Source organism: Pogoniulus pusillus, chromosome 6 (genome assembly GCF_015220805.1).
Source record: "Pogoniulus pusillus isolate bPogPus1 chromosome 6, bPogPus1.pri, whole genome shotgun sequence".
Lineage (NCBI taxonomy): Eukaryota > Metazoa > Chordata > Aves > Piciformes > Lybiidae > Pogoniulus > Pogoniulus pusillus.
In genome coordinates this window covers 24650064-25213803 of record NC_087269.1, presented here as the reverse complement: position 1 = coordinate 25213803, position 563740 = coordinate 24650064, and the positions used below count along the sequence as shown (strand labels likewise).

Sequence of the window (563740 nt, the reverse complement as noted above, 5' to 3'; positions counted from 1 at the left end):
AACAACTTCCTCCTCACATCCAGCCTAGACCTGCCCTGACACAGCTTGAGACTGTGTCCCCTTCTTCTGTTGCTGAGTGCCTGGCAGCAGAGCCCAACCCCACCTGGCTACAGCCTCCCTTCAGGGAGCTGCAGACAGCAATGAGCTCTGCCCTGAGCCTCCTCACATGCAGGCTGCACACCCCCAGCTCCCTCAGCCTCTCCTCACAGGGCTGTGCTCCAAGACCCTCCCCAGCCTTGCTGCCCTTCTCTGGACACCTTCCAGCACCTCAACATCTCTCTTGAACTGAGGAGCCCAGAACTGGACACAGCACTCAAGGGGTGGCCTGACCACTGCTGAGCACAGGGACAGAATAACCTCCCTTGTCCTGCTGCCCACACTGCTCCTGAGCCAGCCCAGGATGCCACTGGCTCTGCTGTCCACCTGGGCACACTGCTGCCTCATCTTCATGTGACTTCAGGCACCTCCATGGGCAGCCTGTGCCAGTGCTTGAGAAGACTTTCAGGGAAGAATTTTCTTCTAACGTCCGAGCTAGACCTCCTCTGGGACAATTTGTGGCTGTTTCCTCTCACCCTAGGGATGCATCAACACTCCCAATGATTCATGGCTTCACTTGAATGAACATCTGAGCTATGACTGTTAGCATCAAAGACTATTTAGTGCAAAGTGTGTTCTCCCATCCTGGATCCCCTCCAAAGTGTTTCCAGCTGGATCAGGTGAAGCATCCAAGCTCAGACTGGACAGTGTTTCCCCATTCTCCCCCTGGAACAACTCCTCCTATCCTTACATCACACAATGCAAACAGATTGCTTTTTATTTGCTTCAGAGTGCCTCAGGCTGATCAATACAGACACAGGTGCTGGTCCCCCACCTTGCTGCTGCCTTACCTTGTCTGGGAGCTGGATGGATCTGTGCAGGCTGCATCTGCCCTGCTCTGGGATGGAGCTGTGGTGTGTCAGGGCTGCAGAGCCTGCTGTGAAGTCAAGCAAGCACCTGCTTGACACCTGGTCAGAGACTCCCAAGTTCAGCAGGAAAACAGAGTAGCTCCTAGAAAGAGGTGGTGCTGAAAGGACATCAAGAGGAAGATCAAATAGAAGGCAGACTCAGACTCCTCCTTCTGCTCAGCTCCACCTGCCTCAGCCTCTTTTGGTCTAGCAGGGCCCTCAGTGAATGTTCGCTTCGGGTACGCAGCTGCCGCAGCTTTGTTTAAGGACTGCACAGCTTTGGGCACAGCTGTGTCATGCAGTCACAGGCTGGGAGGCCTTGGAAGGCACCTCTGGAGGTCACTGAGCCCAGCCCCCTCCCCATGCCAGAGCAGGATCATTTAGGGGCAGGTCACACAGGAACACATCCAGGCAGGTTTGGAAAGTCCCCAGAGAAGGAGACTCCACAACCTCTCTGGGCAGCCTGCTCCAGGCCTCCAGCACCCTCACAACAAACAACTTTCTCCTCCTGCTCACATGGAACCTCCTGGATGCCACTTTGTGCCCACTGCCCCTTGGCTTGGCCCCAGGCATCACTGACAAGAGTCTGCCCCCCACCCTTCAGATCTTTATAAACATTGCTCAGCTGCCCTCTGGGGCTGCTCTTCTGCAGGCTCTCAGCCCCAGGGCTCTCAGCCTTCCCTCATCACAGAGATGTTCCAGACCCTTCAGCATCCCTGTAGCCTCCATTGGACTCTCTCCAGTAGATCCCTGTCCCTCTTGCTCTGGGCAGCCAGAACTAGACACAGTAGTCCAGATGTGGTCCCAGCCGGGCAGAGCAGGGGGTGCCTGTTAGATTGGTGAGCACAGATGGTTTACACCACACATTTAGATTTGCTGTAGCTGGAAGAAACCTTAAAGCTCATCAAGTCCAGCCATTAACTCAGCACTGTGAGGTCACCATTAAACCATGTCCCTCAGCACCACATCTGCACGTGCACCACATCTGCTGTGAGGACAGACTGAAAAAGTTGTTGCTGTACAGTCTGAAGAGGAGAAGGCTCCCAGGTGACCTTCTTGTGGCCTTGCAAGATCTGAAGGGGGCCTACAAAAAAGCTGGGGAGGGACTTTTGAGGCTGTCAGGGAGTGCCAGGACTGGGGGGAATGGAGCAAAGCTGGAGGTGGGGAGAGTGAGGCTGGAGGTGAGGAGGAAGTTGTTGAGCATGAGAGTGGTGAGAGGCTGGAATGGGTTGCCCAGGGAGGTGGTTGAGGCCCCATGGCTGGAGGTGTTTCAGGCCAGGCTGGCTGAGGCTGTGTGCAGCCTGCTCTAGGGTAGGGTGTCCCTGGGCATGGCAGGGGGGTTGGAACTGGCTGATCCTTGTGTTCCCTTCCAACCCTGACGGATTCTATGCATGCTAAACATCCCTGCAGCTAAACATTGTTTGAAAGCACAAACCCAACAATTGTACAATTCTTGGCCAGGCATCCATAAAGTCACCTGACCTAACACTTCTGACATGCTTTGGTGTCCTGACACATTTTTATGTCACAACAGAAGGTATCAAATACCTAAGAACATCTCTAAGCTGGACTGAAGCAAGAGAACACTCTGGTCCCTTGTCTGCTCTTGCATGATCACAGAATCCTAGATTGGTTGCTAGAAGGGACCTTAAAGATCCTCCAGTCCCAACCCCCTGCCATGGGCAGGGACACCTCCCACCAGCACAGCTTACTCAAGGCCTCATCCAGCCTGGCCTTCAACACATCCAGGGAGGGGACAGCCACAGCCTCCCTGGGCAACCTGTGCCAGTGTCTCCCCAAGCTCACTCTCAACAATTTCTTCCTCATCTCCACTCTCAGTCTCCCCTCTCCCAGATCCCAGCCTTTGTCCCTCATCCTGGCACTCCCAGCCCTTGTCCAATGTCCCTCCCCAGCTCTCCTGCAGCCCCTTCAGGTACTGGAAGGCTGCTCTGAGGTTTGCTTGGAGCCTTCTCTTCTCCAGCCTCAACAACCCCAACTCCTCCAGCCTGTCCCCACAGGGGAGCTTCTCCAGAGCCCTCTCATCATCTCCACAGCCTCCTCTGGACCCTCTCCAGCAGCTCCTGGTCCTTCCTATGCTGGGGGCCCCAGAGCTGGAGGCAGTGTTGCAGGTGGGGTTTGAGCAGAGTAGAGCAGAGCAGAGGAGCAGAATCCCCTCCCTGTGCTGCTGCTCTCCCTGCTCTGGCTGCAGCCAGTACACAGCTGGCTCTGGGCTGCCAGCCACCAGTGCTGGCTCCTGGGCAGTTGGTCACCAACTGACACCCCCAAGGCCTTCTCCTCCAGCCTGCTCTCAGCCACTCCTGTGTTTGTGTTTCTGTGCTTTACAGTGCAAAGTAACCTGGAGATGCTTGGGGAGTTCCTGCCTTCAAGAGTCTCATGCATCTCCGGATGTCAGAGATCAGAACCAGATGTTCACTCTATCACTATGTCTTGTATCAATGTCTATTTAAAGTCAACTGGAGAGCAACTGAAGCCAAGGAAGCATTGCTTTGATTTACACAAATCAAAGCCTCTCACAGGCATAGCAATTAATAACCCCGGAGTGGAGCAAATATGAAGGTTAGGAGAGACCCATTCAGACAGGCTTGGTTTTGTTTCCTTCTGCTTCTCTAAAGTGTATTGGAAGCAGCAAGTCCTTGAAGAAAGCGGATCAGCTTCTGTCCAAATCAGCTCTCTACTGCTCCCTGAAGGGAGGTTGGAGCCAGGTGGTCTCTTCTCCCTAGTCTCAGGTGATAGAAGGGGAGGAAATGGCCTGAAATTGTGCCAGGGGAGGATTGGGTTGGAGAGGAGAAACAATTTCTTTGCTGCAAAATTAGTCAGACACTGACATAGGCTGCCCAGGGAGGTGGTGTTGTCGCTGTGCCTGAAGGTGTTGAAGCCAAGCCTGGATGAGGTACTTAGTGCCATGGTCTGGTTGGTTGGCCAGGGCTGGGTGCTAGGTTGGAGTGGATGAGCTTGGAGGTCTCTTCCAACCTGCTTGATTCTGTGAGTCTATGAATAACAATTAATGGATGCTTCTCCCTCATCCCCCATTTGGATGTGCTGCTTGGGCATATGTTGTAGGGGTGACCTTTGCAGAGCAGGGCTCTTGGTTGGACTTGGTGATCCCAAGGGTCTTCTCCAAGTGGAATGTTTCTGTGATTCTCATTCCAAACTCATTCCAGGGAGCTGTAGACAGGCACAACCTCTCAGCCTCTTTTTCTTCAGGCTGAAAAAAAAAAACCAACCCTCAGAATTTACAGCTAAGCAGACAGATTCCTGTAGCTAAACATGGTTTGGAAACACAGACCCAACAATTGTACAATTCTTGGCCAAGCAGGCCTAAAGTCACCTGACCTAACACTTCTGATATGCTTTGGTGTCCTGTCACATCTTTATGTCACAACAGAAGTCCCCATCCCTGGAGGTGTGTCCTGGGATACCCCAAATTCCTCTCTTCTCCCTCTCACTCCATGGGTTTGAAGGGAAGAAAGGTGAAAAACTGGTTCCCACTCCCCCCTGCCCCTGCCCTGTGGGCTTGAAGGGGGAACAGCAGGAGGCACCCTCCTGCACGTGGGCTGACCTGTGTGGAAGCCTGTGCTGGAGTCAGGCTGGTGCTTGGCTGGGTTTTGTGCCCAGTGTAAATGGTAAATGGGCACTTTGTCTAGGAAAGGACAAAGAGAGCAAGAGCTCCTGCCTTGGGGTTCCTGCCTTGAGAGTTCCCCTCTTGAGAGTCCCCTGCCACTGCACTGGACAGGCTCCTGCTGTGACTGGACTGTCCCCACTTTTGGACAGTTCCTATCTACCTTTTGTATGGCTCTTGGTTTTATCTTCTCCCTGATTTTGGATGGTTCTCCCCACTTTGCACCCTTCTGTGCACACCTGCAGACTTGGCAAGCCCTGGGACCCTTTGAGAGAGAGCTGGCAGCATCTGGACCGCCCTCTCTCAGACCCTACCAGTAGACAATTTCCTGGCTGCCTCCTGGTCTGGGCACCCTAACAGTTTTGGCTCTCCCCTGCCCCTCTGAAGGCAGCATTGTTCCACAATCATCCCACTGGGGAAGAAGTGCTTGAGACATTTCTGAGTTTGGCAGCTATGCCACTCTCCTAAGGGCTTCTGTGGCGTGGATCTCTATGATTGGATATTGCCTGCAGCATCAGAAGGCTGCTCCTGCAGAGGAATCCAGCAAGGAATCATTACCCAATGCCTATCTCACCTGTGTGAGTAATGCCTGCTGCTCCCTGAATCTTCTGCTCAGGCTGATTGACAGTGGGGTAAAGCTGTGCTTATAGCTTAGCCTTTTCCATTTCCTGATTTCCTAAATTTATCTATAATACACTTTTGGAAGATACTCCAAATCAGTCTGAATCTGTTAATAAGCTAAACTAATTTCTGTATATAGTTTGAGGGCAGGGATCCAGGAAAATCAAATCTTTCAATTTTTAATATTTCCTGGCTCAGCCACATTAATTCCCTGCCTCCACCACAGGGTGTTCAAGAACTGTGTGGCTGCAGCACTTGGGGAGATGGTGTAGTGGCCATGGCGGTGTTGGGTTGATGGTTGGACTGGATGATCTTAGACATCTCTCCCACCCAAACAACTCTATGAATCTGTGTTCAAGAGGCTTGTTCCTGGCAGCCTGAGCAACCAGCCTGTAGAAATCAGGGTTCAAGGACTGATTATAATAACTCATTTTGCAGAGGGACCTGGCCAGGCTGCATGGGTGGGCAGAGGCCAAGGGGTTGAGATTGAACAAGGCCAAGTGCAGAGTTCTGCACTTTGGCCACAACAACCCCAAGCAGCACTACAGGCTGGGGACAGAGTGGCTGAGAGCAGCCAGGCAGAGAGGGAGCTGGGGATGCTGACAGAGGGGAGCTGAAGAGGAGGCAGCAGTGTGCCCAGGTGGGCAGCAGAGCCAATGGCATCCTGGGCTGGCTCAGGAGCAGTGTGGGCAGCAGGACAAGGGAGGTTCTTCTGCCCCTGTGCCCAGCACTGCGCAGCCACCCCTTGAGTGCTGTGTCCAGTTGTGGGCTCCTCAGTTCAAGAGAGATGTTGAGGTGCTGGAAGGTGTTGAGAGCAGGGCAGCAAGGCTGGGGAGGGTCCTGGAGCGCAGCCCTGTGAGGAGAGGCTGAGGGAGCTGGGGATTCTGTCACCCTCACAGGGAAAAATTCCTCCTCATGTTTAAATGAAACATCCTATACCTCAGCTGCCTCCCAGTGCCTCTTGCCCTGGAGCCTCTCCAGTGACAATTCCCTTTTCCTGTGGCTGCCATCATGTTGTAAGCAGCACCAGTTCCATTTCTGGGACACTCATAAGCATTCTCTGGGTACTTGGGGGAATGGGACAGTGACCACATTGAGGTCTGCCTGTGAGCTGAACAGCAGTGTGGCCACAGGCCAAAATCCTGCCCCTTGCTGCAGGCAGGTGAGGTGGGCTTGGGAGGATCATAGAATCATAGAATGCTTTAGGTTTGAAGAGACCTCAAAGCTCAGCCAGTTCCAACCCCATGCCATAGGCAGGGACACCTCCCCTAGAACAGGTCACTCAAGGCCTCATCCAACCTGGCCTTGAACACCTCCAGGGAGGGAGCAGCCACAGCCTCCCTGGGCAACCTGTGCCAGTGTCTCACCACCCTCACTGCAAAGAACTTCTTCCTAACATCCAGTGTAAATCTCCCCTCTGTCAGTTTAAACCCATTACTCCTCCTCCTGTCGTTACAAGATCATGTAGACAGTCCCTCCCCAGCCTTCATCTAACCCCCTTCAGATACTGGAAGGCCACTACAAGGTCTCCTTGAAGCCTTCTCTTCTCCAGGCTTAGAGTCTCAACTCTCTCAGCCTGTCCTCATAGCAGAGCTGCTGCAGCCCTCTGAGCATCTTGGTGGCCTCCTCTGGACTGGCTCCAACAGGATGCAAGCAAGCATTTGAGGAAAAGGGCAAGGCAGTGAGCAAAGTGCTCCTCACACTTGCTGCAGGCTGCAGACTCCTCCTGGCCCCTACTGCAGGTTCTTGCTTTGCCTATCTCTCTTTCACCATCTGGAGCCCCACATTCAAGTTGCAAACACAGGGAAAAGCTCTTGCTACTTTCTTAGAGTCATCAAGGGGGTTGGGTTGGAAAGGACCTCTAAAGGTCATCTAGACCAGCTCCTCTGCACTCAACAGAGACATCACAGTATCACAGTATCATCAGGGTTGGAAGAGACCTCACAGATCATCAAGTCCAGACATCTCCAACCAGAGCAGGCTGCTCACAGCCCCCAGCAACTTGACCTGCAATGGTGCCGGGGATGAGGCTTCCACAACATTTCCAGGCAACCTGGGTCAGACTTTCCCCACCCTCAGGGTCAAACTCTTCTCCCTTCTCCCCACTCTGATTTTTGCTTTCATTATAGAATCATAGGTTGGGAGAGGTTAGAAGGGACCTCCAGTAATTCAAGGGAAGTGACTCTCCTCCTCTGCTCTGCACTGGTGAGACCTCACCCGAAGTACTGCATCCAGTTCTGGAGCCTCTATGACAAGAGGGATGTGGAGATGCTGGAGAATGTCCAGAGCAGGGCCACGAGGATGCTCAGAGGGCTGCAGCAGCTCTGCTGTGAGGACAGACTGAAAGAGTTGGGGCTGTGCAGGCTGGAGAAGAGGAGGCTCCCAGGTGACCTTCTGGTGGCCTTCCAGCACCTGAAGGGTGCCTACAAAAAAGCTGGGGAGGGACTTTTGAGGCTGTGAGGGGGTGCCAGGACTGGGGGGAATGGAGCAAAGCTGGAGGTGGGGAGAGTCAGCCTGGAGGTGAGGAGGAAGTTGTTGAGCATGAGAGTGGTGAGAGGCTGGACTGGGTTGCCCAGGGAGGTGGTTGAGGCCCCATGGCTGGAGGTGTTTAAGGCCAGGCTGGCTGAGGCTGTGACCAGTCTGATCTAGTGTGAGGTGCCCCTGCCCATGGCAGAGGGATTGGAATAGGATGATCCCTGTGATCCTTTCCAACCCTGACTGTTTATGTGATTCTATGATCCTAGATCATCCAGTCCAAACCCCCTGCTAAAGCAGGGTCACCCAGGGCAGGTCACACAGGAACACCTCCAGATGCACCTTGAAATTTTCCAGACAAGGAGACTCCACAACCTCTCTGGGCAGCCTGCTCCTGGCCTCCAGCACCCTCACAACAAACAACTTTCTCCTCCTGCTCACAGGGAACCTCCTGGATGCCACTTTGTGCCCACTGCCCCTTGGCCTGGCCCTGGGCACCACTGACAAGAGCCTGGCCCCAGCCTCTTGCCCCCCACAGCTCCTTTAGCTCTTGCTGAGCATTGCTCAGCTGCCCTCTGGGGCTGCTCTTCTGCAGGCTCTCAGCCCCAGGGCTCTCAGCCTTTGCTGCTCCCAGAGCTGCTCCAGGCCCCTCAGCATCCTCTCTTGATGCAGCATGTACAATCCTGCCCCATGGACCAGAGCACAGGGTCCAGCTGCTCTCCAGTGACCACACAAGTGCTGAAGGGCAGAGAGGAGCAACCAGCAGCATCTCTCCTCTTGTCAGCAGACACTCAGAGCTGCGGCAGTCACCTTCTGCAGGGAGGACACAGGTGTCTGCAGGGCAGCTGGGGCAGAGAAAATGAAGCTGCCCAGGGAGGTGGTTGAGTCACTGAGCCTGGCTGTGTTTAGAGGTCGTTCAGATGTGGTGCTTGGGGATATGGCTCTGCAGAGCAGGGTTAATGCTTGGACTGGATGATCCTGAGGGTCTTTTCCATCGGGAAAGGCTCTGTGAGTCTGTGAATATTGGCTTGGAGAGGAAACTGAGCGCAGGGCTCCGACCCCCCTGCTTTGATTAACCCCAGTGACAAGCTGGGCTTTGGCAGCCACTGTGTGGAGCAAGGCAAAGGGAGCTGCTCCATGAGAGAGGAGGACAGAGCCCAGTCTCAGCCAGGAGATGATAGATGGCTTGCAGAGCTGGCTGTGAAAGCAGCGGCGCCGAGACAAGGCTGGGAATCATCCCCTGTCTCACAGCACTTCCACTGCAGCAGCCTCCCAGACCCTCTGACTGCCAGCATGGTTAATTAATACGCAGTGCTGGTGGCTCTTGAGACATGCCACCTAACTGGCTGCATGTCCCCCGACCACATGCTCCTGTGACAAGGTCCAGGGCTGGGCAGACCACCAGCAAAGTGCCAGAGGCTCTCCATGGACCTCTCTGCTGCCCAAGAGAAGAGAAAGGGCAGAGGGGAGAGAGCTGATGGGGTGGGGAAGAAACTAACCCAGCTGCAATGGGAAAAAGAACACTGCCATGGAAGAGAGACACAGAGATACAAACCAACAGGGAACCCAGCCCCTGATGGCACTGATGGCATCATTGGCACCACTGCTGCTGGGGGCAGGCACTGGGCAAGTCCCAGTCTGGGCTCAGCAGCAGATATGAAGCAGCTTCAGGAGCTGGGTTCTTGAGCTGTATTCAGGAACACAGGGATGGGGATGGAAGGCAGAAGGGACAGAGTCCTCCTGGGACACAGGCCAGGGCAGAAGAGGCTGGACCCTGGGCATCCCTCATCTTGCTCTGAAGATGCCATCCATGGGCTGCAATCCCTGGGTGGGCAGTGCAGGCTCACCTGTCCTGGCTGCTCCTCCTGCAGGTGCCACCTCTGCTTTGCTGCTCCCCAAGGTGGGGCCCAGGCTGTGGCAGTGCCCTTGGTGTGCAGCCCAGCCCCTGGCAGTGACTCTGCCCATCAGCTTCTCCCTGCTAGAAGCAGCCCCTGGCTGTGCCAAGCTGCCCTGAGCTGTGGGAAGTGGCTCAGTGAGCAGAGCCTGGGCTGGAAAGCTAAGGCCTGGCTCAGACCAGGACAAAGTGGATGTTCCCTGGTAGAGATGCAGGATAGGATCACCTCCACCACTGAATTAAAGTGAAAACATATCCTTGCTTCTGAAGCCTTCCAGATTCTGCAGTGCCTGATAATGCTGTCAGCAGGAAAGAAACACATCTGCTGTTGCCTTTGCTGACACTGAGCACTGTGATGCTGCAGGTGTGAGCAGGGATAGGTTTTAGGCCCACCCCAGTTGCCCTCAGGCCTTCTGGGTGCAGGTTTGCAAACCAGGAAAAATACTGGAAGGAAAATCCAGGAAGAGCACTCAATCAGTGCTGGCTGGGCCAGGAGCTCTTGGTCTGCTGTGGGATATCATGGAATCACACAATCATGGGACTTCAGTGGTTGGTAGGGACCTCTGGAGACAGTCCAGTCCAACATCCCTGCCAAAGCAGGATCACCCAGGAAGAAGTTCTTCAGCAAGAGGGTGGTGAGAGCCTGGAATGGGTTGCCCAGGGAGGTGGTGGAAGCCTCATCCCTGGAGATGTTTAAGGCCAGGCTGGATGAGGCTGTGTGCAGCCTGCTCTAGTGTGAGGTGTTCCTGCCTATGGCAGGGGGATGGGAGTTGGATGATCCTTGTGGTCCCTTCCAACCCTGACTGATTCTATGATTCTAACAAGTTCTAGGCACAGACCAGAACTACTCCACAGGCTTTTCAGGACATCTTTGCTGGACTGATCTGTTGGAAGGCAATAAAAAGGAAAAGGGTTTTAGATCATCCAGTCCAACCTCCCTGCCAGAGCAGGATCACCCAGGGCAGGTCACACAGGAACACCTCCAGACGCACCTTGAAAGTTTCCAGACAAGGAGACTCCACAACCTCTCTGGGCAGCCTGATCCAGGCCTCCAGCACCCTCACAACAAACAACTTTCTCCTCCTGCTCACATGGAACCTCCTGGATGCCACTTTGTGCCCACTGCCCCTTGGCCTGGCCCTGGGCACCACTGACAAGAGCCTGGCCCCAGCCTCTTACCCCCCACAGCTCCTTTAGCTCTGGCTGAGCATTGCTCAGCTGCCCTCTGGGGCTGCTCTTCTGCAGGCTCAACAGCTCCAGGGCTCTCAGCCTTTGCTCCTCATTACAGAGCTATTCCATTCCCTTCATCATAGCCTCCATTGGACACTCTCCAACAGATCCCTGTCTCTCTTGAGCTAGGGAGCCCAAAGCTAGATCCAGTCCTAGAGGCATGGTCTCAGCAGGACAGAGTAGCATAGCCTAGGAGACATTGAACAGAAGAGCCAAAGGGTTGGCACACAGGCTTGCTTGTGCCATTGTTCTCCACTTGAGGGAGGCTGTGGAGTCTCCTTCTCTGGAGCCTTTCAAGACCTGTCTGGATGTGTTCTTATGTGACCTGAGCTGGATTGTGCGGTTCTGCCCTGGCAGAATCGATGAGCTCTTTGGGTCCCTTCCAGCCCCTGACATCCTGTGAGCATGTGAACCTGTGATCCTTGTGGTCCCTTCCAACCCTGACTGATTGTATGCTTCTGTGATTCCATGACACTGTTGTCTGAGGAGGCAGCACTGGAAGAACCTGAACTTCAAAGGAGGAAAGTGTTCTGTGGAGAGGTCTCCAGTCTCCAAAACAATTGGGAGGGACAACATTCAGCCTGTGAGTGGATGAGGAAGTCTTAGCAAAGATTTCATCCCTTTGGACTGAGAAGTTTTGCTGTGGTAGTAAAAGACACTCAGCACCTTGCCAGAGCAGGATCACCCAAAGCAGACCACACAGGAACCCATCCAGACAGGGCTTGACTATCTCCAGAGAGGGAGACTCCACAGCACCCCTGGGCAGCCTGGTCCAGGATTCTGTTACACTCACAGGGAAAAATTCCTCCTCATATTTAAATGAAACTTCCTATACCTCAGCTGCCTCCCAGTGCCTCTTGCCCTGGAGCCTCTCCAGTGACAATTCCCTTTTCCTGTGGCTGCCATCATGTTGTAAGCAGCACCAGTTCCATTTCTGGGACACTCATAAGCATTCTCTGGGTACTTGAGGGAATGGGACAATGACCACATTGAGGTCTGCCTGTGAGCTGAACAGCAGTGTGGCCACAGGCCAAAATCTTGCCCCTTGCTGCAGGCAGGTGAGGTGGGCTTGGGAGGATGCAAGCAAGCACGTGAGGAAATTGGCAAGGCAATGAGCAATGTGCATGGAATATTTATGGGGTGCAGGAGGAGGGTGATGCACCCCTCAGCTCCCAGCTGCTCAGCCACCCAACCCCAAGCGTAGCTCCCTTTTTTGTGTCACTTCAGTTCTGAAAAACAAGAGAGGAGGTTTGGGCAAAGAAAGGAAAAATCCTGGGGAATGAGTGAAGTGGCCTAAAAAAGGGGCTGAAGGAGCTGGGGGTGTTCAGGCTGGAGAAGAGGAGGATGAGGGCAGACCTCATTGCTCTCTACAGCTCCCTGAAGGGAGTTGGAGTGAGGAGGGAGCAGCCTCTGCTCCTTGGTGGCAAGGGACAGGAGGTGATGGCTCCAAGCTGCAGCAGGGGAGGCTCAGGCTGGAGCTCAGGGAAGATTTCTGCACTGGAAGGGTTCCCAAACACTGGCACAGGCTGCCCAGGACTGTGCTGGAGGCACCATCCCTGGGGGGGTTCAGGCAGCCTGTGGAGCTGGCACTCAGGGACATGGTTTAGTGGTGACCCTGCAGAGGACTGGAGTGGCTTGGAGGGCTCTTCCCACTGGGTGTTTGCTGTGAGCCTGTGGCTCAAAGTTTGACTCACAGACTTACTGTTGGAAAAACTGTAAGGGGGGAGGGGGAAATAACTGGAGGTGGAAAGCACAAGTGCCAGCAGCCACGCTGCCTTTGTGCCCTGGAAACCTTGCTGAGCCCTGGGACAGGCTGCCCAGGGCACTGCTGGAGTCACCATCCCTGGGGGGGTTCAAGCAGCCTGTGGAGCTGGAGCTTAGGGACATGGTTTAGCGTTGACTGCAGTGCTGGGTCAAAGGTTGGACTGGATGAGTTTGGAGGGCTCTTCACACGGGATGTGTCCTGTGAACATGTGAAAAACATGCCTTGGAGGGAGGTGGGAGGGGAGTTATATATACCTGAGTCAACAAAGGGAGCTGCAGTTTGTGCTGCTGGGCACTCCAAGAGGACTTCTGCTCACTCTGAGACAGAAAAAGTACATTTGGGGTTTGGTAACCTGCGTGCTCCAGGAGAAGCTGAAATTCTGGTGAAATGCAACCTTTCCCACCCTAAATTACCAGCTGAACCCTGTGAACCATAGAATCACAGAATGCCAGGGGCTGGAAGGGACCTCCAAAGCTCATCCAGCCCAACCACCCCTCCCAAAGCAGGATCTCCTAGTGCAGATCACAGATGAACACATCCAGGTGGGTTTTTAATACCCCCAGAGAGGGAGACTCCATAGCCCCCCTGGGCAGCCTGTTCCAGGGTTCTGTCACACTCATAGGGAAAAAATTCCTCCTCATACATTCAGTTTTGGGCTCCCCAGTTGAAGAGGGACAGGGATCTGCTGAAGAAGGTCCAGTGGAGAGCTACGAGGATGACGAGGGGACTGGAGCCCTGTCTGATGAGGAGAGGCTGAGGGACCTGGGGCTGCTTAGTCTGGAGAAGAGAAGACTGAGAGGGGATTTAATAAATGTTTATAAACACCTGAGGGCAGGGGGTCAGGAGGTGGGGGACAGGCTCTGCTCACTGCTCCCTGGGATAGGACAAGGAGCAATGGATGGAAGTTGCAGCACAGGAGGTTCCAGCTCAACACAAGGGGGAACTTCTTGACTGTAAGGGTCCCAGAGCACTGCCACAGGCTGCCCAGAGAGGTTGTGGAGTCTCCTTCTCTGGAGCCTTTCAAGGCCTGTCTGGATGTGTTCCTGTGTGACCTGAACTAGGTTGTGCTGTCCTGCTCTGGCAGGGGAGTTGGACTGGATGATCTCTTTGGCTCCTTTCCAGCCCCTGACATCCTGTGAAATGGAAGTTCCTATGCCTCAGCTTCCACCCATTGCCCCTTGTCCTGATATAGGCTTGGCCAAATTCCCCAGACATCAAAAACCCCAAAGTTTGCAACCTCTGGCTGGAGCTCCAGGAGCCTGTGGAAGCAGAGCTGGCAGAGGTACGGCGTGAGCCCAGATCTGGAGGTTAGCACCATGGGGGCTTGGGGAGCACGTGAGGGGCAACCAGCGGCGAGGTTTGACATCCCCTCTCAGCTGGAATGATCACCTCCAAGTAATGCAGAGGAAAAGCTCTGTGAGTGTGGGCAGAGGTCGAGCTGAGTTTGAAGGAGGAAAACCCCAGAAGCCTTCAAGGGCCCTGATGCTGTGGGTGGGTAGGAGAAGCTGGGTGAGTGCCATGGAGCTGGTGCTCCAAGGCTTTGGTGTCCTGTGCCCGGAGAGAGGTCACATTCTGCAGGCTCTGCTGCCAGTGATGCCCACATCCCCTCCTGCAGGGCTCTCCTTCTGCAGACATCTCCTCCTGGGCACCCCTCCTTTAGGAATTCTTTCCCTTCTCTTGGAGGTGTCTCCTTATTTTTCCCCCAACACAAGAAGGACATCACAGTATTCACAGTATCACCAAGGTTGGAAGAGACCTCACAGATCATCAAGTCCAACCCTTTACCACAGAGCTCAAGGCTAGACCATGGCACCAAGTGCCACGTCCAATCCTGCCTTGAACAGCTCCAGGGACGGCGACTCCACCACCTCCCCAGGCAGCCCATTCCAGTGTCCAATGACTCTCTCAGTGAAGAACTTTCTCCTCACCTCCAGCCTAAATTTCCCCTGGCGCAGCCTGAGGCTGTGTCCTCTCGTTCTGGTGCTGGCCACCTGAGAGAAGAGAGCAACCTCCCCCTGGCCACAACCACCCTTCAGGTAGTTGTAGATAGCAATAAGGTCACCCCTGACATGGAACTATTTGAGCCAGACCAGAGGAGGCCACAAGGATGCTCAGAGGGCTGCAGCAGCTCTGCCATGATGACATATGCTGGTGTTGCACCTGGGATAAAGGACTGTGGAGTCACCAGTGTGGTTAGATGGTCGTTCTCCAATGTATTTCCCTGTTACAGTGACTTTCATGCCTACTTGGAAGAGGTGTGCACAGCTAACTTAGTTTAGGATTGGTACATGTGGAAGTACAGGTTGGTCCAGGGTTACAGGCATGGTACAGATAGGTCACTTTATTTCAACAATCCTGCAGGATCAGCCCCTTGCAGCTGTCTGAGCCTGCCCCCAGCAGCAGGCACTCTGCCCCCTGCAGCTCCACGTGGGGTGCTATCATTTACTGCCCAGCTCCCTGCCTTCAAGGACACTTCCCAGCATGGGTGCTCATGTTTATCATTTCGTGTCCTGTTAGCAAAAATCTCTCCAGAGACATAGAATCCTAGAATCAAGCAGGTTGAAAGAGACCTCCAAGCTCATCTACTCCAACCTATCACCCAGACCTGCCCAATCAACCAGACCATGGCACTAAGTGCCCCAGCCAGGCTTGGCTTCAACACCTCCAGGCACAGCCACTCCACCACCTCCCTGGGCAGCCCATTCCAATGCCAATCACTCTCTCTGCCAATAACTTCCTCCTCACATCCAGCCTAGACCTGCCCTGGCACAGCCTGAGACTGTGTCCCTTTGTTCTGTTGCTGGGTGCCTGGCAGCAGAGCCCAACCCCACCTGGCTACAGCCTCCCTTCAGGTAGTTATAGACAGCAATGAGCTCTGCCCTGAGTCTCCTCTTCTCCATGAGGACAGGCTGCAAGAGTTGGGGCTCTGCAGCCTGGAGAAGAGAAAGCTTCAAGAAGACCTTGGAGTGGCCTTCCAGTATCTACAAGGGGCCCACAGGAGGGCTGAGGAGGGACAATTGACAAGGTCTTGTAATGACAGGGTGAGGACTTTCAGAATCACAGAATGTCAGGAGCTGGAAGGGACCTCAAAAGACCATCCAGTCCACCGCGCCCTGCCATAGCAGGATCACCTATACCAGAAGTATAGCAGGAGGAATGGGTTTAAACTGGCAGAGGGAAGATTTAAACTGGATGTTAGGAAGAAATTCTTTCCAGGGAGGGTGATGAGACATTGGACAGGTTGCCCAGGGAGGTTGTGGAGCACGGCCCCAACTCTTTCAGTCTGTCCTCACAGCAGAGGTGCTCCAGCCCTCTCGGCATCCTCCTGGCCCTGCTCTGGACACACTCCAGCATCTCCACATCCCTCTTGTCCCAGGGGCTCCAGAACTGCATGCAGTACTCCAGGTGGGGTCTCAGCAGAGTGCAGCAGAGGGGCAGAATCACCTCCCTGGCCCTGCTGGTCACACTGCTCCTGATGCAGCCCAGGCTCTGCTTGGCTTTCTGGGCTGCAAGTGCACACTGCTGGCTCCTGTTCAGCTTCTCATCCACCAACACCCCCAAGTCCCTCTCCTCAGGGCTGCTCTCCAGCCACTCACTGCCCAGCCTGGATTGGTGCTTGGGGTTGCTTTGACCCTGATGCAGGACCTTGCACTTGGTCTTAACGGACAAAGGGGCGGACAAGTTTGGAGCCACCACAAGCCACAGCCCCCCGCACTCATCTGTGCCATTGATCACAATTGTCTGAGCTTTGCTGTATGTTCCCATGCACCTGGCTGCAGGCTGGTGAGGCTGATGTGTTCCCAAGGAGTTCTAGGCTCCTCATTCCAGAGCATGACCATGCAGCCACAGGTGACATTCAAGCTGGAGTCACTGTCACACCCCTGTGACTGGATTTGCTTCTTTCCACACCACTCCTGTGCTGTTTGTTCCAGCAGTCTCTTCTACACTTCCTGGTAGGCCAATATGGCTCTGACACCCCAGCAGCAGTGCAGTGCTTTTGGCCTCTTTTCTTTATCCTGTGGCTCGTTGTTCCCTTTGGTCCAGCAGAACTGTTTGCCTCACCAGTTAGTGATGCTTCACCTCTAGCCTCTGGCTGAGCTCATGGATGGTTATGCAACCCCAAAGCATGTCCCAGGTCTGTGGAGCACTTTGTTACTCTTCTCCCTATGGTGATGAAGTAGAGGAGAATGTAGAGGGTCAAGCTTCTCTTTCTGCTGTCCCACCACAAATTCTCTAGTGTCTTGGCTGGAGTCTACTGCTCATCCTTGGGCTTGGAGATCCTTCAAGACAGTTCAAGGCCATGGGAATGGATGTTCATGCCAGGAGGAATCTAACAACTGTGGCCAGCAGGTCAAAGGAGGTGATTCTCCCCCTCTACTCCTCTCTGGTGAGGCCCCACCTAGAGTACTGCATCCAGTTCTGGAGCCCCTGGGACAAGAGGGAGGTGGAGATGCTGGAGGTGTCCAGAGCAGGGCCAGGAGGATGCTCAGAGGGCTGCAGCAGCTCTGTTGTGAGGACAGACTGAAAGAGTTGGGACAGTGCAGTCTGGAGAAGAGGAGGCTCCCAGCGACCTTCTTGTGGCCTTCCAGGGTATGAAGGGGGTCTCCAAAAAATCTGAGGAGGGACTTTTGAGGGTCTCAGGGAATGACAGGCCTGGGGGGAAATGGAGCAAAGCTGGAGGTGGGGAGAGTCAGGCTGGAGGTGAGGAGGAAGTTGTTGAGCATGAGAGTGGTGAGAAGCTGGAATGGGTTGCCCAGGGAGGTGGTTGAGGCCCCATGGCTGGAGGTGTTTGAGGCCAGGCTGTGTGAGGCTGTGTGCAGCCTGCTCTAGGGTAGGGTGTCCCTGGGCATGGCAGGGGGATTGGAACTGGCTGATCCTTGTGGTGCCTTCCAACCCTGACTGATTCTAGGATTCTAACAAGTTCTGGGCACAGACCAGAGCTACTCCACAGGCTTTTCAGGACATCTTTGCTGGACTGATCTGTTGGAAGGCAGTAAAAAGGAAAAGGGTTTTGGAGTCCTAGTTGATGGGAGGTTGAGCATGAGCCAGCAGTGTGCTCTGGTGGCCAGGAGGGCCAGTGCCACTCTGGGGTGGATTAGAAGGGCTTTGGTTAATAGGTTGAGAGAGGTTCTCCTGCCACTCTGCTCTGCCCTGGTGAGGCCTCATCTCGAGTACTCTGTCCAGTTCTGGGCCTCCCTGTTCAAGAGGTACATAAAACTTCTTAGAAGAGTCCAGTGCAGAGCCACAAAGATGCAGAAGGGAATGGAACAGCTCTGTTAGGAGGGGAGCCTGAGGGAGCTGGGGCTGTGCTGCTGGGAGAGGAGGAGCTGAGAGGTGACCTCAGCAATGGTTATAAAGATGTGCAGGTGAGTGCCAGGAGCCAGGCTCTGCTGGGTGATGCCCAGTGACAGGACAAGGGGCAGTGGTGGCAGCTGAGGCATAGGAAGTTTCATGTAAACATGAGGAGATTTTTTTTCCCTGTGAGGGTGACAGAAGACTGGAAGAGGCTGGAAAAGAGGTTGTGGAGTCTCCCTCTGGGGATATTCAAAACCTGCTTGAATGTGTTCCTGTGTGATCTGCTCTGGGTGCTCCTGCTCTGGCAGGGGGGGTGGACTGGGTGAACTTTGGAGGTCCCTTCCAGCCCCTGACATTCTGTCAGGCTGTGCTAAGCAGCTAAAATCTGTCTGCATCCTTCCTACAGGACTATGTCCTACACCTCACATCCACCCACTTAGATGTCTGAGTGTGCTGAGGCATGGTGGGTCCCAGCTCCCCATCTGACCCTGGTTACTTTAGCAACGTGGCAAAGGGACCCAAGCCCAGACCTGCAGTGAGCTGAGTGCTTTTGAGGCAACCACAGCATTTCACCCTCATTGCCTTGGAGGAGAAGGGGGTCTGGCCTGAGTGGGCTGTGCCAGAGCAAGCAGCAGAGTCCCAGGTGCCTTCAGCATCCGAGTAATCCCAGAGTGGCTGTTGAAGAGAGAGGAATAACTGTGCAGTGCTGTAAGCTCCTTCCCTGTATCAGCAAGTGAATCCTGCCTTGAAATCACAGAATCACATGATGACAGAGATTGGAAGGCACCTCTGGAGATCATCCAGTCCAACTCCCCTGCCAGAGCAGGGTCACCTAGAGAAGGTCACGTAAGAACATATCCAGGTAGATTCGGAGTATCTCCAGAGGTGAAACCTCCACCACATTTCTGGGCACTGTTTCACTGCTCTGTCACCCTTAAATTACAGAAGTTCCTCCTCATGTTTAGATGGAACTTCTGATAGTCAAGTCTGTGCCCATTACCCCTTGTCCTGGCACTGGGCACCACTGAACAAAACCTGGTCCCTTCTTTCTGACGCCCACCCTTGAGATATTGCTCAGTGTTGATGAGATGCCCTCTGGAGCTGCTCTTCTGCAGACTTAAGAGCCCAAGTTCCCTCAGCCTTTCCAGTCCTTGGGTTGGACTGGATGATCTCCACAGGTCCTTTCCAAGCCCTGCCTTTCTGTGATACTGTGGTTCTGTAGCAGCAGGAGACACAGCTTCACCTTAGGGCAGCCACCATGGAGCTCATTTCTAGGCTGGTTGCAAGAAGCACAAGGAGACAGGGGAACACCTCTCCAAGCAAACCCTGGCAAATCCTGAAAGAAGGCTGGAAAGCTGAGGAGCAGGACCCAGACAAAGCCTCACAGCTCCAGCTAGGGCTTTGCTGCATGCACACCTGGTCCTGCCTTTGGGAATGAACTGTTCCACTTGTGAACTATGAGTGTGGATGAACCACTTCACTTCACTTCCAGGGCTTGGTCACCAGGTCAAGCTGGGAGAGCTTGCTGAGTCGGCAGGCACGGACAAGAGCAGGGATGTTTCCCCAGATCCCAGCAGCTCCCTCCAGAACAACTTGCAAAGCTTTCTCAGAGGCTCATTATGGTCCTGGAGAGCTGCTGTGAGCGTGTTTGGAAGTGAGGGGAACGTCCTTGTGCTTTAATGAGTCCTTTCACAGTGAGATTTATAGGGAGGAAATCTGGCTCCTTAATCCAGACTTCCTCCTGGCAGAAGCTGTTCCTCGCTCGCCCTTGTTCTCTTCGGTTCCTTTGTTCCTCAGGTGGGGGAGCCCTCAGCGTCCTACGCAGCTCTGCCATCGCACAGATGGGATCAGCTCCAGCTGCCGCTGCTGGAGCTCAGACCACCTCCCTGCTGCTCCTGGGAGCCAGTGCAGCTTCACCTTCCTGGTCCAAGCCCTCTCTGGTGCTCTCATGGAATCCTGCAGTTGTGTAGCATCTTCTCCCGGAGCACCCCTAATGCTGAGCTATGCTGTTTCTGTGTGGGGAGAAAGCATGCAGCATGGGGTAGGTGACATCGAGCACCTTCGTTAATGACCTGGATGAAGGGACAGAGTGGACCCTCAGGCAGTTTGCTGCCAGCACAGTGCTGGGATCAGTGGCTGACACCCTTCAGGCTGTGCTGCCAGCCAGACCTGGGCAGGCTGCAGAGCTGGGCACAGGCAACCTCATGCAATTCAGCAAGGGTAAGGGTAGGATCCTGCCCCTGGGGAGGGACAACCTCCTGCAGCAGGACAGCTGAGGGGAGACCTGCTGGGAAGCAGCTCCAAGGAGAAGGACCTGGGAGTGCTGGGGGACAGCAAGTTCCCCATCAACCAGCAATGTGCCCTGGTGGCCAAGGAATCATAGAATCACAGAATCAGTCAGGGTTGGAAGGCACCACAAGGATCAGACAGTTCCAACCCCCCTGCCATGCCCAGGGACACCCTACCCTAGAGCAGGCTGCACACAGCCTCAGCCAGCCTGGCCTGAAACACCTCCAGCCATGGGGCCTCAACCACCTCCCTGGGCAACCCATTCCAGCCTCTCACCACTCTCCTGCTCAACAACTTCCTCCTCACTTCCAGCCTGACTCTCCCCTCCTCCAGCTTTGCTCCATTCCCTCAGTCCTGTCGCTCCCTGATAGCCTCAGAAGTTCCCCCTCCCCAGCTTTTCTGTAGCCCCTTTCAGATCCTGGAAGGCCACAAGAAGGTCACCTCAGAGCCTTCTCCTCTCCAGACTGCACAGCTCCAACTCTTTCAGTCTGTCCTCACAGCAGAGCTGCTGCAGCCCTCTGAGCATCCTCCTGGCCCTGCTCTGGACACTCTCCAGCATCTCCACATCCCTCTTGTCATAGGCGCTCCAGAACTGGGTGCAGTACTGCAGGTGGGATTTCACCAGAGTGAAGGGAAGCCAAAGGGGTGCTGGGGTGCAGCAATAGTGTGGTCAGCAGGGAAAGGAAGGTTCTTGTCTCTGTCTCTACTCTGCCCTGTTGAGGCTACATCTGTCCTGCCTCAAATTCTAGGCTCCACAGTTGAAGAGACACTGGGAATTGTTGGTCCAAGTGCAGGATCCTGCAGTTGCCTTTGCTGAACCTCATGAGATTACCTCCTGCCCAGCTCTGCAGCTGACTGGGTTTCTTCAGAGCCATGACCTCCTTTCAGTGACACTGGGAATGCATCCAGATAGAGCAGAGGTCCTCTTCTTTGGTTTGGGATGGCTGCTTCTCAGGGTGGTTTCACACATCTCCCTCCAGAGAGAGCATCCATCACCACCCTCTGATCCACAGCTCTCTGGGATCCCACGCCCCAGCGCCTCACGCCTCATGCCTCCAACTGTTCTTGCCACCAGCTACTGAGCTGAAGGCAGCAGCCCCACTCCTGCCCACCACTGGGTCACTCCCAGCCTCTCTGCTCTCTTTCTAGAGTGGCAAGTCACATGTGGAAAGTTGCACTTCTGCCCTTCTTTTTGTGCACTTGCAGGGTTCACCTTCTCTTGGCCCAAGTGACCTGCCCTGTTGACCCTGCCCTTGCAGGGGGTTGGACCCCATGGTCTCCTTCCAACCCCCACCTGTGATTCTAGGAGTTTCCCCTTTCCCACGTCTAACACATCAGTTCTGAGCTTTTCAGCTCCCACCTGTGCTCCACCTGTGCCTTTCCCTTTCCTTTCCCCTGACCTGTGACTCCTCCAGGCCACGCTGTTGGCTCTGCTCAACTCCCAACCTTCCAAAGTGATCTCAGCAAGGATGTTGGAAATAGATGATCTTCAAGGTCTCTTCCAGCCCAAACCACTTGAAGCCTCTGTGATTACTTCAGGACCTGTAGTAAAATGGCTGAGATGCCCTAATGATGTTCTGCAAAGCTTCCCTGAACCTCTCCACCCCGAGCACCAAAAGCAATGTTTTATGACACAGAGTTCAGAACTCAGCTGGGGGCATGCTCCTCATGCAGGGTCCCCACGTAAAAGTGAAAGGCCTCATTCTAAAAGGAGGTCAAACTCTGGTGGGGATCATAGAATCACCCAATGGGTTGGGCTGGAAGGGACATTCAAGACTACCCAGGTGAGCAGAGGCACCTTCCACCAGCACAGCTTGCTCAGGGCCTCATCCAGCCTGGCTGAGAACACCTCCAGCCAGGGGGCACCCACAGCCTCTCTGGGCAACCTGTGCCAGTGTCTCCCCACCCTCACTCAAAACAATTTCTTCCTCAATTCCACTCTCATTCTTCCCTCTCCCAGCTCAAAGCCATTGTCCCTCATTCTGGCACTCCCAGACCTTGGCAAAATCCCTCCCCAGCTCTCTTGGGGTCCCTACAGGTATTGGAAGGCTGCTCTAAGATCTGCCTGGAGTCTTCTCTTCTCCAGGCTGAACAACCCCAACTCTCCCATCCTGTCACCACAGGGGAGGTTCTTCAGCCCTCTCATCAACTTTGTGGCCTCCTCTGGACCCTCTTCAGCAGCTCCAGGTCCTTCTTGTGCTGGGCTGACCAGAGCTGGAGGCAGTGATGCTGGCGAGGTCTCAGTAGAGCAGAGTAGAGGTGGAGTGTCCCTTCTCCCTGATCTCAGATGATAGAAGGAGAGGAGATAGCCTGAAATTGTGCCAGGGGAGGGTTAAGTTGGAGAGGAGGAAAAATGTCTTTGCTGCAGGAGTGGTTAGGAATGGCACAGGCTGCCCAGGGAGGTGGTGGAGGCCCCATGCCTGGAGGTGTCCAAGAAAGGTACCTGGGGCCATGGTTGATAAGGTTGGACTGGATGATCTTGGAGGGCTTTTCCATCCTGGTTGATTCTATGATTCCATGGGTTGATGGTTGGACTGAATGATCTTGGAGTTCTCTTCCAACCTGCTTGATTCTATGATTCCATGGGTTGATGGTTAGACTGAATGATCTTGGAGTTCTCTTTCAACCTGCTTGATTCTATGATTCCATGGGTTGATGGTTGGACTGAATGATCTTGGAGTTCTCTTCCAACCTGCTTGATTCTATGATTCCATGGGTTGATGGTTGGACTGGATGATCTTGGAGGTCTCTTCCAACCTGCTTGATTCTATGATTCCATGGGTTGATGGTTGGACTGAATGATCTTGGAGGTCTCTTCCAACCTGGTTGATTCTATGATTCCATGGGTTGATGGTTGGACTGGATGATCTTGGAGGTCTCTTCCAACCTGGTTGATTCTATGATTCCATGGGTTGGACTGGATGATCTTGAAAGTCTCTTCCAGCCCAAGCAATTCTATAATTCTATAAATACAATGCTTCATAATACAGACTTCATAACCGAAGTGAGCTCATGCTCTCCATACAACATCCCCACCATAAAATGCAGCAGATAGGTTCTGTCTCCTCTTATTTTTTTCCTCCTGTGTCCCCCCCCTGCCCCTTGTAGGAAGCGAATCATCTGCAAAATATACCCCCAGAGTCTGGCAGAGGGGAGTGAGGAGCTGTGGCTGAAACAGACAAAAAGTAAAAAAAAAGAGGCCAATCAATTCATGGTGGTCTGCAGCTATGTTTTTGTTCTGGCACATTAAACAGAATGAAGACATATGTCTGAATTTAAGACATCCTCTTGGCTCCCTGTCTACGCGAGCCAGCCGAGAAATGTCAACTATTTCAAAGCGCTCAGAAGAAGCAGCAGCCTAGACACATCCTTTGTTTAGGCATCTATTTTTAATTATCCTGCCTTTTAATATTCCTCCCCAGTCGAGGATAATCAGGGAAAATATATCCTGCTGGGTATTGTCATGCTTAATAAAAAGTAAAGGCTGAACCATCTGCAAATTTGGCGACAGCCAGGCGCACCGAGGCAGCGGTGGCTGCGCTGCATTCCTGCCCCGCTCCGATGCTGCCTGCAGCTCTCATGCTGCTCTGTTCCCACTGCTTCCCTTCAAGCACTGTGGCCCAGACTCGGCTGCTTTGGGATGGTCACCAAACTGGCAGCTTCCTGTCCCTCGATGAAGAAAGCTGGAGGGGCAGAAGGGCCAAATGTTATCTGCCCGACGCTAAGAGGTTGGGCTTTGGCGGGGAGGGATGGAAGGTGCAAGGCAGGAGGCCACCCTGTGGTGCAAAGCAGGGTGGTGTCAGCAAAATTAGCACTGAAAGAATTAAATCAGTGAAAGTGGGAACAGGCTTGGAGCTTTCTCTCACCCTCTGCTTCTCTCTGGCAGTGCAAAGCCCACATCCTGCAGCAGCTGAAGCACAGCATCCGCTCTGCGAAGAATCAGAGAAGTGTTTGGGTTGGAAGAGCCCTCCAAGACCATCCATTTCATCATCCAACCATCCACCCATCACCCATCCAACCATCAGTTTCAATGGAGAGGAACAAATGCTGATCCCAGAGGCCAGGAGCCATGTCTGAAGTGGGGGATTTGCCTCCCTGAGGTGCCTTGAGGTAAGAGACATTTCAATGGGGAAAGCTTTTGGATGAGAGTTGTTTCAAGAGAAGTCCAATTCATGTTTCACCTCCACAAACTCTTAGGGACAAAGAGATGGGAACCAACCCAAAGCTCTCCTGGCTGCACATTTCAGCTCTCTGAATGAACCTCTCAACAACATCCCTACAGCTGGAGCTACTTTGAAGCATCATAGAATTGCAGAACCGTTTTGGTTGGGAGAGACCTTCAAGAGTGTTGCGTCCAACCCTGACCCAGCCCTGACAGGTCACCATGCCCCTCAGCACCACAAACAGCAAATATCTTCAGGGGTGAAGATGATTCCCCCCTGCCCTGGGCAGCCTGCTTCAGCCTTGACATCCATTCCAGGGAACTAATTTTGCACAGAACCATAGAACTGTTTTGATTAGAAGAGGCCTCCAAGACCTTCCAGTCCAGCTACCAACCCAACCCCACCATGGCCACTAACCCATGGCCTCAGCTGCCATGGCCACACCTTTCTGGAACACCTCCAGACATGGGCAGCCTGTGCCAATCCCTGACCACTCTTGCAGCAAAGACATTTTTCCTCCTCTCCAACTTAAACCTCCCCTGGCACAATTTCAGGCCATTTCCTTTTGTCCTGATGCGAACTGCCCCTGCATAGAGCACAGTTTGGCCCAATGGAACCTTTTGGAGGGCAGAGAACCAAGGACATGGATTTCTCCATGGAAAGCTGAGTCCTCCTGCCCTTCTGCACTCCTGGATGTCAGATACAAACTCCTCCAAGCAGCTGATAGTGCAAGCATGGAACCACAGACTCAGACAGTCATTTAGGTCAGAAAATACCTCTAAGATCATTGAATCCAATCAGTAAGGCAGCCCTGCCAGGTCACCACCAAACCATATCCCTCAGCACCACACCTACATGGCTTTGAAACTTCTCCAGGGATGGGGACTCCACAGTTGCCCTGGGCAGCCTGGGCCAGGGCCTGACAAGCCTTCTGGAGCAGATGTTGTTTATGATGTTCAGCCTAAACCTTCCCTGGTGCAACTTGAGGCCATTTCCTCAAGGCATGTGTGGAAGGAAAATCAGAAGTCTTCTCCTTGCAGGCACTTCTTTGTCTGCAAAGGCATAACCTCACACCTGGCTGCTATAGGCACTGGGGATGCTCTATCTTTCCATGTGTGGGGAACAGAGAAAGCAGGCAGTAGAGAACAGTAACTGAGGAAAGGTTGCAAGATGCACACTGATGTGTTCCCAGCTCTAGCAGATGCAAAAAGCTCAAGCTCCAAGCCTCTGCCTGAAGCTTGTTTTCTCTCCCTACCATCACTTCCCTGAGAAAATGAAGTGTGTTAAGAGCTGTCAGCTGGGCAAACTCCATCACTGTGGGGGCTGAAAGTGACCTCTGGAGAGCATCCAGTCCAACTTCCCGGCTAAGCAGAGCACCCACAGCAGCTTGCCCAGGAGCACAATGCCCAGGGGCAGTTGGAAGCTCTCCACACAAGGAGACTCCACAACCTCTCTGGGCAGCCTGCTCCACGCCTCCAGCACCCTCACAACAAACAACTTTCTCCTCCTGCTCACAGGGAACCTCCTGGATGCTACTTTGTGCCCACTGGCCCTGGGCACCACTGACAAGAGCCTGGCCCCAGCCTCTTGCCCCCCACAGCTCCTTTAGCTCTTGCTGAGCATTGCTCAGCTGCCCTCTGGGGCTGCTCTTCTGCAGGCTCTCAGCCCCAGGGCTCTCAGCCTTTGCTGCTCACAGAGCTGCTCCAGGCCCCTCAGCAGCTTTGCAGCCTGCCCTGGACTCTCTCCAGCAGTTCTTTGCCTCTTTGGAACTGGAGAGTCCAGAACCATACCCAGTGCTCTAGGTGTGACCTGACCAGGGCAGAGAGCTGCCAAGACAGCACCGCTGAGAGTGACTGCTCCTATTAGAGCCTTGCTTGAGCTACCAGGCAGAGCTTGCCCTTTCAACATCTGCTCAGCAGCTGCCTGGCTGCTCTTTTGAAAGGATGCCACAAGATGCAGCACCAGATGCTCAAGTTTCCAGAGAGACTGATACCAGGGGACTCGACTATTGGCTTGTTCTTGGCTGCTGTGCCAGAAAGGAAAAGGATAATAAAAGGAGCAGACCCCCATGAGGGGGGAGATGCAGGATGAGATCTCCTTTATGTAATTGAAAAGCAATACAGTGAAAGAAGGAAATGATGCTGAGCAGCTGGGCCAGTTGTGGCACTTCATGCAAGATGCTTTGACATTTGGCCGCTTTGCCCTCTGGCTGCTTTGACCTCCTCAAACTGCCACAATGAATCATAGATCATAAATTCACACAATGGCTTGAGTTGGAAAAGACCTTAAAGACTCTGCAGTTGCAACCCCCTGCCATGGGCAGGGACACCTCCCACCAGCCCAGGATGCTCAAGGCCTCATCCAACCTGGCCTTCAATGTCTCCAGGCAGGGGGCAGCCAGAGCCTCCCTGGGCAACCTGTTGAAGTCTCTCCCCATCTTCACTCTCAACAATTCCTTCCTCATCTCCACTCTCTCTGGGCAACCTGTGCAAGTGTCTCCCCACCCTCACTCAAAACAATTTCTTCCTCATCTCCACTCTCAATCTCCCCTCTCCCAGCTCAAGACATTGTCCCTCATCCTGGCACTCCCAGCCCTTGGGAAAAATCCATCCCCAGCTCTCCTGCAGCCCCTTCAGGTACTGGAAGGTTGCTCTAAGGTCTGTCTGGAGCCTCCTCTTCTCCAGCCCCAGCTCTCCCAGCCTGTCCCCACAGGGGAGGTTCTCCAGCCCTCTGATCACCAATGTGGTCTCCTCTGGACTTAACAGCCATGGGGTCAGCTCACAGCAGGGCCGTGACAATGTGCTGGTTTGCAGTATAGGGGGGGCTACACAGTGCTGCAGCCTGCAAACTCACCTGCTGGTGACTGCAGCAAGCTCCAGCAGGGAGCATGTCCCCCTCCTGGCTGTTTTTCTGCCTCAGTGAACTTCTGGAGACCAGCTTTGCCATGGACTTTGGGATAAAAAAGTTTGGGATGAGAAGAGAGAGACCAGGATTATAGATCTAATCTATTCTGTGTGTCCTGTGGAGAGGAAAACAGACTAGCATTGGTAACCAGTCTTTGGAATCAAAGAAACAAAGAAGATTCCATGCTTGGAAAGACCTCGAGTCTAACCATTAGCCCCTGTTGAGCCATGGCCCTCAGCACCACAGCTACAGGCTGGGGACAGAGTGGCTGAGAGCAGCCAGGCAGAGAGGGAGCTGAGGGTGCTGGTAGAGAGGAGCTGAAGATGAGGCAGCAGTGTGCCCAGGTGGGCAGCAGAGCCAATGGCATCCTGGGCTGGTTCAGTCCAACCTAACACCCATCCCTGCCCAATCGTGGCACTGAGTGCCCCAGCCAGGCTTGGCTTCAACACCTCCAGGCACAGCCACTCCACCACCTCCCTGGGCAGCCCATTCCAATGCCAATCACTCTCTCTGACAACAACTTCCTAACAACATCCAGCCTAGACCTGCCCTGGCACAGCTTGAGGCTGTGTCCCCTTCTTCTGTTGCTGGTTATCTGGCAGAAGAGCCCAACCTCACCTGGCTACAGCCTCCCTTCAGGGAGCTGCAGACAGCAATGAGCTCTGCCCTGAGCCTTCTCTTCTGCAGGCTGCATACCCCCAGCTCCCTCAGCCTCTCCTCACAGGGCTGTGCTCCAGGACCCTCCCCAGCCTTGCTGCCCTTCTCCAAACACCTTCCAGCACCTCAACATCTCTCTTCAATTCAGGAGCCCAGAACTGGACACAGCACTCAAGGGGTGGCCTGAGCAGTGCTGAGCACAGGGGCAGAAGAACCTCCCTTGTCCTGCTGCCCACACTGCTCCTGAGCCAGCCCAGGATGCCATTGGCTCTGCTGCCCACCTGGGCACACTGCTGCCTCCTCTCTAGCAGCACCCCCAGGCCCCTCTCTGCCTGGCTGCTCTCAGCCCCTCTGTCCCCAGCCTGTAGTGCTGCTTGGGGTTGTTGTGGCCAAAGTGTTGAACCCTGCACTTGGCCTTGTTCAATCCCATCCCCTTGGCCTCTGCCCACCCATGCAGCCTGGCCAGGTCCCTCTGCAGGGCTCTCCTATCCTCCAACAGCTCCACACCTGCTCCTAGCTTGATATCATCTGCAAACTCACTGATGCTGCACTCAATCCTCTGGTCCAGATCATCAGTAAGGATATTGAACAGGACTGTGCCCAGCACTGATCCCTGGGGCACACCACTGGTGACAGCTGCCAGCTGGATGTGGCACCATTCACCACCACTCTCTGGGCCCAGCCCTCCAGCCAGTTCTTGACCCATTTCAGAGTGAATCTGTCCAAGCCAGGAGCTGCCAGCTGTGCCAGGAGCTGGTTGTGGCAGATGGTGCCAAAGGCTTTGCTGCAGTCCAGGCAGACTCCAACCACAGCCTGCCCCACATGCACCATGCAGGAACCTGATTATAAAAGGAGCTCAGGTTGGTCAAGCAGGACCTGCCCTTCCTATACCCCTGCTGCCTGGGCCTGACCCACTATTTACTTGCTGTGTCTTGGCCACAGGGGCTGGTTTTCCCCATGCTGAGGGTCCTTTTAGTAAACACACTGCTGAGTACCTCTGCTGCAGCCTTGGAAGAGCTGCACATCCAACTCTCTGCTGGAACATTGGGAAAGAGGAAAACAGAGCAAGTGGCAACTGCAGGAGCTTTGGAAATCATCTCACCAGGCAAATAGAATCACAGAATGTTAGAGCTTGCAAGGGACCTCCAGAGATCATCCAGTCCAACGGTCATGCCACAGCAGCATCACCCAGGGTAGTCTGAACAGGAATGCATGCAGGTAGATTTGGAATGTCTCCAGAGAAGGAAACTCCACAACCTCTCTGGGCTGCCTGCTCCAGGCCTCCAGCACTCTCATAACAAACAACTTTCTCCTCCTGCTCACATGGAACCTCCTGGCTGCCACTTTATGCCTGTCCCTGGGCACCACTGACAAGAGCCTGGCCCCAGCCTCTTGCCCCCCACAGCTCCTTTAGTTTTTGCTGAGCATTGCTCATATCCCCTCTGTAGAGAAGTTTATCTTGGCTGTAAAGAAGTCTCTCCTCATGTGGAGGTGAAACCTTCTGTATTCAAGTTTGCATCCACTGGTCCTTGTCTTACTGTTGTGCGCCAATGAAAAGAGCTTGGCCCCCTCCACCTGACATCCACCCTTCAGGTGTTGATAGACATTGATCAGGTCCCCTCTCATCCTTCTCTTGTCCAGACTAAACAGCCCCAGGGCTCTCAATCTCTCTTCACAGGGGAGATGCTCAAGTTTCCCAGTCATCCTCTGGCTCTCCGTTGGACTCTCTCCAGCAGGTCTCTGTCTCTCTTGGATTGGAGAGCCCAAAACTGGACACAGGATTCCAGGTGTGGTCTCAGCAGAGCAGAGTAGAGGAGGAGAAGAACCTCTTTAGCCCTTCTGGCCACACTTTTGCTGATTCTCCCCCCCACCCCCAGGATGCCATTGGCTCTCTTGTCCACAAGGCCACATTGCTGGACCATGCAGAACTTGCTGCCCACCAGCACTCCCAAAGTCTTTCTCCTTGGAGCTGCTCTCCAGCAGCACAAGCCCTGATCTGTCCTGGTGCCTGCTCTTATTCCTCCCCAGGTGCAGGACCTCATACTTGTCTTTATTGAACTTCATGACATTCCCTTCCACCAGGTCTCAGCCTGTCCAGACCTCTTAGGCTGGCAGCAGAGCCTGAGGGGTGCCAACCACCCCCTCCAGTTTTGTATCATCAGTGACCTTGCTGAGGGTGCACTCAATGTCCTCACCCAGGTCATTGTGTAAAGATATTGAACAAAACTGGACCCAGTCCTGATCCCTGGGGAACACCACTGGCTACAGGCCTCCAAGTTGACTCTGTGCCACTGATGACAACCCTCTGAACGCTGTCGTGGAGCAGTTTTCAATCCACCTTACAGAGCAGCTGTCTAGGCCACGTCTCCTGAGCTCATCTATGAGGATGTTATGGGAGACAGCATCAAAAGCCTTGCTGAAGTCAAGACAGGTTACTGCCACAGCTCTGCCCTCACCTACCCATTTGGTCATTGTGTCATAGAAAGCTACCAGATTAGTCAAGCCAGATCTCCCCTTGGTAAATCCATGGTGGCTACTCCAAATAGGATTGGTTAGCCTGCAGAAGAGGAGGCTCAGGGCAGAGCTCATTGCTGTCTGCTGCTACCTGCAGGGAGGCTGTAGCCAGGTGGAGTTGGGCTCTGCTGCCAGGCACTCAGCAACAGAAGAAGGAGACACAGTCTCAAATTGTGCCAGGGCAGGTCTAGGCTGGATGTGAGGAGGAAGTTGTTGGCAGAGAGAGTGATTGGCATTGGAATGGGCTGCCCAGGGAGGTGGTGGAGTTGCTGTGCCTGGAGGTGTTGAAGCCAAGGCTGGCTGGGGCACTTAGTGCCATGGTCTGGTTGATTGGGTGGGGGTGGGTGCTAGGTTGGGCTGGCTGAGCTTGGAGCTCTCTTCCAACCTGGTTGATTCTATGATTGAGTGATAACTCTCTTTTCTTCCCTGTGGTTACAGATGACCTGCAGAATAAGCTGCTCCATTGCCTTCCCAGGGATGGATGTGAGTCTGAGTAGTTTGGAGTTGCCTGGGTCCTCCTTCTTGCCTGTTTTGAAGCCTGGAGTGCCATTGGCTTTCTTCCAGTCACCAGGCACCTCTCCTGCTCTCCAATGCTTTTCACAAATGATGTGGAAAGGCTCAGCAGCAGTGTCAGCAGCTCTCAGCACTCGTGGGTGCACCTCATCAGTGCCCATGGATTTGTGTGCCTTCAGTTGGTACAAGAGATTAACTCAGCCCTGACTGACTAGTGGAGTGTCCTTTGCCTCCCAGTTCTGCTCCCTTGCTTCCAGAGACTTCTTGAGGGCTGGTCATAGGGGTAAAGTCTGAGGCAAAGAAGGCATTCAGCGACTCTGTCATCTCTGCACCTTGTGGTACCCTTTCTCCCATATCACCCAGGAGTAGATCCACCATTTCCCTGCCTTCCTTTTGGCATTGAAGTAACTGGAAAAGCTCTTCTTGTTTTCTTCCACCTCCCTGGCAAGACTCAGTTCCAAGAGGGCCTTGGCCTTCCTTGTCACAGATCTCCATTCTCTGGCAATATTTCTGTAATCCTCCCAGCTGACCTTTATTCCACATACTGCAAACCTCCTTTTATTTTCCTTCTAATTTTTTTCCAAGAGATCCTTGCATATCCATGCAGGTCTCCTGCCTACCTGGCTCCAACACATCTTTCTTGAGCTTGGAGGAGGTAATTAACCAGCTCTCTTGTGCCTCCCCCTTCCCTCTAGAGCCCTAGCCCACTGGCCACTTCTATGGAGAGTTTTGAAGAGGGCAAAGTTAGCCATCTGAAAGTCCAGGGTTGCATTTTACAGCCAGCCCTACACTCATCACTACAGGTTAAAGGAAGGGTGAGCTGATGGAAGGAAATCCCTCAGAGAAGGAACCTGAGAGTGCTGATAGACAACAAGCCCACCATGAGTCAGCAATGTGGCATCATGGCCAGGATGGCAGTGAGATCCTCTGGTGGACTGAGAGAAGTGTGGCTAAACAATTGAGAGGTTCTCATTCCCCTCTGCTGTGCACTGGTAAGGCTACAGCTGGAGTTCTGGCTCCAGTTCTGGGCTCCCCAGTTCCAGAGGGGCAAAGAACTGCTGGAGAGAGTCCAGGGCAGGCTGCAGAGCTGCTGAGGGGCCTGGAGCAGCTCTGTGAGCAGCAAAGGCTGAGAGCCCTGGGGCTGAGAGCCTGCAGAAGAGCAGCCCCAGAGGGCAGCTGAGCAATGCTCAGCAAGAGCTAAAGGAGCTGTGGGGGGCAAGAGGCTGGGGCCAGGCTCTTGTCAGTGGTGCCCAGGGCCAGGCCAAGGGGCAGTGGGCACAAAGTGGCATCCAGGAGGTTCCCTGTGAGGAGGAGGAGAAAGTTGTTTGTTGTGAGGGTGCTGGAGGCCTGGAGCAGGCTGCCCAGAGAGGTTGTGGAGTCTCCTTCTCTGGAGAGCTTCTAAATTGCTATGCCATTATGCTCCTGGGCAAGCTGCTGTGGGTGCCCTGCTTTGGCAGGGGGGTTGGGCTGGATGTTCCCCAGAGGTCCCTTCCCACCCCACCCTGCTGAGGCTCTGGATTCTTCTGCAATTACACACCAATGGGCAATACTCTTCCACTCCAATCAAACCTGCAGAGCCTATCTAAACCCCCCACAAGGGAATTTCCCTCAGGAAGAGCTCAGCAGCATTGCTCCATGTGTGATGTGGCCACACTCTGATGTTGCAGTAGCATTCCTTATAGTCCATCCGGTGTTTAGTACCCTCTTCTGAAGCCACCCACACCATGCCAGGTTCAGTCACCATTAAACAACCCCCACACCCCAGAAGTGCAGCTAATTGAAGCCACCACCCACTTTGTTATCCCTACTTTCAGTCAACTCCCATTCTCAGCACCCAGAAGCACACAAGCGTCAGCCCTGGCATGGCTTTTCCTCCTCTGCATTCCTCAGAGCCTTAACAGGAATTCCTCTTAAGAATTTTTCCCATGTTGTTAAACAATCCAGGAGTCAACATCCCAGATCCAGCGGATCAAGGGAAGTTCTTCTCCCCCTCTACTCTGCCCTGCTGAGACCTCATCTTGAGTACTGCCTTCAGTTTGGGGCTCCCCAGTTGAAGAGGGACAGGGATCTGCTGGAGAGGGTCCAGTGGAGGGCTACGAGGATGATGAGGGGACTGGAAGGCACTGCCTGATGAGGAGAGGGTGAGGGACCTGGGGCTGCTTAGTCTGGAGAAGAGAAGACTCAGAGGGGATTTGATAACTGTTTATCACTATCTGAGGGCTGGGTGTCAGGAGGGGGGGACAGGCTCTGCTCACTGCTCCCTGGGATAGGACAAGGAGCAATGGATGGAAGCTGCAGCACAGGAGGTTCTGCCTCAACTCAAGGGGGAACTTCTTTACTGTAAGGGTCACAGAGCACTGGCACAGGCTGCTCAGAGAGGTTGTGGAGTCTCCTTCTCTGGAGCCTTTCAAGGCCTGTCTGGATGTGTTCCTGTGTGACCTGAGCTAGACTGCATGGTGCTGCTCTGGCAGGGGAGTTGGACTGGATGATCTCCTTGGATCCCTTCCAACACCTAACATCCTGTGAGCTTGTGAGCTTGTGACACACAGTCTCAAGCTGTGCCAGGGCAGGTCTAGGCTGGATGTTAGGAGGAAGTTGTTGGCAAAGAGAGTGATTGGCATTGGAATGGGCTGCCCAGGGAGGTGGTGGAGTCACCATCCCTGGAGGTGTTCAAGAAGGGTCTGGATGAGGCACTTAGTGCCATGGTCTAGTTGACTGGATAGGGCTGGGCGCTAGGTTGGACTGGATGAGCTTGGAGGTCTTTTCCAACCTGCTTGGTTCTATGATCCCCCCCCCTGCCATCCCAGTTTTGCAGAAGGGGCTGGGTTGTCAGGGTCCAGCAGGCCTGCAGCTGCTTGTTACTGAACAGCCACAAATGAAAGGTAGCCAAAACAATGATGCAGCAGCAAGGCCAGGCCACAGGTGAGCAAGGTCAGGCTGCACTGAGGAGGCATGGATGAGTTTGGTGTCCACCCATCAGCACAAAGAATGAGGCGCTGACTTTAGGAGGACTTTCACTTTGCCACATGTCCCTTCTCTGCCTTCACCCCAGCTCCCCTGGGAAAGGCTTCAAGTCCCACAGGTGGGAGGTGCAGGTTCTGCTGTACACAAATCCATAGCTGCTGCCCTGCTCATAGAATCAGGCAATCCCAGAATCTCTTTGGCTGAAAGAGATCATCAAGCCCAACCTTTCACCTGGCAGTGCCAGGTCACTGCTAAACCACATCCCTTGGCACAGCCTTTGTATCCTCCAGGGATGGGGACTAGACTGCCTCCTTGGGCAGCTGGTACCAAAGGTCAAAAGTCCTTCTGGGGAAGACATTTTTCCATATCTCCAGTGTAACTCCCCCCACAGGTAACTTGAGGCCACTCTACCTCCTCCCTGGGCAGCCTCTGCTAATCCCTGACAACTCTTGCAGCAAAGAAATATTTCCTCCTCTCCAACCTAACCCTCCCCTGGCACAGTTTCAGTCCATTTCCTCTTCTCCTATCCCCTGAGCCTAGGAAGCAGAGGCCAGACCTCAGCTGGCTCCAGCCTCCTCTCAGGGAGCTGTAGAGAGCAATGAGCTCTGCCCTCAGCCTCCCCTTCTCCACACTGCACACCCCCAGCTCACTCAGATGCTCCTCCCCAGCCCTCTTCTCCACACCCTTCCCCACCTTTCTTGCCCTTCTCTGCACCAGCTCCAGACCCTCAATGTCCTCCTTGCAGGAAGGAGCCCAAAACTGAGCCCAGCACTCAAGCTGTGGCCTCAGCAGTGCCCAGCACAGGGGCACATTCCCTGCCCTGCTCCTGCTGGCCACACCACTGCTGATCCAGGCTAGGATGCTGGTGCCCTTCTTGCCCACCTGGGCACACTGCTGGGTCACTTTCAGCTGCTGTCAACCATCACCCCTAGGTCCTTCTCTGCTGGGCAGTTTCCAGCCACTCTGCCCCAAGCCTGCAGTATTGCATGGGGCTGTTTGTGACCCAAGTGCAAGACCCAGCCCTTGGCTTTGTTAGACCTCTTCCCGTTGAGCTCAGCCCATGGACCCAGCCTGGCCAGAGCCCTCTGCAGACCTTTGCTACCCTCTAGCAGATCACCACTGCCTCAGTATCCACTGCAAACTCATTGAGGATGCCTCAATCCCCTCAGCCAGGGGATTGATAGAGATGTTAAACAGAACTGGCCCCAGCACTGAGCCCTGGGGGACACCAGTGGTGACCAGCTGGAGGTAACTCCATTCCTCAGCACTCTCTGGGCCCAGCCATCAGCCAGTTCATAACCCAGTGAAGCGATAAAAGTCACAAGAGCTGTTTTACATCCAAGGGGGTTTTAATTTCTCTGGAGGTCAAGTTAGGCTGTAGCTGTCCCAGAAGAGGGCAGAGGTGCTCCTTCCAGCCCAGCTTAGCACTGAGGTGGTTTCAGGAGCTGTAGTACCTGCCAGCAGCTGTGCAGCCTTATCAGCACCTTATCTGACACCTTTGGCAAGTGTGTCCTTCATCATGTTGCTTCTCCCACTCCTAGTGTGTCGCAACTGAATGCTCTGGGGCCGTTAATAAAGTGGCATTGGAGAGAAGAAGCCTGGGTTTGAGCTGCAGATGTCTCTGGGATGCAGACCTGCTGCTCTGCTTCACGGCCCTACAGCTTCATCAGCAAATCAATTTGGGTGTCAGATTGTTAATCCTGACTTCTTAGGAGGACAGAGCAAAAGGAACTGGCCTCAAGTTGTGCCAGGGAGCGTCAACATGACTAGAGTGAGGTGGGAGATGGGCTCTGCTTCCTAGGCTGGGAGAGGAAATGGACTGAAACTGTGCCAGGGGAGGGTTAGGTTAGAGAGGAGAAAAATGTCTTTGCTGCAAGAGTAGTCAGGGATTGGCACAGGCTGCGCAGGGAGGTGGCGGAGTCCCCGTGCCTGGAGGTGTTCCAGAAAGGTGTGGCCATGGCACCTTCAGGCTGTGGCTTAGTGACCATGGTGGGGTTGGGTTGTTGGTGTGACTGGGTGACCTTGGAGGACTCTTCCACTCACAACAGTTCCATCACACTGTGATTCTGTATTTTCACTTCCCTTACACTGAGTCAGTTCAAGTTTTGGCACTAAAGGTCACAGCTGACCTCTGAGCCTTCTGATAGCACAAACCTGAATGGTCCTTTCCACTTTCCAACCTAAATGATTGTCTGAGTCTGTGGTTCCATGCCTGCATCTATTAGCTGCTTGGAGGAGTTTGTATTTGACATCCAGGAGTGAAGAAGGGCAGGAGGACTCAGCTTTCCATGGAGAAATCCATGTCCTTGGTTCTCTGCCCTCCAAAAGGTTCCATTGGGCCAAACTGTGCTCTACAGAGGAGCAGTTTGCATCTGACTCTATGAAACAGCCTGAAACTGTGCCAGGGGAGGGTTAGGTTGGAGAGGAGGGAAAAATTCTTTGCTGCAAGAGTGGTCAGGGACTGGCACAGGCTGCCCAGGGAGGTGGTGGAGTCCCCATGTCTGGAGGTGTTCCAGAAAGGTGTGGCCATGGCAGCTGAGGCCATGGGTTAGTGGCCATGGTGGGGTTGGGTTGGTAGCTGGACTGGAAGGTCTTGGAGGCCTCTTCTAATCAAAACAGTTCTATGGTTCTGTGCAAAATTAGTTCCCTGGAATGGATGTCAAGGCTGAAGCAGGCTGCCCAGGGCAGGGGGGAATCATCTTCACCCCTGAAGATATTTGCTGTTTGTGGTGCTGAGGGGCATGGTGACCTGTCAGGGCTGGGTCAGGGTTGGACGCAACACTCTTGAAGGTCTCTCCCAACCAAAACGGTTCTGCAATTCTATGATGCTTCAAAGTAGCTCCAGCTGTAGGGATGTTGTTGAGAGGTTCATTCAGAGAGCTGAAATGTGCAGCCAGGAGAGCTTTGGGTTGGTTCCCATCTCTTTGTCCCTAAGAGTTTGTGGAGGTGAAACATGAATTGGACTTCTCTTGAAACAACTCTCATCCAAAAGCTTTCCCCATTGAAATGTCTCTTACCTCAAGGCACCTCAGGGAGGCAGATCCCCCACTTCAGACATGGCTCCTGGCCTCTGGGATCAGCATTTCATAGTATCACAGAATGGCAGGGGCTGGAAGAGACCTTCAAAGCTCTTCCAGTCCAACCTCCCTCCCAGAGCAAGATCACCCAGAGCAGATCACACAGGAACACATCCAGGCAGGGTTTGAATATCCCCAGAGAGGGAAACTCCACAACCTCTCTGGGCAGCCTGTGCCAGGGTTCTGTCACCCTCACAGGGAAAAAATTCCTCCTGCTGCATGTTTCATTGCACATGTTTCCTATGACTCGTCTTCCACCCACGGCCCCTTGTCCTGTCACTGGGCATCACCCAGCAGAGCCTGGCTCCAGCCTCCTGGCACTCACCTGCACATCTTCATAACCATTGCTGAGGTCACCTCTCAGTCTCCTCTTCGCCCAGCAGCACAGCCCCAGCTCCCTCCGGCTCCCCTCCTAACTGAGCTGTTCCATTCCCTTCAGCATCTTTGTGGCTCTGCACTGGACTCTCACAAGCATTTTCATGTCCCTTTTGAACTGGAGGGCCCAGATTTGTTCCTCACCATGGCTGAAAGGCATCACTGCCTTTCAAATGAACCCCTCCTTTGCTGAGAAGTGAGGCAGTTTGATAGCTGCCCTACACTCTGTGGGTTCAGTGGTGTTTTCATGCTCAGGACCAGATGATTCTAATGGTGGAGGAGGAGTGAGGTTTGCAAGAGGCACAACATTGTCCATCAGTGCAGATGAGATTTGGAGCTGTAGAGAAGTATTGGGCACATTGTCCATACCCAGATATTTCTCTTCCTTTCCTCATCCCCTCCCCATGGCTTTGCTGCCCAGAGCATTCCATCTTTCAGGAAAATAATGCTGTGTTTAGGCCCCAAGGACAACATCCAGAGACTGTCCCCCTGCTCGGTGCTGGCCAGAGCATCCCACCCCTCAGCATGGAGCGACCGCCCCTCTGCCTGGCAGTTGTGTTTGCCCAAGCAGCAGGTGACATCTCTGCTCTTCATCCACTTCAAATCCTCCAGTTCCTCCTGTTCAAACACCATTGCTTTCTGGAGGCCCGAGAGGAGTTTCCATTAAAGCAAGACCAATTTTCCCCCCTCTCCTCCCCCCCCAGCTCTCTGAATGAAGAGCAGCCCGGGTGGCACAACAAGGGGCCAAGCCTTTCATCTCCCAGCTGCCCTCCCCACCCAGCTGTTTGTCCCGGCCCCTGCAGCAAAGGTTGTTTGGCTTTGGTGCAAGACTTCAGCCCAGTCAACTTTGAAGTTTGCTGCCTGGCTTGGTGTCACCTACTGTTCCTGTCAGCAGCGGCCAGATAACCCTGATGAGCTCAAGGTGTCTGCCCTAATGCCTCCCTTGACACGTAGGCTGCTCTTCAAACGCTGGCCCGAATGCCTGAGCGTGGAGATAGTAATGTCTCATTAAGCCCCTGCCAGATAAGCACCCTGGGGATGTGCTGGCCCTGGCTTCCTAAGGCCCTAACGACCTCCAGAGCTGACAAATTAGCACCTCGCTGAGATCAAAGATTGGCCTTTCCTTTCTTTCTGCCAGGGTTTAGGCACCAAGCCCTATCTGGCTTGAGCACCTCTTCCCCCAGTTACAGAGCGAATGCTTCACTCGCATTCACAGTCCATGGCCCCAGAGAGATCAGATGGGAGGGAGAGGAACTGTTTTCTCTGATAGGATGGAGATGACACAGAGCAGTTTTGGTGGGGGAGCTTTGTTATCCATGTGAGTTGAGAATGAAAGGGATGAAATCCTTCCAAGGCTTTATGATCACAAATACATTCATGGAATCTTAGAATTGCTTGGGCTAGCAGAGCCCTCCAAGATCATCCAGTCCAACCATCAGTCCAACCCCTCCATGGCTCCAAGATCACTGCAAGTACTAAATATACTGGAGAGCTTTTGCAAGCTCCATTAGTCCAACAGCAAACTCTGCCTGTGCCTGTGCCATGCCAGGAAGAGCAGGGAGCCACAGAACCACAGAACTGTTTGGGTTGGAGAAGCCCTCCAAGATCATCCAAACAACCAAAAACCTAATCCCACCATGGCTCCAAGATCACTGCAGGTCCTAAATACTGGAGAGCTGCTGCAAGCTCCAATAATCCAACAGCAAACACTGCCTGTGGCTGTGCCATGCCAGGGAGAGCAGGGAGCCACAGAACCACAGAACTGTTTGGGTTGGAGAAGCCCTCCAAGATCAGTCAGTCCAACCTTCAACCCAACCCCACCATGGCCACAAGTGCTTTGGCCACAGCTTTCTGGAACACCTCCAGGCATAGGGACTCCACCACATCCCTGTGCAGCCTGTGCCAATCCCTGACCTGCAGTGATCTTTGAACCAAGAGAAAATGCTTCCTTATCCCAGGATTTTCTCCCTGCTCCCAAGCTATGTGATCTCAGCTCTCACTGATGGTGCTTTGCCACCAGCACAAGTAAAGAATCCATCCTCTGTGCTCTGCTTTTTCCAGGCTACACCAACAGCAGGTCCCTGAGATATCTTTCTGGATCCAGGGTTACAGCCCTGGACCTGGCTGTTGAAAGAGGTTGTGGAATCTCCTCTGGAGAGATTCCATGGCCCCTTCCCAACCACTGTGACCTGAGGCAAGATGCTGTGGGAGCCCTACAAGAGCAGGGGGCTTGCACTGGATGATCTCCAGAGCTCCCTTCCAGCCTCCACCATGCTGGGTTCTGGGGCTTGAGTGCACAGTTCAGGTTTGTGCTATCAGAAGCCTCAGTGATCAGCTGTGACCTTTAGTACCAAAACATGAACTTGAACTAACTCAGTGTAAGGGAAGTGAAAATGCAGAATCATAGAGTGATGGAACTGTTGGGCTTGGAAGAGTCCTCCAAAGTCACCCAGTCCCACCAACAACCCAACCCCACCATGGCCTCTAAACCATGGCCCCAAGTGCCATGGCCACACCTCCAGGCATGGGCAGCCTGTGCCAGTCTCTGACCACTCTTGCAGCAAAGAAATGTTTCCTTCTCTCCAACCTAACCCTCCCCTGGCACAATTTCAGGCCAGTTCCTCTCCTTCTCTCACCTGAGCCCAGGGAGCAGAGCCAAACCCTCACTGCAGGTTCTTCTTCCCCTGTGCTCAGCAGTGGTAAGGCCACACCTTGAGTGCTGTGTCCAGTTCTGGGCCCCTCAATTCAAGAGAGATGTTGAGGTGCTGGAAGGTGTTTGGAGAAGGGCAACAAAGCTGGTGAGGGGCCTGGAACACAGACCCTGTGAGGAGAGGCTGAGGGAGCTGGGGGTGTGCAGCCTGCATGTGAGGAGGCTCAGGGCAGAGCTCATTGCTGTCAGCAGCTCCCTGAAGGGAGGCTGTAGCCAGGTGGGGGGTGGCCTCTTCTCTCAGGCAACCAGCAACAGAACAAGGGGACACAGCCTCAAGCTGTTCCAGGGCAGGTATAGGCTGGATGTGAGGAGGAAGTTGTTGTCAGAGAGAGTGATTGGCATTGGAATGGGCTGCCCAGGGAGGTGGTGGAGGCACCGTCCCTGGAGGTGTTCAAGAAGGGTCTGGATGAGGCACTTAGTGCCATGGTCTAGTTGGCTGGATAGGGCTGGGTGCTAGGTTGGACTGGCTGATCTTGGAGGTCTTTTCCAACCTGGTTGATTCTATGATTCTATAGGTACATGATTACAGAAATGTAGTAAGGTCAGGATGCAATTGTGAATTCAGATAGAAGGTGCAGAGTTGCCTTTTTGATTTCTTTAAGTCATATGTGCATTATGTGCATGAGTAAAACATCATAATATCTTTAAAATGCCTTTAAAGCAAGAGCATTTTCTGAACTGGTGTTCTGAAGTCACTTACAATACCAGCAGGCATGATGTAAGCAACTGTTGTCTTTACCTGATATCCTCAGTTAAACTGCTATAGCCTGGATGTTAGGAGGAAGTTCTTCACAGAGAGAGTGATTTGCCATTGGAATGGGCTGCCCAGGTAGGTGGTGGAGTCACTGTCTCTGGAGGTGTTCAAGAAAAGACTGGATGAGGTACTCAATGCCATGGTCTAGTTGACTGGCTAGGGCTGGGTGCTAGGTTGGACTGGATGATCTTGGAGGTCTCTTCCAATCTGGTTGATTCTATGATCCTATGATTCTATGATTCCTTTTCTAACACTAGATACTTGGTGTTCTTCCTTACTTTCTTCCCTACTTCTTACGGCATTCCAGGATCTGAAGGGGGCAACAAAGAAGCTGGGGAGGGACTTTTGAGGCTGCCAGGGAGTGACAGGACTGGGGGGAATGGAGCAAAACTGGAGGTGGGGAGAGTGAGGCTGGAGGTGAGGAGGAAGTTGTTGAGCAGGAGAGTGGTGAGAGGCTGGAATGGGTTGCCCAGGGAGGTGGTTGAGGCCCCATGGCTGGAGGTGTTTAAGGCCAGGCTGGCTGAGGCTGTGTGCAGCCTGCTCTAGGATAGGGTGTCCCTGGGCATGGCAGGGGGTTGGAACTGGCTGGTCCTTGTGGTCCATTCCAATCCTAAGCTCCTTGGTCTTCCAGTAGCTGATCTTGTCCTGCATGACAGCCCAAGCTCAGGAGAAGTGTTATTAAAGCAGCATCCCCTGTGGAAGGGCCTGGAACACAGCCTGTGCACACACAGACCTTCTTACCAAGGCTGGGAGGGTGCTGCTCATCACCACACTGAATCCACTTCTCTTTTGAGGTGCTGTGCAGCACCCTGCACCTGGATGAGCAATCACGGGTCCTGCAGACCTGAGACATGGTTAATGGCCATGTTGGTCTTCAGTTGAAGCTTGGACTTGGATCATCTTGGAAGTCTCTTCCAACCAAAATAATTCTATGGCTCTGTGAATGACAGAATCCCAGCATGGTGGGGTTGGAAGGGACCTTGGAGATCATCCAGTCCAACCTCCCTGTCAAAGCAGGGCACCCACAGCAGGTAGCCCAAGATCGCAATGGCCAGCTGGGGTTGGAAGCTCTCCAGAGAAGACCACAACTGGAGGAGGTCTCCAACACCCTCACAGCAGTTTGTGCCCATTGCCCCTCATCCTACCCCTGGGCACCACTGGGAAGAGTCTGAGCCCATCCTCCTGCCCCCACCCTGTGCATCAGCATTGATTAGCTCTGCTCTCAGCCTTCTCCAAGAGACATGTACACAGAGCAACAACTTTTATACAGAGGCATTCATCATTGCAACAAAAAGCTCAAAGCATTTCAACCCCACACAAATAATGATGTCCTGATGACAGTGTCAGAGGAGCTGGATCTGCCTCCACCACCCACCTTCAGCAGGCAACCACCTTCCAAACAGGGGCACTTGGAGAGGGGTAGATGAAGCCAGAGAGCAGGAAGGTGTTCAGAGGGTGATAAACAATGGTGCCAGGTTCAGCTGGAGAGTATGCCACTGTACCCCAGGGATCAGTGCTGAGACCAGTCCTGTTCAACATCTTCATCAATGACAGTGATGAGGGCACAGACAGACAGAGTCTGCTCAGCAGGTTAGCTGCTGACAACAAACTGGGAGGCTTGGCTGAGACAGCTGAAGGCTGTGTGGGCATCCAGAGAGACCTGGACAGACAGAGCTGGGCACAGAGGAACCAGATGAGCTTCAACAAGGACAAGTGAAGTGTTCTGCACCTGGGGAAGAAGAATAAACTGCAGCAGTCCAGGCTGGGAGGTGACTGATGGAGAGCAGCCCTGTGGAGAGGGACCTGGGGGTCATGGTGGATACCACCCATGGCACAGCAATGTGCCCTTGTGGCCAAGAAGGCCAATGGGATCCTGGGGTGTATTAGGCAGAGTGTGTCCAGCAGATCAAGGGAGGTTCTCCTGCCCTTCTACTCTGCCCTGCTGAGACCTCATCTTAAATACTGTGTTCAGTTTTGAGCTCCCCAGTTGAAGAGGGACAGAGATCTGCTGGAGAGGGTTCAGTGGAGAGCTAAGAGGATGATGAGGGGACTGGAAGGCACTGCCTGATGAGGAGAGGCTGAGGGGCCTGGGGCTGCTTAGTCTGGAGAAGAGAAGACTGAGAGGGGATTTAATCAATGTTTATCACTATCTGAGGGCTGGGTGTCAGGAGGGGGGGACAGGCTGCTCCCTGGGACAGGACAAGGAGCGATGGGTGTAAGTTGCAGCACAGGAGGTTCCAGCTCAACACAAGGGGGACTTATTTACTGTAAGGATCCAGAGCAGTGGAACAGGCTGCTCAGATTTGTTGTGGAGTCTCCTTCTCTGGAGCCTTTCAAGACCTGTCTGGATGTGTTCCTGTGTGACCTGAGCTAGACTGCATGGCCCTGCTCTGGCAGGGGGGTTGGCCTGGATGATCTCCTTGGGTCACTTCCAACCCCTGACAATCTGTGAGCCTGTGAAATGTGGAGAAGGTTCCACAATGTGGAGAAGGAGCCAAGGTGAAGGCTCAGAGAAATTACTTTGTCCTCTGAGGCAAGGTTCATCACTTCTGAGGTCACAGGAGGTCTTGAAACTGCTGCTTGGACTTTACCCTAACAGCTTTTGTTCAAGAAACAAGAAGAGGTCCTTTATTTCCTAAGGGCAACCTCCTCCCTCTCCTTATGCAATATCTGCCTGATTAAAGCACCCCTTTAGGATGTGGGAGATGCACACTGAAGTTCCTCCTTGCCTGCAGGGGTTTGGACCTAATCTCCAACATCAGGAGAGCACCCAGCCAGCTAGGCAAGAGCTGGAGGAGAGGGAGGAGGACAGATCTGGCACACACACACACACCCAGCCCCACATCACAGCTCGTGGAGGGTTGGGTGGCCTGAAATACAAAATAAAATTCCTCTCTTTAAAATGAAAAGAGATCAGAAGCATCCCTGGAGGTCACACACAGCAAGAACCTTTTGACCCACAAAGCAGAGGAAGGAAAAGAGCTTCCTGCAGAAACCAGGCTTAAAATGAGGTTTCACAGAGTTTGGATGAAGTTTACTAAAGATTTTTACTTTTAATGCTGTTGTTGCTCCTGCTCAGGAGGCCACAAAGACAATGAGAGAGATGGAGAACCTTTCCTGTGAAGACAGGCTGGGAGTTGGAGCTGTTCAGCTTGGGGAAGAGAGGTACCATGAGACTTCACAAGGAGCCTTGTGTACTGCTTGCTCCCTGGGAGAATCATTGAATCACAGAATCAGTCAGGGCTGGAAGGGACCACAAGCAGCAGCCAGTCCCAATCCCCTGCCATGCCCAGGGACACCCTACCCTAGAGCAGGCTGCACACAGCCTCAGACAGCCTGGCCTTAAACACCTCCAGCCATGGGGCCTCAACCACCTCCCTGGGCAACCCATTCCAGCCTCTCACCACTCTCATCATGAACAACTTCCTCCTCACCTCCAGCCTCACTCTCCCCACCTCCAGCTTTGCTCCATTCCCCCCAGTCCTGGCACTCCCTCACAGCCTCAGAAGTCTCTCCCCAGCTTCTTTGTAGCCCCCTTCAGATGCTGGAAAGCCACCAGAAGGTCACCTGGGAGCCTCCTCTTCTCCAGACTGCACAGCCCCAACTCCTTCAGTAGCTGCTGCAGCCCTCTGAGCATCCTCCTGGCCCTGCTCTGGACATTCTCCAGCATCTCTGCATCCTTCTTGTAATGCTGGCTCTAGAACTGGGTGCGGTACCATGAAGACTTCACAAGGAGCCTTTCTGATTCATGGAACACAAACCAGTCCCGAGGCAGCAGCAGGATATAGTGCTCAAGAATAAGAACTCTGCCAGCATTACACTCTGTGGCAATTCCTCAGCCAGGGCTTCCCAGAAGAACCTTGCTGGCCTTTAAGAGGGTCCAAAGGAGCTTTGAAATGGCAGATGGGAGCTGGAGGCTTCATTTTCCAGCACAGTGCTTAGTAAAGCAGTTCTGGTGCTCCCCAGCACAAGAAGGACATGGAACTGTAGGAGAGGCTCCAGAGAAAGCCACCAAGATGATGAGAGGGCTGCAGAACCTCCCCTGTGGGGACAGGCTGGGAGAGTTTGGGCTGTTGAGGCTGGACAAGATAAGGCTCTGGGGAGACCTCAGAGCACCCTTCCAGTACTTGAAGGGGCTGCAGGAGAGCTGGGGAGGGACTTTGAACAAGGGCAGGGAGTGTCAGGATGAGGGACAAAGGCTTTGAGCTGGGAGAAGATGGATTTAGAGTAGAAATTAGCAACAAATTGACAGTTGTGTACAGGGAGATGGTGGTGGTTGCTGGACTCGATCATCTTAAGGTCTTTTGTAACCAGATAAGTCTGTAAACTGCTCCCCATGAGGGTGGTGAGACACTGGCACAGGTTACTCAGAGCAGCTGTGGAGGCTCCAAGCCTGGGAGCGTTCAAAGCCAGGCTGGATGGAACCTTGAGTCACCTGGTCTAGTTGGAGGTGTCTCTGCCCATGGCAGGGGGGAGTGTGGGATGAGATGATCAAAAAGGACCCCTCCAGAACAAACTTTTCTGTGATTTTATGATTCTAAATAACTCCCCCAAGCCATGAAAGGGCTGCCAGTGCCTTTCCCAGGACAGCTGAAGGGTGGTTTCTGTGCACGGAGGGCAAAGCTGTGTCATCCGTGGTTTGCGCTGCGAGCCAGCTCCTGGGGAGGAAAGAAATGCATTCTTCAGAGGGTGACTGCTTGTGGCACGGTCAGCAAACACTGCCCAGGGGAAGACAAATGATGCTAGGGTTGGTTTGGCTGGGGTGGCTTGAATGTGCCACTCCTTTAACCACAGACGATCCCTCACACACCATTCTCCCGCTGCAGCGTCTGTCACAACAGCTCCTGTTCTGGAGGTGTGGCAGTGCTGCAGGCTGGGGACAGAGGGGCTGAGAGCAGCCAGGCAGAGAGGGAGCTGGGGGTGCTGGGAGAGAGGAGCTGAAGAGGAGGCAGCAGTGTGCCCAGGTGGGCAGCAGAGAAAATGGCATCCTGGGCTGGCTCAGGAGCAGTGTGGGCAGCAGGACAAGGGAGGTTCTTCTGCCCCTGTGCTCAGCACTGCTCAGGCCACCCCTTGAGTGCTGTGTCCAGTTGTGGGCTCCTCAGTTCAAGAGAGATGTTGAGGTGCTGGAAGGTGTTTGGAGAAGGGCAGCAAGGCTGGGGAGGGTCCTGGAGCACAGCCCTGTGAGGAGAGGCTGAGGGAGCTGGGGGTGTGCAGCCTGCAGAAGAGGAGGCTCAGGGCAGAGCTCATTGCTGCCTGCAGCTCCCTGAAGGGAGGCTGTAGCCAGGTGGGGTTGGGCTCTGCTGCCAGGCACCCAGCAACAGAAGAAGGGGACACAGTCTCAAGCTGTGCCAGAGCAGGTCTAGGCTGGATGTTGTTAGGAAGTTGTTGTCAGAGAGAGTGATTGGCATTGGAATGGGCTGCCCAGGGAGGTGGTGGAGTGGCTGTGCCTGGAGGTGTTGAAGCCAAGGCTGGCTGGGGCACTTAGTGCCATGGTCTGGTTGCTTGGGCAGGGCTGGGTGCTAGGTTGTGCTGGCTGATCTTGGAGCTCTCTTCCAACCTGCTATGATTCAGTGTCAGCAGAAGGAAAAGCAGATGAAAACATTACTGTTAGAACCACGGTTGGGTTGGAAGGGACTTTCATGACCATCCAGTCCCAACCCTCTGCCATGGGCTGGGACACCTCCCACTATCCCAGGGTGCTCAAGGCCTCATCCAACCTGGTCTTCAAGATCTTCAGGGAGAGGGCATCAAATAAGCTATTATTACTAATAATAGAAATAAGCCATCCCTTCCAGAATCACAAAGGGATTAAGCATTTTATTGTCCAACTTCCACCATGCCAAGCTGCTTCCAGAACAAGCCCAGGGAGGTTTCTAAGTCTGTTTCCCTGAAATGCACAAATTTAAACCAAGAGGGAGATTTAGACCAGTTACAAGGACAAGGATTGATGGTTTGAACTGAAAAACGGAGACTCAGATGGGAGAGAAGGCAGAAATGTTGGACGCTGAGGGTGGGGAGAGCCTGGCCCAGGCTGCCCAGAGAGGTGAGAGCTGCCCCATGGCTGGCACCATTGCAGGTCAGGTTGCGTGGGGCTGTGAGCAACCTGCTCTAGCTGGGGCTGCCCCTGCTGAGTGCAGGGGGTTGGGAAGGGTAAGCTTTAAAGGTCCCTTGCCACCCAAACCATTCCATGCCTCTGTGATTCTGTGCCTTGATCCTGGAGGGGAGCCTGGGCTAAATGTGGTCTCCTGGCCACACAACAGTGGCTTTGGTCCCACCTTGAACAATATTTTTCTTGTCTTTATCTGTTTCAAAATGCCAAGCAGGCACAATAAACGTGGATGAAACACAGGTAGGAAAGGGGCATCCATGGGCTAGTTGACTGGATAGGGCTGCTCCTGCTCCTCAGGCACAGAATATCTCCACCTCCACCTCCTCAGGGCATAGAACATCTCCAGCTCCTGTTCCTGAAAGTGCAGAACATAGAACATCTTCAGCTCCTGCTCCTCAGCACAGAATATCTCCAGCTCCTCTCTTCAGGTACAGAACATCCTCAGCTCCTGCTCCTCAGGGCACAGGTCTATCTGCATAACCTGTTTGTCCCCATATACTGAGAGATCATCTTGAAGGCCATCAGGTGGCACATACAGGATGTGGGTTTATGAGCAGATGAGGGAAAAGCTGTGGATGTCGTGTACCAGGACCTCAATATGGTGCCCTATGGCATCCCCCTGGACAAAGTGGCAGCCAACAGTCTGGGCAAGCACACAGGGGTGAATCAGGGTGGTGGCTGGTCACAGGTGGTGTCCCCCAGGGCTTGCTGCTGGGGGCAGTTCTGTTTAACATCAGTGATCTGAGCAAGGGGATTGAGGCACCCTCAGTGAGTTTGCAGAGGACACCAAGCTGGGCAGGAGTCTTGACCTGCTCTGGCAAGGAAGGCTCTGCAGAGGGCTCTGGCCAGGCTGGATCCATGGGCTGAGGTCAGTGGGATGAAGTTTAACAAGGATAAGTGTCAGATCCTGCACTTGGGTCACAACCACCCCATGAATACTGCAGACTTGGGGCAGAGTGGATGGAAAGTTGCTTGGCATGGAGGGATCCAGGGGTGCTGGTTGACAGCAGCTGAAGATGAGCCAGCAGTGTGCCCAGGTGGGCAAGAAGGGCACAGGCTGCTGGCCTGAAGCAGCAATGGTGTGGCCAGCAGGATCAGGGCAGGGATTGTGCCCCTGTGCTGGGCACTGCTGAGGCCACAGCTTGAGTGCTGGGGTCAGTTTTGAGACCCTGGCTCCAAGAAGGACATTGAGGGTCTGGAGCAGGTACAGAGAAGGTCAAGAAAGGTGGGGAAGTGTTGGAGAATTCTTGCTAGCTGAGGACACAGAAATGATAAACATGAGCAACTGTGCTGAGAATGTCCTTGAGTCCATCCTGGGAGCTAGATATCAGACACAGGGAGCTTCCCCCCACATGCAGCTGCAGGGGGTGGAGTGCAGCTGCAGGTGGGCAGAGTTTAGCCAGCCCCAGAGGCTGACCCTCAGATTGTTATGGTATGCTGACCTATCTATGCCTTACAAGTAACCCTGTACCCTCTGACTGTAACCAATCTTGGTGGAGCACACCTCCTGCTAGAATGCATATAAGTCACTGTATCAGGGAAATAAAGTGGATTTGGCCATCTAATCATATTGGTGACCAAAGAGTCATCTTCCCATAGCGCTCCACCGGTTTACTCTGACAGGGAAGGGTCTGCAGAAGAGGGCTGGGGAGGAGCATCTGAGGGAGCTGGGAGGGTGCAGTGTGGAGAAGAGGAGGCTGAGGACAGAGCTCATTGCTCTCTGCAGCTCCCTGAGAGGAGGCTGGAGGCAGGTGAAGGCCAGCCTCTTCTCCCAAATAAGGATGAGAGAATATGGCCTTGAGTAGCAGCAGGAGAGGTTTAGGTTGGAGATTAGAACCATTTCACAGTATCACAGTATCATCAGGGTTGGAAGAGACCTCACAGATCATCAAGTCCAACCCTTTACCACAGAGCTCAAGGCTAGACCATGGCACCAAGTGCCACGTCCAACCTTGCCCTGAACAGCTCCAGGGATGGCAACTCCACCACCTCCCCGGGCAGCCCATTCCAGTGTCCAATGACTCTCTCAGTGAAGAACTTTCTCCTCACCTCCAGCCTAAATCTCCCCTGGCACAGCCTGAGGCTGTGTCCTCTCGTTCTGGTGCTGGCCACCTGAGAGAAGAGAGCAACCTCCTCCTGGCCACAACCACTCCTCAGGTAGTTGTAGACAGCAATAAGGTCACCCCTGAGCCTCCTCTTCTCCAGGCTAAACAACCCCAGCTCCCTCAGCCTCTCCTCATAGGGCTGTGCTCAAGGCCTCTCACCAGCCTCGTCGCCCTTCTCTGGACACGCTCAAGCATCTCAGTGTCCCTCCTAAACTGGGGGGCCCAGAACTGAACACAGGACTCAAGGTGTGGTCTAACCAGTGCAGAGTACAGGGGCAGAATGACCTCCCTGCTCCTGCTGACCACACCATTCCTGATGCAGGCCATTTCTTCACTAAAAGGGCCATGGAGCATTGGAACAGGCTGTCTGGGGCAGTGGTGGAGTTTCCATCCCTGGAGATGTTTAATAGATGTTTGGATGTACCTGCTCTAAGGTAGGATGTCCCTGCCCATGGCAGGGGGGTTGGAACTGGATGATCCCTGTAGTCCCTTCCAACTCTGACTGATTCTATGATTCTGTGATGTGCTACTTTGAGCCTAGCTTGAATGTTTTGGTGAGAAGAACTAGATTACAGGCTGTGAAAAGGACCAATGGTGATGTCTGCTGCACTCAATAGGCTTGCTGAGATGGATAAGAACAAGAACACAAACATAAATAACAGAGTCACTTCCTGGGCTGAACTTCTCTCTCTAACCTAACCTGCTGTCTGTGTGACTAATCCATCTGCTTCCTAAGCCCCCTGGCCAACCCTCAAAATAACCTTAAACATAAGGCAAGATCTGGGGTAAGGTAGAGGAGTGGGAGGAAGGTGGAAGGGTGGTTGGGAGCCCCTGCTGGGGACTCTGGTTTCTGGGAGGGCTGTTGTTTTTCTGTATTACTTTTTACCTTCTCTATTTCTGTCTCTGTCTCTATCTACTGTAAATACCTGCTTGGATCCTGTGCTAAACTGGAAATAGAAAGCTTCATTCTAATTTCCAGCTCAGCTGAGTCTAATCTGGGTGATTTCCAAAGCGTGGGGGGGCAGGGAACACCCAAACCACCACATGTGATTCTATGGATGAGGAGCTTAGGGAACTGCTCTGACAGCTGTGTGTAGGGAGGTGCCAGGGCACGGTTGGATCCAATGCTTTGGGCTCTTCCACAAGGAAGTTATTCTATGAAGGGGCTCACCACTGGCTTTTGGGGGCCTGGTTGGGTCTAGCAGGCAAGGGGGATGTGAAGCTGAGCCACCAGCTGAAGCCAGGCCACGGCAATCAGCAAGTGGAAGAGCAGATGTGGGACCTGCCTCTTCAATCTCCTGCCTCCCTGTTTGAAGTGTGAGATGAATGAGGATCTGAGCTTGTTGACTTTGCCGAGGCTGGAGTCGGGGCTAATGCCATCCTGTGGGACTTCAATAGCAGGAGGCTGAGCCTCGCGTCTGACAAAGGCAGCTAATAAACAAAGATTAATTGCCTGCACTTCCAGGTTATTAATGGCTGCTCAGTACCCTAAGCTCCAGAGAAAACAGGTTGCTGTTTGCTCAGGGGGCTGTAGTTTTACTCCCCTTTAGTGCCTGCTGAATCACCCAGCAGCTCCGGACGTGCGCCAGCGTCCGCTGCCAGGCAGCGCCCTGCCGGGAGGGGTCAAATGGGATGTTTTTTGGGGGGAGGGAGGGGAAGGAGAGCTCAGCTGTGACCTGTGTCATCCCCAGGACACAGAGAGGCTGAGACAAGTAATTGGAAGCACTGCCTGGCCAGTGGCACTCGGAAGATGAAGCGCTCTGTTTATCTGCCCATGTTTGCCCAGGCTTTCTTCTCCAGCTTCAAAGCGCTTGGCTGCCAGCATCCCATTAACGGCCAAGTGGGGAAGGCAAGCAGCAGGGACAGGCCACTGATGTCTGCAAGCACTGCTGGGAGCTGGCTACAGGGGATGTCCACCCCCCAAAACGATGCTGCTACTTCACTCTGCTTGAGACACTCCTCTGCAGTGTTGGGGCCACCTCTGGAGTGCTCAGCACAGCACAGACAGCGACCTGCTGGGGCAGGGCTAGAGGAGGCCACAGCAGGGCTGGCAGGGCTCTGCTGTGAGGCCAGGCTGGCAGAGTTGGGCTTGTTCAGCCTGCAGAGGAGAAGGCTTTAGGCAGGGCTTCTGGAGGCCTTGCAGTGCTTCAATGGCCCTGGCAGAAACCTGGGGACAAAGCTTTGAGCAGGGCCTGCTGTGGCAGGACAAGGGGAGATGGTTTGGACTGGAAGAGGGAGATTGAGAGGGAGAGAAGGGAAAAATGTTGGGCACTGAGGGTGGGGAGAGCCTGGCTCAGGTGTCTCAGGTTGGTGATAGCAGCCCCATGGCTAGAACCATTACAGGTGAGGCTGGATGAGGCTCTGAGCATCCTGCTGTGATTGGGGATGTCCCTGCTGACAGCAGGGGGGTTGGACTGGATGAGCTTTAATGGTCCCTTCCAGCCCAAAGCAGTTTGTGGCTCCACAGTTCTGTATATCTGATAGCTAAGGCAAGGGAAGTCTCACACTGCTCAGATCCTGAGCTCCATGGGAGACCAGGACAGTGCCCACGGTGTGCTGCACAGACATGGATTTACTGGGACAACTCAAAGGCTAAACCATCTCACATCCATGGAGAAATTCAGCAGCAGTTTCGATGTGGCCCTGGGTAGGCTGCTCTCTTTGGAGGTGTCCCTGCTGGCTGCAGAGGGGCTGGGCAAGATGCCCTTGGAGGGTCCCTCCCAGCTCAGTGCAGTCAGTGCATCCCTGAGTCCGGGAATCTCCAACAGATAAAATGAATTCTCCCACAGGACTATCGCTGGAAATTGGACCTGCACAAGCTACACTCTGCCCTGCTGAGACCACATCTTCAGTATTGCTTTCTGTTCTGGGCTCCCCAGTTGAAGAGGGACAGGGATCTGCTGGAGAGGGTCCAGTGGGGGGCTATGAGGATGATGAGGGGACTGGAGCACTGCCTGATGGGGAGAGGCTGAGGGACCTGGGGCTGCTTAGTCTGGAGAAGAGAAGACTGAGAGGGGATTTAATCAATGTTTATCACTATCTGAGGGCTGGGGATCAGGAGTGGGGACAGGCTCTGCTCACTGTTCCCTGGGATAGGACAAGGAGCAGTGGATGGAAGACGCAGCCGAAGAGATTCCAGCTCAACACAAGGGAGAACTTCTTGACTGTAAGGGTCCCAGAGCACTGGCACAGGCTGCCCAGAGAGGTTGTGGAGTCTCCTTCTCTGGAGCCTTTCAAGGCCTGTCTGGATGTGTTCCTGTGTGACCTTAGCTAGATTGCGTGGTCCTGCTCTGGCAGGGGGGTTGGACTTCATGATCTCTTTGTTTCCCTTCCAACCACTGACATCCTGTGAGCCTGTGAAATGTCCCCACACTGTCCTTCTTTCACTTAGTTTTTATATCTGAGGTGACATCAGCTGGCATGGAATTCCCCTTTGGTCAGTTTGGGTCAGCTGGCCCAGCTGTGTCCTTTTGTGACATCCTGTGAGCCTGTGATGGAGTCCTCATAGAAGAGACTGGATGAGGCACTTGGTGCCATGGTCTAGTTGACTGGATAGGGCTGGGGTTGGACTGGGTGATCTTGGAGGTCTCTTCCAACCTGGCTGATTCTATGGCTCTATAATTCTATGTGGACATGGCACTTGGGGATGTGGTTTCATGATCACAGTGGTCTTGGGTTGATGGTTGGGCTGGATGATTTTAGAGAGCTTTTCCAACCCAAGAGTTGAAGAAACATGTGGACATGGCACTTGGGGACATGATTCAATGACCATAGTGCTCTCGGGTTGATGTTTGGGCTGGATGATCTTAGAGAGCTTTCTCACCCCTAACTGTTCCAACCCAAGAGTTGAAGAAACGTGGACATGGCATTTGGGGAAGTGGTTTCATGACCATAGTGGTCTTGAGTTGATGGTTGGGCTGGATGATTTGGAGAGCTTTTCCAACCTAAACAGTTCTGTGATGCTGGGGTTGCATGATGCTATGACCTCACGACTCTGCACAGAAACACTGCACTCAGGCACCTGAGCTACCATCAGCCACTATCTGCCCACAGGTAGGGCTGTAACTGTAACCCAAACCATTTAAAAAGAACCCAACCAAACCCAAAACACACAAAATGGCAATAAAAACCCAAACAAAACAAAACTTTGCATTGCTGGGGCCTCGCTTGGAGTACAGCGCCCAGGTCTGGAGCCCTCCATACAGGAAGGACATGGAGCTGATGGAGAGAGCCCAGAAGAGGCCACGAAAATGATCAAGGGGTTGGAGCACCTCTGCTATGAACACAGGCTGGAGAGAGCTGGGCTTGTGCATCCTGGAGAAGAGGAGGCTCTGGGGAGATCTAACAGCAGCCTTCTGGTACCTGAAGCAGGCTACAAGAAGGATGGAGAGAGACTTCCCAAAGGCCTGCAGGGACAGGATAAAGGGAAATGGTTTGAAATTAGAGCAGAGCAGACTGAGGTTGGATGTGAGGAACAAGTTCTTTGCCATGAGGCTGCTGGAACACTGCAACAGGTTGCCCAGGGAGGTGGTTGAGGCCCCATCCCTGGAGATATTCCAGGTGAGGGTGGACAGAGCTGTGAGCAACCTGCTCTAAGTGGAGGATGTTCCTGCTGAGTGCAGAGGGGGTTGGACTGGATGAGCTTTGGAGGTCCCTTCTGGCCCAGACCAATTTGTGATTCTGTGAAAGCACCAAAACAAAAAGGTTTTCATTTTTGCCCAGTGAAGCAAAGCCAAAACACAAAGGGAGGCACCAAGAAGCTGAGGTTTGTTTTTCTATCGCCCTGCAGAACAATTTGAACACTGTAATTTCCACATGTGGTTCAGCTGAAGGCAATCCCACCACCGTGCTGCAGGAGGGAGAGCAGTTTCTCCACAGGCAATGCTTCTTAAGGAGGAATTTCATCACTTCTGCTGCTGCCTTCCTTCCAGCCTAAAACTGGTGAGGACAAAAAAAAACCCTTGTGACCCCAATTGCCCAGAAAGAGACATGGGAGCAGTCTGTGGCTGTGGTGGTCTTGGTTGAAGGTTGATCTCAATGATCTTGAAGGTCTCTTCCAATAAGAACTCTGTGATTCTATGAAAAAAAAAAAAAAAAAGAGAGAGAAAATGTCAGATCTTTGGAGCAGCAACAGAACCCCCCAGGATGCTTTCAGCTTTGCCAACCTTCATGCATCTCCCTAGCTGGAGAGAAAAAAAACACAGCATGAAAGGGACTTTGGACAAGGACTGGGAGTGCCAGGCCAACATACAGTGGCTTTGAGCTGGAGAGGGAAGATTGAGAGTAGAGAGGAGGAAGAAATTGTTTTGAGTGAGGGTGGAGAGACATTGGCACAGGTTGCTCAGGGAGGCTGTGGCTGCCTCCTCCCTGGAGGTGTTGACCCTTATTTCCTCAGGGAATGCTGCTCCTCAGGGCTCCCTTGTTGCAGAAGGGAGAACCCAATGAAGAATATCTGCTTGGACACTGCCTGCCATAGCAAACTCCCAGCCCAGCTGGCAGCCCCTGGCTTGGACAGAGGCGCTCTGAAATAGGTCAAGAACTGGCTGGAGGGCTGGGCCCAGAGAGTGGTGGTGAATGGTGCCACATCCAGCTGACAGCTGCCACCAGTGGCGTGCCCCAGGGATCAGTGCTGGGCACAGTCCTGTTCAATAGTTTCATTGATGATCTGGACAAGGGCATTGAGTCCAGCATCAGTGAGTTTGCAGATGACATCAAGCTAGGAGCTGTTAAAGGGCAGGAGAGCCCTGCAGAGGGACCTGAACAGGCTGCACAGATGGGCACAGTCCAATGCCATGAGTTTTAGCATGGCCAAGTGCCAGGTTCTGCACTTTGGCCACAACAACCCCATGCAGTGTGCCACAGTCTGCCACAGTCTGGAGACAGAGTGACTGGAGAGCAGCCAGGCAGAGAGGGACCTGGGGTACTGGTTGACAGATGACTGAACACGAGCCAGCAGTGTGCTCAGGTGGCCAAGAAGGCCAATGGCATCCTGGCCTGTATCAGGAATGGTGTGGCCAGCAGGAGCAGGGAAGTCCTTCTGCCCCTGCACACAGCACTGCTCAGGCTACACCTTGAGTGCTGTGTCCAGTTCTGGGCTCCTCAATTCCAGAGAGATGTTAAGGTGCTGGAAGGTGTTGAGAGAAGGGCAAGGCTGGGGAGGGTCCTGGAGCACAGCCCTGTGAGGAGAGGCTGAGGGAGCTGGGGGTGTGCAGAGGAGTAGGCTCAGAGCTCATTGCTGTCTGCAGCTCCCTGAAGGGAGGCTGTAGCCAGGTGGGGTTGGGCTCTGCTGCCAGGCACCCAGCAACAGAACAAGGGGACACAGTCTCAAGCTGTGGCAGGGCAGGTCTAGGCTGGATGTTAGGAGGAAGTTGTTGGCAGAGAGAGTGATTGGCATTGGAATGGGCTGCCTGGGGAGGTGGTAGTGTCACCATCTCTGGAGGTGTTTAGGAGGAGACTGGATGAGGCACTTAGTGCCATGGTCTGGTTAATTAGAAGGGTTAGGTACTAGGTTGGGCTGCATGATCCTAGAGGTCTTTTCCAACCTGGTTCATTCTATGCTTCTGCTCTTCTGTGATCATCAATCATTAATTAGCAGCAATTAACATCACCATGAGACGGTGACAGCAGTGCCACTATCAGATGATCCTTCACCATGCTCCCAAGGTGGTGTGTTTGAACACAGCACATCGAAAGCCACACATCTCACTGGTGGATGCCATCTTTACTTGTTGGCCAGGTGAACCACTCTGACAGCCTCTCTGACAGTGTGGCCAGCTGGGAGAGCAGTGCGTGGGGGCTACCTTGACTTCAGCAAGGCTTTGGACACTGTCTCCCATGACATCCTCTGAGAGAGGCTTAGGGATGGATCATCAGACAGTTAGGTGGGTGAGAACTGACTGAAGGACACAGCTCAGAGGGTTGTGGTGCAGAGACTAGTTGGGGACCTGTAGCTTGTGGTGGTCCTGAGGGGTCAGTAGTGGGCCCAGTCTTGTTCAACATCTTCTTCAACAATCTGGATGAAGAGACAAAGTGGAGCCTCCCCCAGTTCACTGCTGGCACAGAACTGGAAGCAGAGCCTGACACCCCTCAGGCTGTGCTGCCAGCCAGGTCTGGGCAGGCTGCAGAGCTGGGCATAGGCAACCTCATGGAGTTCAGTAAGGGCAAGGGTAGGATCCTGCCCCTGGGGAGGGACAACCTCCTGCAGCAGGACAGCTGAGGGGGGACGTGCTGGGAAGGAGCTTCATGGAGAAGGACCTGGGAGTGCTGAGAGACAGCAAGTTCCCCATCAGTCAGCAATGTGCCCTGGTGGCCAAGAAGGCCAAAGGTGAGCTGGGGTGCATGGAGAAGAGAGATTCAAGGGAGGTTCTTCTCTCCCTCTACTCTGCCCTGATCAGGTCACTTGTGGAGTCCTGAGTCCAGTGCTGGGCTCCCCAGTTCCAGAGGTGGAAGGATAGACTGGAGAGAGTCCAGGGAGTCCAGGGCAGGCTGCAAAGCTGCTGAGGGGCTTGGAGCAGCTCTGTGAGCAGCAAAGGCTGAGAGCCCTGGGGCTGAGAGCCTGCAGAAGAGCACCCCCAGAGTAATGCTCAGCAAGAGCTGAAGGAGCTGTGGGGCAAAGAGGCTGGGGCCAGGCTCTTGTCAGTGGTGCCCAGGGCCAGGCCAAGGAGCAAACTGGAACTGAGGAGGTTCCATCTGATGATGAGGAACCTCCTGATGTCCAGCTCTATATTTAGATTCTGTGTTGCTGTATAGAGAGTACCATCATGTGTAGGAACATTTTCCTTTTCACTTGCAAATGAAGAATGTGGAGCCGGGGGGGGGGGGGGAGGCCGGAGGGGGAGGAGCACCAAACAAGTTCTCTGTCTCCAAAGCTCAATGAAAAATCCCAAGCTTCCCACTGCTTTGAACGGGGGAGTCCTACAACAGTCCTACAACAGCTTCCCCTGTTTCATCACGTTGCTGGATCCAGTTGAAGGAAAAAGCTTGCAGGAGCCTCGTGCAGCAACTCAAAATGTTTCCCTGGGCAGACGAGCCTGCTTTGAAGGGACCACCTACCCTAAGCATCATCCTGAAAGCCCCAAGCATCCAACGGGGAAATGATAAACAGATGAGCCAGGAGCAGCCCCCAAATTTCACAGAGTTGTAACTTTTAACTTTCTGCATGTGTGGGAGAAAAAGGGGCTTTGGGATGAGCTGTTTGCCATTAACAGCAGCCACTTATTTATAGCATCCAGCACTGCTCAGATCCACTGGGCGACCTGATCTAGCTGGGAGCATCCCTGCTGTGATAGTCTGGGTGTTACCTGTGTCCCACACACACACACTTAAGAAAATCACCCAGACTAGACTCAGCTGAGCTGGAAATTAAAGAATGAAGCTTTCTATTTCCAGCTTAGCACAATCTACAAGCAGGTATTTACAGTAGATAGAGCTAGAGACAGAAATAGACAAGGTAAAAAGTGATACAGAAACATAACAGCCCTCCCAGAAACCAGAGTCCCCAGGAGGGGCTCCCAACCACCCTTCCACCTCTCTTCCACCCCTCTACCTTACCCCAGACTTTGCCTTATATTCAAGGTGAGTTTGGAGGGTTGGCTAAGGGGAGTTAGGAAGCAGAAGGATTAGTGAGGCACCAAGTTAGGTTGGAGAGAGAAGTTCATGCAGCTCCAGAGCTCAGAGAGCAGCTGTGCTATCTATGTTTGTGTTCTTGTTCTTATCCATCTCAGCAAGCCTATGAGTGCAGCAGACATCACCACTGGCTCCTTTTCACAGCCTAGACAAATACCCCAGCTAGGCTCAAGCTAGCACACCTGCTCACTGCACTGGGGTTGGGCCTTTAGAGGTCAGAAATTTCTCAGGCACCCAGCAGCAGAACAAGGGGACACAGTCTCAAGCTGTGGCAGGGCAGGTCTAGGCTGGATGTGAGGAGGAAGTTATTGGCAGAGAGAGTGATTGGCATTGGAATGGGCTGCCTGGGGAGGTGGTGGAGTCGCTGTGCCTGGAGGTGTTGAAGCCAAGCCTGGCTGGGGCACTTAGTGCCATGGTCTGGTTGATTGGGCAGGGCTGGGTGCTAGGTTGGGCTGGAAGAGCTTGGAGGTCTCTTCCAACCTGGTTAATTCTGTGATTCTATGAATCACAGACATCTAATAAAGCTCTTTTTTTTTTTACACACAAGTCTGATGAGCACAGACTTGTCCTCTTCAATAAGAAATGCTTGCAGGAGAGTATCAGTGGTGATTTAATCCAGTCTTCTCCAGTGAAGGCTTGGTTTGCCCACCATATTGAAGAAAAAAGAATCTGTATTCCCAAGAAATGTTTATTTTTTGCCTCCTTGAATCACAGAATCACAGAATCAAGCAGGTTAGAAGAGGCCTCCAAGCTCATCCAGCCCAATCTAGCACCCAGCCCTGCCCAATCAACCAGACCATGGCACTAAGTGCCCCAGCCAGGCTTAGCTTCAACACCTCCAGCCACAGCCACTCCACCACCTCCCTGGGCAGCCCATTCCAATGCCAATCACTCTCTCTGACAACAACTTCCTAACAACATCCAGCCTAGACCTGCCCTGGCACAGCTTCAGGCTGTGTCCCCTTCTTCTGTTGCTGGGTACCTGGCAGCAGAGCCCAACCCCACCTGGCTACAGCCTCCCTTCAGGGAGCTGCAGACAGCAATGAGCTCTGCCCTGAGCCTCCTCTGCTGCAGGCTGCACACCCCCAGCTCCCTCAGCCTCTCCTCACAGGGCTGTGCTCCAGGACCCTCACCAGCCTTGCTGCCCTTCTCTCAACACCTTCCAGCACCTTAACATCTCTCTTGAATTGAGGAGCCCAGAACTGGACACAGCACTCAAGGTGTGGCCTGAGCAGTGCTGAGCACAGAGGCAGAATAACCTCCCTTGTCCTGCTGCCCACACTGCTCCTGTGCCTTGCTTCTGAAATACCTCAGAAAATACTGCACAGCTCTTTCAGCCTTCAACACCCTCAGCAGGAGGCTGTCAGAGCCTCCCTGGGCAGCCTGTGTCAGACTCTCACTGCCCTCACACTGATGAGCTTATTCCTCAGCTCCAGTCTAACCCTGCTCTGCCTCAGCTTCAAACCGTTCCCCTTGGCCTGTCTCCAGACACTCTGATGTAACGTCCCTCTCTCATCATCTCTTCCCTTTAAACAGGTCCAAGTGGAGAGAATGGGGGTGCAAAAGGATTGCTCTCCTTGCTAGCACTCACCCAAGGGCCAGGAATTAATGCATCTCTTAAGATTATTCATACCTGAGGCTGTTCAGGACACAAATCAAACTGCAAAGGGAACATTACCTGTCCCAACAGCTGATGGGCAGCCAACTCTGTGCTTGGGAAAAGAGAACTCTCCTGTGAAAAGTCAATCACAGAATGTCAGGGGTTGGAAGGGACCTCCAAAGATCATCCAGTCAAGCCCCCCCCTTCCAGAGCAGGACCATATCACCTAGCACAGGTTGCACAGGTCCCTGCCAACCTGAGTGATTCTATGATTCTGTGACTCCATGATTCTGTGTCTCCATGATTCTGTGCTTCCATGATTCTATGTCTCCATGGTTCTGTGCTTCCATGATTCTGCAAATCCATGGTTCTGTGCTTCCATTTTTCTGTGCTTCCATGACTCTGTGACTCCATGGTTCTGTGATTCCATGGCTCTGTGTTTCCATGATTCTGTGACTCCATGGTTCTGTGATTCCATGGCTCTATGGTCCCCCACTCCGAGGAGTTACTCCTCATCTGCTCTTTCATTCATAGCAACAGAATCACAGAATCACAGCAATACCCAGGCTGGCAAAGCCCCTCAGGAGCACCAAGCCCAAGCTGTAACCCTGCTCTACAAGAGTCACCTTAAACCACAGCCCCAAGCACCACATCCAAACCACCCTGAAACACAGCCAGGCTGGGTGACTCCTCCACCTCCCTGGGCAGCTCATTCCAGTCCCTGACCACTCTCTCCATTAAAAACTTCTTCCTAATGTCCAATCTAAACCTCCCCAGCCTCAGCTTGAGGCCATTCTCCCTTCTTCTGCCTCCAGTTCCCTGTGAGCAGAGCCCAGCAGCAGCCTCTGCACAATGTCCCTTCAGGTAGCTGCAGACAGCAACCAGCTCTGCCCTCAGGCTCCTCTGTCCCACACTACCCATCCCCAGCTCCCTCAGTCTCTCCTCATCAGGTTTACTCTCCACGCCCCTCACATCTTCCTTACCCTCCTCTGGACCCACTCCAGCACCTCCACAGCTCTCTTGTACTGCAGTGCCCAAAGCTGCACACAACACTCGAGCTGTGGCCTCACCAGAGCTGAGTCCAAGGGCACAGTCCCCTCTCTGCCCCTGCTGAGCACAGCAATTTTAATCCAAGCCAGGATGCCACTGGCCTTCTTGGCCACCTGGGCACACTGCTGGCTCATATTTAGCTATATGTGCACACTGCTGGCTCATATCTTCCTTGAGTGCCGTGTCCAGTTCTGGGCTCCTCAATAAAAGAGAGATGTTGAGGTGCTGGAAGGTGTTTGGAGAAGGGCAGCAAGGCTGGGGCGGGGCCTGGAGCACAGCCCTGTGAGGAGAGGCTGAGGGAGCTGGGGGTGTGCAGCCTGCAGCAGAGGAGGCTCAGGGCAGAGCTCATTGCTGTCTGCAGCTCCCTGAAGGGAGGCTGTAGCCAGGTGGGGTTGGGCTCTGCTGCCAGGCACCCAGCAACAGAACAAGGGGGACAGCCTCAAGCTGTGCCAGGGCAGGTCTAGGCTGGATGTGAGGAGGAAGTTGTTGGCAGAGAGAGTGATTGGCATTGGAATGGGCTGCCCAGGGAGGTGGTGGAGTGGCTGTGCCTGGAGGTGTTGAAGCCAAGGATGGCTGGGGCACTTAGTGCCATGGTCTGGTTGATTGGGCAGGGCTGGGTGCTAGGTTGGGCTGGCTGAGCTTGGAGGCCTCTTCCAACCTGGTTCATTCTATGATTCTATAAGTTTTCTGGTCATGGCAGCAAAATTTGGCACCTGGTATCCCTGGATTGAATTTTTTTATTAGCTTCCTTGAAACTATCCATCACTTTCTGATCCTTTCAGCAGCTTGTCTTATGCTGGAAAACAAGGGTGAGTTTTGGGCCCTCAGTGAGCACTGGATTCGGTTTGAGCCCACTCACTACTGGAAAGACATTGAGCAGCTGAAGAGTGTCCAGAAAAGGACATCGCAGCTGATGAAGAGTTTGGAGAGCAGGTCATAAGGGAGATGAGGTCCTTTAGTCTGGAGAAGAGGAGGCTGAAGGGCAACTCCATTGCTCTCTGCAGCTCCATGAAACGAGGCTGCAGTGAGGCTGATGTTGAGCTCTTCTCCCAAGTAACTAATGAGAGTACAAGAGGTAATGACCTCAAATTGCTGGAGGTTCAAGAGATCTCTGGAGGTCACCCAGTTTAATCCCCCTGCTAAAGCAGGGCACCCACAGCAGCTTGCCCAGGAGCACAATGGCGTAGCAATTTAGAAGCTCTCCAGACAAGGAGACTCCACAACCTCTCTGGGCAGTCTGCTTCTGGCCTCCAGCACCCTCACAACAAACAACTTTCTCCTCCTGCTCACATGGAATCTCCTAGGGTCTGGGGTCCAGTTTCTGCTCTCTGCCCCTTGGCCCAGCCCTGGGCACCACTGACAAGAGCTTAGCCCCAGCCTCTTGACCCCCACAGCTCCTTTAGCTCTTGCTGAGCATTGCTCAGCTGCCCTTTGGGGCTGTTCTTCTGCAGGCTCTCAGCCCCAGGGCTCTCAGCCTTTGCTGCTCCCAGAGCTGCTCCAGGCCCCTCAGCAGCTTTGCAGCCTGCCCTGGATCTTCTCCAGCACTTCCCTGGCTCTCCAGATGTAGCCTCTCTAGGGCAGAGTAGAGGGGGATGAGAACCTTCCTCAAGCTGCTGGTCACACTCTTCCTCATGCCTCCTGTCCACCAGAGCTCCTTGTGCCACATCCAATGCTTTATTGAAGCACAGCCCCAGCAAAGACAAAAGGCACCTGGGCCAGAGCTGCTACGGCATGAACCTGAGCTGTCTGCCTCCAGAGAGCTCTCACACTCAATAACTTTCTCCTTCTGTTCAGAAGAAACCTCCTGGGTTCCAATTTATGCCTCCTCTGGACTGGCTCCAGCAGTTCCCTGTCTCTCTAGAATTCAGAGCCTACCACTGGATCAAACACCCCATCTGTGGCCTGACTCAGGCAGAGCAGAGGAGAAGGAGAGCCTCCCTCGACCTGCTGGCCACATTTCCTGCTGCCCCCCAGTTTGCATGCGTGTCCTTGCAGGCTTTAATGAAAGGACCTCTGGCGAAATCCCCTCAGCTGCAGTCTCTCATTTCCCCACGTCCCTAAGTACACTGTGTGTACCCTGCAGAACTGCTACCCTACCATCAAGGGCCTCATACTGCCAAACGTGGAGCAATTCCTGGGAGGTGCTGAGCATCCACAAACCCCCTACAAGTCCTTCTGCACTTAGCAGCCCCAAATAAAGAGGCAGAGTTATTCCAAGGTCTGCAAACCAAAGCAGAGACCCGAGCGGAGCCAGCTCTTGCCCTGTGTTATTTGCCTCTTGCTATGTTTAACTCCAGATCACAGTTTGTAGTAAATTGGGCTCAAAAAGATGATTGGAGGGGGGCTGGAGTTTGGCTGGCATCTGGCAAACCTTGGGTAGTCATTTCCTGTTCCTCCTCTTAGCTGCTTTGCACACAGGTCACAGTTAATGCGGTAGGCTGCTAGCAGCAAACATCTCTCCTTTAGCAGGAGACATCTCAAAGCTGACTTCAGGACAAAAATCCACCCCCAAATTAGGTATGGGAAAACTTGATGGGGACATAGAAACGCAGCTGAGGAGAGGATGTGGAGCTGAAGCTTTCTCAAACACACAATCATAGAATCATAGAATGGTTTGGGTTGGAAGGGACCTCAAAGCTCAGCCAGTTCCAACCCCCTGACATAGGCAGGGACACCTTCCACTTAGGACAGGTTGCTCAAGGCCTCATCCAGCCTGGTCCTGAACACCTCCAGGGAGGTTGTGGACTGGATGAGCTTGGAGGTCTCTTCCAACCTGCTTGATTCTATGATTCTGTGATCCTTGGAAACATTGAAGGTCAGGTTATTGGGAGCTCTGAAGCTCTGCTCTGGTTGTAGAGGTCCCTGCAGAACGCAGGGGAGGGGAGTTGGACTGCATGGCCTTGCGAGGTGCCTCCCAGCCCCAAGAAGTCTGCCATTCCATGGTTTTATGGGAGGAACAGAGGTGTTTCTATAGGGAACCCACTGCTGGTCTGAGTGTCTTAACCAAACTGTCCTTCCACTTCTCCTCTGAGCTGCACTGTGACCTCAGCTGCCCTGCACATGACTGTCCTAGAGCAGTACTCCTCTTCTGACATGGAGTCAGAGAGCAGTAGAGGATTGATCAGCACAGGGAATCACCCACTAAATCCCCCCTGCCAAACCTGGAGCATCCATGGAGGTTAATGGTGCTCAATGGCGATCAATGGCGTCAGGTCCAGCTGGAGAGCTGTAACCAGTGGAGTCCCCCAGGGGTCAGTGCTGGGGCCAGTCCTGTTCAACATCTTCATCAATGACAGTGATGAGGGCACAGACAGACAGAGTCTGCTCAGCAAGTTTGCCAATGACTGGGAGGCTTGGCTGAGACAGCTGCAGGCTGTGCTGCCATCCAGAGAGACCTGGACAGACAGAGCTGGGCACAGAGGAACCAGATGAGCTTCAACAAGGACAAGTGCAGAGTCCTGCACCTGGGGAGGAAGAATAAACTGCAGCAGTACAGGCTGGGAGGTGACTGCTGGAGAGCAGCCCTGTGGAGAGGGACCTGGGGGTCCTGGTGAACATCCATGGCACAGCAATGTGCCCTTGTGGCCAAGAAGGCCAATGGGATCCCGAGGTGTATTAGGCAGAGTGTGTCCAGCAGATCAAGGGAGGTTCTTCTCCCCCTCTACTCTGCCCTGCTGAGACCTCATCTTGAATACTGTGTTCAGTTTGGGGCTCCCCAGTTGAAGAGGGACAGGGATCTGCTGGAGGGGGTCCAGCAGAGGGCTGCGAGGATGATGAGGATGCTGGAGGACACTGTCTGATGGGGAGAGGCTGAGGGACCTGGGGCTGCTTAGTCTGGAGAAGAGAAGACTGAGAGGGGATTTGATAAATGTTTATCACTATCTGAGGGCAGGGGGTCAGGAGGTGGGGAACAGGCTCTGCTCACTGCTCCCTGGGATAGAACAAGGAGCAATGAGTGTAAGTTGCAGCACAGGAGGTTCCAGCTCAACACAAGGGGGAACTTCTTGACTGTAAGGCTCACAGAGCATTGGCACAGGCTGCCCAGAGAGGTTGTGGAGTCTCCTTCTGTGGAGCCTTTCAAGGCCTGCCTGGATGTGTTCCTCTGTGATCTGTGCTAGATTCTGTGGTCCTGCTCTGGCAGGGGAGTTGGACTGGATGATCTCCTTGGGTTCCTTCCAACCCCTAATACCCTATGAGCTTGCCCAGGGTGGGTTGGAAGTTCTCCAGATAAGGAGACTGCACATTCTCTCTGGGCAGCCTGCTCCAGGCCTCCAGCACCCTCACATGGAATAGCTTTCTCCTCCTGTTCAGATGGAACTTCCTGGCTTCCATTTTATGCCTCCCCTGGACTGTCTCCAGCAGTTCCCTGTCTTTCTTGACTGGGGAGCTCAGAATTGGACTCAGCACTCCAGATGTGGCCTAATAGGTGCAGAGTAGAAAAGGAGGAGAATCTCCCCTGACCTGTTGGCCACACTCCATGCACCCCAGCACCCCATTGGCCTTCTTGACAACTAGGGCACATTGCTGGTTGATGGGGAGCTTGCTGTCCCCCAGCACTGCCAGGTGCCTCTCCACGGAGCTGCTTCCCAGCAGGTCCCCCCTCAGCTGTCCTGCTGCAGGAAGTTGTTCCTCCTCAGGGGCAGGACCCTACCCTCGCCCTTGCTGAACTTCACTCATGAAGTTCAGCTTTCAATGTAAGAATATAAACCATGGAATCATCTGCTTAGAAAGGACAAACCATAACCTAACATCTGCCTGTACTCAACTCTTAAACCACATCCCTCATCACCTCCACCAAATGGCTTTTATACACTTCCAGCCATGGGGACTCCACCACCTCCCTGGGCAGCCTCTGCCAATCCCTGACTAGGCTTGAAGCAAAGAAAGTTTTCCTCCTCTCCAAACTAACCCTTCCCTAGCACAATTTCAGGCCATTTTCTCTCCTCTCATCTGAGACCAGGGACAAAAGTCCAACCCCCAGCTCATTGCAGCCTCCTCTCAGGGAGCTGTAGAGAGCAATGAGCTCTGCCCTCAGCCTCCTCTTCTCCACACTGCACACCCCCAGCTCCCTCAGATGCTCCTCCCCAGCCCTCTTCTCCAGACCCTTCCCCACCTTTCTTGCCCTTCTCTGCACCTGCTCCAGACCCTCAATGTCCTTTTTGGAGCCAGTCTCAAAACTGAACATGTTCCACATTGAACATCCCCACCTCCCTCAGCTGCTCCTCACAGCACTTGTGTTCAAGGCCCCTCACCAGCCTCAGTTCCCTGTAGCCAAACCCCCTTGTTGTTATCCCACTCCAAGCAGCAGCCTTGGCTAGGTGGCCATCAGGGCCAGGAGTCAGATAAGGACAGGAGTGAGCTCCACCAAACAACACAAAACTGGAAGCCTCCAGGCCGTGGTGGCTTCTGGGATTCTCCTTGCTGGAGGGAAACCTCACACAGGGAATGTTTGGCTGCTGAGACATGGTTTGGGGAAGAAGGGCTGAAGGCAGAGCAGCCTTCCAGTATCTAAATGAGACCTAAGGGAAAGATGGGGAGGCATTTCCTACAAGGGCATGAAGTGATAGGACACGAGGTCATGTCTTCCACTGAGGGAAGGGAGATAGAGAAAGCAGGGGAGGGACTTCTGCCAAGGGCTGGGAGTGCCAGGATGAAGGACGATGGCTTTGATCTGGGAGAGGGAAGACTGAGACTGGAGAGGAGGGAGAAATTGTTTTGAGTGAGGGTGGGGAGACACTGGCAGAGGTTGCCCAGGGAGGCTGTGGCTGCCCCCTCCCTGGAGGTGCTGAAGGCCAGGCTGGATGAGGCTTTGAGCAAAGTGTGCTGGTGGGAGGTGTCCCTGCCCATGGCAGGGGGTTGGGACTGGATGGACTTAAAGATCCCTTCCAATCCAACCCACTCTGTGATGCTATGAATATATGATTCAATTCAGCCTGTTCAGATCACACAGGGGGCTCTGGAGATGATCTCCTCCTTAGTCTGATGCTGTCCAATGGTGTCAGTTATTTTGGAGGTAAATTTTCTATGGGTGTTGAGTTGAGTGAAAAGCTGGCTTGGAAGTAAGTTGACAGTAAAGGACTACAACTACCTGAAGGGAGGCTGTAGCCAGGTGGGGTTGGGCTCTGCTGCCAGGCAGCCAGCAACAGAACAAGGGGACACAGTCTCAAGCTGGGCCAGGGCAGGTCTAAGCTGGATGTTAGGAGGAAGTTGTTGGCAGAGAGAGTGATTGGCATTGGAATGGGCTGCCCAGGGAGGTGGTGGAGTGGCTGTGCCTGGAGGTGTTGTAGCAAAGCCTGGCTGGGGCACTTAGTGCCATGGTCTGGTTGACTGGGCAGGGCTGGGTGCTAGGTTGGGCTGGCTGAGCCTGAAGGTCTCTTCCAACCTGGTTCATTCTGTGATTCTGTGACTACTCCTGAGGGAAAAAAAAGAAAAGGAGTGACCTTTTGCCTGCAGGCAGATGGAAAGGTTCCCATCTTCTTGCTGGACATGTGGGCAGCTCTACATCTTTTTCACAGACTCACAGAATGTCAGGGGCTGGAAGGGACCTTCAGAGCTCATCCAGTCCAACCCCCCTGCCAGAGCAGTGTCACCTGGAGCAGATCACCCAGGAACACATCCAGGCAGGGTTTGAATATCTCCAGAGAGGGAGACTCCACAGCCCCTCTGGGCAGCTTGGTCCAGGGTTTTGCTACCCTCACAGGGAAAAAATCCTCCTCATGTTTCCATGAAACCTCCTACCCAGCAGAGCCTGGCTCCAGCCTCCTGGCACTCACCTTTACATCTTTATGACCACTGCTGAGGTCACCTCCTAGTCTCCTCTTCTCCAAGCAGCACAGCCCCAGGTCCCTCAGGCTCTCCTCCTAACTGAGCTGTTCCATTCCCTTCAGCATCATTGTGGCTCTGCACTGGACTCTCTCAACCAGTTCTATGTCCCTCTTGAATTGGGCAGCCTAGAACTGGACAGAGTACTCCAGATGTGGCCTCACCAGGGCAGAGTAGAGGGACAGGAGAACCTCTCTCAACCTACTAACCACAGCCTTTCTAATCCACCCCAGAGTGGCATTGGCCCTCCTGGCCACAAAGCACATTGATGGCTAATGGTCAACCCCCCATCTACTTTTGCTTGTGTACCATGGAAATGCACCTCTCTGTGCCACCAGAGCCTTGGAAAATCCTTGTCTTCTGAAGGCCCCATATTGCCAGGGCTCAGGGAAACTCACAGCTGAGCTGCAATGGGCAATAGGCATTGCCATCTTGCCAAAAACTGAGTTCTATTGTCATCCTCCTCCCATTCTGCACCCTCTGCTGCTCATCATGCCAATGCCTGGCAAACGATGTTGAAGGTCCCTTGATGTTCTCTGGGTGAGTGACCATCTGAAACATGGCACAAGCATCACTTCTGGATGCTGTGACAGGTCACACATTGAGATTCCAGGCTGAGTCAAGAAGAAGAATTAAACACAGCTGAAAATGAAGGGAATGATGATGGCAAAGGCTCTACCAGCTGCAGCTGGAGCAGTGAAGATGACAGAGGCTCTGCCAGCTGCAGCTGGAGCAGTGAAGATGACAGAGGCTCTGCCAGCTGTGGCTGGAGCAGTGAAGATGGCAGAGGCTCTGCCAGCTGCAGCTGGAGCAGTGAAGATGGCAGAGGCTCTGCTGTGGCTGGAGCAGTGAAGATGGCAGAGGCTCTGCTAGTTGTGGCTGGAGCAATGAAGATGGCAGAGGCTCTGCTAGCTGTGGCTGGAGCAGTGAAGATGACAGAGGCTCTGCCAGCTGTGGCTGAAGAGGTGAAGATGACAGAGGCTCTGCCAGCTGTGGCTGGAGCGGTGAAGATGGCAGAGGCTCTGCTAGCTGTCGCTGGAGCGGTGAAGATGACAGAGGCTCTGCCAGCTGTGGCTGAAGAGGTGAAGATGACAGAGGCTCTGCCAGCTGTGGCTGGAGCGGTGAAGATGGCAGAGGCTCTGCCAGCTGTGGCTGGAGCGGTGAAGATGGCAGAGGCTCTGCCAGCTGTGGCTGGAGCGGTGAAGATGGCAGAGTCTCTGCCAGCTGTGGCTGGAGCAGTGAAGATGGCAGAGGCTCTGCCAGCTGTGGATGGAGCAGTGAAGATGGCAGAGGCTCTGCTAGCTGTCGCTGGAAGGTAAACAGCTTTTGGACTGCAGCAGTGGAGGGCAGAATTGAAGATGCTCTGAAGATGCCTCTGGCCACTTGTCATGAATTACTGATGTTGAATTGGGAAGCAAACCTAAACAGAATAAGGCTAGAAAAGCTTTGCAAAGTGGGTCAATGAAATGGAGTTGAGGGAAAGAATGAGGAGCTGAAACTGTCAAAGCCAGGATGATGAGACAAAGGTCCTGCAGTAGTATCATTGAATCACAGAATGGTCCTGGTGGATCACAAGTTCCCCATGGCACAGCAATGTGCCCTCGTGACCAAGAAGGTCAATGGGATCCTGGGGTGCATTAGGCAGAGTCTGTTCAGCAGATGAAGGGAGGTTCTCCTCCCCCTCTACTCTGCCCTGCTGAGACCTCATCTTGAATACTGTATTCAGTTTGGGGCTCCCCAGTTGAAGAGGGACAGGGAGAGAGTCCAGTAGAGGGCTACGAGGATGATGAGGGGACTGGAGCACTGCCTGATGGGGAGAGGCTGAGGGACATGGGGCTGCTTAGTCTGGAGAAGAGAAGACTCAGAGGGGATTTGATAAATGTTTATAACTATCTGAGGGCTGCCAGGAGAGGGGGGACAGGCTTTGCTCACTGCTCCCTGGGATAGGACAAGGAGCAATGGATGGAAGCTGCAGCACAGGAGGTTCCAGCTCAGCACAAGGGGAAACTTCTTGACTGTAAGGGTTGCAGAGCACTGGCACAGGCTGCCCAGAGAGGTTGTGGAGTCTCCTTCTGTGGAGCCTTTCAAGGCCTGTCTGGATGTGTTCCTGTGTGATCTTTTAGATAGTATTGTCCTGCTCTGGCAGGGGGGTTGGACTGGATGATCTCCTTGGGTCCCTTCCAACCCCTAACAACCTCTGAGCCTGAGTCTGTGATCCAAAAGTCATCCAGACCAACCCCCTCTGCAGTAAGCAGGGACACCCTCAAGTAGATCAGGTTGCCCAGTAGTGCACCACAAGCTGATTCAGGAGCCAAATGTAACCCAAATTAGGTTAGAAGAACATCAAGGGGCCACAGAGAAATGGAGCTGAGGAGAGGTTCTGGAGCTGAAGGAGCCAAGCCCATGGTGGTGAGAGCACCTAGGCAGAGGCCAGCTGTAAGGTAAGCAGCACCCAGTGCTGCTGCTCCTCGAGGTCTCTTTTTCTTTTTGAGGTCATTCCACTTTAAAAAAAAACACTACCCTCACATTTTCTTCAGGTCCCTGTTTTGCTAGACTAAGAATCCTCTCAGCACGACAGGGTTGGTTCCTAGTTGGGGGATAACCACAAGCCAATTAGACATTAAATTGTTGAGCAGTGTGCATCTAATTGAAGTCTCGACTTCTCTGCCTGCTATTTTTAGTGCCCTGGAGTGAGCTGCAGCTCCAGGCAGGGTATAATCATCTTTATTTAAGAGCAACGTGGACCTCAGGGAGACAAATAAAATCCAGCAGGCAGAGTTGTTTGTGAGCAAATAACAGAGGGGCGGGTGGTACGCTGCAGGTCTAGACGGGCTCTGTCTCTGCTGTCCGCTATCTCCCATCCTTTTGGCTTAGGGAAGCTCTCAGGTATTAGAGCATCTATTTTTGGGACAGTAAAGTGATGGTGCTGGAGATTCTGGGTAGGTTCCAACATAGGAAGTGGTTATCTGCTGGAAGTTTTCAGTGTCTGGGCTCTACATTTTCAGGGGATTGGTGGGACTGGGATGGGATAACCTCAACATGGAAGCAGCGTGGCTTGAGATGGGAAGGACCTTCAAGAGTCATCTAGTCCAAGCCCTCTGCAGTCATCCCTAATCCTCTGGTTGCTCAGAGCCTGAACCAACCTGATCTGCAATGGTTCCAGAGATGGAGCTTCTATCACCTCTCAGGGCAACCTGGCACAGTGTGTCACCATCCTCAGTGTCCAACATTTCTGCCTTCTCTCCACTCTCCATCTCCTTCTTCCAGTCCAAACCATCCCCCCTTGTCCTGCCACAGCAGGGCCTGCTCAAAGGTCTGTCCCCAGCTTGCTGCTGGGCCCCTCGAAGCACTGCAAGGCCTCCAGAAGCTCTGCCTGGAGCCTTCTCCTCTGCAGGCTGAACAAGCCCAGCTCTGCCAGCCTGGCCTCACAGCAGAGCCCTGCCAGCCCTGCTGTGCCCTCCTCTAGCCCTGATCCAACAGGTCCCTGTCTGTGCTGTGCTGAGCACTCCAGAGCTGGCCCCAGCACTGCAGGGGGGTCTCAGCAGAGCCCAGCAGAGGGGCAGAATTCCCTCTGCCCTTCTGGGCTGTTGTTGGCTTGTGTGCAGCTTTCCATACACCAGTAGGACAGGATGACAAAGAACATCAGCCTGGACATCTGGAAAGTAAAAACGTTTTTGTCTCTGCTTGATAGATGAGTAGAGGGCTAGGAAGGGGCAGATAAAGCAGAAGGATTAGGGTACCAGATCCCATCAAAGACAGAAGAAAATGAACTTTCCAACAACTTGGCAAGTCAGCAGTGAGTCATAGAATCATGGAATCCTAGAACTGTTTGTGTTTTAAACTACCTCTAAGATCATCTAATCCAACTTTCAACCCAGCACCACCGTGGCCACTAACCCATGTCCCCAAGTGCCATGGCTGTACAGTTCTTGGACATGCCTAGGGGATGGGGACCCCATCACCTCCCTGGGTAGCCTGTGCCAATCGCTGACCACACTTGCAGCAAAGAAAGCTTTCCTCATCTCCAGCCTAACCCTCCCCTGGCACGGGGGTGGAGGGTCACAGGAGGTAGCTGCTGTCGGTTAGTGAGTGAGAGCATCAGGTCAGAGCAGGGAGTAAGCATGCAGCCACAGGGGGGACGTGCTGGGAACCAGCGTGGAGACGAGCAGAGTCATAACGTGACTCACAGACTGAACCACCAGGGAGGGAGAGCTTAAGAGCTTTAAGAACTTTTCTATCCAGAGGTTGCAACAGAAGCTCTGGCTCTGCCAGAAAGACCACATCAGTCAGCACAGCTTTAGCCATGATAAGAAGGGAGACAGGAGGAGGCCAAGCTGTGCCTTAAAAAGCTCTGTCTGTACCCCGACTGCTAGCCCTGACCCCCTCAGCTCAGGGTCAGCAACGACCTTGGGCTTATTTCCTCAAACATCCCAAGGAAGACAACAAAAAACCCCAAAGCCACTGCAAAGCCCAGTGTTGTGCTGGTCCTTGGTGACATCTGGTTTTACCTCTTCACCTCTACTTCATCTATGTCTGCAGAGCAGCTCACAAGCAAGCCAGGTCACTTTGGGTTGAAAACAGTGATTTTTTTAATCTCCCCATCCCCCAAGCAGGAATTCTGTGCACATTCTTCCTTCTCACCACAAAAGGGGTTTGAGTTTTGCTTGGGTGGGAAGCCCTAAGCTTTACTCAACAACATTCCCACCCTGATTCACCCCATCTCAGTGGCTCAGCAGGACTAAACACAGCCCAGCAGCCTCTCTCTCTGAAATACAAGACAAGCCTCAGAGCTTAGAATGTCTAAGGAGGTGAAAATCATTTTATGCTGTTCTTAAAATCATTTTTATATTGGCTTTAAAAACGATTTTTATATTGGAAAGTGCACCTGAGTCTGAACTTCTTTTTTATAGTAATACTTGGCAAATAGATACAGAATCATAGAATCAAGCAGGCTGGAAGAGACCTCCAAGCTCACCCAGTCCAACTTATCACTCAGCCCTGTCTAATCAACATAGAATCATAGAATCAAGCAGGTTGGAAGAGACCTCCAAGCTCAGCCAGCCCAACCTAGCACCCAGCCCTGCCCAATCAACCAGACCATGGCACTAAGTGCCCCAGCCAGCCTTGGCTTCACCACCTCCGGGCACAGCCACTCCACCACCTCCCTGGGCAGCCCATTCCAATGCCAATCACTCTCTCTGCCAACAACTTCCTCCTCATATCCAGCCTAGACCTGCCCTGGCACAGTTTGAGGCTGTGTCCCCTTCTTCTGTTGCCGGGTGCCTGGGAGAAGAGAGCTTGCAGCACAGAAGGCCAGTGGCAGCCTGGGCTGAATCCAAAGCAGCCTGGGCTGTTGCATTGCCAGCAGACACAGAGAAGGGGTCTTGCTCCTCTGCATTGCTCTGGGGAGACCTCCCCTGCACTGCTGCGTCCAGCTCTGGAGCCTCCAACACAGAAAGGACATGGACGACCTGATGGAGAGGGTCCAGAGGAGGCTACAAAAATGATCAGGGGGCTGGAGAACCTCTGCAACAAGGCCAGGCTTCAGGGAGAACTTAGAGCAGCCTTCTAGTGCCTGAAATGGGCTAGGAGAATGCGGCAGAGGAGCTGTTCCCAAAGGCCTGCTGGGACAGGGAATGGAGCAATAGCTTCAAACTAGAGCACAGCTGATTGAGATTGGATGTGAGGAACAAGTTCCTTGCCATGAGGCTGCTGGAACACTGCAACAGGTTGCCCAGGGAGGTGGTTGAGGCTCCAGCCCTGGAGATATTGAAGGTGAGGCTGGACAGGGCTGTGGACAACCTGCTCTAGTGGAGGATGTCCCTGCTGAGTGCACAGGGGGCTGGACTGGATGAGCTTTGGAGGTCCCTTCCAGCCCAGCCCATTCTGCAAGACTACAATTCTATATTTAGCTTTCTGACAGCAGATCATGGACTCATAGAATCAGTTGGGATTGGAAGGGACCACAAGGATCAGACAGTTCCAACCACCCTGCCATGCCCAGGGACACCCTACCCTAGAGCAGGCTGCACACAGCCTCAGCCAGCCTGGCCTTAAACACCTCCAGCCATGGGGCCTCAACCACCTCCCTGGGCAACCCATTCCAGCCTCTCACCACTCTCCTGCTCAACAACTTCCTCCTCACCTCCAGGCTGACTCTCCCCACCTCCAGCTCTGCTCCATTCCCCCCAGTCCTGTCACTCCCTGACAGCCTAAAAAGTCCCTCCACAGCTTTTTTGTAGCCCCCTTCAGATGCTGGAAGGCCACCAGAAGGTCACCTGGGAGCCTCCTCTTCTCCAAATGTTAATGACCCTGGAGGTTTTTAATGGTGATAGGCCAGGAAGTGCTGGAAAGAAATGGCCTGAAGTTGCTCCAGGAGAGGTTTAGGTTGGGCACTAGAAGAAACTTTTTCACTGGAAGTGTTCTCAAAGCCTGGCACAGGCTGCCCAAGAAGGTGGTTGTATCCCCATCATGGGAGGGTTCTCAGAGAGGCAGAGATGTGATGCTGAGGGGCATGGGTTAGCCACAGCCTTGGTAGACACTCGTTGGGCTGGATGATCTTAGAGGGCTTTTCCAATCCAAACCATTTTATGAATCTAAGCCTTCAGGATTAAGATGTTACAACAACAAAGGCAGCTCCAGATTTTAAAGGCTTTTGCTTTAGTGATTTATTTACTCAACTACATCCACAGCTTAAGACAGAGCCAGATATAAGGAAGGGTCAGAATGGCCTGGCAATGAGGAGATGACTTTCTGGGTCATGAAATTTCTGCCCCAAAACACCTGAAAAATTCCAACCAAGCTGAGGAACACCATTCTGGAGACTGGACCTGGGGGTGCTGGGAGAGAGGAGCTGAAGAGGATGCAGCAGTGTGCCCAGGTGGGCAGCAGAGCCAATGGCATCCTGGGCTGGCTCAGGAGCAGTGTGGGCAGCAGGACAAGGGAGGTTCTTCTGCCCCTGTGCTCAGCACTGCTCAGGCCACACCTTGAGTGTTGTGTCCAGTTCTGGGCTCCTGAATTGCAGGGAGATGCTGAGGTGCTGGAAGGTGTTGAGAGAAGGACAGCAAGGCTGGGGAGGGTCCTGGAGCACAGCCTTGTGAGGAGAGGCTGAGGGAGCTGGGGGTGTGCAGCCTGCAGAAGAGGAGGCTCAACAAAGGCAAGTGCTGGGTCCTGCACTTGAAAAGATTCATGGAATCGTAGAAATAAGCAGACAGGAAGAGGCCTCCAAGCTCATCCAGCCCAACCTCACACCTAGCCCTGCCCAATCAACCAGACCATGGCACTAAGTGCCCCAGCCAGGCTTGGCTTCAACACCTCCAGCCACGGCCACTCCACCACCTCCCTGGGCAGCCCATTCCAATGCCAATCACTCTCTCTGACAACAACTTCCAAACCACATCCAGCCTAGACCTCCCCTGCCACAGCTTGAGACTGTGTCCCCTTGTTCTGCTGCTGGGTGCCTGGCAGCAGAGCCCAACCCCACCTGGCTACAGCCTCCCTTCAGGGAGCTGCAGACAGCAATGAGCTCTGCCCTGAGCCTCCTCTTCTGCAGGCTGCACACCCCCAGCTCCCTCAGCCTCTCCTCACAGGGCTGTGCTCCAGGCCCCTCCCCAGCCTTGCTGCCCTTCTCTCAACACCTTCCAGCACCTCAGCATCTCTCTTCAATTCAGGAGCCCACAACTGGACACAGCACTCAAGCTGTGGCCTGAGCAGTGCTGAGCACAGGGGTGAGCAGAAGAACCTCCCTTGTCCTGCTGCCCACACTGCTCCTGAGCCAGCCCAGGATGCCATTGGCTCTGCTGCCCACCTGGGCACACTGCTGCCTCCTCTTCAGCTCCCCTCTGTCAGCACCCCCAGCTCCCTCTCTGCCTGGCTGCTCTCAGCCACTCAGTCCCCAGCCTGTAGTGCTTCTTGGGGTTGTTGTGGCCAAAGTGCAGAACCCTGCACTTGGCCTTGTTCAATCTCATCCCATTGGCCTCTGCCCACCCATCCAGCCTGGCCAGCTCCTTCTGCAGGGCTCTCCTGCCCTCCAACAGCTCCACATATGCTCCTAGCTTGCTGTCATCTGCAAACTCACTGATTTTGGTCTCAATCCCCTGATCCAGACCATTACTGAAGATATTGAACAGGACTGGGCCCAGCACTGATCCCTGGGGCACACCACTGGTGACAGCTGCCAGCTGGATGTGGCACCATCACTCTCTGGGCCCAGCTCTCCAGCCAGTTCTTGACCCATTTCAGAGTGAATCTGTCCAAGCCAGGAGCTGCCAGCTGTGCCAGGAGATTGTTGTGGCAGTCGGTGCCAAAGGTTTTGCTGAAGTCCTCTTGGTGTGCTATGCTCACTGCAGCTGCTGCCAGCTTTCAATGCCAGCTGCCAGCTTTCTATTCTGAGGATCTTGTGCTGCCCTCAGCTCCAGAAAACATCAAACCTTACCAGAAGGACTAAAAGGCCTCAATAGTCTGGGTCACAAGGGTTTGCCTTTTGCATTCCTCTGGCTTTCAGCTGGTCACACCAACAAGCTCTGTTGTCTGCTTGAATGGAGGGCACCCAGCTTGGCAGTGGGATCATCTCTTTTTCACCACACTGGCAGTAGGGTATGTAACTGGCACGTGGCCAGGTTTAATGGACTAGAAAGCCTCTACCTGTCTCCAAAGGGACTCCTTGTCAAGGAGGAGCTGGAAGCTCACCTGACCACATGGTGGGACAAAATACAGTATTATAGACCCCCAGCATGGTGAGGGTGGAAGGGACCTATGGGGATCATCCAGCCCAACCCCCCTGCCAAAGCAGGGCACCCACAGCAGCTTGCCCAGGAGCACAATGCCCAGGGGCAGTTGGAAGCTCTCCACACAAGGAGACTCCACAACCTCTCTGGGCAGTTCCAGGCCTCCAGCACCCACACAACAAACAACTTTCTCCTCCTGTTCACAGGGAACCTCCTGGATGCCACTTTGTGCCCACTGCCCCTTGGCCTGGCCCTGGGCACCACTGACAAGAGCCTGGCCCCAGCCTCCTGTCCCCCACAGCTTCTTCAGCTCTTGCTGAGCATTGCTCAGCTGCCCTCTGGGGCTGCTCTTCTGCAGGCTCTCAGCCCCAGGGCTCTCAGCTTTTGCTGCTCACAGAGCTGCTCCAGGCCCCTCAGCAGCCCTGCAGCCTGCCCTGGACTCTCTCCAGCACTTCCCTGGCTCTCGAGTTCAGAGCCTAGAACTGAAGCAAATACTCCAGCTGTGGCCTCATGAGGGTAGAGTACTGGTGTAGGAAAACGTCTCTTGACCTGCTGGCCACACTCTTCATGCACTACAGGTGCCCCCTGGCCTTCATAGCCTCCAGGAGGCTGGACAGTTTGCTCAGCCAAGATGACTGAAAGTGGTGGGCACCCTGTGAGCTTGGCAGCCTTGAAACAGCTGTCAAGCTCCAGAGAGAGGCAGATTTCTGCTGTGCAAAGGAGCTGGGTTTAGGCTAAAAGCTTTAGAGCCATGAGACTAAGTGGTTCCCTTTAATGGCAGTGGAAGAAAGTCCCATCTGAAAGCATCTCTAGGATCTTCACTTAGCTCCTGCCTGAGGGCAGCCCCTAGGCTGTGGCATGCAAGAAGGAAGTCTCCAAATAGGGGAAAGATCTGTGCTCTTTGCTCTGGTGACCATCACTCATCCCCCTGCACAGGCCAGGCTGTGGGCAAAAGAAATGCCACTGCCTGGGTGATCATTTATGGTCAGGCATCCTCCTGCTCCAGGCAGCTAAAGCCTCCCTAACGTGAGATGTCTGGGCAAAGCCACCACGATAGGGAAGGATCAGTGCAGGCCAGACCCTGGGGAGGATGGGCAGCCTGGAGCCTCCTCGGTTCAGGAAGGACAACAATTAAAGAGGGAAGAGCAGAGACCCCCAGCAGACATTCTCAATGGAAATCAGGTCCAGTAGCATTTCATTTCTCCATTTCCCAACTACCCCCCATGGACCCCTTAGAGTGGAGATAAGGGAGAAGTTCTTTGCATGCAGCACGGGGAGACACTGGCACAGGTTGCCCATGGAGGCTAGGGATGCCCCCTCCCTGCAAGTGTTGAAGGCCAGGCTGGATGGGACCTTGAGCAACCTGGGCTGGTGGGAGGTGTCCCTGCCCATGGCAGGGGGTTGGAGCTCGATGGGCTTTGAGGTCACAGGCTCACAGGATGTCAGGGGTTGGAAGGGACCCAAAGAGATCTTTGTCACAGAAGGACCACACAATCTAGTATAGATCACAGAGGAACACATCCAGACAGGCCTTGAAAGGCTTCACAGAAGGAGACTCCACAACCTCTCTGGGGAAGCTGTGCCACTGCTCCGGGACCCTTACAGTAAAGAAGTTCTCCCTTGTGTTGAGCTGGAACCTCCTGTGCTGCAACTTCCATCCATTGCTCCTTGTCCTATCCCAGGGAGCAGTGAGCAGAGCCTGTCCCCCTTCTCCTGACCCCCAGCCCTCAGATAGTGATAAACATAGATTAAATCTCCTCTCAGTCTTCTCTTCTCCACACTAAGCAGCCTCAGGTCCCTCAGCCTCTCATCAGGCAGTGTTTCAGTCCCCTCATCACCCTCGTAGCCCTCCTCTCGACCCTCTGCAGCAGATCCCTGTCCCTCTTCAACCGGGCACTGTCAAACTGCACATCCCTTCCAACCCAAATCATTCTATGAGCCCAGGCTGCTCTCACAGGCTGAGGAAGAGCTGCCATTCACATGAACGTTTCCCAGCTCCTGCTGGAGGTGAGATGACCTCACCTTAGCCCCTGCATTTCATTATCAGAGGAGTCAAAGGGGGCTCCCCACACTTCAAGAGCATGGACCATGGCAGAACCTTTTAGGCTGTCTGTTCTCATTCAGCTGTATGCCAATGGAGAGGCAGTGGTTACAAGCTGCACTCAGGAAAGACTTCTGCCTGGAGCCCAGAGGCTTCTCAGAGGTCCCTGTGTGAGAAATGGCTAAGACTGAGGGTTGTGTTCAGTTCTGGGCCCCTCACTGCAGGAAAGACATTGAGGGGCTGCAGCCCATCCAGAGAAGGGCAGCAAGGTGAGAGAAGGGTCTGGAGCACCTGAAGTATGAGGAGGGGCTGAGGGAGGTAGAGGTGTTCAGGCTGGAGAAGAGGAGGCTGAGGGCAGAGCTCATTGTTCTCTACAGCATCCTGAAAGGAGGCTGGAGCTGGAAGGGACAGCCTCTGCTCCTTGGTGGCAAGGGACAGGAGGTGATGGCTCCAAGCTGCAGCAGGGGAGGCTCAGGCTGGAGCTCAGGGAAGATTTCTGCACTGGAAGGGTTCCCAAACACTGGCACAGGCTGCCCAGGGCTGTGCTGGAGGCACCATCCCTGGGGGGGTTCGAGCAGCCTGTGGAGCTGGCACTCAGGGACATGGTTTAGTGGTGACCCTGCAGAGGACTGGAGTGGCTTGGAGGGCTCTTCCCACTGGGTGTTTGCTGTGAGCCTGTGGCTCAAAGTTTGACTCACAGACTTACTGTTGGAAAAACTGTAAGGGGGGAGGGGGAAATAACTGGAGGTGGAAAGCACAAGTGCCAGCAGCCACCCTGCCTTTGTGCCCTGGAAACCTTGCTGAGCCCTGGGACAGGCTGCTCAGGGCACTGCTGGAGTCACCATCCCCGGGTCGGGGGGAGGGTTAGGGTTAGGTTTAAAAGCAAGAAACAAGTGATAAAATAAGAGAAAACGGTCTCAAGTGGTTCCAGGGGAGGTCTAGGTTGGACATTGGGAAAAATGTCTTCCCCAAAAGGGCTGTCAAGGCCTGGCCAAGCTGCCCAGGGCAGTGGTGGAGTCCCCATCACTGGAGGGGTTTCAAAGCTGTGTAAGTGTGGTGCTGAGGGACATGGTTTGGTGGTATCCTGGCAGTGCTGGGGAAAGGCTTGGACTTGATGAGCTTTAAAGTCTTTTCCAATCAAATCACAAGGGCAGGGATTGTGCCTCTGTGCTGGGCACTGCTGAGGCCACAGCTTGAGTGCTGGGATCAGTTTTGGGCTGCTCCCTGCAAGAAGGTGCAGAGAAGGGCAAGAAAGGTGGGGAAGGGTCTGGAGAAGAGGGCTGGGGAGGAGCATCTGAGGGAGCTGGGGGTGTGCAGTGTGGAGAAGAGAAGGCTGAGGACAGAGCTCATTGCTCTCTGCAGCTCCCTGAGAGGAGGCTGGAGCCAGCTCGGGGCTGGGCTCTGCTCTCTAGGCTCAGGGAAGAAGAGAGGAACTGGCCTGAAATTGTGCCAGGGGAGGGTGAGGCTGGAGCTGAACAAAGATGTCTCTGCTGCAAGAGTGGTCAAGGGATTGGCACAGGATGATACTGGGGGTCTGTTCCAACCAAACCTTTTCTATGGCTCTATGAAAAGGACTCTGGGGTTCTGATTCTAGGATTCCACCACCTCTGTCCACCAGGAGCAGCCTCTGCTCCCAGGGCTGACTCCCAGCCCCTTCAAAGAGGGAAAGCCTTTGTTCCCCCCTGCCAGCAGCTTCATGCCTTTGATGAGGCTCCTCACCAAAGCCTTTGCAATCAGCTGTAATCACCTTCCTTTGCCTCTTTGTGGATTCCTTTGAGGGCTTCTCCTAGACTGGCAGAGCACCACTTGCTCATGCAAAACTCACAGCTGGCATTTTGCCCTCGCCACCAGAGCCTCCATCCGTTCAGCAGCTGCTCCTCCTCTGGACTCACCCAGCCGCTTAGATCTGGGATTTGGAGAGGTGGGGGACACCCCTGCCGGGTGCTCAGAAGCCGAGAGGCTTTTAACATCCCTTTGTGGCCCAGCTGGCCTCTCACCCTCCTCAGCTAACCCTTTCATCGGGCTTGGGTCCATTTGCATGCTGATGGACTTATTACTCACTGAAATCACCTGCTAATGGATCCCCTCCCTCACTGAGAAGTAGATTAGAAGCTCTGCCCAGAACTGCCCTCCTTAAGCATCCCACTTATCCTCACCCCCCCTACTCTTAAGGTGTTAATTAGGGACACAAGTCAGGCACCGAGGGGGAAAGGGGATAAAAGAGAACAAAACAACAACAGCAACAAAAAAGATGAAAAAAGACTACTAGAAGGGGGGGGGAGGAATAAACATCATTAGTTTGGGTCAGCAGGGCTGTGGAGTGTTCCTTGGAAGGAGCTCGGTGGATTCCACACCTTTAAACGGTCTGCAAGGGCTGATGAGGAGCTGAGCCACCTGCATGCTCCCTTGCCCACCCCAAAGCAGATCAAGGTTTGTTCCACCAAGCCCTCAGCTGAAAGCCTTAATACAAAGAGCAGCTTCAGCAGGTGGATTGAGTCTCACCCCACGCCCCTCCAACAGAAACCCAGCACCAAATATCAGGGCAAAGAAACCCAAAACAGCCTCCAAAGCTTTCTCGGTTAGGTTACACCCATAAAGGTCTTCACCTGCTCTCTGTTCAGGGCTTTCATCTTTCTGAGCTAGAATGTGCAGGTCCCTGCTCTGTGTCAGGAGAGGTGAGCACAAGATAAAAAAGGAACTTTCCTCTGTTCAATGTCTGGGGTGGATCTGAGGACTTTTGTAACCCTTCCTTGCACCTCATTGCTGGCTACAACTACCTGAAGGGAGATTGTAGCCAGGTGGGGGTTGGGCTCTTCTGCCAAGCAACCAGCAAAAGAACAAGGGGACAGAATCTCAAGTTGTGCTGGGGGAAGTACAGGCTGGATATGAGGAGGAAGTTGTTGGCAGAGAGAGTGATTGGCATTGGAATGGGCTGCCCAGGGAGGTGGTGGAGTCACTGTCCCTGGAGGTGTTCAAGCAAAGCCTGGCTGAGGCACTTAGTGCTATGGTCTGGTTGATTGGACAGGGCTGGGTGCTAGGTCGGGCTGGCTGAGCTTGGAGGTCTCTTCCAACCTGGTTGATTCTATGATTCCTGAACATAGGGAGGAGGTTTGGCTTTTAAATAAGGTTTTAGTGGTGTGGGAATTCAGCTTTAAATCACAGAGTGGTTTGGGTTGGAAGGGGCCTTCAAGGTCATCCTGTTGCAATGCCTTGCCACAGGCAGGGACACCTGTTGGATGTGTGGAACAAGTTCTTTGCCATGAGGCTGCTGGAACACTGCAGTAGGTTGCCCAGGGAGGTGGTTGAGCCCCCAGCACTGGAGATGTTCCAGGTGAGGCTGGGCAGGGCTGTGGGCAACCTGCTCTAGTGGAGCATGCCCCTGTTGACTGCAGAGGGGTTGGACTGGATGAACTTCGGAGGTCCCTTCCAACCCATTCTGTGAGCCTGATTTCACCAGACCAGGTTGCTCAAGGCCTCATCCAGCCTGGCCTTCAATGCCTCCAGGGAGAGGACATCCACAACCTCCTTGGGCAACCTGTGCCAGCGTCTCACCACCCTCTCTCTGAGGAATTTATTCCTATGGCACCTCAAGGATCATCTGGTCTAACCTTACCAGGTTAAGTGTGAAGTGAAGATCAGTGGAAGTAAGAAGAGTGTGAGCATCTGGTTTGAAGTTTTGTCACAGATTGGCACAGGCTGCCCAGGGAGGTGATGGAATCCCTATCCCTGGATGTGCTCCAAAAAGGTGTGCCCATGGCACTTGGGGCCATGGTTTTGTGTCTGTGGTAGTTGGACTGGATGATCTGAGAGGTTTCTTCCAACCAAAATAATTCTATAGCTAGTGATGAGCCCCAGGGACCAGTGCTGGGCACAGTCCTGTTCAATATCCTTACTGATGATCTGGACCAGGGGATTGAGTCCAGCATCAGTGAGTTTGCAGGTGACACCAAGCTAGGAGCAAGTGTGGAGCTGTTGGAGGGTAGGAGAGCCCTGCAGAGGGACCTGGACAGGCTGCATGGGTGAGCAGAGGCCAATGGGATGAGGTTGAACAAGACCAAGGGCAAGGTTCTACTCTTCGGCCACAACAACCCCAAGCAGCACTACAGGCTGGGGACAGAGTGGCTTAGAGCAGCCAGGCAGAGAGGGAGCTGGGGGTGCTGACAGAGGGGAGCTGAAGAGGAGGCAGCAGTGTGCCCAGGTGGGCAGCAGAGCCAATGGCATCCTGGGCTGGCTCAGGAGCAGTGTGGCCAGCAGGACAAGGGAGGTTCTTCTGCCCCTGTGCTCAGCACTGCTCAGGCCACACTTTGAGTGCTGTGTCCAGTTGTGCTGTGAGGAGAGGCTGAGGGAGCTGGGGGTGTGCAGCCTGCAGAAGAGGAGGCTCAGGGCAGAGCTCATTGCTGTCTGCAGCTCCCTGAAGGGAGGCTGTAGCCAGGTGGGGTTGGGCTCTGCTGCCAGGCAAGCAGCAACGGAAGAAGGGGACACAGCCTCAAACTGTGGCAGGGGAGGTCTAGGCTGGATGTGAGGAGGAAGTTGTTGTCAGAGAGAGTGATTGGCATTGGAATGGGCTGCCCAGGGAGGTGGTGGAGTGGCTGTGCCTGGAGGTGTTGAAGCCAAGCCTGGCTGGGGCACTTAGTGCCATGGTCTGGTTGATTGGGCAGGGCTGGGTGTGAGGTTGGGCTGGCTGAGCTTGGAGGTCCCTTCCAACCTGCTTGATTCTAAGATTCTATGGTTCTTTGATTTCTTGTGCTACAACTTGGGGTCAAGGTAGTTTGTGAAGGAACTCATGAAGAAAAGGTGCAGAGGGACCTTCTATCCTGTCCTGTAGAGGTAGGGCAGGGGGAGATGTTTTCCAAGCACAAGAGGATAGGTTCAGCTAGGATATAAAGAATTAATTCCTCAGCAGGAGGGTGATGAGCCCCTGGCCCATGTTGCCCATCCCTGAAACCATTCCAGGTGACGTTGAATGGGATTCTGAGGCCCCTGCTCAAAGGTGTGACCGCTTTAGTGCAGGGGGGGTTGGATTGGATGGCCTCAAATGGTCTCTTCCAACTCAAACCATTGGGTGATTTTATGAACATTAGGAAAGAAAACCCCCACCTTTTCTGGCTGACAGCAGCCCCATTTTCACCCAGAGCCCAGGAAAAACTGCCCCTCTGCCATGGCTTCATGCCACTGTTTGTCACTGGGTGCAGTGGAGCAGGGTGGGGCTTTCTGATGATGCTTCTGTGAAAGCATCTCCTTGGAGTCTGCATCCACAGTGCAGGAAAACCACCCCAGCAAATCCATGGGATGATAATCGTGGTCACAGAATTGTTTCACTTGGCCTGAGGGCATCTGGGGTAAGCGACCCTAAACAGGGGGGATGTCCAGACTCCCTGAGCCCTCACATTTTTTTGGGGGGCTCCAGAATCCCCATCTGGGAGGGTGGGAAGTCCAGAGTCCCTACATGGGGGGGGTGTGTTTTAGTCCTCCTTAGCCCCCCTTTTTTTTGTGGAGGGGGTCCATACTCTCTACTTTGGGAAGGAGAGGAGTCCAAACCCCTTTAGCCCCTATTTTGGGGGTGGGTGTCCAGAGTCTCTGTTTGGGGGGTGTGTGTGTGTGTGGTTTCCAGATCTCCTTACCTCCCTTTTTTTTTTTGGGGGGGGGCGGAGAGGGTGTTGTCCATGTCCCTCCTTCCCCCTTCCTCTCCACCCCCACCCCCTCCCCACTGCTGAGTAGGTCCTATCTAGGTTGCCAATAGTTCTATGTAGGAGGTGGGGAGGCATTTTGGGTGGGGTCTGGGGGATAGTGCTGGGTACCTACAGGTATCAAGGAACCCCCCAGGTGATTTTGGGGACCCACCCTCCCCCTTACCACTGCTCATCGAGATGGAGTCCACCCCTCAACCTGAGACCACCATGGCCATAATAAGATAAGTGATTGAGTTTCTCTCTTCAAACCCTTGAAGCTCAGGTCATGTCCCTGCAGGCCTTTGGGGACAGTCCCTGTGCAGCCCTCTTGTAGCCCCCTTCAGGTACTAGAAGGCTGCTCTAAGGTCTCCCTGGAGCCTTCTCTTCTCCAGGCTGAACAACCCCAGCTCGCATAGGCTGTTGCCACAGCGGAGCTTCTCCAGCTCCATGATCATCTTACTGACCTCCTCTGGACCCACTCCATCCTTCGATAGGAAGAGTCCAACTCCTTCTTGTGTTGAGGGCTCCAGAGCTGGACACAGTGTTCCAGGTGAGTTCTCACCAGAGCAGAGGGGCATCTCTGCTGGTCATGCTGCTTTTGGTGTAGCCCAGTGAGGTACAGGGAGGTACTAAACTTGCTTGCCCACCAAAACTTCCTCCTATTAAATCAACTCCTTCCTTAGAGTTGTGTTTTTATTTTGTGATTTTTTTTTAAATACAACTAATTTCATCAGAGAGGAGAAGATGTTGGAAGAGAGTCCAGCACAGGGCCACTGAGCTGCTGAGGGCACTGCAGCATCTCTCCTCTGAGGAGAGGCTGAGCCCTGGGGCTGGTTAGCTTGGAGAGGAGGAACCTGAGGGGGATCTGCTCAGTGCTTGCAAATATCTGGAGGGTGAGTGCCAGGATGGGGCCAGGCTCTTGTCAGTGGTGCCCAGGGACAGCACAAGAGGCACTGGAAATAAACTTGAGCACAGGAAGTTCCATCTAAGCATGAGAAGAAACTTCTGTAGTGTGAAGGTGCTGGTGGCCTGGAGCAGGCTGCCCAGAGATTTTGTGGAGTCTCCTCTTCAGGAGGCTCTCAAGCCTCACCTGGATGTGTTGCTGTGTGATCTGCCCTGTGTGACCCTGCTCTGGCAGGGGGGTTGGACTGGATGACCTTCAGAGGTCTCTTCCAGCCCCTACCATTTTTTGCTTCTGCGAAGTGCATCCTGAGACAGCTTCTACTGCAGGTGGCACTGAGAGCCACTCTCTGGGTGGGGCCATGGAGCCAGTTCTGTACCCATTGAGGTGTCCATCCCTCAAACCCATCTTGTACCAGCTTGGAGACCAGGACATCGTGCAGGACAGCATCAAAGGCTTTGCTCAGCTCCAGGCAGATGATGTCAGTTGCTCTTCCCTCATCTATTGATGTTGTGACCTTGTTGTAGAAGGCCACCAAGTGTGTCAGGCAGGATTTGCCCTTGGTGAAGCCATCTTGGTTGTACCCAATCACCTCTTCATTATTCTGCCTCAGCAGTGCCTCCAGGAGGGTCTGCTCCATGATCTCATCAGGCACAGAGGTGAGACTGACTGGCCTGGAGTTCCCTGGCTCTTCCTTCTTTCTCTGGTTGACAATGGGGCTGATGTTCCACCTTTTCCAGCCAGTGGGGACTTCCCTGGCCTGCTGTGACTTTTGGAGTATAATGCAGAGAAGTTTAGTCCCCTCAGTACCTGTGGGTGTATCCCATTGGGTCTCATGGACTTGAACACTTCCAGGTTCATCAGATGGTCACAGACCAGGTCTTCACTCACCATGGGCAGTTCTTTCTTCCAGCCCCTGCCATTATCTTCCATGAGTGTGGGAGTGTGGCTGGAGCTCTTGACAGTGAAGGCTGAGGTAAAGAAGTCATTGGCAGCCTCAGCCTTCTCCATGTCACTTGTCACCACTTCTCCCCTTCCCTTCCTGAGGGGGACCACACTTTTCCCAGTTTTCCTTCTGCCTTTAATATTTGCTTGTTCCTGTTGATCTCCCTGGCTAGATGTAATTAGCCTTTCTAACTGGGCCTCTTGCTGCTCAGGCAGCTTCCCTAGATCCCCTCCATTGCCACTGTCCTCTCTTCCACTCCAGTTTGGGGCATCTTTGGCTGTTCTCAGGCTGTCCAGATGCCACCCACTCCCAGCCTTGAAAAGAGCTGGAGGGAAGCAGGGTGTGACCCCTCACCCATGCAAGAGGAAGATCCCACTTCGGTTATTGCCCTCTAGCTGAGGTTGCCTGCTCCTTTCTTTGCATTTTCTGTACCTGTGGGCTTGCTTCAGCACCAGCTGGTGCATGCAGACCCCTCTGAGGGCTGGAGTATGGGTTCCCATCAGCAATTCTCTGTACCACCAGTGCAGTCCCTAACCTGGGCAGTGTTTAACCCTAGAGGCACCACTCGCAAGCGGTTGCAAATGTGTGTGCAGCGAGAGCAGGTGACAAGCCGTGGAATCACAGAATGGGTTGGGTTGCAAGGGTCTGCTAGCAAGAGGTAGGGACAATACCAAAAACCAAAGGAGGTGGGAAAAGCCCTCAGGCTTGCAGCTTTCCCTCCCGCCGAGCCACCCTGAAAGGGAGAATAGTCACAGGAGGAGAGTGAAGTCAAAACCAAGTCTTTATTGTGCGCAGAGCAAAGATTGTGCTGATGGAGCCATTGTGACCTTTGTGCCCCTCAGCACCTGTTCTGTGCTTGACCACATGCCATGGTCCAGCACAACCCTCCTGGTGATCCCTCAGTCCCTCCTCACCCATGGGAAAACCATGTAGGAGGCTGTTTTGCTGCTGCTTTCCCACGATGAACATCCTTGGTCATGCATCTAATGGCTAGATGATGTTGGTGGCCACCACGGCAAGCCATAATCCCTCAATAAATAGCAATAACCAAACAGCTCTTCTGATGTGTCTCCAGGGGTGTCACAAGAGGTGCTGGGCAGAATCATGTCTATGAAAAGTTTCACCTGCATGTGAGAAGGAACTTCTTTACTTTGGAGGTGGCAGAGCCCTGGAGCAGGCTGCACAGACAGGTGGTGGAGTCTCCATCTCTGGAGACTGTCAAGAGCCATCAGGATGTGCTCCTGTGCAGCCTGCCCTAGGTGACCCTGCTTTGGCAGGGATGTTCTGGGTGATCTTCAGATCTTTGGGCATCCCTTCCAACCCCTAACATGGTGTGATTCTACCATGAGGTGCTGATGCTGAGCCACCTCGTGCTCATCCCTCTCTCTTTGGGCATTTCCATCCTGGGGTATATGTCTCCTCAGATAGGGCAGGAACCACACTTACGCAGGGATGAGGGGGAAGGGATGAACAGGGAGATTGTACAGCAAGGGTGAGGAGACACTGACACAACTTGCCCAGGGAAGCTGTGGCTGCCTCCTCTCTGAAGGTGTTGAAGGCCATGTTTGACGAGACCTTGAGCAATCTGAGCTGGTGGAAGGTGTCTCTGCCCATGGCAGAGGAGTTGGAACTAAACAGTCTTGAAGGTCCCTTCCAACCTAAACCATTCTGTGCATCTATGAATCTATGATTTTAAGGGCAACAAAGCTGGGGAAGGGTCTGGAGAACAGGTGTTATGAGGAGCAGCTAAGGGAGCTGAGGGTGTGCAGCGTGGTGAAGAGGAGGCTGAGGGCAGAGCTAATTGTTCCCTTCACCTCCCTGAGAGAAGCCAGGTGGCGCTTGAGCTCTGCTGCTCATTCTCGGGTGATAGGAGAGGAAATGGCCTGAAATTGTGCCAGGGGAAGGTTAGGTTGGATCTGAGGACAAATTTCTCTGCTGCAAGAGTGGTCAGGGACTGGCACAGGCTGCCCAGGGAGGTGGTAGAGTTCCCATGCCTGAAGGTGATCAAGAAAGGTGTAGCCATGGCAGCTGGGGCCACGGTTTAGTGGCCACGGTGGTGCTGGGTTGCTGGTCGGACTGGACGATCGTGGAAGGCTCTTCCAGCCCAAAAAACAATAGGATTCTACGGCTCGAAGGCACAGTTTATTCGCTTACCAACGGCACGGCCGCGTCCTTTTATTGAGGCTAGACTCGAGAACCCAGTGTGGACAAAGTCACAGTCACGGCTGGCAGAGCGCAGGGCAGCGCCCTCCCGGGAGCAGGCAAACCCAAGCGGTGCCCCGAAGAAGTCCTGGCATCCCGTACAGCTTAAGTGCAGCTCCAGTATTCACAACACAGTAACGTACTGCAAGTAAAAGTCGCGTCGGAGTAGTTCCCTTGAGAAACAACCTTCCGCTCCGGCCACGCCGGAGGTCTCTGTCCGCTGCCGCCGCTCAGAGCCGCTGGCAGGTGTGCAGGCGGGAGGCGTCGGCGGGCGCCTGCGGGCGCTGCAGGCGGCAGGTCAGCCCCTCGGCGCACTGGCAGCGCTGGAAGATCTCCAGCCCGTGGGCGCCTTTCCGCCGGTGCCGGGTGCACACTTGGCCCTCCCGCAGCACCGGCTTGCAGATCTTGGACCAGAAGTGGCGGGCGCAGCACAGCCCGGCCCCGCAGTCCGACGAGCGCAGGCAGAACTGCCCCTCCTCACCTGCCGGAGAGCACAGAGAGGTCTGCGGTCAGCCTGCCAGGCTCCTGTGGGCTTGGGGGAGCAAGGTGGGCAACCGGGGGAGGAGGGGGTTGCATGGGCAAGAGGAGGGTGAGCAGCCTGGGCTGCTTCAAGGGAGACACTGAGGCAGGATGGGCATCCTGGACTGACCTCAGGGGGGACAGCAGGGCAGGGTGAGCAGCCTGGGCTGCTTCAAGGGAGACACTGAGGTAGGATAGGTGTCCTCAGCCAAACTCGTGGAGGGCAGTAGGGCAGGGTGGGCATGCTGAACCAACCCCTTTGGGGATGGTTGAGCAAAGCGAGCAGTCTTGGACCCACCCCACGTGGGACAGTAGGGCAGGGTGAGCTGCTTCATGGGGCATGTTGAGGTAGGATGGGCATCCAGGACCAGGTCCATGGGGGAGCTGCCTGGACCAATCCCATGGGATCAGTGAACAGGGCAGACTGCTTCAGAGGAGACGCTGAGGCAGGATGGACACCCTGGACCAACCCCATGGCATCAGTGAGCACAGTGACCTGCTTCAAGAGGGGACACTGAGGCAGGGTGGGCATACCAGACCAGCCTTATGGAGGACAGTAGGACAGAGTGGGCATCCTGAGTAGACCCCTCCCCATGGGGGTCAGTGAGCAGAGTGGGCTGCCTTGAAGACATCAGAGCACAGCTGACATCACAGACTGACCCCATGGGGGACAGAGGTACAAGGTGGCCATCCTGGACAGACCCGATGAGGTCAGTGAGCAGTGTAAGTTGCTTCAAGGGGGACAGCTGGGCAGGATGGACATCCTGGACTGATCCCCTGGGGGATATAGGAGCAGGATGGGCAGCCCCATGGGGAGTTACAGCACTAGAGACCCTCTTACCTTTGGCAGTGGGCAGCCAGGCAGGGGCAGGTGTCCGTCGGGGCAGAACCTCAGTGCCCAGCTCATCCAGCTCACCACCACCATGAGGATGCTCCAGAGGCGTGCAGAGCCCTGCAGGACAAAGCCAGGCAGCTGTCAGCCACGGGTGGGATCCTGACCCAAACTCCCAGGGCCATCCCATCCTGGGCCCTGCTGCTCCTCACCGTTGCTGCAGGTGGTGCCAGGGCAGCACATGGCATCACGCAGGCAGCGCTTGCGACGTCGGCGACAGGCGAGGCACAGTGGGGCACCCCCACCACGGGCAGCCCCCCCACAAAACTCCTCTGGGCCACAGTCCTCATCCTCAGTGCAGGGGAAAGGCTGGAGGGGGCAGAGGGGAGGCAGAGGGGGTCAGTGGGGCTGTCACCTCCATCCCTCATGTATGTCCCTGTCTCCATAACTGGCATATCCTTCCCATCCCTGGTGTGTCCCTAGCTTTGTCCCTGTTGTGTCCCATCTCCATTCCCAGTGCATCCTTGATGTGCCCTCCTCCCTTCATCCACGGACTATGTCCCCACTCCAGCTGCAGTATGTCCCTTCTTCATACTTCATGTGTCACTTCCCCATACCCAGTGCGTCCCCCAACTCCATCTCCTGTTTGTCCCTCTGCTCCATGCCTGCTGCAGCCCCCCTTTGCCCCCGATGACCCCCATGAACACCGTGTACTGTGTATCTCCAGCATTCCACGCTCCATGCGTCACTTCCATCCCCAGTGTGCCCCGCCCCAGCTCCACTGCCACTGCATCCCCCTTATCCCTGACGCGTCCCACTCACTCCATCTCGAGTCCTCCCCATCCCCTCCTCACTCCATCCCTGGAGTGTGTCCCCATGTCTCCATCCCCAGTGTGTGCCCCCCACCCTATCCTTGGTGTGTCACTCTCATCCTCGGTGTGTGTCCCCCATCCCTATCGTGTCGCCCATCTCTGCTCTGTCACTGCCCTCTCACCCTTGCCGCTTGTCCCCCATCCCTCCTATGTCTGCCCTCCTCTGTCCCTGGTCTGTCCCCACTCCAGTCCCGCTCCTACCTGCCGGGTGGCGGCCGGAGGCGACTTGTTGCTACCGTCGAAGGGAGCAGCGGGGGCAGCGCTGGCCTCGGCCGCCCCCCCTGGCGGGGGTCCCTTGATGGCGTTGGAGCTGAGAGCACCGGCGGGTCCCACCGCCCGCCCCAGCGGGGCCGCGCAGCTCAGCGCCGCCAGCAGCGCCACCAGACCCCGCATCCTGGTCCCGTTCCCGGTCCCGGTCCCCGATGATATTTCTGACGGCAGAGCAGCTCCGGTGACCCCCAAGCAGCAGCTACCTGCGCTGTCCCAGCGCCTTTATACCCCCGGGGGCTGCCTCCTGTGCCCGCCTCCGCGGGGAGGAGGGGCTCGGCGGATGAGATTTCAAAGACTCCCGGGGAAAGCGGGGGGGGTGTGTGTGTGGGGTGTGGTGGTGTCGATGAGCACAGCCCCCCCCTCCCCCCCAACCTACCCCGCCCCGAGGCTCCGTCATTGGCTGCTGGATTTCGCAACGGCGAGGACACCCCGGAGCTCCCGGTCCCCGGCCCAGATGCTCCGCACGCCCCGCCGCCGCCGCTGGCTCCAGCCGGGCGCCGGGATGAGCCGGGGAGGAGCCGAGGAGAAAGGTGGAAGGGTCTGGCCCCATGCACACACACACACCACACGCCCCCTCCCCAGCCCCCCGCCAAGGGGCCGGGATGCAGAGAGCCTGTGGCGTGCGTGCGTCGTCGCCGTGTCGCGTGTGTCCCCCACCCCCCTCATTTTGGCTGGGTCGGTCCTTTGGTCTCCTGAAACCCTGAGCTCCCCCCAGCACTTCCCGGCTCCCTTCCTGGCGCCAGCGCAGCTTTGCAGGAAGGGAGGGGGCTGCTCTGCACACACACACACACACACACTCAGACACCCCCGCCTCTTCCCGGCGCGGGATGTGTGGGGAGGGGTCGGGACATTGGGGAGAGGGGGAGGGTTGAACCCCCTCATCCATGTCCGTCGCTCCCCCCCTCGCCCCAGGGCACTGTCTTGACCCCAGCGCCTGGCCAGCACCTTCGTCGTGACGGGGCTGGGAGGGATAATAAGATCGGCGGGGGGAGCTCCCACGCCCTTTGATGTAGGGACATCAAAAGGGTCGCCCCCACCCCCAAAACATCCCGCCGACCCCTCCGGCCCTCCGTCGGCGCCCTCGGGGCGCCACGACTCCCCCACCCCCCGGCCCCCGGCCCCGCTCGATTCCTTCCCTTCTGCTCCGGGACAGCGCAGCGCACCCGGCGCGATGGCGCCCCCTGGCGGCTGCTCTAGGGCAGTGCCTCACTCCGGCGCTTCTGCAGGGTGGTAACAGAATCATGGATCCGCATCACGGTGGGGGGTGAAAGGGACATCTGGGGATCATCCAGACCAACCACCCCCTGCTAAAGCAAGGCACCCACAGCAGCTTGCCTAGGGGAGGTCAGAAGCTCTCCAGACTAGGAGACTCCACAACCTCTCTGGGCAGCCTGCTCCAAGCCTCCAGCACCCTCACAACAAACAGCTGGAACCTCCTGGCTTCCACTTTGTGCCCACTGGCCCTTGGCCTGGCCCTGGACACAACTGACAAGAGTCTGCCCCCAGTCTCTTGCCCTCCAGAAGTCCTTTAGCCCTTGCTGAGCATTGCTCAGATCCCCTCTGGGGCTGCTCTTCTGCAGGCTCTCAGCCGTAGGGCTCTCAGCTTTTACTCCTCACAGGTCTCTCAGCAGCTTCGCAGCCTGCCCTGCACTCTCTCCAGCAGCTCCCTGTCTCCCTGGAACTGGGGAGCCCAGAACTGGACACAGAACCTCATAAATGGCCTCAGCCTCATCAGGGCAGAGGGCACATTGCTGGCTGATGGGGAACTTGCTGTCCCTCAGCACTCCCAGGTCCTTCCTTCCTGCTTCCCAGCAGGTCTCCCCTCCAGTGTCCTGATGCAGGAGGTTGTCCCTCCCCAGGGGCAGGATCGTACCCTTGCCTTGCTGAATTGCATGAGGTTGCCTGTGCCCAGCTCTGCAGCCTGCCCAGGTCTGGCTGGATGGCAGCACAGCCTGAGGGTATCAACCACTGATCCCAGTGCTCTGCTGGCAGCAAACTGCCTGAGGGTCCACTTTGCCCCTTCATCCAGGTCACTGTTGAACGAGACTGGACCTAGTCCTGACTCCTGGGAAACACCACAAGCCACAAATTTCCAAGTAAGCTCTGCCCCACTGATCACTACCCTCTGAGAAATGTCCTTCAGGCTGTTCTCAGCCCACCTCACTTTCTGCTCATCTGATTCACTCTGGTTTGCCTATGAGGATATCCTGGGACAGTATCCAAAGCCTTGCTGAAGCTGTGGTAGCCACCACCCCCTGCTCTCCCTATTTCCCATCAGAGAAAGCGATCAGACTGCTTCCAGGATGACTGTTCTGATGAAATTCCCCCCTCCCCCCCCCCTCCCCCCCCCCCCCCAGTTAATGGAAGGAGTCAGTTTTCAGTGGTGAAGCCCCAACGTTGCTCTTTGTCCTCTGCTTGATTTGTTTCTGTTAAACGAGGCTCAAAAGAGAACACAAAGCTTGACCTCAGGCACCTTTACTCCTGTCGGGGTGAAGAACCTTGGGTGTCTCTCAGCAAAAATACCCCAGGTGTCACTGCAGCTCCACTGGCAGCTGCTCCCAGGTGGTCCAGGCTCAAGCCAGGATCATCGCTGGCTGGGGAAGTTTCAGCCAGCAGCCGCGGCAGGTGCGGGCGACAGCGGGCAGCTGAGTCAGACGCCGGTGGGCATCTCCGGCAGGCCTGGCTATTTTTAGCCTGCAAGAGTGAGAGCCAACGCCTCGCCCTGAAATCTCTGGGGTTTCAGGTGAGGGACACGTCACCATAGGCTCTTGGTTGTGTTGGTGAGTGGAGCCCGTGGGTGCTGCATCCTGTTCAGGTTGGACCCGATCATCCCTGCAGGTATGGGCTGGGAGAGCTGGGGTTGTTCAGCCTGGAGAAGAGAAGGCTCCAGGAAGACCTTAGAGCAGCCTTCCAGTACCTGAAGGGGCTCCAGGGAGACTTCAGAGCAGCTTTCCAGTACCTGAAGGAGCTCCAGGAGAGCAGCAGAGGGACTTTGGACAAGGGCTGCGAGTGCCAGGCTGACAAGACAATGGCTTTGAGCTGGGAGTGGGGATATTGAGAGCGGAGATGAGGAAGAAATTGTTGAGAGTGAGGGTGGGGAGACACTGGCACAGGTTGCCCAGGGAGGCTGTGGCTGCCCCCACCCTGGAGGTGCTGAAGATCAGGCTGGATGAGGCCTTGAGCAAGCTGTGCTGGTGGGAGGTGTCCCTGCCCATGGCAGGGAGTCAGAACAGGATGGTCTCGAAGGTTCCTTCCTACCCAACCCATTCTAGGATTGTCTGATCTATGATTCTGTGATATTTCCTTGCCCCTTCTTAGGCAATAACCAAATTTATTTCCCTCTTGGGGGGTACTGTCACTGATTTTCCCCAGTTTGTCCCAGTCCCTGTGCACAGAGCAGTGAAGATCTCTCATGACAGAACTAGAGCACACCAGGATACTTTCCCACAGCCCCCTTGCTCTGGTGGTCCAGGCCCTCAGGCTCTCTAGCGCAGCTACCCACTGGTTCAGGAGTCACAGAATGCATCCCAGACTGGTTTGGCTTGGAAAGGACTTTAAAGTCCACCCACCCTGCACTCAGCAGGGCCATCCCCAACCACAGCAGGCTGCTCACAGACTCAAAAAGCTGACCTGGAATCTTTCCAAGCTTGAGGCAGCTCCCACCTCTCTGGGCAGCCTGGGCCAGGCTCTCCCCACCCTCAGTGCCTAACATGTCTCCCCTCTCTCTACTCCCAGTCTCCCTCTTTCATTCCAAACCATCCCCCCCTTGTTCTGCCACAGTAGGCCCTGCTGAAACCTTTCCTCAGCTTTCTGCTGGGTACCTCGAAGCACTGCAAGGCCTCCAGAAGCTCTGCCTGGAGCCTTCTCCTCTGCAGGCTGAACAAGCCCAACTCTGCCAGCCTGGCCTCACGGCAGAGCCCTGCCAGCCCTGCTGTGGCCTCCTCTGGCCCTGCTCCAGCAGGTAGTAATCCTGTCTCAGCCTCATTCCCCTCGTCTGCTTTCTACAGCTGTGGACAGTGGAGCCTTGCTGCTGTGCAGGGTTGCAAGGAAACCCTGTTAGAGAAGCAGCAACCAACCATGAGTAGCACCTGCAGAGCAGGGCCAGGTCATAGAATCATGGAAGTGTTTCAGCTGGAAAAGCCCTCTAGGATCATTGAGTCCAACCTTCAGCCTAGGACCACCTTCAGCCATCAAACCACGTCTCAAAGTGCCACACCCACAAGTTTCTTCAACACCTCCAGGGATGGGGACTCGACCACCACAGGAGGTCCCTGGAGGGCAGAGAGCAGTGCCTTGAAGGACAGCATCCTCCAGGCTCCCAAAAGGCACAGGAGCTCCCTTCAGCCACCCTGGCTGCTGAGGAAAGACCTAAGGCAGCCAGCTGAGTGTGCAGCCTGGTGCCCAGGAGGACAGGGCAGGCTCAGGGGAAGAGCTGCCCTCAGAGTCCCCTGCAGAGGCACCAGGACTGGAGGCTTTGTGAGCTGAAAATGGACCCAAAGGTGCTGCCCCACAGCTGCTTAGGGCAGGCAGCAGAAGGCCTCAGAGAGCCAACTTGTCTTCCGGGCATGCTCTGCTGCCTCAGCACCAGGTGTGCAGGGTGCCGATGGGGCAATGCCGTGCCAGGTGGCCACAGCTGGCAGGTAACTGCTGAAGTCCTGGCCTGGTGCAGGAGGCTGAGGGGGTGAAGCCTGGTGAGTGGGACACTGCCACTTTATTGCAAAACCTGGGTCAAGGCCAGCACTGGAGTGCTCCTGGCAGCCTGGGCAGGACAGGGGTGGGCGCCGAGGCTGCCTGCGGGTCAGAGGCACCGGCGGTGGCACCAGTCGGTGGCGGCACACCGCAGCCTGGTCTCCACCTTGGCATCCCTCACGCTCAGGCCTCGCTGCCCCTTAGCTTCTGCAGCAGCTCCTGCAGCAGGCTGAAGAACTCCTGCAGCTTCTTGCGTGGGAAGGGACAGGGCTCGGCCGGGGCCTGCTCCGCGGGTGGCTGGCTGGGGGGGGAGAAGGAGGCCGTCTGAGGCGGGGGTGGAGTTGTTGCTTCTGTGGATAGCCCCATCTGGGCCAGGATCCAGTCGTAGAAGTGCTGTGTAGAGGTGTAGACACCAGGATGCCTGGCTCTGGCACAGCCTTTCCCCCAGCTGGTCACTCCCACCAACCAGAAGTATGGTCCTGTCCTGTCCTGGCACGAGAGAGGACCTCCACTGTCACCCTGCAGCAGAGGAGAGAGGATTAGGGTGGTGCTGGTGGCCTCTGCCAGCACTGTGGCCTCTCCTTGTCGCTCACAGCACCTGCCAGAGCTGTGGCACAGGATCACAGAATGGCAGGGGTCGGAAGGGACCTCCAGAGGTCATCAAGTCCTGCCCCCCACCCCCACCAGAGCAGGATCACCCAAGGCAGGCCACACAGGAAGACATCCAGATGGGGCTTGAAAGTCTCCAGACAAGGAGACTCCACAGCCTCTCTGGGCAGCCTGCTCCACGCCTCCAGCACCCTCACAACAAACAACTTTTTCCCCATGCTCACATGAAACCTCCTGGATGCCACTTTGTGCCCACTGCCCCTTGGCCTGGCCCTGGGCACCACTGACAAGAGCCTGGCCCCAGCCTCTTGCCCCTCACAGCTCCTTTAGCTCTTGCTGAGCATTGCTCAGCTGCCCTCTGGGGCTGCTCTTCTGCAGGCTCTCAGCCCCAGGGCTCTCAGCCTCTGCTGCTCACAGAGCTGCTCCAGGCCCTTCAGCGTCCTTGTGGCCTCTTCTGGGCACTCTCCTGTCCCTCTGGAACTGGGGAGCCCAGAGCCGGACACAATCCTCCAGCAGGGCAGGGCAGAGGCGCAGCAGAACCTCCCTCCACCTGCTGGCCACACTCTCCTGACGGCAGCTCCTCGGCCAGCAGGCCGCAGGCAAGGCTGCGCTCAGCTGCCGGGGCTGCTGCTCAGGGCTGCCTGCTCCGAGCCGGCCCCGGCAGCTCCTACCTGGCAGGTGTCGATGCCGCCCTGCGGGTAGCCTGCGCACAGGTTGTGCTCGTGGATGGCCCCCGCGTACCAGCGGCTGCTGTTGCACAGCTGGGGGTCGATGAGCTGCACCTTGGCCTCCTGCAGCACATCCGCCGAGCCTGCGGCTGCGAGCAGAGGAAGGAGCTGAGCGCCAGCAGCCCCTGCCCGGCTCCGCTCCCCTGCGGGGCCCAGCCCCTTCCCGAGGGCTCGGCATCAGGCGCTGATGGAGCTGCCATCCCGGGAGGCGTTCGAGAAGCCGTGGATGTGGCGCTCCAGGGGTCACGGCAGCTGGGTCACGGCTGGACGTGATGCTCTTAAAGGCCTTTTCCAGCCTGACTGACTCTCGATTTCTCCCCTGCCTGCCTTCGGGCAGTGGCCTGTGCCCATCCCTCTAGCGCTGCCTCCATGTCCCCGCAGCCTGGCTCTGCCTCTCGCCCCTCTGCTGCCAGGATGCCACCAGCTTTCTCGGCCAGCTGGGCGCACCTCTGGCTCCTGCTGACCAGCACCCCCGGGCCCCTTCTCTGCGGGCAGATTTCCTGCCACACCGCCCCAGGCCTGCGGCTCCCCGCGGGGCGGCTGTGAGCAGGATGCAGGACCTGGCACTCGCCCTGGCTGGGGCTCACCCCGGGGACCACAGCCCCGCGGCCCCGACCCGCCCCCGCCGCTCCGCAGCGCCCCCGCCCCGCCGCAGGCCGCCGCCGCCCCCCGCTCGGCGTCGCCTGCCGCCCGGTGCCCGGCGCTCACCCCTGGCGTCGGTGGAGCCCCAGCCGCTGACGTAGCAGTGGGAGAGCCGGGGCAGGGCGGCGGGCGCCGGGGGCACGCAGGCCAGCTGGACGCGGGGCCCGCAGCGGACGGGCCGGTCCAGCTGCACCAGCGCCACGTCGTGGCTCTCGGTGACGCTGCTGTAGTCGCGGTGCAGCACCAGGCGCCGCACCTGCCGCTGCTGCGTCTCGGGGCCGTGCCGGGACAGCTGCGTGACCCCCGCCACCACCCGCCACTCGCTGACGTCCCTGCGGGGGGCGGGGGGCGCTCAGCGGCGGCCGGCGGCGGCCCCCGCGCCCGGCGCTGCCCTGCCCGCGGCTGCCCGCGGCCGAGAGGAGCGCGGCGCTGCGGCGGCTGCCGCTGCCCTGGCACCGCCCGGGCACGGGGAGCCTGCCCTGCCCCCTGGCCCTTGCGGGAAGCCCTGGCGCGACCCCAGCCCTCTCCTGGAGCTCGGCCACGGCCGCGCTCGGTGGTCGGAAAGGTCTCCTGCGGCCGGAGCGGCTCCGTGCTTCTGGGGTTGCTGAGCGGCCGCAGAGCTGGGCAGTGCCCGGGCACCGGGGGCAGGGCAAGGACCTGGGGCGGCAGCTCTGCGGGGTGGGGGTGCTGTGGGCAGGGCAGCTGCCATGGCTGGGGGAGATGCCCGTGCCCGGCTCCTCCCTACCTGGACTTGACGAAGCAGTGAGCTGCCGTCAGGACCCACTCGGGAGTGATGAGGGACCCTCCGCAGATGTGCCCAGAGCCCCTTCCACGGGCATCCTGGATGCTGACAATCCACGGCCAGGCCCCTGGCTGGGCATCGGTGCCACCCACGACACGAGACTTGCTCGATGTGGTAGCCATGGGCCGGAGTCCACAGCCTCTGAAACCAGAACCCAGAGCCCCGGAGCGTCCTGCTGGCCGCTGGGCAGGCTGCAGGGCAGCCTCCTGCCCTCCCCGCACTGCCTGGCATGCGCCGCAGAGCCAGGGCGCCCCGAGGGCACCCAAACCTGGCTCTGCTTTAGGCACCCGGACCAGCCGTGCCAGTAGCCAGGAGCTGAGGCTGCCCCGTGGCGTTTGGGCTGCTGCGGTGTGGGCACAAGGGACAGCCCTGAGTGAAACCCGTCAGGGCTGCCCAAGCTCCCTGCCGGAGCCAGGGCACACTTACACACAGTTGCTCTGAGATCCATGTGCAGGCCAGCACAGGCCCAGCAGGAGAAGGAGGTGAAGCAAAGTCATGGCTGCCTTTGGGCGTGGGCACAGCAAGGACTGAGCTCTCCTGGCCACCAGAGTCAGCAACTGAGCAGGAGCCTGCAGGGCTCTCGTTGCCACAGCTCCCTGGCTGATGTCACAGAGCTGCTGTGCAGGGTGCTGGGCAAAGGGGCAACCTAGAATCACAGAACCTCAGCATGGAGGGGTTGGAAGGGCCCTCTGGGGATCATCCAGCCCAACCCCCCTGCCAAAGCAGGGCACCCACAGCTGCTTGCCCAGGAGCACAATGCCCAGGGGCAGTTGGAAGCTCTCCACACAAGGAGACTCCACAACCTCTCTGGGCAGCCTGCTCCACGCCTCCAGCACCCTCACACCAAACAACTTTCTCCTCCTGCTCACATGGAACCTCCTGGCTGCCACTTTGTACCCACTGCTCCTTGGCCTGGTCCTGGGCACAGCTGACAAGAGCCTGTCCCGAGCCTCTTGACCCCACAGCTCCTTCAGCTCTGGCTGAGCATTGCTCAGCTGCCCTCTGGGGCTGCTCTTCTGCAGGCTCTCAGCCCCAGGGCTCTCAGCCTTTGCTGCTCACAGAGCTGCTCCAGGCCCCTCAGCAGCTCTGCAGCCTGCCCTGGGCTCTCTCCAGCAGTTCCCTGGAGCCCAGGGCTCGGCACAGCACTCCAGGTGTGGCCTTACTAAGGCGGAGGGGAAGGAGAACCTCCTTCATTAATAATTAAACCTCTGTAGTCACTTCTTGGCCTTTCCTTCCAAGTTGGCATTCCAGGACTCTATAATTCTGTTCTCAGTACAGGACTTGTTGGAGTGAGAAGAAATTTTTTTCACTGAGAGGGGGGAAAGCCTGGCCCAGGTTGCCCAGAGAGGTTGGAGCTGCCCCATGGCTGGCACCATTGCAGGTCAGGGTGTCCTGCTGACTGCAGGGGGAGTGGACTAGACCAGCACCCCAAAGCATTCTGTGATTTCCCATGGTGAGGGTCAGTGATGACAAGGCACAAGTTGTTTTGGACAAGAGTCACATCTCATCTAGGCCTGATGCAGCTTGAGTTGGAGCTGTGGTCCCTTCCCAGCTGTGTGTCTTGGCATCTTATCTGCTGGCAGCAGCTGGAATACAAAGGGACATCTTCACCTCTGAAGAGTCACCACAGTGACTGGACTGGCTGATGCTGGTGATCTTTTCCAAGTATAGCGTTTCATAGTGATGAGATGTTGTGCTGAGGGGCTTGGGTTAGTCAAGGACTTGTCAGTGTGGAACTAATGATTGGACTCCATGAGCTTGGAGGACTTTGCCAATCTAAGAGATTCTGTGGTTCTGTGATTCTGTGCATAGAAATTAGGTTTATAACTTCTAGAGTGCTAATCCTTGTCTGTGGGAATTGCATCATAGAGGACCTTATTGCCCTCTACAGCTACCTAAAAGGAGGTTGTAGTGAGGCTGGAGCTGGTCTCTTCTCCCCTGTTACTAAGGATAGGACAAGAGAGAATGGCCTCAAGTTGCATCAGGGGAGGCTTAGGTTGGCTGTTGGGAGGAAGTTGTTTCCTGAGCAGGAGGTCAGGCACTGGAACAGGCTGCCCAGGGAGGTGGTGGAGTCGCCATGCCTGGAGGTGTTTCAAAGGAGAGTGGATGTGGTGCTTGAGGCTATGGTGTAGTGATGAAGGCTGCTGGGATGAAGGTTGGACTGGCTGATGCTGGTGGTGCTTCCCAAGCATAGCGATTGATAGTGATGAGATGTTGTGCTGAGGGGTTTGGGTTAGTCAAGGCCCTGTCAGTGTGAAACTAATTTTGGACTGGAGGAGCTTGAAGGTCTTTGCCAATCTAAGAGATTCTGTGTCAGTATTGTCATGGCTTACTACAGTCACAGAATAACTTGAGTTAGAAGCCACTTGTGGAGGCCACACGGGGACAACCCTGCTTGAAGCAGGACCTCACAGCTTCAGATGCCTTTGGACAGGCTGCTTGATGTGATGTTTGTGCTTGAACCCTTTGCTTGGGATGCTCAAGCAGACCATAGGATGGTTTGAGTTGGAAGGAACTTCTAAAAGTCTTCTACTCCAATCCTTCCACAGTGAACAGTGATATCTTCAACAACAACAGGTTGCTCAGAGCCCTATCAAATGTGACCTGAAATGTTTCTGGGGATTGGGTGTCTACCATCTCCAGACCATGGATTCACAGAATGGGTTGGGTTGGAGGGGACCTCAAAGGCCATCCAGTTCCAACTCCCTGCCTTGGGCAAAGACACCTCCCACCAGCCCAGATTGCTCAGGGCCTCATCCAGCCTGGCCTTCAGCACCTCCAGGGAAGGAACAGACACAGCCTCCCTGGGCAACCTGTGCCAGTGTCTCCCCACCCTCACTCTCAGCAATTTCTTCCTCATCTTCACTCTCAGTCTCTCCCAGCTCAAAGCCACTGTCCCTCATCCTGGCACTCGCAGCCCTTGTCCAAAGTCCCTCCCCAGCTCTCCTGCAGCCCCTTCAGGTACTGGAAAGCTGCTCTGAGGTCTGCCTGGAGGTCTTCTCCAGCCTCAACAGTCTCAACTCTCCCAACCTGTCCCCACAGGAGAGCTTCTCCAGCCCTCTCATCATCTCTGTGGCCTCCTCTGGAGCCTCTCCAGCAGCTTCAGGTCCTTCTTGTGCTGGGGGCCCCAGAGTTGTTTGCAGTGCTGCAGGTGGGGTCTGAGCAGAGCAGAGCAGAGGGGCGGAATCCCCTCCCTGTGCTGCTGCTCTCCCTGCTCTGGATGCAGCCAGTGCTGACTCCTGGGCAGTTGGTCATCCAGATTCCTCAAAGATGCTCACCAAGATCCAGAGGCTCAAATCTCATGCCCATTTGCCAGGCTGCTCAGGGTGAAGCTGGTGCTCAAATCATCACTGGAATATTATGGATTCACAGAAACTCAGGTTTTTAGGGATTAGAAGAGGTTGCTCAGTCCAAGCCCCCTGCCAGATCAGATTCACCCAGGACAGGTCATAGAATCACCTCCAAGCCTCCAAGCTAATCCAGCCCAACCTAGCACCCAGCCCTGGCCAATCAACCAGACCATGGCACTAAGTGCCCCAGCCAGCCTTGGCTTCAACACCTCCATGCACGGCCACTCCACCACCTCCCTGGGCAGCCCATTCCAATGCCAATCACTCACTCTGACAACAACTTCCTCCTAATATCCACCTCCCCTGGCACAGCTTGAGACTGTGTCCCCTTGTTCTGTTGCTGGGTGCCTGGCAGCAGAGCCCAACCCCACCTGGCTACAGCCTCCCTTCAGGGAGCTGCAGGCAGCAATGAGCTCTGCCCTGAGCCTCCTCTTCTGCAGGCTGCACACCCCCAGCTCCCTCAGCCTCTCCTCACAGGGCTGTGCTCCAGGCCCCTCCCCAGCCTTGCTGCCCTTCTCCAAACACCTTCCAGCACCTCAACATTGAATTGAGGAACCCACAACTGGACACAGCACTCAAGGTGTGGCCTGAGCAGTGCTGAGCACAGGGGCAGAAGAACCTCCCTTGTCCTGCTGGCCACACTGCTCCTGAGCCAGCCCAGGATGCCATTGGCTCTGCTGCCCACCTGGGCACACAGGAACACATCTAGGCAGGTTTTGAAATTCCCCAGAGGAGACTCCACAGCCTCTCTGGGCATCCTGCTCCAGGCCTCCAGCACCCTCACCATGCTGAGGTGGAACCTCCTGCTTCCATTTTGTATCCGTTGTTCCTTGTCCCATCACAGGGCATCACTGACAAGAGCCTGGCTCCTTCATCTTGCCCCGCTATTTACAAGTAGGATCCCAGGCTCACAGGATGTTAGAGGTTGGGAGAGACTCAAGTAGATAATCGAGTCCAAACCCCCTGCCAGAGCAGCACCACACAATCTAGCTGCGGTCATACAGGAACACATCCAGACAGGCCTTGAAAGGCTCCACAGAAGGAGACTCCACAACCTCTCTGGGCAGCCTGTGCAGTGCTTTGGGACCCTTACAGTAAAGAAGTTCCCTCTTGTGTTAAGGTGGAACCTTTTCTCCTGCAACTTACAGCCATTGCTTCTTGTCCTATCCCAGGCAGCAGTGAGCAGAGCCTGTCCCCCCCTCCTGACCAGCCCTCAGATAGTTATAAACATTTATGAAGTCCCTTCTCAGTCTTCTCTTCTCCAGACTAAGCAGCCTCAGGTCCCTCAGCCTCTCCCCATCAGGCAGTGCTCCAGTCCCCTCATCATCCTCGCAGCCTTTCACTGGACTCTCTGCAGCAGATCCCTGTCCCTCTTCAAGTGGGGAGCCCAAAACTGAAGGCAGTATTCAAGATGAGGTCTCAGCAGGGCAGAGTAGAGGGGAAGAAGAACCTCCCTTGATCTGCTGGATACACTCTTCCTAATACACCTCAGGATCCCATTGGCCTTCTTGGCCAGGCATTGACAAGGTTTCCTCTCAGCCTTCTGTTTTCAAGTAGAGCAATTGTGGCCATTTGCGTTTGCATCATGCAGCAGATATGGATCTTTTAAGCACCATAGATCTGGTCTGGTCACCTCCTTACTGTGTATCACCAGAGAGGAGAACCAAGCCCTGCAAGGGAATGGCTGAGCAGAGGAACTCTCCTGCTGCAGGGAGGAAAAGCTTCCGACGCCGCACTCAAAAGTAAGTCATTTTATTTCAACTCTATAAAGTATACAACAGGCACTCGGCAATTACAGCTGCAGGGGAAGTACAGAGCGAAAACCAAAGCAGGTCAAAAGTGTAGGAGAAACAGAGAGGTCTTCAACCTACACCCAAAGAGTGCCACCGGCCAGCCACTGCTGGGTGACCGACCGCCTGTCCGGCGAGTGAAACCTCTGTCAGGTCAAGAAGGAAACTGGAGAAAATAAGACTATAAAACAAAGGGCTGGTGTAAAAACAGCAGAAATTGGGACTGGGGTGAGAGGCAGGTCCCAGGTTACTTTCCCCTTTGGCCAGCAAAGCCCTAAACCCACCCAAGCCTCAGCTTTAGGGTTGGTTTACATGGCCTGAGGGGCTGCAGAGGATGAGGAGCTTCCAGCTTTCCATCTTAGCTCCGTAGGATGGGGTGCAGAGAGAAGAAGATGGACTGGGGAGGAAGGGTGTGGGCTAAAGCATGGATCCTGTCTTGTTGAGTGGTGCAACTGAGCTGTGGGTCAGGATATGGGGCCAGGTCGAGCTGCTCTTTGTTTGACTGGGTGGATTTATTTCATACATGTGCTTCCTAGTGGGGTTTTGTAGCAGAGGAGGAGGAGGAGGCTGGCACTGGGACAGCACAATGAGGGGTTTAGATCTGCACAGCCCTAATGCAAAGCCCTAAACCCACCCAAGCCTCAGCTTTAGGGTTGGTTTACATGGTCAAGGAGTTGTGGAGGATGAGGAGCTTCCAGCTTTCTATCTTAGCTCCATAGGACAACTGCGGTGGGGTGCAGAGAGAAGCTGGGTGTAGGGGCAGGGGTGGGCAAAAGCACAGATCCTGTCCTGTAGAGGGATGCAGATGAGCAGGTCAGGATTTGGGGCCAAGTTGAGCTGCTTGTTGTTTGGCTGGGTTTGGTTGGGTTTTCTTCATATCACTGAATCATAGAAGGGCTTAGGCTGGCCCTCAGAGATCATCTCATCCAACCGCCCCTGCCGTGGGCAGGGACACCTCGACTAGCCCAGGTTACTCAAGGCCTCATCTGACTTCACATTGAACATCTCCAGGGAGGGAGCAGCCACAACTTCTCTGAGCAATCCATTCCATTCTGACATGTGAGCTTCCCAGCAGGGTTGTGTAGCAGAAGAGAAGGCGCAGGAGGAGGAGGTGGAAGGAAAGGAGGAGGAGGAGGAGGAGGAGGAGGAGGAGGAGGAGGAGGGGGAGGAGGAGGAGGAGGAGGAGGGGGAGGTGGAAGGAAAGGAGGAGGCGAAGGAAGAAGAGGAGGAAGAAAAGAGGAGGAGGAGGAGAAGGAAGTGGAAGAGAAGAAGGAGAAGGAGGAGGAAGAAGATGAGAAAGAGGATGAGGAGGAAGAGGAAGAAAAGGAGGAGAAGGAAGAGGAGGAAGGAGAAGGAGGAGGAGGAGAAGGTAGAAAAGGAGGAAGAAAAGGAAGAGGAGGAGGAGAAGGAAGAAGAGGAGGAAGAAAAGGACAGAAGTAGGAGGAGGAGGAGAAGGAAGAAGAGGAGGAAGAACAGGAGGAGGAGGAGGAGGAGGAGGAGGAGGAGGAGGAGGAGGAGGAGGAGGAGGAGGAGGAAGAACGAGGAGGAGGGAGAAGGAGAAGGAGGAGGCGGCTAGCTCTGGGACAGCAGTAGGAGGCAGGGGGTGGTGTTGGGTCTGCACAGCTGGGCAAGGGAAGAGGACTGAGGTGCGCGGGGAGCGGGAGGGATGTCAGAGCTGAGCTGGACCTGCACGTCACACGTCTGCATTTCACAGAAATGAGTCTGCACCTCCTCCGAGGGTGCACAGCTCCAGGCAGAGGCGACAGGAGTGAGGGGGCCCTGCGGCGCCGCTAAGGCAGGGCTTCAGAAAGGGGCTGTAAAACGCAGCAAGCTAAGACAGGACGACAGTTTGAGGTGTGTTTGTCTCTGTCATGCAGCATAACACCAAATCTGTTTTGTTGTTGTTTGTTTTGTGTTTGATATCCAGGATGCGATGGGTTTAAGGCACTTGCACCAATGCCAGATGGGTAGGTCATGAGCTAGAACTATGGGGTGAGTGGACAGGACAGCTTCAGAACACTGACAATTATGACATTGATTCAAGTCTACCCCGAACTTAAAAAACAAAAGCAAACAACCCAAAAACCATTACGAAGGAGAGAAGTGAAAGAATAATGCCATGGAACACCCCCAAAACGAATAAACAAGATAATCCCCCCAAAACAAGGTTCTAGGCTTACCACAAAACACTTAACACGGAGATACCTATTTACATGGAGACTCCATCGTGGTCCTGATGCTAAGGAAGGGTTTGCTGGGAGGGTGACACAGCACTGGTGACAAGCTAGGGATGGGCTGTGTCAGAAAGATCCCCCCCTTCAACACAGGAGCAGCATGGAGGTGGTGTCCACAGAATCACAGAAGCAGTCAGGGTTGGAAGGGACCGCAAGGATCATCTAGTTCCAACCTCCCTGCCATGGACAGGGACACTCTACCCTAGAGCAGGCTGTCCAGAGCCTCATCCAGCCTGGCCTTAAACACCTCCAGGGACGAGGCCTCAACCACCTCCCAAGGAAACTCCTTCCAGGCTTTCACCACTCTCATGCTCAACAGCTCACTGCCAGGCTGAATCTCCCCACCTCCAGCTTTGCTCCTTTCGCCCCAGTCCTGTCACTCCCTGAGAGGCTAAAAAGTCCCTCCCCAGCTTTCTTGGAGGCCCTCTTCAGATACTGAAAGGCCACCAGAAGGTCACCTGGCAGCCTCCTCTTCTTCAGACATACCTACACCTTCACCTTCCAAAAATGCCCAATACCCCCCAGAGAGCAGAACACACCCAGAGGAGACTCAGGAGGAAGGGCACACAGAGGCAATCCCTGGTGCTGAATGTAGCTGTAGTTATAGTTAGGTGATGTAACTCAAGTCTATTACTTCTCAGTGAGGGAGTCAGTCATCTCCCTGTGCCAATAAGCAGGGTGTCTCCAGTGGGAGAGGCGATGGAAGTCCGGCAAAGCAGCAGCTCCTGTTTGGTAGAGCTGCAGGTGTTCCATCCCCCTGTGTGGCATGGAGAGCGAGGGGAAGGACTCCTCTCCAACCCATCTGAATGCCTTCAGACAATCACAGGATGGTGCAGTGGGGTTGGAAGGGACATCCCCCCCACAGACCCAGAGATCATCCTCTCCAACCCTTCCCTGCCAAAGCTTTCAGACAATCACAGGATGGTGGGGTTGGAAGGGACTCCTCCCCCAGAGATCATCTTCTCCAACCCCCCCACCAAAGCAGGGTCACACAGGAATGCATCCACATGGGTCTTGAAAGTTTCCAGGGGAGATGCCACAACCTCCTCCAGGCCCCCAGCATCCTCATACCAATGCTTTTTCTCCTCACTTCCTCCCTGTAGGGTTGTGATTCTCCTTCCTGCTGGCAACCCCTTTAAGTGACAACTGCATCTCAGCTGCCCAGCACCACTGCTTTGGGACCAACACTCCTCTCTGGTATTTGTTCCCAACCACAAAAGCTTTTCTTCTCCCATGTCACCTCTCTATTGAGGAAAGAAGAAGGGGCTGTGAGTAAAGAACCTTTGCTGACGACACCAAGGTGGGAGGCTTGGCTGAGACAGCTGAAGGCTGTGTAGGCATCCAGAGACACATGGACAGACAGAGCTGGGCACAGAGGGACCAGATGAACAAGGACAAGAGCAGAGTCCTGCACCTGGGGAGGAAGAATAAACTGCACCAGTACAGGTTGGGAGGTGACTGCTGGAGAGCAGCCCTGTGGAGAGGGACCTGGGGGTCCTGTGGCTCACAAGTTACCCATGGCACAGCAATGTGCCCTTGTGACCAAGAAGGCCAATGGGATCCTAGGGTGTATTAGGCAGAGTGTGTCCAGCAGATCAAGGGAGGTTCTCCTGCCTCTCTACTCTGCCCTGCTGAGACCTCATCTTGAATACTGTGTTCAGTTTGGGGCTTCCCAGTTGAAGAGGGACAGGGATCTGCTGGAGAGAGTCCAACAGAGGGCTGCAAGGATGATGAGGGGACTGGAGCACTGCCTGATGGGGAGAGGCTGAGGGACCTGGGGCTGCTTAGTCTGGAGAAGAGAAGACTGAGAGGGGATTTGATAAATGTTATAACTGTCTGAGGGCTGGTCAGGAGGTGGGGGACAGGCTCTGCTCACTGCTCACTGCTCCCTGGGATAGGACAAGGAGCAGTGAGTGGAAACTGCAGCACAGGAGGTTCCAGCTCAACACAAGGGGGAACTTCTTTACTGTAATGGTCCCAGAGCACTGGCACAGGCTGCCCAGAGAGGTTGTGGAATATCCTTCTCTGGAGCCTTTCAAGGCCTGTCTGGATGTGTTCCTCTGTGATTTGTGTTAGATAGGATTGTCCTGCTCTGGCAGGAGGGTTGGTCTCAATGATCTCCTTGGGTCCCTTTCACCCCCTATATCCTGTGACCCTGTGAACCTGTCTCTGAGCCTATCTGCTGAGCTGCCCAGTGGTCATCTGAGCCCTAGCACTGACTTTCAGCACCTTTCATCCCTCAGAAGGCAGCTGAGGAGCCAGTCTGTGTTTGCCTTACACAAGCAATCCCCCCCACAAGTCTTTTCCTTCTGCTTTTGAGGACAAAAAGGGGTTTGATGAAGAATGAACAGTGGAAATAACCTCAAGTGACTCTGCAACAGTGTTGCCTCATCCATGGGGAAATGAGGAGGGAAATTCAGCAGCCACTGACTGGTTTCAAAGGTGTGGTGATGACCAAGCTCTGGCAAACAGCAGCTATCATCAATGCTGTCACAGGAAGGGAGGGAAAAGCCTTCTTAATATCTCTATTAAATCACTTTCATTATGAACAGGAGGGATAAAAGTTGGGGTTTAGCCTCAGGACAACATTTTTACTGCTAAATATGCATTTTCTGTGTATTTGTAGGCAAAAGCCAGAGGATGACTTCTCAGCACAAGCTGATCTTGTTCCTTCCAGGGCACACAACAGCTCTTGGCTGCTCTGAGGGATGAAACAAAGCAGCCACTGCTCATTGTTGAGGCTTGTGGAGCCTGAAAGCTGAAGTGTCTTGTTGGTGTGATGGGAGAAACTTCTATTCCCATGTAACAAAGAGGCATCCAGGGCAGGGATTCCTCTGTTAGGGCTGCAGAGACTGCACTCAGGCAAAGGAAAAGCAGCAGAAAGAAGTGCACCTGTGATGAGCTTGTTTGCTGCAGCTCTTTCCCTCCCAGGAGCTGGCTCCAATCCAGCTGCCTCTGTGCCTCACACAGAGTCACTGGGACAGGGCCACATCCAGAAGCAGTCTGGGCAGTTAGCTCCACTGACTTCCCCAGGCTCACTGAATGAGTTGAGTTGGAAGGGACCTTCAAGATCATCCAGTTCCAACCCCCTGCCATGGGTAGGACACCTCCCTGCCTGTTTTTTTGTGGGGTTTTGGTTTTTTTTTTATATCATAAAATCATAGAATGGCTTGGGCTGGACCTTAGAGATCATCTAATCCAGCCCCCTGCCATGGGCAAGGACACCTCTCAACTACCCCAAGTTGCTCAAGGCCTCATCCAGCCTGGCCTTCAGCACCTCCAGGGAGGGGACAGCCACAGCCTCCCTGGGCAACCTGTGCCAGTGTCTCCCCACCCTTAGTCTCAACAATTTCTTCCTCATCTCCACTCTGTTTCCCCTCTCCCAACTCAAAGCCACTGTACCTCGTCCTGGCACTCTCAGCCCTTGTCAGAAGTCTCTCCTTGGCTCTCACTCTCAGTCTCCCCTCTCCCAGCTCAAAGCCATTGTCCCTCATCCTGGCACTCCCAGCCCTTGTCCAAAGTCCCTCCTTAGCTCTCCCACAGGCCCTTCAGGTACTGGAAGGCAGCTCTAAAATCTGCCTGGAGCCTTCTCTTCTCCATCCTCAACAGCCCCAACTCTTCCAGCCTGTCCCTACAGGGACATCTCCTATGGAGCTCCCTATTCTGGCATCAGGATTCTGATTTTAGGATGCTACTACAAAAGGAGCCACCAAACTGGCCCAGAACCACCTTTTGTCTTCGTTCACTTTGTCCTGAACGTGGAAGAGATGCAGAAATGGAAGCATCAAATCCTCTAAGAAGGTGATGGAGAACGATGCCTCCTGCTACCTGCTCCCGACCCCAGTGGTGGAGTGATGCTGCACAGCCTGAGGAGGGGATGTCCATAGCACCTATACAGTACAAGATGGGTCTGGTGTTTACCTTGGGGGTTCCAAAAGGTCAACATTAAGCTTGGGTTTAGGCCTTGCCAGCAAATCAAGAAGCCCAGGAGGCTGCTGTGGCGTTAGTCACAGGAGCATCGTTCGAGCAATGGTTTCTCTGTGGAATGAGTTGATTTGATGAGTTCCTTCTTCATGCAGTTATGGGTTTTGTACCAAGGGAAAGGAGGGGGGGGAAAAAAGTAACAAACCCAACAAACAAACCCAGAAACAACCCCAAGATGTCATGTGAGAGGATGGTCTCTCGGCTGTTAGAAGTGAGCCCAGATCTACCTCAGCAGGACGGAGAGCAGTTGTGCTTTTGTTTGACCAGGCTAGAAGAGAATTCTCCCAGGCAAAGAGGGAAGGTGACACTCAGCCTTGTCACTAACACTGCTCAGAAAGGGGGGGAAAGAAAAAGAAGGACCAATTTTACCCTTGCTGTGACATCAACTCTTTGACCTGTTGCACTCCTCATTTGCTCCTCCACTGGCCTCCAGCAGGAGATCTGTGGGGTTTGGAGGCTGGGAGTAGCCCAACTCCTGCACTGTCATTAGCTACAGCACTTGGTAAATCACTACTGATCCTACTTGATAAAGCCAGCAGCTGGCAGCTAGGGTTAAGTGCTTCTTTCAGTAGAGGTTATCTCTCCACTTGGATGATTTGGAGCCTAGCAAGGTCGTCGCAGCGATAGGAAACTGGTGAAAGGCTTTGTGTCAGGACCAACCACATCCACTGCTAGTTCAGTTTGGAAGAGAGAACATGAAGAGCACTGTTATCATCTAAGCAAGAAGTCCTAATGCCACTGGAGTTACTGTAGCAGCATCGATCAAGGCATCACGGTGACCCCGAGCACGACTCCTCCCCGGCGCTTTCGGTTTGGCTGGCAGCCCAGTCCCAGGCAGCTGTCCTCAGCAAGGCAGAAGCAGGTAAAGAGAAAGACACTAAAAATCTATGTCCCATCCTGAGTTGTCATCAGGGGGTGGCTCATCACTGTCCTCCGGGAAGCTGTCGAAATTGCTTGTGTCTGTTGGAGATGCAACCTGAGGACAAGAGGGACAGGACAGCGATGGTCAGCATAGGAGACCTCTGCAGGCATTTCTCTCCCACGCCCCTGGTCAGGCACAGGATCACAGAGTGCTGCGGGGTGCAAGGACCTCGGGAGAGCATCCACTCCAACTCCCCTGCCAAAGCAGGGCCACCTAAAGCAGGCTGTGCAGCAACACAGCCAGGTGGGTTTTGGAAGGCTCCAAAGGAGACTCCACAGCCTCTCTGTGCTCCAGGCCTCCAGGGATCTCTGGAGATCATCTAGCCCAACCCCCCTGCCAAAGCAGGGCACCCACAGCAGCTTGCCCAGGAGCACAATGCCCAGGGGCAGTTGGAAGCTCTCCACACAAGGAGACTCCACAACCTCTCTGGGCAGCCTGCTCCAGGCCTCCAGCACCCTCACACCAAACAACTTTCTCCTCCTGCTCACATGGAACCTCCTGAATGCCACTTTGTGCTCTCTGCCCCTTGGCCTGGCCCTGGGCACCACTGCCAAAAGCCTGGCCCCAGCCTCTTGCCTCCCACAGCTCCTTCAGCTCTTGCTGAGCATTGCTCAGCTGCCCTCTGGGGCTGCTCTTCTGCAGGCTCTCAGCCCCAGGGCTCTCAGCCTTTGCTGCTCACAGAGCTGCTCCAGGCCCCTCAGCAGCTCTGCAGCCTGCCCTGGGCTCTCTAGAGCAGTTCCCTGTCTCTCTGCAACTGGGCACAGCACCCCAACTGTGGCCCAACTAATTCAAGAGCATTTGTTGCCAATTTCAGGTAATAAAAGTTGTCAATGCACAACTTTTGCTGAGTGCCAAGAGACCTTCCCACAGCTCCCTTGCTCTGGTGGTCCAGGCCCCCAGGTTCTCTAGCTCAGCTACCCACTGGTATAGGAGTCACAGAATGCATCCCAGACTGGTTTGGCTTGGAAGGGACCTTAAAGCTCCTCCAGTCCAACCTCCTGCACTCAGCAAGGACATCCCCAGCCACAGCAGGTTGCTCACATCCCCACACAACCTGACCTGCAATGCTGCCAGCTGTTGGGCAGCTCACACCTCTCCGGGCAGCCTGGGCTCTCCCCACTCTCAGTTTCCCTCTTTCAGTCCAAACCATGCCCTGCTTGTCCTGCCACAGCAGGCCCTGCTCAAAACTCTGTCCCCAGCTTCCTGCTTGGACCATTTAAGCAATGCAAAGTCAAATGCCAGAGCTTTTGTAGCTTCATCCATCTCTGAGCAATGACCTTCTGAGATCCAGCTTTCTTCTGGGTCCCTTGAAGCACTGCAAGTCCACCATAAGCCCTCCCTGGAGCCTTCCCTTCTCTAGGTTAAAGAACTCCAAAGGTCATCAGGAAGTTCATTGGAAAAGCCTTGCCCCCTTCTCCCCTAAAGCCCAGGATTTCCATTTAGGGCTTCAGAATCTTGAGCTGGAGGATGTGAGCTGGGACCTGCCACCTTTGAGTTACTTGACAAGTATTGCTCAGCCTATGGAGCCTACCAGAGAAACTGAGATTCCAAGGATGAAGGTCAGGCAGGTGTGTCCTTGGGAAACAAAGGCATTTGAAAGCTGCCTTTGCTTGGTGTCTCCTGTTTCTAGCTTTGCTTGGGTTTTGTTTTTTTGATTTTGGTTTGCTGTTTTTTTAATGGTTGTGACTGAAACTTCCAGAGCTGCTGAGGGGCCTGGAGCAGCTCTGTGAGCAGCAAAGGCTGAGAGCCCTGAGGCTGAGAGCCTGCAGAAGAGCAGCCCCAGAGGGCAGCTGAGCAATGCTCAGCAAGAGCTAAAGGAGCTGTGGGGGGCAAGAGGCTGGGGCCAGGCTCTTGTCTGCGGTGCCCAGGGCCAGGCCAAGGGGCAGAGAGCACAAAGTGGCAGCCAGGAGGTTCCATGTGAGCATGGAGAGAAAGTTGTTTGTTGTGAGGGTGCTGGAGGCGTGGAGCAGGCTGCCCAGAGAGGTTGTGGAGTCTCCTTGTCTGGAGACTCTGAAGGCTCATCTGGATGTGTTCCTGTGTGCCCTGCTGTAGGTGATCCTGCTGTGGCAGGAGGGTAGGACTCAATGATCTGCAGATCTCCCTTCCCACTCCTACCACTCCATGATTCCTTGCAATGAGATCCCGACACATTCAATGCAATTAGAGTAAAAAACAAATCACCAACAGAAGGAACAATACAAAACCAGAGCTGCAGCTCTGCAGACCATAATAGTCACCACTTCTCTAAAGAGGTCCTTCAAGTTGCAAGCCAAGCAGCCAGTGTGTGGCCTTGTCCTTGCCACAAGACTGTATGGCATTGTCCTTGCCACAAGAAGCAATTCAAAAGAGGCAATACAAAATCAGAGCTGTATCTCTCCAGACCATAATAATCACCATCTCACTAGAGAAAACAAGTCCCTCAAGTTGTAAGCCAAGCAGCCAGTGTATGGGCTTGTGTGCTAGTTTGAAGCCAGCTAAAGTGTTTTGGTGAGAAGAATTAGATCACAGGCTGTGAAAGAGAAACAATGGTGATGTCTACTGCACTCATAGGCTTGCTGAGAGGTGTAAGAACAAGAATGTAAATATGGATAAGACATTCAGTCACTGCCTGGGCTTTGAGCTGCATTTCTCTCTCTTGAACCTAACCTGCTGTCTTTAACTAATCCATCTGCTTCCTAACCCCACTGGCCAACCCTCCATTCTTCCTTGGGCACAAGGCAACATCTGGGGTAAGGTAGAGGGGTGGGAGAAGGTGGAAGGGTGGTTGGGAGCCACTCCTGGGGACTCAGGTTTTTGGGAGGGCTGTTGTGTTTCTGATCACCTTTTACCTTGTCTATTTCTGTATATAACTGTATATACTGTAAATATCTGCTTGTGTATTGAGCTAAGCTGTAAATATAAAAGCTCATTCAATTTCCAGAGCTGCTGAGTCTAGTGTGGGTGATTTCTTAAGAGTAGGGGGGTGGGGAACACCCAAACCACCACAGCTTTTATTTGGGCACTCCAACATGGAGCAAATTAAATTTGATCAATTGTTACTTAACTCTGGGAATCAGAATGAAGCTAATGAAGCTTATTTTACTTAGTGGGGGCTGTTGTGTGGCCTATTGTCTGTTTTTTCTTCTACTGCTGGGTGACAGCTCCAAGTGGTTACCTTTTGTTTAATCCAATTTGGAAAAAAAAAAAATAAGGCAATGTTTTTTTTGATGTTGGAGATTACATTCTTGGATATGTCAGATTTAACCTTGCAGGGCTTTTTACCAGCAATAATTCAGGAAATGTTAGACCACACCTTGAGTACTGTGTTCAGTTCTGGGCCCCCCAGTTTAGGAGGGACATTGAGATGCTTGAGCATGTCCAGAGAAGGGCGACGAGGCTGGGGAGAGGCCTTGAGCACAGCCCTACGAGGAGAGGCTTAGGGAGCTGGGGTTGTTTAGCCTGGAGAAGAGGAGGCTCAGGGGTGACCTTATTGCTGTCTACAACTACCTGAGGGGTGGTTGTGGCCAGGAGGAGGTTGCTCTCTTCTCTCAGGTGGCCAGCACCAGAACAAGAGGACACAGCCTCAGGCTGTGCCAGTGGAAATTTAGGCTGGAGGTGAGGAGAAAGTTCTTCACTGAGAGAGTCATTGGCCACTGGAATGGGCTGCCTGGGGAGGTGGTGGAGTCGCCGTCCCTGGAGCTGTTCAAGGCAAGATTGGACGTGGCACTTGGTGCCATGGTCTAGCCTTGAGCTCTGTGGTAAAGGGTTGGACTTGATGATCTGTGAGGTCTCTTCCAACCTTGGTGATACTGTGATACTGTGATACTGTGTGAATCAACAGCTTTAATGAGAGTAATTTTGCTTAAGGTCCAGGTACCTAACCCTTGCTATGAACTTTATTCACGTGAGACTGTGGCATTTCTGCTCTGTGTAATCTTAGGTCTTCTAACTTTTGATTTGATAATAATTTTGGCACCATGTATGAGAAATTTGGGTGTGATGCCTTTAAGGAACCAGAGAAAGAGACGGATATCCTTGACTAAAGACAGAGAGAATGTAAACACTCCTAGCTCAGAGGGAGAGCAAGGGGGGGGCACTACTGCACCTCCTCCCATAGATTCTGGGCATGCGGCCAAAGTCTCAGTTGTTGACAAAAACATCAATAACACAGCATAGGGAGGGAATGGTGCCACATCCAGTTGGCAGCCAGTCCCTAGTGGTGTTCCCCAAGGATCAGTGCTGGGCCCAGTCCTGTTCAATATCTTTAGTGATGATCTGGATGAGGGGATTGAGTCCAGCATCAGTAAGTTTGCAGATGACACCAAGCTAGGAGCAGGTGTGGAGCTGTTGGAAGGTAGGAGAGCCCTGCAGAGGGACCTGGCCAGGCTGGATAGGTGGGCAGAGGCCAAGGGGATGACATTTAACAAGGCCAAGTGCAGGGTTCTGCACTTTGGCCACAATAACCCCAAGCAGAGCTACAGGCTGGGGACTGAATGGCTGGAAAGCAGCCAAGAGGAAAGGGACCTGCAGGCACCATTCCCTCCCTATGGTGATCTCTCTGATCAGGAAAAGAACTATGCTTTGTTCACAGATGGTTCCTGTCATCTTGTTGGGAACAAGAGAAGATGGAATTCAGCAGTCTGGAGTCCTACCAGGAGAGTCACCGAAGCGAGAGATGGCAAAGGAGAATCCAGTCAGTTCGCTGAGGTAAAAGCTGTTCAACTTGCTCTTGATGTGGCTGAACATGAGAATTGGCCTATCCTTTACCTCTACACCGACTCGTGGATGGTAGCCAATGCTCTATGGGGTTGGCTAAAGGACTGGAAGAAGCATGGCTGGCAGAGGAAAGGAAAGCCTATTTGGTGTGCTGATCTATGGCAGGACATTGATGCACAGCTGGAGAGAACTCCAGTGAAGGTGCGGCACGTAGACGCACACATGCCTAAGAGTAGAGCCACTGAGGAACACCAACACAACCAGCAGGCAGACCAAGCTGCTAAGATGTCTCAAGCTGATACCAACTCTGATCTTGACCTTGACTGGAAACACCGAGGTGAGCTGTTCCTAGCTCGGTGGGCCCATGACTCATCTGGACATCAAGGCAGAGATGGAACATACCGATGGGCTCGCGATAGGTCAATTGACTTGTCCATGGATGCTATCACCCAAGTCATCTATGACTGTGACATTTGTGCTGCTATTAAGCAGGCTAAGTGAATCAAGCCCTTATGGTATGGTGATAGATGGTCAAAGTACAAGTATGGTGGAGCCTGGCAGATTGACTACATCTCTTTACCTCAATCTCGTTCTGGCAAGCAGTATGTGCTAACGATGGTAGAAGCCAGCACTGGATGGTTGGAAACCTATCCAGTTCCACATGCTACTGCACGTAACATCATTGTTGGCTTGGAGAGACAGATCTTGTGGAGACATGGAACTCCAGAGAGAATCGAGTCAGACAATGGCACTCATTTCAAGAACAATCTTGTGAAGAACTGGGCCAAAGAGCATGGTATTGAATGGATCTATCACATACCCTACTATGCACCAGCTTCAGGGAAGATTGAGCGCTACAACGGTTTGCTGAAAACCACCCTGAAAGCCATGGGGGTTGGAACTCTGAAAAACTGGGACAAACATTTAGCACAAGCTACCTGGTTGGTAAACAGTAGAGGTTCAGTAAACAGAGCAGGACCTGCACAATCAGACTTGGTCCCAACAGTAGATGGTGATAAAGTTCCTGTTGTACGTGAAAAGAATCTGTTAGGGAAAACTGTTTGGGTATTTTCTCCTTCGGGCAAAGGGAAACCTGTCCAAGGAGTGGTGTCTGCTGAAGGTCCTGGTCACACCTACTGGGTAATGCAGGACAATGGTGAAATCCAGTGTATTCCACAGAGAAATCTAACCTTAGCTGAGAGAGTCTAAATTCAGAGTGTATGATACAAGCTGTTAGGAGTTTTCTGTTCTAGGTACCAGTGTGGGTAATTTCTAAAGAGTGGGGGGGCAGGGAACATCCAAACCATCACAGCTTGTCCTTGCCACAATGGAAGGCAATGCCTTGTTTGTCCTCCATTTGTAGGAGAACGTAGGGTAGTCAATATTTGTTTGTCACTGAGTGCAGCTTCAGCAAGTTTGCTGCCCACACCAAGCTGTGTGGTGCAGCAGCCAGGCTGGAGGGCAGGGATCCATCCAGAGGCACCTGCACAGGCTGCAGAGGTGGGCACAAGCCAACCTCCTGAGGGTCAACAAGACCAAGTGCAAGGTCCTGCAGCTGGGTGGAGGCAATGCCAAGCACAAGTGCAGGCTGGGCAGTGCCTGGCTGGAGAGCAGCCCTGAGGAGAGGGACTTGGGGGTGCTGGTGGAGGAGAAGCTCAACAGGAGCCAGCAGTGTTCTGTGGCAGCCCAGAAAGCCAAGCAGAGCCTGGGCTGCATCAGGAGAACTGTTGCTAGCAGGTTGAGGGTGGTGATTCTCCTCCTCTACTGTGCTCTGCTGAGACTCCACCTGGAGTACTGCATCCAGTTCTGGAGCCCCTGGGACAAGAAGGATGTGGAGATGCTGGAGAGTGTCCAGAGCAGGGCCAGGAGGATGCTTAGAGGGCTGGAGCAGCTCTGCTGTGTGGACAGACTGAAAGAGTTGGGGCTGTTTGGTCTGGAGAAGAGGAGGCTCCCAGGTGACCTTATTGTGGCCTTCTGGGACAAAAAAGCTGGGGAAGGACTTTTCAGGATATCAGGGAGTGCCAGGACTGGGGGGAATGGAGCAGAGCTGGAGGTGGGGAGGAAGTTGTTGAGCATGAGAGTGGTGAGAGGCTGGAATGGGTTGCCCAGGGAGGTGGTTGAGGCCCCATGGCTGGAGGTGTTTAAGGCCAGGCTGGATGAGGCTGTGTGCAGCCTGCTCTAGGGTAGGGTGTCCCTGGGCATGGCAGGGGGGTTGGAACTGGCTGCTGCTTGTGGTCCCTTCCAGCCCTGACTGGTTGTGTGATTCTGTGAAACCATGTCTCTCAACATCACATCTGCACAGCTTTTAAGTTTCTCTAGCAACAGGGGCTCCACCACTGCCCTTGGCAGCCTGGGGCAGGGATTGACAACTCTTGCAGTGAAGAAATTGTTCCCTGTGTTCAGCCTAAACTAAGACAGTGGCCAAGCTCAGCCTTGAGCCCTGCTGGATTCTTTCCAGGAAACAAGCAGAGCTTCACTGCTTGCAGAAGCTGATTTCTTTTCCCAAAGCAAAGTTATTTCAGGTTCCTGCTCAGATGTGGCTGTTGGGATTTCTGCCACAGCAACTGAGATGGCTCTGGGAAACAAGGCTGAGCAGGACTGGATGAGGTTCACCACTTCATGGAGGCAAATCTGGGAGAGGATCTCAGATGCCTGTTGAGAAGGTGTTGCACTTAAGAGACCTAGGGATGTGCTTAGTGGGGGTTGGGGCAGTATACAGCTGTCAGCAGGGAATGGCCCTGGGAGAAGGAGTCCTCTGAACACAGAGTGGTGTTCCCTGTCTGCTCTGAGCAGCCTTGCTGGTGGTTTGCTGGCACAAAAGGGTGACAGAAAATCACTCTCTTGGGAACAGCCATAGAAATGCTGCAGAGAACATCACCAGAACACATGAACCTTGCCATGAACAGTGCCAGTGACACGCTGCCTGAGGGCTACACATGGAGTCAAGGAATGCTTTGGCTGGGAAGGACCTTCCAAACTCATCCAATGCAATCCCCCCTGCACTCTGACATCTCCAACCAAAGGAGGTTGCTCACAGCTCCACATGACCTGATCTGCAATGCTGCCAGCCGTTGGGCAGTTCCCACCTCTATGGGCAGCCTGGGCCAAGCTCTCCCCACCCTCAGTGCCCAACATTTCTCCCTTCTCTTCACTCTCAGTCTCCTTCTTTCAGTCCAAACCACCCCGCCTTGTCCTGCCACAGCAGGCCCTGCTCAAAACTCTATCACCAGCTTTCTGCTGGGCCCCTTGAAGCACTGCAAGGCCTCCAGAAGCCCTTTTTGGAGCCTTCTCTGCAGGATGAACAAGCCCAACTCTGCCAGCCTGGCCTCACAGCAGAGCCCTGCCAGCCCTGCTGTGGCCCTGCTGTAATAGGTCCATCCATCCATGAGTTAAAAGAAGCACTGGAAATGCTCCTGGTGAAGCCCAAATCCACCAAACCACACCAAAATCCATTAGAGAAACAGAGTGGACATGTGCAGGCTACACTGACACCCTGCACAGGTCAACCAGGAGTTGACAGTGGCTATAAAGGAGGAAACTTGGACTGTTTCATTGAAAGGTGATGAGCAGTGCTGCTGACAGCTTAATAGTCACTAGAAAGGAGCTTGACAGCAACCACAAGTCTGGATGGAGAAAATGTTTGAGTGAAAAGGTTTGGGTGAAAAGGTTTGGGCATTCTTTGGACATCCTGCTTTAGGGCTGCCAAAGAATCCTGCTCTCTTCCACCCTCTGACAGCAAGTTCAGCACCCCCCAGGGCAAGCAAACCCCTCTTGCTCTTTCACAGCAAGCTGGGAAAGCCTTTTGAGTGTCAGACCCAGCCCCTGAGCCCTGCCTGCTGCAGGAGCTTGCAGGACCTTGGGTGAACGGAGCCAAGGAGTGCAGTGAAACACCACTGCCGATGTCACAATCTGGGTGATCCACGGGGGAGGGAGGCAGGGAGAGAAAGGGATTAAGATGAGACAGGGAGAGGAGGCTGAAGGACAGAAGGGGCCAAGGTAATTTCGATCAGCTAATCCTGTTTGGTTTCCCTCTATAGAGGGCTTTGTGGGGACAGAGCTGACAAAGACATCAAAGGAGGAGCTGGGCTGCAAAGGAGGAGTGGAGCTGCTCCCCCCTGCCTCTGCTCCCAGTTAAACACAAGCCAGGAGGCTTTTCATGTCCTGCATGGGCACGGGGGAAAGGGTGACAACACAAAAGAGGACAGAGAGGGAAAGGTTCATGCAGAAGAAAAGGGAGATGGCAGGCAAATCCCACTGGCCTTGTCAAAAGAAGTAAGTAGAAAGGAGAAAAACATCTGAGGGAAGGGATGAAAGTGGCAGCTCTCTGCTGGCCTGTGGAAAGTAAGGGAAGAAACAAGATGGGGGAGAGAAAAATGTGCAGCAGTGAGTGATCCTGCTGGGGTCTCCTGCTCTGAAGGGCCTTTCATCACAGGAAAACTCAATCACAGCATGGAGGGACTCCAAGAAGGGACCTCTGGAGATCATCCAGTCCAAGCCCCTGCCAAAGCAGGGCACCCACAGCAGCTTGCCCAGGAGCACAATGGCCAAGGGGTATTGGAAGCTCTCCACACAAGGAGACTCCACAACCTCTCTGGGCAGCCTGCTCCAGGCCTCCAGCACCCTCACAACAAACTTTCTCCTCCTGCTCACACGGAACCTCCTGGATGCCACTTTGTGCCCATTGCCCCTTGGCCTGGCCCTGGGCACCACTGACAAGAGCCTGGCCTCAGCCTCTTGCCCCCCACAGCTCCTTTAGCTCTTGCTGAGCATTGCTCAGCTGCCCTCTGGGGCTGCTCTTCTGCAGGCTCTCAGCCCCAGGCCCCTCAGCAGCTCTGCAGCCTGCCCTGGACTCTCTCCAGCAGTTCCCTGGCTCTCTGCAACTGGGGAGCCCAGAACTGGCCCCAGAACTCCATCTGTGATCTCACTGGTTATGCCTCACCCAGAGCCCCTTCTCCTGGCACAGACTGCCCACAGACCAAGAACTGTCTCTGATGTGACTTCCTCAAGCACCTTCAGACAAAATAAAGCACAGTGTCAGCAGGAAGCTCCAGTGTGTAGTGCCTGGAGCTCACAAGAGTCACGCAGAAGAAACCTGTTGGCCATGGAGCTAAGTAGGAGAACTTACACTTGGTATTATGGGAGGTGTCAGCGTCCCTTTGCGTAACCCTTCCCAGTTAAAGCCTTCAAACCATCTGGAAGGGAAGGGAGAAGGAGACAGTTAGACAAGGGGAAGGATCCCCCACTCAGAGGGCTTAATCTCCTGCAGCCAGCTTTTTCCAGCTCTCCAACTGGCCTCTACAAGGCCTCCTGTCAGCTGCAGTTTTTGGGACTGAAACTGGAGCTTGTGTAGCAAGCCAGGGGTGGTACCATGGCACCAGCACCAATGCTGAAGGCTCCCAAGCACACCTTTCCTGACTGCAGGTGTCCTGGCAGCTGCCCTTTGCTTTTGAGAGGTCAGTCCCTCCAAGGTGAGACCCTAAATGCCCTTTCTTCCTGGGAGAGGGGCAGCTAAGGGATGCCCTTTCCTCCTGGGAGAGGGGCAGCTAAGGGATGCCTTTTCCTCCTGGGAGAGGGACAACTAAGGGATACCCTTTCCTCCTGGGAGAGGGACAACTAAGGGATACCCTCCTCCTAGTTTGTGCACCTCAGGTTTGTTCAAGCTACAGCATCTGAGGTGGGTGGATGAGCTCTGAGCTGAACCTTCAACCCATCCACTAATAATGTCCGTTCAAGCTCTTTCTGTTGCTTTAGGGATGGGAAAAGGGATGAGTTCCTGCTGTGAGCCTCTAACCTTTTCTTATCCCCTTCCAGCAGTGTGTAAAGTTGGGAGCCATCACTGCAACTGCTCCCCTCAGACCAAGAGAGAAGCTGAAATAGCTTCATGGGCATAGGGGAAGGGAAATGGAGGGAGAGCTGGGAGCTGGCTGAGGGAGAAGACACTTACTTGTGCTTTTGGATGTCCTTCACTCCATTCTTCAGGTTCCCTAATCTTTCTGATGGATTGTCCCTACAAAAACGAGGGGCAAAGTGGTTACTTTCCTCTCCCTGCTGGACAATGGATTGCACAGAATCATGGAAGTGGCTGGGTTGGACTGGATGAGCTCTGGAGGTCACTTCTGACCCAACCCATTCTGTGAGTCCTTGATTCTATATTTAGCTTTCTAACAGGCAGATCATGGAATCATAGAATGACAGAACCAGTCAGGGTTGGAAGGGACCACAAGGATCAGCCAGTCCCAACCCCCTGCCATGCCCAGGGACACCCTACCCCAGAGCAGGCTGCACACAGCCTCAGCCAGCCTGGCCTTAAACACCTCCAGCCATGGGGCCTCAACCACCTCCCTGGGCAACCCATTCCAGCCTCTCACCACTCTCATGCTCAACAACTTCTCCTCACCTCCAGGTTGACTCTCTCCACCTCCAGCTCTGCTCCATTCCCCCCAGTCCTGTCACTCCCTCACAGCCTAAAATGTCCCACTCCAGCTTTTCTGTAGGCCCCCTTAAGATCCTGGAAGGCCACAAGAAGATCACCTGGGAGCCTCCTCTGCTCCAGACCAAACAGCCCCAAATCTCTGTCTGTCCTCACAGCAGAGCTGCTCCAGCCCTCTGAGCATCCTCCTGGCCCTGCTCTGGACACACTCCAGCATCTCCACAGCCCTCTTGTCCCAGGGTCTCCAGAACTGGATGCAGGACTCCAGATGGGGTCTCAGCAGAGAGGAGCAGAGGGGGAGAATCACCTCCCTGGCCCTGCTGGCCACACTGCTCCTGATGCAGCCCAGGCTCTGCTTGGCTTTCTGGGCTGCAAGTGCACACTGCTGGCTCCTGTTGAGCTTCTCCTCCAGCAGCACCCCCAAGTCCCTCTCCTCAGGGCTGCTCTCCAGCAGGCACTGCCCAGCCTGCATTTGTGCTTGGCATTGCCTCCACCCAGATGCAGGACCTTGCCCTTGCTCTTGTTGACCCTCAGGAGGTTGGCTTGTGCCCACCTCTGCAGCCTGTGCAGGTGCCTCTGGATGGATCCCTGCCCTCCAGCCTGGCTGCTGCACCACACAGCTTGGTGTGGGCAGCAAACTTGCTGAGGCTGCACTCAGTGCCTGTGTCCATGGCACCCACAAAGATGTTGAACATGACTGGTGCCAGGACTGACCCCTGAGGAACACTGCTTTTCCCTGGCCTGCACTTGGCCATGGAGCCATTGACAGCCACTCTCTTGGTGTGGCCATCAAGCCAGTTCTTTATCCATCAGTGCTCCACCCATCAAACCCATGTGTCACCAGCCTGGAGACCAGGATGTGGTGTGGGACAGTGCCAAAGGCTTTGTTCAGCTCCAGGCCACTGCCATCCGTGGCTCAGCCCTCAGCTATGAATGTTGTGACCTGCTCATAGAAGGCCACCAGGTTTGCCAGGCAGGATTTGCCCTTGGTGCAGCCATGCTGATTGTACCCAGACACCTCTTCACTGTTGTCCTGTCTCAGTAGTGCCTCCAGGAGGATCTGCTCCATGATCTTACCAGGCACAGAGGTGAGACTGACTGGCCTGGAGTTCCCCTGCTCCTCCTTCCTCCCATGGCTTCCTGCCATGGCTTGAAGGCCATGGAGGTCCAACCTGTCTGAGTGAGCCCCAGGCAGTGCTTACCTGCATAGTTTTTTGATTAGATTAGCAGCATTTTTGGCAATCTTCTTTGGAAATTCAATCATGTCTATTCCCCTCAGGATGATGTTGTAGGTCTTCATGGGGTCTGGGCCTGAGAAAGGAGGACTTCAGAGGGGAGAGGGAAAATGAAGAGCATTAAAAGCTTTGTCTTGGAAAAAGCATTAATGGAATAAACCCCGAGCAGAAAGTGAGATGGGAGAAGGTGGAGGACAGCTGGCAGTGCTCTACTCCCTCTGGTCTCAGAACCACAGAACCACAGAACAGAGATGGTTGGAGGAGCCCTCCAAGCTGATCCAATCCAACCTTTGACCTGCAGGGTCACCACTAAACCATGTCCCTGCGTGCCAGCTCCACAGACTGCTCAAACAGCTCCAGGGATGGTGACTCCAGCAGTGCCCTGAGCAGCCTGTCCCAGGGCTCAGCAAGGTTTCCAGGGCACAAAGGCAGGGTGGCTGCTGGCACTTGTGCTTTCCACCTCCAGTTATTTCCCCCTCCCCCCTTACAGTTTTTCCAACAGTAAGTCTGTGAGTCAAACTTTGAGCCACAGGCTCACAGCAAACACCCAGTGGGAAGAGCCCTCCAAGCCACTCCAGTCCTCTGCAGGGTCACCACTAAACCATGTCCCTGAGTGCCAGCTCCACAGGCTGCTCGAACCCCCCCAGGGATGGTGCCTCCAGCACAGCCCTGGGCAGCCTGTGCCAATGTTTGAGAACCCTTCCAGTGCAGAAATCTTCCCTGAGCTCCAGCCTGAGCCTCCCCTGCTGCAGCTTGGAGCCATCACCTCCTGTCCCTTGCCACCAAGGAGCAGAGGCTGTCTCTTCCAGCTCCAGCCCCCTTTCAGGATGCTGTAGAGAACAATGAGCTCTGCCCTCAGCCTCCTCTTCTCCAGCCTGAACACCTCTAGCTCCCTCAGCCCCTCCTCATACTCCAGGTGCTCCAGACCCTTCTCTCACCTTGCTGCCCTTCTCTGGATGAGCTGCAGCCCCTCAATGTCTTTCCTGCAGTGAGGGGCCCAGAACTGAACACAACCCTCAGTCTTAGCCATTTCTCAGACAAGGACCTCTGAGCAGTCTCTGGGCTGCAGGGAGGCACAAAAGAGCCAGGTTTTCCCAGGGCAGCAGATGCTGAACCTGTCCTGCCCACAATGGCCTCTGCCCCAGCATGCTGTGAGCAAGGCAGCATAGGCTGGGTGTGCTTTGGGACAGGCTCTCCGTGGGGATTAAGCAGGTTTCTATTGCTTCCACACAACAAGGGCTGGGGGCTCTGGGTCCCTTCAGCCCTGAAGCATGAGTAGGTTGAGGTGATGACTCCTTCTGCAGCTCCTGTGTCCTTGGAATGAGAGATGGGGGATGAGGTGAGGAGGTGCAAGGAAGCCACTGCTGCCAGCAACAGCAGGGAGAGATCCACCATATCCCAACAAGGGAAAGGATGGATCTAGGGGCTCCAAGTCTCCACAGTGTCAGGTCTACCTCCTCCTTTTCTGCCCATCACTGAACCTCCCCATCTCAGTTTAATTCCAGACTCTTTCCTTTTCCTAACCACGTTCAGAGCCAAGAATTGTTGGTGTCATTTCACAGCTTCATAGACCGCACTGGGTTAGGAGGGGCCTTCAAAGGGCATCTTGCCCAACCGCCCTGCAGGCAGCAGGGACACCTCCAGCTAGATCAGGCTGCACAGGGACACATCCAGGCTGAATCTGGATGTCTCCAGGGGTGGCCTCAAGCACAGCCCTGGGCAGCCCTTACCAGTCTCTCCCCACCCTCACTGGGCACAACTCCCTCCTGATGTCCAACCTACATCTGCCCTGCTCTACTCCAAACCATTGCCCTCAGCTTATCCCCACAGGCCCTTCTGAACACTCCCTCCCCAGCCTGCCTGCAGCTCCCCTGCAGATGTTGAAAAGCAGCTCTAAGGTCTCTATAGTCTCTTCTCCAGCCTCAATAGCCAAACTCTCCCAGCCTGTCCCCACAGAGGAGCTTCTCCATCCCTCTGATTACTTCTGTGGCCTCCTCTGCACCTGCTCCAACAGCTCCATGTCCTTCTTGTGCTGGGGGTCTCAGAGCTGGCCACAGCACTGCAAAAACCACTCCTCAAGAGCTTGCTCATGTCTCAGCCTTTGAGAGGTCCACATGGCAGCTGTGATCTCAAGTGGCACAAGCTGATGCCCGGGTTCATTAGCAGAGAGCTGAGCTGCTGAGGCAGCCAGCAGCCCTGAACCTTCCCAGCTCCTAATCAGGGTGACAATAGCAGAAATAGTGGGATCTCCTCTGGGCAGCTGTGACAGCCCTGATGCCCATACCTGCCAGTCAGGAGCTCATACATTAGGATTCCCAGTGACCAGTAGTCTGCTGAAATCTCATGACCTTTGTTCAGGATGATCTCAGGGGCCACATACTCCGGGGTCCCACAAAAAGTCCATGTTTTCTTTCCAAATCCTATTTTCTTTGCAAAGCCAAAATCGACCTGTGGAGAGGAGCAGAGGGTAGCAATCCAGGGCAGAGCAGGAGAGGGAATGTCAGCTCTGGGCTCAGCCCCTCTTGAAGTGAAGCAAAGCAGAAAGGAGGTTTCCTCATGGGAATGTTCTCCCAACCAAAGCATCCTGGCCTGTTCCCACAGGGGCAGACTCTGCTCAGAGGCTTGGAGCTCGTGGAGAGCCCCAGAGGGTCAGGACTGGGTCCCAGTCTTATTAAACATCTTAGAATCATAGAATCAAGAAGGTGGGAAGAGGGGTTGGAAATGGATGATCATAGAATCATAGAATCACAGACTCAAGCAGGTTGGAAGAGACTTCCAAGCTCATCCAGCCGAACCTAGCACCCAGCCCTGGCCAATCAACCAGACCATGGCACTAAGTGCCCCAGCCAGGCTTGGCTTCAGCACCTCCAGGCACAGCCACTCCACCACCTCCCTGGGCAGCCCATTCCAATGGCAAATCACTCCCTGGTTGTCTGCTGGCACAGCACTGGGAGCAGAGCCTGACACCCCTCAGGCTGTGCTGCCAGCCAGCCAGACCTGGACAGGCTGCAGAGCTGGGCACAGGCAACCTCATGCAGTTCAGCGAGGGCAAGGGTAGGATCCAGTCCCTGGGGAGGAACAACCTCCTGCAGCAGGACAGCTGAGGGGAGACCTGCTGGGAAGCAGAGGAAGGAGCTGGGAGCGCAGGGGGACAGCCAGTTCCCCAGGAGCCAGCAATGTGCCCTCAGAGGATGGTCCAAAAAGACCAATGAGGTGCTGGGGTTCAGGAGGGAGAATGTGGCCAGCAGGGCAAGGGAGGTTCTCCTGCCCCTCTCAACTCTGCCCTGATGAAGCTGAGGCCACTTGTGAGGTCCTGGGTCCAGCTCCATGGGGAGGGACCTGGGAGTGCTGGGGGACAAGAGGATGACCACAAGCCAGCAATGTGCCCTCACGGCCAAGAAGGGTCCTGATCTAGGGTAGGGTGTCCCTGCCCAAGGCAGGGGAGTTGGAACTAGATGATCCTTGTGGTCCCGTCCAACCCTGACTGATTCTATGATGCTAAGGCCAATGGGGTGCTGGGATGCACGGAGAAGAGAGGGGCCAGCAGGTCGAGGGAGGTTCTCCACCCCTCTACCCTGTCCAGCTGAGTCCGTATCTGGCTAACCCTCTGCTCTTCTCTGCTTGCCAGCAGTGAGGAGGCCCAGGCAGCTGCTGCAGCTACTCACCAGTTTGGCATAACCTCTGTGATCCAGAATGAGGTTTTCTGGCTTGAGGTCCCTGTAGATGATCCCTTTGGAATGCAGATAGGCGAAGGCTTCCACCACACACGCCGTGTAAAACCTGGTGGTGGAGTCCTCAAAGGAACCTCTGCACAGCGGGGGAGAAAGTCCAGAGAGACACAGATGAACCACAGAGGAACTTCAGTCACATTTCATAGAATCAAGCAGGTTGGAAGAGAGCTCCAAGCTCATCCAGCCCAACCTAGCACCCAGCCCTGCCCAATCAACCAGACCATGGCACTAAGTGCCCCAGCCAGGCTTGGCTTCAACACCTCCAGGCACAGCCACTCCACCACCTCCCTGTGCAGCCCATTCCAATGCCAATCACTCTCTCTGACAACAACTTCCTAACAACATCCAGCCTAGACCTGCCCTGGCACAACTTGAGGCTGTGTCCCCTTCTTCTGTTGCGGGTGGCCTGGCAGAAGAGCCCAACCCCACCTGGCTACAGCCTCCCTTCAGGGAGCTGCAGACAGCAATGAGCTCTGCCCTGAGCCTCCTCTGCTGCAGGCTGCACACCCCCAGCTCCCTCAGCCTCTCCTCACAGGGCTCTGCTCCAGGACCCTCCCCAGCCTTGCTGCTCTTCTCCAAACACCTTCCAGCACCTCAACATCTCTCTTCAATTCAGGAGCCCAGAACTGGACACAGCACTCAAGCTGTAGCCTGAGCAGTGCTGAGCACAGGGGCAGAAGAACCTCCCTTGTCCTGCTGCCCACACTGCTCCTGAGCCAGCCCAGGATGCCATTGGCTCTGCTGCCCATCTGGGCACACTGCTGCCTCCTCTTCAGCTCCTCTCTGTCAGCACCCCCAGGGCCCTCTCTGCCTGGCTGCTCTCAGCCATTCTGTCCCCATCCTGTAGTGCTGCTTGGGGTTGTTGTGGCCAAAGTGTTGAACCCTGCCCTTGGCCTTGTTCAATCTCATCCCATTGGCCTCTGCCCTCCCATCCAGCCTGGCCAGGTCCCTCTGCAGGGCTCTCCTACCCTCCAACAGCTCCACAGCTGCTCCTAGCTTGCTGTCATCTGCAAACTTACTGATGCTGGACTCAATCCCCTCATCCAGATCATCAATAAATGTATTGACCTCAGAACCTTTGCCTTCAGTCCACCCTCACAGCAAACATCTGTTCTCCCTTGCTTAAGATGAAGATAGTCAGGTTGGAGTGACACAAAGTCACTGAAAGAAGTAATTTGTGGAGTTTTTGTTATTATAATCTTTCCCTTTTGAGTGCTAAAGCTGCTTGGAGCTGTGGAGGCTAAGAACAAGAACTAATAGACTCATAGCATCATAGAATTGATACAGCTGGAAAAGACCTCCAGTTCACACACCAGCCACCATGGCCACTAAACCATGGGCCCAAGTGCCATGGCCACACCTCTCTGGCACACCTCCAGCCACGGGGACTCCAACACTGCCCTGGGCAGCCTCTGCCAATCCCTGACCACTCTTGCAGCAAAGAAATCTTTCCTCCTCTCCAACCTAACCCTCCCCTGGCACAATTTCAGGCCAGTTCCTCTTCTTCTATCACCTGAGCCTAGGGAGCAGAGCCCAACCCCCACCTGGCTCCAGCCTCCTCTCAGGGAGCTGTAGAGAGCAATGAGCTCTGCCCTCAGCCTCCTCTTCTCCACACTGCACACCCCCAGCTCCCTCAGCTGCTCCTCCCCAGCCCCCTTCTCCAGAACCTTCCCCACCTTTCTTGACCTTCTCTGCACCTGCTCCAGACCCTCAATGTCCTTCTTGCAGTCAGGAGCCCAAAACACCAGCACTCAAGCTGTGGCCTCAGCAGTGCCCAGTCCAGGAGCACAATCCCTGCCCTGCTCCTGCTTGCCACACCATTGCTGATCCAGGCCAGGGTGCTGGTGCCCTTCTTGCCCACCTGGGCACACCCTGACTCATCTTCAGCTGCTGCCAATCAGCACCCCCAGGTTCTTTTCCCCTGGGCAGTTTCCAGCTGCTGTGTCCCATGCCTGTCACAACAACCTCATCTTGAGTACTGCCTTCAGTTTTGGGCTCCCCAGTTGAAGAGGGACAGGCATCTGCTGGAGAGGGTCCAGCAGAGGGCTACGAGGATGATGAGGGGCCTGGAGGGCACTGCCTGAGGAGTAGAGGCTGAAGGACCTGGGGCTGCTTAGTCTGGAGATTGAGAGGAGATTTAATCAATGTTTATCACTCTCTGAGGGCTGGGTGTCAGGAGCAGGGGGACAGGCTCTGCTTACTGCTCCCTAGGACAGGACAAGGAGCAATGGATGGAAGCTGCAGCACAGGAGGTTCCAGCTCAACACAAGGGGAAACTTCTTGACTGTAAAGCTCACAGAGCACTGGCACAGGCTGCCCAGAGAGGTTGTGGAGTCTCCTTCTCTGAAGCCTTTCAAGGCTTGGCTGGATGTGTTCCTGTGTGACCTGAGCTAGATTGTGTGGTCCTGCTCTGGCAGGCGAGTTGGACTGGATGAGCAATTTGTGTCCCTTCCAACCCCTAACATCCTGTGAGCTGGAGCCTGTGAACCCCATGCCTGGGGCAGAGTCGGAGGAAAATGCCCAGCAGAGAAGGACCTGGATGTGGTGGAGCAATCCCAGTTGCTGGCACTTGAAGAATTAGCAGCTCAGATCTATTTAGCAGATTCCGGATGTGTTTGCAGCAGCAGCCTGGGTGGTTGTAGGAGCTGGTTAGGCTCAGGAGCTGCTGCCTGAGCTAGGTGGCAGCAGAGCCACAAGGGAAAGTCAGGAGAACTGAAGATGGAAGGATGAGGCTCGGGAAAGCTTGATGAGGACAACACAACGCAGCACCTGTACACCGTGCCAGGGTTCTGGTTTTCGTGTAGCAGGGAAGGGACACTGCTAGAAAAGGGGATAAAAAAGTGAAGGGTCTGGAGAAGAGAGCTGGGGAGAAGCAGCTGAGGGAGCTGGGGGTGTGCAGTGTGGAGAAGAGGAGGCTGAGGGCAGAGCTCATTGCTCTCTACAGCTCCCTGGAAGGGGTTGCACTGTGGTGAGGGTTGGACTCTGTTCCCAAGGACCAAGAGGCAGGATGAGAGGAAATGGCCTCAAGTTGCCCCAGGGGATGTTTAGGCTGGAGATGAGGAACAATTTCTGCAAAAACTGCATCCAGTTCTGGAGCCCCTGGGACAAGAGGGATGTGGAGATGCTGGAGTGTGTCCAGAGCAGGGCCAGGAGGATGCTGAGAGGGCTGCAGCAGCTCTGCTGTGAGCACAGACTGAAAGAGTTGGGGCTGTATAGTCTGGAGAAGAGGAGGCTCCCAGGTGACCTTATTGTGGCCTTCCAGCACCTGAAGGGGACTACAAAAAAGCTGGGGAGGGACTTCTGAGGCTGTGAGGGAGTGCCAGGACTGGGGGGAATGGAGCAAAGCTGGAGGTGGGGAGAGTGAGGCTGGAGGTGAGGAGGAAGTTGTTGAGCAGGACAGTGGTGAGAGGCTGGAATGGGTTGCCCAGGGAGGTGGTTGAGGCCCCATGGCTGGAGGTGTTTGAGGCCAGGCTGGCTGAGGCTGTGTGCAGCCTGCTCTAGGGTAGGGTGTCTCTGGGCATGGCAGGGGGAGTTGGAACTGGCTGATGCTTGTGGTCCCTTCCAACCCTGACTGATTCTGTGCTTTTATGATCTGCCTGTCAGAAAGCTAAATATAGAATCATAGACTCACAGAATGGATTGGGTCAGAAGGGACCTCCAAAGGTCACCCAGTCCAACCCTCCTGCAGTCAGCAGGGACAACCTCCACTAGATCAGGTTCCCCACAGCCCTGCCCAGCCTCACCTTGAGTATCTCCAAGGCTGGGGCCTCAACCACCTTCCTGGAGCACCTGTTGCAGTGTTCCAGCAGCCTCATGGCAAAGAACTTGTTTGAAAGCATTGTCAAGCCTTGCCCAGGGCAGTGGCAGGGTCCTCATCCTGTGCTGTGGTGCTGAGGGCCAGGGTTTGGTGGTGACTTGGCAGTGCTGCCTAAAAGCGTTTGGATTTGATGATCTGAAAGGTCTCTTCTAACCAAAATAAGTCCATGACTCCAGAAACTGCAAAACCCCCTTCATTCTAGGTAATTAAAAACTAATCTAACCTTTCCTATCCCAGCCAAAGCTGTTCATTAATACACCAACTTTAATTAAGTGGTGTCCCAGCTGCCAGCCTAGGATGCAGTCAGACTTCCCCCACCTCTCCCTGCCCTGCAGGTGCATCACATGCAGGTTCCACCTGCACCACTGAAACCCAACCCTCAGCCAAAACCAGAGGCAGCAAGGCCAGACGCTCCCACAGCAGGAAATGCCAGCAGAGCACCTCAGCTGTCCTATCAGGGTGGGTCAGGTCATCAATACTTAACTGCCTTTGCCCATGGCACTTCCCTGCTGTGCTGCTGGCAGGGAGTGTTCCTGGCACCCTCCTCTTTCCCACTTGGGTGAGCAGATGATCATGGAATCACAGATTGGGTTGGCTTGGAAGGAACCTTCAAGCTCCTGGCACAGCTGGCAGCTTCTGGCTTGGACAGATTCACTCTGATATGGGTCAAGAACTGTCTGGAAGGCTGGGCCCAGAGAGTGGTCCTGAATGGTGCCACATCCAGCTGGCAGCTGTCACCAGTGGTGTGCCCCAGGGATCAATGCTGGGCACAGTCCTCTGCAGTATCTTTAGTGATGATCTGGACCAGGGGAGTGAGTCCAGCAAAAGTGAGTTTGCAGATGACAGCAAGCTAGGAGCATGTGTGGAGCTGTTGGAGGGTAGGAGAGCCCTGCAGAGGGAGCTGGCCAGGCTGGATGGGTGGGCAGAGGCCAAGGGGATGAGATTGAACAAGGCCAAGTGCAGGGTTCTACACTTTGGCCACAACAACCCCAAGCAGTGCTACAGGCTGGGGACAGAGTGGCTGAGAGCAGCCAGGCAGAGAGGGAGCTGGGGGTGCTGACAGAGGGGAGCTGAAGAGGAGGCAGCAGTGTGCCCAGGTGGGCAGCAGAGCCAATGGCATCCTGGGCTGGCTCAGGAGCAGTGTGGGCAGCAGGACAAGGGAGGTTCTTCTGCCCCTGTGCTCAGCACTGCTCAGGCCACCCCTTGAGTGCTGTGTCCAGTTGTGGGCTCCTGAATTGAAGAGAGATGTTGAGGTGCTGGAAGGTGTTTGGAGAAGAGCAGCAAGGCTGGGGAGGGGCCTGGAGCACAGCCCTGTGAGGAGAGGCTGAGGGAGCTGGGGGTGTGCAGCCTGCAGAAGAGGAGGCTCAGGGCAGAGCTCATTGCTGTCTGCAGCTCCCTGAAGGGAGGCTGTAGCCAGGTGGGGTTGGGCTCTGCTGCCAGGCAGCTAGCAACAGAACAAGGGGACACAGCCTCAAGTTGTGCCAGGGCAGGTCTAGGCTGGATGTTGTTAGGAAGTTGTTGTCAGAGAGAGTGATTGGCAGTGGAATGGGCTGCCCAGGGAGGTGGTGGAGTGGCTGTGCCTGGAGGTGTTGAAGCCAAGGCTGGCTGGGGCACTTAGTGCCATGGTCTGGTTGATTGGGCAGGGCTGGGTGCTAGGTTGGGCTGGATGAGCTTGGAAGTCTCTTCCAACCTGCTTGATTCTGTGATTCTATGAAGTCTGCACTGCCAGAAAGCTTTGTACACGTTGGATACCACTTAAACCACTCCTTATTTTGGATCCTCTTCATCTCTCACCACCTGCCCAGGAGCAAACAGTGCTCCTCACCCCTCTGGGAGGAGCCTACATCAAACATTTCATGCTGTGAGCCGCATCTCTACCCAGGAAGGCCCAGGACCTTTGATTACCTGGAGCCATCTTAGCAAAGATTCCTCCTGGTAGAAGAAAAGTTTCTTTCAACTCACCTGTCCCTGAGAATTGTCCAGAGCTCTCCACCCAGACAGGCTTCCATCAGCATGTACAGGTACTTGCTGTCCTTGAAGGTCCTGTAGAGCCTGTTGGTGGCAAAGGAGAAAATCAGAGCTAAAGCCACACTAGCAGGGGAGGCACCAACTGTGCCCACACCTTGTGGGCTGTGCGCTTCAACCCAGCAAGCACCGCACCGCTAAGGGGGATATGAGCACAGGCTGAGGGAGCTGGGGGTGTGCAGCCTGCAGAGCAGAAGACCCCAAGGGGACCTTAGAGCTGCCTGCCAGTGCCTGAAGGGATCCTGCAGGAAGGCTGCAGAGGAACATTTTCTGAGGGTGTCGGGAACAAGGGGGAATGGTTTGAAGCTGAGGCAGAGCAGGGTTAGACTGGAGCTGAGGAAGTTCTTCAGTAGGAGGGTGGTGAGACTCTGGCACAGGCTGCCCAGGGAGGCTGTGGCAGCCCCCTCCTGGAGGTGTTGAAGGCCAGGCTGGATGAGGCCTTAAGCAAGCTGTGCTGGTGGGAGGTGTCCCTGCCCGTGACAGATGGTTGGAACTGGATGAGCTTTGGAGGTCCCTTGCAGGCTCTGACATCCTGTGAGTCTGTGACTCTGCCAGTCTGATCCCCTGGCTCTGTCACTCCATGCCTGTTTCATGGTCCCTCCCCAGCTCTCCTGTAGCTCCTTTAAGGTACTGGAAGGCTGCTCCAAGGTTTCCCCTTATCCATGCCCTATGTTTCACGTGAGGTATGAACCAGCTGTGGGAACCAGCTACTTGACTACACTTGAATGTGGAACTGCTTAGCACAGCCTGACAGAATGTCAGGGGCTGGAAGGGACCTCCAAAGTTCACCCAGTCCAACCCCCCTGCCAGAGCAGGAGCACCCAGAGCAGATCACACAGGAACACATTCAAGCAGGTTTTGAATATCCCCAGAGGGAGACTCCACAACCTCTTTTCCAGCCTCTTCCAGTCTTCTGTCACCCTCACAGGGAAAAAAAATCTCCTCATGTTTACATGAAACTTCCTATGCCTCAGCTGCCACCACTGCCCCTTGTTCTGTCACTGGGCACCACCCAGCAGAGCCTGGCTCCTGGCACTCACCTGCACATCTTTATAACCATTGCTGAGGTCACCTCTCAGCTCCTCCTCTCCCAGCAGCACAGCCCCAGCTCCCTCAGGCTCCCCTCCTAACAGAGCTGTTCCATTCCCTTCTGCATCTTTGTGGCTCTGCACTGGACACTCTTCAAACAGTTCTGTGTCCTTCTTGAGCTGAATTCAGCTTGGACATTAGGGAGAAATTCCTCTCCACGAGGGTGGTGAGGCACTGGTACAGGTTGCCCAGAGGAGCTGAGGAGACTGTAAGGCTGGAAGTGTTCAAGGGCCAGGTTTGGTGGTGCCTCGAGCAGTCTGGTCATGAGAAGGTCGGGGGGGGTTGAGAGCAGTGGATCTTTGAGGTCCCTTCCAGCCAATCTATGGTAGGAGTCGCACAGCACCACATGAGCTGGTTTGGAAGACATTTAAAGGTGACCTAGTCCAAACCCCTGCACTCAGTAGGGATATCTCCAACCACAGCAGGTTGCTCAGATCCCCAGCTAACCTCACCTGCAGTGGTGCCAGGGATGGGGCAGCTCCTAGCTCTCTGGGCACCCTGGGCCAGGCTCTTGGCACCCTCAGTGTATCAAACTAGCTCTTAGAATCATAGAATCATAGAATCAGCCAGGTTGGAAGAGACCTCCAAGATCATCCAGTCCAACCTATCACCCTGCCCTATCCAATCAACTAGACCATGGCACTAAGTGCCTCATCCAGGCTTTTCTTGAACACCCCCAGGGACGGTGCCTCCACCACCTCCCTGGGCAGCCCATTCCAATGCCAATCACTCTCTCTGTGAAGAACTTCTTCCTAACATCCAGCCTATACCTACCCTGGCACAACTTGAGACTGTGTCCCCTTGTTCTATTGCTGGTTGCCTGGGAGAAGAGGCCACCCCCCACCTGGCTACAATGCCCCTTCAGGTAGTTGTAGACAGTAATAAGATCACCCCTGAGCCTCCTCTTCTCCAGGCTAAACACCCCCAGCTCCCTCAACCTCTCCTCATAGGATTTGTGCTCCAGGCCCCTCACCAGCTTTGTTGCCCTTCTCTGGACACCTTCCAGCACCTCAACATCTCTCTTCAATTCAGGAGCCCAGAACTGGACACAGCACTCAAGGTGTGGTCTGACCAGTGCTGAGTACAGGGGAAGAATAACCTCCCTGCTCCTACTGGCCACACTGTTCCTGATGCAGGCCAGGATGCCATTGGCTCTCTTGGCCACCTGGGCACACTGCTGCCTCATCTTCAGCCTAGTATCTATCAGTACCCCCAGGTCCCTTTCCTCCTGGCTGCTCTCAGCCACTCAGTCCCCAGCCTTTAGTGCTGCTTGGGGTTGTTGTGGCCAAAGTGCAGAACCCTGCACTTGGCCTTGTTCAATCTCATCCCATTGGCCTCTGCCCACCCATCTAGCCTGTCCAGGTCCCTCTGCAGGGCTCTCCTACCTTCCAACTAGTGACAAATCCAGTCAGCAGCATCTTTTATGGAGCTGTGTGATGGAGCAGGGGGAAACCACAGCAGGATTTGGATCTTTCTGAAGGTATTCAGTTAAATATTAACTTAAGGGATGTAGCAAAACAGCCCTGCAGCTACAGCCTGGCTCTGATCTGCTTTCACATCACCATGCCAGACAGCACTGGTACCCTGCCTGCCTCTGCCCAGCAACTCAGTCTCTTCCAACCTGGTTGATTCTATGATTCTGTGATTTTTGGTGTGTGCCACAGCAGAAGGATCCCATCAGACACAGCCCTGATGCAGGCAGGAGCTGGGGTGGTGCATGGCTCAGTGCTTCCCTTCCCGGGAAATATTCTCTGGCTAAAAGGTTCCATTTGCTGCCACAACAAAGTTAAAGAGACAAAATACCCCAACCCAATGTTTCAGATCTTCCCTTCCTGTGGGGGGTACCAGGGTTGGAACTCAGAGTGCAGAGGATACTGAACTAGGTGGCACTGTGGGTATGTTGGAGGACAGGAAGGTTCTACAGGGTGCTCTGGCCAAGCTGGATCCAGGGGCTGAGCAAAATGGGATGGGGTTTAGCAAAGCCAAGTGCTGGGTCCTGCACTTGTGTCACAACAACCCCAGGAAGGCTTCAGGCTCAGGACAGAGTGGCTGGAAACCGCCCAGCAGAGAAGGACCTGGGGGGTGCTGGTTGGCAGATGGGTGAAAAGGAGGCCAGCAGTGTGCCCAGGTAGGCAAGAAGGGCACCAGCAGCCTGGCCTGCAGCAGCAATGGTGTGGCCAGCAGGAGCAGGGCAGGGATTGTGCCCCTGTGCTGGGCACTGCTGAGGCCACAATTTGAGTGCTGGGTTCAGCTTTGGGCTCCTCCCTGCAAGAAAGACATTAAGGGTCTGGAGCAGATGCAGAGAAGGGCAAGAAAGGTGGGGAAGGGTCTGGAGAAGAGGGCTGGGGAGCAGCATCTGAGGGAGCTGGGGGTGTGCAGTGTGGAGAAGAGAAGGCTGAGGGCAGAGCTCATTGCTCTCTGCAGCTCCCTGAGAGGAGGCTGGAGCCAGCTGGGGGTTGGGCTCTGCTCCCTAGGCTCAGGTGATAGAAAAAGAGGAACTGGCCTGAAATTGTGCCAGGGGAGGGTTAGGTTGGAGAGGAGGAAAAATGTCTTTGCTGCCAGAGTGATCAGGGTTTGAAAGGAGGCTGCCCAGGGAGGTGGCAGAGTCCCCATGCCTGGAGGTGTCCCAGATAGGTGCGTCCATGGCACCTGGGGCCATGGTTTAGTGGCCCTGGTGAGGTTGGGTTGGTGGCTGGACTGGATGGTCTTAGAGGGCTCTTCCAACCAGAACAATTCTATGACCCTATGAGATGTGGGGAAGAAAATAAGTTCTAAGGTGGAGAACATCCTTCCATAACAGCAGTGGTGTCTTAGGGGGTGCTTTAAGAAGAGTGTGGCCAGATGCTTGAGACAGGCTCTTCTCAGGCCACACCTGGAGTCCTGGGGCCATTTCTGAGCTCCCCAGTTGCAGAGACCCAGGGAACTGCTGGAGAGAGTGCACGGCAGGCTGCAGAGCTGCTGAGGGGCCTGGAGCAGCTCTGGGAGCAGCAAAGGCTGAGAGCCCTGGGGCTGAGAGCCTGCAGAAGAGCAGCCCCAGAGGGCAGCTGAGCAATGCTCAGCAAGAGCTAAAGGAGCTATGGGGAGCAAGAGGCTGGGGCCAGGCTCTTTTCAGTGGTGCCCAGGGCCAGGCCAAGGGGCAGTGGGCACAAAGTGGCATCCAGGAGGTTCCATGTGAGCAGGAGGAGAAAGTTGTTTGGTGTGAGGGTGCTGGAGGCGTGGAGCAGGCTGCCCAGAGAGGTTGTGGAGTCTCCTTGTGTGGAGAGCTTCCAACTGCCCCTGGGCATTGTGCTCCTGGGCAAGCTGCTGTGGGTGCCCTGTTTTAGCAGGGGGGTTGGATTACCTCCAGAGGTGCCTTCCAGCCCCCATGCTGGGGTCTGTGGGTTTCTGTTGGTAGCAGTGTCCCCATGCAGGCCTGGGATGTCTATCTAGGGGGGGACTATTTCTGGCAGTGATGTCAGCATATCCCTGCACTTGGCTGGCCCCACACTTCCCCTTCCCTTCCCATCCAGCTCCAGCTGCAGAAGATGAATGTGCAGGCTGGAGGAGCCTGCAGGCCATATTTAGCCCCAGCCTAGGGAGCAGAGGGTGACAGGAGTCACGCACTGCAGGGAGCTGTGGTGGCTCAGGTGTCAGGCTGCAGCAGTTGTCCCCAGGAGCCAGAGGCCAAGGCTGGGTTGTGGGGGAATCCCAGGCTCAGCCTGGGAAGGAAACTCCTCCTCAGGGCCTGAGGGGTGGCCCTGCTGGCCACAGTCTCTCTGGCTCATTCACCACGGGGCTTTGGTTTCACCCCAGGGCTAGGATGTCACTCTGGAGCCGTTTTTGGGAGTGGGGTTGATCTCCTCTAGCTTCAGGCATGTATCTGAGGGTGGGAGGGATGAAGGTCTAGATGAAAGGCTGCCCTTGGAGATATCTTCAGCTTGCTGAAATGCTTTGCTCTGCCAGACATCCCCAGCACCCACTGCTCTTCTCCTGACCTAAACCAAGCAAAGAACCATCTCTGCTTCCTGCTGGTAGATCAGAGAGTCCCAGCATGGTCAGGGCTGGAACGGGCCTCTGGATATCACCAGAAACTTAAGCTACCAACTCTGTCAGAGGTCAAAAAGTCATTCTCTTGCATGAAGAGTCTCCCAGCACCAGCACAGGGCTGTTTATTTAGACTGCAGCTTCCTTGCTCATCACAGGATACCACAATCCATGCTGGGGTTAGAAGGGACCTCTGGGGATCATCCAGCCCAACTCTCCTGCCAAAGCAGGGCACTCACAGCAGCTTGCCAAGGAGCACAATGCCCAGGGACAGTTGGAAGCTCTCCAGACAAGGAGACTCCACAACCTCTCTGGGCAGCCTGCTCCAGGCCTCCAGCATGCTCACACTAAAGTTTCTCCTCATCTTCAGATACTCAGAATCCTTGAACAGTTAGAGAACTTCATTCCAGTACCTGAAAGGGCTCCAGGAGAGCTGAGGAGGGACGTTGGACAAGGGCTGGCAGTGCCAGGATGAGGGACAATGGCTTTGAGCTGGAAGAAGGGAGACTGAGAGTGGAGATGAGGAAGAAAGTGTGGGGAGTGAGGGTGGGGAGACACTGGCACAGGTTGCCCAGGGAGGCTGTGGAGCACAGAATCACAGAATGTGATCTATGATCCACAACCTCCCTGGAGGTGTGCAAGGCCAGGCTGGATGAGACTGTGACCAACCTGGGCTGGTGGGAGGTGTCCTTGCCCATGGCAGGGGGGCTGGAACTGGATGGGCTTTGAGATCCCTTCCAGCCCAACCCATTCACAGAATCACTAAACCAAACACCCAGGCTGGCAAAGCCCCTCAGGAGCACCAAGCCCAAGCTGTAACCCTGCTCTACAAGAGTCACCTTAAACCACAGCCCCAAGCACCACATCCAAACCACCCTGAAACACAGCCAGGCTGGGTGACTCCTCCACCTCCCTGGGCAGCTCATTCCAGTCCCTGACCACTCTCTCCATTAAAAACTTCTTCCTAATGTACAATCTAAACCTCCCCAGCCTCACCTTGAGGCCATTCCCCCTTCTTCTGTCTCCTATCACCTGTGAGCAGAGCCCAGCAGCAGCCTCTGCACAATGTCCCTTCAGGTAGCTGCAGACAGCAACCAGCTCTGCCCTCAGGCTCCTCTGTCCCACACTACCCATCCCCAGCTCCCTCAGTCTCCCCTCATCAGGTTTACTCTCCAGGCCCTTTCCAACTTCCTTGCCCTCCTCTGGACCCACTCCAGCACCTCCACAGCTCTCTTGTACTGCAGTGCCCAAAGCTGCACACAACACTCAAGGTGTGGCCTCATCAGAGCTGAGTCCAAGGGCACAATCCCCTCTCTGCCCCTGCTGGGCACAGCAAAACAAGCCAGGATGCCACTGGCCTTCTTGGCCACCTGGCACACTGCTGGCTCACACTCAGCTGCCTGGGCACACTGCTGGCTCACACTCAGCTCCCTGGGCACACTGCTGGCTACCTTCAGCTCCCTGGGCACACTGCTGGCTCACACTCAGCTCCCTGGGCACATTGCTGGCTCACACTCAGCTCCCTGGGCACACTGCTGGCTCATACTCAGCTCCTGTCAATTCCAACCACCAGATCCTTTGCTGCCAGCAGCTCTCCAGCCACACTGGCCAAGCCTGCAGCATTGCTTGGGGTTGTGATCACAGATCACAGGCTCACAGGATGTCAAGGGTTGGAAGGGACCCAAAGAGCTCATGAAGTCCAACCCCTCTGCTAGAGCAGGACCACACAATCCAGCTCAGGTTGCAGAGGAACACATCCAGACAGGCCTTGGAAGTGTCCAGCATTAGCTGGTGCTGACCATTCTCTCTTGCTCACTGTTGGCTAGGTATTTGTGAGCTGCTTCAGTTGGACTGGGGCCATCATCAGCAGACACAGACACGGGAGGAGCTTTCACAAACCATACAATGGTTTGAGTTGGAAGGAAACATGAAGATCCTCTGGTGTCAGTCCCCCTGATGTGGGCAGGAACATATTGCACTCTTGGCTACTCACTGCCTGCCCATGACAGGGGGATTGACACCAGCTGATCTCTGATCTAGAGGATCCCACAGGAGCAGGATCTCATGCTGGCTGGGAGAAGACCTCACCCCATGCACACCATCTGCAGCCCCCCGTAGGGATGTCCAGCAGAACAAGGGAGGTTCTCCTGCCCCTCTACTCTGCCCTGCTGAGACCTCATCTTGTCTACTGCCTTCAGTTTTGGGCTCCCCAGTTTAAGAGGGACAGAGATCTGCTGGAGAGGGTCCAGCAGAGGGCTAGGATGATGATGAGGGGGCTGGAGCACTGCCTGATGGGGAGAGGCTGAGGGACTTCTGGGCTGTTTAGTCTGGAAAAGAGAAGATGAAGGAGAGGCTGAAGGACCTGGGGGCATTTTAATCTGGAGAAGACTGATGAGGAGAGGCTGAGGGACCTGGGGCTGCTTAATCCGGAGAAGAGAAGACTGAGAAGGGATTTAATCAACGTTTATAACTATCTGAGGGCTGGGGGGGACAGGCTCTGCTCACTGCTCCCTGGGATAGGACAAGGAGCAGTGGGTGGAAGCTGCAGCACAGGAGGTTCCAGCTCAACACAAGGGGGAACTACTTTACTGTACAAGGGTCCCAGAGCACTGGCACAGGCTGCCCAGAGAGGTTGTGGAGTCTCCTTCTCTGGAGCCTTTCAAGGCCTGTCTGGATGTGTTCCTGTGTGACCTGAGCTAGACTGCATGGTGCTGCTCTGGCAGGGGAGTTGGACTGGATGATCTCCTTGGGTCCCTTCAACCCCTGACATCCCGTGAGGCAGTGAAGCTGTGCCTAAAGGATTTCTCCTGGTGGTGCCTGGCTGCCAGTTGGCTTCCCTGGGCTGGGCTGGGCGCGGGCAGGTACCTGACGATGAAGTCGGAGTGAGCGCTCTGCATGATCTGCTTCTCGGAGCGGATGTGCTCCTGCTGCCGCGTGTCCACGATGTGCCGCTTCTTCAGGATCTTCATGGCAAAGGTCTTGGACTCCTCACTCTTCAGCTGCACCTGGGGAGAGCACCACAGCTGCCACGGTTAGGAGCAGGGCACATCCCCTGCGCAGGCTGCCCAGACAGCAATCCGCCTCCCTGCCTTTGAATTGCAGGATTGCAGAGCTGCTTGGCTTGGGAGGGACATCATAGAGTCAGAGAAACACAGAACCAGGCAGGGCTGGAAGGGACCACAAGCAGCAGCCAGTCCCAACCCCCCTGCCATGCCCAGGGACACCCTACCCTAGAGCAGGCTGCACACAGCCTCAGCCAGCCTGGCCTCAAACACCTCCAGCCAGGGGGCCTCAACCACCTCCCTGGGCAACCCATTCCAGCCTCTCACCACTCTCATGCTCAACAACTTCCTCCTCACCTCCAGCCTCACTCTCCCCACCTCCATCTCTGCTCCATTCCCCCCAGTCCTCTCACTCTCTAACAGCCTAAAATGTCCCTCTCCAGCTTTTCTGTAGGCCTCCTTAAGATCCTGGAAAGCCACAAGAAGGTCACCTGGGAGCCTCCTCTTCTCCAGACCAAACAGCCCCAACTCTTTCAGTCTGTGCTCACAGCAGAGCTGCTCCAGCCCTCTCAGCATCCTCCTGGCCCTGCTCTGGACACTCTCCAGCATCTCCACAGCCCTCTTGTCCCAGGGGTTCCAGAACTGGATGCAGTACTCCAGGTGGGGTCTCAGCAGAGCACAGCAGAGGGAGGGGGAGAATCACCTCCCTGGCCCTGCTGGCCACACTTCTCCTGCTGCAGCCCAGGCTCTGCTTGGCTTTCTGGGCTGCAAGTGCACACTGCTGGCTCCTGTTGAGCTTCTCCTCCACCAGCACCCCCAAGTCCCTCTCCTCAAAGGCCATCTGCTTCCATGCCCCCCAGCCATGGGCAGGGACACCTCCCACCAGACCAGGTGGCTCAAGGCCTCAGACAGCCTGGTCTTCAGCACCTCCAGGGAGGTTTTGGATCACAGAGTCACAAAATGTGATCTATGATCCACAGCCTCCCTGGGCAACCTGTGCCAGTCTCTCCCCACCCTCACTCTCAACAATTTCTTCCTCATCTCCACTCTCAGTCTCCCCTCTCCCAGCTCAAAGCCATTGTCCCTCATCCTGGCACTCCCAGCCCTTGCCAAAACTCCATCCCCAGCTCTCCTGCAGCCCCTTCAGGTACTGGAAGGCTGTTCTAAGGTCTGCCTGGAGCCTTCTCTTCTCCAGCCTCAACAGCCCCAACTCTCCCAGCCTGTCTCCACAGAGAAAGTTCTCATTGTCTCTGTGTCCTCCTCTGGACTCTCTCCAACAGTTCCATGTCCTTGTCCTGGAGGCCTCAGATCTGGTGGCAGTGCTGCAGGTTGGATATCAGGAGAGCAAAGGGACAGAATCTCTCTGACCAAAAAGGGGAAAAAGACTAAACAGGCCTATCCTTCCTCCTTAACCTTCCTCCTCCTCTGTTTACTACATAACACAAATGTGTACAAGGGCCTGCTGGACCTCAAGAAGTGAAAGGAATTGGCCCATGTGAATGTCATGAGGTTCAGTGTGGCCTAGGGCAAGGTTATGCACATGGATTGGAGCAACCTGCAGTATGAGTCACCCAGGCTGGGGATGAAGAGCTGGAGGGCAGCCCTGAGGAGAAGGACTTGGGGGTGCAAAGCTGGAGATGAGGCAGCACTGAGTGCTGCCAGCCCAGCCCCAGCCTGCCCTAGGCTGGTCCCCAGCAGTGTGGGCAGCAGGGGCAGGGAGGGGATTCTGCCTCTCTGCTGTGCTCTGCTGAGACCCCCCTGCAGTGCTGGGGCAGCTCTGGAGTGCTCAGCACAGACAGGGACCTGCTGGAGCAGGGCCAGAGGACACCACAGCAGTGCTGGCAGGGCTCTGCTGTGAGGCAGAGCTGGGGGTGTGCAGCCTGCAGAGGAGAGGGCTGCAGGGAGAGCTTCAAGCTGCTTTTCACTGTCTGAGGGGCACTTACAGGGAGGCTGTGATCCTGGGCAGTTGCTGCAGGTGCCCCTGCTTTGACAGAGCCGTTGGACTGGCTGACCCCCAGAGGTCCCTTCCACCCCCTGCCAGGCTGGGACTCTGGGGTGATGTTTCTCACTGCCTACATTTCCTGCCTAGCAACCTGTTCAGGCACAGCAATGACTCTCTGGTGACAAAGATGCTGTGGCCAAGCCCCTGGGCCAGCTCTGCATGTTGCTCCATGTCTGTGACTCAGAGACAGTGGAAACAGGAACCCGAGCTACCATGAAAGGTGTTGGTATCAGGTTCAATAACAACCAGCTCCAGCACAGCACTCAGACACTGAGGTGGGAACAGTTCTCACTGGCTATGGCTGAGGTCCTTTCTTTGCCTCCTCCTTCACCCCGAGCTGCAGCCCAACCCACCAAAAATAGCAGCAGCTGCTGCTGAGGGCAGCACTTGCAAGCTGAGCTCCTGTGATCCCAACAGCTGAACTGTTCCACCAACAAAGCCCTGCAGGGCTTCTCCCCTGCTCAGCAGCCTGCTTGCAGTGCTAAAAACACTCCTGTCCTTAGAGGATGGAATGGACACCTGTGGGAGGATGTCCTCTGCCCTCACCACTCATTTCCTTCCCAACATCTCATGGAACTGTTTCAGGTGGAAGAGCCCTCTAAGACCATCCAGTCCAGCCACCAACCCAACCCCACCATAACCACTAAACCATGGGCCCAGGTGCCATGACCACACCTTTCTGGAACACCTCCAGGCATGGGGACTCTGCTGCCTCCCTGGGCAGCCTGTGCCAATCCCTGACCACTCTTGCAGCAAAGAAATCTTTCCATCCTCTCCAGCCTAACACTCCCCTGGCACAATTTCAGGCCAGTTCCTCTCCTCTCACTTCAGCCTAAGGAGCAGAGCCCAACTCCCACCTGGCTCCAGCCTCCTCTCAGGGAGCTGTAGAGAGCAATGAGCTCTGCCCTCAGGCTCCTCTTCTCCACACTGCACACCCCCAGCTCCCTCAGATGCTCCTCCCCAGCCCTCTTCTCCAGACCCTTCCCCACCTTTCTTGCCCTTCTCTGCACCTGCTCCAGACCTTCGATGTCCTTCTGGCAGTCAGGAGCCCAAAGCTGACCCCAGCACTCAAGCTGTGGCCTCAGCAGTGCCCAGTCCAGGGCCACAATCCCTGCCCTGCTCCTGCTGGCAGAAGGTTTGGAACTGGATATCTTTAATGTGCCTTCCAACCCAAACCATTCTGTGATTCGCTCACAATCTGAGCTCCATGGAACAAGGAAATTAACTCCAAATCGAGCCTCTCTGAATCCACCAAAGTCCACAAGAGAAGTGCAAGGTCCTCTGGCAAACCTATTGAACATCTCCAGCTCTTTCATCAAATCCTGCACTGTGCTGAAAGCCTCTCGTCCTAGCTTTGGGTCTTTGAGCTAAACATGGAAATTCAGAGCTGAACAAGCTGCACAACTAAAGGTTCTTGTAAGCAAAATGAGAAATGTATGGAAATCTGAGTGCTCCTGGAAAGCCCAGAGGTAAACATGATTGCTCAGGGAAGCCTAGAAGGAGCAGCCAGGAATGGAAACTGCTTCATGCATAAAATCACTCCCATCAAAAAGCAAAGAGCAGCAGAAGGCTTCCACAGCTGGAACAGGAAAAGAGTCACTGCTGCGGTGTCCTCAAGGGATCAGGTGGACCTGATACCTCAGATGGACCTGATAAGTCAAGGTATCAGAAGGACCTGATACCACAGATGGACCTGATACCTCAAACTGACCTGATATGTTAAGGTATCAGATGGACCTACTACCTCAGATGGACCTGATACCTCAAGGTATCAGAAGGACCTGATACCTCAGATGGACCTGATACCTCAAGGTATCAGAAGGACCTGATACCTCAGATGGACCTGATACCTCAAGGTATCAGAAGGACCTGATACCTCAGAAGGACCTGATACCTCAAGGTATCAGAAGGACCTGATACCTCAGAAGGACCTGATACCTCAAGGTATCAGAAGGACCTGATACCACAGATGGACCTGATACCTCAAGGTATCAGAAGGACCTGATACCTCAGATGGACCTGATACCTCAAGGTATCAGAAGGACCTGATACCACAGATGGACCTGATACCTCAGATGGACCTGATACCTCAGAAGGACCTGATACCTCAGATGGACCTGATACCTCAAGGTATCAGAAGGACCTGATACCTCAGAAGGACCTGATACCTCAGATGGACCTGATACCTCAAGGTATCAGAAGGACCTGATACCTCAGAAGGACCTGATACCTCAGATGGACCTGATACCTCAAGGTATCAGAAGGACCTGATACCACAGATGGACCTGATACCTCAAGGTATCAGAAGGACCTGATACCACAGATGGACCTGATACCTCAAGGTATCAGGTCTCCAGCCCTCAGACGTGGCCCTGCCCTGCTTCTCAGCTTGGCTCTGTCCACAATACAGCAGCTCAGTTTCTGTCTGGCTTCTGCCTCCAGCCGCAGCTGAAGGTTCTGGGGTTGACACTTCATATCCTGGCGAAGCCTCTTTGATGGCATCTCATCTTCTCAAGCCCTGACAACAGCCTCTCCAGTAACAGGGAAATGCCAGGAAGATGTTTCCACGGCTTCACACATTGCATCTGGTTGGCAGGGACCCTCAAAAGGCATCTTGTCCAACCCCCTGCAGGCAGCAGGGACACCTCCATCCAGAGCAGGCTGCACAGGGACACATCCAGGCTGACCTTCAATGTCTCCAGGGATGGCCTCAAGCACAGCCCTGGGCAGCCTGTGCCAGTCTCTCCCCTCCCTCACTGGGCACAACTCCCTCCTGATGTCCAACCTACATCTGCCCTGCTCCACTTCCAAACCATTGCCCTCAGCCTATCCCCACAGCCTGCCTGCAGCTCCCCTGCAGATGTTGAAATGCAGCTTTTATTAACAAAGGTTGTGTTGAGAATCACTGAATCATGGAATAATGGAATCCTTTAGGCTGGAAGAGCACCTTTAAGAACAAGTCTCACCTGACCCAGCACTGCCAGATCACCTCTAACACACAGCCCTCAGCACCACAGCTACATAGCTTTGAAATCCTTCCAGAGATGAAGACTCCACTGCCTCCCTGGGCAGCCTCCTTTCACACCCTGATCACTCTGGCAGCAAAGACATTTTTCCTCCTCTCCAACCTAACCCTCCCCTGGCACAATTTCAGGCAAGTTCCTCTTCTCCTCTCACCTGAGCCTAGGGAGCAGAGCCCAACTCCCAGCTGGCTGCAGCCTCCTCTCAGGGAGCTGCAGAGAGCAATGAGCTCTGCCCTCAGCCTCCTCTTCTCCATACTGCACACCCCCAGCTCCCTCAGATGCTCCTCCCCAGCCCTCTTCTCCAGACCCTTCCCCACCTTTCTTGCCCTTCTCTGCACCTGCTCCAGACCCTCAATGTCCTTCTTGCAGTCAGGAGCCCAAAACTGAGCCCAGCACTCAAGCTGTGGCCTCAGCAGTGCCCAGCACAGGGGCACAATCCCTGCCCTGCTACTGCTGGCCACACCATTGCTGCTGCAGGCCAGGCTGCTGGTGGCCTTCTTGCCCACCTGGGCACACCCTGGCTCGTCTTCAGCTGCTGCAAATCAGCACCCCCAGGTCCTTTCCTGCTGCGCAGTTTCCAGCCACTGCCCCAAGCCTGGAACCTTAGTAAGGTTGTTGTGACCCAAGTGCAGGATCCAGCCCTTGGCCTTGTTGAACCTCATTCCACTGAGCTCAGCCTGTGGGCTCAGCCTGTGGGCCCAGCCTGGCCAGAGCCCTCTGTAGAGTCAAATCCATTAGGAATGAAAAATCAAAAGGAAACTCACAGCAACAGCTCTGCAGTTTTCCAGTCCTATTAAAATTAAGGAAGGGATGGGAAGAACCAGGGCCAAAGCTTCCTAAGCAACACGTTGCTTTTTGACCCTGATGGCATCCAAAGCACCTGCTCTTCCAAAAGAAGAGAGGCTAAAGCATTCCCACACACCATTCCAGCTCAGTGACAGCTGCAGCAGAAGGAGAGCTATGGAATTGGACAGCCCTACTGAGAAGTACCTGAATCCTTCCTCTCTTGGTCCCCAGGGAGAAAACAAGGACATTTCCCTCCTCTTCCATCTAATCACAGAGTCATAGAACCATAAAATCATGGAATGGGCTGGGCTGGAAGGGACCTCCAAAGCTCATCCAGTCCAACCCCACCCTGCATTCAGCAGGGACATCCTCCACTAGAGCAGGTTGCCCACAGCCCTGTCCAGCCTCACCTGGAATATTTCCAGGGCTGGAGCCTCAACCACCTCCCTGGACAACCTGTGGCTGTGTTCCAGCAGCCTCCTGGCAAAAAACTTGTTCCTCACATCCAATGTAACTCTGCTTTGCTCTCATTTCAAACCACCCCCCTCATTCTGTCCCTGCAGGCCTTTGGGAACAGTCTCTCTCCATCCTTCTTGGAGCCCCTTCAGGTATTAGCAGGCTGCTCTAAGTTCTCCCTGGAGCCTTCTCCAGGCTGGCCACTCTCAGCTCTCTCAACCTGTCCTCTTAGTAGAGCTGCTCCAGCCCCCTGGTCTTGTTTCTGGCCCTGCTCTGGACCTGCTCCATCAGGTCCACATCCTTCCTAATTAATCCACTAAATGATTGAACAAATTTGGTTGGCAAACGTGTGGCATAATTTCTCTTACAGCATGAATGAGAGTGCTAGAAGTCTGCAGTGTCCATTTCCAGGGGATCTCATGGAGCTCTGGGAAGGTGGAGCTGAAACAGAGCTTTGTTTCTATTCATCTCCCTCTTATATAGAACCACAGAATGGTAGAGGTAAAGAGCTCCTTTAGCTCTTGCTGAGCATTGCTCAGCTGCCCTCTGGGGCAGGCTCTCAGCCCCTGGGCTCTCAGCCTTTGCTGCTCACAGAGCTGCTCCAGGCCCCTCAGCATCCTCATAGAGGATGATTGTAGATGTCTTTAGCATCTAATGAAGCCAAAGAGACTTTAAGGAGGTCTAACCAGTTGTGGCTCCATGAAGCACTTTTCATTAATGGCCTGTGTGATGGTTTGGGTGTTCCCTGCACACACACACACCCCCCCCCCCCCACTTTAGAAATCACCCAGACTAGACTCAGCCAGCTCTGGAAATATGAATGAAGCTCATATTTACAGCTGGCACAATATACAAGCAGATATTTACAGTATATACAGTTATAGACAGAAATATATAAGGTAAAAAGGTAATACAGAAACACAACTCCCCTCCCTGAAACCTGAGTCCCCAGGAGGGGCTCTCAGCCACCCCTGCACCTTCCCCCTGCCCCTCTCAACCTTACCCCAGTCCTAAGGAAGAATAGAGGTTCAGCCAGGGGGTTAGGAAGCAAAGTGGGTTAGGGCAAAATGGAAGGTGAGGTTAGAGAGTAAGATGCAGCTCAGCCAGCAGCCCAGGCAAGAGTGGTTATCTGTGTTTTTATTTCTTGTTCCTATACATCTCAGCAAGCCTATGAGTGCAGCAGACATCACCATTGTTTTCCTTTCACAGCCTGGAATCTAGTTCTTCCCACCAAAACATTCTAGCCTACTTCAAACTAGCATAGCCTGGCTTATGAAATCAGAAGAAGGTTATTAAACCTGCACCTATTAAGATCAGGACAGAGAGTGCTGGGAGCACTCTGGAGAAGCTCTTTGGACAAGCACTTTGGACAAGCACTTTGAAGGGAACTCCAAGTCATCTTTACTGAAATGAAGGGGACCCCATTTGGTAGTGGCAAAGTGAGCCAAGGTGCTTGCATGCTGCTTGCTGCTGCCATCATTATTCTGCCTTAACGTTCTGCCATTCTTCTGTCTTGGCTCTGGGCAGCCTGATCTAGGGTAGGGTGTCCCTGCCCATGGCAAGGGAGGTTGGAACTAGATGATCCTTGTGGTCCACCTGAAGGTCTCCCTGGAGCCTTCTCCTCTCCAGGCTGCACAAGCCCAACTGTCTCCCATTTTTAGCATCTGGGAAGTGCCATTCATCTTCCTCCCCCCATCAGACAATCTCAGCAACCATCATTTCCCCCCAGCTGCTTGGGCTGTAAGGAGAAAGAGCAGTGCAGAGAAGAGGAAAGGGTCACTTACCAGCTCCACTCGTCCAAACCCTCCGACTCCAAGGGTGTCGATGATGTTGAAGTCAGACAGCTTCAGGTTGGCAAAGAAGGCAGCTTCGGCCTCGTATCTGGAGGGTTTGATGCGAACAAACGGAAACCTCTTAGAGCTGCCAACAGCAGCAGCAGCAGCAGCAGAGCACAAACCCCTCCCCCAGCGGCCTGGGCCTGGCACAGCCTTCACTTGCTCACTCTCCATCTCAGCTCTCACACCCTGCCTGCAGTCACTCACTCGTCTTGGCTGCTCCTGCAAGCCAAGGTGCCCTCTGCCTGCTCAGCAGGTGAGCCTCTGGCAGCGCCATGCAGCGTCCAGCTACCCCACCCTACATTTAGACACCTTCTAGCAATCTTCTCTGGGCCTGGGCTTTCCTTTTGGGGTCTTTAGGATAAAGTCTCTCACAGGACTTGTCCACAGGCTGCTCCTCCAAGCCAAAGTGCCCTCTGTCTGCTCAACAGGTGAACCTCTGGCAGCACCATGCAGCTTCCAGTTACCCCGCCCTATATTCCAACACCTTCTAGCAATCTTCTCTGGGTGTAAAGTGCTGGTAGGAGTGTGTCACTTTTTGGTGTCTTTAGGATAAAGTCTCTCACAGGACTCTCTTTTGTCCACAGGCTGCTTCTCCAAGCCAAGGTGCCCTCTGCCTGCCCACCAGGTGAGCCTCTGGCAGCGCCATGCAGCTTCCAGATGCCCAACCCTACATTCTGACACCTTCTAGCAATCTTCTCTGGGTGTAAAGTGCTGGGGGGGTGGTGCCTCTTTTTGGTGTCTTTAAGATAAAGTCTCTCACAGGACTTTCTCTTGTCCACAGGCTGCTCCTCCAAGCCAAGGTGCCCTCTGCCTGCCCACCAGGTGAGCCTCTGGCAGCGCCATGCAGCTTCCAGCTACCCCACTCTACATCTCGACACCTTCTAGCAATCTTCCAAGTGCAGCTGGGGGTTCTTTTTGATGTCTTTAGGATAAAGTCTCTCACAGGAGTTTCTCTTGTCCACAGGCTGGCCCAGGAGTTTCTACAACTGTTTATGGGAAGTGGCAAGGTCAGGAAGGTCCCTGGAGAGCAGTCACAGCCAGGTCTGACGGCGTGGGATCCGGCGAGTTGCAGGCTGCGCTGCACATGCCTGAGCAAATGACTTCAGCCACACATCAACACTCCTACGAGAACATCTTCACTTCTTCTCCTTCTATAAACTCACTTGGAGCAGAAATCCCAACCCCAGGAGGCGTCCCAAGTGCAGCTGCTCTCTCTTAAGCCCAAGTGCACAAGTCCCAGGCGGCTCACAACACGAGTTTCCCAAGCTCTCACCCAAGGGAGCCTGCGAATGAAGCCAGGCCAGGCCAGGCTGCCAAGATCAGCTTCCCATGACTGGCCCCCAGAATAGCTCCTTGGCAAGGCCTGTGCTATTCTGAGCAAGGCTAGGAGGGGAAATGGGCCATCAGGATCCACCCCCTCAACAGAAGCCCGACGTTCAGCTGCCAGAGAAGTCCCCTGTGCCTGCACAACCTTTGGCTGCTGCCAAAAGACTCCCATGGGAAAGAAACATTGAGTGGGGGCAGGGAGGTAGGCATGGAGGTGGGTGCAGAGGGGGCAGCTGGCTTGCTTTGCTCTGCTGCATCGAAGCCACAGCTTCTTGCAGCAAATAGCAATCTGCTCTTTCTCCTGGGTGACACTGCTGGATGATGAGGCCAGTGTGAAGATCAACCACTGTGGTGTTGGCCACCACCCTAGGTCCATGCCCACCTACCTCCCTTTTCCATTTCCTTGCCCGTCACAGCTGCCATAACAGGATGGAATTGATTTGCTGACCTCTCCCTTTCAAACCACCTTCTTCAGGCTATTTCAAACCACCACGATGTGGTGGGGTGTATGTGCCTGTGTATGGAGCTGGGGGGTGGGGTGGAGAGAGAAAACAACCCCAAACTTAAAGGGAAAAGGCAAAGATAAAAAGAGGTGCCAAGAAAGGTGGCAAAGCAACACCATCGAGCACCAAATCAGGGGCCGAAGGGACAATGTCAGCTGAGGGAAGTTGCTGCCAAATTGCTGCAGCTCAGTTTTATTGTTTGTGCTGTCACCAGGTCCTCTGGTGGAGGGTACCCCTTCCAACACTCTGGTTAGAGAAGACCCTCACCAAGTCCAACAGAGAACCCTACAAACTCAACCCTACACCACATCCCCAAGCACCTCTGAACACCTCCAGGGATGCTGACTCCACCACCTCCCTGAGCAGCCTCTGCCAGTGCCTGACCACTCTTGCTGCAAAAAACCTTTCCCTGATGCCCAGCCTAACCCTGCCCTGCTGCAGCTTGAGGCCATTCCCTCTTGTTCTGATCACCTGTGAGAGTGCAAAGAAGGGAGAAATGGACTGAAAGGGGGAGATTGAGAGTGGAAAGAAAGGAGAAATGTTGGACACTGTGGGTAGAGAGTGCCTGGCCCAGGCTGCCCATAGAGGTGGGAGCTGCCCCGTGGCTGGCAGCATTGCAGGTCAGGTTGTGTGGGGCTCTGAGCAACCTGTAGGGGGATTGGAATGGATGAGCTTTAATGCTCCCTCTTCCAAACCCAACTCTTACAATCGCAGAATCATAGTTAACTGCATAGGGTTGGGTGCAGGTTGGAATAGATGATCTTGGAGCTGTAGACCAACACCAACCTCTCCAGAGCCTCCTTTCAGGGAGCTGTAAAGAGCCATGAGGTCTGCCCTCAGCCTCCTCTTCTCCACACCAAGCAGCCACAGCTCCTTCAGGTGTTCCTCATCAGGTTTACTCTCCAGGCCCTTCCCAGCTTCCTTGCCCTCTTCTGCGCTGGCTCCAGCACCTCCACATCCCTCTTGCACTGAGTGCCCAGAAGGGAGCACAGCACTGGAGGTGTGGCCTCAGCAGTGCCGAGCACAGGGGGACAGTCACCTCCCTGCTCCTGCTGGGCACAGCAGCCAGGTGCATCCCGTTTGGAAAGCAGGCACTGAGCCTGGGGGAGCCTTGTGGGACCCAGTCACTGGCCACACGCTCAGCAGCAGCTGCCCGCACAGGTGAACTCCAAACTCTCTGCTGAAGGAAATGGCACCACTGTGCCCTTGTGGACAACAATGCCAATGGGATCCTGGGCTGCATGAAGAGGAGTGTGGCCAGCAGATTTAGGGAGATTCTCCTCCCCCTCTGCCCTGCTGAGACCTCACCTGGAATATTGCATCCAGTTCTGGGCTCCCCAGAGAGGTTGTGGAGTCTCCTTCTCCAGAGACTTTCAAGACATGTTCCTGTGTGACCTGAGGTAGATTGTGTGGTCCTGCTCTGGCAGGGGGATTGGACTCAACTGGAGAGGGGCCTGGAGCACAGCCCTGTGAGGAGAGGCTGAGGGAGCTGGGGGTGTGCAGCCTGCAGAAGAGGAGGCTCAGGGCAGAGCTCATTGCTGCCTGCAGCTCCCTGAAGGGAGGCTGTAGCCAGGTGGGGTTGGGCTCTGCTGCCAGGCAGCCAGCAGCAGAAGAACAAGGGGACACAGTCTCAAGCTGTGCCAGGGCAGGTCTAGGCTGGATGTTGTTAGGAAGTTGTTGTCAGAGAGAGTGATTGGCATTGGAATGGGCTGCCCAGGGAGGTGGTGGAGTGGCTGTGCCTGGAGGTGTTGAAGCCAAGCCTGGCTGGGGCACTTAGTGCCATGGTCTGGTTGATTGGGCAGGGCTGGGTGCTAGGTTGGGCTGGATGAGCTTGGAGGTCTCTTCCAGCCTGGCTGATTCTGTGATTGTGTGTCCGCTGCCTTGCGCAGTGCAAGCACCCAGACAATGCCTGCTGTGCAGAATGCGAGAGAAGGCTTCCAGCACTGCTGGAGCTCTCCAACCATTCCCATGAGGGATTGCCTCCCAGGATGGCCACTACTGAACTACAGATCAAGCTTTTTCCTCACCAGGCTGCAAAGGCAAATAGGTAACAAAAGCCTTGTGTGAGGCAGCTATAAAAAGGTAGCAAATGAGAGGAGCAAAGGTCTGCAATTAGCCAGCTGCTCAGCATGGCTCCAGCAGCTCAGGACTCCTCTCACACCAGCAAAATGTGTTGGGAAACAGGAGACATCTGCTCCCAAACTGTCATCTCCACCCAAGACTTGGCTTCTTTCCACCTCTGTGCTGCCAGCCAGACATAAACAGCACCCAAATAGGAACCAGACCCCAGCTCCCTCCTCACGGGGGGCACAGGAATGGGTTTGGGTGGATAGATCCTGAATGGGAGAGCCTTCCTCTGAGATGAGGAGCAACAAACACCTGCTCAGTGGTTCTGTCAGCACTATATCTGTTGGGTCACCTCGCATGATGCCACCAACACCCAGAGCTTAGAGCAGGCTTCCAGCACCTGAATGGGCTCCAGGAGAGCTGGGGAGGGACTTCTGACAAGGGCTGGGAGTGCCGGGATGAGACATAATGGCTTTGAGATGGGAGAGGGAAGAATAAGACTGGAGAGGAGGAAGAAATTGTTGAGAGTGAAGGTGGGGAGAGACTGGCACAGGTTGCCCAGGGAGGCTGTGGATGTCCCCTCCCTGCTGGTATTGAAGGCCAGGCTGGATGAGGCTTTGAGCAACATGGGCTGGTGGGAGGTGTCCCTGCCCATCGCAGAGGGTTGGTTGGAACTGGATGGGCTTAAAGATCCCTTCCAACCCAGGTCATTCTGTTATTGTTGAGGTGGTGCACTCTTGCAGATAGAAAGAATGAATCTCTGCAAGAACTACAACCTAAGCTGCAACACCTGGGCTGCTGATGATCAGACATCAGAGGGTGGTGGCACAGCACTGGGAGCAGTGGCTGACATCCCTCAGGTTGTGCTGCCATCCAGCCTGACCTGGACAGGCTGCAGAGCTGGGCACAGGCAACCTCATGTAGTTCAGCAAGGGCAAGGGTAGGATCCTGTCCCTTGAGAGTGATAACCTCCTGCAGCAGGACAGCTGAGGGGGGACCTGCTGGGAAGCAGCTCCATGGAGAGGGACCAGGGAGTGCTGGGGGACAGCAAGCTCCCCATCAGCCAGCAATGTGCCCTGGTGGCCAAGAAGGCCAATTGGGTGCTGGGGGGCATGGAAAAGGATATGGCCAGCAGGGCAAGGGAGAGTCTCTGCCCCCTCTAGTCCATCCTAGTCAGGCCACATCTGGAGTCCTGGCTGCAGTTCTGTGCTCCCCAGTTCCAGAGAGACAGAGAACTGCTGGAGAGAGTCCAGGGCAGGCTGCAAAGCTGCTGAGGGGCCTGGAGCAGCTCTGTGAGCAGCAAAGGCTGAGAGCCCTGGGGCTGAGAGCCAGCAGAAGAGCAGCCCCAGAGGGCAGCTGAGCAATGCTCAGCAAGAGCTGAAGGAGCTGTGGGGGGCAAGAGGCTGGGGCCAGGCTCTTGTCAGTGGTACCCAGGGTAGGACAAGGACAGGTCCTTTCCAACACCATCATGCAGAGATTCTGGGATCAGAGGATCATAGAATGGTATGGTTTGGAAAAGAACCTCTGAAGATCATCCAATCCAGCCTCTGTGATTAATCAGGGTCACCCAGGGCAGGCCACACAGGAACACATCTAGATGGACCTTGAAAGTCTCCAAACAAGGAGACTCCACAACCTCTCTGGGCAGCCTGCTCCACGCCTCCAGCACCCTCACAACTTTCTCCCCCTGCTCACATGGAACCTCCTGGATGCCACTTTGTACCCACTGCCCCTTGGCCTGGCCCTGGGCACCACTGACAAGAGTCTGGCCCCAGCCTCTTGCCCTCCACAGCTCCTTTAGCTCTTGCTGAGCATTCCTCATATCCTCTTTGGGGTCCACTCTTTGCCCACTGCCCCTTGGCCTATCACAAGACACCACTGACAAGTTCCTGTCCCCCATTTCTTGCTCCCCACCTTTCAGATATTTGTAGATTGATGCTCAGACTGCTGCTGGGGCTGCTTTTCTTCAGAGTAAACAGCCCCAGGTCACTCAACCTCTCCTAATCACAGAGATGCTGCATTTGCTTCAGCATCCTTGCAGCCTCCACTGGACTCTCTCCAGCAGTTCCTTGTCCCTCTTGAACTGGGAAGCCCAGAACTGGACACAGTTCTCCAGATGTGGTCTAACCAGTGACTGTGACTGGAGGTCTGAGAAGAAGTTTGCAATCAAAGCCCCACTCCTGCACTCACAAACCCCAAAGGGGAGCTCACAGAGCAGGAGGAGGCAGCCTCTTAGCAGCAAGAAGACAACCTCCAAATGTGGAGTGGTTTGAAACATAGAATCACAGAATCAGTCAGGGTTGGAAGGGACCACAAGGATCAGCCAGTCCCAACCCCCCTGCCATGCCCAGGGACACCCTACCCTAGAGCAGGCTGCACACAGCCTCAGCCAGCCTGGCCTCAAACACCTCCAGCCATGGGGCCTCAACCACCTCCCTGGGCAACCCATTCCAGCCTCTCACCACTCTCATGCTCAACAACTTCCTCCTCACCTCCAGCCTGACTCTCCCCACTTCCAGCTTTGGTCCATGTCCCCCAGTCCTGGCACTCCCTGGCAGCCTCAGAAGTCCTTCCCCAGCTTTTCTGTAGCCTCCTTCAGATTCTCGAAGGCCATGAGAAGGTCACCTGGGAGCCTCCTCTTCTCCAGACCAAACAGCCCCAACTGCAGCCCTCTGAGCATCCTCCTGGCCCTGCTCTGGACACACTCCAGGATCTCCACATCCCTCTTGCCCCAGGGGCTCCAGAGCTGGATGCAGTACTCCAGGTGGGGTCTCAGCAGAGCACAGCAGAGGGGGAGAATCACCTCCCTGGCCCTGCTGGCCACACTGCTCCTGATGCAGCCCAGGCTCTGCTTGGCTTTCTGGGCTGCAAGTGCACACTGCTGGCTCCTGTTGAGCTTCTCCTCCACCAGCACCCCCAAGTCCCTCTCCTCAGGGCTGCTCTCCAGCCACTCACTGCCCAGCCTGGAATGGTGCTTGGCATTGCCTCCTCCCAGCTGCAGGACCTTGCTCTTGGTTCAAACAAATCAATAAAGAGCAAATAAGGGAAAAATAAAGACTTGGGGCATGCCTGCTTGGAATTAAAAAACACCACAAGGCAGGACAGGAGCAACAATCCCAAACAACTTCAAAAAGCTTCAGAACAAAGAACCAATCTTCATGCACAGCAGCAGCAAGGGACCTAGGGGGCCCAGGCTGAAGGGTCTGCAGAAGCTCAGGCTCTGGGAAGAGCATACTGAGGAGAGCAGAGCCATGGGAAAAGAGCTCCCTGCTCTTTGCACCCATGAGCTCAACAGGAAGACTCCTGCTGAGATCTTCCCACTGCAGCCTTCTTTCCAAGGGGATTGACCACCTCCAGCTGAGTGCCAGCAGGAGAATGGAGCAGGCGAAGGAAGGTTTAACCCATCTGCAGGCTCAGACTGTGCCCACCTAGCACTTCTGCATGCACCCAAGCTGAACCTGGGGTGCAAGGCAACCATCCTCTCCACAACCTCCTTCCAGGGAGCTGCAAAGAGCAATGAGCTCTGCCCTCAGCCTCCTCTTCTCCACACTGCACACCCCCAGCTCCCTCAGCTGCTCCTCAGCAGATCAGGGAAGGGAAGGAACATCAAGGGCTAAAACCCCATTGATATGAAGGAAGCTCCTGAGCCCCACATCACTGCAGACCAAAACAATCCCTGCCCTGCTCCTGCTGGCCATACCATTGCTGATCCAGGCCAGGCTGCAGGTGCCCTTCTTGCCCACCTGGGCACACCCTGGCTCATCTTCAGCTGCTGCCAACGAGCATCCCCAGATCCTTTCCTGCTGGGCAGTTTCCAGCCACTATGCTCCAAGCCTAGAGCCTTTCTGGGGTTGTTGTGATCCAAGCAGCCAGTCACCAGTGGTGTGCCCCAGGGATCAGTGCTGGGCACAGTCCTCTTCAATATCTTTATTGATGATCTGGACCAGGGGATTGAGTTTGCAGATCAGTGAGTTTGCAGATGACACCAAGCTAGGAGCAGGTGTGGAGCTGTTGGAGGGTAGGAGAGCCCTGCTGGTAGAGAGGAGCTGAAGATGAGGCAGCAGTGTGCCCAGGTGGGCAGCAGAGCCAATGGCATCCTGGGCTGGCTCAGGAGCAGTGTGGGCAGCAGGACAAGGGAGGTTCTTCTGCCCCTGTGCTCAGCACTGCTCAGGCCACCCCTTGAGTGCTGTGTCCAGTTCTGGGCTCCTGAATTGAAGAGAGATGTTGAGGTGCTGGAAGGTGTTTGGAGAAGGGCAGCAAGGCTGGGGAGGGGCCTGGAGCACAGCCCTGTGAGGAGAGGCTGAGGGAGCTGGGGGTGTGCAGCCTGCAGCAGAGGAGGCTCAGGGCAGAGCTCATTGCTGCCTGCAGCTCCCTGAAGTGAGGCTGTAGCCAGGTGGGGTCAGGCTCTGCTGCCAGGCAGCCAGCAACAGAAGAAGGGGACACAGTCTCAAGCTGTGCCAGGGCAGGTCTAGGCTGGATGTTGTTAGGAAGTTGTTGTCAGAGAGAGTGATTGGCATTGGAATGGGCTGCTCAGGGAGGTGGTGGAGTGGCTGTGGCTGGAGGTGTTGAAGCCAAGCCCGGCTGGGGCACTTAGTGCCATGGTCTGGTTGCTTGGCCAGGGCTGGGTGCTAGGTTGGGCTGGCTGAGCTTGGAGGTCTCTTCCAGCCTGCTTGATTCTGTGATTCCATGAATCTATTCAAGTGCAGGACCCAGCACTTGCCCTTGTTGATCCTCATCCCATTGAGCTCAGCCCACGGACCGAGCCTGGCCAGATCCTCTGGGCAGGTGTAAAGGGCTAACTCACCCAGGGGAGTGGTCTTGACCCTGACCCCAGGTCCTCCTGACTCCTCCCCAGATGTGGGTCTGAACCTGACCCCAGGGGTAGTGCTTAGCTCACTCCCACTTCCTTTCTAGCCCCCTGTAACAACAGAGGAATGTCCTGCTTCTCTTTCTCTTGCCCTGCCTCCCTGCCTGCCAGCATCACTCCCCTGGTCCTGCTGCTCTTTTACCTCGTGGCCATCAATCCACGAGTCAGACAAAACCACTGCCATCAATCTGGTTGTAGAGATATGTTTTGTGTCTTGTTTTTCCCCTTCCCTCTACCTCTTTGTAACTCACCTCAAATGCCTCTTATTTAAAGTTTTCTCTTTTAACTTCTGAGTCGAAGTGAGACTACTTGCACTATCTGAGGGCTGGCCAGGAGTAGGGGGACAGGCTCTGCTCACTGCTGCCTGGGATAGGACATGGAGCAATGGATGGAAGCTGCAGCACAGGAGGTTCCAGTTCAACACAAGGGGGAACTTCTTTACTGCAAGGATCACAGAGCACTGGCACAGGCTGTCCAGAGAGGTTGTGGAGTCTCCTGTGGAGCCTTTCAAGGCCTGTCTGGATGTGTTCCTGTGTGACCTGAGGTAGATTGTGTGGTCCTGCTCTGGCAGGGGGTTGGACTCAATGATCTGCTTGGGTCCCTTCCAACCCCTGACATCCTGTGAGCCTGGGATCCTAACTCAGTGTCGCCTGAGGGGTGTGAGCCACTGCTCCCAGTTCTGTGCCAGCAGTGGACTGGGAAGGCTCCACTCTGTCTCTTCACTCAGATCACCAATGAAGAGCTCATCCCTGCATGGCTCTGTCTGAACATCCCATTCTCATGTCATTTGTAATGGAGGACTCTGCACTAAACCACAAGGGGAAGTGATGCAAACTGTTGGCTCCTCCTCAGGAAATAGAAACCTCATTTTTAAACATAGAACCAAAGAATTGTTTGGGTTGAAAGAGCCCTCTGAGACCACCCAGCCCAACTACCAACCCAACCCCACCATGGCCATCAACTCATGGCCCCAAGTGCCATGGCCACACCTTTATTGCACACCTCCAGGCATGGGGACTGCACCACCTCCCTGGGCAGCCTGTACCAATCCCTGACCATTCTTGCAGCAAAGATATTTTTCTTCCTCTCCAACTTAATTCCTCCTCTGGCACAATTTCAGGCCAGTTCCTCTTTTTCAGATGACTGATGAGAAGAGCCCAAACCTCACCTCACTGCAGCTTCCTCTCAGGCAGCTGTAGAGAGCAATGAGGTCCAGATCATACCACACACAGATTCTCAAAGCAAGGCAGCATAAAAGCACCCAACCAAGATCATCTCAGGCAGAGAAAGCTTCAGTGAGCTTCATCTTTCTCCCCTATTTCCTGCCTTAGAATCATAGAATCAGCCAGGTTGGAAGAGACCTCCAAGATCATCCAGTCCAACCTATCCCCCAGCCCTATCCAGTCATCTAGACCATGGCACTAAGTGCCTCCTCCAGTCTTTTCTTGAACACCTCCAAGGGACAGTGACTCCATCCCAGTTTCCTTGACTCTTGGCATGCTCATGCCTGGCATCTGTGCCTACTGAGTGCCACCAGGCTAGCAACTCGAGGGAGCAAGGCAGCTGTGCCTGTGGAGCCCTCTCTCCATCCCTCTCCTTTCCTGTGTCGGAGCAGTTCAGGTTCCCATAGAAACAGAGAGGGAAGAGCAAAGGCAGCAGATGGAGATGAAGAGCTGAGTGCTGTCGGGGTGGGTGCTGGGATAGTGGGACAAAGAGGACGGGCAGGAGGTGGGACAGGTCCTTTTCTGCTGGAGAAGGCAGCCAGAAGTTCTGCTGATCAAGTTGCTGCAGGCCAGAGAAGCTGGGAAGGTTGGGATGACTGAGGGCTGCCCAGGAACACGATTAGCAGATGCTCCTGAGAGCTGTCCTGCTCCAGGTGATCCAGCCCTGGTCAGGAATCCTCCAACCACCCCAAACCACAGTTTCTGAGTCCCAGCATGCTGGAGGCTCACAGCCTCATCCAGTCTGGCCTTCAGCACCTCCAGGGAGGGTGCAGTCACAGCCTCCCTGGACAACCTGTGCCAGTGTCTCCCCATTCTCACTCCCAAGAATTTCTTCACAGGCTCACAGATGTCAGGGGTTGGAAGGGACCCAAGGATATCATCAAGTCCAAATCCCCTGCCAGAGCAGCACCACAGAATCTAGCTCAGGTCACACAGGAACACATCCAGACAGGCCTTGAAAGGCTCCACAGAAGGAGACTCCACAACCTCTCTGGGCATCCTGTGTCAGTGCTCTGTGAAGTTCCCCTTTGTGTTGAGCTGGAACCTTCTGTGCTGCAGCTTCCACCCATTGCTCCTTGTCCTCTCCCAGGGAGCAGTGAGCAGAGCCTGTCCCTCCCCTCCTGACCCCCAGCCCTCAGATAGTGATAAACAGTTATCAAATCCCCTCTCAGTCTTCTCTTCTCCAGACTAAGCAGCTCCAGGTCCCTCAGCCTCTCCCCATAAGCCATGCCCTCCAGTCCCCTCATCATCCTCATAGCCTTTCACTGGACCCTCTCCAGCAGATCCCTGTCCCTCTTCAACTGGGGAGCCCAAAACTGAACACAGTATTCAAGATGAGGTCTCAGCAGGGCAGAGTAGAGGGGCAGGAGAACTTCCCTTGATCTGCTGGACACACTCTGCCTAATACACCCCAGGATCCCATTGGCCTTCTTGGCCACAAGGGCACATTGCTGTGCCATGGATGTTCTCCACCAGCACTCCAGAGCCCTCTGCACAGGGCTGCTCTCCAGCAGTCACCTCCCAGCCTGGACTGCTGCAGTTTATTCTTCCTCCCCAGGTGCAGGACTCTGCTCTTGTCTTTGTTGAACCTCATCTGGTTCCTCTGTGCCCAGCTCTGTCTGTCCAGGTCTCTCTGGATGCCCACACAGCCTGCAGCTGTCTCAGCCAAGCCTCCCAGTTTGGTGTTATAAGCAAACTTGCTGAGCAGACTCTGTCTGTGTCCTCATCAATGTCATTGCTGAAGATGCTGAGCAGGACTGGACCCATCCATCTTCCTCATCTCCACTCTCAGTCTCCCCTCTCCCAGCTCAAAGTCATTTTCCTTCATCCTGCCACTCCCAGCCCTTGTCCAAAGCCCCTCCTCAGCTCTCCTGGAGCCCACTCAAGTACCAGAAGGCCACTAAGCTGGGAGCCACTGGTGTTACTATAGGTCACTACTGAATCAGCTTTAGAAGGCCATAATGCAAGGTGACTGGAGATTCCTGAAGGCAGGAATTCTTCTCCAAAGCCATTTCCAAGCATCTCCACACAAATGTCCCATTGGCATTCATCTCTCAGCACCCTTGTGGTGCTGTCTCCACAGACATGTGGCACCTGGGTAGAATGGAGAAGAACCTCATGTAGTTCCAAAAGGGAAGTACCCTCTGCACCAGGACAGGAAAGGGGGGACCTGCTGGGAAGCAGCTCCATGCAGGCAGACCACAGAACTTGCTGAGGCTGCACTCAGTGCCTCTGTCCATGGCACTGCTCCCAGGACTGACCCATGAGGGACTTTGCTTGTCACTGGCCTCCAACTGCCCATGGAGCCACTGGCAGCCACTCTCTGGGTGTGGCCATCAAGCCAGTTCTTTATCCATCAGTGCTCCATCCATCAAACCCATGTGTCACCAGCCTGGAGACCAGGATGTGGTGTGGGACAGTGCCAAAGGCCTTGCTCAGCTCTAGGTCACTGCCATCAGTTGCTCACCCCTCAGCTATGAATGTTGTGACCTGCTCATAGAAGGCCACCAGGTTTGCCAGGCAGGATTTGCCCTTGGTGCAGCCATGCTGATTGCAGCCAATCAACTCTTCACTGTTGTCCTGTCTCAGTGGTGCCTCCAGGAGGATCTGCTCCATGATCTTAGCGGGGCACCTGCAGACAACACCTGGTTCCTCTCTGATTTATGGGAGTCATAGCAGTGGCTCCATCTGGAAGTGGATCTAACCTCAGATGGCTCTGAGGCTTAGTTAAGCATCTCCCCCATGACCAAAGAGCCACCCTGGCTGCTATTTTGTCTCCAGGATCAAAAGAGGTTCTGCCAATTAGGTGAAAGCCACAACTTTGTAGTCACCTAGTTTGATGGAAACTCCTGAAGAGGCCTTAAAGGTGATTTGACCTCAAGCAACCCTGCTGAATTCCATCCCCTGGGGCTTCCCTAGACAGTGAGGTCTTCCTGAGGGAAGGCCAAAGCCTTGGAGAACAAAACATTCTGCCAGCTCTGCTTGGCAGGGACTCCTGGGCAGCTTTCCAGGGCAGCACTAGCACAGCCTTGTCTTGAGCGTCCTGGCTGCTTGTGCAGGACAGGAGCCAGGTGTTTAGGATGTGATCCAAAGGTGCCCATGCAAAACAAGAGACACCTACAACCCTCACAGCCATAGACTGTCATAGACTCACAGAATCACAGCATGGGCTGGGCTGGAAGGGATCTCCAAAGCTCATCCAGTCCAACCCCTTCTGCACTCAGCAGGGACATGCTCCACTAGAGCAGGTTGCCCACAGCCCTGTCCAGCCTCACCTGGAATATCTCCAGGGCTGGGGCCTCAATCACCTCCCTGGGCAACCTGTTGCAGTGTTCCAGCAGCCTCATGGCAAAGAACTTGTTCCTCACATCCAATCTCAACCTGCTCTGTTCTCATTTCAAACCATTTCCCCTCATCCTGGGCAACCTGTTGCAGTGTTCCAGAAGCCTCATGGCAAAGAACTTGTTCCTCACATCCAATCTCAATCAGCTCTGTTCTCATTTCAAACCATTTCCCCTCATCCTGGGCAACCTGTTGCAGTGTTCCAGCAGCTTCATGCCAAAGAACTTGTTCCACCTTAATCTCACAGAACACATCCAGTGGGAAGAGGCCTCCAAGCTGATCCAGCCCAACCCAGCAGCCTCATGGTGCACAACTTGTTCCTCACATCCAATCTCAATCTGCCCCATCCCAGCTCATGCTGTTGGCCAATCACAGAGCCATTCAGGTTGGAAAGGACCTTCAGCAACCACAGCTGCAGACCATGGATTTAAGAGCAATTTGGCTGTGAGGTCCTTCTCTGATGGGGTAAGGCAATAAAATAAACCCTCAGAAAAGCAGGGAAAAAGAAAGGATTTGATAAGAGGGAAGGCAAAATGATTTTGCATGGGGGAAATAAAAATGGTTTGCTAAGACCAAAAGTAAATGGAAAAGCAGAATGGTTCTAAAAGAGGAAATGTAGAATGATTAAGCAAGAGGAAAATTAAAATCCTTATGTAAGAGAATAAAGAAAAATGGTTTGGTAAGACACAAATCAAAATCATTTCATTGGAGGAAGATGTAAAATTAACTTATAAGGAAAAAGAAGTCAAATGATTCTGTCAAAGAGGAACTCTTCTGCAGGAGGGATAAACTCAAATGACCTGAGAGCAGGAGCAGTCAAACTGCTCAGTACCAAGCAGCTTCAGTTTGCTCTGCTCTTCAGTTTCCTCCCGCTCAGGATGCTATGCAGAAGTTCCTCAGCAGCACTGCAGGGGAGGAGGACCCACAGCACTCAGGGGCTGCAAGTACTAAACCAGGGCCCCAGGTGCCATGGGCACATCTTTCTGGAACACTCCCAGGCATGGGGACTCCACCCTAGAATCATAGAATCACAGAATCAAGCAGGTTGGAAGAGACCTCCAAGCTCATCCAGCCCAACCTAGCACCCAGCCCTGCCCAATCAACCAGACCATGGCACTACATGCCCCAGCCAGCCTTGGCTTCAACACCTCCAGGCACAGCCACTCCACCACCTCCCTGGGCAGCCCATTCCAATGCCAATCACTCTCTCTGCCAACAACTTCCTCCTCACATCCAGCCTAGACCTGCCCTGGCACAACTTGAGACTGTGTCCCCTTGTTCTGTTGCTGGGTGCCTGGCAGCAGAGCCCAACCCCACCTGGCTACAGCCTCCCTTCAGGTAGTTGTAGGCAGCAATGAGCTCTGCCCTGAGCCTCCTCTTCTCCAGGCTAAACAGGCCCAGCTCCCTCAGCCTCTCCTCATAGGGTTTGAGTTCCAGACCCCTCCCCAGCTTTGTTGCCCTTCTCTGGACACCTTCCAGCACCTCAACATCTCTCTTGAATTAAGGAGCCCAGAACTGGACACAGCACTCAAGGTGTGGCCTGACCAGTGCTGAGTACAGGGGAAGAATAACCTCTCTTGTCCTACTGGCCACACTGTTCCTGATGCAGGCCAGGATGCCATTGGCTCTCTTGGCCACCTGGGCACACTGCTGGCTCACCTTCAGCTTACTATCTATCAGTACCCCCAGGTCCCTTTCCTCCTGGCTGCTTTCCAGCCACCCAGTCCCCAGCCTGTAGTGCTGCTTGGGGTTGTTGTGGCCAAAGTGCAGAACCATCTCCTTGGGCAGCCTCTGCCAGCCCCTGACCACTCTTGCAGCAAAGACATTGTGGGCAAATGGATGGAGGCTCTGGTGGAGAGGGCAAAGTGCCAGCTGTGAGCTTTGCACAAGCAAGTGGAGCTCTGCCAGTCTAGGAGAAGCCCTTAAAGGAGGTAAAGGAAGGTGATTGCAAAGGCCTTGGTGAGGAGCCTCATCAAAGGCATGAAGCTGCTGGCAGGGGGGAACAAAGGTTTTCCCTCTTTGAAGGGGCTGGGAGTCAGCCCTGGGAGCAGAGGCTGCTCCTGGTGGACAGAGGTGGTGGAATCCTAGAATCAGAACCCCAGAGTCCTTTTCATAGAGCCATAGAAAAGGTTTGGTTGGAACAGACCCCCAGTATCATCCTGTGCCAATCCCTTGACCACTCTTGCAGCAGAGACATCTTTGTTCAGCTCCAGCCTCACCCTCCCCTGGCACAATTTCAGGCCAGTTCCTCTCTTCTTCCCTGAGCCTAGGGAGCAGAGCCCAGCCCCCAGCTGGCTCCAGCCTCCTCTCAGGGAGCTGCAGAGAGCAATGAGCTCTGCCCTCAGCCTTCTCTTCTCCACACTGCACACCCCCAGCTCCCTCAGATGCTCCTTCCCAGACCTCTTCTCCAGACCCTTCCCCACCTTTCTTGCCCTTCTCTGCACCTGCTCCAGACCCTCAATGTCCTTCTTGCAGGGAGGAGCCCAAAACTGAGCCCAGCACTCAAGCTGTGGCCTCAGCAGTGCCCAGCACAGGGGCACAATCCCTTCCCTGCCCCTGTTGGCCACATCATTGCCCATCCAGGCCAGGCTGCTGATGCCCTTCATTGCCCACCTGGGCACACCCTGGCTTACCTTCAGCTGCTGCCAATCAGCACCTTCAGGCCCTTTTCTGCTGGACAGTTTCCAGCCACTCTGCTCCAAGCCTGCAGCCTTCCTGGGGTTGTTGTGACCCAAGTGCAGGACCCAGACCTTGGCCTTGTTGAACCTCATTCCACTGAGGTCAGCCCATGGACCCAGCCTGGCCAAAGCCCTCTGCAGAGCCTTCCTGCCCTCCAGCAGATCAACAGTGCCACCCAGTTTGGTGCCATCTGCTCCACGTGGAGGCAGCTCTAATGTTCATTCTAAACCAGCAAGAATCTCCCACCCTTTCCCTCAACACACATTTGGACTTCCTGAAGATGTCTGCAGAGTTCTCCAAAGAAACAAACCACATTCTACAAGTTGCCTTCCTCAGCTGAGCTCTCCAGGCTCTGGAATGTCTCCCAATATTTTGAGATAATTGTTTTATGATGGTTTTGCAGAGCCAAACCTCCTCTGGACTCCGAGATCCAGTGATGGACATGGACCTGAGGACCACTCTTCTTAGTGGTCACCTGAAGGGAGCCACCTCCCTCTGGTTCTCCTATACTGATGTGGAGATGCAGAGAGACAGGAGGTAGCTCACCCTGAGCAAGGTGCAGTGAGCAGCCACTTCTTTTGAAGTGGTTTGATGCTGTTGCAGCTGAGAAAAAGCTTTGGGGTTAAGTGACCATTTGACAGTAACCACCACCAGCAGACACTTACTTTGCTTTTGCTTCTGCATCCTCATAGGCCTTGTTGGAAACATCATCCAGGCCACCAATCAGATGTTTGAAGGAGCTGTAAAGAAAAAGGGATATTTTTAGAGGAAGAGTATCCCTCTGGGAACCATCAAAGCTAACTCAGCCCTTCAGGGGCAACCTTTGTGCCTGGGATGGCTGTGACTGACCACACTAGGGCCAGGAGTCTGCTGGAAAATGTGACCTCAAGAGCAGCTGTGGAGCTGCTGGAGGGTAGGAGAGCCCTGCAGAGGGACCTGGACAGGCTGCATGGGTGGGCAGAGGCCAAGGGGATGAGATTGAACAAGGCCAAGTGCAGGGTTCTGCACTTTGGCCACAACAACCCCAAGCAGCACTACAGGCTGGGGACAGAGTGGCTGAGAGCAGCCAGGCAGAGAGGGAGCTGGGGGTGCTGCTGGGAGGGAGGCGCTGAAGATGAGGCAGCAGTGTGCCCAGGTGGGCAGCAGAGCCAATGGCATCCTGGGCTGGCTCAGGAGCAGTGTGGGCAGCAGGACAAGGGAGGTTCTTCTGCCCCTGTGCTCAGCACTGCTCAGGCCACCCCTTGAGTGCTGTGTCCAGTTCTGGGCTCCTGAATTGAAGAGAGATGTTGAGGTGCTGGAAGGTGTTTGGAGAAGGGCAGCAAGGCTGGTGAGAGGCCTGGAGCACAGCCCTGTGAGGAGAGGCTGAGGGAGCTGGGGGTGTGCAGCCTGCAGCAGAGGAGGCTCAGGGCAGAGCTCATTGCTGCCTGCAGCTCCCTGAAGGGAGGCTGTAGCCAGGTGGGGTCAGGCTCTGCTGCCAGGCAGCCAGCAACAGAAGAAGGGGACACAGTCTCCAGTTGTGCCAGGGCAGGACTAGGCTGGATGTGAGGAGGAAGTTGTTGTCAGAGAGAGTGATTGGCATTGGAATGGGCTGCCCAGGGAGGTGGTGGAGTGGCTGTGGCTGGAGGTGTTGAAGCCAAGGCTGGCTGGGGCACTTAGTGCCATGGTCTGGTTGATTGGGCAGGGCTGGGTGCTGGGTTGGGGTGAATGAGCTTGGAGGTCTCTTCCAGCCTGCTTGATTCTATGATGATTCTCAGCTGTGCTGAAGAAGGGATGGAAATGCTTCTCCCCCACCAGCACCCCCAGTCCTTCTCTGCAAGGCTGCTCTGTATCACCATGAAAAATATCATAGGACAAATTATTTAATGACATTGAAGAGGGAAATTGGCTTCAATTGAGTTAAATTAAGTAAAGAGGAGGTGGAATGTTGGGATTCACTTGGAGCTAAGCTGTCTCCTGTGCAAGCTGCAAGGAGCTTGGGCAGTGCCTGGCCATCATCCCGTGTCCCAGGGGAGATGCCAAGGGCATGGACACGTGGGAGAAAGAAACAGGAAATCTTTTTATATCCTGAGTGACTCCAACAAGTGGACCCAGTGACCACTGCAGCAAACAGGGAGCAGCACTCCAGCAGGAAACAAAATCCTTAGAAACACAACTGGGTGCCTCAGACAGGGCCAGGGACAGAGCCAGAGAAAGGAACTGGAGCTTCTCACTCATTTCAGTAACTGGAAACAATGAAGAAGTGAAAATAGTCCAGGGGGAAAGCCATCCTCTACACTAAGAATGGTAGGAGTTGGAAGTGACCCCCAGAGATCATCCAGCCCAACCTCCCTTCCAGAGCAGAGGCACTCAGGGCAGGTCACTCAGGAACACATCCAGGTGTGGTTTGAATGTCTCCAGAGAAAGAGACTCCATAACCTCTCTGGGCAGCCTGCCCCAGACCTCCAGCACCCTCACAGGGACAAAGTTTTCCCTCCTGCTCCCATTGCACCTCCTCTGCTCCAGCTGGCACTCAGTGCCCCTTATCCTGATTTGGTCCTGAGCATCAGGGAATTGTTTCAGTTGGAAGAGACCCCTAAGACCATCCAGTACAACCACCAACCTCAACCCCTCCATGGCCACTAAACTGTATCCCCAGGTTGGGTGAGGCCTTGAGCAACCTGGGCTGGTAGGAGGTGCCCATAGCAGCAACTGGATGGTTTTTAAGGTCCCTTCCAACCCAACCCATTCCATGATTCTCTGATCTCTGCCAGACCCATCCCCAACCCATGCCATCTGCAGCCTGCTCTGCACACCAGCACCTTGCTGGCACTCCAGTTGATAACCTGCTTAGGCAGCTGCTTTGTGTGCTGAGTACAGAGCTGGGCTGACAGCTGGCCCTCAGCATCACCACACAGCTGCTCTGCCTGGGAAAGCCCTCCAGGGTCATCCAGTCCCAACACCAACCCCACCCCACCATGGTGACTAAGCCATGGCCCCAGGTGCCATGGGCACACCTTTCTGGAACACCTCCATGCATGAGGACTGCACCACCTGCCTGCGCAGCCTGTGCCAGTGCTCTGCCACCCTTAAATCAAAGAAGTTCTTCCTCATGTTTAGATGGAACCTCTGAAGAGGCTGCCCAGAGAGGCTGTGGAGTCCTCTTCTCGGGAGACCTCCCAGACCCATCTGGATGTGTTCCTGTGTGACCTGCCCTAGGTGCCCCTGTGCTGGCAGGGAGGGTGGATTGGATTATCCTCAGAGGTCACGTCCAACCCCTGCCATTCTATGGTTCCAGTTTCTGCCAGTACCTCTTCTCCTGTCACTGGGGACCCCTGGGTGTTCAGCAAGTAAGGAGCACACATTGCTAAGGCAATATAGGAACCACACTGCAGAGTCTTTGCATTTTCATGGAGTCACAGAATGGGCTGGGCTGGAAAGGGGCCTCCAAATCTCATGCAGTCCAACCCCCTCTGCACTCAGCAGGGACATCCTCCACTAGAGCAGGTTGCCCACAGCCCTGTCCAGCCTCACCTGCAATATCTCCAAGGATGGGGCCTCAACCACCTCCCTGAGCAACCTGTTGCAGTGTTCCAGCAGCTTCACAGCAAAGAACTTGTTCCTCACATCCAATCTCAATCAGCTCTGCTCTCACCTCAAGCCCTTGCCCCTTGTCCTGTCCCTGTAGGCCTTTTGGGAACAGTCCCTCTGTAGCCTTCTTGTAGCCTCTTCAGTTACTGGCAGGAAGCTCTAAGGTCCCCCTGGAGCCTCCTCTTCTCCAGGCTGAACCTCCTCAGCTCCCTCAGCCTGTCCCCACAGCAGAGCTGCTCCAACCCCTGCTCATTCTCCACCAGGGAACTGTCCTTCCCTTGGCGAGGATCTCAGCTCAGCTGGCACTTCACACACAGAGGAGCCACAGATGAGGATCCTGCTGCCCCAAAAGCTCCAGCCCCTGGCTGTTGTGTAAGTCCACCCAGCAGTGGGGCCCATCAGGCTGGGCTGACATCCCTGGGTGGCCCAGAGGGCAGCTGTGGGTAATGCAATATCCTGTGGTGGCTGAGGTTAAGCAGGGTGGCCTCAAGCCCCCTGTGCCCTTCAACAGGATGAAGCTGTTCCAAGCAGCTCAAACTTGCCTCACACTCTTAAGTGGGTACTTAAGTGTCCTGCTTCATCAGGAGATGCCTGACCCTGAGCAAGGGACCTCATGGGCACATATGCCCCAGAGGGGTGAAGTAGGCTTTGGTTGTCCTGCAGTGTGAGCAGCAGCTGGGGAAAGCCACGTTTTACACATTGCTGTGCTGAAGGGAAGGTCACTGCTGAGAGATCAGAGCCATCAGGTCCTTTGGGTTGGAACAGACCTCCAAGACCACCAAGTCCAACCCTGAACCCAGCACTGCCAGGGCACCACTAACCCATGGCCCTCAGCACCACAGCTACACAGCTTTGCAATCCTTCCAGAGCAGGGGAATCCAACACTGCCCTGGGCAGCCTGGGCCAGGCCTTGACAGCCCTTTTGGTGCTAAAATTGTTCCTTGTCTCCCACCTAAAGCTCCTTTGGTGAAACCTGAGGCCATTTCCTCTTGTTCTGTCATTTGTCACTAGGGAGCAGAGCCCAATCCCCACCTGGCTCCAGCCTCCTCTCAGGGAGCTGCAGAGAGCAATGAGCTCTGCCCTCAGCCTCCTCTTCTCCACACTGCACACCCCCAGCTCCCTCAGATGCTCCTTCCCAGACCTCTTCTCCAGACTCTTCCCCACCTTTCTTGCCCTTCTCTGCACCTGCTCCAGACCCTCAATGTCCTCCTTGCAGTCAGGAGCCCAAAACTGAGCCCAGCACTCAAGCTGTGGCCTCAGCAGTGCCCAGCACAGGGGCACAATCCCTGCCCTGCTCCTGCTGGCCACATCATTGCCCATCCAGGCCAGGCTGCTGGTGCCCTTCTTGCCCACCTGGGCACACCCTGGCTCATCTTCAGCTGCTGCTAACCAGCACTCCCAGGTCCTTTCCTGCTGGGCAGTTTCCAGCCACTGCCCAAAGCTTTTTCTTTGCTATTGCAACAGCAGCTTTGCTGAGGTGCTCCTGAGGCACCCAGGGAGCATGGCAGTGGCTGCTGCAGCAGCTGCCCTGAGGCAAGCAGAAAGCCTGTATTAAAGAGACAACCTTGGGCAACCTTAGTGACAGAGGTCACTGCTGGGCAGAGCCCTTCCTGGCTGGAGGTGAAGCCAACTGCCACTTCCCATTGCTACCCTGGGGAAGGGTGGGGAGACTCTGGAATGGGTTGCCCATGGAGGTTGTGGATGCCTCCTCTCTGAAGGTGTTTAAGGCCTCCACCCTGGAGCCTTCATGGGGCTGCTGTGACCCAAGCACAGGACCCAGCACTCAGCCTTGCTGAACCTCAGCCTGCAGATCCAGCCTGGCCAGGTCCCATTTAATAGACATCTCAAGCTCCATCTGATGGATCAGAGAATCATAGAATAGAATGGTCTAGCTTGGAAGGGACCTCAAGGATCATCCAGTTCCAACCCCCTGCCCTAGGCAGGGACACCTCTCACTAGAGCAGGTTGCTCAAGGCCTCATCCAGCCTGGCTTTGAACACCTCCAGGGAGGGAGCAGCCACAGCCTCCCTGGGCAACCTGTGCCAGTGTCTCACCACCCTCACTGTAAAGAGCTTCATCCTAACATCCAGTCTAAAACAACCGTCTGCCAGTTCAAACCCTTCCTCCTTGTCCTGGCATTACAAGACCTTGTCAATAGTCCCTCCCCAGCCTTCCTGTAGCCCCCTTCAGACACTGCAAGGCCACTCCAAGGTCTCCTCGAATCCTTCTCTTCTCCTGGCTGCAGAGCCCCAACTCTCTCAGCCTGTCCTCATAGCAGAGCTGCTGCAGCCCTCTCAGCATCTTGGTGGCCTCCTCTGCACTGCCTCCATCAGTTCCATGTCCCTCTTGTGTTGAGGGCTCCAGAGCTGCACACAGGACTCCAGGTGGGGTCTGAGGAGAGCAGAGCCAAGGGGCAGAGTCCCCTCCCTTGCCCTGCTGCCCACACTGCTCTTGCCACAGCCCAGCACAGGGCTGCTCTCTGGGCTGCACTCACACTGCAGGCTCATGTTGAGCTTTTCATCAGCCCAGACCCCCAGGGCCTGTTCCTCAGGGCTGCTCTCAGCCATTCCCCACCCAGCCTGGAGTTATGCTTGGGATTGTGCCCACCCAGGTGCAGGACCTTACACTTGGCCTTGTTGAATGTCATGAGGTTGGCCTGGGCACACTTCTGCAGCCTGTCCAGGTCTCTCTGGATGGATCCCTGCCCTCTAGCAAGGTGACTGAGCCACACAGCTTGGTGTCACCTGCACACTTGCTAAGTATGCATTGGTTCCTCTGTCCATGTCACTGACATAGATGTTAAACAGCACTGGTGCCAGCACTGACCCCTGAGGGATGTCACTTGTCACTGGTCTGCAGGTGGACATTGTGCCCTTGCTCACCACTCTCTGAGTGTCACCATCCAGACAATTCCTTACCCAGCAGTGCCCCACCCATCCAGTCTGTGTTATTCCAGTTTGGTGACAAGGATGTCCTGTGGGACAGAGTCAAAAGCCTTACTCAGGTCCAGGTAGATGACATCAGTTGCCCTTCCCTTGTCCACCAGGAAGGCGGCACTGGATGCCACCTCTCAGCTTAGTGCCATCTGCCACAGGCCTGAGGATGCCCTTATCTCGGTGCCCAGATCATTGCTGAAGACAGGCAAGAGCAGCAGCCACAGTGCAGAGCCCTGGCAACACCACTGCTGTGCAGCTGGGTGCCTGCCATGCCAGTCTGCATGCAGAGCTGTGCAGAGCCCTTCCCAGAGGGGGACAGAGCATCTTGCAGGTCTGACATTCCCTACTAAGCAGTGAAAAGATCAACAATTCAGCTCTCATGCTGCACCTCTGTCTTCTGCTGCAGGTTTGCTATAGGATGGTGCCAAGCCCTAGAAAGATGACCCTGGACAGGCTGTAGAGCTGGGCAAGAGGGAACCTCATGAAGTTCAATAAGGGCAGGTGAAAGGTCCTGCCCCTGGGCAGGAACAACCTCCTGCAGCAGGACAGGGGGGACCTGCTGGGAGGTAGCTGTGCAGAGATGCACCCAGCAGTGCTGGGGGAGAGCAAGTTGCCCGTGAGCCAGCAATGAGCCACAGAGGCCAGAGGTATGCTGGAGTGCATGAAAGAGAGTGTGGCCAGCAGGGCAAGGGAGGATCTTCTGCCCCTGTGCCCAGCACTGCTCAGGCCACCCCTTGAGTGCTGTGTCCAGTTCTGGGCTCCTCAGTTCAAGAGAGATGTTGAGGTGTTGGAAGGTGTTTGGAGAAGGGCAGCAAGGCTGGGGAGGAGCCTGGAGCACAGCCCTGTGAGGAGAGGCTGAGTGAGCTGGGGGTGTGCAGCCTGCAGAAGAGGAGGCTCAGGGCAGAGCTCATTGCTGTCTGCAGCTCCCTGAAGGGACATTGTAGCCAGGTGGGGTTGGGCTCTTCTGCCAGGCACTCAGCAACAGAACAAGGGCACACAGCCTCACGCTGTGCCAGGGCAGGTCTAGGCTGGATGTGAGGAGGAAGTTGTTGTCAGAGAGAGTGATTGGCATTGGAATGGGCTGCCCAGGGAGGTGGTTGCCATGGCTGGAGGTGTTGAAGCCAAGCCTGGCTGGGGCACTTAGTGCCATGGTCTGGTTGATTGGGCAGGGCTGGGTGCTGGGTTGGGATGGCTGAGCTTGGAGGTCTCTTCCCATCTGCTCGATTCTGTGATTCTATGGCCAGGAAAATGTGACAGGGTTACACATCCAATTCATGGCTGTTTTTGTGGCAATGCAAATGAGTCTCTGTCTAGAATCCACCACAGAATAGTTTGCATCTTAAGGATCATCCAGTTCCAAACTTCTGGCATGGGCAGGAACACCTCCCACTAGACCAGGATGCTCAAGGCCTTGCCCAAACTGGCCCTGAATAGCTTCTGCAACATGATCTTGGCAGAGCAGAGGAAGCCACTGAAAGATTAAGTGCAGTTTGGCTGAGATCCTGAGGCTTCTGTTAAGATTTCTTCTCCCAGACTTAGGGCAGAAGACTGAAGGTGACTTCAAGTGGCTTTTTTATTGCCCAGCTCACAGCTTGGAAGAGACTTCAGGAGATCACTGAGTCTCAATCCTGTTCATGTCTCATCTCTTGACACAACTTGGGCTCCTGGTCTCCAAGCTGGTGGCACATGGGTTTGATGGGTGGAGCACTGATGGATAAAGAACTGGCTTGATGGCTGCACCCAAAGAGTGGCTGTCAGTGGCTCCATGGCCAAGTGCAGGCCAGTGACAAGCAGAGTCCCTCAGGGGTCAGTCCTGGCACCAGTCTTGTTCAACATCTCTGTGGGTGCCATGGACAGAGGCACTGAGTGCAGCCTCAGCAAGTTTGCTGCCCACACCAAGCTGTGTGGTGCAGCAGCCAGGCTGGAGGGCAGGGATCCATCCAGAGGGACCTGCACAGGCTGCGGAGGTGGGCACAAGCCAACCTCAGGAGGGTCAACAAGAGCAAGGGCAAGGTCCTGCAGCTGGGTGGAGGCAATGCCAAGCACAAATGCAGGCTGGGCAGTGCCTGGCTGGAGAGCAGCCCTGAGGAGAGGGACTTGGGGGTGCTGGTGGAGGAGAAGCTCAACAGGAGCCAGCAGTGTGCACTTGCAGCCCAGAAAGCCAAGCAGAGCCTGGGCTGCAGCAGGAGAAGTGTGGCCAGCAGGGCCAGGGAGGTGATTCTGCCCCTCTGCTGTGCTCTGCTGAGACCCCAGCTGGAGTCCTGCATCCAGTTCTGGAGCCCCTGGGACAAGAGGAATGGGTTGCCCAGGGAGGTGGGTGAGGCCCCATGCCTGGAGGTGTTTAAGGCCAGGCTGGCTGAGGCTGTGTGCAGCCTGCTCTAGGGTAGGGTGTCCCTGGGCATGGCAGGGGTGTTGGGACTGGCTGCTCCTTGTGGTCCCTTCCAACCCTGACTGATTCCGTGATTCTATGAATTTCCTCACAAATGCAACCAGAATCTGCTCAATTTTTTTGTCCCCTCTCTCTCTTCATTTTTCCTCTTCTCTCCTCAGAAGCAATTTTCTCCATGGATAACCATTCCCCCAATGGCAAAAAGCAGGAAAGCAGCAACAAGATAAAACCCTGAGTGCAGAAGCTCAGCTCTGCTCACGTGGAGCCAGTCATGCTAGGATAATGTTGCTTTATTTCTCCTCCATTTCATGGCCAGGAGGGATGCTGGAGTCACCTCTCTTAACACCTCACTGCTCTCCCTGGGGAAGAAGAAGACCCCAAAGAAATCCAGGCTTGGAAATAGAGAGGAAGAAAAGGAAAATTGAAAGCCAGGAGAGGAAAAATACCTGAAATGTTTCAACCACTGGGCAGGGAGCTGGGCTGGGAGCTGGTTGAAGGATGGGGCTCAGGGAGCTGTGGGCAGTGGGGCCTATGGTCAGTGGTGTTCCCAGGGGATCAGTGCTGGATCCTGCCCTGCTCAGCACCTTCATCGATCACCTGAATGAGGGGACACAGTGACCCCTGACCCAGTTCCCTGCCCTGCCACATCTCTTAGGGCAGTGTGTGCTGGCTGAGCAGACAGTGAGAGGGGTGAGAGCTGCCTGAGGGACACAGCTCAGAGGGTTGTGGTCAGAGGGACAGAGTCCAGTTGGAGGCCTGTAGCTTGTGATGTGCCCCACGAGTCAGAACTGGGTCCAGTCTAGCTCAACAACATCATCAACCACCCAGATGAAAGGACAGAGTGGAGCCTCCCCAGGTCTCTGCTGGCAAAGCACTGGGAGCAGAGCCTGACACCCCTCAGGCTGTGCTGCCATCCAGCCAGGCCTGGACAGGCTGCAGAGCTGGGCACAGGCAACCTCATGGAGTCCAGCAAGGGCAAGGTGTCATGGAGGGTAGCAGAAGCCCTTAGCAGGCCTCCCTGCTGTAAAAGTTGCAGTGTCTCACATTAATGCCAAGGAGCATCGTAAAACCAAAACAGTCCTTCAGCCCCATGAGAAAGTCTCTCCCTAGTCGAGATAAAAGGTAAACAATGGCCACTGTTTTGGCTAGGAGGAACGGCAGTTCTCATGCCCGCTCGACACCTGGTGTGGGCCGAGCTTGGGGTGGTCTTAGAAATTGTTTTGGTAAGAACTGTCCAATTATATAGATTAATTGTAATTTGTGCCAATCTGCAAGAATAACGTAAAATAGCTTGAACTGGAGGGTTACACCTCTTTTGAACATTATAAAGATGGTGTGCCGTCCTGGATCGGGGCTTGCTGGCTTGAGCTTGCTGGTACCTGCTCCTACCGCTCGCCTGCCTGCCTGCCTGCCTGCCTCGCTCCTGCCGCGGTGCCCTCACGTTCCTGATCGGCCCTGCCCGACGAGGGGCCCGCAGAGGCCTGAAACCTGCTTGGGCCCGATCCTGACGAACAAAGGGACACCGCCCAAACCTTCGAACTTTGCTGAACTGAACTACGAACAGTGAGTAAATTGGAGAAAGAACTCTTTACCTAAAGACTGAGTAACTTTAAAGACTCAAAAGAACTCTAAAGAAATCACAGACTCTCCTTTATCTGCTATTTTCTGAACTGTTATTTTACAACTTCAATCCAAAAGGACTCACGTGGGGAATTTAGTTCGGGAGGGGATCTCCGTGTTTGAGCAATAAATCACTTGAAAATCCACAAGTGAGTCTCCACGTATTTTCCCCACAACCTCCCAAACTACCTTCCGTGACACAAGGGTAGGATCCCGCCCCTGGGCAGGGACAACCTCCTGCAGCAGGACAGCTGAGGGAGGACCTGCTGGGAAGCAGCTCCATGGAGAGGGACCAGGGAGTGCTGGGGGACAGCAAGTTCCCCAGGAGCCAGCAATGTGCCCTGGTGGCCAGCAAGGCCAATTGGGTGCTAGGGGGCACGGAAAAGGATGTGGCCAGCAGGGCAAGGGAGAGTCTCTGCCCCCTCTAGTCCATCTAAGTGAGGCCACATCTGGAGTCCTGGCTGCAGTTCTGTGCTCCCCAGTTGCAGAGAGCCAGGGAACTGCTGGAGAGAGTCCAAGGCAGGCTGCAGAGCTGCTGAGGGGCCTGGAGCAGCTCTGGGAGCAGCAAAGGCTGAGAGCCCTGGGGCTGAGAGCCTGCAGAAGAGCAGCCCCAGAGGGCAGCTGAGCAATGCTCAGCAAGAGCTAAAGGAGCTGTGGGGGGCAAGAGGCTGGGGCCAGGCTCTTGTCAGTGGTGCCCAGGGCCAGGCCAAGGGGCAGTGGGCACAAAGTGGCAGCCAGGAGGCTCCACCTGAGCAGAATAAGAAAGTTGGTGTGAAGGTGCTGGAGGCCTGGAGCAGGCTGCCCAGAGAGGTTGTGGAGTCTCCTTCTCTGGAGAGCTTCCAACTGCCCCTGGGCATTGTGCTCCTGGGCAAGCTGTTGTGGGTGCCCTGCTTTGGCAGGGGTTTGGATTGGATGATCTCCAGAGGTCCCTTCCAAGCTCTACCATGGTGGAATTTTTTGTGCTTCTTTTAACTCCCCCAGGCTGATCCTGATCTACCTAACCAAGGAGGACACCAAGCAGAGAGCACAGCCATTTCCACCCACTAACTGCAGACACCACAGAACCACAGAATGGTTTGGCTTGGAAGGAACCTCCAAAGCTCATCCAGTCCAACTCCCTGCTCTCAGCAGGGACATCCTCCACTAAAGCAGGTTGCCCACAGCCCTGCCCAGCCTCACCTTGAACATGTCCAGGGCTGGGGACTCAACCACCTCCCTGGGCAACCTGTTGCAATGCTCCAGCACCCCCCTGGTGCAGAACTCAGGTCTGCAGCACTCCAGGCCACCAGCAGCAGTTGCAGAGGCTCTCATCCTTTAGTTCCTCTTCCAAATCTGCACCAGGCATTTTTTGTCCTCTCAGCACCATGACAGCTGGCAGATCTCAGTGCTCCAGGACCATGTGGTCATGACACAGAAAGAAAAGATGAACCTGGGTCCACCCCAAGCTGAATATTCTTGGAGCTGAGGAGAATCCATGAACAATTTCAGGCACTTTTTCAGTTGCAGGTGGGGCTTGCTGGAAAAAGCCAAAACCCAACTTGAAGAGGTTGCTTGAGCTTCTCTCTCAGGGTGTCAGAGAGGACTGAAATGTGAGGGATGAGTTTCGATTCTCTTCCTCCTGTTTTATCTCCATGCAAAGCAGCTGCAGCACAGCTCTGTCTGGGTGTGTTCATGCTTTACAGAACGGAGGCTCAAGGTAGTCCTGCCTGTGTCAACGTCAGAAGATGTTCCACAGAAAACTCCCTAGAGGAGCAGTGCATCACACTGCATCCCCCACCAGTCCAACTCTGCTTCTGCAGAAAACTTCAGCAGCCCTGGAGGGAGCCTGAGGTGAGCACTGGCAGCCCAGAGCCAAGCCTGTGATGGGCTGCAGCCAGAGCAGGGAGAGCAGCAGCACAGGGAGAGGATTCTGCCCCTCTGCTCTGCTCAGACCCCACTTACAGCACTGCAAACAGCTCTGGGGTTCAGCACAAAAAGGACCTGGAGCTGCTGGAGAGAGTCCAGAGGAGGCCATGGAGATGATGAGAGGGCTGGAGAAGCTTCTCTGTGGGGACAGGCTGGATTCAAAGCACAACCCTGATGCTCTTCCAAGCCAAAGGGAAAAGCAAACACCTTGTAAGGAATTCACATGAGCACCACGGTGCTGCAGGAGATGTCCTCTAGGACATCCCTACTCACTCTTTCAGCTTACCTCCACCACTCACCTCGACTCACCAGCAGAGACTGCAGCAAGGGATATGGATTGATGCACTGCGGTGATCAGGGAGCTGGAGAAGCTCCCCTGTGGCTGGGAGAGTTGGGGCTGTTGAGGCTGGAGAAGAGAAGGCTCCAGGAAGCAGCCTTCCAGTACCTGAAGGGGCTGTAGGAGAGCTGAGGAGGGACTTTGGACAAGGGCTGGGAGTGTCAGGGCAGGAGACAATGGCTTTGAGCTGGGAGAGGGGAGACTGAGAGTGGTGAGAGGCAGAAATGAGTTGCCCAGGGAGACGGTTGAGGCCCCATGGCTGGAGGTGTTTAAGGCCAGGCTGGATGGGGCTCTGGCCAGGCTGATCTAGGGTAGGGTGTCCCAGCCCATGGCAGGGTCACTGGGCCTGGATGATCCTTGTGGTCCCTCCCAGCCCTGACTCATTCTGTGATTCTGTGGAGATGAGGAAGAAATGGTTGAGAGTGAGGGTGGGGAGACACTGGAAGTGTTCCACCAGAGGTCCTTCTCTGAGTTGTGCTCAGGACTCCAGAGGTTGGCCTCTAAAGAATTTCTTCCTCATCACTCCATTGCCTCTGCTGCTGGCACTTCTAGTCCTTGCCAAAAGTCCCTCCCCAGCTCTCCTGGAGCTCCTTCAGGCACTGTTTTCAGCAGTTCCTAAAAACAATAATCCAAGAGCTCCAAGAAGAAGTCAGAAGTGGTCAGAACTGAGGACAACCTTCTCTGTCCTACAAATGGTGCTAAAAATAACTCTGCAAACAGGATTTGTCCAAATGCTGGCACCTTGCTAATTGCAGGGCACTGCAGGCAGCTCTGCTCTAGTCAGTGCACAGCTCCAGCAGGTTAAATTTAACTTGCACTTCCTCACCATTTCAAGGGCACCACAGAGTGGGAGAGGGGCACAGAAGAGGAGCAAGAAACCCATCTGGGAAGTGACCCACAGAGGCTGACCCTGCAGTTGTGAACTCTTAGGGGTTTCTTCAAGCTCACAGTGCACAGCAAAAGCAGAGTGCTAAAAAACTGCATACATCTCCTGCTGCTTTGTCTTTGGCTAAATTCAGGGCTGCCAAACTACCTGGTTATGACAGACAGTCACAGAATCATTTTGGTTGGAAGAGTCCAACCCTTAACCCAGCCCTGCCAGGTCACCACTGAACCACTGCTCCCAGGTCACATCTCTATGGCTTTGAAACCCCTTCAGGGATGGAGCCTCCAGCACTGTCCTGTGCAGCCTGGGCCAGGCCTTCACACTGCTTTTGGGGAAGGAAATTGTTTCCTTGTGTCCAGCCTAAACCTGAAGGTGCAACTGGAAGCCCTTCCATCTCCCACAAACGATTGGCTCCCCTAGAGTGCTCAGAGATCAGCACTGGTTGTAGAATCATGGCAATGCAGGTTGGAGAACACCCTTAAGATCATCAAGTCCAAGCCTTAGCTGCAAGTCACCATCAGCACCACATGCTCACAGCTTTTAAACCTCTCCTTGAACGAGTACTCATCACTGCCCTGAGCAGCCTCTTTTGAGAAGACCTCCTCCTGGGCAACTTGAGGCCATTCCCTCAAGTTCCTAGGGAGCAGAGCCCAACCCCCACCTGGCTCCAGCCTCCTCTCAGGGAGCTGCAGAGAGCAATGAGCTCTGCCCTCAGCCTCCTCTTCTTCACACTGCACACCCCCAGCTCCCTCAGCTGCTCCTCCCCAGCCCTCTTCTCCAGACCCTTCCCCACCTTTCTTCCCCTTCTCTGCACTTGCTCCAGACCACCAATGTCCTTCTGGGAGTGGACTGGAGACGAGGAAGAAATTGTTGAGAGTGAGGGTGGAGCAGGTTGCCCAAGGAAGCTGTGGAAGGATGCCCTGGAGGCGTTGAAGGCCAGGCTGGATTGCTGCAGAGAACAATGAGCTCTGCCCTCAGCCTCCTCTTCTCCACACTGCACACCCCCAGCTCCCTCAGCTGCTCCTCCCCAGCCCTCTTCTCCAGAACCTTCCCCACCTTTCTTGCCTGTAACCTTCCTGTATTCCCCCCCACCTCCCCCAGCACAGAAGTGAGGGAAAAGTAACAGACACAGAACCCCCTCTGGGTTGAGATAAGGAGTTGAGATAAGATGCAAAGAGTTCAATATAAAGGAGATCACATCCTGCACCATTCCCTCAGCTCACAAGGTAATGCACAAACACCTCAGCTAAGCAGTATAATGGAGGGGGAAAAAAACAAACAACAGCATGAAGCCCAAAGCAGGGAGCTACCTAACTCTCCCCCATCCCACTGCCATCCCAGTGCAAGAAATGCCCTCCCCCTGGAGGTGCTCCAGGCCAGGTTGGGTGAGGCCTTGAGCAACCTGGGCTGGTAGGAGGTGCCCATGGCAGCAACTGGATGGTTTTTAAGGTCCCTTCCAACCCAACCCATTCCATGATTCTCTGATCTCTGCCAGACCCATCCCCAACCCATGCCATCTGCAGCCTGCTCTGCACACCAGCACCTTGCTGGCACTCCAGTTGATAACCTGCTTAGGCAGCTGCTTTGTGTGCTGAGTACAGAGCTGGGCTGACAGCTGGCCCTCAGCATCACCACACAGCTGCTCTGCCTGGGAAAGCCCTCCAGGGTCATCCAGTCCCAACACCAACCCCACCCCACCATGGTGACTAAACCATGGCCCCAGGTGCCATGGGCACACCTTTCTGGAACACCTCCAGGCATGGGCAGCCTGTGCCAGTCCATGACCACTCTTGCAGCGAAGAAATTGTTCCTCAGCACCAACCTAACCCTCCCCTGGCACAATTTCAGGCCAGTTCCTCTCCTTCTCTCACCTCAGCCTAGGGAGCAGAGCCCAACCTCCAGCTCACTGCAGCCTCCTCTCAGGGAGCTGCAGAGAGCAATGAGCTCTGCTCTCAGCCTCCTCTTCTCCACACTGCACACCCTCAGCTCACTCAGATGCTGCTCCCCAGCCCTCTTCTCCACACCCTTCCCCACCCTTCTTGCCCTTCTCCTGTTCCAGCTCCTCAATGCCCTTCTTGCAGGGAGGAGCCCAAAACTGAGCCCAGCACTCAAGATGTGGTCTCAGCAGTGCCCGGCACAGGGGCACAATCCATGCCCTGCTCCTGCTGGCCACACCATTGCTGCTGCAGGCCAGGCTGCTGGTGCCCTTCTTTCTTTGCTTGGGAAAGCCCTCCAGGGTCATGCAGTCCCAACACCAAGCCCCCCACCATGGCCCCTAAGTCATGTCCCCTGGTGCCATGGGCACACCTTTCTTGAGCAACTCCAGGCATGGGCACTCCCTGGCTCAGCTCCCACCATGTGCTATCTCCTGTTTGATTCCCATTTTGTCTTTCAGTGCTTCTTATCTGTTTGCCTTTGTCACAAGTGAGCTTGGTCAGGCTGGTGTCCCTGAAGACTGCAGAGGGGGTTGGACTAGATGACCTTTGGAGGTCCCTTCCAACCCAGAGCCTCCTGTGGTTCTGGGATACCAGGGGGACCTTCTCTCTGCTTCACCAAGGACACAGACAGATGTCTCTTGACTGTATTAACATGAAAATGACCTCTCTGGACAAACTGAGCACAGGCTCCAGTTAAAAGCTGGCAAAGGCACCCACTGGAGTCCACTCCAGCCCACCCCAAGGCAGGAGGTGGATGTACTTACTCTCTGTCTATCACCAGACAAGTGACTGCTTCAGCTGCAATGACGTTGGCTGTCCTCACGTCCTCCCTGGAAGAGACAACAACAAAAGGTCATTGCTTCAATCAGCTCTTTGCTTTGCAGCACCATCTTTGCGTGCCCAAACACTCTGCATTCCCAAAGCCCTTCATGAATACATTGCTAAGTCTCACAAAGGTTTCTGCACCTCACAGGTACAAATCTCTGGGTTTCCCAGCTGGTCCCTAGCTTCATTTCTAGTTCATGATCCAGACAAGCAGATCAAAACTGAAAGCCAAGCCTGAGGGAAAAGAAGAAACAGATTCCCCTTGTTAATGGGACATCCAGCCACACATCAGCCCTGCTTCTCATCTGCTCCAGGCAAGCTTCAGCTCTACCATGCACACAAAGACCTTCACCAAAATATCATCTACTGCCATGAACACTTTGTGGCTGTTCAGCTTGGAGAGAAGAAGGCTCCAGGCAGACATTAGAGAAGCCTTCCAGTACATAGAGCTGGGGAGGGACCTTTGACAAGGGCTGGGAGTGCCAGGCTGAGGGACAGAGGCTTTGAGCTGGGAGAGAGTAGATTGAGAGTAGAAAGGAGGAAGAAATTGTTGAGAATGAGAGTGGGGAGACACTGGCACAGGTTGCCCAGGGAGGCTGTGGATGTGCCCTCCTTGGAGGTGCTGAAGGCCAGGCTGGATGAGGCCTTGAGCAAGCTGTGCTGGTGGGAGGTGTCCCTGCCTATGGCAGGGGGTTGGAACTGGAGGCTCTTGAAGGTCCTTTCCAACCCAACCCATTCTGTGGTCATCCAGTCCTACCACCAACCCCCAATAAACTGCAGCCCCAAGTGCCATGGGCACACCTTTCTTGAACACCCCCAGGGATGGTGACTCCAGCACTGCCCAGGGCAGCCTGTGTCAACGTTTGAAAACCCTTCCCGTGCAGAAATCTTCCCTGAGCTCCAGCCTGAGCCTCCTCTGGTGCATCTTGGAACTATTGCCTCTGGTACTGTCCCTTGCCACCAAGGAGCAGAGGCTGCCCCCTCCTCACTCCAACCTCCCTGCAGGGAACTGTAGAATCATCACAGAATCACAGAATCAAGCAGGTTGGAAGAGACCTCCAAGCTCATCCAGCACAACCTAGCACCCAGCCCTGGCCAAGCAACCAGACCATGGCACTAAGTGCCCCAGCCAGGCTTGGCTTCAACACCTCCAGGCACGGCAACTCCACCACCTCCCTGGGCAACCCATTCCAATGCCAATCACTCTCTCTGACAACAACTTCCTCCTCACATCCAGCCTAGACCTGCCCTGGCACAACTTGAGACTGTGTCCCCTTGTTCTGTTGCTGCTTGCCTGGCAGAAGAGTCCAACCCCACCTGGCTACAGCCTCCCTTCAGGTAGTTGTAGACAGCAATGAGGTCTGCCCTGAGCCTCCTCTTCTGCAACCTGAATATCCCCAGCTCCCTCACCCCTCCTTGTAGTCCAGGTGCTCTAGGCCCTTCTCCAGCCTTGCTGCCCTTCTCTGGAGAGGGTCCAGCCCCTTAATGCCCTTCCTGCAGTGAGAGGCCCAGAACTGAACACAACACTCAAGGTGTGCCCTGCCACCCACCCTGTTTCTAACCCAAGCCAGGATGCCATTGGCTTTCCTGCCCACCTGGACACTGCTGTCTCATATTCATTGATTGCCAACCAACAGACCCAGGTCCCTCTCCAAGTTGCAGATTTCCACCCACACATCCCCATGTCTGCAGCTTGCCAAGGGGTTGTTGTGACCCAAAGCAGAACCCTCCCTGTTCAAGCTGACGTTGGAATGCTGCCTTTGAGTTGCTTCTCACTGCCATTAAGTGTGCAGTTAGAGCTCATTTATCCCCCATGATAAATGAAATGATGGTAATTAGGAGGAAGGGGAAAGAAGCAGTGGAGGAGCAGCAGATGATTATCTCAATTAGCTTGTGCAGCTTGGGTAAACACAGAGAGGAGAAGTGGAGATGATGTTTAATACCCCACGATGTTGCTGGTCTCTTTAATACCTAAAAACCAGGAATCCAACTTGCTTGGTCATTAATTCCAGTCAAAACTAAACACATTTCCCCGTTATCCCAGATGCCTTCCTGCAGGAAAAAAGCCAGTTTATACCTTTTTAGTTATACAGAGATGAGTTTTATACTGCATTGGCTGACTGCAGGCAAGAAAAACACAGACATTGGTTCACAGAGTCATAGCTGTGAGGGGCCTGGAGCACAAATCCTATGAGGAGAGGCTGAGGGAGCTGGGCCTGTTTAGCCTGGAGAAGAGGAGGCTCAGGGGTGATCTTATTACTGTCTACAACTACCTGAAGGGGCATTGTAGCCAGGTGGGGGGTGGCCTCTTCTCCCAGGCAACCAGCAATAGAACAAGGGGACATAGTCTCAAGTTGTGCCAAGGTAGGTATAGGCTGGATATCAGGAAGAAGTTCTTCCCAGAGAGAGTGATTTCCCATTGGAATGGGCTGCCCAGGGAGGTGGTGGAGGCACCGTCCCTGGGGTCTTCAAGAAAAGACTGGATGAGGCACTTGGTGCCATGGTCTAATTGGTTGGATAGGGCAGGGTGATAGGTTGGACTGGATGATCTTGGAGGTCTCTTCCAACCTGCTTGATGCTATGATTCTATGATTCTATGATTCTATAGAATGTGTTAGGCTGAAAGAGACCTTAAAGATCCTCCAGTTCCAACCCCACCTGCCACAGGAAGGGATATCTCCCACCAGCCCAGGTTGCTTAAGTCTTCATCCTGCCTGGCCTTGAACAGCTCCAGGGAGGGGGCATCCACAGCCTCCCTGGGTAACCTGTAGCTGCATGTCGCTGAATGCACCTAATTGCAAATGCAAGGCATTAAATGCACCAAGTAATTACTGCATTGTTGGTGCAGGACAGTAAAATGCCACAATTATTAGAAGCACAGGGCAGTAAAAGAGTCAGGTCACCATGAGAAGTGCAGAATTACATGCAACAAGGAATTGCTTGGAGTGCACAGCATGAAATGCAACTAAGGATTATTGGCAGTCCAGAAACCCCAAATGCAACAAGGAATTGCATGGCACTGCATGTAGTAGACATGCAGGGCATCAGATTAACAAGGACTTGCAAGGCACTGCATGCAGCAGATGCTCAGGGATGGACTGCAACGAGCAGTTGCATGGCAATGCATGCAGCCAACATGCAGGGATGGGATGCAACAAGCAACTGCATGGCAATGCATGCAGCAGATGTGCAGGGATTGAATGGAACAAGCAACTGCACAACAATGCATGCAGCAGATGTGCAGGGATTGAATGGAACAAACAACTGCATGACAATGCATGCAGCAGATGTGTAGGGATTGAATGGAACAAGCAACTGCACGACAATGCATGCAGCAGATATGCAGGGGTGGAATGCAATGAGCAACTGCATGACAATGCATGCAGCAGATGTGCAGGGGTGGAATGCAATGAGCAACTGCATGGCAATGCATGCAGCAGATGTGCAGGGGTGGAATGCAATGAGCAACTGCATAACAATGCATGCAGCAGATGTGCAGGGGTGGAATGCAATGAGCAACTGCATGGCAATGCATGCAGCAGATGCACAGGGATGGAATGCAATGAGCAACTGCATGACAATGCATGCAGCAGATGTGCAGGGATTGAATGGAACAAGCAACTGCATGGCAATGCATGCAGCAGATGTGCAGGGATTGAATGGAACAAGCAACTGCATGACAATGCATGCAGCAGATGTGCAGGGATTGAATGGAACAAGCAACTGCATGACAATGCATGCAGCAGATGTGCAGGGATGGGATGCAACAAGCAACTGCATGGCAATGCATGCAGCAGATGTGCAGGGGTGGAATGCAACATGCAACTGCATGGCAATGCATGCAGCAGATGTGCAGGGGTGGAATGCAATGAGCAACTGCATGGCAATGCATGCAGCAAATGTGCAGGGATGGAATGCAATGAGCAACTGCATGACAATGCATGCAGCAGATGTGCAGGGATTGAATGGAACAAGCAACTGCATGACAATGCATGCAGCAGATGTGCAGGGATTGAATGGAACAAGCAACTGCATGACAATGCATGCAGCAGATGTGCAGGGGTGGAATGCAACACGCAACTGCATGGCAATGCATGCAGCAGATGTGCAGGGGTGGAATGCAACATGCAACTGCATGGCAATGCATGCAGCCAACGTGCAGGGATGGGATGCAACAAGCAACTGCATGGCAATGCATGCAGCCAACGTGCAGGGATGGGATGCAACAAGCAACTGCATGACAATGCATGCAGCAGATGTGCAGGGATTGAATGGAACAAGCAACTGCATGGCAATGCATGCAGCAGATGTGCAGGGATTGAATGGAACAAGCAACTGCACGACAATGCATGAAGCAGATGTGCAGGGATTGAATGGAACAAGCAACTGCACGACAATGCATGCAGCAGATGTGCAGGGATGGGATGCAACAAGCAACTGCATGACAATGCATGCAGCAGATGTGCAGGGATTGAATGGAACAAGCAACTGCATGGCAATGCATGCAGCAGATGTGCAGGGATGGGATGCAACAAGCAACTGCATGGCAATGCATGCAGCAGATGTGCAGGGATGGGATGCAACAAGCAACTGCATGGCAATGCATGCAGCCAACGTGCAGGGATGGGATGCAACAAGCAACTGCATGGCAATGCATGCAGCCAACGTGCAGGGATGGGATGCAACAAGCAACTGCATGGCAATGCATGCAGCCAACGTGCAGGGATGGGATGCAGCAGGAACTGCATGGCAATGCATGCAGCCAACGTGCAGGGATGGGATGCAGCAGGAACTGCATGGCAATGCTTGCAGCCAACGTGCAGGGATGGGATGCAGCAGGAACTGCATGGCAATGCATGCAGCCAACGTGCAGGGATGGGATGCAGCAGGAACTGCATGGCAATGCATGCAGCCAACGTGCAGGGATGGGATGCAGCAGGAACTGCATGGCGACACAAGCAGCAGATGTGCAGGGCTCCAAGTGGCTAGCAGAGGTGGTCAGCAGCAGCCAGCAGACCGCATGCTGTCAGCACTGACTCTGACACTTTCGGGGCTTGGTGGCAGGAGTCCTCCTGGCTGCTCCCCAGCACACAGTTCCCTTCTTCGCAGGAGTCTCCTTCACTCTCTGAAAGCTCCATGGCTGCTCCTTGTCTCCACCATTGCCCCCAGGACAAGCCCCTGCTGCTGCCAGCTCTGCCTGTGGCTCTGTGCTTCCACTGTACTCTGCTGCTAGTTTACAGCTTCAGACTTGCTGTAGAAAGGTCACAGCTGCTGCGAGGGGTGTGGAGGGCACACACGGGCACGAGGAAATAGAAGCAGAGGAGATTTTGGAGCCGGGGACATCAGCAGGACCGCACACAAGTGGGCACAACTCCTGCTCTGGGCACATGCCTGGAGAGTAGGGCAGGAGATCCTGTACCATCACACCTCAGCTCCTCAGCTTCCTGGTGGAACCAGGTGGCAACAGCACTCAGGTTCCTAAGAGCTCTCCCACAGTGTGCAAGCAGGAACATCTCAACCTGGACTGCAGGGCACAAACTTCAGATTCCAGCTGAGCAGGAGGAGAAAGTTGTTTGGTGTGAGGGTGCTGGAGGCCTGGAGCAGGCTGCTCAGAGAGGTTGTGGAGTCTCCTTGTCTGGAGAGCTTCTAACCCCTCCATGGCATTGTGCTCCTGGGCAAGCTGCTGTGGGTGCCCTGCTTTAGCAAGTAGGTTAAACTGGACAAACTCCAGAGGTCCCTTCCAGCCTCCACCAAGCTGGGGTTCTGGAATTGCAATTTGGAATGGTTGCAGCTCTGCTGATAAAAGTTCCACCTCAACACAAGGAGGGACTACTTGAATTCAAGGTTGGCAGAGCCCTGGAGCAGGCTGCCCAAGTCTTCATCTCTGGACATGTTGCAAACCCTCCTGGACACGTTCTTGTGTGACCTTCTCTAAGTGAATATGCCTTAGCAGGGGGGTTGGACTGGATGATCTCCAGGGTCCCTTCCAAGCCTCACCATGCTGGGGTTCTGTAGGCAAAATTCTGTCTTTAAAGGGTAGAGGTGAGGTTCATTTTTCAAGCTTGGGTGCAGCTGCTGAGAAGAGCCAGTGAAGGCAATTTCTCTCTCATGCAATCAACAAACACCCAACAAAATAATAATAGCAGAGAGATGATGGGCTTTGGGATACTGCTGCTAAATTCCAGTTATTAATGGAACATGGAACTGCTGGAGAGGCTCCAGAGGCCACCAATGTGATCAGAGGGCTGGAGAAGTTCCCCTGTGGGGATAGGCTGGCAGAGTTGGGGTTGTTGAGGCTGGAGAAAAGAAGGCTCCAGGCAGACCTCAGAGCAGCCTTCCAGTACCTGAAGGGGCTCTTAGAGAGCTGGAGAGGAACTTTGGCCAAGGGCTGGGAGTGCCAGGATGAGGGACAATGTCTGTGAGCTGGGAGAGGGGAGACTGAGAGTGGAGATGAGGAAGAAATTGTTGAGAGTGAGGGTGGGGAGACACTGGCACAGGTTGCCCAGGGAGGCTGTGGCTGCTCCCTCCCTGGAGGTGCTGAAGGCCAGGCTGGATGAGGCCTTGAGCAAGCTGTGCTGGTGGGAGGTGTTACCCCACTCAAGATGGGTTTCACTTGGTGAGTCACAGTGAAGCCTTTCTTGTATTTACTGCATGAAAGTTGGTGCCAGGAACAGGACCAAAAGCACCACAGGCAAAAAGTGGCCATAGCCTTCAGTTTGGGCCAAGCCCTGTGCTTTGCAGCAGCTTTCTCACACCTCAGGCAGCAAGGGTTCACAGACAGCTTTCAGATCAGCTGAGAGGCTCCTGAGAGAAATCAGAGTCCCCAAAAAACTTCTCCAAGCCTCCTGATGGTGCAATTAATCTCCTTGAGGGTCTGCAAACCTGTGCTTTCTGATGAGGCTCTGCTTTTCACATGGGCACTGCTCTACACCATGGCACGGAGACACTTGACCCAACTTCCAGCCCTGATGGGCTACACACCAGCACACTTGAATGCTCTGATGGTCAGGCTAACTCCAGCAAAGCTGACAGTCAGCTTGACCTGCAGATAGGCTGGGAGATGATGGGATGAGGAGGCAATCATGGATGAAAACCTGGAGATGAGTTGATGATGTGCACTGCCAGCCCAGCCTCAGCCTGCCCTGGGCTGATGCCCAGCAGTGTGGGCAGCAGGGGCAGGGAGGGGATTCTGCCCCTCTGCTGGGCTCTGCTGAGACCCCCCTGCAGTGCTGGGGCAGCTCTGGAGTGCTCAGCACAGCACAGGCAGGGACCTGCTGGAGCAGGGCCAGAGGAGGCCACAGGAGTGCTGGCAGGGCTCTGCTGTGAGGCCAGGCTGGCAGAGCTGGGCTTGTTCAGCCTGCAGAGGAGAAAGCTCCAGGCAGAGCTTCTGGAGGCCTTGCAGTGCTTCAAGAGGCCCAGCAGAAAGCTGGGGACTCGTGAGGTTGCTCGGGGCTCTGAGCAACCTGCTCTGATTGCACATGTCCCTGCTGACTGCAGGTGATTGCACTGCATGACCATTAAAGGTCCTTCTCAACTCAAACCATTCCATGATGCCCTTACACCACCATGGGCTGTGGCACTGAGACCTTTAAAGGTCCTTCCCAACTCAAACTACTCCATGATGCTCTTACACCACCATGGGCTCTGGCACTGAGACCTTTAAAGGTCCTTCCCAACTCAAACTACTCCATGATGCCTCTGCACCACCATGGGCTGTGGCACTGAGACCTTTAAAGGTCCTTCCCAACTCAAACTACTCCATGATGCCTCTGCACCACCATGGCCTGTGGCACTGAGACCTTTAAAGGTCCTTCCCAACTCAAACCACTCCATGATGCCCTTACACCACCATGGGCTGTGGCACTGAGACCTTTAAAGGTCCTTCCCAACTCAAACCACTCCATGATGCCCTTACACCACCATGGGCTGTGGCACTGAGACCTTTAAAGGTCCTTCCCAACTCAAACCACTCCATGATGCCCTTACACCACCATGGGCTGTGGCACTGAGACCTTTAAAGGTCCTTCCCAACTCAAACTACTCCATGATGCCCTTACACCACCATGGGCCTTGAAAGGTTCTTCCCAACTAAAACCATTCCATGATGCCTCTGCACCACCATGGACTGTGGCAGTGGCTGCTGCTGGGTCTAGGAGCTCCATTTCTTCCTCTGCTATTCCATGGTGGGAACAGCAAGGAAAGAAAAATTGTGGTCAAGATTGCTCCTCAGTAAGGTTGTAAAACTGCTCCTTGTCTGCTGCCTTCTCTTCTGTCTGTGCCCAGAGTGGTGGAGCAGAAGCAGTCCTGTGACCACCTGAGATAAATCAGACCTTCAGCAGCTTCCTACAGACTGGTTTAGCTCAGCCCTTGGCCAGTAAATCATGAAGGAAAGCAGTGGAAAGGAACATGATGGGAACAGGTGCCCAAGAGGGAACTGGGAATTCCAGGACCAGCCTCTGGCACCACCACAGCCACACAATGACTTAAGGTCACTCTATAAGCACATAGAATCACAGAATGGGATGGGACAGGACCTTCGAGCTTATCCAGTCCCAACCCCTGCCATGGGCTGGGACACCTCCCACCAGCCCAGGTTGCTCAAAGGCCTCATCCAGCCTGGCCTTGAACACCTCCAGGGAGGGAGCAGCCACACTGAGCTGTGCTTGGAGGATACACATGGCCAAAACTTCGTCCTTCTCTGGTCTGGAGAAGGTATGAAGGTGGAACTAGGAATTCTCTCACCATGCAGATGTTCAGCTTGCACTCCCTCATGATTCCGCCGTTTAATCCATGCCAAAACCTGCCCCAGCTGAGGGGAGACCTCCATCTCCAGACCAGAGAAGTGAAGCCCAGAGCTGGGGTGAGGAAGGCACAGCCACAGAATGGGATGGGTTGGAATGAATCACAGAGTCACTGAATGGTAGGAGCTGGAAGGGACCTCCAGAGATCATCCAGCCCAACCCCCTCTGCCAGAGCAGGGGCATCCAGGGCAGGGCACACAGGAACACATCCAGGTGGCTTTGAATGTCTCCAGAGGAGACTCCACAACCTCTCTGGGCAGCCTTCTCCAGGCCTCCAGCATCCTCACAGGGACAAAGTTTCCCCTCGTGTTCCCAGGACACCTCCTCTGCTCCAGCTGGCACCAGTGCCCCTTGTGCTGCCCTTGGCCAGCCCTGAGCAGAGCCTGGCTGTGTCCTCCTGACACTGCCCTGCACATCTTCAGCACAGCACTGAGGGCAGCCCTCAGGCTCCTCTGCTGCCAGCTCCCAGCCCCAGCTGCCTCAGCCTGGCCTCACAGGAGATGTTCCACTGCCTGCGGCAGCTTGGGGGCTCTGGGCTGGACTCTCTCAAGCAGTTCCCTGAGGTCCTTCTTGACCTGAAGGGCCCAGAACTGGAGACAAGATTCCAGATGTGGCCTCAGCAGGGTGTAGTAGAAGGAGTGGAGCACCTCTCTCAGCCTACTCACCACAGCCCTTCTAACCTACCCCAGGCTGCCCTTGACCTTCTTGGTCCCAAGGGCACATTGCTGGCTCTTGGGCATCCTTTTGTCCACCAGGGCTCCAAGAGTTTTTCTTCTTCTCTGCTCTCCAACAGGTCAGTCCCAAACTTATTCTGGTCCATGAGGTTGTTCTTTCTCAGGTGCCAGACTCTACCCTTGCCCTTGTTTGGCTTTATTAAATTTCTGCCTGCCCAACTCTCCAGCCTAAGTCTCTCTGAATGGACCTCAAAGCCCATCCAGTTCCAACTCCCCTGCCAGGGGCAGGGACACCTCCCACCAGCACAGCTTGCTCAAGGCCTCATCCAGCCTGGCCTTCAGCACCTCCAGAGAGGAGGTAGCCACAGCCTCCCTGGGCAACCTGTGCCAGTGTCTCCCCACCCTCCTTCCTCAGCTCCAGTCTAACCCTGCTCTTCCTCAGCTTTAAACCATTCCCCCTTGGCCTGTCTCCAGACACCCTCAGGAGAAGTCCCTCTGCAGCTTTCCTGTGGGATCCCTTTAGGTACTGGAAAGCTGCTCTGAGGTCTCTCTGGAGTCTTCTCTTCTCTTCTCCAGCCCCAACTCTCTCAGCCTGTCCCCACAGGGGAGCTTCTCCAGCCCTCTCATCATCTCCACAGGCTCCTCTGGAACCTCTCCAGCAGCCCCAGGTCCTTCTTCTGCTGGGGGCACCCAGAGCTGTTTGCAGTGCTGCAGGTGGGGTCTGAGCAGAGCAGAGCAGAGGGGCAGAATCCCCTCCCTGTGCTGCTGCTCTCCCTGCTCTGGCTGCAGCCAGCACACAGCTGGCTCTGGGCTGCCAGCCACCAGTGCTGGCTCCTGGGCAGTTGCTCACCAACTGACACCCCCAAGGCCTTCTCCTCCAGCCTGCTCTCAGCCACTCCTCACCCAGCCTGCATTTGTGCTTGGCACTGCCCTGACCCAGCTGCAGGACCTGCACTTGGCCTTGTTGACCTTCGTGAGGCTGCCTTGGGCTCACCTCTGCAGCCTGCCCAGGTCCCTCTGGATGGATCCTTCCCTCCAGCCTGTCAGCCACACCACACAGCCTGGTGTCACTGCCAAACCCACACTCAATGCCACACCAGGTGTCTGGTAGCTCCTGCGTGGTTGGTCCTCTTCCTTCCCAGGTTTTTCCTTTCCCATTCACTGCCTTTAAGATCTTTATCAGTTGTGTTAGAGATCAGAGACTGAGCTCCAGCAGGGCTGCAGGAGTCTGTGCTGAATCCAGGGATTTAGGATTTCCTGGCATCTCCTTTCAATACTGAGCTCTGCACATCTCACTGGCAAGATTTCAACCCTGATGGTCTGGTGCCAGAAATGAGCTCTGTCAGCTTACAAGATGACATCAGATGAGATCCTCCTGCCTTAAACTAACATCTCAACATTCAAGACCCCATCTTGAGTACTGTGTTCAGTTTTGGGCTCCCCAGTTGAAGACAGAGAGAGATCTGTTGGAGAGGGTCCAGTGGAGGGCTATGAGGATGGGACTGAAGCACTGCCTGATGAGGAGAGGCTGAGGGACCTGGGGCTGCTTAGTCTGGAGAAGAGAAGACTGAGAGGGGATTTGATGTTTATCACTATCTGAAGGCTGGCCAGGAGTGGGGGGACAGGCTCTGCTCACTGCTCCCTGGGATAGGACAGGGAGCAATGGATGGAAGCTGCAGCACAGGAGGTTCCAGCTCAACACAAGGGGGAACTTCTTGACTGTATAAGGGTCCCAAAGCACTGGCACAGGCTGCCCAGAGAGGTTGTGGAGTCTCCTTCTGTGGAGCCTTTCAAGGCCTGTCTGGATGTGTTCCTGTGTGACCTGAGGTAGATTGTGTGGTCCTGCTCTGGCTCCTTGGGTCCTTTCCAACCCCTAACATCCTGTGAGGCTGGGATCCTGTGATTCCAAATTTCAGAGTAAGGGATAAATATTTCCAGTTGGATTCCCAAACAAATGGGAGCATTGCCTGTGTCTAGGGAAGGATCTCAGATTTGTGCTAGGTCTTGCACCTTGAGTCACTGTGCTAGTTTGAAGCAGGCTAGAATGTTTTGGCGAGAAAAAGTAGATAATTAAGCTGTGAAAAGGAAAACAATGGTGATGTCAACTTCCCTCACAGTCTCGTTGAGATGTATGGGAACAAGAAGGGCAAACATTAGATAACACTTCTCGCCATTTTGACCTCACCCTCGGGCTGGGCTTTGACTGAGCTGCATCTCCCTAACATCTCCTGCCACTCATCTTTGCTTCTCAACCTCTTGGCTGAACCTCTTTTCTTCCTAGGACTGGGGAAAGGTTGAGAGGGGCAGGGGGAAGGTGCAGGGGTGGTTGAGAGCCCCTCCTGGGGACTCAGGTTTCTGGGAGGGGAGTTGTGTTTCTGTACTACTTTTACCTTGTATATTTCTGTCTATAACTGTATAGACTGTAAATAGCTGCTTGTATATTGTGTCAGCTGTAAATAAATAGCTTCATTTAGCTATAGAGGCTGGCTGAGTTAGCTGGGGTACCTTCTAAAGTGTAGGGGGGTGGGTAACAGCCAAACCACCACAGTCACAACAACCCCAGGACTGTGCCAGGCTGGGGACAGAGTGGCTGGAGTACAGCAGCAAAGGACCTGCCCCTGGCAGGGGGGTTGGAACTAGATGATCCTTCTGGTCCCTTCCAACCCTGACTGATTCTGCGATTCTATGACCCTATCCTGGCTGACAGCAGCTGAAGATGAGCCAGCAGTGTGCCCAGGTGGCCAAGAAGCCAACTGGCCTGGCCTGGATCAGCAGTGGTGTGGCCAGCAAGAGCAGGGCAGAGATTGTGCCCCTGGACTGGTTACTAGTGAGGGTTAATGGTTGGGCTAGATGATCTTAAAGGTCTTTTTCAACCAAAGCCCTTCCCACAGGAGCTGTTTCGTCAGGAGCATGCCCAAGGCCTTTCAATAATATTGCCTGACCTGATAATGGTGTTTACAGAAGACCAGAAAGACAGATCCCAGAATCCCAGACTGCCAGGCTGGGAGGTCCCCCCAGGCTCCTCTGCTGCCAGCTCTCCAGGTGCCAATGCAGCTGGAAGGACCTGGCTCAGCACCCTGCCAGGCTGAGCCTTCCAACTGCCTGACTCTTCCCACCTCCAGCTTTGCTCCATTCCCCCCAGTCCTGTCACTCCCTCACAGCCTCAAAAGTCCCTCCCCAGTAGGCTCCCTTCAGATCCTGGAGGTCCCCTGGGAGCCTTCTCTTCTCCACACTGCACAGCCCCAACTCTTTCAGTCTGTCCTCACAGCAGAGCTGCTCCAGCCCTCTCAGCATCCTCCTGGCCCTGCTCTGGACACACTCCAGCATCTCCACATCCCTCTTGTCCCAGGGGCTCCAGAACTGGATGCAATACTCCAGATGGGGTCTCAGCAGAGTTCAGTAGAGGGAGGGGGAGAATCACCTCCCTGGCCCTGCTGGCCACACTGCTCCTGCTGCAGCCCAGGCTCTGCTTGGCTCTCTGGGCTGCAAGTGCCTCTCATCCAGCAGCACCCCCAAGTCCCTTTCCTCAGGGTTGCTCTCCAACCAGATGGATCCCAGACTGAACTGCACTCCTGGGTTCTGTATTCCCAGCGGCAAGACCCTGCACTTGTCCCAGCTAAAGTTCAGAAGGTGGTGGAGTGGCTGTGCCTGGAGGTGTTGAAGCCAAGCCTGGCTGGGGCACTTAGTGCCATGGTCTGGTTGCTTGGCCAGGGCTGGGTGCTAGGTTGGGCTGGATGAGGTTGGAGGTCTCTTCCAACTTGCTTGATTCTATGATCCAATCCCCCCTGTCTATAGCACTGCTGAAACCATTCAGCTAGGCTGCTGGGTTTGTGTTTGGAGTGCCAGATGAGGCTTGGAGGCTTGGCTGATCCAGCTGCAGGCTCTGCTGCCATCCAGAGAGACCTGGACAGACAGAACTGGGCACAGAGGAACCAGATGAGGTTCAACAAGGACAAGTGCAGAGTCCTGCACCTGGGGAGGAAGAATAAACTGCACCAGTACAGGCTGGGAGGTGACTGCTGGAGAGCAGCCCTGTGGAGAGGGACCCGGGAGTACAGGAGGAGAACATCCATGGCACAGCAATGTGCCCTTGTGGCCAAGAAGGCCAATGAGATCCTGGGGTGTATTAGGCAGAGTGTGTCCAGCAGATCAAGGGAGGTTCTCCTCCCCCTCTACTCTGTGCTGCTGAGATCTCATCTTGAATATTGTGTTCAGTTTTGACCTCCCCAGTTGAAGAGGGACAGGGATCTGCTGGAGAGAGTCCAGCAGAGATCTACGAGGATGATGAGTGGACTGAAGCACTGCCTGATGAGGAGAGGCTGAGGGACCTGGGGCTGCTTAGTCTGGAGAAGAGAAGACTGAGAGGGGATTTGATAAATGTTTATCAATGTCTGAGGGCTGGGGGTCAGGAGCGGGGGACAGGCTCTGCTCACTGCTCCCTGGGATAGGACAAGGAGCAATGGATGGAAGCTGCAGCACAGGAGGTTCCAGCTCAACACAAGGGGGAACTTCTTTCCTGTAAGGGTCCCAGAGCACTGCAACAGGCTGCCCAGAGAGGTTGTGGAGTCTCCTTCTGTGGAGCCTTTCAAGGCCTGTCTGGATGTGTTCCTGTGTGACTTGAGCTAGACTGCATGGTGCTGCTCTGGCAGGGGGGTTGGGCTGGATGATCTCCTTGGGTCCTTTAGAACACCTGACATCCTGTGAGCCTGGCATCCTGTGATCCATGCTGCTGCTCCTCTCCATGAGCACCAGCTTGCTCTCCTCAGTCTCCTCTCATGCTGATCACAGGCAGACAAAAGCCACCCTACTGTCTGTGAGGTGGTCCGGGAGGGTGGATCTGAACGTGGATAATGTTACCCACTCAACTGCCCAGAGAAAGGCATCAACCACCCCCAGAGCTTCCACCCCATGTCCTAGGAGGCTCCATCTGCTGTGGGTGAGAAACAGCCTCTGACAAGAGTCTCTTTGAAAGCTTTGCTCAGGCTTTGCCTCCCTGCCTGAGGTAACCCAGCTGGCTTTGAACATCTGAAACCAGCCTGGGGAATGGCTCTGCTGGCACAGGGCTCTTCAGGACACAGAGGCAGGCAGCTGGATTCCCACATGGTTCCTGGGCACATATGGCAGCTAATTCCCTGGGCAGCCAGCCTGATGGGTGGTTTTTTTCTGCACACTCCAAGCTTTCCCAGGGAAAAAAGGAGTGTTTTCCCCTGGGGTGCTCAGAAATGAGAGGGAATTTCACCCCATTTAGTCAAATATTCTCTTTGGAGACAGAAGGGAAACACGGAGCCTGTTCCCTGCCCTGCCACATCTCTTAGGGCAGTGTGTGCTGGCTGAGCAGACAGTGAGAGGGGTGAGAGCTGCCTGAGGGACACAGCTCAGAGGGTTGTGGTCAGAGGGACAGAGTCCAGTTGGAGGCCTGTAGCTTGTGATGTGCCCCACGAGTCAGAACTGGGTCCAGTCTAGCTCAACAACATCATCAACCACCCAGATGAAAGGACAGAGTGGAGCCTCCCCAGTTCTCTGCTGGCACAGCACTGGGAGCAGAGCCTGACACCCCTCAGGCTGTGCTGCCATCCAGCCAGACCTGGGCAGGCTGCAGAGCTGGGCACAGGCAACCTCATGGAGTCCAGCAAGGGCAAGGGTAGGATCCTGCCCCTGGGGAGGGAGAGCCTCCTGCAGCAGGACAGCTGAGGGGAGACCTGCTGGGAAGCAGCTCCAAGGAGAAGGACCAGGGAGTGCTGGGGGACAAGAGGATGACCATGAGCCAGCAATGTGCCCTCATGGCCAATTGGGTCCTGGGGTGCATGGAGAAGAGTGTGGCCAGCAGGGCAAAGGAGGTTCTCTTCCCCATCTACTCTGCCCTGGTGAGGCCACAGCTGGAGTCCTGGGTCCACTTCTGGGCTCCTCAGCTCCAGCAAGACAGAGAACTGCTGGAGAGAGTCCAGGTCAGGCTGCAGAGCTGCTGAGGGGCCTGGAGCAGCTCTGTGAGCAGCTCTGTGAGCAGCAAAGGCTGAGAGCCCTGGGGCTGAGAGCCTGCAGAAGAGCAGGGAATTACTTAGATAGAAAGAAAGCTTTCAGATCATCCAATCCAGCCTTTCACCCAGCACTGTCAGGTCACCACCAAGTGCCATGGCCACACCTTACTGGAACACCTCCAGGCATGGGGATTCCACCAGCTCCCTGCGCATCGTTCATTGTTCCTCACATCCAACCTCACCCTCCCCTGGCACAATCTGAGGCCATTTCCTCTCCTCTCACCTCAGCCTAGGGAGCAGAGCCCAACCCCCAGCTCACTGCAGCCTCCTCTCAGGGAGCTGTAGAGAGCATTGAGCTCTGCCCTCAGCCTCCTCTTCTCCACACTGCACACCCCCAGCTCCCTCAGATGCTCCTCCCCAGCCCTCTTCTCCACACCCTTCCCCACCTTTCTTGCCCTTCTCTGCACCTGCTCCAGACCCACAATGTCCTTCTTGCAATCAGGAGCCTAAAACTGACCCCAGCACTCAAGCTGTGGCCTCAGCAGTGCCCAGTCCAGGGCCACAATGACTGCTCTGCTCCTGCTGGCAGAAGGTTTGGAACTGGATGATCTTTAATGTGCCTTCCAACCCAAACCATTCTATGATTCACTCACACACAGCACAGGAGCTCAAGCCCTGCCCTGCCCCTGCTGCCCACACCATTGCTGCTCCAGGCCTTCTTGCCCACCTGGGCACACTGTTAACTGATTTTCAGGTGCTGCCAACCAGCACCCTCAGGCCTTCTTCTGCTGGGCAGTTTCCAGCCATACAGTAAAGCCAGTGGAGCAACCATCATCATCCTCTTCACAGGACCATAGCAAAAATCTACTCTAAGGCTTTCCTCTTCTTGTTAGTCATAGAATCACAGAATCAAGCAGGTTGGAAGAGACCTCCAAGCTCAGCCAGCCCAACCTAGCACCCAGCCCTGCCCAAGCAACCAGACCATGGCACTAAGTGCCCCAGCCAGGCTTGGCTTCAACACCTCCAGGCACAGCCACTCCACCACCATCCTGGGCAGCCCATTCCAATGCCAATCACTCTCTCTGACAACAACTTCCTAACCACATCCAGGCCAGACCTGTCCTGGCACAGCTTGAGGCTGTGTCCCCTTGTTTTGCTGCTGGGTGCCTGGCAGCAGAGCCCAACCCCACCTGGCTACAGCCTCCCTTCAGGGAGCTGCAGACAGCAATGAGCTCTGCCCTGAGCCTCCTCTTCTGCAGGCTGCACACCCCCAGCTCCCTCAGCCTCTCCTCACAGGGCTGTGCTCCAGGACCCTCCTCAGCCTTGCTGCCCTTCTCCAAACACCTTCCAGCACCTCAACATCTCTCTTCAATTCAGGACAACTGGACACAGCACTCAAGGTGTGGCCTGAGCAGTGCTGGGCACAGGGGCAGAAGAACCTCCCTTGTCCTGCTGCCCACACTGCTCCTGAGCCAGCCCAGGATGCCATTGGCTCTGCTGCCCACCTGGGCACACTGCTGCCTCCTCTTCAGCTCCTCTCTCCCAGCACCCCCAGGCCACTCTCTGCCTGGCTGCTCTCAGCCACTCTGTCCCCAGCCTGTACTGCTGCTTGGGGTTGTTGTGGCCAATGTGTAGAACCCTGCACTTGGCCTTGTTCAATCTCATCCTCTTGGTCTCTGCCCCCCAATCCAGCCTGGCCAGGTCCCTCTGCAGGGCTCTCCTGCCCTCCAACAGCTCCTGTCACTGAAAACCATTTTGTCATCTAACGCTAGCAGAAGTGAGGAAATAAGGGAATGTAACAGGGCCTTAAAGATGTTCCTTAAAGACTTGGAGCATCAAGAAGTTGACTTTTCAAAGCCCAGAGGTGAATGAATTGAATTCACTGCCAATATAAACTTAAAGGCATTGAAATCTCTCCCAATTCCTTTAGCAGGTAGAGGGAAATTGCTTCATTAGGGAAGTTCTGCCCTAGGAACCTATCATGTTGCTGCAGCTTGACCCAAGCCAAGATTGAATTAAGATGAAGGTGGCCACAGCCTTATTACCTACAAATGAGCTTTCTTCCCCTTTTTATCAACCATTACCACAATTAAACCTCTGAACGTGGCTGTCTCACACAATCACACATGATCTGGATTGGAAAGGACCTCCAAAGCTCATCCAGTCCAACCCCTGCTGCCCTCAGCAGGGACATCCTCCACTAGAGCAGGTTGACCGCAGCCCTGTCCAGCCTCACCTGGAATATCTCCAGGGCTGGGGCTTCAACCACTTCCCTGGGCAAACTGTTGCAGTGTTCCAGCAGCCTCATGGCAAAGAACTTGTTCCACTTTAATCACAGAATCACAGAACACATCCAGTGGGAAGAGCCCTCCAAGCTGATCCAGCCCAAGCTTCGACCCAGCACTGCAGGCTCAACACCAAACCATGTCCCTGAGTGCCAGCTCCACAGGCTGCCTGAACCCCCCAGGGATGGTGACTCCAGCACTGCCCTGGGCAGCCTGTGCCAATGTTTGAGAACCCTTCCAGTGCAGAAATCTTCCCTGAGCTCCAGCCTGAGCCTCCCCTGCTGCAGCTTGGAGCCATTGCCTGTGGACCTGCTGGTGGCCAGCAAGGAGCAGAGGCTGCCTCCTCCTCACTCCAACCTCCCTTCAGGGAGCTGTAGAGAGCAATGAGCTCTGCCCTCAACCTCCTCTTCTGTGCAACCTGCCAGCTGCACTGAAAACCTGCACACAGCACTAACTCACAGCCTTCCCACTCATGCAGGCACAGATGAGCTGGGCTGGAAGGGACCTCCACAGCTCATCCAGCCCAACCATGGTCTGGTTGATTGGACAGGGATGGGTGCTAGGTTGGCTGGATGAGCTTGGAGGTCTCTTCCAAAGTGCTTGATTCTATGTTCTATCACTCTATGACATCCTCCACTAGAGCAGGTTGCTCACAGCCCTGTCCAGCTTCATCTGGAGTATCTCCAGGGTTGGGGCCTCAACCACCTCCCTGGGCAACCTGTTTCAGTGTTCCAGCAGCCATCCTGGTGCAGAACTTGTTCCTCACATCCAATCTCAATCTGCTCTGCTCTCATTTCAAGCCATTGCCTTTTGTCCTGTCCCTGCAGACCTTTGGGAACAGTCCCTCTGCAGCCTGCTTGTAGCCCCTTCAGGTGCTGGCAGGGGCCCACACCGTGCAGCTTGGGGTGATTTGTGCTGTGCTGCTGGTGCAGCTCCCTAGAGGCTCATCTCCATCTGCAGCCCAGCCACAGCCTCTCCACCCTGCAGCCAGCCAAAGCCTGCAGACAGAAGCAGGCCACAAACAGAAGCATTTGCTGAGATACATCACAGGGTCTCAGGGGGTTTGGGCTGGAAGGGACCCTGAAAGCTCATCCAGTCCCACCCCTGCAGTCAGCAGGGACATCCCCAACCAGAGCAGGATGCTCACAGCTCCATCAAGCCTCACTTTGAAGTTCTCCAGGGCTGGGGCCTCCAGCAGGGCATTGTCAATACATCCTCTGGAGGGTGTAGGGGCAGAGCTGTGTCTTTATGGGCTCTGGCAGGAGCAATTTCTCCTGTTGGCACCAAGATCTGCACTCCAGTCCAAGGGCAGAGGAAAGTGGCAGCCTGCTGAGGAGCAGGAGCAAGCAGACACAGGAGAAAGCTGCATCCAGCAGCTCCGAGAGACAGGAGCTGTCCTTGGCACGCTGCTGGGCATGGCCTCAGAGGCACAGAGTGCACTGGCTCCAAGGGACCCTCCACGGGCATCTTGTCCAGCCCCCTGCAGGCAGCAGGGACACCTCCAACCAGAGCAGGCTGCACAGGGACACATCCAGGCTGACCTTCAATGCCTCCAGGGATGGCCTCAAGCACATCCCTGGGCAGCCTGTGCCAGTCTCTCCCCACCCTCACTGTGCACAGACTCCTCCTGAAGTCCAAGCTAAATATGCTCTGCTCCAGTTCAAATCCATCCTGCTACAGTTTATTCCCACCCTGCTCCAGGTTAAATCTGCCCTGCTACAGGTTAATTCCACCCTGCTCTGGTTTAAATCCCCCCAGCTCCACTAGAAATTAGCCCTGCTCCAGATTGTATCTACTCTCCTCCAGTTTAATTCCACCCTGCTCCAGGTTAATTCCACCCTGCTCCAAGCTAAATCCACCCTGCTCCAATAGAAATCAACACTGCTCCAGTTTAAATCTGCCTTGCTCCAGGTTAAATCCACCCTGCTCCAGGTTAATTCCACCCTGCTCCAGTTTAAATCCACCATGCTCCAGGTTAAATTGACTCTGCTCCACTAAAAATCAGCCCTGTTCTTGTTTCAATCTGCCCTGCTCCAGTTTAAATTCACCCTACTCCAGTATAAATCAATCCTGCTCCAGTTTAAATCTGCCCTGCTCCAGCTTAAATCCACCCTGCTCTAGGTTAAATCCACCCTGCTCCAGGCTAAATTCACCCTACTCTAGGTTAAATCCACCTGGCTCCATGTTAAATTGACCCTATTCTAGGTTATAATCCACCTTGCTCCAGCTTAAATCCTCCCTGCTCTAGGTTAAATCCACCCTGCTCCAGCTTAAATCCACCCTGCTCCAGGTTAAATCCACTCTGCTCCAGGTTAAATCCGCCCCACTCCAGCTTAAATCTACCCTGCTCTAGGTTAAATCCACTCTGCTCCAGGTTAAATCCACCCTGCTCTACGTTAAATCCACCCTGCTCCAGTTTACAGTCACCCTGCTCTAGGTTAAATCCACTCTGCTCCAGGATAAATCCACCCTGCTCTAGGTTAAATCCACTCTGCTCCAGGTTAAATCTGCCCCGCTCCAGCTTAAATCCACCCTGCTCTAGGTTAAATCCACCCTGCTCTAGGTTAAATCCACCCTGCTCTAGGCTAAATTCACCCTACGCCAATTTAAATCCCCCCGGCTCCACTTTAAATTCATCCTGCTCCAGGCTAAATCCACGCTGCTCCAGTATAAATCAACCCTGCTCCAGTTTAAATCTGTCCTGATCTGTGGGAGCTTCTTAACACCTGAGAAGGACAAAGAGATGGCAGACTTTGGAAAGGGCTCTCTGAGCCAAGCAGCAGCTTCCTCTGCTGGGCTCATCCATGACCTGATCCGCAATGATACTGGAAAGTGTTGAGAGAAGGGCATCAAGGCTGGAGAGGGGCCTGGAGCACAGCCCTGTGAGGAGAGGCTGAGGGAGCTGGGGGTGTGCAGCCTGCAGAAGAGGAGGCTCAGGGCAGAGCTCATTGCTGTCTGCAGCTCCCTGAAGGGAGGCTGTAGCCAGGTGGGGTTGGGCTCTGCTGCCAGGCACCCAGCAACAGAAGAAGGGGACACAGCCTCAAGCTGTGCCAGGGCAGGTCTAGGCTGGATGTGAGGAGGAAGTTGTTGTCAGAGAGAGTGATTGGCATTGGAATGGGCTGCCCAGGGAGGTGGTGGAATGGCTGTGCCTGGAGGTGTTGAAGCCAAGCCTGGCTGGGGCACTTAGTGCCATGGTCTGGTTGCTTGGACAGGGCTGGGTGCTAGGTTGGGCTGGCTGAGCTTGGAGGTCTCTTCCAACCTGCTTGATTCTATGATTCTATGAGCCCAGAGGCAGGAAGGTTCCCCTGATTCTCACACTGTGCCACGAAAGAACTCATCCTGGTGCCCAAGATGCTCTCATCTCCTCAAACTGGCTTCCACCCTACTAGGGTTTGCTCATGACCAGACAGTAAGAATTTGGCTTTGGCTTCATTGTAGCACAAATATCTGCATGGCTTCACAGACCATACAGATAAAGCTTCCTTTCATGAGGTTTGGAAGGTACCTCTGAGGGGGTGCTAAAGCAGGGCACCCACAGCAGCTTGCCCAGGAGCACAATGCTCAGGGGCAGTTGGAAGCTCTCCACACAAGGAGACTCCACAACCTCTCTGGGAAGCCTGCTCCACGCCTCCAGCACCCTCACAACAAACAACTTTCTCCTCCTGCTCACAGGGAACCTCCTGGATGCCACTTTGTGCCCACTGCCCCTTGGCCTGGCCCTGGGCACCCCTGACAAGAGCCTGGCCCCAGCCTCTTGCCCCCTACAGCTCCTTTAGCTCTTGCTGAGCATTGCTCAGCTGCCCTCTGGGGCTGTTGTTCTGCAGGCTCTCAGCCCCAGGGCTCTCAGCCTTTGCTGTTCACAGAGCTGCTCCAGGCCCCTCAGCAGCTTTGCAGCCTGCCCTGGACTCTCTCTTGCACTAGTGGAGGATGTCTCCGCTGAGTGCTGGGGGGAGGGGGGACTGGATGAACTTTGGAGGTCCCTTCCAGCCCAGCTCATTCCATTCTATGGCTCTGTGTGGTTGCCCACAGCACATGAATGAGTGTCCCCAGCTCCAGTCCCCAGCTTCACTCCTCCTATTTTCACTCCTCCCCATGGAAATGACCCAGATTTTAATCCTCAGCAGCTGCCAAAGATGGATTTGCATTTCTCTGTTCTTTTAGGCCATGTCCAAAGGCAAAGACTGATATAAAACCCAGGTCCCCCACACCTGCCACCTCCATCAACATCACATGCAGACAAAGTGACACGCTGGAGAGTGTCCAGAGCAGTGTGGCCAGCAGGGCCAGGGAGGTGATTCTCCTTCTATACTGTGCTCTGCTGAGAATCCACCTGGAGTCCTGCATCCACTTCTGGAGCCCCTGGGACAAGAGGGATGTGGAGATGCTAGAGAGGGTCTAGAGAAGGGCCAGGAGGATGCTCAGAGGGCTGGAGCAGCTCTGCTGTGAGGACAGACTGAAAGAGTTGGGGCTGTGCAGTCTGAAGAAGAGGAGGCTCCCAGGTGACCTTCTTGTGGCCTGCCAGGATCTGAAGGGGGCTACAAAAAAGCTGAGGAGGGACTTTTGAGGCTGTGAGGGAGTGACAGGAGTGGGGGGAATGGAGCAAAGCTGGAGGTGGGGAGAGTGAGGCTGGAGGTGAGGAGGAAGTTGTTGAGCAGGAGAATGGTGAGAGGCTGGAATGGGTTGCCCAGGGAGGGGGTTGAGGCCCCATGGCTGGAGGTGTTTGAGGCCAGGCTGGCTGAGGCTGTGTGCAGCCTGCTCTAGGGTAGGGTGTCCCTGGGCATGGCAGGGGGGTTGGAACTGGCTGATCCTTGTGGTGCCTTCCAACCCTGACTGATTCTATGGCTGTATGAGGGCACCACCACTGCCCTCAGCCATCTACTGCAAGACAACCACACGCACATAGATGCTCCAGAAGTGCAACACATCACAAGTGCCAACCTTCAGACACATGCTCAGGGATCACAGAGCAAGGCATTTCCTGATGTCCACAGAGATGGAGAGGTCTACTTCTGGCCACTCAGCTGCAGGACAGAGCTGACCTCCTCAGAAAGGTCCTTGCAGCACTCAGTGCCAACCAATGCCGCCTGGCTCCAAAAGCATCGACCCACTCCCCTCCTCCTTCCAAACTGCAAGAGGGGCCTGGGAAGGCTTCCAAACCCTTGAAAAGCTCTCTCAGCACGAGAGCTGGATTGTGAGCAGCACTTACCCCTGAAGAGCTTTCTCTCCAAACCAATCTCCCTTGCTGAGGGTACGGAGGAAGACAGGATCTTCACTGGGGGAGTCTTCACGAGTCACATTCACCTGTGGAAGAACCACAAGGCCCCAACCTTTAGAAAACCCATGAGCAAATCCGAGCTGTTTGTTCAGAGAGGGCTTTGTCATCTCCCAGGCCCCTCAGGAAAAGCTCTGGTCTGTATCTCCTCTGGGAATGGCATTGTCCTCCAGACTCCGGCACTCCTCGCTCAGCGCCACCAAGCCAGCACCCCAGAGAACAGGCAGGCATCCTGCACCGAGGTGCCAAGCTCCTGGCAGAAACACCACCTCTGAGGGCTCTTGGAGGTTGTAAACTTAAGGCCTCACCCAACCTGGCTTCCAGGAACAGAGCATTTACCACCTCTCTGGTAGAACAGTTCCAGTGTCTCCCCACCCTCACTTCTCAGCCATTTCTTCCTTGTCTCCCCTCTTCCAGCTCAAAGTCATTGTCCCTCATCCTGGCACTCCCAGCCCTTGGCCAAAGTCCCTCCCCAGCTCTCCTGCAGCCCCTTCAGGTACTGGAAGGCTGCTCTGAGGTCTTCCCTTCTCCAGGCTCAACAGCCCCAACTCCCCCAGCCTGTCCCCACATGGGAGCTTCTCCAGCCCTCTCATCATCTCTGTGGCCTCCTCTGGAGCATCTCCAGCAGCTCCAGGTTCTTCTTGTGCTGGGGGCACCCAGAGCTGTTTGCAGTGCTGCAGGTGGGGTCTGAGCAGAGCAGAGGGTCAGAATCCCCTCCCTGTGCTGCTGCTCTCCCTGCTCTGGCTGCAGCCAGCACACAGCTGGCTCTGGGCTGCCAGCCACCAGTGCTGGCTCCTGGGCAGTTGCTCACCAACTGACACCCCCAAGGCCTTCTCCTCCAGCCTGCTCTCAGCCACTCCTCACCCAGCCTGCATTTGTGCTTGGCAATGCCCTGACCCAGCTGCAGGACCTGCACTTGGCCTTGTTGACCTTCATGAGGCTGCCTTAGGCTCACCTCTGGATGGATCCTTCCCTCCAGCCTGTCAGCCACACCACTCATCTTTGTGTCACCTGCAAACTTGCTGAGGGTGCCTCAATTCCTCTACCCTGGTTTCTCTTTGGTAGAGAGTGGAATGCACTCTCTCTGCTAGTGGGAATGCACTATCTGAGGCTGTGGGCAACCTGCTCTAGGGTAGGGTGTCCCTGCTCATGGCATGGGGTTGGAACTGGATGATCCTTGTGGTCCCTTCCAGCCCTGACTGATTCTATGATTCTGTGTTTCAAACCCCTCCACGTTTGGAGGTTGTTTCTTGCTGCTAAAGGGCTGCCTCATCCTGCAGCTCTCGTAGCTGCTCTGTGAGCTCCACTTTTGGGTTTGTGAGTGCAGGAGCGGGGCTTTGTGTGTAAACTTCTTCTCAGACCTATCTATTCCCTCGAACATTCCCATTCTGCTATGGAGAAAGCAGTCCAATGCTTCTCTCCAGCCTGGCAGCATCAGGCCAAGCTCCAAAAATACTCATCAGGGAATTTGGATGGAAGGAACACAACTCCTTCTGCAAAATCCCATCAGGACTTGATGGGCAAGGAGGTCAGCCAAGCACATTTTCCCTGTGAGCAGTGGAACAGAAACTCAGAGCCTTCCACATTCCCCAAGGGGAGAGCTGAGGCTTCTCTGGCTCCTGCTTCATTTGCAGGAACCAAGAAGTAATAACCAAGGGAATGAAGCTTGGAAGTCAGCCTTGTGAGAAGAAAACATCGAATATTTTAGGATAAACTCCTTAAAAATAGAAAGTTAAATTACATTTATAAAGGAGAAAAGAAGTTTTTGCTCATTTCCTGAGAGCCTCAAGCCCACTCTCCTCCCCTGCAGCGCTCTGCTGTGAGCACTGCTGTGCAGCACCATGACACCTTCTTGTGTTACCCCCTCCAGGCCACTCTTGCCTACTGACACCAGGCCAAGAAGTTTAATTCAGTGTCAGGCACCGTAATGTTTGTGCCTTGGGCAAGGCAGAGGGAAGCTGTGGCTGGCACTGACCTGCCAGAGCAGACAAGCACAGAACTGCTTTGGTTGGAAGAGCTCTCCAAAACCATCCAGTCCAACCATCAACCCAACCCCATCACTGCCATTAAACCATGGCCACACCTTTTTCCAGGCATGGGCACCCCACCACCTCCCTGGGCATCCTCTGCCAACCCCTGACCTGCAGCGAAGACATTTCTCCTCCTCTCCAACCTAACCCTCCTCTGGCACCAGGCAGCCTTAATCTGTCACACAAGGAAATGAGCTTTGGTGGTGAGCAGTTCTTCTAGAAGAATCTGAGAGTTATGGCAGCTGGGGACAGTGTGGGCAGTTGATAACAATGAAATACTGCTTTGAGCTTTTTAAGGCAGCTCAAAAGCTTCCAAACAGCCACAGGATAGCTTAAAGCAGTTCAGGTATCAGCCCCTGCCGCCAGCACCTAGGTCCTGTCCCCTCTGCCAGCCCCCAGACTGGGAAGCAGCTCAGCACCAGGGCAGCTTGGGAACCATAGAATTGTTTTGGCTGTAGAGGCCACCAAACAACCACCAACCAACCCCACCACGGCAACTAAGCCAGGCCACCAGGGGCCATGGCCTCACCTTTCTTGAACACCTCCAGCCATGGGGACTCCACCACCTCCCTGTGCCAATCCCTGACCACTCTTGCAGCAAAGAAATGTTTCCTCCTCTCCAACCTCTCCTGGCTCTCCTGGCACAATTTCAGGCCAGTTCCTCTCCGTCTCTCACCTGAGCCTAGGGAGCAGAGCCCAACCCCCAGCTCACTGCAGCCTCCTCTCAGGTTGCTGTGGAGGGGACACCACCCCTGCCCTCTCCTTTGCCATCAGAATGTGTGACCTTACCTTGCCTTTGCTGATGATGAAGAAGGTGTCCCCCCGAGCCCCTTGTCGGATGATGTACTCCCCGCTCTCATAGTGAGTCTGTAAGAGAGGGAGAGAAAGACATCAGCTGGGGTGAACAGCCAGCAGCAGAGAGCATTACTCAGCAGAGCCTTTGGCAGCTCTGCAAGACAACACTTAAGCCTGGACCGGTTTTACCCTGGGCTGTCGCTGGCTGTGATTTAAACCCTGTCCTCTGTCAAGGAATCTAATTAAAAGGGAGTTGTTCCTGGCTCCTCTGTTTGTCTGCTGCTCAGCTGCTGCCAGAGCAATGACCCTGGCAGCTCAAAGCCATTCACACTAAACCAACCAGAGACAGCAATGTCCAGCAGAGGTGGTGGAGCAAGACCTAACTCAGAGTTGCTGAGGGGCCTGGAGCAGCTCTGTGAGCAGCAAAGGCTGAGAGCCCTGGGGCTGAGAGCCTGCAGAAGAGCAGCCCCAGAGGGCAGCTGAGCAATGCTCAGCAAGAGCTAAAGGAGCTGTGGGGGGCAGGAGGCTGGGGCCAGGCTCTTGTCAGTGGTGCTTGGGGCCAGGCCAAGGGGCAGAGGGCACAAAGTGGCATCCAGGAGGTTCCATGTGAGCAGGAGGAGAAAGTTGTTTGTTGTGAGGGTGCTGGAGGCCTGGAGCAGGCTGCCCAGAGAGGTTGTGGAGTCTCCTTGTGTGGAGAGCTTCCAACTGCCCCTGGGCATTGTGCTCCTGGGCAAGCTGCTGTGGGTACCCTGCTTTAGCAGGGGCTTGGGCTGGGTGATCTCCAGAGGTCCTTTCCAACTGCACCATAGAGGCTTCTCGGTTGTCTTTCTGGGAGCTCAACTGCAACTCCACACAGGATCTTCATTCTAGAATCATAGTCAGGGCTGGAAGGGTCCATAAGGATCATCTAGCTCCAACCCCCCTCCTATGAGCAGGGGCATCCTACCCTAGATCAACACCCTTGTTCATAGTGAGACAAACGCCATTGCTGAAGGCAGCTGAAGTGGACTTTGCTAAGCCCAGAATGGGAGCTTTTCTTCCTCCAGGGACTGGGGAGAATTTCAGGTCCCTTCCAACCTCACTGTGCTGGTTCTGTGTGATAGAGATAACCATTTCTGAGGCAGGAGGTGATCCCTGCTGTTCTCTGCAAGCTACTTTGCCATCAGCTTCCAAATCCAACAGTTGTGAGCAAGATCATAGAATCATAGATTCAAGCAGGTTGGAAGAGATCTCCAAGCTCAGCCAGCCCAACCTAGCACCCAGCCCTGCCCAAGCAACCAGACCATGGCACTAAGTGCCCCAGCCAGCCTTGGCTTCAACACCTCTAGGCACGGTGACTCCACCACCTCCCTGGGCAGTTCAGGCGGCCCTGGCATGCCCTTGAGACTGGCTGAAGAGCAGAACCTGTCCTCTGTGGAGAGAGATCTGCTGAGCTTCAAAGGTTTTCGTGCACCTACCTCTAGGAGTAAAAGGATGTTGTGGAATATCAAGTAGATTATGAGACATCCACAAACAAAAAGCTTGATAGATTGAGTAGAGAGGAGGAAGAAACTGTTGAGAGTGAGGGTGGGGAGACACTGGCACAGGTTGCCCAGGTAGGCTGTGGATCACAGAATTACAGAATGTAATCTATGATCCACAACCTCAACCAGGCTGGATGAGGCCTTCAGCAAGCTGTGCTGGTGAGAGATGTCCCTGCCCATGGCAAGGGGTTGGAGCTGGATGGGCTTTGAGATCCCTTCCAACCCAAAGCAGTCTATGAGTGTCTGCTTTGGACTGCATGGGTCCAGTAAAGTGTGGAGATTCAGCCTGGAGATGAGGAGGAAGCTGTTGAGCATGAGAGTGGTGAGAGGCTGGAATGGGTTGCCCAGGGAGGTGGATGAGGCCCCATGGCTGGAGGTGTTTAAGGGCAGGCTGGCTGAGGCTGTGGGCAGCCTGCTCTAGGGTAGGGTGTCCCAGCCCATGGCAGGGGCACTGGGCCTGAATGATCCTTGTGGTCCCTTCCAACACTGACTGATTCTATGATTCTGAGTCCTGAACATATCCCAAGCTTCTAAGGCAGAGCAGGGAGGGAAGAGAACCTGATCAACTCCGCCCCAACATTTGCTTTAATGAATTATGGCTAAAGAAATTTCCTGCCCTAATTAGCTCCAGTGGTAGGCACAAGGTCCAGGAAAACACATTCTCACTCTCCTTCCATCCCCACCCTTCTGTCCTGCAACCTGACAACCACCTGTGGAGAGCCACCAGGCTTCCTCCACTGCCTGCCAGCAGCCTGGGAGGCCACAACCTCTCAGCATCTCTTTCTGTGTGGTGCTGAGGCAAACATCTGCTCCTCTCTGTCTACCTGCAAAGCAGATTGAGTTGTAAAAAGCTGGCACCAGCTGGCACAAAGGCCACCTAGGTGCTGACCCTCAAGCCTGAAGCTGTCCCTGCTGCTCCCTCCTGTCAGTGACAACCTCCCTGAGCAGACACAGGCAGGGCAGAGGTTCAAGGGATGCCCAGCTGCTTGCCAAGCTCAACAGCCCTTTGTAAAGGGAGCTGACAGGGGCAGAGCAGAAGCTCTGGAGACACAGAAGCTGTAAGCAGGTCAGTTCTCCACAGATCTATCAAAGGTTGGCTTGAAAATAGGAGAGGAGAGCAAGGAGGAGGCAGTGGGTGCAAAGGATGAGTGGAGGTTCTGGTGCACTCAGAGGAAGGCCACACGTGAAAGGTGCTTAAAGGATAAGAAGGAATGGTGCCACTTCCAGCTGGCAGCTATCACCAGTGGTGTGCCCCAGGGATCAATGCTGGGCACAGTCCTCTGCAGTATCTTTAGTGATGATCTGGACCAGGGCATTGAGTCCACCATTTGCAGATGACAGCAAGCTAGGAGCAGGTGTGGAGCTGTTGGAGGGTAGGAGAGCCCTGCAGAGGGACCTGGCCAGGCTGGATGGGTGGGCAGAGGCCAAGAGGATGAGATTGAACAAGGCCAAGTGCAGGGTTCTACACTTTGGCCACAACAACCCCAAGCAGCACTACAGGCTGGGGACAGAGTGGCTGAGAGCAGCCAGGCAGAGAGGGAGCTGGGGGTGCTGGGAGAGAGGAGCTGAAGAGGAGGCAGCAGTGTGCCCAGGTGGGCAGCAGAGCCAATGGCATCCTGGGCTGGCTCAGGAGCAGTGTGGGCAGCAGGACAAGGGAGGTTCTTCTGCCCCTGTGCTCAGCACCTCTCAGGCCACAGCTTGAGTGCTGTGTCCAGTTCTGGGCTCCTGAATTGAAGAGAGATGTTGAGGTGCTGGAAGGTGCCCAGAGAAGGGCAGCAAGGCTGGGGATGGGCCTGGAGCACAGCCCTGTGAGGAGAGGCTGAGGGAGCTGGGGGGGTGCAGCCTGCAGCAGAGGAGGCTCAGGGCAGAGCTCATTGCTGTCTGCAGCTCCCTGAAGGGAGGCTGTAGCCAGGTGGGGTTGGGCTCTGCTGCCAGGCACCCAGCAACAGAAGAAGGAGACACAGCCTCAAGTTGTGCCAGGGCAGGTCTAGGCTGGATATTGTTAGGAAGTTGTTGTCAGAGAGAGTGATTGGCATTGGAATGGGCTGCCCAGGGAGGTGGTGGAGTAGCCGTGCCTGGAGGTGTTGAAGCCAAGCCTGGCTGGGGCACTTAGCTTGGAGCTTGGAGGTCTCCTCCAACCTGTCTGATTCTATGATTCTATGAAAGGCTGACAGGAAGGATGAGAGGATGAGAGAAGGCAGCACAGCACAGCCAGGACACACTGACTGGGGAGAATGAGAGGCCACCAGAAGAGGTCAACTGCAAATGTCCTGCCAGTAGGGGAGAGCTTGATTTCCTTCAGAGCAAAGGAACAGAAGAAAGAAGAAGTGGTGAATGGGCAGGACAGCTGGGAATAAACAGGAATGTGGGAAGGATGAGCAATGCAGAAAGGAGAAGATGCTGGAAAAGCTGGAAAGAGATGCAGGTGGGGATGAGGAGCTCTAAGGACAAGAAAAACACAGAACCCCAGCATGGGAGAGGCTGGAAGCTCTCCAGACAAGGAGACTCCACAACCTCTCTGGGCAGCCTGCTCCAGGCCTCCAGCACCCTCACAACAACTTTCTCCTCCTGCTCACATGGAACCTCCTGGATGCCACTTTGTGCCCACTGCCCCTTGGCCTGGCCCCAAGCACCCCTGACAAGAGCCTGGCCCCAGCCTCTTGCCCCTCACCCTTCAGATATTTACAGACATTAATAAGGTCTGCTCTGGGGCTGCTTTTCTCCAGGCTCAACACCCCCATGGCTCTCAGCCTTCCTCACCACACAGATGTTCCAGGCCCTTCAGCATCCTTACAGCCTTCACTGGACACTCTTCAGTCTATCCCTGTCCCTCTGGAACTGGGGAGCCCAGAACTGGACACAGTCCTCCAGATGTGGCCTCTCCAGGGCAGAGTAGAGGAGGAGGAGAAAGGCCTGGCTGGGGCACTTAGTGCCATGGTCTGGTTGATTGGCAGGGCTGGGTGCTAGGTTGGGCTGGATGAGCTTGGAGGTCTCTGTGATTCATATGATTCTATGATATGATTCCTTAGCCCTGTTGGCCACACTCCCTAATGCACTCCAGGATCCCATTGGCCACCTCTCTGGGCATGAGGGCACATTGGAGTCCCATGGGGAGCTTTACTGTCTCTTAGGACTCCAAGGTCTTTCTCCTCCACCACAGCAAAGTCTCCCCAGACCCCCCCTCTCCAGCCTGGCCTCACAGCAGAGCTACTCCAAGAGGAGATCCCTCTCAGCCCAAGTCCCAAAGGCAGCCTTAGGCCACTCCAAGAAGCCTGCAGCTGAGCAGGAAGCCAAGTTCCAGCACTTCCCAACATGGAGCTGGATTTCAGGATCTGTCTCCCTTTCTTGGGGATACCCAACCACACAGCAAGCTGTGCTGAGCTCAGGGGACCTCCTGGCACCCCAGCTGGGCACTGGGACCCAGGAGGGAGCAGCTTGAGGATGACTTCAAGCAGCCTGTCAGTGCTACCAGCCCTGAGCAGATGGCACTGTGCTAGCAGCTCAGGTTTCATTCCTGGTGCCAGACATCTGCCACCACTGCTGGTGGAGCATCAAATGACTCCAGAAAGGCAATCAAAGGAGCTCTTGAGTGCCTCTAACGGGAGCTCTGGGGAGATGCTGACCTGACCCAGCTGGCTCCAACCCTGCACCTGGCATCTGCTGTTTGGTGCTGGGGGCAATGAGCATCTGGCTATGGTGAGGCTGCCTTCTCTTCCTGCCCACAAAGCAGCTCCAAAATGTTTCCCACAAGGAAACTTCTGGGGAAAAATGGCTTAACAACCAGCTGAGCCCTTCCCCACCCCCCCTGTCTACAGAACTTGGCAATGAAAGGAGCCCTAACTTGCCAAGGTGGCAAGGAAGCTAAGTCTGCACCTCAGTGGCACCCAGTGAAGCTTAAAGAGGCTTCAACTTGACCATCAGAAGGCACATCTAAACAAGAGGAGGGACTTCTTGTATTTGAGAGTGGCAGAGCTCTGCAGCAGGCTGCCCACAGTGGTTGTGGAGTTTCCTTCTCTGGAGAGCTTCCAAGACCTACCTGGATGCACTCCAAGGTGACCTCCCCTGGGTGGCCCTGCTTTGGCACGGTGGTTTGGTCTCTGCAGAGGTCCCTTCCAACCCCACTGCCCTGCCATCCCATCAATACTTGCAGTGTTTCCACTTGCTAGAAAGCAGTGAAGTGACTTGAGCTGCCTTTCAGTGGTGTGCAGGATAAAGCCCACTTGGACTTCTGGGTGTGCAGTAACACAGGAGCAGGCTTTGCCTTCACCCCTCCTTGCAACCAAGCAGGAGGCAGCACAGGATTAAACAATGTCAGGCCCAATTCTACAACCACCCTGCTTTTGTGCTGAATCTCATGCACAGCTGAGACCTAACATCCAGCTCCACTGCTAGAGAGCCTTCTCCAGCTGGTGCAGGAGGACTCCAAGCTGGTACGGTTGGGCCAGGGGGTCCTTGGGGTCCCTTCTGAGCTGACATTCTGTGACACTCGAGCTTGGAGGCTGCAGGTTTCAGCAGGACCACACTGAACTCTCTTCACTCCTCCTACTCCAGCCCTGGGCTGCCTTGCTCAGGAGGTGCCAGCCTCGGCCAGAGTGCCAGCAGGTGTCAGTGTGGGCAATGCTGTGGAGCAAGCAGCGGCTCCCAGGGTCCCCCCGGGAGCATCCATCGAGGTAATTAATATTTGGGTTGCTTTTGGTTGTTTTAATATCGCTGCTAATTCTGCTTTCTGCTTCTCCAGATCAGAAGGCATTGTCTGCACCTCGCAGATAAAAGGAGCCCGAGGAGACACAATTCCCCTGGATGCTGCCTCACACCAGTCAGGCTTGAAGGTGGAAGCCAGGGAATATTCTCCAGCAAGCACAAGGTTGGGGTTCTGTGACACCAAAAGTGGCCTCTATGTCTCTCTGTCTGTTGAACTGCTGATAGCTGGGAGGCCTGGAAGCTGCCATGGAATGATGCTCCCAGGAGAAGACACTGAGCAGATTAGAGATGTGCTCTGGGGAGAGCAAGAGAGTCACAGAATCATAGAATCAGACAGATTGGAAGAGAGCTCCAAGCTCAGCCAGCCCAACCTAGCACCCAGCCCTGCCCAAGCAACCAGACCATGGCACTAAGTGCCCCAGCCAGGCTTGGCTTCAACACCTCCAGCCACAGCCACTCCACCACCTCTCTGGGCAGCCCATTCCAATGCCAATCACTCTCTCTGACAACAACTTCCTCCTCACATCCAGCCTAGACCTGCCCTGGCACAGCTTGAGGCTGTGTCCCCTTCTTCTGTTGCTGGGTGCCTGGCAGCAGAGCCCAACCCCACCTGGCTACAGCCTCCCTTCAGGGAGCTGCAGACAGCAATGAGCTCTGCCCTGAGCCTCCTCTGCTGCAGGCTGCACACTCCCAGCCTCCTCAGCCTCTCCTCACAGGGCTGTGCTCCAGGCTCCTCCCCAGCCTTGCTGCCCTCCTCCAAACACCTTCCAGCACCTCAATATCTCTCTTCAATTCAGGAGCCCACAACTGGACACAGCACTCAAGGGGTGGCCTGAGCAGTGCTGGGCACAGGGGCAGAAGAACCTCCCTTGTCCTGCTGCCCACACTGCTCCTGAGCCAGCCCAGGATGCCATTGGCTCTGCTGCCCACCTGGGCACACTGCTGCCTCCTCTTTAGCTCCTCTCTCCCAGCACCCCCAGCTCCCTCTCTGCCTGGCTGCTCTCAGCCACTCTGTCCCCAGCCTGTAGTGCTGCTTGGGGTTGTTGTGGCCAAAGTGCAGAACCCTGCACTTGGCCTTGTTCAATCTCATCCCCTTGGCCTCTGCCCACCCATGCAGCCTGTCCAGGTCCCTCTGCAGGGCTCTCCTACCCTCCAGCAGCTCCACAGCTGCTCCTAGCTTGCTGTCATCTGCAAACTCACTGATGCTGGACTAAATCCCCATGTCATCACTAAAGATATCAAACAGCACTGATCCCTGGGGCACACCACTGGTGACAGCTGCCAGCTGGATGTGGCACCATTCACCACCACTCTCTGGGCCCAGCCCTCCAGCCAGTTCTTGACCCAAATCAGAGTGAATCTGTCCAAGCTAGGAGCTGCCAGCTGTGCCAGGAGCTTGTGGCAGACAGTGGCAAAGGCTTTGCTGCAGTCCAGGCAGAGTCCCTCCACAGCCTGCCCCACATGCACCAGGGGTTTCTCAGACAACTTATCAGCCTTGCTGTTCCTAAAGGGGCTTCAGAAGAGCTGGGGAGGGACTTCTGATAAGGGCTGAGAGTGACAGGATGAGTGGTGACAGCTTCAGATGGGAAGAAGCTCCATTTAGGAGGAAATTCATGCCCATGAGGGTGTGGAGACAGTGCCACAGGTTGCTCGGAGAGGTTGTGGATGCCCTCTCCCTGGAGATGTTCCCGGCCAAGCTGGATGAGGGCTCAAGCAACCTGGGCTAGTGGGAGGTGTCCCTGGCCATGGCAGGGGGTTGGAACTGGATAGGCTTTAAGGTACCTTCTAACCCAAACCTTTCTCTGGTCATCCAGTCTTAGCAGCAACCCAACACTTCGAGGTCCTCTCCAACCCACTCTATGATTCTCTGCACTCTCTCATTTCAAGCTTCCTGCGAACCCAGCACAGCAGATCCAAGTCCTCAACCTCCTTCTGCCCTCTGCCTGCACAAGACCATGGCACAAGGCAAGGACCTCATCACTGAGGACATTCATCCCATAAACCACGAGGTTGCTGAGGGACCTCTGACTGTCAGAGAAGCTCCATTTCAGTTCTAATATCAAGACCTGGAGATGCTCCATGCAAACCAGGCTGCCAGGCTGGAGCTTGAGTAGCCCTAGCAGGAAGAACTGGGACTGCTGCACATAGAATCAAACCAGAGAGTTACTGGGGTTGCTAAAGTCCTCCAAGACCATCCAGTTTGACCAAACCAATCCCACCATAGCCACTAAACCATGGCCCCACGTGCCAGGGCCACACCTTTCTTGGCTTGCAAAAGCCCCCGAAGACCATCCAGCCTGACCTCCAACCCAACCCCACCATAGCCACTAAATCATGGCCCCAAGTGCCAGGGCCACACCTTTCTTGGATCTAAAAAGCCCCCCAAGACCATCCAGCCTGACCTCCAACCCAACCCCACCACAGCCACTAAACCATGGCCTCATCTGCCATGGCCACAGGTTTCTCAAGGGACTCATCCAACCTGGTCCTGAACACCTTCAGGGAGTTTGTGGAGCACAGAATCACCCAATGTGATATTTGGTCACATTCGGTGATTCTGTGCTCCACAACCTCCCTAGGCAACCTGTGCCATTGTCTCACCACCCTCACTGTAAAGAAGGGCTATGAGGATGATGATGAGAGGCTGAGGGACCTGGGACTGCTTAGTCTGGAGAAGAGAAGACTGAGAGGAGATTTAATCAATGTTTACAACTATCTGAGGGATGGGGGTCAGGACGGGGGGACAGGCTCTGCTCACTGCTCCCTGGGATAGGACAAGGAGCAATGGATGGAAGCTGCAGCACAGGAGGTTCCAGCTCAACACAAGGGGGGACTTCTTGACTGTAAGTGTCCCAGAGCACTGGCACAGGCTGCCCAGAGAGGTTGTGGAGTCTCCTTCTGTGGAGCCTTTCAAGGCCTGTCTAGATGTGTTCCTGTGTGACCTGAGCTAGACTGTGTGGTCCTGCTCTGGCAGGAGGTTGGACTGGAGGAGCTCTTTAGGTCCCTTCCAACTCCTGTGAGCCTGTGAACATCCAGTTTAAATCTCCCCTCTGCCAGTTCAAACCCATCCCTCCTCATCCTGTGATGACAAGACCTTGTCATTAGTCCCTCCTCAGCCCTCCTGTAGCCCCTTTCAGATACTGGAAGGCTACTACCAGGTCTCCTGGAAGTCTTCTCTTCTCCAGGCTGCAGAGCCCCAACTTCCTCAGCCAGTCCTCAGCACAGAGCTGCTGCAGCCCTCTGAGCATCCTTGTGGCCTCCTCTGGACTCACTCCAACAGTTCCATTTCCTTCTTGTATTTGGATGCACAGGGAAACATCCCAGCAGCCCCAAGACATTGCCCACATCCCAGGGGCAGCAGCAGCCTCAGCTCTGAGTGCTGCTAGGCAGAGGAGTTCAGGCCAAGCCACATCAGCTGCAGCGGAGGGCTCCAGGGTTCCACAAACTCAAGATGCATCCAAGTTGTGCCTGCTCAGGACAACAGGGGAAGGGCAAACACCAGGCCACCGCCTCTGAGACTGCTTTGAGCAGGCAAAAGCAGCAACGAGCATGCAGAGAACCAGGTGGGCTCTGCCCAGAATGTGCTGCAAGAAAGCAGCAACAGCATGCTAAGGGCTATGGGACAGCAAAGCACAGGGCTGGGGGGTGGAGATGTTTCCTTGGGTATCACAGAATCAGTCAGGGTTGGAAGGGACCACAATGAGCATTCAGTTCCAACTCCCCTGCCATGGGCAGGAACACCCTACCCTAGAGCAGGCTGCACACAGCCTCAGCCAGCCTGGCCTCAAACACCTCCAGCCATGGGGCCTCAACCACCTCCCTGGACAACCCATTCCAGCCTCTCACCACTCTCATGCTCAACAACTTCCTCCTCACCTCCAGCCTCACTCTCCCCACCTCCAGCTTTGCTCCATTCCCCCCAGCCCTGCCACTCCCTCACAGCCTCAAAAGTCCCTCCCCAGCTTTTTTGTAGCCCCCTTTACACCCTGGAAGGCCACAAGAAGGTCACCTTACAGCCTCCTCTTCTCCAGACTGCACAGCCCCAACTCTTTCAGTCTGTGCTCACAGCAGAGCTGCTGCAGCCCTCTCAGCATCCTCCTGGCCCTTCTCTGGACACACTCCAGCATCTCCATAGCCCTCTTGTCCCAGGGGCTCCAGAACTGGATGCAGTACTCCAGGTGGGGTCTGAGCAGAGCACAGCAGAGGGGCAGAATCACCTCCCTGACCCTGCTGGCCACACTGCTCCTGATGCAGCCCAGGCTCTGTTTGGCTTTCTGGGCTGCAAGTTCACACTGCTGGCTCCTGTTGAGCTTCTCCTCCAGCAGCACCCCCAAGTCCCTCTCCTCAGGGCTGCTCTCCAGCCACTCACTGCCCAGCCTGCATTTGTGCTTGGCATTGCCTCCCCAGCTATTTTGTAGGCCCTCTTCAGACACTGAAAGGCCACAGCAAGGTCACCTGAGCTGGATATAAGGATACCCTGAGCTGCAGCCTGTGAGCTCTCTGCTGTCCCACATGGTCTCCAAGACTGGCATCTCTCTCTCTCAGGGATGCCATCTGCCAGTGCTGGGGATATTTTAAGGATTTAGTTAAATTTCTTCAGTTCTTCCTGTCTGGAACCCCCTGGAAAACATCTCAGCTTAGCACAGAACAAAGCCCTGGGTTGTGTTCCTCTTCCTTTTACAGCTGAGGCAGCCCAGCTGGAGAATCTGCTTACAGAGAGCAGAAAAATCCACTCCAGAGAAGCCAGAGCTGGGTTTCATTCAACCTGCCAAAGACAGACCCTAACCCCCCCCACACACACAGCAGGAGTGGTGAGGGCAGGGGCATCTTGCCAGCATGGCACACCCAGAGCCTCAGCACCCCCTCAGCCCTCTGCTGCTGCAAATGATGACAACAAAATGCTGCAGCTGAGAGCAGAACCACACAACTGTTTGGGTTGGAAGAGCCCTCCAAGGCCATCCAGTCCCATAATAACCCCAACCACACCATGGCCACTAAACCATGGCCCCAGGTGCCATGGCCACACCTTTCTGGAACACTTCCAGCCATGGGGACTCCACCAGCTCCCTGGGCAACCTGTGCCAGTCCCTGACAACTCTTGCAGCAAAGACATTGGTCCTCAGCTCCAACCTAACCCTCCCCTGGCACAATTTCAGGCCAGTTCCTCTCCTTCTCTCACCTGAGCCTAGGGAGCAGAGCCCAACCCCTACCTGGCTCCAGCCTCCTCTCAGGGAGCTGCAAAGAGCAATGAGCTCTGCCCTCAGCCTCCTCTTCTCCACACTGCACACCCCCAGCTCTCTCAGATGCTCCTCCCCAGCCCTCTTCTCCACACCCTTCCCCACCTTTCTTGTCCTTCTCTGCACCTGCTCCAGACCCTCAATGTCCTTCTTGCAGTCAGGAGCCCAAAACTGAGCCCAGCACTCAAGCTGTGGTCTCAGCAGTGCCCAGCACAGGGGCACAATCCCTGCCCTGCTCCTGCTGGCCACACCATTGCTGCTGCAGGCCAGGCTGCTGGTGCCCTTCTTGCCCACCTGGGCACACCCTGGCTCATCTTCAGCTGCTGCCAACCAGACTTACTTTTTTTCTTATCTGCTGAAAGCAGTTCCATGCTGCTGCCTTCTCCACGTGCCCCAGTGGTGACCACATCATTGCTGGAGTGGCTTTTTATACTCATTGATCATCCAAGAGGAGATTATTAATGAGAAAGATGCCTAAGGCAGGTTCAGTTCTGGGACCCTCAGCCTAAGAAGAACGTGGACCTGTTGGAGCAGGGCCACAGGAGGCCACAGCAGTGCTGGCAGGGCTGGCAGGGCTCTGCTGTGAGGCCAGGCTGGCAGAGTTGGGCTTGTTCAGCCTGCAGAGGAGAAGGCTCCAGGCAGAGCTTCTGGAGTTCTTGCAGTGCTTCAAGGGGCTAGGAGAAAGTCTGGGACAGAGTTTTGAGCAGGGCTTGCTGTGGCAGGACAAGAGGGGATGGTTTGGACTGAAAGGAGACTGAGAGTGGAGAGAAGGCAGAAATGTTGGACACTAAGGGTGGGGAGAGCCTGGCCCAGGTTACCCATAGAGGTGGGAGCTGCCCCATCCCTTGAAGTGTTCAAGGTCAGGTTGGCAGCCTAATCTTCTGGAATGTGTCTGTGCCCATGGCAAGGGGGTTGGAACTGGATGATCTTCAAGATCCCTTCCAACCCAACCCATTCTGTGGTGCTGAGTGTGCTCTAAGCCAGAAGGGCTGGGTGATGCTGTTGAGAAGGCAGCTGGCAAACCCAAACCACTCCCTGCAGAGGCATCTGGACAAAGATCCCTCTGGAGCCCCTCAGAAATCTTCAGGACAAACATAAGCTGCTTCTGGAGAGCTTCTAAAGTGCACTGCATAAACAGGAGTTCAGAAGAGAAGATCATTCCCTGACCGCAAAGCTGACTGGGCTGAAGACCTCTGCCACCAGTTTGAACTGCTCATGGCTTGCACCCACTGCCAATACACAACAGGTCCCACCTGGAGAAGACCTGAAAGTGATGTCTGTGCTGAGTGGGTGGCAGGGAAATGCTTTCACAGGTGTTCCTGATGGGGATTCTATTGAAGAAGACACAGTTAAAGGGTAACTGACAGGAAGGAGGGGATGGAGCAGAAAAGCAAGCAGGTTTTGTGGAGAACAAGCAGGAGAAACCCACTGGGTGGTGAATGAAGCCATCCCTGCCTCAGCAAGGCTTTCAGGATCACAGAATGGGGAGCTCATCCCCACCACAGGCAGGGGCACCTCCCACCAGCACAGCTTGATCAAAGCCTCCTCCAGCCTAACTGAGAACACCTCCAGGGAGGCTGTGGATCACAGATCACATTCTGTGATCCACAGCCTCCCTGAGCAACCTGTGCCAATCTCTCCCCAATCTCAAAACAATTTCTTCTCCATCTCCACTCTCAGTCTCCCCTCCCAGCTCAAAGCCATTGTCCCTCATCCTGGCACTCCAAGCCCTTGTCCAAAGTCCCTCCCCAGCTCTCCTGCAGCCCCTTAAAATCTTGGAAGGCTGCTCTAAGGTCTGCCTGGAGCCTTCTCTTCTCCAGCCTTAACAGCCCAAATCTGTCCCTATAAAAATGGCTCTCCAGCCCCCTGGACATCCCCATGGCCTCCTATGGACCCTCTCCAACAGTTCCTTGTCCTGTTTGTGGTGGGGACAAGCCAAGGTGGAGTTAGCCAAGACCCTGTTGTGGAACAGGCTGCATCAGGAACATGAGAGAAATTTTTGCTTCAAGCCCTGAGCTTCAAGCTTCAATGCTGATGGCCACAAGACCTCTGGGGACAGGTCCTTTGCAGCCCAGGGATGGGGTAAGGAGGCCCACAGAGATGAGGGAGCCTTAAAGAATGGCATAAGGAAACCTTTAGCACATCCAGGCAGAGGTTGTGAAGGCAGAAATAGGGAAGCTGCTCATAAGGCAAAGATTGCTGTGCCCAGCAGAGCAGCACTGGGATGGACTTGAGAGATAGAATCATAGAACCATAGAATCAGTCAGGGTTGGAAGGGACCACAAGGATCAGCCAGTTCCAAACCCCCTGCCATGCCCAGGGACACCCTACCCTAGAGCAGGCTGCACACAGCCTCAGCCAGCCTGGCCTCAAACACCTCCAGCCATGGGGCCTCAACCCCCTCCCTGGGCAACCCATTCCAGCCTCTCACCACTCTCATGCTCAACAACTTCCTCCTCACCTCCAGCCTCACTCTCCCCACCTCCATCTCTGCTCCATTCCCCCCAGTCCTGGCACTCCCTCACAGCCTCAAAAGTCCCTCCACAGCTTTTTTGTAGCCCCCTTCAGATCCTGGAAGGCCACAAGAAGGTCACCTGGGAGCCTCCTCTTCTCCACACTGCACAGCCCCAACTCTTTCAGTCTGTGCTCACAGCAGAGCTGCTGCAGCCCTCTCAGCATCCTCCTGGCCCTGCTCTGGACACACTCCAGCATCTCCACATCCCTCTTGTCCCAGCGGCTCCAGAGCTGGATGCACATGGAAAGCATCAGCACCTGCAGCATGGAGGGAGCACTCTTGGCTGCACACAGATACTCACAGCCAGGGTCTAAGGTCCCCCTCAGCACACACTGCATTTAATCCCTGCTTCACCAGGCCCTTACAACAAGCAGAAGCTTCCATCCACCTCAACCCAAGCTAAAGGGGGAGGTCCTGTCCCACCACCTTCCAGCTTTTCCTCGGTGGCATCACCCCAAGCATTCATTTTGCCTCTCCTGCAAGGCACTCAAAGTAATCTCTTGCTGGATTAGGGGGTTTGGTGAAGGGGGATTAGTTCCCACTGATGCCAACAGTTCAAACCAGAGTTTAACGACCAAGCAGCGCAAAAAAGCAGGGATGGAAAATTGGCATTCATCAAACCATTTCTGTTAGAAAAGCCCTCTCAGGTCATCCATCCTCTAACTCTGCCAAGGCTGGGGCTAACCCATGACACTCAGCACCACATCTCTGCATCTTTGAAACACCTTCAGGGATGGGGATTGAACCACCTCCCTAGGCAGCCTGTGCCAGTGACTGAGAATCCTTTCAGTGAAGAAGATTCTCCTTCTCTCCAACCTAACCCTCTCCTGGCCAGTTCCTCCTCCTCTCACCTGAGGCCAGGGAGCAGAGCCCAACCCCCACCTGGCTCCAGCCTCCTCTCAGGGAGCTGTAGAGAGCAATGAGCTCTGCCCTCAGCCTTCTCTTCTCCACACTGCACACCCCCAGCTCCCTCAGATGCTCCTCCCCAGCCCTCTTCTGCAGACCCTTCCCCAGCTCCTTGCCCTTAAGAGGAGCTCCTCAGAAGAGAACAAGTCTCTCAGGACAAATATTGCTGCTTTTCATAGAGTCACAGAATCAAGCAGGTTGGAAGAGACCTCCAAGCTCAGCCAGCCCAACCTAGAACCCAGCCCTGGCCAATCAACCAGACCATGGCACTCTTGATCCAAGTTGTATTTTCTTGCCTGTTAAATCAAGACAGCAAAGTTCAACAGGGCCCCACGCTCAGCACACCCAGCTTCTTGCACAGCTGAGGGCTCTGGTCTTTGGCTTTCTTTCCCCAGTCACACAGAAACTGAAAGAGGGACATTCAGGCTGGAAAGAAGGAAAATGCTTCTGATGCTGAGGGTGGAGAGAGGTTGGCCCAGGGTGCCCAGAGAGGTGTGCATCACATTCTAGGTGGGATTGGACAGGGCTCTGAGCAACCTGCTGACTGCAGGAGTCTGCACTAGACGACCTCCAAAGGTCCTTCCCAACTCACCTTACACCACCATGGGCTCTGGCACTGAGACCTTGAAAGGTCCTTCCCAACTCAAACCATTCCATGATGCCCTTACCCCACCATGGCTGTGGCACTGAGACCTTTAAAGGTCCTTCCCAACTCAAACCATTCCATGATGCCTCTGCACCACCATGGGCTGTGGCACTGAGACCTTTAAAGGTCCTTCCCAACTCAAACCACTCCATGATGCCCTTACACCACCATGGGCTGTGGCACCGAGACCGTTAAAGGTCCTTCCCAACTCAAACCACTCCATGATGCCCTTACACCACCATGGGCTGTGGCACTGAGACCGTTAAAGGTCCTTCCCAACTCAAACCACTCCATGATGCCCTTACACCACCATGGGCTGTGGCACTGAGACCGTTAAAGGTCCTTCCCAACTCAAACCACTCCATGATGCCCTTACACCACCATGGGCTGTGGCACTGAGACCTTTAAAGGTCCTTCCCAACTCAAACCATTCCATGATGCCTCTGCACCACCATTGGGCTGTGGCACTGAGACCTTTAAAGGTCCTTCCCATCTCAAACCACTCCATGATACCCTTACACCACCATGGGCTCTGGCACTGAGACCGTTAAAGGTCCTTCCCAACTCAAACCACTCCATGATGCCCTTACACCACCATGGGCTGTGGCACTGAGACCGTTAAAGGTCCTTCCCAACTCAAACCACTCCATGATGCCCTTACACCACCATGGGCTGTGGCACTGAGACCGTTAAAGGTCCTTCCCAACTCAAACCACTCCATGATGCCCTTACACCACCATGGGCTGTGGCAGCGGCTGCTGCTGGGGCCTTATTTACCATCCCTCCTTGGCTGCTAGAAGCCTCAGGAAGCTAAGCCAGATACCTTTAGCCTTTCTTACATTACAAACACTGTTAGAAAAGCAATAAAACAGAGCAAAAAGGAGCCAGTGAGTCAAGGACTTGATTACACCTTGCCTCTCCAGACCCTTTATTTGAACCAGCAGCACTCTATTTCCCTCACCTACAGCCACATTAACCAGATAAATGTTTAGCCCTTGTCTCATTTAGCTTGGCTGGGTTTCATTTCCTCCAGGTTGGAGTGGCCATGGAAACCATCAAAATGATCACAGGCAGCTTGCAGGAGGAGGGAAGAGGGAAAAAGTTGCTGCAGTGGGGTTGCAGATGTGGAGTGGAACAGGTAGCTTGGTCTCCTGGCCTCCAGCTCACTCCCAGGTGAAAACACAGCCTCACACCAAGGCACAAGACATGCTCTGGTTGCACTGCACCCTTCAGCTGATGCAAGTCCTGAGTCTGCTCCCAAGCTCCTTCTGGCTGCTTGTCTGAAGAGCTGCCTAGGAACTTGTCGGTTATGCTCCTAGCACCTTAGCTCTGCTTGGGCACTGAGGGTCTCCACCTCAAGGCAGGCTGCAGATGCCCTCTCCAACCCACAAAACTTCTCTCCATCTGCATCATTCTCTAAGAGGAAGGTCTGACAAACTGCCAGGTGAAGAAACACTTCTTCATTCCTGCCAGTGCAGAAGGACAGGGCAACCAGGATGGGCACCAGATGACTGCAGGCCTGAGGGGCATCTGCAGAGGCCAGGCAGGATTTGCTCCTTCCCTGTGCCCTGACAACTTCAGCAGCACACCCTCCTGGAGAACCTGGCTGCCCATGGCTTAGATAGGTTCAGCAGGTTAAGAACTGGCTAGGTGGGCCTAAAGAGTGAGCTGGAGCTGCACCTGCTCCAGACCCTCATTGACCTTCTTGGAGTCAGGAGCCCAAAACTGAGCCCAGCACTCAAGCTGTGGTCTCAGCAGTGCCCAGCACAGGGGCACAATCCCTGCCCTGCTCCCGCTGCCCACACCATTGCTGCTGCAGGCCAGGCTGCTGGTGCCCTTCTTGCCCACCTGAGCACACTGCTGGCTCATCTTCAGCTGCTGCCAACCAGCATCCCCAGGTTCTTTCCTGCTAGGCAGTTTCCAGCCACTCTGCCCCACGCCTGGAGCCTTCCTGGGCGTGTTGTGACCCAGGTACAGGACCCAGCTCTGGGCTTTATTGAACCTCATCCCACTGAGCTCATCCCATGCACCCAGCCTGGCCAGAGCCCCCTGGAAGACACAGAGGTAATCTGCCTGTCTGTGGCATAGCATACTGCCTGCAGAACATGGCTGTGATCACCTAGGAAGGGCTTTTAACTTGTCTTGCAAATGGCAAGAGGGGGAGATCAGATGAGCTTTCTGGTTGTACTCAGCCATGGACCTTCCCCAGGGGAACTGGTAAGTACAGACATTCTCAATCTCTCTCACCTCTCTGCTTCCTTGTCTGCCAGGAAGACAACTGCAGTCAGGGTTTGCCAGCCCTGCTGGCTGCTGCTCAGCACCCTCCCAGGGAGCCATGACAGAGGCAGGTCAGATGCAGCTGGAGCAAAGGCAGCTCCAGTCAGAGAGGGATTTCAAGGACTCTGGGGTCAATTGTCCAGCACAGGAGGTGTTGGAAGGTGTCCAGAGCAGGACAGCAAGGCTGGGGAGGGTCCTGGAGCACAGCTCTGTGAGGAGAGGCTGAGGGAGCTGGGGGTGTGCAGCCTGCAGCAGAGAAGGCTCAGGGCAGAGCTCATTGCTGTCTGCAGCTCCCTGAAGGGAGGCTGTAGCCAGGTGGGGTTGGGCTCTGCTGCCAGGCAGCCAGCAACAGAACAAGGGGACACAGTCTCAAGCTGTGCCAGGGCAGGTCTAGGCTGGATGTGAGGAGGAAGTTGTTGTCAGAGAGAGTGATTGGCATTGGAATGGGCTGCCCAGGGAGGTGGTGGAGTTGCTGTGCCTGGAGGTGTTGAAGCCAAGCCTGGCTGGGGCACTTAGTGCCATGGTCTGGTTGCTTGGGCAGGGCTGGGTGCTAGGTTGGGCTGGCTGAGCTTGGAGGTCTCTTCCAACCTGCTTGATTCTGTGATTCTGTGAATTAGAATCATAGAATCACCTGAGCTGGAAGGGACCTCCAAAGCTCACCCACCCCAACCTCCCCTGCACTCAGCAGGGACATCCTCCACTAGAGCAGGTTGCCCAAAGCTTTGTCCAGCTTCACCTGGAGTATCTCCAGGGCTGGGCCCTCAACCACCTCCCTGCAGTGTTCCAGCAGCCTCATGGCAAAGAACTTGTTCCTCACATCCAATCTCAATCTGCTCTGCTCTCCACGAAGTAATTTCCTTCCTTTTTTATTTAGTTAGGACATTTGTTTTTACTTAGGGATTACCTTAAAGGCTCTCTCCAGTCAGAAGGGCTCAATGATTCCCTGACCTTGGTCTTCATTGTCTTTCAGGCAGTGCTATCTCTGCTTTCAGGCCAATCCTGAGGGTCATTCAAACAGAAAGCTTTTCTCCTTGAGAGGTTTTTATCTCCAATCAGGATCTCAGGTGACAATAAGTATAATGAGGGGTGCCTGACCTTGTCTCTTCAGAGACATTTCCAGTTGCTGATGATCTATCCACTTGATGTAAAATTCTTCCTCCTGCCTGCTGGCCTGCAGGGCATTTTCCTCTTTTTTTTATTGTTCCCACCTCAAACCACTCCTCCTGGTCAAAGGAAGGAGATGGCTCTGCCTCTGCATCAAGGATCACAGAATCATAGAATCACAGAACTAGCCAGGTTGGAAAAGCCTTCTAGGATCATCCAGTCCAACCTAGCACCCAGCCCTGCCCAATCAACCAGACCATGGCACTAAGTGCCCCAGCCAGGCTTGGCTTCAACACCTCCAGGCACAGCCACTCCACCACCTCCCTGGGCAGCCCATTCCAATGCCAATCACTCTCTCTGACAACAACTTCCTCCTCACATCCAGCCTAGACCTGCCCTGGCACAGCTTGAGGCTGTGTCCCCTTGTTCTGTCCCTGCTTGCCTGGCAGCAGAGCCCAACCTCACCTGCAGCTACAGGTAGCTGCAGACAGCAATGAGCTCTGCCCTGAGCCTCCTCTTCTGCAGGCTGCACCCCCCCAGCTCCCTCAGCCTCTCCTCACAGGGCTGTGCTCCAGGCCCCCCCCCAGCCTTGCTGCCCTTCTCTCAACACCTTCCAGCACCTCAGCATCTCTCTTGAACTGAGGAGCCCAGAACTGGACCCAGCACTCAAGGTGTGGCCTGAGCAGTGCTGAGCACAGGGGCAGAAGAACCTCCCTTGTCCTGCTGGCCACACTGCTCCTGAGCCAGCCCAGGATGCCATTGGCTCTGCTGCCCACCTGGGCACACTGCTGCCTCCTCTTCAGCTCCTCTCTACCAGCACCCCCAGCTCCCACTCTGCCTGGCTGCTCTCAGCCACTCTGTCCCCAGCCTGTAGTGCTGCTTGGGGTTGTTGTGGCCAAAGTGCAGAACCCTGCCCTTAGACGGAACTCGTGCAGATGAATATCTGTCCCAGCTCCCTTGTAGGGCTTTGGAGGTAGGGGAAGAGGAGCAGGAGATGAGAAAGGCTGAAGAAGTTGGAGGAAATGGTCACAGACTCCCAGCCTGGTGGAGGTTGGAAAGGACCTCTGGAGATCATCCAGTCAGGCTGGAGGTGAGGAGGAAGTTGTTGAGCAGGAGAATGGTAAGAGGCTGGAATAGGTTGCCCAGGGAGGTGGTTGAGGCCCCATGGCTGGAGGTGTTTAAGGCCAGGCTGGCTGAGGCTGTGTGCAGCCTGCTCTAGGGTAGGGTGTCCCTGGGCATGGCAGGGGGTTGGAACTGGCTGATCCTTGTGGTCCCTTCCAACCCTGACTGATTCTATGATTCTGTGATTCAGTCCAACCCCACTGCTAAAGCAGGGGCTCCTAGAGAAGCTCAAACAGGGGCATGCCCAGGTGGGTTTAAAGTGTCTCCAAAGAAGACCCCACAACCTCTCTGGGCAGCCTGCTGAGGGCTCCATCACCATTAAATGGAAGAAGTTTCTCATGCTATGTAGAATGAATGGTCAAGTTTGTGCCCACTGCCCCTTGGCCTGGCCCTGGGCACCACTGACAAGAGCCTGGCCCCAGCCTCCTGCCCCCCACAGCTCCTTTAGCTCTTGCTGAGCATTGCTCAGCTGCCCTCTGGGGCTGCTCTTCTGCAGGCTCTCAGCCCCAGGGCTCTCAGCCTTTGCTGCTCACAGAGCTGCTCCAGGCCCCTCAGCAGCTTTGGATTTCTTTGCTGTGCCCTCTCCAGCAAGTCTCTGTCCTTGAACTGGGGAGCCTAGGAGGGGACATGCTATTCCAGATGTGGCCTTAGCAGGGCAGAGTTGAGGGGAAGGAGAATCTCCCTTGCTGTGCTGCCCACACTCCATGCACCCCAGCACCCCATTGGCCTTCTTGGCCACCAGGGCACATTGCTGGCTGATGGGGAACTTGCTGTCCCCCAGCATTCCCAAGTCCTTTTCCATGGAGCTGCTATCCAGCAGACCCCCTCCACAGGAGGTTCTCCCTCCCCAGGGGCAGGATCCTACCCTTGCCCTTGCTGAACTCCATGAGGTTGCCTGTGCCCAGCTCTGCAGCCTGCCCAGGTCTGGCTGGATGGCAGCACAGCCTGAGGGGTGTCAGGCTCTGCTCCCAGTGCTGTGCCAGCCACTCACACGCTGTGCTCTCAAAGCTGTGCAGCTCTCCATACCCAGCAGTGGGGTGCAGTAAGGTCTCACTGGGGTTGCTGGCTCCAGCATTTCTAAATCCTGAGTTCCTGATGCTCCTCTGCTGCTTGGGATTTAGCTCACTAATCCCTGGAGACGTGAGCAGAAGCTTGGGCCACAGCACCCAACAAAAGGAGTTTCAGTGTGGGTACCTAAGCAGTGTGGAGTCCTTTCTGCATGGATAATGACAAACCTTAGCTCTGTCAAATGGATTCTTCTTGGCCATTGTGTTATTCTGCTGGAGGAGTGGGAGGCTCTGCAGAGGGCTCTGGCCAGGCTGGGTCCATGGGCTGAGCTCAATGAGATGAGCATCAACACAGACAAGTGATGGGTCACAACAACCCCAGGGAGGCTCCAGGTTCTAAAGTGTTCTCCAACTCCAGTGGCTGGAAACTGCCCAACAGAAAAGAACCTGGGAGTGCTGGTTGGCAGCAGCTGAAGATGAGCCAGCAGTGTGCCCATCTGGGCAAGAAGCCCACCAGCATCCTGGCCTGGATCAGCAATAGTGTGGGCAGCAGGAGCAGGGCAGGGTCCTTGCTCTCTACAGCTCCCAGAAGGGATTTTGGAGCTAGGAAGGGGCATCCTCTGCTGCTTGGTGGTGGTGGATTGTGCCCCTGGACTGGGCACTGCTGAGGTCACACCTGAAATCCCGAGCTCAGTTTTGGGCTTCTGACCCCAAGAAGGGCATCAAGGGTCTGGAGCAGGGCAATAAAGTTGGAGAAGAGGGCTGGGGAGGAGCATCTGAGGGAGCTGGGGGTGTGCAGTGTGGAGAAGAGGAGGCTGAGGGCAGAGCTCCTTGCTCTCTACAGCTCCCTGAGAGGAGGCTGTGGTGAGGTTGGTGTTGGGCTCTGCTCCCTAGGCTGAGGTGAAAGAAGGAGAGGAAATGGGCTGAAATTGTGCCAGGGGAGGGTTAGGTTGGTAGAGGAGGAATAAATTATTTGCTGAAAGAGTGGTCAGGGACTGGCACAGGCTGCCCAGGGAGGTGGTGGAGTCCCCACGCCTGGAGGTGTTCAAGAAAGGTGTGGCCATGGCACCTGGGGCCATGGTTTGGTGTCCATGGTGGGGTTGGGTTGGTGGCTGTTTGGATGCTCTTGGTGGCCTCTTCAACCAAATCCATTCTGTGGTTCCCAAGCTGCTCTGGTGCTGAGCTGCTTCCCAGTCTGGGGGCTGGCAGAGGGGACAGGACCTAGGTGCTGGCGGCAGGGGCTGATACCTGAGCTGCTTTAAGCTATCCTGTGGCTGTTTGGAAGCTTTTGAGCTGCCTTAAAAAGCTCAAAGCAGTATTTCATTGTTATCAACTGCCCACACTGTCCCCAGCTGCCATAACTCTCAGGCTTTACAGATTCTTCCAGAAGAACTGCTCACCACCAAACCTCATTTCCTTGGGTGACAGATTAAGGCTGCCTGGTGATAACAACAAAAAAAAGAGAGAGAGAGAGAGAGAGAGAGAGAGAGAGAGAGAGAGAGAGGAGAAAGAAAAGCCTTTCCCCTCCTCCCCTTTAAACTCTCATACAGTTTAAATCCTCATCTGTTTCTTTCAGAGCCTTCAAAAATGGGGGAAAGAAAGGTCAAAGCTTTCACTCTTGCACCAAACTCCCTTGGGTTTAATTTCCAATCAATAAAGAAATAAATAAATAGGAAGAGAGGGAGATAAATAAATAAATAACTAAAGAGAGGAGTTTCAAGCTGGGTTGTTAATCATCTGCAGGCAGCCTTTCAGTTTGCAAACAAATCCCTCTCTCCCCCCCCCCCCCTCTTCTTTCACCCAAGGAAATGAAAATTATTCAGATGTTTCATGACTAAAAATAATGTGCAAGGAGGCACTTGGTGCTGCTTTGCAAAAGGAGATTTGTGCTCTCTGCTCCAGCAGAGAGAGAGTCACACAATAAGCAGCAGCTCAAACGCTCAGCCCCAGACGGGCAGCACTGGCCTGGGGAGGAGGGGAGTGAGGTACACAGAGGGGGCAGAGCAGCAGCCTGGCAGCTCTGAGCCTTCCCAGTGAGGTTAATCCCCCCCAAATTTCACCAGGAACAGCCTCCTTTGCTTTAGCAGAAAACAGAGAGACAAACTGGGCTGTGGCTGAGAGATGGAGCTGGGAGCATGCACACCCAAGGGGGCTGGCATGTTGCCTGGGGAGGTGGGTTAGGGATGAACTCTGTAGAGTAGGGCTTGATGATCCTCAGGGTCCCTTCCAACCTAAATGGCTCTGTGACTGGGCAACAGCATGAGCTGGGATGGGGCAGATTGAGATGGGATGTGAGGAACAAGTTCTGCACCAGGAGGCTGCTGGGTTGGGCTGGATCAGCTTGGAGGCCTCTTCCCACTGGATGTGTTCTGTGATTCTGTGCTCAAGGTGAAACAAGTTCTTTGCCATGAGGATGCTGGGACACTGCAGCAGGTTGCCCAGGGAGGTGGTTGAGGGCCCAGCCCTGGAGATATTCCAGGTGAAGCTGGACAGGGCTGTGGGTAACCTGCTCTAGTGGAGGATGTCCCTGCTGAGTGCAGGGGGGGTTGGGCTGGGTGAGCTTTGGAGGTGCCTTCCAGCTCAGGTGATTCTATGATTCTAATTCACAGAATCACAGAATCAAGCAGGTTGGAAAAGCCTTCTAGGATCATGCAACCCAACCTAGCACCCAGCCCTGTCCAGTCACCCAGACCATGGCACTAAATGCCCCAGCCAGCCTTGGCTTCAACACCTCCAGGCACAGCAACTCCACCACCTCCCTGAGCAGCCCATTCCAATGCCAATCACTCTCTCTGACAACAACTTCCTAACAACATCCAGCCTAGACCTGCCCTGCCACAGCTTGAGGCTATGTCCCCTTGTTCTGTTGCTGGCTGTCTGGCAGCAGAGCCCAACCCCACCTGGCTACAGCCTCCCTTCAGGGAGCTGCAGACAGCAATGAGGTCTGTCCTGAGCCTCCTCTTCTGCAGGCTGCACACCCCCAGCTCCCTCAGCCTCTCCTCACAGGGCTGTGCTCCAAGCCCCTCCCCAGCCTTGCTGCCCTTCTCCAAACACCTTCCAGCACCTCCTGTGCTGGACAATTGACCCCAGAGTCCTTGAAATCCCTCCCTGACTGGAGCTGCCCTTGCTCCAGCTGCATCTGACCTGCCCCTGTCATGGCTCACTGGGAGGGTGCTGAGCAGCAGCCAGCAGGGCTGGCAAACCCTGACTGCAGTTGTCTTCCTGGGCAGACAAGGAAGCAGAGAGGTGAGAGAGGTTCAGAATGTCTGTACTTACCAGTTCCCCTGGGGAAGGTCCATGGCTGAGAACAACCAGAAAGCCTGGAGAGCTCCCTAGGAGCTGAAAATGTTGGTGGAGAAGTTTGCTGGAAATGATCTGAATTTTGCAACTCCACATGACTGTGAAGCTCCTGGGACAACAGGGTCAGCATCCAGGGCCACAAAGATGCTCCAAGGACTGGAGCAGCTCTGCTGTGAGCACAGGCTGAGGGAGCTGGGGGTGTGCAGCCTGCAGAGGAGAAGGCTCCAGGAGGACCTCAGAGCTGCTGCCAGTGACTGAAGGGATCCTGCAGGAAGGCTGCAGAGGGACTTGTCCTGAGGGTGTCCTAGAGACAGGCCAAGGGGGAATGGTTTGAAGCTGAGGCAGAGCAGGGTTAGACTGGAGCTGAGGAAGAAGTTCTTCAGCAGGAGGGTGGCGAGAGTCTGGCACAGGCTGCCCAGGGAGGCTGTGGCTGCTCCTGCCTGGAGGTGTTCAAGGCAAGGCTGCATGAAGCCTTGAGCAACCTGGGCTGGTGGGAGGTGTCTCTGCCTGTGACACGGAGTTGGAACTGGTTGATCTTGAAAGTCTCTTCCAACCCAATCTGTGAATCTATGAGTTCCAGCCAGGTAGGCAAAGCCCAACTAAATCCAGCCCTTCAGATATCTCAACAGATGCCATCCCTCTCTGCTCTACCCTCATGAATCAGCTTCTCCATGGCATCACCTTTCCTTGGCTTTGCTTTTTCCAAAGCCCATCCTCATTAAAAGCCTGCCCCTAATGAGGTACTGCTTACAGGCAGCGAGGCATAGCCCAGCTCCAGCCAGCCCAGCAAGTGCCCCAACCTCTCTTACATTGCCCCTCTGCTTTGCCTCTTCTCCCTGAGACCTCCTCTGCCCTCTAGCACAAGTGTCCCATCACACCTGAGAGCAGACAGGATTATCATACCCTTCCCTTCTCCGTCACTGCCCCAGGGGATTCCCTTCTGCACACCCAGATTCAGCAGAGTGGAAGAGACCCCCCAGAAGGGCATCTTGTCCAAGCCCCTGCAGGCAACAGGGACACCTCCAACCAGAGCAGACTGCAGAGGGACACACAGGAGGGAGGTTGGACAGGATGGTCTCTGTGTTTCTCTGTTCAAAGTCAGGCCGGATAAGGCCCTAAGCAATCTGGGCTAGTGGAAGGTGTCTCTGGCCCATGGAGGGGGATGGAGCTGGACAAGGTCCCTCCCTCTGTGGTTCTGAGGTTTGGCTGACTCCTGATAGCTGAGGAAGAAACAGTTCAACAGATGACCACAGAGCCTATAGGTAAAGCTTCACAGAGGCACTGATTGCTTTGATTTGGAAAGGACTCTCCAAGGGCATCTTGTCCAACCCCCTGCAGGCAGCAGGGACAGCTCCAACCAGAGCAGGCTGCACAGGGACACATCCAGGCTGACCTTCAATGTCTCTAGGGATGGCCTCAAGTACAGCCCTGGGCAGCCTGTGCCAGTCTCTCCCCACCCTCACTGGGCACAACTCCCTCCTGCTGTCCAACCTACATCTGCCCTGCTCCATTCCAAACCATTGCCCTCAGCCTATCCCCACAGGCCCTTCTGAACAGTCCCTCCCCAGTCTGCCTGCAGCTCCCCTGCAGATGCTGAAATGCAGCTCTAAGCTCTGCCTGGAGGACTTGTCAAAAGTCCTTCCCCAGCTCTCCTACAGCTTCCTTTAGGTATTGGGAGGCTACTCTAAGACCTCCCTGGAGCCTTCTCTTCTCCAGCCCCAACTGTCCCAGCTTGTCCCTCTCCAAGTGAGTGGAAATCCAACCACAACCAGTTCAAACCTGGGTCCGTTTTTCACACAGCTCCTCTCAGCATGCTGGAGCAGCCAACCACACCTGGGAGCAACGTCAGGAAGATGTTCTTTTGGAAAACAAGAGCCTGGGCAGTGCCACCAGAAGGCTCCAAGGCTCTGAACTCATTAGCCATCCAAATGAGCAGCACTTACCTCTTCCAGGACATCTGCAAGCTTACTGAGTATCTCCTCTGGAAGGCTCTGGAATGTGGGAACACTGCAAGACAAAAGAAACCTGGATGAATGGATCTCTCCACACAGGTCAGAAATCATAGAATCAGTCAGGGCTGGAAGGGACCACAAGGATCAGACAGTTCCAACCCCCCTGCCATGCCCAGGGACACCCTACCCTAGAGCAGGCTGCACACAGCCTCAGCCAGCCTGGCCTTAAACACCTCAAGCCATGGGGCCTCAACCACCTCCCTGGGCAACCCATTCCAGCCTCTCACCACTCTCATGCTGAACAACTTCCTCCTCACCTCCAGCTTCACTCTCCCCACCTCCAACTTTGCTCCATTCCCCCATGCCTGTCACTCCCTGACAGCCTAAAAAGTCCCTCCCCAGCACTCTTGTAAACCCTCTTCAGATCCTGGAAGGCCACAAGAAGGTCACCTGGGAGCCTCCTCTTCTTCAGACTGCACAGCCCTAATTCTTTCAGTCTGTCCTCAGAGGATGCCCTCTTAGCATCCTTGTGGCCCTTCTCTGGACAGAGTCCAGCATCTCCACATCCCTCTTGTCACAGGGGCTCCAGAATTCCAAAGCATTTCTCTCAGCTGTCTCCCAAGAGTCCCAGCCCTGGGACTGAGAATCTTAGAGCAGAACAGCCAAATTCTTAATGGAAATCTGACCTTCCTCCTGCAGTCAGGATGGTTTTTTTCTTAGGATGGTGAATGGCCACTCACAGCAAACAGCTGGAGAAGCACTGCCAGAACTGCTAACAAACCAAGGGTCAAAGAGGGGTGCAGAGTTCTGCACTTTGGCCACAACAACCCCAAGCAGCACTACAGGCTGGGGACAGAGGGGCTGAGAGCAGCCAGGAGGAAAGGGACATGGGGATACTGATAGATAGTAGCTGAAGATGAGGTGGCCAAGAGAGCCAATGGCATCCTGGGCTGGCTCAGGAGCAGTGTGGGCAGCAGGACAAGGGAGGTTCTTCTGCCCCTGTGCTCAGCACTGCTCAGGCCACACCTTGAGTGCTGGGTCCAGTTCTGGGCTCCTCAGTTCAAGAGAGATGTTGAGGTGCTGGAAGGTGTTGAGGCAAGGGCAGCAAGGCTGGGGAGGGTCCTGGAGCACAGCCCTGTGAGGAGAGGCTGAGGGAGCTGGGGGGGTGCAGCCTGCAGAAGAGGAGGCTCAGGGCAGAGCTCATTGCTGTCTGCAGCTCCCTGAAGGGAGGCTGTAGCCAGGTGGGGTTGGGCTCTGCTGCCAGGCACCCAGCAGCAGAAGAAGGGGACACAGTCTCAGGCTGTGCTAGGGCAGATCTAGGCTGGATGTGAGGAGGAAGTTGTTGTCAGAGAGAGTGATTGGCATTGGAATGGGCTGCCCAGGATGGTGGTGGAGTGGCTGTGCCTGGAGGTGTTGAAGCCAAGGCTGGCTGGGGCATTTAGTGCCATGGTCTGGTTGCTTGGGCAGGGCTGGGTGCTAGGTTGGGCTGGCTGAGCTTGGAGCTCTCTTCCAAACTGGTTGATTCAATGATTCTATGACTCTATGATCTTATTCTGGTTAAATTCCACCCTACCAGAAAAAAAATCTCAGCTCTAAGCAGAACTGATGGAGAGCTTGACTGGAAATGCTTGCAAACAGCACATGAAGGTCAGGAAACACAGAGGTAAGCTCAGAGGTGACCCTGCCCATGGTGGGGAGGTTGCAGTAGATTAGCCCTGAGTTCCCTTCCAACCTTCTATGACACCATGGAGGATGGACTGGTATGAGACTTGGTCTCTTTTGCCTAGTAATGAGTGCTAGAAGAGGAAGTGGCCTCAGGTTGAACAGGAGACACTTAGGTTGGACATGAGGAACAATTTCTTCCCTCAAAGGGTTCTCAAGGCCTGGCCCAGGCTGCCCAGAGCAGTGGTGGAGTCCCCATCCAGGAGGGATTTCAAAGCTGCATGGCTGTGGTGCTGAGGGATATGGTTTGGTGGTGATTTGGCAGTGCTGGGGAAGGCTTGGACTCAGTGAGGTCTCTTCTAACCAGCCTCTCTTAGAAGTCTCTTCCAACCACCCTCTCTTAGAGGTCTCTTCCATCCAAAGCCATTTTATGATGCTTGAACCACAGAATGATTGGAGTTGGAAAAGCCCTCCAAGATCACTGAGTCCAACCATCAACCAACACCACCATGGCCATCAGGCCAGGTCCCCAAGGTGCCATGGCCACAGCTTTCTTGAACACCTCCAAAGAGTACAGGGTCAGCAAGAAAGCAGCACTGAGGCCTCGAGCAACCTGGGCTGCTGGGAGGTGTCCCTGGCCAAGGCAAGGGCTTGGAACTTTCAGGTCCCTTCCAACCCATCCTGTGACTCTCTGATGCCTCCAAAGAATTCCAAGGAGTTTCTCCCCAGCATTTTTTTTCTCCCTCCTACAGGAGATGTTGTGGGAATTGGATTCTCATTCCCCAGCCCCCAGGGCTAACTGGGCAGTGGCTGCACCAAGCCCAATGTCTGCATCCACAGCTGTAGCTATGAGCCAGGGAACCACAGAGTGGCTCAGCTTGGAAGGGACCTCAGAGCTCATCTCCTCCATCCTGCCCACCGAGGGCAGGGACAGCTCTCAACTAGACTTTGTTGTCCAAGGCCTCATCCAACCTGCCCTTCAGCACCTCCAGGCAGGAGGCAGCCACAGCCTCCCTGGGCAGCCTGTGCCAGACTCTCACCACCCTCCTGCTGCAGAACTTCTCCCTCAGCTCCACTCTAACCCTTCTCTGCCTCAGCTTCAAACCATTCCCCCTTGGCCTGTCTCTAGACACCCTCAGCAGAAGTCTCTCTGCAGACTTCCTGTAGGAGCCCTTCAGGTGCTGAGCTCTACAGTGCCTGAGGACAGCCAGACCAACCTCAGTGCCTGAGGACAGTCAGACCACCCCCAGTGCCTGAGGACAGCCAGACCAACCCCAGTGCCTGAGGACAGCCAGACCAAGCTCAGTGCCTGAGGACAGTCAGACCAGCCCCAGTGCCTGAGGACAGTCAGACCAGCCCCAGTGCCTGAGGACAGCCAGACCAGCCCCAGTGCCTGAGGACAGTCAGACCAGTCCCAGTGCCTGAGGACAGCCAGACCAGCCCCAGTGCCTGAGGACAGCCAGACCAGCCCCAGTGCCTGAGGACAGCCAGACCAGTCCCAGTGCCTGAGGACAGTCAGACCAGCCCCAGTGCCTGAGGACAGCCAGACCAAGCTCAGTGCCTGAGGACAGCCAGACCAGCCCCAGTGCCTGAGGACAGCCAGACCAAGATCAGTGCCTGAGGACAGCCAGACCAGCCCCAGTGCTGAGGACAGCCAGACCAAGATCAGTGCCTGAGGACAGCCAGACCAACCTCAGTGCCTGAGGACAGTCAGACCACCCCCAGTGCCTGAGGACAGCCAGACCAACCCCAGTGCCTGAGGACAGCCAGACCAAGCTCAGTGCCTGAGGACAGTCAGACCAGCCCCAGTGCCTGAGGACAGTCAGACCAGCCCCAGTGCCTGAGGACAGCCAGACCAGCCCCAGTGCCTGAGGACAGTCAGACCAGTCCCAGTGCCTGAGGACAGCCAGACCAGCCCCAGTGCCTGAGGACAGTCAGACCAGCCCCAGTGCCTGAGGACAGCCAGACCAGCCCCAGTGCCTGAGGACAGCCAGACCAGTCCCAGTGCCTGAGGACAGTCAGACCAGCCCCAGTGCCTGAGGACAGCCAGACCAAGCTCAGTGCCTGAGGACAGCCAGACCAGCCCCAGTGCCTGAGGACAGCCAGACCAAGATCAGTGCCTGAGGACAGCCAGACCAGCCCCAGTGCTGAGGACAGCCAGACCAAGATCAGTGTCTGAGGACAGCCAGACCAGCCCCAGTGCTGAGGACAGCCAGACCAAGATCAGTGCCTGAGGACAGCCAGACCAGCCCCAGTGCCTGAGGACAGCCAGACCAGCCCCAGTATCTCTGCTTCCACCCTCCCAGAAGATGAAAGGTCTTTGCCTCTCATGCTGTGCGTCAGAAGAGCTCCCTGAACACTGAGCAGCATCTTGAGGGCACAGGACAGAGGAAAGAGAGAAACAAGTCCCATCTGCATGCACTGCCTGTTGTGTCCCCTCCTCCAAGCTGGCTACTGATGACATCTTCCAGAGCAACTGGCGCCAGGCATTTCTGCCTCTCGTAGGTGTCTCCTGACACCAAATTGCCATAATAACATCTTGCTCCTGAAGACACTGACAGGGCCATCTCCAGCACACTGGCAGTGCTCTCTGCTGGTGTGCTGCTGGTCCCCACCTCCCTCCTCTGACCCCATCACCACTAAATGAAGCTATCCAGCAGATGATTGCGGTTTGCTGTCCTCACAATTACAGCAACACGAGAGGCAAATGAGCTGCCCATGTTCTCAAGGTCATCTGAATCACAAGCATTTCAGCTTCTCCCCTACCTTCTTCCTTCCTAACATCTCCCAGCACCCACCAAACCAAAAGGATCTGAGAGCTGTGGCCTCTTTCCTCATACCCTCCACTGGTCTCTCTCCAGCACAGAATCATCACAGAATCAAGCAGGCTGGAAGAGACCTCCAAGCTCAGCCAGCCCAACCTATCACCCAGCCCTGCCCAAGCAACCAGCCCATGGCACTAAGTGCCCCAGCCAGGCTTGGCTTCAACACCTCCAGCCACAGCCACTCCACCACCTCCCTGGGCAGCCCATTCCAATGCCAATCACTCTCTCTGCCAACAGCTTCCTCCTCACATTCAGCCTAGACCTGCCCTGCCACAGCTTAAGGCTGTGTCCTCTTCTTCTGTTGCTGGGTGCCTGGCAGCAGAGCTCCCTGTGTCTGTTGAACTGGAGACCTCAAAACTGGACACAGTATTCCAGATGTGGTCTCACCAGGGCAGAGTAGAGGGGCAGGAAAACTCTAGACCTAGATGGACACATTCTTCTTGATGGTCCCCAGGAGACCATTGGAGACCTTGGCCATCATTAAATACTGGGAGTGGTGAGAGGCTGGAATGGGTTGCCCAGGGAGGTGGTTGAGGCCCCATGGCTGGAGGTGTTTAAGGCCAGGCTGGATGAGGCTGTGTGCAGCCTGCTCTAGGGTAGGGTGTCCCTGGGCATGGCAGCGGGGTTGGGACTGGCTGATCTTTGTGGTCCCTTCCAACTCTGACACATTGCATGATTGCATGATTCTATGACACCAAGCTGTGATTCTATGATCTGCAGCCATTGCCTTGGGTTTCAGCTTGGGAGTGGTTTGCCAGTGGGCAGTCAAGTTTCAAAGCATTTTGACTGAACCTGCACAAATCACAAAGGAAGCACTGAAAAAGAGAAACATCTGAGAGCAGCAGCACAGGGAGAGGATTCTGCTCTGCTCTGCTCTGCTCAGACCCCACATGCAGCACTGCAAACAGCTCTGGGCCCCCCAGCACAAGAAGGACCTGGAACTGCTGGAGAGGCTCTAGAGGAGACCACCAAAGTGATCAGAGAGGGCTGGAGAAGCTTCCCTGTGGGGACAGGCTGGGAGAGTTGGGGCTGTTGAGGCTGGAGAAGAGAAGACTCCAGGCAGACCTCAGAGGAGCCCTGAAGCACCCAAAGGGGCTGCAGGAATGCCAGGGAGGGACTTTGAATGAGAGCTGGCAGTGGCAGGAAGAACTAATCTAAGGATTTATTCAAGCAGAGGTACCACAGGAGCTCAGACTGCCCTGTGCAGGTGGGGATGGTCACTGTGTGAGGAACAGGACCAAGGAGGGATGGACCTGCTGGAGTAGGGCCAGAGGAGGCCACAGAAATGCTGGCAGAGATAGAAGCCCTCTGCTGTGAGGACAGGCTGGGAGAGTTGGGTTTGATTAGCCTGGAGAAGAGAAAGCTCCAAGGAGACTTCAGAGCAGCCTTCCAGTACCTGAAAGGACTCAAGAGAGCTGGAGAGGGACTGTGGACAAGGGCTGGGAGTGCCAGGATGAGGGACAATGCCTTTGAGCTGGGAGAGGGGAGACTGAGAGTGAAGGTGAGGAAGAAATTGTTTTGAGTGAGGGTGGGGAGACACTGGCACAGGTTGCCCAGGGAGGCTGTGGCTGCCCCCTGCCTGGAGGCCAGACTAGATGAGGCCTTGAGCAAGCTGTGCTGGTGGGAGGTGTCCCTGCCCATGGCAGGGGGTTGGAACAGGATGGGCTTTGAGGTCCCTTCCAATCCAACCCCTCCTCTTGATCTCTCTAAGCTGTGTAACTCCAGGGTGATTCAGCAGGCTCAGAACCACAGCATCGTATGGTTGGAGGAGACCTCTGGGCATCATCCACTCCAAATCCACTGCCAAAGCATGGCACCCACAGCAGCTTGCCCAGGGCTGTGTCTAGGCAGCTTCTGAAAGCCTCCAGAGGAGAGTCCACAACCTCTTTGGATTAAACATCTCTAAAACACCTCTAAGGCAGCTTCTGAAAGCCTCCAGAGGAGACTCCACAACCTCTTTGGATTAAACACCCCTGAAAGACCTCTGAGGCCATCACTGCACAGCTCTTTCCCTCTGCTGCCTTCCAGAAAGCAAGCAAGGAGAGGGAATGATTTTATCTTTGCCTTGCCCAACACTGCTGCTTTTCTTCTCCCCTCAGCAGAGCCCCTCTCAGGAGTCCAAATTTGCAATGCACAGGGAAAAAAAAGCCTCAGCAGAACCTTTTTAGGGTTTTTTTAGGAGGTTTTTGGTTTGTCTTCTTTTTTTTTTTCCATTGAAAATAAAATGCAGCTGTAAAAAACCCAAAACACCACAACCAAATTAAACACTGAGGATATTCTGCTGGCTCAGGGAGCATTGGAGAAATAATCCAATCAGCCCTGGCAGCTCTGAAATATGATTTGAAAATCCAATTGCTAGAGATAAGATAATCTGAGGGAGATCACAGCCCATGGAGCAATGGAATGGGAAGCAAAACTGAAACCCAACACCCACCACTGAAACCAACAGAACAGAAGCAGCTCAATTCTTCAGCAGAGCTAAAGTCAGCTGCTCACAAAACAGCTTTGCTGATCCTGCATGGGCTACAAGAGCAGCTCCCCTGGAGGATGCAGCCTGAAAGCCTTCCTCAATTAGAAGACACCTCCTGCTAAGAGCAGGTGTCCAGGCTCATCTCCTAACCCCTGCTGGGAGCATGCTCCCAGCCCATGTAGTCCTAGAACCACAGGATGGGTTGGGTTGGAAGGGATCTCAAAGCCCATCCAGTTCCACAGGCAGGGACACCTCCCACCAGCCCAGGTTGCCCAAGGCCTCATCCAGCCTGGCCTCCAACACCTCCAGGCAGGAGGCAGCCACAGCCTCCCTGGGCAGCCTGTGCCAGACTCTCACCACCCTCCTGCTGAAGAACTTCTTCCTCAGCTCCAAACCATTCCCCCTTGGCCTGTCTCCAGACACCCTCAGCACAAGTCCCTCTGCAGCCTTCCTGCAGGATCCCTTCAGGCAGCTCTGAGGTCCTCCTGGAGCCTTCTCCTCTGCAGGCTGCACACCCTCAGCTCCCTCAGCCTGTGCCCACAGCAGAGCTGCTCCAGCCCTTGCATCATCTTTGTGGCCTCCTCTGGCCTCACTCCAGCAGCTCTGTGTCCTTCTGCTGTGGACAGCAGAGCTGGAGGCAGGATTGGAGGTGAGGTCAGCGGAGCAGAGCTAAGGGGCAGGATCTGCCCTGCTGCCCACACTGCTCTGGCTGCAGCCCAGCACACAGCTGCCTTTGGGCTGCAGGAGGCCACTGGAGCACCTGAGGTTTGGATGAGCAGCCAGATGAGCACAGACCCAGCTGTGTGGCCCACCAGGTGCTCCAATCTCCATCCACACAATGCTGCAGCCACAAACTCTGTGGCCAGCAGTAAGCAGTGACACCAACCAGTCATGCATCCCTGACATCCAGTCCAACCACCAGCCCAACACCACCATGGGAGATAAACCATGGCCCCAGGTGTCATGGCCACACCTCTCTGGAACATCCCCTTCAGGCATGGGGACTCCACCACCTCCCTGGGCAGCCTGTGCCAATCACTGACCACTCTGGCAGGGAAAATCCCATGGCAAAAGCACTGGAATCAGAGCAAGGGAGGGGATTCTGCCCCTTTACTCTGCTGTTGTCAGACCCTGCCCTGGAGTCCTGTGTGCCATTCTGGAGCCCCCAACACAAGCAGGACATGGAACTGTTGGGGCCAGTCCAGAGGAGACCACCAAGATGCTCAGAGGGCAGCCTGTCCTCGTGGGAGGTGTCCCTGCCTGTGTCGGGGGGTTGGAACTGGCTGAGCTTTGAGGTCCCCCCAAGACCATCCAGTCCAGCCACCAACCCAACCCCATCATGGCCACTAAACCACACTTCTCTTGCACACCTCCAACCATGGGGACTCCACCACCTCTCTGGGCAGCCTATGCCAATCCCTGACCACTCTGGCAGCAAAGACATTTTTCCTCCACTCCAACCTAACCCTCCCCTGGCACAATTCCAGGCCAGTTCCTCTTCTTCTCTCACCTGAGCCTAGGGAGCAGAGCCCAATCCCCAGCTCACTGCAGCCTCCTCTCAGGGAGCTGCAGAGAGCAATGAGCTCTGCCCTCAGCCTCCTCTTCTCCAAACTGCACACCCCCAGCTCCCTCAGATGCTCCTCCCCAGCCCTCTTCTCCACACCCTTCCCCACCTTTCTTGCCCTTCTCACGCTCCAGACCCTCAATGACCTTCTTGCAGTCAGAAGCCCAGCACTGACCCCAGCACTCAAGGTGCAGCCTCAGCAGTGCCCAGCACAGGGGCACAATCCCTGCCCTCCTCTGCTCTCAGCCTCCTCCAGACTGAACAAGTAGCATGGTAGAGTTTTTGCCTTGTTACTGCTGGAAGTCTTTCTCTTAGGCCATGTTCTCTGTTTCCTTCACACTCAGTTTCCAAGCAGTAGAGGTGGGGGATGTGTTCCAGCTCTGGACTCTCACCCTGGAGGTTATCAGTGATGTCTGCTCCCCAGCCCTAGGACTGCACAGCCACAATCACCTGTGTCAAAAAAATCACAACACAGAAATGCTGTGATCTGTTCTCCCACAGCCTGGGACTGTGGCAGAGCCACCACAGCAGAACTTGTCCAGATGTCTGGCAGGGCTGTCTTCTGCTAGGGGTTTATTGTTCAGCTGGGAATGCTGGAGCTGGTGTAATCAGCTCTCAGTTTATGCTTGGGCCCAAACATCATCAAATCCCTTCTCAGCTGTTCCTGTTTCCTCTGATGGATGCCTGTGCTGGAAAACAATCCTTCACCTCTGCAACACCGGCAAGGATCTGCAGAGTGCAGCAGAGGAGGAGAATCACCTCCCTGGCCCTGCTGGCCACACTTCTCCTGATGCAGCCCAGGCTCTGCTTGGCTTTCTGGGCTGCAAGTGCACACTGCTGGCTCCTGTTGAGCTTCTCCTCCACCAGCACCCCCAAGTCCCTCTCCTCAGGGCTGCTCTCCAGCCACTCACTGCCCAGCCTGCATTTCTGCTTGGCATTGCCTCCACCCAGCTGCAGGACCTTGCCCTTGCTCTTGTTGACCCTCAGGAGCTTGGCTTGTGCCCACCTCTGCAGTTTGTGCAGGTCCCTCTGGATGGATCCCTGCCCTCCAGCCTGGCTGCTGCACCACACAGCTTGGTGTGGGCAGCAAACTTGCTGAGGCTGCACTCAGTGCCTCTGTCCGTGGCACCCACACAGATGTTGAACAAGACTGGTGCCAGGACTGACCCCTGAGGGACTCTTCAGTGTCCTCATGCCTTGGGCTTCAGCAGCAGCTGAGGTTGCCTGGACCTCAACAGATAGCTTAACATCACACCTGGGACTCTGCTGCAGGATCAGGATTACAGAAATGCTTTGGATGGAAGAGACCTTTCAGACCATCAAGTCCAACATTGCCAGGTGACCACTGAACCACATCCAACATCAACCTCCCCTTGGGCAACCTCAGTCTCTTTTCTCTTGTCCTGTCACTCCTTCCTAGGGAGCAGAGCCCAACCCCCAGCTCACTGCAGCCTCCTCTCAGGGAGCTGTAGAGAGCAATGAGCTCTGCCCTCAGCCTCCTCTTCTCCACACTGCACACCCCCAGCTCCCTCAGATGCTCCTCCCCAGACCTCTTCTCCAGACCCTTCCCCACCTTTCTTGCCCTTCTCTGCATCTGCTCCAGACCCTCAATGTCTTTCTTGCAGTCAGGAGCCCAGAACTGACCCCAGCACTCATCTGTGGCCTCAGCAGTGCTCATCATAGGGGCACAATCCCTGCCCTGCTCCTGCTGGCCACACCACTGCTGATGCACCTTCCCTCATGCACAGCAGTGTCCCATGCAACCCCATCTCTGATCCAAGGACTCATTTCAGAGCCTAAGTTCTCTGCTACCCTACTCTATTTCTAAGCAGTCCATAAGACTCTTTTAATGAAAGCCTACACCTTGATGCCTTTCCAGACGTTCATCATCAGTGCCACTTGGCATGCACGGCATCAGTGCCACCTTCACCTCTGCACTACAGGCAAGGATCTGCCAGCAAGCAGCAGGCTGTGGAGCCTGGCATGGTCCAACCCCTCCTTCAAGGAAAAGATAGATCTGCAAGGTGAGGTCACCTCCAAGTTCAGCTCAGACTACTTTCCCTGGCCTCTTTGGCCAATGCTTTGAGATGATGAGTTTCATCCAGCTGCTGGAGTAGGTCCAGAGGAGGCCACAGAGATGATGAGAGGGCTGCAGAACCTCCCTATGCAGACAGGCTGGGAGAGTTGGGCATATAGAGGCTGGAGAAGAGAAGGCTGGAGAAGGCCTCAGAGCAGCCTTCCAGTACATGAAGGGGCTGCAGAAGAGCTGGAGAGGGACTTTGGACAAGGGCTGGGAGTGCCAGCATGAGAGACAATGGCTTTGAACTGAGAAAGGAGAGACTGAGAATGGAGATTAGGAGGAAATTGTTTTGAGTGAGGGTGGGGAGACACTGGCACAAGTTGAGAGTGGTGAGGCACTGGCACAGGTTGCCCAAGGAGGTGATTCTGTGTTCCACAGCCTCCCTGGAGGTGCTGAAGGCCAGGCTGGATGAGGCCTTGAGCAAGCTGGCAGAGGGTTGGAGCTGGATGATCATCAATTCCTGGCCTGCTTCAGCTCCTCCTCCTCCCCCTTCTCCTCCTCCTTTAGCAGCTTCACAGAAAGCCAATTCCCTCCAGTTCTGCCCCACTCTCCTCAATTATTAAGCAATTGAGGCTGTTTGCTGCCCCTCTGAGGACACTTCAGCCTGAGACTGATTGGTCTTCGCCCACGGTTCACCAGCAGACCTCCTGCAAGCAGGTTCTCTGGGATCATTTTCAGTGCATGACTCTTCTGATCACAGACTCATAGAATCATAGAATCACAGAATCAAGCAGGTTGGCAGAAACCTCCAAGCTCAGCCAGCCCAACCTATCACCCAGCCCTGCCCAAGCAACCAGCATGGCACTAAGTGCCCCAGCCAGCCTTGGCTTCAACACCTCCAGGCACGGCCACTCCACCACCTCCCTGGGCAGCCCATTCCAATGCCAATCACTCTCTCTGACAACAACTTCCTCCTCACATCCAGCCTAGACCTGCCCTGGCACAGCTTGAGGCTGTCTCCCCTTGTTCTGTTGCTGGGTGCCTGGCAGCAGAGCCCAACCCCACCTGGCTACAGCCTCCCTTCAGGGAGCTGCAGACAGCAATGAGCTCTGCCCTGAGCCTCCTCTTCTGCAGGCTAAACACCCCCAGCTCCCTCAGCCTCTCCTCACAGGGCTGTGCTCCAGGACCCTCACCAGTCTTGCTGCCCTTCTCAGGGCACCTTCCAGCACCTCAACATCTCTCTTCAATTCAGGAGCCCACAACTGGACACAGCACTCAAGCTGTGGCCTGAGCAGGGCTGAGCACAGGGGCAGAAGAACCTCCCTTGTCCTGCTGCCCACACTGCTCCTGAGCCAGCCCAGGATGCCATTGGCTCTGCTGCCCACCTGGGCACACTGCTGCCTCCTCTTCAGCTCCTCTCTCCCAGCACCCCCAGGGCCCTCTCTGCCTGGCTGCTCTCAGCCACTCTGTCCCCAGCCTGTAGTGCTGCTTGGGTTTGTTGAGCACTTGGCCTTGTTCAATTTCATCCCATTGGCCTCTGCCCACCCATCCAGCCTGGCTCTCCCACTCTGCAACAGCAAGAACACCTCCACACCTGCTCCTAGCTGCCCTCTGGGGCTGCTCTTCTGCAGGCTCTCAGCCCCAGGGCTCTCAGCCTTCACTGCTCACAGAGCCTGCTCCATGCCCACTGTTTGAAGCCACTCTGCTGCCTTCTGTGCTCCTGGCTCTCAGTAATCTGTGAGTTGTATTTACTGCCCAGCCACTGAGGTGATCTTCCCAGCCATAGGATGTAACTGAATTGAAAACGGATCCCTGAAACTCACAAAAGGCAATGAAAATTTCACCTTCTGCCTGTGCATGCAAGCAGAGGACAAATGCATAAAAGTATCATTAGGATGGGCAGATGCAGGAGCGAGGCAGGAAGAGGAGATGGGTCTCTGAGTGAGCATAAAAACGTGCAGCAGATTGGGCACAAATGGCAGCAGCAGCTCCTGGAACTCCTTCCAGTCCCTGAGGAAAGAAAGGCTCCCATTCTGCACTTGACAAGGTCCACATCAGCTGCCTCCAGCAATGGCATTTGTCCTGTTATGAACAAGAAGGAGGAGCTTGTGTGGAGCTGCAGTTTAGCTCCTTGAAAGAAAACCACCAGGAACCCAGCAAGGTGGGGTTAGAAGGGACCTCTGGAGGTCATCCAGCCCAACCCCCTGCCAAAGCAGGGCACCCACAGCAGCTTGCCCAGGAGCACAATACCCAGGGAGGGATGGAAGCTCTCCAGACAAGGAGACTCCACAACCTCTCTGGGCAGCCTGCTCCATGCCTCCAGCACCCTCACAACAAACAACTTTCTCCTCCTGTTCACAGGGAACCTCCTGGATGCCACTTTGTGCCCACTGCCCCTTGGCCTGGCCCTGGGCACCACTGACAAGAACCTGGCCCCAGCCTCTTGCCCCCCACAGCTCCTTTAGCTCTTGCTGAGCATTGCTCAGCTGCCCTCTGGGGCTGCTCTTCTGCAGGCTCTCAGCCCCAGGGCTCTCAGCCTTTGCTGCTCACAGAGCTGCTCCAGGCCCCTCAGCAGCTCTGCAGCCTGCCCTGGACTCTCTCCAGCACTTCCCTGGCTCTCTGCAACTGAGGAGCCCAGAGCTGGGTACAGGACTCCAGATGTGGCCTCACTGTGGCAAAGCAGAGAGAGAGGAGAACCTCCCCCAACCTGCTGGCCACGCTCTTCTGAGCTCACCCCAGGCCATCCTGGCCGTGAGGGCACATTGCTGGGTCATGGATGTGTTGCTGTGTGACCTACCCTAGGTGCCCCTGCTTTGGCAGAGGGGTTGGGCTGGTGATCTGTGGATGATCTGTGGAGGCCCCTTCCAATCCCTACCATTCTATGGTCCCTATGAGCCTTCTAGATTCTTCTCTCTATACTGAGACCTTTTTTCCCCATCTGAGCTTGTGTTAAAATCACCCAAAGATCCCAGCCAGCCTGTCCCCAAGGACACCTTGACCACCACCATGGAATCCTAGAATGGTCTGCTTTGGAAGTGACCTCCAAAGGACACCCAATCTAATCTCCCCTCAATTCAATCAGGTGGTCCAGAGGCCTGTTGAAGTCTCCTTCTCAGCTTGCACCACAATTCTTTGTGCCTTCCCCTTTAACTTTCATCTGAAGCTAAAGGAGCAATGAAGCCTCTCAGGGCACTGGCTCAGCTCCTGCTTTCTGCCTGCTCAGCACAAAATCCCATCAGCAGGTAATTAAGCAGGTTGTGAGTCATTAACTCCTCTCAGGAGTCCTGGGAGACATCATCCTCAAATCCACTTCAGAAGCAGAGCTCACAAATCCACCTTTAGCTCACAGAGATCATTTCCCATCTGGGTGAGAGGTGATGCTTGACCTCCTTCCCTGCAGCAGGATGGCACTGATTTGGGTGACAGTGGCAGCCCCAAAGGTCAACCCCATGTTGTGCCACCTCATGTCTCTGCAGGCCTTGCTGAGAACCTGGCATCAACAGTACCATCAAACGTGCCCAGGCTGCACACAAAGAGTGCCTTCATGGACAAGTGGAGGCCAGTGACAAACAGAGTCCCTCAGGGGTCAGTCCTGGCACCAGTCTTGTTCAACATCTGTGTGGGTGCCATGGACAGAGGCACTGAGTGCAGCCTCAGCAAGTTTGCTGCCCACACCAAGCTGTGTGGTGCAGCAGCCAGGCTGGAGGGCAGGGATCCATCCAGAGGGACCTGCACAGGCTGCAGAGGTGGGCACAAGCCAACCTCCTGAGGGTCAACAAGACCAAGGGCAAGGTCCTGCAGCTGGGTCGAGGCAATGCCAAGCACCAATGCAGGCTGGGCAGTGCCTGGCTGGAGAGCAGCCCTGAGGAGAGGGACTTGGGGGTGCTGCTGGAGGAGAAGCTCAACAGGAGACAGCAGTGTGCACTTGCAGCCCAGAAAGCCAAGCAGAGCCTGGGCTGCATCAGGAGAAGTGTGGCCAGCAGGGCCAGGGAGGTGATTCTGCCCCTCTGCTGTGCTCTGCTGAGACCCCACCTGGAGTCCTGCATCCAGTTCTGGAGCCTCTGGGACAAGAGGGATGTGGAGATGCTGGAGTGTGTCCAGAGCAGGGCCAGGAGGATGCTGAGAGGGCTGCAGCAGCTCTGCTGTGAGGACAGACTGAGAGAGTTGGGGTTGTGCAATCTGAAGAAGAGGAGGCTCCCAGGTGACCTTCTGGTGGCCTTCCAGGATCTGAAGGGGGCTACAAAAAATCTGGGGAGGGATTTTTGAGGCTGTGAGGGAGTGGCAGGGCTGGGGGGAATGGAGCAAAGCTGGAGGTGGGGAGAGTGAGGCTGGAGGTGAGGAGGAAGTTGTTGAGCAGGAGAGTGGTGAGAGGCTGGAATGGGTTGCCCAGGGAGGTGGTTGAGGCCCCATGGCTGGAGGTGTTTCAGGCCAGGCTGGCTAAGGCTGTGGGCAGCCTGCTCTAGGGCTCAGCCTCTCCTCACAGGGCTGTGCTCCAGGACCCTCCCCAGCCTTGCTGCCCTTCTCTCAAAACCTTCCAGCACCTCAACATCTCTCTTCAATTCAGGAGCCCACAACTGGACACAGCACTCAAGGGGTGGCCCGAGCTGTGCTGAACACAGGGGCAGAAGAACCTCCCTTGTCCTGCTGGCCACACTGCTCCTGAGCCAGCCCAGGATGCCATTGGCTCTGCTGCCCACCTGGGCACACTGCTGCCTCCTCTTCAGCTCCTCTCTCCCAGCACCCCCAGCTTCCTCTCTGTCCCCAGCCTGTAGTGCTGCTTGGGGTTGTTGTGGCCAAAGTGTAGAACCCTGCACTTGGCCTTGTTCAATCTCATCCCCTTGGCCTCTGCCCACCCATCCAACCTGGCCAGGTCCCTCTGCAGGGCTCTCCTACCCTCCAACAGCTCCACAGCTGCTCCTGGCTTCCTGTCATCTGCAAACTCACTGATGCTGGACTCAGTGACCTGATCCAGATCATCATTAAAGATACTGAACAGACTGTGCCCAGCAGTGATCCTTGGGGCACACCACTGGTGACAGCTGCCAGCTGGCTGTGTTGATGTGTGCACGAGTTGTCCTTGTAGGATGCTCAGTTCATGCTCTGGCAGCAGGCTGTGGAAGGTGTCCATGCCCAGGGCAGGGCTGCTGGGACTGGATGATCTTTAAAGTCTCCTCCAACCCAACCCCTTCCATGATTCTCTGATATGAGTCCATGTTCTCCTCACTTACAGGTCACAAGGAGAGGCATTCAAATACCCTGCCCCTAGTCTTCACCTCCAGATGGTTTGTTTCATGCTCAGCCAGCTGCCACTGCTCCTTCCACATCACCAACCCAGACAAAGACCCAGCCCCACCTGTGCATTTGGCTCTCCCACAGGCATGGTTCCAGTCTGCAGAGGGAGCAGCCTGTGTCAATTCTGGGGACTGCCCTGACCCAGACGCAGGAACCTGCACTTGACCTGACCCTTGATGGAGGCCACAGGGTGCCACTTCTCCAGCTCGCCCAGGTGGCTCTGGCTGCAGCACTTTCAGGCCAGCTAATCTATTTTGGATCCACACTTCAGAAGCAGCCTTTCCAATGGAGCCCAGGGGATGTTTTCAGCCAGCAGCCCCTTCCCAGGCTCTTGCTGTCACCTGTGCCTAGTAGCAAGGACAGAGACTGCTCTCACCCAGCTCTGTGCAACACGCTGAGCTCTGTGTCACACAACTGCCAACCAAACCCTGAGCAGCTTCACAGCCAACTGAACCTTCCATGGATCCTTCCCACCAAAAGAAGACTCCAAGTTAAGGCTTTAATGTATTCTACTCTACTGATTGACAGCCTGAGACAGCAGAAGGCTTCTGCCTCCACCACAACCTGAGGCTCGAATTCAAGGGCTTGGGAATGGTGTAACTGTGGGCATAGAATCACAGAATGGGTTTTAGGTTGGAAGGGACCTCAAAGCCCATCCAGCTTCAACCCCCTGCCATGGGCAGGGACACCTCCCACCAGCACACCTTGCTCAGGGCCTCATCCAGCCTGGCCTTCAGCACCTCCAGGCAGGAGGCAGCCACAGCCTTCCTGGGCAACCTGTGCCAGTGTCTCTCCCCCCTCACTCTCAACAATTCCTTCCTCATCTCCACTCTCAGTCTCCCCTCTCCCACCTCAAAGACATTATCCCTCAGCTTGGCACTCCCAGCCCTTGGCCAAAGTCCCTCCACAGCTCTCCTGCAGCCTCCTTCAGCTACTGGAAGGCTGCTCTGAGGTCTTCCCTTCTCCAGCCTCAACAGCTCCAACTCTCCCAGCCTGTCCCCACAGGAGAGCTTCTCCAGCCCTCTCATCATCTCTGTGGCCTCCTCTGGAGCCTCTCCAGCAGCTCCAGGTCCTTCTTCTGCTGGAGACCCCAGAGCTGTTTGCAGTGCTGCAGGTGGGGTGAGCAGAGCAGAGCAGAGGGTCAGAATCCCCTCCCTGTGCTGCTGCTCTCCCTGCTCTGGCTGCAGCCAGCACACAGCTGGCTCTGGGCTGCCAGCCACCAGTGCTGGCTCCTGGGCAGTTGCTCACCAACTGACACCCCCAAGGCCTTCTCCTCCAGCCTGCTCTCAGCCACTCCTCACCCAACCTACATTTGTGCTTGGATTCACGAACCAGCCATAAGGGCCACAGCCACCAAACATCAGACATTTCCCCTTAGCTCTCTAAGATTTGATACTTCACTCCTGGTTTCATTTCCTTCACAGATCTCCACCTCCCTGTCTGCATCTTGCTGCCCAGGACCCACTGCCACTGCAGAACACCTTAGTGGCAGCTTGAATCATTGTCATTGGACACTGGAATGGGCTGCCCGGGGAGGTGGTGGAGTCGCCGTCCCTGGGGCAGTTCAAGGCAAGGTTGGACGTGGCACTTGGTGCCATGGTCTAGCCTTGAGCTCTGTGGTAAAGGGTTGGACTTGATGATCTGTGAGGTCTCTTCCAACCCTGATGATACTGTGATACTTTAGCCACAACAACCCCATGCAGAGATACAGGCTGGGGTCGGAGTGGCTGGAGAGCAGCCAAACAGAGAGGGATCTGGGGGTGCTGATTGATACCTGCCTGAACATGAGCCAGCAGTGTGCCCAGGTGGCCAAGAGAGCCAGTGGCATCCTGGCCTGCATCAGGAATGGTGTGGTCAGCAGGAGCAGGGAGGTCATTCTGCCCCTGTACTCTGCACTGGTTAGACCACACCTTGAGTACTGTGTTCAGTTCTGGGCCCCCCAGTTTAGAAGGGACATTGAGATGCTTGAGCATGTCCAGAGAAGGGCAACGAGGCTGGTGAGAGGCCTTGAGTACAGCCCTATGAGGAGAGGCTGAGGGAGCTGGGATTGTTTAGCCTGGAGAAGAGGAGGCTCAGGGGTGACCTTATTGCTGTCTACAACTACCTGAGGGGTGGTTGTGGCCAGGAGGAGGTTGCTCTCTTCTCTCAGGTGGCCAGCACCAGAACGAGAGGACACAGCCTCAGGCTGCGCCAGGGGAAATTTAGGCTGGAGGTGAGGAGAAAGTTCTTCACTGAGAGAGTCATTGGGCACTGCAATGGGCTGCCCAGGGAGGTGGTGGAGTCGCTGTCCCTGGAGCTGTTCAAGGCAAGGTTGGAGGTGGCACTTGGTGCCATGGTCTAGCCTTGAGCTCTGTGGTAAAGGGTTGGACTTGATGATCTGTGAGGTCTCTTCCAATCCTAATAATACTGTGAATCTTGAATTTGTCACTGCCACATAAGAAGCCAGATAATAAAATCTCCTGTGTGTTGCACCCAGTGCAAGAGTGAGGCTGCTACACACCAAGGTCTTCCTGGTAGCTTCACCAAAAAAGAAAGCCCAACCCCACCATGGCTACTAAACCATGGCCTCAAGTGCCATGGCCACAGCTCTCTTGCACACCTGCAGGCGTGGGGACTCCACCACCAAAATGGGCAGCCTGTGCCAATCCCTGACCACTCTTGCAGCAAAGAAAGGTTTCCTCCTCTCCAACCTAACCCTCCCCTGGCACAGCTTCTGGCCATTTCCTCTCCTTCTGTGCCCTGGTCCCAGGGAGAGCAGCCCAAGCCCTAATGCCTCAGAGAACTTTGTTGCATACACTGCTGTTAGTTTAAGGAATTCCATCACATCCACTCAGCTCTAGACATGACAAATAACTGCAATAAACTCAAGTACACGCAAGCCTTGTTGCTACCCTGTTAACCTCCTCAAGTGCATCATCAGTCAGACTTTCACTGCTCCTATTTTTCAATGCAGTTCAAACATTGGAGCAGAATCTCTGAAGAGGAGGAAAAAAACCCACAACACCTCAAATGAAGTTCAGAGTCCTTAAGTCAGGATGGGAATGAACAGCCTCTCTTTGGAGACGTTCAGGGCTGGGTTGGATGAGGCCTTGAGAGCTGGATGGGCTTTAAGTTCCTTTCCACAGCTTCACAGATTGCACTTGGTTGGAAGGAACCCTCTAAGGGCATCTTGACCAATCCTCCTGCAGGCAGCAGGGATAGCTCCAACCAGAGCAGGCTGCACAGGGACACATCAAGTTTGACCTTCAATATCTCCAGGGGTGGCCTCAAGCACAGCCCTGGGCAGCCTGTGCCAGTCTCTCCCCACCCTCACGGGGCACAGCTCCCTCCTGATGTCCAACCTACATCTGCCCTGCTCCACTTCCAAACCATTGCCCTCAGCCTATCCCCACAGGCCCTTCTGAACAGTCCCTCCCCAGCCTGCCTGCAGCTCCCCTCCACATACTGAAATGCAGCTCTAAGATCTGCCCGGAGCCTTCTCCAGCCTCAACAGCCCCAACTCTCCAGCCTGTCCCCATAGCAGAGATTCTTCAGTCCTCTGATCATCTCTGCAGCCTCTCCCAGCCCCAGCCTCTTGCCCCTCACAGCTCCTTTAGCTCTTGCTGAGCATTGCTCAGCTGCCCTCTGGGGCTGCTCTTCTGCAGGCTCTCAGCCCCAGGGCTCTCAGCCTTTGCTGCTCACAGAGCTGCTCCAGGCCCCTCAGCAGCTTTGCAGCCTGCCCTGGACTCTCTCCAGCAGTTCCCTGGCTCTCTGCAACCAGAGAGCCTTAATCCAGAATCCAGAGTCCACAAATGGCCTTACTAGAGAAGAGTAGAGGGAGAGAACCTCCCTAACCCCGCTGCCCACACTGCTCTTGCTGTACCCCAGCACCCCATTGGCCTTTTTGGCCATGAGGGCACATTGCTGGCCCAGGGAGGTGAGCCCCAACAGCTCAAGATTTACAGCAAGCTTTGGCAGTGTCACCACAGCCTGGATGAGGACATGGCATTGGAATGGGCTGCCCAGGGAGTTGGTGTAGTTGCCATCCCTGGAGGCACTGAAGTGCCTGGCTGGGGCACTTAGTGACATGGTCTGGCTGATTGGACAGGGCTGATTGCCAGGTTGGGCTGGATGAGCTTGGAGGTCTCTTCTAACCTGCTTGGTTGATTCTGTGATCCCCCTTCCAACCTGGTTGATTCTATGGTCTAGTTGATTGGATAGGGCTGGGTGATAGGTTGGACGTGATGAGTTTGGAGGTCCCTTCCAACCTGGTTGAATGATTCTATGAGTTTATGATCCCCTCTCCAACCTGGCTGATTCTGTGGTTCTATGCTCTGGTTGGCTGGACAGGGCTGGGTGATAGGTTGGACTACATGAGCTTAGAGCACTCTTCCAAAACGATTGACTGAGTCTATGATTCTATGATCCCCCTTCTAACGTGGTTGATTCTATGATGCTATGATTCTATGGTCTGGTTGATTGGACAGGGCTGAGTGCTAGGTTGGGCTGGATGAGCTTGGAGGTCTCTTCCAACCTGGTTGATTGATTCCATGATTCTATCATCCCCCTTCCAACCTGGTTGATTCTATGATTCTGTGTTCTGGTTGATTGGACAGGACTGGGTGCTAGGCTGGGCTGGATGAGCTTGGAGCTCTCTTCCAACCTGGCTGATAGATTCTATGATTCTGTGATCCTCAAGGAGCTGCAAGCTCAAAGCATTTGCAAACCACGACCTCGAGTGGGCAGGAACCAGTGAAAAGAGCCTCTAAATAGCTGCAGGCTACCCTCGGAAAGGTAAGCCGCTGCTCGCTGGCATTTCCCTGCTCGCGGGAGTCATCCCAAAACTCAGCCAGGGCAAGGAGAAGAAGGGCAAAGCAGCAGGGCCGAGGCATGCGGCTGGCCTCTGCCGGCAGCGCATCCGCAGTTGCCATGGCAATGAAGCTGCTCCTGCCTGCCCCAGCGGCACGCTCCGAGCGCCGCTGGCCGCGCAGCGGAGCCTTCACGCTGCGCTCCTTTTACCTCGGCAAACAGCCGCGCCGCAAACCAGCCGAGCAGCAATTTCCTTCCTCAGGCAGACACAAACCTTCTGCCGCCCTCCCTCCCCCCATGCCCTCCCCAGCGTGAGCGGCTCCGCTGCCGGGCTGCTCAGGCACACGGCTTGGCTTGGCGAGGTGCAGCCGGAGGAGCTGCGGGGCGGCGCGGGGGAGAGCGGCGCTGGGGCTCCTGCTCCCAGCTACCACCGGGACACCGGGAAAGGGAGACTGCGAGGGGGTGGAACGAGTCCAGAGGAGGCCACAATGATGCTCCAGGGGCTGGAGCAGCTCTGCATTTGAGGAGAGGCTGAGGGGAGCTGCGGGGGTGCAGAATAGAAGGCTCAGGGCAGACCTCATTGGTGGCTACAACTACCCGAAGGGCATCCCATGCCAGCCTCTCACCACTCTCCTGCTCGACAACTTCCTCCTCACCTCCAGCCTCACTCTCCCCACCTCCAGCTTTGCTCCATTCCCCCCAGTCCTGGCACTCCCTCACAGCCTCAAAAGTCCCTCCCCACCTTTTTGTGGCCCCCTTCAGATCCTGGCTACAAGAAGGTCACCTGGGAGCCTCCTCTTCTTCAGACTCAACAGCCCCAACTTTTTCAGTCTGTCCTCACAGCAGAGGTGCTTCAGTCCTCTGAGCATCCTCCTGGCCCTTCTCTGGACACTCTCTAGCATCTCCACATCCCTCTTGTCCCAGGGGCTCCAGAACTGGATGCAGTTCTCCAGGTGGAGTCTCAGCAGAGCAGAGTGAGAGCATGCACAGAACATCATCAAGAGAAGCTCTTCCAACACACAGAAGGATTGCTGACTCAGCTGAGCACTTCTGCTGGGTTCCAGCCCCTTCTTATCATCTCAGAATCACAGCATGGTAGAGGTTGGAGGGGACCTCTGTGCATTGTCCAGTCCAAGCCCCCTTCCCTAGGCAGATCACCTAAAGCAGGCCACACAGGAATACAGCCAGATGGGTCTTGAAAGCCTTTAGAGAAGGAGACTTCCTCACCTCTCTGGCAGGCTGCTCCAGGGTTCTGTCACCCTCACCCTCAAGAAGTTCCTCCTCATGCTGAGATTTTCTTTCCTTCTTTCCTTCTTTCTATGCATGCTCATAAAGCTTCAGTGCTGTTACCTCAAACATTTAGTGACCAAGGAATTGCCTTTCTCTTTTCTTCCCACGCCAGTAAACCTGTAGAGACCCCAACTGGCTACATGTGCACCTGTAGAGCAGGTTTAACCTGGGCAATGTTGACTTGGAACCATCTCAGAAGGATCACTCAAGAGGAGAAGGCAGTTATTTGAACCTAGACAGGACCTAGAGGATACTGAGATGATGACTGCAGCTTTGAGGGGACTTTCCCTAACTGTCTGACAGAGTCACTCTGTAGGGTAAAAGGACACAGTCCCAGACCACTTTGGGTTGGGAGGGACCTTGATAGCTCCTCCAGTCCAAGCCCCTCTGCACTCAGCAGGGACATCCCCAACCAGAGCAGGTTGCTCACAGCCCCACACAACCTGACCTGCAATGGTGCCAGCCATAGGGCAGCTCCCACCTCTCTGGGCAGCCTGGGCCAGGTTCTCCTCACCCTCAGTGTCCAACATTTCTGCCTCCTCTCCACGCTCAATCTCCCTCTTTCAGTTCAGACCATCCCCTCTTGTCCTGCCCCAGCAGGCCCTGCTCAAACTCTGTCCTCAGCATCCTTTGGGGCTTTTTTCACATTCTGCAAGGCTGCAGCAAGGTGTCCCCAGAGAAAGCCACATCTGTGACTTTATTCCCCTTTCCTCTGCTGCAGCACAGCAGTTGAACCACTAAATCACTCAGGAAATTCAAAGTGCAGTGGAAATAAACCCAGGCAAAGAGCCAAAAGCCTCCAGACTCTCTCCATCCACAGATGTCTCATTGCTGGTACCAGCTGTGGCCTCCAGCACGTAGCCCAGGGTCTCCATTCCTGCGCTCCTGGTGCTTGCTGTCTCCTGTGGATGGATCAATTCATCACCTCTGCAAAGCCCAAACCTGTTCCATGGATGGACCTGAGGAGCAAAGTCCCTGCCTGTCAGCTGCCATGGCTCAGTGGTTTGCTGCCAAGCTACAGAGCAGCAGCCAAAGGGCTGTCAGAGCATGATCCAGTGAGGGTGACAGAGGTTTGGCCTTTGGAGAGCAGAGGAAGGGCTACATATAAAGAGAGCAGGTTTAGAGTGGGCATGAGCAAGGAATGCTCTGGAATGAGGGTGGGGAGACATTGGACAGAGAAGCTGTGGAAGCTCTAGCCCTGAAAACTGTTCCAGGGGAGGGTGTTTGAGGTTCTGAGCAACCTGCTCTGGTTACAGCTGTCCCTGCTGACTGCAGGGACCCAGGGCTGGACTGGGTGATGGAGCTCAGACTCAAAGAATGGGTTGGGCTGGAAGGTACCTCAAAGCCATGGGCAGGGACACCTCCCACCAGCACAGCTTGCTCAAGCCCTCAGCCAGCCTGGCTGAGAACACCTCCAGGGAGGATGTGGATCACAGAATCACAGAATGCATTATGATCACATTCTGTGATTCTGTGATCCACATCCTCGCTGGGCAACCTGTGCCAGTGCCTACTCACCCTCACTCTCAACAATTTCTTTCATATCTCCACTCTCACTCTGCCCTCCTCAAGCTTCAAGCCATTCTCTCTCATCCTGGCACTCCCAGCCCTTGTCAAAGTCCCTCCCCAACTCTCCTGGAGCCCCCTCAGGTACTTATTGATGCTCTTCCCTGCCATGCCATCTCATCTCCTATTCACAGTGGCTTGCTCTGCCTCTCCCCTGAGGTGGGCAGGTGATGCTTGGCAGCCCCTCAGCTGCACCCTGCCGAGACACCACACTTGGCATGAGTGAGAGCCTGGCATGTGGCTCTGTGAGCTTCACTTTGTCCTCAGCTAAGAGAAACCAAGGTGAGAAACATGAAGGCAGTGGCTTGGACAGATTCCCTCTGAAATGGGTCAAGAGCTGGCTGGAGGGCTGGGCCCAGAGAGTGGTGCTGAATGGTGCCACATCCAGCTGGCAGCTGGCACCAGTGGTGTGCCCCAGGGAGCAGTGCTTGGGCACAGTCCTCTTCAATATCTTTACTGATGATCTGGACCAAGGGATTGAATCCAGCATCAGTGAGTTTGCAGGTTACAGGAAGCTAGGAGCAGGTGTGGAGCTGTTGGAGGGTAGGAGAGCCCTGCAGAGGGATCTGGCCAGGCTGGATGGGTGGGCAGAGGCCAATGGGATGAGATTGAACAAGGCCAAGGGCAGCACTACAGGCTGGGGCCAGAGTGGCTGAGAGCAGCGAGGCAGAGAGGGACCTGGGAGCCTCCTCTTCTCCAGACCAAACAGCCCCAACTCTTTCAGTCTGTCCTCACAGCAGAGCTGCTGCAGCCCTCTCAGCATCCTCCTGGCCCTTCTCTGGACAGTCTCCAGCATCTCCACATCCCTCTTGTCCCAGGGGCTCCAGAACTGGATGCAGGACTCCAGGTGGGGTCTCAGCAGAGTGCAGCAGAGGGGCAGAATCACCTCCCTGGCCCTGCTGGCCACACTGCTCCTGACGCAGCCCAGGCTCTGCTTGGCTTTCTGGGCTGCAAGTGCACACTGCTGGCTCCTGTTGAGCTTCTCCTCCACCAGCACCCCCAAGTCCCTCTCCTCAGGGCTGCTCTCCAGCCACTCACTGCCCAGACTGCATTGGTGCTTGGCATTGCCTTGACCCAGCTGCAGGACCTTGCACTTGGTCTTGTTGACCCTCAGGAGGTTGGCTTGTGCCCACCTCTGCAGTTTGTGCAGGTCCCTCTGGATGGATCCCTGCCCTCCAGCCTGGCTGCTGCACCACACAGCTTGGTGTGGGCAGCAAACTTGCTGAGGCTGCACTCAGTGCCTCTGTCCGTGGCACCCACAGAGATGTTGAACAAGACTGGTGCCAGGGCTGACCCCTGAGGGACTCTGCTTGTCCCTGGCCTGCACTTGGCCATGGAGCCATTGACAGCCACTCTTTGGGTGTGGCCATCAAGCCAGTTCTTTATCCATCAGACTGACAGAACTCTTGGTGGCTTCTGAAGCCAGATGGTTAAAGGTGGTGTCCTGTGATGGAACAGGCCTCCTGGCTCCCTCCAGAGAAACCCAGGCTGTCCTTCATATGGACAATGGCCAGATGCTGGGGTTGTGAATCATCTTCAATAGGACTCTCCTGGCTTCCAAGGTCTTGTGCTGCACTTCCAGCCCAGTGGGGACTGCCTTCTTCATTTTGGCTCTGAGTAACACCTTGGGATGGGAAAGATGCTGGCCAAGATAGGCTGCCAGTTGGAACTGGTACAGCTGCTTCTCTACTGCCCTTTGCATTTATTTTCCTTAGAGAACCTCCTGCCCTTTCCCCCCTCTCCTGTTGCTCCTCTGCTCAGCCATGTCCTGCTGTGAGCCAGGGCAGAGCTGGTTCTGCTCAGCCCAGGCTCTGCTCACTGAGCCACTTCCCACAGCTCAGGGCAGCTTGGCACAGCCAGGAGCTGCTTCTAGCAGGGACAAGCTGATGGGCAGAGTCACTGCCAAGGGCTGGGCTGCATACCAAGGGCACTGCCACAGCCTGGACCCCACCTTGGGGGGCAGCAAGGCAAAGGTGGCACCTGCAGGAGGAGCAGCCAGGACAGGTGACCCTGCACTGCCCACCAAGGGATTGCAGCCCGTGGATGGCATCTTCAGGAGCAAGATGAGGGATGCCCAGAGTCCAGCCTCTTCTGCCCTGGCCTGTGTCCCAGGAGGACTCTGTCCCTTCTGCCTTCCATCCCCATCCCTGTGCTCCTGAACCGAGCTCCAGAACCCAGCTCCTAAAGCCATCTTCCATCTGCTGCTGAGCCCAGGCTGGGACTTGCCCAGTGCCTGCCCCCAGCAGCAGTGGTGCCAATGGTGCCGTCAGTGCCATCAGGGGCTGGGTTCCCTGTTGGTTTGTGTCTCTGTGTCTCTCTCCCATGGCATTGTTCTTCTTCCCACTCCAACTGGGTTAGTTTCTTCCCCATCCCATCAGCTCTCTCCCTTCTGTCCTTTCTCTCCCCTTTTGGCAGCAGAGGGCTTCATGGAGAGCCTCTGGCAGGGGCATGGTGGCTGGCACTGCCCTGACACCTAACAGATGTAGAAGAAAAGACCTGAACACTCCTTGTCCTGGCCTTCCATTTCAAAAGCTGAAAGCCTGAGTCCCCAGTCCTTTCTGTCCTATTTCTTCCCTTTGGGCAGCAGAGGGCTTCATGGAGAGCCTCTGGCAGTGGGTTAGTAGCCTGCCCAGCCCTGACCTGAGACAAGCCAGATGCCAATTTGTGCCAAAAGCTTGGGCTAATGAGGTCCTTTCACTTCCCTTAGTGAGCTGACGGTCCAGGGCACATCCGTGTCTGAACCTCATTCCAGTTTCCCCTGCCTGAGCTGGCTGCTGCCTGGGAGGTGACAGAGAGCATTCATCACGACCTGTCCTCTTGATGTGTTCCAGAGGCTTGGATGAATCAGAGTTTACACAGTGGAGCGGAACAGGAAGCCTCTTTATAGGGAACATTTAGGAAGCTCTTTGTGAAATCAAATCCAATATTTACTCTCCAGGGCCTCTGCTCTTCAAACTCGTATGCTTTAAGCAGGCAGTTCTTACACCTGCCACAGCATTTCTCCACTGCTCCTCTCCTGGACAAACCTTCTATAAATAGCTGCTTCCTGCACTGAAATATTCTGCTCCTGCAACGACTTTTGGCACAGGCTTGAGCAGGAAATCATCCCAATGCTGGAACAACAAACGGTGCAGTGAGATGAAGGGGGGCTCCAGGAGAGCTGGGGAGGGACTTGTGACAAGGGCTGGCACTGCCACGGTGAGGGACTATGAGGGGAGACTGAGAGTGAAGATGAGGAGTGGGGAAACAAGACTCACTACCAGCACCCCCAGCTTCCTCTCTGCCTGGCTGCTCTCAGCCACTCTGTCCCCAGCCTGTAGTGCTGCTTGGGGTTGTTGTGGCCAAAGTGTAGAACCCTGCACTTGGCCTTGTTCAATCTCATCCCATTGGCCTCTGCCCACCCATCCAGCCTGGCCAGATCCCTCTGCAGGGCTCTCCTACCCTCCAACAGCTCCACACCTGCTCCTAGCTTCCTGTAACCTGCAAACTCACTGATGCTGGACTCAATCCCTTGGTCCAGATCATCACTATAGATATTGAAGAGGACTGTGCCCAGCACTGCTCCCTGGGGCACACCACTGGTGCCAGCTGCCAGCTGGATGTGGCACCATTCAGCACCACTCTCTGGGCCCAGCCCTCCAGCCAGCTCTTGACCCATTTCAGAGGGAATCTGTCCAAGCCACTGCCTTCATGTTTCTCACCTTGGTTTCTCATAGCTGAGGACAAAGTGGAGCTCACAGAGCCACATGCCAGGCCCTCATTCATGCCAAGTGTGGTGTCTCGGCAGGGTGCAGCTGAGGGGCTGCCAAGCATCACCCACCCACCTCAGGGGAGAGGCAGAGCAAGCCACTGTGAGTAGGAGATAAGGAATTGGCATGGCAGGGAAGAGCATCAATCAGTACCTAAGGGGGCTCCAGGAGTGTTGGGGAGGGACTTTGACAAGGGCTGGGAGTGCCAGGATGAGAGAGAATGGCTTGAAGCTTGAGGAGGGCAGAGTGAGAGTGGAGATAAGGAAGAAATTGTTGAGGGTGAGGAGACACTGGCACAGGTTGCCCAGGGACGCTGTGGCTGCCTCCTCCCTGGAGGTGTTCTCAGCCAGGCTGGCTGAGGGCTTGGGCAAGCTGGGCTGGTGGGAGATGTCCCTGCCCATGGCAGAGGGTTGGAGCTGGATGGGCTTTTGAGGTCCCTTCCAACCCAACTCATTCTAAGATTCTACAATCTTTAAGGTCCCTTCCAACGCAATCCACTCTATGATCTTCACTCAGATACCCTTCAAAATGACTCAATTTAGAGCTCTTTCTCTTACATCCCTGCCCAGGGAGGTGGTGGAGTGGCCGTGCCTGGAGGTGTTGAAGCCAAGCCTGGCTGGGGCACTTAGTGCCATGGTCTGGTTGATTGGGCAGGGCTGGGTGCTAGGTTGGGCTGGCTGAGCTTGGAGGTCTCTTCCAACCTGCTTGATTCTATGATTGGACAGGGCTGGGTGATAGGTTACACTGGATGAGCTTAGAGGTCTCTTCCAATCTGGTTGATTGATTCTATGATTCTAGGATTCTGTGATTGGACAGGGCTGGGTGCTAGGTTGGGCTGGATGAGCTTGGAGGTCTCCTCCAACCTGGTTGATTCTATGTAACTCTTTGCCAACCAACAACTTGCAATGGCCATGAAGCTGAATCTCCTTTAGGCTGCAGGATACAGCTTGCAGAGCAACATTTACCAGCAAACAAAACCCAGAAAGAGGGAAGAAAGGAAAACAAATCAAATACTCCACTCGGAAAGGTGGGGGCGGGGGGGAAGGGAATAAACAGCAAAGCACCCAGAAGCAAGAAGTAGGAGCTGTGGAGAGCAGTTTGTCTGTTCAGTGTGGGAGAAAGAAACAAGTGCCATACCTTTTCAAAAACTCCATATACTCAGTGTGCTTGATGAGGCCTGTCCTCATCATTATTGTTTGAAAACATTGCCGATCAATAGCCCAAAGTTTCACATTTACGAGAGCTGCAAAAAAGAACAGACGACAACAAAAACAAGACAAGGGGAGAAATGTGGTTAGCGAGCTGCTGCAGCAACCGGCCAGAGCCCCTGCTGGCAGCCACCAGCACGCCAGCACTGCACTCTGCAGCCAAACCTGCCCACCCAGAACAAACCACTGGGAAACCAGAGACTAATCAGTGGCAAAAACAGCAGGGAATGAGTGGCAAACCAGTGGCAAACTGGTGGCAAACCAGTGGGAAATCAGTGGCAAACCAGTGGGAAATGAGACAAATCAGTGGCAAACCAGTGGCAAATCAGTGGCAAATCAATCAGTGGCAAACCAGTGGCAAACCAGTGGCAAACCAGTGGGAAATGAGACAAATCAGTGGCAAACCAATGGTAAACCACTGACAAACGAGTGGCAAATGAGTGGCAAACCACTGGCAAATCAGTGGCAAACCAGTGTGTGCTAGTTTGAAGCAAGTGAGAATGTTTTGGTAACAGAACTAGATAACGGGCAGTGGAATTAAAAACATGGTGTCAACTTCTCTCACAGTTACGCTGAGAACTCTGGGAAGAAGAAAGACTTCTTCTCCATTTTGTCTCTCACTCTTGCTTTTGCCTTAGACCTGGTCACATCTCATTAACCCTGCTCCTACTAACCTTGCTCCCTAACCTCTTGGCTGCACCTCTCTTCTTCCTGAGAACTGGGGTAAGGTTGAGAGGGCCGGGGGGAGGTGTTGGGGTGGTTTGAGAGCCCCTCCTGGGGACTCAGGTTTCTGGGAGGGGAGTTGTGCTTTCATATCGTTTATCCTTTGTATATTTCTGTATATAATTGTATATAACTGTATATATTGTAAATAGCTGCTTGTAAATTCTGCTAGCTGTAAATAAATTGCTTCATCTATATTCCCAGGGTCCGTCTGAGTTAGCTGGGGCAAATGCAAAGTGTGGGAGGGGCGGGGTAACCCCCAAACCATCACATTTTTAATTGGCTTTCCCAACGTGGGGCTAGATATTTCAGTGAGTGGAAATTAGCTCTGGGAATTAAGATGAAGCTAATCAAGCAGCTATTGTATTTGGTTGGTGCATTGCTCTGGTCTGGTTTTGTTTTCTTGGTATTTAGTTGGTTAAAAGGTCAAATTGTTGCTTATTTCATTGATCTGGCTTATAATAAGGCTAAAGCTAAGGTTTCAGATATGTTCTGGAGCTGGGGTGATTTTATTCTTGGTTATGCTGGTTTTAATATCTCTGAGAATATTACCAAGGATATTACAGGAGCTCTGGTCAATAATGTGACAATCAATGGAAATTCTGCTTTAAATATGGCTCTAATGAGAGTTATTCAGCCTAAGACAGGAATTCCAACTGTTTGCCTAGGTACATGCTCGTGTAAAACTGTTTTTCTTCTCACAGTTTTTAATATTTGCCTCATGATTTTAATATTCATATTAATTTTGGCATTATTGGTGAAAAATTCAAAACCAGCTTCTGTAAGAGCTAGGAAAAATTCTGTGTCTCAGAAGCAGTCTCTTTCACAGCAAAACAAGGGAACACAGTTATCGGCTTCCCCCTTGCCAGCCTCTCCACCCTCCTCTGTAGGTTCTGGGAACACAGCCAGCGTTCCCGCCACTAACGTAAACAATGATAAGGATAACCAAAACAAGCCACAGAGTTTAGCAGGAGCCTCAGGAGCACAGGCAGATACCCAAAATCAGAATGTCCCTAGCAACAATCAAAACACCTCAGGGTTGGCAGGCATCCCAGGAGGACAGGCAAACAATCCCACTAGTGCTGGTAACGCTAGCCCAGTCAGTCCAACTCCTAATGACACCAGCTCAGCTAATTCAAACCCCCAGCCAGCAGACCAGAACCAAAATCCTCCTGTTAAAAGCAAGGCAGATTTGAACTCACAAGCTCCAAGTCAGACCTCCAATAATTCAAATGCTCCAGGTCAGACCCCTAAGGATTCAAACCCTCCAAGTCAGACTCCTAAAGATTCAAATCCTCCAGCAGACACATCCAAGTCTGTTGCTGCTCAGGCCCTTCTGGCACCTGCTAAGGCAAAAGCTAAGACAAAGAGTGGTTCGCAGGAGGATGTAAGAGATGGGACCTCTAGTGATCAGCAGCAAGGAGAGGAGGAGGAGGAGGAGATAGTTAGTCTGCGAGACCTTGTAGATGTGCTGAGACAACAATACTCAAGTGAGAGGAGCGCTGTGAGGTTAGCTGCCAAGAGAGAGGATGGTTCCAATGAGTTTAGGAATGCTATGAGGAAGATTGTGTTAGGCCCGGCACCACCAGAACAACAGGAGGAAGAGGAGGAAGATGACATCCAAGGCTCCAAGGATCCACTCAGAGAGGTCAGGGAAGTTAGGAAGGAATACACAAGAGAATCAGGTGAGCCAATCCTAAGCTGGCTAGTGAGATGCCGTGGCATTGGTGCTAATGCTCTGCAGGTAGGAGACAAGTCTGCCAAGCAGCTGGGACCACTCACTAAGGAGAGTGGAGTGGACAAACACCTGGCAAGTCCTCTTGGTAGGGTTAGCTTGTGGACACGCCTTTTGTTGGCTGTGGCTATGAGATATCCTTCCCGAGATGATTTGCCATGGGCTGCCAAGAAGTGGAACATCGTTGAGCAGGGAATTAAGCTTCTGAAGGAGTTTGCTGTGAAGGAAGTTCTCTATGGAGATCATGGCACTCATGAGCCTGACGATATTCCTTTGGGAACAGGTCTCATGAAGAAGCTTATTAAGCTTGCTCCTTCATCCTATGCTAACATCTTGGCCAGTAAGTTTCTAGCAAGGAGTGATAATGGAAGATCTTTCACTGTTGGTGAATTCACTGACCAGCTCAGGCAGATTGAGGACAGCTTGTCCCATTCTGGTATAATCTGTGCCATAAAGACTATGACTACAGAGCTTAAGGAAGGTATTGAGAATGGCATTAGAAATGGCATGAAAGAACTGAAGGAGGATTTCAAAAATCTGGTAAAGGATACCGTTCCTGCATCATCTGAATGGGTGCATGTTTCTGCAGTCAGGAACAGACGCCCACCTCCTGCAAGGCAATTCCAGCCCAGGAGGAGACAAATTCCACCTAGACAGCAGCAATCACGTGCGTCACTGTGGATACTTCTGCGTGACACATACGGTGAGAACATGAACAAATGGGATGGTAAACCTACTTCAGCTCTTTCAAAGAGGGTCAAGGATCTGCAGTGTGGCAGAAACAGAGGCAACAATGCCAGGAAAGTAGCTGTCAGTTCTTCAGCTCCCGAGAGCAACTGCAATTGTTCCAACAGTTGCAGTTCCTCTCACAACAACACCAATCACTGTGTACACCCCACATGCCATGTTCAGCATTAGGGGTGCCCTGCCTCCAGCCAGGAGGAGGAAAGGGATAGTGGAGAGAACCGAATCTATTGGAATGTGTTCATTAGGTGGCCTGGCAGTTCAAGAGTTCGGAAATACAGGGCTTTAGTTGACACAGGTGCTCAGTGTACTTTATTGCCATCTAATTGCAAAGGGACAGAGTCCATTTCTATCTTTGGAATCACTGGTGGATCTCAAGAGTTAACTAAGGTACAGGCTGAGATCAGTTTAACTGGTAAAGAGTGGAAGACACATACTATTGTAACTGGTCCTGATGCGCCTTGCATTCTGGGAATTGACTTTTTGAGACAAGGTTGTTTCAAAGATCCTAAGGGTCATAAATGGGCTTTTGGTATAGCATCTGTAGAGATTGAGGATGATAAATTGAAATTGTCTATTAGACCTGAACTTTCTGATGAGTCTGCAGTTGTGGGACATCATGACATAGAGGACCTGGAAGTGCCAATTGCAACTCAAACTGTTCATCATAGGCAGTACAGAACTAACCGTGACTCTTTGTTGCCCATTCATCAGCTGATTCGTCAATTGGAGAGTCAGGCTGTCATCGAGAAAGCTCATTCACCTTTCAACAGTCCCATCTGGCCTGTGCGCAAACCTACGGGCGACTGGAGACTGACAGTTGACTTTCGTGCCCTCAATGAGGTGACGCCACCCATGAGTGCAGCTGTGCCAGACATGCTGGAACTCCAGTACGAGCTGGAATCAAAGGAGGCTAAATGGTATGCAACCATAGACATTGCTAATGCTTTCTTCTCTATTCCCATAGCAAAGGAGTGCAGGCCTCAGTTTGCATTCACCTGGAGAGGAATCCAGTACCAGTTCAATCGTTTGCCTCAGGGGTGGAAACACAGCTCAACCATCTGTCACTCAGTCATCCATAATGCACTGGAGAAAGGTAAAGCTCCAGAGCACATCCAGTACATCGACGACATCATTGTGTGGGGCCAAACTGCTGAGGAAGTCTTCGAGAAAGGTAACAAAATCATTGACATTCTGTTGCAAGCAGGTTTTGCCATTAAGAGAGACAAGGTCAAAGGACCTGCCAAAGAAATTCAGTTTCTGGGAGTGCGGTGGCAGGATGGTCGCCGTTACATTCCTCAGGATGTGATCAACAAAGTCTCTACCATGGCAGTTCCCACCAGTAAGAAGGACACACTTTCTTTTCTTGGTGTGGTGGGATTTTGGAGACTACACATTCCTGGTTTCAGTCAGATTGTCAAACCTCTGCATGATGTGACTCGTAAGAGAAACAATTTCGAGTGGGGACCTGAACAACAAGCAGCCTTTGATCAAATTAAGCGAGAAGTAGTCCATGCAGTGGGCTTAGGACCTGTGAGATCTGGTCCGGACATTAAAAACATTCTGTACATGGCTGCCAGTGACAATGGTCCAACTTGGAGTCTTTGGCAGAGAGCTCCAAATGAGACACGTGGTCGTCCTCTTGGTTTCTGGGGACGTTGTTACAGAGGTTCAGAGACAAATTACACTGCAACAGAGAAAGAGATTCTAGCAGCCTATGAGGGAGTGAAAGCAGCTTCTGAAGTGATTGGAACTGAGTCACAATTGCTTTTAGCTCCTAGACTGCCAGTTCTTAACTGGATGTTCAAGGGCAAAGGTTCATCACCACATCATGCCACAGATGCAACCTGGTCTAAATGGATGGCTTTGATAACCCAACGAGCACGAATGGGTAATCTTGACCGACCTGTTCTGGTGGAGGTGATCACCAACTGGCCAGAAGGCACAGACTGTTCCAAACCTCCAGAGGAGAAAATAACTCGTGCTGAGGAAGCTCCTCCCTATGGTGATCTCTCTGATCAGGAAAAGAACTATGCTTTGTTCACAGATGGTTCCTGTCGTCTTGTTGGGAACAAGCGAAGATGGAAGTCAGCGGTTTGGAGTCCAACCAGGAGAGTTACCGAAACGAAAGATGGCGAAGGAGAATCCAGTCAGTTCGCTGAGGTAAAAGCTGTCCAACTTGCTCTTGATGTGGCTGAACGTGAGAATTGGCCTATCCTTTACCTCTACACCGACTCGTGGATGGTAGCCAATGCTCTATGGGGTTGGCTGAAGGACTGGAAGAAGAATGGTTGGCAGAGGAAAGGAAAGCCTATTTGGTGTGCTGATCTATGGCAGGACATTGATGCACGGCTGGAGAAAACTCCAGTGAAGGTGTGGCACGTAGACGCACACATGCCTAAGAGCAGAGCAACTGAGGAACATCAACATAACCAGAAGGCAGATCAAGCTGCTAAGATTGCTCAAGTTCATACCAACTCTGATCTTGACATTGACCTTGATTGGAAACACCGAGGTGAACTGTTCTTAGCTCGGTGGGCCCATGATTCGTCTGGACATCAAGGCAGAGATGGAACATACCGATGGGCTCGTGATAAGTCAATTGATTTGTCCATGGACGCTATCACCCAAGTCATCTATGACTGTGACATTTGTGCTGCTATTAAGCAGGCTAAGCGAATCAAGCCCTTATGGTATGGTGAGAGATGGTCAAAGTACAAGTATGGTGAAGCCTGGCAGATTGACTACATCACTTTACCTCGATCTCGTTCTGGCAAGCAGTATGTGCTGACGATGGTAGAAGCCAGCACCGGATGGTTGGAAACCTATCTAGTTCCACATGCTACTGCACGTAACACCATTGTTGGTTTGGAGAGACAGATCTTGTGGAGACATGGAACTCCAGAGAGAATCGAGTCAGACAATGGTACTCACTTCAAGAACAATCTTGTGAAAAACTGGGCCAAAGAGCATGGTATTGAATGGATCTATCACATACCCTACTATGCACCAGCTTCAGGGAAGATTGAACGCTACAATGGTTTGCTGAAAACCACCCTAAAAGCCATGGGGGGTGGAACTCTGAAAAACTGGGACAAACATTTAGCACAAGCTACCTGGTTGGTAAATAGTAGAGGTTCAGTAAACAGAGCAGGACCTGCACAATCAGATTTGGTCCAAACAGTAGACGGTGATAAAGTTCCTGTTGTACGTGAAAAGAATCTGTTAGGGAAAACTGTTTGGGTATTTTCTCCTTCGGGCGAAGGGAAACCTGTCCGAGGGGTGGTATCTGCTGAGGGTCCTGGTCACACCTACTGGGTAATGCAGGAGAATGCTGAAATCCAGTGTATTCCACCGAGAAATTTAACTTTAGCTGAGAGAGCTTAAATTCAGAGTGTGTAGCATAAATTGTTAGGAGTTTTCTGTTCTAGGTAACATCGGCGCCCAACACTGAGAGAATCTACAATAGAATCTACAGTACGTGAGCACGAACCCAACATCACCTGAGAGTCCCTGTTCTGAGCTTTTGAATCACCTACATCTGATTGAAGTGTGAACTGAACTTGTATATATTGTTTTAGTGTAAATATTGGTTTAGATTAGATTAGATAATTCTCAGCGATACTCTGAGCGAAGTAGACAGGGGTGGATTGTGCTAGTTTGAAGCAAGTGAGAATGTTTTGGTAACAGAACTAGATAACGGGCAGTGGAATTAAAAACATGGTGTCAACTTCTCTCACAGTTACGCTGAGAACTCTGGGAAGAAGAAAGACTTCTTCTCCATTTTGTCTCTCACTCTTGCTTTTGCCTTAGACCTGGTCACATCTCATTAACCCTGCTCCTACTAACCTTGCTCCCTAACCTCTTGGCTGCACCTCTCTTCTTCCTGAGAACTGGGGTAAGGTTGAGAGGGCCGGGGGGAGGTGTTGGGGTGGTTTGAGAGCCCCTCCTGGGGACTCAGGTTTCTGGGAGGGGAGTTGTGCTTTCATATCGTTTATCCTTTGTATATTTCTGTATATAATTGTATATAACTGTATATATTGTAAATAGCTGCTTGTAAATTCTGCTAGCTGTAAATAAATTGCTTCATCTATATTCCCAGAGGCCGTCTGAGTTAGCTGGGGCAAATACAAAGTGTGGGAGGGGCGGGGTAACCCCCAAACCATCACACAGTGGGAAATGAGAGACAAATCAGTGGCAAACTAGGGGCAAACCAATGGTGAACGACTGACAAACCAGTGGCAAATCAGTGGCAAAACCAGCAGGGAATGAGTGGCAAATCAGTGGCAAACCAATGGCAAACCAGTGACAAACCACTGGTAAACCAGTGGCAAACCAATGACAAACCACTGGTGAACCAGTGGCAAATGAGTGACATATCAGTGGCAAATTGTGGCAAAACAGTGACAAACCAGTGGTGCCACTGGTGAACAGTGGCAAATGAGTAACAAATCACTAGCAAACCAGTGGCAGATCAGTGACAAACCACTGGTGAAACAGTGGCAAATGAGTAACAAACCACTAGCAAATCAGTGGCAACCTGGTGGCAAATTGGTGACAAACCAGTTGCAAAACAGTGGTAAATGAGTGACAAAACAGTGGCAAATGAGTGACAAACCACTGGCAGATCACTGGCAAACCAGTTGCAAAACGGTGGTAAGTGAGTGACAAATCAGTGTCAAACTGGTTCCAAACCAGTGGCAAATTGGTGGCAACTCAGTGACAAACCAGTTGCAAATCAGTGACAAACCAGTGGAAAACCAGTGCCAAATTGGTGGCAAATCAGTGGCAAACCAATGGCAAACCGGTAGAAAACCGGTGGCAAATTGGTGGCAAATCAGTGGCAAACCAGTGGGAAATGGGTGGCAAATCAGTGACAAACCAGTGGTAAACCAGTGCCAAATTGGTGGCAAATCAGTGGCAAACCAATGGCAAACTGGTAGAAAACCAGTGGCAAATTGGTGGCAAATCAGTGGCAAACCAGTGGGAAATTGGTGGCGAATCAGTGCCAAACTAGTGGTATACCAGTGGCAAATTGGTGGCAAATCAGTCGCAAACCAGTGGGAAATGGGTGGCAAATCAGTGCCAAACTAGTGGTAAACTGGTGGCAAATCAGTGGCAAATCAGTGGCAAACCAATGGCAAACTGGTAGAAAACCAGTGGGAAATTGGTGGCAAATCAGTGGCAAACCAGTGGGAAATTGGTGGCAAATCAGTGGCAAACTAGTGGTAAACTGGTGGCAAATCAGTGGCCAACCAGTGGGAAATTGGTGGCAAATCAGTGCCAAACTAGTGGTAAACCAGTGGCAAATTGGTGGCAAATCAGTGGCAAACCAATGGCAAACTGGTAGAAAACCAGTGGCAAATTAGTGGCAAATCAGTGTCAAACCAGTGGCAAATTGGTGGCAAATCAGTGCCAAACTAGTGGTAAACTGGTGGCAAATCAGTGGCCAACCAGTGGGAAATTGGTGGCAAATCAGTGCCAAACTAGTGGTAAACTGGTGGCAAAATAGTGCCAAACCAGTGGCATCGAAGTGATCTGCTGGACTCTGGATTGAGCACGCCTTGACCTGAGCTGCAACAGTTCAGTTTCAGCTGGACTTTAGGAGAGAGCCCCAAGGAAACCAACCCCAAATGTGAGCTAAGAAGAAACCAAGGGAAGGCTGCAAGCAAGCCATGAACTAGGGTGGCTTCATCACAGCCTGGGCCACAGCGTTGTCTGTGCCAGCCCAGCAACCTGGGCACGTCAGGAGTGCATCATCCTGCCCAAGACAACACACAGCAGCAAGCTTCCATCCTGCTTCCAGAGCTGAGGGCAAATCTCTTCCTGACTGCAAGAGATCTTCCAGGACTGACTCCTGTTATATCCTAAGGAACAAGTCCTGCACCGGGAGACTGCTGGAACACTGCAACAGGTTGCCCAGGGAGGTGGTTAAGGCCTCAGCCCTGGAGATATTCCAGGTGAGGCTGGACAGGCTGTGGGCAACCTGCTCTAGTGGAGGATGTCCCTGCTGAGTGCAGAAGGAATGGGACTGGATGAGCTTTGGAGGTCTTTTCCAGCCCAACCCCTCCCTGTGACTCTGATGTGTCTCAGCAAATGCTTCTGTTTGTGGCCTGCTTCTGGCTGCAGGCTTTGGCTGGCTGCAGGGTGGAGAGGCTGTGGCTGGGCTGCAGATGGAGATGAGCCTCGAGGGAGCTGCACCAGCAGCACAGCACAAATCACCCCAAGCTGCACGGTGTGGGCCCCTGCCAGCACCTGAAGGGGCTACAAGCAGGCTGCAGAGGGACTGTTCCCAAAGGCCTGAAGGGACAGGACAAGGGGCAAGGGCTTGAAATCAGAGCAGAGCAGATTGAGATTGGATGTGAGGAACAAGTTCTGCACCAGGATGGCTGCTGGAACACTGCAACAGGTTGCCCAGGGAGGTGGTTGAGGCCCCAACCCTAGAGATACTCCAGGTGAGGCTGGACAGGGCTGTGAGCAACCTGCTCTAGTGGAGCATGTCCCTGCTGAGTGCAGGAGGGGGTTGGACTGGGTGAGCTTTGGAGGTCCCTTCCAGCCCAGACCATTTTGTGATAGAATCACAGAATCAAGCACTTTGGAAGAGACCTCCAAGCTCATCCAGCCTAACCTATCACCCATCCCTGTCCAGTCAACCAGACCATAGCACTAATTGCCCCATTCAGGCTTTGCTTGGACACCTGATGCTATGATCAGGCTCAGCACAGCCCCAGGTACAAGCTGATGAAAACTGCCTCCTGCTGAACATGCTTTGTACCATGTGCCACAGGTGGATATGAGACTTGAGAGAGGAACATGGTTTATTGGCCAGGGTGGTCTTGGCTGAACAGTTGGACTTGACACCCTTAAAGACCTTTTCCAACCAAAAGGATTCTATGGTTCTGTGGTCATAACAGATTGGGTTGAAAAGGACCTTAAAGGTCATCTAGTTCCACTCCACCTGGCAGTAGGCAACCTGCTCTAGTGGAGGATGTCCCTGCTGAGTGTAGAGGGGGCTGGACTGGACATGAGCTTTGGAGGTCCCTTCCAGCCCAGAGCACTGTGTGATTCTAGAGCACACAGGTGCTCCAAGAAGCACAGAATCATAGAATCAAGCAGGCTGGAAGAGACCTCCAAGCTCATCCAGCCCAACCTAGCACCCAGCCCTGCCCAATCAACCAGACCATGGCACTAAGTGCCTCACCCAGTCTTTTCTTGAACATCTCCAGGGATGACATCACCTGCATGTGCAAAAGCCCCAAATCGCTCAGATTGTCATCTTCAGCATGGCTCAGAGAAGAGAATTAGCTCTAAGTGTTGACATACAGAGGGCTTCCCACAGAGTTTCTCCTCAGAGAAACACTTTAATTAACCAAATCCTCTTGAAAGGCCTCTACACAGGTATTAATTTTCCTTCAGAGAGTAACTGCAATAAATTTCATCCCCACATCCCCTCTCAGTGGGGGAAAGTGAGAGGAGGAAAATCACTTTGAACCAAAGGAGGCTGGAGCCAGGTGGGGGTTTGGCTCTGCTCCTTAGGCTCAGGTGAGAGGAGGAGAGGAACTGGCCTGAAATTGTGCCAGGGGAGGGTTAGTTTGGAGAGGAGGAGAAATGTCTCTGCTGTAAGAATGGTCAGGGATTGGCCCAGGCTGCCCAGGGAGGTGGTGGAGTGCCCATGGCTGGAGGTGTGCAAGAAAGGTGTGGCCATGGCACTTGGGGCCATGGTTTAGTGGCCATGGTGGCGATGGGCTGGAGGCTGGACTGGATGGCCTTGGAGGGCTCTTCCAGTCCAAACAGCTCTGTGATTCTGTGATTTCCCAGGCCAATGCACACAGGATCAAGACATTTCCTGCAGCTCTTGAGCTACTTGAGCTCAAGCTTCCTTGGGTTCTTGAGGGCTCTTCCAACCAGAACAATTGACATATTCATAGACTGCACTGGGTTGGAAGGGTCACATAAAAGATATCCTGTCCAACCCCTCTGCAGGCAGCAGGGACACCTCCAACCAGAGCAGGCTGCACAGGGACACATCAAGTTTGACCTTAAGTGTCTCCAGTGACAGGGCCTGCATCACATCCCTGGGCCCTTTACTCTAGTAACTCCCCACCCTCACTGGGCACAGCTCCCTCCTGATGTCCAACCTACATCTGCCCTGCTCCACTTCCAAACCATTGCCCTCAGCCTATCCCCACAGGCCCTTCTGAACACTCCCTCCCCAGCCTGCCTGCAGCTCCCCTGCAGATGCTGAAATGCAGCTCTGAGCTCTGCCTGGAGCCTTCTCCAGCCTCAACAGCCCCAACTCTCCCAGCCTGTCCCCATAGCAGAGATTCTCCAGTCCTCTGATCATCTCTGTAGCCTCTCCCAGCCCCAGCTTCTTGCCCCCCACAGCTCCTTTAGCTCTTGCTGAGCATTGCTCAGCTGCCCTCTGGGGCTGCTCTTCTGCAGGCTCTCAGCCCCAGGGCTCTCAGCCTTTGCTGCTCACAGAGCTGCTCCAGGCCCCTCAGCAGCTTTGCAGCCTGCCCTGGGCTCTCTCCAGCACTTTCCTGTCTCTCTGCAACCAGGAAGCCTTAATCCAGAACCAGGACTCCACAAATGGCCTTAATGGAGAAGAGTAGAGGGAGAGATAAAACTTCCCTTGCCCTGCTGCCCACACTGCTCTTGCTGCACCCCAACACCCCATTGGCCTTCTTGGCCTCAAGCACACTTTGCTGGCTGATGGGGAACTTGCTGTCCCCCAGCACTGCCAGGTCCCTCTCCATGGAGCTGCTTCCCAGCAGGTCCCTCCTCAGCTGAACTGCTGCAGGAGGTTGTTCCTCCCCAGGGCAGGATCCTACCCTTGCCCTTGCTGAACCCCATGAGTGAAGATCTATTCACTGCTGGTTGAAACTGTTCTGCTTAGTCTTCACAGAAGACAGTACTGATGGGAGCACAGGAGCAAGTGCAGCACAGGTCCCAGTGCCCTGACTGTGGGGCATCACCTGGCATCCTGAGGCAGAGCACAGCACGCATGTGGCTGAAGAGAAGAGCACAGCATCTCCACTGCACAGCACAACTTCCCCTCCCTGCAGCTGTTCTCAGCCAGGTTGGATGAGGCTTTGAGCAAATTGGGCTGGTGGAAAGTGTCCCCGCCTATGCCAGAGGTTGGAACTGGATGAGCTTTGGGGTCCCTTCCATCCCAACCCACTCTGTGAATTACTGTAGAACAGAATCCTCATCCAGCCTGGCCTTAGGCACTTCCAGGGAGGTTGTGGATCACAGAATCACAGAATGATCACATTCTGTGATTCTGTGATCCATAACCTCCCTGGGCAACCTGTGCCAGTGTCTCCCCACCCTTACTCTCAACAATTTCTTCTTCATCTCCACTCTCAACCTCCCCTCTCCCAGCTCAAAGCCATTGTCCTTCAGCCTGGTACTCCTAGCCCTTGGCAAAAGTCCCTCCCCAGCTAAACTGCAGGTCCTCAACTTCAAATCCTAGAAGACTGCTCTAAGATCTGCCTGGAGCCTTCTCCTCTCCAGGCTGAACAGCCCCAGCTCTCCCAGCCTGCCTTTATAGGCTATAGCAGGCCACTGTCCTAGCAAGGACTATGCAGGTGAGGAGAAGTTAATTAGTTAAGTGCAGAGAAGCTACTTCTGCAGTGCTCATCATAATCACTGCTGCTCCACACTCACAGCTCTGCTGCCTAATGATAAACAGATGTTGGAATAATGGAGAATGACAGCAGAGCTTTAAATGTCAGCATGAGCCTCAGAAACAGCTGTCAGCATCTTCTCCTCTAGTAAAATGGTGGGGCTGGGAGGGAGTTCTGGAGGTCAACCAGCACAGCCCCCCCTACTAAAGCAGGGCACCCACAGCAGCTTGCTCAGGAGCACAATGCCCAGGAGAGGTTGAAATGTTTACAGAGAGGCTCCACAACCTCTCTGGGCAGCCTGCTCCACGCCTCCAGCACCCTCACAACAAAAAACTTTCTCCTCCTCCTCACATGGAACCTCCTGGATGCCACTTTGTGCCCACTGCCCCTTGGCCTGGCCCCAAGCACCACTGACAAGAGCCTGGCCCCAGCCTCTTGCCCCCCACAGCTCCTTCAGCTCTTGCTGAGCATTGCTCAGCTGCCCTCTGGGGCTGCTCTTCTGCAGGCTCTCAGCCCCAGGGCTCTCAGCCTCCTTTTCTCTTTTCTCCACCAGAACAACTCCAGGTCCCTCAGATGACCTGCTGGAAAACCTCAGGAAGGACTGAATGATAAGCTACAGACAGAGGGGACACCAAGACCTTCAGAGAATCATTAAGGTTGGTCAAGACTTCTAAGATCTTTGAGTCCTCTAGAATTATCTTGGAGGGCTGTCTGGTGGAAAGAGCCCTGGGGCATTCTCATGGACAAGCAACTCATCATGAGCCAGCAGTGTGCCCAGGTGGTTGGCCACTGGCATCCTGGCTGGGATCAGAACTGCTGTGCCCAGCAGGAGCAGGGAGATGATTGTCTCCCTGTGATCAGCACCTCCAGTGCTGTGCCTAGTTCTGGGCACTCAGTGCAAGAGGCATGTGGAGGTGCTGGAGTCAGTGCAGAGGAGGGCAAGGAAGCTGGAAAGGGCCTGGAGAGTCAATCTGATGAGGAGCCACCAAAGGAGCTGTGGCTGCTTGGTGTGGAGAAGAGGAGGCTGAGGGCAGACCTCATGGCTCTCTACAGCTCCCTGAAAGGAGGCTCTGGAGAGGTTGGTGCTGCTCTCTGCTCACAGGTGATTAGAACAAGAGGCAATGGCCTCAAGCTGCAGCAGGGGAGGGTTAGGCTGGGCATCAGGGAAAGGTTCTTCACAGCAAGAGTGGTCAGGCAGTGGGACAGGCTGCCCAGGGAGGTGGTGGAGTCAGCATCCCTGGAGGTGTTCAAAGGTCATTTGGATGTGGTGCTTGGGGATATGGTGTAGGGGTGAAGTTCGCAGAGCAGGATCAATGGTATGGGCTTGGTGATCCCAAAGGTTTTGTCCAACCTGAATGATTCTGTGATTCTGTGACTCTGTGTGAGTGCAGCATCTCCATTTTCTTGTCCATCAGTCTGCACAAAGCATGTGTTGGACACCTGTGAAGCAGGAGTTCAGGAGTCTATCATATTCTGAAAGCACCACCAGGGACTATGGCAAATATTATGACAAGAGAAAAGGTTCCTACATCTGGGTCTGCACTGAGCCCCTGTCTGCCTGGAAAGGAAATGGGTTGAATGAGGCAGCAGAGCTGATACCAACACCAAGGATTTCAAGGTACACTCTTAGAACCACAGAGTGCTTTAGGTTGGAAGGGACTTCAGAACCCATCCAGCTCCAACCCTCTGCCATGGGCAGGGACACCTCCCACCAGCACAGCTTGCTCAGGGCCTCATCCAGCCTGGCCTTCAGCACCTCCAGGGAGGCTGTGGATCACAGAAGCACAGAATGGGATCATAGATCCCACATCTTCCCCAGGCAACCTGGGGATCACTCTCAACAGTTTATTCCTCATCTCCATTCTCAGTCTCCTCTCTCCCAGCTCAAAGCCATTGTCCCTCAGCCTGGCACTCCCAGCCCTTGGCCAAAGTCCCTCCCCAGCTCTCCTGCGGCCCCTTCAGGTACTGGAAGGCTGCTCTGAGGTCTGCCTGGAGCCTTCTCTTCTCCAGGCAGAAAAGCCTATGCTCTCCCAGCCTGTCCCCATAGCAGAGCTTCTCCAGCACCATGATCATATTGGTTGCCTCCTTTGGACCCTCTCCAGCAGCTTCAGGTCATTCTGATGGGGACCCCAGAGCTATTTGTAGTGCTGCAGGTGGAGTCTGAGCAGAGCAGAGGGGCAGAATCCCCTCCCTGTGCTGCTGCTCTCCCTGCTCTGGCTGCAGCCAGCACACAGCTGCCTCTGGGCTGCCAGCCACCAGTGCTGGGAAAAGGAGAAAAGAACCCAAAAGAGCCTAAACTTCTCCTAAGGGTGTGAGATCCACCCTGGGCTGCATCATTTGCATGGCAGGGACATAAAAGCTGTGCTGAGAAGGATATAAAAGCTGTGCTGAGAAGCCCTGTGTCCAAAGGAACTTGTGCCCATTGTCAACAGGCCCAGAAAGCACCTCCAGCTCGTTACCTAGAGGAGCTCCACCAGCAAGACAATTGAATGTCCCCAATTAAAGGAGGCAGCTTCATCCTGCCCTAATTTGGAGCAGAAGACATTGATGAATGAAGAAGCCTCGGAGGACCATTTAAAAGGCAGCAGCAGCATGAACATAAAGAGATTGGACATCTCAGTGGCTGCCCAGTGTGGGAAGCAGAGCCCTGCAGCAGAGCTGGGGAAGTGCCATGGGTCTGTATTTGGGGAAAAGAGGAATTGCTGTGCTGCTGGCAAAGAAACCCACTAGAATCTCACACTACCACCTGGCTGGGGTTGGAAGGGACCTCTGGAGGTCATCTACTCCAAGCCCCTGCTGACACAGGTGCACACACAGCAGCTTGCCCAGGATGCACAAACTGCAGTGGGTTGGAAGTCAGGATGGGAACGAACAGCCTCTCTCTGGAGATGTTCAGGGTTGGGCTAGGTAAGGCCTTGAGCAGCCTGGGCTAGTGGGAGGTGTCCCTGACCTATGGCAGGGGGTTGGAGCTGGATGGGCTTTAAGCTTCCTTCCGCATCTTCACAGATAACACTTGGTTGGAAGGGACCCTCAAAGGGCATCTTGTCCAACCCCCTGCAGGCAGCAGGGACACCTCCAACCAGAGCAGGATGCACAGGGACACATCCAGGCTGACCTTCAATGTCTCCAGGGGTGGCCTCAAGCACAGCCCTGGGCAGCCTGTGCCAGTCTCTCCCCACCCTCACGGGGCACAGCTTCCCCCTGATGTCCAACCTACATCTGCCCTGCTCCACTTCCAAACCATTGCCCTCAGCCTATCCCCACAGGCCCTTCTGAACAGTCCCTTCCCAGCCTGCCTGCAGCTCCCCTGCAGATGCTGAAATGCAGCTCTAAGGTTTGCCTGGGGCCCTCTCCAACCTCAACAGCCCCAAATCTCCCAGCCTGTCCCCATAGCAGAAGTTCTCCAGCCCTCTGATTATTTCTGTGGCCTCTTCTGGACCCTCTCCATCAGGTCCAGGTCTTTCTTGTGCAGGGAGCTTAGTAGGTGGACACAGCACTGCAGGTAGGTTTGGAATCTCTCCAGAGGAGACTCCAGAACCTCTCTGGGCAGCTTGCTTCAGGTGTCCTGCACCCTCGCACCAAAGAAGTTTCTCCTTATGGAACTGCAATCCAGGAAGTTCCAGTTTGTGCCCACTGGCCCTGGTCCTGTCCCTGGGCACCACTGACAAGAGCCTGGCCCCAGCCTCTGCATCCAGTTCTGGAGCTCCCATTACAGGAGGGATGTGGAGATGCTGGAGCATGTCCAGGAGGATGCTGAGAGGGCTGGAGCAGCTCTGCTGTGAGGACAGACTGAAAGAGTTGGGGCTGTGCAGTCTGGAGAAGAGGAGGCTCCCAGGTGACCTTCTGGTGGCCTTCCAGCATCTGAAGGTGGCTACGAAAAAGCTGGGGAGGGACTTTTGAGGCTGTCAGGGAGTGACAGGAGTGGGAGGAATGGAGCAAAGCTGGAGGTGGAGAGAGTGAGGCTGGAGGTGAGGAGGAAGTTGCTCAGCATGAGAGTGGTGAGAGGCTGGAATGGGCTGCCCAGGGAGGTGTTTGAGGCCCCATGGCTGGAGGTGTTTGAGGCCAGGCTGGCTGAGGCTGTGTGCAGCCTGCTCTAGGGTAGGGTGTCCCTGCCTATGGCAGAGGGGTTGGAACTGGCTGATCCTTGTGGTGCCTTCCAACCCTGACTGATTCTGTGCTTCTATGATTTTTCTCCAGACAATCCACACAGTTCCTTTCCAATGCCCACCACACTGAGCTCCTGGGATTTTCGTTGCTAGCAGCACAGCAATTCCTCATTTCCCAGAGAGAGGCTTCTGTGCCTCCTTTCCACAGGAGCACAGAGAGGCTTCTGTGCCTCCTTTCCCACAGCAGCACAGAGCTCAGGAGTCGCTTTCCCCTCAGCCATGTCCTGTGCCAAGGACAGCCTAGCACAGAGCTGGGCACACACTAGATGACCCTTTCCAAGGTGCCACCACCCATTGTTTTCCTGCTTGGCTGTGTGATTCGCTGTGAGGTGGTGATGCTGGGAGGGTCAAGCCCCCTCAAGCTTGCTGGAGCAGGTAGCCCAGCAGGGAGCCCTGTAGCAATCCATTTACACAGGCAGGTGCCGGCAGCAGCAATTCCTCGCCACAGGACACCTCCCTTCACAGCTAACAACAACCAGATCGAGCAAAGCACCCCCAGATGCCTTCCCTAAGTGGCATTAAGTGACATGGGGCACCTCTCTGGCAAGCTGCTTTCTACTGATTGCACAGGGTGATTAAGGGAGCTCACAGGGCAGAAGAGCTTGGTGAGGCTTCAGTGAAGTACCAACCTCTGTGCCTGCCACCTGGACCAGCTCTGCTGTGCATCAAAGCCTGCCACAGACCCGGTGGGCAGAGCCTGCTGCTGGAGCTGCTGGGACCCAGTCCCACTCAGCACCCACTGATCCTCTCCCTTCTGGGACACAGGGACAGATCCCTAAGACAGACTGTGCTCCTTGTTGGCCTCCAAAAGAGGATGAGAGCACAGCACCACAGCTCTTATGGCTGGGCAGTGTCACACAGATCTTTAACATCCTGAGCAAGGAGGGGGTGGAGGCACCCTCGGGAAGTTTGTAAGGCACACTAAATTGGGTGGCAGTGGTGATCTCTTGGAGGGTAGAGAGGCTCTGGAGAAGGATCTGGCCAGGTTAGATCCATGGGCTGAGCTCAGTGGGATGAGGTTCAACGAGGCCAAGGGATGAGTCTCTTCTCTCAGGTGGCCAGCTCCAGAACGAGAGGACACAGCCTCAGGCTGTGCCAGGGGAGATTTAGGCTCGAGGTGAGGAGAAAGTTCTTCACTGAGAGAGTCATTGGGCACTGGAATGGGCTGCCTGGGGGGGTGGTGGAGTCGTCGTCCCTGGGGCAGTTCAAGGCAAGGTTGGATGTGGCACTTGGTGCCATGGTCTAACCTTGGGCACTGTGGTAAAGGGTTGGACTTGATGATCTGTGAGGTCTCTTCCAACCTTGGTGATACTGTGATACTGTGATACTGTGAGTCCTGCAACCTCAAGAATGCTGCAGGCTTGGGGCAGAGTGGCTGGAAACTGCCCAGCAGAGAAGGACCTGGAGGTGCTGATTGGTAGCAGTTGAAGACAAATCAGGCACTTCCCAAGAGGCCAAGAAGACCACTCACATCCTGGTGCTGGGATAAACCTTCCCTGAAGATGAGCCAGCAGTGTGCCCAGGTGCGCAAGAAGGGCACCAGCAGCCTGGCCTGGATCAGCAATGGTGTGGGCAGCAGGAGCAGGGCAGGGATTGTGCCCCTGTGCTGGGCACTGCTGAGGCCACAGGTTGAGTGCTGGGGTCAGATTTTGATCTCCTCACTCCAGGAAGGACATTGAGGGTCTGGAGCAGGTGCAGAGAAGGGCAAGAAAGGTGGGGAAGGGTCTGGAGAAGAGGGCTGGAGAGGAGCAGCTGAGGGAGCTGGGGGTGTGCAGTGTGGAGAAGAGGAGGCTGAGCTCATTGCTCTCTACAGCTCCCTGAGAGGAGGCTGCAGTGAGGTAGGGGTTTGACTCTCTTCCCTAGGCTTAGATGAGAGAAGGAGAGGAACTGGCCTGAAATTGTGCAAGGGGAGGGCTAGGTTGGAGAGGAGGAAAGATTTATTTGCTGCAAGAGTGGTCAGGGACTGGCCCAGGGAGGTGGTGGAGTCCCCATGGCTGGAGGTGTTCCAGAAAGGTGTGGCCATGGCACCTGGGGCCATGGCTTGGTAGCCATGGTGGAGTTGGGTTGGTTGTTGGACTGGAGCACAGCCCTGTGAGGAGAGGCTGAGGGAGCTGGGGGTGTGCAGCCTGCAGAAGAGGAGGCTCAGGGCAGAGCTCATTGCTGTCTGCAGCTGCCTGAAGGGAGGCTGTAGCCAGGTGGGGTTGGGCTCTGCTGCCAGGCAGCCAGCAACAGAACAAGGGGACACAGCCTCAAGCTGTGGCAGGGCAGGTCTAGGCTGGATGTGAGGAGGAAGTTGTTGTCAGAGAGAGTGATTGGCATTGGAATGGGCTGCCCAGGGAGGTGGTGGAGTTGCTGTGCCTGGAGGTGTTGAAGCCAAGCCTGGCTGGGGCACTTAGTGCCATGGTCTGGTTGATTGGGCAGGGCTGGGTGCTAGGTTGGGCTGGATGAGCTTGGAGGTCTCTTCCAGCCTGCTTGATTCTATGATTCTATCTTTGTGGCTGTTTTCTGGACTCTCTCAAGCACTTCTATGTTCCTCTTGAACTAGGGGGCCCAGAAGTGGACACAGTACTCCAGATATGGCCTTAACAGGGCAGAGCAGAGGGGCAGGATAATCTCTGGACTTGCTAACCACAGTCCTTCTACTCCACCCCAGAATGGCATTGCCCCTCCTGGCCACCAGAGTACATTGCTGGCTCATGCTGAACTTCCCATTCACCAGGACCCCCAGATCCTTTTCCCTTTTGCTGCCTTCCAACAGATCTGTCCCCAGCCTATACTGATCCCTGAGGTTGTTCATTCCCAGGTTCCTGTTGTACAGGGAGGAGGTCAGAGCCTCATCCCTGAAGGTCTTTAAGGCCAGGCTGGATGTGGCTCTGAGCAACCTGATGTAGTGTGAGGTGTTCCCTCACAAGAGGAGTTGTTCTTTCCCAGGTGCCAGACTCTACACTTGCCCTTGATGAACTTCATTACACTTCTCCCTGCCCACCCCTCCAGCCTGTCCTGGTCTGGCTGAGTGGCAGCACAGCCTCCTGGTGTGGCACCACTCCACCCAGCCCTGTGCCATCAGCAAGCTTGCTGACAGTGCACTCTGTGCCCTCATCCAGGTCATTGATGAATACACTGAACAGAACTGGTCCCAGTACTGACTCCTGTGGGACTCCACTAGTCACAGGCCTCCAACTGGACTCCATCCCATGGACCACAGCTCTCTGGCTTCTTTCCTTCAACATAGCCCCACCAAGGCATTGCAGGGTTCTCTGACATATCACCTATGGACACAAACACACCCATCTGCACAGAGCCTTACCTACATCCCTCTGAGCTGGCCACGTGTGAGTGCACAGACTCAGAACCCAAAGCCCACATCCGTGGCCACCAATCTAGAGGCTCTGGGTTGTTTTATTTGGGGGGGGGTAATCATTCATGCAGCCAAGCAGGGATGTCAGAAAATGTCCATGAGTGAATCAAAGCAAGAGGCAGCACTGATGGATGTGTAAGGCAAGGCAGTGTGAGAGCTGACACCGTGGAGGCAAGCAGGCTGAACAAGTGGCCACCAGCTGACAGGCTGTCAAACAGCAGCACGGCTCAGCTGCCTCCTCTTTGTCAGGGGAAAGAAGGCAGAGCAAAACCAAACAAGAGGCTGTGGGGGATGAAGGTGCTGCAGGTGGAGAAGGGGAATCCAAAGCAGCCTGGGCAGAGATGGAGAGAGGGGATCATAGAATCATGGGATCCTGCCTCTGTGCCCTGCTCTGGGCAAACCTCCCCTGAACTGCTGTGTCCAGATATGAAGCCCTCAACACAGGAAGGACTTGGAGAAAGCTGGGCAGGAGCCAGCAATGGGCACTGGCAGCCCAGAAGGGCAGTGGCAGCCTGGGCTGCATCCAAAGCAGTGAGGGCAGAGATGGAGAGAGGAGATCCTGCCCCTCTGCTCTGCTCTGGGCAGACCTCCCCTGCACTGCTGTGTCCAGATATGAAGCCCTCAACACAGGACTTGGACCTGGTGGAGAGGGTCCAGAGGAGGCCACAAAGATCATCAGAAAGGCCTGGAGAACCTCTGCTATGGGGGTTGGACTCAATGATCTCCTTGGATCCCTTCCAACCCCTAACATCCTGTGATCCTGTGACAGGCTGGGAGAGTTGGGGTTGTTGAGGCTGGAGAAGAGAAGGCTCCAGGCAGACTTTCAAGCAGCCCTCCAGTACCTGAAGGGGCTCCAGGAGAGCTGGGAAGAACTTTGGACAAGGGCTGGGAGCTGCAGGCAGACTGGGGAGGGACTGTTCAGAAGGGCCTGTGGGGATAGGCTGAGGGCAATGGTTTGGAATGGAGCAGGGCAGATGTAGGTTAGACATCAGGAGGGAGCTGTGCCCAGTGAGGGTAGGGAGAGACTGGCACAGGCTGCCCAGGGCTGTGCTTGAGGCCATCCCTGGAAACACTCAAGGTCAGCTTGGATGTGTCTCTGTGCATCCTGCTCTGGTTGGAGCTGTCCCTGCTGCCTGCAGGGGGTTGGACAAGATGCCCTTGAAGAGTCCTTTCCAAATCAAAGCAATCAGTGCCTCTGTGAAGCTTTACCTATAGGCTCTGTGGTCATCTGTTGAACTGTTTCTTCCTCAGCTATCTGGAGTCAGCCAAACCTCAGAAGCACAGAGGGAGGGAGGGAATCACAGAATTGCCTAGATTGGAAAAGACCTTTAAGATCATCAAGTCCAATCATTAGCCTAACACTGGTGAGTCCCTGACTAAACCATACCCCTAAGCACCTCATCTACACGACTTCAAGTACTTCCAGGGATTAGGACTCCACCACCTTCCTGGACAAGCCATTCCAATGCCTGATAACTTCTTCAGTGAAGAAAGTCTTCCTAATACCCAACCTAAACTTCCCTTGGCCCAACTTGAGGCCAGTTCCTCTTGTCCAGGCACTTCACAGGAGCACAGGCTCAAAGGACGTCAGCGGTTGGAAGGGACCCAAAGAGATCATCCAGTCCAACCCCCCTGCCAGAGCAGCACCACACAATCTAGCTCAGGTCACACAGGAACACATCCAGACAGGCCTTGAAAGGCTCCCAAGAAGGAGACTCCACAACCTCTCTGGGCAGCCTGTACCAGTGCTCTGTGAGCTTACAGTAAGGAATTTCCCCCTTGTGTTTGAGGTGGAACCTCCTGTGCTGCAACTTACATCCACTGCTCTTTGTGGAGCAGTGAGCAGAGCCTGTTTCCCCCTTTCCTGACCCCCAGCCCTCAGATATTTATAAACATGTATTAAATCCCTCTCAATCTTCTCTCCTCCAGACTAAAAGGCCCCAGGTTCCTTAGCTCCTCCTCATAAGGCATGTGTTCCAGTCCCCTCATCGTCCTTAGGGCCATGGTCTGGTTGATTGGACAGGGCTGGGTGCTAGGTTGGACTGGATGGGCTTGGAGGTCTCTTCCAACCTGGTTGATTCTATGATTCTATGATAGGAAGGAGGTAAGCAGATCTTGATGCTTGTCCACAACATCTCCCCAGACTCCTCCACTTCTGACCCCAAAGCCCAGCCCTGCCTCCTCCCCAGAGCTCAAATCCCACCCAGTTCCAACCACCTGCCATGGGCCAGGGACACCTCCCACTAGCCCAGGTTTGCTCAGGGCCTCATCCAGCCTGACTCTGAACAGAGAAACAGAGAGATCATCCTGTCCAACCTCCCTCCAAGTCTCATCCACTGCTTCCTTGGGCAACTTGTTCGTGTCTTAGCACCCTCACTGCCAAGAGTTTGCTGCTGGCACATGCAGGGCTTTCTAAAACATGGAAGTCTCACTAAAAGTGCACCAGAGGTGGACTCTGAGGCCAAGGCACTACTCTCAGCTAGTGTGGGCTCTGGTGATCTCCTCTGGGAATCCATCACAAGTCACTCCAACAGTGCTCAAGGTCTTCAGCCTCTCGCTCTTTGCCGCAAGCCAAATCCGCCTGTGGATTGGCATCCAAGTCTTGTCAGTTGTAATCCAGCCTGAAAGCTGAAAGGACTGCAAGGCTCAGCCTCAGACCAGGAAACGACTCCTGACAGCTTCTCCCATGGAAAGCCCTCACTTGCCTGGATTCCAGCAAGATCTCAAGGCTCAGCAGGGGTAAAAGGTCTCCCACGAGTGTTGACAACACAGGCAGCTGGTGACATGCAGCACCAGAGCAGAAAGGGTTTGCAGCTTGTCAGAGTCACTCTGTTGTGTTATTCAGGGACCCACTGAGAGAATCACAGAGTGGCTCAGAGACCATCTGCTTCAACCCTGGCTGCTGAGAGGTGTCCCTGGCCAGGGCAGGGGCTTGGAACTGGCTGATCTTTCAAGTCCCTTCTGACCCAACCCATACTGGACTCAGGTTGAACAGGAGCCACATAGGTTGGACATGAGGAACAATTTCTTCCCTCAAAGGGTTCTCAAGGCCTGGCCCAGGCTACCCAGAGCAGTGGTGGAGTCCCCATCCAGGAGGGATTTCAAAGCTGCATGGCTGTGGTGCTGAGGGATATGGTTTGGTGGTGATTTGGCAGTGCTGGGGAAGGCTTGGACTCAGTGAGGTCTCTTCTAACCAGCCTCTCTTAGAAGTCTCTTCCAACCACCCTCTCTTAGAGGTCTCTTCCATCCAAAGTCATTTTATGATGCTTGAACCACAGAATGATTGGAGTTGGAAAAGCCCTCCAAGATCACTGAGTCCAACCATCAACCAACACCACCATGGCCATCAGGCCAGGTCCCCAAGGTGCCATGGCCACAGCTTTCTTGAACACCTCCAAAGAGTACAGGGTCAGCAAGAAAGCAGCACTGAGGCCTCGAGCAACCTGGGCTGCTGGGAGGTGTCCCTAGCCAAGGCAAGGGCTTGGAACTTTCAGGTCCCTTCCAACCCATCCTGTGACTCTCTGATGCCTCCAAAGAATTCCAAGGAGTTTCTCCCCAGCATTTTTTTCCTCCCTCCTATAGGAGATGTTGTGGGAATTGGATTCTCATTCCCCAGCCCCCAGGGCTAACTGGGCAGTGGCTGCACCAAGCCCAATGTCTGCATCCACAGCTGTAGCTATGAGCCAGGGAACCACAGAGTGGCTCAGCTTGGAAGGGACCTCAGAGCTCATCTCCTCCATCCTGCCCACCGAGGGCAGGGACAGCTCTCAACTAGACTTTGTTGTCCAAGGCCTCATCCAACCTGCCCTTCAGCACCTCCAGGCAGGAGGCAGCCACAGCCTCCCTGGGCAGCCTGTGCCAGACTCTCACCACCCTCCTGCTGCAGAACTTCTCCCTCAGCTCCACTCTAACCCTTCTCTGCCTCAGCTTCAAACCATTCCCCCTTGGCCTGTCTCTAGACACCCTCAGCAGAAGTCTCTCTGCAGCCTTCCTGAAGGGCATTAGGAGCCCTCCATGTGCTGGAGGGCAGGGCTTGAGGGCAATCAGACCAACCTCAGTGTCTGAGGACAGCCAGACCAACCCCAATGCCTGGGGACAGGCTCTCTGCAGCCTTCCTATGGGATCCCTGGAACTAGGTTCCAGGTGGTATTGGGCTCTGCTGCCAGGCACCCAGCAACAGAAGAAGGGGACACAGCCTCAAGTTGTGCCAGGGCAGGCCTAGGCTGAATGTGAGGAGGAAGTTGTTGGCAGAGAGAGTGATTGGCATTGGAATGGGCTGCCCAGGGAGGTGGTGGAGTTGCTGTGCCTGGAGGTGTTGAAGCAAAGCTTGGATGGGGCACTTAGTGCCATGGTCTGGTTGATTGGGCAGGGCTGGGTGCTAGGTTGGGCTGGCTGAGCTTGGAGGTCTCTTCCAACCTGCTTCATTCTGTGATTCTATGAGGTCACTTCCAACCTAAACCATTCCATGATTCTATGACTATCCACATCAAGCTGATTGATTGATGCTTCCAGCAGGAAAGCAGGAGAAACATGACGTGCTGAGTGAAGGCAACATTCCCATGGCATTTACCAGCTGCAGGGAAGGACAACACTGAGCAGTAATTATAACCTGGATTTGACTTTAGAATGCTGTGATCTGCACATTCATCTGTCATTCCTTTCCTTTGGAATCCACTCAGTAACACCTCCCTCTAGACAGGCAGCTACAGGAGAGGTGCTATTGGAACAGAATCCTGGAACCATAGAATGGGTTGAGTTGAAAAAACCCATCCAGCTCCAACCCCCTGCCATGGGCAGGGACACCTCCCACCAGCACAGCTTGCTCAAGGTCTCATCCAGCCTGGCCTTCAGCACCTCCAGGGAAGTTGCGGATCACAGAATCACTGAATGTGATCCACAGCTTCCAGGGGCAACCTGTGCCAGTGTATCCCCACCCTCACTCTTGACAGTTTCTTCCTCATCTCCACTCTCAGTCTGCCCACTCGCAGCTCAAAGCCATTGTCCCTCACCCTAGCACTCCCAGTCCTTGTCAGAAGTATTTTGTTGGAGGGTAGGAGAGCCCTGCAGAGGGACCTGGACAGGCTGCATGGGTGGGCAGAGGCCAATGGGATGAGACTGAACAAGGCCAAGGGCAGGGTTCTACACTTTGGCCACAACAACCCCAAGCAGCACTACAGGCTGGGGACAGAGTGGCTGAGAGCAGCCAGGCAGAGAGGGAGCTGGGGGTGCTGGCAGAGACGAGCTGAAGAGGAGGCAGCAGTGTGCCCAGGTGGGCAGCAGAGCCAATGGCATCCTGGGCTGGCTCAGGAGCAGTGTGGGCAGCAGGACAAGGGAGGTTCTTCTGCCCCTGTGCTCAGCACTGCTCAGGCCACCCCTTGAGTGCTGTGTCCAGTTGTGGGCTCCTGAATTGAAGAGAGATGTTGAGGTGCTGGAAGGTGTTTGGAGAAGGGCAGCAAGGCTGGGGAGGGGCCTGCAGCAGAGCCCTGTGAGGAGAGGCTGAGGGAGCTGGGGGTGTGCAGCCTGCAGAAGAGGAGGCTCAGGGCAGAGCTCATTGCTGTCTGCAGCTCCCTGAAGGGAGGCTGTAGCCAGGTGGGGTTGGGCTCTGCTGCCAGGCACCCAGCAACAGAACAAGGGGACACAGCCTCAAGCTGTGCCAGGGCAGGTCTAGGCTGGATGTTAGGAGGAAGTTGTTGGCAGAGAGAGTGATTGGCATTGGAATGGGCTGCCCAGGGAGGTGGTGGAGTGGCTGTGCCTGGAGGTGTTGAAGCCAAGGCTGGCTGGGGCACTTAGTGCCATGGTCTGGTTGATTGGGCAGGGCTGGGTGCTAGGTTGGGCTGGAGGAGCTTGGAGGTCTCTGCCAACCTGGCAGATTCTATTCTATTCTACTCTACTCTATTAAGTCCCTCTCCAGCCCTCCTGGAGACTCTTCAGCTACTGGAAGGCTGCTCTAAGGTCTGCCTGGAGCCTTCTCTTCTCCAACAACCCCAACTCTCCCAGCCTGTCTCCACAGGGGAGCTTCTCCAGCCCTCTAAGGATCATCTTGGTGGCCTCCTCTGGACCCCCTCCCACAGTTCCAGGTCCTTCTCATGCTGGGGGCCCCAGATGAATGCCTGATGGGTGTCAGTTGTGTCAGAAGAAGACTTCTCAATGTAATAAATGTAATACAGAGCCTAAGTCTGAGTAAGAACTTCAGACATCCTTCGGCATTAATGTTCCATGAGCAGTTGGCATGGTCTGCAGCAGTTAAGAGCTGCACTCCAGGCTGGATGTCCTCATGCTCAGCTGTTAAACTGGCAGAGGCTGCAGCTTTGCATGAGAGGCACTCACCAGCAGGCAGTTCAGAGCTGTGTGCTGGAATATAGGCTACCTATGTATGGGAGAGATGTTTTATTGCTACGGACACCCATCGAGAGCAGCCAGGGGGGGCTGAGGGGAGCAAAGCTGGAGATGAGGCAGCACTGAGCACTGCCAGCCCAGCCCCAGCCTGCCCTGGGCTGGTCCACAGCAGTGTGGTCAGCAGGAGCAGGGAGGGGATTCTGCCTCTCTGCTAGGCTCTGCTGAGACCCCCCTGCAGTGCTGGGGCAGCTCTGGAGTGCTCAGCACAGACAGGGACCTGCTGGAGCAGGGCCAGAGGACACCACAGCAGTGCTGGCAGGGCTGGCAGGGCTCTGCTGTGAGGCCAGGCTGGCAGAGCTGGGCTTGTTCAGCCTGCAGAGGAGAAGGCTCCAGGCACAGCTTGGAGGAGCATTCCAGGATTTGAAGATGGGGGACCTGCAGTAGAGATGGGGAGGGACTCTTGCAAAGGGCTGGCAGTGCCAGGCTGAGGGACAATGGCATTGAACTGGGAGAGGGGAGACTGAGAGTGGAGATGAGGAAGAAATTGTTGAGAGTGAGGGTGGGGAGACACTGGCACAGGTTGCCCAGGGAGGCTGTGGATCACAGAATCAGAGAATCCAGCTAGGCTGGGCTGGATGACCTTGGAGGTCTCTTCCACCCTGGCTGATTCTATGATTCTATCTTTGTGGCTGTCTGCTGGAATTCTATGTCCCTCTTGAACTGGAGGGCCCAGAACTGAACACAGTTCTCCAGATGTGGCCTCAGCAGGGCAAGGCAGAGGGGCAGGAGAACCTCTCTCAACCTATTAACCACAGTCTTTGTAATCATAGAATCATAGAATCAACCAGGTTGGAAGAGACATCCAAGCTCATCCAGTCCAACCTAGCACCCAGCTCTATCCAGTCAACCAGACCATGGCACTAAATGCCCCATCCAGTCTTTGCTTGAACACCTCCAGGGATGGTGCCTCCACCACCTCCCTGGGCAGCCCATTCCAATGCCAATCACTCTCTCTGTGAAGAACTTCCTCCTAACATCCAGCCTAGATCTACCCTGGCACAACTTGAGACTGTGTCCCCTTGTTCTATTGCTGGTTGCCTGGGAGAAGAGGCTACCCCCCACCTGGCTACAATGCCCCTTCAGGTAGTTGTAGACAGTAATAAGATCCACCCCAGAATGGCATTCAGGTTGGACTGGATGAGCTTGGAGGTCTCTTCCAACCTGGTTGATGCTATGATTCTATGTGGTGCTGAGGGGTGTGGGCTAGCAGCAGTTGCTTAGCAGCAGTGCTGGGATTGTGAGCTTCAGGTGAGTGGCTCAACTTCATGACCTGACAGGTCCCTGCCAGGCTCAGCAGCTCTGTGACTATGTCATCCTGCATCACCACTCCCTCCAGCCCTCAGCCTACATTTCAGTGCTCTCCCAACACTTGTCTGAGGCAGGTCTGGAGCGTGTGCAGAATTGCTTCCACAAGTGGAATGGGCTGCCCAGGGAGGTGGTGGAGTGGCCATGCCTGGAGGTGTTGAAGCCAAGCCTGGATGAGGCACTTAGTGCCATGGTCTGGTTGATTGGCCAGGGCTGGGTGCTAGGTTGGGCTGGAGGAGCTTGGAGGTCTCTTCCCACCTGCTTGATTCTGTGACTCAGTGATTCTAACTGTTCCTGCTGGCATGCTCACTGTAACATCACCTGGCTCCTCCAGCACAGCTCACAGGGAGCACTGCAAGCACAGTGGAACTCAAAAGAACTCAAAATGCAACCCTGCAAATCCACAGCATCCCAGACCTCCAGCATGGTGCTAGGGCTTGGAAGGGACCTGGAGCTCAGCCAGTCCAACCCCTCTGCTAAAGCAGGGCACCCACAGCAGCTTGCCCAGGAGCACAATGCCCAGGGGCAGGGTTGGAAGCTCTCCACACAAGGAGACTCCACAACCTCTCTGGGCAGCCTGCTCCAGGCCTCCAGCACCCTCACAACAAACAACTTTCTCCTCCTGCTCACATGGAACCTCCTGGATGCCACTTTGTGCCCACTGCCCCTTGGCCTGGCCCTGGACACCACTGACAAGAGCCTGGCCCCAGCCTCTTGCCCCCCACAGCTCCTTTAGCTCTTGCTGAGCATTGCTCAGCTGCCCTCTGGAGCTGCTCTTCTGCAGGCTCTCAGCCCCAGGGCTCTCAGCCTTTGCTGCTCACAGAGCTGCTCCAGGCCCTTCAGCAGCTCTGCAGCCTGCCCTGGACTCTCTCCAGCAGTTCTCTGTCTCTCTGCAACTGGGAAGCTCAGAACTGGAGCCACCAGTGCAGCTGTGGCCTGACTGGGGCAGAGCAGAGGGGGAAGAGAATCCCCCTTGCCCTGCTGGCCACACTCCTGCTGCACCCAGCACCCAATTGGCCTTCTTGGCCACCAGGGCACATTGTTGGCTGATGGGGAACTTGCTGTCCCCCAGCACTCTCAGGTCCTTCTACTTGGAGCTGCTTCCCAGCAGGTTCCTCCTCAGCTGTCCTGCTGCAGGAGGTTGTCCCTCCCCAGGGTCAGGATCCTACCCTTGCCCTTGCTGGACTCCATGAGGTTGCCTGTGCCCAGCTCTGCAGCCTGCCCAGGTCTGGCTGGATGGCAGCACAGCCTGAGGGGTGTCAGGCTCAGCTCCCAGTGATGTTCCATCAAAACCCTCAAAGTGATGAACAAAAGCTTTCATGACTCACTTTGCCCTGACTCAGGGTAAGTCATCCTTTAGTCCCTCACCACCCCCTGCCTGGGACTGCCACACATCACATCCCAGATTTCTGAGCACCCCAGGCCATCTCTGAGCACACACAGATCTGCTCTTCACCCCACACCAAGCCATGTCTGGCCCACATCTTCTCAGGCTGTGCTGCCAGCACACATCAAAAGGAGTCCAACCCAACCCCTTTCCACTCTGTTTGTTCTCCCAACAAATATCTCCACTTTCTTCTCCCTCTGCTTTGAGCTGAGCCTGACATTTCCTAACCTGTACCCGTTCTCCAGGTGCACAATTCCATGTCCCACAGCTTTGGCACAGTGCAGCGAGGTCAGTGTCTCACCCACCCACACTTCTCTGCCTGCTTGTCAAGCATCCCACTGTGCAAACAGTGAGCAACTGAGTCCCACTCAGACCTCTGAGGGAAATCAAATGCTTTTGGGCACCTCACACCAATACCTCCTGCTCATGTGAACTTGAAGTGATCAGATCTGCCCGATGAGTACCAAAAGCTGCATCAGATTTAGGGCAGAGGAGTGAGGGACACTGCCCCAGCCTGCACCCTCGCAGCCCCAAAGAGAAGGACCTGGGAGTCTTGGTTCTTCATGGCACAGGAATCTGTCCTCATGCCTAAAAAGGCCAATGGTGAGCTGGGGTGCTTTGGAAGAGGATGGGCAGCAGTTCAAGGGAGGCTCTGCTACACCTTGACTCTGCCCTGGTGACACCAAATCTGGAGTACTGGATCCAGTTCTGGGTTCCCAGAGCCAGGGAACTGCTGGAGAGAGTCCAGGGCAGGCTGCAAAGCTGCTGAGGGGCCTGGAGCAGCTCTGTGAGCAGCAAAGGCTGAGAGCCCTGGGGCTGAGAGCCTGCAGAAGAGCAGCCCCAGAGGGCAGCTGAGCAGTGCTCAGCAAGAGCTAAAGGAGCTGTGGGGGGCAGGAGGCTGGGGCCAGGCTCTTGTCAGTGGTGCCCAGGGCCAGGCCAAGGGGCAGTGGGCACAAAGTGGCATCCAGGAGGTTCCATGTGAGCAGGAGGAGAAAGTTGTTTGTTGTGAGGGTGCTGGAGGCCTGGAGCAGGCTGCCCAGAGGGGTTGTGGAGTCTCCTTGTGTGGAGAGCTTCCATCCCTCCCTGGGCATTGTGCTCCTGGGCAAGCTGCTGTGGGTGTCCTGCTTTGGCAGGGGGTTGGGCTGGATGAGCTCCAGAGGTCCCTTCCAAATCCCCAAGCTGGGGATATTTCATAGAGACAACAGGGGGCTGAGACTGGAGGAGCTTGGAGGTCTTTTCCAAGGCATTCTAGGATCCTGTGGTGATTTTATGACTGAGGTTGCTCACCCTGGATAAGAGAAGATTCCAGGCAGAGCTTCTGGTGACCTTGCAGTGCTCCAAGGGGCCAGCAGAAAGTTGGGGACAGAGTTTTGAGCAGGGCCTGCTGAGGTAGGACAAGAGGGGATGATGAGGACTGAAAGAGGGAGACTGAGAGTGGAGAGAAGGCAGAAATGTTGGGCACTGAGCATGGGGAGAGCCTGGCCCAGGCTGCCCAGAGAGGTGAGAGCTGCCCCATAGCTGGCACCATTGCAGGTCAGGTTTGTGGGGCTGTGAGCAACCTGCTCTGGCTGGGGCTGTCCCTGCTGCCTGAACTGGGTGAGCTTTAATGGTCCCTTCGAGCCCAAAGCAGCCTGTGCCTGTGATCCCATGTACTGTGTGCAGCCTTCAGCTGGGGCTGAGACCCCTGCCCTGGCTTTTGCTTCAGAGTGAGGCTCCACAGAGTTGGATCCCTCCAGACAGGACAGCATCAGGAGACTGGGAGGTGGTGAGGGCCAAATGAATACACAAACTCGGGGGAAGGCATTAAACAAAACAGTTAAGTAATTCCTTTGGCAAAGCTGCTGTCTTTATGGCTTTGGAAGCTGTCAGCTCTGACCCAGCTTGAAAAGGATTTTCTTGACAATAAGGAGACTCTCATGGCTCAGGATGAGTCAAAACCCAGCCTGTGATGGGTAGCAAAACACATTGAGTCTGCAAAAGACTCAAGGTAAACACAATTTGGCTGTGTTTGTACTAATGCCAACTGCAAACAGCTCCTCTGCAGTCTTAGCTCTCCCTTTTCCACTCTTCACTCCATTAACTGCTTTCCTACCCCAAAGGATTTGAATTAATAGGGAATTCCTCAGCTGCATGGGATAGCAGCATTCCCTACGTCCCAGTGACTTCTGAGGAAGGGAAAAAGAACCAAACCCCCAAATCATTTTGATGTCTTCACTGAGGAGCAGCACTTTTGCTTGCCTGCCAACAACAGAGAATCTCAGGATGGGTTGGGTTGGAGGGGACCTCAAAGTCCATCCAGCTCCAACCCCCTGCCGTGGGCAGGGACACCTCCCACCAGCACAGCTTGCTCAGGGCCTCATCCAGCCTGGCTGAGAACACCTCCAGGGAGGCTGTGGATCACAGAATCACAGAATGTGATCCACAACCTCCCAGGGCAACCTGTGCCAGTGTCTCCCCACCCTCACTCTCAACAGTTTATTCCTCATCTCCACTCTCAGTCTCCCCTCTCACAGCTTAAAGCCATTGTCCCTCATCCTGGCACTCCCAGTCCTTGTCAGAAGACCCTCCCCAGCTCTCCTGCAGCCCCTTCAGGTACTGGAAAGCTGCTCTAAGGTCTCCTTGGTCTGCTCTTTCCTGAAAAATAATTTCAGGTATCATTTAGGTTGCCAGTAAGCAACATCTGGGCTCACTTCACCCTCAAAAGTAACCCCATCTAGTCCAGGGGTCATAGAACCATAGAATCAGCCAGGTTGGAAGAGACCTCCAAGCTCAGCCAGCACAACCTAGCACCCAGCCCTGCCCAATCAACCAGACCATGGCACTAAGTGCCCCAGCCAGCCTTGGCTTCAACACCTCCAGGCACGGCCACTCCACCACCTCCCTGGGCAGCCCATTCCAATGCCAATCACTCTCTCTGCCAACAACTTCCTCCTCACATCCAGCCTAGACCTCCCCTGGCAGAACTTGACACTGTGTTCCCTTCTTCTGTTGCTGGAAAACCTTTGGCACTGATTGGAATAAGAGGAAGAATTTCTTGGCTGGAAGAGCAGAGGAGAACTGGCACAGGCTGCCCAGAGAGGTGGTGGAGTCCCCACCCCTGAAGGTGTTGAAGAAATGTGTGGCCATGGCACTCAGGGACATGGTTTAGTGGTCACAGAATGGGCTGGGCTGGAAGGGACCTCCAAAGTCATCCAGTCCAACCCCCTCTGCACTCAGCAGGGACATCCTCCACTAGAGCAGGTTGTCCACAGCCCTGTCCAGCCTCACCTGGAATATCTCCAGGGCTGAGGACTTAACCACCTCCCTGGGCAACCTGTTGCAGTGTTCCAGCAGCTTCATGGCAAAGAACTTGTTCCTCACATCCAATCTAACTCTGATCTGCTCTCATTTCAAACCATTGCCTCTCATCCTGTCCCTGCAGGCCTTTGGGAACAGTCCCTCTGCAGCCTTCTTGTAGCCCACTTCAGGTACTGAAAGGCAGTTCTAAGGTCTCCCTGGAGCCTTCTCTTCTCCAGGTTGAACAACCACAGCTCCTTCAGCTTGTCTCCACAGGGGAGGTTCTCCAGCCCCTTATCTTCCTGGCCTCTGGAGCCCCTGCATCAAGTCCCTGCCCTTCTTGAGCTGAGGGCTGCACACCTGGATGCAGTGCTGCAGGGTCAGCCCTACTGATTCTGTAACTCTATGATCCCAGGATTCATACCTGACAGAGAACATCGCTTTCAAGCATCTATGAAAGCACCTTGAAGAAAAATGGATCAGGCAGAAAGGGCTCTAGAGGTGCTGGTAGAGGAGCTGAAGATGAGGCAGCAGTGTGCCCAGGTGGGCAGCAGAGCCAATGGCATCCTGGCCTGGCTCAGGAGCAGTGTGGGCAGCAGGACAAGGGAGGTTCTTCTGCCCCTGTGCACAGCACTGCTCAGGCCACACCTCAAGTGCTGTGTCCAGTTCTGGGCTCCTCCATTCAAGAGAGATGTTGAGGTGCTGCAAGGTGTCCTGAGAAGGCTGGGGAGGGTCCTGGAGCACAGCCCTGTGAGGAGAGGCTGAGGGGGCTGGGGGTGTGCAGCCTGCAGAAGAGGAAGCTCAGGGCAGAGCTCATTGCTGCCTGCAGCTCCCTGAAGGGAGGCTGTAGCCAGGTGGGGTTGGGCTCTGCTGCCAGGCACCCAGCAACAGAAGAAGGAGACACAGTCTCAAGCTGTGCCAGGGGAGGAATAGCAGGAGCAGGGTCAGGGTGCAGGGAGATGGGGAGCAGTGAAACGCAGTATAGGCTGGATGTGAGGAGGAAGTTCCTGGCAAAGAGAGTGATTGGCATTGGAATGGGCTGCCCAGGGAGGTGGTGGAGTGGCCGTGCCTGGAGGTGTTGAAGCCAAGCCTGGCTGGGGCACTTAGTGCCATGGTCTGGTTGCTTGGGCAGGGCTGGGTGCTAGGTTGGGCTGGCTGAGCTTGGAGGTCTCTTCCAACCTGCTTGATTCTATGATTCTATGGTCCCTTGGCCACTCTGGGTTTGGTGTAAGCAAAGCCACATGCAACTGAAATCAACCTGTCCCTGCAGCCTTGCCATGATACAACCTTTAAACCCTCCAACAACCTTCTAATGAGCATTAAATGTCACCCTAACAGCTGAGATAAAAAGACCAAAGCAGCTGGCATTGAATTATTGAGTCTCATGTGGGCTATTTTTCAAGCATAATGACCCCCAGGGAGTTGCAAAGAACTGTCACTGGAAATCTGATATCTGCACTGATATTAAGTCATTAATGGTCCTCAGCAGTGCTTCACATTCCACTCTTGCCTCTTCTTTTTAGATTAACATTAATTATTGGCAGAGGAGGGGAGGGGGGGTGGGAAATGAACATCTGGTGACAACCTGCTGGCTGTAAGTGTGGATGGTGACAAGCATCTGATGTCATCAGCCTGAGAAGGGCCTTGGTTACTCTCTGAAAGCTACAGGTACCAGAGATGTCAATCACCTCCCTTTGGTGGCTTCACAGAACCCCAGCATGAGGAGAGATGGAAGTAACCTCTGGAGCTCATCCAGCCCAACCCCTCTGCTAAAGCAGGGCACCCACAGCAGCTTGCCCAGGAGCACAATGACTGGGGGGGGAGGGGTTGGAAGCTCTCCACACAAGGAGACTCCACAACCTCTCTGGGCAGCCTGCTCCACACCTCCAGCACCCTCACAACAAACAACTTTCTCCTCCTGCTCACAGGGAACCTCCTGGATGCCACATTGTGCCCTCTGCCCCTTGGCCTGGCCCTGGGCACCACTGACAAGAGCCTGGCCTCAGCCTCTTGCCCCCCACAGCTCCTTTAGCTCTTGCTGAGCATTGCTCAGCTGCCCTCTGGGGCTGCTCTTCTGCAGGCTCTCAGCCCCAGGGCTCTCAGCCTTTGCTGCTCACAGAGCTGCTCCAGGCCCCTCAGCAGCTCTGCAGCCCCCTCTGAACTCTCTGAAGCAGTTCCCTGTCTCTCTGGGACTGGGGAGCCAGCTGAAAGGAGGCTGCCAGGACACTCAGCTGTAACTAACCCTGAGCCCTCGGTGAGTGTTTCCAATGCAATGTTGTCTGATGCTTTCCCTGCCTTGCTTCTCAGGCTCCTGCAGCACTGTCTTTGGGACACTGTAACTGGAGGTGCTGTGTTATCTGTTCTTTGATGACAGAGAGATGCAATTAACACTTCAAGTACCACTTCTGCAGCCCTGCTCTCACGTATGCATCACATCTCAGATAGAGGTATCAAAACCATCATGGAATGATAGAATCAAGCAGGTTGGAAGAGAGCTCCAAGCTCAGCCAGCCCAACCTAGCACCCAGACCTGTCCAGTCAAACAGACCATGGCACTAAGTGCCCCAGCCAGGCTTGGCTTCAACACCTCCAGGCACAGACACTCCACCACCTCCCTGGGCAGCCCATTCCAATGCCAATCACTCTCTCTGTGAAGAACTTCCTCCTCACATCCAGCCGAGACTTCATTTCACCGCTCCCGATCTCACTGCACTCTGACTCTGCTCCTGCTATTCCTGCTGTGGGGTGAAGGACAAAACTCATGTCTGGGGTGGTTGGTTCTCTAAGAGACCCCTGAGCAGCAATTTCCCAGGCAATAGAATCATAGAATCATTGAATCAATGAGGTTGGAAGAGACCTCCAAGATCATCCAGTCCAACTTAGCACCAGGTGGGCAGCAGAGCCAATGGCATCCTGGGCTGGCTCAGGAGCAGTGTGGCCAGCAGGACAAGGGAGGTTCTTCTGCCCCTGTGCTCACCACTGCTCAGGCCACACCTTGAGTGCTGTGTCCAGTTCTGGGCTCCTCAGTTCAAGAGAGATGTTGAGGTGCTGGAAGGTGTTTGGAGAAGGGCAGCAAGGCTGGGGAGGGGCCTGGAGCACAGCCCTGTGAGGAGAGGCTGAGGGAGCTGGGGGTGTGCAGCCTGCAGCAGAGGAGGCTCAGGGCAGAGCTCATTGCTGTCTGCAGCTCCCTGAAGGGAGGCTGTAGTCAGGTGGGGTTGGGCTCTGCTGCCAGGCACTCCCCAAGGGCTCAGAAACACTCAGCTCTGCTGCTCAGCAGCCTGCACTAAGCAGCATTTCCCTTCAGCAGTCACTCAGGAGAGACCTTCGCAACCTCTACAGCTCCCTGGATGGAGGCTGCAGTGAGGTGGGGGTTGGTGTCCTCTCTCCAGCATCAAGTGACAGAAGGAGAGGAAATGGCCTGAAACTCAGCTAGGAAAGGGTTAGGTTGGCCATGAGGAACTTCTTCCCCTAAAAGGGCTGCTAAGGCTTGGCCTAGGCTGCCCAGGGCAGGGGGTGGTGTCCCCATCTCTGGAGGGCTGTGTAGCTGTGTTGCTGAGGGCCATGGTTTGGTGATGACCTGGCAGTGATGGGGTAAGGGCTGGACTCCACCATCTGAAAGGTCTCTTCTAGTCAACAATTCCATCATTCTACAAGTCTCCTGGAGCTGTGTATCCTGGAAACCTGCACATTCCAACTGGCAGGAGAGATACTGTTCAGAGAGCAATGGAGAAGAACTTCTTCCTAACATCCAATCTCAATCTCCCCACCTCCACCTTTGCTCCAGTCCCCCCAGTCCTGTCACTACCTGACACCCTAAAAAGTCCCTCCCCAGCTTTCCTGCAGCCCCCTTCAGATTCTGGGAGGCCACAAGAAGGTCTCCTGGGAGCCTTCTCCTCTCCTGACTGCACAGACCCATCTCTCTCAGCCTGGCCCCATAGCAGCTGTCTCCAGCCCTCTCAGCATCCTCCTGGCCCTACTCTGGACACCTCCCAGCACCTCCAGACCTTTCCTGTAATAGGAGAAAGGGAGACTCTGGGAGTCCTTGAGGGTAGACACAGAGAAGGGCCAGGAGAACTGGCAGGGGACTGGTAGCCAGGAGAGGGAAGGCTGAGATCTGAGGTTGTTCAGCTTGGAGAAGAGAAGGCTGAGGACAGACTTCATCACCATGGACCAGCACATCAAGGGTGGCTACCAGGAGGTAGCACAAGCATTGCCAGGGGGAAGACAAAAGGTGATGGGGACAAGTTCCTGCTGGGGACATTCCCATTGGGCTCCAGAGGGAAATGTTTCCCCATCAGCACAGCTGGACCCTGGAATCATCTCCCAAGAGAAGCAGTGGAGTCTGGAGGAGGCTCCCAGGTGATCTTCTTGTAGCCTTCCAGGATCTGAAGGAGGCTACAGAAAATCTGGGGAGGGACTTTTTAGGCTGTGAGGGAGAGACAGGACTGGGGGGAATGGAGCAAAGCTGGAGGTGGGGAGAGTCAGGCTGGAGGTGAGGAGGAAGTTGTTGAGCAGGAGAGTGGTGAGAGGCTGGAATGGGTTGCCCAGGGAGGTGGTTGAGGCCCTATGGCTGGAGGTGTTTGAGGCCAGGCTGGCTGAGGCTGTGTGCAGCCTGCTCTAGGGTAGGGTGTCCCTGGGCATGGCAGGGGGGTTGGAACTGGCTGATCCTTGTGGTCCCTTCCAACCCTGACTGATTCTATGATTCCCCTGCACTGGGTAGTTGGAAGGCTCAGCCTGGCAGGATGCTGGGCCAGTTCCTTCCAGCTGCACTGGCACCTGGAGAGCTGGCAGCAGAGGAGCCTTGAGGGGACCTCCCAGCCTGGCACTCTGGGATTCTGGGATCCTCAATCTCCATGTAATAAGGCTTTTTCCTTTTGTTTGTTTTGTTGTTGTTGTTGTAGGGTTTTTTTGGTAGTTGTTGGTTTTTGTTGTTGTTGTTGAGATTATTTTATTTGGGTTTTTTTGTCTTGTTTTGGCTGGGTTTTTATTTTTTTTGGGGGGGTAGGTTGTTGTTCTTTTTTTTAAACCTCATTTCCAGTGATTTCAGGAAAAGAAAATGAAAAAGAAGAGAACATAAAAGGCAATTTCTAGGTAGGACTGGTGCAGATCCTGCCACTGAAGAGCACTTTAGGTCTTCTACTGGGACAATGAATGAACACAATGATGAGCCTCACCTCACCTCTTAGCAGCTCATTGCCTCCTACAGCACAGGAGGAAGTCTTTTTTCTTAGACATTAGGGATTTTCACTGATTTAGGCTGGATTTAAACTCCTCCAGTCCAACCTCCTGCACTGAGCAGGGACATCCCTAATCAGAGCAGGCTGCTCATAGCCCCAAACAGAAAGGTGTGGCCATGGGACCTGGGGCCATGGCTTAGTGGCCATGGTGGGTTGGGTTGGATCTTAGAATCAGAGAATGCTTTAGGTTTCAAGGAACCTTTAGAGGTCATCCAGTCCAACCTCCAGCACCCAGCAGGGATATCTCTAATCAAAGCAGGTTGTTCATAGTCTCAAACAGAAAGGTGTGGCCATGGCATCTGGGGCCATGGTTTAGTGGCCATGGTAGGGTTGGACTGAGTGATCTTGGAGGCCTTTTCCAACACTGATGATCTGGACCAGAGGACTGAGTCCAGCATCAGTGAGTTTGCAGATGACAGCAAGCTAGGAGCAGCTGTGGAGCTTTTGGAGGGCAGGAAAGCCCTGCAGAGGGACCTGGACAGGCTGCATGGGTGGGAAGAGGCCAATGGGATGAGACTGAACAAGGCCAAGGGCAGGGTTCTGCACTTTGGCCACAACAACCCCAAGCAGCACTACAGGCTGGGGACAGAGTGGCTGAGAGCAGCCAGGCAGAGAGGGAGCTGGGGGTGCTGGGAGAGAGGAGCTGAAGAGGAGGCAGCAGTGTGCCCAGGTGGGCAGCAGAGCCAATGGCATCCTGGGCTGGCTTTAACAAGGAACCTTTAGAGGTCATCCAGTCCAACCCCCTGCACTCAGCAGGGACATCCCCAACCAGAGCAGGTTGCTCACAGCCCCAAACAAAAAGGTGTGGCCATGGCACCTGGGGCCATGGTTTAGTGGCCATGGTGGGGTTGGGTTAGATCTTAGAATCAGAGAATGCTTTAGGTTAGAAGGAACCTTTAGAGGTCATCCACTCCAGCCTCCTGCACTCAGCAGGGACATCCCCAACCAGAGCAGGTTGCTCACAGCCCCACACAACCTGACCTGCAATGGTGCCAGCCATGGAGCAGCTCCCACCTCTCTGGGCAGCCTGGGCCAGGCTCTCCCCACCCTCAGTGTCCAAGAACACCATGACCTATCTGGCCTTGCAGGAACAAGCCACCTGCCCTGCATTTCACCTTCAGCACCATGAGGTCTGCACGGATTAGTTTCGTTTGTGGTCTTAAGCACACAGCTGGACACCAACCCTGTGCTTTGCTCAGCTGTGGGTGAGGACACAAACTGTCTGAGAGCTACACAAACAGCTCCAGGCTTCAGCTCCTCAACTTGGAAGAGGAAAGCAGAGCCAGAGAGGGAGGATCAGGGCATGGGTTGCTTAGGCCATATTCATCTTGATGACAAAGGTGGGGCAGGGTCTGGAGAACAGGGCTGGGAGGAGCAGCTGAGGGAGCTGGGGGTGTGCAGTGTGGAGAAGAGGAGGCTGAGGGCAGAGCTCATTGCTCTCTGCAGCTCCCTGAGAGGAGGCTGGAGCCAGCTGGGGGTTGGGCTCTGCTCCCTAGGCTCAGGTGAGAGGAGAGGAAATGGCCTGAAATTGTGACAGAGGAGGAGGAGAAATTGCTGCAAGAGTGGTCAGGGATTGGCCCAGGCTGCCCAGGGAGGTGATGGAGTCCCCATGCCTGGAGGTGTTCCAGAAAGGTGTGGCCACAGCACTTGGGGCCATGGTTTAGTGGCCATGGTGGGGTTGGGTTGGTGGTTGGACTGGATGGTCTTGGAGGGTGATTCTGCAAGTAAAGACACCTACACTAAACACTCACAAGGAAACCCCACACAGCGTCATCACTTGTCCCATGCTCTTCTTCCATTCCCCATCCAGCACTTATGAAATACAAGAGCCCATTAAGGCACAAGCCTGAGCATCCTCACCTGCCTGCCATGGCAATCCCACAGCCCAGAGCGATCTGAGGTCCTGGAAATGAGACATGGCAGAGAAGGAACGGAATGCAAAGGCTGCAGCAGCAGCAGCATATCACGAAGAAAACAAGTGGAAAAGCTACTCTGCTTGGCCTGACTGATCTATCTGCTGCAGGGCTCCCATGAGGGACAGGGAAAAGATACAGCACTGAGTGATTCCCCAGGAGCTGTTCTTGAAAGCAGGCTGGAGGAGAAGGCCTTGGGGGTGTCAGTTGGTGAGCAACTGCCCAGAAGCCAGCACTGGTGGCTGGCAGCCCAGAGCCAGCTGTGTGCTGGCTGCAGCCAGAGCAGGGAGAGCAGCAGCACAGGGAGGGGATTCTGACCCTCTGCTCTGCTCTGCTCACCCCACCTGCAGCACTGCAAACAGCTCTGGGGTCCCCAGCACAAGAAGGACCTGGAGCTGCTGGAGAGGCTCCAGAGGAGGCCATGGTGATGATGAGAGGGCTCTGGAGAAGCTCCCCTGTGAGGACAGGCTTGGGGATTTGGGGCTGGTAGATGCCAGTAAACATAAGATCTTGTAGCCAGGATCAACATGGTATGGAAAAAAGAGTTGTGGTGCACTCACAGCACCCCAGCATGGGGGTTGGAAGGGCTTTCTTTCTGGAGATCGTCCAGCCCCCCTGCCAAAGCAGGGCACCCACAGCAGCTTGCCCAGGAGCACAATGCCCAGGGGCAGTTGGAAGCTCTCCACACAAGGAGACTCCACAACCTCTCTGGGCAGCCTGCTCCACGCCTCCAGCACCCTCACAACAACTTTCTCCTCCTGTTCACAGGGAACCTCCTGGATGCCACTTTGTGCCCACTGCCCCTTGGCCTGGCCCTGGGCACCACTGACAAGAGCCTGGCCCCAGCCTCTTGCCCCCCACAGCTCCTTTAGCTCTTGCTGAGCATTGCTCAGCTGCCCTCTGGGGCTGCTCTTCTGCAGGCTCTCAGCCCCAGGGCTCTCAGCCTTTGCTGCTCACAGAGCTGCTCTAGGCCCCTCAGCAGCTCTGCAGCCTGCCCTGGACTCTCTCCAGAAGTTCTCTGTCTCTCTGCAACTGAGGAGCACAGAACTGAAGAGCCCAGAACTGGCCTCAGGACTCCAGATGTGGCCTCAGCAGGGCAGAGCAGAGAGCGAAGACTCTCCCTTGCCCTGCTATTCCCTTTCTTCTCCATGCACCCCAGCACCCCACAAGGGCACGTTGCTGGCTCAGGGGCAATTTGCTGTCTCCCAGCACTCCCAGCTGCATCCCTGCAGAGCTGCTTCCCAGCAGCTCCCCCTCAGCTGTCCTGCTGCAGGAGGTTGTCCCTCCCCAGAGGCAGGATCCCACCCTTGCCCTTGCTGGACTCCACGAGGTTCCCTGTGCCCAGCTCTGCAGCCTGTCCCAGGTCTACAGCTAAGCAAGGAGGTTGTACTGACGACCTCCAGAGCTTCCCTCCAAGGCCTGCTGTGTCTGTGTGTGATGCTGAGGAGCCAGCAGAGGCTGCTCCCACCAGCGAGGGGTCCCAAGCATCGGGATGAGGCTGCGCTGTGTTGTCATGGCAGCTGCACTCTGGAAGCGGCACCAGGGAAATGGAGCTGATGAAGAGCTGCACCTCGTTGGTATAGCAACCTAATTGTGCAAAGTAATTGCTCTGAAAGACTCCTCTCTGTTTATCAACTCCCCAATATCCCTCTGCTCTCACCAAGAGGCTGCAGGAGTTTGCAGCACTCTAATGATTTAACGAAGCAATTACTTTGAGCCGGGCTCATGTTTGAGCTCCTCCATCAGGTGGGGGAACCCGCGAGGAAAAAGAGCTGCTGGTTGCACTGCCAGCCCAAAGCACTGCAGGCTGCTGAGCAAGTATGGCATGGAGACTGGAAGGGGTTCCACACCAGGAGCAACACTTTGAGGGAGCAAAATCAGGTTGTGTAAGGACTTTGCTGTGCTAAATGCTGCCTTCACCCACCCAGTGCTGTGAAACTGGGATAACAAGAGGGATTTGTCACCTGGTGTGGAGCAGCTGGAGGGGTTGCCAGACTCTGATAACAAGGAAAGAAGTGAACAAGAAGTGATTTTTAAGAGCAAGATTGTCATGGGCCAAGGCTGGGCAGGCCACCAGAGCAGTGCCAGAGGGGCCCTCTGCTTCTCAAAGAGAAGAGAAAGGACAGAAGGGAGAGAGACTGATGGGGTGGTGAAGAAACTAACCCAGCTGGGGTGGGAAGAAGAACAATGCCATAGGAGAGAGACACAGAGACACAAAGCAACAGGGAACCCAAGCCCTGATGGCACTGATGGCACCATTGGCACCACTGCTGCTGGGGGCCCAGGCTGTGGCAGTGCCCTTGGTGTGCAGCCCAGCCCTTGGCAGTGACTGCCCATCAGCTTCTCCCTGCTAGAAGCAGCCCCTGGCTGTGCCAAGCTGCCCTGAGCTGCAGGGAGTGGCTCAGTGAGCAGAGCCTGAGCTGGGAAGTCACAGCCCTGAGCAGAACCAGCTCTGCCCTGGCTCACAGCAGGACAGGGCAGCAGTGGATGATGGAATACAGCTTCTCTAAGTACTTGGTAGATCTGTTGACCTCTGGCTGCTGATGAGCAGGGCACTGCTCTGTCCTCATTACATCTTAGCACACCACCTTCCATGAATCCAGCGCAGCACCAGAGGCTGCCTTTGTGCCAGCTCAGGGTGTGTGGCAGGGGCTGGGAGCAGAGCACCTTCCTTGAGGGTGAACTCAGGGCAGGTTTGTTCACTTCTGCATGTGTGTGCAGGAGGTTTAGAAAGCTGACAGAGAAATATAGAAGCCTCAAAGAAGGTCTCCAAGCCTGAGAGAAACTGCACCCTAAAGGATGGAGCAGTGCCAAGAAATCCCTGATGTTCTGCATTTTAAAAGGGCAGAAGAAGGCCTCACTTGGCACCATAATCCTGCCCATGACAGGTGTTTCAGGCCAGGATTATGGAATAATCATAAGCATAGCACTAGGGGAGTGAAAGAAAATAAATGGCCTGAAATTGTGCCAGGGGAGGGTTAGGTTGCAGAGGAAGAAAAATGTTTTTTGCTGCAAGAGTGGTCAGGGACTGGCAGAGGCTGCCCAAGGAGGTGGTGCAGTCCCCATGGCTGGAGGTGTTCCAGAAAGGTGTGGCCATGGCACCTGGGGCCATGGTTTAGTGACCATGGTGGGGTTGGACTGAGTGATCTTGGAGGCCTTTTCCAACACTGATGATCTGGACCAGAGGATTGAGTCCAGCATCAGTGAGTTTGCAGGTGACACCAAGCTAGGAGCAGCTGTGGAGCTTTTGGAAGGTAGGACAGTCCTGCAAAGGGACCTGGCCAGGCTGCATGGGTGGGCAGAGGCCAACGGGATGAGATTGAACAAGGCCAAGTGCAGGGTTCTACTCTTTGGCCACAACAACCCCAAGCAGCACTACAGGCTGGGGACACAGTGGCTGAGAGCAGCCAGGCAGAGAGGGAGCTGGGGGTGCTGGGAGAGAGGAGCTGAAGAGGAGGCAGCAGTGTGCCCAGGTGGGCAGCAGAGCCAATGGCATCCTGGGCTGGCTCAGGAGCAGTGTGGCCAGCAGGACAAGGGAGGTTCTTCTGCCCCTGTGCTCAGCACTGCTCAGGCCACACCCTGAGTGCTGGCACAGCGTGAGGCTGTGTCCCCTTGTTCTGTTGCTGGGTGCCTGGCAGCAGAGCCCAACCCCACCTGGCTACAGCCTCCCTGCAGGGAGCTGCAGACAGCAATGAGCTCTGCCCTGAGCCTCCTCTGCTGCAGGCTGCACCCCCCCAGCTCCCTCAGCCTCTCCTCACAGGGCTGTGCTCCAGGCCCCTCCCCAGCCTTGCTGCCCTTCTCCAAACACCTTCCAGCACCTCAACATCTCTCTTCATTTGAGGAGCCCTGAACTGGACTTTCCCCCTAGCTGTATTTGAACCCAGCTGCACATGAGACTGTCTCCTTACTTGCTCTGAGGAGCTTTTCCAGCTCTCTGGTGCTTCAGAGCTGCTTTTCAAACACTTGTGTTTTAGACAGCCTCCTCACCAGCAGCTCGCAGCAGCACTGCCAACATCCTCCTTTGATGTTCTTCACTGTGGGCCACAGGTGTCACAGAAACCTTGGCCTCAGCACACAAAAGCAATGGGCACTTTCTTTGATCCTTCAGCACTTTCTGTGGGTCACCCCTGAATAGATCTCTCCAGACTGCACCAGGCTCCTGAATCCTTTGCTCTCAGGCTGGTGGGACACCTCTGCAGCTTTCCTCTGTCTCCCATCCAGCTCCAACCCCCTGCCATGGGCAGGGACACCTCCCACCAGCACAGCTTGCTCAAGGTCTCATCCAGCCTGGCTGAGAACACCTCCAGGGAGGTTGTGGATCACAGAATCACAGAACGGGATCACAGCCTCCCTGGGCAACCTGTGCCAGTCTCTCCCCACCCTCACTCTCAATAATTTCTTCCTCATCTCCAATCTCAGTCTCCTCTCTCCCAGCTCCCAGCCATTGTCCTTCAGCCTGGCTCATCCAGCCCTTGTCCAAAGTCCCTCCCCATCTCTCCTGCAGCCCCTTCAGGTACTGGAAGGCTGCTCTGAGGTCTGCCTGGAGCCTTCTCTTCTCCAGCCTCAACACAGAATCATAGAATGGTTTAGGTTGGAAGGGATTCAAAGCTCAGCCAGTTCAAACTGCCTGCCATAGGCAGGGACACCTTCCACTAGAACAGGTCACTCAAGGCCTCATCCAACCTGGCCTTGAACACCTTCAGGGAGGGAGCAGCCACAACAGTCCCAACTCCCACAGGGGAGGTTCTCCATCCCTCTGATCATCTTCTCCAACCTCAGCAGCCCCAACTCTCTCAGCCTGTCCCCACAGAGAAGCTTCTCCAGTCCCTTCTCATCACGTCCATGGCCTCCTCTGGACCCTCTCCAGCATCAACAGGTCCTTCTTGTGCTCCCAGACCTGGGGGCAGTGCTGCAGGCAGGGTCTCACAAGAGGTACATCCATGTGTTGGCCGTGGCACTTGAGGCCATGGTTTAGTGGCCACAGTGGGGTTGGTTGATGGTTGGACTGGATGACCTTGGAGGTCTCTTCCTACCAAAGTAATTCCATGACTCTGTGTTCCTTATCAAGTTTCCACCCAGCTCCTCCAGCTGTGCTTACCCTTTACTAGCAGGGTTTCAGCTTCCCCTCCCTTGCCCTGGTGACTCAGTGCTCCCCTCTGCAGCTGCTCATTCGCACGTTCTCCAAGCCTGCTGCTTCGTATCCACCACAGCAACAGGCAGTGGAGGTTTGGAAGGGCAGAACTGTTCACTGTTCTGAACTGTTGTTGTTCACTGTTTGAAGTGTAGGCTCCAGCAGCTTGCCAGAGCAGACCTGCAGCTACCAATGGATGTCATCGCTGTGACAGAGTGCAGTGATCAGTGGTGCCAGGTCCAGCTGGAGAGCTGCGACCAGTGGTGTCCCCCAGGGATCAGTGCTGGGGCCAGTCCTGTTCAGCATCTTCATCAATGACACTGATGAGGGCACAGACAGACAGAGTCAGCTCAGCAAGTTTGTTGATGACAAGGCTGGAAGCCTTGGCTGATACAGCTGCAGGCTGTGTGGGCATCCAGAGAGACCTGGAGAGACAGAGCTGGGCACAGAGGAACCAGATGAGGTTCAACAAGGACAAGTGCAGAGTCCTGCACCTGGGGAGGAAGAATAAACTGCACCAGTACAGGCTGGGAGGTGACTGCTGGAGAGCAGCCCTGTGGAGAGGGACCTGGGGGTCCTGGGGGCTAACAAGGTAACCATGGCACAGCAATGTGCCCTTGTGGCCAAGAAGGCCAATGGGATCCTGGGGTGTATTAGGCAGAGTGTGTCCAGCGGATCAAGGGAGGTTCTCCTGCCCCTCTACTCTGCCCTGCTGAGACCTCCTCTTGAATACTGTGTGTAGGGAATAGTAATACTAAATGTAGTGATTCTATAGAATTGTCTGAATATTGCACACTGGAACAGGAGCCAGGGACAGGTGAGAGTGCAGGAGCTCAGAAGTGCTGAGCTGAGATAAGGTGGAAGGTTGGAATGACCTTCGAGCATGGTGCAACGAATACAAACCTCTCTCTGCTGACTGAGATTGCTTAGACACACTGCAGGTGTTGCTGAGAGAATGTGAGTTAGCATAACTGGTATGGAATTTCTAACACAAGTACATGTAACCAGCTGCAGTTTAATGCAATTTGTAGCCTCCTGATGAAAGGTATAAAAACACATGTTTGGAATGCAATAAACTGATTGGATTGGATTGGATTAGAATTTGCCTGCATCAGGAGCTCTCCCAGTCTCTTCTGATGCCTATGGCATTCAGCCCACAGCAATTGTGCTCAGTTTGGGGCTCTCCAGTTGAAGAGGGACAAGGATCTGCTGGAGAGGGTCCATCGGAGGATGATGAGGGGACTGGAGGGCATGGCTTATGGGGAGAGGCTGAGGGACCTGGGGCTGCTTAGTCTGGAGAAGAGAAGACTTAGAGGGGATTTGATAAATGTTTATAAACACATGAGGCTGACCAGGAGTGGGGAACAGGCTCTGCTCACTGCTCACTGGGATAGGACAAGGAGCAATGGGTGTAAGCTGCAGCACAGGAGGTTCCAGCTCAACACAAGAGGGAATTTCTTGACTGTAAGGGTCACAGAGCACTGGCACAGGCTGCCCAGAGGGGTTGTGGAGTCTCCTCTGGAGCCCTTCAAGGCTTGTCTGGATGTGTTCCTCTGTGATCTGTGTTAGATAGGATTGTCCTGCTCTGGCAGGGGGGTTGGACTCAATGATCTCCTTGGGTCCCTTCCAACCCCTAACATCCTGTGAGCCTGTGACAACCACTGCTGGCTGCCACACAGCCTGCAAGTTGCCTCAGTCTTGGCATGGTTCTCTTTCAACCTCCAGTGGCTGAGCAGCCAATGAGTCATCGAGGAGTGAGGCAGGAAATGATCAGGGCATCATCCTGGCGTGACACCAATGGACCTGACAACGTCATTCCAGAGCAGCGTGGCAGACATCGTGGGACACTGCCACGACAGCCACGAGCCTCTCCTCCTCCCCCCTCCAAAACCAGGTCATTTTCATCCCATCCCCTGTGAGAACTGGGGGAGGAGGAGAGCTCTGGTTGTTCTCATGGCCTTATTGTGGCCTTCCAGCATCTGAAAGGGGGGCATAAAAAAGCTGTGGAGGGACTTTTTAAACTGTGAGAGAGTGCCAAGACTGAGTGGAACAGAGCAAAGCTGGAGGTGGGGAGAGTGAGGCTGGAGGTGAGGAGGAAGTTGTTGAGCAGGAGAGTGGTGAGAGGCTGGAATGGGTTGCCCAGGGAGGTGGTTGAGGCCCCATGGCTGGAGGTGTTTAAGGCCAGGCTGTCTGAGGCTGTGTGCAGCCTGCTCTAGGGTAGGGTGTCCCTGGGCATGGCAGAGGGGTTGGAACTGGCTGATCCTTGTGGTCCCTTCCCACCCAACTGTTTCTGTGATTCTGTGATTCTATGACTCATGGCATATTCTGGCCCCCTTTGCAGGTGTTATCTGTTATCACAGTGCTCTGGAGCTGGATTTCCAGCATCTCTGACCATGACAGTTAAAATTGAATGTTAACCACTGTACCCAGCTGAGGAGGATAAAGTGGGGCTTGGGCAGCTCCTGATCTCATTTAGATTTCCTGACATCAGAGCAAATTAAGCCAATCCCTGGCATATTTCTCCTCTTCTGAGAAGAAAAAAACAACCCTGAGCTTTGTTAGGAGGATGAGAGGAGATCATCTGAAGGACAAAAAAAGTCCAGATAAAGGCACCAAAGGTGGGGAAGGGTCTGGAGGGTGGGGAGGAGCAGCTGAGGGAGCTGGGGGTGTGCAGTGTGGAGAAGAGGAGGCTGAGGGCAGAGCTCATTGCTCTCTGCAGCTCCCTGAGAGGAGGCTGCAGCCAGCTGGGTGTTGGGCTCTGCTGCCTAAACTCAGGTGAGAGAAGGAGAGGAAATGGCCTGAAATTGTGCCAGGGGAGGGTGAGGTTGGAGAGGAGGAGAAATTTCTGCAAGAGTGGTCAGGGATTGGCAGAGGCTGCCCAGGGATGCGGTGGAGTCCCCATGGCTGGAGCTGTTCAAGAAAGGTGTGGCCATGGCACTTGGGGCCATGGTTTAGTGGCCATGGTGTGGTTGGGTTGTTGTTTGGACTGGATGGTCTTGGAGGGCTTTTCAAAGTGAAACAATTCTATGACTGACCTCGTTGGAGGGCACCTTTGCTATGTTCAGGTGGCCTTGAGGCAGCTGAAGCCATCAGCCAGGATGAGCCATGGTTTAGTGGCCACGGTGGGGTTGGGTTGATGGCTGGACTGGGTGATCTTGGAGATATTTTTCTGGACCCAGGGTTACAGCCCTGGGTCATGCTGCTGAGGGAGGTTGTGGAAGATGTGGCCATGCCACCTGGGACCACGGTTTGGTGGCCATGGTGCAGTTGCTTTGGAGGTTGTCTGGCTGATCTTGGAAGGCTTCTCCAACCCAAACAGTTCTGTGGTTCTCTGGCTCCCTGCTCTCCCAGGCAAGGCACAGGCACAGACAGTGTTTGCTGTCTGATTAATGGAGCTTGCAAAAGCTCTTCAGTATTAAGGACCTGCAGTGATCTTTGACCAAGAGAAAATGCTTCCTTATCCCAGGATTTTCTCCCTGCTCCCAATCTATGTGATCTCAGCTCTCACTGATGGTGCTTTGCCACCAGCACGATTAAGGAACCCATCCTCTGTGCTCTGCTTCTTCCAGGCTGTGGCAGCAGCAGGTCTCTGAGATACCTTTCTGGATCCAGGGTTACAGCCCTGGATCAGGCTGCTGAGAGAGGTTGTGGAAGATGTGGCCATGGTGGGGTTGGATTGATGGTTGAACTAGGTGGTCTTGAAGGGCTTCTCTAAGAGAAACAATTCTCTGACTGACCTCCTTGGAGGGCACCTTTGGTATGTTGAGGTGGCCCTGAGGCAGATGAACCCATCAGCCAGGAGAATGATCACTCAATTCCTAGCTGCCTTTTGAAGGCTGCTGCTTGGTCTGTGCCTGAGCCTTCAGCCTCCAGCTGTGTGTGGGTGTCCACTGCAGTCCCAAAGCAGCTTCCCCTGATGGGCATCGCCCTTTGAAAGCCAACTTCCTTGTCTGGTGGAGAACCATAGGGGCTTCTCTGCAGGTTCAGGGAGTGCCATGGCAGGGGCTTCCTGCTGGCAGACAGCTCCTGTGTGAAGGGCAGAGAGGTTCATTTGTTTGGAGCTCTGGAGCAATCCCTGGTTTACTGCTTGGAAGAGACAAAGCAGTTGCTAAGGCAACCAGGGGAGAAAACCAAATCATCTTTGCTCCTTGTTGGGTTTGAAAATGCTCTCTTGACCACAGGACCCACATCTGTGCTCCCACTGCTCTCTGATCACAAGTTGTTGAGGCTGAGGGAGATGGGGTGGTTTAGCCTGGGGAAGAGGAGGCTCAGGGCAGAGCTCATTGCTGCCTGAAGGGAGGCTGTAGCCAGGTGGGGTTGGGCTCTGCTGCCAGGCAACCAGCAGCAGAACAAGGGGACACAGCCTCAAGCTGTGGCAGGGCAGGTCTAGGCTGGATGTGAGGAGGAAGTTGTTGTCAGAGAGAGTGATTGGCATTGGAATGGGCTGCCCAGGGAGGTGGTGGAGTGGCTGTGCCTGGAGGTGTTGAAGCCAAGCCTGGCTGGGGCACTTAGTGCCATGGTCTGGTTGCTTGGGTAGGGCTGGGTGCTAGGTTGGGCTGGCTGAGCTTGGAGGTCTCTTCCAACCTGCTTGATTCTATGATTCTATGATTCTAAGTCCACATAGGCTTCTGTCCCTGCTGCCACCTCACCAAGTGGCTTCCCTTTAGAGCATCCTGCACCTGGTCTCCATCAATACTGGTATCAAGCTGGGCTGGGGCTGAAGGGCTGGAGAGCAGCTCTGAGGAGAAGGACTTAGGGGTGCAAAGCTGGAGATGAGGTGATTTGGGATGATTTAGCAGGGTGCTTCCCATGGCATTCCCCACAAGCCAAGAAGTAAATTCTGGGCTTCAATCTCCATTTCAAAGTCTGTTTCCCCCTCAGATTTCTGTTGCACCACAGGAGTTGGCTGTAGACAGCACCCAGGACACACAGCAGCTGTTTGTAGAGGGCTGGCTCTGAGTGTTGTTTGCCTCCCACGGAAGCAAATCAATCAGTCCTGACAAGCCCTGCTGGAGAGAGCTGATGTGCTGGAGATGTTGCTTCTGAATGCACTTAACCCCAGCACTGAGCTGCCCTGGGCAGCTCCTTATCTCTTCCACTTAAGGAGGCTTTACCTCCCTCTGGCTTCTCCTGCCCACGCCACCGCTCCCTGCTCCTTGCTTTCCACACAGGAGCTGAGGAGCAGCTGGGAGAGGGTTGGGGTTTGCTGGCTGCATCTGAAGAGTGATGGGAGCAGAGAGACAAGTGAAGTGTGCTGGCAGCAGAAGCAGTTCTGTGTCCCACAAAGTCCATTCCCCACTTCCCCTCCACAGAATCACAGAACACATCCAATGGGAAGAGCCCTCCAAGCTGATCCAGTCCAAGCCTCGACCCAACACTGCAGGCTCAACACCAAACCATGTCCCTGAGTGCCATCTCCACAGGCTGCCTGAACACCCCCAGGGATGGTGACTCCAGCACAGCCCTGGACAGCCTGTGCCAATGTTTGAGAACCCTTCCAGTGCAGAGATCTTTCCTGAGCTCCAGCCTGAGCCTCCCCTGCTGCAGCTTGGGACCATTGCCTCTGCTCCTGTCTCTTGCCACCAAGCAGCAGAGGCTGCTCCCTCCTCACTCCAACTCCCTTCAGGGAGCTGTAGAGAGCAATGAGCTCTGCCCTTAGCCTCCTCCCCTCCACACTGCACACCCCCAGCTCCCTCAGCTGCTCCTCCCAAGCCAACTTCTCCAGAATCTTCAGTAGCTTTGCTGCTCTTCAAGTGCTGATCCCCTCCACATGCTGCTGGAGCACAGGAAGCTTCCAGACCCATGGAATAACCTTGTGAAGACTGTGGGCTGCTCACGGTGCCATCCCTGAGAGCTATGAGGCCTTCCTTCAGCCTCCTCTTCTCCAGGCTCCAGTTGTTCCTCACCAGCTCTGTCCTTCTGGGAATGAGGAGCCCAAAACTGCCCCCAAGATTTACAAGCCATCATTAAATGTGCTGCTAGGAAAACTCCTCAGAGAACAAAGTCACTTGGCAGAAAGCCTCTGCACACAGCCACGTGCCTCATGCAGCAAACCAGTCCCAGCTCCACTTTGCTACAAATATTGTCAAAGCACTTCTAAAGCTGTTAAAAAATGCAGGAAGCAACCCAGGGCCACATGTTCCCATCAATCCAGCCTCAGCTTTAGGATGTGAAGGCTCCAGGCAGCCCAGCCTGACACTTGTCACTCCTGATACCAGCTTGCTGGGCTGTGAACATTGCCTTGCCTCCTCAGTGCTTTAAGGGGCCCAGAAGAAAGCTGGAGACAGAGTTTTGAGCAGGGCCTGCTGGGGCAGGACAAGGTGGGGGGGGTTTGGACTGAAAGAGGGAGACTGAGAGTGGAGATGAGGCAGAAATATTGGACACTGAGGCTGGGGAGAGCCTGGCCCAGGCTGCCCAGAGAGGGAGGTGGGAGGTGCCCCATAGCTGGCACCATTGCAGGTCAGGTTGTGTGGGGCTGTGAGCAACCTGCTCTGGCTGGGCATGTCCCTGCTGAGTGCAGGAGGTTGGACTGGATTACCTCTAAAGGTTCCTTCTAACCTAAAGCATTCTCTGATTCTAAGGTTCAACCCAACCCCACCATGGCCACTAAACCATGGCCCCATGTGCCATGGCCACACTTTTCACAGAAGCTGTCTGGGGCTGTGAACAACCTGCTCTGGTTGGAGATGTCCCTGCTGAGTGCAGGGGGCTGGACTGGAGGAGCTTTGAAAATCCTGGATTCACAGAATGGGTTGGGTTGGAAGAGACTTCAAAGCCCATTCAGTCCCAACCCTCTGTCAAGGGCAGGGACACCTCCCACCAGCAGCCCAGGTTGCACAAGACCTCATCCAGCCAAGGGTCTTGTCCAACCTGAATGATTCTGTGATTCTGTGACTCTGTGTGAGTGCAGCATCTCCATTTTCTTGTCCATCAGTCTGCACAAAGCATGTGTTGGACACCTGTGAAGCAGGAGTTCAGGAGTCTATCATATTCTGAAAGCACCACCAGGGACTATGGCAAATATTATGACAAGAGAAAAGGTTCCTACATCTGGGTCTGCACTGAGCCCCTGTCTGCCTGGAAAGGAAATGGGCTGAATGAGGCAGCAGAGCTGATACCAACACCAAGGATTCCAAGGTACACTCTTAGAACCACAGAGTGCTTTAGGTTGGAAGGGACCTCAGAACCCATCCAGCTCCAACCCCCTGCCATGGGCAGGGACACCTCCCACCAGCACAGCTTGCTCAGGGCCTCATCCAGCCTGGCCTTCAGCACCTCCAGGGAGGCTGCGGATCACAGAAGCACAGAATGGGATCATAGATCATAGATCACATTCTGTGATTCTGTGATCCACATCCTCCCTGGGCAACCTGTGCCAGTCTCTCCTCACCCTCACTCTCAACAATTTCTTCCTCCTCTCCACTCTCAGACTCCCCTCTCCCAGCTCACAGCTATTGTCCCTCAGCCTGGCACTCCCAGCCCTTGGCAAAAGTCTTTCCCAGCCCTCCTGGAGCCCTTTCAGGCTGCTCTAAGGTCTCCTTAGGCCTTCCCCTCTCCAGGCTCGACTCTCCCAGCCTGTGCCCACAGAGGAGCCTCTCCAGCCCTCTGATTGTCTTGGTGGCCTTCCTGGACCCACTCCAACAGACTCTCCTGCATAGGCGAGGGTGGATCCCTTCCAACCAAAAGCATTTTTTGACTGGGGCTCCTGCAATTTCAGTTCCAAGACTCTCCTGGCACCGTATCACCACCAGCAGCTCCTTGGGACAGAGGAGCACCCAGAACCATGGCCATGGAGGCTGTGTGCAGGTGGAGCTGTCACGGGATGGAGAGGCAAAGGATTTAGCTCTCACATCTCTTTTCTTGCACATCCCCAAGTGCTGCATTCAAACCCCGACCTCCTGCAAGCAGAGGCACTCAGCTCCGGTGGCACGGCCATCATTGCCCCTCCAAGTCCCAAACGTGGGGTACGTGGCTGTCTGATGGGACACCACGCAGCCGCTCGGGGCCAGCAGCAGAGGGGCTGGAGGGGCTGATTTCCAGCGCCAAGGAGCGGAGAGAAGCATCAGAGGCAGCGCGAACCCCCCAAGCCAAGCGCGTCAGCGACTGCCGCGACGGCTCCCGCATCAGCGCCGCCTTCGCTCGCTCGACTCATCCTCATCGGCTGCCAGCAAGATGCGGTCCTTGTTTATCGCCGCTTCTGGCTAAACACCATCAGAAGGTAAATAACCCGTCTCTGTCACCGGCAGCACAAATAGACGTCCTCCCGAGGAGTCACAGCGGGCTGCAGCCTACCGCAGGAGCCCTGCCACTTAATCGCTCATCCATCAGCGGCGGCTCTCCGGCCGCAGCCGCTCTCGAATCAATTCACATCAGCCCATTTGCTGTCCCCAACCCCTCGCAGCCTCCTGTGGCATTTGGAATGTAAATGAGGTCCTAACAGCCCCAGCAGAAAGCTGCGATGTTCCCTGGGCAGCCTCCTTCTTTCTCCGAGTGCCCTCCCCAGCAGAGACCTGCGATGTTCCCTGGGCAGCCTCCTTCCTTATCCGAGTGCCTTCCCCAGCAGAGACCTGCGATGTGCCCTGGGCAGCCTCCTTCCTTCTCCGAGTGCCCTCCCCAGCAGAGACCTGCGATGTTCCCTGGGCAGCCTCCTTCCTTCTCCGAGTGCCTTCCCCAGCAGAGACCTGCGATGTGCCCTGGGCAGCCTCCTTGCTCCTCCAAGTGCCCTCCCCAGCAGAGAGCTGCGATGCTCCCCGGGCAGCCTCCTTGCTCCTCCAAGTGCCCTCCCCAGCAGAGAGCTGCGATGCTCCCCAGGCAGCCTCCTTGCTCCTCCAAGTGCCCTCCCCAGCAGAGAGCTGCGATGCTCCCCGGGTAGCCTCCTTGCTCCTCCAAGTGCCCTCCCCAGCAGAGAGCTGCGATGCTCCCTGGGTAGCCTCCTTGCTCCTCCAAATGCCCTCCCCAGCAGAGAGCTGCGATGCTCCCTGGGCAGCCTCCTTGCTCCTCCAAATGCCCTTCTCAGCAGAGAGCTGCGATGCTCCCTGGGCAGCCTCCTTGCTCCTCCAAATGCCCTCCCCAGCAGAGAGCTGCGATGCTCCCTGGGCAGCCTCCTTGCTCCTCCAAATGCCCTTCTCAGCAGAGAGCTGCGATGCTCCCTGGGCAGCCTCCTTGCTCCTCCAAGTGCCCTCCTCAGCAGAGAGCTGCGATGCTCCTCGGGCAGCCTTTTTCCTCCTTCGAGTGCCTCGTCGCTGGGGGCAGGGTGAGGGCGCTCATGCAGTAAGTGGGGCCGGGACAGATTGGTCCTGCGGTGATGGACACCTCCTGCTGCTGTTGTGTTTTCTCCAGCAGGGTTCACAGTGCAATGAAGGAAAACGCCCCACTGATTCCATCACCATGCTCCAGTATGGCACTCAGACAGCTATGGTTGTATCAAGTGGAGAAGGTGACCAAAGCCCAACTCCAGGCACCACTGATTTCTGCCTCTAAGTAGCAGGCTGAGGTTTGGGGTGGCCATTCCTCAACATTCCAACCAATTTGTCTTGTGCCACATGAAAGTGAGCCATAGAACTGTTGTGGTTGCAAGAGATCTCTAAGATCACCCAGTCCAGCCATCAACCCAACCCCACCGTGGCCACTAAACCATGGCTCATCCTGTCTGATGGCTTCAGCTGCCTCAGGGCCACCTGAACATACCAAAGGTGCCCTCCAGCCTCTGCCCTCAGCCTCCTCTTCCCCACACTGCACACCCCCAGCTCCCTCAGCTACTTTTCCCCAGCCCTCTTCTCCAGACCCTTCCCCACCTTTCTTGCCTTCCTCTGGACACACTCCAGGAGTGCATTCAACAAATGAACCCTGTAACTCCTTCAGGTCCTCATTAAGTTGCAGCTGACCACTGGTGCTTGCCTCTAAGCAAATGACCTCCAAGCAGTGGTTTGAAGCAGGTTTCTTTGCCAGGAAAAGCAGCTGTTATCATGTGGTGGTAAGAGGCCACATAAAGCATCTCCATGTTCCAGTGACTCACCTGCAGGGAGTAGATTTTTCTGCTCTAGCTGTTGAAGCTCTGATGGGATCCCAACTCCTGCTGCCAGATTTGCACACTCCTAGTACAGGAAGCCAACCACAGCCATAGTCTACTACGTGAAAGTTCACCTCAGTAAATCTTAGGGCTTACCCTGAGGGTGTTCCTCCAGCACTCCAAACACTTTCCCATCTTTCTGCTCCTTCCATCTGCCACTTTCCATCACACTCCAAGGTGCTAGGTTCTCCCCAGAAGAAGGGAAAAACCCCACACACAGCCAACCTCTCTTTGACAGAGAGCCTTGTGCCAAGCCAGGATGCCAAAGACCAGACAAGCAGTGCCTGACTGCAAAGACCGCACGGAGCACTCAGGCATGTGGGGGCTCATCCATCAGCTAAGCCAAGGGACATAGCTTGAAGCCCTGCTAGATCCATCTGCAGTGGCTCTTACCCAGCAGCTAAATTGCTGTAGGTGCACTGTAACTTAATCCTCTTCAGGCTTAAGGCCACTTCATTCCTGAGTGAGAGCTTCGACACAGAGCTCTAGAGGCACTTGAACCCCTGGTGAGGGCAAGGGTAAAACAAAGCCAGAGGAGATGCTGGAATCAGAGAGATGCCCGAGCAACACGGCCTGGAATGGAAGAGGGTGTGCATGTGGGAATAGCAGGAGTGAAGGCTTCAGATTTAGCCCTTTCATACTCCACCAGTGCAAAAAAACACAGCAAGGAACTGCTGGAGAGGGTCTAGAGGAGTCTGCAAAGCTGCTGAGGAGCAGCTCTGGGAGCAGCAAAGGCTGAGAGCTCTGGGGCTGAGAGCCTGCAGAAGAGCAGCCCCAGAGGGCAGCTGAGCAATGCTCAGCAAGAGCTAAAGGAGCTGTGAGAGGCAAGAGGCTGGGGCCAGGCTCTTGTCAGTGGTGCCCAGGGACAGGCACAAAGTGGCATGCAGGAGGTTCCATGTGAGCAGGAGGAGGAAGTTGTTTGGTGTGAGGGTGCTGGAGGCCTGGAGCAGGCTGCTCATTGGAATGGGCTGCCCAGGGAGGTGGTGGAGTCCCCATCCCTGGAGGTGTTTAAGAGGAGGCTGGACGAGGCACTAAGTGCCATGGGTTAGTTAATGAGAAGGGTTAGGTGACAGGTTGGACTCGATGCTTCTAGAGGGGTTTTCCAACCTGGTTAATGCTGTGATTCTGTGATTGTTGCTTCGCCCCCACCCCTGAAGAGCTTACAGCTCAAAACTAATTCCTCTGGTTCTGATGCAGCAGGAGCTCTGAGAGCATTGGAAAAGAAGAGGGTTTTGAGCTGTTGCAGCTCAGCAGCAAATGCCCTGTGCAGACCCCAACACGTTTCCACCCCTCATTCCTCCCTGCAGCTGAGCATTTCCCATTACTCTCTGTCTTCTGGGCACCCGCAGATGGTTTTCACCTTCCAGGTTCTTAACACACAGCCTCCTCTACGAGTGCCTTATCAGACCATTCCATCCCTGCTTTCCAGCTGTGGCTTTGGCTGCTCCAAATCCTGTGTCATACTCTGGGCTACCACAAGTCACTATTTGTATTTTTTGGAGAAGAAAGCAAGGAGTGAGGGAAAGGGAATGCTGTGAAGCCCCTTAACCACAGGGAAAATGCCTCCTTTGGAGGGCAGGAGGGAAATAACTGAGGAACAGATATGTGCTCTTCATCTCTGCCATGGCTTGTAGCCAAAAAGTAGGAACCCTTCTCCTCCTGCTATCTCCCCCTCACCACGCAGGAGACATCCTCCATTGCAGGCAGATGTCTGCTGGGCTCTGGAGCTCAGGTTTACATCCTTATGAGCCCTGCAAAGCATATTTTAGCACTGACCTCAATAAGAACAGAAGGAATAATAACTTCAGGGCAATTTCTTCTCACCTATGCACATTGGGAATGGAAGCTGGTGCAAATATTACTTCTGCTGGCCAGCTGGAAATAAGTTTCCTCCCCTCTGGCCTCAATATTGTAATAAAAACTGAAGTCAGACCTCTTCAAAGGCTGCTGTGATGAGCAGTGTAAAGGCACCCTCTGCACATAGCCCTAACCCTAACCCAGACCCCCCAGCATAGAACGGTTGGAAGGGAGCTCTAGAGATCTCCCAGCCCAACCCTCCTGCCAAAGCAGGGCACCCACAGCACCTTGCCCAGGAGCACAATGCCCAGGGGCAGTTGGAAGCTCTCCACACAAGGAGACTTCACAGCCTCTCTGGGCAGCCTGCTCCAGGCCTCCAGCACCCTCACAACAAACAACTTTCTCCTCCTGCTCACATGGAACCTCCTGGCTGCCACTTTGTGCCCACTGCCCCTTGGCCTGGCCCTGGGCACCACTGACAAGAGCCTGGCCCCAGCCTCTTGCCCCCCACAGCTCCTTTAGTTCTTGCTGAGCATTGCTCAGCTGCCCTCTGGGGCTGCTCTTCTGCAGGCTCTCAGCCCCAGGGCTCTCAGCCTTTGACAGCAAGAGAATTTCTCTAGGGTTAGAATCATAGAATCACAGAATCAGCCAGCTTGGAAGAGACCTCCAAGCTCAGCCAGCCCAACCTAGCACCCAGACCTGCTCAAGCAACCAGACCATGGCACTAAGTGCCCCAGCCAGCCTTGGCTTCAACACCTCCAGGCACAGCCACTCCACCACCTCCCTGGGCAGCCCATTCCAATGCCAATCACTCTCTCTGGCAACACCTTCCCCCTAACACTCAGCCTTGGCCTCCCCTGGCACAACTTGACACTGTGTCCCCTAGTTTTGCTGTTGGTTGCCTGACAGACGAACCCAGCCCCACCTTGCTCCTCACAGAGCTGCTCCTGGCCCCTGAGCAGCTTTGCAGCCAGCCCTGGACTCTTTCCAGCAGTTCTCTGTCCCTTTGCAAATGGCGAGCCCAGACCTGGAGCCAGGATTCCAGATGTGCCCTGACTAGAGAGGGTAGACAGGGATAAGAACCTCCCTTATCCTACTGGCCACACTCTTCTTCATGCACCCTAGGAGACCTTTGGTGTTCTTTGGGGCTCCAATCTAAAACTGATCCCATTCTCCCTACTGGTTGCGACATCCTCTTCCCAGCCCAGTTGGATTCCTCTTTACTCTCCATTCCCAAGCCCTCTTGTCAATTTGCTGTGCTCTGTTAATTAGACTTTATGCCTCATGCTACAACCAGTTGGGAAACTGAAAGCCACCCTCCTCACTATTTTTAGGGAGGCTCTCTTTCCACAGCACTTTAAACAACCTTCTCCTCCAGGCTTCCTCTTCCAGAGGCTGAGGAATTTCTGAGCATCATTAAAACCTCCCCACAAAGGTCTGCAGCAGCTGCTGCATAAATCATAGAATCAGTCAGGGTTGGAAAGGACCACAAGGATCAGCCAGTTCCAACCCCCCTGCCATGCCCAGGGACACCCTACCCTAGAGCAGGCTGCACACAGCCTCAGCCAGCCTGGCCTTAAACACCTCCAGCCATGGGGCCTCAACCACCTCCTTGGGCAACCCAGTCCAGCCTCTCACCACTCTCATGCTCAACAACTTCCTCCTCACCTCCAGTTTAGTTCCATATTTATTCCACATTCATCTTAAATCCATAGAATCCCAGAATGGGTTGGGTTGGAAAGGACTTTGAAGTCCATCCAGTCCCAAGCCCCTGCCATGGACAGGGACACCTCCCACCAGCACAGCTTGCTCAAGGCCTCATCCAACCTGGCTGAGAACACCTCCAGGGAGGCTGTGGATCACAGAATCACTGAATGTGATCATAGATCATTCTGTTATCCACAGCCTCCCTGGGCAACCTGTGCCAGTGTCTCCTCACTCTCAACAGTTTCTTCCTCATCTCCACTCTCAGTCTCCCCTCTCCCAGCTCAAAGCCATTGTCCCTCGTCCTGGCACTGCCAGTCCTTGTCCAAAGTCCCTCCCCAGCAATCTTTCAGCTCCTTCTATTCGAGGCCCTTCCTGATTCTGCCCATCAGTTACCTCTCCAAAACCAGGAGAAGCTGCTGACTGATCATAAAGGATGAACTAAAGCTGAGCAAGGCTAACTCCATCTGACACCTTCTAGCCTCCACTCCATGCAAAGAATTTCCATCCCCACTCTGCTCCCTCTCTTCTCCTGCTAAATATTAACACCCAGATCAAAGCCAGGGCAGCTTTCAAGGCAGGGTTAGCCCGAGGCAGAGGCTGAAACACCAGTGGGTGCTGCGACTTCACAGCAAACCCAAGCAGACCTCTTCCTTAGCATGGGGAAAAGCATCCAGTGAAAGAAGGTTGAGGGGAACTACAAAGGAAAGGGTTGACATTGATAGACTCATAGAATCATAGACTCACAGACTGGTCTGGGTTGGTAGGGACCTCCAAAGGTCACCCAGCCCAACCCCCTCTGCAGTCAGCAGGGACATCCTCCCATCAGGCTGCCCAGAGCCCTGTCCTAGATTCACAGAATGGTCTGGTTGGGAGGTACCCAAATCCTTTACTCTCAACACCCTGCAGCTTTCTTCTGTCTCCCAGCTCCTACTCTTCAGGGATTCACAGAATGGGTTGGGTTGGAAGTGACCTCAAAGCCCATCCAGCTCCAACCCCCTGCCACGGGCAGGGACACTTCCCATCAGCACAGCTTGCTCAAGGGCTCATCCAGCCTGGCTGAGAACACCTCCAGGGAGGGAGCAGCCAAAGCCTCCCTAGGCAACCTGTGCCAGTGTCTCCCCACCATCACACTCAACAATTTCTTCCTCATGTTCCCTCTCCCAGCTCAAAGCCATTGTCTCTCATCCTGGCACTCCCAGCCCTTGGCCAAAGTCTCTCCACAGCTCTCCTGCAGCTCCTTCAGGTACTGAAAGGCTGCTCTGAAGTCTCTCTGGAGCCTTCTCTTCTCCAGCCCTCTCATCATCTCCCATGGCCTCTGCTGGAGCCTCTCCAGCAGCTCCAGGTCCTTCTTGTGCTGGGGGACCCAGAGCTGTTTGCAGTGCTGCAGGTGGGGTCCAAGCAGAGGAGAACAGAGGGGCAGACTCCCCTCCCTGTGCTGCTGTCCCCTTCTTCTGTTGCTGGCTGCCTGGCAGAAGAGCCCAACCCCACCTGGCTGCAGCCTCCCTTCAGGTAGTTGTAGATAGCAATGAGGTGAAGCTTCTTCTAGTTTCTCCCTCCTACATTGCTCCCTCCCTTGGAGAATCTTTCTTTGGTTTTAAGCTGCTAGGCCAACTGCAGCCACCCACACCTGGCAAGTGTTAAAGTTGCAGGACAAAGCTGCCTGTAAGCCTCTACACTGGGAGCCCCTCTCCTCTGGGCTGCTACTCACACAAAGGCTGTTTGCAGCTTGTCCTCTGTGATTCTGTTCCTGGTTTCTTTGCTTGCTTTTTTCCCCCCACTTATCATGGAGAAGAAATTGCTGCTTTCAGTGAGGAGGCATCACCACTCATGGCATTACAGCCAAGCCTGCACCACAATGCTAACTGCCAACACCCACGTCTTCTCCTGCTGCCACCGAGCATCAAAGCACTTCACAGTCCCTGGGGGCTGGAAGTGGAGAAGCTGAAAAGCACCACAATGTTGTTAATAAAGATCTCTTACCTACCCTCTCTGCTCCCTGCAAAGCAATCCCAGGATCATAGAATCACAGAATCAGTTGGGTTGGAAGGGACCACAAGGATCAGCCAGTCCCAACCCCCCTGCCATGCCCAGGGACACCCTACCCTAGAGCAGGCTGCACACAGCCTCAGACAGCCTGGCCTCAAACACCTCCAGCCATGGGGCCTCAACCACCTCCCTGGGAAACCCATTCCAGCCTCTCACCACTCTCCTGCTCAGCAACTTCCTCCTCACCTCCAGCCTCACTCTCCCCACCTCCAGCTTTGCACCATTCTCCCCCAGTCCTGGCACTCCCTTACAGCCTAAAAAGTCCCTCCACAGATTTGTTGTAGCCCCCTTCAGATGCTGGAAGGGCACAGGAAGGTCACCTGGGAGCCTCTTCTTCTCCAGACTGCACAGCCCCAACTCTCTCAGTCTGTCCTCACAGCAGAGCTGCTGCAGCCCTCTCAGCATCCTCCTGGCCCTGCTCTGGACACACTCCAGCATATCCACATCCCTCTTGTCCCAGAGGCTCCAGAACTGGATGCAGTACTCCAGGTGGGGTCTCAGCAGAGTGCAGCAGAGGGGGAGAATCACCTCCCTGGCCCTGCTGGCCACACTGCTCCTGAGGCAGCCCAGGCTCTGCTTGGCTTTCTGGGCTGCAAGTGCACACTGATGGCTCCTGTTGAGCTTCTCCTCCACCAGCACCCCCAAGTCCCTCTCCTCAGGGCTGCTCTCCATCCACTCACTGCCCAGCATGCATTTGTGCTTGGCATTGCCTCCACCCAGATGCAGCACCTTGCACTTGGTCATGTTGACCCTCAGGAGGTTGGCTTGTGCCCACCTCTGCAGCCTGTGCAGGTCCCTCTGGATGGATCCCTGCCCTCCAGCCTGGCTGCTGCACCACACAGCTTGGTGTGGGCAGCAAACTTGCCGAAGCTGCACTCAGTGCCTCTGTCCATGGCACCCACAAAGATGTTGAACAAGACTGGTGCCAGGTCTGACCCCTGAGGGACTCTACTTGTCACTGGCCTGCACTTGGCCATGGAGCCATTGACAGCCACTCTCTTGGTGTGGCCATCAAGCCAGTTCTTTATCCATCAGTGCTCCACCCATCAAACCCATGTGTCACCAGCCTGGAGACCAGGATGTGGTGTGGGACAGTGCCCAAGGCCTTGCTCAGAGCCAGAAATGATGCTCTAACTGGGTGTAGCCAGTCTCTAAAAAGAGCTTGGTGCAGTCTGTTAGTAACCAGAATCTTCTGCCAGGCTGCTCAATTCACCCAGCTGAGTGCTTGACCCAGTGAAATGCCTTCACCACTTGCACGTGAAACCAGGGCACCTGCACCCTGCTCTACAACTCCTCCAGAGGAAACGGCCTGAAGCTGTGCCAGGGGAGGGCTAGGCTGCAGTTAGCAGGTAGGGGTAGGGTTAGGCTAGGGTTAGGGTTAGGAAAGGGTTAGATTTAGGTTAGGGTTAGAGTTAGGTTAGGGTTGAGGTTAGAGTAAGGTTAGGGTTAGAGTTAGAATTAGGTTAGGTTTAGGTTAGGGTTATAGTTAGGTTAGGGTTAGGAGAGAGTTAGGTTAGAGTCAGATTTAGGTTAGGGTTAGTGTTAGGGTTGAAGTTAAGATAGGTTCAGGGTTAGGGTTAGAGTTAAGGTAGGTTCAGAGTTAGAATTAAATTAGGGTTAGGGTTAGGTTAAGGTTAGGTTGGGTTAGGTTAGGGTTAGGGTTAGAGTTAGGTTAGGGTTAGATTGGGTTAGGTTAGCGTCAGGTTTATATTAGGGTTAGTTTTAGAGTTAGGTTAGGGTTAAAGTTATGTTTAGGTGTTAGGGTTCAGGTTAGGGTTAGGGTTTAGTTTAGGTTCGAGTGTATGACCTTGGAGGTGTCTTCCAAGTAGAACAACTCAGTGATTCTATGGTGCTGCCTCTGAAGTGCTTGCCTGTGTGAAAGGTATTTTCCAGTACACCACAAGCAGACCAAAACCTGCCAGAAGTGGTTTTGGAGTGTGGAAGTGGAAGGATTTTTTCCAGACATGTGAGTCCCCAGCCCTGGAAGTGTTTGAAGGAGAGGGAGATGTGTAGCTGAGGGCCATGGTTTAGCAGAGATAGAGAGTGCTTGGTCTGCATGATCTGAGAGGGCTTTTCCAACCCAACCCATTCAGTGAGTGCCTTCATTCCTGGAAGCAAATCGTCCTAAAGAGGGCAAAGCCTCAGTTCAGAAGCAGTTCCTCTCCTCTCTCAGCCACCAGAAAGAGCTGCAGCCACCAGCATTGGCTTTTTAGGAAAGGAGAGAGAATTGGGATGTAATGAGACAAATTTCCTTGAATGCTGTTAACACAAACCTGCATTTCCCTGAGGTTATGAAGCAGCAAAATTAAAGCCCTGCACAAACACTGACAAGTGAAATCATCTTCCTCGAGCCCAAACCACACACAAAGGAGGGGGCTTGCCAAAGGCAGCCCTCAGCAGCCAGCACAAGTGCTTAAGGGGCTTACACTGAGTCCAAAGGATCATCCTGCAGCTCATGGTGTGCAACCACTGCTGAGCTGAAAAGCAGGCAACTTCTTCCAGCAGGCAAAAACCTTCACCAACCCAGAGAGTTCTGCACCATGAGGCTGCTGGAACACTGCCACAGGCTGCCCAGGGAGGTGGTTGAGTCCTTAACCCTGGAGATGTTCAAGGTGAGGCTGAACAGGACAACCTGACCTAGTAGAGGATGTCCCTGGTGAGTGCAGGGGAATTTGGGCTGGATGAGCTGTGAAGGTCCCTTCCAACTCAGCCCATGCTGTGATTCTGTGTTTTTACAGGTTCACTAAAGAATCCTGGATAAAACCTGTGAAGGGCTTGGTAAAAATATATTCAGCTCTGTAGATTGGCACCAAAATTCTGACAGAGCACCAAACTTCTTAGAGAACAAGAGAATGATGACTGGGGAGCAGGCCTTGGGGGTGTCAATTGGTGACCAACTGCCCAGGAGCCAGCACTGGTGGCTGGCAGCCCAGAGCCAGCTGTGTGCTGGCTGCAGCCAGAGCAGGGAGAGCAGCAGCACAGGGAGGGGATTCTGCTCCTCTGCTCTGCTCTGCTCAGACCCCACCTGCAGCACTGCAAACAGCTCTGGGGTCCCCAGCACAAGAAGAAGATGGAGCTGCTCTATGAATGTGTCCATGCAGAGAAGCTTCTTCTCCACCCAGACATCAGCCTCTGCCATGACTTCTCGATTCAATCCTCACCTGAGCTGGCTGGGACTAAAAAGGAGAGTAAAAAGCCACTGGAGCTTCATTTACAACCTCTCCTCCTCCACGTTCATGAGGAAAGGCAGCTGGAGGTTGTGCTGCTATACAGCATCCCCATAGCTCAAAGGATGAATGAGCAAATTCAGTCAGTGTCCCACCATTCCTGTCACCCAAAGCTCCTGGGGTGCCTCACAGAGTCACCCAAATCAGGAGTGCAACACCTTGAAAGGGAAAGGATTCCCAGGGGATTTGACATGTTACAGCATGGCCCACGCAGTGCCTGAGGGCAACAGCAAAGCCTTATGGAGCACACTTCCAAAATCCATAGATTCCTGGAACGGGTTGGGATGGAAAGGACCTCAAAGATCCTCCAGTTCCAACCCCCTGCCATGGGCAGGGACACCTCCCACAAGAGCAGGTTGCTCAAGGCCTTGAACACCTCCAGGGAAGGGGCATCCCCAGGCTCCCCGGGCAACCTGTTAGCAGAGTCTCTCAACCCAAATCAATCATAGAATCACAGAATCAAGCACGTTGGAAGAGACCTCCAAGCTCAGCCAGCCCAACCTAGCACCCAGCCCTGCCCAAGCAACCAGACCATGGCACTAAGTGCCCCAGCCAGCCTTGGCTTCAACACCTCCAGGCACAGCCACTCCACCACCTCCCTGGGCAGCCCATTCCAATGCCAATCACTCTCTCTGACAACAACTTCCTCCTCACATCCAGCCTAGACCTGCCCTGGCACAGCTTGAGACTGTGTCCCCTTCTTCTGTTGCTGGCTGCCTGGCAGCAGAGCCCAACCCCACCTGGCTACAGCCTCCCTTCAGGGAGCTGCAGACAGCAATGAGCTCTGCCCTGAGCCTCCTCTGCTGCAGGCTGCACACCCCCAGCTCCCTCAGCCTCTCCTTCACAGGGCTGTGCTCCAGGCCCCTCCCCAGACTTGCTGCCCTTCTCTCAAGACCTTCCAGCACCTCAACATCTCTCTTCAATTCAGGAGCCCAGAACTGGACACAGAAACTGGTCCAGAACTGGACACAGACATGGAACTGCTCTGCAATCTAACAGAAGGCAGCAGAAGGTTTTGCAGAGCTTTCTGCTGTCCTTTGGCATATTTTGACTTTCCCAGGCTGTGGATTTTCTTCCCCTTGCTCTTTCTGCACAACTCCTAACAGCAGCAGAGCAGCAAATGGTTGCAGTGAGCAGCCACAAGAGCAAAATTAGAGGGATTAATCAAAAGGGAAGCCATCTGCTAAGCTAACACAAGTGTGCAAAGCAGAGGTGATCTGTCACCGACCTTACCCAGACACAAACCACAGCTCCACTCTCCTTTTCATTTGTTTTGGGTTTGTTTTTTCACAGAGAAGACTGGAAAGCCAAGCTGCACAGGGGTGAGGAAGGAAGCAGCTACAGGTTTCAAGTAGTCACTGGGTAGGGTTTAGGGGCCAGGAAACCACCAATGGGTTCTCCTACGCTCCAACAGCTCCACAGCTGCTCCTAGCTTGGTGTCATCTGCAAACTCACTGATGCTGGACTCAATCCTCTGGTGCAGATCATCAATGTTGGAAAAGGCCTCCAAGATCACCCAGTCCAACCACCAACCCAACCCCACCGTGGCTACTAAAACATAGCCCCAAGTGCCATGGCCACACCTCCAGGCATGGGAACTCCACCACCTGCCTGGGCAGCATGGGCCAATCCCTGACCACTCATGCAGGAAAGAAATTGTCCCCCAGATCCAACCTAACCCTCCCCTGGCACAATTTCCTCTTCTCTCACCTGAGCCTAGGGAGCAGAGCCCAACCCCCAGCTGGCTGCAGCCTCCTCGCAGGGAGCTGTAGAGAGCAATGAGCTCTGCCCTCAGCCTCCTCTTCTCCACACTGCACACTCCCAGCTCCCTCAGATGCTCCTCCCCAGCCCTCTTCTCAGGGGGCTGTAGAGAGCAATGAGCTCTGCCCTCAGCCTCCTCTTCTCCACACTGCTTGGGCCGACTGAGCTGGGCACAGGAGGTTCAACAAGGACAACAGCAGAGTCCTTCACCTGCCAAGGAAGAATAAACTGCAGCAGTACAGGCTGGGAGGTGACTGCTGGAGAGCAGCCCTGTGGAGAGGGACCTGGGGGTCCTGGTGGAGAACATCCATGGCACAGCAATGTGCCCTTGTGGGCCAATGGGTTCCTGGGGTGCATTAGGAAGAGTGTGTCCAGCAGGTTCTCCCCTCCCTCTACTCTGCCCTGCTGAGACCTCACCTGGAATACTGCATCCAGTTCTGGGCTCCCCAGTTCAAGAGGGACAGGGACCTGCTGGAGAGAGCCCAAAGGAAGGCCTCCAAGGATGCTGAAGGGCCTGGGGCACTGCCTGAGAGCCCTGGGGCTGTTCAGTCTGAGAGGAGAAGGCTGAGAGGGGACCTGATCAATGTCTGTAAGTATCTGAGTGAGGACTGGGGGCCAGGAAGGAGGGGACAGGGACAGACTCTGCTCACCTGTGCCCTGGCAATGGATGTAAACTACAGCACAGGAAGCTGCACATCAACATGAGGCAGAACTTCTGGAGTGTAAGGATGACAGAGCCCTGGCACAGGCTGCCCAGAGAGGTTGTGCAGTCTGCTTCTCTGGAGCCTTTCCAGCCCTGTCTGGATGTGCTCCGGTGCCACCTGGGCAGTATTCTCTGGTCCTGCTCTGGCAGGGGGGGTGGACTGGATGATGTACTCCTCACTCCTAACATCCTGTGCTCCTGGGGAAGTGGGAAAGGGACAGCAACCAGCCGCTGCTGTAGAAATTCAGAAGCCATCTGGAAATAAGTGAGGGCTTGATCCGAATCCAGCCTTGGCTGTGGAGGCATCTGTCAAGCCCCTCCCAGAAGCTGCTCCTCTCCCATCAGCTGGGAGAATGCAGAATTCCCGAGCCCCTCTGCCACCTCATTATCCCATTGAGATCGCTCCTTTGGGAACAAAGACGGGAGGCTGGGAAAGGGAGCCATTAGGTTAATGACTAATTCTGGCTAGGAAATAGCCTGGCAATTAATTTGGGGACATCTGCATGGAAATCTGACAAGCTGCAGCAGCAGAGTCCTGCAGCTCTCCTCTCCCATTAGTTTGGTGCTGGAAGGACCACAGGAACCACCCCTAGAAAAGAAGAGTCTCTGGCAGAGGGAACAAGAGACAGACAAGGAAAACAAGCCCTGTGCTGGGCACTGCTGAGACTGCTGGGGTCAGTTTTGGGTGCCTGGTACCAAGAAGGACATGGAGGGTCGGGAACAGGTGCAGAGAAGGGCAGAAAAGGTGGGGAAGGGTCTGGAGAAGAGGGCTGGGGAGGAGCAGCTGAGGGAGCTGGGGGTGTGCAGTGTGGAGAAGAGGAGGCTGAGGGCAGAGCTCATTGCTCTCTACAGCTCCCTGAGAGGAGGCTGCAGTGAGCTGGGGTTTGGCCTCTGTGAGCCTGCAGAAGAGCAGCCCCAGAGGGCATCTTAGTGATGCCTACAAATATCTGAAGTGTTTGACCAAGAAACTGAGGCCAGGCTCTTGTCAGTGGTGCCCAGGGCCAGGCCAAGGGGCAGTGGGCACAAAGTAGCAGCCAGGAGGTTCCATGTGAGCAGGAGGAGAAAGTTGTTTGGTGTGAGGGTGCTGGAGGCCTGGAGCAGGCTGCCCAGAGAGGTTGTGGAGTCTCCATGTCTTGAGAGCTTCCAACTGCCCCTGGGCATTGAGCTCCTGGGCAAGCTGCTGGGGGCCTAGACAAGAGAAGGAGGGAAAATGGCCTGAAATTGTGCCAGGGGAGGGTTAGGTTGGAGAGGAAGAAAAATGTTTTTTGCTGCAAGAGTGGTCAGGGATTGGCACAGGCTGCCCAGGGAGGTGGTGGAGTACCTATGCCTGGAGGTGTACTGGAATGGGCTGCCCGGGGAGGTGGTGGAGTCGCCGTCCCTGGAGCTGTTCAAGGCAAGGTTGGACGTGGCACTTGGTGCCATGGTCTAGCCTTGAGCTCTGTGGTAAAGGGTTGGACTTGATGATCTGTGAGGTCTCTTCCAACTCTGATGATACTGTGATACTGTGATAGAAAGGTATGGCCATGGCACCTGGGGCCATGGTTTGGGGGCCACGGCAGGGTTCAGGGTTGGAGGTTGGTCCTGGGGGGTTGTTCCAAGCCAAACAATTCTGTGATTCTATACAGCAGCTTTCCAAGAGGCTGTGTGCTGAGGTGTAGCCCTGGGTGAAGTTTGGTAACCAAACTCCACATTCAGAGCTATGTTCATGTGAGCTCTGAACGCAGGCTGGCCAGAGCCAGGAGCCACGGAGCAAAGCTGGAATCATAGCATCTGAGAATGCTTTGGGCTGTAAGGAGCCTTAAAGATCATGGAATGATAGAATCAAGCAGGTTGGAAGAGACCTCCAAGCTCATCCAGCCCAACCTAGCACCCAGACCTGCCCAATCAACCAGACCATGGCACTAAGTGCCCCAGCCAGCCTTGGCTTCAACACCTCCAGGCACAGCCACTCCACCACCTCCCTGGGCAGCCCATTCCAATGCCAATCACTCTCTCTGACAACAACTTCCTCCTCACATCCAGCCTAGACCTGCCCTGCCACAGCTTGAGGCTGTGTCCCCTTCTTCTGTTGCTGGCTGCCTGGCAGCAGAGCCCAACCCCACCTGGCTACAGCCTCCCTTCAGGGAGCTGTGGACAGCAAGAAAGGTGTGGTCATGGCACCTGGGGCCATGGCTTCGTGGCCATGATGGGCTTGGGTGGGTGGTTGGAATGGATGACCTTGGAGGGCTCTTCCAGCCCAAACCATTCCATAAGTCAATGAAAACACTCAGAAATAGTTTGGTGACAGCACTCCTCACCAATGAGAAGGTTTTTCCCTCTGCCTTTGGCATCATCTTCCACCATACTGCTGGCAGAGCAACAGCCTGGAGCTGATCAGTTCATTAAGTGGTTAGATTTAATAATAACAGAACTATTGAAGTGAAGAAAACACCCAGCAAACAATTTCCAACCTGTTCACCTCTGGAAATTGCATTTTAAGATCAAGGCTGTGTTCTTGGAATAAATTCAGAGTGAGGTCCTCATGAATCACTTGGAAAGGAAGGTGTTGGTGCTTCACCAGCCATGCCACTCTGCTTCTCCTCCTTCCTCTCTATTTCACTCTTTGTGCTTTACCTTTCTATATGTAACTACATAAAGTCTCTCTCTCTGTCCTGCTGGTAGAACTTTCACAGAGCCAACCATGGAGGAGGTTGGAAGGGACCTCTGGAGAGCATCCAATCCAACCCCCCTGCCAAAGCAGGGCACCCACAGCAGCTTGCCCAGGAGTACAATGCCCAGGGGCAGTTGGAAGCTCTCCACACAAGGAGACTGCACAACCTCTCTGGGCAGCCTGCTCCAGGCCTCCAGCACCCTGACAACAAACAACTTTCTCCTCCTCCTCACATGGAACCTCCTGGCTGCTACTTTGTGCCCACTGCCCCTTGGCCTGGCCCTGGGCACCACTGACAAGAGCCTGGCCCCAGCCTCTTGCCCCCCACAGCTCCTTCAGCTCTTGCTGAGCATTGCTCAGCTGCCCTCTGGGGCTGCTCTTCTGCAGGCTCTCAGCCCCAGGGCTCTCAGCCTTTGCTGCTCACAGAGCTGCTCCAGGCCCCTCAGCAGCTTTGCAGCCTGCCCTGGACTCTCTGCAGCAGTTCTCTGTCTCTCTACAACTGGGAAGCTCAGAACTGGAGCCACCAGTGCAGCTGTGGCCTGACTGGGGCAGAGCAGAGGGTGAGGAGAACCTCCCTTGCCCTGCTGGTCACACTCTTGCTTCACCCCAGCACCCAACTGGCCTTCTTGGCCACCAGGGCACATTGCTGGCCCACGGGGAACTTGCTGTCCCCCAGCACTCCCAGGGCTCTCTCCATGGATCTGCTTCCCAGCAGGTCCTCCCTCAGCTGTCCTGCTGCAGGAGGTTGTCCCTGCCCAGGGGTATTTGGTAGAGTCTCTCACTTATAGAAAATCTCTTCATAAGAAACAAGAACCCAAACACCTCCCACAGAACCACAGGATCATAGAAAGTTCAAGGTTGGAAGGGACCTTGAAGGATCAGCCAGTTATAGAATCACAGAACCAAGCAGGTTGGAAGAGACCTCCAAGCTCAGCCAGCCCAACCTAGCACCCAGACCTGCCCAAGCAACCAGACCATGGCACTAAGTGCCCCAGCCAGCCTTGGCTTCAACACCTCCAGGCACAGCCACTCCACCACCTCCCTGGGCAGCCCATTCCAATGCCAATCACTCTCTCTGACAACAACTTCCTAACAACATCCAGCCTAGACCTGCCCTGGCACAGCTTAAGACTGTGTCCCCTTCTTCTGTTGCTGGGTGCTTGCAGGAGTCCTAATCCCCCTGCCTGAAGGAAAGCCTGGCTGGGGCACTTAGAGGTCTCTTCCAACCTGCTTGATTCTGTGATTCTCTGATTCCCCTGCAGTTTCCCAGACCCTCTGGAAAATGGAATCACAGAATGTCTGCATTGGAAGTGACCTCCAAAGCTCCTCTAGTCCAACCCCTTCTGCACTCAGCAGAGACATCCTCCATCTGACCTGTCCAGCCTCACCTTCAATATCTCCAGGGCTGGGGCCTCAATCACCTCCCTGGGCAACCTGTGGCAGTATTCCAGCAGCTTCATGGCAGAGAACTTGTTCCTCACATCCAGTCTCAATCTGCTCTGCTCTCATTTCAAAACCACTCTCCCTGGGCAACCTGTGCCAGTCTCTCCCCACCCTCACTCTCAATAATTTCTTCCTCATCTCCACTCTCAGTCTCCCCTCTCCCACTTCAAAGCCATTGTCCCTCAGCCTGGCACTCCCAGCCCTTGTCCAAAGTCGCTCCCCAGATCTCCTGGAGCCCCTTCAGGTATTGGAAGGCTGCTCTGAGGTCTGCCTGGAGTCTTCTCTTCTCCAGGCTGCAGAACCAGAGCTTCCTCAGTCTGGAAAGGAAGCTGAGAGCTGTTTCTGAAGCTTCTCTTAAGTAACCCAAGCTTTATGGCGCTTTCCAGCCTCTCATCCATCTCCTTTAAAGAGATAAAGCACAAATTACTTCTGTGATTTGATGGGAAAGATAAGCAGAAGGAGCAGAGGGCTGCATGTGGGCAGCTCCAGGCTTTGAGGGTTTGATGATACTCATCAGAGCAGAAAGGATTAGAGGACATTTCATCTTCTCTGCAACTGCACTCTGACTGCTCAGCACCACAACCTAAGGAGCCAGAATGAGATTGTTGAAGCTTCTGAAGGGATTTGAATAACCAGCTTCAAATTATTTGCAAACAGGCAGAGCTGGAGGGGAGCTTAAACAGTGCCTCACAATGCCACAGCATCAAAGCTGCAGTGCCCTGTAGCAGGCCAAGGCAGGAGCCTCTCCTGCTCCCTCACCTCTCAGGCAGGAGCCTCTTCTGCTCCCTCACCTCTCAGGCAGGAGCCTCTTCTGCTGCCTCACCTCTCTAGGCAGGAGCCTCTCCTGCTGCCTCACCTCCTCAGGCAGGAGCCTCTCCTGCTGCCTCACCTCCTCAGGCAGGAGCCTCTCCTGCTGCCTCACCTCCTCAGGCAGGAGCCTCTCCTGCTGCCTCATCTTCCTGAGCAGGAGCCTCTCCTGCTGCCTCACCTCCTCAGGCAGGAGCCTCTCCTGCTGCCTCACCTTCCTGAGCAGGAGTCTCTCCTGCTGCCTCACCTCCTCAGGCAGGAGCCTCTCCTGCTGCCTCACCTTTCAGGCAGGAGCCTCTCCTGCTGCCTCACCTCCTCAGACAGGAGCCTCTCCTGCTCCCTCACCTCCTCAGGCAGGAGCTTCTCCTGCTCCATCACCCCCTCAGGCAGGAGCTTCTCCTGCTCCATCACCCCCTCAGGCAGGAGCCTCTCCTGCTCCCTCACCTCCTCAGGCAGGAGCTTCTGCTCCCTCACCTCCTCAGGCAGGAGCCTCTTCTGCTCCCTCACCTCCTCAGGCAGGAGCTTCTCCTGCTCCATCACCTGCTCAGGCAGGAGCCTCTCCTGCTGCCTCATCTGCTCAGGCAGGAGCCTCTCCTGCTGCCTCACCTCCTCAGGCAGGAGCCTCTCCTGCTGCCTCACCTCCTCAGGCAGGAGCCTCTCCTGCTCCCTCACCTGCTCAGGCAGGAGCCTCTCCTGCTCCCTCACCTCCTCAGGCAGGAGCCTCTCCTGCTCCCTCACCTCCTCAGGCAGGAGCTTCTGCTCCCTCACCTCCTCAGGCAGGAGCCTCTTCTGCTCCCTCACCTCCTCAGGCAGGAGCCTCTCCTGCTCCCTCACCTCCTCAGGCAGGAGCCTCTCCTGCTCCCTCACCTCCTCAGGCAGGAGCTTCTGCTCCATCACCTCTCAGGCAGGAGCCTCTTCTGCTCCATCACTTCTCAGGCAGGAGCCTCTCCTGCTCCATCACCTCTCAGGCAGGAGCCTCTCCTGCTGCCTCACCTCCTCAGGCAGGAGCTTCTGCTCCATCACCTCTCAGGCAGGAGCCTCTTCTGCTCCATCACTTCTCAGGCAGGAGCCTCTCCTGCTGCCTCACCTTCCTGAGCAGGAGTCTCTCCTGCTCCCTCACCTCCTGCACCCACCAGAGATGGTCCTCAAATTGGAAGGCAAAGAGGTTAAAGTTATTAATTAGTTCACAGAATCAGAGTCTCTTTGGGTTGGGAAAGCCCTTCCAGAGCACTCTAAGCCTGCCAAGGCTGGGGCTGAGCCACGGCCCTCAGAACCACAGCTCTACCTCTGGGAAACAGCTCCAGGGATGAGAAACTCCTCCAGGGATGGGGATTCAGCCTCCTCTTCTCCAGACTGAACATCCCCAGGTCCCTCAGCTTCAATTCACCAGAACTGTTCTCCAGGAGATGGCACAGCCAGGGTTGAGGATCCTACAGTGCAACACAACACTGCCTGCAAGAACCTGCCTGGGCTTTCTGTCCTGACATAGATCAAGAGTCCACAAGATTGCAAGTGAGAAAACCCTCCCAAGAAGAGGAGTTTGGCAACAGCTGCATCAATCTTCCATGTTATGAATGGCACAACAGGGATCATAGAATCCTAGAATCACAGAACCAAGCAAATTGGAAGAGACCTCCAAGCTCAGCCAGCCCAACCTAGCACCCAGCCCTGCCCAAGCAACCAGACCATGGCACTAAGTGCCCCAGCCAGCCTTGGCTTCAACACCTCCAGGCACAGCCACTCCACCACCTCCCTGGGCAGCCCATTCCAATGCCAATCACTCTCTCTGACAACAACTTCCTAACAACATCCAGCCTAGACCTGCCCTGCCACAGCTTGAGACTGTGTCCCCTTCTTCTGCTGCTGGGTGCCTGGCAGCAGAGCCCAACCCCACCTGGCTACAGCCTCCCTGCAGGCAGCTGCAGACAGCAATGAGCTCTGCCCTGAGCCTCCTCTTCTGCAGGCTGCACACCCCCAGCTCCCTCAGCCTCTCCTCACAGGGCTGTGCTCCAGGCCCCTCACCAGCCTTGCTGCCCTTCTCTCAACACCTTCCAGCACCTCAACATCTCTCTTGAATTGAGCAGCCCAGAACTGGGCACAGCACTCAAGGTGTGGCCTGAGCAGTGCTGGCATTGCTGGGGCCACATCCCCAGTACTGCACTCAGATCTGGGCCACTCCTAGAAGGACTCTAAGGGTCTGGAGCAGGTGCAGAGAAGGGCAGAAAAGCTACTGAAGATTCTGGAGAAGAGGGTGGGGAGGAGCATCTGAGGGAGCTGGGGGTGTGCAGTGTGGAGAAGAGGAGGCTGAAGGCAGAGCTCAATGCTCTCTACAGCTCCCTGAGAGGAGGCTGCAGCCAGCTGGGGGTTGGGCTCTGCTCCCTAGGCTCAGGGGATAGAAGGAGAGGAAATGGCCACAAGTTGTGCCAGGGGAGGGTTAGGTTGGAGAGGAGGAGAAATGTCTTTGCTGCAAGAGTGGTCAGGAATTGGCAGAGGCTGCCCAGGGAGCTGGTGGAGTCTCCATGCCTGAGGTGTTCCAGAAAGGTGTGGCCATGGCACCTGGGGCCATGGTGGGGTTGGGTTGGTGGCTGAACACTGGATGGTCCTGGAGGGCTCTTCCAACCAGAACAATTCTATGTTTCCATCTACTCTTTACCCTCCCAAACTGCCTACAGACACCAAACTAAAGCATCCCCACTCTGTTTCAAAACCATTCTGCTTCATACATTTCTCTGCACTGTTTGGAGATGTCTCCCTCGGGTGAACAGTGCCTCAAGCCCCCTCCCTGTGGAAGAATGTTCTTAGTGTGGTTAGAAAATGGATCTAAATAAGATTGAAGAAAACTTCTGTCTGTCCAGCTCACTCTGCTCTGCTGAGACCCCCCTGCAGTGCTGGGGCAGCTCTGAAGTGCTCAGCACAGCACAGGCAGGGACCTGCTGGAGCAGGGCCAGGGGAGGCCACAGCAATGCTGGCAGGGCTGGCAGGGCTCTGCTGTGAGGCCAGGCTGGCAGAGTTGGGCTTGTTCAGCCTGCAGAGGAGAAGGCTCCAGGCAGAGCTTCTGGAGGCCTTGCAGTGCTTCAAGGGGCCCAGCAGAAGCTGGGGACAGAGTTTTGAGCAGAGCCTGCTGGGGCAGATCCTGGATCCCTTACCTGATCCACTGACCACACTGCTGGGGATGCAGCCCAAGAGGTGAAAAACCCTGCTAGCAGACTCATGGTGTGTTGCAGGGGGGCAAGGGGGGATGGTTTGGACTGAAAGAGGGAGACTGAGAGTGGAGAGAAGGCAGAAATGTTGGACACAGAGGGTGGGGAGAGCCTGGCCCAGGCTGCCCAGAGAGGTGAGAGCTGCCCCATAGCTGGCACCATTGCAGGTCAGCTTGTGTGGGGCTGTGAGCAACCTGCTCTGGCTGGGCATGTCCCTGCTGAGTGCAGGAGGTTGGACTGGATCACCTCTAAAGGTTCCTTCTAACCTAAAGCATTCTCTGATTCTAAGGTTCAACCCAACCCCACCATGGCCACTAAACCATGGCCCCAGGTACCATGGCCACACTTTTCACAGAAGCTGTCTGGGGCTGTGAGCAACCTGCTCTGGTTGGGGATGTCCCTGCTGAGTGCAGGGGGTTTAACTGGAGGAGCTTTGAAACTCCTGGATTCACAGAATGGGTTGGGTTGGAAGTTACCTCAAAGCTCATCCAGCTCCAACCCCCTGCCATGGGCAGGGACACCTCCCATCAGCACAGCTTGCTCAGGGCCTCATCCAGCCTGGCTGAGAACACCTCCAGGCAGGAGACAGCCACAGCCTCCCTGGGCAACCTGTGCCAGTGTCTCCCCACCCTCGCTCTCAACAATTCCTTCCTCATCTCCACTCTCTGCTCTGGTTGGGGATGTCCCTGCTGAGTGCAGGGGGTTGGCTGGGAGACCTTCCCAGCTCCAGCATTCAGTTCTCCTGTGCTGTTACAGGTGGGCTCTGAGGTTCAGTTCATTTGATTCTCCTGCCACCAGCAGCAGAGATCAAGGGATGGATCAGTGCCACTAGTGAACTACTTAATGAGCAGGATTAAGGAGGCTGGAGTAGAAAATGATAGCTCCTATAAAGAGAGAAGAAGGCAGCAGGTGAGCTCAGGCCAGTGGAGGTGCACCAGAGCAGAGCAGGAGTATGGATTCTGGCTTCTTTTCTCAGTGGCTTTGCAGTGCAACTGCAGGTGGACAGAGCCTCTGGGATGCTTCAGCTCTGAAATCTACAGCTGGGGCTCCTAACCACCTCCTTTCTCTGCCACACACTTTTGAGGGGAAGCTGAAGCTCTCCATCATGGTTTGCACTGGCAGAGATCACCTAGGTGGAGGATTTTCACCGAAGCACAGCCAAGATCTGGTGCAGTGACTTTGGCTGAGTCTTTGGTGTGAGGCTGCTGGAGGCGTGGAGCAGGTGGCCCAGGGAGGTTGTGGAGAGCTTCCAGCATGCCCTGGGCATTGTGCTTCTGAGCAAGCTGCTGTTTGGCAGGGGGGTTGGGCTGAATGATGCCCAGAGGTGCCTCCCAGTCCCACCACGCTGGGGTTGTCTCACTCCATGTGTCCTCTGTGCTGAGCTTCTGTCCTGGTCCCCAGGGCCATACCTTGGCCACACCACTGCTGCAGCACAGCACACAACCCAAGTCCTCACTACTGCTTCTAGGCAAGAAAACATAACCAGGGCTAAAGCTGAGATGGCTCCACAGGCCAGGGGGTGAACATAGGGAGCAGCTGCAGAGAGTCATGGGTGCAATGCAGCAGCAATGAGCACCAGCATTCAGCTGGGACACAAAGGCACCATGAGGACCAAACAAGACCTCTACTCCAGCCCATCTTGTGTAGGTGATTTTACCACAGCATCCCACTAAAGATACCACCCTGGGGCTGATCAACAGATCAGCCAAGCTCAGGAGGTTCAACATGACCAAGGGCAAGGTCCTGCAGCTGGGTGGAGGCAATGCCAAGCACAAATGCAGGCTGGGCAGTGCCTGGCTGGAGAGCAGCCCTGAGGAGAGGGACTTGGGGGTGCTGCTGCTGGAGGAGAAGCTCAACAGGAGCCAGCAGTGTGCACTTGCAGCCCACAAAGCCAAGCAGAGCCTGGGCTGCAGCAGGAGAAGTGTGGCCAGCAGGGCCAGGGAGGTGATTCTGCCCCTCTGCTGCGCTCTGCTGAGACCCCACCTGGAGTACTGCATCCAGTTCTGGAGCCCCTGGGACAAGAGGGATGTGGAGATGCTGGAGTGTGTCCAGAGCAGGGCCAGGAGGATGCTCAGAGGGCTGGAGCAGCTCTGCTGTGAGGACAGACTGAAAGAGTTGGGGCTGTGCAGTCTGGAGAAGAGGAGGCTCCCAGGTGACCTTCTTGTGGCCTGCCAGCATCTGAAGGGGGCTACAAAAAAGCTGGGGAGAGACTTTTTAGGCTGTCAGGGAGTGACAGGCCTGGGGGGAATGGAGCAAAGCTGGAGGTGGGGAGAGTGAGGCTGGAGGTGAGGAGGAAGTTGCTGAGCAGGAGAGTGGTGAGAGGCTGGAATGGGTTGCCCAGGGAGGTGGTTGAGGCCCCATGGCTGGAGGTGTTTCAGGCCAGGCTGGCTGAGGCTGTGTGCAGCCTGCTCTAGGGTAGGGTGTCCCTGGGCATGGCAGGGGGGTTGGGACTGGCTGATCCTTGTGGTCCCTTCCAACCCAGACTATGTGCCTATGATTCCAGATGCCAAGGGCATCACTAAGTGTCCTGGGAACCACAGCAAGCATTGCTGGCCTCTCTGGCTCCACATGCCTCACTGGAAGAACTCACTGGCTGCATGCTGAGGTTTCAGAGCCAAACACTTTGGGTCTGCTGCAGCAATAATATCCTCTTGCCCTGCTGCCTCCCCAGCATCTTGGGCTCTTATAGAATCATCAAATCATCTTGGAAGAGACCTCCAAGTTCATCCTGTCCTCTAAGATCAACCTATCACCCATCTTCTACTGGGACTCATAATCACACAATCCAACAATGGGTTGAGTTGGAAGGGATCTCAAAGACCATCCAGTTCCAAGTCCCTGACATGGGCTCAAGGCCTCATCCAGCCTGGCCTTCAGCACCTCCAGGCAGGGGGCAGCCACAGCCTCCCTGGGCAACCTGTGCCAGTGTCTCCTCACTCTCAACAACTTCTTCCTCATCTCCACTCTCAGCCTCCCCTCTCCCAGCTCACAGCCATTGTCCCTCATCCTGGCACTCCCAGCCCTTGGCCAAAGTCTCTCCAAAGCTCTCCTGCAGCCCCTTCAGGTACTGGAAGGCTGCTCTGAGGCCTCTCTGGAGCCTTCTCTTCCCCAGGGTTAACAGCCCCAACTCTCCCAGCCTGTCCCCACAGGGGAGCTTCTCCAGCCCTCTCATCATCTCTGTGGCCTCCTCTGGAGCCTCTCCAGCAGCTCCAGGTCCTTCTTGTGCTGGGAGCCCCAGAGCTGTTTGCAGTGCTGCAGGTGGGGGCTGAGCAGAGCAGAGGGGCAGAATCCCCTCCCTGTGCTGCTGCAGCACACAGCTGGCTCTGGGCTGCCAGCCACACGATGTGCCTAGAGGTGTAGGTAGCTCAGTGACCATTTCTACCTCCACACATCTCCAACAGGAGGCCAGAGACAACTCCTGCCATGCTCCCAGACAACAACCAACCAGCTGCCCTGGCTGAACTTCTCACCCTGAGAAGAATCAGCCACAGGCCTCCAGATGCTCTGGCAACTGAAGACTCTGCTAAAAGGAGCAGCAAAAGCTCTTTATTGCCTCCTAAAAGGCAGGCAGGCTCCTAGGTTGCAGGCTCTCTGCTCTGCTGGCATCCTCAGCTCCCTGTTAGCCCCCTCTCACTGGGCTCATTTCACAGCTTATCTGCCAGCAGCACAGAATCTCCACCATCACTCTGGGGTCTGGAAGCCAGGGCTGGGCTCCTGCTCCATTGTGCATCACTGTCTGCAGTCTGCTGGGCTCCCAGGAGTGATGCCAGCTGGGGCTAAAAATAGCTCGTTTGTCATCTCCAAATGAATCACTTTAACAATCAGAGGAGGCACTAAACAAAACACCCCCAGTCGAAGCAAGGCAGCAAAGCCAGGAGAGGAGTTTGCATACAGGCAGAGAACAGCTGACCTCTCCAGGAGGCACCTTTCCAGCTTTAATATACTGAAAGCACTGAGAAAATTAATGAGCCCAAGCATGGCAGCCTTCAGGCAGCCACCTCTACTGCATGCTCTGCTGCTGGGCTGCTTTCTCACAGCTCAGCTCAGCTTCCCTCTCAGTCTAGAAGGTAACACTCTACCTGATGATCTGGACCAGGGGATTGAGTCCAGCATCAGTGAGTCTGCAGATGACAGCAAGCTAGGAGCAGGTGTGGAGCTGTTGGAGGGTAGGAGAGCCCTGCAGAGGGACCTGGCCAGGCTGCATGGGTGGGCAGAGGCCAATGGGATGAGACTGAGCAAGGCCACATGCAGGGGTTCTGCACTTTGGCCACAACAACCCCAAGCACCACTACAGGCTGGGGACAGAGTGGCTGAGAGCAGCCAGGCAGAGAGGGAGCTGGGGGTGCTGGCAGAGACGAGCTGAAGAGGAGGCAGCAGTGTGCCCAAGTGGGCAGCAGAGCCAATGGCATCCTGGGCTGGCTCAGGAGCAGTGTGGCCAGCAGGACAAGGGAGGTTCTTCTGCCCCTGTGCTCAGCACTGCTCAGGCCACCCCTTGAGTGCTGGGTCCAGTTGTGGACTCCTGAATTGAAGAGAGATGTTGAGGTGCTGGAAGGTGTTTGGAGAAGGGCAGCAAGGCTGGGGAGGGGCCTGGAGCACAGCCCTGTGAGGAGAGGCTGAGGGAGCTGGGGGTGTGCAGCCTGCAGCAGAGGAGGCTCAGGGCAGAGCTCATTGCTCTGTAGCCAGGTGGGGTTGGGCTCTGCTGCCAGGCACCCAGCAACAGAACAAGGGGACACAGCCTCAAGCTGTGCCAGGGCAGGTCTAGGCTGGATGTTAGGAGGAAGTTGTCAGAGAGAGTGATTGGCATTGGAATGGGCTGCCCAGGGAGGTGGTGGAGTGGCTGTGCCTGGAGGTGTTGAAGCCAAGCCTGGCTGGGGCATTTAGTGTCATGGTCTGGTTGATTGGGCAGGGCTGGGTGCTAGGTTGTGCTGGCTGAGCTTGGAGGTCTCTTCCAACCTGGCTATGGTTCCAGACCTATGGAGGGTCTGGAACCCTCCTTGTGAGGGCTGTTGGTTGCTGACGGTGCCAGCCCTGAGCCTTGCTCTGCTGATGTGCTGTGCACATGTGGCATGTGTGCTGTGCCATTGCTCCTGGTGTGTTCTGCCTTGTCAACACCACAGCTTTGCTCTTGTGTAGCTCTTATAAGCAGTAAGTTGAAACAGAAGAATAAAGAGAGCAAAGCAGAAGCTTCCTGTAAGCAAATGAAAAGAAGGCTCAGCTCAGTCTGCTCAGCTATCTCCTCAGATTCACAGCCTCACAGAATGGGTTGGGTTGGAAGGGACCTCAAAGCCCATCCAGCTCCAATTCCCTGCCATGGGCAGGGACACCTCCCACCAGCACAGCTTGCTCAGGGCCTCATCCAGCCTGGCCTTCAGCACCTCCAGGGATGGGGCAGCCACAGCCTCCCTGGGCAACCTGTGCCCACCCTCACTTTCAACAATCTCTTCCTCATCTCCACTCTCAGTCTCCCCTCTCCCAGCTCAAAGCCATTGTCCCTTCTCCCTTGTCTCTCCCCAGCTCTCCTGCAGCCCCTTCAGGTACTGGAAGGCTGCTCTGAGCCTTCTGCCTGGAGTCTTCTCTACTCCAGCCTCAACAGCCCCAACTCTCCCAGCCTGGCCCCACAGGGGATCTTCTCCAGCCCTCTCATCATCTCCATGGTCTCCTCTGGAGCCTCTGCAACAGTTCCAGGTCCTTCTTCTGCTGAGGGCCCAGCTCTGGAGGCAGTGCTGCAGGTGGGGTCTGAGCAGAGCACAGCAGAACAGAACAGAGCAATTCAGAGTAGAGCAGAACAGAAGAGAGGCACAGGATATAGTTGCTTATAAACCCATCACTCTGCAAGCTGCAGAGCCTGGTGTGGTCTCTCTGGTACCATGCCCATGGTTAGCATGCTGTAGAGTGGACCAGCATGGACAGGCACTTGCATGCCAAGGAGGGCAAGAGGAGCTGGAAGAGCAGCTGCTACCTGCATGCCCTGGAAGCTCAGCAGGTGCTGCTCACCAGCTCCTTGGCTCAGCAGAGCCAGTGGTACCATTGGGAACTCTGCTTTCACACCTTTTGCTTGGTGGATGCACGGAGGGGGAAACATTTCTAAGCCCGAAGCTTAGGGACTGTGTTTTCAGTGGTGAAAGGGTCACCCTGCACCCTGAACTTGCTTCTTCTTCCCAATGCCATTTCACAGAGTCACAGAATGGGAGGGGTTGGAAGTGGTTTCTGGACATCATCCAGTCCATCCTCCCTGCCAGAGCAGGGGCACCCAAGGCTGGTCACACAGGAACACGTCCAGATGGGGCTTGAAAGCCTCCAGAGAAGGAGACTCCACAGCCTCTCAGGGCAGCCTGCTCCAGGCCTCCAGCACCCTCACAACAATCAACTTTCTCCTCCTGCTCACAGGGAACCTCCTGGATGCCACTTTGTGCCCACTGCCCCTTGGTCTGGCCCTGGGTACCACTGACAAGAGCCTGGCCCCAGCCTCTCAGATATTTATAGACATTGATGAGGTCTCCCCTCAGCCTTCTCCTCTCCAGACTAAATAGCCCCAAGTCTCTCAGTCTTTCTTCACAGGGGAGATGTTCAAGTCTCTTCATCACCCTCATTGGACTCTTCAGCAGTTCCCTGTCTCTCTTAGGCTGGGGGGGAGGGGCAGAACTGGGCACTGATCAAGGTGTGGTCTCAGCAGGGCAGAGCAGAGGAGGAGAAGAATCTTCTTAGACCTCTTGGCCGCACACTTCTCAGTGTACCCCAGGAGACCATTGGTGGCCACAAGGCCACGTCAGTGTCCCATGGGCAACTCACTGTCCCATTTAGCCTTCCCAGCTGCTTCTCATGCATTTGATACTGCAGAGGCTGTTGGAAATGCCCCAGTGGGAGACCATTCGTGGCCACAAGGCCACATCAGTGTCCCATGGGCAAGTCATTGTCCCATTTAGCATTCCCAGCTGCTTCTCACACATTAGATACTGCAGAAGCTGTTGGAAATGCCCCTGAGGTGCTGCTGCAGCATTTCCTTCACTTCTCACGTTCTCCAGTGCTGACTTTTAGGCCATAAAGGTTAATGACATGAAAACTCATTCTGCCTCAGCCCTCCCCAGCAAAGTGGCCTGCAGAGAAGACCTTTTTGGTTATTTCCCAGCTTCCCTGACTTCCTTTCCACTAAATATTTGTCAAGCTGCAGATAATATTTGTCCAGCAGCAGAGACATCAACCTCGATTAAAGCACCGCAGGGACAGGAGCAGCTTAAAGACCAAGGGGATAATTAAGAGCAGGTCTTGCACTGAGTTCCCTCCTCCTCCTCTTCCAAATTCATTATTTTTAATGACAATGATGAATTTCACTGAAGCAGCAGTTGGGTTTTTTTCTCCCTGCATGGCAAAAGCACGATGTGAAATGCTGCTGTGCAGTGCATCCCCTGCATTTCTGCTCCTGTTGCACCCTGAGCTTGCCAGGGGCTTCAGCTCACACCAGCACATGGGATTTTGCTCTGGGCATGTCCTCCTCTGATCTCTGCTTCCTGCTGCCATAGCAATGATAGCAAGCCTAGAATGACAGAATGCCCTGGATTGGAAGGGACCTCCACAGCTTATCCAGTCCAACCCCCTCTGCACTCAGCAGGGACATCCTCCACTGGAGCAGGTTGCCCACAGCCTTGTCCAGCCTCACCTGCAGCATCTCCAGGGCTGGGGCCTCAACCACCTCCCTGGGCAACCTATGGCAGTGTTCCAGCAGCCTCCTGGCAAAGAACTTGTTCCTCACATCCAATCTCAATCAGCTCTGCTCTCATTTCAAGCCCTTGCTCCTTGTCTTGTCCCTGCAGGCCTTTGGGAATAGTTCCTCTGCGGCCCTCATGTAGCCTCTTCAGGTACTGACAAGCAGCTCTAAGGTCTCCTTGAAGTCTTCTCTTCTCCAGGCTGAACAACCCCAGCTCTCTCAGCCTGTCCCCATAGCAGAGCTTCTCCAGCCCTCTGGTCACCTTAATGGCCTCCTCTGGACCCTTTCCATCAGGTCCAAGTCCTCCTGTGTTGAGGGCTCCATATCTGGATGCAGTACTCCAGGTGAGGTCTGCCCAGAGCAGAGCAGAGGGGCAGGATCTCCTCTCTCTATCTCTGCCCACACTGCTTTGGATGCAGCCCAGGCTGCCACTGCCCTTCTGGGATGCCAGTGCCCAGTGCTGACTCCTGCCCAGCTCCTCTCCCACCAGCACCCCCAAGTCCTCCTCTGATGGGTTGCTTTCAATCTTGTCACAGCCTGGACTGACAGTGAAGGTTGACAGCAAATACATTAACAGGGGGACTGAGGCACCCTCAGCAGCTCTGCAGGTGTGGTTGGTAAGGCTGGGATGGCATCCAGAGGGACCTGGACAGGCTGCAGAACTGGGCTGAGGACAGCTTCAGTGGGTGCAGAAAGGACAAGGGCAAAGTCCTTGGTTACCAATCCAGGCTGGGGGTGATGAGGTTGAGAGCAGCCCTGCAGAAATACTCCAGATGTGGTCTCAGCAGGGCAGAGTAGAAGGGGAGAAGAAGCTGCCTTGACCTGTCTGGTCAACAGGCGGTTTGTGGGAAGGCTTTGGAGCATCTTGGTTTGGAGAGACCTGTGGGGCTGTGTCACATCTCCTCCTCAAACACACCAGAGAGCTGGGAGAATGGCAGCAGTAGCAGAGGTGGTCCTGCTTTGTCCCTGGCAGCTGGGAGCAGATGAATGCAGAGTCAGGCTGCTAACTACCAGCACCGCTGCAGCTGCTCCAGTCACCGCCGGCAGAGCACCAGGAGAGAAGCCAGAAGGGAAGCAGCTTTCCAGCAGGAATCATCCCCCCAATTGCTCCTCCAAATTCCTTTCCAAACTAAGCCATGCCACCAGTGCTGAATCCAGGATTCTGCTCCTCTGCAGGTGAACCTCACACTAGGGCACAACATGGGGGACACCTTCCTTTTGGTGGCACTTTCCCTTTGGAGACACCTTCCCTTTGTTGACACCTTCCCTTTGTTGACACCTTCCCTTTGGTAACACCTTCCTTTTGGAGACACCTTCATTTTGGTGACACCTTCCCTTTGGTGACACCTTCCTTTTGGTGACACCTTCCTTTTGGAGACACCTTCCCTTTGGTGACACCTTCCTTTTGGAGACACCTTCATTTTGGTGACACCTTCCTTTTGGAGACACCTTCCCTTTGGTGACACCTTCCCTTTGGAGACACCTTCCCTTTGGTGACACCTTCCTTTTGGTGACACCTTCCCTTTGGTGACACCTTCCCTTTGGTAACACCTTCCTTTTGGAGACACCTTCCCTTTGGTGACACCTTCCTTTTGGAGACACCTTCCCTTTGGTGACACCTTCCCTTTGGAGACACCTTCCCTTTGGTGACACCTTCCTTTTGGTGACACCTTCCCTTTGGTGACACCTTCCCTTTGGTAACACCTTCCTTTTGGAGACACCTTCCCTTTGGTGACACCTTCCTTTTGGAGACACCTTCTCTTTGGAGACACCTTCCCTTTGGTGACACCTTCCCTTTGGTGACACCTTCCCTTTGGAGACACCTTCCCCTTGGAGACACCTTCCTTTTGGTGACACCTTCCCTTTGGAGACACCTTCCCTTTGGTGACACCTTCCCTTTGGAGACACCTTCCCCTTGGAGACACCTTCCTTTTGGTGACACCTTCCCTTTGGAGACACCTTCCCCTTGGAGACACCTTCCTTTTGGTGACACCTTCCCTTTGGAGACACCTTCCCTTTGGAGACACCTTCCCTTTGGAGACACCTTCCTTTTGGTGACACCTTCCCTTTGGTTACACCTTCCCTTTGGTGACACCTTCCTTTTGGTGACACCTTCCCTTTGGTGACACCTTCCTTTTGGAGACACCTTCCCTTTGGTGACACCTTCCTTTTGGAGACACCTTCCTTTTGGTGACACCTTCCCTTTGATAAAACCTTCTCTTTGATAACACCTTCCTTTTGGTGGCACTTTCCTTTTGGTGACACTTTCCCTTTGGTAACATCTTCTTTTTGGTGACACTTTCCCTATGGTGACACCTTCTTTTTGGTGACACTTTCACTATGGTGACACCTTCCTTTTGGTGACACCCTCCTTTTGGTGACACTTTCCTTTTGGTGACACCTTCCTTTTGGTGACACCCTCCTTTTGGTGACACCTTCCTTTTATCAGACTGAAAGCAAAGAAGAATTAGTTCTGATCATAGAATCCCAGAATGGCTCAGGTTGGAAAGGACCTCCAAGACCATCTGCTCCAGCCCCCTTGTCATTGGCAGGGACACCTCTCAACTAGACCCAGGTCTTCTCCCTAGTCTCAGGTAACAGGAGGAGAGAAAATGGCCTGAAATTGTGCCAGGGGAGGGTTAAGTTGGAGAGGAGGAAAAGTTTCATTGCTGCAAGAGTGATCAGGGATTGGCACAGGCTGTCCAGGCAGGTGGTGGAGTCCCCATGCCTGGAGGTGCTCCAGAAAGGTGTGGCCATGGCACTTGGGACCAAGGTTTAGTGGCCATGGCGGGGTTGGACTCGATGATCTTGGAAGTTTCTCCCAAGCCAAACAATTCTTGGATTCTATGGCATCCTGATCCTGTTTAAGCTGCTGTTTGTGCCCCTGCTTTGACAGGAGGGTTGCACTGGAAGAACCCCAGAGGTCTCTTCCAACTCTCTGGGATAACTTGCAAGGAGAGGGCTGGTTCCCTGTCCTCAGCCAGCACCAATGTGGTTTGCAGCTTGCAGGCTGTGCTGTTGCCCTCAGCACTCATGATTGGCATCACACTGCTGATGGCAGCAGCTTATCGACCAAGGCTCTTGGGTAGCCTGGTGCTGAGCTGCTCAATTTCATTAGTATCTCATTAGTATCTTCTTGCTGAGCACAGGACAATTATGACTGCAGCAACTAATTTATCTGCTGCCAGCTTGAGCTCTTCCTTTAGTGACTGGTATCTCTATTTGCCAACAGAAAGGGCTTTCCACCTCCCATTCACTTGCCCTGCCAGCTGAGGAGGATGAGGCCTTCATCAGTGTTACTAGCAGTAGTATGTAGTCTGGCTAGGTGGGAATGAGGGACTTAGACCTGTCCAACAGTGTCTGCACTGCCATGGATGTGCTACCTGGAAATGGGCTCCTCAAGTGAGGTTCTGGAAAACACATTCTGGAAAAGGAATCATAGAATCATAGAACTGTCAGGGCTGGAAGGGATCTCAAGGATCATCCAGCTCTAAGCCTTAGTCAGGGACACCTCACACCAGATCAGGTTGCCCAGAGCCACATCCAGCCTGGCCTTAAACACCTCCAGGCATGAGCATGAGGCTCCCACCACCTCCCTGGGCAACCTCTGCCAGTCTCTCACCATCCTCATGAGGAAGAACATCCAATCTCAATCTCCCCTCCTCTAGCTTGGATCCATTCCCCCCAGTCCTGTCACCACCCAACACCCTAAAAAGTCCCTCCCCAGCTTTCCTGCAGCCCCCTTCAGATACTGGGAGGCCACAAGAAGGTCTCCTGGGAGCCTTCTCCTCTCCAGACTGCACAGCCCCAACTCTCTCAGCCTGGCCCCATAGCAGCTGTCTCCAGACCTCTCAGCATCCTCCTGGCCCTTCTCTGGACACCTCCCAGCACCTCCAGACCTTTCCTGTAGCAAGGCTCCAGCACTGGGCACAGAGCTGCAGCTGAGCTCTCACCAGAGCAGTGCAGAGGGGCAGAATCCCCTCCCTCACCCTGCTGCCCACTCTGCTCTTGCTGCAGCCCAGGCTCTGCTTGGCTCTCTGGGCTGCCACAGCACACTGCTGGCTCCTGTTCAGCTTCTCACCCACCAGCACCCCAAGTCCCTCTCCTCAGGGCTGCTCTTGAGCTAGGCACTGCCCAGCCTGTATCAGTGCTTGGGAGTGCACAAATGAAAGGGTTTGAAATGAAGGGGTTTGAATCTGCCAAGGACCAGGTGATGCTTCAGTTGGGCTCTTCTATGCTGCTGTTCTACACTGTGCAAATATTTGAGGGCTTGAATTCCAAGAGGTTTACAGTATTTGTTCAGAGGTTGCTTTTAATTGTTGCCTAACACTGGACTCTCTAACAGCCACTGGATGGTAAGAAGCAATGGGAAGCGACAGGGAGCAACCTAACTGGGGGGGTTGAGCAACAGGGAGCAACCTAACTGGGGGCTGAGCAGCAGGGAGCAACTTAACTGGGGGATGAGCAACAGGGAGCAACCTAACTGGGGGTTGAGCAACAAGGAGCAATCTAACTGGGGTTTGATTTGGAGAACAGGGCTGGGGAGGAGACACTGAGGGAGCTGGGGTGGTTCATCTGAGGGGAAATCACATTGCTCACTACAACTGCCTGAAAGGAGGCTGCAGTGAAGGCAGTGTTAGCTTCTCTCCCAAGTAGCTAACGACAGGACAAGAGCTAATGGCCTAAAGTGACCTCTCTGCTCTGGTGAGGCCTCAGTTGGAGTTTTGTGTCCAGCTCCAAACACAAGAAGGACATGGAAATGCTTGAGAGGGTCCAGAGGGGACCACCAAGATGAGCAGAGGGCTGGGGAACCCCCCTTATGGGGACAGGTTGAGGGAGCTGGGGTTGTTCAGCTGCCTGGAGAAGAAGTTCTTCACCAGCCTGGAGAAGAGGAGGGTCCAGGCAGAGCTCAGAGCTGCATTTCAGCATCTGCAGGGGAGCTGCAGGCAGGCTGGGGAGGGTCTGTTCAGAAGGTCCTGTGGGGAGAGGCTGAGGGCAATGGTTTGGTAGTGGAGCAGGGCAGATGTAGGTTGGACATCAGGAGGAAGCTCTGCAGTGAGGGTGGGGAGACACCCCCTTAGCTCACTGCAGCCTCCTCTCAGGGAGCTGCAGAGAGCAATGAGCTCTGCCCTCAGCCTCCTCTTCTCCACACTGCACACCCCCAGCTCCCTCAGATGCTCCTCCCCAGCTCTCTTCTCCAGACCCTTCCCCACCTTTCTTGCCCTTCTCTGCACCTGCTCCAGACCCTCTATGTTCTTCAGGCAGTCAGTGTCAAAAAACTGACCCCAGCACTCAAGCTGTGGCCTCAGCAGTGCCCAGTCCAGGGGCACAATCCCAGCCCTGCTGGCCACACCATTGCTGATCCTGTCCAAGATGCTGGTGGCCTTCTTGCCCACCTGGGCACACTGCTGGCTCATCTCCAGCTGCTGCCCATCAGCCAGCCCAGGTCTTTTTCTGCCTTTTCTGGCTCACAAGAGCTGCAAGGTCCTGGCAGGGCTGTACCCAGACACACAGGCTGCTGTTCCCTGAGAACCTCCTGTCCACCTCACTCCAACCCAATGCTGCCTCCAGGACCATGCTGTCAGCACAGCAACTCAGGGCACTAAAGAGCTGCTGCACGACCTGCTTACGACAAGAATTAGAAGGAACTGGCCCAGACCAATTCCTTCACCACCTCTGTCCCCTTCAACACCTTCCTGTCCTGACTTTCTTAGCACTGGGCACATCTCTGGATGCCCATGAGCCACCCTGGCCGTGGACCTAGCAGGCTCCAGTGCTCTTCTGCAGCAGCCAGTAGCATTGTATGAGCATGTGGACCAAAACCCATTACAGTGACATCAAGGCTGTAAAATGTCCCTCCTATTTATCTGCTCTCTCAGCAAATGGAGGATAACACCAGTGGTGTGCCCCAAGGATCAGTGCTGAGCACAGTCCTCTTTCAATATCCTTATTGATGATCTGGACCAGGGCAATGAGTGCAGCATCAGTGAGTTTGCAGATGACAGCAAGCTAGGAGCAGCTGTGGAGCTTTTGGAGGGCAGGAGAGCCCTGCAGAGGGACCTGGACAGGCTGCATGGGTGGGCAGAGGCCAATGGGATAAGATTGAACAAGGCCAAGGGCAGGGTTCTACACTTTGGCCACAACAACCCCAAGCACCACTACAGGCTGGGGACAGAGTGGCTGAGAGCAGCCAGGCAGAGAGGGAGCTGGGGGTGCTGGCAGAGACGAGCTGAAGAGGAGGCAGCAGTGTGCCCAGGTGGGCAGCAGAGCCAATGGCATCCTGGGCTGGCTCAGAAGTGTGGCCAGCAGGACAAGGGAGGTTCTGCTCCTGTGCTCAGCACTGCTCAGTACACAGCTTGAGTGCTGTGCCCAGTTCTGGGCTCCTCAGTTCAAGAGAGATGTTGAGGTGCTGGAAGGTGTTGAGAGAAGGGCAGCAAGGCTGGGGAGGGGCCTGGAGCACAGCCCTGTGAGGAGAGGCTGAGGGAGCTGGGGGTGTGCAGCCTGCAGAAGAGGAGGCTCAGGGCAGACCTCATTGCTGTCTGCAGCAGGGGCAGGGAGGCTGTAGCCAGGTGGGGTTGGGCTCTGCTGCCAGGCACCCAGCAGCAGAAGAAGGGGACACAGCCTCAAGCTGTGCCAGGGCAGGTCTAGGCTGGATGTGAGGAGAAAGTTCTTGCCTGAGAGCTCCATTTCTGCCCCAACACTATGGTATCCCCATGAGGGTGCTGGAACACAGCAACAGGCTGCCCAGGGCTGTACTTGAGTCCATCCCTGGAGGCATTCAAGATTAGCCTGGATGTGTCCCTGTGCAGCCTGCTCTGGTTGGAGGTGTCCCTGCTGCCTGCAGGGGGCTGGACAAGATGCCCGTGGAGGGTCCCTTGGAGCCAGTGCACTCTGTGCCTCTGAGGCCATGCCCAGCAGCGTGCCAAGGACAGCTCCTGTCTCTCGGAGCTGCTGGATGCAGCTTTCTCCTGTGTCTGCTTGCTCCTGCTCCTCAGCAGCCTGCCACTTTCCTCTGCCCTTGGACTGGAGTGCAGATCTTGGTGCCAACAGGAGAAATTGCTCCTGCCAGAGCCCATAAAGACACAGCTCTGCCCCTACACCCTCCAGAGGATGTATTGACAATGCCCTGCTGGAGGCCCCAGTCCTGGAGAACTTCAAGGTGAGGCTTGATGGAGCTGTGAGCAGCCTGCTCTGGTTGGGGATGTCCCTGCTGACTGCAGGGGTGGGACTGGATGAGCTTTCAGGGTCCCTTCCAGCCCAAACCCCCTGAGACCCTGTGATGTATCTCAGCAAATGCTTCTGTTTGTGGCCTGCTTCTGGCTGCAGGCTTTAGCTGGCTGCAGGGTGGAGAGGCTGTGACTGGGCTGCAGGTGGACATGAGCCTCTAGGGAGCTGCACCAGCAGCACAGCACAAATCACCCCAAGTTGCACGGTGTGGGCCCCTGCCAGCACCTGAAGGGGCTACAAGCAGGCTGCAGAGGGACTGTTCCCAAAGGCCTGCAGGGACAAGGGTTTGAAATGAGAGCAGAGCAGATTGAGATTGGATGTGAGGAACAAGTTCTGCACCAGGATGGCTGCTGGAACACTGAAACAGGTTGCCCAGGGAGGTGGTTGAGGCCCCAACCCTGGAGATACTCCAGGTGAGGCTGGACAGGGCTGTGAGCAACCTGCTCTAGTGGAGGATGTCCCTGCTGAGTGCAGGGAGATTGGACTGGATGAGCTTTGGAGGTCCCTTCCAGCCCAGACCATTCTGTGATAGAACAGAATCATAGACTCAAGCAAGTTGGAAGAGACCTCCAAGCTCATCCAGCCCAACCTAGCACCCAGCCCTGACCAGTTAACCAGACCATGGCACTAGGTGCCCCAGCCAGGCTTGGCTTCAGCACCTGATGCTGGCCCTGCTGGCCACACTCTTGCTGCACCCCAGCACCCCATTGGCCTTCATGGCCACCAGGGCACATTGCTGGCTCCTGGGGAACTTGCTGTCCCCCAGCACTCCCAGGTCCTCCTTCCCGGCAGGTCCCCCCTCAGCTGTCCTGCTGCAGGAGGTTGTCCCTCCCCAGGGGCAGGATCCTACCCTTGCCCTTGCTGAACTTCATGAGGTTGCCTGTGCCCAGCTCTGCAGCCTGCCCAGGTCTGGCTGGCAGCACAGCCTGAGGGGTGTCAGGCTCTGCTCCCAATGCTGTGCCAGCAGAGAACTGCCTGAGGGTCCACTCTACCCCTTCATCCAGGTCACTGATGAGGATGCCAAACAAGACTGAGCCTGTCCTGACCCCTGGGGAACAGAGGGGTCACTCTGGGAGGCACTAACAGAAGGAGCTCTGCTCTGTATCTGCAGCCTGAACTTGGATCTGCTCCTGGTCTCCAGCTTGCTGACTATAAAGCAATGTAGGACAGCAACCAGTGTCTCCCTGTATGCAGAGCTTTAGTCACCCTTTACTCTCACACTTTACTTTACTTTCATGCTCTTCAAATGTCTGAGCATATCTGCTGAAGACCTTTCACCGTGTGGAGAAAGCATCATAAAGCTCATAGTGTGCTGCATGCTAATGCTGCACTGTCCCCACAAGGAGGATGTCCTCTGCAAAGGGATGAAGCACCTTGGTTTGAGAGTCACAGGCAGAGACAGTGGGAGCAAGGCAAGGCAGAGGAAGAACTTGGTGCTGAAGAGCTTTCCAGAGGAGCAGGAGAGCAGATCTCAATCTTATTTCAAGTTAATTGTCCCCAGAGGGGCACTGAAATCTGATGTGTTCACTAAAGTCATGCAACAAACAAGTAGCATCTGCTGCTAAATTACTCCACAGATCTCCATCCTAGGAGCCAGCCTGAAGGACCCAGGGAGCCTTCAGAAAGTCCAAAGGAGGTAACAACGTGCTGATGGGACAGGTAGAGGCTGGCAATCTGCAGTCTGGAGACTGCAAGGGCAATGTCCTGCACTTGGGTCACAATAAATCCATGGAATGCTTCAGTCTTGGAGCAGAGTAGCTGAGAACAGCCCAGCAGAAAAGACCAGGGGGTGCAGGCTGACAGCAGCTGATGATGAGCCAGGGTGTGCCCAGGTGGGCAAGAAGCCACCAGAAGCCTGGTCTGGATCAGCAATGGCCAGCAGGAGCAGGGCAGGGATTGTGCCCCTGGACTGGGCACTGCTGAGGGCACAGCTTGGATCCTGGATTCAGACTGGGCCCTTCTTACTCCTCACCCTTCAGATATTTACAGAAATTAATAAGGGCTGCTCTGGGTCTGCTCTTCTCAGGCTTAACACCCCCATGGCTATCAGCCCTTCCTCACCACACAGATGGTCCAGACCCTGCTGCATCCTCACACCCTCCAGTGGACTCCCTCCAGTAGATCCCCGTTCCTCTTGAACCAGGAGACCAGAACTGGACAGAAGTCTCCAGCTGTGGCCTCACCAGGGCAGAGAAGAGAGGAAAGAGAACAGTTTGGTGTCTTTCTTAGTACCAAACCACTTTTTGTTCCTCAGTTAGCAGCAGGAAATGGTGTAGGAGAAGACACTTTTATGTACTGGTGAGTCAAAAGGAGACCCTATGCAGTATGCAGATGGATAAAGAACTGGCTTGATGGCTGCACCCAAAGAGTGGCTGTCAGTGGCTCCATGGCCAAGTGCAGGCCAGGGACAAGTAGAGTCCCTCAGGGGTCAGACCTGGCACCAGTCTTGTTCAACATCTCTGTGGGTGCCATGGACAGAGGCACTGAGTGCAGCCTCAGCAAGTTTGCTGCCCACACCAAGCTGTGTGGTGCAGCAGCCAGGCTGGAGGGCAGAGATCCATCCAGAGGGAACTGGACAGGCTGCAGAGATGGGCACAAGCCAAGCTCCTGAGGTTCAACAAGACCAAGGGCAAGGTCCTGCATCTGGGATGGGGCAAAGCCAAGCACAAATGCAGGCTGGGCAGTGCCTGGCTGGAGAGCAGCCCTGAGGAGAGGGACTTGGGGCTGCTGGTGGAGGAGAAGCTCAACAGGAGCCATCAGTGTGCACTTGCAGCCCAGAAAGCCAAGCAGAGCCTGGGCTGCATCAGGAGAAGTGTGGCCAGCAGGGCCAGGGAGGTGATTCTCCCCTTCTACTGTGCTCTGCTGAGACCCCACCTGGAGTCCTGTATCCAGTTCTGGAGACCCTGGGACAAGAGGGATGTGGAGATGCTGGAGAGTGTCCAGAGCAGGGCCAGGAGGATGCTCAGAGGGCTGCAGCAGCTCTGCTGTGAGGACAGCCTGAAAGAGTTGGGGCTGTTTGATCTGGAGAAGAGGAGGCTCCCAGGTGACCTTCTGGTGGCCTTCCAGGACCTGAAGAGGACTACTAAAAATCTGTGGAGGGACCTTTTAGGCTGTCAGGGAGTGCCAGGACTGGGGGGGAATGGAGCAAAGCTGGAGGTGGGGAGAGTGAGGCTGGAGGTGAGGAGAAGTTGTTGAGCATGAGAGTGGTGAGAGGCTGGAATGGGTTGCCCAGGGAGGTGGTTGAGGCCCCATGGCTGGAGGTGTTTCAGGCCAGGCTGGCTGAGGCTGTGTGCAGCCTGCTCTAGGGTAGGGTGTCCCTGGGCATGGCAGGGGGGTTGGAACTGGCTGATCCTTGTGGTCCCTTCCAACCCTGACTGGTTCTAGGATTCTGTGATGCTATGTGGAGGAAAGACCAAGTGCTGCAGAGCTCAGAAGACAGAAGAAATGGCAAAGGGAGCTGCTTTATCCTCTCATTTGGAGACATGCAGGAAAAGGGATGAAGAGGAGGCTCTCATGAAGCCAATTTTGTACAGCTGCTGTTAGCATTAAAGACTTATTTGAGGGTTGCATGCAGACAGACACAATCTATTTTTTGATGCCTTTAACCAAGAGAGTTTCTCACATTATCCAACTCTGCAATGACAGCAACGTGAAAAATAGCAACAAAAGCATTTTCAGGAGCACTGGAAGCCAACCACAGTTGCTTGGAGACAACTCAAGTTCACAGCTTCACAGCTTCACAGATTGCAGTGGGTTGCAAGGGACCCTCTAAGGGCATCTTGTCCAACCCCCAGCAGGCAGCAGGGACACCTCCAACCAGAGCAGGCTGCACAGGGACACATCCAGGCTGACCTTCAATGTCTCCAAGGATGGCCTCAAGCACAGCCCTGGGCAGCCTGTGCCAGTCTCTCCCCATCCTCACTGGGCACAACTCTCTCCTGCTGTCCAACCTACACCTGCCCTGCTCCATTCCAAACCACTGCTCTCAGCCTATCCCCACAGGCCCTTCTGAACAGTCCCTTCCCAGCCTGCCTGCAGCTCCCCTCCACATATTGAAATGCAGCTCTAAGCTCTGCCTGGAGCCTTCTCCAGCCTCAACAGCCCCAAATCTCCCTCAGTCTGTCCCCATAGCAGAGGTTCTCCAGCCCTCTGATCACCTTTGTGGCCTCTTCTGAACCCTCTCCATCAGGTCCAAGCCCTCCCTGTGTTGAGGGCTCCATATCTGGACACAGCAGTGCAGGGGAGGTCAGCCCAGAGCAGAGCAGAGGGGCAGGATCTCCTCTCTCCACCTCTGCCCACACTGCTTTGGATGCAGCCCAGGCTGCCACTGCCCTTCTGGGCTGCCAGTGCCCAGTGCTGGCTCCTGCCCAGCTTCTCTCCCACCAGCACCCCCAAGGCCTTCTCTGCAGGGCTGCTCTCAATCTCATCACCCCCAGCCTCGAGCAGGGGCCAGACCCCCAGCCCAGACCTAGATGCAGGACCAGACTGAAAGCTCCAGGTGCATCTCAGCCTCAGCTGTGAGGGGAGCTGCTCATGTCAGTGCCTTCAGTGAACACTCCTCAGGAGCTCTCCTGGGCTCTCAGTTTTCCAGAGCTCAGCCTCTCCAGACACTCAGCCTCACTAGGAAAGAGCACAGTAGCCAAGGTTTCTCCATGCTCCACTGGCAAAGAAGGCTGCAAACAACTTCTTAAGTCCCATTCCTAAGGTTTTGTCTCAGTTCAAAAGTTTTCCAGGCTCTAGTACCATAAGACCTTGCCTAAAGCCTTCAAGTAGGGTATGAGGAAGAGTTCACAGCATCACAGTGTTAGGGGTTGGAAGGGACCCAAGAAGATCATCAAGTCCAACCCCTCTGCCAAAGCAGGACAATCCTATCTAACACAGAGCACAGAGGAACACATCCAGACAGGCCTTGAAAGGCTCCACAGAAGGAGACTCCACAACCTCTCTGGGCAGCCTGTGCCAGTGCTCCACAGAGCAGTAAAGAAGTTCCCCCTTGAGTTGAGCTGGAACCTCCTGTGCTGCAGCTTCCATCCATTGCTCCTTGTCCTGTCCTAGGGAGCAGTGAGCAGAGCCTGTCCCCCCCCTCCTGATCCCCAGCCCTCAGATAGTGATAAACATTTATCAAATCCCCTCTGAGTCTTCTCTTCTCCACACTAAGCAGCCCCAGGTCCCTCAGCCTCTCCCCATAAGCCATGCCCTCCAGTCTCCTCATCATCCTCGTAGCCCTCCACTGGACCCTCTCCAGCAGATCCCTGTCCCTCTTCAACTGGGGAGCCCAAAACTGAACACAGTATTCAAGATGAGGTCTCAGCAGGGCAGAGTAGAGGGGCAGGAGAACCTCTCTTGATCTGCTGGACACACTCTGCCTAATACACCCCAGGATCCCATTGGCCTTCTTGGCCACAAGGGCACATTGCTGTGCCATGGATGTTCTCCACCAGGACCCCCAGGTCCCTCTCCACAGGGCTGCTCTCCAGCAGTCACCTCCCAGCCTGTACTGGTGCAGTTTATTCTTCTTCCCCAGGTGCAGGGCTCTGCTCTTGTCCTTGTTGAACCTCATCTGGTTCCTCTGTGCCCAGCTCTGTCTCTCCAGGTCTCTCTGGATGCCCACAAAGCCTGCAGCTGTCTCAGCCAAGCTTTCCAGTTTGGTGTCATCAACAAACTTGCTGAGCAGACTCTGTCTGTCTGTCTGTGCCCTCATCAGTGTCATTGATGAAGATGCTGAACAGGACTGGCCCCAGCACTGATCCCTGGGGCACTCCACTGGTCACAGCTCTCCAGCTGGACCTGGCACAATTGATCACCACTCTCTGAACTCTGCCTTGTAACCAGTTCCTAACCCACCTCACTGCCTGCTCTTCCATCCCACACTTCCTCAGCTTGTTCACCAGGATGTCATGGGAGACAGTGTCAGAGGCCTTGCTAAGGTCAAGGGAGACTACATCCACTGCTGTCCCTGCATCTGCTCATTCAGTTATGTCCTCACAGGATGCTATCAGGTTAGTCAAGCAGGACTTCCCCTTGGTAAATCCATGCTGACTACTCCTGATAACCTTCTTCTCTTCCAAGTGCCTTGAGATGCCCTCCAGCAGAAGCTGCTCCGTTATTTTTCCAGGGATGGAGGTGAGGCTGACTGGTCTGTAGTTCCCTGGAACCTCTTTCTTGCCCTTTTTGAAGACTAGAGTGACATTGGCTCTCCTCCAGTCCTCAGGCACCTCTCCTGTCTGCCACCTTTTGGCAAAGATGATGGAGAGTGGCAGAGCAATAACCTCAGTCAGTTCTCTTAGCAGCCTTGGGTGCATCCCATCAGGGCCCATGGACTTATGAATGTTTAATTTGTGTAACTGATCCCTAACCCAGTCTGCACTGACCAGTGGGCAGCATTCCCTTCTCCAGGCTTCCTCTCCTTCATCCAGGGTCTGGAGTCCATAGAGCAGTTCAGCCTTAGGTGCAAAGACTGAAACTGATATGCCATATCTTGCCTCTTTTCCAGCACCCAACTCATTGTTACCTACCTCCCCTGAGCTACCAGTGGAGCTGGCACAATTGTCTCAGGCTTGCTTGTAGTAAGCCTGGCTTCCACTCTCCCCCCTCTACCAACCTAGTTTAAAGCATGATTAATGATCCCAGCCAACCCCTGCAATATAAACCTCCTTCCATTTGGAGAGAGGTGCACCCCATCTGCTGCCAGCAGACCTGGTGTCATGTGGGGGGATCCATGGCCAAAGAAGCCAAAATCATGTGGGAGGCACCAGTCTTGAAGCCAAGCGTGGAGCATGTGGGTCTTCCTCACAGTTACACAGTGAGCAGGCCAAGAGTAAATCCTCTGAGCCACTCTGCAGCCAACCAGGGACTAAAGAGTGAACCCTAGAATGGTCTAGGTCGGAAGAAGCATCAAAGATCATCTCGTTCCAATCCCATCAGAATAAGGAGATGACAACTGGAACACTGCTGCCTTTGTGCCCTGCCTCAATCCCACCACCTTGGCATGGACACCAGGACACAGCCCAGCAGGGCTCTGAGCAGAACTGTTGTGTTCCAGACATTTAGGTGCGAGCCATCAAACACACTCCAGCACCTTCCTTGCACTCCTACCTCCAAGACAGCTGGCAGTGTCTCCACCAAGCAGAACCACCCAGCTGGCTGCCAAAGGAACAGCTGCTCTGGGTCCTTCTGCTCCAAAGAGTGCTGCTGGAAAGAGGACCTGCAAAACCAAGCCTCTCCTGCAGCTCACACCTGTGCCTCTCCTGCAGCTCACACCTGTGCCTCTCCTGCAGCTCATACCTGTGCCTCTGCTTCAAGTCACACTTGTGTCTCTCCTCCAACTCACACTGCCTCCCCTCCAGCTCACACCTGTGCCTCTCCTGCAGCTCATACCTGTGCCTCTCCTCCAGCTCATACCTGTGCCTCTGCTCCAACTCACACTTGTGTCTCTCCTCCAACTCACACTGCCTCCCCTCCAGCTCACACTGTCTCTCCTCCAGCTCACACCTGTGCTTCTCCTCCTGCTCACACCTGTGCCTCTCCAACACACCCTGATGTCTCTCTTCCAACTCACACTGCCTCTCCTTCACCTTACACCGGTGCCTCTCCTCCAGCTCTCACCAATGTCTCTCCTCCACTCACACCAATGTCTCTCCTCCAACTCACATTGGTTTCACACCAGGTTTGTGTCAGGACACAACCACAAGACGCCTGACCCTGGGCTGAAGCCCTCCTTGTTTGCTCACCCCTGTTTCCACCATGCCACTCCACTCCTTACTGCTTTCACGTGCTTCATGCATTAAGTCCCAACCCCCCAAGCTTCAATCATTCCATTTTCATAGAACCATAAACTCACAGGAATGCTTTGTGTGGAAGAGACCTCCAAGGTCATCCAGGCCAACCTACCACCATCATGGCCACTAAACTATGCCCCCAAGTGCCATGGCCACACGTTTCTGGGACACCTACAGGCATGAGGATTCAACCACCTCCCTGGGCAGCCTGTGCCAATCCCCAACCACTCTTGCAGCAAAGACCTTTCTCCTCTCCAACCTAACCCTCCCCTGCCACAATTTCAAGCTCCTTCTTCTCCTTCTATCACCTCAGGCTGGAAAACAGACCTCAACCCCCACCTGAGCTCTGCCCTCAGCCTCATCTTCTTCACAATGCACACCCCTAGCTCCCTCAGCTGCTCCTCCCCAGCCCTCTTCTCCAGACTCTTCACCAGCTTGATTAGATTATTATTATAACAATCTTGCTGGAGCAGCCTCAGAGGACCTGAGCTGTCCTTTTGGAGAGATCATAATGAGAGAGGAGTCAGAGCACAGCAACTACATCAGAGCTCTTTTAATTCTTCTGAGACGACAAAGGTCTTCCTGCAGTGATTTCTCCCCCTGCCTGCCTCCCACCGAGCAGTGACACTAAAAACTTTATTTCCCAAGCCCAAGCAGGAGCAGACACACAAATGAGTTGCAGCAAGAGATGTCAACACAGCTGACACCTCATTAGTGCCCGACGGCAACGCAGGGCTGCACCACCGTAACGTGCCATAGAACCACAGGATCAGTCAGGGTTGGAAGGCACCACAAGGAGCAGCCAGTTCCAACCCCCCTGCCATGCCCAGGGACACCCTACCCTAGAGCAGGCTGCACACAGCCTCAGCCAGCCTGGCCTTAAACACTTCCAGCCATGGGGCCTCAACCACCTCCCTGGGCAACCCATTCCAGCCTCTCACCACTCTCCTGCTCAACAACTTCCTCCTCATGTCCACTCTGACTCTCCCCACCTCCAGCTTTGCTCCATTCCCCCCAGTCCTGTCACTTCCTGAGAGCCCAAAAAGTCTCTCCCCAGCTTTTTTGTAGCCCCCTTCAGATGCTGGCAGGCCACAAGAAGGTCACCTGGGAGCCTCCTCTTCTCCAGACCAAACAGCCCCAACTCTTTCAGTCTGTGCTCACAGCAGAGCTGCTCCAGCCCTCTGAGCATCCTCCTGGCCCTGCTCTGGACACTCTCCAGCATCTCCACATCCCTCTTGTCCCAGGGGCTCCAGAACTGGATGCAGTACTCCAGGTGCAGTCTAAGCAGAGCACAGCAGAGGGGCAGAATCACCTCCCTGGCCCTGCTGGCCACACTGCTCCTGATGCAGCCCAGGCTCTGCTTGGCTTTCTGGGCTGCAAGTGCACACTGCTGGCTCCTGTTGAGCTTCTCCTCCAGCAGCAGCACCCCCAAGTCCCTCTCCTCAGGGCTGTTCTCCAGCAGGCACTGCCCAGCCTGTATCAGTGCCTGGCATTGCCTTGACCCAGCTGCAGGACCTTGCACTTGGTCTTGTTGACCCTCAGGAGCTTGGCTTGTGCCCACCTCTGCAGCCTGTGCAGGTCCCTCTGGATGGATCCCTGCCCTCCAGCCTGGCTGCTGCACCACACAGCTTGGTGTGGGCAGCAAACTTGCTGAGGCTGCACTCAGTGCCTCTGTCCATGGCACCCACAGAGATGTTGAACAAGACTGGTGCCAGGACTGACCCCTGAGGAAATCTGCTTGTCCCTGGCCTGCACTTGGCCATGGAGCCATTGACAGCCACTCTTTGGGTGCAGCCATCAAGCCAGTTCTTTATCCATCAGTGCTCCACCCATCAAACCCATGTGTCACCAGCCTGGGGACCAGGATGTGGTGCACCAAAGGCCTTGCTCAGCTCCAGGGAAATGACATCCTGCACTCATGCTCTCCTGCAGCTTCATTTCTGAAGAGCAGATACTCAACCTCCTCCTAATGAAGTGCTGGCAAGACACACCCAGCCCCACTCCTGGCACTCTGCTGCTGCTGGAAGGCTGGCAGCTGACAGCTGGGAAGCTCTGACTTGGAAGTATTTCTCCAAGTGAAAGTTTGGTGATGCCCTCTTGAGAGCTTCACTGTCCACAGCATCAGTGTCACCAAGGAATAGTCCCATGGCATGCATCTTTCATAGCCCAGAACCTCCAAGCTGCTGCAAGCAGTGAACATCTCCTGTGAGGCCAGGCTGAGGGAGCTGGGGATGGGAGCTGGCAGCAGAGGAGCCTGAGGGCTGCCCTCAGTGCTGTGCTAAAGATGTGCAGGGCAGTGTCAGGAGAACACAGCCAGGCTCTGCTCAGGGGTGGCCAAGGGCAGCACAACTGCACAGCACACACTGGTGCCAGCTGGAGCAGAGGAGGTGCCCCAGGAGCCAAGTCCAACCATTGACCCTGCTCTGCAATGTTCATCCTAAACCACATCCCCCAAGCACCACATCCAGATGGGTTTTAAACACATACAGGGGGGCAAGAGGCTGGGGCCAGGCTCTTGTCAGTGGTGCCCAGGGCCAGGCCAAGGGGCAGAGGGCACAAAGTGGCAGCCAGGAGGTTCCATGTGAGCAGGATGGGAAAGTTGTTTGTTGTGAGGGTGCTGGAGGCCTGGAGCAGGCTGCCCAAAGAGGTTGTGGAGTCTCCTGCTCTGGAGACATTCAAACTCCACCTGGACATGTTCCTGAGTGACCTGCCCATGCTCTGGCAAGAGGGTTGGGCTGGATGATCTCCAGAGGTCTCTTCCTATCCAGTGATAGAATGCTTTGGGTTGAAAGGGACCTTGAAGATCATCTAGCTCCAGCTCCTCTGCTGCCAGAGATTGTCATCCCCTGCCTCCACTAGACCAGGCAGCTCAGAGCCTTACCCAACTTTGCTTTGTCTCCTGAAATAAAGCTTGTGATAAGCAAATTCAGCATCAGGCCTAATGGAACACTTAGAATCACAGAATCAGCCAGGTTGGAAGAGACCTCCAAGCTCAGCCAGCCCAACCTAGCACCCAGCCCTGTCCAATCAACCAGACCATGGCACTAAGTGCCCCAGCCAGGCTTGGCTTCAACACCTCCAGGCACAGCAACAGCACCACCTCCCTGGGCAGCCCATTCCAATGGCAAATCATAGAATCATAGAATCAACCAGGTTGGAAGAGACCTCCAAGGTCATCCACTCCAAACTTTACAACCACAGAATCCCAGAATGGGTCTGGTTGGAAGGGACCTCAGAGATCATCTGTGCCGATGCCCTGCCATGGTCAAGGACACCACTCGACCAGACTTGGTTGCCCAAAACCTTATCCATCCTGGCAGGAGGGACCTTATCCAGGCAGGAGGCAGCCACAGCCTCCCTGGGCAGCCTGTTCCAGAGTCTCACTACCTTCCTACTGAAGAACTTCTTCCTCAGCTACAGTCTAACTCTGCTCTCCCTCAGCTTCAAACTATTCCCCCTTGGTCTGTCTCTAGACACCCTCAGGACAAGTCCTTCTGCAGCCTTTCTCAGCTTCAAACCTTCTCTCTGGCCCTGCTCTTCCAAAGCTTTATGACATTGATTCTTCACTTAGCCAAGAGAACAAATGGCCCTTTGCAGAAGGGGCAACGATTTAAGGCCCTTATATGCCCTCAAATTGATAGGCACAACTCCGAGACCTCTCTTCAGGTAGGTTTGGCTGAAAACAGTTTCCCAAAGTCACGCTTGTGCCACCTCGCTTGGAAGGACATAAAGCTGATTACAGCCACAGCCATGCAACGAGGAGAGAGGAGACATCCAGAAAGCACTTAGGGAACAAGATGACAGAAGAAGGTCCTTAATTTTCATAACGAGGAAGGAGCAGACTATGGCAACAACTGCAGCCACCTCTCTCTTGAAGAACAGCCTCTCCAAGGACACTCCAAGGAGTGACCTCACCACTGCTCCCAAGCTGAGCAGGCAAAAAGGAGGGCATAAGAAGAAGTGCCAAGTGGAAGGTTGCTGGGGAGAAGAGACTCAGGGGCTGAAGAAGACAGTCAGGGCAAAAGTGGCAGGAAGAGCTCCTGCCTCCGTGATCTTGGAGTCACAAACAGGTGGCCAACAGCCAGAGAAATTAGAGTGACCATGCAGGACTGTGTCATGGCATCCTTACAGCTGGGAAAGACCTCCAAGAGAAAAGAATCATCACAGAACAGCGCAGCCTGGAAGGAACCTCACAGCTCATCTACTCTACCCCTCTGCCATGGGCAGGGACATCTCCCATCAAGCACAGGTTCCCTCCAGCAACTCCAGGCAGGAGGCAGCCACAGCCTCCCTGGGCAGCCTGTGCCAGACTCTCACCACTCTCCTGCTGAAGAACTTCTTCCTCAGCTCCAGTCTAACCCTGCTCTGCCTCAGCTTCAAACCATTCCCCCTTGGTCTGTCTCCAGACACCTTCAGGACAAGTCCCTTTGCAGCCTTCCTGCAGGATCCCTTCAGGCACTGGCAGCAGCTCTGAGGTCTCCCTGGAGCCTTCTTCTCTGCAGGCTGCACACCCCCAGCTCCCTCAGCCTGTGCCCACAGAAGAGCTGCTCCAGCCCTTGCATCATCTTTGTGGCCTCCTCTGACCTCACTCCAGCAGCTCTGTGTCCTTCTGCTGGGGACTGCAGAGCTGGAGGCAGGGTTGGAGATGAGGTCTAAGCAGAGAGGAGCCAAGGGGCAGAATCCCCTCTCTTGCCCTGCTGCCCACACTGCTCTGGCTGCAGCCCAGCACACAGCTGCCTTTGGGCTGCAAGAGGCCACTGCTGGCTCCTGGGGAGCTGCTCAGCACCCAACACTCCCAAAGCTTTTTCATCAACCCAACCCCTCCATGCCCACTAACTGGGCAGAGGACCCTGAATTTCCAAGGGGAACTGAACAAGAACCATGCACTGGGTTCATTGTCTGGGATTTCATAGAATCACAGAATCAAGCAGGTTGGAAGAGAGCTCCAAGCTCAGCCAGCCCAACCTAGCACCCAGCCCTGCCCAATCAACCAGACCATGGCACTAAGTGCCCCAGCCAGCCTTGGCTTCAACACTTCCAGGCACAGCCACTCCACCACTTCCCTGGGCAGCCCATTCCAATGCCAATCACTCTCTCTGACAACAACTTCCTCCTCACATCCAGCCTAGACCTGCCCTGGCACAGCTTGAGGCTGTGTCCCCTTCTTCTGTTGCTGGGTGCCTGGCAGCAGAGCCCAACCCCACCTGGCTACAGTCTCCCTTCAGGGAGCTGCAGACAGCAATGAGCTCTGCCCTGAGCCTCCTCTTCTGCAGGCTGCACACCCCCAGCTCCCTCAGCCTCTCCTCACAGGGCTGTGCTCCAGGCCCTTTTCCAGCCTTGCTGCCCTTCTCCAAACACCTTCCAGCACCTCAACATCTCTCTACCTAGGGCAGCTGTGTAGATTTTCTCAAACGAGCTGAATCTGCTAATTAAAACTAAATTAACTTCTGTTCCTAGTTTTGGGGGTGGGCTTTTGGGAAAATAACTCTGCTGTTGTATAAATCCCTGACTTGGCCACATTAATTCCCTGCTGCCACAACACTCAGCCACTCTGTTCCCAGCCTGTCTCTGCTCTCTCTCTGCCCTTCCCAGCTTTCCATGACTGCATTTACCACACAGCCCTGAAGCTTACCTGAATCCATCACCGTCACCAACTCTCCAGACCTTTACCTGGACAGAAAATCAGGCTCTCCCTGGGGAATGAATGATGAGTAATGGATAATGCACTTATGGGGGCAAGAAAGCATGTGGAAAGAGAGCGACTCAACACTCACTGCCCACTCACACACAGGCTCCTGATGTCTCCCTGGTGGGCAAGAGGGAAGGAAGCAAAGCATCTCAAGGAGGAACAACAACCCACTGCCCACTCACACACAGGCTCCTGTTGGCTCCCTGGTGGACAAGGGGGAAGGAAGCAAAGCATCTCAAGGAGGAACAACAACCTACTGCCCACTCACACACAGGCTCCTGTTGGCTCCCTGGTGGACAAGGAGGAAGGAAGCAAAGCATCTCAAGGAGGAACAACAACCTACTGCCCACTCACACCCAGGCTCCTGTTGGCTCCCTGGTGGACAAGGGGGAAGGAAGCAAAGCATCTCAAGGAGGAACAACAACCTACTGCCCACTCACATACAGGCTCCTGTTGGCTCCTTAGTGGGCAAGGGGGAAGGAAGCAAAGCATCTCAAGGAGGAACAACAACCTACTGCCCACTCACACCCAGGCTCCTGTTGCCTCCCTGGTGGACAAGGGGGAAGGAAGCAAAGCACCTCAAAGAGCCCACTGCAATGCCTGGAGTAGTCTGGAGGTGTCTGGAGCTTTCCCTACGGAGCTAGACATGACTTGTGCAATTTGCTACATCATTTGGGATGGCTCCAAAGTATTTTGTCATCATTTGGATAATCTGAAGGACAAAGTGTGCCACTGATGAGCTGACTTCATGGTAGCCAACAATTGCCCTGCAGGGAACAGACAGAGTCTGTGCAGGTGGAAACAGCTTCTGAGTCAAGCTTTAGAGTCACAGAATCATAGAATAGTCAGCATTGGGAGGGACCCCGAAGATCACCTGGTTCCAAGCCCCCTGCCTTGGCAGGGACACCTCACACCAGATCAGGTTGCCCAGAGCCTCATCCAGCCTGGCCTTAAACACCTCCAAGCATGAGGCTCCCACCACCTCCCTGGGCAACCTCTGCCAGTCTCTCACCATCCTCATGAGGAAGAACTTTTCCTAACATCCAATCTCATTCTCCCTCCTCTAGCTTGGATCCATTCCCCCCAGTCCTGCCACCACCCAACAACCTTAAAAGTCCCTCCCCAGCTTTCCTGCAGCCCCCTTCAGATACTGGGAGGCCACAAGAAGGTCTCCTGGGAGCCTTCTCCTCTCCAGACTGCACAGACCCAACTCTCTCAGCCTGGCCCCACAGCAGCTGTCTCCAGCCCTCTCAGCATCCTCCTGGCCCTTCTCTGGACACCTCCCAGCACCTCCAGACCTTTCCTGTAGCAGGGCTCCAGCACTGGGCACAGAGCTGCAGCTGAGCTCTCACCAGAGCGCTGCAGAGGGGCAGAATCCCCTCCCTCACCCTGCTGCCCACTCTGCTCTTGCTGCAGCCCAGGCTCTGCTTGGCTCTCTGGGCTGCCACAGCACACTGCTGGCTCCTGTTCAGCTTCTCACTCACCAGCACCCGAAGTCCCTCTCCTCAGGGCTGCTCTTGAGCCAGGCACTGCCCTGCCTGTATCAGTGCCTGGCACTGCCCCAGTACAGCTGCAGGACCTTGCACTTGGTCTTGTTGAACCTCAGGAGGTTGGCTTGGGCTCACCTCTGCAGCCTGTGCAGGTCCCTCGGCATGGACCCTTCCCTCCAGCTGTCAGCCAGCGTGGTGCTGAGGCTGCCCCAATGCCACTGTCCATGTCACTGACAAAGCTGTCAAACAAGTCATGTCCCAGTGCTGACCCTTGAGGGACTCCACTTGTCCCTGCCTGCACTGGGACATGGACCCACAGAGAGCCACTCTCTGGGTGGGGCCATGGAGCCAGTTCTGTACCCACTGAGCTGCCCATAACGGGTGATGGAGAACTGCACCTTCTTCACAAACCTCTATTGATCTCTGCCTGCTTTATCCCCCTCTGCACAGTTGCTCTCTTCCTTCCTCTCTCTTCCAGAAGCAAAAATGAGGTTATTTCTCCAAGGCTTTCTTCTGAGCAGGACCTCACAGGCCTCCTTATTTTGGAATCATTTGTTTGATTGGATTTTTTCCATCCCATCTGGACCATTCTCTCTTCACCCCCTGCCCTGGCTCCCAGAGCATCTTTCAACCACACAACTATTTCTCAGCCTCTGTCAAGCTCCCACCTGCCACCTCACCACAAACACTTCTCAAGACCCTATGAACCAAGGCTCCACTACTTATCTGCCTTGAAATGAAACCCTTTTTTCTCTTGCACATTGCAATGGGATTTATTTCTTGTCTCCTTCTGTTTTGTTTGGATCTTTGGTTGTTTTTTTCCTCCCCTCCTAGAACATTGACAAAAGAAAGCAGATGAAAGGAGAAGAACTGAAGACTCAGAACAGGGGATCAATGCAACCAGGTTTGAGGTTTTCCTCCTGATTTAGTCAGTTTAGGAAGTGAGGGAGGGAAATTAATTTGCCCTGTTAAAAAAACCCAACAACCACCAAAATGTAGCAGCTTTAATTTACTGAGTTGCAGCTGAAGACTTGCCAAGGGCAGATATGTCCAAGGGTGAGAAGAAGTTCAAGAGGAAGCACCATGAGCTGCAGGTTCTTCTGCACAAGGCAGCATCACCCATGTGGTGTTTTAAGTTAGGTTTCCCCCATGTGAGGAAACCTAAGCACAAAAAAGGAGGTTTCACAGCAAAGCCCCTCAGGAGCACCAAGCCCAAGCTGTAACCCTGCTCTACAAGAGTCACCTTAAACCACAGCCCCAAGCACCACATCCAAACCACCCTGAAACACAGCCAGGCTGGGTGACTCCTCCACCTCCCTGGGCAGCTCATTCCAGTCCCTGACCACTCTCTCCATTAAAAACTTCTTCCTAATGTCCAATCTAAACCTCCCCAGCCTCAGCTTGAGGCCATTCCCCCTTCTTCTGCCTCCAGCTCCCTGTGAGCAGAGCCCAGCAGCAGCCTCTGCACAATGTCCCTTCAGGTAGCTGCAGACAGCAACCAGCTCTGCCCTCAGGCTCCTCTGTCCCACACTACCCATCCCCAGCTCCCTCAGTCTCTCCTCATCAGGTTTACTCTCCAGGCCCCTCACAGCTTCCTTGCCCTCCTCTGGACCCACTCCAGCACCTCCACAGCTCTCTTGTACTGCAGTGCCCAAGGCTGCACACAACACTTGAGCTGTGGCCTCACCAGAGCTGAGTCCAAGGGCACAGTCCCCTCCCTGCCCCTGCTGGGCACAGCAAAACAAGCCAGGATGCCACTGGCCTTCTTGGCCACCTGGGCACACTGCTGGCTCACACTCAGCTGCCTGGGCACACTGCTGGCTCACACTCAGCTGCCTGGGCACACTGCTGGCTACCTTCAGCTCCCTGGGCACACTGCTGCCTCACACTCAGCTGCCTGGGCACACTGCTGGCTCACACTCAGCTGCCTGGGCACATTGCTGGCTACCTTCAGCTGCCTAGACACACTGCTGCCTCACACTCAGCTGCCTGGGCACATTGCTGGCTACCTTCAGCTGCCTGGGCACACTGCTGCCTCACACTCAGCTCCCTGGGCTCACTGCTGGCTCACATTCAGCCACCTAAGCACACTGCTGAGTACCTTCAGCTGCCTGGGTACACTGCTGGCTCACATGCAGCTGCCTGGGCACACTGCTGACTACCTTCAGCTGCTCACACTCAACTACATTCCAGTCCCTGACCACTGTCTCCTTGAAAAACTTCTTCCTAATGTCCAATCTAAACCTCCCCAGTCTCAGCCTGAGGCCATTCCTCCTTCTTCTGCCTCCAGCTCCCTATGAGCAGAGCCCAGCAGCAGCCTCTGCACAATGTCCCTTCAGGTAGCTGCAGACAGCAATCAGCTCTGCCCTCAGGCTCATCTACCCATCCTCAGCTCCCTCAGTCTCTCCTCATCAGATTTACTCTGCAGGCCCTTTCCAGCTTCCTTGCCCTCCTCTGGAGATGCTGAATCACTTCTCTGGGGTTTGCTTCCCACTCACAACAGCTCAGGTCAATCCTACAATCATAAGGAGATGAATGCCTTAAAGAAGAGGAGCATCTAAGAAAGGCAGCAAGTCCAAAGCAGTGCTGGCAGAGGCCTGCTTCCACCCCCCATGAAACCCCCAGGTACTCCACAGCAAGGAGGAGAGCTCAGCTTACTTTTGACAGTGGCTGTCCGGGTGCAGTTGTAGAGGATGGCTAACTCCCCAAAGACCTTGCCAGGCCCCATGGTGCACAGCTTCACGCCTTCTTTGGTCACTTCAACCTTCCCATCTGTGAGGAAAAGAGGGGAAAACAGCTCTTTAAAACAGGGAAAGAAACTTCTTCCAAACTTAAACATTCACATGTACTCTATAGACTGGAAAAGAGGAAGAAACTCTTGGCAGTGAGGGTGGAGAGGCACTGGAACAGGTTGCCCAAGGAGATTGTCCCCAGGAGCCAGCACTGGTGGCTGGCAGCCCAGAGCCAGCTGTGTGCTGGCTGCAGCCAGAGCAGGGAGAGCAGCAGCACAGGGAAGGGATTCTGCTCCTCTGCTCTGCTCTGCTCAGCCCCCACCTGCAGCACTGCAAACAGCTCTGGGGCCCCCAGCACAAGAAGGACCTGGAGCTGCTGGAGAGGATCCAGAGGAGGCTGTGGAGATGATGAGAGGGCTGGAGAAGCTCCCCTGTGGGGACAGGCTGGGAGAGTTGGGGCTGTTGAGGCTGGGAAAGAGAAGGCTCCAGAGAGACCTCAGAGCAGCCTTCCACTACCTGAAGGGGCTGCAGGAGAGCCGTGGAGAGACTTTGGCCAAGGGCTGGGAGTGCCAGGCTGAGGGACAATGGCTTTGAGCTGGGAGAGGGGAGACTGAGAGTGGAGATGAGGAAGAAATTGTTGAGAGTGAGGGTGGGGAGACACTGGCACAGGTTGCCCAGGGAGGCTGTGGCTGCCCCCTGCCTGGAGGTGTTGAAGGCCAGGCTGGATGCTGAGGAAGCTGTGCTGGTGGGAGGTGATGATCTTTAAGGTCCCTCCTACCCAAAGCATTCTGTGATTCTATGACATGCATGGAACAAGAGCAAAGAGAAGGGCAGGCACTGAGGATGGTGCCAGCAGCATTTGCAGGCATGGGTGGTGCCTGGAGGAGCAGAGCACATGGAGCTTACAGCAGCACCTAGGCTGCCAAGAAGGAAAGTGCGAGACATGGAAGGGAGAAATGCCCAGTGTCTATTCCCAGTCACTCAAAAGCTTCCTCTCACCCAAAAATTGGGAAGTGATTTTTTAAGCAGCTCCTGTGGCATCACTCTTAATAGGTGGCCAGACAGGAGGGTAGAGTGTAGGAGCTCTCATCCTTTCTCCCCCCCAGCACTGTCTGCACTTGTAGGACAGGTTTCAGACTGATGAATGATCCCTGCAGCAGAGGTCCCCCCAGGGGAGGCCTGCTGGGAAGCAGCTCCATGGAGAGGCACCTAGGAGTGATGTGGGACAAGTTCCCCATGAGCCAGCAATGTGCCCTGGTGGACACCTAGGAGTGATGTGGGACAAGTTCCCCATGAGGCAGCAATGTGCCCTGGTGGGCACCTAGGAGTGATGTGGGACAAGTTCCCCATGAACCAGCAATGTGCCCTGGTGGGCACCTAGGAGTGATGTGGGACAAGTTCCCCATGAGCCAGCAATGTGCCCTGGTGGGCACCTAGGAGTGATGTGGGACAAGTTCCCCATGAACCAGCAATGTGCCCTGGTGGGCACCTAGGAGTGATGTGGGACAAGTTCCCCATGAGCCAGCAATGTGCCCTGGTGGGCACCTAGGAGTGATGTAGGACAAGTTCCCCATGAGCCAGCAATGTGCCCTGGTGGGCACCTAGGAGTGATGTAGGACAAGTTCCCCATGAGCCAGCAATGTGCCCTGGTGGGCACCTAGGAGTGATGTGGGACAAGTTCCCCATGAGGCAGCAATGTGCCCTGGTGGGCACCTAGGAGTGATGTAGGACAAGTTCCCCATGAGCCAGCAATGTGCCCTGGTGGGCACCTAGGAGTGATGTGGGACAAGTTCCCCATGAGGCAGCAATGTGCCCTGGTGGACAAGAAGGCTAATGTGGTGCTGGGGTGCAGCAAGAGTGTGGCCAGCAGGGCGAGGGAGGTTCTTCTCTCCCTCTTTTCTGCTCTAGTCATGCCACATCTCAGTCCTGTGTCCAGTTCTGGGCTCCCCAGTTGCAGAGAGACAGGGAACTGCTGGAGAGAGTCCTGGAGAGAGTTCTGCTCCAGCGGCGACCACCCAGCCAGCCCCCTAAGGCAAAGCATGGTTCTTGTCTGGGGATTTCAGGTGGGAGGTACTCAGCAGTATGGAAAACAGAGAGCAAGGGTGAAGGATCTCATGGAGATCAGCAAGGATCCTGCCCCTGGGGAGGGACAACCTCCTGCAGCAGGACAGCTGAGGGGGGACCTGCTGGAAAGCAGCTCCAAGGAGAAGGACCTGGCAGTGCTGGGGGACAGCAAGCTCCCCATGAGCCAGCAATGGGTGCTTGAGGCCAAGAAGGCCAATGGGGTGTTGGGGTGCAGCAAGAGCAGTGTGGGCAGCAGGGCAAGGGAGGTTGTCTCTCTCCCTCTACTCTTCCCCAATGAGGCGGCTTGTGGAGTCCTGGCTCTGGATCAAGGCTCCCTGGCTGCAGAGAGACAGGGAACTGCTGGAGAGAGGCCAGAGGAGGCTGCAAAGCTGCTGAGGGGCCTGGAGCAGCTCTGTGAGCAGCAAAGTCTGAGAGCCCTGGGGCTGAGAGCCTGCAGAAGAGCAGCCCCAAAGGGCAGCTGAGCAAAAGGAGTTAATTTATTTCTACCAGTGTTTTTAAAACGTGTCTGATCCACCTGAATCATAGAATCACAGGGAGATCTGGCTTGGAAGGGACCTTTAACGCTCCTCCAGTCCAACCCCCTGCACTCAGCAGGGGCAGCCCCAGCCAGAGCAGGCTGCTCACAATCCCACACAACCTGACCTGCAATGGTGCCAGCCATGGGGCAGCTCCCACCTCTCTGGGCAGCCTGGGCCAGGCTCTCCCCAGCCTCACTGCCCAACATTTCTGCCTTCTCTCCACTCTCAATCTCCCTCTTTCAGTCCAAGCCATCCCCCCTTGTCCTGCCACAGCAGACCCTGCTCAAACTCTGTCCCCAGCTCTCTGCTGGGCCCCTTGAAGCACTGCAAGGCCTCCAGAAGCTCTGCCTGGAGCCTTCTCCTCTGCAGGCTGAACAAGCCTCCAGCAGCTATCCTTTCACATTAAGCCTCCACCTAAGAGGAAATGCCAAAGTATTCCTCCCAGGAATGAGCCAAATCTCTTTCTGGTGCCTCACTGACTTCAGAGCCTCCAACAACATAGAGCTGTAGACAGCTCAGGTTGGAAGGGACCTCAGACCTCATTCTGCTATCACAGGCAACGACACTTCTGAACTAGACTCAGCTGCCCAAGGCCTCATCCAGCCTGGCCTTGAGCACCCTCAGGGAGGAGGTGCCCATAGCCTCCCTGGGCAGCCTACTGCAGATGCTGAAGCTCAGCCTGGCTTTTTCAGCATCACTGAGTTCCAGCAAACCTGACCTGGGGCTATTCCTGCAAGGCCTCCTGGACAACAAAGGCCCATGAGGGAAATGAATCATAGAATCATAGAATCACAGAACCAAGCAGGTTGGAAGAGACCTCCAAGCTCAGCCAGCCCAACCTAGCACCCAGACCTGCCCAAGCAACCAGACCATGGCACTAAGTGCCCCAGCCAGCCTTGGCTTCAACACCTCCAGGCACAGACACTCCACCACCTCCCTGGGCAGCCCATTCCAATGCCAATCACTCTCTGACAACAACTTCCTCCTCACATCCAGCCTAGACCTGCCCTGGCACAGCTTGAGGCTGTGTCCCCTTCTTCTGTTGCTGGGTGCCTGGCAGCAGAGCCCAACCCCACCTGGCTACAGCCTCCCTTCAGGGAGCTGCAGACAGCAATGAGCTCTGCCCTGAGCCTCCTCTTCTGCAGGCTGCACACCCCCAGCTCCCTCAGCCTCTCCTTTAGCTGACAGACTGCAGGCTGGTTCCAGAGGAAAGGCAGCCAGAGATGAGCAGTACAAAGCCCCCATTATTCAAAAGCCTGGTGAGAGCTGTCCCCCTGCTCTAGATGTCATCTGCTGCTTCCCCAAAGCAATTCAGGCTGAGTATTCATCTTCCCAGGGAAGCTGCAGCTCTCCCCACAGCCCATTTATTCCCTGACAAGGACTCAGAAAGAGATAAGAAGCTGGGCTCTGTTTCTTCCAGAGCAGTGACGCTGCTGGAGAGAGAACCATTTCCCTCTCCAGTAAAACACTGTGGTTAACTCCTGCTCACTCACCAGCATGAGTCAATCCTATCTGCACCATGAACACTGTGGCCACGTCAAGAGAGGTTCTCCTCCCACTCTGCTCTGCTCTAGGCAGGCCACAGCTGGAATTTTAGCTCCAGGTCATGGCTCCCCAGTTACAAAGAGAGAGAGAACTGCTGGAGAGAGTCCAGGGCAGGCTGCAGAGCTGCTGAGGGGCCTGGAGCAGCTCTGTGAGCAGCAAAGGCTGAGAGCCCTGGGGCTGAGAGCCTGCAGAAGAGCAGCCCCAGAGGGCAGCTGAGCAATGCTCAGCAAGAGCTGAAGGAGCTGTGGGGGGAAAGAGGCTGGGGCCAGGCTCTTGTCAGTGGTGCCCAGGGCCAGGCCAAGGGGCAGTGGGTACAAAGTGGCATCCAGGAGGTTCCACGTGAGCAGGAGGAGAAAGTTGTTTGGTGTGAGGGTGCTGGAGGCCTGGAGCAGGCTGCCCAGAGGGGTTGTGCAGTTTCCTTGTCTGGAAAGCTTCCAATTGCCCCTGGGCATTGTGCTCCTGGGCAAGCTGCTGTGGGTGCCCTGCTTTGGCAGGGTGGTTGGGCTGGATGATTTCCAGAGGTCTCTCCCAACCCCAGCATGCTCTGAGTCTGTAGCCATGTGTTGGCTTAGCTGTACTTGGTTCCCTGAGCCCTGGATTCCAAAGACAGGAAGCTTGGAAATGAAAGAAATTCTCTCCCTTCAAGTGTTCATCTTCAGTTGTAAGTGAAAGCAAGAGCATTGCACACCTCCTTTTAGAGCCTTCAGCATATAGAGGCTGGTAGGGTGCAGTAGGTCAGGGACACTGGGATTTCATCTTGATCTACCTTTGCTGTCAAATATTTGAGAGGAAGAGGAGATGAAGTCCCCATCAGGGAGTGACAATGCTGGAAACACCCACTTCGGGCTTGGGAAGTGCTCCCTAGGTTTGTACCCAGAAATATCACCTCAGGTCCCATCAGCTGTCAGCCTGTTTTTCACATAGAAAACTGAGCTGTACCCTGGTGACAAATCCCTGCCTGACCACAGCCAGGGAGGCTGAGGACTGAGGTGGAAAGCACAGCATTGCCCAGGTTACTTTTGCTCCATACATTTGCACCCAACCTCCCTGCTAAAGCAGGACAATGCCAATCACTCTCTCTGACAACAACTTCCTCCTCACATCCAGCCTAGACCTGCCCTGGCACAGCTTGAGGCTGTGTCCCCTTCTTCTGTTGCTGGGTGCCTGGCAGCAGAGCCCAACCCCTCCTGGCTACAGCCTCCCTTCAGGCAGCTGCAGACAGCAATGAGCTCTGCCCTGAGCCTCCTCTTCTGCAGGCTGCACACCCCCAGCTCCCTCAGCCTCTCCTCACAGGGCTGTGCTCCAGGCCCCTCCCCAGCCTTGCTGCCCTTCTCCAAACACCTTCCAGCACCTCAACATCTCTCTGTAATTGAGGAGCCCACAACTGGACCCAGCACTCAAGGTGTGGCCTGAGCAGTGCTGAGCACAGGGGCAGAAGAACCTCCCTTGTCCTGCTGCCCACACTGCTCCTGAGCCAGCCCAGGATGCCATTGGCTCTGCTGCCCACCTGGGCACACTGCTGCCTCCTCTTCAGCTCCTCTCTCCCAGCACCCCCAGCTCCCTCTCTGCCTGGCTGCTCTCAGCCACTCTGTCCCCAGCCTGTAGTGCTGCTTGGGGTTGTTGTGGCCAACTTCTAGGACCCTGCACTTTCCAATTGTAGTGATTCCATGATTCCAGATGCAACATCTCTTGCATCATGTTCAATCAGTGTGGAAGGGCTGGCAGTAAAAGGGCAGGTTTGGACTGGAGCTGAAGCTGCTCTGGGGTCAGCTGAGCTGTGAAGGGAAGTTCAAAGCTGCAGTCTGTCCTGCTGAGTGCTCCTGCAGACACTGCCTGCTTCTTGCCTCACTTGCATTATTTAGTGCCTGCTTGACAGAGCTGTCTCAGGCAGTTGTCCATCTTTCCTCCCTTCATTGCTCACTTTAGGCTTCTTTTCTTCTGCTTACTTCAGCTGCTGGAGAGAGCAAACAAAGCCACTTCTCTCCTGCCAGCCCAATGGCCCTTCTGGCACCTCGGGAGAGAAACCCCCTCTTGTTCTCACCCATCTTGCACCTTTCCTTGCCAGGAGAGGTGAAAGTGGCTCATGGGATGGAGACTTTACTGAGAGGTGCTTAATGGTCCAGGTTGCTCAGTTACACAGCAGAAGGGAGGCTTTCTCTGCTGTACCTTGTAATTAAGCAGCACATTTATTACTGGGTGCAGCTGTGGTGTCTGCAGCACAAGAAAGACCTGGAGCTGCAGGAGGGGGTCCAGAGGAGGCCATGGAGATGATCAGAGGGTCCTGGAGAAGCTCCCCTATGGGGACAGGCTGGGAGAGTTGGGGCTGTTGAGGCTGGAGAAGAGAAGGCTCCAGGCAGACCTCAGAGCAGCCTTCCAGTACCTGAAGGGGCTGCAGGAGAGCTGGGGAGGGACTTTGGACAAGGGCTGGGAGTGCCAGGCTGAGGGACAATGGCTTTGAGCTGGGAGAGGGGAGACTGAGAGTGGAGATGAGGAAGAAATTGTTGAGAGTGAGGGTGGGGAGAGACTGGCACAGGTTGCCCAGGGAGGCTGTGGATCACAGAATCACAGAATGTGATCTATGATCTATGATCTATGATCTATGATCTATGATCTATGATCTGTGATCCCATTCTGTGATTCTGTGATCTGCAACCTCCCTGGAGCTGCTGAAGGCCAGGCTGGAGGAGGCCTTGAGCAAGCTGGGCTGGTGGGAGATGTCCATGTCCATGGCAGATGGCAGGGGGATGGAGCTGGATGGCCTTGAGGTCCCTTCCAACCCAGACCATTGTGTGGCCATGATTGTGACACTGCTGCTGGCTAGAACCCATCCCTCTCCTCTCCCAGTAGTGGCCAAGATACCTTCCCCTTCCCATCTCAGCCTTCCCCAGGCTGCTGGACTCTGTAGTCTCTCTTACGTGCTCTGAGTAAAAGCAGCTGCTGCAGCAGCTGAGGTTGGGTGATGAAGGCTTTCAGGGAGGGTTTCCTGGCTTGGTAGAAAAGCACAAGTGCCTGCTGAGGACCAGGGCTGAGCCTGGCTCTGCGATCTGGAGGCTTTGGGGGAGAGGAGTAGCAGAGGTGAGCTCAGAGCCACGAGGCAATGTCAGCCTTGAGGCTGCGGATGAAGACAAAGGTTATTCAAGTGGATTCCTCTGAGCACTTCTTGAACTGATCAGTTTATCCCTAAAGATCTCTTGGAGATGACATTAGGGCTGCAAAGCTGCTGAGGGGCCTGGAGCAGCACTGTGAGCAGCAAAGGCTGAGAGCCCTGGGGCTGAGAGCCTGCAGAAGAGCAGCCCCAGAGGGCAGCTGAGCAATGCTCAGCAAGAGCTAAAGGAGCTGTGGGGGGCAAGAGGCTTGGGCCAGGCTCTTGTCAGTGGTGCCCAGGGCCAGGCCAAGGGGCAGAGGGCAGAAACTGGACCCCAGGAGGTTCTATGTGAGCAAGAGGAGAAAGTTGTTTGTTGTGAGTTGTTTGGGCTCTTCTGCCAGGCAGTCAGCAACAGAATAAGGGGACAGTCTCAAGCTGTGCCAGGGGAGGTCTAGGCTGGATGTGAGGAGGAAGTTGTTGTCAGAGAGAGTGATTGGCATTGGAATGGGCTGCCCAGGGAGGTGGTGGAATGGCTGTGCCTGGAGGTGTTGAAGCCAAGGCTGGCTGGGGCACTTAGTGCCATGGTCTGGTTGATTGGACAGGACTGGGTGCTAGGTGGGGCTGGCTGAGCTTGGAGGTCTCTTCCAACCTGCTTGATTCTGTGATTCTATCTACCAGCACCCCCAGGGCCCTCTCTGCCTGGCTGCTCTCAGCCACTCTGTCCCCAGCCTGTAGTGCTGCTTGGGGTTGTTGTGTCCAATGTGTAGAACCCTGCCCTTGTCTTTGTTCAGTCTCATCCCATTGGCCTCTGCCCACCCATCCAGCCTGGCCAGGTCCCTCTGCAGGGCTCTCCTACCCTCCAACAGCTCCACACCTGCTCCTAGCTTGGTGTCATCTGCAAGCTTACTGATGCTGTACTCAATCCCCTGGCCCAGATCATCAGTAAAGATTCTGAACGGAGCAGAAACCTTCCTTTTTTATCACCACTTATTATATCCAGCAATCCCCCTGGGTGATGAGAAGGCAGAGAACTCAGCATTTGTCAGCAACTTGCACAGCAGCTGAGGAAATGGGCTATTGTTTGGGGTGGGTGCTGCCAAATTCACCCATTCCTACTGTCTCCTCATATCCTGAAAATTATTTGCTTGTGCTTCGCCTCCAAGAGACACAGCTCCCCTCAATGAAGCTTTCTAGCCAGCATGCTGCTCCTCTCTGACAGCAACAAGTCCAAGCTGCAGCCAGCAAAGCAGAGCTTTGAAGAAATGAAGTGTGCACGCCCCAAGCAATGGCATCATCCTGCACCACATCAACAACAACCTCACCGTGAGGCAGAAATGTGTGCTCATGGCCAAGGAGGCCAATGGTGTCCTGGGGTGTCTTAAGGAAAGCGTGACCAGAAGGTCAGGAAAGGTTCTGCTCCCACTCAGCTCTGCCCTGCTCAGGCCATATTGAGGCCCTGGTTGCAGTTCATGGGTCCCCAACTGCAGAGAGACAGAGAACTGTTGGAGAGAGTCCAGGGCAGGCTGCAAAGCTGCTGAGAGGCCTGGAGCAGCTCTGTGAGCAGCAAAGGCTGAGAGCCCTGGGGCTGAGAGCCTGCAGAAGAGCAGCCCCAGAGGGCAGCTGAGCAATGCTCAGCAAGAGCTAAAGGAGCTGTGGGGGGCAAGAGGCTGGGGCCAGGCTCTTGTCAGTGGTGCCCAGGGCCAGGCCAAGGGGCAGTGGGCACAAAGTGGCATCCAGGAGGTTCCATGTGAGCAGGAGGAGAAAGTTGTTTGTTGTGAGGGTGCTGGAGGCCTGGAGCAGGCTGCCCAGAGAGGTTGTGGAGTCTCCTTGTCTGGAGAGCTTCCAACCTCTCCTGGGCACTCTGCTCGTGGGCAAGCTGCTGTGCATGCCCTGCTTTGGCAGGGGGGCTGGGCTGGATGAACTCCAGAGGTCACTTCCACCACCACCCCACCCCACCATCCCCCCCGTGCTGTGGCTGTGGGATTCCTTGAAAGCCCTGGAGCACTCATTTCACAGTTTTACAGATCAGGGGTTTGGGTTCAGCTGAAGGCAGCCTGGAGAGCAGAGCTGCACTGCAAGATTTCAGGGGAATGCTCCAAGGCTTTGGGATGTGAACTTTCTCCTCTCAAAACCAAAGAGGAGGAGCACTCCTTGCTGCCCTGCTCCCCACCACACACTGCCTCAGCCGTGGGACTCTTGGCCAGAGCCACTCATTTGCAAATTGCACTCTGCATGCTAATTGCACTGCAGTTGCAAATTTAATTGCAGGGCAATTAAAACTTTAATTGCTAAGTGGCCAGTTGCCATCAGTGCCAAGCTGATTAAGATCTGTTACTGCTTCTGTTTGTTGCACAACACAGACTGATGATCTTCTGCCCCAGGATTATTCATGGGGTGGTGCCCAAGCCACTCTGGGTCCTAGCAGTGGTGGCTGTACTATGTCACACATCCAAGGGCAGAATATTCACCACTGGAAAAGAAAATCCTTCCTTTTTCTTTGATTAAAGCTCTGGAAACAAGCTGGCATCTGTGGGGATGGACTCGAGCATCTCCAGAGGTTCCTTCCAATCCATAGCACTGTAGGATTCTATGACATGGAATTGCTCACACCAAACAAGCCATCAGCATGGTGGGGTTGGGAGAGACCTCTGCAGATCTCCCAGCCCAACCCTCCTGTTAAAGCAGGGCACCCACAACAGCTTGCCCAGGAGCACCAAGAGAGCCAGTGGCACCCTGGCCTGCATCAGGAATGGTGTGGTCAGCAGGAGCAGGGAGGTCATTCTGCCCCTGTACTCTGCACTGGTTAGACCACACCTTGAGTACTGTGTTCAGTTCTGGGCCCCCCAGTTTAGGAGGGACATTGAGATGCTTGAGCATGTCCAGAGAAGGGCGACGAGGCTGGTGAGAGGCCTTGAGCACAGCCCTACGAGGAGAGGCTGAGGGAGCTGGGATTGGTTAGCCTGGAGAAGAGGAGGCTCAGGGGTGACCTTATTGCTGTCTACAACTACCTGAGGGGTGGTTGTGGCCAGGAGGAGGTTGCTCTCTTCTCTCAGGTGGCCAGCACCAGAACGAGAGGACACAGCCTCAAGCTGTGCCAGGGGAAATTTAGGCTGGAGGTGAGGAGAAAGTTCTTCACTGAGAGAGTCATTGGGCACTGGAATGGGCTGCCCGGGGAGGTGGTGGAGTCGCTGTCCCTGGGGCTGTTCAAGGCAGGATTGGACGTGGCACTTGGTGCCATGGTCTAGCCTTGAGCTCTGTGGTAAAGGGTTGGACTTGATGATCTGTGAGGTCTCTTCCAACCCTGATGATACTGTGATACTGTGGTACAATGCCCAGGGGCAGTTGGAAGCTCTCCACACAAGGAGACTCCACAACCTCTCTGGGCAGCCTGCTCCAGGCCTCCAGCACCCTCACAACAAACAACTTTCTCCTCCTGCTCACAGGGAACCTCCTGGATGCCACTTTGTGCTCACTGCCCCTTGGCCTGGCCCTGGGCACCACTGACAAGAGCCTGGCCCCAGCCTCTTGCCCCCCACAGCTCCTTCAGCTCTTGCTGAGCATTGCTCAGCTGCCCTCTGGGGCTGCTCTTCTGCAGGCTCTCAGCCCCAGGGCTCTCAGCCTTTGCTGCTCACAGAGCTGCTCCAGGCCCCTCAGCAGCTTTGCAGCCTGCCCTGGACTCTCTCCAGCAGTTCCCTGTCCCTCTGCAACTGGAGAGCCATGAACTGGAGTGTAGGACTCCACAGCTGACCTTACTGGGGTAGAGGGGGAGGAGAATCTACTTTAACTTGTGGATTCCATGCACCCCAGCACCCCACTGACCTTCTTGGCCACCAGGACACTCTGCTGGTTGATGGGGAACTTGCTGTCCCCCAGCACTCCCAGGTTTCTCTCCTTGGAGCTGCTCTGCAGCAGGTCCCCCCTCAGCTGTCCTGCTGCAGGAGGTTGTTCCTCCCCAGGGTCAGGATCCTACCCTTGCCCTTGCTGAACTCCATGAGGTTCCCTGTGCCCAGCTCTGCAGCCAGCTCTCTGAAAATGCTCTACACAAGCCTTTAGTCTGTCAAGTTACTGCTCCAAGAAAGTACTGTAGAAGGTCCCCAGGATGCAGAGTGAAATCCGGCTCCAGGCTCAGAAAAGCAACAAGCAGAGATGCCTGATGGACTCATCACCAAGGCAGGAGGACCAAATTCATCCAGCAAAGCACAGCAACCGTTTGAGTTCTAACGAGGACATTCAGTGCTCTGTCTCCTCCATCCAATTAGCCATTCAATAACGTCTCAGGCTGAGCTGCATCCATGTCCCTCACTCCAGACAAACCAAAGAAGTCAAGCTGAGCAGCCAGGGTGACTTTCACAAAGAGCAGGGCAATTTGGGTTCCTCCCAATAATTACAAGCTCATTTTCTACTTCTGGGTGACACACCCTGAGCTGGCTGAGGAATTTGTCAGCCTGCATCACAGTGCCATTGAGGCACCCCCAGGAGCTTTGCGGGTGACACCAGGCTGTGTGGTGTGGCTGACAGGCTGGAGGGAAGGATCCACCCAGAGGGACCTGGACAGGCTGCAGAGGTGAGCCCAAGGAAACCTCATGAAGGCCAGGAGGAGGAAGTTGTTCAGCATGGGAGTGGTGAGAGGCTGGAATGGGTTGCCCAGGGAGGTGGTTGAGGCCCCATGGCTGGAGGTGTTTGAGGCCAGGCTGCCTGAGGCTGTGTGCAGCCTGCTCTAGGGTAGGGTGTCCCTGGGCATGGCAGGGGGGTTGGAACTGGCTGATCCTTGTGGTCCCTTCCAACCCTGACTGATTCTATGATTCTAAGAAGGCCAAGTGCAGGTCAGGCACTGGGTGAGGAGTGGCTGAGAGCAGGCTGGAGGAGAAGGCCTTGGGGGTGTCAGTTGGTGAGCAACTGCCCAGGAGCCAGCACTGGTGGCTGGCAGCCCAGAGCCAGCTGTGTGCTGGCTGCAGCCAGAGCAGGGAGAGCAGCAGCACAGGGAGGGGATTCTGCTCCTCTGCTCTGCTCAGACCCCACCTGCAGCACTGCAAACAGCTCTGGGGCCCCCAGCACAAGAAGAACCTGGAGCTGCTGGAGAGGGTCCAGAGGAGGCTGTGGAGATGATCAGAGGTCAGGAGAACCACCCATGTGGGGACAGGCTGGGAGAGTTTGGGCTGTTGAGGCTGGAGGAGAGAAGGCTCCAGGCAGACCTCAGAACAACCTTCCAGTACCTGAAGGGGCTGCAGGAGAGCTGGGGAGGGACTTTGGCTGGGAGTGCCAGGCTGAGGGACAATGGCTTTGAGCTGGGAGAGGGGAGACTGAGAGTGGAGATGAGGAAGAAATTGCTGAGAGTGAGGGTGGGGAGACACTGGCACAGGTTGCCCAGGGAAGCTGTGTATCACAGAATCACAGAACATTATCATAGATCATAGATCAGATTCTGTGACTCTGTGATCCACATCCTCCCTGGAGGTGCTGAAGGCCAGGCTGGAGGAGGTCTTGAGCAAGCTGTGCTGGTGGGAGGTGTCTCTGCCCATGGCAGGGGGCTGGGGCTGGATGGGCTTTGAGGTCCCTTCTAACCCAACCCATTCTGTGACTCTAGGATTCTGTGTAGGATACACAAGAGGGACAACCTCCACCTCTCCTTTTCTTCTCCCAGACAGGTGCTGGAAATCCATTTGCAGTTTCAAGCCATGTCCCTCCACAACTCACAAGCCCAAACCATCGGCTTAAAGCTCAGGCTTTGGAAGTTTATAAGTGGCAGTGACCTGGAAATAGAGCTTGGCAAGGTCTCATCTCTACCACTCCTACAGGAAGCCCTGAAGGCAGATTTTTGCTTGCCAGAGAAAAACTTGAACAGAGGAAGGTAAATGAAGCCAGACATGACAAGTTATGGCTCTCAGAGCTGCTCTGAAGCCACCCCAAGTCCCTTCCCATGCTTCAGCAAACCCTTCTGCAGTTGAATCAACTTACTTCACCTCCTGCAGAACACTGTTGGAGGGACAGTCCCTACTTGGTGAACCACTGTGGTAGTCTCCCTCAAGACTGCACATTGCCAGCTGCTCTCTGGGGCACAGGGACTCACTGGGGTCCAAACCTTGCCTGGGGCCACCTCCAGCGTCAAAGTTTATTAAGCAGATGGGATGTGCACCATCATCTCCAGCACCAGCAGAATCACAGCATCTCAGAATGGCAGGAGTTGGAAGGGACCTATGAATGTCATCCAGAGCAGGGTCACACAGGGCAGGTCACACAGCAACACATCCAGACAGGGCTTGAAAGCCTCCAGAGAAGGAGACTCCACAACCTCTCTGGGCAGCCTGTTCCAGGGCTCTGACACCCTCACAGTCAAGAAGTTCCTCCTCATGCTCAGATGGAACTTCTTATGCTCATGTTTATGTCCAGTGCCTCTTGCTCTGTCCCTGGGCACCACTGACAAGAGCCTGGTCTCATCCTCCTGACACCACCCCTCAGATATTTGCAAGCACTGAGCAGATCCCCCTCAGGCTCCTCCTCTCCAAGCTAACCAGCCCCAGGGCTCAGCCTCTCCTCAGAGGAGAGATGCTGCAGTGCCCTCAGCAGCTCAGTGGCCCTGTGCTGGACTCTCTCCAGTAGCTCTGTGTTCTTCTTGAGCTGGGGAGCCCAGAACTGGACACAGTACCCCAGAAACTCACGCTGAGATCACAGAACACTTTTAGGTTGGAAGGGACCTGTAACAGTCTCGTAGCCCAAACCCTTGCAGACTCAGCAAGGACTGAGCAACCAGTGCAGGCTGCTCAGAGTCACAGAATCATAGAACCACAGAATCAAGCAGGTTGGAAGAGACCTCCAAGCTCAGCCAGCCCAACCTAGCACCCAGCCCTGCCCAAGCAACCAGACCATGGCACTAAGTGCCCCAGCCAGGCTTGGCTTCAACACCTCCAGCCACAGCCACTCCACCACCTCCCTGGGCAGCCCATTCCAATGCCAATCACTCTCTCTGACAACAACTTCCTCCTCACATCCAGCCTAGACCTGCCCTGCCACAGCTTCAGGCTGTGTCCCCTTCTTCTGTTGCTGGCTGCCTGGCAGCAGAGCCCAACCTCACCTGGCTACAATGTCCCTTCAGGGAGCTGCAGACAGCAATGAGCTCTGCCCTGAGCCTCCTCTTCTGCAGGCTGCACACCCCCAGCTCCCTCAGCCTCTCCTCACAGGGCTGTGCCAAGCAACCTGACCTGGTATGTCTCCAGGCATGGAGCATCTCCCACCTTGCTGGGCAGCCTGGGCCAGCGTCTCACCACTGCCAAGGTGAAAAACTCCTTCCTTCTCTTTAGCCTAACTCTCCTCTCAACATCCACAAGACACATCCAAATCCCACTAAGTATCTACCCACCTATTGTGCCCCACCTTGCCCTGCTGGTTGGCTGGCACCTGCTAGCAACAGGGGGGGCAGTTTTGAGGTCCCACCTCACAAATCCCACAGTGTGACTCATTATTAACATCTCCTTTAAGCACTGGCTTTGAGACTTGGCCTTGATTCCAGAGGTGAAGGTGCACACTGTCAGCAGCCCCAAGCAGTGAGTAGCAGTAGCACTCCTTGGCTCTCAATTAGGAGTTAAGTTACTCTAGAGGAAGGCTTACTGGAGATAAGAGCACAGCTGCAGCTCAGCCTCTAGCCTGTCTGCGGGAGCTTTTGGGGAAAAGAAGAGATTGGACATAAAGGAGCTGATAGCCCAAATCTCTAACAGCAGCCTAGGGGCAGAGGATTCAGAGCATCTGAAACAAACAAACAAAAGAAAGGCAAAGAAACTTCCCCTGAGCTTTAAAAGTAGGAATTAAAACCTCGAGGAGGAGGCATCAGGCAAGTGAAGCACAGCAGGAACAGCACAATGTGTAGGCAGCAGAGCTTTGTGAACCAAGGAGAGGCAGAAAAGGGTGGCAGGGCAGAGGGAAAACAAGCCAGGTAAAGGCAGATTGAGCTGGTTGGCGGAACACAGCTTGAGAAGCATTGGAAGCGGTCCCGAAGCTCAGCCCGACCTGCACAAACACCCTTATGGCAATGCAGCCTGTGGGGGTGAGCTGAGAAAGCAGCAAAGGAGGTCGGTGGACAGGCTGGAGGCTGCCAAGAAGAACCAATCAGCTGCCCAAGCAAGTCCTAAGAGAACTTTCCCTTCAGAGAAGGAGAGGAGCTGGGCTGATTCGTAGACTTCTTAGAATAGAATTCATGGAATAGAATCAAGCAGGTTGGAAGAGACCTCCAAGCTCATCCAGTCCAACCTAGCACCCAGCCCTGCCCAATCAACCAGACCATGGCACTAAGTGCCCCATCCAATGCTGTGCTAACACCTGGGATTCAGCTCAGTGCCCCTATGGGTTGTGATAAACCCTTCTTTGGCTAGGTCCACAGGGACATGGACAGGCTGCAGGGGTGGGCACAAGTCAACCTCAGGAGGGTCAACAAGACCAAGTGCAAGGTCCTGCAGCTGGGTGGAGGCAATGCCAAGCACAAATGCAGGCTGGGCAGTGCCTGGCTGATGAGCAGCCCTGAGGAGAAGGACTTGGGGCTGCTGGTGGAGGAGAAGCTGAAGAGGAGCCAGCAGTGTGCACTTGCAGCCCAGAAAACCAAGCAGAGCCTGGGTTGCAGCAGGAGAAGTGTGGCCAGCAGGGCCAGGGAGGTGATTCTGCCCCTCTGCTGTGCTCTGCTGAGACCCCACCTGGAGTCCTGCATCCAGTTCTGGAGCCCCTGGGACAAGAGGGATGTGGAGATGCTGGAGTGTGTCCAGAGCAAGGCCAGGAGGATGCTCAGAGGGCTGGAGCAGCTCTGCTGTGAGGACAGACTGAAAGAGTTGGGGCTGTTTGGTCTGGAGAAGAGGAGGCTCCCAGGTGACATTCTGGTGGCCTTCCAGCATCTGAAGGGGCCTCAAAAAATGCTGGAGAGAGACTTTTTAGGCTGTGAGGGAGTGACAGGATTAGGGGGAATGGAGCAAAGCTGGAGGTGGGGAGAGTCAGAGTGGACATGAGGAGGAAGTTGTTGAGCAGGAGAGTGGTGAGAGGCTGGAATGGGTTGCCCAGGGAGGTGGTTGAGGCCCCATGGCTGGAGGTGTTTAAGGCCAGGCTGGATGAGGCTGTGTGCAGCCTGCTCTAGGGTAGGGTGTCCCTGGGCATGGCAGGGGGGTTGGGACTGGCTGATCCTTGTGGTCTCTTCCAACCCATAATGATTCTATGATTCTATAGTTAACCCTTTTTTAGCAGCCCCAAGGGACACACAGCTCTTGCAGGGCACACTGCCAACATCTCCCTGTGAAGAAGTAGTCAGCAGCTGCTGTTTGGCTTGCTAATGGAAGCAACTCTCTGCCTGTGGAGAGATGTTGATGCTCTTCAAACACAGAAGTGGGACTTTAGCCAAGGGCTGGCAGTGCCAGGAGAAGGGACAATGGCTTTGAGCTGGGGGGGGAGACTGAGAGTGGTGATGAAGAAGAAACTGTGGAGAGTGAGGGTGTGGAGACACTGGCACAGGTTGCCCAGGGAGGCTGTGGATCACAGAATGTGATCATAGATCATAGATCACATTCTGTGATTCTGTGATCCACAGCCTCCCTGGAGGTGTTCTCAGCCAGGCTGGATGAGGCCCTGAGCAAGCTGTGCTGGTGGGAGGTGTCCCTGCCCATGGCAGGGGTTTGAGACTGGATGGTCATAAAGGTTCCTTCCAACCCAACCCATTCTGTGATGCTGTGAAGCTATGAGGATGCTACCTTCACACAGAGGGCTTGGGGTGAACAATTCCACACTTGCTCCATTTCCTAGTGGAGAGGGGACTTGCATGCTGGGGCTTGTACACTTGGAGTCTGCTCTTGGGAAGAAGTCAGAGTGATCTTCACAAGCCAGGGGGAGATGCAGACAGGTCATGCTGGGGACTCATCCTCATCGTCAGACACGTCACAGAATCATGGAGTCACAAAGGGTGAAAAAGACCTCCAAGAGAGTTGAGTTCAACTGCTCAGCTGACACTGCCAAGCCCACCACTAAACCACAGCCCTCAGCACCACAGCCACAGGGCTCTGAAACCCTCCAAGGGATGGAGACTCTATCCTGCCCAGAGCAGCCTGGGCCAGGCCTTGACAGCCCTGCTGGGGAAGACATTTTTCCCACTGCCCAGGCAAAGCTTGAGGCCAGTTCCTCTCCTTCTATCCCCTGAGGTTAGGGAGCAGAGCCCAACCCTCACCTGGCTCCAGGCTTCTCTCAGGGAGCTGTAGAGAGCAATGAGCTCTGCCCTCAGCCTCCTCTTCTCCACACTGCACACCCCCAGCTCCCTCAGCTGCTCCTCCCCAACTCTCTTCTCCAGACCCTTCCCCACCTTTGGTGCCCTTCTCTGCTTCTGCTCCAGACCCTCAACATCCTCCTTGGAGTGAGGGTCCCAGAACTGAAGGCAGGACTCAAGGTACACATTACAGGATTGATGGAGGACTCTGGGGGTGACACCTCATGTCTGAGCAGCTTCTTACTTTGGGGGAGGCTTTTAGGAGAAGGCTGGACAAAGCCTCAAGCAGCCTGCTGCAACCCATGACATTGCTTGCACTACACCTGAGACCTCCTGACCTACTGCACCCTACCAGCCTCTATATGCTGAAGGCTCTAAAAGGAGGTGTGCAATGCTCTTGCTCTCACAACTGAAGATGAACACTTGAAGGGAGAGAATTCCTTTCATTTCCAAGCTTCCTGTCTTTGGAATCCAGGGCTCAGGGAGCCAAGTACAGCTAAGCCAACACATGGCTACAGACTCACAGCATGCTGGGGTTGGGAGAGACCTCTGGAAGTCATCCAGCCCAACCACCCTGCCAAAGCAGGGCACCCACAGCAGCTTGCCCAGCAGCACAACAGCCAAGGGGCACTTGGAAGTTCTCCACACAAGGAGATTCCACAACCTCACTATAGACTGGGGACAGAGTGGCTGACAGCAGCCAGGCAGAGAAGGAGCTGGGGGTGCTGGGAGAGAGGAGCTGAAGAGGAGGCAGCAGTGTGCCCAGGTGGGCAGCAGAGCCAATGGCATCCTGGGCTGGCTCAGGAGCAGTGTGGCCAGCAGGACAAGGGAGGTTCTTCTGCCCCTGTGCTCAGCACTGCTCAGGCCACACCTGGAGTGCAGTGTCCAGTTCTGGGCTCCTCAATTACAGAGAGATGTTGAGGTGCTGGAAGGTGTTGAGAGAAGGGCAGCAAGGCTGGGGAGGGGCCTGGAGCACAGCCCTGTGAGGAGAGGCTGAGGGAGCTGGGGGTGTGCAGCCTGCAGAAGAGGAGGCTCAGGGCAGAGCTCATTGCTGTCTGCAGCTGCCTGAAGGGAGGCTGTAGCCAGGTGGGGTTGGGCTCTGCTGCCAGGCACCCAGCAACAGAACAAGGGGACACAGCCTCAAGCTGTGCCAGGGCAGGTCTAGGCTGGATGTGAGGAGAAAGTCGTTGTCAGAGAGAGTGATTGGCATTGGAATGGGCTGCCCAGGGAGGTGGTGGAGTGGCCATGCCTGGAGGTGTTGAAGCCAAGGCTGGTGGGGCACTTAGTGCCATGGTCTGGTTGATTGGGCAGGGCTGGGTGCTAGGTTGTGCTGGCTGAGCTTGGAGATCTCTTCCAACTGCTTGATTCTATGATTCTATGCTGAGCATTGCTCAGCTGCCCTCTGAGGCTGCTCTTCTGCAGGCTCTCAGCCCCAGGGCTCTCAGCCTTTCCTCCTCCAGTCTCCCCCTTTACCATTTCAGGGAGGTTTCTCTACCACCCCTGCACACAGTCCCTCTGCAGATACCCAAAGAGAGATGGATCTGTTTGGAGCAGTGATTGATTTCCTAATGGACACTAAATCATTGATCCACAGCAGTTCCTGCCTGTGAGCTCAACACCAGGTCCATGCTGTCACTGTGTCACAGAGAAAGGTCAGGACATGGACACCCAAACAGCTCTTTTCAGTAGAGGTGAGCAGCAGAGTGCCCAGGCTGGAGGAGGAGATTCCATTGCCACTCCACACCACAGCACAGCATTCAGTCTCCTTCCTTTGTAATTTAGATGACTTCATAGGCTTGGTATTCTAACTAGCCTGGTGGGGGGAGCACAGATCTCCTGCTCACCGAGCACAACTCCTCTTGCTCCCTACTTCCCCTGTGTTCCTGGTAAACAACCAACGGGGCTGAGATGGAACCAAGGCTCCCTTTCTAGGCCTGGCAGAGAATCACAGAACCACAGAATTCCTTAGATTGGCAAAGCCCTTCAAGCTCCTCGAGTCCACTCATTAGTTTCACTCTGACAAGTCCTTGAACAAACCAAATCCCTCAGCACATCTCAGCACTATGAATTGCTGTGACTGGAAAGCACCACCAGCATCAGCCAGTCCAATCTTCATCCCAGCAGCCTTCATCACAAGACCATAGCCTCAAGCACCACATCCACTCTCCTTTGAAACACCTCCAGGCATGGCAACTCCACCACCTCCCTGGGCAGCCTGTTCCAGTGCCTGACCTCCTGCTCAGGAAACAACTCCTCCCAACAGCCAACCTAAGCCTCCCCTCATGCAACTTGAGGCCATTTCCTCTTGTGATATCATTAGTAACTGGCCAGAAGAGCCTCACTACATCCTCCATCTTCACTAAATCTCCTTTTAGGTAGCTGTAGAGGGCAATAAGGTCCCCTCTCAGCCTCCTCTTCTCCACACTAAACACCCCCAGCTCCCTCAGCCACTCCTCACAGGCCATGTTTGCCAGACCTCTCCCCAGCCTCGTTGCCCTTCTCTGCACCACTCCAGCACCTCAGTGTCCCTCCTGTACTGTGGTGACCAAAACTGGACACAGTACTCAAGGTGTGGTCTCAGGAGTGCTGAGCACAAGGGCATGAGCACCTCCCTACTCCTGCTGCTCACACCATTGCTGACCCAGGCCAGGATGCTGTTGGCCTTCTTGGCCACCTGGGCACACTGCTGGCTCATGTTCAGCTGCTGGCCACCAACACCCCCAGGTCCCTTTCTGCCAGGCAGCTCTCCAGCCACTCCTCCCCAGCCTGTAGGGCTGCTGGGGGTTGTTGAGACTGAAGTGCATGACCTGGCACTTGGCCTTGTTAAACCTCATGCCATTGGCCTCAGCCCATGGCTCCAGCCTGTCCAAACCCCTCTGCAGTGCCTTCCTACCCTCCAGCAGATTGACACTTCTGCTTCCTTTGGTATCATCTACAAACTTGCTGAGATTGCATTTGATGCCTTCAGCCAGGTCACTGATGAAGAGATTAAACAAGACTGGCCCCAAAAGTGAGCCCTGAGGGACTCTACTTGTGACAGGTCACCAGCTGGATTTAACCCCATGCACCACAACTCTCTGGGCTCAGCCATCCAGCCAGTTTTTAACCCAGCCAAGAGTCCACCTGTCTAAGCCATGAGCTGCCAGCTGCTCCAGCAGAGTGCTGTGGGAAATGGCATCAAATGGCTTACTGAAGCCCAGGTAGACAACAGCCACCCCTTCCCAGAAGGAGAGCTCAGACACAGCTTAAGTCAACAGAGCTCTGCCTTAAGTGCCTGGGATGAAGCAGGAGAAAGTCTGGAGTAAATTCCAGCTGTCATCAGCTCTGCAGCCCCAGCAGCCTTCTGCTGTTTGGATTTCTGCTCCAGACAGAAAAGTTTTGCAGGACTTGGTCAATAAAACTCAGCACTGCTTTTGACAGCATCCTTGCTGATGAAAAAGGAGGCAGTCCCAAGCCTTCCTCTTCTCTTCCCACCCTCAGGCAAAAGTGAACAATTTCCACTGCAAACAAATCCTTTCTCATCTAACAAAAGCAAGTCTCCAGCAAGCAGGGCACTGCTCGATTCCTCATCACCTTCACAACAAACTCAGGAGCCTCCACTGCTTACTGCAGGCTTCCAAACTGGCACTTCAGCTGCCCAACAAACAGGCTGCAGTCACAGAACCCCAGACTGGGTTGGACTGGGAGGACCTTTAAGTGTCATCCAGCTCAAACCCCTGCACTCAGCAGGGACATCCCCAGCCAGAGCAGGTTGCTCACAGCCCCATACAGCCTGACCTGCAATGGTGCCAGCCATGGGGCAGCTCCCATCTCGCTGGGCAGCCTGGGCCAGGCTCTCCACATCCTCTGTGTCCAACATTTCTGCCTTCTCTCCACTCTCAGTCTCCCTTTTTCAGTCCAAACCATCCCCACCTTGTCCTGCCACAGCAGGCCCTGCTCAAAACTCTGTCCCCAGCTTCTGCTGGCCCCCTCGAAGCACTGCAAGGTGTCAGAAGCTCTGCCTGGAGCCCTCTCCTCTGCAGGCTGAACAAGCCCAACTCTGCCAGCCTGGCCTCACAGCAGGGCAGGGCACAGCCTGTGGGTGTCACCATGGGACTCTATCAAGCAGCTGAGATCCTTGCAGGTACTTAGAATCAGAGAATCATAGAATCTACCAGGTTGGAAGAGACCTCCAAGCTCAGCCAGCCCAACCTAGCACCCAGCCCTGCCCAATCAACCAGACCATGGCACTAAGTGCCCCAGACAGGCTTGGCTTCAACACCTCCAGCCACAGCCACTCCACCACCTCCCTGGGCAGCCCATTCCAATGCCAATCACTCTCTCTGACAACAACTTCCTCCTCACATCCAACCTAGACCTGCCCTGGCACAGCTTGAGGCTGTGTCCCGTTGTTCTGGTGCTGGGTGCCTGGCAGCAGAGCCCAACCCTACCTGGCTACAGCCTCCCTTCAGGTAGGTGCTCCCCAGCCCAGAGTCAGCAGCCTCATGCTACATGGAGCCATGTGTCAGAAAATGATGGAATCATTGAGGCTGGAAAAGGTCCTTGAGATGCCAGGATGTTGGCACTCACTACCACTCAACTATAGACTCAACACTACCAAGCCCACTGCTGAGCCACACCGAAGCTGCTGCTGTCTACAGAGCAAGGCGGGGGGCTGGGGGGTGGGAGGAAGTTCTTCCCCAGCTTTGCAGCCCAAAAACCACCCTCACTCTCAAGAATTCCTTCCTCATCTCCACCAAAGCCCTGCAGGGACAGCACCAGGGGAAATGGTTTGAAATGAGAGCAGAGCAGATTGAGATTGGATGTGAGGAACAAGTTCTTTGCCAGGAGGCTGATAGAACACTGCAACAGGTTGCCCAGGGAGGTGGTTGAGGCCCCAGCCCTGGAGATGCTCCACGTGAGTCTGGACAGGGCTGTGGGCAACCTGCTCTAGTGAAGGATGTCCCTGCTGAGTGCAGAGGGCGTTGGACTGGATGAGCTTTGGAGGTCCCTTCCAACCCAGACCATTCTGTGAGTCTATGATAAAAGCTTGAGTGGAACTGTTGAGAGGAAGAGAAATTACTCTCTGCCCTTGGGGAGCAGCTGGGGTTAGTTCTTGAAGGTCCAATGAGCTGTTACAAGTAGAAGAAGCTACCTGAGGGACCAAACCTGATGTAGAGGTTCAGCACTGGGACACTCTTTGGCATCTCCTCCTTCTCCTAACCTCCCTCAGCACTTCACAGGGAAATAAAGCAAAGCAAATGAGCTTTGCTCAGCAAGGCCCTGAGCAACCTGCTCTAGTGGAGGATGTCCCTGCTGGCTGCAAGAGGATTGGGCTGGATGAGCTTTGAAGTTCCAACCCAAACCATTCTATGAGTTTCTGGCAGCTACCAGCCTAGCCAAGGCAGAACATGTCCAGCTCCTTCCTTGAGCTGTAAAAGCAAACCCTGGAGCACAGGCAGGGCTTAGCACTGACATCAATTAATTCATTAGCTCCTGGCTCCTTTTGTCAAGACAAATGGCAGTGGGCACCAGTGCACTCATGCTTGGAGCCCAACCTGCTGTCCAGTCAACCCCTGCTCCTGGATCCCTTAATTACCAGCAAGTAAGATGCACACAGTGGCTCAGGTGCCCAGTTAACTCCAAGGAGATGATAAATGGATCCCTGCAGCTCAGAGCCAGAACATCAGAAAGCAGAGACAGGAATTGTTACCTCTTCCCTTCTTGCTACCTTCAGACGGCAACAAACACTGCCTCCTGCCTCTCCTCTCCCCTCTCCCCCAGACCCTTCCCCACCTTTATTGTCCTTCTCACACAATCACAGAAACATTCTGGTTGGAGAAGACCCTCAGGATCACCAAGTCTCACCATTGATCCTACTCTACAGAGCTCACCCCTACACCACAGCCCCAGGCACCACATCCAAATGACCTTTGAACACCTCCAGGGATGCTGACTCCACCACTTCCCTGGGCAGCCTGTGCCAGTGCCTGACCACTCTTGCTGTGAAGAACCTTTCCCTGATGCCCAGCCTAACCCTGCCCTGCTGCAGCTTGAGGCCATTGCCTCTTGTTCTAATCACCTGTGAGCAGAGAGCAGCACCAACCTCTCCAGAGCCTCCTTTCAGGGAGCTGTAGAGAGTCATGAGGTCTGCCCTCAGCCTCCTCCACACCAAGCAGCTCCTTCAGTGGCTCCTCATCGGATTGACTCTTCAGGCCCTTCCCAGCTTCCTTACCTTCCTCTGGGCTGGCTCCAGCACCTCCACATCCCTCTTGTACTGAGTGCCCAGAACTGGGCACAGCACTGGAGGTGTATCCTCAGCAGTGCCGAGCACAGGAGGACAATCACCTCCCTGCTCCCATGGCCACAGCAGTTCCCATTTCTACGATCCTAAGGGCATGCTCCCCACTCATGGGGAAAAGCTGCATCCCTCTGCAGCCAGCTGGCAGCACAGCTGGGTTTGCTTCCCTTGACAGCTCAGGTCTGCATGGCAGAGTTGCTGAGCCACTGATTTTACTAGCAAGGCATTCCAAGGAGCTCTTCTCCAGCCCCTGGCACGGAACACGTTCACTCCAGGGCTGCACAGGGGTTATGGAGCTGAGCTCCATCCCACTGCAGCACTCTTTAATTTCTGTCTTCAATTACTCCCTGATTGCTGATGATTCCCAATTAGGAGCAATTTGTCCTGACCTCTTTTTTTGAGCACTGCCACCAAGCTGCTGGTGGAGGAGCAAATTAAGGTAGGAGCTGTATTTACACATTATTTACACACAGCTTGGCCCTGAGCGGCCTCTCTATAAACAGCTGCTGGGGCACAGGAATTCACTGGGGCACAGGAACCTCTCCAGCCTACAACTGAGTCCTTTGGTTTCACCCATTTTGTTGTTGGAGTAGCTGTTTTGGGAAGCACACCTCCTGCTTCTCCTGAATCACTGAGCCAGAGAAATGTTTGGGTTGGAAAAGCCCTCCAAGGGTGCCCTTCAAGTCCAACCTTCAACCCAACCCCACCGTGGCCACTCAACCACAGCCATGGGCACACCCTTCACAGAAACACACAGCATCACAGAATGAACCAGGCTGGAAAACACCTCTGAGACCATCCAGTCCAACCTATCCCCTAACACCTTCTGATGAACTAACCCATGGCACTGAGTGCTCATCCAGCCTGCTTTTAAACACCTCCAGCCATGGGGACTCCACCACCACCCAGGGCAGCTTCTTTCAGTCCCTGGCCACTCTTGCAGCACATTTTCCCTCCTCTCCAATCTAACCCTCCCCTGGCACAACTCCAGGCCAGTTCCTCTCGTTCTCTCCCGAGTCTAGGGAGCAGAGCCCAACCCCCAGCTGGCTCCAGCCTCCTCTCAGGGAGCTGTAGAGAGCAATGAGCTCTGTCCTCAGCCTCCTCTTCTCCACACTGCACACCCCCAGCTCCCTCAGCTGTTCCTCCCCAGCCCTCTTCTCCAGACCCTTCCCCACCTTTCTTGCCCTTCTCTGCACCAGCTCCAGACCCTCTATGTCCCTCTTGGAATGAGAGGCCCCAAACTGAGCCCAGCACTCAAGCTGTGGCCTCAGCAATGTCAATGTCCTGTTCTGAAGACCCAAAACTGTTCCTTTTTTCTCAATAGCTAGAGGTTTGAACTTTCCATCTCAGGGATACAACCCACAGATGGGACTTATCAGCCATAGAAGTAGTTTTTTATCTCAGTTTTGGGGGATGTAAAGGTTTTGGACACAATTCCTTGATGGAAGAACCAGAATTCCTAGAAGGACCAGAACAATTCAATTCACAGAAGCTGAGGAACCACTGGAAGTAAGTGCCAGGTTACAGAGGTCAGTAGGCAGGGATGGGTCTGCTCAGAGGAACTATTGGGAGCCAAGTGCCAGGTTACAGAGGTCAGTAGGCAGGGATGGGTCTGCTCAGAGGAACCATTGGGAGCCAAGTGCCAGGTTACAGAGGTCAGTAGGCAGGGATGGGTCTGCTCAGAGGAACCATTGGGAGCCAAGTGCCAGGTTACAGAGGTCAGCAGGCAGGGATGAGTCTGCTCAGAGGAACCACTGGGGACCAAGTGCCATGTTCAGATGGGTCAGATCCACACAGAAAGGGAGCTGATGATGGATCCCATCAGGCAGAGGAGGATCAGTGCTCTGCCCTGCTGAGGATACTTCTCCCTCCTGGCCTCTGAATGCCTGGGAGGCTGCACATGTCAGCAACCTCCTCAGTCGGTTGGGTAAGACAGAGAAGAGCAGGGAGGTCTGGTAAGACAGATCCAGAGGTACTCCTGCCAGACAGCTCAGGCCACTTCTCTCTCACCTTGACTGGTGTTGATGGGAAAGTGTCCTCTTGAGAAGCCATGAGCCTTGCTAACCATGACCTGCCCCACAGCCCAGCCTGGCCCTTTGCCATCAAACACAACCATGCTGGAAGTTGGTGTTGGCCATAGAGGACATCAGCAGTGCAGCTGAGGACACCTGGGGCCAGAGAGTGGTGGTGAATGGTGCCACGTCCAGCTGGCAGCTGGCACCAGTGGTGTGCCCCAGGGAGCAGTGCTGGGCACAGTCCTCTTCAGTATCTTTAGTGATGATCTGGACCAGGGGATTGAGTCCAACATCAGTGAGTTTGCAGGTGACAGCAGGTGTGGAGCTGTTGGAGGGTAGGAGAGCCCTGCAGAGGGACCTGGACAGGCTGCATGGGTGGGCAGAGGCCAAAGGGATGAGATTGAACAAGGCCAAGGGCAGGGTTCTACACTTGGGCCACAACAACCCCAAGCAGCACTACAGGCTGGGGACAGAGGGGCTGAGAGCAGCCAGGCAGAGAGGGAGCTGGGGGTGCTGGGAGAGAGGAGCTGAAGAGGAGGCAGCAGTGTGCCCAGGTGGGCAGCAGAGCCAATGGCATCCTGGGCTGGCTCAGGAGCAGTGTGGGCAGCAGGACAAGGGAGGTTCTTCTGCCCCTGTGTTCAGCACTGCTCAGGCCACACCTGGAGTGCTGTGTCCTGTCCTGGGCTCCTGAATTACAGAGAGATGTTGAGGTGCTGGAAGGTGTTGAGAGAAGGGCAGCAAGGCTGGGGAGGGGCCTGGAGAACAGCCCTGTGAGGAGAGGCTGAGGGAGCTGGGGGGGTGCAGCCTGCAGAAGAAGAGGCTCAGGGCAGAACTCATTGCTGTCTGCAGCTCCCTGAAGGGAGGCTGTAGCCAGGTGGGGTTGGGTTCTTCTGCCAGGCACCCAGCAGCAGAACAAGGGGACACAGCTTCTGGGGGCAGGCACTGAGCAAGTCCCAGCCTGGGCTCAGCAGCAGATGGAAAATGGCTTCAGGAGCTGGATTCAGGAGCACAGGGATGGGGATAGAAGGCAGAAGGGACAGAGTCCTCCTGGGACACAGGCCAGGGCAGAATAGGCTTGAGTCTGGAGATCCCTCAGCTTGCTCCTGAAGATGCCATCCATGGGCTGCAGTCCCTTGGTGGGCAGTGCAGGCTCACCTGTCCCTGGCTGCTCCTCCTTCAGGTGCTACCTCTGCCTTGCTGCCCCCGAAGGTTGGGCCCAGGCTGTGGCAGTGCCCTTGGTGTGCAGCCCAGCCCTTGGCAGCTTGTCCCTGCTAGAAGCAGCCCTTGGCTGTGCCAAGCTGCCCTGAGCTGCAGGAAGTGAACTGAGGTGAAGACTCAGTGAAGTTCCTTCTCTGAGCAGACACTGAGCTGAGAAGTCAAATCACTGAACAGATCAGCTCTGCTTTAGTTCAAACCAGGACACAAGCAAAGCCCCTGCTCTGCTGTCATGTTCCATTTCATTATTCCTTCATCAAGCATCATCCTCCATTGGATTTATTTTCCTTGTGCATCTTCTTGGAGACTCTGCCTGAACCTTTGTTACCTTCTGCCGTTGCTACCCAGTACCACCTGGGTCAGGGCAGTGCCAAGCACAGCTGCAGGCTGGGTGAGGAGTGGCTGAGAGCAGGCTGGAGGAGAAGGCCTTGGGGGTGTCAGTTGGTGAGCAACTGCCCAGGAGCCAGCACTGGTGGCTGGCAGCCCAGAGCCAGCTGTGTGCTGGCTGCAGCCAGAGCAGGGAGAGCAGCAGCACAGGGAGGGGATTCTGCTCCTCTGCTCTGCTCTGCTCAGACCCCACCTGCAGCACTGCAAACAGCTCTGGGGCCCCCGGCACAAGAAGGACCTGGAGCTGCTGGAGAGGCTCCAGAGGAGGCCACGGAGATGATGAGAGGGCTGGAGAAGCTCCCCTGTGGGGACAGGCTGGGAGAGCTGGAGCTGTTGAGGCTGGGGAAGAGAAGGCTCCAGAGAGACCTCAGAGCAGCCTTCCTGTACCTGAAGGGGCTGCAGGAGAGCTGGGGAGGGATTTTGGCCAAGGGCTGGGAGTGCCAGGATGAGGGACACTCAGCACCCCCATGTCTTTCTTGGGCTTGCCATTCATTATCACCTCCACTGGCTTCAGCAAGGTCCCATCCCAAATGAAGCCTGGGAGCAGATCAGCAGCTTCTCATTCATCTTAGGCTTGATCAGTTCACTAATCCCATGCCAACACTTCTGAACCTCTGCAGCAGCTGGGGAAACCCCTTTCAATTCAGCACGAAGGTCTTCCACTGCTGCTGTCATGACTTATTCATCACCTGGTTGCTACCTCTCTGGGAAAATATGACATTCAGAGCAACAAGAAGTGACGACTGACACGGGGCTCTGCAGGGACATCCGAGGAGAGCCAGCCCAGAGCACTCCAGCATGATGGTTCTGCACCAGGAGGCTGCCTGAACACTGTCACAGGTTGCTCAGGGAGGTGGTGGAGGCCCCAGCCCAGGAGGTGTTTAAGGCCAGGCTGGATGAGGCTCTGGCCAGCCTGATCCTGAGATGCCAGGATGTTGAGTCCAAACACTGCCAAGCTCACTGCTGCACCGCACTGAAGCTCTTCCTGTCTACAGAGCAAGGTGGGGGGAGAAAAAGTTCTGCCCCAGCTTTGCAGCCTAAAAGCCACCCTCACACTCAAGAATTTCTTCCTTGTTCCACCAAAGCTCTGCAGGGGCAGGATGAGAAGCAATGGTTTGAAATGAGAGTAGAGCAGATTGAGATTGGACATGAGGAACAAGTTCTTTGCCAGGAGGTTGCTGAACAGTGCAGCAGGTCACCCAGGGAGGTGGTTGAGGCCCCAGCCCTGGAGGTGTTTAAGGACAGGCTGGATGAGGCTCTGGCCAGCCTGATGCCGAGATGCCAGGATGCTGAGTCCAAACTCAACACCACCAAGCCCACTGCTGAGCCACACAGAAGCTGCTGCTGTCTACAGAGCAAGGCAGGGGGGGAGAAAGTTCTCCCCCAGCTTTGCAGCCCAAAAGCCACCCTCACTCTCAAGAATTCCTTCCTCATCTCCACCAAAGCCCTGCAGGGACAGCACCAGGGGAAATGGTTTGAAATGAGAGCAGAGCAGATGATTGAAATTGGATGTGAGGAACAAGTTCTTTGCCAGGAGGCTGCTGGAACACTGCAACAGGTTGCCCAGGGAGGTGGTTGAGGCCCCAATCCTGAAGCTATTCCAGGTGAGGCTGGACAGGGCTGTGAGCAACTTGCTCTAGTGGAGGATGTCCCTGCTGAGTGCAGAGGAGGTTGGACTGGATGAGCTTTGGAGGTCCCTTCCAACACAGCCTATGTCTCTATGATTGTGATTGTGCTGCAGGTGCTCTGCAGCTTCTCAGTGCTGGCTGGGCATGGACACAGGCTGTGCTCTGAGGCCACTGGACAGCAGTGGCAGCCAGCTTCACCTGGAGGAAAAGCAGCAAGGAACTGTTGACAGTGAGGGTGAGGAGGCTCTGGCACAGGTTGCCCAGGGAGACTGTGGATCATAGAATCACAGAATGTGAACCTCCAGCCCAGTGTGATCTTTGATTCTATGAGAGAAGGGCAGCAAGGCTGGTGAGGGGCCTGGAGCACAGCCCTGTGAGGAGAGGTTGAGGGAGCTGGGGGTGTGCAGCCTGCAGCAGAGGAGGCTCAGGGCAGAACTCATTGCTGTCTGCAGCTCCCTGAAGGGAGGCTGTAGCCAGGTGGGGTTGGGCTCTGCTGCCAGGCACCCAGCAACAGAAGAAGGGGACACAGTCTCAAGCTGTGGCAGGGCAGGTCTAGGCTGGATGTTGTTAGGAAGTTGTTGTCAGAGAGAGTGATTGGCATTGGAATGGGCTGCCCAGGGAGGTGGTGGAGTGGCTGTGGCTGGAGGTGTTGAAGCCAAGCCTGGCTGGGGCACTTAGTGCCATGGTCTGGTTGATTGGGCAGGGCTGGGTGCTAGGTTGGGCTGCATGAGCTTGGAGCTCTCTTCCAACCTGCTTGATTCTAGGATTCTATGAAGCAAGCAAAGACCTCAGGCCATCCTCAATCATCCTCCAAGACAGGTGTAAGGTCTGGGGAATGCTGGCTTCAGCTCTCCACCACCTGCTAGACAGTGCCAAGGCAGGATGGCAAGAGCCAGCCAGAGACTCGTGCAGCAGAACGTAAAGGTCAGCGAACTTGAAGGAAATGCCAATGAGTCCTTCAGCTGAAAATGCAGAGGAAAAGTTGCACTAAGGCATAAAGAACCCTGCCAGTGCCTGTGTTCTTCTCCTGCCTTCACTGGAAGGCCACTCTCATTTTGGTCCTTGAGTTCCGCCCGTCAGTTTTCCCCTCCTCAGCCTGTCCCCAGATGACCTCTCTGCTGCTGAACTTTGTCCTGCAGCTGAATGGAAAGCTGAATCTCCACAGAGAGGCTTCCTGCACGCCCAGCTCTGCTCTGTGTCCCCTCTGATCAGCACAGAAACCATAGAACCACAGAAACATTCTGGATGGAAAAGACCCTCAGCATCACCAAGTCCAACCATTGACCCTGCTCTGCAGTGTTCACCCTAAACCATATCCCCAAGCACCACATCCAGATGGGTTTTAAACACATCCAGGGGGGCAAGAGGCTGGGGCCAGGCTCTTGGCAGTGGTGCCCAGGGCCAGGCCAAGGGGCAGTGGGCACAAAGTGGCAGCCAGGAGGTTCCATGTGAGCAGGAGGAGAAAGTTGTTTGTTGTGAGGGTGCTGGAGGCCTGGAGCAGGCTGCCCAGAGAGGTTGTGCAGTCTCCTTCTCTGGAGAGCTTCCAACTGCCCCTGGGCATTGTGCTCCTGGGCAAGCTGCTGTGGGTGCCCTGATTTAGCAGGGGGGTTGGGCTGGATCATAGAATGGTAGAATCACAGAATGCCAGTGGCTGGAAGAGACCTCCAAAGCTCATCCAGTCCAACCCCCCTGCCAGAGCAGGATCACCCAGTGCAGATCACACAGGCAGGGTTTGAATATCTCCAGAGAGGGAGACTCCACAGCACCCCTGGGCAGCCTGTTCCAGGGTCCTGTCACATTCACAGGGAAAAAGATTCCTCCTCATGTTTACATGAAACTTCCTATGCCTCAGCTGCCACCACTGCCCCTTGCCCTGGCACTGGGCACCACCCAGCAGAGCCTGGCTCCTGCCACTCACCTGCACATCTTTATAACCATTGCTGAGGTCACCTCTCAGGCTCCTCTCTGCAGAGGTCCCTTCCAACCCCACCATGCTGGGTTCTGTGAATTCTTGAGCTTCCCTCTGTCCACCTCTCATGCACTCTGCAAGCAGCCTTGTTCAGCTCTGGGGGACTCAAACATGGTCACCTCTCTGCCGTTCCCTGGCTCACACCCAGGCGCTCAGGAGCAGATTCCTCAGCTGAACCCCTGGGGATGAGCCTCTCTCAGCCAGAGGTGATCCATCAGGGGCAAGGGAGCATGGCAAGCTTCAGATGAACTCCAGCATCAGTTGTGAAGCTGCTGGCTCCCTGCTTCAGGTGGAGCTGTGAAACAGAAGCAGAGCTCCAGCTGTGGGGGTGGCATTGCTCTGAAGTGACTCCTTCCTGCCACTACCAACAAGGAGAGCAGAAAGGAAGATCAAAGCAGGCTTTTTTCTAACCCTCACAAGCGATATCCCCTTTGTATTGCTCCAGCAGAGAAGGACCAAGGTCTGGGTGCAGCTGAGAGGACAAAAGAGTTGCTTGGTTTTCCCCTTTTCAAAGAGCTGCTTCTGATGTAGCCCCACAGCTCCCAGAGCCCCCATAAGACCCACAGGGCTGCATCCCAGGAGGCATCCAGCAAGGCACCACAGCAAGGCCCTGCAGGGGAGCCACCGAGTGCCCTCGGAGGGGAGGGGACACTCTGAGCACAGAACTGCTCCCCCCAGCAGCCTGATTAAAACACAACCCCTTCAGACTGCTCTCAGCAGCAGGAGGCTGCACTGCAGGTCACAGGAGCACAGCATCGCTCAGATTCCCTCTGGGGCTGCTCTGCTGCAGGCTCTCAGCCCCAGGACTAGAATCATAGACTCAGAGAATCAGTCAGGCTTGGAAGGGACCACAAGGATCGTCCAGCTCCAACCCTCCTGCCACATTAGATCAGGTTGCTCAGAGCCACATCCAGCCTGGCCTTAAACACCTCCAGCCATGGGGCCTCAACCACCTCCCTGGGCAACCCATTCCAGCCTCTCACCACTCTCCTGCTCAACAACTTCCTCCTCACCTCCAGCCTGACTCTCCCCACCTCCAGCTTTGCTCCATTCCCCCTAATCCTGTCTGTCCTCACAGTAGAGCTGCTCCAGCCCTCTCAGCATCCTCCTGGCCCTGCTCTGGACACACTCCAGCATCTCCACATCCCTTTTGTCCCAGGGGCTCCAGAACTGGATGCAGTACTCCAGGTGGGGTCTCAGCAGAGCACAGCAGAGGGGCAGAATCACCTCCCTGGCCCTGCTGGCCACACTTCTCCTGCTGCAACCCAGGCTCTGCTTGGCTTTCTGGGCTGCAAGTCCTTCTCCAGCTTTTTGTAGGCCCCCTTCAGATACTGGAAGGCCACAGTAAAAAGGCTCTCAGCCTTTGCTCCTCACAGAGCTGCTCAACACCCCTCAGCAGCTATCACAGCCTCCTCTGGACTCTCTCTTGTGCCTCTTGAACTGGGGAGCCTAGAATGGGACCCTGGACTCTAGCTACAGCCTCAGTAGGGGAGAGTAGAGTGGAGGAAAACCTTCTTCATACTGCTGGCCATACTCTTGCTCATGCACCCCCAGGAGAACATTGTCCTTAGCAGCACACTGCACACAGACACTGCTGGCTCAGCCGATGAATAAATCTGATATTCCTGAGCCATTTTTACTCCAGCTGTCATTTCTTTCCCTACCTCTATTTATCTCTAGTGTAATTCTTAAACAAACTCAAGCCAACAACCCCCTGGCACCTGGACTGGAAGTTTCAGCCAGGGGGTTGTTTTAAGCAACAAGAACCTGAGGATGAAGCTGAGAGGAAATCCATTAGGAGGTTAGCAGGGAAAACCAACATGCAACCCCAAGCTGCATGGCTGCTGCAGTGCTCTGCTCTTCTGCTTTCTGCCTGCTTTGAAGCAGACCTCAGTCATGGGGCAGAGCAGCTCTGGAAAAGCAGGCAGCCTCCTCAGCAGCTCCTGATGCTGAGCCATCTTGGCAGCTGTAGCATCTTGGCCCCTGCCAAAGCAGGGACACCTCCAGACAGACTCCCAGAGAAAGAGACTGCACAACCTTTCTGGGCAGCCTGCTCCAGGCCTCCAGCACCCTCACAACAAACAACTTTCTCCTCCTGCTCACAGGGAACCTCCTGGCTTCCACTTTGTGCCCACTGCTCCTTGGCCTGGCCCTGGGCACCACTGACAAGAGCCTGGCCCCAGCCTCTTGCCCCCCATAGCTCCTTTAGCTCTTGCTGAGCATTGCTCAGCTGCCCTCTGGAGCTGCTCTTCTGCAGGCTCTCAGCCCCAGGGCTCTCAGCCTTTGCTGCTCCCAGAGCGGCTGCAGGCCCCTCAGCAGCTTTGCAGCCTTTCTCCAGCAGTTCCCTGTCTCTCTGCAACTGGGAGCCAGAAATGTACAAAGTCAGGCCCCCAGATGTGGTGTCAGCACCACAGGGTGAGCACAACCTCCCCTGACCTGCTGGTCACACTTCTCTTGATGCACCCCAGGACATAATTGGCCTTCTTGGCCAGGAGGGCACATTGGTGGCTCGTGAGCATCTCCCTTCATAACCATTGGCATTATCATCTTCCTAAGCATTATGGACAGGCTCAGGTCCTCCTGTGCCCCAGAGCAGCAGGGGTGGAAGCCCCTTTATGTCTATTTGTCAAGTGAGGTCCTCTGTTTGCATCCAGAGTGGGGGTCTGCAGGCATGGAAGCCCCTGCAGCAAGCACTGGGCATGTGTGAAGCCGCCTCACACACATTCTCACTGCCCAAAGCCACCTTGCCATTGGCATTCTGCTGCAGTTCCTCTGCCCTCAAGCAAATTGCTGTTTCTAGGCAATCAAATCATCTTTTAGCATCTTGCCATTTGCTATGTCCTTGTTAGCATTCAGGGCCACATGAGCACCATGAAATTTGTAACAGCCCAGTGTTCTCTGGTCAAAGTTTTGCATAATCAAGGCCAAAAACCCAACAGAGTAAAAAATTTTTCCCTTCCCTGTGCTCCAGTCCCAGACCAGATCTGGCTCCATTGTTCTAGAGATGAACAAACATTTCATGCTGGTCACTGAGGGCTTCAGCCATGCTGCACAACCCAGACACAATCAGACAGCCACAGAATTGGATGAGTTGGAAGAGCCTTCCAAGATCATCCAACCCAACCTCACCATGGCCACTAAACCATGCCCCCAGGTGCCATGGCCACATCTTTCTGGCACTCCTCCAGGCATGGGGACTCCACCACCAAAATGGGCAGCCTGTGCCAGTCCCTGACCACTCTGGCAGCAAAGAAATGTCTCCTCCTTTTCAACCTAACCCTTCCGGGCACAATTTCAGGCCATTTCCCCTCCTTCTATCCCTGATCTAGGGAGCAGAGCCCAACCCCCAGCTGGCTCCAGCCTCCTCTCAGGGAGCTGTAGAGAGCAATGAGCTCTGCCCTCAGCCTCCTCTTCTCCACACTGCACATCCCCAGCTCCCTCAGATGCTCCTCCCCAGCTCTCTTCTCCACACTCTTCCCCACCTTTGCTGCACTTCTCTGCACCTGCTCCAGACCCTCAATGTCCTCCTTGCAGTCAGGAGCCCACAACTGACCTCAGCACTCAAGCTGTGGCCTCAGCAGTGCCCAGCACAGGGGCACAATCCCTGTCCTGCTCCTGCTGGCCCATCGAGGCCAGGCTGCTGGTGGCCTTCTTGCCCACCTGGGCACACCCTGGCTCATCTTCAGCTGCTGCCAACCAGCACCCCCAGGTCCTTCTCTTATGGGTAATTTCCAGCCACTCTGCTCCCAGCTTGGAGCCTCCATGGGGTCGTTGTGACCCAAGTGTAAGACCCAGCCCTTGGCTTTGTTGAACCTCATCCCATTGAGCTCATCCTATGGATCCAGCCTGGCCAGAGCCCTCTGCAGAGCCTTCCCAACCTCTGGAAGATCAACATGGAGTGACAGGATGAGGGGAAGCAGCTTCAAACTGGCAGAAATTGGATTTAGATTGGATATTAGAGAGAAACAGAGAAATTCCTCCCAATGAGGCACTGGGAACAGGTTGCCTGGAGAGGCTGCAGAGGCTCCAAGGACAGAATTGCTGAAAGCCAGGTTGGATGGGGCCTGGAACAACCTGGAATAGTAGGAGGTGTCCCCTTTCCTGCAAGGTTTCACCTCAATGATCTTTAAGGCTCCTACAACCCAAACCACACTGGGATTCCCTCAGGCATGAGGTCCACCCAGCTATGTATCCATGTATAAGTGTATCCATGTATCTGCTCATCTGTCTCTCCATTCACCCACACATCCATCCAGTTATCCACCCAGAGCTCTCCTTCCCTCTCTCTGTCTCTGGCTGTAGCCCTCTTTCTCTCTTTACCTCTCTTTCCACTCACCTCTGTCCATCTCTCTATTTATATCTCTATCTCTCTACATGTATCTCTATATAGCTCTATTTCTACCTCTTTTCTGTGTCTCTCTACCTCTATCTCTTTCTCTTTCTCTTTCTCTCTCTCTCTCTCTCTATCTCACTATATCTATCTCTCAGTCCATCCACCCATCAATCCATCCACACATCCATCAATTCATCCATCCATCCATTCATCCACACACCCATCCATCCATTCACCCATCCACCCACTCATCCACCCATCCACTCATCCATCCATCCATCCATCCATCTATCCATCCACATACCCATCCACCCACCTACGCACCCATCTATTCACTCATCCACCCATCCATCAATTCATCCATCCACTGATCCACCCACTCACCCATTCATCCATCCATCCATCCATCCATCCATCCATCCATCCACCCACCCATTCATCCATCCACGCATCCACCCATCCATCCAACCACCTATGCACCCATCTATCCAACCATCCATTCATCCACCCACCCACGCATTCATCCATCCATCCACCCACCCATCCCCCCATCCATCTGTTCATCCACCCACCCATTCATCCATCCACCCACCCACCCATCCCCCCATCCATCTGTTCATCCACCCACCCATTCATCCATCCACCCACCCACCCATCCCCCCATCCATCTGTTCATCCACCCACCCATTCATCCATCCACCCACCCACCCATCCACCCATCCATCCACCCACCCACCCATTCATCCATCCACCTATCCATCCATCCACCCACCCACCCATTCATCCATCCATCCACCCATGCATCCACCCATAAATCCAACCACCTATGCACCCATCTATCCATCCATCCATCCATTCATCCACCCACCCACGCATTCATCCATCCATCCATCCACCCATTCCCCCATCCATCCGTTCATCCTCTCACCCATTCGTCCATCCATCCACCCATCCATCCAACCATCCACCCACCCATCCATCCATCCATCCATCCATCCACCCATCCATCCATCCACCCATCCACCCATCCATCTGTTCATCCACCCACCCATCCACCCATCCACCCACCCATTCATCCAACCACCTATGCACCCATCTATCCATCCATCCATCCACCCACCCACACATTAATCCATCCATCCATCCATCCATCCATCCATCCACCCATCCCCCCATCCATCCCTTCATCCACCCACCCATTCATCCATCCATGCATCCACCCATCCATCCAACCACCTATGCACCCATCTATCCATCCATCCATTCATCCACCCACCCACGCATTCATCCATCCATCCACCCACCCATACATTCATCCATCCATCCATCCACCCATCCCCCATCCATCTGTTCATCCACCCATCCATTCATCCATCCACCCACCCACCCATCCACCCATCCATCCACCAACCCACCCATTCATCCATCCACCCACCCACCCATCCACCCATCCATCCACCCACTCATTCATCCATCCACCCACCCACACATCCACCCATCCATCCACCCACCCACCCATTCATCCATCCACCCACCCACCCATCCACCCATCCATCCACCCACCCACCCATTCATCCATCCACCCACCCACCCATCCACCCATCCATCCACCCACCCATTCATCCATCCACCCATCCATCCATCCACCCACCCACCCATTCATCCATCCATCCATCCATCCATCCATGCATCCACCCATCCATCCAACCACCTGTGCACCCATCCATCCATCCGTCCATGCATCCACCCATCCATCCAACCACCTATGCACCCATCCATCCATCCATCCATCCACCTACCCATGCACCCACCCACCCACCTCTTCCCTGTCCCTACCGCAGCGGCAGGTGAGTGCCGCCCCCCCCGGGAGGGGCTGTTGCAGAGGCAGCAGCGCAGCCGCAGCAGGCAGGGCAGAGCAGGGCAGGGCGTGCAGCCATGCAGCAGGTGCCCTGATCGCTGCTTGCCCAGGCTGCCGAGGGGCAGCACAGCTCATCAGCCAAGCCGAGAGCTGGGCTTGCCTTCCTGCAACAGAACCAGCACCCTTATTAGCTCTGTCAGCTGCACTGGGTCGGCTTCCAGTGAGCTCCGGAGCCGCCTGGCTGCTGCCTCCAGCAGCCCCACCGAGCCCTCTCCCGGGTCACATCAGACAAAAGGGAGCTTCCCCCAGCCCAAGGCTGAGCTGTACTCCTAAAGGGCTCCTGACAGCTCCTTTCTCTGCTACAACGGAGCTCTGCCTGGCAAGGAACCTGACGCTGCCTTCCCACTCGCCTTGCTTTGAACCTCCCTCAGTGCGGGGGAAAAGAAAAGGCTCTTGGGTGCCTCAGGCTTGTTCCATCCTCCACTCACATAAGAAACCACACAAGGCTATGGAGCACTCTTAAGAAACCTCCCAAGGCTTTGGAACTCTCTTAAGAAACCCTCCCAAGGCTTTGGACCCTCTTAGAAACCTCCCAAGGCTTTGGAACTCTCTTAAGAAACCCTCCCAAGGCTTTGGAACCCTCTTAGAAACCTCCCAAGGCTTTGGAACTCTCTTAAGAAACCCTCCCAAGGCTTTGGACCCTCTTAGAAACCTCCCAAGGCTTTGGAACCCTCTTAGAAACCTCCCAAGGCTTTGGAACTCTCTTAAGAAACCTCCCAAGGCTCTGGAACCCTCCTAAGAAACCTCCCAAGGCTTTGGAACCCTCTTAGAAACCTCCCAATGCTTTGGAACTCTCTTAAGAAACCACTCAAGACTTTGGAACCCTCCTAAGAAACCTCCCAAGGCACTGAAACCCTCCTAAGAAACCTCCCAAGGCTCTGGAACCCTCCTAAGAAACCTCCCAAGGCACTGAAACCCTCTTAAGAAACCTCCCAAGGCTCTGGAACCCTCCTAAGAAACCTCCCAAGGCTTTGGAACCCTTATAAGAAAGCACACAAGGGTTTGGAACCCTCTTAAGAAACCTCCCAAGGCACTGAAACCCTCTGCAGTGAGGGGATGGTTAAAGCTGTGTGTTGCGATCTCTCTCCGCAGCTCTCCAGAGGACAGTCCCAGGAGCCTCTCAGAAGGCTACTGCAGAGTTGTTCAATCGTTTAGGCTGGGAAAGAACCTTTAGAGGACCCAGTCCAACTGCTAAGTTCACACCAACAAGTCTGCTGCTAGCCCATGGCCCTCAGCAGCACATCTGCACAGCTCTGAAACTCCTCCAGAGATGGGGACTCTGACACTGGCTCAGGCAGCCTGGGCCAGGGCTTGACAAAGCTTCCAAGGAAGACTCTGACTTCATGGCCAACCTAACCCTCCCCTGGCACAATTTCAGGCCAGTTCCTCTCCTCCTCTCACCTGAGCCTAGGGAGCAGAGCCCAACCCCCAGCTGGCTCCAGCCTCCTCTCAGGGAGCTGCAGAGAGCAATGAGCTCTGCCTTCAGCCTCCTCTTCTCCACACTGCACATCCCCAGCTCCCTCAGATGCTCCTCCCCAGCTCTCTTCTCCACACCCTTCCCCACCTTTCTTGCCCTTCTCTGCACCTGCTCCAGACCCTCAATGTCCTTCTTGCAGTCAGGAGCCTAAAACTGAACACAACACTCAAGCTGTGGCCTCAGCAGTGCCTAGCACAGAGGCACAATCCCTGTCCTGCTCCTGCTGGCCCATCGAGGCCAGGCTGCTGGTGGCCTTCTTGCCCACCTGGGCACACCCTGGCTCATCTTCAGCTGCTGCCAACCAGCACCTCCAGGTCCTTCTCTGATGGGCAATTTCCAGCCACTCTGCTCCCAGCTTGGAGCCTCCATGGGGTCGTTGTGACCCAAGTGCAGGACCCAGCCCTTGGCTTTGTTGAACCTCATCCCATTGAGCTCATCCTATGGATCCAGCCTGGCCAGAGCCCTCTGCAGAGCCTTCCCAACCTCTGGAAGATCAACATGGAGTGACAGGATGAGGGGAAGCAGCTTCAAACTGGCAGAAACTGGATTTAGATTGATTTAGATTGGACATTAGAGAGAAGTTCCTCCTAGCCCTTGGCTTTGTTGAACTTCATCCCATTGAGTTCAACCTATGGATCCAGCCTGGCCAGAGCTCTCTGCAGAGCCTTCCCAACCTCTGGAAGATCAACATGGAGTGACAGGATGAAGGGAAGCAGCTTCAAACTGGCAGAAACTGGATTTAGATTGATTTAGATTGGACATTAGAGAGAAGTTCCTCCTAGCCCTTGGCTTTGTTGAACTTCATCCCATTGAGTTCAACCTATGGATCCAGCCTGGCCAGAGCTCTCTGCAGAGCCTTCCCAGCCTCTGGAGATCAACACTCAGCTTGCTGCCATCTGCAGACTGCCTGAGGGTGCCTTGTTCCCCATGCTCAAATGAGGTCCCATCCCTGGAGGTGTTTAAGGCCAGGCTGGATGGGGCTGTGGGCAGCCTGCTCTAGGGTAGGGTGTCCCTGGGCATGGCAGGGGGGTTGGAACTGGCTGATCCTTGTGGTCCCTTCCAACCCTGACTGATTCTATGATTCTAAATCACTGACACAGCCATTAAAGAGGACCAGCACACCCAGGGCCAGCCTCTCCCTCCTACTTCTGCTGTTACTTGCCAGAAAGGTCTGGCAAAGGATGCCCACAGTTCCCTAATTGCTCCTGCTGAAAGCAAACTCAAATCCCTAGGGATCTTTGCTCCTGGGCTTTGCTGTGCCTGAAATTCAGAGCCTGATCCTCAATAAATCCCTGCCAAGCACATTTTTGACTCCACAGACATCAGGTCATGGGAGGTGGGGGGGAAGCAAAAAAGGATCCTCTTCTGAGGCTTTGAGGGCAAAACCGTTTGAGGGGGATTAGTTGTGTGCTGGGGATTTGTACGGTGAGCAGAGGGAGGAGAGGATCGGTGAGCAAGGCTGCTGGGGCAGAGGAAATCAGGCTGCAGGCGAAGCAGAGCAGGAGGATGAGACACAGGCAAAGCGTTCTTCATGTTAATGAGCTGTTTACAGCCAGACCTGTTGCGCTGCCGCTTGCTGGACCAAAATCACCGCCTGGAGGATTTGTCTGCAGGGTAGAGAAGGCGGCAAGGAGCCTCCCAGCTGCAGGCAGCCGAGCCCAAAGCCTTCTGAGACCACTCAGGTCATTACTGTGCGGTCCACTGCCCCCTTCGCGGCTGCCTGCGGCGCTGGGTGCCTGCAGTGCTGGGTGCCTGTGTAGCTGGGTGCCTGCAGAGCTGGGTGCCTGAGGAGCTGGGTGCCTGCAGTGCTGGGTACCTGAGGAGCTGGGTGTCTGCAGAGCTGAGTGCCTGCAGAGATGGGTGCCTCCAGAGCTGGGTGCCTGAGGAGCTGGGTGCCTGCAGAGCTGGGTGCCTGTGTAGCTGGGTGCCTGCAGTGCTGGGTGCCTGAGGAGCTGAGTGCCTGCAGAGCTGGGTGCCTCCAGAGCTGGGTGCCTGAGGAGCTGGGTGCCTGCAGAGCTGGGTGCCTGTGTAGCTGGGTGCCTGCAGTGCTGGGTGCCTGAGGAGCTGGGTGCCTGAGGAGCTGGGTGCCTGCAGTGCTGGGTACTTCCAGAGCTGGGTACCTGAGGAGCTGGGTGCCTGCAGAGCTGGGTGCTGCAGAGCTGGGTGCCTGAGGAGCTGGGTGCCTGCGGAGCTGGGTGCCTGCAGAGCTGGGTGCCTGAGGAGCTGGGTGCCTGAGGAGATGGGTGCTGCAGTGCTGGGTGCCTGAGGAGCTGGGTGCTGCAGTGCTGGGTACCTGAGGAGCTGGGTGCTGCAGAGCTGGGTGCCTGAGGAGCTGGGTGCCTGCAGAGATGGGTGCTGCAGAGCTGGTTGCCTGAGGAGCTGAGTGCCTGCAGAGCTGGGTGCCTGAGGGTATGGGTGCCTGCAGAGCTGGGTGCCTGCAGTGCTGGGTGCCTGAGGAGCTGAGTGCCTGAGGAGCTGAGTGCCTGAGGAGCTGGGTGCCTGAGGAGCTGGGTGCCTGAGGAGCTGGGTGCCTGCAGTGCTGGGTGCCTGAGGAGCTGGGTGCCTGAGGAGCTGGGTGCCTGCGGAGCTGGGTGCCTGCAGTGCTGGGTGCCTGAGGAGCTGAGTGCCTGAGGAGCTGGGTGCCTGCAGAGCTGGGTGCCTGAGGAGCTGGGTGCCTGAGGAGCTGGGTGCCTGCAGAGATGGGTGCTGCAAAGCTGGGTGCTGCAGAGCTGGGTGCCTGAGGAGCTGGGTGCCTGAGGAGCTGGGTGCCTGAGGGGATGGGTGCCTGCAGAGCTGGGTGCCTGCAGTGCTGGGTGCCTGCAGTGCTGGGTGCCTGAGGAGCTGGGTGCCTGCAGAGATGGGTGCCTGCAGAGCTGGGTGCCAGAGGAGCTGGGTGCCAGAGGAGCTGGGTGCCTGCAGAGCTGGGTGCCTGAGGAGCTGGGTGCCTGCAGAGATGGGTGCCTGAGGAGCTGGGTGCCTGAGGAGCTGGGTGCCTGAGGGGATGGGTGCCTGCAGAGCTGGGTGCCTGCAGTGCTGGGTGCCTGCAGTGCTGGGTGCCTGAGGAGCTGAGTGCCTGAGGATCTGGGTGCCTGCAGAGCTGGGTGCCTGAGGAGCTGGGTGCCTGCAGAGATGGGTGCCTGAGGAGCTGGGTGCCAGAGGAGCTGGGTGCCAGAGGAGCTGGGTGCCTGCAGAGCTGGGTGCCTGAGGAGCTGGGTGCCTGCAGAGCTGGGTGCCTGAGGGGATGGGTGCCTGCAGAGCTGGGTGCCTGCAGTGCTGGGTGCCTGAGGAGCTGGGTGCCTGAGGAGCTGGGTGCCTGCAGAGCTGGGTGCCTGAGGAGCTGAGTGCCTGAGGAGCTGGGTGCCTGAGGAGCTGGGTGCCTGAGGAGCTGGGTGCCTGCAGTGCTGGGTGCCTGAGGAGCTGAGTGCCTGCAGTGATGGGTGCCTGAGGAGCTGGGTGCCTGCAGTGCTGGGTGCCTGAGGAGCTGGGTGCCTGCAGTGATGGGTGCCTGAGGAGCTGGGTGCCTGCAGAGCTGGGTGCCTGAGGAGCTGGGTGCCTGCAGAGCTGGGTGCCTGAGGAGCTGGGTGCCTGAGGAGCTGGGTGCCTGCAGAGCTGGGTGCCTGAGGAGCTGGGTGCCTGAGTAGCTGGGTGCCTGCGGAGCTGGGTGCCTGCAGAGCTGGGTGCCTGAGGAGATGGGTACTTGCAGAGATGGGTACCTGAGGAGATGGGTGCCTCTGTAGCTGGGTACCTGTGTAGCTGGGTGTCTGAGCAGTTGAGTGCCTGAGGAGCTGGGTGCCTGAGGATCTGGGTACTTGCAGCGATGGGTGCCTCTGTAGCTGGATGACTGCAGCACTGGGTGCCTGCAGAGATGGGTGCCTCTGTAGCTGGGTGACTGCAGAGCTGGGTGCCTCTGTAGCTGGGTACCTGTGTAGCTGGGTGCCTGCAGAGATGGGTGCCTCTGTAGCTGGGTACCTGTGTAGCTGGGTGCCTGCAGAGATGGGTGCCTCTGTAGCTGGGTACCTGTGTAGCTGGGTGCCTGCAGAGATGGGTGCCTCTGTAGCTGGGTACCTGTGTAGCTGGGTGCCTGCAGAGATGGGTGCCTCTGTAGCTGGGTACCTGTGTAGCTGGGTGCCTGCGGTACACTCTGAGGCAGTGCAGGGCCTGGGCCAGCCCCAGCCAAATGGATTCAATTCAATCCATTAAACTATTGGTGCAGCTGCTGAGGCTGGCTAACACGGGGAGAGAAGGACTCTGCTCAGGGACTGCCACAGGGAGAAACACCCTCAGGACAGGGTCGGGTTGGAAGGGATCTCAAAGCTCAACCAGCTCCAACCCCCTGCCATGGGCAGGGACACCTCCCACCAGCACAGCTTGCTCAGGGCCTCATCCAGCCTGGCCTTCAGCACCTCCAGGCAGGGGGCAGCCACAGCCTCCCTGGGCAACCTGTGCCAGTGTCTCCCCACCCTCACTCTCAACAATTTCTTCCTCACCTCCACTCTCAGTCTCCCCTCTCCCAACTCAAAGACATTGTCCCTCAGCCTGGCACTCCCAGCCCTTTGCAAAAGTCCCTCCCCAGCTCTCCTGGAGCTGCTCTAAGGTCTGCCTGGAGCCTTCTCTTCTCCAGCCTCAACAGACCCAACTCCCCCAGCCTGTCCCCACAGGAGAGCTTCTCCAGCCCTCTCATCATCTCTGTGGCCTCCTCTGGACCCTCTCCAGCAGCTCCAGGTCCTGCTTCTGCTGGGGACCCCAGAGCTGTTTGCAGTGCTGCAGGTGGGGGCTGAGCAGAGCAGAGCAGAGCAGAGGAGCAGAATCCCCTCCCTGTGCTGCTGCTCTCCCTGCTCTGGCTGCAGCCAGCACACAGCTGGCTCTGGGCTGCCAGCCACCAGTGCTGGCTCCTGGGCAGTTGCTCACCAACTGACACCCCCAAGGCCTTCTCCTCCAGCCTGCTCTCAGCCACTCCTCACCCAGCCTGCATTTGTGCCTGGCAATGCCCTGTCCCAGCTGCAGGACCTGCACTTGGCCTTGTTGACCTTCATAAGGTTAGCTTGGGCTCATGTCTGCAGCCTGTCCAGGTCCCTCTGGGTGGATCCTTCCCTCCAGCCTGTCAGCCACACCACACAGCCTGGTGTCACCTGCAAACCTGCTGAGGGTGCCTCAATGCCACTGCCCATGTCACTGGCAAAGGTGTTAACCAGCAGCACTGGTCCCAGGACAGACCCCTCAGGGCCACCACTTGTCACTGGTCTCTTTTTGGACACTGCAGCTCTCTCAGTGCAGCCACCCAGGCAGGTCCTTATCCAGCAGAGGCCACCCCTCAAATGCCTGCTTTGGTGACCAGGATGTGCTGTGGGACAGTGCTAAACACTTTAGACAAGCCCGGGCAGATGTCATCAGTTGCTGTTCCCTCGCCCACCGATGCTGTAACTCCAGCACCACATTCTGCAGTGCAATGCATGACAATCAGAACCACCGAAGGGGCTGGCATGGAAAGGACCTTAAAGATCAAACAGTTCCAGCCCTCTGCCATGGGCAGGGACACCTCCTCCTAGAGCAGCTTGTTAAGGCTCCCAGCTTTGAACACTTGAAGGCTTGGAGCCTCCACGAGTTCTCTGGACAAGCTGTTCCCGTGAAGTCCATCACTTTGATCCATGCCTAATGGGTGCAGAAGGACACCCAGGCATGTCCAGCTGTGCCCTGACACACAAACACACCACACGAGGCCCCACCACTGCAAAGGAAGAAAGCAGGAGAGCAGAGGCTGCTTTCCCTGCCAGCACAGAACACACTGCTGTGCTGTCCTGCTGACTAAGTCACTCACACTCAGCCCTGCTTGTGCCCAGAAAGCCCTGGGGAGCCTCACGCAGCAGGGTGAGCAGGGCTGGCACCAGCAGCATGCCAGGGGACCTCAGGCAGCTGCAGCACTTACACCCAGCACCTTTCCAGGCAGCACTTCCACACCCAGGAAGCCTCACACTGCTGTCAGGAAAGGTGCACAGAACCCTGAACTATACAAACACAGAATGGTTTGGGTTGGGAAAGCCCTTTCAGAGCATCCACCCCAATCAGTCTCTACCTCTGCCAAGGCTAGGGCTAAGCCATGGCCCTCAGCACCACAGCTCTGCCTCTGGGAAACACCTCCAGGGATGGGCATTCAACCATCTGCCCAGGGAGCTTGTTCCACTCTGTGAGAGCCCTTTCAGGGAAAAGAAGTCTCTTCTCATGTCCAAATGAAACCCCAAGTGCCATGGCCACACATTTCTTGTCCACCTCCAGGGATGGGGACTGCACTACCTCCCTGGGCACCCTGAGCCAATGCCTGACCTAGATAGGTGACTCTGCCCCTCTGCCCTGCTCAGGGCTGACCTCCCCTGCACTGCTGTGTTCAGATATGGAGCCCCCAACAGTGGAAGGACATGGACCTGATGGAGAGGGTCACAAAGATGATCAAGGGGATGGAGAACTTCTGCTATGGGGACAGGCTGGAAGATTTTGGGCTGCTGAGGCTGGAGAAGGCTCCAGGCAGACCTTAGAGCTGCATTTCAGTATGTGGAGGGGACCTGCAGGCAGGCTGGGGAGGGACTCTTCAGAAGGGCCTGTGGGGAGAGGCTGAGGGCAATGGTTTGGAATGGAGCAGGGTAGATGGAGGTTGGACATCAGGAGGGAGCTGTGCCCAGTGAGGGTGAGACTGGCACAGGCTGCCCAGGGCTGTGCTTGAGGCCACCTCTGGAGACACTGAAGGTCAGCCTGGATGTGTCCCTGTGCAGCCTGCTCTGGTTGGAGATGTCCCTGCTGCCTGCAGGGGGTTGGGCAAGATGCCTTTTGAAGGGTGCCTCGTAGTGCAATGTATTCATTCCATGCCTGGATGATACCAGATGCAAAGACCTGGGAGCTGCACTCCCTGAGACTGCTCTCTGACTTGGCACCATCTCAGCAGCTGCTCCACTCCCCAGTGGCCACGCAGCAGAGAAAGGCAAACTGCTCTGCCCAGCTCCAGCTCTTCCACAGGTCTCCAGGCCAGCAGACATTGTCCTCTACTTTCTGCAACCAACTGATAAAAGCACAGAGAAGAAAAAAGCCAGGACATGGTGCCAGAAGCCTCTGGCCTGGCAGTTACAGACTGGCTGAAGAACACAGCTCACAGGGTCCTGTTCAGCTGGGAAGCAGCTCCATGGTGAAGGACCTGGGTGTGCTGGGGAATAAGTGACCTTATGGTCAAGAAGGCCAGTGGGGTGCTGGGGTGCATGAAGGTTCAGACCAGCAGGCAGAGGAAGGTTCTCCTCCCCCTCTGCTCTGCCTTACTCAGGCCACAGCTGGAGTCCTGGCTCCACTTCTGGGCTTCCCAGTTCCAGAGAGACAGGGAACTGCTGGAGAGAGTCCAGGGCAGGCTGCAGAGCTGCTGAGGGGCCTGGAGCAGCTCTGTGAGCAGCAAAGGCTGAGAGCCTGAGAGCCTGCAGAAGAGCAGCCCCAGAGGGCAGCTGAGCAATGCTCAGCAAGAGCTAAAGGAGCTGTGGGGGGCAAGAGGCTGGGGCCAGGCTCTTGGCAGTGGTGCCCAGGGCCAGGCCAAGGAGCAGTGGGCACAAAGTGGCAGCCAGGAGGTTCTGTGTGAGCAGGAGGAGAAAGTTGTTTGGTGTGAGGGTGCTGGAGGCCTGGAGCAGGCTGCCCAGAGAGGTTGTGAAGTCTCCTTGTCTGGAGATCTTCCAGCAGCCCCCCTGGACATTGTGCTCCTGGGCAAGCTGCTGTGAGTGCCTCAGCTTGAGCAGCAGAGGTCCCTTCCAGTCCTACCAAGTTGGGATTCTATGAGAATACATCCAGAGCAGAGCTGGAGCCCCTTTGGAGATGCCACCTTGGTGCTGCAGGCAGACAGACCCTCACAGGCTGTCAGTGCAGCTGCCAGCAGCACTCCCAAGCTGAGGTGAGACTCCTTTCTCCTCCACTGCTGGGAAGGTTTCTGAGGGTAGAAGCAAAGCCTTCTGGCACTCTCTGCTTGGGTAGACTTCAAACTAGGTGAAGAGAATGGCTTTAATGAGCCTGGCAAGTGATGGCAAAGTGAGAAGCTGTTATGGAATTTCTGGTACCCATCTTCACCCATGCAGTGGGCACCTCAACTGAACCCAAGCAGTGATAGAACTGCAAACTACTGCTGCCTCCTCCCTGGAAGTGTTCAGGGCCAAGATGGATGGGGCCTTGAGCAAACTGGGCTAGTAGGAGGTGTCCCTGCCCATGGCTGGGGGTTGGAACTGGGTGGTCTTTGAGGTGCCTTCCAAGCCGAGCCACTCTGTGATGCTCTGAAGCAGCTCCTGCTGGTGCAGAGGACTCCATGTCTGGATTTCACAGCAGCCAAACCACAGGAAAATCCAGCCAAGGTGGAGAAGGAAAGCACAGCAGCACACAAAGATCCTTTCTCCTTTCGTCTCTGTTTAATTTCCCATGCCAAGCCCTGCTGCTGACCTCTGTAAGTGCACAGAGCGCAGCCATAAAGGCCTCCCTGCCGCAGAGAGACAGCTCCCGTCTCTGGGGAGCTGCCTTCAGGTGGACCCCTCGACAGAGCTGACTTCTTGACAATGCATATTCATGGCAGCAGAGAGCTGAACCCGAACGCACAGGCAGGCTCCTCCTGGGACACTCCTGCCCCCTGGGCATTAACCAGCCTGCAAAGGTTTCTGCTGGGGCAGGCAGAGCTGCTCCAAGGGATGCTGCTCCTCCAGCTCTGCACTAGTTCTCCCGTGGGGGATGGTCCTGCCTCAGCTGGCTGCCACTGCAGCTGTGCTAAGCTGATTCAGGGGAAGGTTGCCCCAACACCCTTTGCTCACTCCAAGTCCTCCCACCCTTACACCACCTCCAGAGATTTCTTACTCGTGTTTCTCTGAGGACCTCTCTCTTTTTCCTTGACAAGCAAATGAAAGGATCACAGAACCAGACTGACAGAATGGGTTAGGTTGGAAGGGACCTCAAAGCTCAGACAGTTCCAACCCCCTGCCACAGGCAAGGACACCTCCCACTGGAACAGCTCCCTCAAAGCCTCATCCAGCCTGGCCTTGAACACCTCCAGGGAGGGAGCAGCCATAACCTCCCTGGGCAACCTGTGCCAGTGTCTCACCACCCTCATTGTCAAGAACCCTTCCCTAACACCCAGTTTAAATCTCCTCTGCCAGTTCAAACCCATTGTCCCTTGTCCTGGCATTACCAGACCTTGTCAATAGTCTCTCCCCAGCCTTCCTGTAGCCCCCTTCAGATATTGCAAGGCCACTCCAAGGTCTCCTCAAAGCCTTCTCCTCTCCAGGCTGCACAGCCCCAACTCTCTCAGCCTGTCCTCATAGCAGAGCTGCTGCAGCCCTCTCAGCATCTTGGTGGCCTCCTCTGGCCTGGCTCAAACAGTTCCACGTCCTGCTTGTGCTGGGGGCTTCAGAGCTGCACACAGTGCTCATGGTGGAGTCTGAGGAGAGCAGAGCCAAGGGGCAGAATCCCCTCCCTTGCCCTGCTGCCCACACTGCTCTTGCTGCAGCCCAGCACAGGGCTGCTGTCTGGGTTGCACTCACACTGCAGGCTCATGTTGAGCTTTTCATCAGCCCAGACCCCCAGGGCCTGTTCCTCAGGGCTGCTCTCAGCATTCCTCACCCAGTCTGGAGCTGTGCTTGGGGTTGTATCAGAACAATGGGGAGAACCTGGAACTCAGAGGGTTCACCTCAACAAGAGGAAAATCTTTGGTGTGAGCGTGCTGGAGCCCTGGAGCAGGCTGCCCAGGGAGGCTATGGAGCCTCCTTCTTGTACTGGGGACATCAGAGCTGGCCACAGAGCTCCAGAAGTCCAGGTGCTGCTTGAATGAAGAAACCCAAAAGTGGCTTAAAGGAGGAAACCCAAAGCTGGCCCTGCCAGAACCACTCTTGGCAGGCTGAGTGCTCTCCTGGAGGAAGGTGAAGTAACACCTGAGACAAAAGGGCTCCTTTTTAGCTGTAGAGAAATCAGACTGCTGATCATTTTCTACTTTTCCCTTATTACACTTAAGGTGCTGCTGGCTGCAGCTTAATGCATGGGAAATGGAGGCAGGCTCAGCTGGGGGATGGCATTGGGCACTCTCCAGCAAAGGGCACATCAGAGAGAGGGCTGGGGTACAAGAGATGCCACCAGACACCTGCATTTCCTGCCTTCAGCAAGAAGCCATTACCCCACAGCTTCCCTTACAGCAAATGAGCCTTCTCCCAGGCTTCCCCAGGCCATGGCTTCATAAGGAAGGTGTTCACAGCAAGGATGCTTTGGTGGATCCCAAACGAGTTTGAGAGCCCTGGGGCTGAGAGCCTGCAGGAGAGCAGTCCCAGAGGGCAGCTGAGCAATGCTCAGCAAGAGATGAAGGGCCTGTGGGGGCAAGACTCTTGTCAGTGGTGCCCAGGGCCAGGCCAAGGGGCAGTGGGCACAAAGTGGAAGCCAAGAGATTCCAGCTGAGCAACAGGAGAAACTTGTTTGGTGTAACTCCATGTCATAAAAAATTCAGTGGGTATGGGGCCTGCTGCTCACAGTCCCCCAGGCACCACCTCTTGTGGCAGGCAATGCCCAGCTCCAAGATGAGCAGGCTACAGACCTCCTGGAGAAGACCAAAGGCACAGAGCCTGCAGGAAGACTGCTCCCTCAGAAGCTTCTCCAAAGGGAGACCACCATTTCCATCCCTCATCTTAGAATCAGCTTAGCCCTGAAAATCCATAGAATCAACCAAATAGGTTGGAAGAGAGCTCCAAGCTCATCCAGCCCAACCCAGCACCCAGCCCTGCCCAAGCAACCAGACCATGGCACTAAGTGCCCCAGCCAGGCTTGGCTTCAACACCTCCAGTCATGGCCACTCCACCACCTCCCTGGGCAGCCCATTCCAATGCCAATCACTCTCTCTGACAACAACTTCCTCCTCACATCCAGCCTAGACCTGCCCTGGCACAGCTTGAGGCTGTGTCCCCTTCTTCTGTTGCTGGGTGCCTGGCAGCAGAGCCCAACCCCACCTGGCTACAGTCTCCCTTCAGGGAGCTGCAGACAGCAATGAGCTCTGCCCTGAGCCTCCTCTTCTGCAGGCTGCACACCCCCAGCTCCCTCAGCCTCTCCTCACAGGGCTGTGCTCCAGGACCCTCCCCAGCCTTGCTGCCCTTCTCCAAACACTTTCCAGCACCTCAACAGCTCTCTTCAATTGAGGACACAGCACTCAAGGTGTGGCCTGAGCAGTGCTGAGAACACTGCAGTGGACTGGATGCATTTCAGCATTGAGTTTTGAATCTGTAACAACCCTCTGGATGATTTTGGGTCACTATTCAGATGATATGAATCTCTTTGAATAGTAAAAGTTCCATCTGAAAATGAGAAAGAACTTCTTTAATTTAAGGGTGCTGGAGGCCTGGAGCAGGGTGCCCAAAGAGGTTGTGGAGTCTCCTTGTCTAGAGAGCTTCCAGCCCCCTCTGGGCATTGTGCTCCTGGGCAAGCTGCTGTGGAGACCCTGCTTTAGTAGGGGGGGTTGGGCTGAATGACCTCCAGAGGTCCCTTCCAGCTCTCACCATGCAGGGGTTTCTAAAATTAAAAGCACAGAATCAATGATCCAAAGTAATGATTCAAATGATAATGTCCTAAACTAATCATGTTATGACTCATGATGTGCTTTAAATGCTCTGCAAGACTCTGCTTGGCTATCTAACAGATGAGGAGACACAGACTCATACAGTGCCTTGGGTTGGAAGGGACCTCAAAGCCTATCCAGTCTCAAACCCCTGCCATGGCCAGGGACACCTCCCACCAGCACAGCTTGCTCAGGGCCTCATCCAGCCTGGCCTTCAGCACCTCCAGGGAGGCTGTGGATCACAGAAGCACAGAATGTGATCTATGATCTATGATCTATGGTCCCATTCTGTGATCCACAGCCTCCCTGGGCAACCTGTGCCAGTCTCTCCCCACCCTCACTCTCAACAATTTCTTCCTCAGCTCCACTCTCAGTCTCCCCTCTCCCAGCTCCAAGCCATTGTCCCTCAGCCTGGCACTCCCAGCCCTTGTCCAAAGTCCCTCCCCAGCTCTCCTGCAGCCCCTTCAGGTACTGGAAGGCTGTTCTGAGGTCTGCCTGGAGCCTTCTCTTCTCCAGGCTGAACAGGATGCTTCAATCACCCCCTGCCTGTTGCTTCAGCACCAGGCAACTCCTCATCTGCTTGGATTGGGCATTCCTTTCACTCTGAACCCTGACTAACTCAGCAATGACACCAGCCCTCCAAGCTGTGTGGACAACTCAACTGCCTGGTGATTCCATGGCACGATGCTGCTGGAGCTGGGCACAGCTCACTGGCTATTGAAGATGACAAATAACCAAGGCAAACAACTGCCTGTGGACACAGCAGTGATTAGGAGAGGAAAGCCTGCAGGGAAATGCAGCACTGAAAACTCTTTGCATGAGAAATTCATCCCCCCCCTGTCTGACCTGGCTTTCTAGGGCTGTGCTGAGAGACATCACAGCATCACAGAATGATAGGCTTGGAAGGGACCTCTGGAGATCACCCAGACCAACTCCCTTGCCAAGCCAGGGTCATCTCCTCTGGACCCTCTCCATCAGGTCCAAGTCCTTCCTGTGTTGAGGGCTCCATATCTGGACACAGTAGTGCAGCAGAGGTCTGCCCAGAGCAGAGCAGAGGGGCAGGATCTCCTCTCTCCATCTCTGCCCACACTGCTTTGGATGCAGCCCAGGCTGCCACTGCCTTTCTGGGCTGCCAGTGCCCAGTGCTGGCTCCTGCCCAGCTTCTCCCCCACCAGCACCCCCAAGGCCTTCACTGCAGGGCTGCTCTCAATCTCATCACCCCCAGTCTGGATTGGTACCGAGGGCTGCCCAGACCCAGGTGCAGGACCTTGCCTTTGGCATTGTTGCACCTATTGAGATCCTTTGAAGTGTCTTGGATCTGGAGGGTGTCAGACAGGAGTGGTGCTGGAAGAAGCCCAGGAGCCTAATAAGGCATTGAGACTTTGGCTTCAACAGGTGAAACTGATGCCAGCCTGTCTGGAAATGCCAACGACAGAAGCCTGCAGACTGCACAGAGCTGCTTTGGCTCTGTAGAGGAAGTAGATGTCAAATCAGCTTCCTTTGCTGGCATCTCCAGAAGTGGCTGATGCCCCGGGAACAATGGGAGAGCCCAGCCTGGGTAAGCCAGAAGCTGCTCTGGAGCTCTCACAAAGCCAGAAAGGATCTGCTCTGCCATAAACCCACCTCGGGCCAGCCCCTGGTGGTGTAGTGATGCACAGGGTCATAGAACTGTCAGGGCTGGAAGGGACCCCAAGCATCAGCCATCTCTAAGCCACGGGCAGGGACACCTCACACCAGATCAGATTGCCCAGAGCCACATCCAGCCTGGCCTTAAACACCTCCAGGCATGAGGCTCCCACCACCTCCCTGGGCAACCTCTGCCAGTCTCTCACCACCTTCATGAGGAAGAACTTTTCCTAACAGCCAATCTCATTCTCCCCTCCTCTAGCTTGGATCCATTCCCCCCAGTCCTGCCACCACCCAACACCCTAAAAAGTCCCTCCCCAGCTTTCCTGCAGCCCCCTTCAGATACTGGGAGGCCACAAGAAGGTCTCCTGGGAGCCTTCTCCTCTCCTGACTGCACAGCCCCAACCCTCTCAGCCTAGCCCCACAGCAGCTGTCTCCAGCCCTCTCAGCATCCTCCTGGCCCTTCTCTGGACACCTCCCAGCACCTCCAGACCTTTCCTGTAGCAGGGCTCCAGCACTGGGCACAGAGCTGCAGCTGAGCTCTCACCAAAGCACTGCAGAGGGGCAGAATCCCCTCCCTCACCCTGCTGCCCACTCTGCTCTTGCTGCAGCCCAGGCTCTGCTTGGCTCTCTGGGCTGCCACAGCACACTGCTGGCTCCTGTTCAGCTTCTCACCCACCAGCACCCTCAAGTCCCTCTCCTTAGGTCTGCTCTCAAGCAGGCACTGACCAAGCCCAGTGGTTTGCATTGCCCCAGCCCATCTGTAGGACCCTGCTGCATCCAAATCATCAGCTCAACTCATATTGCAGCATGGCAGGAGAGCAGGAGCATGGCCTCATAGAGGCACAGAATCATAGAATCAAGCAGGTTGGAAGAGAACTCCAAGCTTATCCAGTCCAACCTAGCACCCAGCCCTGCCCAATCAAGCAGATCATGGCACTAAGAGGATAGTCTGGGTCCTGGTGCCAGCTCCATGTGAAATGTGGATTCATGCACAGGGGAATGAGTCTGTAACTCATGGGAGTGTCATGGAGACTTAGACTCATGGAGTGGTTTGGGTTGGAAGGGACCTTTGAAAATCACCTCCTGCAACCACTCTACCATGGGGAGGAACGTCCTGAACTGCTGGAGGAGACTATCCAGATGATGAGAGGGCTGGAGAGCCCCCCCTGTGGGGACAAGCTGGGAGAGTTGGGGCTGTTGAGGCTGGAGAAGAGAAGGCTGCAGGCAGACCTCAGAACAGCCTTCCAGTACCTGAAGGGGCTGCAGGAGAGCTGGGGAGGGACTTTGGATATGGGCTGGAAGTGCCAGGATGAGGGGCAATGGCTTTGAGCTGGGAGAGGGGAGACTGAGAGTGGAGCTGAGGAAGAAATTGTTGAGAGTGAGGGTGGGGAGACACTGGCACAGGTTGCCCAGGGAGGCTGTGGATCACAGAATCATAGAATGTGATCTATGATCTATGATCACATTCTGTGCTTCTGTGATCCACGGCCTCCCTGGAGGTGCTGAAGGCCAGGCTGGATGAGGCCTTAAGCAAGCTGGGCTGGTGGGAGGTGTCCCCTTGCCCATGACAGGGGGTTGGAGCTGGATGAGCTTTGGGGTCCCTTCTAAGTCAACCCACCCTGAGCTTGCCTCCAGGCCAGGTCAGTGCAGCACCTCACAGCACCTAACACAGCAGAACCTGAGCCTGCATTTCCCATTCTGGCTTTTCAAACCCATTTGTGAGCCTGTCCAAGAAGATCCTTGGCTTAACATTTGAAACCCAACCCCTCCTGGGATTCTCTGAACCCCTACCAACCCTGTTTAATCCCAAAGTGCTATTTTAAACATGAACTTCATTTAGCTCCTCTGAAAACAGAACTTGAAGCTAATCACTGTGAGGAACTAACCTCTGGCACAGAGGGAAAAAAAAAACCTAAGCTAGCAGAAATTGACTCCTTCTAGCCCCAGAAAAGCACTTAATGGCTTAAAAATAGGTAGCCTGGTGTGGAGGGACAGCTTGGATTGTTTTTTCCCCCACCTGCACGGCAAGCCATCTGTTCTGCATGGCAGCCTGCATGGCCTTCTCTGCTCTGTTTGGAAATTGGAATGGATGTTTTTAATGATGAGAAATGGGGAGCAGCGAGGAGCACTTCATTAAAGCACATCATGGCCCTGCCACATTGCTCTGCCTGCCTGCCTGCCAGCACAAAGCATGCCAGGGCACAGGCAGCATCGTGGGGGAGCAGCACTACAGCAGCCTCTTGCTATTTAAGGGAGGGAACGGGGGGAACAATATCAGCCACTTAGCCTGCAAACAAAAACAGAGTCCTCACAAGTGGAGATTCCTAATGAAAGGCTGGAGGCCAGCTCATGAAATCTGTGTATTCACAGAACAGGTGAGGTTGGAAGGGACCTAAAAGCCCATCCAGTTCCACACCTCCACATCCAGTTCCACACCTACCACCAGCCCAGCTTGCTCAAGGCCACGGGAGATCTAGGATGGATGTTGTTAGGAAGTTGTTGTCAGAGAGAGAATGGGCTGCCCAGGGAGGTGGTGGAGTCGCTGTGCCTGGAGGTGTTGAAGCCAAGCCTGGCTGGGGCACTTAGTGCCATGGTCTGGTTGATTGGCCAGGGCTGGGTGCTAGGTTGGGCTGGCTGAGCTTGGAGGTCTCTTCCAACCTGCTTGGTTCTCTAATTCTATGATCTACAGGGAGGGGATAGCCACAGACTCCCTGGGCAACCTGTGCCAGTGTCTCCTCAATCTCAATCTCAATCTCAACAATTTCTTCCTCATCTCCACTCTCAGTCTCCCCTCTCCCAGCTCAAAGCCATTGTCCCTCAGCCTGGCACTCCCAAGCCCTTGTCCAAAATCCCCCCACAGCTCTCTTGGAGCCCCTTCAGGTACAGGAAGGCTGCTATAAAGTCTGCCTGCAGCCTTGTCTTCTCCAGCCTCAACAGCCCCAACTCTCCCAGCCTATCCCCACAGAGAAGCTTCTCCTGCCCTCTCATCATCTCCGTGGCCTCCTCTGGAGCCTCTCCAGCAGCTCCAGGTCCTGCTTCTGCTGGGGGCCCCAGAGCTGTTTGCAGTGCTGCAGGTGGGGGCTGAGCAGAGCAGAGGAGCAGAATCCCCTCCCTGTGCTGCTGCTCTCCCTGCTCTGGCTGCAGCCAGCACACAGCTGGCTCTGGGCTGCCAGCCACCAGTGCTGGCTCTTGGGCAGTTGCTCACCAACTGACACCCCCAAGGCCTTCTCCTCCAGCCTGCTCTCAGCCACTCCTCACCCAGCCTGCATTTGTGCTTAGCATTGCTCTGCCCCTCCCCAAGGGCACCCAAGAGTTGATGTTTCTGCTTGTTCACTTCCCAGGCACCATCCCTCTGCCCTGCAAGGCAGGTTGTGAACATCAAGAGGTGCCCAGCAGAGCCTCAGCAGCAGCTCCCTTTGCAAGCTGTCTTTAATTATTTTAAGGAGAGCAGAGGATTTAATGTCCTTCCCCTGCCCTATGCCAGCACACGAGGAGGAGCAGGCACAGCACAGCACAACAGAGCCAGCAATCCCAGCCCTCACCCAAACAAACACACTCTGCTTTTGCTCTGACACTGCTCAGGCTATTTGCCAATTCCCACATATTTTTGGACTGAAGCAAACGTTTGCTGGGGCACAGGGAGATGAGAACATCAGGGGCTCAGGCAGGGCTCAGCTCCTGCACTTAGGCAATTGATTAAGGCAAGGAGACACTGCAGCTCGGCATGAAATTGAAGAAAGATGAGTTGGGACAGGGCTGATTGAATTAGAATTCAGTCATATGGACAGAGGCTTTGCAGGTGACACCAGGCTGGGTGGTGTGGCTGACAGGCTGGAGGGAAGGGATCCGTCCACAGGGATCTGGGCAGGCTGCAGAGGTGAGTCCAAGGCAGCCTCAGGAAGGTCAATAAAGCCAAGTGCAGGTCCTGCAGCTGGGTCAGGGCAATGCCAAGCACAAATCATAGACCCACAGAGCCAAGCAGGTGGGAAGAGACCTCCAAGCTCAGCCAGCCCAACCTAGCACCCAGCCCTGCCCCATCAACCAGACCATGGCACTAAGTGCCCCAGCCAGGCTTGGCTTCAACACCTCCAGCCACAGCCACTCCACCACCTCCCTGGGCAGCCCATTCCAATGCCAATCACTCTCTCTGACAACAACTTCCTCCTCACATCCAGCCTAGACCTGCCCTGGCACAGCTTGAGGCTGTGTCCCCTTCTTCTGTTGCTGGGTGCCTGGCAGCAGAGCCCAACCCCACCTGGCTACAGCCTCCCTTCAGGGAGCTGCAGACAGCAATGAGGTCTGCCCTGAGCCTCCTCTTCTGCAGGCTGCACACCCCCAGCTCCCTCAGCCTCTCCTCACAGGGCTGTGCTCCAGGCCCCTCCCCAGCTTCTTCACCCTTCTCTGGACAAATGCAGGCTGGGTGAGGAGTGGCTGAGAGCAGCCTGGGAGAAAAGACCTTGGGGGTGTCAGTTGGTGCCCAGGAGCTAGCAATGGTTACTGGCTGCCCAGAGCCAGCTGTGTGCTGGCTGTATCCAGAGCAGAGAGAGCAGCAGGAGCATCCCCAAGCCTTGGATAATCAATTCCCTTGTCAGACAGCCAGGAGATCAAGAGACAACTGTGAAAACTTCAGCCTGGCTTGCAGAGCTGGAGTGGGTTTAGGAACATTGATCTTTATTAGATTGCAAATGGAACCCAGGCCAAATCCAGAGTACCAGCAGCCTCCCCCACACCTCACCTCTGAACAACACTCACAAAACCCCAGCATTCTGAGGGCTGGAAGGTATCTCTGCAATCCTGCACCCTTCCCAGAAGCAGACCACTCCGGGCAGGTCACACAGCAACACATCCAGACAGGGCTTGAAAGCCTCCAGAGAAGGAGACTCCACAACCTCTCTGGGCAGCCTGTTCCAGGGCTCTGACACCCTCACAGTCAAGAAGTTCCTCCTCATCGTCAGATGGAACTTCCTACGCTCATATTTATGCTCAGTGCCTCTTGTGCTGTCCCTGGGCACCACTGACAAGAGCCTGGCCCCATCCTCCTGACACCATCCCTCAGATATTTGCAAGCACTGAGCAGATCCCCCTCAGGCTCCTTCTCTCCAAGCTAACCAGCCCCAGGGCTCAGCCTTTCCTCAGATGAGAGATGCTGCAGTGCCCTCAGCAGCTCAGTGGCCCTGTGCTGGACTCTCCCCAGTAGCTCTGTGTTCTTCTTGAGATGGGGAGCCCAGAATTGGACACAGTACCCCAGAAACTCATGCTGAGAAACACAGAATTCTTCTGTCTGGAAAAGACCTCTGAGATCAAGTATAGCCTATGGTCTAACACCACCACACCAGGTAAACCATGCCACCAAGTGCACCTTGCTTCCATGCACCTCAAACAGTGCTACAGGCTGGGAACAGAGTGGCAGAGAGCAGCCAGGCAGAGAGGGAGCTGGGGGTGCCCAAGCTGTGCCAGGGCAGGTCTAGGCTGGATGTGAGGAGGAAGTTGTTGGCAGAGAGAGTGATTGGCATTGGAATGGGCTGCCCAGGGAGGTGGTGGAGTCACTGTGCCTGGAGGTGTTGAAGCCAAGGCTGGCTGGGGCACTTAGTGCCATGGTCTGGTTGATTGGGCAGAGCTGGGTGCTAGGTTGGGCTGGATTAGCTTGGAGGTCTCTTCCCATCTGGGTGATTCTATGCTACTATGGTTCTATGATAAGAGCCACATCCAATCTTCTAATAAAGAGCCCCAGGGATGGTGAGTCCATCACCCCCCTGGGCACTCCATGTCGGTGCCCAATTACCCTTTCCATGAGGAGGTGTTTCCTAACATCCAACTTAAGAACACAACACTCAAGGAGAGGCCTCAGCATTGAAGAGGGGCAGTAGAACCTCCTCCTTTGATCTGCTGGCCACACTCTTTTTCATGCACCCCAGGATACCCTTGGCCTTCTTGGCCATGAGGGCACACTGCTAGCTCATGGTCACCCTGTTCTCCACCAGCACTCCTAGGTCCTCTTCCTCAGAGCTGCCCTCCGACAGCTCAGGCTCCAACCTGCAGTGGCCTCTGGGGTGATTCCTTCTCAGATGCAGGACACTACACTTCTCCTTACCTGGAGCTGAGCAAGGCCTTTGACACTGTCCCACACCACACCCTGGTCTCCAAGCTGGTGACACATGGGTTTGATGGGTGGAGCATTGATGGATAAAGAACTGGCTTGATGGCTGCACCCAAAGAGTGGCTGTCAGTGGCTCCATGGCCAAGTGCAGGCCAGTGACAAGCAGAGTCCCTCAGGGGTCAGCCCTGGCACCAGTCTTGTTCAACATCTGTGTGGGTGCCATGGACAGAGGCACTGAGTGCAGCCTCAGCAAGTTTGCTGCCCACACCAAGCTGTGTGGTGCAGCAGCCAGGCTGGAGGGCAGGGATCCATCCAGAGGGACCTGCACAGGCTGCAGAGGTGGGCACAAGCCAACCTCCTGAGGGTCAACAAGACCAAGTGCAAGGTCCTACAGCTGGGTGGAGGCAATGCCAGGCACTGATACAGGCTGGGCAGTGCCTGCTGGAGAACAGCCCTGAGGAGAGGGACTTGGGGGTGCTGCTGGATGAGAAGCTCAACAGGAGCCAGCAGTGTGCACTTGCAGCCCAGAAAGCCAAGCAGAGCCTGGGCTGCAGCAGGAGCAGTGTGGCCAGCAGGGCCAGGGAGGTGATTCTGCCCCTCTGCTGCACTCTGCTGAGACCCCACCTGGAGTCCTGCATCCAGTTCTGGAGCCCCTGGGACAAGAGGGATGTGGAGATGCTGGAGAGTGTCCAGAGCAGGGCCAGGAGGATGCTCAGAGGGCTGGAGCAGCTCTGCTGTGAGGACAGACTGAAAGAGTTGGGGCTGTGCAGTCTGGAGAAGAGGAGGCTCCCAGGTGACCTTCTGGTGGCCTTCCAGGGTGTAAAGGTGGCTACAAAAAGGCTGGGGAGGGACTTTTTAGGCTGTGAGGGAGTGCCAGGACTGGAGGGGAATGGAGCAAAGCTGGAGGTGGGGAGAGTCAGGCTGGAGGTGAGGAGGAAGTTGTTGAGCAGGAGAATGGTAAGAGGCTGGAATGGGTTGTCCAGGGAGGTGGTTGAGGCCCCATGGCTGGAGGTGTTTAAGGCCAGGCTGGCTGAGGCTGTGTGCAGCCTGCTCTAGGGTCGGGTGTCCCTGCCTATGGCAGGGGGATTGGAATTGGATGATCCTTGTGGTCCCTTCCAACCCTGACTGATTCTGTGGTTCTGTGAAGTCTGAGAACCTCTGCCAATGCTCCTCTGGCAGTGGTGTGATTGAATTCATTGCCCTGTTGACTCTGACACTTGATTTCATCTAGCAACGTTCAGCTTGTCCACAGGAACACAGGCAGAAGGAATCTCCTTGGACTTCCCCACATTCATCTGGAGAAGGCACCAGGATGGAACTGCTGGCAGCAGGGGCTGGAAGTGATCAATGCCTAATGAAATAGCTCTGAAGCAATCATGTTTGCCTTGCTCAGCGCCTGCTGCTCTTCTCCAGAATTGATTTTGCACTCAACTTTTCACATTGCATTAGCAGCCACCAAATCCTCCCCAGGAAAACAGCTGCTTCCTGCCTTTTCCATCTCCTCCCAGAAGGTTCATTCCTGGTGGAAGACTTCCCCACTCATGGTGCTGCTGAGATGCTGGCATGGGATGAGAATTCTTTTAACAGCTTCACAGGTTCCTTTTATATGGGAAGGATGCTCCAAGGACATCTTGTCCAAGCCCCCGCAGGCAACAGGGATACCTTCAGCCAGAGCAGGCTGCACAGAGACACATCCAAGCTGACTTTGAATGGGATGGCCGCACACATAGCCCTGGGCAGCCTGTGCCAGTCTCTCCCCATCCTCACTGGGCACAACTCCCTCCTGATGTACAACCTACATCTGCTCTGCTCCATTCCAAACCATTGCCCTCAGCCTATACCCACAGGCCCTTCTGAACAGTCCCTCCCCAGCCTGCCTGCAGGTCCCAGCCCTTGTCCAAAGTCCTTCCCAGCTCTCCTGGAGCCCCTTCAGGAACTGGCAGGCAGCTCTTATGTCTCCCTGGAGCCTTCTCTTCTCCAGACTGAACACCCCCAGCTCCCTCAGCCTGTCCCCATAGCAGAGCTTCTCCAGCCCTCTGATCATCTTTGTGGCCTCCTCTGGGCCCTCTCCATCAGGTCCAAGTCCTTCCTGTGTTGAGGGCTCCATATCTGGACACAGCAGTGGAGGGGAGGTCTGCCCAGAGCAGAGGGGCAGGATCTCCTCTCTCCACCTCTGCCCACACTGCTTTGGATGCAGCCCAGGCTGCCACTGCCCTTCTGGGCTGCCACTGCCCATTGCTGGCTCCTGCCCAGCTTCTCCCCCACCAGCACCCCCAAGGCCTTCTCTGCAGGGCTGCTCTCAATCCCATCACCCCCAGCCTGGATTGGTACCAAGGTCTGCCCAGACCTAGGTGCAGGACCAGTCTGAAAGCTCCAGGTGATGCCTCAGCCTCGGCTCTGATTGAGCTACAGAAATGCAGATCTAAGGTCGGCATGGAGTCTTCTCTTCTCCAGCCTCAACAGCCCCAACTCTCCCAGCCTGTCCCCACAAGGGAGGTTCTGCAGCTCTCATCATCTCTGTGGCCTTCTTTGGACACATTCCAGCACCTCCAGATCCTTCCTGCTCTCGTGGCTGCAGAACTGGCCGTGGTATCCAGGTGGGGTCCCACCAGAGCAGAGTTGATATTGCAAACGTAGACTCCCCCCTTCTACACTCAGAACACCACACAGGAAGGAAGGCAGGATTCAGAAGGATGTGCCTCACCAAGGAGCTTTTCCAGAACAACAAATGCCAGGGCAGGTCCTGCCTGACCAACCTGAGCTCCTATTATGATCAGGTTCCTGCCTGCTGCATGGGGGGCAGGCTGTGGATGGACTCTGCCTGGACTGCAGCAAAGCCTTTGGCACTGTCTGCCACAACCAGCTCCTGGCACAGCTGGCAGCTCCTGGCTTGGAGAGATTCATTCTGATATGGGTCAAGAACTGGCTGGAGAGCTGGGCCCAGAGAGTCGTGCTGAATGGTGCCACATCCATCTGGCAGCTGTCACCAGTGGTGTGCCCCAGCCGGGCACAGTCCTCTTCAGTATCTTTATTGATGATCTGGACCAGGGGATTGAGTGCAGCATCAGGGGGGTTTACAGATGATAGCAAGCTAGGAGCAGGTGTGGAGCTGTTGGAGGGTAGGAGAGCCCTGCAGAGGGACCTGGACAGGCTGCATGGGTGGGCAGAGGCCAAGGGGATGAGGTTGAACAAGACCAAGTGCAGGGTTCTACACTTTGGCCACAACAATCCCAAGCAGCACTACAGGCTGGGGACAGAGTGGCTGAGAGCAGCCAGGCAGAGAGGGAGCTGGGGGTGCTGGGAGAGAGGAGCTGAAGAGGAGCCCAGAGGGGCTCTGAGGGGGATCTGAGCAATGCTCAGAGGGGATCTGAGAGGAGCTGAGCAATGCTCAGCAAGAGCTAAAGGAGCTGTGGAGGGCAAGAGGCTGGGGCCAGGCTCTTGTCAGTGGTGCCCAGGGCCAGGCCAAGGGGCAGTGGGCACTAAGTGGCATCCAGGAGGTTCCATGTGAGCAGGAGGAGAAAGTTGTTTGTTGTGAGGGTGCTGGAGGCCTGGAGCAGGCTGCCCAGAGAGGCTGTGGAGTCTCCTTGTGTGGAGAGCTTCCAAGCTCTCCTTGGCATTGTGCTCCTGGGCAAGCTGCTGTGGGTGCAGAGGGGTTGGACTGGATGACCTCCAGAGGTCCGTTCCAGTCCCACCCTGCTGGGGCTCTGTGAAGGCTCCAGCCAGGTATTCACTCTCCTGGGGGTTAGCCAGCTCCTGCTGTGCACCTTCCCAGAAACCCTCTCTCAGTGTGACCCTTCTCAAGCCAAGCCACCACTCTTCTCCACTGAAGGCAGCCTGGAAGGGCAATGGACTCAGCCACAAGGCCAAGGGACTTGCACTTGGGACAACACAACCTAAGGAAACTGCCCAGCTGAAAAGGACCTGGGGGTGTTGGTTGACAGCAGCTGGATGTGAGCCCAGTGTGCCCAGGTGGGCAAGAAGGGCATTAGTAGACTGGCCTGGATCAGCAGTGGTGTGGCAGGAGCAGGGCAGGGATTGTGCCCCTCTGCTGGGCACTGCTGAGGCCACAGCTTGAGTGCTGGGCTCAGTTTTGGGCTCCTGACTGCAAGAAGGACATTGAGGGTCTGAAGCAGATGCAGAGAAGAACAGCAAAGGTGGGGAAGGGTCTGGAGAAGAGGGCTGGGGAGGAACAGCTGAGGGAGCTGGGGGTGTGCAGTGTGGAGAAGAGGAGGCTGAGGGCAGAGCTCATTGCTCTCTGCAGCTCCCTGAGAGGAGGCTGGAGCCAGCTGGGGGTTGGGCTCTGCTCCCAAGGAGCAAGTTGCAGGACAAAAGGAAATAGCCTCAAGTTGCCCAGGGACGGTTTAGGTTGGAGATGAAGAACAATTTCTTCCCTGAAAGGGTTTTCATGCCCTGGAACAGGCTGCCCAGGGCAGTGTTTGAATCATCATCCCTGCAGGTGCTCAAGAGCCATGGAGATGTGGTGCTAAGGGCCATGGCTCAGCAGCAGGCTTGGCAGTGCTGGGTTAATGCTTGGGCTGGATGATCTGAAAGGCCTTTTTGTGCCTTCTGTCATCTCTGCAGACCTCCCCAGCCAGGTGATTTTCCTGGCAGGCTCAGCAGGCCAAGCCTCCCCAAAATACCAACCCGAGATGAGATGAAATGAGTGGGGGAGACTGCAGAAGGCTTTGATCAAACAATCTGTGGCATTTGTGGTGGCTGGGAAGGAAAATGAAATAACACCAGTGACCTTAAAAATGAGCTGCAGCAAGGGGTCCTTGGAGAGAGGAGAGTCAGAACAGAAGGGGTCTGTTTCTCTCTGAGGGTGAGGAGAGGAGTTTGAATCCACTGAGCTCAGTAAATCCGTTTCAGAGACAAAACTGCTGTGGAGGCACAGAACCACAGCACTCCAGGGGCTGGAAGGGACCTCCAGAGATCATCCAGCCCAACCTGCCTGCCAGAGCAGGGGCACTTATACACAGGAACACATCCAGGTGGGATGTGAATGTCTCCAGAGAAGGAGACTCCACAGCCTCTCTGGGCAGCCTGCTCCAGGCCTCCAGCACCCTCACAGGGACAAAGTTTCCCCTCCTGTTCCCAGGACACCTCCTCTGCTCCAGCTGGCACCAGTGCCCCTTGTGCTGCCCCTGGCCAGCCCTGAGTAGAGCCTGGCTGTGTCCTCCTGACACTGCCCTGCACATCTTTAGCACAACACTGAGGGCAGCCCTCAGGCTCCTCTGCTGCCAGCTCCCAGCCCCAGCTCCCTCAGCCTGGCCTCACAGGAGATGTTCCACTGCCTGCAGCAGCTTGGGGGCTCTGGGCTGGACTCTCAAGCAGTTCCCTGAGGTCCTCCTTGACCTGAGGGGCCCAGAACTGGATGCAAGATTGCAGCTGTGGCCTCAGCAGGGTGGAATAGAGGGGCAGGAGAACCTCTCTGACCCACACTCCCCTTCTAACCCACCCCCGGCTGCCCTTGGCCTTCCTGTTCCCAAGGGCACATTGATGGCTCTTGGGCATCTTTCTGTCCACCAGCACCCTCAAGTCCCTCTCCTCTGTGCTGCTCTCCAACAGCTCAATCCCCAACCTCTACTGCTCCCAGCTGCTAGGCTCCATCCTTGGCCATGTTGGATTTCATTCCATGGCTCCCTGCCCAACTCTGCAGCCTGTCCAGGACCCACTGAACGTCAACAGAGCCTCAGGGCTGTCAGCCACTGCTCCCAGTTTGGAGCCATCAGCAGACCTGATGGCAGTGCCCTCTGTGCCCTCAAGCAGGTCCTTGATGGACAGATTTCACAGCCCTGCTCCCAGTACTGACCCCTGAGGGACCCCATTAGACACAAGCCTCCAGCAAGACTGTCCCATTGACCACAGCTCTCTGACTCTTGTCCTTCAGCCAGTCTCCATCCACCTGCCTGCCTCATCACCCAGACCACTGCCTCCATGGACCTGCAAGGATGCTGTGCTGAGATCAAGATAAACCACATCCACTGCTCTGCCATCAACCATCCTCCTGGTGATGCCCTCACCAAAGGCCAGGCCCAGAGAGTGATGGTGAATGGTGCCACAGCCAGCTGGCAGCTGGCAGGGATCAGTGCTGAGCACAGTCCTGTTTGATATCTTCTCTGATGATCTGGACCAGGGGATTGAGTGCAGCATCAGGGGGTTTGAAGATGACAGCAAGCTAGGAGCAGCTGTGGAGCTGTTGGAGGGTAGGAGAGCCCTGCAGAGGGACCTGGACAGGCTGCATGGGTGGGCAGAGGCCAAGGGGATGAGATTGAACAAGGCCAAGGGCAGGGTTCTGCACTTTGGCCACAACAACCCCAAGCAGCACTACAGGCTGGGGACAGAGTGGCTGAGAGCAGCCAGGCAGAGAGGGAGCTGGGGGTGCTGGGAGAGAGGAGCTGAAGAGGAGGCAGCAGTGTGCCCAGGTGGGCAGCAGAGCCAATGGCATCCTGGGCTGGCTCAGGAGCAGTGTGGGCAGCAGGACAAGGGAGGTTCTTCTGCCCCTGTGCTCAGCACTGCTCAGGCCACACCTTGAGTGCTGTGTCCAGTTCTGGGCTCCTCAATTACAGAGAGATGTTGAGGTGCTGGAAGGTGTTTGGAGAAGGGCAGCAAGGCTGGGGAGGGGCCTGGAGCACAGCCCTGTGAGGAGAGGCTGAGGGAGCTGGGGGTGTGCAGCCTGCAGCAGAGGAGGCTCAGGGCAGAGCTCATTGCTGTCTGCAGCTCCCTGAAGGGAGGCTGTAGCCAGGTGGGGTTGGGCTCTGCTGCCAGGCACCCAGCAACAGAACAAGGAGACACAAGCCTCAAGCTGTGGCAGGGCAGATCTAGGCTGGATGTGAGGAGGAAGTTGTTGTCAGAGAGAGTGATTGGCATTGGAATGGGCTGCCCAGGGAGGTGGTGGAGTGGCTGTGCCTGGAGGTGTTGAAGCCAAGCCTGGCTGGGGCACTTAGTGCCATGGTCTGGTTGATTGGGCAGGGCTGGGTGCTAGGTTGGGCTGGCTGAGCTTGGAGCTCTCTTCCAAGACCTCCATGGAAGGTGTGTCCACAATCCCCTGGGCACTCCATTCCAGTGCCCAATCACCCTTTCCATGAAGAAGTGCTTCCTAATATCCCATCTAAGAACACAACTCTCCAGCTGAAGTCTCTTCCAACCTGGCTGATTCTATGACTCTCTGAAAGGCCATCAGGTTGCTCCAGCATGGCTTTGCCCTTGGCACATCCATGCTGACTGCTCCCTCACCACAACTTGAGGCAGGGCTGAGGAGAAGCTGTCCCCCCACCACCTTCCCAGGCTGGCAGCTGATGCTGACTGCTCTGCAGTTTCCTGGCTCCTCCTCCTTGCCCTTTTGGCAGACTGCAGTGACTTTTGCCTTCCTCCAGCCCTCAGGCACCTCTGCTGCTCCTCAGCACTTATGGAGAGGCCTCTCCACAGCCTCATGCACCCTGCAGGGAGCAGAACTCAGCCTGCAGTCGGTGGCATTTTCCAGGCTTCCCAATCTCTTTTCTCCTGGAGCTGTGCACCCAACTCACTGAGCATTGCAGCTGAAAACTGAACAAAAAGGAGAGGTTGCTGTGAAGGGTGCTGCTGGGGGGGCTTTGTTTTCCCTTCTTATGTAACAGGCATGTTTTGCTTTCCTCCTTTTCCCATAGGAAAGGGCTGATATTAGCAGAACCCAAAGGCTGGCAGAAATGTCAACAGCTGAGGCATGGAAAAACCTCCTCCCAGATAAATATGATTTTTTCTGTCCTGCACCACATGAGCATGTTCCCAGGAAACCCTCAAACACAACCATCCACATGGACCTTTCACACTAGGATCAGGTATCCAGCACTGCTCCCCAGCCTGGCACCCCACCAGTGATGGGCACCAAGCTTTAGCTGAGCCCTTCCCTGCATGGCTGCAGCTGCCTTGGCAAAGGGGACCAGAGCTCAGGTGTCCAAGGCAGAAACTTGACCTTCATCTGCCAGGTGTTTGCCAAGACAACACTGCAGTGCTTTTGCCTTCCTCCCTCCACATCAGCCTGCCCTTGAAGAGTTAACTTCTCCACTCCTGTGCCTTGCAGTGCTTCACAGGGGTCAGGACAGAGCCCAGGTTTGTTCAATGCCGTCATTAATCACCTGGGTGAAGGGACAGAGTGGAGCCTCCCCAGTTCTCTGCTGGCACAGCACTGGGAGCAGAGCCTGACACCCCTCAGGCTGTGCTGCCATCCAGCCAGACCTGGGCAGGCTGCAGAGCTGGGCACAGGCAACCTCATGGAGATCAGAAAGGGCAAGGGTAGGATCCTGCCCCTGGGGAGGAACAACCTCCTGAAGCAGGACAGCTGAGGGGGGACCTGCTGGGAAGCAGCTCCAAGGAGAAGGACCTGGGAGTGCTGGGGGACAAGAGGATGACCATGAGCCAGCAAGGCCAATGGGGTGTTGGGGTGCAGCAAGAATGTGGGCAGCAGGGCAAGGGAGGTTCTCTTCCCTCTCTGCTCTGTCCTGGTGAGGCCGCAGCTGGAATGCTGCCTCCAGTTCATGACTCTCCAGTTGCAGAGAGACAGAGAACTCCTGGAGAGAGTCCAGGGCAGGTTGCAGAGCTGCTGAGGGGCCTGTGGCAGCTCTGTGAGCAGCAAAGGCTGAGAGCCATGGAGAAGAGAGGGGCCAGCAGAGCAAGGGAGGGTCTCCTCCCCCTCAAATCTCTGCTGGTGAGGTCACAGACAGGAGTCTGCAGTCCAACTCTGGGTTCCCCAGTTCAAGAGACAGGGAAGGACTGGGTAGAGTCCAGGGCAGGCTGCAAAGCTTCTGAGGGAATTGATAAGGACAGGTTGAGAGCCTGGGGGCTCTCTAGCATGGAGAAGACTGGGTGATGCTGAGGGATCCATTCCACCTCCCAGCATGCTGGGAGTCTGTGAAAATTCTCCTCCAGTTCACACCAGCTGATGCCTGACAAGGACTTGATCTTCTCAGGGTTGATCAACTTCTCCAGGGAACAGCCCTGCCGAGCACACTGTCACAGACAGTGCCTTTGGCAGCCAGACACTTCACACCCCCCAGAATGGTCTGGCATGCAAGGGGCCTCCAAAGATCATCCAACCCCCTGCACTCAGCAGGGACATTCTCCACCAGAGCAGGTTGCCCACAGCCGTGTCCAGCCTCACCTTGAGTATCTCCAGGACTGGAGCCTCAACCACCTCCCTGGGCAACCTGTTGCAGTGTTCCAGCAGCCTCCTGGCAAAGAACTTGTTCCTCACATCCAATCTCAGTCTGCTCTGCTCTAGCTTGAAGCCACTGACCTCGCCCTGTCCCTGCAGGCCTTTGCAAACAGTCCCTCTGCAGCCTTCTTGTAGCCCCTTCAGGTCACAGAAGGTTGTTATCAGGTCCCTGTCAGACCATCCTGGAACCTGGGTGCAGGAGGAACCCCAAGCATGCTCCAGTTTGAGCTGACATAACAGGAAGCTGGAGATGGTTGCTTGCTCAGTCTCTCAGGAAAAGCCTCTTAGAGCACCTCCCAGGATAAATCAGTACAGACAATTCCTCTCTAAGACCATTTCTGTTCCCAAGCCCTGTCCAGAGAAAAGTGATCCCTCACAGACTCCTGCATGCCAAGGACAAAGGCAAAAGGACGGCTTTAAGGTTGTTAAGAAGCTACAAGAAGCCATGGACATGGGATTTGAGGTGCACAAACACACTAAAAAGCAGACAGCTACCTGGAGGGCTTTTAAGGGTCACCCTCCCCACAGGCCACTGACACCAGCTACTCTACAGCTACTGCCACAGCCACACAACCATCAGCATGGTCATGACCACACCAGCTCCCTGAGTCAGCTCTCTTCAGCAGTTTAGAAGCCAGAGCAAGCCATAGATTTCACAGAATCAATCACAGAATCAGTCAGGGTTGGAAGGCACCACAAGGATCAGCCAGTCCCAATCCCCCTGCCATGCCCAGGGACACCCTACCCTAGAGCAGGCTGCACACAGCCTCAGCCAGCCTGGCCTTAAACACCTCCAGCCATGGGGCCTTAACCACCTCCCTGGGCAATCCATTCCAGCCTCTCACCACTCTCCTGCTCAACAACTTCCTCCTCACCTCCAGCCTCACTCTCCCCACCTCCAGCTTTGCTCCATTTCAACAGCTGCATCCTGGAAAATTCATAGGATGGAGACTCCACAGCTTCTCAGCTTCTTCACTCAGAATCAGTAAGGTTTGAAAAGACACTTGGAGCACACCAACCCCATGAAGACTCCAGGCTTGGGGCAGAGGGGATGAAACATCCCAGCAGAAAAGGACCTGGGGGTGCCCAGTGTGCCCAGGTGGGCAAGAAGGGCACCAGCAGCCTGGCCTGCAGCAGCAATGGTGTGGGCAGCAGGAGCAGGGCAGGGATTGTGCCCCTGTGCTGGGCACTGCTGAGGCCACAGCTTGAGTGCTGGGCTCAGTTTTGGGCTCTTCATTCCAAGAAGGACATTGAGGGTCTGGAGCAGGAGAAGAGCACCAAAGGTGGGGAAGGGTCTGGAGAAGAGAGCTGGGGAGGAGCATGTGAGGGAGCTGGGGGTGTGCAGTGTGGAGAAGAGGAGGCTGAGGGCAGAGCTCATTGCTCTCTCCAGCTCCCTGAGAGGAGGCTGGAGCCAGCTGGGGGTTGGGCTCTGCTCCCAAGAACAAGTTGCAGGACAAAAGGAAACAGCCACAAGTTGCACCAAGGGAGGTTCAGGTTGGAGAGGAAGAGCAACTTTCTTCTCTGAAAGAGTTGTCCAGGCCTGGCCCAGGCTGCCCAGGGCAGAGGTTGAATCCCTTTCCCTGGAGCTGTGGGGCCAAAGGCCATGGTTTGGTGGTGCCCATGCAGTGCTGGGGTCTATGCAGGGTTGGGCTCCATGATCCCACAGCCCTCTTCCAACCAAATGATCCTGAAATTCTGCTCTCTGATTCCAAACCCTCTAAGGAGTGCTGGCTGGACAAAGTTTTCCCTTGCCTTCCTGACACATGGCTGCTGTGCTGCCCTACTGCTGTGCCTGCAGGGATGCCAAGGCAGTAGCATGGGCTCCCAGCTCCCAGCCAGCCTTTGGCAGCTGGCACAGAAACTCACAGCAGCAGGCAGGATGAGCTGACAGCTCCACTGTAGCTTTCCAGCACAGAAGAGGCAAAAGCAATCCACATGCAGCAGGTACCAGAGCGGGGCAGGCCTGCAGTGCCAGCTCCTGACCTCTGCCAGCTCAGGCAAACAATGGCTTTGGGTTCCTGTAGAGGGAGGGTTGAGTTCTCCCCCAGAGCAGCCTTGCAAAGGTCACCAGACCAAGGGAGCACTGAGGAAAAATGCAAATGTCCGAGGCAAGGTGGACCTCAGTGGGCTGGATGACCCAGGCTGATGTGCATCAGAAGGGGCTAAAGCCACTCTTAGGCCAAGCTGAGAGCCCTGGGGATGCTGAGCCTGCAGAAGAACAGCTCCAGAGGGCATCTGAGCAATGCTCAGCATCTGTATCTCAGTGGTGATTCACTGCCTCATATTGATCACCTGCAGCTATGGGGTGGAGGGCGAGAGAATGGGGCCAGGAAGAACACTGTGGCCAGCAAGACAAGAGAGGTTCTCCTCCCACTCTGCTCTGCCCTGCTGAGGCTACACCTGGAGTCCTGCATCCAGTTCTGGACTCCTCAACAGATACTAGAGAGAGCCCAGGGCAGTCTGCAAAGCTGCTGAAGGGCCTGGAGCAGCTCTGTGAGCAGCAAAGGCTGAGAGCCCTGGGGCTGAGAGCCTGCAGAAGAGCAGCCCCAGAGGGCAGCTGAGCAATGCTCAGCAAGAGCCACAGGAGCTGTGGGGGGCAAGAGGCTGGGGCCACGCTCTTGTCAGTGGTGCCCAGGACCAGGCCAAGGGGCAGTGGGCACAAAGTGGCAGCCAGGAGGTTCCATGTGAGCAGGAGGAGAAAGTTGTTTGGTGTGAGGGTGCTGGAGGCCTGGAGCAGGCTGCCCAGAGAGGCTGTGGAGTCTCCTTGTGTGGAGAGCTTCCAAGCTCTCCTTGGCATCGTGCTCCTGGGCAAGCTGCTGTGGGAGGGAAGCAGGGAGGTTGGGCTGGCTGATCTCCAGAGGTCCCTTCCAGCTCTCACCATGCTGGGATGGTGTCATCACCACCATCTAAATAAAGTGCCCTTTTCTAGGCATCACAGAACAGCTTCATGGAAACCACAACAAACTCCAGCAGGAAGAGCTGGGCACAGATGATGCCCAAGCTGCCCTGCTCCCAGATCAACAGCTGCTGCCTCTAAGGATGTTTCAGTGCTGAATCCCTGACCTCAAAGTTCTCTGAGCCTTCTTTTTTTGAGCACCCCGGAAGATGAAGCAGCTCCTCCTCAACCTCTTCCCAAGGCCTGGGGCTTTTGGCAGACCTTTGCTGAAATTCTGGGCAGGGTCCAGCTGAGGAAATGTCAGCAGTTAGCAGGAGGGCCTCAGAGAGGCATCAGGATTAGAGGGAGCCTTGTTTCCTCCTGCAGTGATTAGGCAGCAGATGGTGCCTTTTGTGCAGACCTTTTGAAGAAAGGTAGCCATGAAACGGGCACTTCACCAGCTTCATTAGGATCATGATTTAGATGAATCTCCAATTTCCAAAGCCAGGGACAAAGCCCAGAGCCTCTCACATGCTTTCAGGAATAAACCCCCCCCCGCCCCGAGCCCTGACCTTCGCCTCCTGCCTTTCATGGGATGTGAAGCTCAAGCCGCTGCTGCAGCTTCAACCTTGGTGATCCCAAAGCGTGGCCTGGAGAGTTCTAAAGTGTGAAAGAGGAGTCGAGATTGACGGAGCCAGCACAAGCACCCAGCGAGGAGGGGTCAGAAATCACCTGTGGTGCGCTCAGAAGGACACAAGGATCAGTGTGTAGCTGACTCCTTAAGACAAGCCAGGGCTGGCTACAGCCTGGAGACAGCATCCCTAGGATCATAGAATCATAGAGCCTCCCTTGAGCTGCTGAGTTGTTGCTCAGGGGTTGGACTGGATGATCTGCAGGGGACCCTTCCAATCCCCACCATGCTGGGAGCCTGTGGTGATGCACTGACAGATGCCACTTGCTTCATCACCCATCATAGGAAAGCTCCTGTCAAAGGCAAACCTTAGATGGGAGGAGAAATGCTTGGCTTGTACAAAACAGCACCTAGGAAACACACCTTGCTGTCACCTCCCCACAGGCTCTCCACATCCTAAGAGATCCCTGTCTAGAAGAATCATAGAATCATAGAATCAAGCAGGTTGGAAGAGACCTCCAAGCTCATCCAGCCCAACCTAGCACCCAGCCCTGCCCAATCAACCAGACCATGGCACTAAGTGCCCCAGCCAGGCTTTGCCTCAACACCTCCAGGGATGAGGACTGCACCACCTCCCTGAGCAGCCCATTCCAAGGCCAATCACTCTCTCTGCCAACAACTTCCTCCTCACATCCAGCCTAGACCTGCCCGGGCACAGCTTGAGCCATTGCTGTGGGTTCTGCAAATGCTGCTCTTATGGGATGCTTTTTGGCTCTGAGAAGTGTAAGGCAGCCTCCCTCTGGTCCAAACAAACACCACTGTTGGTTCTTTTTCCTGATGTCCAATCTAAACCTCCCCAGCCTCAGCTTGAGGCCATTCCCCCTTCTTCTGCCTCCAGCTCCCTGTGAGCAGAGCCCAGCAGCAGCCTCTGCACAATGTCCCTTCAGGTAGCTGCAGACAGCAACCAGCTCTGCCCTCAGGCTCCTCTGTCCCACACTACCCATCCCCAGCTCCCTCAGTCTCTCCTCATCAGGTTTACTCTCCAGGCCCCTCACAGCTTCCTTGCCCTCCTCTGGACCCACTCCAGCACCTCCACAGCTCTCTTGTACTGCAGTGCCCAAAGCTGCACACAACACTCGAGCTGTGGCCTCACCAGAGCTGAGTCCAAGGGCACAGTCCCCTCCCTGCCCCTGCTGGGCACAGCAAAACAAGCCAGGATGCCACTGGCCTTCTTGGCCACCTGGGCACACTGCTGGCTCACACTCAGCTGCCTGGGCACACTGCTGGCTCACATTCAGCTCCCTGGGCACACAGCTGGCTCACACTCAACTCCCTGGGCACACAGCTGACTCACACTCAGCTCTCTGGGCACACTGCTGGCTACCTTCAGCTGCCTGGGCTCACTGCTGGCTCACACTCAGCTCCCTGGGCACACTGCTGGCTCACATTCAGCTGCCTAGGCACACTGCTGGCTCACACTCAGCTCCCTGGGCACACTGCTGGTTCATATTCCAGCTAATAGTCAGAGATGGGTGGAGAAGAGTTTAATCCACAAAAAAGGGATTAATCTGGAGATCTTAGGCACCACTGAGGCCACATCTCAAATATTCAGTATTGGGCCCTCACTCCCTGAAGAAGGGTACCCACAGCAGAGCACTTCACAGAGCCTCCAGCATGGTGGGACTGGAAGGGACCTCTGGAGGTCATCCAGTCCAACCCCTCTGCACCCACAGCAGCTTGCCCAGGAGCACAATGCCATTGGAGGGTTGGAAGCTCTCCAGACAAGGAGACTCCACAATCTCTCTGGGCAGCCTGCTCCAGGCCTCCAGCACCCTCACACCAAACAACTTTCTCCTTCTGCTCACATGGAACCTCCTGGCTTCTACTTTGTCCCAGTGCCTGGCCCTGGGCACCACTGACAAGAGCCTGGCCTCAGCCTCTTGCTCCCCACCACCTTTAGATATGGCTAAGAGAAAGCAGGCAGCCAAGACACATTCCTAAGCCAGCTGCTGAAATGCCTCCTGTCTCTGGGCTGGAATGCAGACCAGTTCCCATGCAAGCTTGTTTTGCCCCACTGCTTGCAGCAATTCCACTTCTTGCAGCCTGCCACCTGCACACAGGGCACACAGCAACGCGGGCAAAGGAATCCTGCAGGCAAGCATCTCTCCTGCTACCTTCAGAGAGGAGAAATCAATCCTGCCTCCAGCTCCTCCTGAAAGAAAGGAAGCCAGAAACACTCAACAATACAGGGGGAGGAACAAAGAAATAATAAATCAGGGCCCTAATACCACAAAGGAAATTGAAGAATTCAATTTGCCTGCTTGCCTCAAACAATGTCTTTCATTTACTGAAGGGCTTTTTATTTCACTGCTCTTCACATCTCCCAGACAATTATTTTTCTTGGAAGAGACCTTCAAGATCATCAATTCCAGCCCTTACCCCTGCCCTGTCAGGCACCTGCTCAGCAGCAGAGCTGTGTGGCTTTTCCTCCCATGGAGAATCACAGAATCAAGCAGGTTGGAAGACACCTCCAAGCTCAGCCAGCACAACCTAGCACCCAGCCCTGCCCAATCAACCAGACCATGGCACTAAGTGCCCCAGCCAGCCTTGGCTTCAACACCTTCAGGCACAGCCACTCCACCACCTCCCTGGGCAGCCCATTCCAATGCCAATCACTCTCTCTGACAACAACTTCCAAACCACATCCAGCCTAGACCTGCCCTGGCACAGCCTGAGGCTGTGTCCCCTTCTTCTGCTGCTGGCTGCCTGGCAGCAGAGCCCAACCCCACCTGGCTACAGCCTCCCTTCAGGGAGCTGCAGACAGCAATGAGCTCTGCCCTGAGCCTCCTCTTCTGCAGGCTGCACACCCCCAGCTCCCTCAGCCTCTCCTCACAGGGCTGTGCTCCAGGCCCCTCCCCAGCCTTGCTGCCCTTCTCTCAAGACCTTCCAGCACCTCAACATCTCTCTTCACTTCAGGAGCCTACAACTGGACACAGCACTCAAAGCACTCATTTGCATCTCTGGAGGGATTGCAGATCAGAGAGAAATTCTTTCCAGTGAGGGGAGGGAGACCCTGGAACAGGTTGCCCAGGGAGGTGTCTCACTCACAATCCTCATTGTCAGTCCAGGCAGGACCTGCCCTGGCATTTGTTGTTCTGGAAAAGCTCCTTGGTGAGGCACATCCTTCTGAATCCTGCCTTCCTTCCTGTGTGGTGTTCTGAGTGTAGAAGGGGGGAGTCTACCTTTGGAATATCAACTCTGCTCTGGTTCTGCAGCCATGAGAGCAGGAAAGATCTGGAGGTGCTGGAATGTGTCCAGAGAAGGCCACAGAGATGATGAGAGCTGCAGAACTTCCCTTGTGGGGACAGGCTGGGGGTGAAGAGATTGAGAGCAGCCCTGCAGTGAAGGCCTTGGGGGTGCTGGTGAGGGAGAAGCTGGGCAGGAGCCAGCAATGGGCACTGGCAGCCCAGAAGGGCAGTGGCAGCCTGGGCTGCATCCAAAGCAGTGTGGGCAAAGGTGGAGAGAGGAGATCCTGCCCCTCTGCTCTGCTCTGGGCAGACCTCACCTGCACTGCTGTGTCCAGATATGGAGCCCTCAACACAGGAGGACTTGGACCTGATGGAGAGGGTCCAGAGGAGGCCACAAAGATGATCAGAGGGCTGGAGAAGCTCTGCTATGGGGACAGGCTGAGGGAGCTGGGGGTGTTCAGTCTGGAGAAGAGAAGGCTCCAGGGAGACATAAGAGCTGCCTGCCAGTACCTGAAGGGGCTCCAGGAGAGCTGCAAAGAGAATGTTCTCAAAGGCCTGCAGTGCCAGGACAAGGGGCAATGGCTTCAAATTAGAGCAGAGCAGATTGAGATTGGATGTGAGGAACAAGTTCTTTGCCATGAGACTGCTGGAACACTGCAACAGGTTGCCATGGGGTGCTGGTTCCTCCTACAGTGGAGGCCCCATCCCTGGACATACTCCAAGTGAGGATGGACAGAGCTGTGGGCAACCTGCTCTAGTGGAGGAGTGCAGAGGGGGTTGGACTGGATGAGCTGTGGAGGTCCCTTCCAACCGAGAGCACTCTGTGATTCTGTGGAGCTTCCTTCCCACCTCCAGCTTTGCTCCATCCCCCCAGTCCTGGCACTCCTAAAAAGTCCCTCCCCAGCTTTGTTGTAGCCCACTTCAGATCCTGGAAGGCCACCAGAAGGTCACCTGGGAGCCTCCTCTTCTCCACACTGCACAGCCCCAACTCTCTCAGGCTGTCCTCACAGCAGAGCTGCTCCAGCCCTCTGAGCATCCTCCTGGCCCTGCTCTGGACACACTCCAGCATCTCCACATCCCTCTTGTCCCAGGAGCTCCAGAACTGGATGCAGGACTCCAGGTGGGGTCTCAGCAGAGCACAGCAGAGGGGCAGAATCACCTCCCTGGCCCTGATGGCCACAGTGCTCCTGATGCAGCCCAGGCTCTGCTTGGCTTTCTGGGCTGCAAGTTCACACTGCTGGCTCCTCTTCAGCTTCTCATCCAGCAGCACCTCCACGTCCCTCTCCTCAGGGATGCTCTCCAGCCAGGCACTGCCCAGCCTGCATTTGTGCTTGGCATTGCCTCCACCCAGATGCAGGACCTTGCCCTTGGTCTTGTTGACCCTCAGGAGCTTGGCTTGTGCCCACCTCTGCAGCCTGTGCAGGTCCCTCTGGATGGATCCCTGCCCTCCAGCCTGGCTGCTGCACCACACAGCTTGGTGTGGGCAGCAAACTTGCTGAGGCTGCACTCAGTGCCTCTGTCCATGGCACCCACACAGATGTTGAACAAGACTGGTGCCAGGACTGATCCCTGAGGGACTCTGCTTGTCACTGGCCTGCACTTGGCCATGGAGCCATTGACAGCCACTCTTTGGGTGCAGCCATCAAGCCAGTTCTTTATCCATCAGTGCTCCACCCATCAAACCCATGTGTCACCGTCATCTGCACTGAGTGGACTGTCAGTGGTTTGGACATGGAAGTGACATCTGAGAAGTGACAATCAGATCAGTTCTTCTCTGCTTGAGTGCTCTGTGGGGAGGTGGTGCAAAAAAAATGGAGAAATTTTAGTGTGGAGAGGCTCCAGAGGAGGCCATGGAGGTGATGAGAAGGCTGGAGAAGCTCTCCTGTGGGGACAGGCTGGAAGAGTTGGGGCTGTTGAGGCTGGAGAAGAGAAGGCTCCAGGCAAACCTTAGAGCTGCCTTTTAGTACCTGAAGGGGCTGCAGGAGAGCTGGGGAGGGACTTTGGACGAGGGCTTGGGAGTGCCAGGATGAGGGACAATGGCTGTGAGCTGGGAGAGGGGAGACTGAGAGTGGTGATAAGGACGAGATCGTCGAGAGTGAGGGTGGGGATGAGGAAGGCATTGTTGAGAGTGAGGGTGGGGAGAGACTGGCACAGGTTGCCCAGGGAGGCTGTGGATCACAGAATGTGACCTATGACCTGTGATCTATGATCTGTGATCTATGATCTGTGATTGCATTCTGTGCTTCTGTGATCCACAGTCTCCCTGGAGGTGCTGAAGGCCAGGCTGGATGAGGCCTCAAGCAAGCTGGGCTGGTGGGAGGTGTCCCCTTGCCCATGACAGGGGGTTGGAGCTGGATGAGCTTTGGGGTCCCTTCTAAGTCAACTCACCCTGAGCTTGCCTCCAGGCCAGGTCAGTGCAGCACCTCACAGCACCTAACACAGCAGAACCTGAGCCTGCATTTCCCATTCTGGCTTTTCAAACCCATTTGTGAGCCTGTCCAAGAAGATCCTTGGCTTAACATTTGAAATATGTCCCTTGGCTCCCTGAGGGTTTGGACTAAGACATTTCCACCCAAACAGTGGGCAAGGTTTTTTTTGCTGGGGCCACAGCTGATGTCAGTCAGCAGAAGCCTTGGATTCATCCTAGCTGAGGATCTGCTCAGAAAGTGATTTCCCTGAACGGACTCCTTTGTTAAAAGGTTAGTTGGAAACATCTTGCAGAGCATGACAGGAGATGATGGATGAGGCTTGGCAGCTCCTGGCAGCAATCAGGATTCTTCCTGTTAGAGATCCAAAGCCAGGGAAGTGTCTTGGAGATGTTTTAGATGCCCCTTTGGGTAGCAGGAAACCCTCAGAGTGACTCTTGCCTTTGGCTGTAGCTGTGCTCTTTGCATTCATGGTCAGGAAGAGTGAACTGTGCAAGGTCCTCCTCCTAGGCTGGGGCAAGACTGGGTGGAGAGCAGTGCTGGGACAAAGGACTTGCACTGCTGAGGCAGGAGATTAGTGAAGAGTTGATTGGCTACAACCAGCATGGCTGCACCAGGGGCAAATCCTGGCTGGCAAACCTGGGGGCCTTCTATGAACAGGTCACAGCATGAATAGCTGAGGGGTGAGCAACTGATGGCAGTGACCTGGAGCTGAGCAAAGCCTTTGGCACTGTCCCACACCACATCCTGGTCTCCAACCTGGTGACACATGGGCTTGATGGGTGGAGCATGAGATGGATAAAGAACTGGCTTGATGGCCACACCCAAAGAGTGCCTGTCAATGGCTCCATGGCCAAGTGCAGGCAAGTGACAAGCAGAGTCCCTCAGGGGTCAGTCCTGTTCAACATCTGTGTGGGTGCCATGGACAGAGGCACTGAGTGCAGCCTCAGCAAGTTTGCTGCCCACACCAAGCTGTGTGGTGCAGCAGCCAGGCTGGAGGGCAGGGATCCATCCAGAGGGACCTGCACAGGCTGCAGAGGTGGGCACAAGCCAACCTCCTGAGGGTCAACAAGACCAAGTGCAAGGTCCTGCATCTGGGTGGAGGCAATGCCAAGCACAAATGCAGGCTGGGCAGTGCCTGGCTGGAGAGCAGCCCTGAGGAGAGGGACTTGGGGGTGCTGGTGGATGAGAAGCTGAAGAGGAGCCAGCAGTGTGCACTTGCAGCCCAGAAAGCCAAGCAGAGCCTGGGCTGCAGCAGGAGCAGTGTGGCCATCAGGGCCAGGGAGGTGATTCTGCCCCTCTGCTGCACTCTGCTGAGACCCCAGCTGGAGTCCTGCATCCAGTTCTGGAGCTCCTGGGACAAGAGGGATGTGGAGATGCTGGAGTGTGTCCAGAGCAGGGCCAGGAGGATGCTCAGAGGGCTGGAGTAGCTCTGCTGTGAGGACAGACTGAAAGAGTTGGGGCTGTGCAGGCTGGAGAAGAGGAGGCTCCCAGGTGTCCTTCCTGTGCCCTTCCAGCATCTGAAGGGGGATACAAAAAAGGTGGGGAGGGACTTTTCAGGCTGTGAGGGAGTGCCAGGACTGGAGGGGAATGGAGCAAAGCTGGAGGTGGGGAGAGTCAGGCTGGAGGTGAGGAGGAAGTTGTTGAGCATGAGAGTGGTGAGAGGCTGGAATGGGTTGCCCAGGGAGGTGGTTGAGGCCCCATGGCTGGAGGTGTTTAAGGCCAGGCTGGCTGAGGCTGTGTGCAGCCTGCTCTAGGGTAGGGTGTCCCTGGGCATGGCAGGGGGTTGGGACTGGCTGATCCTTGTGGTCTCTTCCAACCCTGACTGGTTCTGCGATTCTATAATAGGAAGGTTTTGAGGAGCCCTCCTAGATGAGGGCAGTGATAAGCTGCTGTCAGGACACCTCAGTGCCAGCTCTGGTGCCAGGGAGAGGAGGACATCAGTGGCAGTTTGCTCTGAGGAAAGGCAGCTCCAATGCCAACACATCCTGCCCGTGGCTGGCAGGGAATTGAGCACTGTGGGTGCAGCTTTTGAGGAGAAGAGGAGCCTGAGGGAAGCCTTCTTGCTCCTTGCAGCTCCCTGAAAAGAACCTGGAGACAGGCGGGGACTGTCTGCTGAGTACCAAGGATGGGTTCACAAAATGGGTTGGGTTGGAAGGGACCTTAAAGATCAGTTCTGGGTCAGTCAAAAGTCAACAGAAATGAAGTGCAGCTTCCAAAGTCCTGTAATAACTCAGGACTGAGGTGTTCAAGCAAAGCCTGGATGAGGCTCTTAGTGCCATGATCTGGTTGATTGGACAGGGGTGAGGGATGGGTTGGGCTGGATGAGCTTGGAGTTCTCTTCCAACCTGGCTGGTTCTATGATTCTAGGATACTTAACCCATGATAAGGGACTAAAGCTAGAAGCAGGCTGCCTGTACAAGCTCAAACCAGGAAAGTCCCCACCAGAAAACTTCAATTCCACTATAAATGACAGTCAGAGTTTCCCCTCCTGTTCCCAGGACACCTCCTCTGCTGCAGCTGGCACCAATGCCCCTTGTGCTGTCCTTGGCCAGCCCTGAGCAGAGCCTGGCTGTGTCCTCCTGACACTGCCCTGCACATCTTCAGCACAGCACTGAGGGCAGCCCTCAGGCTCCTCTGCTGCCAGCTCCCAGCCCCAGCTCCCTCAGCCTGGCCTCACAGGAGATGTTCCACTGCCTGTGGCAGCTTCGGGGCTCTGGGCTGGATGCTCTCAAGCAGCTCCCTGCCCTAATATCTTTCTTCCAGAGCTGTCACATTCACTCGCAGCAGTTTGGGAACTGCACTCTGTGGTGACATCGGTAATGACCCCTGACTGAACACAGAGCTGATGGACTTGTGATGATCAACTCCATGAACAGGGATTAACATCTCTGACGACTTTCAGTGTTAGTCTGGAGGAGGCTGAGGGGAGACCTGGTAGCTCTCCACAGCTGGCTGAAAGGAAGTTGCAGTGAGGTGGGGGCTGATCTTCTCTCCAGGAACAAGAGACAGGAGGGGAGGAAATGGCCTCTAGTTGCCCCAGGGAAAGTTCATGCTGACCATTAGAAGAAATTTCTGGTCTGAAAGGGCTCTGTGTCCACTTCTGGGCCCCTCAATTCAAGAGAGATGCTGAGGTGTTGGAAGGTGTTGAGAGAAGGGCAGCAAGGCTGGGGAGGGGCCTGGAGCACAGCCCTGTGAGGAGAGGCTGAGGGAGCTGGGGGTGTGCAGCCTGCAGAAGAGGAGGCTCAGGGCAGAGCTCATTGCTGTCTGCAGCTCCCTGAAGTGAGGCTGTAGCCAGGTGGGGTTGGGCTCTGCTGCCAGGCACCCAGCAACAGAACAAGGGGACACAGCCTCAAGCTGTGCCAGGGCAGGTCTAGGCTGGATGTGAGGAGGAAGTTGTCAGAGAGAGTGATTGGCATTGGAATGGGCTGCCCAGGGAGGTGGTGGAGTGGCTGTGGCTGGAGGTGTTGAAGCCAAGCCTGGCTGGGGCACTTAGTGCCATGGTCTGGTTGATTGGGCAGGGCTGGGTGCTAGGTTGGGCTGGCTGAGCTTGGAGGTCTCTTCCAACCAGCTTGGTTCTGTGATTCTATGATTCTATGATTCTAGCACTGGCACAGGCTGCTCAGGGAGGTGGATGAATGCCCATCCCTGAAGGTGATTCAAAGAGGCAGAGCTGTGGAGCTGAGGGCCATGGCTTAGCCCCAGCCTTGGCAGAGTTACAGACTGGTTGGATTGGATGCTCTGAAAGGGCTTTTCCAACCCAAACCACTCCATGAGTCGGTGACTCACCCTGGGATGCTGAACGAAGACAAACACTGTGAGAGTTGCTTCACTTTTAGAGCATCTCCCCTTTTGTTTGTTCTACAAAAGCCACTTTGATTGCCAAGGTGACTGACCAGCCCCCGACTCTGCTCTTAGCAGAGGGTGGGACCCTGCAGCAGGCAGTGTAGCGCAGGAAGACAGAAGCAGAGAGTCCAGAGCAGGATCTTTTCATTCCCCTGGCAGCCACAGCTCAGAAGCTTTGCACTGCCTGATAACTGCAGTGTAGCTCACTCCAGAAGACGACCCTCAGGACCCCTACCTTTCATGGGGGCCTTTCCACACAGCAGTTCTGAGGAGGAAATCAAACCTGCAGTTTCTGGGGCTGAAAGTGCTGTACCAGCCCAGAGCAAACAACTCCACCAACTCCAAAGGCCACCTTTGGTCCTGCTAGCACAGCACAATGCTCCTTGCCCAGGAGGAGAAGGAAGGGGGACAAGAAATAAAGGCATTGCCTGCAGCTGCCATCCTCTTCTCTGGGTTAGAAACATTCCCACAACTGCCAGCCTCTGCAGTCAAATCTTTGCCCACAGACTAAGCAAAAGAGAACACAAAAGAAAAGGAGAATAATAAACCTCCAAGAAAGAAGAAATAAAAACTATGAGGGACATTCAGGAGTAAGGCATCACTTGCAAACCTCCTCGGTGCTGGATTTAATGTCCTGAGCTAAGCACAAGCTAAAGAGAATTAAAATCCACTTTTGATGTTATCCAGCCATGGTCAGACCCTTCCCTGCCAGTCAGACAGTGCTCTGCCACAGTCAGACCTTTACCTGCCAGTCAGGCCCTGCTCTGCCACAATCAGAACCTGCTCTGCCACAGCCAGACCCTGCTCTGCCACAATCAGACCCTGCTCTGTCACAGTCAGACCCTGCACTGCCACAATCAGAACCTGCTCTGCCACAGTCAGACCCTGCTCTGCCACAATCAGACCCTGCTCTGTCACAGTCAGACCTTTCCCTGCCAGTCAGACCCTGCACTGCCACAGTCAGACCCTGCTCTGCCACAATCAGACCCTACTCTGTCACAGTCAGACCTTTCCCTGCCAGTCAGACCCTGCACTGCCACAATCAGAACCTGCTCTGCCACAGTCAGACCCTTCGCTGCCAGTCAGAACCTGCTCTGCCACAATCAGAACCTGCTCTGCCACAGTCAGACCTTGCTCTGCCACAATCAGAACCTGCTCTGCCACAGTCAGACCCTGCCCTGACACAATCAGAACCTGCTCTGCCACAGTCAGACCCTTCCTTGCCACAGTCAGAACCTGCTCTGCCACAATCAGACCCTGCCCTGCCACAGTCAGACCCTGCCCTGACACAATCAAACCCTTCACTGCCACAGCCAGACCTTGCTCTGCCACAATCAAACCCTTCACTGCAACAGTCAGACCCTGCTCTGCCACAGTCAGACCCTGCTCTGCCACAGTCAGACCTTGCTCTGCCACAATCAAACCCTTCACTGCCACAGTCAGACCCTTCCCTGCCACAGTCAGACCCTGCTCTGCCACAATCAGACCCTGCTCTGCCACAATCAGACCCTGCTCTGCCACAATCAGAACCTGCTCTGCCACAGTCAGACCCTGCCCTGACACAATCAAACCCTTCACTGCCACAGCCAGACCTTGCTCTGCCACAATCAAACCCTTCACTGCCACAGTCGGACCCTGCTCTGCCACAGTCAAACCCTTCACTGCCACAGTCAGACCCTGCTCTGCCACAGTCACTGCCCAGGACTGCAAATGTGAGCCTCCTTTGGCCTCCTGGCCACCCACTTCTGAATGCAGCCCAAGAAACCTTCCTGGCCAGGAGGGCACACTGCTGGCTCACAGGAACTTTCCCCCCAGCACTACTGGGCCCTTCTCCACTTTCCAGCAGGTGAAAATGTGTCTGGTTCTTATTTTCTCTTTCACCCCCACAACAGTAACCTTTTGAGCAGCTGCTGCAGCACAACAGCAGCACTGAGGCTTAGGCAGGGGTCCCCAGCGTGAGTGTGCACACAAAGTCCCTCTGGAGTGCCAACAGAGCTGCCTCAACCCCTTCCCCTCCGTGCTTTGCCATCAGTTTGCACGGCAGACACACAACTGTTTGCTTTTTAATCTCATTTGAAAACATCAATTTTGTATAAACAGCTCTGATTTAGAGAGCAAACAGTGCCTGATTGCAACCGGGGCTGGGAGCTGCTGGGGGAGAGCAGCCTCCTTCCACTCCAGGCAGCAAAACCCTCCCAGCTTGTGGCTGGAAGAACCCTGCAGAGCTGGGCACAGGCAACCTCATGGAGTCCAGCAAGGGCAAGGGTAGGATCCTGCCCTTGGGGAGGGACAACCTCCTGCAGCAGGACAGCTGAGGGGGGACCTGCTAGGGAGCAGCTCCATGGAGAGAGACCTGGGAGTGCTGGGGGACTGCAAGTTCCCCATCAGCCAGCAACATTCCCTGGTGGGCAAGAAGGTCAATGGGGTGCTGGGGTGCATGGAGAAGAGTGCAGGCAGCAGGGCAAGGGAGGTTCTCTGACCTCTCTACTCTGCCCTGGTGAGGCCACAGCTGGAGTCCTGACTCCAGTTCATGGCTCCCCAGGTCAAGGGAGACAGAGAACTATTGGAGAGAGTCCAGGGCAGGCTGCAGAGCTGCTGAGGGGCCTGGAGCAGCTCTGTGAGCAGCAAAGGCTGAGAGCTCTGGGGCTGAGAGCCTGCAGAAGAGCAGCCCCAGAGGGCAGCTGAGCAATGCTCAGCAAGAGCTGAAGGAGCTGTGGGGGGCAAGAGGCTGGGGCCAGGCTCTTGTCAGTGGTGCCCAGGGCCAGGCCAAGGGGCAGTGAGCACAAAGTGGCAGCCAGGAGGTTCCGTGTGAGCAGGAGGAGAAAGTTGTTTGTTGTGAGGGTGCTGGAGGCCTGGAGCAGGCTGCCCAGAGAGGTTGTGGAGTCTCCTTCTCTGCAGACTTTCAAGACCCACCTGGATGTGCTGTGGGTGACCCTGCTCCGGCAGAGCAGTTGGACTTGATCTCCAGAGGTCCCTCCCAACCCCTACCACTCTGTGCTAATATGAAGAGCAAAAACTCAACCACCATCCTTGGGGGATCAAAGTTCTCTCAAATTCTTGACGACAAGATGAATGGAGTAGTAAAAAGGGGGAATTTGCTGTGTTTAAGTGGCACATTCCCCTGGAGCAAAAACCTTCAAGCAAGCAACCAGCCCTGAAGAAAGGGTCCTGGGGTGCTGGTGGAGCCCAGGGAGAGGAGGCAGCAGCACACACACTGGGGAAAGCCTCCCTGCTGCACCCACACTGCATACAGGCACACCTCCAGCCAGCCCCCAGCCCACATCTGCCAACCCTCTGGGGAAAGAAGAACCATCTCCTGGGAGGAAACTGATCTGGGACAAGAAAAACAATGAACAGATGGGGAAAGCAGAGCCCAGGAAGCTGAGCATGGCTGGGGATGTCCAGGCAGGGGGCACAGACTCTGTTGTGCAGGGTCATGCTGCCTGCCACTGAGATCCCCATGGCTCCTGCTGCTGCTGGGGAGGGCCTGCAAATCATCACATCCAACCCTGAACCCAGCACTGCCAGGTCATCACTAACCATGGCCCTCAGCACCACAGCCACAGGGCTCTGGAACACCTCCAGCCATGGGGACTCCACCACCTCCCTGGGCAGCCTCTGCCAATCCCTGCCCACGCTGGCAGCAAAGAAATGTTTCCTTCTTTCCAATCTAACCCTCCCCTGGTACAATTTCAGGCCAGTTCCTCTCCTCCTCTCACCTCAGCCTAGGGAGAAGACTCCCAGCTGGCTCCAGCCTCCTCTCAGGGAGCTGTAGAGAGCAATGAGCTCTGCCCTCAGCCTCCTCTTCCCACACTGCACACCCCCAGCTCCCTCAGCTGCTCCTCCCCAGCCCTTTTCTCCAGACCCTTCCCCACCTTTCTTGCCCTCTCTGCATCTGCTCCAGACCCTCAATGTCCTCCTTGCAGTCAGGAGCCCAAAACTGACCTCAGCACTCAAGCTGTGGCCTCAGCAGTGTCCAGCAGAGGGGCACAATCCCTGCCCTGCTCCTGCTGGCCACATCATTGCTGATTCAGACCAGGCTGCTGGTGCCCTTCTTGTCCACCTGGGCACACCCTGGCTCGTCTTCAGCTGCTGCCAATCAGCACCCCCAGGTCCTTTTCTGCTGGGCAATTTCCAGCCACTGCCCCAAGCCTGGAGCCTTCTTGGGGTTGTTGTGACCCAAGTGCAGGACTCGGTACTTGGCTTTGTTGAACCTCATCCCATTGAGTTCAGCCTATGGATCCAGCCTGGCCAGAGCCCTCTACAGAGCTTCCCTACCCTCCAGCAGATCACCACTGCCACCCAACTCAGAGTCATCTGCAAACTTACTGAGGCTGCCTCAATCCCCTCACCCATTAAGGAACACAGGTCCCAGCAGTAAGCCCTGGGGAACACTGCTGTTGAGCAGCCTAAAACTGCATTTGACTCCCTCACTCCTCTGGCCCTACGTGAAAAAGAGAAGAGGGAAGCAGTGGCACCATCCCTCGTGACTCTGAGGGACACTGCTCCTATGAGACACTCACACTGAGTTGCTTTGTTCAGTGAGCAGTGTTGCCTCAGCTCCACAGAGGCTGGGAGAGAAGAGCCCCCCAATAGCATCACTGACACCAGGAGCACCACAGCAAGTCCAGCTGCAGCTCTGGGTTCTGCAAACAGGGAGGTGATGGAGTCACTGCTCACATCTACTGAGGGAAGTGATGTGGCAGCTTCTGAAAGGAGCCATGCCAAGGGAGAAGCAATGGGAGCAGCCAGGGAGACTCCCTCAGACAGCCAAGCACCAAACAGCCCTCAGAGCACATCACCACCACTCAACCAGCCCCAGCCAGTGCCTGCAGTGCTCTCAGCTGCTGCACTCAGCTGTCCTTCCTGCTGTGAGCCAGGGCAGAGCTGGTTCTGCTCAGGGCTGTGGCTTCCCAGCCCAGGCTCTGCTCACTGAGCCACTCCCTGCAGCTCAGGGCAGCTTGGCACAGCCAAGGGGCTGCTTCTAGCAGGGAGAAGCTGATGGGTAGAGTCACTGCCAGGGGCTGGGCTGCACAACAAGGGCACTGACACAGCCTAGGCCCCACCTTGGGAGGCAGCAAGGCAAAGGTGGCACCTGCAGGAGGAGCAGCCAGGACAGGTGAGCCTGCACTGCCCACCAAGGGATTGCAGCCCATGGATGGCATCTTCAGGAGCAAGCTGAGGGATGCCCAGGGTCCAGCCTCTTCTGCCCTGGCCTGTGTCCCAGGAGGACTCTGTCCCTTCTGCCTTCCATCCCCATCCCTGTGCTCGTGAACCCAGCTCCAGAACCCAGCTCCTGAAGCCACTTCCCATCTTCTGCTGAGCCCAGTCTGGTACTTGCTCAGTGCCTGCCCCCAGCAGCAGTGGTGCCAATGGTGCCATCAGTGCCAACAGGGGTTTCATTCCCTGTTGGCTTGTGTCTCTGTGTCTTTTTCCCATGGCATTGTTCTTCTTCCCACCCCATCTGGGTTAGTTTCTTCCCACCCCCACTCCCATCAGCCTCTCTCCCTTCTGTCCTTTCTCTTGCCTTTAGGCAGCAGAGAGCTTCATGGAGAGCCTTTGGCACTGCTCTGGTGGCCTGCCCAGCCCTGCTCCTGACACCTTTCTATTCCCAATCCCATCTAAGTGGCACAGCCTGAGCACAAGACCCATACATTCACGAGGCACTTAGTGCCATGGTCTGGTTGATTGGACAGGGCTGGGTGATAAGTTGGACTGTGTGAGCCTGGAGGTCTCCTCCAACCTAGTTGATTCTATGGTTCTATGACAGGGAGGCTCTTTGTGCCTCATGCCTTCCTTAATCCATGTCCAGCTTTCCCTTTTCCGCCAGTGAAGCAGCCAGCTGTGCCATGGAACGCTCCAATGTCTCCTTTGTGCATGCACCCACAGGATCCCAGGCTCACAGGATGTCAGGGCTTGGAAGGGACCCAAGGAGATCATCGAGTCCAAGCTCCCTGCCAGGGAAGGACCACACAATCTAGCACAGATGACAGAGGAACACATCCAGACACCCAACCAAGCTCCATACATCCAGGCACCCACCCTGGAGCACGTCCTCATGCTCAGGGCTGCCAAACCCTCCTTCTGCTCCTCTCCTCCACCTTCCAGAGCATCAGCACTGAATGCTAAAAGCCACTGGTGGCATTAGAATCACAGAATCAGTCAGGGTTGGAAGGGACCACAAGGATCAGCCAGTTCCAACCCCCCTGCCATGCCCAGGGACACCCTACCCTAGAGCAGGCTGCACACAGCCTCAGCCAGCCTGGCCTCAAACACCTCCAGCCATGGGGCCTCAACCACCTCCCTGGGCAACCCATTCCAGCCTCTCACCACTCTCCTGCTGAGCAACTTCCTCCTCACCTCCAGCCTGACTCTCCCCACCTCCAGCTTTGCTCCATTCCCCCCAGTCCTGGCACTCTCTCACAGACTAAAATGCTGGCCACACTGCTCCTGATGCAGCCCAGGCTCTGCTTGGCTTTCTGGGCTGCAAGTGCACACTGCTGGCTCCTGTTGAGCTTCTCCTCCAGCAGCACCCCCAAGTCCCTCTCCTCAGGGCTGCTCTCCAGCCACTCACTGCCCAGCCTGCATTTATGCTTGGCATTGCCCCGACACAGATGCAGGACCTTGCCCTTGGTCTTGTTCACCCTCAGGAGGTTGGCTTGTGCCCACCTCTGCAGCCTGTGCAGGTCCCTCTGGATGGATCCCTGCCCTCCAGCCTGGCTGCTGCACCACACAGCTTGGTGTGGGCAGCAAACTTGCTGAGGAAAAAAAAAATGGCATAAAAAAAGGCACTCAAAGTCTCCAAGCCACCCCAGAGAAGCAGAGGCTGTTTGACTCCAGCCTTCATGCCACACAAAACTCCAGCTGCAGGACAGCAGCAACAGATGTGCAGAGAGCGAAAGGATCCTTTGCCCCACAACTCCTCATCCATCCTCAGCAATGCTGGCCATTACCTTCTGCCACCTACTGTCATTTCTGGCCCCTGGAGTCATTCGAGGAGCACAGGAAGGCAGCTCCCTGTTCTGAAAGGTTTCAGAAAGGCAGGAAGGGTAAAATAAACCACAAAAAGCCAACAACCAACCCCCCCCCCCCCCCAAAAAAAACAAAAACAACCCAAACCAACAGAGGCAGCAAACTTTTCATCTTTTATTCATCCCAGGGTCTCTAACAGCCAAAGAATGGTGGAAGCCAAGGACTGAGAGCCAGGGCAGAGGCAGGAGAGCAATTCAGATGCAAATAGCAGCGGCTGGGTGTGAAGAAGTGGATGAAATTCAACACATGGACACTCAGCTGCAACAAAGGAGTCATTAAGGAAGGTGTAAGAGCAGGCAAAGGGCTGAGCAAGGCAGCACACAACGGGGTGTCAGGAACGGCAGCAGCTCTGCTTTGCGAAACAATCAGCGAGTCAATGTGGAAAGCTTCCCTGGGCACCTGGCATCAAAGGCAGACCTTAAACCAGCCAGGTTCTCCTCCCCCCCGGCTAGGAGCAGCTGTTGATCTGTTGGAAGGGCAGAGAGCCCTGCAGAGGGACCTGGCCAGGCTGGATGGGTGGGCAGAGGCCAATGGGATGAGATTTAACAAGGCCAAGTGCAGGGTTCTGCACTTTGGCCACAACAACCCCAAGCAGCACTACAGGCTGGGGACTGAGTGGCTGAGAGCAGCCAGGAGGAAAGGGACCTGGGGGTACTGATAGATAGTAGCTGAAGATGAGCCAGCAGTGTGCCCAGGTGGCCAAGAGAGCCAATGGCATCCTGGCCTGCATCAGGAACAGTGTGGCCAGTAGGACAAGGGAGGTTATTCTTCCCCTGTACTCAGCACTGGTCAGACCACACCTTGAGTACTGTGTCCAGTTCTGGGCCCCTCAATTCAAGAGAGATGTTGAGGTGCTGGAACATGTCCAGAGAAGGGCAACAAAGCTGGTGAGGGGCCTGGAGCACAAATCCTATGAGGAGAGGCTGAGGGAGCTGGGCCTGTTTAGCCTGGAGAAGAGGAGGCTCAGGGGTGATCTTATTACTGTCTACAACTACCTGAAGGGGCATTGTAGCCAGGTGGGGGGTGGCCTCTTCTCCCAGGCAACCAGCAATAGAACAAGGGGACACAGTCTCAAGTTGTGCCAGGGTAGGTATAGGCTGGATGTTAGGAGGAAGTTCTTCACAGAGAGAGTGATTGGCATTGGAATGGTCTGCCCAGGGAGGTGGTGGAGGCACCGTCCCTGGAGATGTTCAAGAAAAGCCTGGCTGAGGCACTTAGTGCCATGGTCTGGTTGATTGGTTAGGGCTGGGTGATAGGTTGGACTGGATGATCTTGGAGGTCTCTTCCAACCTGGTTGATTCTATGATTCTATGATTCTCTGTCCTAGGCAGGATACAGCTGCAGTCCTGGGGCCAGCTCTGGGCTCCCCAGCTGAGAGGGACAGGGAACTGCTGGAGAGAGCAAGGAGCCCTCGTGGTCAAGAATGCCAATAGGGTGCTGGGGTGCAGCAAGTGTGGCCAGCAGGGCAAGGGAGGTTCTCTTCCCTCTCTGCTTCATCCTGGGCAGGCCACAGCTGGAGTCCTGGCTCCAGTTCTGGGCTCTCCAATTCCAGTGAGACAGGGAACTGCTGGAGAGAGTCCAGGGCAGGCTGCAGAGCTGCTGAGGGGCCTGGAGCAGCTCTGGGAGCAGCAAAGGCTGAGAGCCCTGGGGCTGAGAGCCTGCAGAAGAGCAGCCCCAGAGGGCAGCTGAGCAATGCTCAGCAAGAGCTGAAGGAGCTGTGGGGGGCAAGAGACTGGGGCCAGGCTCTTGTCAGTGGTACCCAGGGCCAGGCCAAGGGGCAGTGGGCACAAAGTGGCAGCCAGGAGGTTCCATGTGAGCAGGAGGAGAAAGTTGTTTGGTGTGAGGGTGCTGGAGGCCTGGAGCAGACTGCCCAGAGAGGTTGTGGAGTCTCCTTCTCTGGAGAGCTTCCAACCTGCTCATGGCATTGTGCTCCTGGGCAAGCTGCTGTGGGTGCAGAGGGCTTTAGCAGGGGGCTTGGACTGGATGCTCTCCAGAGGTCCCTTCCAACCCCTACCACGCTGCTGGGGGTCTGGGACATTCAGCAGCCAGGTATTGCCCCACAGTGGTGTTCTGCAAGCTGAGGACAGCTCAGAGCACACAGCAGAGAACCATTTCCTTATGCAAATATGACCTCAACTTCCTCTGTCCCTCATGAGCTACCTACAAGCAGAAATGACCTCCAAGCTGCCATCCAGCCATCAGTACCATCCAGACCTGCAGGCAGCAATCCCTGGTGGCAGGACAAACCCAACCCTCTTGAGGTAACACCCAGGAGAGCAGCCCCTGTGAGAGCAGCAGAATCTTCCAGGAGAAACAAACTATCCTGAACAGCCTCAGCACCTCTTGGCCCTTCATCTCCCTGGCACAGCAGCAAAGCAGGATTTCACCTAGATGGTTCTCCACATCCAAACCCACATCCAACCCTGAGCTCATCAACATCTGCTTCCAGCCTGCCACCAGCCTGGGGAGGGGGCTGCCTTCGCTGGGAGGCAGTTTGGCTGGGCATGGGCACTGAGCAGGCGGCTCCCAGGGGCTGGAAGTGCTGCCAACTCCGAGGTGCATCAGCTGTGAGACAGCTGCAGCGGAGGCAGAGGGAGCAGGGCAGCCCCGGCGGCAGCGGGGATGAGTCACGGCAGGGAGGCTGCTGCTGCTCTGCCCGGCCCTGGGGACCTCCTCGGGCATCAGGCAGCCAGCACCCACCGACACAGCCCTGCTCGCTGGCAGCCCCCGAGAGCTTCTCAGCTGTCAGGCTGCTCCTGCCTGCCCTTTACGGCTGGCTGAGAAAGCTCCAGACCTGCTCAGCTGCTTCACCGCCTCTTCAGCAGCAAACTCCTCCTAACTCGTGGGCAGTTTGGGGTTTCTCCCCGCTAAAGTGCCCTCCAAACCACCATCCAGCCAAGGCACTGGAAAGAGCAGGGAATCACAGAAGGCTCTGGGCTGGAAGGGACCTCCAAAGCTCATCCAGTCCAGCTCCCTCTGCACTCAGCAGGGACATCCTCCACTAGAGCAGGTTGCTCACAGCCCTGTCCAGCCTCACCTGCAGCATCTCCAGGACTGGAGCCTCAACCACCTCCCTGGGCAGTCTGTTGCAGTGTTCCAGCAGCCTCATGGCAAAGAACTTGTTCCTCACATCCAATCTCAGTCTGCTCTGCCTTACTTTGAAGCCATTGCTCCTTGCCCTGTCCCTGCAGGCCTTTGCAAGCAGTTCCTCTGCAGCTTTCCTGGAGCCACTTCAGGTACTGGAAGGCTGCACTAAGTTCTCCCTGGAGCCTTCTCTTCTCCAGGCTGAACACAGAATAATAGAATAAACCAGGCTGGAAGAGATCTCCAACCTCATCCAGGCCAACCTATCACCCAGCCCTGGCCAATCAACCAAACCATGGCACAGCCCCAAATCTCCCAGTCTGTCTCCACAGCAGAGGAGCTCCAACCTCCATGCTGACAGCTGGAGGTGCTTCTCAGCCTACCAATGTCTGCAAAGCCATCAAACAGCTGGAAGAAAAGAGCTGGATTCCTTGGCCCACTGGAGAAGATGAATACCAGAGAAACTCCAAAAGGGGTTTTGGACACTGTGGGCAGATGGAAGTCATCTGAGGTGGAGATGGAAGACTGGATCACAATTGAATCCCAGACTGGTAGGGCTTGGGAGAGACCTCCAGAGATCATCCAGTCCAACCCCCCTGCCAGAGAAAGGTGACCCAGGGCGGGTCACACAGGAACACATCCAGATGTGCCTTGAAAGCCTCCATAGGTGGAGACTCCACAACCTCTCTGGGCAATCTGCTCCAGGCCTCTGCCACTTTCAAAGTACAGAAGTTCCTTCTCATGTTCAGATGAATCTTCTGATGTTGCACTCTGTGCCCACTGCCCACTGCCCTGTGCCTGGCTACCACTGACAAAAGCCTGACCTCAGCCTCTCACCCCCCACAGCTCCTTTAGCTCTTGCTGAGCATTGCTCAGCTGCCCTCTGGGGCTGCTCTTCTGCAGGCTCTCAGCCCCAGGGCTCTCAGCCTTTGTTCACAGAATAGAACGACAGAATCAAGCAGGTTGGAAGAGACCTCCAAGTTCAGCCAGCCCAACCTAGCACCCAGCCCTGCCCAATCAACCAGACCATGGCACTAAGTGCCCCATCCAGGCTTGGCTTCAACACCTCCAGGCACAGCCACTCCACCACCTCCCTGGGCAGCCCATTCCAATGCCAATCACTCTCTCTGTGAAGAACTTCCTCCTCACATCCAGCCTAGACCTGCCCTGGCACAGCTTGAGGCTGTGTCCCCTTCTTCTGTTGCTGGGCGCCTGGCAGCAGAGCCCAACCCCACCTGGCTACAGCCTCCCTTCAGGGAGCTGCAGACAGCATTGAGCTCTGCCCTGAGCCTCCTCTTCTGCAGGCTGCACACCCCCAGCTCCCTCAGCCTCTCCTCACAGGGCTGTGCTCCAGGCCTCTCACCAGCTTTGCAGCCTGCCCTGGATTCTCTCCAGCAGTTCCTTGTCCTCTGGAACTGGACAGCCTAGACCTGGAGCCAGGACTCCAGAAATGGCCAGACTAGGGCACAGGAGAGGAGAATCTCCTTCAACCTGCTGGCCACACTCTTCTTCATGCACCCCAGCACACTATTGGTCTTTCTGGCCATGAGGGCACGTTGCTGGCTCATGAGGAATCTTTGTCCTCCAGCACTCCCAGGTCCTTCTCCGTGGAGCTTCTCAGCCTCTCCTCACATGGAGAGTGACTCCCCCACTGAGACCCAGCAGATGGAGACCACGTTCCACAAGCCAGGAGTGACAGAGGAAGGAAGAAGGAGAAAAGCAAGAATTGAGGCAGAGAGGCCTTTGGTGTCCTTGCACACAAGCACACACACAAGCACACACACACACATTATCCTTCGTGCCAGGGGGCAGGACCTCATCTCCTCACGCTGTGGTGACCACCCTTCAGCCACCTTCCCAACCCTCAGATGCACTGCAGCTGCCCTTCAGGGCCCCCTTACCAGCACCTGTCCAAACACTGGTTGCCCTCCATGATGCTGCTGCAGAGCAGGAGCCATGCGAGGGGCACCAAGGTGGGGAGTACCAACCCATGCCTCAGGCTCACCTGAAGGAACCACAGAGGCTTCCTCCCCAGAGAGATGGCAGCAGGAATGAATCACAGAATGCCTTGGGTTGGAAGTGACCTTAAAGATCATCTACTACAACCCTTCTGGCACAGGCAGGGACACCTTTTTCTACCAAAGATTGCTCAAGGCCTCACCCAACCTGGTCTTGAACACCTCCAGGCAGGAGGCAGCCACAGCCTTCCTGGGCAGCCTGTGCCAGACTCTCACCACCCTCGTGCTCTTCCTCAGCTCCAGTCTAACCCTGCTCTCCCTCAGCTTCAAACCATTCCCCCTTGGTCTGTCTCTAGACACCCTCAGGACAAGTCCCTCTGAAGCCTTCCTGCAGGATCCCTTCAGGCACTGGCAGCAGCTCTGAGGTGCCCCTGATGCCTTCTCCTCTGCAGGCTGCACACCCCCAGCTCCCTCAGCCTGTGCTCACAGCAGAGCTGCTCCAGCCCTTGGCATCACCTTTGTGGCCTCCTCTGGCCTCACTCCAGCAGCTCTGTGTCCTCCTTCTGCTGGGGCCAGCAGAGCTGGAGGTAGGGTTGGAGGTGAGGTCTGAGCAGAGAGGAGCCAAGGGGCAGAATCTTGCCCCGCTGCCCACACTGCTCTGGCTGCAGCCCAGCACACAGCTGCCTGCTGGGACAGAGAAAGGGTTTGCAGTCCCATGAGGTCTTGCCAGCCACATCATGCTTGGTCTTCTTCACCTGCAGACTGAGCATGGAGAGCAAGCTCAGCCCTGCAAGCACGGCACGGGAGGCTAAGGACTGAGCTGAGGTGAAGAGAAATGGAGGAGCAGCCTGAGGCTGGCTTCTGTGTGTAGTTCTCTATGGTTCCATCAGAGCACAGGCTGCTGGAGACCTCCCAGCTGCTCCTGTTCTAGAGAAGAGCTGCTCTATGCTGTCAGATGGCTGTTCCAGCACCCAAATGTACAATCAACAAGCCTTGGCACATGCTCTGCCATGCACAGACTGAAGCCAAGATACCAGAGGAGAAAACAGGAATTCATCCAGAAGAAAAGAAATTGGGAACTACATCAAGGGAGGAGGGTGGAGACTCCCTGTGCACAAGCAGTGCCAGGGACAAGACAAGGGGTGCTGGGCACAAGTTCCTGCTGGGGACATTCCCGTTGGGCTCCAGAGGTAAAAGTTTCCCCATCAGCACAGCTGGACCCTGGAATCATCTCCCAAGGGAAGCAGTGGAGTGACCTGCACTGGGCACTTGGGAGGCTCAGCCTGGCAGGGTGCTGGGCCAGCTCCTTCCAGCTGCACTGGCACCTGGAGAGCTGGCAGCAGAGGAGCCTGGGGGGACCTCCCAGCCTGGCTTATTCATTCGAGTAAGAGAAAAGAAGGCTCCAGGGACAGCTCAGAGCAGCCTTCCAGTATCTGAAGGGGCTGCAGGAGAGCTGGGGAGGGACTTTGGACAAGGGCTGGGAGTGCCAGGCTGAGGGACAATGGCTTTGAGCTGGGAGAGGGGAGACTGAGAGTGGAGGTGAGGAAGAAATTGTTGAGAGTGAGGGTGGGGAGACACTGGCACAGGTTGCACAGGGAGGCTGTGTAGCACAGAATCACAGAATGTGGAAGTGTTCTCAGCCAGCTTGGATGAGGCCTTGAGCAAGCTGTGCTGGTGGGAGGTGTCACTGCCCGTGGCAGGGGGTTGGAGCTGGGTGGGCTTTGAGGTCCCTTCCAACCCAACCCATTCTGTATTTCTATGAACATATAACTAAAATCATCTGCCATGAGGCCTTGATGTAGGGCTCAACCCTCAGGGTATCCAAACCACTTCATTCTTCTTCTGAATTAAGGATCGAAAGCTTGTGGCAGCGCCAAAGTCTGCCTCTGCTCTGGATTATCCATAGAATAGAATCATAGAATCAAGCAGGTTGGAAGAGACCTCCAAGCTCAGCCAGCCCAACCTAGCACCCAGCCCTGCCCAATCAACCAGACCACGGCACTGAATGCCCCAGCCAGCCTTGGCTTCAACACTTCCAGAGATGGCAACTCCACCACCTCCCTGGGCAGCCCATTCCAATGCCAATCACTCTCTCTGACAACAACTTCCTCCTCACATCCAGCCTAGACCTGCCCTGGCACAGCTTGAGACTGTGTCCCCTTCTTCTGTTGCTAGGTGCCTGGTAGCAGAGCCCAACCCCACCTGGCTACAGCCTCCCTTCAGGGAGCTGCAGACAGCAATGAGCTCTGCCCTGAGCCTCCTCTGCTGCAGGCTGCACACCCCCAGCTCCCTCAGCCTCTCCTCACAGGGCTGTGCTCCAGGCCCCTCACCAGTTTCAAGAGGGCCACAGCCTAAGTGCTGCTCTGCAGTTCCCTCAGCACAGATGCTGTGAACACTTCCAACCCAATGTGAATTCTTTCACAGCTGTCAGCAGGAAACTTGCTGGCCTCCAAAAATACCTCTTCTGCCAGCCACCACTACATGGGTTTGGTTCCCACTTAGAATGAGAAACACAGAATTGTTTGTGCTGGATGAGCCTTCCAAGACCATCCAGTCCAAGCACCAACCCAACCTCACCATGGCCACTAAGCTCTGTCCCCATGTGCCATGGCCACAGCTTTCTGGAACACCTCCAGGCATGGGGACTTCACCACCAAAATGGGCAGCCTGTGCCAATCCCTGACCACGATGGCAGCAAAGAAACTGTTGCTCAGCTCCAACCTAGCTCTCCCCTGGCACAATTTCAGGCCATTTCCTCTCCTCTCATCTCAGCCTAGGGAGTAGAGCCCAACCCCCAGCTGGCTGCAGTCTCCTCTCAGGGAGATGGAGAGAGCAATGAGCTCTGCCCTCAGCCTCCTCTTCTCCACACTGCACACCCCCAGCTCCCTCACATGCTCCTCCCCAGACCTCTTCTCCAGAACCTTCCCCACCTTTCTTGCCCTTCTCTGCACCTGCTCCAGACCCTCAATGTCCTCCTTGCAGTCAGGAGCCCAAAACTGAGCCCAGCACTCAAGCTGTGGCCTCAGCAGTGCCCAGCACAGGGGCACAATCCCTGCCCTGCTCCTGCTGCCCACATCGTTGCTGATCCAGGCCAGGCTGCTGGTGCTCTTCTTGCCCACCTGGGTTCATCTTCATCTGCTGCCAACCAACACCCCAGGTCCTTCTCTGCTGGGCAGTTTGCAGCCACTCTGCCCCAAGCCTGGAGCCTTCGTGGGGTTGTTGTGACTCAGGTGCAGCTTGCCAGGGCAGTGCTGCCTCACTGTGGTTGCTGTGTCCTGCTCCTTCACCCTGCTCAGCCTTTACTCACCTGCATGGTTCCGTTCATTCTTACTATCCCAGAAGCACAGTCTGGTTTGGGTGGCAGGAGGATGAAAACACTCACCTGCTCCAGCCCCCTGCACTCAGCAGGGACAGCCCCAGCCAGAGCAGGTTGCTCACAGCCCCACACAACCTGACCTGCAATGGTGCCAGCCATGGGGCAGCTCTCACCACTCTGGGCAGCCTGGGCCAGGCTCTCCCCATGCTCAGTGCCCAACATTTCTGCCTTCTCTCCACTCTCAATCTCCCTCTTCCAGTCCAAACCATCCCCTCTTGTCCTGCCCCAGCAGGCTCTGCTCAAAACTCTGTCCCCAGCTTCTGCAGGGCCCCTTGAAGCACTGCAAGGCCTCCAGAAGCTCTGCCTGGAGCCTTCTCCTCTGCAGGCTGAACAAGCCCAGCTCTGCCAGCCTGGCCTCACAGCAGAGCCCTGCCAGCCCTGCCAGCACTACTGTGGCCCTGTTTTCTATTTGCTGATCACCCCAAGCATGGACATCTCCACAGCCCAGAGCCTCTCTACCCAAGCTCCTCTTCCAAGCTCTATCAGCAGATTCAGAGACACAGAGTGGCTTGGGGTGGAATGGACCCTAAAGACCACCCAGTTCCCACCCCCTGCCATGGGTAGGGACACCTCCCACTAGCCCTGGTTGCTCAAGGCCTCATCCAGCCTGGCCTTGAACCTCTCTTGAGAGGGGTCCTGGCCTTGAACTCTGCTTTCTTTGTAGACAACAGCCTGTGCCACAACTTCACTGCCGACAGTCCTCTGCCACTCCATGAAGCCTCCTCCTGTCTATCTTTGTCCCTTCCCCTCAGTCCCTTTCTCTACTCACTCATCTCTGCTCCCACTCATCCAGCAGCCAGTTCCCCCATGGCATGACAGCATTCCCCAGCCTCCCACCCTGCAGGAATCCATTACCCCTTCCAAGGACTTGACCCTCTAGGCAGGAGTGGTTCCCTCTGCCCTCCCTAGCAGCCAGAGCTGCACTGCCTGCAAACAGAACCAGTCCAAGGCTCTGGAGAGCATGGGGAAGCATTCTGCACTGCTCACAAGGCAGAGCCCTCTGCTTCCCAGCACAGCTCCAGCAGCTGCTCACTGCCATGGGGAACGCTCAGACTGCCCTGGAGACTGCTGCAGCTCCTGTTGCCCTTCTAGACGGTGGAACTGCTCTTGCTGAGATTCCTCTGCTCATGGAGACAGTTCCAGACTGCCTTGAAATGCAAATTGTCCAGGGCAGCTTAGCAACAACAGCTGAGAGGAGAAGTGCTGCTGCTGCTGCAACAACAACACAGGAAGGATGGGAAAAATCAAGTCACAGATTGCAGTGGGTTGGGAGGGACCCCCCAAGGGCATCTTGTCCAAACCCCCTGCAGGCAGCAGGGACAGCTCCAACCAGAGCAGGCTGCACAGGGACACATCCAGGCTGACCTTCAATGTCTCCAGGGGTGGCCTCAAGCACAGCCCTGGGCAGCCTGTGCCAGTCTCTCCCCACCCTCACTGGGCACAACTCCCTCCTGATGTACAACCTACATCTGCCCTGCTCCATTCCAAACCATTGCCCTCAGCCTCTCCCCACAGGCCCTTCTGAACAGTCCCTCCCCAGCCTGCCTGCAGGTCCCCTCCACATATTGAAATGCAGCTCTAAGCTCTGCCTGGAGTTTCTCCAGCCTGAACACCCCCAGCTCCTTCAGCCTGTCCCCATAGCAGAGCTTCTCCAGCCACTTGATCATCTTTGTGGCCTCCTCTGGACCCTCTCCATCAGGTCCAAGTCCTTCCTGTGTTGAGGGCTCCATATCTGGACACAGCAGCGCAGAGGAGGTCTGCCCAGAGCAGAGGGGCAGGATCTCCTCTCTCCACCTCTGCCCACACTGCTTTGGATGCAGCCCAGGCTGCCACTGCCCTTCTGGGCTGCCAGTGTCCATTGCTGGCTCCTGCCCAGCTTCTGCCCCACCAGCACCCCCAAGGCCTTCTCTGTAGGGCTGCTCTCAATCTCATCACCCCCAGCCTGGATTGATACCAAGGTCTGCCCAGACCTAGGTGCAGGACCTTGCCCTTGGCCTTCCTGCACCTCCTGAGGCTGTCCTCAGCCCAGCTCTGCAGCCTGTCCACGTCCCTCTGGATGCCATCCCAGCCTTCAGTCTTACCAACCACACCACTCAGCCTGCTGTCACCCACAGAGCTGCTGAGGGTGCCCTCAGCTTTGCTGTCCCTATCATTGCTGAAGATACTGAAGAGCACTGGTCCCAGCACAGACCCCTGAGGGACAGCTCTTGTCACCCATCTCCAGCTGCACTCTGAGCTGCTGAAAAATCCACAGCACTTCCCAACATCCCCTGGCTGCTTCCCTGCTGTGAGATGACTTTTTCACTCTGCTAAATCCCACTGGGCAAGGACTGGAAAACTGGGCTGCACTGGGTAGAGCAAAAAGCTGTTTTAGTACCCTGGGGTGGATCCTCCAAGTCCATTTTCTGTCTCTCCAGCTGGCTTCAAGACAAGAGCAGTTCAGGACACATTGTGTTTTCCAGGCTTTGGGTACAGAGGAAGATGACTGCTGCCAAGATCACAGGAAGAGGTGATGCAGGGAGGTTTTGCTGAGAGCTGGGAAGCAGGGTTAGTGGTGGGGAAACAGGATGGAAATATCCTAGAATGGGTTGGGTTGGAAGGGACCTCAAAGCCCATTCAGCTCCAACTCCCTGCCATGGGCAGGGACACCTCCCACCAGCACAGCTTGCTCAGGGCCTCATCCAGCCTGGCTGAGAACACCTCCAGGGAGGCTGTGGATCACAGAATCACAGAATCTGTGATCACATTCTGTGATTCTGTGATCCACAGCCTCCCTGGGCAACTTGTGCCAGTGTCTCCTCAATCTCACTCTCAACAGTTTCTTCCTTAGTTCCACTCTCAGTCTCCCCTCTCCCACCTCAAAGACATTGTCCCTCAGCCTGGCACACCTAGCCCCTGTCCATAGTCCCTCCCCAGCTCTCCTGCAGTCCCTTCAGGTACTGGAAGGCTGCTCTGAGGTCTGCCTGGAGTCTTCTCCAGCCTCAACAGCCCCAACTCTCCCACAGGGGAGCTTCTCCAGCCCTCTCATCATCTCTGTGTCCTCCTCTGGAGCCTCTCCAGCAGCTCCAGGTCCTTCTTGTGCTGGGGGCCCCAGAGCTGTTTGCAGTGCTGCAGGTGGGGTCTGAGCAGAGCAGAGGAGCAGAATCCCCTCCCTGTGCTGCTCCTCTCCCTGCTCTGGCTGCAGCCAGCACACAGCTGGCTCTGGGCTGCCAGCCACCAGTGCTGGCTCCTGGGCAGTTGCTCACCAACTGACACCCCCAAGGCCTTCTCCTCCAGCCTGCTCTAGAGCTACTCAGCCTGAGGGCTGCAGTTCAGGCTTGTTGTTTTCTTGGAGGTGGAAATCAGCCCAGATCATGCCTAGGAGAAACCCTAGATAGAACAAGACCAATAAAAGCACATCAAAGGTCCTAAAAGAAAAGCAGCCTCAAATTTGGGCTTCTGCTTGCTGAGAACTTTCAGCTTTGGCTCTTGACTAAAAATCAACATAATTCAGCCCAAACCTGTATTGCCAAGGCTTCAGACCTGGGAGATTCAGCAGCTTGTGAGCTCAGGATCTCATCAGCTTCACTGAAGCAAGGGTGTCCTGGAGGGGATGACCCATTAAAATCTCATCCACTCCTCACCCAGCCTGTACTTGTGCTTGGGCTTGCCCCCACCCAGCTGCAGGACCTGCACTTGGCTTTGTAGTTGTGTCTTCAGCAATTTAACCTATGATTGCTGCCACCTCAAGGTCTATCCCCTCGAACAGTGCCCCGGGCTATTTGTTCTCCTGAGCTCTCTTTATTCCAATTACACTTTGAGGTGTAGAGGGAATGTCAGGCATCAGCTACATCTCCAGCCTGTGATGGATGGATGGAAAGGTGAAGCTTGATGTCAGTAACTGCAGCAAAGAGACTCTGGTGGATGCACAAAGGAATGGGATTGAAATGAGCTGCCACACCCCGGAGAGAAAGGTTAGGTTTGTCATTGTTCTGTGCCCTGTTTCTGCCTCCTGCTGCTCTGCAGAAAGCAGAAGAGACTCAGACAAAGAAAGTGTTTGATTTTAGTGAGAGGTGTTGAAAGGGAATCAAGAAGGATGAGCACAGCATGGCAGAGACCCTGGATTTGACCCCACCTTGTGCTCTGCGCACTGCTCACCCTGCATCTAAGGGATACTAAGACCATGACGAAGACAAAGGAATGGTCCCAGGTGTGGCATTGCTTCAGAAGCACCACAGAAGAGGCAGTGGAAGAGCAAGAAGATGACAAAGACTAAAACCACTGTGAAGGAGGTGAACAGGAATGAAACAGTGCCAGCAGTGAGGAGGGCTGGCGAAGCAGGAGGCACCAAGAGAACTGAAGAGGCAGCAGGCTTCAGGAGCAGAAAGGCTCTGCTGGGGTGTGCAAAGAAGCAGAGAGGGGCTGGGAAGTGGGCTAGGTGTACCTGAGCAGAGCAGTTCCACTCTCCTGCTGCTGCTGCAGGCCATCATCTCTGGTCTGTGCCAGAACAAACCCCATCGGGAGCAGGCTGCCAGCACAGCTAACACAGCTCTGGGGCTGCAGCTCAGGCCAAGAGCCTTGGGCACTGGAGAGCAGTGGAAGATGTGACACTACCTGCTGCTCATTCCCAACAGCCAGAGAGAAGTGACCTCTGAAGAGAGCCATGGAAGATGTGACACTACCTGCTGCTCATTCCCAACAGCCAGAGTGAAATGACCTCTGAAGAGAGCCATGGAAGATGTACACTACCTGCTGCTCATTCCCAACAGCCAGAGAGAAATGACCTCTGAAGAGAGCCATGGAAGATGTACACTACCTGCTGCTCATTCCCAACAGCCAGAGAGAAATGACCTCTGAAGAGAGCCATGGAAGATGTACACTACCTGCTGCTCAGACCCAACAGCCAGAGAGAAATGACCTCTGATGAAGAGGCTGCAGTGATTTTGGAGGGTTCAGAGAATAGTCTAGGTGAGAAAAGACCTTCGAGGTCATTGAATTTGACTCTTAACCCAGCACTGCCAAGTCCACCACTAAGACATGGCACTCAGCACCACATCAACATATCTTTTTTACAGCCTTCTAGGGATGGGAACTCTCTGGGCAGCCTAGGCCAGGTCTTGACAGTCCCTTCAAAGATGAATTTGTGCCTTATGTCCAACCTAACCCTCCCCTGGCACAATTTCAGGCCAATTCCTCTCCTCCTCTCACCTCAGCCTAAGGAGCAGAGCCCAACCCCCATCTGGCTGCAGCCTCCTCTCAGGGAGCTGCAGAGAGCAATGAGCTCTGCCCTCAGCCTCCTCTTCTCCACACTGCACACCCCCAGCTCCCTCAGATGCTCCTCCCCAGACCTCTTCTCCAGACCCTTCCCCACCTTTCTTGCCCTTCTCTGCACCTGCTCCAGACCCTCAATGTCCTTCTTGTAGACAGGAGCCCAAAACTGAGCCCAGCACTCAAGCTGTGGCCTCAGAAGTGCCCAGCACAGGGGCACAATCCCTGCCCTGCTCCTGCTGGCCACACCACTGCTGATCCAGTGCCCTTCTGCTGGGCTACTGCCCTTCTTGCCCACCTGGGCACACCCTGGCTCACCTTCAGCTGCTGTCAGCCAGCACCCCCAGGTCTTTTCCTGCTGGGCAACTCTCCAGTCTCTCTGCTGCCTTCTGAGAAAGGCAGCAGATGAAAGCCCAGGAGGAGAAACACTCTGAGGTGCTCTTGGTGTGGCTTACAAACCACCAGTGTGTCCCCCTTGGAGTCAGTGTTTCACCAGGCTCTGCTCCCTCCTCTCCCGCTGCTGCATCCTAGCGATGGCTGCTCACACTCCACCAGGACAGGCCTGGAGCAGGTGTGAATGCAACTGTCCAACATCATAGCTTGACATCAAGCTGTGCTGAGACCTAAACGAGGTTCCCTGGTAGCAGCTGCCTGCTAATGTGCTAAACTGCTGCTCTCTGCACACTGCTCTGAGCTCTAACACCACTCTGTCAGGCAGGCAGCACTGGAAGCTATGCAAGTGCCCTCATTGTCCTGGGGCTGCTCACATGCTCCATGCCATGAGAGTCAAACAGACCAGAAGAGAGACAACAGCACTAAGCTGCTGCTGATGGAGCAACCCGTGGAATCCCTGAACCACAGACTGCACTGGGTTGGAAGTAACCTCTACAGTCAAAGACCCTGGAGGCAGCAGGGACAGCTCCAACCAGAGCAGGCTGCACAGGGACACATCCAGGCTGACCTTGAGTGTCTCCAGCGGTGGCCTCAAGCACAGCCCTGGGCAGCCTGTGCCAGTCTCTCCCCACCCTCATTGAGCACAGCTCCCTCCTGATGTACAACTTACATCTGCCCTGCTCCACTTCCAAACCATTGCCCTCAGCCTCTCCCCACAGGCCCTTCTGAACAGTCCCTCCCCAGTCTGCCTGCAAGCCCCCTCCACATATTGAAATGCAGCTCTAAGCTCTGCCTGGAGTTTCTCCAGCCTGAACAACTCCAGCTCCCTCAGTCTGTCCCCATAGCAGAGCTTCTCCAGCCACTTGATCATCTTTGTGGCCTCCTCTGGACCCTCTCCATCAGGTCCAAGTCCTTCCTGTGTTGAGGGCTCCATTTCTGGACACAGCAGTGCAGGGGAGGTCTGCCCAGAGCAGAGCAGAGGGGCAGGATCTCCTCTCTCCACCTCTGCCCACACTGCTTTGGATGCAGCACAGGCTGCCACTGCCCTTCTGGGCTGCCAGTGTGTATCCATGGTGGAACAGATCCCAGACATCATCAAAGCAGTGTCTGTCGCTTGACTTCCTCCTGCTGTCCAACCTACATCTGCCCTGCTCCACTTTCAAACTCTTGCCCCTTGTCCTAGTTCTATATGACCTTGCAAAACGCTTTCTTGTAGGCCCTCTTCAGGTACTGGAATGCATCCCTGATCTTCCAGGCACAGAGGTGATGCTGCCAGGTTGGTACTTCCCAGGGACCTTCTTTCTACCCTTGTTAAGGGACTTCACTTGACTGCCAGGACATCTCAGCTACCCTGAAAAGGTTCTTTGTGACTCCATCAGCCAATTCCTTCAGGACTCTGGGATGCATCTGATCAGGTCCCATAGACTCATGTGCCTACAGGCTCCTCAGGTGCTCATGAGCCTCATCTTCACTTCTTCAGCCTCCCTTTTCTGGTTTCCACACCTGCAGAACCTTTTTGGTTATTTTACATGTCCCATGCTGAGTTCAGCCCTAGCTGCACCCTGCCCTTCTTGACCCCATTCCTACAGAACTGAGCAGCATCTTTATGCCCTTGCCAGGATCCCTGTCCCTGCTTAAATCCCATCATGCTGGAAGGGACCTCTGGAGATCATCCAGTCCGACTCCCTCCCAGAGCAAGGCACCCATAGCAGCTTGCCCAGGAGTACAATGTCCATAGGGGCTTGGAATCTCTCCAGACAAGGAGACTCCACAACCTCTCTGGGCAGCCTGCTCCATGCCTCCAGCACCCTCACAACAAACAACTTTCTCCTCCTGCTCACATGGAACCTCCTGGGGTCTGCGGTCTAGTTTCTGCTCTCTGCCCCTTGGCCTGGCCCTGGGCACCACTGACAAGAGCCTGGCCCCAGCCTCTTGCCCCCCACAGCTCCTTTAGCTCTTGCTGAGCATTGCTCAGCTGCTCTCTGGGGCTGCTCTTCTGCAGGCTCTCAGCCCCAGGGCTGCTCCAGGCCCCTCAGCAGCTCTGCAGCCTGCCCTGGACTCTCTCCAGCACTCCCCTGGCTCGCTGCAATTGGAGAATCCAGAACTGGAGCCAGGACTCCATCTGTGGCCTGCTCAGGGCAGAGAAGAGGGTGAGGAGAATCTGCCCCTAGCTGCTGGCCACACTGCTGTGCCTGTCCCTCTTGGTGCCCTGTGTCACTGCCGCAGTCACTTGCAGGTGGTCTCATCCATGAGTGGGTTTGTTTAATGCAGCAGACTACATCAGGGCAGCAGCAGCAGCAAAGTCCTCTGAGTGCTTCAGGTGTGTCAGCTCTGTGCAGGGCACCTTTACGGGGCCAGTGGGGGAGTTCTCCAGCAAGCAGTGCTGGGATGCTGACTTTGCCCAGGAGATCCTGCTGCTGCCTGGAGAAATGGAGCCCCCAGGCTTCCCCTACTTCCTCCTCAAGACTTCTCTATCTCAGAAATGGTGTGAAAGCTGTTCAGTGTTGGTAGGGAAGAGACAGCTGTCTGACTTCTCATCTTTGGCTGCTGGGTGGTTGATCAGAGCAGCATGTCTCAGCTCTCTGCTGGCTTCTCCAGGCTGTGAAAGCCCCAAGCCGTCCCACAGCGCTTTCTCCTCCAGCACATACTGGTGGAAGGCTGAAAACTCCCTGTAGTGTGGAGTCTGCAGATCTGCTGCTGCTGCCTCTTTACTCTGCCCCCCCCAGCTGTGAGTGACTAATACCCAATTAAAATCCTGAGGAAGTGGGAAGGGATCTGTGTGGTCCCTCAGAACACAGGCACAGCCCTCGCAGAGCAGCGTGGGACACCGAGGGCTCCTGCTGTTGTTTTGCCACAGCTTGAGGCATCACTGCATGACTCAGGACTGGGGACTCAGGCTCGGTGCTTTCTGAAGTCGAAGGCCAAGACAAGGAGTGCTCAGGTCTTTTCTTCTACATCTGTTAGGTGTCAGGGCAGTGCCAGCCTCCAGCCCAATGCCAGGGGCTCTCCAGGAAGCTCTCTGCTGCCCGAAGAGGAGAGAAAGGACAGAAGGGAGAGAGCTGATGGGGTGGAGAAGAAACTAACCCAGCTGGAGTGGGAAGGAGAACAATGCCATGAGAGAGAGACACAGAGACACAAACTAAAAGGGAACCCAACCCCTGATGGCACTGATGGCACCATTGGCACCACTGCTGCTGGGGGCAGGCACTGAGCAAGTCCCATACTGGGCTCAGCAGAAAATGGGAACCAACTTCAGGAGCTGGGTTCTGGAGCTGGATTCAGGAGCACAGGGATGGGGATGGAAGGCAGAAGGGGCAAAGTCCTCCTGGGACACAGGTCAGGGCAGAAGAGGCTGGACCCTGGGCATCCCTCAGCTTGCTCCTGAAGATGCCATCCATGGGCTGCAATCCCTTGGTGGGCAGTGCAGGGTCACCTGTCCTGGCTGCTCCTCCTGCAGGTGCCACCTCTGCGTTGCTGCCCCCCAAGGTGGGGCCCAGGCTGTGGCAGTGCCCTTGGTGTGCAGTCCAGCCCTTGGCAGTGACTCTGCCCATCAGCTTCTCCCTGCTAGAAGCAGCCCCTGGCTGTGCCAAGCTGCCCTGAGCTGTAAGGAAGTGGCTCAGTGAGCAGAGCCTGGGCTGGGAAGCCACAGCCCTGAGCAGAACCAGCTCTGGTGTGGGTGCAGAGACACAGGGAGACTTTGCTCTCTTTTTGGATGAGCAGAATTTGAGCTTGATTGCAATTCTTCAAGTTTTGGTCTTGAAAGAAAGCTCTGCAGAGCAGTTCAGCAACCCAAACATCTGCCTGGACTGCAGCACTGCTAACAGTAGCTGACCAATGGACCTCTGTCTTGGGAGGTATCTAGATTTGTTCTTCTGCCTCAGTGATCTCCTGATGGTAGCTGTCTGGAGGTCATCTTCACCTTCTGGTCTATACCTGAGGGGAGCATCCAGGAAGGCTGCAGAGGGACTTGTCCTGAGGGTGTTTACAGACAGAATGAGGGGGTTTGAAGGTGAGGCAGAGCAGGGTTAAGCTGGAGCTGAGGAAGAAGTTCCTTGATTCTTCAGTGGGAGAGTGGTGAAATTCTGGCACAGGCTGCCCAGGGAGGCTGTGGCTGACTCCTGCCTGGAAGTGCTGAAAGCCAGGTTGGATGGGGCCTTGTGCAACCTGTGCTGGTGAGAGGTGTCCCTGCCCATGGCAGGGGGGTTGAAGCAGATGATCTCAGAGGTCCCTTCCAACCTGAGCCACTCTGTGATTACCTGATGTGCTGGAGATCTCCAGCAGGAGCTTGTAAAGCTCTTTCCTCTTACAACACCCAGTGTACTGGATGTAAGACTAAGTCTTTTTCCTTAGCTGTTTCATCTCTGCTTTGGTGTAGGGCACTCATTTAGCCAGCAAGGAACATCAGTGTTTAACCTACTGTCCAACCCCACACTTCATTAGTGTCCTTCATGCTCCACAGCACATTAGCAGCACCGTGGGGATCTGCAGGTTCCTCCTTGCAGTGCCTGTGCTGCAGGTGGGTAGCTTAGCAGCTACCTTGGGGAGCAGTCTGCATCAGCCCTGAGACCACAGGCAGCTCCACTTGGCATTGTCCTGTACAGCCCTACAGTGCTCATACTCAGAATCATAGAATCATAGACTCATAGAATCAGTCAGGGTTGGAAGGGACCACAAGGATCAGCCAATTCCAACCCCCCTGCCATGGGCAGGGACACCCTACCCTAGAGCAGGCTGCACACAGCCTCATTCAGTCACTTGGCCATGGAGCCAGTGACAGCCACTCTTTGGGTTCAGCCATCAAGCCAGTTCTTTATCCATCCAGTGCTCTCTTGCCTAAATTAACCCAGGCACCAGGCAGTGCTCCTGCTGCATCTAACTCTGCTTCCTGGCAGTGGTTTTGGTGCCCCTGATTATACAGTCTTAGAGTCACTGGGCTTGGAAAAGCCCTTCAAGATCACCCAGTCCAGCCACCAACCCCACCATGGCCACTAAACCATGGCCCCAGGTGCCATGGCCACACCTTTCTGGCACTCCTCCAGGCATGGGGACTCCACCACCTCCCTGGGCAGCCTCTGCCAGTCCCTGACCACTCATGCAGCAAATAAATGTTTCCTCCTCTCCAACCTAACCCTCTCTCTGACACAATTTTAGGAGGCACAGACTCTGCTCTGCAGGGCCATGTGGCCTGCCACTGAGACTCCCATGGCTGCTGCTCCTGCTGCTGCTGCTAGGGAGGTCTTGCAAATCATCACATCCAACCCTGAACCCAGCACTGCCAGGTCACCACTAAGCCATGGCCCTCAGCACCACAGCTCTGCCTATGGGACACAGCTCCGCACACAGGGATTCAATCACCTGCCTGGGCAGCCTGTGCCAGTGCTTGAGAGCCTTGTCAGAGGAGAAGTTTCTTCTCATGTCCAATCTAACCCTCCCCTGGCACAATTCCATGCCATTTCCTCTCCTATCACCTGAGACTAGGGGCCCCAACCCCAACTTCACTGCAGCCTCCTCTCAGGGAGCTGTAGAGAGCAATGAGCTCTGCTCTCAGCCTCCTCTTCTCCACACTGCACACCCCCAGCTCCCTCAGCCACATGCTTCCTTTCACCCCAGAGGCATCTTCTGTAGCAAGAACTACTCTTCTAAATTTACTTCAGGGTGAACTCTGGGTCATGGTTTACAAACTTGAATGCCTGGATTAGAATGGTTGAGCATCTGCTGAAGGGCTGCAGAGTTCCTGATGTATCTCAGTCAGGGCAGTGCCAAGCACAAATGCAGGCTGGGTGAGGAGTGGCTGAGAGCAGGCTGGAGGAGAAGGCCTTGGGGGTGTCAGTTGGTGACCAACTGCCCAGGAGCCAGCACTGGTGGCTGGCAGCCCAGAGCCAGCTGTGTGCTGGCTGCAGCCAGAGCAGGGAGAGCAGCAGCACAGGGAGGGGATTCTGCCCCTCTGCTCTGCTCTGCTCTGTTCTGCTCTGCTCTGCTCTGCTCAGCCCCCACCTGCAGCACTGCAAACAGCTCTGGGGCCCCTAGCAGAAGAAGGACCTGGAGCTGCTGGAGAGGGTCCAGAGGAGGCCACGGAGGTAATGAGAGGGCTGGAGAAGCTCCCCTGTGGGGACAGGCTGGGAGAGTTGGGGCTGTTGAGGCTGGAGAAGAGAAGACTCCAGGCAGACCTCAGAGCAGCCTTCCAGTACCTGAAGGGGCTGCAGGAGAGCTGGGGAGGGACTTCTGACAAAGGATGGGAGTGCCAGGCTGAGGGACAATGTCTTTGAGGTGGGAGAGGGGAGACTGAGAGTGGAGGTGAGGAAGAAACTGTTTTGAGTGAGGGTGGGGAGACACTGGCACAGGTTGCCCAGGGAGGCTGTGGATCACAGAATCACAGAATGTGATCATAGATTCTGTGATTCTGTGATCCACAGCCTCCCTGGAGGTGTTCTCAGCCAGGCTGGATGAGGCCCTGAGCAAGCTGTGCTGGTGGGAGGTGTCCCTGCCCATGGCATGGGGGTTGGAGCTGGATGGGCTTTGAGGTCCCTTCCAACCCAAACGGTGCCATGATTCTACACCAGGAATGTGCTCAGTATTCACCTCCCAGAACTATTTCCCTTAATGCCAAATTAAGCAAAACTGGCTCTGGGATGATGACAAGTGCAAACCAGTCATTTCCCCTAGCTTCAGGATCTTCTGCACCCAGCCTCAGCTGTGACAGGATGCCAGCTTTGCTGAGCCTGCAGCAGACACAGTGGCATCAATCTGCTCTGCTCACTAAGCTCAGGTGAGCAAGCAGGCACAGATTATCCTGGCTGCTAAAGCAGGCTGATGACCTAAAATACACCCTGAGTGAAAGCTGCTGTCTTCTCCTGGGGCTCACTGCCAGCAGCCAGCACAAAGCCTCCACAAGATGGACTCACATCCGACATTCACATGAACACCTCCATAAATCACCTGGGTGAAGGGACAGAGTGGAGCCCCTCCCAGTTCTCTGCTGGCACAGCACTGGGAGCAGAGCCCCTCAGGCTGTGCTGCCAGACAGACAGACCTGGGCAAGCTGCAGAGCTGGGCACAGGCAATCTCGTGGAGTTCAGCAAGGGCAAGGGTAGGATCCTGACCCTGGGGAGGGACAACCTCCTGCAGCAGGACAGCTGAGGGGGGACCTGCTGGGAAGCAGCTCCAAGGAGAAGCACCTGGGAGTGCTGGGGGACAGCAAGTTCCCCATGAGCCAGCAATGTGCCCTTGGTGGACAAGAAGGCCAATGGGGTGCTGGGGTGCAGCAAGAGCAGTGTGGGTAGCAGGCTGGAGGAGGTTCTCTCTGTCCCTCCACCCTTCCCCAGCAAGGCCACTTGTGGAGTCCTGGTTCTGGATCAAAGCTCCCCAGTTGCAGAGAGACAGAGAACTGCTGGAGAGAGCCCAGGGCAGGCTGCAGAGCTGCTGAGAGGCCTGGAGCAGCTCTGGGAGCAGCAAAGGCTGAGAGCCCTGGGGCTCAAGCCAATTTCTGCAAGATGGAAACCACTCAAATGTAAAGGGGCAAAAACAGGACAGGAAGCTGCTGGGACATCTCCAAAACCACCTGAGGAAGCTCAAATGCTTCCACCTCCTGCTGCTCATGGAACAAAGCCTCTTGGCTCGGTGCACAGCATCTGCTGAGGTACTGCAAGGGTTTGGGGGCATTACCATAGAAACACAGAATGGGTTGGGTTGGAAGGGAACTCAAGGATCATCTAGTTCCACTCGCCCCACCCTGCAAGGCACACATCGTCCTGCCAGCTGATGAAGAGCTCTGCAGGTGAAGATCAATGATTTCTTAGAAGAAACCACTCACTTCTGTAACTACAGGCAAGAAGTGGAAGGAACCAACTCTGCAAAGCCTTCAAAAGGGCCTTCAAAAGGGTCTCAGAAGAGAAAATTCCATCTGGTAAATGAGAGAAGGCTAAAAAAGGCACAGCTGGAGCTCACTGTAAGCATGTGTACAACTATGGGATCACAGAACCTAGCATGCCGGGGCTGGAAGCACCTCTGCAGATCAGCCAGTCCAACTCCCTGCCAAAGCAGGGCACCCACAGCAGCCTGCCCTGGAGTACAGTGGCCAGGGAGGGTTGGAAGCTCTCCAGAGAAGGAGACTCCACAACCCCAGTGAGAAGTGTTTGTGCAAACCTGAGAGAGGAGGGTTTAAACAGAACCACTGAAGTGAAGGGTTTGAAAGGCACCTCTGGAGATCACCCAGTCCAGCTGGCATGCCAAAGCACGGCTGTGTAGGGCAAGTCACACAGGAACACATCCAGATGGGCTTTGAAGGAGGCTCCACAAGTGGAAGCACTCAAATGCAAAGTGGTGAAGCAGGACAGGAAGCTGCTGGGACATCTCCAAAACCACCTGAGAGAGCTCAAACGCTTCCCCCCCCCCGGCAATTGTGAACCTGTTCAACCAGCAGAGAATCAGAGAATCATGGAATCAGCCAGGCTGGAAGAGACCTCCAAGCTCAGCCCAACCTAGCACCCAGCCCTGCCCAATCAACCAGACCATGGCACTAAGGGCCCCAGCCAGGCTTGGCTTCAACACCTCCAGGCACAGCCACTCCACCACCTCCCTGGGCAGCCCATTCCAATGCCAATCACTCTCTCTGACAACAACTTCCTCCTCACATCCAGCCTAGACCTGCCCTGGCACAGCTTGAGACTGTGTCCCCTTGTTCTGTTGCTGCTGCCTGGCAGCAGAGCCCAACCCCACCTGGCTACAGCCTCTTCAGGCAGCAATGAGCTCTGCCCTGAGCCTCCTCTGCTGCAGGCTGCACACCCCCAGCTCCCTCAGCCTCTCCTCACAGGGCTGTGCTCCAGGCTCCTCCCCAGCCTTGCTGCCCTTCTCTCAAGACCTTCCAGCACCTCAACATCTCTCTTGTATTGAGGAGCCCACAACTGGACCCAGCACTCAAGGTGTGGCCTGAGCAGTGCTGAGCACAGGGGCAGAAGAACCTCCCTTGTCCTGCTGCCCACACTGCTCCTGAGCCAGCCCAGGATGCCATTGGCTCTGCTGCCCACCTGGGCACACTGCTACCTCCTCTTCAGCTCCTCTCTACCAGCACCCCCAGCTCCCTCTCTGCCTGGCTGCTGTCAGCCACTTTGTCCTCAGCCTGTAGTGCTGCTTGGGGTTGTTGTGGCCAAAGTGTAGAACCCTGCATGTGGCCTTGTCCAATCTCATCCCCTTGGCCTCTGCCCACCCATGCAGCCTGGCCAGGTCCCTCTGCAGGGCTCTCCTACCCTCCAACAGCTCCACACCTGCTCCTAGCTTGCTGTCATCTGCAGACTCACTGATGCTGCACTCAATTTTGCTCTGAGCAAGGTTAGCTCTGCAGTGTCACAGAATGGCAGAATTGTCAGGTCTGGAAGGGATCTTAAGGATCATCCAATTCCAACCCCTCTGTCATGCCCAGGAACACCTCACACTAGATCAGGCTGCTCAGAGCCACATCCAGCCTGGCCTTGAAAACCGCCAGGAATGAGGCTTCCACCTCCTCCCTGTGTAACCTGTGCCAGTCTCTCACCAACCTCATGGCAAAGAACTTCTTCCCAAAGTCCAATCTCACCCTCTCCTCCTCTAGCTTGGATCCATTCCCCACCGGTTCTATCACTACCCAGCACTCTAAAAAGTCCTTCCCCAGCTTTCCTGTACCCTCCTCAGATCCTGGAAAGCCACAATAAGGTCTCCTGGGAGCCTCCTCCTCTCCAGACTGAGCAGCTCCAACATTCCCAGCTCGGTGTGCCTGTGGAAAGGGCTGGATCTTAACAAGGGCCTTGCAGAGAGCTGACAGATGACAGCAAGCAGAGGCTGCTGATGAAAAGCAGAAAGCAAACTTCCTCTCCATCCATTCATCATGCCTGAGGGCCAGTTCTTCCCTCCAGACACTAGCAAGAACACCTCCTCCTCTGCTTATCTGGCCCCCACCGGGAACAAGCACATTCCTTGGATAAACAAAACCTTCCAAATCCCGAGAGAGCAACCCAGCACTGCCAGGAGTTCTCTAGGCACAGCTGTTGTCCCAGGGCACGCTGACCACTGGGCTCTAAGCAAAGTTTATCTTGGGATCTAACTGCCTCCCAGCATCTGGGAAGCATCTCCTGCATGGATCAGCACAGGACTCGAGGGATGCTTGGGAATCTGACAGGTTTAGGAGCACAAATCACAGGATCACAGAGTGGTAGGGTTGGGAGGGACCTCCAGAGATCATCCAGTCCAACCCCTCTGCCAGAGCAGGGCATCCAGGGCAGGTCACAACACACAGGAACACATCCAGGCAGGCTTTCAAAGTCTGCAGACAAGGAGGCTCCACAGCCTCTCTGGGCAGCCTGCTCCAGGCCTCCAGCACCCTCACAACAAACAACTTTCTCCTCCTGCCCACAGGGAACCTCCTGGCTTTAGCTCATATCCAATATTACTTGTCCTATAATCAAGTGCCACCGACAAGAGCCTGGCCCCTTCCTCTTGGCCCCAGATCCTCAGATACATACAGACATGGATGAGGTCTCCTCTCAGACTTCTCCTCAGACTAAAACAGCCCAGGGCTCTCAGTCTTTCTTTGTAGCAGAGCTGTTCCAGTCCCTCCATGTTCCAGTCCCTCCATCATCCTCACAGCTCTCCACCTGCAGCCTCTCCAGCAGGTCCCTGTCTCTCTTAAACTGGGAAGCCCCAAAACTGCCAACAGAATCACAGCAACACCCAGGCTGGCAAAGCCCCTCAGGAGCACCAAGCCCAAGCTGTAACCCTGCTCTACAAGAGTCACCTTAAACCATAGCCCCAAGCACCACATCCAAACCACCCTGAAACACAGCCAGGCTGGGTGACTCCTCCACCTCCCTGGGCAGCTCATTCCAGTCCCTGACCACTCTCTCCATTAAAAACTTCTTCCTAATGTCCAATCTAAACCTCCCCAGCCTCAGCTTGAGGCCATTCCCCCTTCTTCTGCCTCCTATCACCTGTGAGCAGAGCCCAGCAGCAGCCTCTGCACAATGTCCCTTCGGGTAGCTGCAGACAGCAACCAGCTCTGCCCTCAGGCTCCTCTGTCCCACACTACCCATCCCCAGCTCCCTCAGTCTCTCCTCATCAGGTTTACTCTCCAGGCCCCTCACAGCTTCCTTGCCCTCCTCTGGACCCACTCCAGCACCTCCACAGCTCTCTTGTACTGCAGTGCCCAAGGCTGCACACAACACTCGAGCTGTGGCCTCACCAGAGCTGAGTCCAAGGGCACAGTCCCCTCCCTGCTCCTGCTGGGCACAGCAAAACAAGCCAGGATGCCACTGGCCTTCTTGGCCACCTGGCACACTGTTGGCTCACATTCAGCTGCCTGGGCACACTGCTGGCTCACATTCAGCTGCCTGGGCACACTGCTAGCTCATATTCAGCTGGCTGGGCACACTGCTAGCTCACACTCAGCTCCCTGGGCACACTGCTGGCTCACACTCAGCTCTGTTATAGCCCCCAGGTCCCTTTCTGCCAGCAGCTGTCCAGCCACACTGCCTCAAGCCTGCAGCATTGCTAGGGGTTGTTGTGACCCATTGATCTAAGCCTATCTGAGGCCCTCTGCAGAGCTTCTCTACCCTCACTCAAGTCAATACTGCCACCTCACTTGGTGTCATCTGCAAACTCACTGCTGACACTCTCTGTGCCTGAATCAAGGTGGCCAACAAAGATGTTAAAGAGAAGTGGTCCCAGCACAGATCCCTAAGGAACACCCCCAGTGCCTGGCTGCCACCTAGACTGAGCTCCACTGAGCACCACTCTCTGAGCCCTGCTGTCCAGCAGTGCTTTAGCCAGCAGCCAGTGCTCAGCCAAGCCAGCAGCAGCCAGTTTGTCTACGTGGGGAACAGTCTCAAAGGCTTTTCCAAAGTCTAGGAATACAACAGCCTCAGCCTTTCCCTCATCCAGTAGCCAGGTGATCTTGGCGTAGAAGGATATCAGCTTGGGCAGGCAAGGAGGAGGAGGAGCTGGAGCAGGTGCAGAGAAGGGCACCAAAGGTGGGGAAGGGTCTGGAAAAGAGGGTTGGGGAGGAGCAGCTGAGGGAGCTGGGGGTGTGCAGTGTGGAGAAGAGGAGGCTGAGGGCAGAGCTGTGGTACTGAGGGCAGAGCTGTGGTGCTGAGGGCCATGGCTTAGCCCCAGCCTGGGCAGAGCTGTGGTGCTGAGGGCCATGGCTTAGCCTCAGCCTGGGCAGAGCTGTGGTGCTGAGGGCAGAGCTGTGGTGCTGAGGGCCATGGCTTAGCCCCAGCCTGGGCAGAGCGAGAGAATGGCTGCTCTGCAAAGGCTTTCCCAACCTTACTGATCCTTTGAGTGGCTTTGGAGCTCTCTTTGTAGCACCTGGAGCAGTGGAAAGGGCTCAGACCTCACAAGGTTTGACTCATCTTATTTGCAGCTCATTGGAGCCTAACAAAAGGGAACTCTTTTCCTCCAAGGTTCCTCTAAGGATGGTTTGGGTCCCTGACACTGGATGTTTCTCTCTCCATAAGTGGGCTAAATTACAGAGCCCTGCATTTTAAAGAGCAGGAACAAAGGTCAGAGCCCAGGAGCTTTCATCTCTGCTGTCAGGATGAAAAGTGCTTCTATTTCCCCTGGCGGGTGTGGGAGTTCCCTGCAAGAAGGGAGCCCTGGAATGCTGGGGGAGATCACAGAGGCATTCCTGCCTGCCTTCTCAGCTGCTGTTCAGCACATGAATGAGGCTTGCTCTAACCAATTCATGCGGCCAATAAAAACCTCTCCAGTACAAAGCAGCCTTTCAAGAGCTGCTGAAGGATATAAAAGCAGAGAGCAGCTCAGCTATGATCTTATTTGAGGTGGGGAGAAAAAAAGCCATTCCTTGTGTTTCCTGTATGCTGGAAATCCTTCTGCAGGGGGTCACCCTCTGGACTTCGGTCCCTGAAGAGGTGAAGGTGAAAGCTGGGCGGGCAGCTGGTGAGCCAGGGCACTGGCACACACTCACAGAGCAGCCTTCTTGTGCAGCTCTTTGGCTTGGAAGAGACTTCCAAGATCATCCAGTCCCACCACCAACCCAGCACTATCGTGGCCACCAAACCAAGGCACAAGGTGCAGCAGTGTGCCCAGGTGGGCAAGAAGGCCACCAACAGCCTGGCACTGGATGGGCAATGGTGTGGCCAGAAGGAGCAGGGCAGAGATTGTGCCCCTGTGCTGGGCACTGCTGAGGCCACAGCTTGAGTGCTGGGCTCAGTTTTGGGCTCCTGTCTACAAGAAGGACATTGAGGGTCTGGAGCAGGAGAAGGGCAAGAAAGGTGGGGAAGGGTCTGGAGAAGAGGGCTGGGGAGGAGCAGCTGAGGGAGCTGGGGGTGTGCAGTGTGGAGAAGAGGAGGCTGAGGGCAGAGCTCGTTGCTCTCTGCAGCTCCCTGAGAGGAGGCTGCAGCCAGCTGGGGGTTGGGCTCTGCTCCCTAAGCTTAGGGGAGAGGAGATGGCCTGAAATTGTGCCAGGGAGGGTTAGGTTGGAGAGGAGGAGAAATGTCTTTGCTGCAAGAGTGGTCAGGGATTGGCAGAGGCTGCCCAGGGAGGTGGCAGAGTCCCCATGCCTGGAGGTGTTCCAGAAAGGTGTGGCCACGGCACCTGGGGCCATGGTTTAGTGGCCACGGTGAGGCTGGGTTGGTGGCTGGACTGGATGATTTTTGAGGGCTTTTCCATGAGTCTGGAATTCTACTAAAGCAAGGTAAAAGAAGCAAAAGGAGCAGGAAGTGCTGCACAGCAGAGTGTGGAAGGTGCTGTGCCAGGCAGGCTCTCCAGGGGCTGCTGGTTTCTTTCATGCTGTGCAGAGCCCCTACATGGCTGTAAATGTCTAACTGATTCCTCCCTCCACACTGCTCCACACGGACCCTGTGGACACTGAGTAAATGCTCTCTGCTCTCCGTATGCCTCTAACAGCTGTGCAGGGAGCTGCTCCTTGCTTATTTTTGCTTGGGAACTGAGATACAACTCCCTCGGGAAGAGGTCTGCAGACTCAGGGAGGACCCAAACCACTCATACTGAAAGGCAGAAAGCATAGAAGCAGAATGGCCTGGATTGTGTTAGAAAAGCCCTGACTTGCAATGCATGCAGCTCCTGCCACCTTCCTGAGTGTCCCTGAGTCATGCAGAAAGGTGAGAACATAGCAGGAGACAGAGCTACATCATCATGAACCCACTGAATCAGTAGCATGGAGATAACATCTCCATCAACAAGAGAGATGTTGAGGTGCTGGAAGGTGTCCAGAGAAGGCAGCAAGGCTGGGGAGGGGCCTGGAGCACAGCCCTGTGAGGAGAGGCTGAGGGAGCTGGGGGTGTGCAGCCTGCAGAAGAGGAGGCTCAGGGCAGAGCTCATTGCTGTCTGCAGCTCCCTGAAGGGAGGCTGTAGCCAGGTGGGGTTGGGCTCTGCTGCCAGGCAGCCAGCAGCAGAAGAAGGGGAGACAGCCTAAAGCTGTGCCAGGGCAGGTCTAGGCTGGATGTGAGGAGGAAGCTGTTGTCAGAGAGAGTGATTGGCATTGGAATGGGCTGCCCAGGGAGGTGGTGGAGTTGCCGTGCCTGGAGGTGTTGAAGCCAAGCCTGGCTGGGGCACTTAGTGCCATGGTCTGGTTGATGGGGCAGGGCTGGGTGCTAGGTTGGGCTGGCTGAGCTTGGAGGTCTCTTCCAGCCTGCTTGGTTCTATGATTATGTGATTTAATGACAGGGACAGTGGGATTGAGTGCACTCTCTAGAAGTTGTGAATGACACTGAGCTGAGGTGTGGTGGCCATGCCTGAGGGTCAGGATCCACCCAGAGGGGGCGGGACAAGATGGAGAGGCTGCCCAATGGGAACTTCAGGAGGGTCACCATAGACAGCTGCAAAGCTGGGACAGCCTCCACTATCAGGGCAGGCTGGGGATGAAGGGCTGGAGAGCAGCCCTGAGGAGAAAGACCTGGGGTGCTGAGGGTGCAAAGCTGGAGATGAGGCAGTACTGAGCACTGCCAGCCCAGTCCCAGCCTGCCCTGGGCTGGTCCACAGCAGTGTGGGCAGCAGGGGCAGGGAGGGGATTCTGCCTCTCTGCTGGGCTCTGCTGAGACCCCCCTGCAGTGCTGGGGCAGCTCTGGAGTGCTCAGCATAGCACAGACAGGGACCTGTTGGAGCAGGGCCAGAGGAGGGCACAGCAATGCTGGCAGGGCTGGCAGGGCTCTGCTGTGAGGCCAGGCTGGCAGAGTTGGGCTTGTTCAGCCTGCAGAGGAGAAGGCTCCAGGCAGAGCTTCTGGAGGCCTTGCAGTGCTTCAAGGGGCCCAGCAGAGAGCTGGGGACAGAGTTTTGAGCAGAGCCTGAAAGAGCTTTCCCAACCCAAGCTGATTCTATGAGCTACCAAAGAGTTAATCCAAGTATTTCATCCTTGCCTTTGCCCCCAAACTCCCTGCCTGATTTCTCCCACCCTTCCTGGGAACAGCAGCAAAGCTAAGAGGAAGCCTCTCATCAGCTGTTAATTCACTTGCTGGAGCCAGGAGAAGATGCTAAGCCATGGCTGGTATCCACGTGAGAGCAAGAGCTTGAACCTTGCCACCCAAGGGATCTGCTGCTCTGCTCATGGATTCTCCTCTCCTGCTGGAACCATCAGCTCTGCCATGCTGCAGCTGACAGGCTCAGCCAGAGAGGGGAGCAGGGGAGGAAGCTCTGTGGGACTGCTCCTCATTAGGGTGAGGTCACCCCCACGCACAACTCCAAGCTGTCGGTGCAGATGGAGCTCTGTCTCCTGAAAGAGGCCCTGGCAAGCTGGGGAGGCTCTGCACACTTCTGCAGTGCTTACAGAACATGTGAGAAATGCTCTGCCCCTCAGAAGGCGCAACAAATGTGAACCTGGAGAGTGTGGGGGATTGACCCGAAGGAAACCTGGAGGTGTTGGGCTAATTTTGGAGGCAGAATATGATTAACCAGCAAGAACCATTTGGGGCTCCAAAAGAAACTTCAGCTTAAAGACAAAGAAACTGCTGAAGCACACTGAGAGCAAGATGCTGCCTGAGCAGACAGGGAACTCTTCTCATCAGCTCATGTTCTGCACTAAACTCTTTCCACCTGGAGACTCAACAGTTCCAGCACAAACCAGCTCACATCTATGAGACAAACCATTCCTCACCCTCGTTTTCACTGCCACACTCACAGAATCTCACACAGTCCTATAACCCAAGTATGGCAGGGCTTGGAAGGGACCTCTGGAGAGCATCCAGTCCAAGCCCCCTGTCAGAGCAGGGCACCCACAGCAGCTTGCCCAGGAGCACAATGGCCAGGGGGGCTTGGAAGCTCTCCAGACAAGAAGACTCCACAACCGCTCTGGGCAGCCTGCTCCACGCCTCCAGCACCCTCACAACAAACAACTTTCTCCTCCTGCTCACATGGAACCTCCTGGATGCCACTTTGTGCCCACTGCCCCTTGGCCTGGCCCTGGGCACCAGTGACAAGAGCCTGGCCCCAGCCTCTTGCCCCCCTCACAGCTCCTTTAGCTCTTGCTGAGCATTGCTCAGCTGCCCTCTGGGGCTGCTCTTCTGCAGGCTCTCAGCCCCAGGGCTCTCAGCCTTTGCTGCTCACAGAGCTGCTCCAGGCCCCTCAGCAGCTCTGCAGCCTGCCCTGGACTCTCCAGCAGTTCCCTGTCTCGCTGGAATTGGGCAGCCCAGAACTGGACACAACACTCCAGATATGGTCTTACCTGGGCAATGTACGGATGGACAAGAACCTCCCTTGACCTGCTGAGCTACATTTCTTGCAGAGGGGTTGGACTGGATCTGCAGGGGAACCTTCCAAACCCCACCATGCTGGGAGCCTGTGGTGATGCACTGACAGATGCCACTTGCTTCATCACCCATCATAAGAAAGCTCCTGTTAAAGGCAAACCTTAGAGGGGAAGAGAAATGCTTGGCTTGTACAAAACAGCACCTAGGAAACACACCTTGCTGTCACCTCCCCACAGGCCAAAAGCTCCCCACATCCTAAGAGATCTCTGTCCAGAAGAATCCGAGAATCATGGAATCAGCCAGGTTGGAAGAGAGCTCCAAGCTCAGCCAGCCCAACCTAGCACCCAGCCCTGCCCAATCAACCAGACCATGGCACTGAGTGCCCCAGCCAGCCTTGGCTTCAACACCTCCAGCCACAGCCACTCCACCACCTCCCTGGGCAGTCCATTCCAATGCCAATCACTCTCTCTGACAACAACTTCCTCCTCACATCCAGCCTAGACCTGCCCTGCCACAGCTTGAGGCTGTGTCCCCTTCTTCTGTTGCTGCTTGTCTGGCAGCAGAGCCCAACCCCACCTGGCTACAGCCTCCCTTCAGAGAGCTGCAGACAGCAATGAGCTCTGCCCTGAGCCTCCTCTTCTGCAGGCTAAACACGAAGTCTTTCCTAAAGGAGCTGCTTTGTGCTGCTCTTTGCTGATCACACAGACCCCTAAGGAGCAGACACAGGTTGAAAATCCAAGCAGCCTGCCTGAGGCCAGGTGAGGAATAAAGCCATAGGGACACCTCCTCTCATAAGGCTCTCACTGAGATGCTGCCTTCTCTCCCATCCTTGCACCTATCCAAGAGTGAATGTTATGGAATCCTCCAGGCTGTGGTTCCCTGCTGTGGTTCCCTGCTAATGAACCAAGCTAATTACAGGCAGGATGAAGCCAGAGAAATGAAGTGCTTTAATGACTGGGATGTGGCAGAGTCAGTGGGGGACCTGAATCATAGAAGCCTAAGATGGGAAAGGTTGAGAGGGACCTGGAGATCATCCAGTCCAACCCTCTTGCCAGAGCTGGGTCATGTAGGTCAGGTCACACAGGCACACAGCCAGCTCGGGTTGGAAGCTCTTCAAAGGAGACTCCACAACCTCTCTGGGCAGCCTCACACCAAACACACTGGGTTCCAGTTTGTGCCTATTGCCCCTCAGCCTATCCCTACAGGCCCTTCTCAACACTCCATCCCCAGCCTGCCTGGAGGTTCCCTGCAGACACTGAAATGCAGCCCTGAGGTCTGCCTGCAGCCTTCTGTTCTCCAGCCTCAACAGCCCCAACTCTCCCAGCCTGTCCCCAAAGGAGAGCTTCTCCAGCCCTCTCATCACCTCCGTGGCCCCCCTCTGGACCTGGGTCCTGCTTCTTCTGGGGGCCCCAGAGCTGTTTGCAGTGCTGCAGCTGGGGTCTGAGCAGAGCAGAGGGGCAGAATCCCCTCCCTGTGCTGCTGCTCTCCCTGCTCTGGCTGCACCCAGCACACAGCTGGCTCTGGGCTGCCAGCCACCAGTGCTGGCTCCTGGGCAGTTGCTCACCAACTGACACCCCCAAGGCCTTCTCCTCCAGCCTGCTCTAGAGCCACTCAGCCTGAGGGCTGCAGTTCAGGCTTGTTGTTTTCTTGGAGGTGGAAATCAGCCCAGACCATGCCTAGGATAAACCCTAGATAGAACAAGACCAATAAAAGCACATCAAAGGTCCTAAAAGAAAAGCAGCCTCAAATTCGGGCTTCTGCTTGCTGAGAACTTTCAGCTTTGGCTCATGACTGAAAATCAACATAATTCAGCCCAAACCTGTATTGCCAAGGCTTCAGACCTGGGAGATTCAGCAGCTTGTGAGCTCAGGATTTCATCAGCTTCACTGAAGCAAGGGTGTCCTGGAGGGGATGACCCATTAGAAGCTTACAATTAGCCCAGCCCTCAATCTGTGGCTCCTCAGGAAGGGATCTTGTCAAAACCCAAGCAGGAGCCCACCAGAAAAGCAGACAAGCTTCTCCTTCAAACCTACCTGTATTTCAATGCTTTTATTTTCATTAAAGGGGGAAAAACATAAAAGAAGACTGAAGATAAAAAGATAAAATGGAGAGATGGAGAGGGAGAGGGAGTAGGAAAGCAGAAGGAGAAAGGGAGAATGAGAAAGGGAGAAGGAAGAAAAGGAAAAAAGGATAAAGAAGACAGAAAAAAGATAAAAAGGAGAAAAGGGGGGGAAAGGAGAGAAATAAAAACAGTCAAAACCTTAAACTCTTTGCACAAAATAGTAGAGATTCATGAAATGCCAACCCAAAAACTACAGGTGTGGACCCAGGAGAGGAGAGGAATGAGGCACTCTCCTCTTCAAAGAGAGGAACAGCAGCTAAGGATCCAAAGAATCAGGGAACCAAAATACTCAGGGAATCAAAATACTCAAGATGCTAAAGTACTCAAGGAGCCAAAACACTCAAGATGCTAAAGTACTCAAGGAGCCAAAATTACCCAAGGAGCCAAAGTACTCAAGATGCTAAAGTACTCAAGGAGCCAAAATTACCCAAGGAGCCAAAGTACTCAAGATGCTAAAATACTCCAAGAAACAAAATATTCAAGGAGCCAAAATACCCAAGGAGCCAAAATACTCAAGATGCTAAAATACTCAAGGAACCAAAACACTCAAAGAAATTAGATCCTCAAGGAGCCCAAACAGCCCAGGACCACAATTCTACAGGTCTCAGGAGGAGCAGCAGAGTCATTGTGTGCAGAGTGGAAAATGACAGCAGCCACTAGAGCTGCTTCCCTATGATAAAAGAGGCTGCAGACAGCAAGAGTGGAGCTGATGGATGAGCTCACATCCATCTCACTTAAACCAACATTTCAATCAGCCTAGGAGAACATCCCCAAGGTGTAGCTCAGCCTTCTGGGAAGAGGCTCTGGCTAAACGCTCAATCAGGAATTCCGAACCAGCTCAAGAGGTCAAATGCTCCACAGGAGTCACTTTGAGTCATGCTAAGTGCAAGGAAAGCAAGAAAGCAGGATGCAGGAGACCAACACTTCCAGGGGTTATTTGATTTTTGTGAGGAGAAAATACAAGGATGGTCCAAGGGCAGGAGCAGCTCTGCTGTGAGGACAGGCTGAGGCAGCTGGGGGTGTGCAGCCTGGAGAAGAGAAGGCTCCAGGGGGACCTCCGAGCTGCCTCTCATTTAAACTATATCCTTACGCTGAAAGGTCAGACTAGATGATCCTTGAGGTCCCTTCTCACCTGGTATTCCATGAATTTATGAGAAGGAGGAATGGTTTGAAGCTGAGGGAGAGGAAGGTTAGACTGGAGCTGAGGAAGAAGTTCTCGTAGTGACAGGAAGAGGGACAATGGCTTCAAGCTGGAAGAAGCTGGATTTAGATCAGAAATGAGGAAGAAATTCTTCCCCATGAGGGTGGGGAGACTCTGGAAAAGGCTGCCCAGGGAGGCTGTGGATGCCTCCTGCCTGGAGGTGCTTAAGGCCTTGAGTAAGCTGGGATGGTGAGAGGTTGGTCCCTGGGGATTCAACCTGTAACCCTGCTCTACAAGAGTCACCTTAAACCATAGCCCCAAGCACCACATCCAAACCACCCTGAAACACAGCCAGGCTGGGTGACTCCTCCACCTCCCTGGGCAGCTCATTCCAGTCCCTGACCACTCTCTCCATTAAAAACTTCTTCCTAACATCTGTCCCACACTACCCATCCCCAGCTCCCTCAGTCTCTCCTCATCAGGTTTACTCTCCAGGCCCTTCACAGCTCCGTTGCCCTCCTCTGGACCCACTCCAGCACCTCCACAGCTCTCTTGTACTGCAGTGCCCAAGGCTGCACACAACACTCAAGGTGTGACCTTATGTACAACCAGATGATGTACAACCAGAGAATGGTTTGGGGTGGACAGGCCCTCCAAGATCATCCATTCCAAACATCAACCTAACCCCACCAAGGACATTGAACCATGACCCCATGTGCCATGGCCACACCTTTCTTGAACACCACCAGGCATGGGGACTCCACCACCTCCCTGGGCAGCCTGTGCCAATCCCTGCCCACTCTTGCAGCAAAAAAAAATTCCCTCAGCTCGAACCTAACCCTCCCCTGGCACAATTTCTGTTCTAGATTCACTTCCTTGCATTTTCTAGCTGTTCCTAATTGTTGGTCCAATCTCTGCCCCTGAAGTCTTAATTCTCTTCTCAACCAAATGTATGTCCAAGACAACTTTTGTGTCTTTGGGCAGCTTCTCCTTGCTCTTCTAGCAGCCCTCTCTGTATGAGGGCATGACTTGGCTCTTCTCCCCAAGTCTTCAGTTGCCCTTATAACTGAATTTCAGAGTATTTAGGTAGCTCTGTAAATGTGCATAATGCTTGGCAAACAGAATTATGGAGAGGTTCTGCTCTATCCTTAGACATAATGCAATGAGTGGTGATGAAGTAATGGAGATGGAGGAAGACATTATCAAATGGAATGGGTTGTGGTGAGGAGCACAAATTCACTGGCTCCTTGTGATCTGCTGTTCAGTGTCCCCTCAGCTCTTCGAATCATAGAATGGTCTAGGTTGGAAGGGATCTCAAGGATCATCCAGCTCCATCCCCCTGCCCTAGGCAGGGACACCTCCCACTAGAGCAGGATGCTCAAGGCCTCATCCAACCTGGCCTTGAACATCTCCAGGGAGGGAGCAGCCACAGCCTCCCTGGGCAACCTGTGCCAGTGTCTCACCACCCTCACTGTAAAGAGCTTTCTCCTAAAATCCAGTCTAAATCTCCCCTCTGCCATTTCAAACCCATTACCCCTTGTCCTGTCGTGACAAGACCTTGTCAATAGTCCCTCCCCAGCCTTCCTGTAGCCCCCTCCAGATACTGCAAGGCCACTCCAAGGTCTCCTTGAATCCTTCTCTTCTCCAGGCTGCAGAGCCCCAACTCTCTCAGCCTGTCCTCATAGCAGAGCTGCTGCAGCCCTCTGAGCATCTTGGTGACCTACTCTGGACTGGCTCCAACAGTTCCATGTCCCTCTTGTGTTGGGGGCTCCAGAAGTGCACACAGGACTCCAGGTGGGGTCTGAGGAGAGCAGAGCCAAGGGGCAGAATCCCCTCCCCTGCCCTGCTGCCCACACTGCTCTTGCTGCAGCCCAGGACACAGTTGGCTGTCTTGGCTGCATGTGCACACTGCAGGCTCATGTTGAGCTTTTCATCAACCCAGACCCCCAGGGCCTGTTCCTCAGGGTTGCTCCCAGCCATTCCCCACCCAGCCTGTATCTGTGCTCACAGAGTTTAGTGAGTCTCAAGGCTCCAACCTTGCTGCAGGCAGCAGGGACATCTCCAACTAGAGCAGGTTGCTCGAGGCTCCATCACGTATAACCTTGAAAGGATGCAGGGACAGGGCCTCCAACACACCTTGGGGCAGCCTCTTGCAGTGTTCCACCACTCTCACTGGAATACCCTGCACTGCCTCCCAGCTCTAAACTTAATTCTTTACAAAACTCTCCTGGAGAAACCCACCTTGATGACTGTTGCTGAGAAGTCATAGAATGGCTTAGGTTGGGAAGGGTCTCAGAGATCATCACCAGATTTATTTCTGTCATCATCACCAGATGTATCAAACACAGATGTACCTGAGAAAACCATGGTGGGAACAGGTCTGCCCATCCCCCCCCAGAAGTCCTCACCCAAGAATGTGCAGAGGCTGAGCAGAAGATAAACACAACCTGGTTCTTAGCAGTGTCCTCTTGTTAGGGAGGTGAAGCAGTGACAGCACTGGACACAACCCCAAAGCCACTGTGGTGTGCCTCTGCTGGGGTGGTGGCTGGGAAGCAAGCCAAGATGGGCACTGGAAGCCCTCTCAATCTTGCTCAGAAAACACCAAATCATTCAAATACCATTTTAGAAGTAGCTTTTTATTCCCAAAATGCACTAGGTTGGAAGGGACCCTCCAAAGGACATCTTGCCCAAGCCCCTCCAGACATCAGGGACGTCTCCAACTAGAGCAGGCTGCACGGGGGCTGCTCACATGCTCCATGCCATGAGAGTCAAACAGACCAGAATGGAGACAACAGCACTAAGCTGCTGCTGATGGAACCACCTCTGGAATCCCAGAACCACAGACTGCACTGGGTTGGAAGGAACCTCTATAGTCCAAGCCCCTGCAGGCAGCAGAGACGCCTCCAACCAGAGCAGGCTGCACAGGGACACGTCCAGGCTGACCTTCAATGTCTCCAGGGATGGCCTCAAGCAGCCTGTGCCAGTTTCTCCCCACCCTCACTGGGCACAGCTCCCTCCTGCTGTCCAACCTACATCTGCCCTGCTCCACTTCCAAACCACTGCCCTCAGCCTATCCCCAGGTCATCCCCCTCTCACCTCCTGTCCAGATGCCCTAAAATCCAGAGGAACTTCCTGCTTCTCTTTCTCTCTGTCCTGCCTCCCTGCCTGCCAGCAGCACCCTGCTCCTGTTCCTCCTGGTTTTGCCACGTGGCTACCCTGTGACCTTCCTGAACCTACCTCCATCCATCCCCATCAATCTGGTTGCATATATATTTTGTGCCTTGTTTCCCTTCCCTATATCTTTTATGTAACTCCTCTAACCTTAAATACCTTTTATTGATTGTAAAAGTCTTTTAACTTCCAAATGGAAGCAAGACTTTTCTTTGGGTGTTTTACCCCTTTCTTCCCTCTCTACCTCTAATTCCTTTCTTTCCAAATGGGGGAGTGTATCCATGGTAGAACTGATCCCAGACCTCATCAAAGCAGTGTCTGTCGCTTGTCTGATGTCCTGTGGAGGAGCAATGGACAACCTGGAACCAAACCCCGCCTCATCAGGAGGAAAATCTTCGGTGTGAGGGTGCTGGAGCCCTAGAGCAGGCTGCCCAGAGAGGCTGTGGAGTCTCCATCTCTGGAGGCTTTCAGGACCCTTTGGGATGTGTTGCTGTGCAACCTTCTCTAGGTGATCCTGCTTTAGCAGGGGGGTTGGATGATCCCAGAGGTCCCTTCCAACCCCTACCACTCTGTCATTCTAAGCATAGGAACTCTTAATTCCTCCCATGCACTGCTGGGGCTTGAAAGGCCTCATCCTGCTCTAGGGTAGGGTGTCCCTGCCCATGGCAGGGGGGGTGGAACTAGATGATCCTTGTGGTCCCTTTCCGACCCTGACTGATTCTGTGATTCTGTGATGTGCTCTGGCATCCACCACTCCTGACTTCATCAAACAAAACCCCTCCTGAGTGAGCAAACTCTGAAACTCTGGGAAGATGAAGGAATTCAACCTGGGCCTGGAGAAAGTGCTTCACCTCAAAAGGGCAGGACTGGCATCCAGCTGCTTTGTGCAAGGAGTGCAGAGCATCTGCAGCTCTACCCTGCGCAGAGCCTGGCAGCACAGCACATTTAAAGGCTTTGGCCCTGGGAAGGTTTCTGTTTCCAAGAACAAATTGAGAGGTGAATTTGTGCACGTCCATGAGAACAGACACTGCTCTGAGACCTCACCTGAAACCTTCCATATCTGCTCAAAGGATGGGGGCAAGTGACAAACCTCCATCCTGATTAACAACTACAGGGTGGAGGGGTGAGAAGATAGGGCCAGGCTCTTGTCAGTGGTGCCCAGGGCCAAGGCAAGGGGCAGTGGGCACAAAGCAGAAGCCAAGAGGTTCCAGCTGAGAAGAAGGAGGCTTGGAGCAGACTGCTCAGAAAGGATATGGAAGTCTCCTTGTCTGGAGAGCTTCCAACCCCCTGTGGGCATTGCAATCACATAGCAGCACTTAATGGTGAGGGCTGGAAGGGAGCTCCAGAGATCATCCAGCCCAACCCCCATGCCAAGGCAGGAGCACCCAGGGCAGGGCACACAGGAACACATCCCGGTGGGATTTGAATGTCTCCAGAGGAGACTCCACAACCTCTCTGGGCAGCCTGCCCCAGGCCTCCAGCACCCTTACAGGGACAAAGTTTCCCCTCCTGTTCCTGGGGCACCTCCCAGCCCCATCTCCCTCAGCCTGGCCTCACAGGTGGAGTTCCACTGCCTGCAGCACCTTGGGGGCTTTGGACTGGACTCTCAAGCAGTTCCCTGAAGTTCTTCTTGACCTGAGTGGCCCAGAACTGGACATGATTGGCCAGGGGGTTGGACTAGATGATCCCCAGAGGTCCCTTCCAGCCACTACCCAGCCATTCTGCCACTGCTCTGAGATTTTACCCATCCAGATGCTGCAAAGTCTACCAGATGGCTCTAGTAACCGGGAAAGAGAATCTTATAAGCATCTATCCCTTTGCTTTGTGCCATCCCAAGGAGATAATTCCCTTTATGCAATCACAGAGACATGGAATTGTATTGGTTGGAAGAGCCCTCCAAGATCATCAGGTCCAACCACCAACCCAGTATGGCCATAACCACTAAACTATGTCCCCAGGTGCCATGGCCACACCTTTCTGGAACACCTCCAGCCATGGGGACTCCACCATCTCCCTGGGCAGCCTCTTCCAATCCTATTCTTGTAGCAAAGACATTTTTCCTCAGCTCCAAACTAACCCTACCCTGGCACAATTTCAGGCCATTTCCTCTCCTTCTGTTCACCTAGGCAGCAGAGTCCAACCCCCACCTCACCACAGCCTCCTTTCAGGGAGCTGTAGAGGGCAATGTGGTCTCCCCAGGGTTCCTCCTGCAAACTTGGACAGTGAGAGGTGCAGGCTGAAGTCAAGCTCAGCACCAAAAGGTGTCAAACAGATGGAATGGGCACCCTCCACTGCAGCACAGATGACACACACAGGACCAGTCACACTTGGCCTTGTCATCAAGAGAAGTTACCTGGACTGGGAAACTGAGGGGCAGGAGACAACCCAGCATCCAGGCAGGGAAGGGAGGAGGGAGCAGGACAGATGCTCCTTGGACACAACTCCACACTGCCCTGTCCCTGCATGGACTATGAAGCAACAGTGCAGGGGCTGCAACAGTGCTGGGGCTGCAGCAGCAGTCCCCTGCCCAGGCCCCATCCCTGCCAAAGCAGCCAGCCCAGTCCTGCTGTTAACAGGAGCAAGGCTGAAAAACCTGAGAAGGCAGAGAAGGTCCACAGGGCAGGCTCAGCAACACAACACTGCAGAAAAGCTGTAGAGGCTGCAAGCTTTGCTGCCTTAGCTGAGCTAAGAGAGTGTTGTGTCCCTCAGAACTCATTATCAGTGCTCTGGTGGATAACAACTTGTCCATGGCACAGCAATGTGCCCTTGTGGCCAAGAAAGACAATGGGACCCGGGGGTGCCTTCAGAGCGTGCCCAGCAGATTGAGGGAGGTTCTTCTCCCACTCTACTCTGCCCTGCTGAGACCTCATCTTGAGTACTGCCTTCAGTATTGGGCTCCCCAGTTGAAGAGGGACAGGGATCTGCTGGAGAGTGTCCAGCAGAGGGTTACGAGGATGCTGAGGGGACTGCAGCTCTGCCTGATGAGAGGCTGAGGGACCTGGGGCTGTTTAGTGTGGAGAAGAGAAGACTGAGAGAGGATTTGATAAATGTTTATCACTATCTGAGGGCTGGGGGTCAGGAGCGGGGGGACAGGCTCTGCTCACTGCTCCCTAGGACAGGACAAGGAGCAATGGATGGAAGCTGCAGCACAGGAGGTTCCAGCTCAACTCAAGGGGGAACTTCTTTATTACTGTAAGGGTCACAGAGCACTGGCACAGGCTGCCCAGAGAGGTTGTGGAGTCTCCTTCTCTGGAGTCTTTCAAGGCCTGTCTGGATGTGTTCCTGTGTGACCTGAGCTAGACTGTGTGGTCCTGCTCTGGCAGAGGAGTTGGACTCGATGAGCTCTTTGGGTCCCTTCCAACCACTGGCATCCTGTGAGCCTGTGAGCCTGATCAGCCTCTCTCCAAAGAGGGATGCTGCCATAGCTGGACACCCAGGTTGACCAAGCTTACGAACTCCTCCAGAGTAACCCACGTGATTGAAACAACAGAGCTAAAACAGAAGCAGCTTGCCTGTGAAGAGCCAGAGAACTTGGAAAGACCAAGACACCAAATGCCAACAGCTGGCATTTTGGAGAAGCAGAACAGACCACTGGTGACGCTGATCTTGATGTTCAGAAGATGTTCAGAAGAAACCTGACAGCTGCCAAGAAGAGCAGAACCTGAACCATGCTTCTGTTCCACCCAGACAACCAAAGCCTGCCACAGCAGGCACTGGGACAAGCCACAGATCCATAAAATAGGTTGGGTTGGAAGGGACGTTAAAGCTCAGCCAGTGCCAACCTCCATGCTGTGGGCAGAGACACCTCCCACTAGCCCAGGCTGCTGAAGGCCTTGTCCAAATTGCCCTTCAACACCTCCAGAGAGAGGGCATCCACAACCCCCACGGGCAACCCAGGCTCTGTGCAGAGGACAGAAAGGCACCATTTTCACTGCCACTGCAGAGAGCCCCATGTGCTTCATCAACATCATTCAGCCTGGGAGGTGGAGAGCCAGGACCACCGTCTCTTTGTTCTACCATCACCTCCATTTCCATCCCCTCTAATTCACAGAGCAGCCATCAGCACTGCCTGGAAGCCAAAGAGTGGGGGTTGAATTCCAAGAGACCTCAGTGCAAGGCCAGTAGCTTCCACTCTCCTCTGCTACACAGGGAGGCACACAAACCTAGCTGGAGGTTCTCCAGGCCAAACTGCTCCACTCAGTATTTCCACAATCAGATCTAGACAACAGCTTCTCCTTTACTCTCAGGCTTTGCCCAGCAAATAAGTTTTCATCTCTAGATGGGTTAAGGTAAAAGAGAGAAATGCCAGCAGTTGATGCCATACCTTCCATGACATACACCAGGGAACCCACATCTCCCTCCTTGATGATGCAGCTGTCTTTGCCATACTCCACGGGATACATACAATCCACAATCTCCTGGATCTGGGACAGTTCCAGGTTCTTCATGAAGTCATTGTCAAGGATTGCTTCCTTTATGAGCTCTTTGGACCTGCAGCAAACATAAAAAGATACAAGGGTTAACCATATGGCCAGCAGCAGGGCACAGCAGTAGTTGCTGAACTTCAGCTCAGCTGCAAACTGTCCAGATTGGAGAATCACAGAACCATAGAACCCTAAAATCAAGCAGGTTGGAAGAGAACTCATCCAGCCCAACCTAGCACCCAGCCCTGCCCAATCAACCAGACCATGGCACTAAGTGCCCCAGCCAGGCTTGGCTTCAACACCTCCAGGCACAGCCACTCCACCACCTCCCTGGGCAGCCCATTCCAATGGCAAATAGGGAGGTTCTCCTCCTCCACTCCTCTGCTCTGGTGACACCACACCTGGAATGTCCAGTTTTGGACTCCCCAGTTCAAGAGAGATGGCGAACTATTGGAGAGTCCAGCAGAGGCTGTGAGGACGATGAAGGGCCTGGAGCAGCTCTGTGAGCAGCAAAGGCTGAGAGCCCTGGGGCTGAGAGCCTGCAGAAGAGCAGCCCCAGAGGGCAGCTGTGCAATGTGTATCAATATCTGAAGGGTGAGGAGCAAGAGGCTGGGCCCAGGCTCTTGTCAATGGTGCCCAGGGCCAGGCCAAGGGGCAGTGGGCACAAAGTGGCAGCCAGGAGGTTCCATGTGAGCAGGAGGAGAAAGTTGTTTGTTGTGAGGGTGCTGGAGGCGTGGAGCAGGCTGCCCAGAGAGGTTGTGGGCTCTCCATCTATGGAGACTTTCAAGACCCATCTGGACATGTTCCTGTGTGACCTGCTCTGTGTGATGCTGCTCTGGCAGGGGGCTGGAGAGGAAGATCCCTGGAGGTCCCTTCTAATTCCTAATGTTCTGTGATTGCATGCATGAGAGGAGGCAGCACTGCTCCAGGAATAACACCACAGCTAATGCATTTCTTCAATGACTACATGGAAAATTCCAAGGCTACAGAATGCAGCACGACCAAGGCAGTAACCATGTCCCTGCACTGGGCACTGCTGAGGCCACACCTTGAGTGCTGGGCTCACTTTTGGGTCCCTCACTCCAATCCAAGGACCTTGAGAGTCTGGAGCTGAGGAGGGGTCTGGAGAAGAGGGCTGGGGAGGAGCAGCTGAGGGAGCTGGGGGTGTGAAGTGTGGAGAAGAGGAGGCCCATTGCTCTCTACAGTTCCCTGAGAGGAGGCTGGAGCCAGGTGGGGGTTAGGCTCTTCTATCGGTTGAGAGGATGAGAGGAAACACCCTCAGGTTGCACCATGGAAGTTTACAGACTCACAGAATGTCAGGGGCTGGAAGAGACCTCCAAAGCTCATCCAGTCCAAGACCTGCCAGAACAGCATCTCCTTGAGCAGATGACACAGGAACACATCCAGGCAGGTTTGGAATATCTCCAGAGAGGAGGTATTCCACAACCTCCCTGGGCAGCCTGTTCCAGGGTTCTGTCACCCTCACAAGGAAGAAATTGCTCCTCATGTTTCCATGCAACTTCCTATCCATCAGCTTCCACCATTGCCCCTTGCCCAGACATTGGGCACAGGCCACTTAGAATAGAATTATAGAATCACAGAATCAGTCAGGGTTGGGAGGGACCACAATGAGCATTCAGTTCCAACCCCCCTGCCATGCCCAGGGACACCCTACCCTAGAGCAGGCTGCACACAGCCTCAGCCAGCCTGGCCTCAAACACCTCCAGCCGTGGGGCCTCAATCACCTCCCTGGGCAACCCATTCCAGCCTCTCACCACTCTCCTGCTCAACAACTTTCTCCCACCTCCAGCTTTGCTCCATTCCCCCCAGTCCTGTCTCTCTGTGACAGCCTAAAAAGTCCCTCCCCAGTTTTTCTGTAGCCCCCTTCAGGTCCTGGAAGGCCACAAAAAGGTCACCTGGGAGCCTCCTCTTCTCCAGACCAAACAGCCCCAACTCTTTCAGTCTGTCCTCACAGCAGAGCTGCTCCAGCCCTCTCAGCATCCTCCTGGCCCTGCTCTGGACACACTCCAGCATCTCCACAGCCCTCTTGTCCCAGGGGCTCCAGAACTGGATGCAGGACTCCAGGTGGGGTCTCAGCAGAGTGCAGCAGAGGGGCAGAATCACCTCCCTGGCCCTGATGGCCACACTTCTCCTGATGCAGCCCAGGCTCTGCTTGGCTTTCTGGGCCGTGAAGAGCACACTGATGGCTCCTGTTGAGCTTCTCCTCAGGGCTGCTCTCCAGCCAGGCACTGCCCAGCCTGCATTGGTGCTTGGCATTGTCTCCACCCAGATGCAGGACCTTGCCCTTGGTCTTGTTGACCCTCCTGAGGTTGGCTTGTGCCCACCTCTGCAGCCTGTGCAGGTCCCTCTGGATGGATCCCTGCCCTCCAGCCTGGCTGCTGCACCACACAGCTTGGTGTGGGCAGCAAACTTGCTGAGGCTGCACTCAGTGCCTCTGTCCATGGCACCCACACAGATGTTGAACAAGACTGGTGCCAGGACTGATCCCTGAGGAACTCTGCTTGTCACTGGCCTGCACTTGGCCATGGAGCCATTGACAGGCACTCTTTGGGTGCATCCATCAAGCCAGTTCTTTATCCATCAGTGCTCCACCCATCAAACCCATGTGTCACCAGCTTGGAGACCAGGATGTGGTGTGGGACAGTGCCAAAGGCCTTGCTGAGCTCCAGGCCACTGCCATCAGTGGCTCACCCCTCAGCTATGGATGTTGTGACCTGCTCATAGAAGGCCACCAGGTTTGCCAGGCAGGATTTGCCCTTGGTGCAGCCATGCTGATTGTACCCAGACACCTCTTCACTGTTGTCCTGTCTCAGTAGTGCCTTCAGGGCACAGAGGTGAAACTGACTGGCCTGGAGTTCCCTGGCTCCTCCTTCCTACCCTGTTTGACAATGGGGGTTATGTTTCCCTTTTTCCAGTCAGTGGGAACTGCACCAGACTGCCAGGACTTGGGGAATAGAATAGAGAGGGGTTTAGCAACTTCATCTGCCAGTTCCCTCTGCACCTGTGGGGTTATCCCATCGGGTCCTGTGAACTTAAACACTTTCAGGTTCTTCAGGTGATCACAAACCGGATCTTCACTTATGATGAGTCAGGGTTGGAAGGGAACACAAGGATCATCTACTTCCAACCCCCTGCCATGGGCAGGGACACCTTATCCTAGATCAGGCTGGCCAGAGCCTCATCCAGCCTGGCCTTAAACACCTCCAGAGAGGGGGTCATGGTTTCATGGCCATGGTCCTGGACTGGATGACCTTGGAGCTCTTTCAAACCATCAGTGATGGCTCTAGGGAACAGATGTGCAGTGCTGGCTTGGCACATGATGGGGCTGGAAGGGCCACAGTTCTGAGAAGCCACTCTGCAAAGCTGAGCTGCTGAAGGTACAGATTGCAGAGCTCAAGCATCCCATGGGAGATAATCCAACTGGCTGCGGGATACGAGCAGCCTCTGCCAGCGGTGTGCTACGGCAGGAAGCCTGCAGCTAAGCCACTGCTGGCTTGCTCCTGATTTTCCTTTGATGCTTTCCATGGCTGCAGCTAAAGTGCTGACCACACAAGTCCTGCTCAGGTGACCCCTCCAAGCTCCCTTTCACACTGTCAAGATCAGCTTCATCCAGCAGCCACTGCACTGTGACCACCCTCCTATGACATTCAGCAAGAAACCTGTAAAGCAACTCCTGGAATTAATAGCTGAGAACCTTCAACCTGCACCCACATCACAGCTGGAGACCCTAAAATACCCACAGGGTGGACACCAGGTCCTCTGGTTCCCTGCTGTGAGGCCGGGCTGAGGGTGTTCAGCCTGGAGAAGAGAAGGCTCCATCGAGCTCCTTAGAAGGTACCACAGAGCTGCCTGCCAGTACTCAAAGGGATGGTCCAGGGAGGCTGCAGAGAGACTTTTGCTTGAGGGTGTCTAGAGGAGAAAGAAGTTCTTCAGTAGGAGTGTGGTGAGACTCTGGCACAGGCTGCCTGGGGAGGCTGTGGATGCCTCCTGCCTGGAGGTGTTCAAGGCCAGGCTGGGTGAGGCCTTGGGCAACCAGGGATTAATGGGAGGTGTTCCTGCCCACGGTGGGGAGTTGGAACAGATGAGCTCTGAGGTCCCCTGAGCTTCAGTGATTCTATGGCTCTATGATACCCATCCCTTCATTCCTCACTTTGCAGCCTCATTTCTGTGGGCTGAACTCTTTGCTAATGTGAACGAAGCCCAAGCAGATGACAGCCACCTGCAGACCTTCTGCATTCCAAGGAGCTGCATCCTTCTGAAATTACAGGATCATAAAGGTTGGAAAAGACCTCCCAGATCAATCTAACACTGCCAAGAGTACCTCTGGACCATATTCAAGAGAGATGCTGAGGTAGTGGAAGATGCCCAGAGAAGGGCAGCAAGGCTGGGGAGGGGCCTGGAGCACAGCCCTGTGAGGAGAGGCTGAGGGAGCTGGGGGTGTGCAGCCTGCAGAAGAGGAGGCTCAGGGCAGAGCTCATTGCTGTATGCAGCTCCCTGAAGGGAGGCTGTAGCCAGGTGGGGTTGGGCTCTGCTGCCAGGCACCCAGCAACAGAACAAGGGGACACAGTCTCAAGCTGTGCCAGGGCAGGTCTAGGCTGGATGTGAGGAGGAAGTTGTTGTCAGAGAGAGTGATTGGCATTGGAATGGGCTGCCCAGGGAGGTGGTGGAGTGGCTGTGGCTGGAGGTGTTGAAGCCAAGGCTGGCTGGGGCACTTAGTGCCATGGTCTGGTTGATTGGGCAGGGCTGGGTGCTAGGTTGGGCTGGACGAGCTTGGAGGTCTCTTCCAACCTGGCTGATTTTATGATTCTCTGATTCTTTGTGGGGTAATGGTTCTTGGTGTTTGCTTAGGGATTCATAGAATGCTAGAACAGGTTGGGTTGGAAGGGACCTTAAGGGGGGGCAATCTGTTGTAAGTCAGAAACCAGCCACAAACCATGAAGATATCCTCAGAGGCTCACAGGATGTCAGGGGTTGGAAGGGACCCAAAGAGCTCATCCAGTCCAACCCCCCTGCCAGAGCAGGACCACACAATCTGGATCAGGTTACACAGGAACACATCCAGACAGGCCTTCAGAGTATCCTGCCTGTCCATGGACACCATCCCTCAGGGCTACACACAGCACAGACCTAACCCACTGATGGCTAAGAACTCGTGGGTGTCCCAGAGTTTTTCTTTTTTGCCTGGGATAGATTTGAGGTCATTTCAACCAAACAGAGCCTACCCACAGTGGCCCAGCTGCAGACCAGGAGAGGAAGCAGATCAGACTCCTCAAGTGCTGACAACCAAGACTCAGACTGCTCCAAAAGTCTTTTGTTCTTGAGAAACTGAATTGACCTCACATACTGCCACTGCAGCTCCTTGGGCAGGCAAGGAGAGACCTGCAGCTATCCTGCTGCTTACTGCAGCTGTCCTAATGCTTGCTCTGGGTAAGGCAAGAAGCTGCTCCTATGGAAGGCTGAGCCAATGACAGCTAACCACACAGCTTGGCAGGGGCTGGCTGGCAGGGGCCTCTGGAGATTATCCGGCTCCAATCCCACCCCTGTGGGCATGGACATGCCACAGTCACATCCAGCCTGGCCCTAACCACCTCCAGGCATGAGGCTCCCATCACCTCCCTGGGCAACCTCTGCCAGGCTCTCACCATCCTCACGGCAAGGAACTTCTTCCTAACATCCAGTCTCAATAACCCAGTCCTAGTTTTGCTCCATTCCCCCCAGTCCTGTCACCACCCAACACCCTAAAAAGTCCCTCCCCAGCTTTCCTGTAGTCCCCTTCAGATACTGGGAGGCCACAGGAAGGTCTCCTGGGAGCCTTCTCCTCTCCTGACTGCACAGACCCAACTCTCTCAGCCAGGCCCCACAGCAGCTGTCTCCAGACCTCTCAGCATCCTCCTGGCCCTTCTCTGGACACCTCCCAGCACCTCCAGACCTTTCCTGTAGCAAGGCTCCAGCACTGGGCACAGAGATGCAGCTGAGCTCTCACCAGAGCAGTGCAGAGGGGCAGAATCCCCTCCCTCACCCTGCTGCCCACTCTGCTCTTGCTGCAGCCCAGGCTCTGCTTGGCTCTCTGGGCTGCCACAGCACACTGCTGGCTCCTGTTCAGCTTCTCACCCACCAGCACCCCCAAGATCTTTTCTTCAGGGGTGTTGATAGGTCTTGAAAGTCTCCAGAGAAGGAGACTCCACAACCTCTCTGGGCAGCCTGCTCCAGTGCTCTGCCACCCTCACAGTCAAGAAGTTCCTCCTCATGGTTAGATGAACTTCCTATGTTCAAGTTTGTGCCCAGTGCCTCTTGTCCTGCCCCTGAGCACCACTGACAAGAGCCTGAGCTCATCCTCCTGATACCCACCCCTCAGCTATTTTTAAGTACTGAGCAGATCCCTCTCAGCCTATTCCAAGTTCCTGCTTCCCTGCTCTCATTCTAGTGCATGACAAGATCTGCTCTGCTGCTACCTCACTCAAGCACTGCTCTTTTGCTCACAGCCACCCCAACAGGCCCCCCCAGATCCTCCTCACAAAGGCACTAATTATTGGCGTGACTCAAATTGCCTGCTGAAGAACAAAGCCCAGCGATAGCTTGGCATTAGTCACACCAAGCAGCAGAACAACTTCAACTCCTTAATTTCATTCTCATGCTCAACATGAGCTCTGCTCCTTCAGAACACAAAGCCAACCTTGCAGAGGCACTGGTGGTCAGGATGCAATTCACAGAGCCAAAGAACTGTGGAACTGGTTGGAAGAGATCTCCAAGACCATCCAGTCCAACCACCAACCCCACCATGGCCACTAAACCATGACCCCAGGTGCCATGGCCACACCTTTCTTGCACACCTCCAGGCATGGGCACTCCACCACCTCCCTGGGCACCCTATTCAGATGGGGCTGAAGTCAGACCAGAACTTCCCTGTTAAACCCTCAGTGAAAAAACAGACACCTCATGCTTTCCTTGTAGGAACAGAGCCAGTGAAGGACTTCCAAGAGAACCTGGCCAGAGTGACCATGAAGGAGCAGCACAAGGGCTAGGAAAACCCATCAGAAGCCTGCCTTGAGGAGAAGCAGAGGGATAACATGGACAAACCTACTGAGAGCAGCCCTGAGGAGAAGGACTTGGGGGTGCAAAGCTGGAGATGAGGCAGCACTGAGTGCTGCCAGCCCAGCCCCAGCGTGCCCTGGGCTGGTCCCCAGCAGTGCGGGCAGCAGGGGCAGGGAGGGGATTCTGCCCCTCTGCTGGGCTCTGCTGAGACCCCCCTGCAGTGCTGGGGCAGCTCTGGAGTGCTCAGCACAGACTGGAAGGTGCCCAGAGAAGGGCAGCAAGGCTGGGGAGGGGCCTGGAGCACAGCCCTGGGAGGAAAGGCTGAGGGAGCTGGGGGTGTGCAGCCTGCAGAAGAGGAGGCTCAGGGCAGAGCTCATTGCTGTCTGCAGCTGCCTGAAGGGAGGCTGTAGCCAGGTGGGGTTGGGCTCTGCTGCCAAACACCCAGCAACAGAACAAGGGGACACAGCCTCAAGCTGTGCCAGAGGAGGTCTAGGCTGGATGTGAGGAGGAAGCTGTTGTCAGAGAGAGTGATTGGCATTGGAATGGGCTGCCCAGGGAGGTGGAGGAGTGGCTGTGGCTGGAGGTGTTGAAGCCAAGGCTGGCTGGGGCACTTAGTGCCATGGTCTGGTTGATTGGGCAGGGCTGGGTGCTAGGTTGGGCAGAATGAGCTTGGAGGTCTCTTCCAACCTGCTTGATTCTGTGATTCTATGATTCTATGATAGGGACCTGTTGGATCAGGGCCAGAGGAGGCCACAGCCGTGCTGGCAGAGCTCTGCTGTGAGCCCAGGCTGGCAGAGTTGGGCTTCTTCAGCCTGGAGAGGAGAAGGCTCCAGGAAGAGCTTCTAGAAGCCTTGCAGTGCTCCAAGGGGTCAGGAGAAAGCTGGGGACAGTTTTGAGCTGTTGTAGGACAAGGTGGGAATGGTCTGAACTGAAAGAGGTTCAAGTCAGAGCACAAGTAAGGAAGAAGATCTTTGTTGTGAGGGCGGTGGAGGACTGGAACAGATTCTTCAGACAGATGGTAGATGTCCCAACCCTGGAAACATTCCTAGTGAGGCTGGATGGGGCTGGGAGCAACTTGATCCAGCAGGAGGTGCTGATGCCCATTGCAGAGGGATCAAAAGTAGATGATTTTAAAGATCCTTTCCAACTCAAACCTCTCCTTGATTCAGTGAAACTTAAGAAAATCACAGCCATGGAGAATATGTGAACCAAGTGGAATCTGTTGGAGCAGGACCAGAGGAGGCCACAGCAATGCTGGCAGGACTGGAAGGGCTCTGCTGTGAGTCCAGGCTGGGAGATTTGAGCCTGGAGAAGAGAAGCCTCTGCCCTTCCACATACAAGCACAAATGCAGGCTGGGCAGTGAGTGGCTGGAGAGCAGCCCTGAGGGGAGGGCCTTGGGGGTGCTGCTGGACGGGGGGGAATGGAGCAGAGCTGGAGGTGGGGAGAGTCAGGCTGGAGGTAAGGAGGAAGTTGCTCAGCATGAGAGTGGTGAGAGGTTGGAATGGGTTGCCCAGGGAGGTGGTTGAGATCCATCCCTGGAGGTGTTTCAGGCCAGGCTGGCTGAGGCTGTGTGCAGCCTGCTCTAGGGTAGGGTGTCCCTGGGCATGGCAGGGGGGTTGGAACTGGCTGATCCTTGTGGTCCCTTCCAACCCTGACTGATTCTATGATTCATCAGGGAAAGTAAAGCTCAGGTGGCCACCAACTGATTCAAACCCTTTTAAGAGCAATACAAAACACATCCATGAAGAGGAAAAACAGTCTAGGAAGGACATCAAAAACACAGCTTCAGCTCTGCCACCTCTCACCACCTTAGTCTTCAATATCTCCATGGAATAATGACTTGGTCATGCTTGAATGTAACCAAAACAGATGTGATTAGTTAAGGGTAATTAGCAAAAATGAGACTTCAAATACAAAGAGCAGACAGAGCATGCCCAGGGAGGCTCTGGCTCCCCCTTCCTGGAGGTGCTGAAGTCCAGGCTGGATGAGGCCTTGAGCAACCTGGGCTAGTCGTAGGTGTCCCTGCCCATGGCAGGGGGTTGGGACTGGATGGGCTTTGAGGTCCCTTCCAAGACAATTCATTCTGTGACTCTAGGAAAAGCAGCTCCAGCTGCCCACAAGCATCACTGGCTGTAGGCACCAACACCCTGAAACCCAACTGCATGGTTCTGAGCTTTCCCACCACAGACTAAGCTTCCTCTGGAAACCTCAAATGCTTTCAGCAGGAAATATTCCACAGCAGGGCAGAAAAAGCTGAGCTTTGACATATTGAGAATTAGCTGAGACTAAAAATACATTGTCATAGCTACAGCAAGAGTGCCTGCACTCTGCCCAGACAGGGAACCTGCATCTCCCCACTCACTCCAGAAGAAATTCTCCCTGCACTGCAGATCACTGCTTCCACAGACCCACACCTGCCAGCCTCCACCTTCCACACTTCACCTCTTCCAGGAAATCCCAGGGTGCTGGGACTGGGAGGGACCTCTGGAAATCAGCCAGTCCAAGCCCCCTGCCAAAGCAGGGAACCCACAGCAGCTTGCCCAGAAGCACAATGGCCACAGAAGGTTGGAAGCTCTCCAGACAAGGAGACTCCACAGCCTCTCTGGGCAGCCTGCTCCAGGCCTCCAGCACCCTCACAACAAACAACTTTCTCCTCCTGCTCACACGGAACCTCCTGGATGCCACTTTGTGCCCACTGCCCCTTGGCCTGGCCCTGGACACCACTGACAAGAGCCTGGCCCCAGCCTCTTGCCCCTCACAGCTCCTTTAGCTCTTGCTGAGCATTGCTCAGCTGCCCTCTGGGGCTGCTCTTCTGCAGGCTCTCAGCCCCAGGGCTCTCAGCCTTTGCTGCTCACAGAGCTGCTCCAGGCCCCTCAGCAGCTTTGCAGACTGCCCTGGACTCTCTCCAGCACTTCCCTGTCTCGCTGCAACTGGGGAGCCCAAAATTTGAGCCAGGACTCCAGAAGAGGCCTGTCTAGGGCAGAGCAGAGGGGGAGGAGAGCCTCCCTTCATCTGCTGGCCACACTCCTTCAAATGCACCCCAGCACCCCACTGACCTCCTTGGCCATAAGGGCACATTGCTGGCTCCCGGGGAACTGGTTGTCCTCCAGCACTCCCACGTCTCTCTGCAGAGCTGCCTCCCAGATGAAATTTCAGGTAAACAGATATTTTATTCTGTTTATTCCCTTTTAGATGAAATGAAACTCAAAGCCTGTGGAGGAGCTCCAAAGTTCCATGGCAAATACCACTCCATCCCTGGGGTTTTCAAGCACCATCTCTGCCAGCCATGGGAATACACAAATCACCTAATAACAGCCACAGAATCATAGAATCACAGAATCAGTCAGGGTTGGAAGGCACCACAAGGATCAGCCAGTTCCAACCCCCCTGTCATGCCCAGGGACACCCTACCCTAGAGCAGGCTGCACACAGCCTCAGCCAGCCTGGCCTTAAACACCTCCAGCCATGGGGCCTCAACCACCTCCCTGGGCAACCCATTCCAGCCTCTCACCACTCTCCTGCTCAACAACTTCTTCCTCACCTCCAGCCTCACTCTCCCCACCTCCAGCTTTGCTCCACTCCCCCCAGTCCTGGCACTCCCTCACAGCCTAAAATGTCCCTCCCCAGATTTTTTGTAGCCCGCTTCAGATCCTGGCAGGCCACCAGAAGGTCACCTGGGAGCCTCCTCTTCTCCAGACCAAACAGCCCCAACTCTTTCAGTCTGTCCTCACAGCAGAGCTGCTCCAGCCCTCTCAGCATCCTCCTGGCCCTGCTCTGGACACTCTCCAGCATCTCGACATCCCTCTTGTCCCAGGGGCTCCAGAACTGGATGCAGTACAACAACAATACAAAGTGTTTCATTTTCCATGCTCCTGACCCCAGTCCTGCCCATGCCAGCAAGTGGCTGGAATAAGATGCAGCTTTCCCATTCCCTCTCCCTGACTCTGTATTTGCTGATTCAATTTGCTACTCCAAGCAATCTGCAAACGAAACCACCCAAATAGCTCCTTCCCAATGAACCCTCTTGGAAATCAAAGGGGGCATTCTGTTGAACTTAGTGCTGAATGGAACCCCAGGTGCTTCAGAGCTGGCTGTGGATGTTTCCACCTTTCCTCTCCAGAGGTAGGAAATTGGAACTGGGACTTCACTGTTTAACTATTTTAATTCATAGACTCACAGAATGGGTTGGGTTTGAAGGAACCTTAAAGCCCATCCAGTTCTAGTCTCTTCCCCTTGTCCTGTCACTTCCAGCCTTTGCCAGAAGTCCCTCCCCAGCTCTCCTGGAGTCCCTTTGGGTACAGGAAGGCTGCTCTAAGCTCACTCTGAAGCGTCCTCTTCTCATGCCTTAACAGCCCCCAACTCTCACAAGCACAGGGGAGGTTTTCCAGAGCCTCAGATCCTATTGGTGGCCCCACTCTGGACCCTCTCCAGCAGTTCCATGACCAAAATGATAGTGCTCAAAAGCATCAGAGACTTGATGACCAGTTTCAAAAAGGAAAGGGCACAGTCCTCTCTCTAATCAGTTTAAGCCAATCAGGGTAATTAATAAGGCAACATTAAGAACAAGACAATTGGGTTCCGATTCGCAGAAGTCATGCGAAAACCACCTACGTTTAGTAGGGAGAGAACTGTGTGACTTACTGGGAACCCTTCACAGCTTCAGGGTCCTTAAGAACTTGGGAAAGCCTTTCCAGAGCATCCAGCCCAACCAGTCTCTAACTCTGCCAAGGCTGGGGCTAAGCCATGGCCCTCAGCACCACAGCTCTGCCTATGGGACACAGCTCCGCACACAGGGATTCAATCACCTGCCTGGGCAGCCTGTGCCAGTGCTTGAGAGCCCTGTCAGAGGAGAAGTTTCTTCTCATGTCCAATCTAACCCTCCCCTGGCACAATTCCATGCCATTTCCTCTCCTATCACCTGAGACTAGGGGCCCCAACCCCAACTTCACTGCAGCCTCCTCTCAGGGAGCTGTAGAGAGCAATGAGCTCTGCTCTCAGCCTCCTCTTCTCCACACTGAACCCCCCCAGCTCCCTCAGCCACATGCTTCCTTTCACCCCACAGGCATCTTCTGTAGCAAGAACTACTCTTCTAAGTTTACTTCAGGGTGAACTCTGGGTCATGGTTTACAAACTTGAATGCCTGGATTAGAATGGTTGAGCATCTGCTGAAGGGCTGCAGAGTTCCTGATGTATCTCAGTCAGGGCAGTGCCAAGCACAAATGCAGGCTGGGTGAGGAGTGGCTGAGAGCAGGCTGGAGGAGAAGGCCTTGGGGGTCTCAGTTGGTGACCAACTGCCCAGGAGCCAGCACTGGTGGCTGGCAGCCCAGAGCCAGCTGTGTGCTGGCTGCAGCCAGAGCAGGGAGAGCAGCAGCACAGGGAGGGGATTCTGCCCCTCTGCTCTGCTCTGCTCTGCTCAGACCCCACCTAAAGATAGAAGACTGAGAGCAGAGCCCAACCCCCAGCTGGCTCCAGCCTCCTCTCAGGGAGCTGTAGAGAGCAATGAGCTCTGCCCTCAGCCTCCTCTTCTCCACACTGCACACCCCCAGCTCCCTCAGATGCTCCTCCCCAGCCCTCTTCTCCAGACCCTTCCCACCTTTCTTGCCCTTCTTTGCCCCTGCTTCAGACCCTCAATGTCCTTCTGGAGTGAAGGCCCCCAAAACCCCATGCTCATGCTCAAGGATTTCTTCCTCATCTCCACTCTCACTCTCCCCTCTTGGGACACCTCCCACCAGCCCAACTTGCTCATGTCCTCATCCAGCCTGGGCCTTCAGCACCTCCAGAGAGAGAATATGCACAGCCTCCCTGGGCAACCTGTGCCAGGGTCTCCCCACCCTCACTCAAACAATTTCTTCCTCATTTCCACCCTCAGTCTCCCCTCCCCCAGCTCAAAGCCATTGTCCCTCAGCGTGGCACTCCCAGCCCTTGTCCAAAGTCCCTCCCCAGCTCCCCTGTAGCCCTTTCCGGTACTGGAAGGCTGCTCTAAGGTCTGCCTGGAGCCTTTTGTCCTTCAGGCTGTGTATGTGTGCACACCCTTTGTACATGCAAACAAACCCACCAAGTTTGTTAGAGCAACTCAGGCCCCAGCAGGATGCTTCTGGAAGCTTCCATATCCCTTCACAGGGAGTGACGCTGATGTCAGTAGACAAGAAAAGTGGAAATTCATCCCTGGCCTCTGACTCAGAATAGGAAGAGTGACAGAAGATTTCCCACAGTCCCTGCAGCCATCCTCATCTGGTGGACCTGCAAGTGCTGCTGGACAACAGGAGCCAGCAAGGTGCCCTCCTGGCCAAGCAAGCTAAAGGTGTGCTCAGGTGCATCAACCAGTGTGGCCAGCAGGATGAGGGAGGTTCCCCTCACCCTCTGCTCTGCCCTGCTGAGGCACCAGCTGCAGCTGTCCCACTGAGGCACCATCTGCAGTACTGTATCCAGTTAGGAGCTCAGGTTAAGAGGGACAAGGACTTGCTGGAGAGGGCACAGCAAAGGGATGCCAAGCTGCTGAGGGGCCTGGAGCAGCAATGGGAGCAGCAAAGGCTGAGAGCCCTGGGGCTGAGAGCCTGCAGAAGAGCAGCCCCAGAGGGCACCTGAGCAATGCTCAGCAAGAGCTAAAGGAGCTGTGAGGGGCAAGAGGCTGGGGCCAGGCTCTTGTCAGTGGTGCCCAGGGCCAGGCCAAGGGGCAGTGGGCACAAAGTGGCAGCCAGGAGGTTCCACGTGAGCAGGAGGAGAAAGTTGTTTGGTGGATCTGAGCAATGCTGATCAAGGGTGGGTGTAAGGAGGGTGGGACCAGACTTTGCTCAGCAGTGCTCAGTGCCAGGGCAAGGGGTAACAGGCACAATGCTGAGCAGCAGAAGTTCCATCTGAAGAGAAGGAACTGCTGTCATTTAAGGGTGAGAGAAAGAGAGGAAATGGCCTGAAGTTGTGCCAGGGGAGGGTTAGGTTGGAGTTGAGGAACAATTTCTTTGCTGTAAGAGTGGTCAGAGACTGGAGCAGGCTGCCCAGGGAGGTGGTGGAGTCTCCTTCTCTGGAGAGATTCCAAACCCACCTGGCTGTGTTCCTGTGTGCCCTGCCCTGGGTGCCCCTGCTCTGGCAGAGGAGTTGGATGACATCTCAAGGTCCCTCCCAACCCTACCATCCCATGATGCTGTGATTCTTTAACCATTCAGAGTGTGGGTTCCAACCCCCACCATGCTGAGGTTCTGTGAGCAGCTGCTTTGCTCCCTCAGCCAAGCTGAAGTGCAGAGCCCTTAGCAGAGGTGGGTTTGCACTCCCAGTGGCTACACCCTTCTGTGCCAAGTCAATCAGAGGGTGACTCTTGCTTCAGGAGGGACCTCCTGGAAGGCAGCAGTGGATGTTCTCAGCTCAGGGCAGCAGAGGCTTTCAGCATTCCACCAAGGCAAGAGGAACTGTTGCTTCCTGCAGCTCGCAGTGCTGGGTGTAGCCCTGAAAACTGCTCAAGCCTGCAAGGGAACAAATGGAGCTGCTGTTACAGCTCACTAGCGGGAGCAGAGCACAGAGCGGGCCTGGCCCTTGGGTAGCATCTGGGTCTTGTTTGGCCGTTCAGAGCTGATGACTCTCCATTAGCTGTTTGCTTTGGCTATCGGTAAAGAGCTCTTGGAATGAAAGGAACTCTAAATATAACAGCAGAGAGCTATTCCTGCTCTCATTAACTGGGAGGAGGAGAAGGAGGCCAGGACTGAGTACCATGAAAGCCCTAAAATATACCTCTGCATGTTCTTCACAGGGTTTGCCTTTCCCACAAGATAGAGAGAACCACGGAGCTGGTTGGGTTGGGAAAGCCCTCCAAGACCATCCAGCCCAACCATCAACCCAACCCCACCATGGCCACTAAACCATGGCCCCAGGTGTCATGGCCACACCTTTCTGGAACACCTCCAACCATGGGGACTCCACCACCTCCCTGGGCAGCCTCTGCCAGCCCCTGACCACTCTTGCAGCAAAGACATTGTTCATTGCACCTCAGCTCCAACCTAACCCTCCCCTGGCACAATTTCAGGCAAGTTCCTCTCCCCTCTCACCTCAGCCTAGGGAGCAGAGCCCAACCCCTACCTGGCTCCAGCCTCCTCTCAGGGAGCTGCAGAGAGCAATGAGCTCTGCCCTCAGCCTCCTCTTCTCCACACTGCACACCCCCAGCTCTCTTCTCCAGACCCTTCCCCACCTTTCTTGCCCTTCTCTGCACCTGCTCCAGACCCTCAATGTCCTCCTTGCAGTCAGGAGCCCAAAACTGACCCCAGCACTCAAGCTGTGGCCTCAGCAGTGCCCAGCACAGGGGCACAATCCCTGCCCTGCTCCTGCTGCCCACACCATTGCTGATCCAGACCAGGCTGCTGGTGCCCTTCTTGCCCACCTGGGCACACCCTGGCTCATCTTCAGCTGCTGAAAACCAGTACTCCCAGGTGCTTTCCTGCTCTGAGGTCAGACTGACAGCTCCATAGTCCCTAGGTCCCCATTCTGACCCTTCTTGTCAGGTTTGCCAGCCTGCAGGACCTGCCCATGGCCTATACTCCCAACCTCCCCACAACCCACAGCTCATCTTCAAGGCACCAGAGAAAACTTCAGGGTAAAATCTTAAGCATCTTCTGCTGAGATTTTTGCTGCAGAGCTGGCTGGCAGGAGATGCTCCTCAGCAGAAGACACTGAAATGTGTTTAGGTTGACATTTCAGAGTGAAAGGGAAAGTGGAAAGAGCTGTGCCCTGATCTAAACCCGGGCATCAAAAGGAAAACTGCTCCCTCATTTTCATTTTGCTTCTACTTCCATCCAAGGGACTGCATCTGCTCTGCTGAGAGTGTGGAGTTTAGACAGCTCTGCAGTGAGGACTTCTGGACAAACCAGCAAGACACTCACTTCACCTACACTGCCCTTCGTAGGAGCATGGCTCTGGCACTCACAGGATCACAGGGTGTTAGGGATTGGAAGGGACCTCTGGAGATCTTCAAGTCCACCCCCCCCTGCCAGAGCAGGACCAGAGAATCCAGCTCAGGTGGCAATGGAACACATCCAGACAGGGCTGGAAAGGCTCCAGAGCCTCCACAACCTCTCTAGGCAGCCTGTGCCAGGGCTCTGTCACCCTTACACTCAAGAAGTTCTTCCTCATGTTGAGGTGCAGCTTCCTGTGCTGTAGTTTACATCCATTGCCCTTGTCCTGTGCCAGGGCACAGGTGAGCAGAGACAGTCTCTGTCTCCTCCTTTCTGACCCCCAGCCCTCAGATATTTAATAGACATTGATCAGGTCCCCTCTCAGCCTTCTCTTCTCAGACTGAACAGCCCCAGGGCTCTCAGCCTCTCCTCATCAGGCAGTGCTCCAGGCCCTTCAGCATCCTTGAAGGCCTTCCTTTAGGCTCTCTCCAGCAGGTCCCTGTCCCTCTTGAACTGGGGAGCCCAGAACTGGATGCAGTATTCCAGGTGAGATCTCAGCAGGGCAGAGGAGATTGAGAGGAGAACCTCCCTAGATCTGCTGGCCACTCTTATTCATGCAGCCCAGGACCCCATTGCCCTCCCTGCCTACCAGAGCACACTGCTTTTACATGCAGAACTTGGTTCCCACCAGCACTCCCAGGTCCCTCTCCACAGGGCTGCTCTCCAGCAGATCACCTCCCAGCCTGTACCAGTGCAGTTTACTGTTCCTCCCCAGGTGCAGCACTCAACAGCAACATCAGGCAAGAAAAAGATTCTGAAGCCTCTTTCCAGCTACCTTGGAAATGGGTTGAGGATAAAGCTCCTGCAGAACAGAGGTGGTTAACTCCTGCTCGTTTTGAAGACTGTCTCACCCCACACATCTTCATTTCACCACCCTATTTTTTTTTACCCCTTAGGCATATTTTGCATCCTACAAAAGCCCAGGTTTAGATCCTGGAAGCGTTGGCAGCATCAGTGAAAAACAGAGAGAGGAGAGGGGCTCCTGCCAAGGCAGTTTGCCTCCTGCTGAAGGATCTGACACCTCCGAGGAACTCCCACACGAGCTGCATTTTGAGAAACCACCACGGATCCCTCCAAAACAGGATCAAGCAGCTATGTCACTACCTGGACCAAACCACTGAAGGTCTCAGTAGCTGATTCTAGGTGAAAACACAGCAAGGTCCTGCTGAAGGAGGACTGGGATGGCTCCTGGACAAGCCTGGCCAAAGCAAAGTGCTCTTTTCAGCGGTGTTGCCCGAAGGCATCTCACCAGGTTGGTACAAGCGCCCACCAGGAGTGAGCTGGAGACGCTTTGCACCACCAAAAATAGCAGGGGAAATGTCTGCACACATATGTGACAGCAGCAGAGGATCCAGAAACAACCCAAACTCCTCCAAGAAAGAGTTCAGTTAGCTAAACTGAGGCACTGAGCTCCAGACCACACACCACCCCAACTGCAGCATTCCGACCAGCTCTGGGTCACAAGAAGGACAGGGACTAATAGAGAGGGTCCAGAGGAGGCCACCAAGGTGATCAGAGGGGGCTGGAGAACCTCCTCAGTAGGAGCAGGCTGGGAGAGTTGGGGCTGTTCAGCCTGGAGAAGAAAGGCTCCAGGCAGACCTTAGAGCAGCCTTCCAGTAGCTGAAAGGGCTGCAGGAAAGCTGGGGAGGGACATTTGCCTGGCTGGAAGTGCCAGGCTGAGGGACAACGGCTTTGAGCTGGGAGAGGGGAGACTGAGGGTGGAGAGGAGGAAAAAATTGTTGAGAGGTGGAGATGAGGAAGAAATGGTTTTGAGGGAGGCTGGGGAGAGACTGGCACAGGTTGCCCAGGGAGGCTGTGGATCACAGAATCACAGAATGTGATCATAGATCATAGATCATAGATCACATTCTGTGACTCTGTGATCCACAGCCTCCCTGGAGGTGCTGAAGGCCAGGCTGGATGAGGCCTTGAGCAAGTTGGGCTGGTGGGAGGTGTCCCTGCCCATGGCAGGGCATTGGAGCTGGATGGTCTTGAAGGTCCCTTCCAACTCAACCCATTCTGTGATCCCATGATCTCAAAAGCCACGAGGAAGCACCTCTGGAAGCAGCCCCTGCTTCCAAGGCAGGAGAGTCTCCATCCACCAAACAGTCCCCCATGCCCCCTGCCACTCCTGGCAGCTGCAGGCAGCCAGCTCTGGCTGGAGGCAAGTATGAGGAGCCCAGCTCCAAGGCAACTAAAGCAGTTCCCCCCAAGTTTATTAACAGATTCTGAGGTCTGTGTGGCTTCATGGTGACAAATGAAGATGTGGGCAGAGACCTGCACGCCCTGGAGAAGAAAGTTACTGATGGCCACAGCAGCCTTGGCCGCTGCTGCTGGAATAAGCAGGAAATCTGCCAAGTGGCTGCTAACCTAATTTAAGCAGATGCAGAAATCCAATTAGGGATCCTGTGAGCAGAGACAGCTCCTTTGCCTCTCTGGGGTTAGAGGCTCCTGCCACGTCGGGAGCTTTCCTGCATGCACTGCTGTCTGGGTGAGAGCAATCTGCTCTGCCAAGAGCACTCTGCTGCTCCTTGCTGTAAGAAGATCAGCGGTGAAGGCTGTCACGGAGCACATCCGGAGCTGCTCCCAGTGAGGAAGGAAGATGTTCCCCAGGAAGGAGGAGGAAAAGGGGCAGAGATTTTACAGTGCTTCCTCTGATTCACCTCAGGGTTCTGATGGATGCCACTGTCACAGGGAGAGCTGCTTCAGCGCTTCTGCTGGAGAAGAAGCCCTCACCTTCAGTGCCCTAGGTGCAGGCCAGCAGGATGCAGACAAGCCCTGGGAGCCTCATTCAGCCAAGAAATATACTCAGGGCCTTGTAGGCAGAGATACTTCTCCCTGCTTTAAGAGCTGGTAAAAGGTCTGGCCTTGGCAGCCAAGCTTGGAGCAGAGGGATGTGGAAGATGCAGGGGCTGGCATGATGCAAGAAGGTGCCCAGACCTCAGGAGCAGCCTGCAGGGACTGAAAGCCAAGACCCACTGCCATTGCCACTGACCTCCTCAGACCTCACCACTGGGCCCTCTCAGCCTCCTCTCACACATGCCAGCACCTCAGATGGCCACTTAGATTTCTCCAGCGCTCTTTGCAGGACAAAAGGAGGCTGAGAGGAGACCTTATGGCCCTCTACAACTCCCTGAAAGGAGGTTGGAGAGTGGTGGGGGTCAGTATCTACCCCTTAGTAACAAAGGATAGGAGACACATCTGCATCTGGGTTGGGCCAGCCCCAGGCAAAAAGCCAGGGTAGCTGCAGGGTGGGCTGAGAGCAGCCCTGAGGAAAGAGACTCAGGAGTGTTGGGTGCTGAGCAGCTCCCCAGGAGCCAGCAGTGGCCTCCTGCAGCCCAAAGGCAGATGTGTGCTGGGCTGCAGCCAGAGCAGTGTGGGCAGCAGGGCAAGAGAGGGGATTCTGCCCCTTGGCTCTGCTCTGCTTAGACCTCACCTCCAATCCTGCCTCCAGCTCTGCTGTCCCCAGCACAGGAAGGACACATTGCTGCTGGAGTGAGGCCAGAGGAGGCCACAAAGCTGATTGAAGGGCAGGACAGGCTGAGGAGGCTGGGGGTGTGCAGAAGACTCTGGGGGGACCTTAGAGCTGCCTAGCAGTGCCTGAAGGGATTCTACAGGAGGGATGGTTTTGGTTTAGGTTGGAAGGGGCCTCAAAGATCATCCACTTCCAACCCCCTGACATGGGGAGGGACATCTCTCACCAGCCCAGGTTGCTCAAGGCCTCATCCAACCTGGCCTTGAACACCCCCAGGGAGGGGCAGCCACAGCCTCCTAGGGCAACTCCTTCCAGTGTCTTCCCACCCTCACTGTGGTTGGATATGAGGAGATATTAGATCGGATACTGGGAGAAACTTTTTCCTTGGAAGAGTTCTCAAAGATTGGGCCAGGCTGCCCAAGGAGGTGGTTGAATGCCCATCCCTGGAGGTGTTTCCCAGAGACAGAGCTGTGGAACTGGGGGCCATGGCTTAGCCCCAGCCTTGGCAGAGTTACAGACTGGTTGGATTGGATGCTCTGAAAGGGCTTTCCCAATCTAAACCATTCCATGAGTCTATGACTCACCCTGGGATGTTCAACAAGACAAACACTGTGAGGGTTGCTTCACTTCTGGAGCATCTCCCCTTTTGTTTGGACTACAAACAAAAGTTAGAGACTGGTTGGACTCAATGACCTTAAAAGGTCTTTCCCAACCAGAAGGGTCCTGTGACCATCCACGTCCCTGCTGCCACAAGGGTCGCTCTGAGCAGATGTGAGGCAGCAGCATCCCACAGATGAGATGAGGGCTGGGCAGACCACAGGAGCTGCCAACAGCCACCCAGCTGGAGACCCTTTCCATGGACATACGGCAGCAGCAGGAAGCTCAGAAGGTGTCTGTGGCACAGCAGGGAGGCTGGGGCTGGGAGCAGGACTCCACAGTTGGAGGGTGGAAGGACCAGGATTAGGAGACCAGCTTAGGAGGTCACTAAGAAATGGACAGAAAAGTACACTTTGTCACTCTTTTTCTGTGTGTGTGACAGAAACTAAACCTTGTCTCCTTTGGCCATGTAAATCACCAAAGACAAAAATCACCTTTGGCTTTCCTGAAATGACCAGGAGTGTGTATTGCAGAGAGGGGCAAAGATCTTTGCTGATGATCTGGACCAGAAGATTGAGTCTAGCATCAGTAAGTTTGCAGATGACAGCAAGCTAGGAGCAGGTGGGGAGCTGTTGGAGGGTAGGAGAGCCCTGCAGAGGGACCTGGACAGGCTGGATGAGTGGGCAGAGCCTAATGGGAAGAGATTGAACAAGGCCAAGTGCAGGTTTCTGCACATTGGCCACAACAACCCCAAGCAGCACTACAGGCTGGGGACAGAGGGGCTGAGAGCAGCCAGGAAGAGAGGGAGCTGGGGGTGCTGGTAGAGAGGAGCTGAAGAGGAGGCAGCAGTGTGCCCAGGTGGGCAGCAGAGCCAATGGCATCCTGGGCTGGCTCAGGAGCAGTGTGGCCAGCAGGACAAGGGAGGTTCTTCTGCCCCTGTGCTCAGCACTGCTCAGGCCACACCTTGAGTGCTGTGTCCAGTTCTGGGTTCCTGAATTGAAGAGAGATGTTGAGGTGCTGGAAGGTGTTTGGAGAAGGGCAGCAAGGCTGGGGAGGGGCCTGGAGCACAGCCCTGTGAGGAGAGGCTGAGGGAGCTGGGGGTGTGCAGCCTGCAGAAGAGGAGGCTCAGGGCAGAGCTCATTGCTGTCTGCAGCTCCCTGAAGGGAGGCTGTAGCCAGGTGGGGTTGGGCTCTGCTGCCAGGCAGCCAGCAGCAGAAGAAGGGGACACAGCCTCAAGTTGTGCCAGGGCAGGTCTAGGCTGGATGTGAGGAGGAAGTTGTTGGCAGAGAGAGTGACTGGCATTGGGATGGGCTGCCCAGGGAGGTGGTGGAGTGGCTGTGCCTGGAGGTATTGAAGCCAAGCCTGGCTGGGGCACTTAGTGCCATGGTCTGGTTGATTGGACAGGGCTGGGTGCTAGGTTGGGCAGAATGAGCTTGGAGGTCTCTTCCAACCTGCTTGATTCTAGGATTCTGTGAAAACCTCACTGCTGGCCACCACCATCACCAGGACTCCATCTGGTGTCCACCACAGTGAGGAAGATTGGCACATTCCAAAGACGGGATGCCTGCAGGTCCCCTCCACATACTGAAGTGCAGCTCTAAGGTCTGCCTGGAGCCTTCTTCAGACTGAACAGCCCCAACTCTCCCAGCCTGTCCCTCCAGTAGAGGTTCTCCAGCCACTTGATCATCTTTGTGGCCTCCTCTGGGCCCTCTCTATCAGGTCCAAGTCCTTCCTGTGTTGAGGGCTCCATATTTGGACACAGCAGTGCAGCAGAGGTCTGCCCAGAGCAGAGCAGAGGGGCAGGATCTCCTCTCTCCATCTCTGCCCACACTGCTTTGGATGCAGCCCAGGCTGCCACTGCCCATTGCTGGCTCCTGCCCAGCTTCTCCCCCACCAGCACCCCCAAGGCCTTCTCTGCAGGGCTGCTCTCAATCTCATCACCCCCAGCCTGGATTGGTACCGAGGGCTGCCCAGACCTAGGTGCAGGACCTTGCCCTTGGCCCTCCTGCACCTCCTGCATCCTTCTTGCACAGTTGTTCCTGAAGCTGGCTGAGTTTGTTCACACAACCCTGTCCTGTTTATAAAGGTTAAGTAAATTGTCTGCAGTCAGTGGATCCCAAACCTCTCTGTGTTATTAAAACAGAACTTTTTATTTAGACAGCCCCTTCCAAAGGCAGAGGAGGGACCAAAACGTCCCAGAAGGATGTCTTTGTGTCTCCAATGGCCGTGAAGGTATGCAAGGGAGAGCAGGACCCCCAGGCTTTAGGTGGCCTTCGCTCCAGTTCTCAGTACTGGGACTTTTCAAACACTGCAGAACAGTTTTACAGCTTGTTTGGAGAAGCTGCAGCTCTAAATCCTGCTGTGCTGACAGGCAAGCAGAACGCTTTGCATCATCTCCTGGGTAAGGAAATGACTTGCCGGGGGTAGCCATAGGGGCTGGAGGGTGACAAGAGGCAGAAGGGCAATTCGACAGGTTTGACTGGGGTCACCAGAATGAAATCCTGGCCTTTGGTCAGACAGAATCCCACAAGGCTGTGGTTTCTCCTGCCTGCAAGTGTTCAAGACCAGGTTGGATGAGGCCTTGAGCGACCTGTTCTAGTGGGAGGTGTCCCTGCCTATGGCAGGAGGTTGGAACTGGATGATCCTTGAGGTCCTGTCCATTCTATGATTCTAATCCCCACGTGGTGCTTGGGCTTGAAAGAGATCTCTGGAGAGCATCCAGTCCAAGCCCCCTGTCAAAGCAGGGCACCCAGGGCAGCCTACCCAGGGGCATCATGCCCAGGGGAGTTGGAAGTCTCCAGACAAGGAGACTCCACAACCTCTCTGGGCAGCCTGCTCCAGGCCTCCAGCACCCTCACAACAAACAACTTTCTCCTCCTGCTCACAGGGAACCTCCTGGATGCCACTTTGTGCCCACTGCCCCTTGGCCTGGCCCTGGGCACCACTGACAAGAGCCTGGCCTCAGCCTCTTGCCCCCCACAGCTCCTTTAGCTCTTGCTGAGCATTGCTCAGCTGCCCTCTGGGGCTGCTCTTCTGCAGGTTCTCAGCCCCAGGGCTCTCAGCCTTTGCTGCTCACAGAGCTGCTCCAGGCCCCTCAGCAGCTTTGCAGCCTGCCCTGGACTCTCTCCAGCACTTCCCTGTCCCTCTGGAACTGGGGAGCCATGAACTGGCCCCAGGACTGCAGCCATGGAAGAGGCAAGATACCCCTGTCATCTTCAGAGGGTGGAGAAATGACCTAAGGATCAACACTCTCTCCCCTCATTTTTGGGGCAGTCAGACAAGGACTCAGTAATAGCAGAAGCTAGTGGCCAAATCTTCCTCAGTTCTCTTAGAATCAGCCAGACTACTTTTCATCTTCTTCCAGAGACCAACAAATTCCAACTAAACAGCTTTTGTCACCACCCTGATGGTTCTACCACAGGAAAATGCAGAGGCCTGTGCCTGAAAGCAGCTACATGACACAGCTGAAGGTACCTCTGGAGCGACCAGCACTGCCAGAAGCCCATTCAGGACTAGAAGGAAGGCTGCAAATGGACAAACATAGAGTTCCCATCTAAACCACCTCTCTGACCTTTACACTGCAGCAGTGGCACTTGTGCTGAAACCACAATGCATAAAAGCACAGAATGGATTGGGTTGAAGAGACCTCAAAGCTCCAATCCTCTGCCATGGGCAGGGACACCTCCCACCAGTCCAGGTTGCACAGCCTCCCTGGGCAACCTGTGCCAGTCTCTCCCCACTCTCATTCCAAACAATTTCTTCCTCATCTCTACTCTCACTCTCCCCTCTCCCAGCTCAAAGCTCCCTCATCCTGGCACTCCCAGCCCTTGTCCAAAGTCCCTCTCCAGCTCTCCTGCAGCCACTTCAGGTACTGGAAGGCTGCTCTGAGGTCTCCCTTCTTTTCTGTGATTTGCATGAAAAAGCCAGGCTGGGAGGTCCCTGCAGGCTCCTCTGCTGCCAGCTCTCCAGGTGCCAGTGCAGCTGGAAAGAGCTGGCCCAGCACCCTACCAGGCTGAGCCTTCCAAAGCCACTGTCCCTCATTCTGGCACTCACCCTTGGCACAGTTCCTTCCTAGCCTTCAGGTACTGGAAAGCTTCTCTAACTTCTCCCTTAATAATATCTCAACCTACTTAAGAAACTGAATTCTTGATGACATTTCATTGTTGATATCACAGCCTCTAAGGTCTGCTGAATACCTGAGAGCTGAGAGCTATCCTGTGTCATTGAGCCAACACCAAAGAACTGCACAACTGCTTGTTGAATCAAGCAGGTTGGAAGAGACCTCCAAGCTCATCCAGCCCAACCTCGCACCCAGCCCTGTCCAATCAACCAGACCATGGCACTAAGTGCCCCAGACAGGCTTGGCTTCAACACCTCCAGCCACGGCCACTCCACCACCTCCCTGGGCAGCCTATTCCAATGCCAATCACTCTCTCTGACAACAACTTCCTCCTCACATCCAGCCTAGACCTGCCCTGGCACAGCTTGAGGCTGTGTCCCCTTCTTCTGTTGCTGGGTGCCTGGCAGAAGAGACCAACCCCACCTGGCTACAGCCTCCCTGCAGGGAGCTGCAGACAGCAACGAGCTCTGCCCTGAGCCTCCTCTTCTGCAGGCTGCACACCCCCAGCTCCCTCAGCCTCTCCTCACAGGGCTGGGCTCCAGGACCCTCCCCAGCCTTGCTGCCCTTCTCCAAACACCTTCCAGCACCTCAACATCTCTCTTCAATTCAGGAGCCCACAACTGGACACAGCACTCAAGGTGTGGCCTGAGCAGTGCTGAGCACAGGGGCAGAAGAACCTCCCTTGTCCTGCTGGCCACACTGCTCCTGAGCCAGCCCAGGATGCCATTGGCTCTGCTGCCCACCTGGGCACACTGCTGCCTCCTCTTCAGCTCCTCTCTACCAGAACCCCCAGCTCCCTCTGTGCCTGAAGTCAAGCAGCAGAATCCTCACGTGAGCAGCTCTAACTTCCAAGAACCAAGCTGGGCTCCACTTAGCTTTTGGACCAGAATGTAACCACCACAGAAAAGTGTCTCCTCTGAAGAGAGCTGTGCTAGTTTGAAGCAAGCTGGAATGTTTTGGTAACAGAACTAGATAACAGGCAGTGAAATGAAAACAATTGTGTCTCCTTCTCTCACAGTTACGCTGAGAACTCTGGGAAGAAGTAAACATTCTCCATTTTGTCTTTCATTCTGCCTTTGCCTTCAGACCTAGTCACATCTCATTAACCTTGTTCCCACTAACCTTGCTTCCTAACCTCTTGGCTGCACCTCTCTTCTTCCTGGGAACTGGGGTAAGGTTGAGAGGGCTGGGGGAGGTGTTGGGGTGGTTTAAAAGCCCCTCCTGGGGACTCAGGTTTCTGGGAGGGGAGTTGTGCTTCTGTATTACTTATCCTTTGTATATTTCTGTATATAACTGTATATATTGTAAATAGCTGCTTGTATATTTGCTGCTGTACAATAAATAGCTTCATTTATATTCCCAGAGGCCGTCTGAGTTAGCTGGGGCAAATTCAAAAGTGTGGGGGGAGGGGTTAATGCCCAAACCATCACAAGAGCTCTTCTCAAGGGTCAGATCTCCTCACTCTCAGCATGACTTCAGCAAACACAAGCTCAGATGTAAGTGATGGAAGTGCTGTTTGGTACCTTCCTCAGGGCCCCAGACAGCAGGACTGCACCTTCAGCGAGTCTGCAGGTGACACTGCAGCTCAGAAGTCTTTTCCAACCTCAATGATTCTATCATTCTAGGACTGCTGTGGTGGCCATGCCTGAGGGGCCCAGACATGATGGAGAGGCTGGCCAGTGGGAACTTCAGGAGGGTCACCATGGACAACTGCAAAGCTCTACATCTGGGCTGGGACAGCCTCCAGTATCAGGGCAGGCTGGGGATGAAGGACTGGAGAGCAGCCCTGAGAAAGACTTGGAGGTGCTGGGGGTGCAAAGCTGGAGATGAGGCAGTACTGAGCACTGCCAGCCCAGTCTCAGCCTGCCCTGGGCTGGTTCACAGCAGTGTGGGCAGCAGGGGCAGGGAGGGGATTCTGCCTCTCTGCTGGGCTCTGCTGAGACCCCCCTGCAGTGCTGGGGCAGCTCTGGAGTGCTCAGCACAGCACAGACAGGGACCTGTTGGAGCAGGGCCAGGGGAGGCCACAGCAGTGCTGGCAGGGCTGGCAGGGCTCTGCTGTGAGGCCAGGCTGGCAGAGTTGGGCTTGTTCAGCCTGCAGAGGAGAAGGCTCCAGGCAGAGCTTTTGGAGGCCTTGCAGTGCTTCAAGGGGCCCAGCAGAAAGCTAGGGACAGTTTTGATCAGGGCCTGCTGGGGCAGGACAAGGGGGGATGGTTTGTACTGAAAGAGGGAGATTGAGAGTGGAGAGAAGGCAGAAATGTTGGACAGTGAGGCTGGGGAGAGCCTGGCCCAGGCTGCCCAGAGAAGTGAGAGCTGCCCCATGGCTGGCACCATTGCAGGTCAGGTTGTGTGGGGCTGTGAGCAACCTGTAGGGGGGTTGGAATGGATGAGCTTTCACACTCCCTCTTCCAACCTCAGCTCTTCCATGCCTCTGACTTAATCTCAGATTAGCAGGAAAATGAAGACTTGAACAAATCTGCTTTTAACATTCACCTGCGTTACATTTTGCTGCTGTAGTGGCAAGCTGGGGCCAGCTCCTGAGCTTGTGCAAAGCCTCAGTGCTGAAATGCCAGCAGAGGAATATGAAGTGTCCTGCTTTGGTTACAGACTCTGCCTCGTCGTTAGCTACTTAATTAGGAAGGAAAGCTAATTTCTAATCAGGCAGTGCTCATGGTAACGAAGGAATTAGAGCAAACACGGTGTCGGGGAGAGAAAAAATGAGACATGACAAAGGCTGTTTGATCAGCACTGAAAGCCTGATAGGTCAAAGCCTGCAGCAGTGCAGCTACAAAGCTGCTGCTGGCCACAGTCCTCTCTGCCTCTGCTACGATGTTGGCTGTTCGCAAGCTGCCCAACTGTATGCAACTCAGGAAGCAAAACCACATGAGAAAAGGAACAAATAGAGGAATAAAAGACCTCCACAACACACTCTGGCCAGCCTTGAGGTGACAAGCAAACAGCATGGCCAAGGGCACTGGCACACACTCACAGAGCAGTCTTCTTGTACAGCTGTTTGGCATGGAAGAAACCTCCAAGATCATCCAGTCCCACCACCAACCCAGCACTATCATGGCCATCAAACCAAGGAACAAGGTGCAGCAGTGTGCCCAAGTTGGCCAAGGAGGCCACCAGTAGCCTGGCCTGGAGCAGCAATGGTGTGGCCAGCAGGAGCAGGGCAGCGATTGTGGCCCTGGACTGGGCACTGCTGAGGCCACAGCTTGAGTGCTGCAGTCAGTTTTGGGCTCCTCACTCCAGGAAGGACATTGAGAGCAGGAGAAGGGCAACAAAGGTGGGGAAGGGTCTGGAGAAGAGGGCTGGGGAGGAGCAGCTGAGGGAGCTGGGGGTGTGCAGTGTGGAGAAGAGGAGGCTGAGGGCAGAGCTCTCTGCAGCTCCCTGAGAGGAGGCTGGAGCCAGCTGGGGGTTGGGCTCTGCTCTCTAGGCTGAGGTGAGAGAAGGAAATGAAATGGCCTCAGGTTGCATCGTGGGAGGCTTAGATTGGACGTGAGAAGAAACTTCTTCTTGAAGGGCTTCTCAACCACTGGTAGAGACTCCCCAGGGTGGTGGTGGAGTCCCCATTCCTGGAGGTGCTTCAAAGCCCCAGCAATGTGGTGCTGAGGGCCATGGGCTAGCCCTAGCCATGGTACAGTTAGAGAAAGGGTGGACTGTGTGCTCTGAAAGGGCTTTCCCAACCCAACCAGCCTACAAAGCAGGCAGATGAAGCCCTCCTTGTTAAACACAGGAGAGCATGGGTGCTGCCAATCCCTCTCCTCACCTGCTCTGGCAAGATGAGGACAGCATTTGCTTGCTTTGAAAGGAAACAACTAAATTTAGCACTAAAAACCAAAGGGTCCAAAGAGCGCAGCCAGGGCCACCAGCACTGCCTGGAAAGAGCTTGCTGCAAGAGTGAGGTGTAATGGAAAAATGCAACACAGAAGGCAGGAAGCTTTGCTTCTACCTCATGTTTCCTGCATGCATCACAGCACCACAGAATGTTAGGCGCTGGACAGGACCTCCAGAGATCATTCGGCCCAAGCTCCCTGCCAGAGCAGGGGCACCTATACCAGATCACACAGGAACACATCCAGGTGGCTTTGAATGTCTCCAGAGAAGGACACTCCACAACCTCTCTGGGCAGCCTGCTCCAGGCCTCCAGCACCCTCACAGGGACAAAGTTTCCCCTCCTGTTCCCAGGACACTTCCTCTGCTCCAGCTGGCACCAGTGCCCCTTGTGCTGCCCCTGGCCAGCCCTGAGCAGAGCCTGGCTGTGTCCTCCTGACACTGCCCTGCACATCTTCAGCACAGCACTGAGGGCAGCCCTCAGGCTCCTCTGCTGTCAGCTCCCAGCCCCAGCTCCCTCAGCCTGGCCTCACAGAAGATGTTCCACTGCCTGCAGCAGCCTGGTGGTCTGGACTGGATGCTCTCAGGCAGTTCCCTGAGGTCCTTCTTGACCTGAGTGGCCCATAAATGGACATAAGATTCCAGATGTGGCCTCAACAGAGCAAAGCAGAGTGGCAGGAGAACCTCTCTTGACCTACTAACCACTTATAACCACTGATATTAAAAATCTCTTCCAACCAAAACGATTCTGTGATCATGAAGGTGATGGTAGACGTCTGACATCTGCTCACCACTCCCCTTCTACCCCAGCCCAGGATGCCCTTGGCCTTCTTGGCCACAAGAGCACATTGCAGGCTCTTGTGCATCCTGTCCACCAGCACCCCCAGGTCCCTTTCTGCTGTGCTGCTCTCCAACAGCTCAGTCCCCAACCTCTACTGCTCCACGGAGCTGTTCTATCTCAGCTGCCAGACACTACCCTTGCCCATGCTGGGTTTCATTTCATTGCTCCCTCCCACCTGTCTAAGTCCCAGCAAGGCTTTGGCCACAAAGCAGAAGTTGTGGGGTGTTTGGGGGCTGTGGCTTTCAAACCACTGAATGCTTGGTAGCCAAAGCAGGCTGGGCAGAGGGTTCTGTGTCCCCCAGAGCCTTCCTGCCTGCCCAGCTCTGCAGATGTTCTTTCCCCTCCGCTCACAACCAGCCTTTGTTTCCCTTCTTTGTGGAGAACAGAAGGCACCAGCAGCCAAGGCATTTGCATACAGCACAAAAAGTGGGTTTGAGGTTGTGAGGGGGAGGGTCAAAAGCAGAAATATGTTTATTTGGCACCTAAATATAGCCCAGTTAACTCAGCAAACTCTTTTCTCTCCACTACAGGCCATTTTCTCTATATTTGGAGGCTGTAAGAAACCAGCTGGAGCATCACCATTTTATTGCCATTTAGCGTTGCCCCGAGACCAAGAAGGACATTGAGGGTCTGGAGCAGGGCCAGAGAAGGGCAACAAAGGTGGGGAAGGGTCTGGAGAAGAGGGCTGGGGAGGAGCAGCTGAGGGAGCTGGGGGTGTGCAGTGTGGAGGAGGCTGAGGGCAGAGCTCATTGCTCTCTACAGCTCGCTGAGAGGAGGTTTGAGTGAGACCAGTGTTGTGCCCACTGCCCCCTAGCTTGGGCCTGGGCACCACTGACAAGAGCCTGGAAGATGAGCCAGGGTGTGCCCAAGTTGGCAAGAAGGCCACCAGCAGCCTGGTCTGGATCAGCAATGGTGTGGCCAGCAGGAGCAGGGCAGCGATTGTGGCCCTGGACTGGGCACTGCTGAGGCCACAGCTTGAGTGCAGGGCTCAGTTTTGGGCTCCTTACTCCTAGAAGGGCATTGAGGGGCTGCACCAGGAGAAGGGCACCAAAGGTGGGGAAGGGTCTGCAGAAGAGGGCTGGGGAGGAGCAGCTGAGGGAGCTGGGGGTGTGCAGTGTGGAGAAGAGGAGGCTGAGGGCAGAGCTCTCTGCAGCTCCCTGAGAGGAGGCTGGAGCCAGGTAGGGGTTGGGCTCTGCTCCCTAAGCTGAGGTAAGAGGAGAGGAAATGGCCTGATACTGTGCCAGGGGAGGGTGAGGCTGGACATAAGGCACAAATTCATCTTTGAAGGGATTGTCAAGCCCTGGCCTCATTGCTCTCTACAGCTCCCTGAGAGGAGGCTGCAGTGAGGTGGAGTTTGGGCTTTGCTCCTAAGGACCGAGTGGTAGGACACAAGGAAATGGCCTCAAGCTGCCCCAGGGAAGGTTTAGGCTGGACATTAAAAGAAACTTCTTCCCTGAAAGGGCTCTCAAGCACTGGCACAGGCTGCCCAGGGAGGTGGTTGAATGCCCATCCCTGGAGGTGTTTCCCAGAGGCAGAGCTGTGGTGCTGAGGGCTTAGCCCCAGCCTTGGCAGAGTTACAGACTGGTTGGACTGGACACTCTGAAAGGGCTTTCCCAGCTCAAGTAACTCTATGACTCTCCTGTATCTTACAACCCCTTCTGATGGGGTGGGGAACTTGCTGTTGTCTCCCAGCTCACACCTCCAGCAGCCAGTAACCACCACCCCAGCCCCAAGTCCTGGCTCTGAAAGCTCCATTTGCAGCTGGAGCAGCAGCAGCCAAGAGCAGCTCTGCACCTCAGCCACACACAAAGCAGCTCTGCTCAGTGGCGCCTGGCTCCACATCAAGCCACTGCTTATCAAAGAGGAGCCACCGAGAGGCTGCTCTATCAGGTGGGCCACAGGTCAGCCATACAGACAGTTCCATCAGCCATGTCCAGCAGGACACACAACTCAGCTACCAGCGCAGGAAAGGCTTCAACTAACTGCATTAAGCATGGAGGATACTTTCAAGAAAAGCCTTTCCAGGGAGCAAACAAGTCCAGGTCTGGCAAGACTGCTGCTCAGAAAGCTTTACAACCCTCCACAGCATTCCTGTCTTGGAGTCAAGGTCTCTTCCAACCTGCTTGATTCCATGATTTTATGACCCTGGGGGTCATTCAGCTTGCTCCTGAAGATGCCATCCACGGGCTGCAATCCCTTGGTGGTTAGTGCAGGCTCACCTGTCCTGGCTGCTCCTTCTGCAGGTGCCATCTCTGTCTTGCTCCCCCCGAGGTGCTGCCCTTGGTGTGCAGCCCAGCCCCGGCAGTGACTCTGCCCATCAGCTTCTCCCTGCTAGAAGCAGCCCCTGGCCGTGCCAAGCTGTCCTGAGCTGCAGGAAGCACCTCAGTGAGCAGAGCCTGGGCTGGGAAATCAGAGCCCTGAGCAGAACCAGCTCTGCTCTGGCTCACAGCAGGGTTTGTGATGCACATCAGCACATGTCAGGGTTAGAGCTCCACAGAATGACTTTTTTTCTCCCATAACAACTTCCATCAAACCTTGCCTGCAGATTTACCTCTCCAGATGAGTGCACAAAGCAACAACTGAGCTCACTTCTCTGAAGCCCTCCCTGCACAGCAGACACCGTTTAGAAAGTACAGGCCATGGCCAACAGGAGATAGCCTTTTACTCAGGAAAGAAAAATCAAACTCATATTCTCCAATTTCCACTCCAAGCTTTCCTCTCATCTGCTGAGGCAGTTGGCTGCTTTGTTTTCCCCATGTGCTGCAGGGAAGTGCACTTCAGCCTACAGAGCAATCCGGAGAAAATGGGATGGAGGCCCTGAAAAAGGCTGAGCAGTCTCCAGGTCACCAACACAAACAGATCATACCCCACACTTTGAGGTCCTCTAAAAAGGAGCACAGCATGAGGAAGGCTTACAGCAAGGAGGAGATGGTCTTGGAGAAACAGAGAGATGAGCAGACAGTGAGGGGGCTGAGACAAGACTGAAGGAGAGAGTTCAGGGGGTTGTGATCAGGGGGGCAGAGTCCAGTCAGAGGCTTGTAGTGATGTGCCCTCTGGGTCAGATCTGGGTACAGTCCTGTTCAACATCTTCATCAAGGATCTAGATGATGTGATGCAGTGATCTCTCCCCCAGTTCACTGCTGGCTCAGCACTGGGAGCAGAGCCTGACACCCCTCAGGCTGTGCTGCCATCCAGCCAGACCTGGGCAGGCTGCAGAGCTGGGCACAGGCAACCTCAGGCAGTTCAAGAAGGGCAAAGGTAGGATCCTGCCCCTGGGGAGGGACAACCTCCTGCAGCAGGACAGCTGAGGGAAGACCTGCTGGGGAGAAAGACCTGGGAGTGCTTGGGGACAGCAATTCCCCATCAGCCAGCAAAGTGACCTCGTGGCCAAGAAGGCCAATGTGGTGCATGGAGATGAGTGTGGCTAGCAAGGCAAGGAAGGTTCTCCTCACCCTCTGCTCTGCCCTGGGCAGGCCACAGATGGAGTCCTGCACCCACTTCTGGGCTCCTCAGTTGCAGAAAGACAGGAAACTGCCAGAGAGGGTCCAGGGCAGGCTGCAAAGCTGCTGAGGGGCCTGAAGCAGCTCTGTGAGCAGCAAAGGCTGAGAGCCCTGGGGCTGAGAGCCTGCAGAAGAGCAGCCCCAGAGGGCAGCTGAGCAATGCTCAGCAAGAGCTAAAGGAGCTGTGGGGGGCAAGAGGCTGGGGCCAGGCTCTTGTCAGGGGTGACCAGTGATGTTCAGGCTCCATTCTCAGCACCTGGTAGCCCTCAGTCCTGTTTTGCCTGTCTGTGAGCTGAGTGATCTGAAAGCAGCCCACAGGTTCTTGTGATTTCAGGTGTAGTGGGTCTGTTTCTCTCTCTCTTCTCATATTTTGTACTGGGAATTAAGAGGGGGAACCAAGGCAATTCTGATGCAGCAAAAAGGATCATTCCTGTGCCTTAAAGGTCTTGAAGGGAATTGATACAGATGCTGTATGGAAGCCTGGAGGAAATGTGGAGCATGATCTCCCCAGCATACAGCATTTCCCCAGGACCAAGCAAGCCAAAAAGTATCACAGTATCACAGTATCACCAAGGTTGGAAGAGACCTCACAGATCATCCAGATCATCAAGTCCAACCCTTTACCACAGAGCTCAAGGCTAGACCATGGCACCAAGTGCCACGTCCAATCCTGCCTTGAACAGTCCCAGGGACGGCGACTCCACCACCTCCCCGGGCAGCCCATTCCAGTGCCCAATGACTCTCTCAGTGAAGAACTTTCTCCTCACCTCGAGCCGAAATCTCCCCTGGCGCAGCCTGAGGCTGTGTCCTCTCGTTCTGGTGCTGGCCACCTGAGAGAAGAGAGCAACCTCCTCCTGGCCACAACCTCCCCTCAGGTAGGTGTAGACAGCAATAAGGTCACCCCTGAGCCTCCTCTTCTCCAGGCTAAACAATCCCAGCTCCCTCAGCCTCTCCTCGTAGGGCTGTGCTCAAGGCCTCTGCAACTGCTGATCAGAACAGAAAATCAGAGAATCATTATGGCCAAAAAGGTCCTTTAAGATCATCAAGTCCAACATTCTCCCCAACAGCTTCATGTCCACTAGACCATATAACCCAAGTGCTACACCTGCATGTTCCCTGAACACCTCCAGGCATGGGCACTCCACCACCTCTCTGGGCAGCCTCTTCCAATCCTTGACCACTCTTGCAGAAGACATTTTTCCTCAGCTCCAACCTAACCTTCCACTGGCACAACTTCAGTACATTTTGGGGCTGTTTAGCTTGAAGAACATGAAGTTGAGACAAGACTTCCTTGCTGTCTATAACTGCCTGAAGAGACATTGTGGAGAGGCTGCTGCTGGGCTCTTCTCACAAGTGACTGAAGATAGAACTTTGAAGGGGGAATGGCCTCAAGCTGAGGCTGGGGAGGTTTAGATTGGACGTTAGGAAAAAAGTTTTTCATGGAGAGAGTCAGGGACTCGGTCCCACTTGGTCAGGGACTGGAATGAGCTGCCCAGGGAGGTGGAGGAGTCACCCAGCCTGGCTGTGTTTCAGGGTGGTTTGGATGTGGTGCTTGGGGCTATGGTTTGAGGTGAATCTTGTAGAGCAGGGTTGCAGGTTGGACTTGGTGCTCCTGAGGGGCTTTGCCCACCTGAGTGTTTCTGTAATTCTGTGATTCCTCTTAACCTATCCTTAGTTATTTTGGAGAAGATGCCAGCAGTGGCCTCAGCAATACAGCTTCCCAACCATGCCAAGTGCAACATGAAATGGTCTGGAATTTCAAGCACTGCTGACTAGGTCTCAAAAGGCTCCTCCAACCTACATGAAGAGTTCAACCACCCATCAAGATCCTGCCTTCCTGGGACATTACAGAGGCACTCACATCTGACACTGCTGCCTTGAGCACCTTGAAGACATCTGCTTTCAGTGCAGAAGCCACTTCAGCCTAACCCACATTTCCAACCTTGTCATCACCAAATCTGCTGGCTTCATGTGGCTGCGATTCAAAGGACTGCACCACCAAAATGCTGTCACGGGGCAGAAAGCTGAAAGAAGGAGAAACAGGTTGGGTTTGATCAAACTACCACTGAGGAAGTCCTCCAGAGCTCACACTGAATCACAGAATCCTAGAATCAGTCAGGGTTGGAAGGGACCACAAGGATCAGACAGTTCCAACCCCCTCCCATGCCCAGGGACACCCTACCCTAGAGCAGGCTGCACACAGCCTCAGCCAGCCTGGCCTCAAACACCTCCAGCCATGGGGCCTCAACCATCTCCCTGGGCAACCCATTCCAGCCTCTCACCACTCTCATGCTCAACAACTTCCTCCTCACCTCCAGCCTCACTCTCCCCACCTCCAGCTTTGCTCCATTCCCCCCAGTCCTGGCACTCCCTCACAGCCTCAAAAGTCCCTCCCCACCTCCAGCTTTGCTCCATTCCCCCCAGTCCTGGCACTCCCTCACAGCCTCAAAAGTCCCTCCACAGCTTTTTTGTATCCCCCTTCAGATGCTGGAAGGCCACCAGAAGGTCACCTGGGAGCCTCCTCTTCTCCAAACTCAACAGCCCCAACTCTTTCAGTCTGTCCTCACAGCAGAGCTGCTCCAGCCCTCTGAGCATCCTCCTGGCCCTGCTCTGGACACGCTCCAGTATCTCCACGTCCCTCTTGTCCCAGGGGCTCCAGAACTGGATGCAGTACACCAGGTGGGGTCTCAGCAGAATGGCACAGAATGGCAGAGGTTGGAAGGGACCTCTGGGAATCATCCAGCCCAATCCCTCTGCCAGAGCAGGGTCATGCAGGGCAGGTCACATAGGAACACATCCAGATGAGGCCTGAAAGTCTCTAGAGGACCTCTCTGGGCAGCCTGCTCCAGGAGTCTGCCACCCTCACACCAAACAAGTTTTTGTTCATGTTGAGGTGGGAGTTCTGGGCTCCAGCTTGTGCCCACTGCCCCTTGTGCTATCACAGCACAGCACTGACAAGAGTCTGGACCCTTCTTTATGCCCTCCCACCCTGCAGGTATTGATCGGATCTCCTCCAAGGCTGCTCCTCTCCAGACTGATGACCCTAGGTGTCTTAGAGGCCTCCCAAGCCTCCCTCAGAGCTGTCTGAGAGCTCTCAAATAATCACTACACCTGCAGAGCAGAAGGTAGAGCAGCTGCTTCCTGCCTGACTGCAGCAGGGACCACGTCTGGCACCACACAGAGCTAAATGTCCTTGTCCCAGTGCCACACAGAACATCCCTGCGGTCATAGCTCCTGGATAACAGGCTCTGGTCTCCAGGCTGGCCAAAGAAGCCCTCCACGAGGAGGGGACTCCACCACCTCCCTGGGCAGCCTGTGCCAGTCCCTGACCACTCTTGCTGTGAAGAAATGTTTCCTCCTCTCCAACCTAATCCTCCCCTGGCACAATTTCAGTCCATTTCCTCTCCATCTCTCACCTCAACGTGGGCCAGGCTCTCCCCAGCCTCACTGTCCAACATCCCCCCTTGCCCTGCCCCAGCAGCCTCTGCTCAAAACTGTCCCCAGCTCTCTGCTGGGCCCCTTGAAGCACTGCAAGGCCTCCAGAAGCTCTGCCTGGAGCCTTCTCCTCTGCAGGCTGAACAAGCCCAACTCTGCCAGCCTGGCCTCACAGCAGAGCCCTACCAGCCCTGCCAGCACTGCTGTGGCCTCCTCTAGCCCTGCTCCAACAGGTCCCTGTCTCTGCTGAGCACTCCAGAGCTGGCTCTAGCACTGCAGGGGGGGTCTCAGCAGAGCCCAGCAGAGGGGCAGAATCCCCTCCCTGCCCCTGCTGCCCACACTGCTGTGGACCAGCCCAGGGCAGGCTGAGGCTGGGCTGGCAGTGCTTGGTGCTGCCTCATCTCCAGCTTTGCTCCCCAAAGTCTTTCTCCTCAGAGCTGCTCTTGGCTTGGATCAACACTGGGGAACTGTCCCAGCCCAGGTGCCCTTGGCCTTGCTGAGCCCCATGAAGTTCAGGGAGTCCACTTCTCAGCGCAATGAGTTCTCCTCTTTGCTCAGCCACTGTCATCATCTCAGGGAAGACTAAACACAGGAACAAACCAAGCCGGCCTGGCTGGGTAACCTTCAACTCCACTTCAAGCCCACATCAGAGAGCCAGGCCACAGCATTCCAGACAGTTTGTGTGAGGAGCAGGAAACACCTGCTAGAAACATGCTCAGACAACAAGTGCAAAAGGGGAACCAGCCAGGAAGCTGCAGAGCTGTGAGCAGTCCAGCCAGGGCCTGCCTTTCAGCCAGGTCCTGCTCCAGCGCTGCTCCTAAGCAAGAGGCACAGAGCAGAGGCCAGACACCCTCACCCTGAACTACAATCCTGGAGCCAGGGAACTCATTTTCTCCTCCGAAACCAGGCACCAGCGTCCAAGTTGGGCTCTCCTTGCTCGGCAGTGGTTTCCAAGGAAACCAGGGACTGCCTGAGCCCTGCAAAACACCAGTCCTGGGCACGCTGCTGCACCACAGCCACCTCCCTCACACAGAATCTGCCCGCCAGGGGCTCCTCCAGCACTCAGCCCATCTTAGATGTTGAGGATGTCAATGCCCACATCACTCACACAAGAACCCTGCAGACCCCCAAGCACATCTCTGTCTGTGGGCGCTGGAAGGAGGAGACAGGAATGAGTTGTGTTGGGTCAGGCTCCAATCGGGCAAGTTCCTCCCTGGTCTCAGGTGAGAGATGGAGAGGAAATGGCCTGAAACAGTGGCAGGAGAGGGTTAGGCTGGAGAGGAGGAAATATTTCATTACTGCAAGGATTGGAGCAGGCTGCCCAAGGAGGTGGTGGAGTCTCCATGGCTGGAGGTGTGGTCACTGCAATTTGTGGCCATGGTTTTGTGGCCATGGTGGGATTGGGCTGATGGTTGGCCTGGATGGCCTTGGAGGGATCTCCCCATCCAACCAGTTCTGGGTTCTTTTTGGCTTTCAGAGAGACAGGGAAGTGCTGGAGAGAGTCCAGGGCAGACTGCAAAGCTGCTGAGGGGCCTGGAGCAGCTCTGTGAGCAGCAAAGGCTGAGAGCCCTGGGGCTGAGAGCCTGCAGAAGAGCAGCCCCAGAGGGCAGCTGAGCAATGCTCAGCAAGAGCTAAAGGAGCTGTGGGGGGCAGGAGGCTGGGACCAGGCTCTTGTCAGTGGTGCCTGGGGCCAGGCCACGGGGCAGTGGGCACAAAGTGGAAGGTTCCATGTGAGCAGGAGGAGAAAGTTGTTTGTTGTGAGAGTGCTGGAGGCCTGGAGCAGGCTGCCCAGAGAGGTTGTGAAGTGTCCTTGTGTGGAGAGCTTCCAACTGCCCGTGGGCATTGTGCTCCTGGGCAAGCTGCTGTGGGTGCCCTGGGCAGGGGGTTGGGCTGGGTGATATCCAGAGGACCTTCCAACCCCACCATCCTGGGAATTCCAAAGATTCTAATTCAAAAGCAAAGCTTTCCAGGCAGACACCTTAAGAGAAGGGTTGTAGGACTTGTGAAAGCTCAGCAGCCTATGGAACCTCAGCCAAGCAGGAGAGCCAAGGAAACAGCCTCCCATCAAATCTCTGTGGCCTTCTGGACCCCCTAAGAAGAACTTTTCTCCCCTCTCCTCCAGTTCTGCACCTGCTGAAGCTGAGGGAGACTTTCACAGTCAGAAAGCCTTCCTGTACCTGACCTGGGACCTCATTGCTTGTGGATTTTAAAGGACTTTCCACCTACAGCAGTCACCTAGGATGGATGACATCAAGTTGTGTGGCAGTGGTGATCTGGTGGAGGGTAGGGAGGCTCTGCAGAGGGATCTGCCCAGGCTGGATCCATGGGATGAGGTAGAATCATATCATATCATAGAATCATATCGTAGAATCAACCAGGTTGGAAGAGACCTCTAAGATCATCCAGTCCAACCTAGCACCCAGCCCTATGCAATCAACTAGACCATGGCACTAAGTGCCTCATCCAAGCTTTTCTTGAACACCCCCAGGGACAGTGCCTCCACCACCTCCCTGGGCAGCCCATTCCAATGCCAATCACTCTCTCTGTGAAGAACTTCTTCCTAACATCCAGCCTATACCTACCCTGGCACAACTTGAGACTGTGTCCCCTTGTTCTATTGCTGGTTGCCTGGGAGAAGAGGCCACCCCCCACCTGGCTACAATGCCCCTTCAGGTAGTTGTAGACAGTAATAAGATCACCCCTGAGCCTCCTCGTCTCCAGACTAAACAACCCCAGCTCCCTCAGACTCTCCTCATAGGCTTTGTGTTCCAGGCCCCTCACCAGCTTTGTTGCCCTTCTCTGGACATGTTCCAGCACCTCAACATCTTTCTTGAATTGAGGGGCCCAAAACTGGACATTATATGAAGTTCAACAAGGCCAAGTATGAGGTCCTGTACTTGGGTCACAATAACCTTATGAAGGTTTCAGGCTTGGGGCAGAGTGGCTGAAAACTGCCCAGCAGAAAAGGACCTGGAGGTGCTAGCAGACAGCAGCTGAAGATGAGCCAGGGTGTGCCCAGGTGGCCAAGAAGGCCACCAGCATCCTGGCCTGCCCAGGGAGGTGGTTGAATGCCCATCCCTGGAGGTGTTTCCCAGAGGCAGAGCTGTGGTGCTTAGCCCCAGCCTTGGCAGAGTTAGAGAATGGTTGGACAGGATGCTCTAAAAGGGCTTTCCCCACCCAAGTGATTCTCCCCTCCAAAATCAGGCTGGCCAGCCTGCTCTAGAGTAGGGTGTCCCTGCCCATGGATGGGAAGTTGGAACTAGATGATCCTTGTGGTTCCTCCCAAGCCTGACTGATGCTATGATTCTAAAACTCTTTCTTTCTGCATGTAACAGTTTCTGAAGAGCACTGCTGTGCTTTCACCAATGCTGTATCTCCACTGCCCGGCCAAAGTTCCTCTCCACAAGCTGCAGAAGACCAGAGCAGGCTCTCCTGCTTACTGCTGCTATGCAGAACCCAACAACATTGAAGCTGCAGCACTGCCATTCCTCACCACAGCAAGAGGCAGACAAAACATGACAAACCAGGTGGCCTCAACAGCTTGGTCCTCTCAACTGGCTCCTGTTTCCATTTAAATAAAGCACCTCAGGGTCCTGAGAGCATCTATCAAGCACAAACATTACCTGACTGAACAAGTGGATGCAGAGCTGACCCCAACTCAAGGCACCAGCATAGAAAAATCTTTATTATGAAATGACAGAATGGGTTGGGTTGGGAGGGACCTCAAAGCCTATTCAGCTTCAACCCCCTGCCATGGGCAGGGACACCTCCCATCAGCACAGCTTGCTCAAGGCCTCATCCAGCCTGGTTGAGAACACCTCCAGGCAGGGGGCAGCCACAGGCTCCCTGGGCAACCTGTGCCAGTGTCTCCCCACTCTCACTCAAAACAATTTCTTCCTCATCTCCACTCTCAGTCTCCTCTCTTCCAGCTCAAAGCCATTGTCCCTCAGCCTGGCACTCCTGGCCCTTGTCCAAAGTCCTTCCCCAGCTCTCCTGTAGCCCCTTTAGCTACTGGGAGACTTCTCTAGGGTTTGCCTGAAGCCTTCTCCAGCCTCAACAGCTCCAACTCTTCCAATCTGTCCCATTAGGGGAGGTTCTCCAAGCCTCTGATCACCTTTGTGGCCTCCTCTGGACCTGATCCATCAGTTTCATGTCCCTCTTGTGCTGGAAGCACTAGAAATGGGTGCCATCCTCTGCTCAGTAACCACTGTAATTATTCCTTACTACCACTAGTAATGGCTTCACAGAGAGCCTGGCTGGTAGCAACCACTCACTCCCCACCTCCCAGGACATCAAGGAGCAAGTCACATAGTTGGGCTGCTCACGTGGAGGAAAGCCCCAGTCACCAACAGCACTAAGGCCAAGGCTGTCAAAGGAGAGTGAAATGGCCTTGGCTTGTTGGTACTCACTACTCTCCTCTGCCACTCTGCTAGAAAAAAGCTCTGTCAGGAAGCAGATCAACCTGCACAACACAGCCTCAGTACCTGCCAAGTACCATGGAGATTTCTCTCAGCCCTGCAGCAGGAATCCAAGCGAAACAAGTAGGGTGTTTGGAGAGCTGAGAGAGGAGACAGCTCAGGAGGCAGCTCCAACAATCTGCCTTGGCCTGAGAATGGAGCTGCTGGGTAAGCAACAGGTGCCACAGACCTGGCTGCAAGAAGTCCACGACTGTCCTTCCCAGCATCCAGAAGCTTCTCCATGCACATCTGCCAGCTGTAGCCGAGCAAAAAACCCCAGAAGGGTTGAGTGGCAGCATGCTGCAAAAAAAAGAGCAAGGAGAAAGTAACCCCCACCCCTTGACAGCCACCAAGAGCAGTCAGTAGCGGGTACCATGCCCTCGAGAGGAGGAGCTGCTTTACTGTGAGGGTAACAGAACCCTGGAGCAGGCTGCCCAGAGAGGTTGTGGAGCATTCTTCTCTGGAGCCTTTCAAGACCTATCCAGATGAGTTCCGTATGACCTGCCCTGGGTATCCTGCCTTGGCAGGGGGGCTGGACTCAGTGATCTCTGGAGGTCCCTTCCAACTCCCACCATTTTGTGATTTTCCAAGGAAAACTCTCCTCAGCAGGAACCTAAGGCTGATCATTCCTCAAGGCAATGTTCCTGGCCACATCTCAAATTGGTTGGTCAATCTTTCCTCAAAGACCTACTTCCAGTGGAGAGAAGATGCCCAATCACTACTCATAGAATCACAGAATCAAGCAGGTTGGAAGAGACCTCCAAGCTCAGCCAGCCCAACCTAGCACCCAGCCCTGCCCAATCAACCAGACCATGGCACTAAGTGCCCCAGCCAGCCTTGGCTTCAACACCTCCAGACACAGCCACTCCACCACCTCCCTGGGCAGCCCATTCCAATGCCAATCACTCTCTCTGACAACAACTTCCTCCTCACATCCAGCCTAGACCTCAACACATCGGTGAAGTCCTAATCCTAAACTCTTAAGCCCAACCAAAAAACCCACTGGCATTAATCATGGAATTGTTTTGGCTGCAAAAGCCCTCCAAGGTCATCCAGTCCAACCATCAACCCAACACCACCGTGGCCATTAAACCACGTCCCCAGGTGCCACTGCCACACCTTTCTTGAACACCTCCAGGGACGGGGACTCCAGCACCTCCCTGATGGGTGTAGATGTTCAGTCAAGACTTAGCAGATCCTTCTAGGCTCATAAATTCTTCCCCAGAAGATTGTTAAGCAACATTCAGATGTATTCGGTCTTGTGTCACATCACAAAACCTCCAATCACAGCAGGTAACTGCTCTCAGTGCCAATGACAAATGCATTTCTTGGAGTTCACCATACTAAACTACACCTTGATGCCAACCACAGACCACCACATCCCTTGTTGTTGACTGCAGCTGATAAAGTGTTTTTTGCAGCACAAGACCACCACCAGAAAGTCACAGAGTTATAGGCCACCATCTCCCCTCTGGTTTCACAGCTCTTATCCAACATTCAGGATACTATCACTGTGGGAGGTTGTTTTAGCTTCTGAGCTCAGAACCCAAAATCCCAGACTCCCAGCATGGTGACACTGGAAGGCACATTTAAAGGTCATCCAATCCAACTCCCCTGCCACAGCAGCTTGCCAAGGAGAACAATGCCCAGGGGCAGTTGGAAGCTCTCCACACAAGGAGACTCCACAGCCTCTCCGGGCAGCCTGCTCCACGCCTCCAGCACCCTCACAACAAACAACTTTCTCCTCCTGCTCACATGGAACCTCCTGGATGCCACTTTGTGCCCACTGCCCCTTGGCCTGGCCCTGGGCACCACTGACAAGAGCCTGGCCCCAGCCTCTTGCCCCTCACAGCTCCTTTAGCTCTTGCTGAGCATTGCTCAGCTGCCCTCTGGGGCTGCTCTTCTGCAGGCTCTCAGCCCCAGGGCTCTCAGCCTTTGCTGCTCACAGAGCTGCTCCAGGCCCCTCAGCAGCTTTGCAGCCTGCCCTGGACCCTCTCTGGCAGTTTCCTGTCTTTCTGCAACTGAGGAGCCCAGAACTGGACTCAGGACTCCAGGTGTCGCCTGACTAGAGCAGAGCAGGAGGAGAACCTCCCTTGTCCTCTCTCCAGCAGTTCCCTGTCTCCCTTGACATGAGGAGCCCAGAAGTGGCCCCAGGACTCCAGAAGTGGCCTGAATCCCATTGAGTAGAAGGGTAGGAGAACTTCTCTGGACCTGCTGGCCACACTCTTCTTAATACACCAAATCCTGTCAGCCATCATGTTCCAGAGGTGGAACTCTGTTGGAAAGATCCTCCAAAGGATTCCAGATAGAGGGAATTACAGGATTTAAGAGAAGAGGCAGGGGTTTTGCCTTGGGCTGGGTTTTGCCGTGAGCTGGATTGGGCTTTGCTTGGGCTGGGTTCTTCAGAACTCTGCTTTGAGACTTCTAACTAGCAAAGGGCTCCTGGGCAGCAGGGTGTAGACACCAGGTCTGAGCAGCAGCAGGTTAAGTGCACACAAACTCTTCAAATGCTGCTCTGGGGAGCTGAGGACCATTCTGACCACTTTAGAAGACACCTGCAGCCCACAGCAGATGTGCACATTGGCCATGAAAGAGCCAGTGTGGCGGCTGAAGGAATTTGGTTCCACCTCTTGCACTTCAGTTGTACTTCCTCAGGCTATGCAACCAAGCCACTTTTTTTTTTTTAACTCCTAACTACAACTCCTCCCCAAATCCAATCTCTGGAATTCTGCCACATTCCTCAGCCTTAGACTCAAAGCACTCCTAAAGGCTGTGAACTCAACAAAAAACAAGTCATTTTTTTCTCTATTCTCAATGTCTTCTACAACTGGCAAAACATTTTGCAGTTATCTCTCTGAGGCTCCCACCACCAAGGACTTCAGATCTCTCGACTCTCATCACCTCTCCATTTGACTTTGCATCCTGCTCCTACCTTTGTTTTCTCTACTTTCCACCAGCTCCAGGCGAGGGCTGACCTGCTGTGAAGCAGCTCTGTGGAAAAAGACCTGGGAGTGTTGGTGGGCATGGTCCCCATGAGCCAGAAACGTGGGCCAAGGTCAGTGGTGTCCTGGAGTGCATGAAGAAAAGTGGGCAGCAGCTCAAGGAACATTCTCTTAACCCTCTATTCTGGCCACGTCTGGAACACTGGCTACAGTTCTGGGATTTACAGCTGAAGACAGACAAGACTGCAGAGAGTCCAGGGCAGGCTGCAAAGCTGCTGAGGGGCCTGGAGCAGCTCTGAGAGCAGCAAAGGCTGAGAGCCCTGGGGCTGAGAGCCTGCAGAAGAGCAGCCCCAGAGGGCAGCTAAAGGAGCTGTGGGGGGCAAGAGGCTGGGGCCAGGCTCTTGTCAGTGGTGCCCAGGGCCAAGACAAGGGGCAATGGGCACAAAGTGGAAGTCAGGAGGTTCCATGTGAGCAGAAGGAGAAAATTGTTTGTTGTGAGGGTGCTGGAGGCCTGAAGCAGGCTAAACAGAGAGGTTGTGGAGTCTCCTTGTCTGGAGAGCTTCCAGCCTGCCCTGGACATTATGCTCCTGGGCAAGCTGTTGTCCTCATGATCACAGAACCATTTTGGTTGGAAGAGACCTCGAATATTAACAGTTATAAGCAGTTAGTAGGTCAACAGAGGTTCTCCTGCGACTCTCTCTACCTTGCTGAGGCAATATCTGAAATCTTTTGTCCAGTTCTGGGCCCTTCAGGTCAAGAAGGACCTCAGGGAACTTCAGCCCCCAAGCTGCCACAGGCAGTGGAACATCTCCTGTGAGGCCAGGCTGAGGCAGCTGGGGCTGGGAGCGGGCAGCAGAGGAGCCTGAGGGCTGCCCTCAGTGCTGTGCTGAAGATGTGCAGGGCAGTGTCAGGAGGACACAGCCAGGCTCTGCACAGGGCTGGCCCAGGGCAGCACAAGGGGCACTGGTGCCAGCTGGAGCAGAGGAGGTGTCCTGGGAACACGAGGGGAAACTTTGTCCCTGTGAGGGTGCTGGAGGCCTGGAGCAGGTTGCCCAGAGAAGTTGTGGAGTCTCCTACTCTGAAGACATTCAAATCCCACCTGGATGTGTTCCTGTGTGATCTGGTATAGGTGCCACTGCTCTGGCAGGGATTTGGCCTGGATGATCTCTGGAGGTCCCATTCTGTGATGCTGTGTGATCATGAAGCTCAACCACTAACCCAATGCTACTAAGTCACCACCAAGCCATTCCCCTCAGCATCAGGTTCACATGACCTCTCTTTGTTTCCAGCAGAATTTCTACTACTACTTCAACGACCCCTACCCATCTCCAGTCCTCTCAGGTGCTCCACCAGACCACAAGGACAGACACATCACTATTGAACTAAAACTAAATACCCATAGGCTAACAAACATGTGACTTTCCAAGTGTCCTCTTGCTGCTTCTACTTCTCTACACTGCCTGTAGACAGGCTGAAACTTTGGTGGCTTTGTCAAAACCAAAGGCTGCAGATGATCACTTCAGGAGTCACTGATAACAGGCACGAATGAAGAAGGCCAAAAAACGTCAACTCCTCCTCGGAACTTTGGTTATTTCCACCTCTACTTTGAGGTCCTCTCCATCTTAACCTCCAGCAGCAATACAGTTACCTTGCAATGTCATCAAGATTGTGTCACATTTGTTTAATGAAGACAAGGAGCTCTCCTCAACCACACAGGAGCACTGTGTGAGTCATGTTTGAGTCTGCCTGTAGATGAGCATAAGAAGATCATCAACATTTAGGCATTAATGGATCCAAACTGACCAAATCAGTTGAGCTTCCTCACTCAGTCTCCCAGGTACAGCCCACCACTAACAGAGCCAATCACCTGGATTGCACTTCCATAGACTCACAGAATGGTTTAAGTTGGAAGTGACCTCAAAGCCCATCCAGCTCCAACCCCTTGCCATGGCCAGGGACACCTCCCATCGGCACAGCTTGCTCAAGGCCTCATCCAGCCTGGCCTTCAGCACCTCCAGCCTCCCTGGGCAACCTGTGCCAGTCTCTCCCCACCCTCACTCAAACCAATTTCTTCCTCATCTCCACTCTCAGTCTCCCCTCTCCCAGCTCAAAGCCATTGTCCCTCAGCCTGGCACTCCCAGTCCTTGTCCAAAGTCCCTCCCCAGCTCTCCTGGAGCCCCTTCAGGTACTGGAAAACTGCTCTGAGGTCTGCCTGGAGCCATCTCTTCTCCAGGCCAAGCAGCCCCAACTCTCCCAGTCTATCTTCTGCAGTCCTCTGATCATCTTTGTGCCCCTCATTGTAAGAACTACAGGCAAGCAACATTCGCAGTTAATGGAACCATAGATTGGTTTGAGTTGGAAAATACCTTAAAAACCATCACATTTTCCTTAATTTTGGCATCTGCACCTCCCTTTCCATCAGGACATTCAAATTTAAAGTGCTTATCAATTACAGACGTGGGTGTAATAGCTGCAAGCACCATCAGGAAAAGACTTTGTGTCACCTCAGGAGATGTCTACCTTTGGACACAAAGGCTCAGAGGGCTTCTTGTCACCACAGCATGAGGGCTCAAACAGCAGAGCAAACACTGAAGCTGTGAGCAAGTCTCTGCTACACCTCAGTGACTAAGGTCTGAAGCTGCACATCCACTGCCGTACTTGTCATGAGTATTCGGAGCAACAACCACAGATGGTCAGACAGTCTCCAGGAACTAGCTGAAGTGGGCTGCAAAAAAGCTGGGCAGGGACTTTTTGTGTTTGGTTGGGGGGTTTTGTTATGTGCCTCTGAAAAATTGCAGGAGGTGTCAAAGATGGGGAAGGGGCTGTAGAGCTTCCAGCTTCCACATCAGGAGAAGTGTGGCCAGCAGGGTCAGGGAGGTGATCCTCCCCCTCTACTCCACTCTGCTGAGATCCCACCTGGAGTATTGCATCCAGTACTGGAGCTCCCATTACAAGAAGGATGTGGAGATGCTGGAGCACGTCCAGAGCAGGGCCAGGAGGATGCTCAGAGGGCTGGAGCAGCTCTGCTGTGAGGACAGACTGAAAGAGTTGGGACTGTGCAGGCTGGAGAAGAAGAGGCTCCCAGGTGACCTTCTTGTGCCCTTCCAGGACCTGAAGGGGACTACTAAAAAGCTGAGCAGGGACTTCTTAGGCTGTCAGGGAGTGCCAGGACTGGGGGGAATGGTGCAAAGCTGGAGGTGGGGAGAGTGAGGCTGGAGGTGAGGAGGAAGTTGTTGAGCATGAGAGTGGTGAGAGGCTGGAATGGGTTGCCCAGGGAGGGGGTTGAGGCCCCATGGCTGGAGGTGTTTCAGGCCAGGCTGGCTGAGGCTGTGTGCAGCCTGCTCTAGGGTAGGGTGTCCCTGGGCATGGCAGGGGGTTGGGACTGGCTGATCCTTGTGGTCCCTTCCAACTCTGACTGATTCTAGGATTCCAAGTACCTTCTGAAGTGAGTGCTGGATGCCACACCTGAGGCACGACCTACAGCAAGGCGGTTACAGAGCTGGGAAGCCAAATTCCAGCTTGGAAATGGTAACCGAATGTTCCAGCAGGCTGAAACATTGGCCCCTCACCCGGGGCAGCTGCTGAGACATCAAGCACTTCCCCAAGGCCCGAGGTGCTCAGTCGACACTTTGAGGGCACCAAGGGGGGACAGCACACACACAGCCCGAGAGAAGAATCAAGGGGGTTGGATGTCAGGCACCATCCTACAGTTTAACTGAGAACACGGAGCCTTATCCCGGCACAGCTACCCACCAGGCACACCTCGGCTTCCACAGAGCCCCTCCACGCCCGGGCTCCGCCAGCAGCTCGCAGGAAGCCATGTCCCCCCCCAGCACACAGCCCGGGGGGCTCCACGCTTCGGGTGGTTGCGGGGTTTCGGGGCTGGTTCGGCGGATTTTGATCCAGCCGCCTCCCTTCTGATTCCGGAGCCGCGGCCGTTCGCCTTAAAAGGGCAAAATATCTGTGCAGAAACAGCGGCGGGAAGAGGCGGGTTGAAGAGGGGGGAGCCGGCAGGCAGCAGAGCCGCCGGCGGCAGCAGCCGCCCCGCCGCACGGAGGCCGGCCCGGCCGAGAGGCCTCAGGCGGCGGCGGCGGAGCCGGCCCGTGGCGGCCGCGCTCCCCGATCGGGCAGCCCCGACGCGGCCGTTGCCAGGAGACGGCGGGTCCCCGCCATGGCGGCGGCAAAGGCCGAGGCTGCGCGGGCAGAGCAAGGCCAGCGGTACCGTCTGGCCCCGGGCCGTGACCTACCGAGGGAGACGAGCGTGTTCCGGGACAGACGAGTACATCTCAGCTGCCTGCGGGCAGCTCCCGCACGGACATCCCTAGCCAGGGCAATGGGCAGCACCTGGGCAGCGTTGCTCCCTTCCAGCAGTGCCACTCTAACAGGCAGCACCTGTGCCACTCGCCCGCCCGCCCTGCCCTCACTTCGGCCCGGCTGCCAGCCTGCGGCCGCGGCACCCTGGTCCGGGAGCTAAAGCCTGCCCTAGGGCTCCGGAGGGTCACAGCGTCGCCATGCCGAGGGCACTGCCCGCCATGTGCTCTAACAGGACCTGCAGCCCTGATCCCGCCTAAACGCCAACAGCCACGACCACCACGGCGGCTCCAGCGACCCCAGCGCTCCCCTTTAATTGCACCAGGAAGATGTCCGCCGCCAAGGAGACGTGGCTCTGGCCAGCGGCTGCAGGAGGTCGAGCCTCAGCTGTCGCAGCCGAGGGGCACAGCCCAGCAGCAGCAGGCAGGGACAGGGAAGCCCAGGGCCGGCCCCTGCCACCCTCCACAGGAAGCGAGGTGCTTCAGCAGCGCACCATCTCTCTTTGCTCTTCTTCCCTAAAGGAGCACACTGCGATTTATTGGCTAGGAAAAGACACTAAAAGGAAGGGGGAGGGAGTGGTCCTGCTCCTGCCCGGTCTCCGCTTTCTCCATTAAATCGCTATAATTTGCCTAGTCTGCGGCAGGCGTGAAACCAGGGCAGCGCATCTCCCGGGCGGGCTGGCAGCTGGAAGCCGAGGTTCCCCCCGCAACTTTCCCTCCCGGTGCACCTTCCTCAGCGGACCACGACTCTGCAACAAGCCTCTACGACTGCCTTCCCTCCCCAGCACGCCAGCGCTCTCTCGGGCAAGGCTGGCCAGAAACAGGCGAGGATGCTGCTGGCGAGCCCGGGCACCGCACCCTGCCGGGCTCCCGTTTCTCTGCCCGGGGCCGCGCTGTGAACCGCTCCCTGCAGGACACCGCTGCTCCCGAAGGGGACAGACCCCCCGCGTTCCTCCCGTCCCTTCCCGCACCGGTAAAACCCCCGAGTCCGCGATGCGCTCCGGTTCCACCCGCCGGCAGCAGCAGCAACTCCCCCACCCTGCCAAGCTCGCCGCCGAGCCTTCCTCGGCGGGATGGGGCTGGGGGTGGGGGCGAGGGCGGGTGGCTCCGAGACTAGCGGCTGTGCCTCCACCTCGGGGCTCGCTCTTACCACAAATGCCCCCCAAGCTCAGAACTCGCAACTTTCCCACCCCGGCGGCCGCGGGGCCGCTCGGGAGGGTGCGGGGCTTAGGCGGCCACGCTCCGGGACACCGCTCCGTACCCCTCCATCGCAGCAGGCAGTGCCAGCGACTCTGGGGGATGGAGGGGAAGAGGAGCCCGCTGGCTGCCCCGCTGGCAGCGAGTGGGGGAAGGGGAGGGTGCTGAAGAACGGAGCAGCGAGGGATGGAGCAGCGAAGCACGGAGCGTGGTACCCGGTGGGTACCCGGGATGACACCAGCACCACCCCCCATACACTGCTTACTGTGGACTCTTGGGGTAGAAGGGGAGGGTGACGTGGCTGAGGTCCTGGATGTCAAAGGCAGTGGGCTCGGCCGAGATCGCCTGCCGCTTGGTCCTCTGCTCGCCCTGCAAGGTGCCGGCGCTCTGCTGCTGCGCCTGCTGGGTGGCGGGCCGGATCACCGAGCGGTACTTGTCCAGCTCGTTCTGCAGCTTCTGGATCAGCTCGTCCTTCTGATCCAACTCCAGCTCCAGCTCGTCGATGAGCGCATCCCGCTGCCGCAGCTCCTCGATCTTCTCCTGCAGCGCGTACTGTAAATCCCGCAAAGTGCCCATGGTCCTGCCGCTCCGCTCGCCCCTCGCTTCTCCCGGCAACTTTCCCCTCGTTCCGGGCCGCCTGCCTCCTTCCCAGCACTTGGGCCAACTTCGCCGCCCTCCCACCCCCCACCCCCCGTAACCCCGTCCTCGGGCCCGACCCGGCCCGGCGCGGCCCCGCTACCCGCCGGGGCCCCGCCGCAGCCGGCCCTCGCCACCGGCACCGCGCTCCGGAGCCGGGGTTGTTAGGGGCGATCTGGATCCGCCTGCGTCAGGCCGGGCTGGAGAAGGAGCGGGAGAAGCACACACACACACGGAGGGGGAGGGAAGGAGGGAAGGCGGCGGGGGAGGGCGGCAGGGGCGCCTGTCGGGATGCACATGCACTCCCCGCTCCCTCCTTCCCGCTCCCCCCCGCTGCCGCCCACGGGGGCTCCCGGCGGGAGGGGATGCGGGGAAGGGGGCTGGCCGCCGGCTCCCCCCCGGGAACCCGCCGCCGAGCCCTCCCCTCCCGGCCTTTGCGAACAGGTCCGAGCCTCGGGAGATGGCTGCGCAGAGCTGCCCTCCCTGTCCCGCTTTCAGGGTGTCCCCTGCTCCCCGGCTCCTGCTCCAACCAAAGCTACTACTTTTTCGCCACACAACTTGCCGGCTTTACCTCCCGTTTACTTCTCCCCCCCCCCCCCTTCTTTTTTGAGCAACCGGTTTTCGTTGTCTTCTCCCAGCGAAGCCAGTGCCTGGCATGGCTTCTGCTCAAGCTCCAAACGCCCAGATTGTGCTGGGAATATCGGTCAAGTCCGCCTGCACTGGAAAAGCCTGTAGGCAGGGCATGTGGGGCTTGGAGCACTGAGCTCAACAACTCAACTTCCAGTATGGGAAATGGACTTCTGGTAACCCAAATTCCCTGTGGGGAAAGTGAGAACTGTGCCAAACACGGGGGGATTTTTCCCGGTGTGCAAGCATGATGCTACACACATAGGGATTTTCTGTGTGCCAACAAATATGCCACTTCTACCTGCGTCCACAGGTCCACAGCACAAAAATGATACAGAAAAGAAAAGAAAAAAGAGAGAGAATAAGCTACATAAGCTGAATTCCCTGTGCCAAGGGACTCTGATTCCTTTTGCCTTGCCCACATTTGCCAAGTGCAGAAGGGACAGCGATGTGTAACGTGGCGATGCAGCTCTTGGGCTTGGCCCTCCAGAGCTGAAGGATGGATCTCTGGGCAAGAAAATAGCCAGTCTGGGGGGGTTCCTGGTAAGACTGGAGGAGATGGGAGCAAAGCCCCCTCAGAGTCCAGCCAGAGGTCCTGCAGAATGGAGACACCCCTTTTGCTCAGATGTTTGCAGGGCAGCAGAAGCAGCTGCTGCAGTTCCCTCTCTAGGAGTTTGATTTGGGGAAGAAGAGGGGGAGGATGCAGCCATGGAGACATTTTTTGGAGGTGGGTGGTGTTTGTAGCTGCGTTAGCAGCCTGTCTAGACCTCCCATTTGGGCATTAGCTGGAAATGAGAGACATCCAAACAGAGCCTGTGGTTATGGGACTGAGCTTTTTCAGCTGGGGTTGTTGTGAGGTTTTATTTTTCGCTGTTGCATTGCTGGCACTTGGCCGAATCCAAAGTTCCAGCCTTCCACCTGCAGATGGTCTTTAGAAACCAATTTTTAAAGGGGAAAAAAAAGAAGGGATGAGGAATTCCAACTGCTCAACGCTGCTGTTTGAGAGGGCCTGGCCTCTGCTCAGATCATAGAATCACAGAATCAGTCAGGGTTGGAAGGGACCACAAGGATCAGCCAGTTCCAACCCCCTCCCATGCCCAGGGACACCCTACCCTAGAGCAGGCTGCACACAGCCTCAGCCAGCCTGGCCTGATACACCTCCAGCCATGGGGCCTCAACCACCTCCCTGGGCAACCCATTCCAGCCTCTCACCACTCTCATGCTCAACAACTTCCTCCTCACCTCCAGGCTGAAACTCTCCACCTCCAGCTTTGCTCCATTTCCCCCAGTCCTGGCACTCCCTCACAGCCTCAAAAGTCCCTCCACAGCTTTTTTGTATCCCCCTTCAGATACTGGAAGGCCACCAGAAGGTCACCTGGGAGCCTCCTCTTCTCCAGACTCAACAGCCCCAACTCTTTCAGTCTGTCCTCACAGCAGAGCTGCTCCAGCCCTCTGAGCATCCTCCTGGCCCTTCTCTGGATGTGCTCCAGCATCTCAACATCCTTCTTGTAATGGGGGCTCCAGAACTGGATGCAGTACTCCAGGTGGGGTCTCAGCAGAGTGGAGTAGAGGGGGAGAATCACCTCCCTGACCCTGCTGGCCACACTTCTCCTGATGTGGAAGCTGGAGGCTCTACAGCCCCTTCTCCATCTTTGACACCTCCTGCAATTTTTCAGAGGCACATAACAAAAACCCCCAACCAAACACAAAAACTACAAAAATCAACAAGATTTGGCTCTGTATAAGGCTTCAGTTCTCCAGCCTCTCAATGCTATGGCCAAAAGGAAAGCCTCCTGGTTGCTTCCATGGGTTCACCATATTTTTTTCCCTCTGTTCCCTTCATTTTGACTCTGCGTAACTGGCTGGGAACAAAAGAACCAAACAACTCCTGAACATTTCCATTTTAAAGAAGTGTTGTCCTTAAACAGACAAATTCCTGCTGCCTACAAGCCAGGAATGGGTGATAAACAAAATATTTTAGTAGCAATACAGCTGAGATGTTTCAGGTTTTATTGTTTTCCTTCCTTAAGAAGAAAACCCAACTTCTGGATGAGACAGACAGCAACACAGTCAGCTGAATCCTGCCAGGCTTCAGACAAGTCACAGCCCTGGGGCCAAACTGGTGTGGAATTTCTTGGTGACAAGCAGTAAAGCCACATTACTTGGTTTCTAGCAGAGGTGCATAGCCTGAGACTTAGCCAGCAGTGCCTAGACCAGAAAGGATGTGCAGAAAATCATGGGGTGTGATCAGCAGAATGAAGGGGATTCTGCCCCCCTGCTCCACTCTGCTCAGATCCCACCTGCAGCACTGCCTCCAGTTCTGGTGCCCCCAGCACAAGAAGGACCTGGAGCTGCTGGAAAGGGTCCAGAGGAGGCCACAATTATGTACTAGATTATGGTCCTGCTCTGGCAGGGGAGGTGGACTTGATGATCTCCAGAGGTCCCTTCCAACCCCTAACATCCTGTTGATCACTGGAGGTCCCTTCCAACCCCTGGCATCCTGTGATACTGTGATGAAAATAGTCGGAGGGCTGGAGTCCCCTGTGAGGACAGGCTGGGAGAATTGGGGCTGTTCAGCCTGGAAAAGGCTCCAGGGACACCTTAAAGCAGCCTTCCAGTACCTGAAGAGGTCCCAGGAGGGCTGGGGAGGGACTTTTGCCAAGGCCTAGGTGTGCCAGGATGAGGGACAATGGCTTTGAGCTGGGAGAGGGGAGAGTGAGAGTGTAGAGGAAGAAGAAATTGTTGAGAGTGAGGGTGAGGAGAGACCGGCACAGGTTGCCCAGGGAGGCTGTGGATGTCCCCTCCCTGGAGGTATTGAAGACCAGGTTGAATGAGCAAGGTGTGCTGGTGGGAAGTGTCCCTGCCCATGGCAGGGGGTTGGCACTGCATGGTCCTTGAGGTCCTTTCCATCCAACCCAACCCATCCTGTGAATCTATGAATTCTGTGAAATTAGAGCTGCTAAAAGCAGTGAGGGATTTTGCTGAGTATATCTAAAGAAAAAAGTGCTTTACATGTGGAAAGTGGTTTTCCTTGAGAGCTGGAATGAGATTTTTATGGCTCAGACGCAGATTTGGGACTAGAACCAACAGCTGCCAAGTCCAAGGTGTCTTCCCTGTTTTCAGGATGAGGCTGGAGCAGCCTGAAGGGCTTCAGAGGCTGACTGCTGAGCTGTGCCACAGGAAGGTGTTTGCCTGGTTTCCATTTTTTGCTCCCTCCCAAGGAAGCCACCAGGAGACTGCCACCCTCCTCCCTGGGGTTCACACCTCAGGCTTCCCTAGTACCAGCTGCTGTGTGATCACAGAGATCCCAGGGTTCCTCCCCACTCCCATAAAATCCTCTCATCCTATTTCTATTGAAGTTCCCAGTCCCAAACCCTCAGCCTCTGGAAGCAGCTGCTTTCCTTCCTGCCCCAGTAAACAGAAAGAAGGAGCCTTACGGAGAAGAATGGCAGGAATGCACCAGCTGGCTCAGATTTGGGAGGACTGGATGAAGTTGTTTGCAGATTGTAAAGGGAGCCTTAGGCTTTAGTTGTCCCAAAGCCTTTTCAGAGGCCTCACAGAATGGATCTGAAGTGACCTCTGGAGGTCATCAAGTCCAACCACCCTGCCAGAGCAGAGTCACCTAAAGCAGAGCACACAGGAACACGTCCTGGTGGAGCTTGAAAGTCTCCAGAGAAGCAGACTGCACCACCTCTCTGGTCCCATATTTGCTTGGACGTGAAGGGTGCAGGAAGCAAAAGTGCTCTCTGCCCCAGCACTCCATGGCTGGGAATCACACGGGGCAGGGATGTTTCTGCTCCTCAAACCGGCTCTGGGGTACTCACGATGTTGCCTCTCGCACAGCCCCTAGGTTTTAATAGCTTTTCCTTCTAACCCACCTGAAGGATCATCTGTCACCAGACACACCTACTCAGCTGCCATCCAAACCCATTTGAGAGTTCTCTGTTCTGCAAACATCTTCCTGGGCTCACTGGGCAGAGCTCTGCTAGCAGCCAGAGGTCACCTTGCCACTGCCAGCAGGGCAGTTCAAACGGAGGAGCTGCAGACATAGCACTGACTACACAAACATCTTCCTCTTCTTGGAAGGCTTTTTCCTTTCCCCTGCCTAATCTGCCCTAGTCCACTGCTTACCCTTTTCCCAAAACATCCACAGGAGCAGCTCAGCCTGTGCTTGAGTCTGGATTTTGTGATGTGTTTCTCTGCTGGTTGGGCTTTGAGCACATCTAGGCAGGTGTGTGACCTGTGGGACTCTGCCTGCTGCTGGCACATAGCCATGTGCAAATCCCAGAATCCCAGCATGGTGGGGCCTAGAAGGCACCTCTGGGGATCATCCAGTCCAACAGTCCTGCTAAAGCAGGGCACCCACAGCAGCTTGCCCAGGAGCACAATGGTATGAGGGGGTTGGAAGCTCTCCAGAGAAGCAGAATCCACAACCTCCCTGGGCAGCCTGCTCCACGCCTCCAGCACCCTCACAACAAACAACTTTCTCCTCCTGCTCACAGGGAACCTCCTGGATGCCACTTTGTGCCCACTGCCCCTTGGCCTGGCCCTGGGAACTACTGACAAGAGCCTGGCCCCAGCCTCTTGCCGCCCACAGCTCCTTTAGCTCTTGCTGAGCATTGCTCAGCTGCCCTCTGGGGCTGCTCTTCTGCAGGCTCTCAGCCCCAGAGCTCTCAGCCTTTGCTGTTCACAGAGCTGCTCCAGGCCCCTCAGCAGCTTTGCAGCCTGCCCTGGACTCTCTCCAGCAGTTCTCTGTCTCTCTGCAAGTGGGGAGCCATAAAGTAGAGCCACCAGTACAACTGTGGCCTCACAGAAGCAAAACCTATTAAAAGAGAAGTGCTGTGCAGAGAGGCAATGTTGTGAGTACACCAGAGCCTGTTCAGAGAGCAGAACCACCTCTGTTTCATGTGATTCCCATCAGCAAGCCCCAGCACCTGGTGTTTTGGGGCACCCTGAAACCACGTGTAGGTATTCACAGCAATACCTTCACAACATGAAGAATGGAGGACTGGAAACAGGGTAAGATGTGGAGGACGCCCCAGGTCTCTGAGCTCAAAGTTCCTTGGAATGCAGGCTGTAACTAGCTCAAGGTGCAATTCAGCTGTGAAAGTCAGCACCTCTCACACCCTATAGTATGAAGTGCTGAGTCCAGTCCTGTTCAATATCCTTATTGATGATCTGGATGAGAAGATTGAGTCCAGCGTCAGTAATTTGCAGATGACAGTAAGCTAGGAGCAGGTGTGGAGCTGTTGGAGGGTAGGAGAGCCCTGCAGAGGGACCTGGACAGGCTGCATGGGTGGGCAGAGGCCAAGGGGATGAGATTGAACAAGGCCAAGTGCAGAGTTCTACACTTTAGCCACAACAACCCCAAGCAGCACTACAGGCTGGGGACAGAGGGGCTGAGAGCAGCCAGGCAGAGAGGGCCCTGGGGGTGCTGGGAGAGAGGAGCTGAAGAGGAGGCAGCAGTGTGCCCAGGTGGGCAGCAGAGCCAATGGCATCCTGGGCTGGCTCAGGAGCAGTGTGGGCAGCAGGACAAGGGAGGTTCTTCTGCCCCTGTGCTCAGCACTGCTCAGGCCACCCCTTGAGTGCTGTGTCCAGTTCTGGGTTCCTGAATTGAAGAGAGATGTTGAGGTGCTGGAAGGTGTTTGGAGAAGGGCAGCAAGGCTGGGGAGGGGCCTGGAGCACAGCCCTGTGAGGAGAGGCTGAGGGAGCTGGGGGTGTGCAGCCTGCAGAAGAGGAGGCTCAGGGCAGAGCTCATTGCTGTCTGCAGCTCCCTGAAGGGCCATTGTAGCCAGGTGGGGTTGGGCTCTGCTGCCAGGCACCCAGCAACAGAAGAAGGGGACACAGCCTCAAGCTGTGCCAGGGCAGGTCTAGGCTGGATGTGAGGAGGAAGTTGTTGTCCGAGAGAGTGATTGGCATTGGAATGGGCTGCCCAGGGAGGTGGTGGAGTGGCCGTGGCTGGAGGTGTTGAAGCCAAGGCTGGCTGGGGCACTTAGTGCCATGGTCTGGTTGATTGTGCAGGGCTGGGTGCTAGGTTGTGCTGGCTGAGCTTGGAGGTCTCTTCCGAGCTGCTTGATTCTGTGGCTCTATGACTCTCAGTTCCAGCAGGCAGCCTCCCAGGAGAGGACAGAATGCCACCTGCTGAAACATCAACACCTCTCACGCTCTCCCTAGGGTGCTTCTGCCCTTTTCTTTTTGCCTTTTGCCCCGGAGTGCCTCCAGTAGTTCCATCTGGGGTTGTGATGCCTTACAGATTTACAGTGAGGCAGAGGCAGCAGGAAAGTAATTTCAGCTGCAGGGATGAGGAGAGGCTGGAGCTACTGCATCAAAGCAGCCCCTCAAGATGAAGAAGCAGGAGTTGGCAGTATTCAGGGAGTGCCTTAGCCCCACTTTTCTCTGCAATGATGTCCTATTGTCTCATGACTTTGGGCATTCCCTCTCATTTTGGTTCTTTCTGAAGCTGAAACTCATTTATGCCTCCCCAGGGAAGGGATGAAGACACCCAGGGCTAGGCACTCTTGCAGCTGAAAGTCATATCATCTGGGGACTGTCTCAAGGTTTCTTCTTTGGTATGCAGATTTTTCCCCACCATCAGTAAGAAGCACTGAAAAACCTGAGCCTGCAACCCCTCCAGCCTGCCCTAGGATGTGGATATGCAGCAGGAAGAAAAACACTCCAAGACCTCTTAATGGTCCCCACAAAAGTTCTCACTGCAGAGAGAGGGAAGCAAAGACAGTGTGCTGGACTGCAGCTGGAAATCATCTCATCCCTTGCTGCACTGCAACTGGAGATGTGATCCTCTACCAGACTGCAACTGGTAATGTGCTTAGCAGCTTCTATCACATTAGAGGCAAACATAATGACACCAAAAATGAATGTTGTGTCATGCAAGGCAAACGGAGGAGACATTCTGAGGCTATAATAGCACATAACAATCTCTGGAACATGCTGGTTTCAAGCCCTTCTCTCCTCTTGTGTGTAAATGCACCCAGCAGAATCAGATGGTAGATGTCCCTTAGCACAAGGAGGACCTGGAACTGCTGGAGAGAGTCCAGAGTAGGCCATAAAGATGTTCTCAGAGGGCTGGAGAACCTCCTCTATGGGGACAGGCTGGGAGAGCTGGGGATGTTCTGCCTGGAGAAGAGAAGGCTCCAGGGACACTTTAAAGCAGCCTTCCAGTACCTGAAGAGGTCCCAGGAGGGCTGGAGGTGCCAGGATGGGGGATAATGGCTTTGAGCTGGAAGAGGGGAGATAGAGAGTGCAGAGAAGGAAGAAATTGTTGAGAGTGAGGATGGGGAGACACTGGCACAGGTTGCCCAGGCAGATCATGGATGCTCCATCCTGGAGGTGTTGAAGGCCAAGTTGGATGAAACCTCAAGCAACAACTAGTGAGAAGTGTCCTTGCCCATGGCAGGGGGTTGGCACAGGATGATCTTTAAGGCCTCATTCAACACAAACTATTCCAGGATTATATGATTTTATGAGCTCCAGGCAGACCAGTGTGCCCAGGTGGGCAGCAGAGCCAATGGCATCCTGGGCTGGCTCAGGAGCAGTGTGGCCAGCAGGACAAGGGAGGCTCTTCAGCCCCTGGACTCAGCACTGCTCAGGCCACACCTTGAGTGCTATGTCCAGTTCTGGGCTCCTCAATTCAAGAGAGATGTTGAGGTGCTGGAAGGTGTTTGGAGAAGGGCAGCAAGGCTGGGGAGGGGCCTGGAGCACAGCCCTGTGAGGAGAGGCTGAGGGAGCTGGGGGTGTGCAGCCTGCAGAAGAGGAGGCTCAGGGCAGAGCTCATTGCTGTCTGCAGCTCCCTGAAAGGAGGCTGTGGCCAGGTGGGGTTGGGCTCTGCTGCCAGGCACCCAGCAACAGAAGAAGGGGACACAGCCTAAAGCTGTGGCAGGGCAAGTCTAGGCTGGTTGTGAGGAGGAAGTTGTTGCCAGAGAGAGTGACTGGCATTGGGATGGGCTGCCCAGGGAGGTGATGGAGTGGCTGAGCCTGGAGGTGTTGAAGCCAAGGCTGGCTGGGGCACTTAGTGCCATGGTCTGGTTGATGGGGCAGGGCTGGGTTCTAGGTTGTGCTGGCTGAGCTTGGAGGTCTCTTCCAAGCTGCTTGATTCTATGGTTCTCTGCTCAGGCTTTGGGAACCACCACCCCGATTGTGATTTTCCCAGCTTTGCCAGAAGGAGCTGACCTGCCCAGCAAGGTCAGACATCAGCAGCTCTTAGACATGGCTTCCCGCGGGCTGGGTTGAGCCAGCGGTGGTTCACAATGATTCAGCTGCCTTGAGAGGTCTCCTTAGGCTCACGTTAAGCAGCACTTGTTCTGGAAACTGCCGACATAAATACTTGGTGCTGCTTTGCCGTTGTTACAATTAGACTCTGCCTCTGCCCCTGTTCTTCCCAGCAGTCCCAGAGCACTGACTATGCAGCGCAGAAGCAGCTTTTAGACAAGAAGGCTCTGCAACTGCAGTTTTCTTATGCTTCCAGCTGTAAGCTACCAGCAAATGAACCCAGGGACCAATTAACATAAATGTAGGGATGCAGATCTAGCCTTGGGGCCAGGAGATGCAGGATACAAGACGGGCAGTAAAGGTGCTAAGAAACATCAACTTGGTTTGACACAGCTGGGAAAAGACACTCATTCTGGCTCTCATGTCAGAGAGAGACTCCATGAGACTGGCAGAAGCTGAAATGTTAGAAGAAAGGTGGAAGCAATATGCTGGATCTGAGGCCACTGACTTTTTGCCCTAGGGGACTGTATCTGGAGTCTTGGGTCTAACTCTGGGATCCCCAGTTGCAGAGAGACAGGGAACTGCTGGAGAGAATCCAGGGGAAGCTGGAAAGCTGCTGAGGGGCCTGGAGCAGCTCTGTGAACAGCAAAGGCTGAGAGCCCTGGGGCTGAGAGCCTGCAGAAGAGCAGCCCCAGAGGGCAGCTGAGCAATGCTCAGCAAGAGCTAAAGGAGCTGTGGGGGGCAAGAGGCTGGGGCCAGGCTCTTGTCAGTGGTGCCCAGGGCCAGGCCAAGGGGCAGAGGGCACAAAGTGGCATCCAGGAGGTTCCCTGTGAGCAGGAGGAGAAAGTTGGTTGCTGTGAGGGTGCTGGAGGCGTGGAGCAGGCTGCCCAGAGAGGCTGTGGAGTCTCCTTGTCTGGAGAGCTTCCAACCCTGCCCTGGGGCATTGTGCTCCTGGGCAAGCTGCTGTGGGTGCCCTGCTTTAGCTGGAGGGTTTGAGTTGACCCCAAAGGTCTCTTCTAACCCCTGCCATGCTGGGGTTCTGTGAAGACCCTTACAAAGCCATTGATACAGCCAGCAGCCCTGCAGCTAGCTAGCACATGCTGCATGTCACCTTTTTTACTGCCTTACTTAGGAAAGACACTTGAGCACAGACCTGGCACAGATCTGATCTTACTGTGTCACACAGTCCGGACAGTCAGTTACTCCATGGGATGTCAGGACACCTCAGGGTCAAATCCCAGCTTTCCACCTTTGTTTCTGACTACATCTGCTCCTGCTAGGCTTTCCCATGTGAAAACACCCCTTTGTCTTTATCAACAACACATTTGGGTGTAGTGCTTCTTGCACTGCTGTTCAGCAGCAGGCTGGGAAAGACTCACGTTGATCCAAAGTGAGCTGTGCAGCCTGTGATTCTTCTTAGGGTATCACAGAGTTGTAGGGGTTGGAAGCAACCTCTTGAGATCATCCAGTCCAACCCCTCTGCCAAAGCAGGTCACACAGGAATGCGTCTGGGTGAGTTTTGAAAGCCTCTAGGGAAGGAGACTGCACAACCTCTCGGGGCAGCCTGTTCCAGTTTTCTTCCACCCTCACACCAAAGAAACTTCTCATGCTGAGGTGGAACTTCCTAGATTCCAGTTTTTGCCTACTGCCCCTTGCCCTGTCCCTGGGCATCACCAACACAAGCCTGGCCCCTTTTTCTTGCCCTCTACCCCTAAGATATTTTTAGACATTGCTTGGATCCCCTCTGGGGCTGCTGTTCCCCAGGCTCAACAGCCCCAGGGCTCTCAGCCTTTCCTCCTCACACAGATCTTCCTGACCCTTCAGCATCCTCATAGCCTCCACTGGGCCCTCTGCAGTAGTTCCCTGTGTCTGTTGAACTGGGAATCCCAGAACTGGACACAGTCCTCCAGATGTGGTCCCAGCAAGGCATAGTGGGAGGAGAACCTCCCTTGCCCTGCTGGCCACACTTTTCTGAAGGCACCCCAGGAGACCATTGGCTTTCCTGGTCATGAGGCCACATTGCTGTTCCATGGAGAACTTACTGCCCACAACAGTGGTGCTTTGAGAGCACCCCACAAACACAGCCTGCCCCACCAGCTGCTGCCTCACAGTTTCTACCTCCCCCATCTCCTGCCACCTCCAGCAACCGCCTGATTTGTTTATCATGGCCCTCTGGGTGCAAGAGGCAGAAAGGAAAGCACCTGGGGAGGCATCAACAAAGAGAGCCTCTTTTCCCCCCTAGGAAGAAAATGATTTTCATCAGGAGCAGCTCATTCCTACAGCCTGATTTGGAAGCTGCTTGATGCCTTTCCTTCACTCCCTGCCTCCACCGGTGACGAACCTCTCAGCAGCCCCCAGCCCTCACCACTCCAGCTGCTCCCTCTCCTCACCCGTGTTATTTTTTTCTGGTCCCTGCTGTGTTTCTTATCTCTGCTTGGCAGTATTGCACCACTCACCTGCCATAATTGCCTGGGTCTGTTGGGTTGATTTATCCAAGCTTCAGAACAATTCATTCCTGTCCCAGATTGCATGAGAAAGAAACCCACGGCCCGCGGCCACCCGGATGGGCTTCCCGATGGACGCAGCACAGCCAAGAGAAGCATCTCTTTGTGTAATCAAATTAATCCCCCTGCTCATTAGAAGTCATTATTGGAATGGTTAAGCACAAACTGTGGATTTTAAAGCTGTGTTTTACATGCCATTTACAACAGGCTCCTTAAAGACAAGCGTTAAGCTGAGCTGAAGCTTGTCCCTTCTTCCTAGCACAGGTTGGTGCTGCAGTGTGTTCTGAAGGCTTTCAACTGGCATCTGCATGTCCTGAGCAACCAGGAGACTCATGGACTCACAGCATTGTTTGGCTTGGAAAAGCCCTCCAAGATCCTCCAGGCCAGCCATCAACCTAACACCATAGCGTCACTGAACCATGCCCCAGGTGCCATGGCCACAGCTTTCTGGAACACCTCCAGCCATGGGGACTCCACCACCTCCAAGGGCAGCCTCTGCCAATCCATGACCACCCTTGCAGCAAAGACGTTTCTCCTCCTCTCCAATCTCACCCTCCCCTGGCACAATTTCAGGCCATTTCCTCTTCTTCTCTCACCTGAGCCTAGGGAGCAGAGCCCAACCCCCAGCTCACTGCAGCCTCCTCTCAGGGAGCTGTAGAGAGCATTGAGCTCTGCCCTCAGCCTCCTCTTCTCCACACTGCACACCCCCAGCTCCCTCAGCTGCTCCTCCCCAGCCCTCTTCTCCAGAACCTTCCCCACCTTTCTTGCCCCTCTTTGCCCCTGCTCCAGACCCTCAATATTCTGCTTGCAGTGAGGTGCCCAAAACTGACCCCAGCACTCAAGCTGTGGCCTCAGCAATGCCCAGGACGGGGCACAATCCCTGCCCTGCTCCTGCTGGCCACATCATTGCTGCTCCAGGCCAGGATGGCTGTGCCCTTCTTGGCCAACCATGGCACAGTCTGGCTCATGTTACTGAAGTACCAAAGTTTTGTTTATCTAGAAGTCACAGGATCACAGAATTATTTTGTTTGGAAGTGACCTTTCAGGCTCATCAGTGCGACCCTCCTGCACTCAGGGACATCCCCAACCAGAGCAGGTTGCTCACAGCCCCAAACAACCTGACCTGCAATGGTGCCAGCCATGGGGCACTTTACACCTCTCTGGGCAACATGGGCCACTGTTTCATCACACTCTGTGTGAAAAATATCACTCCTGTACCTAGTCTGAATCTCCCTCTTTTGGTCCAAAGCCATGACCCTTGTCCTGCCACAGCCGCTCCACAATCCCAAACTCACAGCTCACATTTCCAGATGGGGTTTGCACTCAGTGTCCTACCTCACCATCATGTAAGACTCAGAAAAGATGGCTGCCCCCCTCAGAGGAGCTGACTGGTGAAGGTGCCAAGGAAACATCCATGAATCATCCATGCCCAGCCTGCAGACAGCGCTTCAAGGCGGCTCTCACCATGGCCTCGCAGCACCTCGCTGGCTTCTGCAGCCGTGCCTGATTTCTGCTCAGCTGGGGTGTGTAGAACTGTTTGTGCTCTGGGTTTTCACCTGCCTGGTGTCAGCTGAACTGATTGCCCTGCTCATCAGAGCAGCGGAGCTCTAGGTTCACCTGGCTTCCTAGGCACTGCCAGCGTATTCCACGCGACTGCCCTGCTGCGCCAGCTAGCTCAGGCTGTGTGCAGTGCCTTCTGTCCTCACGCTCACCCCCATGTCTGCTGCACTGCAGCAGCTAAATCCTCTCCATCCTCACTCCCTGCATACCCACTGATGCATCTTCATACAATCACAGAATGGTAGGGGTTGGAAGGGACCTCCAGAGAACATCAAGTCCAACTCTCTTGCCAGAGCAGGGTCACCCAGGGCAGGACCCAGCCTCTTGCCCCGTGCTGTGAGTGCCTCAGTCTCCTCACCCAGGTCACTGATGAAGCATGTTAATCAGAACTGTTGCCAGCACTGAGCCCTGGGGAGCAGCACCTGTGACCAGCCACCAGCTGGAGTGAGCTCCATCCCTCACCGCTCTTTGAGCCTGACCATCAGCCAAATGTTACCCTAGCAGAGCTCTTCTCCTGCGTGCAGCTAGAGTGCAAACTCAGAACCCATTTCACAAACCCTGGAGGATGTTTTTGCATCTCCTCTTTATCACCTGTTTTTTCCCCTTGCCCCAGAGGCAGGATTAGCAGCACCCCCCTAGCTTTCTGCTCACACTTTGGGCACGCACAAAGCGCCACCTCTCTCACCAGCCGGCTGCTGGGCCCCACTCTGTGCCCTCACATGGCCTGCAGCTCTGGCAGCCTCAGAGCTCTCCACATCCTGCCTCTTCCCACCTCTCTGTTATTTGCCAACCCTGGCTTCAGGAGCAGGACTGCCCAAAGCCGAGGAGCGATGCCGCCCTCTGCTGCCCAGCTCTGCCCGCTTCAGCATGCCCACGGATGCAGCACCACGCACACACGCAGCAGCGATAAAAGCACCCCAGAGGGAACTCATCCTGCCCCAAACACCCCCTCAAAAGGTTGTATAAACCCCAATCCCTGCGTGTGTTAGCAAAAAGAGAGCGCGAGGCGGGGAGTAGCTTTGCTCAAACACAGCTTTGAGCTCCCACCGATGTACCAACACCTGCTGCTTCTCAGCAAGAGAGTAGCATCACTATTGGCTTCTGCATACAGTCCCAGCATGGGGGGCATGGAAGGGACCTCTGGTGACCAGCCAGCCAAACCCCCCTGTCAGAGCAGGGCACCCACAGCAGCTTGCCCTGGAGCACACTGCCATTGGGGGAGTTTGGAAGCTCTCCAGGCAAGCAATCACAGAATCACCCAGATTGGAAGAGACCTCCAAGCTCAGCCAGCCCAACCTAGCACCCAGCCCTGCCCAATCAACCAGACCATGGCACTAAGTGCCCCAGCCAGGCTTGGCTTCAACACCTCCAGGCATGGCAACTCCACCACCTCCCTTTGCAGCCCATTCCAATGCCAATCACTCTCTCTGACAACAGCTTCCTCCTCACATCCAGCCTAGACCTGCCCTGGCACAGCTTGAGGCTGTGTCCTCTTGTTCTGTTGCTGGGTGCCTGGCAGCAGAGCCCAACCCCACCTGGCTATAGCCTCCCTTCAGGTGCAGTCTTCAAGGAGACTCCAGACAACCTCTCTGGGCAGCCTGCTCCAGGCCTCCAGTACCCTCACAACAAACAACTTTCTCCTCCTGCTCACACGGAACCTCCTGGATGCCACTTTGTGCCCACTGTCCCTTGGCCTGGCCTTAGGCACCACTGACAAGAGCCTGGCCCCAGCCTCTTGCCCCCCACAGCTCCTTTGGCTCTTGCTGAGCATTGCTCAGCTGCCCTCTGGGGCTGCTCTTCTGCAGGCTCTCAGCCCCAGGGCTCTCAGCCTTTCCTCCTCCAGTCCCCCCCTTTACCATTTCAGGGAGGTTTCTCTACCACCCCTGCACACAGTCCCTCTGCAGATACTCAAAGAGAGATGGATCTGTTGTGGGTCTGGAGCAGTGATTGATTTCCTAATGGACACTAAATCATTGATCCACAGCAGTTCCTGCCTGTGAGCTCAACACCAGGTCCATGCTGTCACTGTGTCACAGAGAAAGGTCAGGACATGGACACCCAAACAGCTCTTTTCAGTAGAGGTGAGCAGCAGAGTGCCCAGGCTGGAGGAGGAGATTCCATTGCCACTCCACACCACAGCACAGCATTCAGTCTCCTTCCTTTTTATTGTAAATGGATTACTAAAATCACATAGTCACAGAATGGGAGGGGTTGGAAGGGACCTCTGGACATCATCCATTCCAACCTCCCTGCCAGAGCAGGAGCATCCAGAACAGGTCACACAAAGACACACCCAGATGGGTGTTGAAAGGCTCTGGAGAGGGAGACTCCACAACCTCTCTGGGCAGCCTGCTTCAGGACTCCAGTACCAAACAACTTTCTCCTCCTGCTCACATGGAACCTCCTGCTGCCACTTTGTGCCCATTGCCTCTTGTCCTGTCTCTGGACACCAGTGACAAGAGCTTTTTGCCCCCCCCCACAGCTCCTTTAGCTCTTGCTGAGCATTTGAGACTGCTCTTCTGCAGGCTCTCAGCCCCAGGGCTCTCAGCTTTTGCTGCTCACAGAGCTGCCCCAGGCCCTTCATCATCCTTACAGCCTCCATTGGACTCTCTCCAGCAGTTTCCCGTCTCTTGAAGTGTGTAGTCCAGAACTGACACAGTATGCCAGGTGCGGTCTCAGCAGGGCAGAGAGAGGGAATGGAGAACCTCTTCTGACCTGCTGGGCACTCCACGGACCTAGCACACAGCTGGCCACAAGGGATCACTGATGGCTCACAGGGAACTTGCTGTCCTCCGGCACTCCCAAGTCCCTCTCCATGGAGCAGATCCCCCCTCAGCTGTCCTGCTGCAGGAGGTTGTTCCTCCCCAGGGTCAGGATCCTACCCTTGCCCTTGCTGAACTCCATGAGGTTGCCTGTGCCCAGCTCTGCAGCCTGTCCAGGTCTCATTGATTGTCTGCAGAGCAAGTTTAGGAATCTCAATCTTTTTCTTTTCCATTAGTCTTCCCTTGCAAGCTCTCAGCAAAACCAGCTGCATTAGCACAGCTGCTGATCACCCCTCAGCAATGTACACACACATCACTGCAACTGCAAACAACTCACCAGCTCCTGAATTCAACCTTCCCAACCCCCTCAGATCATAGAATCAGAGAACTGTCTCAGCTGGCAAAGCTCTCCAAGATCATCCAGTCCAGCCATCAAATTGGGGCCACCAAAACATGGCTCCAAGTGCCATGGCCACACATTTGTGGAACACCTCCAGGCATGGGGACTGCACCACCTCCCTGGGCAGCCTCTGCCAATCCCTGACCACTCTTGCAAAGACATTTTTCCTCCTCTCCAAACTAACCCTCCTCTGGCACAATTTCAGGCCATTTCCTCTTGAGCTGGGACTTCCTCTGCTCACCTCAGCAAGTTGCAGGTGAGTTGCTGGGCACCCAGATCAAGAGAGTCCGCCAGCATCCCACAGAGGTTTGCAGAGCCACCTTGTCCAGCCTCCTGTTCTCAAATCCACCAGGAATGTGGCAGGACTGCTGCATCATCTCTGGAGCCAACCTCCTCTGCAGTGAGGGCAACCCCACCTCGCTGCCCTCTAACAGCAGCTCCAAAGAGCCTCTCCAGCTTCACTGTGACTTGTTCCACTTGCCAGCCAAGGCCGTGTTCACCACTGCAGTCCTCAGCACCTCCCTTCTGCCCAGTAGGCTGTGGGGTTCATTGGGCTCCTGCATCAAGGTGGACTTTCTGCTGCAGCTCCCAACAGCCCAATCCTTGGCCGTGGCCCATGCACAGATAAAGTGAAGCTTTGCAAGCCAACTCTTACTTTAAATAAACCCCAGCCAACATTAATGTCATTTCCAGACTGAATTGGTATTGATTGAGCCAGAGAACAGCAAATGCTGAGCATGGAGGTCTAAATTATTGGGGGAGGGGGAGAATCAATAGAGGAGCCCCACCAGAATGGAAGATTTCAAGAGGTGGGCTTTTTTATCCCTACAGCTTCTGTGCCTGTCTGCAGGGGACACTCGGGAGATGGGTGGGGTAAATCATGGGTTTTGGAAGGCAAATCAAATACAAAGAGAGGAGAAGATGCAGGGAAATGCATTTCTTCTCAGGCTGAAATGCTAAAATAGCCAATCCTTTGGTGGCAGAGCAAGGGCAGCTGAGGGCCTGGCTGGGAATAAGTTAAAGCATTCCCAGCTCCTCTTGGAGAGAGAGAGAGGTAGAAGCTTTTATTAGCCCAGATAATGATGCTGCAAGAGGCACAATTCTGAGGCTAAGCCACAAAATAATGTTGTGATATCTATATGAAAGAAGCTCCCAAATCTCTCCCAGGAGATTAGAGATGTGAACCCCCGTGGCTGAGAGGCAGCCTGGCCATGAGCAATAGTTTGCAGTCATTGCTCTTTGCAAGGCAGAAGCAATAAGCAATAAACCCACCATCACCATTTCTGCTACAGCCTGAGCTGGATCTAAAAGCTCAGGGAGGGGTAGAGCATCTCCTTCACCCCACATGAGCAAGAGCTGCACCAAGCATCTCTGCTTTGCAAGGCAAACTTCTTCTCCAGCAATGGTCTCAGATATCCATCGATGGCAGCCAGTCCACTGCTCACCACTGCCTTCCTCTCTTGCTTTCATTCAGAGCCATCATTTGCAGTGACCCCAAACATGCAACAGGCATCTGCAGAGCACCACAACCC

General features: G+C 55.0%; 4 protein-coding genes across 4 annotated transcripts; 1 reads left to right on the top strand and 3 right to left on the bottom strand.

Annotated features, from left to right (window-relative positions):
• Window positions 1-67988: 67988 nt before the first annotated feature.
• On the top strand, window positions 67989-68414 carry LOC135176418 (cuticle protein 16.5-like). Its single transcript, XM_064145570.1, has one exon. The coding sequence runs from the start codon at window positions 67989-67991 to the stop codon at window positions 68412-68414; it is 426 nt and encodes a 141-aa protein (XP_064001640.1).
• A 19084-nt stretch (window positions 68415-87498) lies between these two features.
• DKK1 (dickkopf WNT signaling pathway inhibitor 1) lies at window positions 87499-90218 on the bottom strand. The gene is made up of 4 exons (XM_064145650.1): window positions 90005-90218; window positions 89144-89300; window positions 88941-89051; window positions 87499-88061 (listed from the first exon to the last, which is right to left on the bottom strand). The coding sequence occupies exons 1-4, from the start codon at window positions 90194-90196 to the stop codon at window positions 87811-87813; spliced, it is 711 nt and encodes a 236-aa protein (XP_064001720.1). The 5' UTR covers window positions 90197-90218; the 3' UTR covers window positions 87499-87810.
• A 4547-nt stretch (window positions 90219-94765) lies between these two features.
• LOC135176417 (acrosin-like) lies at window positions 94766-97665 on the bottom strand. The gene is made up of 4 exons (XM_064145569.1): window positions 97487-97665; window positions 96808-97094; window positions 96043-96188; window positions 94766-95281 (listed from the first exon to the last, which is right to left on the bottom strand). Exons 1-4 carry the CDS (start codon window positions 97663-97665, stop codon window positions 94946-94948), a joined length of 948 nt encoding a protein of 315 aa, XP_064001639.1. The 3' UTR covers window positions 94766-94945.
• Window positions 97666-106798: 9133 nt separating this feature from the next.
• On the bottom strand, window positions 106799-546142 carry PRKG1 (protein kinase cGMP-dependent 1). The gene is made up of 18 exons (XM_064145000.1): window positions 545759-546142; window positions 496699-496865; window positions 367895-368008; window positions 260870-260975; window positions 232498-232561; window positions 206211-206288; window positions 203326-203420; window positions 180324-180389; window positions 164648-164722; window positions 147922-148018; window positions 139734-139873; window positions 131694-131783; window positions 125849-125990; window positions 124468-124631; window positions 122151-122273; window positions 120463-120525; window positions 119644-119710; window positions 106799-109877 (listed from the first exon to the last, which is right to left on the bottom strand). Exons 1-18 carry the CDS (start codon window positions 546067-546069, stop codon window positions 109779-109781), a joined length of 2061 nt encoding a protein of 686 aa, XP_064001070.1. The 5' UTR covers window positions 546070-546142; the 3' UTR covers window positions 106799-109778.
• Window positions 546143-563740: the final 17598 nt, after the last annotated feature.

Excerpts from the sequence above, each read along its gene's own strand:
- LOC135176418 (XM_064145570.1), top strand. The coding sequence starts at position 67,989 with ATGGCAGAGGCTCTGCTAGCTGTGGCTGGAGCAGTGAAGATGACAGAG.
- DKK1 (XM_064145650.1), bottom strand. The coding sequence starts at position 90,196 with ATGCGGGGTCTGGTGGCGCTGCTGGCGGCGCTGAGCTGCGCGGCCCCG. Across the intron at positions 89,301-90,004 it reads CTCCGGCCGCCACCCGGCAG|CCTTTCCCCTGCACTGAGGA; the intron begins GTAGGAGCGGGA and ends TGCCCCCTCCAG. Across the intron at positions 89,052-89,143 it reads TGGCACCACCTGCAGCAACG|GGCTCTGCACGCCTCTGGAG; the intron begins GTGAGGAGCAGC and ends TTTGTCCTGCAG.
- LOC135176417 (XM_064145569.1), bottom strand. The coding sequence starts at position 97,665 with ATGGCTACCACATCGAGCAAGTCTCGTGTCGTGGGTGGCACCGATGCC. Across the intron at positions 97,095-97,486 it reads CACTGCTTCGTCAAGTCCAG|AGCGCCCCCCGCCCCCCGCA; the intron begins GTAGGGAGGAGC and ends CGGCCGCCGCTG. Across the intron at positions 95,282-96,042 it reads GCGGCATCGACACCTGCCAG|GGTGACAGTGGAGGTCCTCT; the intron begins GTAGGAGCTGCC and ends CCTCTGCTGCAG.
- PRKG1 (XM_064145000.1), bottom strand. The coding sequence starts at position 546,069 with ATGGGCACTTTGCGGGATTTACAGTACGCGCTGCAGGAGAAGATCGAG. Across the intron at positions 139,874-147,921 it reads GGTTTGGACGAGTGGAGCTG|GTGCAGCTGAAGAGTGAGGA; the intron begins GTAAGTGACCCT and ends TGCTCTCCCCAG. Across the intron at positions 124,632-125,848 it reads ACAGAGGTTATGCCAAACTG|GTCGATTTTGGCTTTGCAAA; the intron begins GTGAGTAGCTGC and ends TCCTCTCCACAG.